At 39.9% G+C, this 576,716-nt stretch overlaps 4 protein-coding genes and 1 pseudogene across 10 annotated transcripts in view; 3 read left to right on the forward strand and 2 right to left on the reverse strand.

Annotated features, from left to right (window-relative positions):
• Positions 1–192,792: 192,792 nt before the first annotated feature.
• SLC24A2 (solute carrier family 24 member 2) lies at positions 192,793–469,385 on the forward strand. 4 transcript variants are annotated; one of them, XM_016960672.4, is made up of 11 exons: positions 192,793–193,299; positions 194,808–195,890; positions 360,717–360,755; positions 363,366–363,474; positions 385,720–385,770; positions 405,986–406,084; positions 409,537–409,655; positions 432,707–432,838; positions 448,791–448,880; positions 455,835–456,001; positions 460,482–469,385. In XM_016960672.4, exons 2-11 carry the CDS (start codon positions 194,961–194,963, stop codon positions 460,729–460,731), a joined length of 1,986 nt encoding a protein of 661 aa, XP_016816161.1. In that variant the 5' UTR covers positions 192,793–193,299; positions 194,808–194,960; the 3' UTR covers positions 460,732–469,385. The 4 variants fall into 4 exon arrangements, with proteins under 4 accessions (XP_016816161.1, XP_054514716.1, XP_009454647.1 ...); XM_009456372.4 differs by having other exon boundaries at positions 192,856–192,946; XM_054658741.2 differs by lacking the exon at positions 385,720–385,770.
• LOC107976618 (uncharacterized protein C11orf98-like) lies at positions 276,107–276,465 on the reverse strand (annotated as a pseudogene).
• Positions 469,386–513,760: 44,375 nt separating the features above from the next.
• LOC100614312 (microtubule-associated proteins 1A/1B light chain 3B) lies at positions 513,761–516,009 on the forward strand. The gene is made up of 2 exons (XM_063787347.1): positions 513,761–513,811; positions 515,482–516,009. The coding sequence occupies exons 1-2, from the start codon at positions 513,761–513,763 to the stop codon at positions 515,953–515,955; spliced, it is 525 nt and encodes a 174-aa protein (XP_063643417.1). The 3' UTR covers positions 515,956–516,009.
• A 5,726-nt stretch (positions 516,010–521,735) lies between these two features.
• Positions 521,736–576,716, reverse strand: part of ACER2 (alkaline ceramidase 2) — a 75,466-nt gene continuing 20,485 nt past the window's right edge. Inside the window, exons 1-6 of one of the 4 annotated variants that reach the window (XM_520508.7) lie at positions 566,093–566,308; positions 551,296–551,410; positions 550,432–550,573; positions 541,901–542,038; positions 530,606–530,743; positions 521,736–526,551 (exon numbers count right to left, since the gene is read on the reverse strand). In XM_520508.7, coding sequence (XP_520508.2) covers positions 526,365–526,551; positions 530,606–530,743; positions 541,901–542,038; positions 550,432–550,573; positions 551,296–551,410; positions 566,093–566,200 — 828 coding nt within the window. In that variant the 5' untranslated portion in view covers positions 566,201–566,308 and the 3' untranslated portion in view covers positions 521,736–526,364. Of the gene's footprint in view, positions 526,552–530,605; positions 530,744–541,900; positions 542,039–550,431; positions 550,574–551,295; positions 551,411–565,375; positions 565,650–566,092; positions 566,309–569,255; positions 569,326–576,716 lie in introns of those variants that run through there. The other 3 variants (XM_016960671.4, XM_063788710.1, XM_009456370.5) reach the window with 3 other exon arrangements.
• Positions 566,759–576,716, forward strand: part of RPS6 (ribosomal protein S6) — a 34,497-nt gene continuing 24,539 nt past the window's right edge. The window contains exon 1 of the mRNA XM_063788711.1: positions 566,759–566,822. The gene's annotated coding sequence lies outside the window, so the exon portion shown is untranslated. The remainder of the gene's footprint in view (positions 566,823–576,716) is intronic.

Consider the following 576,716-nt stretch of genomic DNA (forward strand, 5'->3'; position numbering starts at 1 on the left):
TATTTCATTTTTCTTCATAATTGTCTGGCTAGAACTTCCAGTACAATGTTGAATAGCAATGCTAAAAGTGGGCATCCTTGTCTTGTTCCTAATCTTAGGGGGCAAGCTTTTGATATTTCACCATTGAGTATGATGTTAACAGTGGCTGTTCATAAGTGTCCTTTATCATGTTGAAGAAGTTCTCTTCTATTTCCAGTTTTCTGAGTGTTTTTTCATGAAAGAATGTTGGATTTTGTCAAATCTTTTTTCCACATCATGGAGTTTTATTCTCTTATTCTATTAATGTGGTGTATTAAATTGGTTGATTTTCTTATGTTGGATGATTGTTGCATTCCTGGAATAAATTTCACTTTGTCATAGTATATAAGCCTTTTACACGTTCTTAGATTTCTTCTGTCTGTATTTTGTTCAGGATTTTCACTTCTATAATCATAAGGGATATTGGTTTCTTCTTTTATTGTCTTTGTCTGGCTTTTGGTATTAGGGTAATACAGCCTCATAGAATAAGTTAGGAAGTGTTTCCTCTTCTTCTATTTTTCAGACGCATTTGAGAATGATTGGTATTAATTCTTCCTTAAATGTCTGGTAGAATTCGCCAGTGAAGCCAGTCTAATCACATCTTAACTAATTTTCTTCTTTCCTGACTCATCGCCCTCCAGTCTATTCTTCCTTTTATAGCCATAGTGCTTTTCCAAAATATCAATCATCTCAAGTCACATTGCTGCTATAAATCTTTTAACTGTCCCCAAGTCTTTGCTGGATAAAATTTAAACTCCTGTTTATGAGGTTCAAGGCCTTTTGTGAACTGACTGTGCTTGCCTTTATGGGTTATTCTGCTCTGTTTTAGAAACCCACCAACCTCCTCATTTCTCCTCCGCCAACAAACATGCACACCTTGCACACACTTACACTTCCATTCATAAGGAATTGCTTTTGGTTTCCAGTATGAATCAAGCTCTTCTGGGCCTCTGTGTCATTGTACACTCTGTTTCTTTTACGTGAAACCCATTGCCCATCTTGTATATCTGGAAAACATTTCCTCAAGTATCACCTCCTCCATGAAGTCTTCCCAGGCACTTCTCCTCCCCCTAGCCAGAGTAACACACCTTTGCATTATTCACTCATTGCAATCTTCTCAGATATTTAGCTCAGGTTTTTCCACTGGTTTGGAGAGCATAATAGACATTTTAAAGACACGCTTACTCCTTCTGTTCTCCCTCCTCCACTGATGTTGGGCTTGACCATCTGACTGGTTAATCTCATAGTGGGTAGGGAGAGTATACTTTCCTTCCCCATGACATTGGGCTTGATCACATAAGTGAATTGTTGTAGGCAAATGTATGTTAATAGACACCGTGCAAGCAGAGACTTAAAATGTTCTGTTCAGTTGGATTGCCATACTGCCTTGTAAAGAACTTCCCGTGGCTAACTGCTGTCCTTTCAGCCTGGGCACCAGAACAAACACACATAGGGCAGACCCAAGCCAAATTTAGTGAGAAGCCAAGTGTAGCAAGGACACAGCTTGAAACAGAGTCATCCCTTAAAGCCAAGCCTAGATCAACTACCTATGATTGCATGTGGGAATTGTTTGTTATGCAGCTTTATTGTATAAATAGTTCACTGATACAGCGGATTTTAAAAAATACAATTACTGTTTTGAGAGATTCCAAAAAAAAAAAAAAAAAACCAAAAATGCTAGAGCAAATATTCCACATACCAACACACAGAATTGACCATTGTTATGCTTTGCCATGTTTGCTTAGGTCTGTTTGTTTCTTTTACAAAATAAATTAAATGCTATAGAGAGTTCCTGCAATATTATTAGTAGAACCTTGGAGTCAGAGATTCTATTTTGTTCTGCTTAGTATTTCAGTGACTAGAACAATGCTTGACACATACTAAGTGCTCAATGAAATGTTCTTTGAAAGAATGAATGATGAATTAATGTAATCAGGGCCAGTGAGCTACATATATGTGAAGTTGTTTGGGGAACACTCATCATATTTTTCTAAAGCTTTTAAAGGTATCTTAGCATTTTGAAACAATCTGAAGAAATAAGAAATTCTTTATTTGTAAGTTTTACATCTTTCTTATTGGTTTGTCCTATCTCCATACTCCATCAGCATCTTTTTATTGCTTCAAGTTGCCTTCATTATAAAGGGGAGATTGAGAGTAACAAGTGTTACCCTCTTGGGGAGATAAAAGTCTTAATAAAACTTTCATAATGTGAAGTGATTAGGAGTAGTATTTTGGGATGGGAATACAAGTTATCTGTCCCATGGATTGAAGTCGCAATATACAGAGGCTTCCTTCACTCAAAGTAGGAGAAACTAGTTAAGCACTTATGACATGCTAGGAATGTACATGTTATCCCATTTAACTCTCAACAATTTTGTCCTGATGGGATATTTGGCTCTGTGAAGTGGTTTCTGCTTAATCCTGTTTGAGCCTGGGAATCACCTTCTTTCTCTGAGGCAGGTAAGATGACCATCTAGATGTCTTTTTATCTACTTAATTTTCATGAATTAAGTAGACTCAGGCCTCAAATGAAAGTGAGAAATCAAATATCTTACCGTCTCATATTAAACATTCTCTCCATTCCTTTCTAATTGGTGGGAATTTGAGTAAAATGGGTGATGGAAATAAGCCATTTCTGAGTGTCCACTATGTGCCAGAAAGACTTACTTTTGTCTTTTCATGTAATTCTCACTTGCTCTAACTCTACCAGCTTTCCAGTGTCACTTCCTTCCCTGCACTTGATGGTGCAACCATTTTGAGCTGCTGCTGTCCTTCAAACCTACCATGTGGCTTTTCACTGTCACCTTTGTGCTGGTATTTCTTTAACCTAAAATGCCCTGCTTGCTTCTTCAAGTGTGGATCCAGAGACCAACACTATCAGCGTTAATCGGAGCTTGTTAGAAATGCAGAATCATATGCCCCACCTCAGGTGCTGAGTCAGAATCTGCAATTTCAGTGATTTAGATGCAGGTTAAATTTGAAAAGTATCACTTGATTCTCTCCTTTTCCACCATGTAACTCTTCCCATCCTTCAAAGCCCAACTGAGCTCTCACTTCCTCCAGGAAGCCTTTAGTCCCACCAAAAAGTAAGTTAGCCATTTCTTCGTGCTATTTCCTTTACAGGTGTCTACTGTCTTTGTTTTCTCTGCTAGGCAGTGAGTTCCTTCAGTTGAGAAATTGAATCAACTCTATTTCTGTGTCCTTTGCAGGCAATCAACCTACAATAGATATTTGTTGAATTTGGTGAGTAGCCATTCCCATGAGGGAAACTTTATTATCACCATATTGCAAATGCAGAAACTGGAGCTCATGGAGGTTAAAGTTGCGTTGTGAGTGACAAAGTCAAGATTTAAACCCAGGCCTCCTGATTCCAATACCCATGTTTTCATCTCTATGTCTTATGGCAATTTTAAGAATTTGAGGCAATGAAGAGGATTACCTTAGGATATTGGGATCATCTCCCATACATAAATAATGTCGGACAGCAGCTGCCCATCCTAAAGTCAGCTAGTAACTAAGAGTAAGAGAGCAAGGCCATTTGTAGAGATCGATGCTAGAGAATGATGGAATGCCTTGGGGAAGCAAAGAAATCGTTTGTGCTTTTAAAATCCATTTGCAAAGATCACTCCTAAAAAGCGTGTATGTCTATGTGTGCACAGTACCTACCCTAAAACAATACGCTCAAAATTTGTCTAAACAAATGAACAAATGACTTTGTGCACCCATAAGTGTACCCAAATCCATGTGTGTATGTACATACTGTGCATCTCTGAATATATATATGAACCTGTGATGATGTGTTCCAGTCCCTTGCTATTCAAAATGTGGTCTGAGGAGGAGTGGCATTGGCATCACCTGGAAATTAGTGGAAATGAAGAAACTCAGGCACCACCTCAGACACACTGAACCAGAACCTGCATTTTTAATCACTCCAAGTGATGTATATGCACATGAAAGTTTAAGAAGCACTATTCTAAGCAGTCCCAGGTAAGCCAGGACAGGCTGTCATGTCAGGTTCAAGCTCAAAACGCTGAAAAGCTGCCAGAAAGAGATGTTTTCATTACTTGCATTCACTGGGCTCGTTATTTTATTCCTCTGCTCTTCACACACCTACCTGTAGACAAAGATCTAATTTACCACTTAAAAAAGACAGAGCACACACATGCCAACACAAGCACATCGAGCATGTCTGAACCTTTGTTGACGCTTTATACACCAGATTTTTCTTTAAGTCTTCTTCCACCAGGATATAGGCATTTTTCCTAAACATGCAGAGAAATGTGCCTTTTTTGTTCAGTAGAGCTCTTTATCTGCCCCTTTCTGCCTCCATCTACCCTTTCTAGCTTTGTTCCTTTCTTGTCCTCCCACCCAGCTGCTCATTTAGCAAGAATATAAGTTTTCTCTTCAATCACCTCAATTCTGCCAATTTATAGAATTAATTTCTTTTTTCTTCACTGCCTTACCCCTAAGAATTAGATATGGATATCTGCCTCCTTCAGTTTTTGTTTGTGTAAAGAAAGTTGGGAGTCAATTGATATTTCTAAAATTGTTAAATACTCTGAAGAAAAAAAAAATACCCTTTTCTTTCCTTGAATTTTTCTTAGGAATCATGACATTGGTCAGTTGCTTGAACACCATTCTTTTACCTGTTCTGTTGCCTGTCCCCTACCCTGGGCTTTCTAAAGACTGTAGAAGTTATACTAGGTTCACATTTCCTCTATCTACTGGAGTGACACATTCCTTAAAAAAAAAAAGAGGGGCGAGGGAAGGGCATTTGGAGCAGGCTAAAGATAACCAGGGGTTATTTTTGAACAATAGTTCATAAGAATTTATCATTTCCAAGCCTCTCTTCTTGAGGAACTGATAAAAGTGGCCCCTCTGTCCTTTTGCTAAAGATGGTATCGAATGATCATATGATGCAGGTGATAACATAATATTATACAGAGTATTACAAACAGTTATATGGTTGTAAACCAGCTTTGTAAATGGCTATTTTGTAAATAGAACCACATGTTTGAGGCAGGTTGGACTTTTAGTTGACAAATTCAAGAGTATAGAAAATCTCTTGTTCTCTGCAATCAAATTAAATCTAAGTCTGAACACCCGTCTATTTATCCCGGCAGGAAATGTAAGTTACCAAGACACCCCTCAGGGCTCTGAAAGTGTCTTACCCAGCCACAGAACATCAGGGAGAAAACCCTAGCCATCACTTATCTGTCCACCCTGACTATCTTTAAGATACCCATTATCCCAGGAACATGGTCTTTTCTGGCCCAATTAGGGCATACGACTATTCGGTGGGGCTGGGAGCTCTGTGTCCAGAGCCCACCTGCCCTAGATTTCTCCTTCCTTCTCTGACCTTTTTATTCTAGGTGAAGTCTCTCCCTCTTCTTTCTAAATACCTTCAAATGCACCCCTCAGCTGAAGATCATTTGGTTTAGGCTTTTACAAAAGACAGGAGATACAATTGCCTTCAAATTGTTCCTGCTTTCTGCCCTATGAAAATCCCTGAAGCAGGAAATATCAAGAGTCCAGCTACTTGCCTGACACACATGGGAAAGGGAAAGATTCAGCAAGTCACGCCCAAGTTAATATTTCAGAAGAGTGTCCAGACTATTCTCTATACAAGGAACTTGTACCTATCTCTTCATCATCCCCTTCTGACCTTGCTGCAGAGAGAAAAGGCCATCATTCTCTCTAGCTCATGCTCCACGACCATCATCAATCAGCTATCTCAAGACCCCACTCTGGTTTTATTTCATTATTTTTCTCCTTTATCTCTGTCTCAACTCCCACCATCCCAAGCCACCCACTCTAATATATTCAATACGCACTTCAGTTGTGGGTATTTCATTGAAATGTCTGTGCATTTTAAGCGCTTTTTATTTTTATGTAATTTCAAACATACAACATAGCTGCAAAAGCAGTACAAGGAGCTAACATGTACCCTTTGTCCAGATTCACCAATTTCCATTTTGCCTGATGCAATTTATAATTCTCTCTTTCTCTCTCTCTCATACACACACACACACACACACACACACACACACAAATATAGAAATGTTTTGCTTGAATCTACGTTCAAAGATGTCACAAAAACTTATTTTATGTGTAAAAAATACGTATTGCATATATTTTTTCCTGACATGGCCAGCCTTTGTTGTGACTGTAGTTGGACTTTGCTGATCTTTATTGCACTTTTTAAAATATGTTCACTATGTTTATTTTCTTTTTTCATTTTCACAAACATTTATTGTTGCTATATCTTCCAGACTAGGGCTCAGGGATCTGAGCATCTTTCATTCAGAGTTGTATTGAAATCAACAGACAAATAGCAGAATACTGGAACCAATGAGCATGTCCTGAAAGAGTACAGTTGTCCCTTGATATCCACAGGGAATTTGTTCCAGGACCCCTGCAGATACCAAAATCTGTAGACACTCAAATTTCTTATACAAAATGGTGGACTATTTGCATATAATGTACATATATCCTTCTCTATACTTTAAGTCATTTCTAGATTACTTATAATTATTAGTCTGTTTTCACACTGCTATAAAGAACTACCTAAGTCTAGGTAATTTATGAAGAAAAGAGGTTTGGTTGACTCATAGTTCTGCAGTCTTAACAGGAAACATGACTGGGAGGCCTCAGGAAATTTACAGTCATAGTAGAAGGTGGAGGGGAAGTAAGCATGTCCTACCATAGTGGAGCAGAAGAGAGAGAGTGAAGCAGGAAGTGCTACACTCAGAAAATTTCTAACAACCAGATCTCATGAGAACTCATTCACTATCATAAGAATAGCAAGGGGCATGTCTGCCCCCATGATTCAATCACCTCCCACCAGGCCCCTCCTCCAACACATGGGGATTACAATTCGAGATGAGATTTGGGTGGGGATACAGAGACAAACCATATCAATACCTAATACAATATGAAAGCTATAACAATAATTGTTTTACTGTATTTTTTTTTAACTTGCACTGGGCTTACTGGCTCATGCCTGTAATCCCAGGACTTTGGGAGGCTGAGGCAGGAAGATGGCTTGAGGCCAAAAGTTCAAGACCAGCCTGGGCAACATGGCAAGACTCTGTTACCGCAAAAAGTTAAAAATTTAAAAATTAGCTGGGTGTGGTGCCACGGGCCTGTGGTTCCAGCTGCTCGGGAGGATCGCTTGAGCCCAGGAGGTCATGTTCACACCAGTGCATTCCAATTTGGGTGATAGAACAAGACACTCTCTCAAAAAAAAACAACAACAAAAAAAAAACAACAAAAAAAACACATATGTTTATGGTCATATTGTTATTTTTTTTCTAAATATTTTCAATCTGAAGTTGGTTGAATCTGAGGATGCAGGCCCACAGATATGGAGGGCCACCTATACAGGGTTAAAGCCAGGATAAGCCACAAAACAAAACAAAAGCAGAACATGGGGAAAAAAAAAGTCTCCAACCCAAATGAGTCAAATGAAAAGTTGGAACCAGATTTAGAGATAGAGCAATCACAGAAATGGATATGTGTCATAATAATAAAGATAAACATAAATGAATCATCTGTTTTGGATGCCTGCTATATGCCTGGCACTTTCTATCCTTGTACTAAACCCTGTAAGTTGAATATTTTTGTCTTCCTTTTGCAGATGAGGAAATAGAAGTGCAAAGAAGTTCCACGACTTAACCAAACTAAGACGCAATGTAGCCACAACTCAGACACAGGTCCATCTGATTCCAAATCTCATTATTTCCCTTCAATTCCATGTTGCACGAGATGGACAAGAAGTATAGGGATGAACATGGAAGAATTCATGTAGCAGAGTTCAGGCACACTGGAGGATTTTTTTGAGATTGCCATAGTTTCTTTGGGGAAATAAGTATATTTAAGAGGGGAAATCAGAATATATAGTCAGTATGTCTAGGGACTGTTAAAATGAAATTATTTATATGGAACAGGAAGTAAGGGAGCCCAAAAAAGCTAAGCTAGGCTCTTAGACCTGGAGCCTAAATATCACAGACCTTTAAATCAGACCATTTTGTGTTCTTTTGGCCTAAACTAACCATGGTGATCCCGTTTCCACTTGGCTGAGATTGGTTATTCCATTACCCTCCCTTAGGGATGACCATGTGACCCAGTTTTAGACAACAAAAACTTATGGGAAACCTGCTGGGGTTGGGGCTTCTGGGAAAGATTTTCCTACCTGATAAAAAGGAGCCTTCCTCCCATCCTTCCTGCTTAGGACACTGCCATATGAGTTTGTGACATTTGGCCATGGCAGCCATCTTGTAACCCTGACGGGACTGTGAGGAAGCAAAAGCATCCTACGAAATAATATCTGACCATTTTGCAGCCTTTGCATATTGTTGATAGTTTGGAAAGTACTTTTACGGACCTAATTTCATTTAGTGCTTAAATAACTCTGTGAGCTGGTTAATACGTATGCTCTAGAAGGATCCAAAAATCTGTAGATTCAACCTAAGTGACAGCATGATGGTAGAACTAAAGTTACCAAATGTTTCCAAGTGGTTTTCTAACTAATCCTATATGGCGTTCTGAAATTGTTTCCAATGTTGCCTAAAATGAGCTCTTCAAAGAGGCTTTGGTCTTCAGACCCCCTAGGATGTTGCAAGGAAAAATCAATTAATGTTCTAAAGCATAGGTTATGCTTTGCTTAGGAAAGAATATTGAAATGGTTAAAGGCAAAAGCAGGCAAAACTGTAAAGAGTACATAAGCACTTGTTGACACAACTTAGGGACCAATTACTGAGGAAATGCCAAAGGCTCCCTGCCACTTTAGAAACTACTTGGAGTACAGACCTTAAAAATTGTCTATCATAGATATTTTATTATTGTTCATTTGGAGAAATTTCACTATAGGGTTTCAGGACAAATTCATAGCAGTGTTAAATCACTGTACTTCTACCTTCCAAGTAGAAATTATTTCATTCTGTTAAGTCTTAATGTAGGAATCTACAATAGTAGTAATTGTATATAATTAAATTCTATAGAGTGACATTGTCCTAGAAATTATAGCACCTATAAGTAAAGTAGAATAAGGGGGAACTACATTTATTCAGTGCTTATCATATACCGGAAACCATTTATTACATAATCTAATTTGACTTCCTCTTATGACTCTCCAACATCCTTATGAGATAAGATTATCAATAATCTATAAATGTGAATAGATCACAAATTTAATGAAACAAGTTTCAGTATATGATAAACCAGAATATCATCCTAACTTATTACACTTTTTCTATAGGGAAACAAAACATGCAAACATTTAGCTAGTCAGTTTTTAAAATTGAGTCCAATAACCTTATTTTATCCCGTACTTCAAAAAAACCTACTATCTAAATAACTAAACAATTTTAAACAACCTTTTAGTTAATTATTTTGAAATTGTAGAGCCACAGCATTTGAAAGAATCTTAAACAAGCGGGTAAAATGTATCTGGTTTGGAGATATCTGGTATAATTATCCTTCTACTTTGTATTTGATGAAAGTAATTGATGCGAGTTACCTTTATTAAATTATCCCCAAATCCTGTGAGGTATGGATTATTCACATTTTACAAATGAGGACAAAATTCAGAAATATTAGCATGATGCCGAGATTACATAGCAAGAAAATGGTAAAGGCAGGACCCAAATCTAAGTGTGTCTTGCTCCAGTGCCCACGTCTATCTACTACTCCTTGCTGTAATCACAGCATGATTTTATTTTAACAGATGATAGAAGAAAATTCCTTTGAATTTCCAACCACAAAATGAACTGCTTCACTGGATGTAGGGTCTGTTAAATAATTTTTCTTAAATGAGAATTTTATGTGTTTCCTATTTTTCTCCCTTAGGGAGTTGCAGAAGGAGCAAGAGAAAAGGTTTCACTGTTGTTTCCAAGTCATGCTGCATAAATCATGTCCCGGATAAATGCCATGGCATTGCACATTGCAGTGTCTGCTACACAAGAACACTGGTAGCATCATTTTGATTTTGTTTTTGTTTGTTTTTAGAAATGGGGTTCTCATTGTGTTGCCCAGGCTGGCCTCAAACGCCTGGGTTCAGGCAATCCTCCCACCTCAGGCTCCCGAGTAGATGGGACTACAGTCGCACACCACTGCACCTGGCTTCCCTTTGGTTTTTAAAGTCCTATTTCTACACTTTGTGATGGCCTGGCTGATCACCAGTTGAAAGATCCCATCATCCTCTTCCCACACCCCAAAAGATGAGCTTAACATCGTTATTTAAACAGGCAAGTGTGGGCAGGTAGAGTCAAGTTGGACATTAATTTCAATAAAAATAAATGATGTGATGGGCATTAGATTAAGACTTGAGTTTGAGTCCTGCTGCTCTTCTCGTAATGACAGAAACTTTGGCAAGGTTGCTCAGTTTCTCTGAGCCTCAATTCCATGGTATAGAATAGTACTTCCCAAATTATATTTCTTAAATTTCCAATCCATTTGAGGAAAAATACTTTTGTAAAATATATGAATTACCAGGAAAATTAAATAGAAAATGTAGACATATAAGATATGCACTCATTTTTTTAGATTATTAGATTCAACAAGCAGAAAATTTCTCTCTAAAAGCTTCTAAACAGCCACTTTTAATTTCTGTATCATCTCGCTGTGGACTGGAAAGAAAGAGTTCACAGCCTGCCACACGTCCAGGAATCACACTTCGAATAGCACTGATCTTTAAGGATAAAAGTCCCTTTCTTCTTTGAAAGATTGTAGTTAGAATTCAATGCATAATGTATGTGAAAAGCTTACAAAACTGCCTGGCACATACAAAACATAAGGAAGTACCACCTCTTCAATAAAATTAAACCCAGAACCTCTAAGGAATTAGCACCTGTAGACAGTCTCCTGGGAAAACTGGGAACAAAGTAAAGCCCCCTGACTAACGGCATTTGACTTCATGCCCCAACTTTACCTTCTCATCAAGATTTTCTTCCTTCTTTCTCTCTCTCTCACTCTCATTGCCACCGTAGCTCTCTCTCTCTTTCTATTCCCTTCCTACTGTCACCAAGATACTGGCCTCATAGTGGTGAAAAATTCCTGACCATGCAGTGTCAGAAACATAGTACTAGGACCATCAGCAACCCAGCTAACAAAGTATAAAGTCCTCGTCCTTACTCAACTTGTTTGTTGTTTGGTTCCCTAAGCTCTTTAGAATAGAGTTCTTGAGCCAGATTTGTGGCCATCTAGCTCTACTTGTTAATTGTTATTTTGTCCTTAGTCAAAGGACAAAGGTCACTTAATATTCTAGCTCTGGGTTTCAGTTTCCTGAAGTGTAAAATGAGGGAAAGAAAATGCCTGCCTTATAGGGTTATTATGAAGATTAAATGAGTTGACATACATCGAGGGCTGAGTATATTACCTGGGACATAATAAGCAACCTGCTCAGTTGGTGTCAGCCATCGTCATCATCATCATCATCATTACCAAAGTCATCACATGGAACCTCCTGGGTCCTTCACTGCTCAGCTCCTGGTCAGTCCCCACACAGCAGAAGTCATTGTGAATGGCCTCTCAGAGAAACATCCTGCTAGACAAATGCTCCTGCCCAGGAGAGACCCTGCCATATCATCCAATTGACAATGGTCCATACTGTCAGATTCAATTTCTACTTGGAGAGACACTGCTTTTCCCTGAGTGGTTGGTACCAGGAATAATCTCTTTTAAGTGAGAATTCTTCCCCTGCCTGGAAGTGGCTTGGCCATACAGGCCTACCAGTCTGTCTTAACACATATCCCTACTGTAGCTTTCATATAACATGTAACACAATATACAATATGTTTTGATATCCAGAAACCATTTCATCACTGTAGGTTTTGTATTAGTTATCTAGTACTATAATCATGCTGTATAACAGACCACCACAAATGACACAACAATAAACATTCTTTACTCATGCATCTGGAAGGCATGCTAGGAGATTTTGCTGATCTTGGGTCAGCTAAGACATTCTTTTTGTCTTGTGCAGGGATTGGCTGGTTGTTGACTGACCTAGGATAGTTTCAGCTAGGATGACTGAGGTGACTTTTGCTCTACTCTGTGTGAGCAGAAGGATAATGTAAATACATGCTTATGGCTGTGGTAGAGGACAAGAACAAGTGGAAACCCATAAGTGCTTTTCAGATCTCTGTTTGCACCACATTTGTTAGTATCCCATTGACCAACCCAGGTCATAAGGCTGAGCCCAGAATAGGAGTGGGATAGCACTACAAAGTTAGGTGACAATGGACATAGGAGTATGATCATGAAATGTTAGTTCTACCTTCCATTATCTTATATTTCTGTCCAATCATATCAGAAAAACCACTTGTTGATTCATATTTCCAAGTCAGGGCTGTCTATCAAGCCAAGGTGTTATTGAATATATACTCTAGGATTTCATTTTTCTGTTGGTTTAAACAGACTCTGTAGAATACTTTTTTTCTCCTACTAACTGAAAATGGAGCAACAGAAAATAGATTTATTTTTTATAATTGATATATGAACATTTCATGTCATAATTCCTAAGATAGTTTATAACTTCTATGGGGACCAGTCTTCATCCCATGGTATTATTGTATTCTCAACAAATGAACTTAACATCCAAGGAATAATACTAAAACTGCTGCTTATTAGAGCTTAACGCTTTTCTCATAAAACTTGCAGAATGCAAAATGAGCTTTCCTACTGGAGGCAGACTCTCAGGGAGATTTTCTGTGTTAGGAATTTGATATTTTCCTTTCAAATAAGAAAAAGAAAAAACACTCACACACCTGTATTTTCTCTTTCTGAAGTTACTTCCCAACTAAATGGAGTATTACTATTTCCATTTCTTGAGGGAGACAATTATTTTAATTTACATAAAACTTGGTGACATCTTAGACAAAGGGAAATATGTACTCCCCCTGCTATCAGTTAACTCTCCAATTAGTGACTTTGTGGAAGGATTCCTGAAAAATATCAGTGATTTCAGAAAGGGTTCCCTTCCACTTTCAGGGGAAAATCAGAACCTCCTCATTCACCTTGCAATAAAGGAGCTACCTGGTCATATCTGTGGTTATGCGTGGAGGGGTGATGGGGCAGTGAGAAGGGAAGGGGCCTTGTCCAGACTCCAGCTTGCTTGCTGTTGCTCTCGGCCCATTATTTGTGCTGAATAAGGTCAGGTAGAGGATTCCTTCTGAAGATGTGTGAAGCAAGGCCACAGAAATATGTAAAGGTGGTATCATGATGTCCTGTAGTCTCTCCCACTCTTCCCCGTATTTATGTCACTGACTCACACTCTTGCACAGACACTTTATGTTGCAATCCCTAGGATAGCTCATAACTCCTATTGGGACCAGCCTTCATCCCTTTTGTTATGATATTCTCAACAATTGGATTTTGTTTGACTCAGGTCAAAAAGCCTTGAGTTAGTATTTTAACTAAGTCACTTACAAGCTCTATGATCTTTAATATTTGAAATAATTATGTGAATTTCCTACAATCCCCTCTTCATCACTGCTCCCTCTCTCTGTCTTCCAACTTTCTACCGCCTTGCTTCTTGGTTCTTTTCTTACTACTGTAGCCTCAATCCTCACAGGCATTGCCTATCCAGGAGAGAAAAAGAGGCACTGAAAGTAGCTAAATCTTAAATTAGAAGGTGGAACTTACTGTGGACATCTCTGCAGAAAAGCAGTAATGTGTGAGGAGTGAAGAGACACCAGAAGAAAGGAAGACGGAGCATGGACTTTCTTTCATATTGAAGAGAAAGGGAGTGTGGAATTTTTTGGGGCTTTATTGGCATGAGACTCAGACTTTCAGAGAGACAGTGAGACTGAAATGACTTTGGTTTTTATGGAAATTATCATTTAACTTTGATCTTGAGGGAATGTCACTGAGCCAAGTTCTGAAGTTTAGGTTTTGGGGGAGGGAGTGGAGGCTGTGAGACAGAAGAGATGAAAAAGGAAAAGAATGAAGGAAATTCTTCATTCTGGGAGGAAGAATTGTGTGTGTGTGTGTGTGTGTGTGTGTGTGTGTGTGTGTGTGTGTGTGTGGCAAAGGAGGTGGCGGACGCAGAGGTTAGGGAATTCCCTTTTCCTCCCTGGCCTCAGGAATTCAGGTTTAAAACACAAGAAGCCTTAGAGAAGCTGAAAGAAAGCTGTTCTTAATTGCCTCAGTTCCGTGCTAGTTATAAACACTGGAAAGAAAATGGGATTGAAGAATGTCTGGTAAAACAGGCACTGTAAACCTTTTATTATCATATTTGTGGCTTCTGGGGTATGACTTTAATGCCATCTTTTAAGATGTTACTTAAGCAATTGTGTTTAAATTTCAAAAACCTATCCCAAGTATTTCTTTTCTCCCTTCAATTAATTTTCCATTTATATAAATGATTTCCTTGCTGCAGAAACTCATGCCTTGAGATGAATGCACAGTTTGAATATTTTCACATTTGGAGAAATCTGTTGATGACGTAAAATAATATATAGAGAAAAAGCAGAGCATTAGAGGGCCAAGGACCTCTGTAAATGTTCTGATCCCAGCTAGTCACAGCTGGCTGTGTGACCTTGGGTGAAGTCCTTAACTTCTCTAAGTCTTAACTCCTACATGTGCACTACATGAATGGGAAAGGCTTTCCGGCTCTAAATATTTGTTTCATAATTGGTCTTGAGGTCAATATAACACCTAAAACAAAGTTAATATGAAATATAAGTCTATCCACTTCTTAGAGTCTGTGGACCTTATTTCTATAAGCAAATTAACTTCTCCAAATTCCAATTTCCTCATCTATAAAATGGAAATTGTAATACAGTTTTGTATCTATCTTGTTAGCCTTGTTGTGAGGTTTGCATGAGAAAATGTTTGCAAACAGTTTAGCATAGTGACTGGCACTTAGTAAGTGCTCCAAGGATGTAGGTTAAAAAAGAAAAGAAAACAAAAGCTGCTGTGTTTCAGAGTCAAATTACTCTCTGTGGCCCATGTGGGTCCCTGTGGGCTCCCTGGTGTGCTCAGATGAACAATGGAAAGCAGAGTTAGCATAACAAAGATGATGATGAAGATTATGATGATGAAAACAAACGAGGCTCTGTTCAAAGTGCTTTATTTGTATCAGCTCATTTAATCTGAATACAAACCCTATAAGGTAGATAAAATTATCCTCCCTATTTTATAGATGGGGAAACCAAGACAGTAATCAACTTACCCAATGCCATACCTCTGGGAAAGTAACCCTCTACTTTCATTAGTGAAGTTGAACACTGACACTGCCCCTGAAGTATGTTTTTAAAAAAGTTATCTCAAATCCAACCTTTTTGGTTTTTCAAGGATGCTCAGAAAGTTAGCTGAATAAATAATGTCCAAGCCTGAATCAACCCAAAATTTCCATGCCTGTATTTTCCCACCTGGTGCTAATGAACATGCACAAGGAGATGGCAACATTTGTCTAATGACATTAACTAATGCTGCCCCCTGCATGATGATTATGAGTGGAGCTGTGCTGTGGCTTCAGCAAGCAGGTGGTGGAAATTCTTAATGAAGATTGCATTCAGATTACAGTGTTTGGATATATCTTATGATGAGATTTGCTAAGGGCTCAAAACCTTTTCCAATTGGCTCACTTATCCTCAGAGCTAACAGGAGGGCTTGATGTAAAGAACTGGAAGCATGGAAAGAACTAAATGTAAATTGCATCAGAGCTACCCCTACATTAGAGACTGACCCTGAATGCTAATGAATAAGCTTCTGTGATGCTCTTTATGAAAGCAAAGTGATAGGGGGCAAAATATAGACTCAGAAGACCAATTCTGACTAAAGAGCACTGGCATAGATTAAGAGACACTTCATCTGTTGGGGAATGAGCAGTTTGCTAAGAATTAAAAACCAGTTTGTTCACTTACACATACAAGTATGTGTACAAGTATGTGTAAGTGAAAAACTAGTTGAAGGAATGGATGAGGTTATGAAAGTTAAAGAAAATAGTGACTTGCTTTCTATATTTAGAAGAGGAATTTATTGATGCTAATGCTGGGAGCTGAACTATTGAAAAATCGTTTAATAACAATGGAACAATTTATGATTTATTCCAGAGAAATAGACTGGAGAAGAAATATTCTCATTCCATTCTGCCTTGTATACATCACAAGGTCATGGTAAATATATATGTTAATTTTTACACATGGGTGCAGTAAACATTTTCAAATTCAAATAAATGTGTATGTGCTAAGTAGAAAAAATAAGTCAAGCAGAAAAGATCAAACACCTACCTTAGAATTTTTCAGAAATTCTTCCAGGCTTAAGAAGAAAAATTGGTCTCACAGTAATATCAAAAGGCTTAAATTTTTTATTTCTTTGTAGTCATCTCTATTCAGCTTTTTCTTAGTAATTTCTTCTACTAATTCATTTGCTTGAGAGGAAAGAGTTCATATTCAAAATTTCATACTCTCAGCAGTTGCATTCGCATTCCACTACTCTGTTAATTGTATATCTACTTTTTGTTTGGGTTTAGAAGCTTATTTTAAAACCATAGTCCAACACTTTCCTGTATTGATTTTTCCCTATAGAATGTTCAATTTGTATTTCTCATTTTCCAAAAGAACAGGGAGTTCAATAGTGACATTTTTATTAGTGAGAATGTGGCAGATTAAGCCCAACTGCCCTAACTCTCCAAGGACAAGAATATTTAAGTGTCTAGAGTTGATTGTATTATTTTTCTCTGTTTAAGATTTGAATTTCTTCTTAATGATAAATATTAATTTTTGGTAGCTTTAGCTTATCTACAAGAAATTATCGGCTCTAAGATGCTAAAATGATCTTTGTGTTCATACCCGCTAATTGTTAAACAGGAATGGCTTTTTATTTGAAGCAAAATGAGTTAAGTTTTACACCATTATTATATGCACACAAATACTATTATGGGCATGCACACACGGAGTTCCAACTCTATTATTAATTATTCATGCCACTGGAAGGGAAGTAGAGAAAATACCACGCTAGACACAATCCAAAACCCTTAAATACACAAAAATATCCTGTTTGATTTTTATTTGGAACTGGAACATTTACCAAAATGCTATATGGACGCTTAAGTATTTATTAAGCACCTGCTGTATGCGGAGCTCTAGGTAGCAGGGGACATTACAGAGTATAAAAGGGATGTCCAGTAAATTATGCATCTGTTGAGAGATCAAGCCAATCAAAAGGAGGAATAAGCTGCACACCTGTGATGCTACCTAAAGAGAACAGGGAATAAAATATCAATTCATGTAAAATAATTACCACAAGCTAAAAATTTCATGCCGAGCCAATGAGATGTAGGGCAGGTTTCTTGGGTGAAATATGTCTTTACTCATAGTTTTAAGGAATGGAGGATCATTCCAGTCTCAAGAAAATTACACAGAGGAAAGCCCAAGTAAGGCCATTCCTTCTGGTTGCAGGATGGGTCGTGGTAAATGACTTTCCCAGGTCACAATGTGACAGTAGCAGAACACTGGCTAAAATTCCTGCTTTCTGATCCCTCATTCAGTGAAAGCATAGGTTCTTGGTCATCTGTGATTGGTATAAAATAGCATTTTGCCATGGAATTGTTTTCATAGCTATTTTGACTATGGCCACTTAAGACAAAACAGGTTAAATCAATTTCACTGAATTGAGTCACCGGGTGGTTAAAACTACAGCCATACCACGAGCCAGCAACATTAAACAACTTGCTACGCATCACACACACCACGCATATTTTCTCAGAGCTTCTATTTAGCTGGAATGCATCAGTATGATAGTGCAAGTTGTTGAAATATTAAAACATTTCTGTACTAGTTGGCAAATAGTTGCTTCTCTGATCCCCACTCCCATACTTTTAACCACCACAAGACCCACTCAGACTTCTCCTCAGTAAGACCTTATAATTCAGTAGCTAAAAGGGACACAGCCGGGCCATCCAGGACCCTGCTTCAGCACTGTGGCAAGCATTTGTTCTGATTGGCCAGTGCTGCGGTCTGCCTTCATTCTGATTGGTCAGTGCTGGGGTAATGATTCATTCTGATTGGTCACTACTGGTGTTATACAAGTGGTTATGGTATTACTTCTACCTTTTCTCTTCCACTCCTGTGTTCCTGTTATTCCCTCTGCCTCCAATGCTCTTTCTTGTCATTTCCACCTGTGTGTCACAGGGAACTGGCTTACACGATCTACACGATCGTGGGAGCTGGTTACGCAGTCTCCATAAGGCTGTTGTCTCTACATGTGACTGGAGCTTGAACTCCATGGGGAAGACAGGAAGAGAAAATCAGGAGTAGGCTAGCACCTCAAGCAAAAAAGGACCGTGTCCCGTCTCGTTGCTTCTCACCTTACTGATGAGAGTATCCTTCAGAAGCTGAAGCCCTTTATCCCAGAGCTAAACACACACTTGACCTGGAAGTCAGACATGCTACAGAAGACCACAGGGGAAGGTAGAGCAATGGCAGGCCAGCTGCTGCTTCACGCCAACAAAGTGAGTTAGCAGCCCCACACACCTGTGCACTAAGAAATGGCCACTGCTTCCCTTCTCCTTGGGTGGGAATCTCCCTTGTGCCCCACCCAACCTAGAAACATAGAAGAAAGGGAATTCTGGGGAAGGCAGTTCAGTCCAACCAAGTGGACATATGGCAAAGCCATCATACCTTGGTATCAAGGCTTAGGTCCAGTGCCATCTCCTCTCTGTATCCTTTCATTTGCCCAGGCAGGAAGTCCTTGTTCCTCCTCTGAGTCCCGAAGGCCCTCTATCAAAACCACATAGTGACACTTAGTATGCACCTAGCATTTTAAACAGTAATAGTCTGCCCACTGTATATCCACCACTAGACTGCAACTCCTTTTATTATTATTATTATTATACTTTAAGTTTTAGGGTACACGTGCACAATGTGCAGGTTAGTTACATATGTATACATGTGCCATGCTGGTGTGCTGCACCCATTAACTTGTCATTTAGCATTAGGTATATCTCCTAATGCTATCTCTCCCCCCTCCCCCCACCCCACAACAGTCCCCAGAGTGTGATGTTCCCCTTCCTGTGTCCATGTGGTCTCACTGTTCAATTCCCATCTATGAATGAGAACATGTGGTGTTTGGTTTTTTGTCCTTGCGATAGTTTACTGAGAATGATGATTTCCAATTTCATCCATGTCCCTACAAAGGACATGAACTCATCATTTTTTATGGCTGCATAGTATTCCATGGTGTCTATGTGCCACATTTTCTTAATCCAGTCTATCATTGTTGGACATTTGGATTGGTTCCAAGTCTTTTCTATTATGAATAGTGCCTCTATAAACATACGTGTGCATGTGTCTTTATAGCAGCATGATTTATAGTCCTTTGGGTATATACCCAGTAATGGGATGGCTGGGTCAAATGGTATTTCTAGTTCTAGATCCCCGAGGAATCACCACACTGACTTCCACAATGGTTGAACTAGTTTACAGTCCCACCAACAGTGTAAAAGTCTTCCTATTTCTCCACATCCTCCCAGCACCTGTTGTTTCCTGACTTTTTAATGATCGCCATTCTGACTGGTGTGAGATGGTATCTCACTGTGGTTTTGATTTGCATTTCTCTGATGGCCAGTGATGACGAGCATTTTTTCATGTGTCTTTTGGCTGCATAAATGTCTTCTTTTGAGAAGTGTCCGTTCATATCCTTCGCCCACTTTTTGATGGGGTTGTTTGTTTTTTTCTTGTAAATTTGTTTGAGTTCATTGTAGATTCTGGATATTAGCCCTTTGTCAGATGAGTAGGTTGTGAAAATTTTCTCCCATTTTGTAGGTTGCCTGTTCACTCTGATGGTAGTTTCTTTTGCTGTGCAGAAGCTCTTTAGTTTAATGAGATCCCATTTGTCAATTTTGGCTTTTGTTGCCATTGCTTTTGGTGTTTTAGACATGAAGTCCTTGCCCATGCCTATGTCCTGAATGGTATTGCCTAGGTTTTCTTCTAGGGTTTTTATGGTTTTAGGTCTAACATGTAAGTCTTTAATCCATCTAGAATTAATTTTTGTATAAGGTGTATGGAAGGAATCCAGTTTCAGCTTTCTCCATATGGCTAGCCAGTTTTCCCAGCACCATTTATTAAATAGGGAATCCTTTCCCCATTTCTTGTTTTTATCAGGTTTGTCAAAGATCAGATAGTCGTAGATATGCGGCGTTATTTCTGAGGGCTTAGATATTGGTGGGACGTATCTCAAAATAATAAGAGCTATCTATGACAAACCCACAGACAATATCATACTGAATGGGCAAAAACTGGAAGCATTCCCTTTGAAAACTGGCACAAGACAGGGATGCCCTCTCTCACCACTCCTATTCAACATAGTATTGGAAGTTCTGGCCAGGGCAATTAGGCAGGAGAAGGAAATAAAGGGTATTTAATTAGGAAAAGAGGAAGTCAAATTGTCCCTATTTGCAGACAACATGATTGCATATCTAGAAAACCCCATAGTCTCAGCCCAAAATCTCCTTAAGCTGATAAGCAACTTCAGCAAAGTCTCAGGTTCAAAATCAATGTACAAAAATCACAAACATTCTTATACACCAATAACAGACAGAGAGCCAAATCATGAGTGAACTCCCATTCACAATTGCTTCAAAGAGAATAAAATACTTAGGAATCCAACTTACAAGGGACATGAAGGACCTCTTCAAGGAGAACTACAAACCACTGCTCAATGAAATAAAAGAGGATACAAACAAATGGAAGAACATTCCATGCTCATGGGTAGGAAGAATCAATATCGTGAAAATGGCCATACTGCCCAAGGTAATTTATAGATTCAATGCCATCCCCATCAGGCTACCAATGACTTTCTTTACAGAATTGGAAAAAACTACTTTAAAGTTCATATGGAACCAAAAAGAGCCTGCATCGCCAAGTCAATCCTCAGCTAAAAGAACAAAGCTGGAGGCATCATGCTACCTGACTTCAAACTATACTACAAGGCTGCAGTAACCAAAACAGCATGGTACTGCTACAAAAACAGAGATATAGATCAATGGAACAGAACAGAGCAACTCCTTAAAGTGAGGATTTGAAGACAGTCACACTGCCCAACACATAATGAGCAGTCCATAGAAGTTCATGGAATGAATGAGAGAATAAATGAATCATTAACTGACTGACCTAACACAGATGGTGTGGGAAGCAAGATTCAAGGGTGATATATTAGCTATCTATTACTGTATAACAATTATCCCCAAACATAGCAGCTTAAAACAACATATATTATCTCATAGTTTCTGAGAGTCAAGAATCTAGGAGTGGTTTATCTGGGTGGTTCTGGTTCAGGGTATCTGTTGGCTCGGACTACATTCTTTTGAAGAGGCTGGAGGATCAGTTTCCAAGTTCACTTCCCTGACTGTTGGTGGGAGGCTTTAGTTTTTCATCACATGGGCTTCCCATGGCGCTGCTCACAACATGGCGGCTACCTTCCCTCAGAGTAAGCTCCAGAAGAGAGAGGCGAAGCCATATTACCTCTTATGACATAGTCTCTAAGTCATACACTGTCATTTCCACTTTATCCTATTAGTTAGAAATGAGTTACTTAGTCCAATCCACACTTGACAGGAAGATAGTATTACACAGAGCATGAATACCAGGAAGTATTGGGGGCATCTTAGAGGTTACCTGGCACAGGTGGCAAGAAGGAAGGCTTTAGGGAGTGTGGGGCCATGCCATAGAGTTCTTTAGCTAACCTCCAAAGGATGAAACTTACTTTCCACTACTTAATATGTAGAGTTCTTTCCTTTATTCATTTTTTTGTTAAGTCTACTTATTGGAAAAAAAAAAAAAAAAAAAGGCTTTTAACCCCATTCCAAAGATTGGGTTTTGTGGAAATACTGTCAAAAACAAAGAGAGGGAATCCAATTTTGGATCTAACCTTTCTTTACTAAAAATAATTTCCTTTGCTGCAGCCAAGTTTGATTTGGCCTCTTGAAGATACCAATGAGTAAAATAGAGCAATTCTGATTTTTTTTATTATTATTATACTTTAAGTTTTAGGGTACATGTGCACAACGTGCAGGTTTGTTACACATGTATTATTTCTCTCTCTCTCTCTCCTTTCTTCTGTCTCTCCTTTCTTCTTTCTCCTTTCTTCTCTCTCTCTTTCTCCTTTCTTCTCTCTCTCTCTCTCACACACACACACACACACACACACACACACACACACCTCTAATCCTGAATTTGTCCCATCAAAATATGTATTGTCACACAGTCAAGGGCATTCCAGAGTAGCTCTAAGTAGTTGGACAATAATAATAGATATATTTGTTGAATAGATGATATAGCCAATAATTTATTGAGCACTTACTACACACCAGGCATTGTGCTGAGAGCTTTACATATGTTATCACACTTAATGCTCACGACAACCCTGTGAAGTAAATACTACTATTTCCTCATTTTTTACACAGGAGTAAACCAAAGCTTGGAGATTATGTGATTTGCCTAAGATCACACAGCTAGTTTGTGACAGGGCCCAGCATTCTGCATTCCTAACCACCTCATTACACTGCTGTCACCATACATCTGTGGGACACACTAAGTACTAGAGTAGGTGTGTATGTTTGTCGCTCACTCTTCTCAGCATCCCTTTGAGGTATGTATTATTATCCCCATTTTATGGGTGAGAAACTGAAGTTCAAAGAAATTATTATTTGCTTTAGCCCACACAATAGCAGCCCAAGTTTCCAGTCTCACAAGTGAATCAAAATTCCATGTTCCTCCTACTACTTTTATTGCCTTCCACCTCATTGGTTTCCAAACTGCAGCTCATTACCCACGAATGCACAGTGAAGTCAATTATAAGTGGGTCCCAACCAGCATTTAAAGAAATAAAATAGAATAGAATGGAAGGGAAGAGAAGGAAAGAAAAGTAAATGGAAGGGAACAGAATGGAAAATATTATTATGCGTCACACATAGTGGCAGTAAGCATTGCTCAGTAAAAGTTTCATTTCAGTTATGTACATACGTATGTGTGGTTATGTGTGAGTGTGTGTGTGTATGTGTGTGTTAGGATATAAAATGCATTTCTTACTTTGGTTGGCATCAAAAAACAATGAAATGCTCCTGCTCTAGCCACTCCTTCTGTCCTCAAGGTCACTGCCAATAGCTTATCCTCAACGGACACACTTTCTGCAGGCCTTTGCAATTTAGAAAAGGGTAGTTGTAATTCTTTGTGTGCTTCCTTGAGCCTTTTCTATGAAAATATAATTATTAAAGAAAAGCATATCCAATTGGTTACCCTTATCCCAACTTACTAGGTGTATAAACTTTTTCCCTTTCTAAGGGTAACTTCCCTGGATTTTACTTTCTCCATTTTTAAAGTGGGATAATCACATGCTCACTTGTTGTTGCAAGGATTGAATGAGATCGTGTAAACTTCTTAACACACTACCCAGCACAGTAATCATTCAGTGAGTACCAGCAATTGTTAAGTTATCTGCATAGACTAGAGGAATCTTAAATAAGAGTCTTGTGTTTGAGGAAATAAGAGGGTGAAAGGGGGAGTGTTATTTTCTAGTTTTGAATCCTTCAACACCATGAAAAGATAAAATAACGTAACTAGGTCTGCATTCTTTCAGTTCATTTATTCACCAGACACTTATCAAATGCCTAGTATGTGCCAAGGAATGGGCTAATTTACAGTGATACAGTAAGAGTTTTCAAAAGGTAGGAACCAAATTTATAGACACTCCTAAAGGTTGGGTTATATTAGAAGAGTAAAGTGATAAATCACCGTGGCATCTTATTTTATGATTGTAGACAAGAGTGATCATCGCTTGACTCTTACACATAAGCTCTGTCAAATGAACTTCAGTGATAATAGCCTCATTTTTTAAAGCCGTGTCCATCTGGCATCTGATTGATTGAATCTGATTGAATCCATTTTTGTAGCTTAGTTCTTTCACTCTGCATGCCACAATTGGGAGGATTGATTTTATTTGTACATTGTCTTTTCTTCTTTCCAATTCCCAGGTCCCTCTTTTTCTCTCCCACCTTCTCCCTCATCACTGATTCTTTTCCTATGTTCTGCCAATTATCTCTAGCCTTAATCTACGGTACTCACATTTTGTTCCTGTACACATTTACAGTGAGAGATGGGTTAGCAAAAAGCAAAGTGTGGATCTTAGGGAAAAAAGGCCATAGAACACCAGAACACTGGTTGCTATAGCTTTGCTTTTTTTGGCAGGGGATGGGGGTCTTGCTACACAAAAATTGTTCAGACTTAGGGTGCATGTGGATAATTTAACACTACATCCCAAAGAATCATGTATTAAAGCAGGGCCTCAAAAATGATGGTTGGATTTAATTGAATATAAAAATGATATTTTACCTTGTATTTATTAAAAAGTCACAAACAGTAATTTTTGCATTTGTGTGCCCCTTTAAATCTCACACAGTATTTTTACATGCCTTGTCTTTTATTTCACGTTTATATCATGCCTCCATGATTCATAAAACCAATGAGAACAAAGACTATTTGATGTTCCAAGAACCCCATGAAATAGACAGAGCAGGTATTTGATCATCATTTTTCAGACAAAGAAACAGCCTCAGAGAGATTGTGTCTTGTTCAATGTCACTTAGCTAGTAAAGAGGAAAGTTAACACTGGAATCCTAGACTTGCACAGCCCGTGCTCACCGATCTGCACCCGAGGTTCAGACCTGCCTGGAGTACAGTATAGTGCCTTGCACACCGTGGCTTGGGTCCTGACTGCACCATAAAGCCTCTGTCTGTACTGTGGAGCTTGGGTTGCAGTAATCCCCATGGTGGCAAAGAAACAGACGTCTGGGTAGACTTTACCAGGGAAGCCTTGCTAATTTGCAACAGCTGGGTGGTGTTCCTCGTTAGTATCTGTCAGCATAATTGTCACATCATTTCACTGTGGTGGCAGGGACTCAGCTCTAAATCACCTGGATCCTAGTTTTTCAGTGGCTTCAAGACAACGAGGAGAGCCCGCTCTTAAGCCTAGGGGTTCCCTAGGCAAGATATCCCTCCCCACGAGTCTGTAACTGCCAGGCTATGAGGATGCCCTCAAAGACCCTACACATTGATTCCTCTTCCCTAGCCATGAGCAGCATTCCCTGGAAACAAGTTATTTCAGTACCTTGGTGGAATAAGAGAGGACTGTGTATCCCCCCTACCATGATCCTATGGCCACTGACAGTATGGACGAGATCCTGGTGGTGAAGGATAGAGCTACCATTGTCATCATGAATTATTACAAAACACACAGGACAGCATTCAGTATTTTGAGCAACAAACAAGGCCGAGTGATGCTGGCTACACACCCCACAAAGTTCCTCCCACCAAGGATATCAAGAACCTTTGAGTGACAGAAGCATTCCACAAACCAAAACTCCACAGGGGAAAAATAACGAAGAAAGAGAGGCCGCTTGAATGACCCTGTCCACTCCAAGCAGCACCCCGACTCTTTCCCTAAGCAGAAACCGAGACTGGTTCACTTCTGGTTCTTCTACAGCCTTATCTGGTCCAAATTCCAGCAAAGTCCAGTTTCAGAAATGGGGATAAAGACAGACTCATCAGATAAATGGAGCAGTTTTGAACAAAGACTCCCATACTTCCACCCCCACCTCAGGAGTCTGCTTCAGGAGGCTTTGTCACCTGGGCTACAAAGGAGCACAGTGGCCCCTTCCAGTGGAACTGACCTATGCTCAGGTTATATCCAGGCCAACTGAATGGCTGTGAATCCAGCAACCTTCAAGCCACCCAAGATGAACATTCTAGAGATAGAAGGATAGAAACGATTGCCACAGACCACAATCTCAAACTTGAATGTGCTTATACCTGCTGGATTCTAGAGCTCTATTACAGGGATTCTGGATAGAGAGTGTTTTGCTCGCTACTCCTTTTTCATCTTAGCACTGACCTAGGAAAGGTATTTTTTTAAAAAATTGTTAAACTGAGGCTAGATCTAGAGACACAACTGGCTTTGAGAAGCATGAGTACAAAGTTTGTCTTTATTGTATGGAAGAAGTCATTTGTACTGCTTTAATTTAAAGTCAGACTAAATAACCTCAGCAGTAATGTACTATATTTCGTATCATTTACTCTAGACAAGAACGTTTATCACTGCTTATTAGGTAAATGATGTTGTCTTAATCAGTTCAGGCTGTTACAACAAAATACCGTAGACTGGATGGCTTATAAACATCAGAAATTTATTTCTCACAGTCCGGAGGCTGGGAAGTCCAAGACCAAGCCTCCACAGATGCAGTGTCTGGTGAGGGCCTACTTCCTGGTGTATAGACAGCTGTCTTTTTGCTGTGTCCTCACATGACAAAAGATACGAGAGAGGTCTATTTTATAAGGGCACCAATCCCATTCATGAGGGCTATGCCTTCATGACTGATATGGTTTGGCTGTGTCTCCACCCAAATCTCATCTCTAATTGTAATTCCTACAATTTCCATGTGTCATGGGAGGAATCTGGTGGGAGGTAATTGAATCATGGAGGCGGGTCTTTCCCATGCTGTTCTCATGATCGTGAATAAGTCTGATGAGATCTGATGGTTTTAAAAATGGGAGTTTCCCTTCACAAGCTCTCTCTCTTGCCTGCTGCCATACAGTAAGATGTCACGTGCTCCTCCTTGCCTTCCATCACAATTGTGAGGCCTCCCCAGCCACGTGGAATTGTAAGTCCATTAAACCTCTTTTTCTTCCCAGTCTCGGATATGTCTTTATCAGCATGAAAACAGACTAATACAATGACCTAATCACAACCAAAAAGCCACCGCTGCTAAGTACCATTACACTGGTGATTAGGTTTCAACACAGGAATGTCAGGGGGACACAAATATTTTGCTATAACAAATGTGTAAGTTGTTCCAAAACCCAGGCTTCTTGATGCCTGTAGTGCTATCATTGTGAGCATTAGCAAATTATGGAGCAGAGATGTTCACTGACTAGTTTAGACGACTTTGGCCCTCTTGACCCTGTGAAGGTACTATGTTCTGGCCTTGTCAGTTAGGGGGACCTAGGATCTGTTTGAGATCTGGCTACAACTAAAAGCTAAACGTAGAGCGTAGCAGGGAATCCTCATTTTTGCTGAAACTGGACTCTCCTCTCCCTGCCTTGTTAGTAGACCTAAGGGATCACTTTGTCCTGCAGCCAGTTCTTAATGTGGTACCTCTAGGGCTAGTGCTGTTGGAGAAATGCTTCTGTTTTATGCATTACACAGAGCAAACACTGGGCTTACCTATTCTTTCTTGTATTTTACAGTGACATTAATTTAATTCCAACTTGGTTGAAAATTTTGTAAGGGAGAAAATTTAGTGTACTGGTTTGGTACAGATAAAAGGAAGCTAAAGTTTTTTTTAAGAAAAGAAGATAGTAACTATAGTTATAGTCTTGAGGTTCATGTGAAACTAGTGTTATCCTGATTGATTTCCTTGCTCATCTCAGGGCTTAAAACCTTTTTTGGGAGAGGATGGAGGAAATTACAATTTTTCTATAGAAAAGCATTTTTCCCCAAAAGCAGACCCATCCTTTATATGCTCACATAGCTTATTGAGGAAAGAAAATAGGAATCTACATTTTTATTTTTACATATTACATATGTATTCAGTCATTGTCTTGAACACTGCCTCAAATACCTGTTGTTTTTATTTTGGATAGTATCTTGTCTACAAAAGTAGCTGACCTTTCCATAGAGAGATCTTAGAGTCTAAAATTATCAAGACAACTTATCTGTGTCTTCTTTTATGCTTGTATCTCTCACTTGTTTTGGCAACAAAAACCCTTACCAACATCTCAATAAAAAAGGAAAACAGAAAAAAAAACCTGAGAATTTCTACTCATATCCTAGTTTTTTATTCACTCTACCATATTTACTACCTGTAAACAAAATTTTTTTGTTGAATCTTTACATCACTCCAACATGAATAGTATCACCTTTCTCTTATGGAATAATAACTTTATCTCTTTAAATCTAAGACCCCATTACTTATAAAGATACATCATTATGTTATGTGCCACCACACAGAAAACAATTACCTAATCCAATTAAACTATGATATATCATTAATTGTGGGACACATCCTAATTTCAGAAAGAGCATAATATAAAGATATTTGTATCTTAGAATTGATTAAAGTGGCTAAATCAAAAATGTAGAGAAATAAAATAATTTTTACCAGAATTAGAATTGAGTATATAGTTAAAAAACTAAAAAAAAAATGGCAGCCTCCTCTTTTTCCTGTAAAAGAAAAGATGGCATTACCATCTACATACATAATTTTAAGTTCCTTAGATGTCAGTTTGCTGATTTAAATGGTAATTGTTAACCCACAGGATTGTTGGTTGTTACTGGTTCCAGATTCTCTTCTTATAGGTGTGGGCAGAAGAGGATAACTTCTCCAGTAAAGAGGCAACAACACTGCACCTCTCAGAAGAATGTAGGGAAGGCTTCCTCACTGAAAGATGTTCCTCAGAGTTAGGCATTGTGTGAAAAATAAGACCTGGTTATGCTATTTTCCCTAGAGAAGGGGTTGCAATCTTGAGGGAAATGTTTCAGTATTCTTAGAACTAGAGGTGGATATAATATGGACTCTCTAGATTTTAAAAAAAAAAATCTGGTGGAAGATGTTTTATTGGCTAATACATGCATAGTCCCACTATATTTGCAAAATCAATGATTTCCAATCTTTCCTGGGGAAACATGCCTCCCTGTTTATCTGGGATAGCCTATGTTTATGTCTATTTTCCCAATTACTATTGGTACCACTCCCTTTCAGTCTCAGAAAGATCCTGGTTAAGACTGTAAATTACTTGGTTACATTGTCTTACTTCCTCCTTATCCAGCGTTAGTACTTGAGTTGCCTTGGGTTTTTGGTTAACCTCTCATCTGCATACATTATCTTATTTCCATAGGTAGATCCTTCTCTCTCAAGTTGCAGTAGAGGTATCCCCAGGACTCTGCTATGATATCTCAGGGAATACAAGGATCCATAAAATAAATATAGGGAAATTTATAAAGTGTAAAATCATGTTTAAATACAAATGTATCATTTAATAGAGGAAAAACTTTAGATGAATCTTAAAGATTTAACATATTTAAACTTTCAAGGAAATTTGGATCTCAGGAGCTTTCTTCTTTTTTACCCTAGACCCGTAGTTCCCAAACTGTGCTGAGGCACCTCAGGGAACTACGGTGAACTAATGGGGCATCATGGGATACTTTATTTTTTTTAGGAAAAAGTAGAGATATTCAATATCAATAGGACAATGTGAAAACTACTAGCTCAGGATAATATTTTCAATATTAGATTATACTACATTTCTTTTGATAACATCATATCTTTGATAAGCTGGGTTTTTAGCAGTTGCCATGAAAAAAAGCAACTAATGCATGAAAATAAATGTAAAACAAATAGGCAGTATGTGAGTCCAAAGTTTTAAAAGTTGTTCAGTGCCTAACAGGTGTATATCCCATTAATAAGTAATTGTAGTTATTTAAGAATTGAATATAAATATTTGTATTGTTATTTAATGGCTACTTGTTATTAGGAAATAAAAATTAAATGATTTTGGACCTATCTACTTAATAAATGGAATTTCGTAGGTTTCTTTTGATCTGAGGTGCCTTGAGAAAACTGAGACACTAGGTTTTCCATGAACATAAAAACGTCTGAGAATATCTGCCCTATGTCATGAAAAGTACTTATTCAGTCTTTCCTGCCATTTGGTATAACTTTATGAAAACGTTTGAGAGGCAGAGTACTAGATAATAATATCCTTAAGCACAGAGAACTACATGTGTGTTTCTCAGATCTGCCATGGTATCTAGATGAACACATTGAAAACTGTAGTTGTTTAATATTTTTCCCTGTTTTGTTTCCCCTATGTTTTCATGTTCTTCTAAGATCAATTCTCACTTACTAACTTAGAGCTGTGCAGGAGAAGGAATATCAATACAATAGAGAATGGACAAACAACAGAAAAAATATTCTTTGGGAAAAATCAATGAAATTGTTAAGCTTGTAGTCATACCAATCTAAAAGAACAGGGAAGACACAAATTACCAATGTCAAGAATGAAAGAGGGGACAAGATACAGATGCTAAATAACATTAAAGGGATAATAAGGCAATGTTATGAATAATAAATTGGCAACTTGGATGAAATGATCCAAGTATTTGATCCAGTATTTGAAAAATAAAACTTTCAAAAACTGACCCAAGAAGAAATAGAGAGTGTTAATAGCCTTATACTACTTTAAAAAATAAATTTGTAATTATAAACCTTATCAAACATATATTTTTAAAAATCCAGACCCAGATGGCTTCATGAGTAAAAGTTTACCAAACATTTAAGGAAGAACTAATACTAATCTTATACAAATTCTTTCAGAAAACAGAGGTGTAGAAAATACTTCCCAACTAATATTATAAAGCCAGTACTACCCTTGTACTGAATATAGACAAAGAAACACAAGAAAACTACAGACGATTGCACCTCATGAACACTGGCAAAAAAAAAAAAAAAAAAAAATGCTTGGCAAATATTAGCCAACGAAACCCAACAATGTATATGAGATAATATGTCACAAGAAAGAAACAAAAATATGTGATTATCTTGTCAGAGATAAAAAAGCCATTAGGCAAAGTTATATCTCAGGTATGATAAAAACTCTGAGGAAATCGGGAATGAAATGGAATTTACTAGTCTGATTAAGGGCACTTTCAAGATAAACCCAGACGGACAATAGTGACAAAAAACTACAGCTAATATACACAGTGGTGAATGCCTCAATGCTTTATATCTAAGATCTAGAAAAATTGAAGGATATCCACTCTCAAAACTTGAACTATAGGTCATAACCAGTGCAATAAGGCAAGAGAAATAAATAAAAGCCTTGCATATTGGAAAAGAAAATGTAAAACTGTTTTATTTGCAGACAACATATTTATGTATGAAGAGAATGCTTAAGGAATCTAAAGCTACTGAAAACAAATGAATTGGGTAAGGATACAGGATACAACATCAATATACAAAAATCAATTGTTTCTATATACCATCAATAAATAATTTAGAAATTAAGATTTAAAAGCAACTCCATTTATAATAGCATCAAAAATAAAATACTTGGGAATAAATTTAACAAAATTCTGCAAGACTTGCACACTTAACTACAAAACATTGCCAAAGGAAATTAAATACCTACATAAATGGAGATAAATCATGCTCATGGATTAGAAAACTCAACATTTTAAAAATGTCAGTTCTCCTTAAATTGATCCATAGATTCATTGTAACCCCAATTAAAATCCTTGTGAGGTTGTAAGAGATGAAATTGATGAGAAAATTCTAAAATTTATATCAAATGGTAAAGGAATGAGAATAATCATGACAATTTTGTGAAAGACTAAGTTTGGAGGATTTATACTACCTAATTTCTTGATTTACAAAGCCACAATAATCAAGATTCTGTGATATTGTTTTAAGTATAAATATAAAAATCAGTGGAACAGAATAGACTTCAGACATAAATGTTTTTATGGCCAATTGATGGTTGACAAAGGTATCAAGGCAATTCAATGGAAAAACGATAGTGTCTTTTAACAAATTGCACCAGACACTGGATATCTATATAGAAAAAAAAATAAATCTTGACCTTACCTCAAACATTACACAAAAAATAATTCAAAATATGCCATAGACCTAAATATAAGAACTAAAACTGTAAATATTCTAGAGAAAAAGGGGGGAAAATATCCTTTGTGACATTAGGTTAAGCAAATATTTCTTAGAACATATATACATACGAACACTAAGCCATAAAAGAAACAATTGGTAAGTTGGACTTTGTAAAAATAAAAAACTTTTCCTCTTCTAAAGACTTTGTTAAGAAAATGAGAAGCTAAGTCACAGGTTTGAAAAAAATATCCAGAATATGTTAAAACACACACACACACACACAACTTAAGAAAAACAACAATACAATCTTAAAGAAATTGGTGGAAGATTTGGACACTTCCCCAAAAGTTCTATGAAGTAAGTTCCCATTATGGCCAAACCTCTTAATGATGAAGTGATACTTCCTGGCGGGAACTCATCAAAGGCCTGATGGAGGAGCCCCTTACCTGCTCTTCAGCAATGTGTAAGATCATCCAGAGAACTTAACTGGAGAACATCCCAGCTCTACAGTTGGTAGAAACTTTGATGTCAGATGTGCTTCTGACTTGCTTTGGAATACAGATTAAACTCTCTGTGGTCACAAAGTCTCTCCATTTTGCAAAAACCTTTCTGGCCCTGGACAGATTTTATAGTAACCACAATATCATAGGCTCCGGGATCTTTCAATCTATTTTTCACTTCCTTTTGTTATGATATTTAAATTTTCCAAGCTAGTCATTAGGAAACATAGTCTGAGCCACAACCTGATAATGAAATCTAAACTTGATGGATACTCCCCATCTCCAGACCACTTCCCACACTTGCAGTAGAATATGAACTTCATGAGGGGGGTGATTTTTGTCAGTTTTCTTTACTGATACATCCCAAGTACCTAGGAAAATGCCTGACACATAAGTATATGCTTAATAAATGTTCATCGAATATGAATACATGTTACTGTAAAGGTTATCCTGAAAGTGCCAAGATACATGGTTGTTATAAGACTTGACACAATTTCTACCCTTCTCCAAATCTTCACCCAGACCTATTATTTTAACAGTGGATGGATTTATTAAAATGTTAGTTTGCAGATTTCCTGTGGTTACAAAGTCTCTCTATTATGCAAAAACCTTGCTGGCCCTGGACAGATTTTATAATAAATCTATAAGTCTGACAGCTTTATCAGAGACCAAATAGCTTAAACAAGATAGAAGTTTTTTTGTAATAAAAATAATAGCAAACTCTTCTATAGCTTTATACCAACTGATAGCTTTATATATTTACTTATATTACCTGATATAATTCTTACAACAACCCTATAAGGAAGATATTATTAATATCCTTAATTTACAGATAAGAAACCTGAGCCACACAGAATTTTAATAATTTGCCCAAAGAGACACAACTAATTAAGTCACAGATTTGGATTTGAACCCAGGCTCTGGCACCAGAATCTATCCTTTTAACCACTATACCCATGCTCGTCAACTTCCAATGTGTATATGAATTGTCAGGAGATGTTTTTTAAATGCGAATTATACAATTCAGTGGATGGGTCTGGGATTCTGCATTTCTAATAAGTTACCGGGTGCTGCTGCTGGTCTAAACACCACACTCGATTAGCAAGGCACTCCGTGAAACCACCTCTTTCATAAACATGCAGACTGGTAGGCAGTCCAGGGTTGTGGGATAGTGTCATTCCACAAGGTGATCCATGATCCAAGTGTCTTCTTTCTTTTCACCATCAACTAGGTGTTGTTCTAATCCACATGGTCAGTAATGAACCACCACCATGTCTATGTTCCAGTCCTTGGGAAAGGGAAAAGAGAAAGTGAAGAGCAAGCAGCTTCCTTTTGAGGACATGTCCCTTCTGTACACTACTCACTAGCCAAACTTAGTCATGAGATCACACCTAGCTGCAAGGAAGGCTGGGAAATGCAGTCTCCACTGGACAGCCACTCAGATAAAACTCAGGAGATTCTATTGCTTAAGTGATTTTTTTTCAAATGGAAGAATATAGATTGGTGAGGCAACTACCAGTCTCCAACACAGTAGACTTGAAAGCCTTTGACTATTTCATCACATTTTGTTATGTATTTCTTGTTAGTATGATTACATACATTTCCCTCTATCTTCTTTTGCTGGCCTGCACATGAGTTCCTTCATATCTAGGAAAAACTGTTTCACCGCTGTCATCCCCTTAATTTGATTCCTCCAAAGACTGGATTAAATGGAAGGTGGGGGCCAGGCGCAGTGGCTCATGCCTGTAATCCCAGCACTTTGGGAGGCCGAGGTGTGCGGATCACCTGAGATCGGGAGTTCAAGACCATCCTGGCCAACATGGTGAAACCGCGTCTCTACTAAAAATATAAAAATTAGTCAGGCATGGTGGCAGGTGCATGTAATCCCAGCTTCTCAGGAGGCTGAGGCAGGAGAATCACTTGAACTCAGGGGGCAGAGGTTGCAGTGAGCTGAGATGTCACCACTGCACTCCAGCCTAGGCAACAGAGTAAGACTCCGTCTCAAAAATAAAATTAAATAAATAAATAAATGGAAGGTGGGGAGTCAATTTTTGCATACCCCAAAGAGAGTTAGTAGTTTAGGATGAATAAACAATAAACATTTTAAATCTCTGAGACCCCACCTTTTGTTAGCTCTGTTTTTCTTAACAGTCAATCTCTTCTTCAATCTCTACCAGATCCTTAAAGAAATTCAATGAAGTTGGAAATACTGTTCTCACATATATTTATTTTACTTAAAATTTTCGTTTTTCTCTAACTGGAAATGTTGATAAGCAGCTTTTGTTTGTTATCTTTATTACAACCAGAGAAGTCCCCAAAGAAAATATTGTGAAGATAATTCATTCTAAGTAGATGTGATTTGAATCAGCTTTAGGCAAAGACTGGGAGCCTGCCTTCATTTTTATTGGAACGTCTTGGCCTAAACCTAGCAACTCAGAGACATTTGGATTAGGCAACTCACACAATACACTTATCCTTCCAGCAGTCACAGATGAGTTGGCTGGAAGTAAAGAATATTGCAAGGAACTGTGGTAGTTTAATACATCCAGTCACTTGTGCAGGTTATAAGAAAGGGCTTAAGAGTCCCACATTCCACTTCTGGAACTTGGATTTCTTTTTAAGAATTTTATCTTGACAGCTGGGAAATATGTTTGAGATGATTGCTCTGTTACAAGCTTTTGAATTAAGCACAAAAGCAAAAGATAACCAAAGAAGAAACAAAGAGGCAATTAGGGTGAGACAGAAATTATTATTGCTGTGGCCTGGCACCAAAGCCTATAAACTTTGGCTTTCTCCAATGGGTTGCTCTGTAAAATCTATCCAACAAAGTGTATTGAAATACATTGAACTAATTTCTTTCTTTCTTTCCTTTCTTTTTTTTTTTTTTTTTTTTTGAGACAGAGTCTCGCTCTGACCCTCAAGCTGGAGTGCAGTGGCACGATCTCAGCTCACTGCAAGCTCTGCCTCCCAGGTTCACGCCATTCTCCTGCCTCAGCCTCCTGAGTAGCTGAGACTACAGGTGCCCGCCACCATGCCCGGCTAATTCTTTTTTATTTTTAGTAGAGACAGGGTTTCACCGTGTTAGCCAGGATGGTCTCAATCTCTTGACCTCATGATGTGCCCACCTCGGCCTCCCAAAGTGCTGGGGTTACAGGTGTGAGCCACCACACCCGGCCGAACTAATTTCTTTTCTTTTTTTTCTTTCCTTCCTTCCTGCCTTCCTGCCTTTCTTTCTTTCCCTTCCTTCCTTCTTTCTTTCCTTCCTTCCTTCCTCCTTCCTTCCTTCCCTTCTTTCTTCTTCCTTCCTTCCTTCCTTCTTTCCTTCCTTCCTTCCTTCCGGCAGCCACAGTGCAGCCTACTTTTGGATAAACCTGAGAGTTGTTTCTAATAATTTTGGCTTTCAAAAGATGGCACTTCTGTATCCAGACAGAGGTTGTAGCTATTGAATGGGCCTTGGCAGACAGCACAGCCAATCCATTTGTTTTAGCTTTCTCAATAATCAGTGAGTATCACTGCAGGCTCAGTTGGTCTGGCTGATTGATTGTAAAGACAGCCAAAATGAACAGCTCGACCATCTCACAGTCTGATTTCCCTGCCATGTATTGACCCAGTCCAAGTTACATATGTTACAGTATTTGCAAAGCTGTCACTGTTATAAAACACTTACTGGGAGCTTGCTATTGACAGGGGTTTTATGACAACCTAGAAACCAAACTAGCCCTGGCTTGTTTGAGTTTTGAAATTTTTTTACATTAGAAGAAAGCTATTTATTAGACATCCACACATTCACACAAACATAGCAGTAACAACAATGAGAAAACAGCTCTTTCTGAGAATTCTCTTTGATGTGATTAACGGCAGAAACTGAGAATGAAAGCAGATAGAGAACAATCTTTGTGTTTTGTGTGTGTGTTGTTTTCTTTCTTTTAATCTGCCTTTATTTTAAAAATCTCAATGTGTGGAGTAGGGACCAAATCCCTGGGCCCTTTCTTATCTGAGAAGAGGAAGCACTGGCATCTGCTGGTAAAGGCAGGCACTGTGCTTGAGCACGGGTTGTCTCATTAACTCAGGAGATGACCTGGTCTGTCTGGAAACTGTCTGCATTTCAGACTCCTTAGCTGATTTACGGTTAAGGCAAAATGGGTCGTTTGAAATTGTGGAGCCAGCGGTTTGCTTTCATTCGTCTTTAAAGCCTTCAGTTGAATTCAGGACAGATCAGAGATCTCTCCTTGCACTAAATAAACTTCTAACGATACTGATTGAGCTCCTCAGATGGGACACTATGGGAATGTGGGAAACTCAAGGCCCATTAAATCACTGAGCACACTTAGTTGAAATTATGATACTCTGGTCACCCATGGCTAAATGAAGACCAGAGGTTTAATGAGTTTACCAGGTTAAAAACGTGCCCATGTCAGGCAGGAATCAGACTCATTAATTAGGGCTCCACTTAACTATTGAAGAGTTTTACTTACCAGCAGTCCTTGGGGGTGAGCTGGGGGATGGACTTAGTGATAGGGATGGCCGACTTTGCTCATGGCCAATTATGAACCATTCAACGAGGGTTAAGAAGGGGCAGGGGGTAGCGAGCAAAGAAATTTTACCAGTTTTTGCCATTGACCACAATAAACTTGAACATTTCTAAAAGTCCTAGCAGTTTTACTTTTGAAACTGATTGGGACCTTGGGTGACAATCTTCTCTATTTGAGATGATTCCCAGACCACAGACAATCCCTAAACTGCCAGGCTACTTCTAAAGCTACAGCTGATGTGGAATAGGAACTTGGCAGCCTCCTTTGGAAAAGATAGAGTTTCCTTGGTGCCCAAGTCCCTGAGGGATATATGGATAAAACCAGTTTATTCACACTGTAATGGGAAGAAACCTCCATTTTAATTATCAGCAGCTAGTTGAGAATTGGGAACTCAAAGTTTGGGCTTTGGGGAGATCTTGGCTCTGCCTCTTGCTGTGAGATCCTTGAGTCTCCAATTCTTCATCTGTAAATTAGGGGTGGTCACTCTTAATTCAAAGGAGTATCGTGAGGATTCCATGTGATGATATAGGTAAGGTACTTAGTGTCTGGCATTTACTAAGCATGCCACAAGCAAAGGTAATTGCTGTGGTCTACCCTGAATAGCAAAGGGAGAATTACCCCTTTTCACTTCTGGTTTCAACTGTGGAAATTAATGAACATGGAAAAGGGGAAAAGAAAGATAAATGCAAAATGCATTGGGGCATTAAGTCTAGTGAACAGCTGCAGGAACTGGGTAATTGTTCTTACACGAAAGGAGTCCATTTCCACAGGCGTGCTGTGCCCTTCCCTGCTCAGTCTTTTATGTTCTCTCTCTCCCCTCCCTCCCTCCTTCCTTTTCCCCTCCCCTTCCCTGCTAAGGAGGGAGTGTATATTCCTCCACCTGCTTTTGTGCTAGAAGAGCCTGGTCCTGCTCATATTTTCTTTATAAAACAAAGGCATCTTGTCCCTGATTCAGGAAAATCACAAATAAAATTGTCCCAGCCGAGTCTGGATTTTAATGTCTTTTATGATCGTATATGACACCTCAATGCTGTGGTGACCATGCTAGTGTTCTGATTTTGCTGTCCGGATTCTTTAATTCAAAGAAAAGCAGATGAGATGTGTATGATGTGACTGATCAAGACCACTCTGTATGCACAAAAGAGATGTGTGGAGACCAGTTCATCCAGATTAGAGAGAGATTACTGATAAGATACATACAGGGTGAATCAAACAGAAGTTAGGCACCTTTTTCTTCAAATAGAAATCTGACTCTTTTAAGTCCAGCAATTTAGAATGGTCCTTTTTTTCCTGTAACTATCAAATAAATACAGTCTCACACAAACACACATCATGAACAGATTAACGAAGGCAAACCTAAGTGACAAAAGGCTTCTAAGTTCCAATCACTTCCAGCCTCTTGACACCTGCATGCGCATTATACTGGAATGAACATCATGCCTCATGGTTTAATAGAAACAAAGGGATACTGAAGCTTCAGAAAGGCACTGTCCCATATGGGATGTTGCAAAGGGGTAAGACTGGTGGAAAATGGCGTTTACATCTTGAAATACCTTCCTGACAATGAGAAGAGGATCCTATTATTAACTAAAATTTCTTTCAAACCTATATTAAACCATTATTTCTTAGTTGTACTTGTTTTGATAAGTCAAATTCATTTCTTTTCACATCCTGCATCCTTCCTTTTTTTATTTTTTTTACTACTACTTTTATTTTAGATTCAGGGGGTATATGTGCAGGTTTGTTACCTGGGTATATTGCATGATGTTGAGGTTTGGGCTATAAATTGATACTACCTCTCAGAATTCTTCTGAATCATTTGCTGGCATTGTAAGTGGCTTTTAAACTTTGATTTTGCCATTTTTGAGACTGTTTCTACTAAGACTTTTTGCTGGAAAAATTTCAGCTGCTTTGATTACTTAAAGAAGGTCTTTTCACTTACCTTTGCTTTCTAAAGTTGAGTTGGACCTAGGTGCTGAGCATTGTACCCAAACGTTAGTTTTTCAACCATTCCTCCCCTCCCTCCCCTGCCTAGTAGTCCTCAGCATCTGTTGTTGCCGTCTTTATGTCCATGATTACCCAATGTTTAGCTTCCACTTATAAGTGAGAACATACAGTATTTGGTTTTCTGTTCTTGCATTAATTTGCTTATATCCCTCCTTTGAATCATCTAATGTTTAAATTGGTAGAAAAATATGTTCAAATTATGCTCCTTGAGAGCAGGGATATTTTAAAAATCATTTTTCTATTCCCAACTTCTAACTCAGTGTCTTACATTTTTGATGAATGAATGAAGAGATAAGTTGGAGTAGCTTTCAAGTATTAGTGAAGAGAAAAGGCTAAATAGCTTTAACTTTTTAAAAATAAAAGGTAGCATCTTTCTTATTTGAGACACTGATGAAACTTAGAATGTTGAAAATAATACCATTCTGTGTCTTGGGTCAGAAATACAGATAGATTAGCAGAACATTAGCTTCAAAGTGCTCTCCTAATTATTTTAGAGAAGAGACACAAATGCACTCTTGAGTTTCCTTTTAGTATGATTCTTGCTAGCAACTAATAGTGCATTTTGGGCAGTTGCAGGGCTCAAAAGCAGTATATATACTGTAAAACAATAAAAAAAAAGCCTTGAATTATAGTAAAAAGAGAACTAATGAAAAGGGACCTAAGAAATATAATGAAAATAAATAGTTCTTCCTCTTCCAACTTCCCTCCAGGGAGCAGGTTATGAAAGATAGCTAGAATAGTAGAATAGTGGAATAAAATTATTCCAGGGTAGAAAGTAATTAGGGGTGAGTACATGAAAGCCCAGGTTTAATTGTTCTTTTTAATACAGTGAAAAAAGTCATTCATCATTCAACTTTAAATGAGTGTCCCATTAATGGAGTATTCCCCCAATGGAATACTATAAATTAATATTTTTATATGTCCTGTAATTATTCTCTGAGTAGCACATTTGTAGGGCACTGCACTTAGAGGTATGCATTAAAAGCATTATCAGGTAAATGTCATCATTTAAAATATACCAAAATTGTTAATATTGCATTTAAGCACTTATTTTTTAATATTCTAAGACCCTCACGCAGATCAACAATAATTTCTTCAGCTTCTGAAAGGATCTATTTCTTGCTCTAATCACTTCACTCCCTGATAGAGATTTCTAGGTTTCTCTAGAATGTTCATTCGGGGTCATTCTTTGGATCTAACCAGTGGAGGAGACAGTGAATTTTGTTTACAACTTCAAGTCTTTGTTGGCTCATCGGCGCCTGTAGGCTACACAATAAACATCCACGACTTCCCTGCCTTCATTATGGCAGCAAAATGTGCTTTACTTTCTCTTACACTAAATTCTTCTAGAGTAAGTAGGGACTTTGTGAGGCACATGACATCTTCCTGGGCACAGTGCCACGTAGACATAAATGGTGGCCTTAGGATACTTTTGAAGATCTGATTATAAATATCTTCTTGCTGCTAAATACTCATCTGAGATGGCAATTGTGTTCGCTAGGTTAAATTAAGAACGCAATGCACTGTTTCACCATGTTAAGCTGTCTTTTTCTTTCCCTAAGAAATTCCCATATTCTTCTGCAGTTAGTATAAATGTACCCACCACCTGGATTGCGACTTGAAATGAAGTTTCCTTTCAAATTCATCCTAGAGGAAATGTGACCTCGATATCACCTGGACATAAGTCCTGAATCAGACACTGACTCTCCATGTGACCTTGGACAAGTTATTCACCCTCTCTGAACTTCAGTTTCCTCATCTGTAAAATGGCAATGATAATAGTACTTGAATCTTTAGTACTTGAATCTTTGAGACTTATTGGGAGAATCATAAGTTAATGTTCACAACGTGTTTAGCATGGATGCAGTCACTTATAAATGCATTCTCAGGGTTTAGAATTATTTCTTCCCCAGCTCTGCTGTTGAAAATTACTAAACAAGATATTTACTCTTACTGAGTTTCAGTTTCTCAGAGGGTTGACAAAATGAGATAAAATATGCATAAGGCTTGGAAAATTATTCAGGGCTATGTGAAGGCTTGCAAAATGCCAACCAAAGTGAAGAGTCAAGAGTAGTAAATAAAACATAATGTAAGATTTTTTAAGTCCCTAAAGTAATTATTCATTGTTTAAAATCCCTACATTTTCATATTTTATCTTTTGAGGGAAATCCTTATTGTATACATAAATATGCATATGTATACATGCACATACACAGGCCACAAAGTATCCCTTGTGGGATTAAACTTCCTAGTATTGATTCCTTATAGTATTTTCTTGTGTTTATCATGCATTTAATGGAATGGAAACAGAACGGTCTGGCAGACATATTCATCTAATAATCCAATATCGTGTTATTTACAATATCTCTAGTAATTTTATTAAAAAGTTATTTGTCATGTGCTTCTAGTAAATGTGGAATTACAAATACTACATTGATGGGCATTTTAGCCCACATGTGTTTAGAAGAGGTGAAGCCACCCTCGTTTCTACAACTCTCTCTTTCTCTCTCTCTCTCTCTCTCTCTCTCACACACACACACACACACACACTCCCAGTCCTCTACAAAAACTGGTAAATAAATCTGGTGGCTTTCAAAAGCAGGTGCTTTTCGGTAGTGGGTGGAGGTGGAGTTTGAATATGTGATGTTTTTATATTGACACAATTACTAAAGTAGGCTTTGAGAAAGACAGAGAAACAAGTTAAGACCAGACAAAATGGAACCCCATAAAGGGCTGTGCCATCAAGCTTGGAGTCAGCTCATCAACACTACACATGCTGATGAATTGGAAAATCAGAGAAGAAGGCTTTAAGTTTCAGTCTCAAGGGATGTTGGCCTTGGAGATTTATTTTCAGATCTTTTTTTATTTGTCTCTACTCCATAGTAAAACTTGGGTGGGCAAAATTCTCCCCATTCCAGGGACCCCATATAGACTGTTGTAGAATTTTATGGGACTGATACTCTGTTCCTTTTTAGAGGGCCATTTATGCCCAGTGTCTTTCCTCCTCACAGCCAGTGTACATCAGTCTCTAAATCTTCCTCCCCCAACCTTTGAAAATTTATGGCAGCTTTCAGCCAGGCTTGGCTTAAAGCCATTGACCTCTGTGGCCTGCGTTATTGACCAGAACACAGCATCTTCTGCCCACATAATATATGTCTCTTTATCTCCCTGAAAGGAAAGGAAATGACTCTTGGAATGGCCAGGAACACAATAAAAATGAGAGAGCCTTTCCCGTTTTGTTGTCAGTGGCGTTTGGCTTTACAAAAAGCCACACTGAAATCAGCATGTGCATTCAGCAGTGCTTTGAACTGTGCATTGAGAGGGCACCCTTGGGAGCAGGCATTGTAGGCCAGAAGCCCATCCCATATAAAATCACCTTTTTGTAATTTCTCACCTTGAGTGTGAGTGCAACAAATGGCCCTTTGTCAGCAATCCTCAGAGCTGAATCTATAGACTCGCTGACATAGTAAGCCCACAGAGACACGTGTGGAAAGCACAGTAGGAAAACACAGATTCCACAAGCCTTTTGGGGTTGGGGGTAGGGGTGAGGGTTACAGTGTCAGAAAAGGTTGAATTTGGGAGAGACATGAGCACTCATCTAGTCCAACCCCTAAAATTCTACATGAGGAAGTTGGCACTCAACAAGAACATACAGTTTACCTAAGGTCACAGAGTAAATAGGTGCTAGGAAGGGAGCCCACCTCTAGGCCAATGTATGAAGTACAGTAAGGCTTCAAATGTTCACCTAGCCTTGTTTATAAAAGTACCCCCTGACTATTCTATACAAAAGTCATGTGGCAAGGCTTATATGGAACAGTCGGCAAAAGCCTCTTCTGTTCCCCTGTTTGGATTATTAGTTCCACAATCCCATATTCAAGAGCTACCAGATGCCTCTTAACTACTGTGTTCAGACAGGAGCTGGGAGTGTCCCAGAGAAAAACCCTAAAGGAAAACAATGCAAGAAGCGGCACTTACAGCTTTGCAGCCTTTGATGAGTTTTTTACTCTGCACTTTCACTTCCCCATGGATGCGATGGGAATGGGAGCATCCCCTCAAACCCCCAAGGGTGTCGTGAGAAGTGAGATAGCTGGAACAGAGAAGTGTTCAATCAGTTGAAGTGCTATTGTTAAAGCCTGGGGTGGAGAAAAACTGTTGGAAGCATGTGCTACTGCAAAACACACTGTGTGAGTTGGAGCATTTTATCTGAGTGTGCCAGGGATTTCTGGAGAAGGGATTTGGCAGAAGTCATGATTTTAGCATAGCCGTAATTCACTAGGGGCTGGCAGTTTATTTCTACCTACAGCATTATAGTCACGTGCTGCATGATGACATTTTGGTCAACAACAGACCACTCGTAGGACAGTGGGCCCCTAAGATTATAACGAAGCTGAAAAATTCCCATCCCCTAGTGATAGTATAGCTGTGGAAATATCATAGTGCAATTACTTTATTTTTTACAAATTTAGTGTAGCCTAAGTTGACAGTATTTATAAAGTCTACCATTGTTTACAGTAATGTCCTAGGCCTTCACATTCACTCACTACTCACTCACTGACTCACCCAGAGCACCTTCCAGTCCTGCAAGCTCCAGGCATGGTAAGCGCCCTGTACAGCTGTGCCATTTTTTAATCTTCTCTGCCATATTTCTACTGTACCTTTTCTATGTTTAAATATGTTTAGAATCACAAATACTTATCATTGTGTTACAATTGCCTACAGTATTCCTACAGTAGCATGCTGTACAGATTTGTAGCCTAGGAGCAATAGGCTATATACCATATAGCCTAGGTGTGTAAGTAGCTATACCATCTAGGTTTGTATAAGTATACTCCATGATGTTCACACAATGATGAAATCACCTAAGGACACATTTCTCAAAACCTAACTGCTTTGTTCTCAGGTTTAGAGGGCCAAACACCTAGGTGGCACTATACTCATTCCAGAACACCAGGATATGCTTATATCCTCCATTCTGTTATGTAAACTAGAATCCAGAAACAAGACTACTAGAAGAAGACAGATATCACCTACATATTTATCTGTGTGATCTGCCATAATAGTCACGGACATGAAAATAAAGTTAGTGGGACTAAACAACAGATACCTTATGAGTTTTTCCATTCTCCATTACCATTTGTTTATTGCCTATTTGTAAGATATTTTTAGTTTTGGGTTTTGTTGATTTCTTTGTTTTTTGTTTGTTTGTTTTGTTTTGTACATAGTCTCAAAAAGACAAGCTGTAGCGGATGCCAAAGTTTTAAGTAAAATGTGTGGAGAAAAATGTTAAAATGAGAAAATTCTATCTAGCAACTTTTTTTCTGGAAACTTGGAAATTATATACATTATTAAATTGTAACAATAAAACATCTCAGTCATCTCAGTTTACAAAACAGCAAGGATCCATGGAGCAATTAAAGAATCACTAGAGGGTTAACAACAGAGGAAGTCATATTTCCTAGTCATTGAAGTGTTAAAATAGGAAAAGAGACCTGGAGACTTATAGGTCTAGGTGAGTGTTAGTGTCTTACCTAACTAATAACATTAAAAATGTGAAGCAGAAGGAGACTATTTCAGAGTCCAGAGTCAACTTTTTAATTTAAACATTTTAATAAACCATACCTCTATTAATCACCATGAAATTTCTCTTTCAAACTGAAAGGAAGTGTCACAGTATTGGGAAGACAAATGGTAGTTAAAACTATTGTCCATGTAAGTTAAATGGGGCTGTAAAAAATGTCTATCCAGTTTAGAATATCTTTCAGTTTTCTCAGATTTTTCTTTTGGGAAATAGTATATTAAAGAACCTATCAATTCAACCTTTAATATTGAGTTTCTATATCATGTTTTTTGAAATGAACGTCCAACAGTGGGCAACTGGCTAGATAACCTAAATGTACACCAAAATGATGGGTTATACAGACTTTTAAAAAGATTTTCTGCAAGAATATCTAATGGTATGAGAAGACAGACACTGGTATTAAAGGAAATCACAGTCTATAAGAGTACTATAAAATATTATTTCATTTTCAATCTATACAGTATAGAAAAGACTCATAGTTAATGCTATTAATAAATGCAATATTGTTATTTCTATTCTGTACTGTTTCTATACTGTTCTATTTTCTTCTTTTCATGTATTTTCATTTTTAATAAACATATTGCTTTTGTAATAAGCAAACCACAATTGTTAGTGTAAAAATTATATTTGACTTTCTGTGCAATATTATCTAATTGCTGAAGTACCAGAAATACAACATTTCACCTATAAGGCTGTCCCCAACCATATACATCCTGAAGACAGCATTAGAACACAGCTTTGCTATCCAGAGAGAAGCACAGGAAATGTGTATATGTAAATATAGTTGTGTTCATAATAGCACTTCGTTTGCATAGACACAAATATCATAAACAAAATATCTGTCTCAGTTATTAGGATACATAGATCTATTTCAACAGACAACATTGATTAGCTGTAATCCGGGTGTTCATTAGAAAGTATAGTTTTAAACTCATTTTCAGCTGATAATTTTCAATAGCTCAGTTGAGAGAAATTCTATTTTAAATTTTTAAAGTTAAAAGTAACAATTCTGTTAGTACAAAACTGCATGTATCTTTCAAGATATTCCAAAATCTATCCCTAGATCAAGCAAGGAGCTGAGTTCTCATGGAATTATTTATCTAAGTTGCACTTGAGTGTGACACCAGCAATCTGGGTTGAGAATTCTAAGGGAAAAAACAAAACGTGAAAACCATTATTCTGTACATTTCAAAGACATTGTTGAGGATGTTAATCATCTCTCCATGCCTTCTTTAGGAAGACCCCTGGAAGAAATTTCATTCTGATATTTTAATAGCAAGGAGCAGCCAAAATTCTCCCAGTTGGTCTGTTTTCATCTTGTGGATATTATACATGGACTGACCAGGGGTCCCTCTATAATTGCTCTGGCACAGCTCAGAGCCAAATGTGTGGCCCAGCTGCAGCAAATGTGTGAATCAATGCGGTATGTGTTTTTAGGCCTAATTCTTGATTCAATTTTATGTTCCTACCATATTTTCCTTTCTCCTGACTTTTTGGTTTTTGCTTTAAAAAAATCCACTAAAGTAATACATATGTGTGGGAATATATGAGTGAGGACAGAAGAATTTAAGGTCTGAAAAGCAGCAGCCTCTACCTCTCTGCCTCCACCCCATCCCACTCCCCAGATTCAACCTCTTTTAACTGTTTGTTTTTGGTTCTTTTAGCAGTTACCTCCATAAATCTAGAAAAGAGGCTTAACCTCTTTTTCCCCATTTATCATCTTGAGATAATATCTCTAGACACCTTAATATGAAAAGGGGAGGATTTAGCTCATTTAATCTAAGTTTCCTCCTCCACCTCCAAATGTTTTATATTTGCATTATTACTTTTAGTCTTCTACAGTTCATACCATTGCAACTTTAAATAATATATAAACCTGTTAATCAGAGGCTCCCACTCCAGCTTTCTTATTGTTTGTACTATTGTAAGCTGTCTCATTTTACAAAGTGAAGAGGCTGAGTGCCTGTAATCCTAGCACTTTGGGAGGCTGAGGCAGGTGGCTCGCTTGAGCACGCGAGTTTGAGAACAGCCTGGGCAACATGATGAATCCTCGTTTCTACAAAAAATACAAAAATTAGCCAGGCATGGTGGTGTACACTTGTAGTCACAGCTACTCTGGAGGCTGAAGAAGGAGGATGGCTTGAGCCTGGGAGGTCAAGGCTGCAGTGAGCCCTGATCATGTCACCCTACTCCAGCCTGGGAACAGAAGGAGACTGTGTCTCAAATAATAATAATAGTAATAAATCGAAGATAACTAACAACACAAATTCAAGAAGAATAAGGTCAGCAAGTCTTCATGATGAATACGAAAGTAAATAGTTAAGGAGTCCCGGAAAATATAAAGGATGGTAATACAGGCTAAGCAGGCCTCTGGTATCACGGTGGGCTCTAAGGTTTATTATGGTGGCAGCCTCGTTTATGGTTAAATTTAACATTTGAGCTTAAGCTGATGCTTGAACAAGTTGCAGACATGTACCCTCATACTCAAGTGAATTTCTTTCAAAACTCTTTGTGATTAAAGCCTTAAGTTTCAAAATTTGTCCTTCCTAAATATTTTAAGGCACTTATTAAATCTTCCTTCTTTCCTGTAGAGAAGCTTTTTCTCCTCGTCTCCTGTTGCTTCTCATGTGGAGGTTGCTTCAAGGGCTCAGGGTAATGGATTGGGTTGACTTTAGTCAGTGGGATGAGGTTTACAGGTCTATCTCAGTGAACACCTCACCATGTTTTAACTTGGTGGTTCCCCTCCCTGTGAGTTCCTCACACTAGGACACACATCAGACACGTGGGGGACCTGGCAGAAGAGCATTCCTGACAGCTCTGGTAAAGGCAACGTCAGTGGCAGCCAAGGAACCTACCCTCCTATGCCATTCAGCACCAGCCACGCTTTGGACAGACAAGAAGCCTCCTCCTGAGGACACACACAAGGGCTGCTAATCAGGCAGCCACTCAGCTTGCACCCCAGGACAGGTGAATGAGTAGGGTGGTGATTGAATGAGGAATCAGGTGGCAGCTTTGTTTTGTTTATTTTTCTCAAACAAGACATTAGTTTATATTATCTACCCAGTCCCTTCCAACCCTGCTGCTCTTAAGTGCTGGGTTTTGTTTTGTTTGTTTATTTGTTTGTTTTGTTGTTTGGTTTCGGTTCTTTCAGATCCTCTTCAGCAGCAAGGACTTTGTGGCTACCAGAGGCTCTTAAACTTTAGTATGCTTAACAATCATCCAGCAAAGTTGTTAAAAAATATACATTTTTATGCTAGAACCCCCCTGTCTTTAACACACACACCCCACCCCCCAATCCCGATTTCCAATATAGTAGGTCAGGCTGGAAGCTGGGGGATCTATTTTTCACAAGCAACCCAAGTGATGCAAACGCAGGCACAATATTGAGAAATATTTTCCACCCATCCTGCCCCGTGACTAAAGGGAGAACCAACAACAGCACCAAAAAATAAAATAAAATAAATAAATAAATAAAATAAAAATAAGCGGTAGTGGGCCCCCACAGAAAGAAATCGATTCCTCCTTTCCCACGAGGAAAACAAAGTTCCAGAGGCGCCAAGACGCCCATATCTCAAGGCCATGAGACCCCTGCCAGCTCTCCCGCCTCCAAAACTCCAGTTTAAAATCTTTCTCTTCCACCACTCACAGCTCCTCCTTTCCCTGGAGGAGAAGACAGAAACGGACTCGCCACGCTTGCCCTCCCCGCCACGCCCCGCTCGGTTCGTTAATTACTCTGTAGAGGCTGGCGTCCAGCAAAAGAGAAAGTTCCCGAGCTTTACAACTCTCCGGGAAGCGTAGGGAACGTTTCCTCTCGGAAAGCTCTTCGCCGCGATTTTCCCAGGGCTGCACTTGAATGAAACCCCCAAAGGAAATTACCACTTAAATGAGGCAGGAGGTGCCGGCTGCCTGTTTGGCCTCTGCTGTGCACGCTGCCTGGCAGGCAGCGCAGGAGGCTCCCGAGCCCCGCCATGGGCGCCCACGGTGCACGGGGGCCGGAACGGGGGTGCGCGGGGACCTGGGAGCTGCAATGGGGGCCAGGATTTGCTTGGGGGCCTTGTGGTGCGCGGAAGCCCGGGGGTGCGCGGGGGTCCGGGATACACTCTCACACCGGTGCAGGGCGTGTGTCTCGGCCCAGGGAGGCCGCTTTGGAAAACCGACGCTGAGACATGAAGCCACCTGTTTCCTTCCTGCCAAATCCTTCACTGGCCTGTTGGGAAGGGGACGGATAAAATGATGGGCCTGCTTTGAGGCCCGGCCAACCCGTCTTGGAAACTGACCTAATAAGTGCAGAGACCTCGCAGAGAGCCAGGCTGTAGGCGTCATAAAAGCAAGAACAAGATCTGTTTTAGTTTGTTCTGAAAATCTGTTTTAAAATTAAGGTATAATTCAGATACTATAAAATTCGCCCTTTTAAAGTGTACTTACTATTCAGTGGTTTTCAGTATACTTAGGAGGTTGAGTAGCCATCACAACTAAGTCCAGAACATTTTCATCACCCCAAAAAAGAAAGCCCTCTGCTCATTAGCAGTCACGCCCCCGTTATTCCTTTCCTGCATACCCCTAGCATAACATTAATCTACTTTCTGCCTCTATGGATTTGCCTGTTTGGGGAATCTCACATAAATGGAATCATACTACATGTGGCTTTTGTGCCTGGCATCTTTCACTTAGGATAAAGTTTTCAGGTTATTCCCATGGTCGCATGCACCAGGACTTTATTCCTTTGTATTGTGAAACAATATTGCATTGTATGGATATACCACATTTCGTTTATCCATTCATCAGTTGATGAACATTTGGGTTGTTTCTACTTTTTGGCTATTATAAGTAATGCTGCTACGAAGATGCATGTACAAGTGTTTAAACAGACATGTGTTTTATTTCTTTTTAATATGTAAGTAGGAGTAGTATTGCTGGGTCCTGTGGTAACTGTGGAATCTTTTGAAAGGATCTGTTTTTACCTGTACAGTTGATAGCCCACCCCCGGCGCGTTCTTTGACAAGTAGACGAATGAATTGAATGGGTGAATGAATGAATGAATGAATGGGACTAAGAATCAAATAAATGAGATTATGAGCTTTTGAGTGTGAAAGCATTTTATACTTTATTAAGAGCAATACAAGTGGGATTTACTGCTATTCTTAAGTGATGATATCAGAAGTTCTTAACTTGTGATCTATGGAAGAGCTACAGGACACCTGTGAATCCCAGAAGTTGTATATAGAATTGTTTGAGTATGTGTGCAAGTACCGTTGCTTTTAGATCAGGCAAGAGGGGTACCTTAGCATGCCTTACTCTGGCTGTGCCCCTCTCTACAGGACATGATGTTCCAGAGGTCCAAGCAAAGTGCCCACTATAAGCCTGCTTCCTCCTTTTTTGGCCCATGGTTCTGCTCCTAGAACCTGGGAATTTTCTACCTAAAGAGCTCAAGCCTCTTCCCCAAGTCCATCCTCTCCGCAGCCCCCACCTCCTGCCCCAGGGCTGGGAAGGCCAAGGATGAGAAGGCCACCACTTTGCAGAGAAAAATTCCAAGGAGTCCAAGAATTCTATATTTGAACTTGGCCTTCCAGCCTTAGGTTCCTTTGAAGGGCTTAAAAGGGTGAAACCAGTGATGACGGGGGAATCTGAGAGTATTATGGACAGAGGAGGACGGGGTGAGATGAGGAAAAACCTGTGGCATAAGGTGTATGGCTCTCCCTTTGTACGCTTGTCCCAGGCCTTATAACTGATAGGAAAGGACCTATGCACATGTATATTTTTTCAAAGAGAGGGTATTGTAGGTGTCAGACTCACAGTGGCCTGCAAAGTCTGAAACACAGTGGCAAGAGTTGAAAACTAAAGACAGCACCAGACTAGAAGTCAGAATTTCTGAGTTCTAGCCCTCTTCTTCCACATACCCACGAAGTGAACTTAGGTAAATTCTCATAACCATGAGTCACCCATACAATAAAATGGAAATAATCATAGCATACATTGAAAACTTCCATAAACCATAAAGGAATGCAAGATGTCATTTTAATAGATATTTCCCCACCTTGGTTGTTTTGGCTACAGCTGCTTCATTAGCAGACCCCTAAAATTATTAATTCAGGCTCATAATATTGCTACCAGCTAAATTTCACTATGATATTGAAGAAGCTCCACGTAAGACAACATTGCGCTACATAATTTGTATAACATTATTCGGCAGTGAATTAGTGGCAGTTAAAAAATATCTACCGGAATTTTAACGATCCTTCCCAAGCTTTCATCTCTACCCAACACACTCTTACCTAAGAAAAAGAAACCAAGACCATTTCAGAACAAAAATATTTTTCTTACAACTTTGACTATTTAAATGGTTTCCTTTTTCTCCTATGGTTCGGTACTATTTTTTAGAGTTTTACTGAATGAATTTATTCTAGTATTTGTTTGTTTCAATACGCTCATGTTTAATGGGACCGTATTGTGGTATGCGAATACATGAGAAATTTCAGCTGTTGACCATGATGGCTGATACATAATGGATGATTTTTTAAATTAACAAAACTAATTCTCTTTCTACATGGGAGGAAAAAGTAAGACTCAAAACTAAAAATAATTATAATAATAAATTAAATTAAATTAAAAACCCAGTTCAGTCTATAATGTAAAATAGCCAACTCAATATTTTATTTCTTTATTCAATGAATTCATTGTTATTATTTATAAATTGTATATAAGGTGAGAGTTTAAAGAACATAATTATTCTGGTTGTTTGTGCTGTTGTTTGAGGTAGGGTGACCAGCTGTCTTGTTTGGCCTGGAACTGAGGGGTGTTCTGGACATGGGACTTCCCATGCCAAATATGGGACAGTCCTGGGCAAACCAAAATGTTTAGTCACCCTAATTTGAAGATAACATGTACCATTTTGCCTGTGATTTAAATATAAAAGCCTTGGTAGATTTTTCAGTCAATTTAGATGTTCTATTGTCTACATCTCCTTTTTGGTAAGTGAATAAGTAATCTATGTCAGTATGATGTTTGTATACTTTAAGTAGAACAACAAAGGCATAGAGAAAAAAATAATAATTTTAACATTCTAAATAGATTTTTGTGTGATCAGAAAGAATTGTGGGTTTTCTCTTGTTGGTTTTATGTGTTAAATACATTATTTTGTATATGGTGATTGTGAAAAAAATCTATTTTTAAATTATAGTATTGAATGTGGAAGTTACATGATTTTTTACTTCCTCAATTATAATAACCCTTTCTGTGAACTTCCACTTTGATAATTATCGGCCCAGTTTGAATGCCTGACTGATCAGGACTGCAACCTGACCTTCCACACCTTTTGATTGTCTTACTTGGCTGGAAGGATGGTCTTGTATCTGTTGGTGTTGATTTTAGCTATTGATATTGTCATTCTTAAGTGTTTTTAATTTTTGTTTAATGAGGTTTTGCTTCCTACCCTTTTAAGTAACATTCTATGGTTATCATGATTATTTAATGTCTTTTCTTGAAGGTTTCAATCACTACTGGTCATTGCTAGTGTCAATGAATTCTGCTAATGCCAATCCTATATGGAAGTACAAAGGATTAGTAATCTATGCTTGACCAATTGTGGGATGCAGTAAAATTAATAGTTTCCCCCATTATTAATCTTTCAAATAAACACAGGCTAAAAGAACCAGAACACTTGGATATAAATCCCAGCTTGACCACTCTCTAGCTATCTGAATGTGGACAATTACAGCAAGTCTCTGGCACCCTGTTTCCTAGCTACAAATGAGAAAGTTGGACTTCATCAGGGATTCTTAACAGAATTCCTGAGTGGTCTGCAGGGGATCTGTGAACCTTCCTGAAATTATAATACCTTTAGTAAATATGTCTGTATGTGCAGCCCCCTCCCCAACAGCATCCATTGCTTCCCACAAATTCGAAAGCAGTCCTTGTCCTAAGAAACGTTGAAAACTTCTGAGCCAGATGGCCACTGAGAAGACTCTAGGGGCAGTATATGATGTACAATCATGGGTCACCTCATGATGGGGACACATTCTGAGAAATGCATGGTTAGGTGGTTTTGTCATTGTGTTACACGAACTTAGATGGTGTAGCCACCTACACACCTAGGCTGTATGGTATAACCTATTGCTGCTAGGCTACAGATCTGTACACCATGTTACTATTCTCAATACTACAGGCAATTGTAACACAATAATAAATATTTGTGTATTTAAATACATCTCAATGTGAAAATGCTAGAGTAAATATATGCTATAGAATATTTTTTAAATGGTATACCTGTATGGGGCATTAATGGAGTTTGCAGGACTGGAAGTTGCTTTGGGTGAGGTGGTGAGTGAGGGATAAGTAAATGTGAAGATCTAGGACATTACTGTATACTACTGTAGACTTTATAAACACTGTAAAATTAGGCTACACTAAATTTATAAACAATTTTTCTTCAATAATAAATTAACCTTTGTTACTATAAAGTTTTTTACTTTATAAACGCTGTAATTTTTAAAATTTTGACTTTTTGTAATAACACTGAGCTTAAAACAAAAATATATCGTATAGCTATACGAAAATATTTTTATATCATTATTCTATAGCCTTTTTTATTTTTAAAATTTTTAATATTTTTCGCTTTTTAGACTTTTTTGTTAGAAACCAAGACACAAACATGCACATTAGCCTACACAGGGTCAGGAGCATCAATATAATTGTCTTCCACCTCTACATTTTGTCCCACTGGAAGTTCTTCAGGGAAAATAACACGCGTGGAGCTGTCACCTCCTATGATAACAATGCCTTCTTCTGGAACACCTCCTGAAGAACCTGCCTGAGGCTTTTTATAGTTAACATTTTTTTTAATAAATAGGAGTACACCCTAAAATAACTGTGAAAAATATAGTACAGTAAATACACAAACCAGTAACGTAGTCATTTATTATTATCAAGTATTAGGTACTGTATGTAATTGTATGTGCTATTCCTTTTTACAACTGGCAAACAAGTGAGTAATGTGTTGCTCTACCACATGCTGATGGCTATAATGTCACCAGGCAATAGGATATTTTCAGGTCCTGGGATCACCATCATATATTTGATCTGTGGACTGAAAAGTTGTTATGCAGTGCATGATTGTATACATTTTAAAAAATCATTGTCGTCAGCCTATTTAAGACAAATTCAGCAGACTCTACTAAAATTCCCTAAATGAAGACTGTGAATGGCTTGCTAAGAGTCCATGGGCATCTTGGACTTCCTGCTGCCAGAGAGCTGCACGGGCGAGAGTCCAGGGTAAAGGCAGTGAAAGGAGTTCCCTTCAGTCTTGGGCTGAGTAATTTGGAGTTAACCTTGTTAGAAGCAGACTCAGAAACTACCAGATCATCTAGAAAGGGTGTTTATCCCCATCTTTGGGGGCACACAGGTTATTCTCCAGACAAAGGGATAACCAACCATGTCTTGAAGGATAGTCAGAGTTAGCCAGATCCAGAAGGATACGAAGGAAGAAGAAAAGATCGTGTGCAGATTCTTGGAGGTGCAAGAACACCTCAGTCAGCTAGGGAAGGGTGAAAGCTCAGTGTGGTCAGAGGGAGACTTGCAGGTCAGGAAGTTAGAAAGATGATACTGGTTAACCACTGAATCCTGAAGGCTCACAGCACGGAAGGGTCCTTTTTTCTGTGTTAAAGAATTTTATTTTATCCTGAAGATAAATCCATGGTAAGATTTTAAACCAAAGACTAATAGAACCAGACATATTTTAGAAAGGTCATTCTAAGTTTTTGGCAACCTTCCTAAACTTCTATTTCCTCACTGGTAAAATGTGAATCAGTGCAATGCCTACCTTATAAAAGGGTTCTCAGGATTACATGAAATTGATATAAATTGCTGAGCACTGTACTCAGTTCATTTTGATGATTGTAATTATTATAAATCCCAGTTCTCACTGGTCTTTTCTTCTGACTGGAACATGAACTACCAAAAACGTTGGGCTAGACAGGGTAAGATGAAGAGTAAGCAGGGAGCAAAAGAACAAAGAGAACCTCAGAGGGATTGAGTGACTTTCTCAAGGTCACTCAGCTATGAAGAGTATGAGCTGGGACTTGCTCCCAGGTCTGCCTGCCTCCAGAGCTTACACTTTTAACCCCCTACCCAGAAACCTCTCCTTCCACCTTTTTAGACTCTAGCTGTATACATCATTTCAGAATCTCCTAGAAACCCTGCAGTCTTTTCAGAGAGACAGTAACAATTCCCTCTTAAAAGATAAGATTTTTAGCATCTCCATGCCCTAGCCCAAATTCTGAGTGGGCAGCCGCTTTTCAGTTTAGAAGGTATCAAGGGTTTGGAAAGAACTAGAACCTGCTTCTTGGCTGTGAGAGGAAAACCTGGCCAGGCCTCTGAGAGTCTTCCAACAAAGCCTCACTCTCTCTGTGTAACCAACCCCTAGGAGACCCCAGGACAAAAGCCTGCCTGGTTTCTGAGGTCGCTGGTATGGGGCCAGCTCCAGGAGTGAGCAGAGGACCTGCCTCCTTGCTGCTGCCAGGAAAACAATGGCCCAGGGCCCCCAGCCAGGTGCAGCAGACCCTTCCAGGCACACAGGCTCACAAGTGGCAGGCTTTTTGTGAGCTCCAGGAGTGCCAGGCAAGAGGGAGGGAGCTTTGGTTTGGTTTGGTTTGGTTTGGTTTGGTCCCATACTGAGCTTACTGCATGGGGCTTTCAGGAGATCTTGGGTTTCAGTTCACACCCCATTGGATTTCACATCAACCTGAAAACTCACGGGGACAGTCAGCTGAAACAACTGAGTTTGGTTGGCTCTCCCGTCAGAGCCATAAATCACACGGTTGCCACTGAGGAAAAGAGGAGGCGAGACGAGAAACTTGGCCCATCCTGGTTCTAATTTATCCCAAGTACGTGGGGGGTGGGGGAATTGTTGTAAATGACAGGGATTTTCATTGCACAACTGCTTAGGTTTTCATCATGAAATGTTTCTATCATGGCACTGAGGTGTGTTGCCTTAGAACTAGGTTCTGCCTCATATGACTAAGATGTCAATTCTAGGCCCAAATTCATCATCATCATCACTCAGAGGTACTTTATGTGGTCAAACATTGTGCTAAGCTCTTGACTTTCATTAGATCCGCAAGTGAAGTAGGTGCCATTTATTATCTCCATTTTTTGGAGGAGGAAACTAGGCTTAGCTGGAAACTCAGCAGAGCTGGGATGTAAACCTAGGCAGGCGAGCTTAAGCACTGGGTAGACTGTGAGAGAACTTTGTAGCCCAAGGCACAGGCAGCTTCTCTTCACAAGGTTCGTAGAAGGGGCTAGGCGACCCCAGGTTGGGGACTCTTCACACGATGCCGGCTGGAGTGTGGAATTGCTGATGAAGGCAACATGCTAAGGTCCAGGCTTCCATGACTCTGCCAGGTCCGGCTGGAAGCAGCAGAACTCTGTCCTCTTCTGCTGCTGTGGAAGCCCCGACTGGAAATGCAGCTCTGGAGTCTCCCCTTCTCTTCTTTAAATCTCATTAACGCTTGTGGGAGTTACGCCCCTGCCTCAAGGAGAACACAGACCTCTAATTGCTGTGAAAAGAGGCCTGGGAAACCCCGTTCCCCTACCACCCCTGACTCTAAGTTTCCTCCTCCACTGCTCACCGCTGGCGGGGGCTCTTCCAGCCTCTGCAGCCCTGGCTTGGTCCCCCAGATTATTAAGTCATTTGTAAAAATCAAACTCATGTGCTCTCCAGAATGTCTTCTTTAGGTCAGCTATCACAACAGCATGGTCCTCTGAATTTTTTTCCCGGGTGCATACAGCCAATGGCCAATCCAAGTGCAGTGTAGAGAGATGGCAGGTCTGCAGTCTGTTTGGTCTTCATCCTCTCTGGGGAATCTTCTTTTTCTCTCCCAGTACCACAGACTAATATTCTGATTCACATTCTGTGATGCTGCCGTTCTTTCTTTCTTTTGTTTTTCTTTTTTTTTTTTTTAATACCTGCATAAACAGCAATGTCCCAAGCTATGTAGACCAGAGCAGTAAGCCAGTGATGAGCCGTGAACACCTGGACACTGATTGGATGACATTTGCAAAGAACTGGGCGAAGCATCTGGGAGCGAATGCTTGCACTTGGCAGCAGAGCGGCTGGCGCGGGAGAGCCAGGGTCATCCCAAGAGCTCTGTGTGATCCCAGCCCAAGGACAGGAGACAGGGCTTTCCTTGAAGGGAGGTACTGAATGAAAGGTGAGTCACGTAATTACAGCGGAGAGAAAGGGAAACAGAGAATGGTGAAGTCAAACAAAGGGGCAGGAAGAAAAAGAGACAACGCGTTCCTCCCACCCTGCAGGGAGAAAGGAGCCGCCGCCATAACTTCAACTCAGTCCTCTCTCGCCATCTAGTGGTCATGCTTAGTGACTGCAGCACAGACTACTAAGGGGAATCGTGACACGGGGGTGTTGGTGAGATCGCTACCTTATGGCCTGAAGAGTAGACATACTCAACACAAAGGGTAACTCGAGCCAAAACCATCACCAGGAAAACAGGCCCTTTTCTGTGGAAGGGCTTGTTTGTTTTGATTCGAAATACTGTGCAATTAAAGAACAGATGTGTGTCTTGCTCAATCTGCAGGTTAATGGAGGTTGGCTTGGAAATTCCCCAGCCCCTAGCAATTTCTTTAAAAAGGATTCACGTGTGTAGCACACGATTAAAATCTCTGTCAGGAAAAGCCAGTTTTTTATGAATAAAGACTATTTGTTACTTCTATTTTCTGACACAATCCAGAAGCCAAACATTCCTTACATTTTGAAGAGGATAGAGAAGGAACCCTGTCACATCAGATCCCTTGTCTAGACTCCACTCCCTAGTCAGGGAACCTCAGGTTTTTATCCTCCTCTAAGAATTAGCTTTCCTGTGAAAAATACATGACGCAGGTTCTGGCCAATTTTTTTCTCTGCAGATTTTCTTTCCCCATTCTCAAATACGAAATATTTGAAGTTCCCAGTGATCAAATCTTGGTACAGGTGTTGGCTGATTGAATTATAAAATGTAGAGCTTTTTGGCAGCAAGAACTAATGTGTAAACAATAAAACATATATACACAAGGAGTTACAGCTTCAGAAATATATATGTCTACCACAAGTAATTGTGCTTGCCTATGCCAAAATTTTCACATGTATTAGATTCTAAGAGATGACAAAAAGATCAAGTAAATACAGCCTGTCAACATTCCTTTTTGTCTGTGCCTATATATATGAGATGAACAAAATTTGTAGACCTAAGCAGCAGGGTGCTTTCTCCAGGTTCCTCTGCATTCTTTTCTGGGTCACTATAAATCTATATATCTTTGACTGGATATAGATAAAGGTGCAGCCTAGACCTGTCCTTATAGAGAAGGTCTGATGTTTGTTTGTTCTACAGCACATCTGTGCAGGTCTGTGGGGTCACTAGTTATTCTGGGAATGATAATGTAGGCTCCCTTATGTAAGGCAAGCTGTGTTTTACTTTGGTGCTGGATGCCAAGGGTCCAAGCGTGCTATAGAAAATTCCACTTTGATGCATTGACTGCTCTGGGGCCAAAGACCCCTTAGAATTGACTCTACTTGAAGCCTGACTTTCAAGAGTACTGAGCCTAGAACAGTCAGAAAAGCTGGGTTCATTCTGTCTGTGCTGCATTCAAAGGCATGATTAAGAGCCAACTGAGCTGAAGGATAGTAATTATGGGGCAAACAATAGACTCTCCCAGAGATAGGAGAGCAGGAAGATGCTAGGCAGTTTGGTGGTTACTTTGGTGAAGAAGTTATTTCACTTTGTCCTGTGTTTTACCCTCAGAGATTCAGTCTTCTTTTCTCCTCCTTTATTCACCCTGGGCCTAACCTTAGGAAATTAACATCTGCAGGCAATGAAAAGTATTTATTTTGAGCCATAAGACATGGGATCCTTATTTGCTCTTAAGGAGGAGTCACACCCTCAAGGGGTCCTTATTGGCTCTTGAGGAGGAGCCACACCCTCAGTGGCTTCTGCTGGGTAGATATCTGGAAGCACTGATCCCACTGATGGACACAGCTGACTAGATCAGTGATGGAAACCTGACCAAGATGACATTCTAGAAGCCACAAGGGGTATAAGTCAAGAAAAGGGGAAAAGCAGGGAATAAGGTAACTGGTAACTGCAGGAGAAATGGGGTGGTGGACTCCCCCAAAAGCAGCCATAATGGTAGAGCTCTAGCAAAGAGAAACACTGATATCTGAGGCTGGGGATGACACATCTTAAATTGCACAACCACCCTAAACAAGCTGTCACATCTCAGCTGACTGAGAAGGACATCCTGGCTACTCTCATTTTTGTTTTCCTTACTCCTCTGCAAACAGTTTGATAGTAACACCCATTGCCTGAACCAACTGGGTATATATCCATGTTCCTTAAAGAAATTGTACAGCCAGCTGCTCTGCTTCCTCACAGGCATGACGGTGGCATAACGGAGTGAACACAGTGTAATTTCTGTTTGTTCATCACCCTTGCTACCCACTTCCCTTTAGAAATGATCCAACTCTCTGTAATCTCAGCACTTTGGGAGGCCGAGGCAAGTGTACCACCTGAAGTAAGGAGTTCGAGACCAGCCTGGTGAAACCCTGTCTCTACTAAAAATACAAAAATTAGCCAGACATGGTGGTGCACACCTGTAATCCCAGCTACTCGGGAGGCTGAGGCAGGAGAATCACTTGAACCTGGGAGGCAGAGGTTGCAATGAGCCAAGATTGTGCCATCGCACTCCAGCCTGGGCAACAAGAACAACTCTGTCTCAAAACAGAAAAAAAGTAAAAAGAAAGAAATGATCCAACTATCTATTTATTTGTCTTTGTTGGGGGATGTTTGGCAGATCACATTTTCCAAAGGTGACAACAACTATATCCCCATTTCATATGTTCTTCAATAATGTGAACTTGTCATTCCTCCATGAATGGGGTGGGCTTGTGACTGCTTCAACCAAGAGCACAGCAGAACTGCGGCAATGTGGCTTCCAAGGTGGGCTAATAAATGACAAAGGACTGCTTCTTGATGTGTGGCTGGGTAGGTAGGGAGTGGAAAGAGCCAGGTCAGGAAAGGTCCCAGGGCGCAGGGGTGGCTGCTTTTCCTCACCATGGCTGGATACCATGCCTCCTCCATTCTAAGATACTGTATATTTTAAAAGTATTATCAATTCAGTGAAGACTTTAAAGGAACAGAGTCCCACCACCTCAATGTTAAACGTGTCATCTATTATGTGATGCATTAAAGGAAACATTAAAATATGAAAGAAATTCGTGAAATGCAGGAAAGTATGGTAAGTCCTTGGGTGTCCTTGGACATCTTTCAGAACATTCTAAGAGTCTAAAGGATGGAAGGCTTCTAGGCCTTATAAATCCCTGACCTCCCTAGTGTGTGCCAGCCATGCCGATTTATCCACTAGGCACAGTGTGGAGGGCCCACAATAATTTTAAGGTCCCAGAAAAATGTCTAAATGTCTTTATTTCTTTTAACATTTTTTTAAAAAACTGGTAGGTTAAATTAAATGTTTTATATATAAATATATAATATTTAATATATAACAGGAATATATTCATCTTTAGGCCAACACACTCATAAAAATATAATTTTTAATATTTAAGATATTTCATGTAAATATTTATAAATATTTAAAAGTTAATATCTAATGTGTTTTATGGAGAAAAATCCTCATGCATTCAAGTTGTCTCTGATCACCTGAGACTCAGACATGTACAAGCTCCTCTTTTACCCTCTCAATATCCAGATCTCAAGGAGCCTCTAGGAATGAATCCCAGAAGGGATTTTTTTCCTTTCAGCACTTCCATATTTGGAGTCTAGGTGGCCCCATTGCTCTAGAGTTAGCTGTGTGATGGGCTGTGATTTACAGTGACTGTTAGGATGCTCGCCAATCCCTCCTGTGAAGCAGGCAGAGGTTACTACTTTCAGTAGAGACAGTTCAATGTGCACAGCTGGGAGGAGGCCTGGGATTTTTCATAGCTGTCATTCTTTTAAACCCTCAGTCCCCAAGGATAATCCCATGGAGGGTAAAACCTGGCCATTTTCAACTCTGCTTGAATTATTGAGCATGCTGGGCATGAAAAAATCTAAATGTCTAGGAAAATAAATAGGGTGCATAAAAAGATTTTATTGCATGTCTCCAAATCAGAGAAGAACACTAAATGGCTGCTTTTAAAAAACATCATAGGAATTCCCTGCAATTTGGTATGAGATCTCTTGGCTCCCCTGAAAATCATGGACTCAAATACTTACTGACAAACTATCAGACAAAATAGAATTCCCTGAAGCTAGTTCATACTTAGGAAGACGGCTTATGGAATTTTTGAGTGAAACAATAAATTTTCCACTTTCAGAATCTTTAGGCTTTTAGAATCTAAAAGACTGGATGGTTGCTCCTGAAACAATGGGAACAGGCTGATGCATCCAACTTTATTTTCTCTAGCTGCTTGGAGAAGGACGTACATGCAAACATGCATGAACAGAAGTAGATGAATCAAGGTACATTTTAAGACCACAAAAACCCACTCATAGGATTCTTGGGAAGGAGCGTCATTTCTTATATTTTTGCTTTTAATTTGTCTTACATCAATAGAGACTTCTTAATCCTTTCCCCCTCTCTTGGCCACTTTGAAAAGTGATTTGCTCCTATCACATTAAATTCAACTTTCATATCAATAAGATATGCTTTTTGTATTGTGAATTGCCAGCAGGGCTTGGAGTCTCTTTTTACAAGGTGAAAAGAGGCCTTGTACCATAGAGTTCCCTGAGGAAATGCATGGTTAGACATTGTGTTCTCTCTAGGCAAATATAAGACCCCCTCAGCTAAACTTTACCGAAATACGTTCGGGTGAGGGATTTAAATGATCCCCCAAAATGATGATGAATATATTTTTCTCTGTATGCATGAAAAATGAGGTTTATTTTTCAATTAAAGTGAGATTATTCAATATTGCATATTGCACATGGCATGGTAAGTTCTAAATTTTTTTTTTTTTTTTTTTTTTTTTACACGGAGTCTCGCTCTGTCGCCCAGGCTGGAGACAGTGCAGTGGTGCAATCTTGGCTCACTGCAAGCTCCACCTCCCGGGTTCACGCCATTCTGTCCCTCCCGAGTAGCTGGGACTACAGGCGCCCGCCACGATGCCTGGCTAATTTTTTGTATTTTTAGTAGAGACGGGGTTTTACCATGCTAGCCAGGATGGTCTCGATCTCCTGACCTCATGATCCGCCCACCTCGGCCTCCCAGAGTGCTGGGATTTCAGGCGTGAGCCACCATGCCCGGCCATGTAAGTTCTAAATTCTTAGTGAAGATAGTAAAACTATAGAAAGGTCATTAAATGAAATTTTATCAAATAAAGGTGAGGAGAAGACAGGTAAATGGTAACCGTTTACCACAGGTGCGCTGTTGGTGGCAGGTTGATGATTTACTTTGGAACACCCCTCCCCATAATAATTATGAATAAATAGTATATGGCATGAGTCAACATTATTCTAAACTTGTTACTTATATCGACTCAATCCTCACAACAACCCTATGAGGGTAGGTAATATGATTATCTTTATTTTATAGATGAGGGAACTGAGTGCCAAGAGATTAAATAACTTGCTCAGGGTCACATACAAACAGGAGCAGATCTGGTTTGAACCCAGGTTGGCTTTTTACACTCAGTCTTCTGTCTCTCACATCCGGCTCCCGATCGATACACGTCATGTAGGTTGTATAGGTCAGTCATTCCTAGAACTCACTGTTGTGTCGTCCCTTACTGCCCAGGACTCTCTAGTTGTAGATATGTGTCACACACAGGCTAGTGGGAAGTGTGGAGAGTTAACACTCAAACCTGCCCTAACAGCTCTCAACCAATGCCCAGGGAGATGGCAGATAAATACCAGCTCACTGCAGGTGGGCTCCTTTCAGGCTCCCAGAGGTTCCCAGCAGGTAGCCCACAGCGGTACGTTGGCCCTCAGCGTACCCAATGCTGGTTTGCTTCCCTCCCGTTTCACTTCCTCACTTCCATGGCAGTACTTCCTGGGATCTCCTCCCTAATAAACTGCTTGAACTCAAATCCTTGTCTCAGGGTCTACATCTGGGGGACTCAGTCTAAGACACGGACTTTGTATTTAATAGTTTGAAAAATCACGACTGATGAATTAATCATTGGCAACTATGAAAATTGTCCTAAAACTAACTCCGTTTCATTCTGCCATACTGCATTGACCAAAAACAAACAAATAAACAAAGTCAATCTGCAAGAAATATTGAGAATCTACCAAATGATTTTAAACAATTCTGGGTAATGGAGGAGATCATTTATTTCTATGCCCCTGCACTTAAATGAATCAATTTGATAAATTTTCTTAGCAGAAACTTCAAAAAAAAGAAATATATCAAATGTTGCATGACTATATCAAGGACCCCAAATTATTTTTAGATTCTGATCTAAAAGGTAATAACACAAATAAATAGGATATTGAAAATACTCAGGTCAAAGTAAAAAGTGTCACATTCCATTCCATTCCATTATAATTTTTCCAATATATTGAATATATTGGGCTCTGATATAGTTTGGCTGTGTCCCCACCCACATCTCATCTTGAATTGTAGTTCCCATAATCCCAACATGTCACGGCAGGGACCCGGTGGGAGGTAATTGAATCATGGGGGTGGTTACCTGCATGCTGTTCTAGTGAGTTTTCATGAGATATGATGGTTTTATAAGGGGCTTTCCGCCCCCCTTTGCCCTGCACTTCTCCCTGCTGCCATCATGTGAAGAAGGACATATTTGCTTCCCCTTCTGCCATGATTATAAGGTTTCCTGAGGCCTCCCCAGCCCTGCAGAACTGTGAGTCAATTAAACCTCTTTTCTTTATAAATTACGCAGTCTCAGGTATTTCTTCATAGCACTGTGAGAATAAACTAATACAGACTTTTTTGGAAAAAAAGAGGTTTTTTCCACAAACTGTATGTTTTGATGTGTAATTGTATTTTTAATTTGTCCTAAGTATATGTTGGTATCTAGATATTTTTTCTTTTGCCAAAAGCCCATGTGAGCTATTTTTCTTGCTCTCTTTAAATGCTTTCCTTGTTCTTCCATTTTATTTCAATTAGAGACTGTAGCAATAAAAGCACATCACAATGTCCAAGATTGAGCTTAACTGGTACATTGCCATCACCTCCGAAAGCACAATAAAGTCGAATATTCTAAAAATAACTGTGTGTGAAAGAAGGCATGGAATCACCCGTGGTGATTGTTCTCTAAGTGCATCTCTGGGCCTGTTTGCTTACTAAGCTGAACCCCCCGGGAGCAAGCCACAGCCAGCACTATTCTTTCCCACCACAACCTCTTCTAACTCTCCTCGGAAGTCATTTCCCCGAAGCAAGCTCAGATAGGTTCCATAGCTTTCTAGGTACTTTCTGGTAATAAAAGTTCTCCTGAAATTGTTAAATAATTAAAATCCCATTCAGTGTGATATCAAAACTCCAACCTTCATTTAATTTAAATTTTCTCACCTCCTATCTTCAGATCCTGGGGAAGAGAGGAAGAAACCTTGTGACCCAAATTATCTTTCTTGCCCAGAACATTGTAATCTGGCAGCAGTACCTTCTATGTGGTGGTTGCACAGTGGTCGGCCCCCTTTTTTATAGGCGTTTGGTGGTTTCCTAGAAGTTCGTCCTGTTAGACATGGTAAGGGCAGTTCCTCTGAGGCAGACAAGGCAGCATCTGGCTGGTCATGTGGACTCTCTGCCTCCCAGGCTTTGGGCTTTTCTTGGATTCATATGATTCTCTTGGTGAATACCTTTAAGATGACTCTCACTGGGACCCTTTTATGGCATACACTCCTGGAGTCTGGGGAAACACACGCAAGACTCTTCAGTGGCAGCAGACAGACAACCTCAGCCTGCATCTCACCTTTAGAGCTTCCACGCTCCAACACAGTGACATGAGGGAGAAGTGGTGGAAATCAGAGATGTGGAAAGGAGAGTGGAGGATGTGAGCTAGGGAGCAAGATGGGGAACCTGCACGGAATGAATCTAAAAACCACACACATTCTTAAAGCATAGAAGACAACAGAATACTTTCCCTTTTTTTTTTTTTTTTTTTTTTGGTAAAGGCAGAATAGCCACAATATTAAAAGATGACACAAATAGCACAAAACAACAACAAAAATGCCAGGCCAGTCTTTCATAATATAACGATGAGAAGTGCTAAATACTAGCAAATAAAATTGAGCACCAACTTAAATAAACGCTATACTACAACCAAATAAAATAGTTCCCAGGAATGTAAAGATGGTTTATATTAGGAAATACATATATGTGTATGTATACACACACACACATAATGTCAGTTGTTAGAAGAAGAAAAATATGATTATTTCGAAGGATAATGACAAGATTGTAATAAAGTTCAACTCAAATTTTGTATTTAAAAAACAATTTAGTAAACCAGGAATAGAAGGATGCTTCCTTAATACAAGGAAGAATATTTATTTTAAGCCAATAGGTAGTTATTCTCTTAATAGCAAAACAAGCACTACAGGCATTGCCATTACCAAAGGAACAAAATAAGTATTCCCTTTGTCCACACTGTTATATAATACTGTTGTTAAAGTTCTAAATATTCTACTAATATTTGAAAAAGAAAAGCGACATTTGTAGTTACTGGAAATGAAGAGACAACATAATAACTATAAGCAAATAATATCACATAATCTTAAAACTCCGAAGCATCTACTGAAAAACTATCAAGATATAGATATGAGACAAAAATACAAATTGAAACGTTTGTTAAATATTTGTTAGAATACGTTTTAAGTAGAAAAGCAACAAAAACAACAAAAGGTTTCTATTCATGATTTTAACAAGACACACAGAAAACCCGAGGGATAAGCTTATATGCATGATCCATATGAAAAAAAATCACAAGACCTGGCTGTGATTCATAAAAATAGAGAGATTGATGATGTTCCTGGATGGGTAAATGAATACTGTAAAGATGTCATATTAATTTAGAGGTCTAATGTCATCTCAATCCAAATCTCAGTGAGATTTTTCAAAAATTTGACAATGTGCTAATAAAATTTATCTGGAGGCAAAAGTGCAGACTAAATGCCAAAAAAAAAAAAAAAAAAACCACACAAAAAGAAAACTCAAGATCAGTTCTACCAAATATAAATTTTAAGACCATAACAAATAAAATAATATGGCTAAAAATTCAGGAAAGAATCAAATTAGATATTTCCTAAAGAAATAACATTAAAATAAATTTCAGATGGCTATGTGAGATCAAAACAAAACAAAACCTGAAAGTAGAGGGAGATAAATGTCTGTGGTCCCTTTGTGAATAAGGACATTCCAATCTAAAAGCAGTTAAAGAAAATACAAAATTAAAATAAGAATAAAAACTTAGAAGATATAATTTCAAGGAAAATCTGAAGCTTCCATAAGTCAAAATATTTAATTACCAAAATTAAATGTAGGCACAAAAAATGAGAAGAAAATTTGCTACACGTAAAACAGGTAAGTTATTTGCACCTATACATAAAGAACTTGGAATTCATATAACTCATTAGGAATGGTACAGAATTTAACCATAAAAATCAAGATTCTTAAAATTCTTAAAATTTTTGACCCAGTGATTCTACTTATAGCATCTATCCTAAGAAGGGTATTAAACATGCACAAAAAGACATATAAGCAAGTTTATTACATCAACATTTATGCCAGGAAAACACTAGAAATAGCCTACGTGTCCAGCTCTAGAGAAGTGACTATTATACATCCATATAATAGAATGCAGCTGTAAAAATGACATTTTCCAGGAATATTTAATAATCTGGAAAATTGCTCCCAATATAATGCTAAGTGGAAAAAAGCAGATATAAAACTATGCATTTCAGTTTCCATAAATATGAAAATGTGTATTATTTATTTACTTAGATGTACATACAGACACATTTGTAAAAGTGGAAGGAAATGCTTCAAAATGTTGACAGTGAGTTGACAATATCTGGTGAAGCTTCTCTCTTCATTTTTATCTTAAATTCTTAGGTAAATTTTTAAGTTGTGTAAAATAAGCACATAGGACTTTAAAAAAATTTTTAGAAGAAGATGTACACATGCTTTTAAATTATTGAAGTAAATAAGAACAAAGTTGGAGGACTCGCACTTCTCAGTTTCAAAACTTCCTACAAAGCTGTAGTAATCAAAACGACATGGTACTGGCATAAGTATAGACATATATACCAATGGAATAGAGTTGAGTGTTCAGAAATAAACCATACATGTATGGTCAATGAATATTTTGCAAGGATTCCAAGACCACTAAATGAGGAAAGAATAGTCTTTTCAATATATGATCCCAGGTTACCTGAATATTCACATGCAAAGAGTGATTTGGACCTCTACCTCACACCATTCATAGAAATTATCTCTAACGGATCTAAGGCTTACCAAAATATAAGTGCTAAACCTGTAAAACTCTTAGAAGAAAATATAGCTGTGATATAGCTTTATGACCTTTGGTTAGGCAACAGTTTTTAAAATATGACATCAAAAGCACAATAAATAAATAATTGGACTTAAAATTAAAACCTTTTATGTATAAAAGGAAACTATCAAAAAAGGGAAAAGATAACCCAGAGAATATAAGAAAATTTGTGGAAATAATGTATCATATATGACCAGAATATATAAAGAACCTCACAAAACTCAAGAATAAGGTAAATAACCCAATTAAAAGATGGACAAAGAATGTGAATAGATAGTTCTCCAAAGAAGATATGCAAATGGCTGATAAGTATGTGAACACATGCTCATTAGGAATTAGAAAAAGACAAATAAGAAACCACAATGAGATGCTACTTCATACCTACTAGAACTACTATCATCATCATCATAATAAGCCAAGAAAATAACAACTGTTGGTAAGGATATGGATAAATTGGAACCTTTAATATATTGCTGGTGGGAATATATTATTAAATGGTGCAGCGCTCTGGAAAAAGTTTGGCAATCCCTCAAAAGTTAAAGATTTGCCGTATGACCCTACAATTCTATACCTAGGTATATGCCCAAGAGAATTGAAAATATATGTTCACACAAAAGCTTGTACAGGAATGTTCATAGGAATATTATTCACAAGAGCCAAAAAGTGGAAACAACCCAAATGTCTATCAATTGATGAATGGATAAACAATATGTGGTATATCCATGTGATGAAATATTATTAGGCAATAAAAAAGAACGAAGCGCTGATACATGCTACACCATATATGAGCCTTGAAAACATTATGCTAAGGAAAGAAGCCAGACAAAAAAGGGTCACATATTATATAACTTCATTCATGTGAAATATCCAAAATAGGTAAATTCACAGTGACAAAAGTAGTTGCCAAGGACAGGTAGAGGATGGGATTGGGAGGTATAGGGTTTCTTTTGGGAGTGATGGGAATATTCTGGAGTTACTTAATGGTAACAGTTGTACGACATTGTGAATATACTAAAAACTATTAGATTACACACTTTAAAATGGCTAAAATGGTGAATTTTATATCAATCATTTTTTAAATTATTAAAATACATGTTTTAAAATAAAATACAAATCAAATGTGTGCAGAACTCCTGAAGCACCTCAGCTCAGATCTTTTATGTGGCCAGATTCTGGCTACAAAATCTGGATCTCATCCTGTCCACATGACACTGGGGAGGATATTTGTTGTCTTGAGCCCATTTTCTCATCTATGAAATGGGATGCCTTCGTGCCTCATCTGAGTCATTATATGGTTCAAACGAGATAACTTTGTTAACAGCAAGGCAAGGTCATAAGGGATTATTATTGTAATCTCTTGTCACTCTCGGCTAGATTATGCCAGAGGGGTGAACAGAATGCCTTAAGAGAACATGTCCTCTGCCTGGCTCAGAATAGATGATATTTGAGCTGGTCTTAAAAGATGACTTTGCCAGGCCAAGACCTGAGGATAGCCTTTTTAGACAGAAGGAAATGTATATTATTAAAAATGCGCAAACTCAGAAAATGCTACATGTTTAGTGACTGGAAATCACTGGAATACAAGCTGTGGGAGAGAGCAATTGAGAGGAATTTGGACCAGATCAAGTAGGGTCTTTTGTATAAGGTGTCTGGGTTTTATTTTTGTGATAATGGAAAGCCAGTGGACATGTTTAGGAGGCATGTGTCAAGATCCAGTATGGATCCTAGGAAGAGGTCTGATGACATCATGGAGGATGAGCTGTGCAGGGAGATATTCAACAGTTAGATCTGACAGGAGGTGGTTGAAACACCCAAGTGGCAGGTGTCAAGAATCTAACCCTGGACAAGATAAAAGTAAGGACAAAAAGTAAGATCTGAAAGGAAGCGCATTTTGAGGTAGAACCCAAAGTATTTGGTAACGGACTAGATATGTAGTGAAGCAGAGGAGGAACAAAGGGCAACTGTGAGGTTTCTGGTTTTGAAAACTGGGCATACTACCCAGTTAATCAAGATTGGGCATCCCACCGCTGATCAAGATTGTAGGTTTTTTGGAGAAGGAGCTGGCATAGTGAGGAAGACGAGGTTGGTTTGGGATACAGTAAGAATTAAGTGCTTACCCAGGAAAACAAAAATTTAAAAAAAAGAAAAAAAAGAATTAAGTATGGGTTGATGGAATGCAAGAAACACACTCAAGTAAATGCAAGGAAACAAGAATTTACTGTGAGAAGGCATTCAAATGTAGATTTGTGGAGTCATAGACCATGGTTTCCTTATTCAACAAAATTTCTCTTATACCTAGCAAAGTTCCTGGCATAAAGTAGGTTTTCAAATTGTATTTGAAAAAGGATGGTTAATCTCATGAAATACAATGAAAGCAATAAAGCATAGGCTTGCTGGCACTGGAAAATTCTCAGGCAGCCACCTACTCCATCTCTATCTTTCTGAAATCACGATGTCCTTTGCTTTGCTTCCCTTTGCATGTCTGCCCTAATCTCTGGATTCTCCCTGTATACTGGCTTTCTCTGCTTATTTATCCTCAGGACACAATTCCAAGCCCTATATCACCTTACAGATGGAGGTGATTGATTCCCACACAAGGGAATCTGACTGGACTAGCTTGGATGAGATATCCACTCTGGCCAAGTCAGCTATGGCCTGAGGGATGAAGTCAGAGTGATTTATGTGACTACTCTTTATGGGATGTGGGCACTTCTCTAAAAAGGGAATGTTGGCAAACAAAAAAATGACTGGTATCTCTGGTATAAGCCTGCAGCCAAACATTCAGGTGTAGATGAGAATATGGGGCCTATATTTTGGAAAAACTGGTCATAGATCTTGGAGCCATTAGCAAATAGATAGTGGTTGAATTCTTCAATTTAGATGAGAGGACCTGGGAAGAGTATATAAAATGATGTGAGAATGTAGAAGTGATAGAAACTGGGCTAAGAAAAATAGAGAAATAGCCAATGAATTAGAGAGGTAATTGTCAGAGAGATACAAAGAAAACCAGGAGACCTGAGTCACAGGCTTTGAAGAAGAAGAGAATATTAATAAGTGGAGATCGGGTTCATTTAAATTCTTACAAATGATTTGTTGATAGTTTCACAAGCCTGTAAGTTGAGGGAAAAGTTGGATATAATGTTTCTGTATGTCAACCAGGCATTTGACATCTTTCATAACATCATTTTGGGACAAAATAGAGAAATAAGGGTTGGATTGAGTTCAAAAGGAAAAATTATCAATTAGGCAAATGAAGAATCCCAAAGGGATGCAGCTTGATGGGATAGTATCCACCACTGGAGGTTCTAACGTGAGCTGAGAGGTTCCAGTGTTGTTTTGTCTTTGTGAACATTTTATAAACGATGTGAAAACTAAGATGATTTATTTATCCAATTTGTGAATAGGACAAATCTGGGAGGAATAGCAAGAAATGTGTGACTGAGTGAGGGTCCCACGTACATTCAGTAGAAAAAAGATAGAATTGTTTATGGTTAGATAGATGGAGGAAGGCCATCTGTTGTACTGTACAGAGCAGAGAACCCATGTTCTAATCCTGACTGTGAGCCAATAACCTGACAAATTACTGAAACCGATGATTTCCAACCTATACCTGAGTTAAATCCCTGCCAATGGGATAGGAACAGGGAATTCATACACTATTTGTAACCATTTTTCCAGGACATTCAAATGCTACCCATCACTATCCATGGGATAACATCTGAAGGCACTGACTTAAAATTTTAATAGGCTCAGTATCTGCATCTCTAAAATGATAGCTCACCAGGATGATCCCTAAGGTCTCCTTTCCAGCTCTGACATTTGTATCTGTGTTTGTGTAGGGGAAGCATGTGTCTCAGCAGAAGAGTTTGCCTAACATCTAACTGCTGGCCTCGGTCCCCACCCTGGGGGTTTGAATACCTCCATGACATTCCATTGTCAAGAATCCTCATTATCTGGTCATAGTGAAGCTATGCAGTGGCTTTAAAAGAAAGCTTAAAATATAAATATACATTTATATAAAATGATTGGGTGAGTAAACAAATAAAACCTTAGGTCTCAGACACTAAAAGGCTCAATGGCATGTAATGCTGATGGTCTGTTTCTCAAATGTATCCACATATGTTTGTTTAACCCCCAAGTTCACCCTTAAATGTCTGATTTTAGTCTAAATGGAAAGAGAACCCAGTGTGCTGGGATAAGATCTAGGCAAGTGATAGCGATGGTGCATCATAGATGTGTCTCCCATAACCACAGGTCAAGTGGAGTTCCTACCATAGGACAGGCTGAGTGGAAAGCTAAGATAGAGCCATTAATGTCTCATTGCTAGGAAGAGAAGCTGGATATTCAGTGACACCTTAGGATAAAACCACAGTTGAGACTGGACGCCATATCAGTAGCTCAGGGAATCTCACTCAATCATGGAAGAAGATCAAGGCTCAGATCAAGGCTTATCTGATGCCTGATTCCACAACAGTTCAGCACCAACCATCTGCCAATCACTTTTTTAAAGGACCTCACTGACTTCCACAGTGTGGCAATTCCTCAGGGATCTAGAACTAGAAATACCATTTGACCCAGGCATCCCATTACTGGGTATATACCCAAAGGACTATAAATCATGCTGCTATAAAGACACATGCACACGTATGTTTATTGCGGCACTATTCACAATAGCAAAGACTTCGAACCAACCCAAATGTCCAACAATGATAGACTGGATTAAGAAAATGTGGCACATAGACACCATGGAATACTATGCAGCCATAAAAAACGATGAGTTCATGTCCTTTGTAGGGACATGGATGAAATTGGAAATCATCATTCTCAGTAAACTATCGCAAGGACAAAAAACTAAACACCGCATGTTCTCACTCATAGGTGGGAATTGAGCAATGAGAACACATGGACACAGGAAAGGGAACATCACACTCTGGGGACTGTTGTGGGGTGGGAGGAGGGGGGAGGGATAGCTTTAGGAGATACACCTAATGCTAAATGACAAGTTAATGGGTGCAGCACACCAGCATGGCACATGTATACATATGTAACTAACCTGCACATTGTGCACATGTACCCTAAAACTTAAAGTATAATAATAATAAAATAAAAAAGAAAAGAAAAGAAAAGAAAAAAAAAAAAGGACCTCACTGCCTAGTGAGAAAGATAGAACAGAGAGCTATAAAATAACGTAAAAGCTACTATGGACGCATAGAGGAAGAACAACAATTCTTCCCTCCAGGAAGGATTCTCTGGGAAGGCTTTTCAGAGTACTATATGTAACTAAAAGCAGAGCTTTGAAAAATAAATCTAGGAACATCTGAAGGTAGATATAGCGAGGTGACAGTGGGCAAGAAGGCCTGAGAAAAGTTGTTCCAGGCGGTTACAAGGTTAAGTACATACACATACCAAGCATGCTATATGTGGAGACCTGCAAGTAGAGAGAGTACAGGGAGTTAGTGAGGCTGGAGATGAAGGCAGTGACAAAAATATGAGGCCCCACTGAGGAGCTTGCACTTTATCCTATAGGAAATTGAGAATGTTTTTGAGGGGTTATAAGCATAAGGGTGAACTCTATAGCCTCTGTCTGGAAGGTGGATTTAATGGAGCTAAAACTAGAGGCAGGAAGGCCAGTTATAATAACCACTGATGAACAAAAGATGATTAAGGCCAGTATAGAAACAAGGCAGTAGAGATGGAGAGAAGGGGAATCATTTTGAAAATTTTTAGATCATATCAGCTGGATTTGGTGATAGGAAGGGTAAGGAGCAGGATGAAACTAGGATGAGCTCCTAGGTTTTTGGCTTCGATGATAGGATGGCACTAATTTAAGAAGAGATCACAGGAGGAAGATCAGGCAGCATGGATTACTCTGAGGTTCAGATGAAGAGGAAATAAGATTGGATGGTAGCTAGAGAGGATGGTGACGCTAGACTATACATTTCAGGAAGACAGATTACATCTGCATTATTTGCTCACAATACTCTTAGCATCTAGAACAATGCTTGCCCTTGGTAAGCACTCAATAAATATTATTTTGAGTGAATATGGAAGGGCCAGTGGAAGGATCATTGACATGAGAAAAATTTGAACATGTTTGCAGGAAGAGAGAAAGAAGCAAGTGTGGGAGGAATAAAGCCATAACAAAGGGAGGTTGTGCTCTGTATAGTGAGGGGTATTAGAACATGCCACCCCAATATACACCACTCTGGCATTTTTTTGAGCTGAAAGCAATTGAAAATCAACAGATGCAGGAAGGGTTTTCTGTCTTCGTATCATGTGCTTAAAATCAGGGCATAAATTTACCTTTGTGAAGATGCCCTCCCTGCCACCAAGAAAAGAGTGACTCTAATCACCAGAGAAAGAAAGTCAACATAGAGATGAGTTTGCATAAACAGACCTTCCTAAAATATTCCTCTTTGATTAGTTCCCTCATATATTCCTAGTCATTTCTCCATAATTTATAGTCCCTTAAACCCCAAAACCTTTTTCCCTTGTTAAAATTGTATATAAACCTAAAGTCTAACCACTTCTTTTTTCTTTATACTTGAAGTTTTAGGGTACATGTGCACAATGTGCAGGTTTGTTACATATGTATACATGTGCCATGTTGGTGTGCTGCACCCATTAACTCATCATTTACATTAGGTATATCTCCTAATGCTGTCCCTCTCCCCTCCCCCTCCCCCACAACAGGCACCTGTGTGTGATGTTCCCCTTCCTGTGTCCATGTGTTCCATTGTTCAATTCCCACCTATGAGTGAGAACATGGGGTGTTTGGTTTTTTGTCCTTGTGATAGTTTGCTGAGAATGATGGTTTCCAGCTTCATCCGTGCCCCTACAAAGGACATGAACTCATCATTTTTTGTGGCTGCATAGTATTCCATGGTATATATGTGCCACATTTTCTTAATCCAGTCTATCGTTGTTGGACATTTGGGTTGGTTCCAAGTCTTTGCTATTGTGAATAGTGCCGCATTAAACATATGTGTGCATGTGTCTTTATAGCAGCATGATTTATAATCCTTTGGGTATATACCTAGTAATGGGATGGCTGGGTCACATGGTATTTCTAGTTCTAGATCCCTGAGGAATTGCCACACTGACTTCCACAATGGTTGAACTAGTTTACAGTCCCACCAACAGTGTAAAAGTGTTCCTATTTGTCCACATCCTCTCCAGCACCTGTTGTTTCCTGACTTTTTAATGATCCCCATTCTAACTGGTGTGAGATGGTATCTCAGTGTGGTCTTGGTTTGCATTTCTCTGATGGCCAGTGATGATAAGCATTTTTTCGTGTGTTTTTTGGCTGCATAAATGTCTCCTTTTGAGAAGTGTCTGTTCATATCCTTTGCCCACTTTTTGATGGGGTTGTTTTTTTCTTGTAAATTTGTTTGAGTTCATTGTAGATTCTGGATATTAGCCCTTTGTCAGATGAGTAGATTGCAAAAATTTTCTCCCATTCTGCAGGTTGTCTGTTCACTCTGATGGTGGTTTCTTTTGCTGTGCAGAAGCTCTTTAGTTTAATGAGATCCCATTTGTCAATTTTGGCTTTTGTTGCCATTGCTTTTGGTGTTTTAGACATGAAGTCCTTGCCCATGCCTATGTCCTGAATGGTATTGCCTAGGTTTTCTTCTAGGGTTTTTATGGTTTTAGGTCTAACATTTAAGTCTTTAATCCATCTAGAATTAATTTTTGTATAAGGTGTAAGGAAGGGATCCAGTTTCAGCTTTCTACATATGGCTAGCCAGTTTTCCCAGCAGCATTTATTAAATAGGGAATCCTTTCCCCATTGCTTGTTTTTGTCAGGTTTGTCAAAGATCAGATGGTGGTAGATATGTAGCATTGTTTCTGAGGGCTCTTTTCTGCTCCATTGGTCTATATCTCTGTTTTGGTACCAGTACCATGCTGTTTTGGTGACTGTAGCCTTGTAGTACAGTTTGAAGTCAGGTAACGTGATACCTCCAGCTTTGTTCTTTTGGCTTAGGATTGACTTGGTGATGTGGGCACTTTTTTGGTCCCATATGAACTTTAAAGTAGTTTTTTCCAATTCTGTGAAGAAAGTCATTGGTAGCTTGATGGGGATGGCATTGAATCTATAAATTACCTTGGGCAGTATGGCCATTTTCACGATATTGATTCTTCCTACCCATGAGCATGGAATGTTCTTCCATTTGTTTGTATCCTCTTTTATTTCATTGAGCAGTGGTTTGTAGTTTTCCTTGAAGAGGTCCTTCAAATCCCTTGTAAGTTGCGTTCCTAGGTATTTTATTCTCTTTGAAGCAATTGTGAATGAGAGTTCACTCATGATTTGGCTCTCTGTTTGTCTGTTATTGGTGTATACGAATGCTTGTGATTTTTGCACGTTGATTTTGTATCCTGAGACTTTGCTGAAGTTGCCTATCAGCTTAAGTAGATTTTGGGCTGAGACGATGGGGTTTTCTAGATATACAATCATGTCATCTGCAAACAGGGACAATTTGACTTCCTCTTTTCCTACTTGAATAACCTTTATTTCCTTCTCCTGCCTGATTGCCCTGGCTAGAACTTCCAACACTACGTTGAATAGGAGTGGTGAGAGAGGGCATCCCTGTCTTGTGCCAGTTTTCAAAGGGAATGCCTCCAGTTTTTACCCATTCAGTATGACATTGGCTGTGGGTTTGTCATAGATAGCTCTTATTTTGAGATACGTCCCATCGATACCTAATTTATTGAGTGTTTTTAGCATGAAGCGTTGCTGAATTTTGTCAAAGGCCTTTTCTACATCTATTGAGATAATCATATGGTTTTTGTCGCTGGTTCTGTTTATATGCTGGATTACGTTTATTGACTTTCGTATGTTGAACCAGACTTGCATCCCAGGGATGAAGCCCACTTGATCACGATGGATAAGCTTTTTGATGTGTTGCTGGATTCGGTTTGCCAGTATTTTATTGAGGATTTTTGCATCGATGTTCATGAGGGATATTGGTCTAAAATTCTCTTTTTTGGTTGTGTCTCTGCCAGGCTTTGGTATCAGGATGATGCTGGCCTCATAAAATGAGTTAAGGAGGATTCCCTCTTTTTCTATTGATTGGAATAGTTTCAGAAGGAATGGTACCAGCTCCTCCTTGTACCTCTGGTAGAATTTGGCTGTGAATTCCTCTGGTCCTGGACTTCTTTTGGTTGGTAAGCTATTAATTATTGCCTCAATTTCAGAGCCTGTTATTGGTCTATTCAGAGCTTCAACTTCTTCCTGGCTTAGTCTTGGGAGGGTATATGTTGAGGAATTTATCCATTTCTTCTAGATTTTCTAGTTTATTTGCATAGATGTGTTTATAGTATTCTCTGATGGTAGTTTGTATTTCTGTGGGATCGGTGGTGATATCCCCTTTATCATTTTTTATTGCATCTATTTGATTCTTCTCTCTTTTCTTCTTTATTAGTCTTGCCAGCGGTCTATCAATTTTGTTGATCTTTTCAAAAAACCAGCTCCTGGATTCATTGACTTTTTGAAGGGTTTTTTGTGTCTCTATTTCCTTCAGTTCTGCTCTGATCTTAGTTATTTCTTGCCTTCTGCTAGCTTTTGAATGTGTTTGCTCTTGCTTCTCTGGTTCTTTTAATTGTGATGTTAGGGTGTCAATTTTGGATCTTTCCTGCTTTCTCTTGTGGGCATTTAGTGCTACAAATTTCCCTCTACACACTGCTTTGAATGTGTCCCAGAGATTCTGGTATGTTGTGTCTTTGTTCTCGTTGGTTTCAAAGAACATCTTTATTTCTGCCTTCATTTAGTTATGTACCCAGTAGTCATTCAGGAGCAGGTTGTTCAGTTTCCACGTAGTTGAGCGTTTTTGAGTGAGTTTCTTAATCCTGAGTTCTAGTTTGATTGCACTGTGGTCTGAGAGACAGTTTGTTATAATTTCTGTTATTTTACATTTGCTGAGGAGTGCTTTACTTTCAAGTATGTGGTCAATTTTGGAATAGGTGTGGTGTGGTGCTGAAAAGAATGTATATTCTGTTGACTTGGGGTGGAGAGTTCTGTAGATGTCTATTAGGTCCGCTTGGTGCAGAGCTGAGTTCAATTCCTGGATATTGTTGTTAACTTTCTGTCTCATTGATCTGTCTAATGTTGACAGTGGGATGTTAAATTCTCTTGAGTTTCACTTCTTTTCTGTGACCTCTTGTGCACATAAGTGTTAATACAAATTATGTTCTTTCCTCCTGTTAATCTGTGTTTTGTTAGTTTAATTTGCAGATCCTCAGGGACTAAACCTAAGAGGACAGAGGAAAAGATTTTTCTCTCTGAAAAAAGGAGGTCCCTAAAGAGATGGGAAGGGGGCTGGGCTCGGTGGCTCACACCTGTAATCCCAGCACTTTGGGAGGCAGAGGTCGGGAGTTCGTGAGCAGCCTGACCAACATGGAGAAACCCTGTCTGTACTAAAAATACAAAATTAGCCGGGTGTGGTAGTGCATGCATGTAATCTAACCCCAGCTACTCGGGAGGCTGAAGCAGGAGAGTTGCTTGAACCTAGGAAGCAGAGGTTGTGTTGAGCCTAGATCAAACCATTGCACTCCAGCCTAGGCAACAAAAGCAAAACTCTGTCTCAAAAGAAAAAAAAAAAAAGAGGTGGGAAGCGATGGAGTTAAGGGAAATACTTGACAAAATGTACAACATTGCATCCTCTGAGACAAGAGAAAAGTTGCTCTGGATGAATATTAATATAGCTATTTACAGGGACAATACCGGGGAGCTGAAGGAGGTTATGCCTAATGGGCCCTCATTTCCTTGATGAAGTAAGAGACAGTCTGAGTGAGACCCCACTCTTTTTCATTGTCCATGAACCAACTGAGCCGGAAGGGCTGGGCTTTTTGTTTCCTCCCTGTCAGATCCTGAATGATACCTCTCTAAGCATCAATAAGTCCTAAGAGTCCTGGTACTTTATCTATTAATTGAGAGTAAAAGAATCTTAGAAACTCCTTTACAACAACAACAAAAAATCTAATTTTGAAGACTTGCTATATATTATACTTTGAGACCCAGTGATCCCTTTCCTTTTTCCTTTACCTCCACTCTCTTCCTTTAAGATTAATTCTTTACTAAATGGGTCTTTATTCCTTTAAGTAAATAGAGTCCTGCCAGCCTCCTCTACCAGCTGTGTAGATATGTCCAGACTTGCCTAAATCCCAGGGCAGAAAAAAGCAAAAAAGCTCAGCTTTAAGCTGCGTCTCCTACTGTGCAAAAAGAAGTGTGGATCCATTCAGTAAGAAATGAGTCAAAAAATGTAAATGCCCAAGAGACTATAAAATAGGTGAGGAATATGAAACAGCAAATGAGAAACCATACAATGTATGCCGCATTCATTTTTACCTGACTGAGAAGAATCATGAGTAATGAAAACATCAAAAACCAGGAAAGTAGTCTCTATTTTCCCCCCAAATGCAACGATCATTTTACGGCAGGCCTTATAGTCTAACCCTACTATTTTCAAATGGGCAAAGAAAATGTAGTTTCACTTTCCACCTCTGATTAATCTCTAGGGACCAGTTTTTGTCCAATCTAGTAAACTTGGTCCAATTCAAAAATTCAGATGTCGTTAGAAAACTGAGTCTCTGTATAATTCTTGGTCTTCACATTTTCTCCCCTCTTTTGCTTCTCTCTAAGAGAGCACATGGCTACAGAGGGTGATTTTGGTGTATAATCTCATGATGGGTTAGAGGAGAGAGGCAGAGGCCTTGGATCCATACAATCTCTTCTAGATCACTGCTTCTGAAACTTAAATGTGACATGAATTAAATGTTCGTCTTGTCAGAGTGCAGATTCTGATTCAGTAGTTCCAGGATGGTGCCCAAGATTCTTCATATCTAACAAGATCCAGTGATGCTGATGCTGCTGGTCCTTGCACATACTTCAAGGAGTGAGGATACAGGTCCTGGCAGGTCTTTGCTACATGTCCAAGCTGTTTAGCTTCTAGGCTGCTGACCACTGAGGTATGACTTGTCCCATTAGACCTGCTGAGGTGATGTACTGGCCCTTACTGCTAACATCCATGGTCTCAGCCACCTTCCCTTAGTTACAAAATCTTTGTGCACGAGAGGCTTTTTGATTCTATATAGGTCTGGCATTCTGTGCACCTACTCACAAGGACATGGGAGAATACCTGGGTTACCTGAATGTTAAGCAAGGCATAGGAGCATAGAGTGAAGCCTCATACTGACCTCTAAAGCTCCCTTCCACCACTTTTTTGCCATATACTGGACCATCTTAAAGAGGTCTCGTGTAGGACTCCTTCAGACTTAACGCTTACTCCATCCATCTCTAATGCCCATCATTTTCTCATGGCTCTGTGGATATTTCTGAGATTTCATATCAGAGGGAATCTTTAAGAAGGGAAAACTGAGGATCATAAAGTGCTTCATGCTAGCTCTACCTCTGTCTCTTTTCTTGCTGCAGCCTACCTGAGTGAGAAGGGATGGGCTTTTGTTTCCTTTCTGCCATATCCTGAGTTATGCCTCCCTACTATGGACTGCATGTTTGTGTTTTCCCAGAATTAATATTCCAAAGCCTTAATCCCCAATGTGGTGGTATTTGGAGGTAAGCCTTTGGGAGATAATTAGATCTAGATGAATGTGAAGCACGCATGATGGGATTGGTGTCCTTATAAGAAGAGGAAAAGGGACCAGAGCTCACTCACTCTCTCTCTCTCTGTTTCTCTCTGCCATGTGAGGTTATAATGAGAAAGCAGCTGTCTGTGAACTAGGAGGAGGGCCTTCACCAACAACCCAACGAGGCTGGCATCCTGATCTCAGACTTCCAGCCTTTACAACTGGGAGAAATAAATGTTTGTTGCTAAAACCACCCAGTCTGTGGTATTTTGTTACGAGCTAACCAAGACCCTCTCTCAGAATAATTGAGTCTCACAAGGTCTGGCACTCGATCTGATAATGGGAGTTAAAGAAATTGAAAAACCTGCTTATTAAAAAAAAAAGCCTGATTTTTAAGACTTATTATAGACTTTGATACTCAGTGACTCTTTTTCCTAGGTAGGATCTGTCCTCACTTCGCCTAGAGTAATGAGCCTCACAGCTTAGCCATGAAGTTGAAAGACTGCAAGGGAACGTGATTTAGGGAGGAAATAAAACTACATTGGTTTACTATGTCAAATATGTTATATCTGTAACCATACTCACACTATATCTCAGAAATGATAGTTCATGTAACCAATTTCTTCCTTTCTAATGTAATTGTAATATAGTGATTACCTCTTATTCCTGCCTTCTCACTCTGAAAATATGGCTCTTTCTGGATGTCTCCAGAATAATATTCATTGATATGTGATACTGGCAGTAAAAGTGTGAAAATTCCAGAGACTTAGGCAAATGACTCAATATCCTCTTCCAGGATGAGCCTTTGTTAAATACAAAGAACACTCACTCTGCCTGGGCTAATCCTGTGGACCTAAACTTAACTGCTTACTGGTGCTTCGGTTATTGATGTTTATGATGATCATGATAAGGAGGAGGATAAGGAGTTTTCTGCTGTTAAAAGCTTTACCCATTAAAAAAAATCTGATTACTGATTATCTAGGCCCTTTGATTTCTGTCAGGGCAGGATTAATCTGTTGTAAGGTGTAGGCATAAGACTTTTCTCCTTGTCTAAAATGTCCTTTTTCCATTTGCCTGCCTTGAAAATTCTTACTCAGTCTTGTAAACTAAAAATAAAATCCCAAGCCTCCCAACTGACTGAATGGACACCATCATACCATCTTGGCCAGAGGGAACCCAGGGAAGCCTTAAAAACTGAATTCCTGGCCATGACAGGACAGGAGGTTAGACACGTCTCATTATACCCCTTCCCTTTTTGCAGTTTAGACACAACCAACCAGCATTAATGTTAAAGTAGCCGGAACAGACTCTTTGTGACAATAAAATACCAAATTATAAACAGGGCCTAAGGCTGTGCCAGGAAAGGGTTACTTAAGTCCTGCACCCTACCCTTAAAGAATGAACTATGCTCTAACTTCCACAAGGTTTTTCTTGTTCTGTGGCAGCCCAGCAAGCACGGGGCCTCAAGGTAAGCAATGTTCAAACAATTGCAGCTCAGTCACATTCAATTCACTGCCACCATTGCCTACTGACTAACTGACCAACACCACCTCAGTCCCCCGTCCCACCCCACCTGTTCCACAAGCCATAACTACAGCTTTGGCTAGATAAGAGACTTATCTCAGTAGCTTTCTCCTGTTAAGAAGAACACCAACCACAGACTAGTTCTGGCCAGTTTTATAGAGTCTGCACACTTGGTTATCTTCATGTCCCAGCTTCAGCCTTTGACATCTAGGGCCTAATTGTAGATACTACAATATTAAGTCTCCACCAACAAAATGAACATGGGTCGTATGTTACATGTGTGTGTAGTGAATACACATGCTTTAGGACCACTTTCATGAATATTTATAGTTCCTCTTGTAACCTGCTGAATATGTATAATTAGCCAAACCCATTTCATCATAAAGCTCCTGCCCCAACCCCTCCTCCTTTGACCTCCTTTGAAGTATCTGTCTTCTGGTCTTTGCCAAAGGCTATACTTCCCAGCCTGCAGGAGAACCATATTTACAGGCTGTAACCCTTATAAGAAATAAAGTCTCTTCTCCAGATTTATAGATCTCATGATTTTTTTAGTTAACAGTATTTGAAACCCAGTTGCAATGCTGCCTACTGTGTACAGCATCCCCTGAGTCCTCCCCTACACCCAGGAAGTCTTAAACTCCCTTTGTGCCATCATTATATCTTGTAAACATCTCTATTATCACATCTTTCATAGTGAATTATGAGTATTTGCCACCATGCCTGTCTCCCTTACAAAATTCTCTGTATAATTCACACCAGTTCACATCTGGCACATGACAGGTGATCAATAATGTTTGTTGCCTGCATGACTGGCTAAATGAATAAATTAGTGGGTCTCAAGTGCCAGTGTCAAGGTCCCATAGCTAGGAAAAAAGAATGCTGAAATTCAGCATTGGATTGTGACCGCAAGGCCAACTTTTGCTCTGCACTATGCTGCTTTGCACTTTTGTGATTTAAATTGAGTTTGTTGTCTACCTGTGATATATAGGCGTGAACTTCCACGAGCCTTATGTGTTTTTCCATTCCTTTCTCTCCTCCTCACTTTTCCATTGATGAAGAGCATATTTCCCAAAATTGTCAGTGGAACTGGGTTTTAGGGTGAGTGTTAGTAAGAGAATAGAGTAGACTATCACCAGACAAGCCCTAAACAATAAAGATCATGGTAGAACTACTTTCCTTGAAGTCTTCCTGTAAGAATTGCTTGCATTTCTTAGGTGTTTCTTAAGTGCTTGACATAGTAGTAAGTTATTTGCATACTTTATTTCATTTAATTATAACAATTATCCTTTAAAATAAGTCTTACTAGTACGCCTTATTTCACAAATGAGCAACTGAGACTCATAAGAGATAATGTTAATTTCCCAAGGCCTGATGGTTTTAGTAGAAGAAGAACTGGGACTCAGGCCTGCCTAATGCCAAAATCAACTCCCCAAGATAATGGAGTCCACCAAGAATAGGCGAGTAGGGAAGAGGGAGGGGAAATTAATTATAAATTAACATTTATTTGCAGTAGTAGATATCTGTCAGGCTTTGTGATAACCCAGTATTTTTTTTACTATCTTTCCTATATTTGGGTAATTTTCCACAGTGAAAGATTCACATCCCAAAGGTGGAAGCCAGTTACTTGTTCTTGGGTAAAAAGTGAAAATGCCATTTATCACACACACCAGAACTGGCTAAATGAATAAATAAATAGAGCTCATAAAGATAGAAGCAGTAGCAGTTGTGCAGGGCCCTGTAATCCATTGCATTCTAGGGCAGAGCACAGAGGCTTAACAGGGCCAGACAGCAGACTCCTAGAGACAGACTGCAACCTTGGGCCGTGGTACTTTTATGCACTATGTGATTAGCAATGGCCCCTCCCCTCAACTAGTGAAGGTTCAGGGTATAATAGTCATATAACATGTGATATGGTTTGGCTGTGTCCCCACACACATCTCATCTTGAATTGTATTAAGATGATTAATAGTTCCCATAATCCCCATGTGTTGTGAGAGTGACCTGGTGGGAGGTAATCGAATCATGGGGGCAGTTACCTTAATGCTGTTCTTGTGATAATGAGTGAATTCTGATGGTTTTATAAGGGGTTTTTCCCCCTTTTGCTTATTCTCCTTGCTGCCATGATGTGAAGAAGGACATGTTTACTTTCTCTTCTGCCATGATTGTAAGTTTCCTAAGGCCTCCCCAGCCATGCTGAACTGCGAGTCAATTAAACCTCTTTCTTTATAAATTACCCAGTCTTGGATATTTCTTTATTAGCAGCATGAGAATGAACTAATACAACATGGTAGAACATTGGCTCTCTTTGGGACATTGTTATATCTTATAAACATCTCTATTATCACTGCCCTAAGCTTTCATGATGTGAGGGTAACTGGCCTTCTCCTGGTATAAGGAAGAAGCTGAGGACCAAGGCTTGCTATTATAGTTGTATAACATAGCAAGACTTTGGCTTGAGCCCCAGCACCTCAATCAGCATTCAAGACTCAGGAAGTACCAGCCCTTCTCCTGGGATCCAAGACTCATGTTGGCCAGAATTGAGTGCCTTAATCCTGTGCTATAGCCAGTTTCCATCCAGTTGCAAAGGAGCAGCTCATTTTCTAAAAGGCAGCCTGCAGAGAATCAGTCTTTGACAAGTTTCCAAGGGGGCAATTTCCCCTTTCTCTCTTACTTTCCCAGTCTCCCGTGCAGCAAGAGCATAGGTGTGTGACTTAGGCTTTACCAGTCAGACACATACATGAGACTTTGACTTAGAAGACAGCAGGGTGAGAACACAGCAGCATGAACCTTATTTTCATGTGAGGCTGATACAGAGGACTCTGGTTTCTGGGAATGACAGTGGTGGCAACTCTGGAGTCAGGGACCAGCATTAGCAGTGCCTGTTGTGGTGTCTGTGCCTAGCGGTAGCTGCAGCAGGCTTGCTGCTACGACAGACCCATAGTATAGTTTGGATATTGTTTCTGTTCATATGCTCACCAAGCTGATTTGGCCTCCTCTGAGCCACCTAATAACCTGGAATAAACTTATCATATGCTTCAACCAGCTGAAGTAGATTCTCTTGTTTATAACTTAGAAGTTGAGTAATAATTGGTCACCTGTTTTGTGCCCAGCATTGTCCTAGACATTGTCCTATTCTTTTTTTTTTTTTTTTTTTTTTTTTTTGAGATGGAGTCTTGCTCTGTCACTCAGGCTGGAGTGCAGTGGCACGATCTCAGCTCACGGCAAGCTCCACCTCCTGGGTTCACGCCATTCTCCTGCCTTAGCCTCCCAAGTAGCTGGGACTACAGGTGCCCGCCACCACGCCCAGCTAATTTTTTGTATTTTTAGTAGAGACAGAGTTTCACCATGTTAGCCAGGATGGTCTCAATCTCCTGACCTCGTTTTCCACCTGCCTTGGCCTCCCAAAGTGCTGGAATTACAGGCATGAGCCACCGCGCCAAGCCTATCCTTTATCTCATTGGATTCTCGCACAAAACCTGTAAGATGAGTACAGTTTGCACTGCTGAAGAAAAATGTGGTAAGGTAGTGGTATGGGATGAAGCAGGCAAAATCAACAGAAAAGAGATCATGAGGAGTCTTCTTTGTCCAGTGGTTGAGTTTGGCCTTTGTCCTATTAAGCATGATACACATACCTGGCTGTGGAGCTGTGGGGGCAGCAGCTTCCACAAGGTGCCAGCATCCACAGACCCTTCCACAAGCTGCTTCTTTGCAATCCCAGGGGGCAGCTAGACATGCTAGGCTTCTCAGATCCCCTCACCATCTCTGATTCACTCCAGGCACTAGTGCTTCAGGGAAGGTGGCTACAGACTATTCTATGACCCTCTGATTCCCTCCTCCAGCCAGGCCTTTACTTCTCAACTCTTCCACAATTGTATAAAATCCAATTCCTCTGCTGTAGTCATGATTTCCAAGATGTGTAATTCTCTTTCCCTGACCGGACTGTGGCTGATACAATCAGCAAAATGAAAAGTGGGATGAGAAATAACACGTGTGGTAAAAATAAACTGTAGTGCATAATTCTGTTCAAAGCAGCCTAGAACAATGGAAAAATCTTGAGCTTTGGGTATCATAAAGGTTTGGATTTTAGTCTCAGTTTTGCCCTTTTGCCCCTTGTAGCTATAGGATGTTCAGTAAATTACCAAACATCTTCAGTTACCTCATTTTAAAATGAAGATCATAATACCTACCTCATGGGGTTATTGATGATAAAATGAGAATGATTTAAAGTGTTGTGAACATAATAGACCCAAATATCAGAGCCTTTCTATTTAATAATAAACTTTAAAAAATCAAATATAATGAGCACACATGTTTGTTGCCCATCCTAACTTGGAACTGTTGTTTTATATGGACTTTCAAGGTAAAAATACATATCTTTACAAAATACACTGTTTTAAATAATATTTAAATATATTGACATATACATCTATAATTGTGATTGCTCTGGGTTTGCTTCCTCAAATTGGCTTTTAAAGGATTCTATGTATGCTGTGCTTCTTTTAATACATGTCAAAAAGAAAAGTAAACTTTCATAGGCAAGGGATTTTTAAGTTTTGGGAAGATAAAAATTTTATTTTTCACATTTATAAATATGAAAAAAAAAATGTTGAACTAACATGTACTTGACTGATAACAATATAGGGTCACTGTTTACAAAGGACACATTCCAGCAAGAAAATGAAAGCAAAAAGGTAGATAAGAGTTCATTGTACTCACACGGAAAGGCACATCAGCAACTTTGAAGAGTTCTACCAAGGCCCGGTTTCCCAGTCTACAGTCCCAATGACGACTTGGCTCTTTGGACCCCAATTTCTTCATCAATTACTATGAAGAAGGCTTGATGTGGACTCCTCCAAGTTCTATCAGTGTAGGTCCATGAATGTGAGCTCTGTTGGCAATAAATTTCATTTACTCAGTCCAACTCCTACTCGCCAAATGAGAAAAGTGGATGGTAATTAGATTTTTCCCAACTCTCGAATTAGACACTTTAAAAGAATAATCATAGCATGACATGCATAACAAGACATTTTACTGAATGTTTTATATTCAGTATATAATTTAATCCTCACAAATCAATGATATAAAATTAATGTTGTTCCCCTTTTATAGACAAAGAAATAGAGGCACAGCAAAGCTAAGTAACTCCTGTAATGCCATCCAGTTAAGAAGATGGACAAAGTCTTCACCATAATGCTGTGAAGGATATTGGCTCTGAGAGTCAGACTGACCTGGTTCAAATCCTGACTCTACCATTTAGTATCTTTGTGGTTTGGGGCCAAATTACCTAACTGCTCCAATGCTCCATTTTTGTTGTCTGTTAGATGGTGATGATACCAGTTGTACTTTCCTCCAAGGGTTGCTGTGAAAATTAAATGAAATAATTAGTTTAGTGTTCAATAACTGTTATGTATGCTGGAGATGATAATGATTTAACTTGTCTCCCAAAGAGTGTTGTTTTAACAATGCCTAGTGTCTTGAGCAAATTGGCATTTCAAAGCTCAAGCACTGTACACCAGTGTTGTTAGACAAATGTTCATCTGTTTAACTGGAAAGACCAGTGCCACATACCTTACTAAGCTGTTTCACATTTCATATGTACTCACAAAGTAAAAAACATTGGCTCTTTTCAACAGATTGCTGTACATCATATTTACATGTTTCCCACCACCCACAGGAACACACTTGGCAATCCAGAAGTTTTTCAACATGCTAATTAATGCAGATAATTCATCTTGCCTTCCGAGCAAAACGTTAAACAGGCATGAAAGGAAAGGAGCTGCTCATTGTCCAGGAGGGCGGAAGTAGAGTCCTCCAAGGAGGCATCACTGCCTCCTCGATCCAGTCTAGCAAGGCGTCCCAGAGGCAAGGGGACCTGCTGTGGCTTCCCACGACCCTGCCGTCACACTGAGGCACCTTGTGTCCCTGAGCAGAGTTACATGCTCCAAGACTCCCTGGAGCACGTGCAGCTGTTTGACCTGATGAGGAGGATGTTAGAATTTGACCCTGCCCAGCGCATCACACTGGCCGAGGCCCTGCTGCACCGCTTCTTTGCTGGCCTGACCCCTGAGGAGCGGTCCTTCCACACCAGCTGCAACCCAAGCAGATGACAGGCACAGGCCACCGCATGAGGAGATGGAGGGTGGGACTGGGCCGCCCAGCACCTTGACTCCAGCCTCGACCACCAGGCCCCAGGCCAGAGCCACCCAATGAACAGTGCAATGTGAAGGAAGGCAGGAGCCTGCAGGGGAGCAGACTTGGTGCCCGGCTGCCAGAAAGCACAGATTTGACCCAAGCTATTTATATATTGTAAAGTTATAATAAAGTGTTTCTTACTGTTTGTAAAAAAAAAAAAAAGAAAAGAAAAGAAAAGAAAGAAAGAAAAGGGCAGGGGAATGTGTTAGATATCATTTTCATCTATTAGAAAATATTTACATCCTTCTGAACTTTCCCCAACTTTACCCTCAGAACTGACAATGCCAGCAGGACTTATTGGACAATATCCCCCAGTGCCTAATGGCAAGAAACATCTTGACAGCTTTGGGCTCTCCGGTGTGCATTAGGTTCAGAAAGGCCCTGAGAAGACAGCAAATGTATTCAGATTTTTATTTGTCTGCAGTTTGATGTAATAGTGTTTTATTTTTGGCCCCCAATTGCTCAGCAAAAGAAAAAAAAAACAAAATAAACCTTGGTTAAGCTGCTGATTTCCTCTAAATCGCTGAGCACAGGGATTGTAGCTTGATGAAGTCATTTAGTGCTGGTTGTTTATATTCAAACCGTGCCAGTGGCTCTTGCTGGAGTTTTTCATGAGGAATGTGATGATGTTTACTTCTTTATAGAGTTAAAATAACTATGAATTTACCAGTACTAACTTGCAAGGGATTTTCAAACTTTTCTTTTGTCTTGAAAGCTTTGAAATATACAATTTCATTTAGGTTGTCGGGGAAGAAAATGTCACAAAGAGAAATCATGTAAGCTTTGACCAAATAAAATTTGTTGCAACTTCTCCAAATATTTCTAAGTTCGGTGGTCATCAGGCTGCTTGAAGGTAGCATTCTTAGGCCATTCCTCAAAGAGTATTATGGAAGTCCATTTGGATAGAAAAATTCATGATTGTGGTATCAAAAATAAATGGAGAGAAGAAAGTAAGGGATGAGAGAAATTGTATAATAAATATACCTTGTCCCATTTTTTCTTTTTCTATTGTCTTTTCTGTTTTCTCTCTTCTCCCATCCTGGAAGAGAAAAGGATATGCTGAGAAAGTAGGCTGTGCTTACTCAAAATTAGAAAAAAAAATTGAATTAGGAAAGTTGTTGGCTCTCCAGGCATCCATTCAATAAACATATATTTGTTGAATACCTGTAAAATGCTAGACATTATGCTAGAGATAAAAAAAAAAAACAAAATTGGCCGTTTCATCAATTCAGTCATTCATGTAATGAACGTTACCAATTAGCCAATGTTTGATTCAGGAAAACTGAAAATAAACAATGATAACATATGGATGAATATATAAACGTATTCAAAATGCTGGGGGAGCAAAAAATCGAGGAAATATCTAAGATAGCCTATAGCATGTGTCTCAGAGGCTGACTTTCAGAGGCCCTCAGGCCACCTCAGGACACACAGAAAAACTATCTTTGGCACTCTGCCTCCTCTCCTTGGCTGCCAAGGTGCTCAAGAAGCAGTGTGAGATGACGGAAAGGTTCTAGTCTCTGGACCACATAGCCCTGAGTCCACATCCCTTCTGTGCCAGACTGCTAATTGTCTTTCAACATCCCTTTTCCCCTTCTTCCTCAAAAACATAAATCCTGAATTTAGCTGGACACGTAGCCACCCAGAATAGATTATGTTTATCAGTCTCTCTTGCAGCTGGGCAAGTCTTTGAGATATAGCTCGGATCAATGGTTGCAAGTAGAAGTAGTGTTTGTCACTTCCGAGAAGTGTCCTTAAGAGAAGTGGAAATTCTCTTCTCCCTTTGTTTCCTCCTACTAGAGAGTAGGTGGTGACCCACTGCAGCCATCTTGGACCATCAGATAGAACCCCTGTGTGGCGGATGGCAGAGAAACATGAGGTGCAGTTTGACAATTAGGAAGCCTGATCCCAACCCTGTGTGGCTTGAGAGAGGAAAATACAACTCACATTTTGTTTTAGCCAATCTTGCGTTCCTGTCACTTGCAGTCAAAGCTAATTCTAACTAATACCAACAATGAGACCTTCAGCAAATACAACCTTAAACCCTCTGAGACTCAGTTTCCTCCTATATAAAAATGAGGACAATAACATATATTTTTATAATTGTTGAAAGGACTGAACTATAAGAATAAATACATTTAATTCACCTGGAATAATGCCAGATATCCAGTAGTATTAACAGTAGCTACTATTATAATAATGTTTTCTGCCTATTCAAAATTCCTGCTCCATGAGTGTCTCCAAAACTTTAATAGAATAAAAACTCCTATTCCCCAACAGTTGCACCAATAGGGAGGTACTGATCTGATCCAAGATGTGTGGTGTTGAGGCCTAGCCTTCCCAGGAACTATATGGAACATGGCTGTTTTCCAGATATGGTTCAGCCTTGGGAAAGAAATGCATGGATTGATGGGGGATGGAGAGGCTCCTTGCTAGAGAGCAAGGCTAGCAGAATTGACTCTGATGATGGGCAGGGAAGCTAATATGATAGTAAAAGCAATCTCATAACTTTCAAGTTATCCTACCCTAAGATAATACTCCCTGCCCTACTTGCTTCTCTGCCCGCCACTCAAAATACCATTCATAGAGACTTTCTTACATGCTGGACCAAAATGGGAGCAAAATGGGAACATTATTAAAGAGGAATTTCTCTTTGGTGGAATGTGTTTGGGGAAACCATGGAGAGGATTTTTCTCTAGATAGGGGCTACATGTTTTCTTCCCCTCTAGAGGAAACAAAACCTCCCCCTTGTTTTGCCTGGTCACTTGTCCCTCTCATGATCTAAGGGGACTTGGGCAGCCTGTTAGACAAATGAGGCAGATTTTCAGCCCTTGGAGAAGCACCTGGGTGGGTACAGTTTTATTGACAGCCAGACTGGGTTCTAACCCCTGATGTGCCACTTACCATCTGTGTGACCTTGGGCCAAAATTCACTCTTGTTCTCCAAGCTTCAGTTCCTCCACGCGTAAATACAAAAACAAACCAAAAATTTTTCTAGGCATGAAAAAGAAACAACAGTTGATCCAGTGAATTAAGTGGATAATAATGAACATTAGAAACGAACTGGATATTAGCCCCTTGGTAATCACTTAGGTGGATTTCTCTAGTCCTTAGGTCACTCTTAACAGTAAAAGTTAAGGGTCTGTTTTGAGGATGTGTGGACAGTGGATATTCAATTACATTTGTTGGTTGAATCAGGCAGGCAGTCAGCAAACATTTATAGAGCACTTTTGAGGCATCAGGCTTTGCTCTAGGCACGAAGAATATTGTGAAGAACAAGAGAGACAAAGAACCAAACTCTAGAAGCTCATTTTCTCGTGGGAGAGAGGGATAAAACAGACACAAAACACTAAAATAAAGTAATTTTGTGTAGTGATAAATATTATAGAAAAATAAAAAAATAGGATGTGATAGGAACTGCCTTGGGATGAGAGCAAGGGACAGACACTACTTTACATGGGATGGTCAGGGAAGGTAACTGAGAAAGCAGGTTGTTTAGTAGAATGTGAACTATGAGAAAGAGGCAGCTCTTCAAAGATTATAGGGAAAAACATTCTAAACAGAAGAAAAAGCAAGTGCAAAGACCCTGAAGTAGAACTAGTTAGTCATAAGGGAGGGACAAAAAGAAGGCCCATGTTGGCACAGAGTGACAAACGAAGAGAAAAACGGAAGGGAGGGAACTGAATCTGAAGAGGTGAGCTGAGTTGAAGATGTAGAAATGAGTTTGGAAAAGGCAGCTTATTTATTATCTTGTTATATAGTTTGGATGTTTGTCCCTCCTAATCTCATATTAAAATTTGATCCCCAATATTGGAGGTGAGGCCTAATGGGAGGTGTTTGGGTCTTGAGGGCTGATCTCTCGTGCATGGCTTAGTGCCATCCTAAGGTAATGAGTGAGTTCTTGCTCTCTTAGTTCAGCTCTCTCAAGAGCTGATTGTTTATTTTTAATTTGTATTGGTTTTTTTAGAGACAGGATCTCGCTCTGTCACCCAGGATGGACTGCAGTGGCATGATCATAGCTCACTGCAGCCTTGGACTCTTGGTCTCAAGCGATCTTCCCACCTCAGTCTCTCAAGTCACTGGGATTACAGGCATGAGTCACTATGCCAAGCCCAGAGAGCTGGTAATTTAAAAGAGCATTGCATCTCTGCCTCCTCTTCCTCCCTCTCTCACAATGTGACATGCTTGCTCCCCCTTCACCGTCTACCACAAGTGGAAGCTTCCTAAAGCTCTAACCAGAAGCAGATGCTGGTGCCATGCAGAACTGTGAGCCACATAAACCTCTTTCTTTATAAATTACCCAGTCTCAGAGTTTCTTGTATAGCAACACAAAACAGACTAATATATCTGTTTTATATTAGAGAGTGAAGGAAGATTCTAGATTTAATTCTCATTACAATAGGAAGACTTTGAAGGGTTTTAACCAGGACAGTGACATGCTCTGACCTATGCTCTAAAATATTTTCTGTGGCTCCCTCTGCAGAGGCTGGTGTGAACAGGACAAGACTGAAGAACAGAAGAGACAGGAGGCCACTTTAGTAGTCCAGGTGACAGCTACAGTAATGGAGATGGGCCAACCAGGTAAGATTCAGCACATATTTTGGAAGGAGAGAATAAAGGACTTGTAGATGGACTGGATGCATTGTACGTGCAAAGAAGAGAAATCAAAGGTGTTTTACTTAACAAGTGGGGGATATTAGGGTAGGAGATGATCAGAGAAGAAGGTAAGCTTGGGAGAAATCAATCGTCCTTTTTTCCTATAAGCAAAGTTTGAGATGCTTATCAGACATCCAAGTGGAAAAAAATGTCGAGTGAGCAATTGGATGGATGATTCTGTAGCTAATGAGAAAGGTACTGGAGGAGCCACAGATGTGAGATTTGTCAGAATACAGATACTATTAAAAGCTATGGGATGGTGCGTGCCTGTAGTCCCAGCTACTTGGGAGGCTGAGGCGGGAGGATTGCTTGAGTCCAGGAATTCAAGACCAGCCTGGCAACATAGTGAGACTCCTGTATCAAAACAGTAAATTAATTTTTAAAAAAGCTATGTGATGGAATGAGATCACACAAGAATGTAGGTATCAAGATAAGAGGACCAAGGAAAGAGACTTCAGTCATTTCAATATTTAGAGGTCAGTAAAGGAGAAGAAGTCATCAGTGAGAAAAACCCAACCAATAAATATGCTGACACACAAAACCAGAGACCTTGTATTTTAATAAGGAAGTAATTAATTGTATCAAATGACATTGAGAAGTCAAGTAGGATGAGGGCAGAAAATTGCCCATTGACATTGGTGAGATTTGGATCACTGGCAACTTGGATATGGTAGGCATCCTCTAAAATAGCCTCCAATGGTCCTGCCTTCCTAGTACTCATGCCCTTGTGCAATTTCCTTCCCTTCATCATTTACTACATCTATTGACTTGTTTCTAATAGAATATGGCATAAGCAATACAATGTCACTTCTGAAATTAGGTTATGAGAAGACTGTGGCTTCCCTCTTATTGACTCTTTCTCCAGCATTTGGCTTGGGTGCCAGCATTGAGTAAACAGATATTTAGGTTTAAACTGGGTTGGGATTTTTTAAGGCGATTATGATAGAGAAAGAGACGGGTGTGCAACTTACTGGGGTCTGTAATGGAGAGGTTATATTGGCGGTCCATAAACTCTAAACTAAGTAAGTAAGAAGGTAAGTGAAGATATGAACTGTGTGCAAAGAGAAGTATGGATCAAAATATTAGAAATGCAATTTGATGAGGCTTGGTGGAATACCAGAATAACTGAGAAAGGAAGATAAGAGATAGTCGGTAGAAAGAACAATGCTTTAAATAGATATTTCAAAACCGGTATTGATGAAGTAACATCTACAGTACAACCCTAACTGTAAATGGTCCACGTGGAGCAAAGGAAAAAACTAAAAGTGTAGAATGAATCATTGACATAGGTGTGGAAGTCATCCAGGATTTTGACAGCCACCGTGGTAAAACTGACAGTAAGACAGATGCCAGGGCCATCGATTCATGATTCGGTGTGAGTGGCAAGTTGGTAGAGATAGAAACAAGAAGGGATAAAATGTTAATGGCATAATTTAAGAATCCTGGGTTGAAGGAGGAACGAGGAAAAATGGTTTGGAAGCAGCAATGGGGACCCCATCCCTCACCCCTGAAAAGACAATAGGGGAAGAAGTGTTCTCAGGAGGAAGTTTTGGTGATTGCTAAGCATGAATGGAGGCCTATGGACTGTTTTGGAACTACTAAGGATTAAATTTGTATTTCCTTTCAGGTGATGAGTATCAAGAAAGTCAATCTGAGTATGCTACATCTATATAATAATAATAATAATTACAATTTATGGAACACCAACCAAATGCTAAGGATGCTTTTTCCCCTATAATAAACTTGCACTACAGATGAGGAAATGGAGTTCAGGTGGATTATAGACACACCCAGTGTACTGGCTTTATACCATGTTTGTTTAGCTAAGCTGAAGCTACAAGTCCCAGAATATCCTTCCCAGTGTAAATCCAGGTTGGGGATGTTCCCAGGAGAACTTTGTGCAGAGATTGGGTGGTAGAAGAGAAGCAGCAGCCAAGGTGCTCTGAAGGTTGATGCAGGGTGCCAGGCACCTGCTTATTCAGTGTCTCTGCTGTGCTAGCTCACACTGATGGTATGGGGCCAGGGCTCTCCTCCTCTAGTTTCTCTGACTCGTGAGCCAGGGGTGTGTGTGGCTCCACCAGATTCTCCAGGAGAAGGCTACCAGGTTGTCAGGATACCTGTGTCACAGGGTTAGATTCAGGGAGAAACAGACCAGGTTCCAATTTGTGCTTGTGGATTCCAGATTGTCCTCATGGGTTCCAGTTGTCCTTGTTTTCCTGTCCCATTCTACCCTTCACGTGAAAGGGCATTTGGCATTTCTTCCCAACTGCCTTCTCAGTTGATCTATAGCAACTTCAGGCCACGACTAGACACTGAGGCAGCAGATTCTGTACTTTATCACCTAGAGTGGTTCAGCTTCCCTGACACCCCTAGGATCATACATTAGAAAGTGGTAAAACCAAGATCAGTACCATAATTTCTCGGAATTAGGTCCTTTGCATTTCTACTCTTCCAGAATACCCTTAGGCCTACAAATAAATGGCATATTTAATGAAACACTGCAGAATCAAAAGTTAAAAGCCCACAGATAATAATGTGCCACTAAGATTTAATCACTCTAAATAGGGAAGTCACATTACACATGAGGTTGGGGGTTTTATTATAAATAAAAGAGAAGAAAAAATGGGTTGCTAGGTGCATACTCTTCATCACTTTAGGTTTTATCAATGAACAAAAGGGTCAGAAAATTAGAGAAAGGCAGAAGAAATAAGGGCAAATTTTGGAAAATGGAATGAAAGGAAAGTTATGAGAAGATCGTTCAAGTCATTTGCACCTACTTAGGAATGGACTTAAAAGAAACATCATTCTATTATATAAACATTTTCCAGAAAAATTAAAACATAATGGAGGCATGTTGTTTGTCTACAGGGTGACTATGTGAACAGCCCACTAAAAGGTTGGAAAGGATACTTTTTAAAAACCAATTATTTCCATAGGTTTTGGGGAAACAGGTGCTATTTGGTTACATGGATAAGTTCTTTAGTGGTTATTTGTGAGATTTTGGTGTACCCATCAACGAGAAGTAGACACTGAACCCAATTTGTAGGCTTTTGTCCCTCATTCCACTTTCCCCTGACTCCCCAAAGTCCATTTGCATCCTCATACCTTAGCTCCCACTTATGAGTGAGAACATGCAATGTTTGGTTTTCCATTCCTGAGTTACTTCACTTAATAGTCTCCAGTTCCATCTAGGTTGTTGTGAAAGTCATTAATTCATTCCCTTTTATGGCTGAGTGGTGTACCATCATATATATATAATTTCTTTATCTACTCATTTGTTGATGGGCATTTGGGCTGGTTCCATATATAAGTATCTTTTTCGTATAATGACTTTTTTTCCTCTGGGTAGATACCCAGCAATGGGATTGCTGGATCACATGGTAGTTCCACTTTTAGTTCTTTAAGGAATCTCCACACTGTTTTCCATAGTGGTGGCACTAGTTTACATTCCACCAGCAGTGTTAGAAGTGTACCCTTTTCACTGCATCCATACCAACATCTATTATTTTTTGATTTTTTGATTACAGCCATTCTTGCAGGAGTAAAGTGGTATTGCATTGTTGTTTTGATTTGCATTTCCATGATCATTAGTGATGTTGAGCATTTTTTCATATGTTTGTTGGCCATTTGCATATCTTCTTTTGAGAATTGCCCATTCATCTGTACAGCAAAAGACACTATCAACAGAGTGAACAGAACACCTACAGAATGGGAGAAAATATCTGCAAATTATGCATCCAACAAAGATCTAATATCCAGAATCTACAAGGAACTTAAGCAAATTTACAAGCAAAAGGCAACCCCATTAAAAAGTGGGGAAAGGACATGAACAGACACTTTTAAAAAATTTTAAGTTCCAGGGTACATGTGCAGAATGTGCAGGTTTGTTATATAGATAAACGTGTGCCATAGTGATTTGCTGCACCTACCAACTCATCACCTAGGTATTAAGCGCAGCACGCATCAGCTATTTTTCCCGATGCTCTCCCTTCCCCTGCCCCCTTACAGGCCCTAGTGTGTGTTGTTTCCCTCCCTGTGTCCATGTGTTCTCGTCATTCAGCTCCCACTTATAAGTGAGAACATGTGGTGTTTTGTTTTCTGTTCCTGCGTTAGTTTGCTGAGTATAATGGCTGCCAGCTCTATCCATGTCCCTGCAAAGGACATGGTCTCATTCCTTTTTATGGCTGCATAGTATTCCATGGTGTATATGTACCACATTTTATTCATCTAGTCTATCATTGATTGGCATTTTGGTTGATTCCCTGTCTTTACTATTGTGAATAGTGCTGCAATGAACATACATGTGCATGCATCTTTATAATAGAATGATTTATATTCCTTTGGGTATATACCCAGTAATGGGATTGCTGGGTCAAATGGTATTTCTGGTTCTAAATCTTTAAGGAATCACCACACTGTCTTCCACAATGAACTAATTTACATTCCCACCAATGGTGTAAAAGCGTTCCTATTTCTCCACAACCTTACCAGCATCTGTTGTTTCTTGACTTTTTAATAATTGCCATTCTAGCTGGCATGAGATGGTATCTCGTTGTGGTTTTGATTTGCATTTCTCTGATGATCAGCGATGTTGAGCTTTTTTTCATATGTTTGTTTGCCATATAAATGTCTTCTTTTGAGAAGTGGAACAGACACTTTTCAAAAGAAGACATACCCACAGCCAATAAGCCTATAAAAAAATGCTCAATCATTAGAGAAATGCAAATCAAAACCACAGTGAAATACCATCTCACACTAGTCAGAAAGGCTATGATTAAAAAGTCAAAAAATCATAGATGCTGGAGAGGTTGTAGAGAAAAGAGAATGCTTATACACTGCTGGTGGGAGCGTAAATTAGTTCAGCCATTGTGAAAAGCAGTGTGGCGACTTCTCAAATAATTTAAAACAGAATTACCAATCGACCCAGCAATCGTATTATTAGGTCTATACCAAAAGGAATATAAATCATTTTACCATAATGACACATGCACACATATGTTCCTCGCAGCACTATTCACAATAGTAAAGACATGGAATCAACCTAAACGCCCAACAATGGTAGACTGGCTGAAGAGAATGTGGTACAAATACACCATAGAATACTATGCAGTCATAAAAAAGAATGAGATCGTGTCCTTTACGGCAACATGGATGGGCTGCAGGACATCATCTTGAGCAAAGTGACACAGGAGCAGAAAACCAAGTACCACATGATCTCACTTATAAATGGAACCGAAACAATGAGAACACATGGGTAGATAGAGGGGAATAATACATACTGGGGCCTAATTGAGAGTACAGGGTGGGAGGAGGGAGAGGCACAGAAATAATACCTATCGGGTAGTATGCTACCTGGGTGATGAAATTATCTGTACACCAAACCCCCATGACACACAGTTTACCTATATAACAAACCCTGTACATGTACCCCTGAACCTAAAATAGAAGTCTTAAAAAATTATCCTCAATCATAATTAAGTGCTTAGTTACCACTACACCACATGCAAGCTGCACAACTCTGAGCTTGTTTCCTCATCTATAAAATGGGGAGAGGATAAGAACGAACTTTCATAGAGTTTCTGTGAGGACCAACAGACATTGTATGTGAACATGTTTTATAAGTTGTAAGTTCTCTATACATTAAAGCATCATCATCCACCTGAAACAACCATGATTCCATGTGAACATCTAGTGTTTCTCTCTACCCAGGCCCCTGCCTACCTTCTTCCAGTAATAGCATAGCTCCCCTTCCTTTGAAGAACTGTTCTTCCTTACTATAATGGAAGTGCCTCCCCACCTAAACACGTTAGCATGCATCTGGCCACAGTGATGGGTCAGGAAGGGCATGGCAGTTAAACGGGTCCAATGAGAGTTCTTCTTGAGGAACTTTTTTCTTTTCTTGCCAAGATCTATACGGATATGTCCCCAGAGACACTGATGGCCACATACACTGCCATATGGAGACACTCACAAGGATAAAGCTGACATGCAGAAGGAATGGGAATTGAGAGACAGCATCCTGAAAAAATTCCAGTCCTCCTGTATGGCCAGTCCCATCCAACCTTGTCCACTCTGTAAGAATACACATGCTCCTCAACTTACCATGTGGTTATATCCCAATAAATCCATCGTAAGTTGAAAAAATCCTAAGTCAAAAATGTATTTAATACCCCTAACCTACTGAACATCATAGCTTAGTCTAACCTACCTTAAACATGCTCAGGGTACTTACATTAGCCTACAGTTGGGCAAAATCATCTAACACAAAGCCTATTTTATACTAAAGTGTTGAACATCTCATGTAATTTATTGAATACTGTACTGAAAGTGAAAACAATGGTTGTATAGATACTCAAAACATGGTTTTTACTAAATGCATATCACTTTTGCATCATTATAAATTTGAAAAAATCATAAATAGAACCATTGTAAGCCAGGAACCATGTTTATATATAAGAATATATTTTAGGAATATATATACGTATATATGTAAGCATAAGAGTTGCACTTTATTCACTTGCAACTAAGTGTCTGGCTAATACAGATTTCACAATGAAAAACTTTCAAATTTAAAAATGTGTAGAGTAGGAGAACTTGCTCATAGTTTCCTTTTTCAACTATACAACAGTGTTCAGAAGAGTGAAAACACAAAACCGAGATATAGAACCAGGATAGTGTACACAGAATGAGACGCTGTCATCCAATAATCATCAAGCAGCAGTATTAATTAGCAGGCATTTTGTAGGATGTGATGGAAGATACAAACTTCTTTAGGAATAGGGCTCATAAACGCTGAATTTCTTAAAAATTAATTGTATAGTTTTGGTTTAGCTATTATAAACTAATACACATTGTTATAAAATCCTAAGTAAAAAGATCATTATAGATGAATTTCTAGACTGGATGCATTGACCCTGTTGTGAGGGATAATTAGTATATGTCATATATTTAGAATGAGGCACAAAAAGTAGGCATATCAACCATTCGTCCTATTATTATCACATGAGTATAGTTGATATTTAAAGCCATTGTACTCAATGAGATCACTTCAGTCTAGCAGGAGATAAGGGTCAAAGACTGAGACCTGAGATGACTTTTTCCAGAATAAGTAGCACCTTTTACAGGGTAGATCTTTAATAAGGCCAATTTCTGTCTCTATATGGTACATATTAGAACAGTGATAGAGTCGGAGGAGCCTTAGAGATACATCTAAAACGGTGTAGAGTTGGGAGGCCAAGGTGGGCGGATCACGAGGTCAGGAGATCAAGACCATCCTGGCTAACACAGTGAAACCCTGTCTCTACTAAAAATACAAAAAATTAGTCATGCATGGTGGCAGGCACCTGTAGTCCCAGCTACTCAGGAGGCTGAGGCAGGAGAATGGCGTGAACCCAGGAGGCGGAGCTTGCAGTGAGCCGAGATAGCACCACTGCACTTCAGCCTGGGCGACAGAGCAAGACTCCATCTCAAAAAAAAAAACAATGTACAGAAACATCATTTTACAGATGAGGAGACTGAGCCCCCAAAATGGTAAATGACTTGGGCAAGTGCACATGGTTTGCAGATAAATTAGGTATAGATTCTTTACTTATGAAATAATTATTTGCCCTACAAAATGCTACAGTCTAGTTTTTATTTTAATTGCTTACAATACAAATTTCTTATCTCTATTAAATTTGTAAGACTCTGATTTGTACACAATTTAGGAAAGCATTTATTGCACCTGTATGTAATTTCAGTCTAGACATACCAATTATGATACTAGAAGTTTATCATCTTTTCAATGAGTCACCATTGGGACAGATAAAATGGTTTAGATTGGCACATCGCAATATCTAAGAAATAGAGACATTTGCCTGGTGCAAACATGATATTCCTAATTAATGTTCTAGCAGTTCTTAAGGCAGTAGACAAAATCCTGGTTGCTATAACTCTTGTATTAGTTAATTTTTAATCATTTGATATTCTAAGTCACAAATGTTTAATCAAATATTTGTAATAAATAGAGATCTAACACACAGCATGAAGGCTATCGTCCATAAAATTATGCCGTATTTGGGATTTCTGCTAAAAAAATGTTTAGTCAGATTCTCTTACAGTGCAATTATTTTCATCAGTCTTCCTGCATATTGCTAGGCACTGAGAGCTCTAAAAGGAATCCTGCATCGGCTGCTTGGTGGAGTAGCCTTTTCACCCAGCAGGGCACAGCTCAGTTTAGGAGATATTAAAAGATGACATTTTTAAATGTTGCTTGCTGCTTGCTTTTATTTGAATCATTGTGCTAAATTCTCTAACCTGTGGGGTGAGTTTTATATATCTTTAGAAAGTGTTTGCCCAGTAAATGACTGGGTGGTGGAAACCTATTTTCTATTTTTTTTTTTTTAACCTGTAGATCCTCAGGAAGCTTTTGCAGAGGGACCAAATCCCCAGAAAGTTAAAGCTGACAGTGGCAGCACTGAGCATTTGCCTAAAGTCAGGACTGTGATTTCCATGCCATTTCTTGTGCCTATTGCTTTTCAGGGAACTAAGGAAAGTGGGCGGGGGGGTGGAGGGAAAAGTAGTTTTATGAGCTATCAGTCACAAGGAAGAGATCCACACATATCAAGATGACATAGAACCATAGTAATAAAAACCAAAAAAGGGTAAAGAACTGGAATATAAAAATTTCAGAAGGAAAAAAATACAATGCTTAATAAGCAAATAAAGATGCTAACCTTTGGACTGAAAATTAAAACACCAGTATGATACCTTTATTCATGGAGAAAAACTGTCACAACTTGAAAATGCATGTTCAGTATTGGCCAGGGTGTGGTGAGGTGGGCACTTTATCTCTGTTGGCATATCTTGTATTGGTATAATATTTGTAGAAAGCTATTTAACAGCAGCCTTTAAAATATTCATGCTTTAATCCCATTTTTGAGAACTACCCTCTACCCCAAGGAAATAGAGAGAATGGCAAAGATTAATGTATGACAGATTAATATGGTGGTGTTTTAAACAATTAAAAATTATAAACACCATCAATGTGCAAAAGAATAGTTAAATGAATTATGGAATAGGCATAGGTTGAATTATTAAAGTTATTAAAAATGACATTTGTGAAAAAAATTAATAACATGCAGAAATGCTCACTATTTAATACTATATGAAGAAAGCAGGGGATGGGACAAATATACTCCTGAGTCCATGAAACCAAATTTGCCAACCACTTCCCAAATTCCATTTTGAGGAAACCACCCTTAGCAGTTGTTTATGTCTAATGTTGACTTAGCTTGTAATAAGACAGTGGTATTACATGATTTGACATGTGCAAATTTGACTCTGTCTACAGCAAAAAATAAAATGAGAAAAATAACTACTAAAAGAATACTGGCAATGTTGCCTAACATTCCACTAAATAAGTGTGTACCCCTAAGTTAACATGAGATAAGGGTTGTGAATTTGCTGTGCCCTCAGACAGTCTCAATCTCTAAGGCGCTGTCATAGTGGGGGTTCCTTACCAAAATAATCAGAATTCTAGTGTATAAAGATACAAGTAACACTATCCTTTACATATTATGTCTTTTTTTGTGCCGTACTTTCCCATCAGAATAGCTCTTGCAAAGGTCCCCTAAAATCTCTATGTAGCCTAAGTCAGTAGATGGTTCTCAGGCTTCATCTTATTTAACCTGTCAACAGCACATGAGACTTTTATCTCTGCTTTCTTCTAGATATTTTCAGTTGACTTCTGGGGACACTATTTGCTCTTTCTTCTTATCCTATTCACTCTTAAGTCTCTTCTAGTCTCTTCCCCTCCTCCTACAATCTAAATATTGGAGGATCTCGGGTCTCAGTCTTTGAACTCTGTTTCCTGCTAGACTCAAGTGATTTCATTGAGTATAATGGCTTTAAATATCAACTATACTTATGTGATAATAATAGGACAAATGGTTGATATGCCTACTTTGTGCCTAGTTCTAAGTATATGACATATACTAATCATCCTTCACAATAGCACTAAGATTGTTTCTATTATGATCCTCAACTCAGAAGGAAAAGGGAGGCATAGAGAAGTTAAATCATTTGCCCAGGGTCACAGCTAGTAGAGAAAAGAGCCAAGACTGGAACCTAAGCAATCTGGCTCCAGAGTAGGTGCTTTTAAGCACTACACAGCACACCGCCTTGATGACCCCCAAATTATACCTCTACATCCTGCGACTCCTTTGAAGTCAAGATTTGTACATGAAAATCTTTGGTTTGATCGTTAAGATGAATTTCAAACTTAACATATCCAATCCCCCCAAACTCTTCCTCCTATAGCCTCTTTCAGTAAATGGCCCCTGTCTATGCCAGTTGCTCAAGCCATCCCTGACTTCTCTCTTTCTTTCATTTCCCACACTCATCCCATTAGCAAATAATGTTAGCTTGGCTTCTAAGTATACCAAGAATCCAACTGCTTTTTTCACCTTTTCTGTAGCTACTATCCTAAGTCACATAAACTTCTCTCACCTAGATTTTCACATTGACTTTATAACCTAAATTCCACATATGCTGAGACTGTACTATGTGCTAAGAAAAAGCAGCCCCACTTCCATGGCCATGACATATTGGCCCAAGGGTCAGAGTCCAAGCCAATGGTAATTATGTAAAAGTGGACATAAGAAAGGTTAAATCCCTTCATCCACTAAGGATGCTCCGTGTGTGGTGATGTACACCAGCCCAATAAGATGATAACTTTGAAAGTTATATGATGAAAAGTTGCATGCCAACCAGTCCCGAGTTACTTCCCTGGTTCTCCATGTGTTAATGTAAGTTTACTCTTGGAAGCATTGGAATGCTGTGTCCAGGCTAAGAAGAACACATATCATGCTACCTCTCATGCCATCACAACATTGCCATAAATTCTCTTTTAAAAAAGTAATTGTATTATAATACTGCCTTACACTTTTAAATAGTCATAGGGAAATACACAGGAAAACAGTGGAAAAAATAAATCAAAACATAAGTAGATTTTGACTCTAGGAACTCCTCTTATAGGTCATTTTATTTTGTTATTTTTTTACTTCTTCATGTTTTAGTCTACCTTTCAGAATATCTTTTTTTGATAGTCAAGGAAAATGTTAAGAACCAGGTTTAAGAGGGACTGTAGAAAGGGCATTTTTATATTTAAAAATGAGGGGATCAAGGTAATTATAAAAGACATTATTTACTTGCTAATTTTATTATAAAATTCACTCATTCTACTTTGCAAATACTTATATCCTCTAAGCAAACAAGAAAATAAAAATTCCAAATGCTGACTTTTGAATTCATATTTGAAATAACTCTTACTTCTTAGGGGGAGGAGGGAACAGTGATAGAGTTGACTCAAGAGCATTTAGTTCTAATCAGCGTGCCCCCTACTGGCTTTTTCTTCCATGTTTTTCAGTTGTTGCATTTTTGGCTTGGGGAGAATATTTTCTGATACTACTATTACTACTATGAGGCAAATGAAAAAATTACTATTCAGATATATAAAACCAAGAACATTTTAACATTCAAGTCTTTATAACAAGGTTCCATTGTAACCCAAAATAACTTGCTATTTCCTTTAAAATAAATAGGTAATAATGACTACACCAGGCATTTATATGATGCTCTATATAGGTTTTCCTAAATTCAAAGCAATTTGACTTGCCACAGCAATCCCAACCTACCATGATTCACCCGTACAGCACTCAGCTATAAAATAGCTCTTTGCAGATTGCATACAAATTAACTTACCACTATCAGTCTCCTCTCGGGGTTGCTGCAAATTGCTTCCTTGACTCCCAGCCTGTCTGGCCTCACAGCCCTGTGTTTCAGCATCTCTAGCTCTTTGCAAGTAGCAGCCTCAGCATGACCTCTCTGGGGATATTACTACTGCTTGTGTAAAAGATGAGGAAGGGACAGAGGTGGGAGGGGATGCATTCAACAGAAAAAAAGACAAGGAGGAATAAAGATTAGCAGACTGAGACAGAATGTCTAATTGCAATAAGGTAATGATGGAGTTTTTTTCCTGTGGTGGTAAATGGTTTTGAAGGTGGTCTCCAAAGAGAAGGCCAACATGTTTTGAATAATGGAGTGTTGTCTTCATGCTCTAGAGAGAATTATTTTGAAGACAATATTCTATGTGTGGCATAATTGGGGGTTTTCTGGGGGAGAAGGGGAAGGAGATTATATTAGTTTCTTCTTGCACTGCTATAGAGAAATACCTGAAACTGGGTAATTTATAAAGAAAAGAGATTTAATTGACTTCCAGTTCCACAGGCTGTACAGGAAGCATGGCTGGGGAGGCCTCAGGAAACTTACAATCATGGCAGAAGGCAAAGGGGAAACAAGCAGGTCTTACATGGCCAGGGCAAGAGAAAGAGAGAGATAGGAGGAGGTGCCACACACTTTTAACAACCAGATCTGGTAAGAACTCTATCAGCACCAAAGGGGGAAATCCACCCCCATGATCCAATCACCTCCCACCAGGCCCCACCTCCAACAGTGGGAATTACAATTCTACATGAAATTTGGGTGGGGACACGAATCTAAACTATATAAGAGATTGTCATGATCATTATGCTATTTCTTGTTTTGTTTTTAATTATTTCTATTCTGCTTTCTTAAGATAATTTCTAAAGATGTTATGGAGTAATAAGCAGGATTAATTTTTTAAAAATCCAAGTGCTCATCCTGGATTACCCAATGGAACTGGCCCCACTCCTACTCCTACTAGGAAACCTGCATCCAATCCTTCCCCTAGCAGCAAGGGCTTCAATTTCCTATTGGCCTCAAAGTCTCCAGGTGTTATGGAGCTGTTTTCCCAGGATTGCTGCAAACTGCAGCCGCCTAAATTCTGGCAGCTTGGCAATAAGAAGTCTTCTTGCTGATAAGGGCATTTTTGTGCTCATTCCAAAAAAAAAGTAAGAGCAGTAGGTGTTGTTGTCCCTTGACTGGAGCACTCTGGATCTATCGAGCCCAAAATGCCTCAGCACAGGGTGGTAACAGGTCTGCTGCCTTTGTGGCCATGAGTTCTGGCCAAAAATATCTTCCCTTTCTGGTGTTACCCCCAAGCCTCATAGACTCACATCTTTAAAAAATTAAATAAGCACATACATAAATTTATAAGAATAAGTAATGAAAAAATAAGGATGAGAAAATAAGATGGAACCAGGGTTGAAGGTGTAAATTAAGTGTACGCCACAAAGTTGTACACTCTTGTAACCTACAAGTCCCAGTTACTTCAGCCCTTGTGTTTCACTGTTCCCTTTAATATCCAAAGCAAGAATCCAAATATCCATTCCAGGTGACCACAGGCAATCCAGTTTTCCTCCAGGTTCCTGTCTCTGAGTGTTTCTGGAGCTCTGCAGAAAGCTTCCATCTGCCACAGTTCTATCTTGGGGGCTACTTCCCTCCTCAGCTTGCTGTCTTACTTTGGGCAAGTCACCTCTGGCCATCTCAGATCCAGCTTTGTCCTGACTGCCACTACATTCCCATACTCCTTCACTCCAAACATTAGGGAATTCCACACTTGAGGTCGGTTTCTGGAATGTGTATGACTTTACTAAAAGTAAGGGAACTATCACAAAGAAGTTGCCACAAAGAAAAGGAAAATTTTAAATTGGTTATGAAAATGGTCAGTGCCTCTAGAATCTGTAGGCTAAACTATGGAGCCAAACTCCACAGTTTAGCCTACAGATTCTAGAGGCACTGACCATTTTCATATACAAACTATGGACCTCCATAGTCTCTCTCTTCCCAGCCTGTCTCTCCTTTTCCTCAAACTCAGTCTAATGGCAGTCTCCAGCTTGCTTCCCACAGAAGAATTGTTCTTCCTCTGATTTCCCTCCCTTTTGGAAGTCAAGAAACCCAGCCCTCACTGGGGCCCAATAAAAAGGGAAGAACATCACTTTTCCCTCACCCTCAGTCTCAGGCCCTTCTTTCAGACAACAGCATAATAATCTGCACAGACATGAGTCCCCTAAAGAAAGGCAAAGGTTCATATTAATATAGAGAGAAATTTAGCTCCCATATTGTCCAAAGTTTTCCATTCTGAAATAAAATTTTTGACTTTACCTTTGCAAAAGACAAATGAAAATATTTCTCCTAATGAAGAAAATAGTCCTTCTCAAAAATGAAGCAGAAAACAGCTGGCAGCTTTAAAATAGCAGCTTGAACTTACTTAGATCAAGATTTCAAAAATATTGACTCAATATTTTTGGTGAACCACAAATATGGTTCTAAATCTTCTAGCAACCCTTCTGGAAGGAAACATGACTCACTTTGTGTTTCAAGGTGTCCCATAAGACAAAAATTAACTTTTCCCATGGCTATGAGAGAGACAGAGAGCGAGACAGAGAAAGCTGTGTAATGTAATAAAAACAACTTTCATAATATCTATTAGTTAACATAGCAACAAGCTTTATAAAACTATTTCTTACAATGATCTTCACTATAAATTGGAGACATCATCATTCAGTAAAAGCAGTTCTATGGAAAGCCAATTTAAAATGGGTTAAGAACACAATTTGCTGCTGATCTGACTTAACCAGAAGAAGACTGTAAAGAATTCAGCCAGAGGGTCTTCACATAGCCCCTTATATATGGTTTCCAAGAATTCTATGAATTACCACAATTGGCACACATGTACAAACACACACACACACACACACACGCCTTCAATAAACATACATTTTAATGTCAATCCATATGTTGAGATATTATCTCATTCTAAGTAAATGTGAGATGGCATGGGATACTGTTGTATATCCTCAGGATTTTAATTCATGTAATGATGTCTTATTATTACCTATTGAACATGCCCTTGTGGCCACTGAACCACATTCACAATTACAGAAATCTTTCTATGTTTAGGTGTTGTCTGGTTTAAATTGAAAAATATTCAAGAAGCATAATATTAATATGCTCTTTGATTTGGCTTTAATAATCAAATCTGTTGGCCCTAACAATACTAAAGGAAGACTTGACATGCTGCAAGTATATTAGATAGAGGATATTTTTGGAGAAAGTGTTGGTATTCTACTAAATCTTGCATTTTTCCCAAACATTAAACTTTGTTTTGAAGTATTGGATAAGGTTGCTTATCACATTACCATGCACAACTGGAGAAGCCTTGGTTAATCCATGTGCCTTGGAAATGATTGAGTGAATGTATGACTTGAAACAGAGAAAGGAGTCTGAAGCAGTGTGTCATTCAAGTGACATGATCTAGCCCCAGATTCTTCTCATATTTTAAGCACATTCGTAGAAGAATTGGCAGCTGTTCATCATTCCTTTCAATATGCAACTGGATGCAACCACTATATTTCTCACTGTAGTTCACAACTGATTTTCAGCTGCTGGGTGCAGGCCTGTACTTCATAAAAGAATTCCTCTTTCTTGAGCCCTATTTTGAAATCTCAAAGGCCCTCACTGTCTTCAAAATGGTGACAAGTTTCTTTGCCAAGAAAACCTCCCCATAAGGATAATCTTGATATTCCGCTCACAGATGGAGCCCTTGCAGGACTTGGTAACACATCTGGGTTGATGCTTTGATGAACAAAGAGGCTCCGTATGTCATAATGACTCATTGCTGTCCTCATCGGTATGCTTTTCAGTTAGAGACTCTGCCAACCAACTTGAACTAAGTTTTGTCATTATCTACTTAAAAGTAAGTCCTCAATTTCATCAGAGTCAGGGCTTCATCCACCTCATTTTCAAATGACTTTATGAAGAAATGAGAGCAAAATTAAAATGTTATCTACTAAGCAGAAGTACACCGGTATTTTTTAAGACAAGTCTTGAAAGAGTTGATTGAAGCATCAGGAGGAAATTTCAGTTCTTTGAGAGAGAAAAGGAAAGCTTGTTCAGTATAATCTGACACAAAGGTATCCATTTATGATTTGGTTTTCTCAGTAATACTTTTGCCCATAGGCAAGAGTAAACTTTCCATTGAAGGCATCAAGTCACCATATGAATGCTAGTTAAAAACAAATAAATAAGGCAAAAACTTTTGGCTGAGCTTTTTTTTTTTTTTTTGTAATTCTGGAAGATAAAGTTAGACAGAAAACAAAATTAACTAAGCTAACTCTCTGAAGCTAGAAGTGCTTCTGTAAATTGAGGAGAATAAATAAAGCCTTAGAGGTTTCATTGTAGGCAGAAATTTAAAGACAAAAATTGAAGAACAATACCTCTGCTCAAATTATTTGCTTACAATTTGGAAATGCAGATAAAGAAGACTTCATTCCATTGCTAAGATATCATCAATAACTCAGACGCAGACAAAGCTGACCTCAGAGATCAGGACAAATGAAATGATGTAGTGTAAATTCAACCTGAAGAATCTTGAGGGAACTCAAGTATCTAGAAATAAGCCTGTCCTTGTCTGGCAAAGAGAGATGTGGATGCCACAGACCTTTCTAAACATTTTCAGACATTGACATGAAAATTTGAAAAGTATTTGGGTCAAAGGCATGCATATTTGCATATTCAAGATCATTATACAATTTCCAATTTCCTGTACAGGCCAACAACAACCTCCTTATCTTGCCATAAACCTTCAGAATCAAATTCCACTTTTAATTTTGTTTGAATTTTTGGACTTTTCTAGCAAGTATTCAATTATATTTAGATGAAAAATAAGAATGGGAGATACTATCTTTTCTGGGCAACACTTCTCTATTCCGTATTTGTGGAGGAAATAAATTTCCAGAGCAATGAATTATATTGATTGAAAAATATGCCTGGCCAACATGGCGAAACCCCGTTTCTACTAAAAAAACAAAAATTAGCTGGGTGTGGTGGCTGACGCCTATAATCCCAGCTACTCAGGAGGCTGAGGCAAGAGAATTGCTTAAACCTGGGAGAAAGAGGTTGCAGTGAGCCAAGATCATGCCACTGCACTCCAGCCTGGGCAACAGAGCCAGACTCTGTCTCAAAAAAAAAAAAAAAAAAAGAAAAGAAAAGAAAAGAAAAAGAACAATATCATATGTACGAGTTTACAGAATTTTTACCTTAAATTGAAATCTGTAGTTTTCAGCCATTGTTTAAAGGGATTTATGGCTTCAAAATTTTTAAGAATTGCTGATCTAGAGAAACAAGTTGCACAAATTATCATTAAAGCAGCCAATAAGTGTTGTTTTTAGAAACTGGGATTTTGATGGCTATTGAGACGTGATGATTTGGTGATTTGGGGCATTCGGCAAGTACATGGAGTTCAGTCAGACCATTTTGTAGCTTCAGAGCTGTGTAATATACTTTATCCCCCTTCCCCACCATTACTATGGGTAGGCTCCCAATTCTCATAATAAAACTGAGTTTTGTCTCTAAAATTCACACATAGTAGAATCTAATCCCTCCTTTTAGGAGGTGAAGCTTCTCTTCTGAATATGAGACCCTGTCTCTAGAGAAAGAAGGAAAGAAAAAGGAAAGAGAAAGGAAAGGGAAAGGGAAGGAAAGGAAAGGAGAGAAAGACAGAGAGAGAGAAAAGAAAGAAAGAGAAAGAAAGAAAGAAAGAGAAAGAAAGGAAGGAGAGAGAGAAAGAAAAAGAAAGAAAGAAAGAAGGAAGGAGAGAGAGAAAGAAAAAGAAAGAAAGAAGGAAGGAAAGAAAGGAAAAGAAAAGAAGAAAGAAAGAAGGAGAGAAAAGAAAGAAAAAGAAGAAAGAGAAAGAGGAGGAAGACGAAGGAAGGAAGGGAGGGAGGGAGGAAGGGAGGAAGGGACACCTTACTTGGATTCAACTATTTAATGCATGGCAGAAATTCAAACCTGATTTCATAATCCTTTCCCACTAAAGCCATACTGCTTCTTCAGACTTTCTGAGTTCAAACACAGAGGGACAAACAACTTGATTTTTAATGATTATGCTTATTTCTGTAATGTCCTGAATCATTCTTCTTCTTCTTACCTAACCATTAACCAACATCTTTAACCAGTTCAGATCTCTTAACAATCTTGAATTTAGACATGAGGGATTTAAGGAGCTAATCTCCAGCACTACAGGACTAACTTTATTACCGGGGCTCTGGAAACTTGATTCTTCTCTGACCCCTGTTAAGACTTGCTATGAAATTGCTATGGTATAAGGGAATATTTTTACAAGAAGACCCAGGACTGCCAAAATCCTGCATTGTCAATCATCCCTTCCACTTGAAGTTTCCAACAGAGCTGCCATATACAACAAGGATTATTAGATATAAGAAGCAGGTTAATATTATACTACTTGTACTAGGCCCTACTGCCCAAATGTCTACATCTGTTAAAACTGAATTGGAGCACAGAGTTCTGGATCAAGGCCTTAGCAGGGAGTTATCACAAACAAAAACACATCAGCAACCTCCTCTCAGAGCCGTATGAGACAAGGTGGGTACAGTGAAGGATAGAAAATGAGAGGAGAGGTGAGGAAAATGACCTGAGACAGACAGCAGGAAATAGAAAAGAAGGTAACACATGCATACACTGGTACAACAACCTCAATCACTAGAAATGTGTATCTGTGTGCTGGCACCTGCCTAGTGAGAGTGAGAACTCCTCCTTTATCCTTCGGAATGATTTGAAGTGAGGAATTAGGCATAATCACCATAATACTGAGAACTCCATCTCCTTCCAAGGCTTTGAGTCCCCTCCCTGGATAGCAGTCTATGGAATGAGATCTCAGGAGTCTCCAAAGCTGAGTAACTGCCTGAATCTCTAAACAATGCATGTTCCTATATTTCCCATAGTTACTGCCTGCCTTCCTGTTACTACATATTGGAGCTCTCTAGCATCCTTTTTGACCATACCATCCTAGCCACCAGGTTCCACATTTGGACCTGACTCCTAGTGCACCTGGTCAAATGCCAGCTTTGGGCCCCATCTAGTTACTAAAATTAATTGGTCCATGCACCAAGAGAATCCTGATATATAACAACCACAGGACTATGTACTAGGACCAAACCAAAGAAGACCACAAAAAAAAAATCTTAAAAATTGCAAGTTTGTTAAATATGTTCTTTAACTGTAAGTAGTTTTTACCACCAAATAAGAAAATTTTGCATATGTTTTTAAAAAATAACCAGTAAAAATGAGCTTACAATAGAATGTAACTTTCTCCAGATAATATCCCAAATTCTCTTGCCCCTTCCAGAAAAACTATTGTTATTCCAAAAACATTCTATGAAAATACAAGTATAGATAAATAATAATAAAAATACCTTATTTTTACACAAAGTAAAACATCTTCTATACATAGTTTTAGCCTTTGTTCAATTAACAACTAATCTTGTATATTGTTTCATGCAATATATAGTATCTACACACATGCACACACACATATACAAATATGAATAAAATGGATATTATGAAATTGAAAAACACATTATTAACTGAAATGGCAAATTCACCAGAGGGGGTTCAAATGCAGATTTGAGATAGCAGCAGAAAGATACAGTGAATTTAAAGGTATATCAATAGAATGTATCCCATTTGAAGAACAGAAAGAAAAAACTACCAGTGGAAAAACATCAATCTTTCTGTTCTTCAAATTGTATAAAGCTAAACAAACCCAAAGTACCATCAACATAAGAGGAATTCACATCTAAACAATTTATAGTCAAATTACTGAAAGACGAAAAAATCTTGAAAGCAGCAAGAAAAAATGAATTATGTTCAGTCAACAACAATATGAATAATGGATAACTTATTGTCAGAAATAATGGAGGTCAGAAGGCAGTGGAATTACATGTTCAAAGAATGGAAAGAAATGAACTCCCAACCAAAAATTTTATATTCAGCAAAACTATCATTCAAAAGCCAAAACTATAAAACTCTTTGGAAAAAACACAGGTGTCTTTCTGACCTTGGATTAGTTTCTTAGATATGACAGCAAAAGCACAAACAACAGAAAAAAAAAGAAACTAAAATTAAAAGTTTTGTACATCAAAGAACATTATCAAGAAAGTCAAAAGACAACCCAGAGAATGGGAAAACATATTTGGAAATCATCTAAGGTGATAAAGGACTTGTATCCAGAATACATAAATAACTCTTGCAACTCAACAATGAAAAGAAAAAATAACCCAATTTAAAAATAGGCAAAGGATCTGAATAGACATTTCTCCAAAGTAGATATACAAATGGCCAATAAATACAGGAAAATATGCTCAACATTATTATCCATGATGTAAATATAAATGAAAACTACAAGACACAACTTTATACCTAATAGGATGGCTATAGTCACAAAACGGAAAATAACAAATACTGCTGAGAATGTTTAGAAACTAGAATCCACACACACTGCTGGTGGGATAGTAAAATGGTACAGCCACTGTGGAAAACAGTGTGACAGTTCTCTAAAAGATTAAACACAGGATTACCATATGACTCATAATACTACTCCTAAGTATATACCCAAGAGAAATGAAAACATATAACCCTACAAAAACTTGTACATAAATGTTCATAGCAGCATTATTCATAATAGCTAAAAAGTAGAAATAACCCAAATGAATCAATAAACAAGATGTGGTATATCTGTACAATAGAATATTGTTCAGCCATCAAAAGAATGGAATACTGTGGTTACATGCTATAACATGGATGAGCATTGAAAACATTATGCTAAGTAAAAGAAGCTAGTTATAGAAGGCTATGATTCCATTTGTATGAAATGTCTAGAATAGGCAAATCCACAGAGAAAGAAAGTGGACTGGTAGCTTCCAGAAACTAAGGGGAGGGAAAAATGAGGAATAACTACTAATGGGTACGGGGTTTCTTTTGTGAGATGGTGAAATGTTCTAAAACTAGATAGGGGTGGTGGCCGCAGAACAGTATGAATAAACTAAAAAAAGACTGAATTGTAAATTTTACAAGACAGAGTGTTATTATGTGATTATATTTCATTTTTTAAAATTATCTCCTTCTAAAGTAAGGATGAAGTGTAGAAATCCCTAGATGAAGAAAGACTAAGCAAGTTCCTTGCTAGGAGACTTACTTTACATAAATATTAAAGGAAGTCCTTCAGATTGAAAGGAAGTGACACCAGACAGTAGCTTGAATGCACACAAACAAATGAAAAGCACTAAATATGATAAATTTGTGGGAAAATACAAAAGATCCACAAAGATATTTTTCTTTTAACTTTTTAAGAAGACATGACTTTATAATAATTATACTGTTGTTGGATTTATGACATATAGAGTTGTCATACATATGACAAGGATAGCACAAAGGAAGAGGGAGGAAAAGGACACAGGTTTTTTAATTATCAGGACTCAGTATCATTCTGAAATAGATTATGATAAATTAAGATACACATTGTATTATGTACAGAAACACTAAAAAATTAACTTTGAAATTATAATTTTTAAAAATCAACAAAGGAATTAAAATGTTACACCAAAAACATTTATGCAACCCGTAAAAGTTAGTGAAGGGAAAGCAGAAGGACAAAAAACTATTGTAGTCATAGTCAGACTACTGAAGGACAAAGAAAAAATCTTGAAAGGAGCAAGAGAAAAACGAATGCTCAAGTACAAGAGAACAAGAATATGAGTAAGAGGTGAATTATTGTCAAAAATAGTGGAGGCCAAAAGATATGAAACAAGACAAGGCCAAATAGCAGACATAAGTCCCATAAATAGACTGGGTGCAGTAGCTCAAGCCTGTAATCCTAGCACCTTGGGAGTCCGAGGCAGGAGAACTGCTTGAGCCTAGGAGTTTGAGATCAGCCTAGGTAACAAAGGGAGACCTCATCTCCACTAATAATAAAAAATTAGCCAGGAATGTTGGTACATGCCTTTGGTCCCAGCTACTTGGGAGGCTGAGGCCAGAGGATCACTTGAGCCCAGGTGGTCAAGGCTGCAGTGAGCCGTGTTCCTGCCACTGCACTCCAGCCTGGGTGACAGAGTGAGACCATCTCTCCACAACAACAAAAAATCCCACATAAATAACTACATTAATTGTGCATGAACTAAACACCCACTCAAAAAGCAGAGAGTATCAGACTAGATTTTTTAAAAAGAAAATTCAACTTTGAATGAAAGTGACACATATTTCATTAAAAAAAGCAAATAGGTTAAAAGTAAAACAATGGAAAATGATATACCATACAAAGAGTAACCAAAAGAGAGCTAGAGTTGCTAAATTAGTATAAGAAAATACAGACTTCAGAAAAAGAACAATTGCTAGAGACAAACAGGGTCATTTCATAATGAACCCAGCATGAATACGACTAGGAAGATATAGCAATTATAAATATATACACGACTAACAACAAAGATTCAAAATACGTTAACTAAAAAAATGAGCAGAACTGAAAAGAGAAATAGACAAAAATAATATCCCATTCTCAAAAATGGAAAGAACAGCTAGACAGAAATTTAACAAGGACATAAAAGACGTGCACAACATCATTAATCAAATTGACCTAACTAACATTTATAGAATATTCCATCCTGTGACTGCAGAAGGCAAATTCTTTCCAAGCACACAAAGATGATTTTCCAGGATAAACCATATGAAACCATATGCTAGGCCACAAAACAAATCTCAATACATTTACAAATATCAAAATCATAAAAAGTATGTTCACAAATCTTGGTTGAAATTAAATTAGATTCACAATAGAATATTTGAAAATAAACAATAAGCCTCTAATAGATCAAAGAATAAATCACAGGAAAAAAAATCAAAAATACATTGAATTAATGAAAACAATTTTTTTCAAAATTTATGGGTTGCATAATGCTTACTATAATGTATAATTAGTGAATGCAACTATCAGAGAGAAGTTACTGTTTTAAGCACCTATGTCAGAAGGAAGAAAGATCTCAAATCAACAACTTAAGTTTCAACCTAAAAATGTAAAATAAAGAGCACAATAAACCCAAAACAAGCAGAAGTAAAGGATAAGTAATAGAACAAAAATAAATGAAGTAGAAAATCAAAAGACAAAACAGAATTTTAAAACAAAACCAAAAGTTTTTTTTTGTTTGTTTTGTTTTTGTTCTTCTGAGACAGAGTCTTGCTCTGTTGCCCAGGCTGGAGTGCAGTGGGGCAATCTTGGCTCACTGCAACCTCCGCCTCCCGGGGTTCGACCGATTCACATGCCTCAGCCTCCGGAGTAGCTGGGACTACAGGCGTGCAACACCACGCCCAGCTAATTTTTGTATTTTTAGTAGAGACGGGGTTTCACCATGTTAGCCAGGATGGTCTGGATCTTTTGACCTCGTTATCTGCCTGCCTTGTCCTCCCAAAGTACTGGGATTACAGGCGTAAGCCACTGCGCCCGGCCTAAAAGTTGTTTTTATGATTAATAACATTGACAAACACTGAGGTAGTCTGACCAAGATAAGAGGAAGGACCAAATTACCAAAATCAGGAATGAAAGAGGAGACAGCACTAGCAATCTTACAAAGAGAAAAAAAAACTAAAAAGGAATATTATGACAATTATATGCTAACAAATTAGACAACTTAAATAAGAGGAACAAATTCCTAGAAAGACACAAATTACTGAAATCGATTCAAAAAGCAATGGGAATTCTGAATAATCCTCTAACAACTAAGTAAATTGAATTCATAATTTTGAAATGTTCCCACAAAGTAAATCCCAGGCTCAGATTGTTTCACTGATGAATTCTATAAGCTACTTAAAGAAAAAATGATGGAATACCAGCTCTTGCCACTTCTTTTTTCCTAATTTTTAATTTTTATGGGTACACAGCAGGTGTATATATTTATGGGGCATATGAGATTTTTTTGATACAGTCATGCAATGCATAATAGTCACATAATGAAAGATGGAATATTATAGATCCCCTCAAGAATTTTTCCTTTGTGTTACAAACAATCCAATTATACTCTTAGTTATTTTTAAATGTACAATTAAATTATTATTATTGACCATGGTCACCCTGTTGTGTTATCAAATACTAGGACTTACTCATTTATTCATTTTTTTAACCCACTAACCATCCCCACCTCCCATCCAACCCCCCCAGTACCCTTCCCAGCCTCTGATAATCAGCCTTCTACTCTCTATATCCATGGGTTCAATTGTTTTGATTTTTAGACACTACAAATAACAAGTGACCCCGTCTCTACTAAAAATACAAAAATTAGCCAGGCGTGGTGGCGGGCGCCTGTAGTCCCAGCTACTTAGGAGGCTGAGGCTGGAGAATGGCATGAACCTGGGAGGCAGAGCTTGCAGTAAGCCAAGATCACGCCACTGCACTCCAGCCTGGGTGATAGAGCAAGACTCCGTCTCAAAAAAAAAAAAAAAAAAAAAAAGTGAAAACGTGATGTTTGTCTTTTTGTGCCTGGCTTATTTCACCTAACATAATGATCTCCACTTTCATCCATGTTGTTGCAAATGACTGAATCTCGCTATATTTTATGGCTGAATAATACTCCATTGTGTACAAATACCACATTCTCTTTATCCAGTCATCTGTTGATGGACCCTTAGGTTTTTTCCAAATCTTTACTATGGTGAAGAGTGCTACAACAAACATGGGAGTGCAAATATAGCTTCAATATATTGATTTCCTTTCTTTGGGATATATACTCAGCAGTGGTATTGCTGGATTTTGTGCTAGTTCTATTTTTAGTTTTTTGAGGAATCTCCAAACTGTTCTCCAAAGTGGCTGTACTAATTTACATTCGCACCAACAGTGTATGAGGGTTCCCTTTTCTCCACATCCTTGCCAGGATTTGTTATTGCCTGTCTTTTGGCTATAAGCCATTTTAACTTGGGTGAGATGACATCTCATTGTAGTTTTGATTTTCATTTCTCTGATGTTTACTGATGTTGAGCACCTTTTCATATGTCTGTTTGCCATGTGTTTGTATTCTTTTGAGAAAGGTCCATTCTAATCTTTTGCCCATTTTTAAATTGGATTATTAGATTTTTCCCCCCAATAGAGTTGTTTGCACTCCTGACATATTCTCGTTATTCCCTTGTCAGATGGCTAGTTTGCAAATATTGTCTCCCATTCTGTGGGTTGTCTCTTCAATTTGTTTATTGTTTCCTTTGCTTTGCAGAAGCTTTTAACTTGCTATGATCCCGTAAGTTCATTTTTGCTTTGGTTGCCTGTGCTTATCGGGTATTATTCAAAAAATGTTTGCCCAGACTGAAGTCCTAGAGAATTTCCCCAATGTTTCCCTGTACTAGTTTCACAGTTTGTGGTCTTAGATTTAAGTCTAAACCATTTTTATTTGATTTTTGTATATGGCAAGATATAGGGGTCTTGTTTTATTCTTCTGTATATGGATATCCAGTTTTCCCAGCACCATTTATTCAAGAGACTATCTTTTCCCCAGTGTATGTTCTTGGCACCTTTGTGAAAAAGGAGTTCACTGTAGGTATGTAGATTTGTTTCTGGGTTCTCTATTCTGTTCCATTGTGTGTCTGTTTTTATGCCAGTACAATGCTGTTTTGATTACCATATCTTTGTAGCATAATTTGAAGTCAAGTACTGGGATTCCTACAGTTTTTTCTTTTTTGCTTAGGACAGCTTTGGCGATTCTGGGTCTTTTGTGGTTCCATATAAATTTGGGATTGATTTTTAGGGTTGCTTTTTCTATTTCTGTGAAGAATGTTATTGGTATTTTTATAGAAATTGCATTGTATCTGTAGATTACTTTGGATAGTATGGACATTTTAAAAATAGTGATTGTTCCAATGCATGAACATGGAATACCTTTCCATTTTCTGGTGTCCTCTTCAATTTTTTTCCTCAGTGATTTATAGTTTTCATTATAGAGATTTTTCATTCATTCGGTTAAGTTGATTCCTACGTATTTAATTCATTTGTCGCTACTGTAAATGGGACTACCTTTTTAAATTTTCTTTTTCACTTTGTTCAGTTGGCATATAGACATACTACTGACCTTTGTATGTTGATTTTTGTATCCTGCAACTTTATTAAATTTATCAATTCTAGGCATTTTGTGGTGGAGTCTTTAGGTTATTCCAAATATAAGATCACATCATCTGCAAACAAGGATAATTTGATGTTTTCCTTTCCAATTTGGATATCCTTTATATCTTTCTCTTTTCTGATCACTCTAGCTAGGACTTCCAGTACTATATTGAATAACAATGATGAAAGTGGGCATCCTTGTCATGTTCTAGATCTTACAGGAAAGGCTTTCAGTTTATCCCCATTCAATATGATACTAGCTGTTCATCTGTCATATGTAGCTTTTATTATGCTGAGGTATGTTCCTTCTATACCCAGTTTTTTGAGAGATTTTATCATGAAGGGATGTTGAATTTTACCAAATGCCTTTTCATCAAATGAAATGAACATATGGTTTTTGTCCTTCATTCTGTTGATATCATGTATCACATTAATTGATTTGCATATGTTGAACCATCCTTGCTTTGCAGGGATAAATTCTACTTGGTCATGATAAATGACCTTTTTAATTTGAATTTGTTTTTCTAATATTCTATTGAGAGTGTTTGCATCAATATTCGTCAGGTACATTGACCTGTAGTGTTTGTTTTTTGTTTTTTGTTGTTGTTTTTTTTTCTGGTTCTTTGTCTTGTTTGGGTATCAGGGTAACATTGGTCTTGTAGAATGAGTTTGAAGTATTCCCTCTGCCTCCTCTGTTTTTTGGAATAGTTTTAGGATTGGTATTAGTTCTTTAAATATTGGTAGAATTCAGCAGTAAAACCATTGAGTCAGGCTTTTCTTTATTGGAAGACTTTTTATCATGGCTTCAATCTCATTGCTTGTTATTGGTCTGTTCAGGTTTTGGATTTCTTCATGGTTCAATCTTGGTAAGTTGTATGTGTCCAGGAATTTGTCCATTTTTTCTAGATTTTCCAGTTTATTGGCATATAGTTGCTCATAGTAGCCACTAATGAGCCTTTGAATTTCTGTAGTATCAGTTTTAATGTCTTTTTCATCTCTGGTTTTATTTGTTTGAATCTTCTCTCTTTTTTTGTTAGTCTGGCTAAAGTCTGTCAATTTTGTTTAACTTTTCAAAAAAACAACTTTTTGTTTCGTTGATCTTTTATATTTTCTTCATTTCTGTTTCATTTATTTCTGCTCTGAGCTTTATTATTTCTTTTATTCTACTAATTTTGGGTTTCCTTTTCTAGTTCTTTAAGATACACCATCAGGTTGTTTATTTGAAGTTTTTCTTTTTTGATGTAGGCAATTATAGCTATAAACTTCCCTTATGGCTCCGCTTTTGCTATATTCCATAGATTTTGGTAAGTTGTGTTTCTGTTAGCATTTGTTTAAAAAAAATTCAATTTCCTTCTTAATTTTTTAATTTACCCATTGGTCATTCAGAAGAATATTTAATTTCCATGTATTTGTATAGTTTCCAAAATTCCTCTGGTTACTGATTTCTAGTTTTATTCCATTATGGTCAGAGGATGCTTGATATGATTTCAATTTTGTGAGTGTTTTGAGACTTGATTTGTGACCTAACATATGGTCTCCCTCTGAGAATGATCCATCCTGCAGTTCTTGGATAAAATGTTCTGTAAATAACTATTAGATCCATTTGGTCTACAGTACAGATTAAGTTTAATGTTTCTTTGCTGATTTTCTGTCTGGAAGATCTGTCAATGCTGAAAGTGGGGTATTGAAGTCTTCAGCTATTGTCGTATTGGGGTCTAGCTCTTTCTTTAGCTGTGATAATATTTATTTTATGTATCTGGGTGCTCCAGTGTTGGGTGCATATATATTTAAAATTGTTAAATATTCTTGCTGAATTGACCCCTTTACCATTCTATAGTGACCTTGTCTCTCTTATAGTTTTTGTCTTGAAATCTATTTTGCATAAGTACAGCAACTCCTGCTCTTTTTTGGCTTCCAATGGCATGGAATATCATTTTCCATCCCCTTATTTTCAGTCAGTGTGTGTCTTTATAGGTGAAGTGTGTTTCTTGTAGTAAAGACTTACTCCTGTCATATTGTTATTTATTTTCTGGTTGATTTGTGGCCTTCTCTTCCTTCTTTCTTTGTTTCCTTCCTATATTCCTTTCAGTGGAGGTGATTTTCTCTGGAGATATGATTTAATTTCTTGCTTTTTATTTTTTGGGTACCCATTGCATGTTTTTTGGTTTGAGGTTACCATGAGGCTTGCAAATACTATCTGATAGCCCATTATTTTAAGCTGATAACAACTTAACACTGTTTGCACAAACAAACAAGCAAAAAAACTAATGAAGACTGTACCCCAAAACTTCATCCCTTCCACATTTTAATTTTTTTGTTGTTACTGTTTATACCTTCTTATTGTACTATGTCTTGACAAGTTGTTGTTATTATTTTTATTGGTTCATCATTTCATCTTTCTACTTAAGAGTAGTTTATACACCACAGTTGCAGTGTTATAACACTCTGTGTTTTTCTGTGTACTTAACGATTACCAGTGAGATTTGTACCTTCAGGTGATTTCTTATTGCTCACTAACATCCTTTCCTTTCTGATTGAAGTACTGTTTTAGCATTCTTGTAGGACAGGTCTAGTGTTGATGAAATCCCTCAGCTTTTGTTTGCCTGGGAAAGTCTTTATTTCTCCATTTTTGAAGGGTCATTTCTCCAGATATACTATTCTAGGGTAAAAGTTCTTTTCTTTGAGTATTTTAAATATGTCATACCACTCTCTCCTAGCCTATAAGGTTTCCACTGAATAGTCTGCTGCCAGACATATTGGAACTCCATTGTTTGTTATTTGTTTATTTTCATTTGTTGTTTTTAGAATCCTTTACCCTTGACCTTTGGGAGTTTGATTATTAAATGCCTTGAGATTGTCTTCTTTGGGATAAATCTGCTTGGTGTTCTATTGCCTTCCTGTACTTGGATACTGATATCTTTCTCTGGATTTGAGAAGTTCTGTTATTATCCCTTTGAATAAACTTTCTACCCTTGTCTCTTTCTCTACCTCCTCTCAAAGGCCAATAACTCTTCAATTTGCCCTTTTGAAGCTATTCTCTAGATCCTGTAGGCATGCTTCATTGGTTTTTATTCTTTTTTTCTTTTGTTTCCTCTGACTCTGTGTTTTTAAATAGCCTGTCTTCAACAAGTTCACTAGTTCTTTCTTCTGCTTAATTCTGCTATTAAAAGACTCTGATGCATTCTTCAGTATGCCAATTGCATTTTTCAACTCCAGAATTTCTGTTTGATTCCTTTTAATTATTTCAATTTCTTTGTTAAGTGTATCTGATAGAATTCTGAATCCCTTCTCTGTGTTATCTTGAATTTCTTTGAGTTTCCTCAAGAAAGCTATTTTGAGTTATCTGTCTGAAAGGTGACATATCTCTGTTTCTCTGGGATTGATCCATGGTGCATTATTTAGTTCATCTAATGAGGTCATGTTTTCCTGGATCATCTTTGTAGATGTTCATCTGTGTCTGGGGATTGAAGTGTTAGGTATTTATTGTAGTCTTTACAGTCTAGGTTTTTTGTGCCCATCCTTCTCGGGAAGGCTTTCTAGATATTTGAAAAGACTTGGGCATTATGATGTAAGCTGTATCTGATTTAGGGTGGACCCCAAGCCCAGTAGTGCTGTGGTTCTTGCAGACTTGTAGAGGTACTGCCTTGATGGTCTTAGACAAGATCTGGAAGAATTCTTTGGATTACCAGGCAGAGACTTTTGTTTTCTTCTCTTACTTTTTCCCAAACAAATGGAATCTCTTTTTCTGCTCTGAGCCACCTGGAGCTGAGGGTGGAGTGACACAAGCACCCCCTGTAGCCACCATCCCTAGGAGTGTACTGGATCACACATAAAGCCAACACAGCACTGGGTCTTACCCAAGCCCTGCTGTAATCACTCCCTGGCTACCACTTATGTATGCTAAAAGCCCTGGGGCTCTATAATCAGGAGGTGGCAAAGCCAGCCAGGCCTATCTCCTTCCCTTCAGGGCATCAAGTTCCTCTAGGCCCTGGGTGGGTCCAGAGGTGCCATCCAGGCTAGAGTCAAAAACCTTAGAAGTCCACCTGGTACTCTATTGTACTGCATCTGAGATGGCACTCAAACCACAAGACATGGTTCTTCCCACTCTTCTCTCCCCTTTCCAAAGGCAGAAAAGTCTCACCTTCAGGCCACTGCCACCTCGGGCCCACGGTGAATATTGCCAGACAACTGCCAATGTTCTCTTAAGGCCCAAGGGCTCTTCAGTTAGCTTGTCATGAATGCCTCCTGGCCTAGGACTCACCCATCGGGGATTGTGCTCCCCTCTGGCCCAGGGCAGGTCCAAAAATTCCATGTAAGAGCCAAGTCCTGGAATCAGGAACTCTAATGGCTACTTGATGTTCTATCGCCCTGTAGCTGAGCTGGTTCTTAAGGTGCAAGATAAAGTTTTATTTACTTTCCCCTCCACTTTTCTCAAGCAGAAAGAGTCTTGACCCATAGCCAACACAGCTGGGAATGTGCTGAGTCTCACCTGAACCCATCAAGTCTCAGTGTCTTACCAAGGCCCTCAACATAGTACTTAAGTATCACTGCTGGTTAGTCAGAGGCCAAGAGCTCTTCAGTTAGGTGATTAATCCTGCCAGGACTGGGTTCTTGCCTTCAAGGCAGCAGGTTCCCTTCTGGTCTAGGGTGTGTCTATAAATGTCTGGGAGATAGGGCCTGGAAAGGGGGTCTCATGACTGTGACTGGTGCCTTATCCTGCTGTGGCTGAACTGGTATCCAAGATGTAAAATAAAGTCCTCCCCACTCTTTCATCTCCTCTCCTCAAGCAAAGGAAGGGGTCTCTTTTTGAGCCATGAGGTGTGCAACTTAGGGTTAGGGGAGGGATGATGTCAGTACTCCCTTAGCCACCCTGGCTGGTGTCTCAGTAGGTCACATGCTCCCCCAGTCCATTGTCTCTGGGCTCAGTTCAGTCCTAGGACTGCCTAGGAGTTGTAGTCTTTGTGGCCTAGACTATGTTTTAAGTTTATTTGATAACCCAGAGCACTTTAGCCCATGGTGTCAAGGCTTGTAGGAACTTAAGTTCTGATGCTGGGATGAGCAATTCCTCTCTGGCTAGTGCTGGTTTAAATGCACCCTCCTTATGTGGGCATCAGCTGAGTTTGGTCTGGTTTTGCTTCCTGCTATAACAAGGGCAGCACTAAGTTTAATGTCTTACAGTTGCTGGCTCTCAAACTCCCCAGAGCACAGAAATGCCCTCCTCACCATGCTGCCACTGCAAGGGGATGAGAAATGGGTGAAGTCCTTGATTTCAGACTGTTTTTTGTACCTCTTCAGTGTCTCTTTTGGTAATATGAAATTAAAACCAGGTATTGTGAGTGCTCACCTGATTTTTGGTTCTTACAAGGTGATTTATTGTGCGTGTAGATAGTTGTTTATTTGGTGTGCTTGCAGGGGGCAAGGGGAATTGGCAGAGCCTTCTATTTTATCATCTTGTTCTACCCCTCATCTTTTATTTTTAACATTTATTTTAGGTTCAGGGATACACGGGCACGTTTGTTGCATACGTAAACTGCGTGTCTTGGGGGTTTGATGTACAGATTATTTTGTCCCCCAGGTAATAAGCATAGTGCTCAATAGGTAGTTTTTTTAATCTTCTCCCTTTTCCCATCATCCACCCTCAAGTAATCCCCAGTGTCTATTGTTCCCCTCTTTGTGTCCATGTGTCCTCATTGTTAGGTCCTACTTAAAAGTGAGAACATTCAGTATTTATTTTTCTGTTCCTGTGTTATTTTGCTTAAGATAATGGCCTCCAGTTCCATCCATGTTTCTGCAAAGAATATGATCTCATTCTTTTATATGGCTGCATAGTATTCCATGGCATATATGTACCACATTTTCTTTATCCAGTCTACCATTGGTGGGCATCTAGGTTGATTTCATGTCTTTATTATTATGACTAGTGCTGCAATGAACATGTATGCATGTGTCTTTATGGTAGAATGATTTATATTCCTTTGTGTATATACCCAATAATGAAATTTCTGGGTTAAATGGAAGTTCTGTTTTAATTTCTTTAAGGAATTGCCACACTGATATCCACAATTGCTGAACTAATTTTAATTCCCACCAGCAGTGCATAAGCATTCCTTTTTCTCCACAATCTTGCCAGCATCTGCTACTTTTTGACTTTTTAATAATACCGATTTTGACTAGTGAGTTGGTCTCTCATTGTGGTTTTGATTTGCATTTCACTAAAAATTAGTCCTGTTGACCATTTTTCATAGGTTTCCTGGCCACATGTATGTCTTCTTTGAAAATTATCTGTTCATGTCCTTTGCCTGCTCTTTAATGGGGCTGTTTGATTTTTGCTTATAAATTCATTTAAGTTCCTTAAATGAATCTTCGAGATATTAGACCTTTATCAGATGCATACTTTGAAGATATTTTCTCCCATTCTGTAGGTTGTCTGTTTATTCAGTTGACAGTTTATTTTGCTGTAAAGAAGCTCTTTAATTAGGTTCCATTTGCCAATTTTGTTTTTGTTGCAATTGCTTTTGGCATCTTTGTCATGAAATCTTGCCCATTCCTATGTCTACAATGGTATTTCCTAGGTTTCTTCCAGAGTTTTTAGAGCTTTAAGTTTTATTTTTAGGTCTTTAATCTTTCTTGAGTTAATTTTTGTGTATGGTGTAGGAAAGGAGTCCAATTCCAATATCTTTCATATGGCTAGCCAATTATTCCAGCACCATTTATTGAATATGTAGTCCTTTCCCCGCTGCTTGCTTTTGTCTCCTTTGTCAAAGATTAGATGGCTGTGGGTGTGTGGCATTATTTCTGGGCTCTCCATTCTGTTCCTTTGTTCTACGTGTCTGTTTTTGTATCAGTACCATGCTGTTTTGATTATTGTAGCCTTGTAGTATAGTTGGAAGTGAGGTAACATGATATCTCCAGCTTTGTTCCTTTGGCTTAGGATTGCCTTGGCTATTCAGGCTCTTTTTTGGTTCTGCATGAATTTTAAAACAGATTTTTTTCTAATTCTCAGAAGAATGTCATTAGTAGTTTGATAGGAATAGCATTGAATATGCAAATTCCTTTGAGTAGTATGGCCATTTTAATGTTATACTGGAGGTTCTAAGTAGTGAAATGAGGAAAAATATAGCAACAGTACCCAGACTGCAAAGGACGAAATAGTACTCTCTTTATCCACAGATGATATGAGTCTGTCTGTAATTAGAAAATCCTAAATTCTGATAAATCTGCACACCAAAAAAAAAAAAACCTACTGAAGTAATGTTAGTTTAGCAAGGTTTCAGGATACAGAATCAATATTTAAAACCCAATTGCATTTCCATACACTAGCAACAATCTGAAAATTAAATTAATAAATCATTTCCATTTATAATAGCTTCAAAAAGAGTAAAATAATTATGAATACATTTAACAAATATGTGCATAATTTGTATCTGTAAACTAAAAAATATTGCTGAGAAAAATTAAAGAAGATTTAAATACATACAAATGCAACCTATGTTTATGAATTGGAAGACTGAATATTGTTGTGATAGACTGAATAATGGCCCTCAAAAGATGTTCATATCTAATCTGCAGAACCTGGAGATTTGTTACTTAACGTGATAAAAATAACTTTGTAGATGTAATTGAGGATTTGGGGATGGGAAGATGATTGTCCTAGATTACCTAGCTAGGCCCACTGTAACCACAGGGTCCTTAGAAGAGAAAGTTAGGAGGGTCAAAGTCAGTAATAGGAGATGTAATAATGGAAGCCAAAGTTGGGAATGATGCAAAGAAGTGGACACAAACCAAGGAATATAAGTAAACTCTAGAAGATTTTCAGCTTCATCTTCTAGACGGAGAAATAGATTCTCTCCTGAGAGCCTCCAGAAGAAACTAGTTCTGCCACCACCTTAACATTAGCCCAGTGAGATTGATTTTTCAACTTTTTACTTCCACAACTGTAAGATAATAAATCCATGTTTAACAATAGAGTTAAAATACAACCCAGCAATTTTACTCCCCAACCCTGAAAGAAATGTTTAAATATGCCCATATGGCGGTGGTGGTCTCTGTGGCTCAGTGGACTTAGTCTTTCCTGCCTGCTGGCTCTGAAGAGGCCAAGCAGTCCAGATAAGGGGGATTTGTCCAGATGAGGGGGATTTCTCCCCAGTGCAGTGCAGCGCAACTGATCCACCATGGGACAGCCAGAGTGCTTTGTTAAGCAGATCCTGGATCCAGTGCCTTATGACTGGGTTGGACCCTCCAACAGGCACTGCCAGACACCTTATACAGGAGCATTTCCACCAGCATCAGGTCAGTGCCCCTCTGGGACAGAGCTCCCAGAAGAAGGAACAAGCAGTCATCTTTGCTATTCTGCAGCCTCCACTGGTGACACCTCCCAGTGCAAGAGGGACCCAGATGAATAGGGTCTGGAGTGGATCCTCAGAAAACCACAGAAACCCTATGGAAGAGGGTCTTACCTGTTAAAATAAAAACAGATAAACAGCAACAACAACAACATAAACAAAAAGGACCCCACAAAAACCCCATCCAAAGGTCAGCAGCCTCAAAGTTCAAAGGTAGATAAGCTCATGAAGATGAGAAAAAAAATCAACACAAAATTGCTAAAAACTGAAAAAGCCAGAGTGCCTCTTCTTCTCCAAATGATTGTAACTCCTCTCCAACAAAGGCACAGAACTGGGCTGAGGTTAAGATGCATGAACTGACAGAAGTAGGCTTCAGAAGGTGGGTAATAATGAAATTCACTGAGCTAAAGGAATATGTTTTAAACCAATGCAAAGAAGCTAAGAACCACGATAAAACATTACAAGAGCTGTCAACCAGAATAACCAGTTTAGAGAGGAACATAAATGACCTGATGGAGCTGAAAAACACAACACAAGAACTTCACAATGCAACCACAAGTATTGATAGCCAAATAGACCAAACAGAGGAAAGAATCTCAGAGCTTGACTATCTTTCTGAAATAAAACAGGCAAACAAGACTAGAGAAAAAAAAATGAAAAGGAACAAACAAAACCTCCAAGAACTATGAGATTATGTAAAAAGACCAAACCTATGACTGATCAGGGTACCTGAAAAAGACAGGGAGAATGGAACCAAGTTTAAAAACATACTTCAAGATATTATCCAGGAGAACTTCCCCAACCCAGCAAGACAGGCTAACATTCAAATTCAGGAATTCCAGAGAACCCCGGTAAAATACTCCATGAGAAGATCAACCCCAAGACACATTATCAGATTCTCCACGGTTGAAATGAAGGAAAAAGTGTTAAGGGCAGCCAGAGAGAAAGGCAGGACACCTACAAAAGGAAGCCCATCAGACTAACAGCAGACCTCTCAGCAGAAACCCTACAAGCCAGAAGAGATTGGGGACCAACGTTCAACATTCTTGAAGAAAAGAATTTCCAACCCAGAATTTCATATCTGGCCAAACTAAGCTTCATAAGCGAAGGAGAAATAAAATCCTTTTCAGACAAGCAAATGCTGAGGGAATTTGTCATAACCAGGCCTGCCTTGCAAGAGCTCCTGAAGGAAGCACTAAATATGGAAAGGAAAAACCATTATCAACCACCACAAAACACACTGAAGTACACAGACCAATGACACTATGAAGCAACTACATTAACAAGTCTGCAAAATAACCAGCTAGCATTATGATGACAGGATCAAATTCACACATAAAAATATTAACCTTAAATATAAGTGGGCTAAATTCCCCAATTAAAAGATAAAGAATGGCAAGCTGGATAAAGAGTCAAGACCCATCAGTGCACTGTATTCAAGAGACCCATCTTATGTGCAAAGACACCCATAGGCTCAAAATAAAGAGATAGAGGGAAATTTGCCAAGCAAATGGAAAGCAGAAAAAAGCAGAGGCCACGATCTTAGTTTCTGACAAAACAGACTTTAAACCAACAAAGATCAAAAAAGACAAAGGAGGGCATTACATAATGGTAAAGGGTTCAATTCAACAAGAAGAGCTTATTATCCTAAATATATATACACCAATACAGGAGCACTCAGATTCATAAAACAAGTTCTTAGAGACCTGCAAAGAGACTCAGACTCACACACAATAATAGTGGGAGATTTTAACACCCCACTGTCAATATTAGACAGATCATTAAGACAAAAAATTAACAAAGATATTCAGGACTTGAGCTCAGCTCTGGATCAAGTGTACCTGATAGACATCTACAGAACTCTCCACCCAAAAATGACAGAATATATATTTTTCTCAGCACCACATGGCACTTACTCTAAAATTGATCACATAATTGGAAGTAAAACATTCCTCAGCAAATGCAAAAGAACTAAAATCATAACAAACAGTCTCTCTGACCACAGCACAATAAAATTAGAACTCAAGATTAAGAAACTCACTTAAAACCACACAACTACATGGAAATTGAACAATCTGCTCCTGAATGACTCCTGGGTAAATAGTGAAATTAAGGCAGAAATCAAGAAGTTCTTTGAAACTAATGAGAGCAAAGAGACAATGTACCAGAATCTCTGAGACATAGCTAAAGCAGTGTTAAGATGAAAATTTATAGCACCAAATGCTCATGTAAAAAAAGCCAGAAAGATCTCAAATTGACATCCTAACATCACAACTAGAGAACCAAGAACTAACAAACTCTAAAGCTAGAGGAAGACAAGAAATAACTAAGCTCAGAGAAGAACTGAAGGAGATAGAGACATGAAAAACCCTTCAAAAAAATCAACAAATCCAGGAACCTGTTTTTTGAAAAAATTAATCAAACAGATAGACTGCTAGCTAAACTAATAAAGAAAAGAGAGAAGAATCAAATCAACACAATAATAAATGATAAGGATATCACCACTGACCCCACAGAAATACAAGCAACCATCAGAGAATACTATAAACACCTCTATGCACATAAACTAGAAAATATAGAAGTGGATAAATTCCTGGACACATACACCCTCCCAAGACTGAAACAGAAAGAAGCTGAATGCCTGAATAAACCAATGAGTTCTGAAATTGAGGCAGTAATACATAGCCTACCAACAAGAAAAAGCCCAGGACCAGAAGGATTTACAGCTGAATTCTATAAGAAGTACAAAGAGGAGCTGATACCATTTCCTCTGAAACTATTCCAAACAATTGAAAAGGAGAGACTCCTCCGTAACTCATTTTATGAGGCCAGCATCATCCTATACCAAAACCTGGCAGAGGTACAACAAAGAACACTTCAGGCCAATACCCCTGATGAACATCGGTGCAAAAATCTTCTATAAAATACTGGCAAATCAAATCCACCAGCACATAAAAAAAGCTTATCCACCATGATCAAGTTGGCTTCATTCCTGGGATGCAAGGCTGGTTCAACATATGCAAATAAACAAATGTAATTTTTCACATAAACATAACTAAAGACAAAATCCACATGATTATCTCAATAGATGCAGAAAGGTCCTTCGATAAAATTCAACATCCCTTCATGTTAAAAACTCTCAATAAATTAGGTATTGAAGGAACATACCTCAAAAGAATAAAAGCCATTTTTGACAAAACCACAGCCAGTGTAATACTGAAAGAGCAAAAGCTAGAAGCATTCCCCTTGAAAACCAGCACAAGATAAGAACGTTCTGTCTCACCACTCCTATTCAACATAGAATTGGAAGTTCTGGCCAGGGCAATCAGGCAAGAGAAAAAAATAAAGGGTATTCAAATAAGAAGAGAGAAAGTCAAATAGTCTGTTTGCAGATGACATGACCTATATCTAGAAAACCCCATCATCTCAGCCCAAAAGCTTCTTAAGCTGATAAACAACTTCAGCAAGTTCTCAGATATAAAACCAAAAATCACAAGCATTCCTATACACCAACAACAGATAAGTAGAGGGCCAAATTATTAATGAATTTTTATTCACAATTGCTACAAAGAGAATAAAATGCCCAGCAATACATCTAACAAGGGAAGTGAAGGACCTCTTCAAGGAGAACTACAAACCATTGCTCAAGGAAATAAGAGAGGACACAAACACATGGAAAAACGCTCCATGCTCATGGATAGGAAGAATCAAGATCATGAAAATGACCGTACTGCCCAAATTTATAGATTAAATGCTATTTCCATTAAAGTACCATTGACATTCTTCACAGAATTAGAAAAAAACTATTTTAAAATTCATATGGAACCAAAAAAGAGCTCATATAGCCAAGACAATCTTAAGCAAAAATAACAAAGCTGGAGACATCATTTTACTTCACCTCACTGTACTACCAGGCTACAGTAACCAAAACAGCATGGTTCTGATACAAAAACAGACATGTAGACCAATGGAATAGAATAGAAAACTCAGAAATAAGACCACACATCTACAATCATCTGATATTCGACAAACCTGACAAAAGCAAGCAATGGGGAAAGGATTTCCTATTTAATAAATGGTTCTGGGAGAGCTGGCTAGCTGTATGCAGAAAATTGAAAGTGGACCCCTTCCTTATACCTTATGTAAAAAATAACTCAAGATGGATTAAAGACATAAATATAAAACCCAAAAGTATAAAAACCCTAGAAGAAAATCTAGGCAATGCCATTCAGGAAATAGGCATGGACAAAGATTTCATGACAAAAATGTCCAAAGCAATTGCAATGAAAGTAAAAACTGACAAATGGGATCTAATTAAACTAAAGAGTTTCTACACAGCAAAAGAAACTATCATCAGAGTGAACCTACAGAATGGGAGAAAATTTTTGTAATCTATTCATCTGACAGAGGTCTGATATCCAGAATCTACAAGGAACTTAAACAAATTTACAAGAAAGAGAAAACACCATTAAAAAGTGGGCAAAGAACATGAATAGACACTTCTCAAAAGAAGACATTTATGTGGCAAGAAACATATGAAAAAAAGCTCAATATCACTGATCATTAGAGAAATGCAAATCAAAACCACAATGAGATACCATCTTATGCCAGCCAGAATGGTGATTATTAAAAAGTCAAGAAACCACAGATGCTGGTGAGGCTGCAGAGAAACAGGAACACTTTTATAGCATTGGTGGGAATGTCAGTTAGTTCAACCACTGTGGAAGACACTGTGATGATTCCTCAAAGATTTAGAACCAGAAATATCATTTGACCCAGCAATTCCATTACTGGGTATATACCCAAAGGAATATAAATAATTCTATTATAAAGATACATGCACTTGTATGTTCATTGCAACACTATTCACAATAGCAAAGACATGGAATCAACCTAAAAGCCCATCAAGGATTAACTGGATTTTTTAAAAATGTGGTACATATACACCATGAAATACTATGCAGCCATAAAAAGCAATGAGATCATGTCGTTTGCAGGGACATGGATGGAGGTGGAAGCCATTATCCTCAGCAAACTAATGCAGGAACAGAAAACCAAGCACCACAGGTTCTCACTTATAAGCGGGAGCTGAACAATGAGAACACAGGGACACAGGGAGGGAAGCAACACACACTGGGGCCTGTCAGCAGTGTGTGGGGGATGGGAGAGCATCAGGACAAATAACTAGTAATACCTAGGTGATGGGTTGACAGGTGCAACAAATCACCATGGCACACATTTACCTATGTAATAAACCTGCACATCCTGCACATGTACCTTGGAACTTCAAATTTAAAATACATATATATGCTGGGCCAGGTGCAGTAGCTCACACCTGTAATCCCAGCACTTTAGAAGGCCGAGGCAGGTGGATTACCTGAGGTCAGGAGTTCAGGACCAGTCTAGCCAACATCGTGAAACCCCATCTCTACTAAAAAAATACAAAAACTAGCCTGGCATGGTGGTGGGCTCCTACAATCCCAACTACTCGGGAGGCTGACACAGCAGAATTACTTGAACCCAGGAGACAGAGATTGCGGTGAGCCGAGATCACGCCATTGCACTCCAGCCTGAGCAACAAGAGACTCCATCTCAAAAAAAAAAAAAAAAATATATATATATATGTATATATATATATGCCCACATGAGTACTTGTACAGGAATGTTCATAATAGCCAAAAACTGGAAACAATCTAAATATCCATCAGCTGGTGACTAGATAAACATAAGGTGACATATCCACATAATGGAAAACTATTCAGCAATAATAAATGAAATATTGACACATGCTATGTTTTTAATAGATAAAACTTAATATTACATTAAATGGAAGAAGCAAGATACAAAACACTACAAATTGTATGATTCCATTTATATGAAATATCCAGATCATGCAAATTTATAAAAAACAAAGCACAGATCCATAGTTGCCTAAGGCTGGGATGGGAGGGAAGATTGAAAATTGCTCAAGAAAATTTTGGGGGATAATGGATATGTGCTAAAACTGGATTTTGATGATGACTGAGCAACTTTATGAATGGCCAAGAATCATTGAATTGTACACTTTAAAAGGGTAAATTTTATGATATGTAAATTATACCTCAATAAAGCTATAAATAAAAGGTATGCATATTTATGAGGAGATAGCATTGCTCATATATATATGCTTTTCACATTTAAAAAGTTTGTTATCTAGATGGTGACTACACAATTCAAATGTTCTACTCCTGAACTTTTCCTTGCATTTGAAAATGTTCAAAATATAAGTTAGAAAAATTCTTTGAACTTTACATTTATTGCAGTATAACCTATAAATTATAAAGATGAGAGCATTGAATAATACTGTATGCTACTTTATCATATTAAATGTAATTTAAAACTATTAACTATTATGATGACTGCTTAATTTATTTTTAATTATTTTAAGGTCTTTATAAGTGTACAGGCATTTATATAATTTCAGGAGAGCATTCTTATAAAGAACTGAGCATCAGGCTTTTACTCAGAAACATAGCCCGTATAACATTCATCCTACAAAAAAAAAAAGCAGTTTTTATTCTTATGATTTAGATTTCTGGCCCCTTTTCTGGAAAAATAGCCTGCTGGAAATGTGCTAACTGCCTTTCAAATGTTATTCACATGTATCAGTTCTTTTTACTTTTTATTTCACAACGACCATTAAAGAACTTTCTATATCTAAATTCATTACAGAGACATTCACTTTAAATATCCTTGATTGTTGATAAAATATTATCTCAGTGTTTTGGTCTTTGCATTTTAGGTTGGTGCCAGCTATATTTATGTCTTCTCAGAGTCATAACATTCCAGACTTAGAAGGACAGAGACGTTTACTTGGATACATGACAGAAAGTCTACAGCATAAAAAATAGACGCATTTCTAGGCTATAGCCTACACATTGGTGAGTAAATTTTATTTTCACTCACATTCATAACTATTTTACAATAATGCATTTAATTTTTAAAATTAGATATGTCTTTTCTTTCCCCAGTGTGCTTTATTTCTCTATTGAAACATTCACAAACTAGAGTCATAAATGTAATAGTAGTACAATGTCTTTCATTAGCCAATATTGTTAAAACATAGGCCCTATCTTCTATTTTCAGGAGAAGCTCATCATTTACACTTTTAAATTGAGTTGAACAATAGTGTCTCAGAAAAATAATAATTTTAACAATTAAAATACTGTAAAATATTACTTATATGCTTTACATTATCAGAGACATTTCACATGTGTACAGACGTGTATCTTCATAGGATTTATTCTATGTATTCTTAGTGAGCAATTAAGAGTTTTCTCAAGAGTAATTTGGCCCTATATGTGCTTGTTTTTTTCTTGCCTCATTCACTGACTTTATCTAATCCCCAAACACAGAGCAGAGGGAAGGTAAAGATGCAATGGCACACTACTGGGAAAACCTCCTCTGACAGCCATCCTTCCCCAGGGTCTCTGCCCACTCATTGCCCCCAGCCCTCTACACATTTCTCGCTTGCGCCACTTCCCTGGGGATGCAGTTGTTTCTTTACATGTCTGCCTCCCACTCTAGGGTGTGCTTCCCTTGAATGCAGAATCCCTGTTTTATTTATCTTTGTATCCCCAGTGCCTGGGGCATCCTTGGCTCTCAATAAATGTAGCCTTTGAATAGCAGCTGGTTAGAATTCAGATTATTTCAGGTCAACATTTATTGAACATCTTCTATTTAATAAATGCTCAGGTCAAGTAGGTGACACAAAAATGAGTGGATATAATTCCATTGACCACAAGGAAGTGTGAAACCATTTAAATAATGAAGAACAATCTTTTGTGGTTAGAAGGTCTTTACATTTTTTATCTCACCTACTACCCTTTATGTGAAATTACATTTAACTTATATTTAGGAAGCAAATTTTTAAATTATTCACTTGTAATGCTTATTATATATAATTACGTTTCTATAATTCTAAAATATTAATAATAGCTAACTGTTGCCTAGGAGCATCCTAAGTGCTTTACATACAATACCATATATCATTTACACACAATACTTTACATATACTATACATATCATTTATATGCAATATGTTACGTACACTGCTATATATGTCATTTATTCTCCACACCAATAATAAATTTTATAAATGAAGAAACAGAAGCAAGAGGAACATAAATAATTTGTACAGGTAATAACACAGCTAAAAGATAACAGAGCCAAAATTTGAACCCACTCATTTTCTCACCCAATGTTTAGCGTAATATTTTCAGCAAATCTACAATTTAAACCTCTTCCTCTATCAGTGCTTCCTCTTGGTTGGTAAAAATTAAAAAACAAAACAAAACAGAAATCAATGCTTATTTTTGGTTGGTAAAAGCTAAAAACAAAATAAACCCCTCTTCTATACAAGTTTAGTGTTGTCTAGTTAACATGTTTAAATTCAGAAAAATCCACTTGTTCAGAATAGTTAAAATAATAAGGCAAGAAATTATGACACAGTCTGATCTCATACAAGAATTGTGGTAACAAGGTAGTTGCTGATGGTTGTCAAATTTGAACAGTAGCTTCCTGTTGAAAAAGAGAAGTCCCTTGACAATAAGATTCAAAGCTGGGATGAACCTCTGCAGCCATCCGAGGCTGAGAGCTTTGTCTATCCAAACATAAAATGACCCAACAATGACTGTGGGTCCCATGAACTCACCGTCTATTTGTTCTGAGAAAATTGGGTCAATGTTTACTGGTCTGAAGAAAGAAATGAAAATAGTCAAAATCACAAGGATTAGGATGGTAAACAAGTACAAATTGGGTCAATGTTTACTGGTCTGAAGAAAAAATGAAAATAGTCAAAATCACAAGGATTAGGATGGTAAACTACCTCCAATGGGGGCAGCAAAATATATATTATGCTTACCTTCTGTGTAAGCTCCCAGTGTTCTCTCCAGTGTGGAGTTCTACTTATTGGTAATGCATTTATTATTTTTATTTTTCCTACTTTCCATAAGTAATTGAGACAAATTACCTTAAAAACCCATATATGTAAGCACTATTCTTTAAAATTTAAAAGAGAATAATAACCCAGGAGAGGGGGAGAGATTTATATCAGCAACCAATGAGAAGATAGGTAATGCAATTGAGAGTTTTGTTGAGCATTGAACTTCTTGGCAGCCAAGGCTAAAAGAGAAACATTATAATTATATGGTTTGCATTATCTGATAAATAATGCAATTTATTCTTTGGAACACATAAATTTTTTTCCCAACATAAAATTTCAAGAGAAACTTCCCTCAGGGCTATTTAAATAATGGGCAATATTAAATTAACAAATAAACAGAAGTTTTATTAAAAATGCAGAAATTTATACTCTTTGTTACCTTCTGAATGATTATCTTTTTATGCCACATATTTACTTGCATTTATATAGCATTAGACACTTCGCTCTATAAATAGTCCCATATAATAATTACATAATGTCAAATAATTAGAGAAGCTGTTTTTACCTAAAAATTATATGAACAGAACCCAAGCCAGATCTGCATTTTTTTTAAGAGACTGGATTTTGCTCTGTCACCCAGGCTGGAGAGCAATGGCACGATCACAGCTTACTGCAGCCTCGACATTCCAAGTTCAAGTGATCCTCCCACCTCAGCCTCCCGAGTAGCTGGGACCACAGGCATGCACCACCATGCCTCATTTTTTTATTTTTGCAGAGATGGGGTCTCACTATGTTTCTCATGCTGTTACTGAACTACTGGGCTCGAGCAATCCTCCTGCCTCAGCCTCCCAAAGTGCTGGGATTACAGACATGAGCTACTGTGCCCAGCCCCAGATCTGCATTTCTGTTCCAACACTTAATATAAATAAAAATTGCTGAACACACTTAACTACATAGCCCACAGACCCTATAAAGCAACCACACGAAACAACCAGCTAACAACTTTGTAATAGGATCAAAACCTCACATATCGATATTAACTTTGAATGTAAATGGTCTAAACAACCCACTTAAAAGGCAGAGAGTGTCAAGTTAGATTTAAAAAATAAGACCCATTCATCTGCTGTCTTCAAGAGACCCACCTCACATGTAATTACACCCATAGGATCAGGGTAAAGATTTGGAGGAAAGTCTATCTTGCAAATGGAAAACGAAAAGAACAAGTGTCCTTATTATTGTATCAGTTAAAGCAGACTTTGAACCAGCAATAGTAAAAAAGGATAAAGAAAGGCATTACATAATAATAAAGGATTATATTTAACAAGAAGACTTAACTATCCAAATATATGCGCACCCAACATTGGCATACTCGGGTTCATATAATAAGTACTTCTAAACCTACAAAAAGATTTTGACAGCCACACAATAATAGTGGGTGACTTCAACACCCCACTGAAAATGTTAGAAAAATTATCAAAGCAGAAAACTAACAAAGAAATTCTGAAATTAAATTTGACACTTGACCAATTGGACCTAATAGACATCTACAGAATACTCCACCTATCAAACACAAAATATACATTCTTCTCATCTGCACCCAGAATATATTCCAAGATCGACCACATGCTCAGCCATAAAGCAGGTCTCAATAAACTCAGAAAAAAAAATGAAGTCATACCAAACATATTCTCAGGCCACAGTGGAATAAAAATAGAAATGAACACCAAGAAGATCTCTTAAAAACACACAGTTACATGGAAATTAAACAACTTGCTCCTGAATGACTTTTGGATAAACAGCAAAATTAAGGCAGAAATAAAAAATTATACGAAATAAATGAAACCAGAGAAACAACATACCAAAATCTCTGGAATGCAACAAAAGCAGTGTTAAGAGGAAAGCTTATAGCACTAAACATCTACTTCAAAAAGTTAAATAAATCCCAAAATAATGTTCTGACATCACACCTAAAGGAACTAGAGAAATAAGAACATATCCCAAACCTAGCAGAAGAAAAGAAATAACCAAAATCAGAGCAGAGCTGAATGAAATCAAGTCCCCCAAATCCATAAATAGAGTCAAAGAAACAAATGTTGGCTCTTTGAAAGCATAAATAAAATCAGTAGACTGCAAAAAGGGATACAAATAGGAAAAGAAGAAATCAAACTATCTCTCTTCACTGATTACATGATTCTATACCTAAAGAACCCTAAAGACTCTGCCGAAAGGCTCCTGGAACTGATAAATAACTTCAGTAAAGTGTCAGGATACAAAATTAATGTACAAAAATCAGTAGCATTTCCACACACCAATAACTTTTAAGCTGACAGCCAAATCAAGAATACAATCCAATGTATAATAGCCACAAAAATAAATTAAATACCTAGGAATGCATCTATCCAAGGAGGTGAAAGATCTTTACAAGGAGAATTTTAAAAGACTGCTGAAACAAATCATAGATGACAAAAACATGGAAAAACGTTCCATGCTCGTGGATTGGAAGAATCAATATTGTTAAGATGGTCATACTGCCCAAAGCAATCTACAGATTCAATGCTATTCCTATCAAAATATCAATGTCATTTTTCACAGAATTAAAAAACACTGTTCTAAAATTTATATGGAACAAAAAAAGAGCCTGAATAGCCAAGGCAATCCTTAGGAAAAAAAAAAAAAAAAGCCAGAGGCATTACATTACCCAACTTCAAACTATACTAAGGCTACAGAAACCAAAATAGCATGGTACTGGTACAAAAACAGACATATAGACCAATGGAACAGAAAAGAGAACCCAGAAATAAAGCTGTGCACCTACAGCCATCTGATCTTCAACAAAGTCAACAAAAATAAGCAATAGGGAAATGACTCTATTTAATAAATGGTGCTGGAATAGCTGGTTAGCCTTACGCAGAAGAATGAAACTTGACCCCTGCCTTTCACCACATAAAAAAATTAACTCAAGATGGATTAAATATTTAAATGTAAGACGTCAAAGTATAAGAATCCCAGAAGAAAACCTAAGAAACACCATTCCAGACATTGGCCTTGGGAAAGAATTTATGACTAAATCCCCAAAAGCAATTGCAACAAAAAAAAATTGACAAATGGAACCTAATTAAACTAAAGAGCTTCTGCACAGCAAAAGAAACTATCATATGAGTAAACAGACAGCCTATAGAATGAAAAAATATCTGCAAACTATGCATCTGACGAAGGTTTAATATCCCAAATCTATAAGGAACTTGAACAATTCAATAAGCAGAAAACAACCCCATTAAAAAGCAGGCAAAAGACATGAACAGACACTGCTCAAAAGAAGACATCCAAGCAGCCAACAAACATATGAAAAAAATGTTCAACATCATTAATCACTAGAGAAAGGCAAATCAAATGAGATACCATCTCACTCCAATCAGAATGGCTATCGTTAAAAAGTCACAAAACAACAGATGCTGGCAAGGCTATGGAGAAAAGGGAACATTTATACACTGTTGGTGGCAATGTAAATTAATTAAGCCCCTGTGGAAAACAGTTTGGAGATTTCTCAAAGAACTAAAAACAGCTACCATTTGACCCAGCAATCCCATTACTGGGTATATATCCAAAAGACAATAAATTGTTCTACCAAAAAGACACATGCACTCGTACGTTCACTGCAGAACTAGTCACAATAGCAAAGACATGGATTCAACCTAGATGCCCACCAACAGTGGATTGGACAAAGAAAATGTCATACATATACACCATGGAATTCTTCACAGCCATAAAATAGAATGAAATCATGTCCTTTGCAGCAACATGAATGCAGCTGGAGGCCATTATCCTAAGCAAATTAATGCAGGAACAGAATACCAAATATCACATGCTCTCACTTGTAAGTGAGAGCTAAACATTGACTCATGGACATAAAGATGGCAACAATAAATACTGGGGACTAATAGAATAGGGAGGGATGTATGGGAGACAAGGGTTGAAAAAGCAAATATTGGGCCCTGTGCTTACTACCTGGGTGATGGAATTAATCACATGCCAAACCTCAGCATCACACAACATACCCACACAACAAATATGCACATGGACCCCCTGAATCTAAAATAAAAGTTGAAATTATTATTTTTCTATATGGAGTTTCGCTCTTGTTGCCCAGGCTGCAGCACAATGGCAAAATCTCGGCTCACTGCAACCTCCGCCTCCCAGGTTGAAGCGATTCTCCGGCCTCAGCCTCCTGAGTAGCTAGGGTTACAGGCGTGCACCACCACGCCTGGCTACTTTGTGTGTGTGTATGTATTTTTAGTAGAGACATGATTTCACCATGTTGGCCAGGCTGGTCTCGAACTCCTGACCTCGGGTGATCCACCCACCTTGGCCTCCCAAAGTGCTGGGATTACAAGGCACAAGCCACCACGCCTGGCCCAAAATTATTTTTTTTAAAGTATGAAGGGCACAATTTCAAGACAAAGGACACTCTTCTAACTAGAACATATTAGCTTTTTTAAAAAAAACCTGGCTACATATCTTTATTTTTTCCCTTTTGCCCTAAACAGATGACAGCATTGTTCATGGACTGGCACCAGCACTTGAGAAACACCACCACGGGATATATACAGAAGTACAAAGACACAGTTCTTGCTTCAAATGACCCTACAATCAGCTGGGGGATATAAAATCTAAACATTGAAAACATAATAATTAAGTGATAATCCAACATTAGGAAAAACATTATAAAGTATAACATCATTTATTATAGAAGGGAGAGATCCCCAGGAACTTGGGAGCTTAGTGGAAGCTTAGTGATCTGAGCTGTGTTTGAAGAAAGGAGAGATATCAGAAATTTTAGAGGGGGACTGTCAGATAGAAGGACTGTGTAGAATAGATAAAAGCACAATATATACAATACAGCTATTGATTCAGTAGCATAAAGCACTCAAAATTTCTAAGTTGTAGTTTCATATTTCAGTTTAGTGGAACCATTGTGTTCATTGGTGGGAACATCCCCCCCTTGGAGACTAAGGTCTCTAAACCAGTATAGCTCAAAGTTGCCAGGATAAGAAGCAGAATTTCTGTGAGTGAGATATTACTTGGAATTGTGAGAGTAGCCATTCCTACTTTCATACCTTGATTTCTGGACCCATGTATTCTGGCCATGGGGACAGCAACATATAATAACCTCTGATTCAAAGCATAAATTATTTCCTGTATAATAGAGCCCATTCTTTTCAAGTGTTGTCTCCTAACTACATCATAACTGAGTCTTCAGTAAGCCATTCTACCTTTCAGTTAAGCTAGCTGCTTCTGGATCATGGAGTATGTAGTAAGACCAGTTCATTCAACAGTTATGATCCCAGTGCTGCATTTATTTTGTAGACAATTAGTTTATTGATCAGACTCAATACTGAACAGAAATCCATGATGATGGATAGGGCATTCTGAGGGTCCTTGGATGTGGTGCTGACAGAAGCATTATGAGCAGGAAATGTAAATTCTTATTTAGAATATATATGCTTCCTAGGAAGATGAATCTCTGCCACTTCCATAATAGAAGATGTCTAATGTAATCAACCTGTCACCAGCTGACTGGTCAGTTCCCACAGGGAATGGTGGCATATCCAGGATTCCATCTTGGTATCTGCTGTTGGCAGATTGGATACTCAACAGTAATATTAGACAGATAATTCTTCATAAGGAGAAGTTCATGCTGTTAAGCCCATGCTTAGCCTCCATCCCTGCCACCATAGACACCTTATTCATGGGCCCAATAAGCACAAGGGTGGCTGGTGTTACTGATATCCACAGAATGAATAATTATGTCCCCCTGATTATTAAGAGTCTCCTCTGCAATGGATGCCTGTTGATGAGCATTGATATTGGGTACAAATATCTGCAGTCTGTGTCCATTCAGAGAGATCCAGCCATATACCTCTTCCCCAGACTTCCTTGTTACCAATATTCCAATCCTATTCAGTGTCCTCACTTGACAAAGCTTCAGTGTGACCTGGCAAGGAAAAACTATTTAAAGGGCACAGATCCAATTTCAAAGAACAGGCCAAAAAGTTGAATTAAGAGCTGAGAGGTAATAAATTGATAACTGGCATGTCATCCTACCTAGCACATTATGCCCTCCCCTAACCCATCATCTACCAATCCCTTTGAGGGGCACTTCACCTATGCACATTGAAAAGACCAGGTATGTGTCTGCCTGAAGGGTTTCACCTTGCTCTTCTTTTACCAAGGATGCTTCTTTCCCAGATATCCAGATGACTTGCCCCTCATCTCCTTCAGGTCTTTGCCCAAATGCCATCCCCTTAGTGATGGCATCCCTGGACACCTCACACTCCCTATTCCCCTTCTCTGCCTTATTTTACTCCATAACACTTATCGACATATAATGTTATATCTGTCTTACTTATTTTTAGTCTCTTCTCCAGAAAACAGTCTCCACAAAAACAGAGATGCTTTTTTGTTCATTTTTGCATCGTCAGCATTTAAAATAATGCCTGGCTCAGAGTAAGCTCTTAATAAATACGTGTTTATTGAGTGGTTGTAGAAAACTTAAATGTTCTTTGTGCTCATTTAAGCCAATGGTGATTGAAAAGTCTATGGTTCATTAAAAAAAAAAAACTATAAACCATCCAGCTGTTCATCAACAGGAAAATTGATATATATTCCCTTATGTACAATGGAAAATTACTCATCAATAAAAAGGAATTAACTCCTGATACACACAGCAACATGGATAATTCTTTAAAAAAATGTTGAGCAAAAGAAGCCAGTTTAAAGGTAAATGCTGTATGACTCCCTTTCTATAAAGTTCTGTAACTGGTAAAACTAACGTAAGATGATAAAAATCAGAGAGAGGGGAAGGGAGCTCAAGGGTACCTTCTAGGGTGATAGAAATGTTGTATGCTTGATTGGGGTGGAGGTCACACAGAAATATGCGCTTGTCAAAACTCATTGAATGACACACTTAAAATAAATACATTTCATCCTATGTAAATTTTACCTCAATGAAAAACTGGATAACAATTTAAATGCAAAATAAATATAAAGTTACAAAACAATCTGTAATCCCAATTTGATGAATATCTGTTCATTAAACCAGAAGAAAAATTCAAGGTCATTCCCCAGAAATCAAGTCATAAAAGAGATTAGCTAAGGGCCCAGGAAAAGCTCCTGTATAGCTGAATAGGGAAATTGGGAAGTATTAAGTCTCTCCTCAAACATTTGGAATTAAGAGGCCTGTAGTTCCTCTTTCCATTTTTAGTGTGGGTTTTCTAATCCTGTTATTTCTCATTATGACTACTGCTGTTCAAGCCTGGGTACTGGTTTAATTCTAGAAAGAGTCGCAGTTATAAGGATTGTAAATTGTTGAAAGAGGCTACCTAGGGAAATAGTAGTGTTTACCTCCATTACTTTTAAAGAAAGTCTATCTACAGGAATACTGTTAAAAATGAGTTATGAATGACTACAATTAACCATCTATGCAGGGTCTTGGAGTCACAAATTCAATTCTCCTTTAAGTTCCCATGATTTTGTTATGTTTTGAGTTCTATTTTGCCATTCTGAAAATGATACACAGTCATGCATCACTTAATGATGGGTATACATTCTTAGAAATGCATCCTTAGGTGATTTCATCATTGTTCAAACAACACAGAGTGTACTCACATAAACCTGGATGATATAGCTTACCACAAACCTAGGGTATATGGTACAGCCTATTGCTTCTGGGTTACAAACCTGTACAGTATATGCTACTGTAATTAATACTGTAGGCAATTAACACAATGGCTATGACATCACTAGGTGAATTTTTCAGCTCCATTATAATCTTATGGGACTACTCTCATTTATGTGGTCTGTCATTGACCTAAAAATTATTATGCAGCTCATTACTACTATAATTTCTTGAAATTATTGCTACAGTTCAGCTGTGTTTTGGAGCCTGAAGGAAACACTTTCATTAACTGTAAAAAGTCCCTAAATTTCATGATCTTCCTCCGTCAGTTTCAAATGAATCCAGATTTTGACCTTTACTTCAAACGATTCTAATTATTGTTCCTCTGTTTTTAGAATATATTTGCTACATGAATTATATTATCAATCCACTACACAAAAGAATGTGTCAGGTGGTTCTATATAGAGAAATAACAGGAAAAAAAAGAAAAATATAATCCAGACTACAGTACCTAACAGCATTCCCTGGGTACAGCAAGAATGGAAGAAGCACTTTGCCATTACACCTAATAGGAATCATCCCTATCTCTGAGCATGTTGCTGAAACAGAAATAGCAACAAGGAAATGGACACACTGACTTCCACAATGGTTAAACTAGTTTACAGTCACACCAACAGTGTAAAAGTGTTCCTATTTCTCCACATCCTCTCCAGCACCTGTTGTTTCCTGACTTTTTAATGATCGCCATTCTAACTGGTGTGAGATAGTATCTCATTGTGGTTTTGATTTGCATTTCTCTGATGGCCAGTGATGATGAACATTTTTTCATGTGTTTTTTGGCTGCATAAATGTCTTCTTTTGAGAAGTGTCTGTTCATATACTTCGCCCCCTTTTTGATGGTGGTGTTTGTTTTTTTCTTGTAAATTTGTTTGAGTTCATTCTAGATTCTGGGTATTAGCCCTTTGTCAGATGAGCAGATTGCAAAAATTTTCTCCCATTCTGTAGGTTGCCTGTTCACTCTGATGGTAGTTTCTTTGGCTGTGCAGAAGCTCTTTAGTTGAATTAGATCCCATTTGTCAATTTTGGCTTTTGTTGCCATTGCTTTTGGTGTTTTAGACATGAACTCCTTGCCCATGCGTATGTCCTGAATGGTAATGCCTAGGTTTTCTTCTAGGGTTTTTATGGTTTTAGGTGTAACATTTAAGTCTTTAATCCATCTTGAATTAATTTTTGTATAAGGTGTAAGGAAGGGATCCAGTTTCAGCTTTCTCCATATGGCTAGCCAGTTTTCCCAGAACCATTTATTAAATAGGGAATCCTTTCCCCATTTCTTGTTTTTGTCAGGTTTGTCAAAGATCAGATAGTTGTAGATATGTGGCATTATTTCTGAAGGCTCTGTTCTGTTCCATTGGTCTATATCTCTGTTTTGGTACCAGTTCCATGCTGTTTTGGTTACTGCAGCCTTGTAGTATAGTTTGAAGTCAGGTACCGTGATGCCTCCAGCTTTGTTCTTTTGGCTTAGGATTGACTTGGCGATGCGGGCTCTTTTTTGGTTCCATATGAACTTTAAAGTAGTTTTTTCCAATTCTGTGAAGAAAGTCATTGGTAGCTTGATGGGGATGGCATTGAATCTATAAATTACCTTGGGCAGTATGGCCATTTTCACGATATTGATTCTTCCTACCCATGAGTATGGAATGTTCTTCCATTTGTTTGTAACCTCTTTTATTTCATTGAGCAGTGGTTTGTAGTTCTGCTTGAAGAGGTCCTTCACGTCCCTTGTAAGTTGGATTCCTAGGTATTTTATTCTCTTTGAAGCAATTGTGAATGGGAGTTCACTCATGATTTGGCTCTCTGTTTGTCTGTTATTGGTATGTAAGAATGCTTGTGATTTTTGCACATTGATTTTGTATCCTGAGACTTTGCTGAAGTTGCTTATCAGCTTAAGGAGATTTTTGGCTGAGACGATGGGGTTTTCTAGATATACAATCATGTCATCTGCAAACAGGGACAATTTGACTTCCTTTTTTCCTAATTGAATACCCTTTATTTCCTTCTCCTGCCTGATTGCCCTGGCCAGAACTTCCAACACTGTGTTGAATAGGAGTGGTGAGGGAAGGCATCCCTGTCTTGTGCCAGTTTTCAAAGGGAACGCTTCCAGTTTATGTCCATTCAGTATGATATTGGCTGTGGGTTTGTCATAGATAGCTCTTATTATTTTGAGATACGTCCCATCAGTACCTAATTTTTTGAGAGTTTTTAGCATGAAGGGTTGTTGAATTTTGTCAAGGCCTTTTCTGCATCTATTGAGATAATCATGTGGTTTTTGTCTTTGGTTCTGTTTATATGCTGAATTACATTTATTGATTTTCATATGTTGAACCAGGCTTGCATCCCATGGATGAAGCCCACTTGATCATGGTGGATAAGCTTTTTGATGTGTTGCTGGATTCTGTTTGCCAGTATTTTATTGAGGATTTTTGCATCAATGTTCATCAAGGATTTTGGTCTAAAATTCTCTTTTTTGGTTGTGTCTCTGCCAGGCTTTGGTATCAGGATGATGCTGGCCTCATAAAATGAGTTAGGGGGGATTCCCTCTTTTTCTGTTGATTGGAATAGTTTCAGAAGGAATGGTACCAGTTCCTCCTTGTACCTCTGGTAGAATTCGGCTGTGAATCCATCTGATCCTGGACTTTTTTTGGTTGGTAAGCTATTAATTATTGCCTCAATTTCAGAGCCTGTTATTGGTCTATTCAGAGATTCAACTTCTTCCTGGCTTAGTCTTGGGAGGGTGTATGTGTTGAGGAATTTATCCATTTCTTCTAGATTTTCTAGTTCATTTGCGTAGAGGTGTTTGTAGTATTCTCTGATGGTCTTCTGTATTTCTGTGGGATCGGTGGTGATATCCCCTTTGTCATTTTTTATTGCGTCTGTTTAATTCTTCTCTCTTTTCTTATTAGTCTTGCTAGTGGTCTATCAGTTTTGTTGATCTATTCAAAAAACCAGCTCCTGGATTCATTGATCTTTTGAAGGGTTTTTTATATCTCTTATTTCCTTCAGTTCTGCTCTGATCTTAGTTATTTCTTGCCTTCTGCTAGCTTTTGAATGTGTTTGCTCTTGCTTCTCTAGTTCTTTTAATTGTGATGTTAGGGTGTCAATTTTAGATCTTTCCTGCTTTCTCTTGTGGGCATTTAGTGCTATAAATTTCCCTCTACACACTGCTTTGAATGTGTCCCAGAGATTCTGGTATGTTGTGTCTTTGTTCTCGCTGGTTTCAAAGAACTTCTTTATTTCTGCCTTCATTTTGTTATGTACCCAGTAGTCATTCAGGAGCAGGTTGTTCAGTTTCCATGTAGTTGAGTGTTTTTGAATGAGTTTCTTAATCCTGAGTTCTAGTTTGATTGCACTGTTGTCTAAGAGACAGTTTGTTGTAATTTCTGTTCTTTCACATTTGCTGAGGAGTGCTTTACTTCCAACTATGTGGTCAATTTTGGAGTAGGTGTAGTGTGGTGCTGAAAAGAATGTATATTCTGTTGATTTGGGGTAGAGAGTTCTGTAGATGTCTATTAGGTCTGCTTGTTGCAGAGCTGAGTTGAATCATTGGATATCCTTGTTAACTTTCTGTCTCGTTGATCTGTCTCATGTTGACAGTGGGGTATTAAAGTCTCCCATTATTATCGTGTGGGAGTCTAAGTCTCTTTGTAGGTCAGTAAGGACTTGCTTTATGAATCTAGGTGCTCCTGTATTGGATGCATATTTATTTAGGATAGTTAGGTCTTCTTGTTGAATTGATCCCTTTACCATTATGTAATGGCCTTCTTTGTCTCTTTTGATCTTTGTTGGTTTAAAGTCTGTTTTATCCAAGACTAGGATGGGAACCCCTGCCTTTTTTTGTTTTCCATTTGCTTGGTAGATATTTCTCCATCCCTTTATTTTGAGCCTATGTGTGTCTCTGCATGTGTGATGGGTTTCCTGAATACAGCACACTGATGTGTCTTGACTCTTTATCCAATTTGCCAGTCTCTTCCTTTTAATTGGAGCATTTAGCCCATTTACATTTAAGGTTAGTATTGTTATGTGTGAATTTGATCCTGTTATTATGATGTTAGCTGGTTATTTTGCTCCTTAGTTGATGCAGTTTCTTCCTAGCCTTGATGGTCTTTACAATTTGGCATGTTTTTGCAGTGGCTGGTACTGGTTGTTCCTTTCCATGTTTAGTGCTTCCTTCCGGAGCTCTTTTAGGGCAGGCCTGGTGGTGACAAAATCTCTCAGCATTTGCTTGTCTGTAAAGTATTTTATTTCTCCTTCACTTATGAAGCTTAATTTGGCTGGATATGAAATTCTGGGTTGAAAATTCTTTTCTTTAAGAATGTTGAATATTGGTCCCCACTCTCTTCTGGCTTGTAGAGTTTCTGCCGAGAGATCCGCTGTTAGTCTGATGGGCTTCCGTTTGTGGGTAATCTGACCTTTCTTTCTGGCTGCCCTTAACATTTTTTCCTTCATTTCAACTTTGGTGAATCTGACGATTATGTGTCTTGGAGTTGCTCTTCTCGAGGAGTATCTTTGTGGCGTTCTCTGTATTTCCTGAATGTGAATGTTGGCCTGCCTTGCTAGACTGGGGAAGTTCTCCTGGATAATATCCTGCAGAGTGTTTTCCAGCTTGGTTCCATTCTCCCCATCACTTTCAGGTACACCAATCAGACATAGATTTGGTCTTTTCACATAGTCCCATATTTCTTGGAGGCTTTGTTCATTTCTTTTTGTTCTTTTTTCTCTAAACTTCTCTTCACACTTCATTTCATTCATTTCATCTTCCATCGCTGATACCCTGTCTTCCAGATGATCACATCGGTTACTGAGGCTTGTGCATTCGTCATGTAGTTCTCATGCCATGGTTTTCAGCTCCATCAGGTCCTTTAAGGACTTCTCTGCGTTGGTTATTCTAGTTATCCATTTGTCCAATTTTTTTTCAAAGTTTTTAACTTCTTTGCCATTGGTTCGAACTTCCTCCTTTAGCTCAGAGTAGTTTGATCTTCTGAAGCCTTCTTCTCTCAGCTCATCAAAGTCATTCTCCATCCAGCTTTGTTCCATTGCACTGAGGAGCTGCGTTCCTTTGGAGGAGGAGAGGCGCTCTGATTTTTAGAGTTTCCAGTTTTTCTGCTCTGTTTTTTCCCCATCTTTGTGGTTTTATCTACCTTTGGTCTTTGATGATGGTGACGTACAGATGGGTTTTTGGGGTGGAGGTCCTTTCTGTTTGTTAGTTTTCCTTCTAATAGTCAGGACCCTCAGCTGCAGGTCTGTTGGAGTTTACTGGCGGTCCACTCCAGACCCTGTTTGCCTGGTTATCAGCAGCAGTGGCTGCAGAACAGCGGATACTGGTGAACCGCAAATGCTGCTGCCTGATTGTTCCTCTGGAAGTTTTGTCTCAGAGGAGTACCCAGCCATGTGAGGTGTCAGTCCGCCCCTAGTGGGGGGTGCCCCCCAGTTAGGCTACTCGGGGGTCAGGGACCAACTTGAGGAGGCAGTCTGCCTATTCTCAGATCTCAAGCTGCATGCTGGGAGAACCACTACTCTCTTCAAAGCTGTCACACAGGGACATTTAAGTCTGCAGAGGTTATTGCTGTCTTTTGTTTGTCTGTGCTGTGCCCCCAGAGGTGGAGCCTACAGAGGCAGACAGGCCTCCTTGAGCTGTGGTGGGCTCCACCCAGTTCAAGCTTCCCCGCTGCTTTGTTTACCTCCTCAAGCCTGCACAATGGCGGGCGCCCCTCCCCCAGCCTCGCTGCCACCTTGCAGTTTGATCTCAGACTGCTGTGCTAGCAATGAGTGAGGCTCCATGGGCGTAGGACCCTCCGAGCCAGGTGCGGGATATAATCTCCTGGTGTGCTGTTTGTTAAGCCTGTTGGAAAAGCACAGTATTAGGGTGGGAGTGACCCAATTTTCCAAGTGCCGTTTGTCACCCCTTTCTTTTACTAGGAAAGGGAATTCCCTGACCCCTTGCACGTCCCATGTGAGGTGATGCCTCACCCTGCTTTGGCTCACACACAGTGCACTGCACCCACTGTCCTGCACCCAGTGTCCGGCACTCCCTAGTGAGATGAACCCGGTACCTCAGTTGGAAATGCAGAAATCACCCATTTTCTGCATCGCTCATGCTGGGAGCTGTAGACTGGAGCTGTTGCTATACGGCCATCTTGGCTCCCAATGTCGTTTCCTAACTTTTTAATGATCGCCATTCTAACTGGTGTGAGATGGTATCTCATTGTGGTTTTGATTTGCATTTTTCTGATGGCCAGTGATGATGAGCATTTTTTCATGTGTCTTTTGGCTGCATAAATGTCTTCTTTTGGGAAGTTTCTGTTCATATCCTTTGCTCACTTTTTGACGGGGTTGTTTGTTTTTTTCTTGTAAATTTGTTTGAGTTCATTGTAGATTCTGGATATTAGCCCTTTGTCAGATGAGTAGATTGCAAAAATTTTCTCCCATTCTGTAGGTTGCCTGTTCACTCTGATGGTAGTTTCTTTTCTGTGCAGAAGCTCTTTAGTTTAATTAGATCCCATTTGTCAATTTTGGCTTTGGTTGCCATTGCTTTTGGTGTTTTAGACATGAAGTCCTCGCCCATGCCTATGACCTGAATGGTATTGCCTAGGTTTTCTTCTAGGGTTTTTATGGTTTTAGGTGTAACATTTAAGTCTTTAATCCATCTTGAATTAATTTTTGTATAAGGTGTAAGGAAGGGATCCAGTTTCAGCTTTCTACATATGGCTAGCCAGTTTTCCCAGCACTATTTATTAAATAGGGAATCATTTCCCCATCTCTTGTTTTCGTCCCTGACCTTACTTTTGAAATTTCTAGTCTATACAACATGACTTGGTTGATCATTTTGATAGAATCTGTTACTAATCACTTGTTTAAATGACTCATATCTGGCTTACAACAAGGTTAATTAAGTAGGTTTGTATATAGAACTATAACATTCACTGATACAACTTGAAGTAGTTAGTCATTTAAAATCAGCCAAATTACTTTGAAGACATATATTGTGGGTTTCTTTAACTTCTAAATGGTACTGGTGTTTGGGTTACAGTTGGAATGCTCTGCTCACCAGACCAAAATCTGGGATTTCTTCTCTTTCTGAGGCAATTAGATTCTGCCTATTCTGAAACTGGCCTCTCTGACCATGCCTTGGCATTTCATGGCTCTGGAAATGCCTGGGTGAGAGAGTACAGACAGGCAAAGATGTGATCTAAATCTATTGCACTACTACAGACTTCATAACAAACAACAAAACAAACAGACAAAAAACAATGTCCAACTAATGCTGGATCAGCAATGCTATCTTTTTCATTATGCTAGAGTATTTTTAATTTGATATGTATCATGAGCAAAATGTTTACTTCTAGAGTTACTAATATTTTTATTGAATACATTCTTCTATTCTAAGTTTAGCAAGGAAATGCAATTATGATTTGAATGGCATATCTTGGCTCTAAATGGTTTCTTTATTTGGAAAGCAATAACATTGTTTCAGAAGGAAAATAAATATTTGGCATGGTGAAGGCTTGAGATTTTTTTCTCACTACCAGAAGTCTTTGTCCTTTTGTATTCTTTGTCTCTGAATCACTGAATAATTTTAAAGACAATGTTGTCTTCCTAATTAGAAATCATTTTAAAAATTCTGTTGGGGAAATAAAAAACCTATGAAGCAGTGTCATCGAGAATCTAATGATATTTGTAGCACTACAGTTGTTTGAACTGATTTGATTTCAAATTTATTTAGGGACATGCTTTAAAAATGCATGCTTATTTTTTTCTTCAAGTTTCAATATGGCTTATAAGTGGCCTTATTTTATCTGCCAGCAGGAAGGAGGTATTTCATGTGGAAAGGATAGTTAAAGAGTGAGAGTGGTGGATGAATTTTAAAAGAGCTATAAAAAACAGTGGACTTTATTTTCATACAGACTTTCAGGAGATGAAAAACACAAGAAGGTCTTGAATGGGCACTCTCCCCTGGCAGCCAGACTACAATGCATAAGGTACTTAATCTAGCTAGTGACCAGAATTTCTTACAGTCAGTGCTATGCTTGGAATGATGATGTCCCCTCTAAAACTCATGTTGAAACTTAATCCCCAATGCAATAGTATCAAGAGATGTGGCCTCTGGGAGATGATTAAGTCATGAGGGCAGAACCCCCATGAATGGGATTAGTACCCTTATAAAAGGGTTCAAGGTTAAAGGAGGCATTCTTTTGCCTTTCCTTTCCTTTCCTTCCACCAAGTGAGGACACAGTGCTCCTCCCCTCTGGAGGATATCGCAACAATGCACCCTCTTGGAAGCAGAGAATACCCTTCACCAAATAGGTATCAACCCTGCTGATGCCTTGGTCTGGAACTTTCCAGCCCCCAGAACTGTGAGAAATATATTTCTATTGCTTATAAATTACCCAGTCTTAGGTATTTTGTTATAGCAGGACTAACAGACTAAGACAGTCAGGCATACGCCATTCATTCAGTGTCCTCTGCTTGGCTCTTTGGCTCATGCATCAATGCTGAAATCTTCAGAGTCCCAGCAATGTCCAGTTAGGGAAAGGCAGGAGTCTGGAGTCTGCTGGGTCTAGATGATCTGCCACACTGCAGAGCCGCTCAGATGAACTTTTTGTGGCCTTGCTGTTTCATAGAATGGAAGACTCCTGGAAGATTCAGTCAATTTCATTCTACCCTGAAATATACCAGTGTTATTGTGGATTGAGGTTTTGAATGAATGATTGTTGGTCCAACTCGTAGCTGTGTCATTTGGGATAAGTTATATAACCTTTCTAAGAGTCAGCTTCCTGATTTGTAAAATGTAGCTACTACTAATTCTTATCTCACAGTGGTATGGTGAGAATCTAACAAATTAATGCATGTCAAAATCTGACATAATGCCTCATGGCAAATAAATATATCAAATGTGTTAATGTAAAAAATATATTAATTGATTAAAAAGGCCCCAGATTCCTGAGGAGTTTTTGGAAAGAACTTACTTTCCCTGGGGCAAGGATATCCTGACATATGTGAAACAAAACAAAGTGTCTAGCAATTTCTTTTAGCCATAAAACCCAATATCTCAGATAGGTGATGTCAGTGGGCTCTACTCAAAGTGGCCTCAAGGCCTGCATGGCAGCCCTGGAGAGATAACTTGGAACTCTGCTGGAAAACTACAAGAAAAACTCATCCACCGTGGACTGGCTCCCTCATCACCCATCTGCCCTTGCCCTTGGGTGGCCAAGGGAGCCAAGTAGGCTGATATTGTTTCAGGTTGTATTTATTTACTCTTCCTCTTATATCAAAAAAGAAAGAAAGAAAGATTGAAACTGGAGAATCCAAATAAAATAAAATCTCAAACTTTAATAAAAAGAGAAAGGAAGGAAATGAATAATTACACCAGAAGAATTGAAGTTTAAAAAAGTTATATATATATGTGTGTGTGTGTATATATATATATGTATATGTATATATATACATATATGTATATATAGATATGTATATGTATATATATACATATATGTATATATAGATATGTATATGTATATATATACATATTTGTATATATGTGTATATATATACACACACACACACACATATATATATAAAACTTTAAGTATATATCTATATTTTAGAGGCAATGTCTCATTCTGTCATCCAGCCTGGAACAGTGGTACAATCATAGCTCACTGCAGCCTCTAACTCTTGGGCTCAAGTGATCATCCCACCACAGCCTCCTGAATAGCTGATATTACAGGCACAAGTCACCATGCCCAGCTTATAGTTTTTTTTTAAGGGGAAAAAAGAAAGAAATTTCCTGACCTTTCTAACAGCTGCGGTAAGGTGGGAAAAATTAAAGAGCTTTTTAGGTTCCATTCTCTACTTAAAAGGCATTGGCCAAACCATGTCAATGCCTTTCAAATCATTCATTGAGTGCTTGCAACATGCCAGGTCCTCTGTCAGATGCTCTTCAATAGCAAATCATTTAGTCTTCTCAACCACCCAATGTGCTCTTAGGTCTTATCACCTCTGAATGGGGGAAGCTATATCAACCACACCGGTGCTCCAAACTGCTCTCTGTGCCCCTTCATATGGCCATTGCAAGTGCACCTTATGGACTTCATAGAAAGAGTCTTGACAGAGAGGGCAGAGGTAGCAAGAAAAGTGACACAGAGAAACAAGAGCTATGCAAACCCTCATATCCCCTGAGTTTCAGGTACATGAAGAAGGTATTGTCTCCATGATGGGAATTTGATAAGGAAAGTTAGATTTCTTGTGTAGAGACCAAAAGGAGTTCGAGCAAAGGGTTAAAGATGAAAAGGAAGGGTGGGTAAAAGTATGAGACTGGAAGCCAGTCAGTCTGGGAATTAGTAGGCAGTAGAGGAGAGGGCTGCAGGGTGTCCATTAGGGATCTGGAGGGAGATTTGCTGAACTTGTTAAAATAGCCCCACCTAGATTGCAAATAGGATGTTGGGATGGAGCCAAGGCTTCTCTGGGCCTGAGCAGCAAGCAGACCCTCCCCTCTGCTAATCCCACACACAACTTCAGCAAAGCAGCTGATGCTGAATGACTTGCCAACATCTCCTCCCCTCCACTTACCCACCCCCTCAAGCAATGTGTTATTTTGTGACACCTGTTCACTTTTTATAATTCCTTGCAGCTGTCCAATCTGTGCACTGCCACCAGATTTTATCCAGTTTTGAAACTCGAGGTCATTGGGGGTGGGGAGAGTAAGGGCAGGAACAGGATATGATTTGCCCAGTCCCAATGTGAACCTAGATATGAGCCCCTCTCATTAATGAATTTACTCACAGAGTACTGAGAACAGAAACTCATTTCCTGTTTTTAAAAATATTTAATTCATATTCAGGTTCTTTTGGTTTATTTATTCTTAATTTTTTATTTTGAATTATTATGGGTAAATAATAGTTGTATGGGTAATAAATAGTTATTATTTATGGGGTGCATGTGATGTTTTGATACAGGCACACAATGTGTAACCATCAAATCAGAATAATTGGGATTTCCATCACCTTAATCATGTACCATTTCTTTGTGTTAGGAACATTTCAATTCCATTCTTTTAGTTATCTTAAAATAAACAATAAATTATTGCAAACGATGGTCACTCTGTTGTGCTACTGAATACTAGATCTTATTCAATACCAGATTTCATTCACTGTATTTTTGTATCCATATTTAGTTTTGTTAAGGATAAATATACCAATCTACCAAAGTGCCTGCACTTCTACTTGTAATGGAATCATCATAGGACTATTTGTACATTAAAAAATAATAATGTTGACCGTCATAAAACCAGGCTGGGTTGTTAAAAATTAATCCCTCGCTGCTTTCTGTCATGAAGCCTCTGAGGAGGACAGTTGGATGGCAGAGGACATGCACATGTGAGAATTACTCAGATGAATCTCAATTTGCAGGAGAAGAAAGGGCCTCAGCTGATGGAAATAGTCTAGACATGTCTTATATATGGGTGATTCCAGAGTTAGTAGCATCCTCTTGGGAAGGATGCTTAACCCTCAGTAGGACATTTTAAAGTAGATGATTTCTTCTCACCCAGCTAATAAGCAGAAAAGGTGTCTCTGGGGGACAGGAGTGAGGAACTAGAAAATATCATCTTATTCCCTTGATTGTAAGACAGCAATTTAATGAGAGCTTTGACTTGTTTGTTTGATTTGCAGAATGAGGGAGGGAGGTAGAACAGAAGGAAAACACAGAGATGCCACATTAAACATGCATGTAGCCTTACTCCCATTCCAGAAATGTAAAAATATATGAAAATGTACATCTTAGAATCAAGGAAATATGGCAATAAAGCTAATTTTTATATATATATATATATATACATTTTTAAATTACCACTGGTAAGTATTTGCTCTTTCTTCATGCTCATTTGAATGTTCCTAACAAGAAAACAAAACTAGGGTAACTTTTCAGAGCAGCCCTAATTTGCCATTCTCAGGAAGAAAGCACCCCTGCAAACTCAAAGTTTCTAACATATTCATCCAAGTCATCTTGCGTCTACACTGACACATTGGGGAGTGGAGGTAAACAGCTCATTTGACTAAAATATTGAACCTAATCAGAGCTTCATATACTTATCTCATCAAGATGCATTGTTGGGAGACGACAGACCAAAGCTGATGCACGGCCTATTCCTCACATGACCCACATGACTCCTCTCAGCCTTGTGTGTGTGTTAGTGTCCCTCATGCTGGTGGTTTTGTGACAACTTAGAAACATGAAAAAGTTTGTCTCTGTATTTTAACAAAGTGGGTTAGAGCTGAGTGTGTGGGAAGCAAGAGTGTAGGAAAGTCTGTCCTACCTGGCAAAGAACTCTGTTGAAAAGGTCTCTATATATCAAGAGAAAAGAGCAAGAAAAGCAGGGAGTACAGGAAAAGGAGAAGATACAGTCAGGAGGGAAACAAACTGCTCCCAGGACTCACACATGGAACCAGGAGGAGATTCACTGGAGACCACATTCCAAGGTGCTTCACAATCTGCCCTGAATCTCTCTCCATCCTTGCTATGGTTTGAGTGTTTGCATTCCCTCCAAAAATCACGTTGAAACTAAATCCCTAATGCAACAGTACTGAGATGTGGACCTTCTAGAAAGTAATTGGCCCATGAGGGCTCTACCCTTATGGATGAGATTAATGCCTTATTAAAAGGCTTGAGGGGATGAGTTCACTCCTTCGGATCCTTTCTTCATGTGAGGACACAGTGTTTGTCCCCTCCAGAAGAAGTAGTTTTCAAGGGGCCAACTTGCAGGCAGAGACGGCCCTCACCAGCCACCAGGTGTGCCAGCATCTTGATCTTGGACTTTTTAGCCTCCAGAACTGTGAGAAATAAATTTCTGTTGTTTATAAATTACCCAGTCTTGAGTATTTTTTTGTGGCAGCACGAATCAAGTAAGACAATCTTGCCTTTCTCTATTCTCTCACAAATACCTCAAGTCCCAGAAGATCTTGCTGAATGGGACTCCTCCCTCTTGCCTACACTTGGATATCCCATTCACTCTAGTGCTTTCCTGTCTCTATTTCTTAACCTATGCTAATACCATAACAGAAGGTAACTACCCTACTGTATCCAGAAAACATCTCTTCTTCTTTTAATGAACATGTTAAATGCCACTTCTTCCATGAAGTCTTTGCTGAGCCTTTTTTTTTTTTTTGCAATGCATCATTCTTCTGAAACTACTTCTGTCATATTTTGCGTTATGATCATTTTTGTTCTGGTCTTATTTTCCCTGGTTTAATTGCATTCAGAGCAGGCATTTTGTTTTAATCATTTTCCATCCTCTGAGCAAGGAGAATAGTCATTCAGAGTCATATTCTATATTTAACAGAAACTACATCAACAGTTTAACCCATGGAGGTAATTCACACCTCAATGGGCAATAGGCATGTGCCTAGAGAGATCTTGAGTCATTGGACCTGCCTGAATCACTTTTAAGGGTTTCAGTTTTCCCATGTGCCTCTTACTGAGTGAGCCTCTTACCAAGATAAAATTGATTTTGGTATTTAAAAATATTATTTTTTAGACAACATGATCCCTACAAGCAAAATAATTACTTCGTCAGCTGCTTAACTGAAAAAAAAAAAAATCTGTTCTAGTGCAAGAGACACAATCTGGCTGCTCTGAATTTGTTGTGGGGCAGGACGTAAGACTGCAACTGGGCTATTTCTACCTTCTATGCTGAAGTTAGACCCTACATCCCACAGTGAATGAGTCCCCATTGAATTTCCACACATATCACACTATAGCCTAAATCATAAACTAGTTATCAGGTGTCTACTTCCCCAGAGTAGATATAAGCTCAGTTAGACCCTATATCCCATATTGAATGAGTCCCCATTGAATCTCCACACATACCACACTACAGCCTAAATCATAAACTAGTTGTCAGGTGTCTACTTCCCCAGAGTAGATATAAGCTCCTCATTCAATGGGACCCATTGTTCCCCACCTTAGTCTTGTCAGTGCCCGCCTGGCACTTAGTGAGCACTTACTAAATTATTTATAGAATTACTCCAGGCAAAATAAAAGGGAAACTCTAGAGCCTGATCTTGGACTTTCTATTGCTATAAAAGATATAATTGAGACAATGGGTAAAACAATGGCTATTAGATAATAGAAATGAATTGATGTTAACTTTTTCTGAAATTTTACTTTAAGTTCTGGGGTACATGTGCAGAACATGCAGGTATGTTACATAGGTATACATGTGCCATGGTGTTCTGCTGCACCTATCAATCCATCATCTAGGTTTTAAGCCTCACAGCCATTAGGTATTTGTCCTAATGCTTCACTTCCCCTTGTCCCCACCCCCTGATAGGCCTGGTGTGTGATGTTCCCCTCCCTGTGTCCATGTGTTCTCATTGTTCAACTCCCACTTATGAGTGAGAACATGCAGTGTTTGGTTTTCTGTTCCTGTGTTAGTTTGCTGAAAATGATGGTTCCAGCTTCATCCATGTCCCTGCAAAGGACATGAACTCATCCTTTTTTATGGCTGCATAGTGTTCTATGGTGTATATGTGCCACATTTTCCTTATCCAGTCTATCATTGATGGGCATTTGGGTTGATTCCAAATCTTTGCTATTGTGAACAGTGCCACAATAAATATACACGTACATGTGTCTTTATAACAGAATGATTTATAAACCTTTGGGTATATACCCAGTAATAGGATTGCTGGGTCAAATGGTATTTCTAGTTCCAGATCCTTGAGGAATCGCCACACTGTCTTCCACAATGGTTGAACTAATTTACACTCCCACCAACAGTGTAAAAGCATTCCTATTTCTCCACAGCCTTGCCAGCATCTGTTGTTTCCTGACTTTTTAATGATTGCCATTCTAACTGACATGAGATGGTATCTCATTGTGGTTTTGATTTGCATTTCTCTAATAACCAGTGATGATGAGCTTTTTTTCATATGTTTGTTGGCTGCATAAATGTCTTCTTTTGAGAAGTGTTTGTTCATATCCTTCACCCACTTTTTGATGGGGTTTTTTTTTCTTGTAAATTTGTTTGAGTTCCTTGTAGATTCTGGATATTAGCCCTTTGTCAGATGGATAGATTGCAACAATTTTCTCCCATTCTGTAGGTTGCCTGTTCACTCTGATGATAGTTTCTTTTGCTCTGCAGAAGCTCTTTAGTTTAATTAGATCACCATTTGTCAATTTTGGCTTTTGTTGCCATTGCTTTTGGTGTTTTAGACATGAAGTCCTTGTCCGTGCCTATGTCCTGAATATTACTGTCTAGGTTTTCTTCTAGGGTTTTTATGGTTTTAGATTTTACATTTAAGTCTGTAATCCATCTTGAGTTAATTTTTATTTAAGGTGTAAGGCAGGGGTCCAGTTTCCGTTTTCTGCATATGGCTAGCCAGTTTTCCCAGCACCATTTATTAAATAGGGAATCATTTCCCCATTGCTTGTTTTTGTCACATTTGTCAAAGATCAGATGGTTGTAGATGTGTGGTGTTATTTCTGAGGCCTCTGTTCTGTTCCATTGGTCTATACATCTGTTTTGGTACCAGTACCATGCTCTTTTGGTTACTGTAGCCTTGTAGTATAGTTTGAAGTCAGGAAGCAAGATGCCTCTAGCTTTGTTCGTTTTGCTTAGGACTGTGTTGGCTATATGGGCTCAGCATACCACTCTCAACACTCCTGATCTCGTCTGATGTGTTTTGTTTTGTTTTGTTTTGTTTTTTGAGACTGAGTCTTGCTCTATTGCCAGGCTGGAGTGCAGTGGTGCGATCTCAGCTCACTGCAACCTTCAACTCCCTGGTCCAAACGATTTTCCTGCCTCAGCCTCCTGAGTAGCTGGGATTACAGGCATGCACCACCATGCCCAGCTTGATGTTAATTTTTGATTAAGCATTATACTGTGATTATTATTAAGTAAGAAAATTCTTTACTTTTAGAAAACACAAGCTGAAATATTTAGAAGTAAAGGAATATCACGCCTATAACTTTTTCTTAAAGGGTTCAAAATTATGTGTTTGTGAATACACACACACACACACACACACACAATGTTAATACAGGGAACCTGGGTGAGGGTATTCATAAATTCTTTGCACTATTCTTGCAACTTTTCTGTAAATCTGAAATTATGTAAAAATAAAAAAGATATAGGGGGATCTAAATACTATTATCTTACCTGTGTTCTGCTAAGATAGCCCATACTTACAAGGATTAAGTAGCTCAACCAAGCTAATAAGTGGTATGGCAGATCTGGTCTTTGGAGAAGCAGATGCCCGGAAGGGACTAGAATTGGAAAAGATTTTACTGGGGAAATTCCTGTTAAAGAGGGGAAGATGGAGGAGTGGGAAGGGTGAGTTTTAGATAGCTGTGCAGCTCTGACTCCTGAGAAGGAGAAGAGGAAGGAAGGAGGCTGCCTTTATCCAAGTCTCTGGAGGCCTCTCTTCTCCAGCTTTTTGGAGAAGGGGCCTGTGGTTTTGCATGAATGGAAGTAAGCTTATCATTTTAATGTGTTAAGGAACTAGGATATGATGATACCTTTCCTCTGACTAGTGAGCACTCCCTTACATTCTGTGATGAAGTCCTTGTAAACAGTAGTCTTATTTTTAAATTCTGAGCCCATAAACTTATTTTCCATTAGCCTATGCAATCACATCGTCTCAGAGACATTGCAAAGTGGGCTGTAGTTCAGCACATTACCTAGTTAATTAATCAGGCCTGATATTTTCCCTAGCCAGTTTTTTGGTGCAACAGAACACCAATCTAATTGCAACTTCATGGTGAAGAGTATCATTCCAGCAAAGATAAACCTTTAGATTCACATGGGATTAGGTCAGATTTTGCATCAAGAAAAGATGAGACATCAGTAGGGAGAATAAGACCAGCATCAGTCACAGGCCCTGAAAGAAATGTTTTACTTAAAGCTCTCAGGACTTTGTCAAGAAATAATTTTCATAACAACTCAAAAGATTCCTATCATCAATTATATATTTTTAGTCTAAGCCAGCACTGTCTGGTCCATAGGTGACAAGCCGTTAAAGGGTCTACAAGTTTAAAATGCAGGCCAAGCCTGATTGGCATGGATAACATTCCCCTCATACATAGTTCTTGTACTTCTACAAAAACATGCTGATTCTATCATTATTAATAACATGTAAATACAACTTAAAGCATTACTAAGAATAGGCATTATCACTAGGTTATTCTTCAATCAATAGATGCAAAAAGTACAACTTCCAGCACACAATAGCTGGTGATGCTTTTCTTAGTTTCAAAATGTACCTTGTATTTTAAAATGTTGGGAACCACTGCTATAGATGATGCCTCATACCATTAAATGTCTTGCACACTATATCAAGTCCCCAGCATCCTCAGGTGAGGGCTTTCATAAAATTGATGCCACATTCTTTTTTTATTAACAGTCCTGTATATTTTCAAAACTTCAAAATAAACACAAAGAATATGTAGGTATACATGTTATAATTTCAAAGTCAACACTAGTATGTAAGTTTTTCTTATCTAAATACATACTAGGATACTTCCTATTTCAACACATGTATCTACAAACACGTGGCCATGCACATAACCTTGCTTCCTGCCCCTTGTAAGAAAGTTAGGATATACAATATTGTACATTGTTTCAACTTAAATCTTATTAGAAAATTAATGAGGTTGGCATTTAAAAATTCTGATCTAAGAAATAGAAATACAGGAAGATAATTATTCCTTAGATTAAAAACACTGAAGGCTGACAAAAAGTTAAGATTTAAATCTTGGCCTGGATCATTAGACTTCAGAAGTTCTACTCCCAGTTATCAAACAGAGCATTCTGAATGTTTTTCAGCCAGTCCTGTTCTCATTTGTATCTTTCAAGATCACAGGGATATCACATTCTTAATAGATTCTTTTGCGTACTTCCAAATCCAGGTGGAAAGGCAAAAAATAAATCCGTTTACAATCTATAAGATGCACAGCAATAGGTACTATCATCACTAATATGTTAATTAAACAAAATGAAGACACTGTGCATTTATTTCTGTATTCTAGAGGCAGAACCTAGATTACAAATTCTATGTGATCAAATTTCATTTTGGGAATCAAATTCCATTTTTACCCCTCAGATTTAGCACCAGCTTTTTCTCTCTGTTTCTGAATCCTCACAGTGCAGTACAAATAGGCATGACTCTGGGGGATACAGAAGTGTAGGCAGTTAAATTGGCTGTTTTCACACCTATATGTAAAGCTCTCCTACATAACAATCCTTCAGAAACTATCCACTAAAAAAAGTTACCATTTTATTTCAAAAGCAAGCCAAAGCCATTCAGAGGTTTTGAAATAAAAGTATTTTTTCAAAAATACAACATCTTAGAAAAAAATTTGGTTATTCAGTGGAGAACTCCTTTATGCAAATATGATGCTGGGGTCTAAAATGTGTCTGCTTCCTTGATATTGCAGAAAACATAAATGCTACAGCTAAGCTCTTTGATGGCAATATGCTGAGAACATGTAGATTTGTAAGCAAAGGTAATCTAGTCCAGCATGATTTGAAGGGTCCAGGCCTTCTTCTGATCACATAAACTTTACTCAGCAATGTAATCCCCTGTACACACCCACGGACACATAGACACATGTACATACACACAAATACACACAGACACACACACACACACACACACACACACAGAATCCTTAGTTACTTTTACCATTAATCCATTACCTTGTGTCAGATGTGTCACCCTGGTAATTTTTTTAATTAAAGTTTTTCTATTACAAATCACTTCTGAAGTCCCTAACTCTTTATTTTTATTTATTTATTTATTTTTTATTTTTTAAAACTTTTTATTTCCATAGGTTTTTGGGAAACAAGTGGTATTTGGTTACATGAGTAAGTTCTTTAGTGGTAATTTGTGAGATTTTAGTGCACCCATCACCTGAGCAGTATACACTACACCATATTTGTAGTCCTTTCTCCCTTGCCCCCTCCCACTCTTCCCCCTAAACCCCCAAAGTCCACTGTATCATTCTTACGCCTTTGCGTCCTCACAGCTTAGCTTTCACATATTAGTGAGAACATATGATATTTGGTTTTCCATTCCTGAGTTACTTCACTTAGAATAATAGTCTCCAATCTCATCCAAGTCACTGCAAATGCTGTTAATTCACTCCTTTTTATGGCTGTGTAGTATTCCATTGTGTGTGTGTGTGTATATATGTATGTATATATATATATATATATATATATTGCAGTTTCTTTATCTACTCATTGATTGATGGGCATTTGGGTTGGTTCCACGATTTTACAATTGTGAATTGTGCTGCTATAAACATGTGTGTGCAAGTATCTTTTCCAAATAATGACTTCTTTTCCTCTGGGTAGATATCCAGCAGTGGGATTGCTGGATCAAATGGTAGTTCTACTTTTAGTTCTTTGAGGAATCTCCACACTGTTTTCCATAGTGGCTGCACTAGTTTACATTCCCACGAGCAGTGTAGATATGTTCCCTATTCACTGCATCCATGTCAACATCTACTGTTGGTTTTTTTATTATGGCCATTCTTGCAGGAGTAAGGTGGTATCACATTGTGGTTTTGATTTGCAGTTCCCCGATCATTAGTGATGTTGAGAATTTTTTCATATGTTTATTGGCCATTTGTATATCTTCTTTTGAGAATTGTCTATTCATGTCCTTAGCCCACTTTTTGATGGGATTGTTTTTTTCTTACTGATTTTGATCTTACTGATTGTTTGAGTTCGTCATAGATTCTGGTATTAGTCCTTTGTCAGATGTATAGATTGTGAAGATTTTGTCCCACTCTGTGGGTTGTCTGTTTACTCTACTGACTGTTCCCTTTGCTGTGCAAAAGCTCTTTAGTTTAATTAGGTCCCAGCTATTATCTTTGCTTTTATTGCATTTGCTTTGGGGTTCTTGGTCATGAAATCCTTGCCTAAGCCAATGTCTAGGAGGGTTTTTCCAATGTTATCTTCTAGAATTTTTATAGTTTTAGGTCTTAGGTTTAAGTCTTTAATCCATCTTGAGTTGGTTTTTGTATAAGGTGAGAGATGAGGATCTAGTTTCATTCTCCTACATGTGGCTAGCCAATTATCCCAGCACCATTTGTTGAAAAGGGTGTCTTTTCCCCCACTTTATGTCTGTGTTTGCTTTGTCAAAGATCAGTTGGCTGTAAGTATCTGGGTTTATTTCTGGATTCTCTGTTCTATTCCACTGGTCTATGTGCCTATTTTGATACCAGTACCATGCTGTTTTGGTGACTATGGCCTTATACTAAAGTTTGAAATCAAGTAGTGTGATGCCTCCAGATTTGTTCTTTTTGCTTAGTCTTGCTTTGGCTATGCAGGTTCTTTTTTGTTCCCATATGAATTTCAGAATTGTTTTTTCTAATTCTGTGAAGAATGATGGTGGTATTTTGATGGGGACTGTGTTGAATTTGTAGATTGTTTTTGGCAGTATGGTCATTTTCACAATGTTGATTCCATCTGTCCATGAGCATGGGATGTGTTTCCATTTGTTTGTGTCATCTATGATTTCCTTCAGCAGTGTTTTGTAGTTTTCCTTGTAGAGGTCTTTCGACTCCTTGGTTAGGTATATTTCTAAGTATTTTTTTGCAACTACTATAAAAGGGGTTGAGTTATTGATTTGATTCTCTGCTTAGTCACGGTTGGTATATAGAAGAGCTACTGATTTGTGTACATTAATCTTGTATCCAGAAACTTTGCTGAATTCTTTTATCAATTCTAGGAGCTTTCTGGAGGAGTCTTTAGGGTTTTCAGGGTAAACAATCATATCGTCAGCAAACAGTGAGAGTTTGTGAAGTCCTTAACTCTTTATTTTGAATTCATTCATCAGATCAAAGAGCAGATTTATCCCATTGAAGCTGAAGTCCTTTCCAGCTTACAGATTCTCTGCTTCTCTGGCTCTCCTAGCTAGCCACACAAATTAAGACTGGTGAGAACATGAAGCACCTTGTAGCAGGTAGGAGTTAGAGACTTTGTGAAAAACAGAGCTGGATGAACTGGAGGAATGTTACAAGAATGTGGAAAACAAGGCCGGAGACTCTAAAATGCACCAGGTATTGCACCAAAGATTGAAGATAAATAAATCTCGTAGTCCTTGTTAATCTTATCAGATTAACTCCTCAGTAAAGGTACATATTTAAAGATACGTTATAGGCTAGTGTGGTGGCTCATGCCTGTAAAGCCAGCACTTTGGGAGGCTAAAGTGGGAGGATTACTTGAGGTGGGAGGATGTCTTGAGGCCAAGAGTTCAAGACCAGCCTGGGTAACATAGACTCCATCTCTATAAAAGATTTTAAAATTAGCTGGATGTAGTAGGGTGTACCTGTAGTCCTAGCTACTCACTCAGCAGGCTGAGGCAGGAGGATCCCTTGAACTCGGGAGTGAGAGGCTGCAGTGAGCTATGGTTGTACCACTGCACTCCAGCCTGAGCAACAGAGCAAGAATTTGTCTCTTAAAAAATAAATAAATAAAAAGATACATTATAAGGCTAACATTTAGGGATTTGGTGCAAGCAGAATTTCACTTGTCACGTAATCAAACTCTATATTTTATAATCAAATCTTAGCTATAATGTAGAAGAGGCAAAAAGTTTCCTGATGTGTTCTATATATGCCTAATTCCATATCTCTAATACTTCATATGGCCATTATAAAATTAATATACATGAATATATAAAAAATGAATATACATAAAATGTTAAGTGAATACACATAAAATTTAATATATAATTTATATATTGCATATAGATACATAAAGTCATCCAATGGGAACAGGTTGGTTTGCTCAATGATCAGTTAACCCAAATTCCACCCACTTTTGATTGGTTCTTTTTCCGTTCTGATGTTATACTATCTTTTGCCTCTTTTGGGCAATTAACTCATGATACAGTATGAAATGGGCAGGATAAAATTCAAGCAGGAGTCTCAGGCATAACTCCCTATAGTTGCTTCTTCCATTTCTTTTGATAAATGTGTGGAATGATCCAAGCTGGCAGACTGAAGCAGAGATTTAAGAGTGAAGTTGCCCCTCCTGGTGCATTTTGATATATGAAACCGAGAACTCACAGTGTCTTCCAGATGATTATTTTGATAGTATGTAAATTGGGCATCTACAACCTAATAAAGCTACTGCTTCTCCAAATTCTGTATACCAGATGTGAAATTGTTATAATACGAATCACAAACTACTTCAAACAATTGCATTCATTCCTTTTTCATTCATGCATTCTATGAATACTTATTAAGTGCTACTATGCTACATGCTGTGGTACATCATGGAGTGGCAGAGATAGGTAGTGATATAGTTTGTAGGTTTGTCCTCACCCAAATTTCATGTTGAATTGTAATCCCCAGTATTGGAGGTAGGGCCTTGTAGGAGGTGATTGGATCATGGGAGTGAGTTTCTCATGAATGGTTTAGTGCCATCCTCTTGGTGGTGTTCTTGCCATAGTGAGTGAGTTCTCACGAGATCTGGTTGTTTAAAAGTATGTGGCACCTCCCTTGCCCTCTCTTGCTCCTGCTCCTGCCATGTGAGATGCCTGCTCCCCTTCATCTTCTGCCATGATTGTAAGCTTCCTGAGGCTTCACAAGAAGCAGATGCCAGTGCTATGCTTCCTATATAGCCTGCAGAACTATGAGCCAATTAAATCTCTTTTCTTATAAATTACCCAGTCTTGGGTGTTTCCTTATAGCAATGCAAGCATGGCGTAATACAGGTAGCTATCACCAAAAATTAATGTGTCCCCTTCCACAGTGTTGAGATGACCCTAGGAAGTGGCTCGTCATTCAGGAGTCCCATTTCTCAAACACCTTTGCACCTTGGGTAGAGCCATGTGAGTAGCTCTTACCATCAGAATGTGTTTGGAGGTAATGCGTGTCACTTCTGGGTCAAGGATATTATAAATGAATGCTTTCTTTATCTTTCTTTCCCCTGCTTGAAGTAGAGGACTCTAAGATCCTAGGGGATAGTGGAGTAACAAAACAGAAAGAGCCTGAGTCCCTGAATAACCATGTGGAGGAAAGCCACTCGCCAACTAGGTGAGGCTGAGGAGGATTTAACTATGCAAAGAAGGAAAGAAAGACAGAAGGAAAAGCATGCACAGAATACTCCTAGTAAGAAAGCACACTCGTGAAAAACTAAAAGAAATCAGCATGATTGTTGATTTTAGCAGCCGGTTGTCACAAACCAGGTAAGCCTGGGAAAAGCCATCAAAGCAATCAGGAAATAACACATTCTGATTAAGGTGAAAAAAAAAAAAAAAAAAGGGCAAAAAATACATGGATAATCACACCTGTCCCAACATGGAATTTATTGGAATTATTAATACTTATACTCCATTACCCATTACATGGGCTACAATTATTGTACATATTTCTTTGTTTTCTAATCCAGTGTGATGTTATGAACTTGAAATGGTGAAAAGTAAAATATTCAGAAGTAGGAATATATCCTTAGGGATACAAAAGAGCCTAACTGTTAACAAAGTGTTCAAAACTCAACAACCATATATATGAAAGAATTTAAAATGTGTTATATCTCCTTTAATTTAAGAGCCGGTGACTCTTTTGAAACTGCAGGCAAAAGTTTGTGGTTTTGTGCATAACGCATTTTTCTAGGGATAGGTTCCATGGCATACATCTGAGCCTATAAGATTAAGAACTAAATGGATTAGTGTCTAAAAATATTTAAAAGGGGTTTTAAAAGGAAAAAAAGGATATGAGCACTCAAAATGATGCAAAAACAGTAATAAAGTGCTGAATTTTAAGTGAGCTGACAATTAGGAAGGAACAGGTTTTGGGGAAATTGTCCCAGAACCCATCCAATGAACACAAAATCTTTCCAGTTATTATTTCATTAGTACAAGCAATGTATCCTCAGAGGCCAGATTTTATCTTCCATAACAGATTGGAAAAGGAAGAAATGAGAATTTGAAAAATTAAGTGCCTTGTTCAGAATTTGCAGGAGAATCCCAAGGACCTCTTGAGTCACTACTTTTTTCTCTTAATCATCTGATTATTCCCATAAAATTGAATTGGGTACCAAGAGAGCTCTTACTCTCAGAATTTAAATCTCATCTGTGTCTTAGGGCCCAGGGTTTGTAGTGATTAACTTAATAGGAAAGTTCTCTCTGATTAGCCAAAATCTATAATTCTCCTCTATCTTTAAAAAGAGCAAACATTTTTCATAAATCCCAAATTGCAGACCAATCAGTCTGAGGGATAGTCTTTTAGAATTCTCTGTGAGTTGTATTTTCACCAAATTTCAAGACCACATTTCCAAACCTAACATAAGGAGAAAACTGTTTTCAGACATTATCTTTTCAGTGTTCATCACTCTTATAAAATTTTTTACCTTTCTGCTAGAAACTGAGACATCATTTTCAAGATTCTTTTCTAAACAGGATTCATTTTTTACTTCATAGACAGGAACCTGCTGCTAAATTTAGCAAGAGATTCCTAATGTCTAAATGCTGACAATACTTTCATAAGAGAATCACAGCAGCAATCAAGTTCTAGTAGGTCAAGAAACTATACTTTGTCATTTTATCCAGGGCAAAGTGAGCCAAAAAAGACTGGTTCATCATGCAGATTATGGCCCTAGACACTGGTTTTGATTATTTACCTTTAGAAATATAACTGCCAAATGAACTGGAAGATTCATTTCTGAGGATTAGCACATTCTCTCCAAGTCTCTAAGGAAAGCTCAATTACTACCTCAAGGTTGTTTGGTAAGCATGGATCTGAACATAGAGAGTTGGATGATTTTGATAACAAATGTTAACCAAGTTATTATTGTTTTATGAGCTCTCGTAAGTCAGAGGTGGATTCTGGCAACTCATTTCCCCAGTATATGTGAAAACCACTCCCTATCCTTCCACGAGACTATAACTGGCTTCCACCTCTCACTTTGGAACAGAGTGCTAGTTGCTTACCCCAACATCCAGGCTCCCCATTCTTTCCTGAGGACAGAATCTTGATTTTTATTTGGCATATTGTCATTCAAAATAAAAAATAATTATCTTTCTCAGTGTGAGATACGACCATATTATAGAGTCTGGACAATGAGATATCAGTGGGTATGATGAATAACTTACAGCAGACCAATATTCCCAATAAGAACCATTAGAAAAGCTAAACAAAAATATAAAACAAACAACAAATATGTTTAAAGCCATTAAGGGGCTACTAAAGCCACTAGAACTATAGGAAATGCCATAATTCATTTGGGCCCCTATAGCAAAGTACTATGACCTTGGGTAGCTAATAAACAATAGAAATTTATTTCTCACTTCTGGAGGTTGGGAAGTCCAAGATCAAGGTGCCTGAGATTTACTGTCTGATGAGGGCCCATTTCCAGGTTTATAGAAATGGTGCATTCTCCCTATGTCCTCACATGGTGGAAAGGACTAGCTAGCTCTTTATGGTCTCTTTATAAGGGCACTAATCCCATTCATGGGGTCTGCACCTTCCTGACCTAATCACATCCCAAAGGCACCCACCTCCAAATATCATCACTTTGATGATTTGGTTTCAACATATGAATTTTGAGGGGATGCAAACATTCAGATCACAACAGGGATTAAATTTTGAAAAGAGGAAGATGGGCTGGATGTGGTGGTTCATACCTGTAATCCCAGCACTTTGGAAGGCTCAGGTGAGTGGATCATTTGAGGCCAGGAGTTTGAGACCAGCCTGGCCAACAAGGCAAAACCCCTTCTCTACCAAAGAACACAAAAATTAGCCAGACATGGTGGTGTGCGCCTGTAGTCCCAGCTACTCAGGGAGGCACAAGAATCACTTGAACCCAGGAGGTAGAGATTGCAGTGTGCCGAGATCGTGCCACTGCATTCCAGCCTGGGTGACAGAGTGAGACTGCATCTCAAAAAAAAAAAAAAAAAAAAAAAAGAGGAAGATGATGGAGAAGTGAGTTGAGCTGATCATTTGCAACTGCTTCTCTCTGAGGGTATTTGCCCATTCTGAGCCAGGGCAAGAGGTGGTTGAGATTCCAGGCTTTGCACAAACAGAGGGCTGCTAACTGGGAAACCAGTAGAGATTTTGATTGTGTCATGGGGCTGGAAAATCAAAATTAGAAATATCCTGGGCCAAAAACTCTGAGGAAGGCAGGGGCAGAGAACTAAGCCTGACATGTGGCTGGTTCCTCTTTTAACCATTTACCAAATTCTGAAACTAAACTGAGCAGGAGACTAAGGAGCTAAGTAGAAAGCCTCTGGAAAACAGAACAGAGTTTTCAGCTAAGAGGCAAGGATTAGAACTCAGGACGTTCCAGGTGCCCAGAAAATACATCAGGCTCTTCGTTGAAAGCCCTGGAGGGATACACCTTAGGAGCAAAGAATAACGGAAGTAGGCAGACACTTACTGAAACTAAAGTGGCTAAACAGAATAAGATTATCAGACCCAATTTTTTCTGTCAAAAAAAATGGTGAATACTTTCTGGAAGGAGATAAAATTATCTGGAGGCTATCTAGTAATAAACAATATTTGGCATTCAGTCAAATTTATTATACACTCCAAAAGACAGTACCATATGCCACAAAATTAAGAGAAAAATTAGACAACAGATGTAGAACTACAGGTGGTTCTTACATTGGAGTTATCAAAGATTTTTAAATGGCAAGATTAATATGTTAGAGAAAACAGACAAAAAGATAAAGAAATGTATTATATAATTAGAATTCATAAAAAGAATCAAATGAAAGTTCTAGGACTAAAAAACATAATACCTGAAAGTAAGAATTCAAATCATGGGTTTAACAAGAGATTAGAGATAGCAATAGAGAGCATTAGTGAAGTAGAAGATAGATTGCTGGGAAATACCTAGAGTGATGCACTAAGAGAAAACAGGATATAAAATTTAGAAGAATGTACAATACACATAATAAAAAGTTTAACATAAATTTAATTGGATTCCCAAAAGAAGAGAAAAAAGAATACGGGGGAAAATTGAAGAAATTTTGAAGGATTGAAGAATTTCCAAAAGTGATTTGAAAAAATAGAAATCATTCCACAGAGCAGCTAAGAAAAAACAGTATGTTATCTTCAAATACAACAACAATAACAACAATTAAATGGAAAGTAATTTCTCACCAGAACTTCTGAAAGCCAGACAATAATGAGATGGTGTATTGAAAGAAATTAAAGAAAATTACATTTAGTCTAAAACTGTATATCCAGTGAAATTATTCTTCAAAAATGAAAGCAAAATAAAGATGTTTTCAAATAAACAAAACAGAATTTTTATCAGCAAACCTGCACTAAGAGAAATACTAAAGAAAGTTTTTCAGCCAGAAAGAAAACTATTCCAGATTGAAACACAGAAATGCAGGCAGTAAAGAAAAGCAATGAAAAAGATTTTAAAAATGAAATATTGAGTATACAAAGCAATGATAATAATAATGTCTTGCAAGGTTTAAAATATGTATAGAAATAAAATATAAAAGCACAGAGATAATTAAGTTAAAAGTATCTAAAGTTTTAATGTTATCAGAAAAGTGGTAAAAGATAATCCATATTTGACTAAAATTAATTGAGGATGCATGCTGAAATTAACCTCTGAAAAAATGGTAAAAAATAAATGTAAAAATAAAAGTTAATAGAGGCTAGGCACAGTGGCTGATGCCTGTAATCCCAACACTTTGGAAGGCTGAGGTAAATGGAATAATAAAAATTATTTGATTAATTCCAAAGAAAGCAGGAAAAGAAAGAAAAAGATAGAAAAATAGGTAAGTCAAATAGCAAGTTGATATATCAAATCAAATATAACTGTAATTACATTATATGTAAATGAACCCATTGCAAATTTAAGTTCAGTAATATAACTGAAATAAATACTCCAAATATTTTGTTTTAGTTTGGTGTGCTATAACAAAATACCATAGACTGGGTAGCTTCTAAACAGCAGAATTTATTTCTCACAATCTAGGGGCTGGAAGTCTGAGATCAGTGTGCCAGTATGTTTGGGCTCTGTTGAGGGTCCCCTTCTAGGTTGCAGACTGTCAGTTTCTCATTGTATGGCAGAAAGAGAGGGAGCTAGCTCTTCAGCCTCTTCTTATAAAGGCACTCATCTCATTCATGAGGGTTCCCCCTCATGTCCTAATTACCTCCCAAATCCCCATCCTCAATAACATCAATTTCAACCTATGAATTTTGTGGGGCAAATGAGCATTCAGTCCGTAACTTATTTGAAAGATACATAGCAGATTGTTCACTGCGGAGTGAAAGAGCTTGTGGGGAGAATAAGAAGAATTTTTATTTTCAAAAATTTCCGTTAGAAACGTTCCCAGTATGTTTTATTTTAAAATTTTAAAGAATAAAAATGTGATTAATATTTTATATACCTATTTTTCTAGTCAACTATGCTACAAATTTTGTACATTTCTTTCTTTGGACCTCACACATTTTTTTAAGATTATCCTCAATATCGGTTATTACATAGTTTTTAAAATTATTATGATAAACTGTCATTGTCCATTTTGTTTTCTAACAAGTTACCGGTTGTATACAAAAGAGCTATGGATTTTATTATGGTTTTCCTTATAACTGGCTACTTTAGTAGACGCATTAACTGAATCAGCTTTCCTCCTTCAGACATTAAAGTAAGTTAGCATCTTGGAACACATAGATGTACCCTCTTTTTACATAGTTATGGAAGTGTGTAACACCGATGGACTGTGGGAACCCATTTCCTCCAGTGACCATTAGAGCCGATCAGTTCTTCATGTTCTTGATACAGTTCCTATTTTGTCTCGAACTGTTTGGCTTAATCACAGTACCTTGTGTTATTTCCTATTTACACAGGTTTTTCTTTTAAAAAGACTAGTCTCTAAAAACAGACACTTTTTATTAACAGATAAAATACCTGCAAATATTAACCTTACGTGCTCCACCTGGCAGCTCACTCTCATGCACTGAGGACCCTCTGCTGTGGATGTCCAAACTTCCAGTGGCTGGGGTATCTGTTCTCCTGAGACTGTGCCTGGCATGAGCACAGGTGCTCCTCGGGGAGCTGGGGATGTCCCAGCTACCCTCACTAATCCCTGGAACCACCTCTCCCCACTTTTAGACTTCAGTATACCACTTACTCTCTCTGAGTTAAATTTCTCTTTGCTCCTTGCTATGGTTCTAGCCAGCAGTGTGGCCTCTATGCCCCAAGAGCTAGATCGGAGTTTCCCAAACTGAAATATTCTACAGACTCTTCATTGTGAAGTGGCTGCGTTGTCTGGGGTATATACCCGGGGTTTGTTGTCTGGCACCAGGAAAATTTAGGACACGGACACACACGAGTAGTTTAGGAGTGGAGGTTTAATAGGTAAAAGAAAAGAGAAAGTAAAACAGCTCTCTCTATAGAGAGAGGGAACTTCCGAGAGGAAAGACCAGCAGGTGGCTGATGCAACGGAAGTTATAGTCAGGTTTGAGGAGGTGGTGTCTGATTTACATAGGGCTCACAGATCGGTTCGATCAGGTATGACGTTTACATAGTGCAGGGGAAGGCTGGCTGCCCCACCCTAATCTTATTATGAAAATGAACTTTCCCCTTGGCTCCTGCCATCCTGTCCGCTCCTTACTGTACACGTGGCTGACAAAGAGAAGGGAAGACAGAGCCGCCATCTTGAACATGATTGGCACAACTGCAGGCATCTATGTCTGCAGCTCGATTTTATAGGCTGCTGTTGTTAGAAAGGAAAATGATTTGGGGCTGCTTTTCATTAAAAAAATCCTTACGGAGGGCTTCCATACCCTCACTATCTGCCTACGTAATTTCTTCTTAACTCCTGTATCATTTGGTATACTGAGAAAATAATCTTCCACCAGGTACGTTAGTTTTGTAAATCCTTAACATGTTAACGTCTTTATTTTTACTCTGTTGCATCTCAGAGCATTTAATCTGTACCTATGTAATTTTTTTAAAAATCCAACAGATTTTGTTGTTTCGTTTTGCTTTTTCTAAGTCCACTGTTGATGGATTTTAAAAAATATATAGATATTAGAAAGAAAACCAAAACTATCCTATCATTCCATCACCCACATGACTCCTGTGGACGTATAAAAAAAATTAAAGTTATACATGTACATAATTAAAAAGTTAACAACAGAAAAACAAAAAAGCCAAAGGTATACTCATTAACTCATTTATTTGCAAATATGTAACCAGAGGTTATGACTGGACCAGAAATAAGATTCAGATGCTGCAATCTTTGGAGATTGGGGCCCATCCTCAGTAAGTCTTTATTATGATCTAGGCATTAAATAATCTTGAAATGTTCATTTCTGTAAGAAAACATTTTAAATGGTCCATTTGTAAGGCATGGTAAATCTAAACACTGGCAGCCAGCCTGCGGATGTAACAAATCACATGGCTCATGATCCTAGAAGGTCATAATAAGCAAACAGAATGTAGAGGAGGGGTCAGCCCATAAAAGGGAAGAAAGTTTCATTACTGGGAAATCAAAACTTAAGCAGGGAATGGAACAGGGGTATAACCTTATAAGGGGGATAATGAAACTTAGGCGATGTCCTGAAAGACTGTAACCCCATAGTGGTCAACCAATGAGGAACTGGGGGAGGGACTTGTGTGCTAGACGATAAATTACCTGTTGTAGCTGCCCTGGATGTGCCTGCCTACCAGACATCCATCGGATCTTGCAAAACCGCTATTAAAAGTCTCACTTTTTGCTGTTCTTTGTGCTTCTGAGTCCATTCTTTGGGTTTGGACGGGTGAGCATTTTTCTCACAATTTCCCACACTGAATCAGAAAACTCTTGTTCTTAAACTTGTTAACTGTTGTTCTCAGGGCAAAGAATTCTATAGTCAAATACTCTATGTAAATGTCACCCATTTCTTTCATGGGACATAAAGTAAGTTCCAATTCATTACTCACATGCCTTTTAAAAGCAGAATCCATGTATGTTTTTAAAATTTATCAGAGATGAGAAAGAATACTGCAGTTAATTCAAGTACATCTGTGTCATCTGGTAATGCTGACACTACCATACTGGTTTTATTTCGGGCACCTTCCAGCACAATCTATATTTAACTACAAGGAACAGTGGCTATTTCTTAGGTGCCTGAAGCAAGATCCAGAAAGAACCCAAAAAGATTACTCAGTAACTCCCCATCTGTAGGGAGTCCTCGGGGAGCAGAATCCAAATTATCTATCTTTCCCCACAATTGTCTTTCCCCACAGTGCCTTGCATTTAGAATTTGCTCTATAAGTCTTCTCTGAATTAACTGAAAGGAATAACCATTTAGAAGGGATGACTTATACCTTAAAGATAAGATGTTTCAGGTGGATCATTGTGCTTTTTCTTCGTCAGAAAACAAACAAACAAACAAAAAACGAGTGGGCTGGGTTCTGAGGCTCTGACCCTGAACAAATGAAGAATCAGAGTCACAGTGCTAGAACTGGTGTAAACTAGCCCTTACACAAGGGAACTCCAAGTGCTTTTCAGTTTCACAGGGCAATAGTTTCGTTTAAAGCAGATTCAATCCAAAAGCCATAATGTAGAAGAAGAGGTGGAGAAAGACTGTCTGCAGTTTGAAATGACAGACTTCCTCCAATTTCGATTAGCATGTGAAAGAGACTTTCATATCCATTTTTATTCAAATATACTGCCTTTGTAGTCATAGTAACCCTTTTATATTTTGATTTGGTTGCAGCTACAAGCCTACTTGAGCCATTCATTTTATCCTTTCTCCCAAATATACCTAATTTCTTTCTCATTTATTTGTTCTTTCTAATAGAATCCATTGTTGTACTTTTTCTTCTAACATATCAGTTCTCCCTAAAGGATGTGAGGAAAGCAAAATAAAATATCACATTGAATAACCAAATTAGGAAACAACTTCCTGTACTAACAGAAAAGGCTAGAAGATGATGTCGTGTTCAGATAAATGGCAAAAGCCAAGTTCTTACATAAATTTCAAATCTATCACCTTCCTTTTGTTCCTTGTTACCATAAAGATGCACCACTTTACTAACTTAAAGTACTGGCATTATAAATAACTCCACTTGGGTTATGAAGTTCAAGAGTCAGATCAGCAGGATTGTTTCCAAAAAAGGACAGAATTCAAATGAAGTCCACTTTTCATTTCTTTTTTAACATAAAGGAAAATCTCAAATGAGATATAAGATGTAGTGTAAAATTAGCATTTCTCCCTATGTTTTCTCTTTCAGTGTCTGTTTTGACATGTGATTTTGTGATTACAGAAATGAGTTTTCAAATCCATCTATTTAGAAACAGGCATCAAAATTCAAAGCAGATGGAGTCTCAGTTTGTCTAGTACGGAGTCTTTATTTTGCAGGTGAGAAAACTGAAGCTGCAAAGAAAGGAGGGACCTACTTGTGAAAATAAATAAAATCTAAAAGTTGTTAGAATCCCCAAAACACTTTAAGTCGTGAGAGAGCTGTGACTGTGATGTGAGTCGCATGGCACATAGTTGCAACTTCTGCTTCTTAGATTATGGATTAACTCTCTTTCTCATTGTTCTTAAATGACTAGAAGAAACCAGAGACTAGACCTTCTCCCCTTCTAATCACTGACCTTTGTTATATTAATAGATTAACTCTCTCCTATATTGTTCTGTCTAACTTAGATCAGATAGCTCAGAAAATCTCATGAATGTTATATCTTCACTGTGGAATGTTAAATATACCTTTACTGAAAGAAAAAGACTATCTCAACCAATTCTATCCTAAACTCATTGTAACCACACAGTAAACCTTATATAGAAAGATGGTGACGTTTTCTTAAGCTTCCCTAAACCTGTCTATATAAATGACCCCAAACCTTTATATTTCAAAGCATTGATTTCCATTCTTTGAAATCTGTGCTTCCCAAGTGCATGTCCTCAAGCTTTGTACTCAAATAAACTCTACAATTAATCATATTTTCTGAATTTCTGTAAGATATACTCAAGATCACACATTTAGTTAATGGCTAGAAGCTAAGCCCCCGATGCCTGATCTGCGGGTGCACTCCACTGTTTACCCAGTCTTCACACCTAGCTGATTCCACTCTACCCCATATAGCTTTAAATTTCAGGATTTCACTTGTTGCTAAAGTTTTTCTAGACAATTATATTTTTAAAATAAAATTAACTCTTTTTAGTCCGAGTTATCCTAATACTTGATTAATATTATGCCTATTCTAATTTTATCTAATTTAAGAGCCAAAGTCAAAGTAAAATGAGGTAATACAAAAGTTTTGCTTTAATTTTTAGGAGGAAAAACAGACTTTATTCATTCATTCAACAAGCATGAATCTATAGTGACATTTCACTCTGAAGATAATAAAGCTTAAGCCTCAGGGACCCACACTTGCCCAACCCTATAAATGCCCTATAAGTAAGTTTGCTTTTTTTTTTTTTTTAAATAAAGACCCATGAAAGTGTTTGAGCTTTAGGCCACACAAAACCAGAATCTAACAGTGGAAAAAAAAAAAAAAAAGTATCAAGCTCATAGCCTGACTCCCTAGATGCCTTTGAAGGCATAGGTTCAAAAAGAACCAATCAGGGTAACCTAATTTTTATTTCTTGTTTTGATCGCCCACTATGTTTGACTGCTCACAGCAAGGGATTGAATTCATTCACTCAGGCAACAAATGTTTATTAAGAGCCTTCTATGTGTCAGGCACTATTCAAAGGTTTGGGGCCATCACATTGACAACGTACTTGCCCTGACAGAGCATAGTCCAACAGAATCAACCATATGTATGTTCATTTTGAGTGAATCTCCTAAAATGCATTTTTTAATAAGGTGAAGTAATGTTGCTCTGCATAATAGCATTGTTGGGTAGATTTATTGTTAGATAAACAATCAAACATTAAGGTATTGATTAATGGATTTATGTTGCCTTGGATAGTAGTCTCTAGAAAAATGGCACAAGAAATGTCTGTTTATGGTATTGTCATGTTCAATTATACTAACTACCTCAATGTAAAACATAAGCATCCTTACAAAATGTACAGCTAAAGAGGGTAAGTCAATATGATGAGTGACAAAGTCAAAATGTGTCAATATTTTCCATGAAATGTACGTGGGTACTTATGTAAAATTATTCCATTATTGACACCATTATACCACATATCATGTTGTGCTGACCAGTGTCAAGAATAATATGTTAGTATTCTGTGTTCAATCACTATGCTGGTTTGTCAAATTATGTCAGCTTTAATAATTAAAACATTTCTTTCTTGTAAAGTTAAAGGAAGTGCTGACATTTCTGTTAGAATATCATTTATTAAAATCAAATCTCCGACCATCTGAAAGTCAATTAATGTAATATGCCACATTAGTAGAATAAAGGAGAAATGCTACATGATCATTTTGATACAGAAGAAGCATTTTATAAAATCTAACATGATTTTATGATTAAAAATTAAAACACTCAACAAACTAAGAATAGAAGGGAGCTTCCTCAGCCTGATGAGACCATCTATGAAATATGCACAGCCAGCACTATACTTAATGGTGGAAGATTGAATGCCTTCCCCGAGATCAGGAATAAGACAGCTCTTACCACTTTGATTCAATGTTGTACTTGAGGTTCTAACCAGTGCAATTAGAAAATGAAAATAAAGCATCTTCATTACAAAGGAAGAATTAAACTCTCTATTTGCAAATGACAGGATCTTGAACATAGGAAATCCTAAGGACTCCCCCAAAAGCTATTAGAATGAATAAACAGGTTCAGCAAGTTTGTAGGATATAATATACAAACGTCAATTATATTTCTATATACTAGCAACGGAAAATTGAAAACTGAAATTAGGAAAGCAATTCCATTTATAACTTTGAAAATAATAAATTAGTTAAGATTAAATTTAACAAAGAGTACCCCCATAAATATGTACAAATAGTATATATTCATTTAAAAAATTTTTCAAGAGGTAAAAAACATTTTTGAAAGAAATTAAAGAGGAGCTAAATAAATACAAGTAATTTCCATGTTTGTGGATGGAAAGGCTTAATATTAAAATGGCAATTCTCTCCAAATTGATCTACCAGTTCAACACAATTTCTATCAGAATCCCAGCTGACTCTCTCACAGGCTATCCACTTTTACAAGCTGGCTCTATAATTCATGTGTAAATGCAAGAGACCCTGAATAGCCAAAACAATACTGAAAATAACGATGTTAGAGGACTCATGCTTCACTATTTTTCCACAACATAGGAAGATGTACCAGATTAGTTTATTGTCAATATCATTTCTTCTTCACTAAATAAAATTTCTTCCTCACTAAAGGCCATTTTTTCGTCATTAAAAACAAGAGAAATGTATATTTTTAAAAGATGAATTTAATGGGATATGAATTATATCTCAATTAAGTTATTTTATTACTAGAAACCCCAATGCTCCAAATTCTTTTTAGTTTCTCAAATAATTTAACTATGCCCTTTCACAATTTCTAACAATAGCATAATCTCCAAACTGCTTTTCAACTCTAGCACCATAAGCTGACAACTGAGGTGCAAATATTTCTCTAATTTTTATTATCTCATTTCTCATCTCTTCTGAATTATTGGGTAATTCTCTCTGATGTTTATTTGATGAAAAGTAGTAAATATAAAGTTACTGAGAAAACATTTATTTTATATTTTTATGGCATTAATCATAAGCGATTGAATATGGTTACTTAAACAGTGCCAAATTAAAATATCCAGATTTTTAAAAAATTATAGTTAAAACTCCAGACTTTCTCCCTAACATTACAATGGTACAACTATGTAAAGTCCAGTAAGGTTTTTATGTCAATATATTTCATTGAAATCAATTTTTCTCAAGCACCATCAACAAAATACTTTTATAGATCTTTTATATGTCAGCATCCCAAGACTAAAAAACAAAAGAGCAATTTTCAACTCTCTCTTCAAAGTATTGAATTTTTCATTTAAAGAAAATGTTTGTTTATATAGAGCAGATGAAGCTTTGTCAATAATAATTAAAATTTTACTGTCTTATGTTTTCCAAAAGAAGCATTCTCATTTCAGTACATATCTTCTTAACAAGCCAGAACTACACATATATATCACAATGTGTCCTGTCTCAGTCCATTCAAGCTGCTATAACAAAAATACCATAAACAGGGTGGCTTATAAAGAATAGAAATTTTTTTCATACAGTTCTAGAGTCTGAGAAGTCCAAGATCAAGGTGTCAACAGATTCAGTGTCTTGTGAGGGCTCACTCTCTGCTTCATGTGGCAACTTCTTTCTGCATCCTCACATGGTGGAAGAGGCAAAGAAGCTCCCCAGGACTTATTTTATAAAAGCACTAATCCCATTCATGAGGGCTCCATCCTCATGACCTGATCACCCCCTAAAGGCCCAATCTCTTAATACTATTGCATTGGGAATTACATTTCAATATATATGTTTTGAGGGACACACACATTCAGACCATAGCATGTCCATATTAACATTATTATTTTTCTGAAGTTTTATTAAATATTCGTGCCTAAAACTGACCATTATTTTTCTGGACTTCCGCGCAATTTCATTTACTTTTTCAAGAATTTGATTTTTAAAACTTTTAAACATTTTTATTATTTTGCCCATTCTTGATGGTTTTTAATAAATGATTGTGTCTCCTTTGTTTAAACCAAGAGATTTAATAGATCATTATTCCTAATCAGATAAAATATTTAAGCATTTCACATTTCTACCTTTTAATAATATAATCGTGATATCATTTCTTCTCCATGTTACCACAGATCCAAACAATTCTTATTCATTGTATTTAACACAAATGTTGAGAAACATATCCAGACTTCGTTGTTCCTTCATCCTGGGTATTTGTATTCAGTATATTGTAAGACCTTATTTTTAAAACAATATAATATACACTTACACAAGATTTACAACACAGTAGCTATGAAAGACAAATAAAAACCAAACTATTCAGATGCAATAGGAACTATAATTCCATGATGAAGATAAACTGGTGCTTCTCCCAAAATACAGAGTTTTATAAAGAATACACAATGTATCTGCATTGTTTACTAGACATTGGCCAACCAGTCATAGAGCTACAAATATTTCTTAGATGTTGTGACAGGTGGCCCATATATCAGGGGTTGTTGAGACATCCTACAATATTTCACTTCACCTAATAAATTTACTCTAAAGTTTATATTATAAATCAACTTAGCTGCTTATCATGTTACTATGACATAATGTGCCAAGTGGTATAGAAGTATTTCAATATTTTAGCAAACAACCTGTCCACTATCAGCTCTAGATCTACATGGGCCTCTCCTTATAGGGGCAAGAGAATTATCTTTAATAAAGGACGACCTCTATTGCAGTCTGATATGTTCTTGGTTTATAGAAAACTAATAAAACCTGAAGTATTTAAGAAAAAAAACAGTGATTATTTCCTAATACTGAGAGACAGCACTAGCTGGATTTCCTAGGCGGACTAAAAATCCCTAAGCCTAGCTGGGAAGGTGACCACTTCCACCTTTAAACACAGGGCTTGCAACTTAGCTCACACCTGACCAGTCAGATAGTAAAGAGAGCTCACTAAAATGCTAATTAGGCAAAAACAGAAGGTAAAGAAATAGCCAATCATCTATTGCCTGAGAGCACAGTGGGAGGGACAATGATCAGGATATAAACCCAGGAATGTGAGCTGGCAACGGCTACCCTCTTTGGGTCCCCTCCCTTTGTATGGGAGCTCTGTTTTCACTCTATTAAATCTTGCAACTACACTCTTCTGGTCCGTGTTTGTTATGGCTCGAGCTGAGCTTTTGCTCACCGTCCACCACTGCTGTTTGCTGCCATTGCAGACCCACCGCTGACTTCCATCCCTCGGGATCCAGCAGGGTGTCTGCTGTGCTCCTGAACCAGCGAGGCACCCACTGCCACTCCCAGTCGGGCTAAAGGCTTGCCATTGTTCCTGCACAGCTATGTGCCTGGGTTCATCCTAATTGAGCTGAACACTAGTCACGGGGTTCCACATTTCTCTTCCGTGACCCAGGGCTTCTAATAGAGCTAAAACACTCACCGCATGGCCCAAGATTCCATTCCTTGGAATCCCTGAGGCCAAGAACCCCAGGTCAGAGAACACGAGGCTTGCCACCATCTTGGAAGTGGCCCACCCCCATTTTGGAAGCGGCCGGCCACCATCTTGGGAGCTCTGGGAGCAAGACCCCCTGGTAACAATACTTTTGCTATGGACTTTAGCCAAGACGAGGCTGGAGGCCCATTGGCCCTCCCTGTGGATTACATGTAAGGTAGACTCACCACTGGTTATGGAGAGAAGTGGAGTGATCTATGGGAGAACATCAGCAGAGAAGACTCATCCTCTCCATCCCACTTATGAAAGAGAGACACAGATTAATTCCCAGATAGTTCCCAGTAGCAAGAAACATACTCCAAAGGAAACAAGAGAATCTTTCCACACTGAGATATGTGCATAATTATGTCCATTACATCATTATTTATAACTAGAAAACAACAATAGGGTAATAGGGGAATTGCTAAATAAATTATGATTCATATGTGAGATAAAATATTAGGCAGCCTCTTGAAAAAAAAAAGGTAGTCTTTCAGTAAATGTAGTAGTACTGTATAATACATGTTTTTCCCACTCACCTCATAAAAGTGCCTCCAAATCAACAATTAGACAAAATCATACAGTGAAGGAAATTCCATACACAATTAACCCAAGAAATGGCTCTATTTGTAACTAACAGTGAGAAAGAATTTTTGCAAAGTACAATGATATTTGGACAAATTGAAAGAATTTTTTAAAAAGTAATAAAGTTCCAGAGCTCAATAATATTTCCTCAAAATAAGTGATAAGGCAAGAGAAATCTAATTTCTTGCTTGCAACAACAAAAAGTGAAGATATAGACTAATAGAGTAGGAAAGGCTATACCGTGGGGCCTCACTTTCTCATCATGGATTGGCAAGGCTACAGGGGTCAGAATGTGGGCACAACATATTATTTTCTCAGACCTGGACTTCTATTCCACAAGTAGTGGGTTGAAAAATGCCTTCCACATTCATGCCCACCTGAAACCTCAGAACATGATCTACTCCAAATTTAGAAATCATCCTAGATTTAGAGTGGGCTCTAAATCCAATGACTGGTGTCTTTATAAGAAGAGAATAGAGAGAGATACACAGAAAAGAAAGCCATATGAAGAAGATGGCAGAGACTGCAATGATGCAGCCACAAATCCAGGAATGCCAAGAATTTCTAGGAGCCGCCAAAGCTAGAAAGAGACAATGAAGGATTCTCCCCTGGAGCCTTAACCATGCTTGATTTCAGATTCCTAGCCTCCAGAACTGTGAGGGAATAAATTTCTGTTGTTCGATGCCACCAAGATTGTGGTCATTTGTTGAGGCAGCCCAAAGAAACGAATATACCAATTAAAAAAACAGAGTATGATGGAGAGAGGGGAGAGTATTAAGCATATTTATAGTGGTGACCAAAGTGGGCTGAATAGAAATAAACACCAAATTATTAAACACAAAACATCTGCAATCTATTAGCCTTCATTACGAGCCATGCTGTGAGCTCTTCTAGATGTGCTTTCTCACTGCAAGTTAGAGGAGGCTAAAAGTTAAGGCAAGATCTGGCTCATGCAGAGGATCTATAGATTTTATGTTATCTGTGGTTTTAAGCTGATTTTAAGCTGACAGGTATTTCAGATGACTCCACCTCATTCCTTACCTCCCATTCCTCTCCAAACTTCATGAGCTAAGTGCAGGCATGTAGAGAACTTACCACAGTAAAAGATGAGTGAGTAAAGGACACAATATGGATTCTACCAAACAGATAAACACAGAACGTGGCAGGAGTTGAAAGAAACATCACATGCAGAAGGCAGATAAATAATATACAGAAGAAGAATTACTTTAGGAAACAGAAAAAGTGTATCAGGCAAATACTTCAGCAAAGTATTTTCTCTCAGAAATAAAAGTGACAAGGGCTTTTTCTAAGTAGATAAAATAAAAAAAGCTAAGAGAATGAATGAAAGATAAAACTGGAGAAATGAGATAGTAGGGGAAAAAAGCATGAGTTAGAAGAGATGAAAAAAGAAATTGAATATAAGAAAACAAATAGAAACAGTAGAAATAAAACTACCATTAGCAACAGCAAGAACTAGAATAAAACCTATTTTTAAAAAGAGTTAGTAGAATAGTGTAGAAGCTTTCTTTGAAAATCCCATGAAATAAAATGAAATGAAATACAACAAGAAGATGAAAATGAGGGAGGAGATTCTACAGAGGATGGAAAGGGGATATGTGCATAATTGTAATTATTCCCGAAGAAGATGATACAACTAGAAACAGAAAAAAGTCACATTTTTAAACCAGAAATAAAGTAAAGTTTCAAAGAGAAAGGGCATACCTTATTTGAGAAAAAGTAGAGAGAGGTATAAATAGCCATAGCTATAGCTATAGATCTTCACTGAGACTTGCCATTTGTGTTACAGAACTTCAAAGATAAGAATACATCATGCATATGAGCAGATAAAGCAAGTGAAAAAATTATGGATACATGTTTCTCTACATTAGCAAACCAGGTGACAGAGTCAGTGGAACAGTATCTGCAATTTCCAGGGGTGTGTGTGTGTGTGTGTGTGTGTTATAAAGGATTTGATCAAACTTATTGTTCATATATAAAAGCAATGGAAAGATTTATCAACATTAAAGATCTCACTCATAGGCCCTCTTTGTAAAAATGACTTGGTAATTAAATCAACCAATTAAGCTAACCAAGGTATGAATTAATATAAAAATTGTACAAGTAAGAAAATCATATTTTGGAAGAAGCAGATGGATTATGCAACTTATTCAGTAAAGGACTAAGGCTAACTATGGCTGTAGGAATTATTTTGTTCTATACAGTTGGGAAAGGAATTTTAAGAAAGAATGTTAAGTTCATAAATGGCCTTGTTTTTAGCAACAAATCAATACTACTAACATTGACAAATCAGCAAATACAAGTGTAATTTATTATATAAAAGAACAAATGAAAGAAAATGATGAAGCATTTAAAACATAAATATCATATGAGATGACAAATTTAGATAAAACATACTTCAAGCAACTAATATGAATAAACTAGTTTATTAAGTGAAATTTAATCTCAGATTAAAAAATAAGATCCAATTCTATATAAACATGATACAGTCTCCAGGAAAGAACTCGCCCATACAAGACCTCTGACCTAAAGAACTGTAAGATAATAAAAGTATGTTATTTGGAAACACAAAGGTTGTGGTAATTTGTTACAGCCTACAATAGAAAACCAGTAGAGCAGAGGCACAAGAAGGGGCTGAAAATAAGAAGCTTGACTGAAAATCTTAAAGGTGCAATTATATCTGCAAACACCGTTCCCCATCCTTTATGGCCAGGAGACTGCCCCTTCCCACGCTGGCAAAAAGGGGGAGGTTGATTCTCTGTAGAAGCTAAGCCAGAGTTGTTCTAGGACATCAGGCAAAGCTGAAGATAAGGGTAAGCTACCTTAAAATCTATAAAGTGAATAATAAAGTCCCCTAGCCTCTTTTTTAGCTCAGCTCTCATACTGCTGGCAGCCAAACACAAATACTTCAGAGAAGAGCTTAGAGAACCTGCCCTGGGGAAATTGGTCAGCCTAAGAGAAATTATGCACAGATACTGACATGTGTTTCTGGCAGTGAAATGGTTGCATCCTCACTTGATTACTCTACAGTAAAGACCTCTACTTGGCAGGTCGCATCCAAGCAAGAGCTTTCATTAGCATTTTAATGCCTGATTCGTAATTATTAACAGACACCAAAGATCACCAGATATTTTAGAAAGGCCTGTGATATGAAAACCAGGCCAGAACAAATATAGTAAAAAGGAACTTGTGGGAAACAGAAACTTCAGGGAGCAGAAGAAAATACACAATAAGCTACAGTAAATAGTCTCATTAATTCAAAGATACTTATCGCACACCTACTAGAGTAGGCACTCATTGTTCTAGGCATTCAACATAAAGTAATGAACAAACCAAATAAAGTTTATACCTCATGAAACTTACATTATCTCAGAGACATAAGAGAAGCTACTAGACCTATGAAATAAAAATGGGAAACTGTAATAGAAATATGCAAAGAATAAGATAGAACTTCTCAAAAGTTAAAAATGTGAGGACTTTTTACCAAGAGAAGGGTTAAATGACAAAGTTGATGAATAGAAAATGGCGAAAAGATAAAGCCTTAATTAGAGGACTAGGCAAGGAAGGTAAATATCAAAATAATAGAGATTCCAAAAAGGAAAGAGAAATGGAGAGAAGAAAAATTTTTTAAATATACACAAAACAAATTTCCCAGATATTTATGAGTTTCTAGGCAGAGAATAATGAATGAGAAAAGATCCACTCCAAGGTACATTATCATCAAGATACAGAACACTGCAAGTAAAAAGACTTAAAGATCTTCTCAAAAGAAAAAATAGATTCCATCAAAAAGGACCAGGAATTCAAATGACATCAGGCTTCTCTACAGAAATAATGAAATGTCAAATACAGTGAAGAAAGGATTGCCTTAAAAATATGGAAGGAAGATGATTTCTAACCTAGATTTTCACAAAGCCATACTTTGAAAATAGAGTATGGGAGTGGGATAAAGACATCAAAAACACACAAGGATTCAAACATTTTCCTCCTGTGCCCCATTCTGGGGAAGATACTGGAGGCTGTGCTCCAAAAAGCAAAGGAGTAAACAAGAAAGAGGCTTCAGGACACAGGGTTTTTAACACAAACAAGAGGCACAGAAAATTCCTAGAATGAGTACCATGTGGGATATGTAAAACTTGGGCATGGGCTGTCAAGGAAGAAACAAGAAACAGGAAGTTCAACTGACATGTTTGAAAACAGTGAGGGGAAATGAACAGTGATATCAGAGAGTTTGGGGTGAATTAGTATACTATGCAGCTCAACTGATTTTTTTTTTATACTTTAAGTTCTAGGGTACATGTGCACAACGTGCAGGTTAGTTACATATGTATACATGTGCCATGTTGGTGTGCTGCACCCATTAACTCGTCATTTAACATTAGGTATATCTCCTAATTCTATCCCTCCCCCCTCCCCCCACCCCACAACAGGCCCTGGTGTGTGATGTTCCCCTTCCTGTGTCCATGTGTTCTCATTGTTCATTTCCCACCTATGAGTGACAACATGCAGTGTTTGGTTTTTTGTCCTTACGATAGTTTGCTGAGAATGATGGTTTCCAGCTTCATCCATGTCCCTACAAAGGACATGAACTCATCATTTTTTATGGCTGTATATTATTCCATGGTGTATATGTGCCACATTTGCTTAATCCAGTCTATCGTTGTTGGACATTTGGGTTGGTTCCAAGTCTTTGCTATTGTGAATAGTGCCGCATAGTTACATAATTATAGGATGTAAATGGTGGCTATTAATGTATTCCAAGTGGTAATATAACTATATGGGAAGAATGGAAGAGGGAATATGGTGAGATGGAGGCTTCAGAGAGGGAGGGGGGAGAATATTGTGAGAGGAAGAAGTCCACCTCTTCCCTGATAAGAATTTAGCAGGTAACATCAAAATCAGAAAAATCAACAGACAGGAAAGTGACCCCATTACTTTGAAAGATGGTCCTAAGTACCTGGAAAAAAAAACTTTAAAAAACAAAACAGCTAAAACCTTTGAATATGGTTCTTTCTAGAGACCAGAAAGCAGAAGTTTCAGGGAGAAAGATTTACAGTTTTTCAATATAAATTTGGAGTATTTGAGAGGTTCAATATATGTCACGTGTCTTCCTATCTTGGCTTCAAACAAATTGAGAGATGAGCAAAAAGAGAGGCAAGTGGAGAGGAACTGTCAGTGTTGTTAATAAGAAAGGCCAATTTGGAGAATGGTGGGCATGAACCCCAAACAGGCTTATTACCTGAATCCTGGCATTGGGCCGGGGGTGGGGGTGGTGGGGGGTGCCTGCTCACACAGTGTCAGGATGCTGAGGGATACCCCCCAGCCCACTACACCCACCACATATGTACATACTGTATGGAGGAGATGGAGGAAGCTTTGTTCCAGCTGAACAACTTGAGACCCCTCTCCACAACCGAGCTGGGAAAATAGTGACATTCCTTTCAATTTTATGAATTGAATAAAACAAGTATTTTAGATCAGTATTCAGAAACCATAGACACAGCAGCACCTTCCTTCTGGCTTGTCCTATGTTTGAGGCTCAAGGCACATGGCTCCTCTTTCCCAGTATGTTAAGCTTTATTTTATGTTGAAATTCTGAACTAGAAATAGGTAGAGTCTAGCTTAAGAAAGAAGGCAGCAGGAGCACAATTTTTTTTTTTTTTTTTGAGTCATAAAGAGCAATGCTCCTTGCTTGCTTTCCAAGTGGGCTGTCCTGCCTTTGTACCCTCTTCTCCAGCATGCCTCCTTTACCAGTATTATTTATCCTTATTTCCTTACTGGTGTGGCTCTGAGAGACAAGGAAGCACCCTGGGGGACTCTCAGGAAGTCCCTGCTGGCATTGGTAGGAATAGTAGCCAAGGGTTGAGACTCCAAGTCTCTCGATGAAATGGACAGACCACACTTCTGCCCTTGGAGAACTCACACTGTGGCTTTGTTTTTTAACTTTCCAACTTTTATTTGTAGGTTCCAGAGGTAAACATGCAGGTTTGTTACACTGGTAATTGCATGTCACAGGGGTTTGATGTACAGATAATTTTGTCACCCAGGTAATCAGCAATCCTCACCCTTCTCCCACCCTTCCCCCTCAAGTAGGCCTCCATGTTTATTGTTCCCTTCTTTGTGTCCATGTGTACCTGATGTTTAGTTCCCACTTATAAGTGAGAACATGTGGTATTGGTTTTCTGTTCCTGCATTAATTCACTTAGGATAATAACTATAACCTGTCTTGGTGCTCAGGTGCAATGAAGCTGAGCTGGTATTGCAAAGAGAAGCTTAATTTCAGGGCTTCCTGGGCATTTAAGGCCAGAAAAATTCCTGTTCCTAATGTAAAAATAATAGGCATTCATCACTTCTTACCTCGTAAGTGAATAAGAAAAGAAGAAGGAGCAATCATGTAGGGGTTGGCCTTAAGTGCTGTTGCAGAAATCTCCGTCAAAAGCAAAGAAGCCTGCACTTTCATCCCTCAATCCCACAGAAATTTTTTTCTGCTTTTATGGTTCTCATTGCACTGAAAAGGAAAGCCACCAGACAAAAAATGAGCCAAATGCAAAGGCAAACAAAATCGGTCCAGGTTGAGAGGACTGAGGAGAACATTTCTTAAAGAACATCAGGATATTCTGATATTTATATCTGTGATTTTTTTAAATAAGCAAAGCAGATCCTCTTAGGAAGTAGACAACTATCCTTGATTGTTGACGGGCTGTTGGTAGAAGAAATCTATAGGTTCTAAGTATATAATCTCAACAGGAAAAATGCAACTAACTCTTAGTTAGGCAGGGACTATCATATACTATGAGGAATAGTAGAACTCGGGCTTTGGAGACATTATTGGATTCAAATGGAGCTGTTTGATATTGGGCAAGCTATTTAACCTCATTGAGCCTCAGTTGCTTCATCTGTGGATAATAATAGTGATAAAACTCATGAGATTGAAAAGAGATTAGCAAACACTATAGTTCATGGTAGGTGTGTAACATATCAGTTCCCTTTTTCCACCACTGATGCCCATTGTGTTAGTTATTATTGATCATCACCAAATCTTTCCATTCTTCTCTGAAGCACACAATGCAACTGCACTTTCTTGCTCCCTTGAAAATAGATATGACCATCTGATTTGCTTCAGTCCATGAGATACTAGCAGCAGTGATGCACCACTTCCAAGCTGAAGCTTTAAAAGCAAGTTCTAGGTTTGCCATGCATCTTTTCTCCCTGCAACAGCAAATGGCAGTGTTCTAGATAGTGACCAGCTTGGGGTTAGGAGTTAGGATGACACAGCAAACTTCACAAAGGACAGGTAGCACAAGTGAGAAACAAAAACCTTCATTGTTTTAAGCCACTGTGATTTTTGAACTTTTTGTTATCATAACATAACCTACATCCTCCTGATTGACTCACCTTCCTTTAAGTAACTGTATTTGCCATCATTTTAATTCACTCCACAGATATGTGTTAGCCAAAATGCCAAGCGCAGGGCTAGATGCTGAGAAATGCATGATACTGACTCTTTGTTCTCACAGTAATGGGAGGAGAGTGAGGGTCATTGTCAGGAGTCTTTTAAAAATATCCCCAGTTCTTTTGTTTAGCTAAAGTCAAGGTTTGGAACTACTGGTTTTGTGCACATTGAATACTTCCTAAGTGTGCTGATTGCCTGCAATTTTAATAACAGAGAAGCTAGAGATTTTAATAAGTCAGAAAAAAGGTTGTATATGTGGAGAGAATGAAGAAAGAAATGATTAACAAAGTAAGTATGAGTACTGTACTTTATTTTGTCCCTGGGTTGCCCACAACTTTCTGACTCAGCTATCCTATCTTTTTTTTTTGAGATGGAGTTTTGTTCTTGTTTCCCAGGCTGGAGTACAATGGCGCCGTCTCGGCTCACTGCACCCTCCGCCTCCCAGGTTCAAGTGATTCTCCTACCTCAACCTCCCAAGTAGCTGGGATTACAGGCACCTGCCACCACACCCAGCATTTTTTTTTTTTTTTTTTTTTTTTGTATTTTTAGTAGATACAGGGTTTCACCATGTTGGCCAGGTTGGTCTCAAACTCCTGACCTCAGGTGATCCACCTCAGCCTCCTAAAGTGCCGGGATTAAAGGCGTGAGCCACCACACCCACACCTGGCCCTCAACCATCTCTTTCACCTTCTGCTCATGACAGTTTACTAGAATTTTTTTCCCTTGAGACTGAATGTCAAGTCAAAAACAATAAAAAATTGCTAATCATTACTATGACTCCAGAGCTACTTGCTTCTTTAAAAATTCCTGAAATTATAAAATATAAAGCCAAAGCAATGAATTTCTAATGGTGGAATTGTAGACACTGTGGCCCCCCGGGGATGTTATTTCAGATGGGGCAAGGGGATATTCCTAACCTATTTTAAATCATGCCAGCCTAGATAACTATGTGAAAATTATCTGGGTGCTTAGCAAAACTATTAACTAGCACCCCTTTGGCAGTTTTACATTAAAAATCCTTTATTAGCTTAGGTATGACCTAGTGATTTTTAAAATTCATTACTGATTTTTGAAAGCCTCCTCTTCAAAACAAAAAGAGCCCATTGTTCTTAATTGGTAATACCAATGACTCCTATAAACTATATGTTAAAACCAATCTTACAGCTAATAGAAGGGTAAATATGATGCCAACTAATGTTTATACTTACACAAGTATCTACAAATATAAAGAAGTAGCTCCTTAATAATTTCTAAAAAGAGACCCATTGATTAATCTACTTGAGTCTCTTAGCAAATGCTACTGTTTAATAACTCATTTGATGGTAGTAAATTTTCTCCTGAAGCTACCCTTTCTTTATGACTAGGCAATAAGGTCTATGGATCTGGGAGACCTACAGTTGTTATTCAATTCCTCTGCTTCCACATAGTGTGACTTGGACAAATGACAGGCCCTGCTTTTCTCCATTACTACCAGGATGGAAGTTGTAGCCTTCTCAACTGTTGTGGCAATTAATTGCCAAGTTCTTGGTCAACTGTCAAATCTTGAGTGGAATATGGATCTCATTGAGATGCTTTGGAACTGTGTGGGAGTAGTCACTCCCACAACATTTATTTCCCCCTTCTCCCTTACTAAGAGAGCCCTGATTTTCTAAAAGATGACTATGTGCTCAGTTGAAATACTGTTTACACTCCCTTGCAGCTATGTCTTGTGACCAAGTCGTGATCAGTGAAATGTAAGTGAAGCATTGACAGAATCCCTTCCTAAATAAAAAGACAAAGCCTAGCAAGGAGGCCTTCTGCCTTTCACCCTTCACTCTTTCCCTTCTTCCTGCCTGGAACACAGATGTAATGCAAAAGAATAAACCATTTTGTAGCCATGAGGATAAAGCCATACATTAAGAAAGACAGATCAAAGGATCTGGGTTCCCAGATAGCATCTTGAAGCTATTTTATAAACCCTGGGCAGTCTGCTTTCAGACTTCTTTTTACCATGAGAAAAATAAATTCTTGTTTGGTTTAATCGCCAAGAATGAATTTTTATTATGTGCAACCAAGTGCAAATCCCAGCCAATACAATCTATGGACTCATGAGGTCTTCATCTGGATCTCATTCCTCTTCTCACCGAATCAAGACTCAGGGTCATCTCTGAGCTGTAGGGGAAAAACCTGGAACCATAAAAATTCTAGAAGATAACATAAGAAAAACTCCTCTAGACATTGTGATATTCCCCTCCGCACCCCATGTAGCCAGAGGCACCTATTGCCTCAGGGAAGAATAGGATTGTTAAACTAGGAAAGTAGACAAAGGCAGGGTAAAAATAAAGCCTAATTGGTTACCCAGAGGTCCAATTTGTATAGAAAAGGCAAAATAAATGCACAATTGTTTTCCTTTTCCTAAAACAGTTTTGAAAATTATGAGCTGGTTCCCTCTGAACCATCAAGCAATCAATCTGTTCAGTTGTTTTTAAAATATTATCAATTAATAGATATAATCATGTTTGATGTGTTTTAAACAATTGCGATTATCTTTTTTTTTTTTTTTTTGATGCTCAAATTAGCCCGTCTTTGGTCAGTGACAGCCTATGTGAATTGTCCCCTTCTTGACACAACCCTAGTGGTAGTTGATAGTTTTCTTGCTTTCTGAAAATATTTACAGATAAAATGATATGATGCTCTGGGATTTGCTTCAAAATGATGACATAGGAAAAAGGGTTATAGATGAAATATGACTGTCCATGAGTTCATAATTGTTCAAGCTGGTTATGGCCCCATGGAGATTCATTATAATACTTTCTTACATTTGTATATGTTTGAAATTTTCTAAATTAAAAGTTAAAGATAAAAAAATTCAGTCAGGCCCCTATAGTCTGCAAGCACTTGGGAGTCTGAGGCTGGAGGATGGCTAGAGCCCAGGAATTCAAGACAAGCTTGGGCAACATAGCAAGATTCAGTCTCGAAAGGAGAAAGAAAAAAAAAAAAAGTTGAGTCTTGAATGCCTGGCTTTGATTGGGGGGTGGGGGGAAGAAAAATATTTCTAAGTTCCCTAGGCTTCCCTTTACTTATTGATGAGTGGGCACAGAGGTCTGACTACAGAGCTGTACTCTAAGTCAGAGGTCATGAGCTCTCAGGATATACCCATTACCCCCATCGTAAGGAGGGCATGAAGAAACCCTCTTGGATAGGGGAGAGAACAGAAGGATGGAGGGTAAGGAGAGGGGAAAATGTGCGAAAAGCTTTCAGAGCTTCACGAGTTGGGTACCTCTTGGCAGCTTTGCTGGTGGTCACAGGGTTGGGTAAAAGGGGTTCCCTCACTACCAATTTGTCTTACCACCGTCTTCCATTCTTTGGCCCAGATTCTAGTCTCTCATCCCCAACAAGCCTGATTCTATTTCTTGTGGTCAAGGGGATCTTGCTTTCCAGATAGGACAGGAAGGAGCACTGGGCTGGAAATCTCGAGGCCAAAAGCCGAAGCCTGTCAGTGATTCAAAATGACACGGGGTTTTGGGTCTCACTTTCATCACCCATGAAATGAAAGGTCACCCTGCAAGACTGAAGCCCCTGCAGTGTCCCAAGCATCCAAATCCAACACTCAAGAAACCCTGGACCCCAACAGCCTGTCCTGCAGGCCTCCGTGCCTTTTCACTGAACGTCTTTTCCACCATTACACATCATATCGCCTCCTAAAGAAAAGCGCGACTGCTATCACTTTTTGCAGATAATTGGAGAGGCGGTGCCCAGCATAAGATGACCCCAAAGTTGACAGCACTTTCAGGCTTTGTGAATTAGGCGCGTCACCGACCTGTACGATTTCTCCTCTCCGCCCTTGCTCGCCTGCAAATCCTGACCCCCGTCCACACTGCGGAGAAATCTCCTAAGAGACGGCTGCCAGCGTCGCCTCTGCGCCCAGGAGGCGTGGAGCAAAGGACTCGGGAGCTGAGCGCGCTGCGGCCCCGCTCCCAGCGCACAGCGCACAGCCCAGAGGGAGGGGCCGGCGGGGGCCGGGCAGCGCCAGACTCGGAGCGCCGGGCTCACAGCGGCTCAGTCTCCTCCCGAACCCAGCCCGGCTGGCGAGAGCGGCAGCCAGTGCGAGCCAGAGCCCGGGCCTCAGAGCGGGTAGGCGGAGGGCCGGCGGACTGGAGAGGCGGGCCGCGCTCGGGGGCCCCGCCGTGTGCGCGTCCTCCCATCTTATCCTGGTAAGTGCGGGCGGCTGCGCCCCGCCTGCCGCTGTAGCCGCTGTGGTGGTCGTCCCCGCATCCCGGTTGCGCGCATCCCGTTGCTGCTCTGCAGGCTCACAGGTGGCTCTGCCGTGGATGTGGGCGCCCCAGGCCCCGCTAGGAGTTAGCCAACTCTCTGTGCTCCGGGGCGTGGATTTGGAGCCCCCGCCTCTCCTACCCTTGCTTTTGGCTTGGGATGGGGGGCGTGGGGCAGGGCCTGCCGTCGGGGGAGACGCGCAGAGGGGCGCTTCCATTCCCCAGCCACCTACAAACGACTCAGGGGGATGCGGGCCAAGCGCCTCACCAAATGCAACCCAGCTCCAAGCTCACAGGTGGGGCGTCTGTCCTTTAGATTTATTTTCCTATTAATCCACCAGGGAAAGTTTGGGACCACGCAAGGCAAAGCTGGGGCGCGGCGGGGGGCGAGCATTCTCCTACGGAGGCAGCTCCCGGGGAGACCAGCGGTGGGTTTTCAGGGGGAGCGAGGATCGGGCTGGAGATGACTTTGCGCCCGGGGAGTTGAATCTGTCCCTGCTGGTCGCCCGGGCCGGGCATTTACACAATCCCCTGAGTGCTGTGAATCGCTTAATCGTTCCTGCTAAGCGTTGACGTTCGCAGCCAGCTGGGAATCTCCGTGATGGGGTCGGGTTATCTCAGGAGTAGCAGCAACTCAGCGGGGTTGATTTGTGCTCTTGCTTTGCTCTGAAAACCTGAGCTCCAGCTAATCTCAGTATTTAAGTGGCGTGTGTTTAATTAGCTTATTTTACACCTGAGATTATCTCAGCGACTGCCTCCAAAATGAAATCGTTGATATGGAAAAGAATAGTCTTTTTAAAGAAAAACGAAAAAGAGAACTCTTCAGAATATCAGCTGTCAAGTCTGGCTATTTTATCCATCTCCTCCGTGGGATAGCGAAAGAAAACTCTGCTTTGGATATCTAACCTATTTAAAGTCAGTGGTGGGGCTATTTTGGGCAGATTTTGTGGACAGAGGTATTGCTACAACTTGCGTATTGTTTATGAAATACACATGTGGTCTCTCGAAATAGCCTACTTGTTATTTCACTGCATTGGGAGTTGTTTGACTTACTAAGCTGCCTATTTTAAATATGACTAAAGGTTGTTTTTTTAAAAAAAATATTTAGCTGAAAACAATGTCTAGATGTTTAGGGAAGGCAGCTTGTGCATGTCACCAGAATTTTTTTTGTAAACTTAAATTTGTAAAGGACTACTTTCCCGCATCTGATAAAGGAGAGACTTTTTATGAAAAATAAGATCTGATATCATTATGTGTGCAGAAAAAAGATCACTAAATTAAAGAAACACTCACTTTCCAAATGATAGGTTAAATCAGAAAAAGTTGCCTACAACTGAGAATTATGTAATTGGACCAAAAGAAAACAATGAATAATTGTTAGTTGCCAAGTACCTAGACAGTTCTGAAAGAAGTCTAGGTACCTTTATAGCACTGGAAGGTTATTACATGATTTAAGGTGAGATAATCTGATAGATTTTCACCTGTAAAATTTTTATTCTTACATCTGCCTTCTCTGCACCTAACATTGGATTTACCAAAATATTTATTTGGGTTTATACATCTTCATAAGTGCCACATCCCATACTAAGTGCTACATATGTTTTTACTCATCTTGAAAACAATCCTGGGTGGTAGGTACTGTAATTGTCCCCATTTTAAATGAGGAAACTGAGGCACAGAGAAGTTAAGTAACTTACCCAAGATCGCACAGCTGCAGGACAGGACTTTATCATATCTGCAAAGATCTTTATTAAAAAGACGTGATTTTATGATTTACTTATTCTCGTTTTTATTTTTATTTAAGCATAAATGATGAAAGTTTCCTGTGAAGCATAAGAATCCCTGATTGTGAAAGTGCCCCACCAGCATCGTTAACTATAAAGTAAGGAAAAGTATGAAAGAACCATCTGGTTGAGTCTAAAGTTGGAAGATCACCATATCCACCAGAAGACCCAGGATGGATCTGCAACAAAGCACCACCATCACTTCCCTAGAGAAATGGTGTTTGGATGAGTCACTGTCTGGCTGCAGAAGACATTATAATGTCAAGAAAAAACTGAAGTTAATTCGAGTCTTAGGCCTTTTCATGGGTCTGGTAGCCATTAGCACTGTCTCATTTTCTATCAGTGCCTTTTCTGAGACAGATACACAGAGCACAGGAGAGGCCAGTGTTGTAAGTGGCCCTAGGGTAGCACAGGGTTACCATCAGAGAACTCTCTTAGATTTAAATGACAAGATTCTGGATTATACTCCACAGCCACCTCTTTCTAAGGAAGGCGAGTCTGAGAATAGTACAGATCACGCCCAAGGAGACTACCCAAAAGACATCTTTTCCCTTGAGGAGAGAAGAAAAGGTGCGATCATTCTGCATGTCATTGGAATGATCTACATGTTCATAGCCTTAGCCATTGTCTGTGATGAGTTCTTTGTTCCTTCTTTGACTGTCATCACTGAAAAACTGGGCATCTCTGATGATGTGGCTGGAGCCACCTTCATGGCTGCAGGAGGGTCAGCCCCAGAACTTTTCACATCTCTCATAGGGGTATTTATCGCTCACAGCAACGTTGGCATAGGCACAATTGTAGGTTCAGCAGTATTCAACATCCTCTTTGTTATTGGCATGTGTGCTCTGTTTTCTAGAGAAATCTTAAACCTGACATGGTGGCCGCTCTTTCGAGATGTGTCTTTCTACATTGTTGACTTGATCATGCTGATCATATTTTTCCTGGATAATGTCATCATGTGGTGGGAAAGCTTGCTTCTCTTAACAGCTTATTTTTGCTATGTGGTTTTCATGAAATTCAACGTCCAAGTAGAAAAATGGGTGAAGCAAATGATAAACCGCAATAAGGTCGTCAAGGTGACAGCACCAGAAGCCCAAGCAAAGGTTGGTGGTGGTGGATTTTTATTTAATGCTTTTCTTGACTACGGTTCTGAATTATTATGTTTTTGAGATCTGCAATTCTTTTGATGTGATGGTGTTTGGGGCTCTTGTGGATAGCAGATTGATTCTGCAGTTCTGTGATAGCTAGACTAACATAGCAGTGGAAAAAATAATTTTGGGGTATTCTTGCAGATGTTTACTAAGTTCCTCAGCTACTTGCTTCAGAGTAAAACACTTGTAAATATAGGTTACATAAGCCTCCCAAAGCCGATTCAGCAGTTATTTGTCTCTTATTTTCTGAAAGTGGGCATAATGATTTTGTGAACAATTTAATTTTCATAGGAAAGTGTGTATGTGCCTAGAAAGTTGCAAGGCCTTTTCTTTTTAAATGAACACATGGCAATTACCAAGAAAGAACCATCTCTTTAGAGATGTCTGAGGAAGAAAGTTTGTGTCACCATAGCTGTACCTTCCAGTCAGCAGCCTAGCCCAGCAGGGCTTGTCATTATTGTTGTCATGGCTGTTTTTCTTGATTGACACAATCATGTCTTAGGTCACTTGACCAGGAACTGATCAGCATCCATTGTAAAGAGAATCATTGGCCAGCCCTGCCATCTGCCTCTGCATCACAATGACCCACTTTGCACACCATAATAAACATGACTTCAACTATTTTTAGAGTAGAATTTGAGGGAGTTTTAATAACAATCGTGGCCATCCTACCACTTAGGTGAGTGGAAAGCAGATTGGTAAAGAGCTTAGAAGTAATTCCTGCAAACACGTAAATTATTTTTTTAAATAGTGGACAAATGGCATCAATACAATCGTATGTGGTATTGTAATGGAGTTCTGATTTATATCCTAGCAGTGGAATGTCATCTCTGAATGTGATTTTAAACAGAAAGCCAAAATACCTACATAGACTTTTCATGCCAGCATCTGGGAAAATTCTCATATATGCAAAAAACAGATATTTGAGCAGGGGGTGAAAGATTTTGTTCAAAAAGAAAAGAAAAATGATATTAATATAGTTAAATTTACATAATTCTTTTATAGCCAAGTTTGATGACCATCCTTTTCATTGCAGCCATGAAATGGAAGCAAAGTGCAGGATAAAACACTAGTAATATTTCTACTTGTACTACATATTTTCTAACATTTCTCTCGTATGCTTGTTTGTTAGAAACTATAGTAAAACCAAAAAATCATTTAGCAAAATATACGGCAAACAAGCATTCAGATGTGACAACTGAGTACATCTCCTTCAGGGCATAAAATAGGACCATCATTGGAAGTTCTCCCCTACTCTAACTTAGCAGCCAAAAAGGTGATCCCTCAAGTGCTCTCCTCGAGTCCATTTGGGTGGTTTACATTGATAGTCTTGTGTTTATTCCAATTAAAGTACTGAACGATTGTCAAGGAAATGCTTATTTTTTAGAGGCAAGGAAATGATTCGATGTCTTATAAATGTCTTGGGTGCATCAGTGCTGAAAAGTCTCTTTGAGAACTCAGTACTTTCTTGTTTTCTTACACCCTAGTGGAACTTCATTAACTTAGAGACTTGGCTGAATGTTATATTGGCAACATTTATGAAAAATGAATCTGCAGAGCAATCCAATGGTGTATGTAGGATTGCGGAAGGATTTTGTATTCTGATTTTAGTGGGGTGGAAGATGGTTTAGTGGAGTGGAAGATGCTTTCATGCGTTTTAGAAATAGCTTTCCAAATATAGGTTTATAGACTGTATTTAGTCAATTATAAACCATTCATTAAAGTAGCCCTGGAATGATCTTTACCTACTCAATTAGGTGACTGTTATGTCATTTTTATGATTATTTTAAGGTCAGAAATTCAGGTTGTCATCCCTTAACCCTTGTTATTTGCATCCATAATTTTGTGCTATACTTAATATTGTGTGTTCTAAAATTTGGGAATTCTAGATTTACTTGATTAAAAAAGAAAGCAGGTTATATTCATAACTATTTCTGTTTCTGATTTCCCCCCAAAATGTGTTCATTGTATTGTTTTCTATTTAGCACCAAATAGCTTTAATTTATTCCAGTTAGTCGTTAATGTTTCTTTTGACATTGGTTAACTAATGGAAGTAGAGATTTTTTTCTAAACAAAGCTATGTCTTATTTTGTACTTCTCAAAAAAATGCCAGAGCACAGTCACACGTTTTTAAGTGGAACGTGCATAAGGATGTGTGATTTCCTTTAGGAAATATCACTTGCCAATTTCACTTTTGAATTATTGCTGGAATTTTTTCTGTAATTACAGCCTTTATCATATGCCTGATTGCAGAAACTTAGGGAGGTTTGCCCCCCAGGCACTGAACATAATCACGTCTCTGAATGTGATTTTAATGTAATTTGATTCATCCCGAAATGGGGATGAATCCTGGAGTGTGGTCATCTAGTCACCTGGCTGCAGAGTTGAATTCTGACTGTGTAGCTTACCTTTCTTACAGAAATTAATGCTTCTGACATCACCAAAACATCTAGGAAAAAAAGACTTTAAGCCAAATGCGGCCTTCAGTGGAGTCTTCCTAGAGAGGAATGTGCTGTACAAGAATTTAGGAAGCAAAATACTAAGCATGTTTTCATGCAAAGTCACTTCATTGTCCTGTTTGCAAAATTATGGGACATAGGAGTTTGGGAAGTTAGAGGAATCACATTTTAGATATTCTTATACAAATCATCAAATGGTTCTTGCAAAAAAGTCAACTCTGCTGGGCTCTAGGCAGTGAATATCCTTGAAACTACTTGCTTCATAGACAAATAGAAAATCTTAATTTGGTTCCATTGTTGATGGTGTACATCATAGGGTAACTGTGAAGCATGGAAAAACGTGAACTGGCATTATTTTTCATAGTGAAAGCAACAGTTTCTCATCTCATTTAAATTTCTCTACCTTGTGTGTGGTTCTTGTTTTTATTATTGTTATTTCTTTTAGTGATGCTACTACCCTTTTTAAAAAGTTATATACCATCATGACATAGTGAAGAGACCCTGGGGCTTTAACTCAAAAAGGAAAGAGTTTTTAGCCTGGTTGTGTAATAAGCCCAGTGATTTTAGAGAAGTCATTTTAACTCTCTGAGCCTCAGTTTCCTAACTGGAAAATGAGAATAATGATACCTACTTCATAAGATTGGTAAAATTATTAAATGAAGAAATGAATGTTAAGCATCTAGCATGATCCTTGGAAAATGTGGGTTGTTTTCAATGAATGTTAATGCCTTCCTTTTATGTTTCATTCTTAAGTGAAAAATGAGTTGGAATAAATTATTTTAGATTCAAGAGTTATAAAACATTCCTTGAAGACTGAACTTGCTCCAGTGAATCCTTGAGTTAAGCAGTCCGTCATACCCCTTAGGGTTATATAATATTTGCTGTATTATAATATTCATAAGCTCTAGTTCACATACAGTGAATATAAATGGGTCAAACATTAACTCCAAGGAAACTTCAAAATGTCTTTATTTCGTCCTGAAATTTTATTATTTGGAATTTTGCTTAAAGTGAGTAGCTCATTGGCTGGGACTTAGCAATATCCATTCTAAGCAGAGACTTTTGCTTTTGGGGTATTTTTATTTATAGATGTTTGGGGCTCTCTTCTTAAAATGTCTGTATAGCTGGTTAGGAATAAGTTTGAATCCTGCAGGATGTGAAGCAGTTAAGTTTCAGATCATTCGGCTCATTTTGCTATGCTCCTAGCCTGGCTGCTGGGGGCCGTTGATCTGTTATGGTGCTAGGCTGTCATTGGCCTAGAAAGCAGCTGTCCACGGTATTTAACTTCGTCTTAGACTTGGCACTGTAATCTGACAGCAAGTTGGCCTGGTTCTAATGAAGGGCACAATCTAAATAAAGATGCTTAAAGCTGGATAGTTGGAGGGCCAGACTACTTAGTAATTTAGGTGTGCTTTGCTTTATTCAGTTTGTGTGTTTCTGAAAAGCTGTAAAGGGTTTTAGCAATTCAAATTGTGATTAATGTTCTTTGGAAAATCAGGATTAAAACAAAATTATTATAAATATTCTTCATAAAGTGAAGTAGTTCTTGTAAAGTACTAAACCATAAATAATTGTATAAGTATACATGTGTTGCCTCAACTTTGCTTAAAACACAGAATTTATTAATTAGTAAAATTAATATACAAACTTCAAAGTAGGTAAGATGGTCCTTATATTAAATAAAAAGATGTATTACTTGATAGATTTGGAAACTAATTCTCTGTCTTTCTTAAAAGAAAAAAACTTAGGCATTAAAATTCTTAACTGACTGTGAAAGTAGTGTGTTTATCTAGGGATACAGCATGGTGATATTTTCCTTATTTTGTTTCCCTCTACTTATCCTAAAAGTAAACCCGTCAGTTACTGCTTGTGATTCAGAGAGTGAACTAGGCATTTTGAGAGACCCAGAAGGGCCCAGTGGATTTTGATACACACAGTTCAAATTGCCCTTGGCCATTTCCCTTGCTATTCTGGTTTCCCCTGGCAACAGATGACCTAAACTTTGTGAATCCTAGAGAACTGGAGTCACCATATCTCTCCCTTCCACCTTCCCCTACTTCATCTATTCCTCTCTTTGTCCTTCTTTTCCTCTCCTCTTCCCTCCTTTTGTCCCCTTCCCCTCTTTTTTGTTAGAACTAGATAATTTGTATCTTAACTTTAGCAAAGAATGGGATCGTATGTTAAGCTATTCTCTGGCTACTGGGGACACAAGTGCATCCAGAGTGTGGTTTTGGCAAGTTTAGTTTTTCCATCCTTTTATTTTCAACCTTCTTTTGTTTTAGGTAAGTCTCTAGTAACCAGAATATGCATGCACTTTATTTAATTCAGTTTCACAAGCATTATCTTTTAACCGGAAAGTTTACTTTGTTTATATTGACTATGATTACTGTAACATTTGGATTCTTTTTCATCATGTTATTGTATACTTTCTATTTATTTTGGCCTTTCTGTTTCTTTTTAGAATTTTTTCTTGCCTTTTTTTGAATTTTTTTTCTAACTCTCTTTTTCCCTTTAATAGTTTGGAATGTATACACTCTTTTTTTTTTTTTTTTTTTTTTGAGACGGAGTCTCGCTTTGTCGCCCAGGCTGGAGTGCAGTGGCGCGATCTCGGCTCACTGCAGGCTCCGTCTCCCGGGTTCACGCCATTCTCCTGCCTCAGCCTCCTGAGTAGCCGAGACTACAGGTGCCCGCCACCGCGCCCGGCTAATTTTTTGTATTTTTAGAAGAGACGGGGTTTCACCGTGGTGTCAATCTCCTGACCTCGTGATCCACCTGCCTCAGCTCCCAAGTGCTGGGATTACAGGCGTGAGCCTACACTCTATTTCTATTATCTTGATGCTTGCCTTAGAAATTTTAACCTGTGTGGCCGGGCGCGGTGGCTCACACCTGTAATCCCAGCACTTTGGGAGGCCGAGGCAGGTGGATCACAAGGTCAGGAGTTCAAAACCAGCCTGGCCAAGATGGTGAAACCCCGTCTCTACTAAAGATACAAAAATTAGCTGGGCGCAGTGGCAGGCGCCTGTAATCCCAGCTACTCAGGAGGCTGAGGCAGAAGAATTGCTTGAACCCGGGCTTCAGAGATTGCAGTGAGCCAAGATCGTGCCACTGCACTGCAGCCTGGGCGACAGAGTGAGACTCCATCTCAAAAAAAAAAAAGAAAAAGAAAAAGAAATTTTAACCTGTGTATTTAACTTAACATACTATAAAGTTAATTAAGATGTTTACGCTCCAGCTAAACAACCTAAGTACCTTAGAAAATTACTCAGTCACCACTTCACCCATTGTATATAATTCGAAGTCTAGAATTTAAGCTCTACCTTGATGTGTTTTTTGTTCGTTTGTTTGTTTTTGGTTTTTGATTTTTGTTTTGAGACGGAGTCTAGCTCTGTCGCCGTGGCTGGAGTGCAGTGGCGCGATCTCGGCTCACTTGCAAGCTCCACCTCCCGGGTTCACGTCATTCTCCTGCCTCAGCCTCCCAAGTAGGGGCACTACAGGCGCCCGCCACGACATCCAGCTAATTTTTCTGTACTTTTTTTTTTTTTTTACTAAAGACGGGGTTTCACCATGTTAGCCAGGGTGGTCTCCATCTCCTGACCTCATGATCCTCCCACCTCGGCCTCCCAAAATGCTCGGATTACAGGCGTAAGCCACCGCGCCCGCCTACCTTGATGTTTTGTAAACAGCTTTATTGAGGTATAACTTTCATTTTTTAAGCCTCATAAATTAGACATTGTCATTTTACCATCAATATTTTTAGATTTATCCACATATGTACTGGTTTTTCCCCTCCTCATTCCTTCTTGTATACCAAACCTTTTATCTACAGTTTTTTCCCTCTACTCCTGATGTACATTCATGATGTTTCTTAATCTGTTAATAGTAAACACCTGATTTTTATTTACTTAGAGTTGTATTTCACTTTTGTTCTTGAAATATAGGACAAAATAGTGAGTAGAAAATTATTTTCTCGTCCAACTTCGATAATAATATTCCACTGTCTCTCAATTCCGTTTTTGCTGTTGAAAGACTACCATCCATGTAAACATTGCTCCTTTATAAGAAATTTATCTTTTTTCCTTTACTACTTTTAAGGTTTTTGCTTTGAGTGTTTGGCATTTTCCTTAAGATATGTCAGGTGTGATTTTCTCATTTAGGTATCCTCTATTTGTGACTCATTAGGCTTCCTGATTTGGAGTATTAGTGCCTCCCAACAATTTTGCCTCTACCCCAATCTTCCTATAGTCTGTCTTCTAGAATTCCAGTTAGACGTATCTTGTACTATCTTACCTTCCACGTGTTTTCACTGTTCGTGGTTTTCTATCTGTGATCCTCATTCTTGTCATTTCTTTATATCTACCTTCTAGCGTCTCATTTTCTCTTTAATTTAGTCTAATCTGCTCTAAAGCTCATCTATTGACTTTCTAATTTTAGTTATATTATTCATTTCTACAAGTCTTATGTGGCTCTTTTTCAAATCTATTAGGTAGCTTTTCATTGTTTCTAATTTCATCATACTTTTAATGCCTCTTTTATTCCTCTAAACATGTTAAGTATATTTATTTTATATTTCATTGTTGATAAATTTTGTGGCAATATCTTTGTGGGTCTAGTTTTGTTGTTTTATTGATTCTTAACCATGAAATTTTTTTAAACTTTGAGCATATGTTTCTTGGGACTTTACCTGTGGAACTCCATTGAGGCCTGGGTTTTAAGTACATTCCTCCAGAGAGGATTGCTCTCCTGTCAAAGGTCTGGGAGTACTACCAACTGGGGCCATTCTAAGCTACATGTTTGACTTTTTTACTACCCAGGTAGTGTAAATTCAGACTGCAAACCCATATGAGCGAGCCTGTGCTTAAAAATTCTTAAGGGAGATTCATCTTTCTTCCCCATCTTCAACTTTCAGCAGCACTAAAAAGCAAGACTCAAATAGACACATCCTACCATCTCCCTTTGCGAGGTAGATTTTTTTTTTTCTTATTTGCTTACTGAAAGTGTCAACCCTTCAGGAGTCTCAGCTTACAGATAGAGAAGTTCTCTGAACTCCCTTCCCGCTATCAGGCCTCATGTTTGTACTTCTAAAAACCTAGTCTTTAGGCTGCTAAGGAATGGCAAATACCTTGAAGGCAAAGCAATACAGACATTTCTGGACTTGTATTTGGTCAGTGTTCTAGGTTCTAAGAATCCCTTATTCCTCACTAAATAAAATAGTTAGATATTTGAAAAATATATTTAAAGTGTAATATTCCAACATTTTAGGGAGTAATATATTAAGAAGGGTTTGTTATTCTATTGCCAGAAATTTCAGACTATAGATTTCTCAAAAGATAATGCATACAACAAGTGACACTGTTATGAAATTTTAATGGCATTCTCTCAATGTTTAATACAGCCTGACCATCATAGTAAAGTTTCTCATCAAAATAATAAATCCTAGAAACAGCAAGTTTTAGTCATTCAAATCTGAGGAGCAATTCTAACATGAAGTTATATGAGGCCACTTTAAATTTTAGGTTTGCCTTTTAAATAATATATTTATCAGATACCAAAATTATGTATTCATTGTACAAGAGTATTAAAAACACATCAAAATATAAAAAAGAAAATTTTGAACAGTTTATATTCTCTCATTGCACCATCCAAAGATGACTATGCACATTTTTGCGCATAGCATTCTTCTGAACTTCTCATATACACATACATATACACATGCATATGTACATAGAGATATATATACACACCTATGTATTTAAATAGGAACATATTGGACATACAAAATTTTATATTTACCATTTGAATATATACAATTTTAAGGTTTTTACAAATTTTTGGCCTATTATGGAGCCTTTTCCCCATCATTAAATGTTTTCCTAAAATGCTATTTAATGTTTAGTATTATCATAATATAGAAAGCCATTTTCATGTTGCCATTTATTGCAATATTTAACCTTATAAAAAATACTACAACAAATAGCTTTACACATGAATTTCTGATTTCGTAGAAGCAGAATTTCTGGGTCAAGGCTTATCAGCTTTTTAAAGTTTCTGCCACATTGCTACATACTTAGTAGTGTTGAATATTATAATTTTTAATGTTTTCCAATTTCATAGATGAAACGTAGCATTTTAATTAATTGTTTTAAATGTGCATTGCTTTATTTGGGAGTCTGGGCTTTGAAACATATGTTTATGAAGAATGACATTTTTCTTTTATAGATTGCCAGTTTCCTGTGTCCTTTGTGTCAATTTTAAAGCTAGCTGTGATGACTCACACAAAGATCTCTTACAAATATATGCTGAGAATCACTAACTTTAGCTCTCCTCTCTCTCCCCATTTCCACACCTAAATGGAGCCAGGAAGTTTTTGCAGGTTTTGTTTTTGTTTTCGTTTTAATGGGAGAATTATTCTGAAGAGGAGTCCTCATGACCGAAGATTTGGGAAATGAAGTTTTCAGGGACTGGGATGTGCTCCTTGGCCATTTAACCTAAGGGGGATTCTGTACCTCCAAGGAACCCTATTGCCACATCTGGAATGTGGGAGATTCACCCTCAGTGACCTAACAGATTTTTAGCTGGTCATTTCTATCCTTAGGAGCTGTAATATTTACAACGTGGAATATTCTAACCAGGCCAAAGCAGCAATCTAATACGTTCACCCTAAACAGAAGACCAGAGTCTAGCCAAGCCCATATCACCCAACTCTTTTTCTTAACTGACTTACATGTAGTAGTTTCTCTCAAATGATTTAATTGACTTGACCAAGCAATAATTTTAGCTTAAGCATGCGGTGGGAGGTAGCTCTTCCAGACAAATGGAAGAACAACGTGCATGGGGAAAAGTCATATAAGGTTTACTGTAGGACGCTAGACTGCCTCAGCATTTGTGGCTTCTGACAAGGAAAACTATCCTGGGCAGCTGCATGTGTGTCCCTGGACTGCTGGTCTCTATAGGTCTCTCCAAAGTCAAGAGAAGAGAGGGATTTGAAAAGTAGGCAGTGCTTAATACCAGGTACTTACTACATCAACACTCTGAAATAAATATTATCACCTCCATCTGCAGATCAGGAATCTGAGGATTGGGAAACATAAATGATGGCCTAAGGTTCAAATTTAGTGATATTTAAACGGCATTTGAACTTGAGCCTGTCTGATTTCAAACTGCAAGCTGGTTCTCTTGTACCTGAGTGCTTCTCCCTGGGCACTTAAAAATACAGATGAAGCAGGACTCCAAATTAGATTCACTTTTCACATTGTGAGCTGTCAAATCAGTGACTTTCAAATGTTTTTGACCATGCCCCATGTAAATATATTTTACTCTCAACCCAATATGTGTGTGCACATGCATGCACACATACATATGTGCATATTTACATATCCATATAAAGATAAAATCTAAGCATAAGGCACTTTTATATTTTGTAAATTTTTCATTCTATTAAAATTACTGGTGTCAACTTTCTAAAATAATTTCATGGACCACCAAAGGGCTGTGGCCTTAGTTATGTTAAGAATGTTTTTTTCTCCTTCTTTCTTTCTTTCAGCAGGGCTGCCCTGCAACGCTCTACTAGTTGTGTACTCTACAAGGGCATCTGTTTGATCAAGGTGAAGAATAGGAGAAGGAAGCTAGACATCACTCTACTGAATGAGCGGAATGCACTGATGTGGGACTGTGGCTGCCTAGAGGAAGGGGTGCCTTTTCTTAATTCCGCAAAGGTGTCTTTTGGCCTGGTGGTGGCCTTGCTTCTTACCCTCAGCTTTTCCTTTTAGTAATTAATTTATTTAGCATTTCAGAGCCATGATCTAAAAGGACCATTAAATACATATAAATCCATGCTAATCTTCATGACTCTTTCAGCCATTTAGACCTAGATCCACACATCATCAATGCTTCCTCTCCAAGCACACACACCATCTATGTCCATTTGGCTAACTCTGACCAATGCAGATTTCTGCAGAATCCTGAGGCCAACACTCACCAAACCATGTATTGCTCTCTTGGTCTGAGATAGAACGATTGCAGAGTAAAAAAGGCATAGATCACAGCATGATATGCTTGCTGAGCCTCCAGTCATTCTTGGTTCCCAGTGAGCTTGTCATCAGGTGGAAAAGAAATGTGGGTGAAGCAGAGAGGTTATGAAATCAGAGAAAAGCAGAATCTAGACAAGAAGCTGCATTTAGATTAGGTGGGTTTTCTTTTTATGAAGGATTGGATTTGTAAACCAAATGATGCAGACATGGTTCTTGTATGGGTAAAAACTGGTGGGTTTGGAAAGGATCTGGGCACCAGGCCATATTTAATGTAGTGTTCACAGTTTTAAAGGGTGCAGTCACAATTTTGCATCAGCAGGACTAAGCCTGGAAAGAAGTCCCTTTCATCCCAGACACTGGCTGCGTAACCCTGGGCCAGGCGCTTTGCCCCAAGCGTCTTCTCTTTGTAAATGAAAGGACTAGTTTATCTCCAAGATACTGCCAGCTCTGATAACTCTGTGTTTCTCTGTTAATGGGAAAGAAACAAGTATACTTGCTTGTACTTATGGGTTGGCCAACAGAAGAGATAGTTAGGTCATGAATCGCTGAACTTATTTCCTTCAGAGTGCCTTTCCAATTAAGAAACCCAATTAAAGAGGATCGCTTCCTTTGGAGGAGTAATGAGGGCTTCTTTACCCATCTACAGGACCTTCTTGGAAAGGGCCAGATGAGTTTCTCCTTCTCTGTAAGTAACTTTCTCTTTTACTGCTTGATGGACACTGAGTCAGACAAGCAGGGTGTAGGTAGAAATACAGGTTCCACCTTCAGCTAAAACCTGAAGCACCGTTTTTCCCACTTATAAACTGTCATCTGTTGTTCTAGCAACTTACATAGGCTGAGGTGGTTTTCTTTTTCCGTACCACCTGATAGCAACCAAATATATACTGAACCACTTATTTCAGGCCCGTAATAGACATTGAATATTGGTGTATTCCAGGAACCTGTTAGTTTTCCGAGATGGCCGATGATGGCTAAAGGTTAACACAATGAAATTATTATTTAGGCCTAGGACAGAGATTATTTTGGATAGACCTTCCTAGCTGTGTGATCTTGGATACATTACTTAACCTCTCTGGGCTTGTGTTTACTTATCCATAAATTTTTAAAGTAGTAGAATTTTCCTTATAGGGAGGGTATGAATTTTTGATGAGATTAAACAGGAAAAGTGTTTAGCAGAATCCAGTTTCTGCCCTCCTCCTCCCCAACCCACCAAAGATACACTTCTCCTGGTCTCTTTTGCTCTGAGTCCCTTCTCTGTGCTACAAGCCTACTCTTCTTCAGTCCTATCTTTCCCTGCAGAGTGTTTTCCTATTGCCATTTCAGGGCCTTGCCTACTTCCTAGGTTTCATTTCCTAGACCTCTCTCTTGATGTCTCCCTTGCAGCCATATGAATCTGCAGTTCCCCAACCAATCCCTAACTAATAGTCAAATCCTCAGTGTTTGGACTTGACCTTGCTTTCCTTTTATTCTTGCAGAGGATTAAGAGAGAAATAGTTCCCTATCTCTGAAACTAAACCTTGCTCAACCATGAAATTCTCTTGAGCCCTCTTCTTGCCACCCTATAAATGTGTTCACTCTTGTGTGTATCATCAATATTTAATCTTAGCTATTCATGCACCTATCTAGTCATACCTGTGACTGATGTTGGTTTGCCAGCATCTGTGTTTTCTGTCTTGGATTGAATCACTCCCCTTGACTCAGTAACTAACTGGTCCCATTTGCAGTATTTGGTGCCTAGCTTGGTGTCATAGGTAGAAGGCCAAAGGGCGCTTAATGCTTCAAGAAGTTGATAATGGTGATGATGAGTGTTCATGATAAAAAGTCTGAGCCTGAATCAGTCATAAAATGTAGGGTTTTATGTATTAAACTCAAGCAGCAAATGACTAATTTCCTACTTATGAAAGAGGAATCATTAGAAACCCTCCTGTCCCCTCAGGTTGCAAGTGTGGGCATCAGGGTAGGTAAGGCATTTCAATTCTAAAAGCCAGTTTATTCCAGCTGTGGCCCAAAATAGTTCTCTTTGCCTTCTAGCCTTGTATAATGTTTCTCTATTGACTTTTTAATAACAGCTTTTCTGAGATGTAATTCATTTACCATAGAATTCACCCTAGTTGTATAATTCAGTGTTTTTTAGCATATACATTCAGAGTCACACAACCATCATCACTATCTAATTTTAGAACATTTTAATCACCAAAAAGAAACCCTGTACACACTGATAGTCTCTCCCAATTCCTCCCTCTGCCCAGCCCCCAGTAGCCACTAATCTACTTTGTCAGTATAGATTTGCCTATTCTGGACATTTCACATAAATGAATTTATATAATATGTGGCTTTTTGCACTGGCTGCTTTCATTTAGCGTAATGTTTTTAAGGTTCGTCCATGTTGTAACCTTTTTATGTCCAAATAATATTGCACTATATAGGTACACCACATTTTATTTATTCATCAGTTGGTGAATGAATTTAGATTGTTTTCACATTTTGGGTATTAGGAATAATGCTGAAGTGAACATTTACTTACAAGTGTTTGTGTGAATACATGTTTTTAGTTCTCTTTGGCATATGCTTATGAGTAGAATTGCTGGGTCATGTGTTCTCTATGTTTAATATTTTGAGGAACTGCCAACTCTTTTCCAAAGTCCCTGGACCATTTTGCTTTCCTGTGTGGATGAGAGTTCCGATTTCTCCACATCTTTGCCGACATTTGTTATTATCTTTTTTATTATACCCATCTTTGTGATTGTAAAGTGATACCTCATGATTTTGATTTGCATTTTCCTGATAAATGATAATGTTGGGCTTATTGGCCATTTGTATAGCTTCTTTGGAGAAGTGTCTACTCATGTCCTTTGTCCATTTTTAAATTGGGCTATTTGCCTTATTATTGAGTTTCAGAGTTCCTTATCTATTCTGGTTACAAGCCCCTTATCAGATATATGATTTGCAAATATTTTCCTCCATTCTGTGAGCTTTTAAGAAATGTGCTCCATAGATACAGCAGCTCCTAGCCTGGGAACCCCTACCAAGCTGTTCTATATTGTTTTCTAAGCACATTTTTATCTAGAGTGATTTGAGACCCTTGGATCAACCCTAAAGCTGTTTCTTCCTTTGAGCTCGTCCTTGGAAAAGATTGTTCCCCTGAAGCTAAGAACTGGAGGAGGATTCAGGGGTTGTTTGGGGCCCAGGACTTCCTGATTATAGAGAACCTGGGAATGCAAAGCTACTTGAACATTGGACCCAGGATGCCTGTCATCTGGTTGCTGCATCATCCTTCTTTGCCTGCTCCTGATTCTTCTCTGCCTTATCTAAAAGACTTTCTCGTCAAAAAATCTTCCCTACTTCTTGCCCAGAAGCCCTACCAGCAAAGCAGTTAGGCCACAGGCCTTTGCTCCAAGATGTGAACTTTGCCTGTTTTGCTGTCTGTACTGGGCCCTTAGCTTTATACATCTTGGTTATGGACCAAACTTGCCCATCCACCTTCTATCCCCCAATATATGTAACTCCTCCCATTCCATGCCCTAGGAACATTTGCATCCATCTTGAACAGCACTTTGTAATTGTATGAAGCTCCATATATACGGTAAAAAATAACAATAGCAGTAATGATCTACTCTGTCCTTGTCTAGCATGGACAGTAATTGCACAAAGCTGATTAATGTGCACATTCCGAGGGCAAAGAGAACTTAACCACATGATCATGCTTTATACAAAAATGCACAATTGGTTCAAAGCTCCAGTGGTTTCCAAGGGGCTCAGGAAACATCCTCGCTCTCGTTTCTAGCTTGTGTCAGCTACACAGTAACTGGTGGCATGGTGGATGGAGTTTTGTGGTCCGGACTTATAATAAGAGGCAGATTTATTTAAATAGCATTCAGATGAGCAGCCAGGCTGCTCTTTTGATGCTTACTATGAAGGGCCATTACAAATCTACTATTTTCTGCTGCCTTTTATTTTAAGTCCAATTAAGTGGATAGCCACAAATAGCTCTGACCTTGAAAGTCTAAGTGAAGGTGAGATGGGAGAACAGGCTTAGGAAACATATGTTTTGGCGTGTTAATGCTCTGCAAGTCACACACACTTGAGGAAAATAAATAGAACAGGACAAGATAGTGTTGTGCTTTAGGAGGAAGAATTTAAATGCCCTGGGAAATAACACCACATGCCTCACTGGTGCAGAATCATAAACTGGGCTAAAAATTAATCCAACTCTATCTCCGTTTCACTGGGAGACAAGCCCCAAGTAAGTGTTATTGGCAGTTATGCTCATTGCATAATCACCTTGGATTGGCATCTCTGCCACATGCCACTACTGAATGATGCTTCCTTCTCTCGGCAGCCCCAATACTTGCTTTTGGTTATTTATTTTTAATAAAACATTGCTTAGAATACCGTACCACCATCTCAGTCCAGTTTCTTGCAAATGTGGATCACAGGATGAATCTTCTGGAGTTGAATAGCTTGTTTAAAAAATATTATCAGCAAGGGGCCTCTTAATGAAATTATTGAAGTCTAAGAGTTGGGTTACAGAAATTTAAAGAGCTGTTTTTTACCATCTTAAAAAAATATTAAGTATTTGTAATGTGCTATGAGTTGCTCTTCTCTATCTTTAACCTCATCAGTCCTGGGAAATAAATATCTTTCTGAGGATCTTACTGACTCACCAAATGATCAATGTTAAGTTTTAGTTTCTATAAACCTATCTCAAAATATTTTATGTGCTACTGTCTCACTACATGCTCCAATATTTTACAAGTTACCTATGCATTTATCTGTTTCCAATTTTCTCCATCAGGAAGTGGGAGCAGATGACCTTTCTCTTGTCTTGTAGGATAGTATGATAGTTAGTAAGGTAATAGGAATGGATCACTATCTGAGCCCATGCTAGAACAAAACTGCAGACGTGAAGAGACTGTGACAAGTAGATTAAAATGATTTCAAGCACATTTTTAGTGTAAAGTTCAAATAGTCTTTATAGAAAGGATTGCTCTAATGTGACTATCCTGAAAAAAATGCATATATTATTAATCTTGAGAGATTAATAAAGCACTTTCTGGCAAACTATATTTGGGTATGATTTTAATCCCATAAACTTCCGTTAATCCAGAAGTATCTTACTTAGATGTCCAGAACAGAACCAAGATCCAAAACCAAGAGAACTTTTGAACAGCCAAATAGATGCCAGAAGATCAATGCTCTAAATTCCAGGCACTTAGTCATACAGCAACTTTTTGAGACTCTGCATTAAAGTCTGCTTACTTTGGTCATATACAGAAATCAGGCAAGTTAGGTTTCCTGGCTCATAAAGAAATTAGAAGCAGCGAATGCAGTCTACATGGGACAATATAGACTGCATTTGCTTCTTCTAATTTCTTTATAAGCCTGGAAACCTAACTTACTTTATTTAGGTAAGTAAGTTACCTAAAGTAACTAAAGTAAGTGCACAGTGTGCACAGTGCCTGCTACTGACCTATTTAGTGCCTTTAAGCAGATTTTAAAAGGCTCCCTGCACTGAGCAGACCAAATAGAACAGGCAACCCCCCACAGACACAAGTGTAGACAGACCTGTAGGTGTAGAACGTGTTAAGCAAAAGGCATTTTGTGCAAAAAGAAAGGTGCCATCTTTTCCGGGTGGACAGATGCAGTGTCCACCAGGACTCATGGCTTGGAGTGTGGAACATGGGCTCTGATCCCCACTCAGCCATGCATCTCTGGGTAGTGCACAAATGCACAGCGTAGGATGCAGCCCTGCTGATTACATTGGTAACACAGTCAGTGGCAGTAAGCATCGGAAGAACCATAAGAACATAGAAAAATATATTTGTCTGGGGTCAGTAAGTGTAGGGTCAAAACACAACACTTTACCTCATGGTGTCTGCGGGCATGAAAGTAATATAGTAATTAATGTTGATAATACCCAAAGAAATACTGACAAAGTCTGACTCATGTTCACTGTGACTCATGTTAGAGACAGTGGAAGTGTTGAGACAGGCTGTAGGGTCAAGTGTGTGAGCAGAGTGACCCACATGTTCAGGCACTGGTGCCATGAATCAGGTGGGTAACAGTGGTGGCCTGGCCCAGGTGGTGGCAGCAGAGGCAGTGAGAAGTGATCAAATGCTGGACGTATCTTGAAGGTAGAGCTAACGACATTTGCTGATGGGTTTGGTGAGGGAAGGATAAAAAGAGAGAAATCGAGGGTGACACTGAGATTTTTTGTCCTGTGTAACTAGAAGAATGGAATTGCACTTAATGGAAAAGGGGAAGACTTCAGGAGGAGTGGGTTTCAAGTAGAAAAGAGAGGAGTTCAATTTTGGGTTTAAGATGGTTAACTTGAACATTGAAATGGAGATGCTGAGTAGGAAGTTGGGTATGAGTCTGGAATTCAGACTAGAAATACAAGTTCAGACATGAGAGTGTAGATAATGTGTAAAGCCATGGGATGGAATAAAATCACCCAGGAATGAGTGTAGCAGGGAAGAACTCAAAGACCTAAGTCCTGGGATTCATAGCATTGAAGCATGAGGAAAACAAGGAGAAACCAGCAAGGGAGCCTGGGAGGTGCAGCTACTGAGGAAGGAAGAAGACTGGAGAATGGGAAGCCAGATGAAGAAAGCACAGTAGTCCCTCCTTTTCCACAGTTTCAGTTACCCACAGTCAACCACAGTCTGAAAATGTTAAATGGAAAATTCCTGAAATAAACAATTCATGAGTTTAAGTTGAGTGCTGCCATTCCAAGTGGCATGGTGAAATTTTGTGCTGTCGCTCTCTGTCCCACCCAGAATGTGAATAATCCCATTGTCTAGGGTATCCACACTGTAGATGCTACCCACCCATTAGTCACTTAGTAGCCATCTCAGTTATCAAATTTAAGAAACAAAATATAGAGAGGGTTCAGTACCATTTGAGGTTTCATGCATCCACTGGGGGTCTTGGGACATATCCTCCTCTGATAAGGGGAGGCTACTATATCAAAGAAAAGAAACTGGTGACCAAGTAGGATGAGGTCAGAGAATTGAACATTGGGGTTAGCAATGAAGAGGTCATTGGCGACTTGGTAAGAGAAGCTTTGGAGTGCTTGGGTGAAAACCTGGCCAAGTGGGTTCAAGAAGTGAGAGAATGTGAATTAGAGGTATTTGTAAGGGAGGATGAACAAATGGGGATGGAAGCTGGAAGAAAAATATAGAGTTGCTATGGTTTAAATGTTTGTCTCCTCCAAAACTCATGTTGAAACTTAATTGCCAATGTGGCAGTATTGAGAGGTGGGGCCTTTAAGAGGTGATTGGGTCTTGAGGGCCCTGTCTTCATTAATCAATTAATTTACCCATGGATTAATGGATTAATGGGTTATTGTGGGAATGGAACTGATGGCTTCATAAGAAGAAGAAGAAAGACCTGAGCTAGCACACTTAGCCCGTTCACCATGCGATGCCCCATGCTGCCTCAGGACTCTGCAGACAGTCCCCACCAACAAGAGGACTCTTAGCAGGTGCAGCCTCTAGACCTTGGACTTTGCAGCCTCCTTCTTTCCCTTTATAAATCACCCAGTTTCAAGTATTCTTTTATAACCAACAAAAGATGAACTAAAACAGAGATCAAGTGATTTTTCTTTTTAAAAGTAAGAGATTTTACAGATAAGTTCCTGGTCAAGTTGGCTGAATAAAAACAGCTCTGGTCTGCAGTTCCCAGCAAGACCAACACAGAAGGCTGGTGATTTCTGTATTTCCAACTGAGGTACCCAGTTCACCTCACTGGGACTGGTTAGACAGTGCATGCAGCCCACAGAGGGTAAGCAGAAGCAGGGTGGGGCATTGCCTTACCTGGGAAGCACAAGGGGTTGGGGAACTCCCTCCCCTACCCAAAGGAAGCCATGAGGGACTGTGCTGTGAGGAACAGTGCTATCTGGCCCAGATACGACCCTTTCCCCATGGTCTTCACAACCCACAGACCAGGAGATTCCCTCAGTTGCCTATACCACAAGGGCCCTGGGTTTCAAGCACAAAATTGTACGGCCATTTGGGCAGACACTGAGCTAGCTGCAGAAGTTTTTTGTTTTTTGTTTTTTGTTTTTAACCCGGTAGTGCCTGGAATGCCAGTGAGACAAAACCGTTCATGCCCCTGAAAAGGGGGCTGAAGCCAGGGAGCCAAGCGGTCTAGCTAAGCAGATCCCACACCCATGGAACCCAGCAAGCTAAGATCCACTGGCTTGAAATTCTCGCGACCAGCACAGCAGTCTGAAGTCGACCTGGAACACTTGAGCTTGATCGGGGGAGGGGTGCCTGCCATGACTAAGGCTTCAGTAGGCGTTTTTTCCCTCACAGTGGAAACAAAGTCACTGGGAAGTTCTAACTGGGTGGAGCCCACCACAGCACTGCAAAGTCACTGTAGCCAGACTGCCTCTCTATATTACTCCTCTCTGGGCAGGGCATCACTGAAAGAAAGGTAGCAGCCTCAGTCAGGGGCTTATAGATAAAACTCCCATCTCCCTGGGGCAGAGCACCTGGGGGAAGGAGTGGCTGTGGGCGTAGCTTCAGCAGACTTAAACGTCCCTGCCTGCCATCTCTGAAGAGAGCAGCAGATCTCCCAGCACAGCACTCGAGCTCTGCTAAGGGACAGACTGCCTCCTCAAGTGGGTCGCTGACCCTCATGCCTTCTGAAGGGGAGACAGCTCCCAGCAGGGGTCAACAGACAACTCATACAGGAGAACTCTGGCTGGCATCTGGCAGGTGCCCCTCTGGGATGAAGCTTCCAGAAGGAGCAGGCAGCAATCTTTGCTGTTCTGCAGCCTCTGCTGGTGCAGGCAAACAGGTTCTGGATTGGACCCCCAGCAAACTCCAGCAGACCTACAGAAGAGGGGCCTGTCTGTTAGGAGGAAAACTAACAAACAGAAAGCAATAGCATCAACATCAATAAAAAGGATGACCATGCAAAAACTCCATCTGAAGGTCACCAACAGCAAAGACCAAAGGTAGATAAATCCCTGAACATGAGGAAAAAACAGAGCAAGTAGGCTAAAAATTCCAAAACCCAGAATGCCTCTTCTCCTCCAAAGGATCACAACTCCTCACCAGCAAGGGAAAAAACTGGACAGAGAATGAGTTTGACGAATTGACAGAAGTAAGCTTCAGAAAGTGGGTAATAACAAACTCCTCCAGGCTAAAGGAACATATTCTAACCCAATGCAAGGAAGCTAAGAACCTTGATAAAAGGTTAGAGGAATTGCTAACTAGAATAACCACTTTAGAGAAGAACATAAATGACCTGACTGAGCTGAAAAACACAGCACAAGAACTTTGTGAAGCATACTCAAGTATCAATAGCCGAACTGGTCAAGTGGAAGAAAGGATATCAGAGATTGAAGATCAACTTAATGAAATAAAGCATGAAGACAAGATTAGAGAAAAAAGAATGAAAAGGAATGAACAAAGCCTCCAAGAAATATGGGACTATGTGAAAAAAACAAACCTACATTTGATTGGTATACCGGAAAGTGACATGGAGATTGGAACCAATTGGAAAACACACTTCAGGATATTATCCAGGAGAACTTCCCCAACCTAGCAAGGCAGGCCAACATTCAAATTCAGGAAATACTGAGAACACCACAAAGATACTCCTCGAGAAGAGCAACCCCAAAACACATAAATGTCAGATTCACCAAAATTGAAATGAAGGAAAAAATGTTAAGGTCAGCCAGAGAGAAAGGTTGGTTTCCCCACAAAGGGAAGCCATCAGACTAACAGCAGTTCTGTCTGCAGAAACCCTACAAGCTAGAAGAGAGTGGGGGCCAATATTCAACATTCTTAAAGAAAAGAATTTTCAACCCAGAATTTTATATCCAGCCAAACTAAGCCTCATACATGAAGGAGAAATAAAATCCTTTACAGACAAGCAAACGCTGAGGGATTTTGTCACCACCAGGCCTGCCTTACAGGAGCTCCTGAAGGAAGCAGTAAATATGGAAAGGAAAATCAGGTACCAGCCACTGCAAAAACAAACCAAAATGTAAAGACCATCGGCACTATGAAGAAACTGCATCAACTAATGGGCAAAATAACCAGTTAGCATCATAATGGCAGGATCAGATTCACACATAACAATATTAACCTTAAATGTAAACGGGCTAAATTCCCCAATTAAAAGGCACAGACTGGCAAATTGGATAAAGAGTCAAGACCCATTGGTGTTCTGTATTCAGGAGACCCATCTAATGTGCAAATACGTACATAGGCTCAAAATAAAGGGATGCAGGAAGATTTACTAAGCAAATGCAAAGCAAAAAAAAAAAGCAGGAGTTGCAATCCTAGTCTCTGATAAAACAGACTTTATGCAAACAAATATCAGAAAAGACAAAGAAGGTCATTACATAATGGTAAAGGGATCAATGCAACAAGAAAAGCTAACTATCCTAAATATATATGCACCCAACACAGGAGCACCCAGATTCATAAAGCAAGTTATTAGAGACATACGAAGAGATTTAGACTCCCACACAGTAATAGTGGGAGACTTTAACACCCCACTGTGAATATGAGATCAATGAGACAAAAAATTAACAGAGATATTCAGGACTTGATCTCAGCTATGGACCAAGAGGACCTAATAGACATCTACAGAACTCTCCACCCCAGATCAACAGAATACACATTCTTCTCTGCACCACATAGCACTTATTCTAAAATCAACCACATAATTGGAAGTAAAACACTCCACAGCAAATGCTAAAGAATGGAAATCATAACAGTCTCTCTGACTACAATGCAATCAAAATAGAACTCAGGATAAAGAAACTCACTCAAAACCACACAATTACATGGAAATTGAATAACTTGCTCCTGAATGACTACTGCGTAAATAACAAAATTAAGGCAGAAATAAATAAGTTCTTTGAAACCAATGAGAACAAAGACACAATGTACCAGAATCTCTGGGACACAGCTAATGCAGTGTTTAGAGGGAAATTTACAGCACTAAATGCCCACAGGAGAAAGTGGGAAAGATCCAAAATTGACACTCTAACATCACAGTTAAAAGAACTAGAGAAGCAAGAGTAAACAAATTCAAAAGCCAGTAGAAGTAAGATCAGAGCAGAACTGAAGAAGATAAAGACAGAAAAAAACCTTCAAAAAAATCAGTGAATCCAGGAGCTGGTTTTTTGAAAAGATTAACAAAATAGATAGACTGCTAGCCAGACTAATAAAGAAGAAAAGAGAGAAGAATCAAATAGACGCAATAAAAAATGATAAAGGAGGCTGGGCGCGGTGGCTCACGCCTGTAATCCCAGCACTTTGGGAGGCCGAGGCGGGCGGATCACGAGGTCAGGAGATCGAGACCATCCTGGCTAACACGGTGAAACCCCGTCTCTACTAAAAATACAAAAAATTAGCCGGGTGTGGTAGCGGGCGCCTGTAGTCCCAGCTACTCGGGAGGCTGAGGCAGGAGAATGGCGTGAACCCGGGAGGCGGAGCTTGCAGTGAGCCGAGATCGCGCCACTGCACTCCAGCCTGGGCGACAGAGCGAGACTCCGTCTCAAAAAAAAAAAAAAAAAAAAAAGATAAAGGAGAGATCACCACTGATCCCACAGAAATACAAACTACCATCCAAGAATACTATAAACACCTCTATGCAAATAAAATAGAAAATCTAGAAGACATGGATAAATTCCTGGACACATATATCCTCCCAAGACTAAACCAGGAAGAAGTCGAATCCCTGAGTAGACCAATAACAAGTTCTGAAATTGAGGCAATAATTAATAGTCTGCCAACCAAAAAAAGCCCGGGACCAGATGGATTCACAGCCAAATTCTACCAGAGGTACAAAGAGGAGCTGGTATCATTCCTTCTGAAACTATTCCAAACAATAGAAAAAGAGAAAGTCCTCCCTAACTCGTTTTATGAGGCCAGCATCATCCTGATACCAAAACCTGGCAGAGACACAACAAAAAAAGAAAATTTCAGGCCAGTATCCCTGATGAACATCAATGTGAAAATCCTCAATAAAATGCTGGCAAACCGAATCCAGCAGCGCATTAAAAAGCTTATCCACCATGATCAAGTCAGCTTCATCCCTGGGATGCAAGACTGGTTCAACATATGCAAATCAATAAACATAATCCATCACATAAACAGAACCAGTGACAAAACTACATGATTATCTCAACAGATGCAGAAAAGGCCTTTGATAAAATTCAACACCCCTTCATGCTTCACTCCATAAACAAGGTATTCATGGAACATATCTCAAAATAATAAGAGCTATTTATGACAAACTCACAGCCAATATCATACTGAATGGACAAAAGCTGGAAGCATTCCCTTTGAAAACTGGCACAAGACAACGATGCCCTCTCTCACCACTCCTGTTCAACATAGTATTGGAAGTTCTGGCCAGGGCAATTAGGCAAGAGAAAGAAACAAAGGGTATTCAAATAGGAAAAGAGAAAGTCAAATTATCTCTGTTTGCAGATGACACGATTGTATATTTAGAAAACCCCATTGTCTCAGCTCAAAAACTCCTTAAGCTGATAAACAACTTCAGCAAAGTCTCAGGATACAAAATCAATATGCAAAAATCAGAAGCATTCCTATACACCAATAATAGACAAACAGCCAAATCATGAGCAAACTCCCATTCACAGTTGCTACAAAGAGAATAAAATACCTAGGAATACAACTTACAAGGGATGTGAAGGACCACCTCAAGGAGAACTATAAACCACTGCTCAAGGAAATAAGAGAGGACTCAAACAAATGGGAAAAACATTCCGTGCTCATGGATAGGAAGAATTGATATCATGAAAACAGCCATACTGCCCAAAGTAATTTATAGATTCAATGCTATTCCCATCAAGCTACCATTGACTTTCTTCACAGAATTAGAAAAAACAACTTTAAATTTCATATGGAACCAAAAAAAAAAAAAAAAAAAGCCCATATCGCCAAGACAATCCTAAGCAAAAAGAACAAAGCTGGAGGCATCAAGCTACCTGACTTCAAAGTATACTACAAGGCCACAGTAACCAAAACAGCTTGGTACTGGTACCAAAACAGATATATAGACCAATGGAACAGAATAGAGGCCTCAGAAATAACACCACACATCTACAACCATCTGATCTTTGACAAATGTGACAAAAACAAGCAATGGGGGAAGAATTCCCTATTTAATAAATGGTGTTGGGAAAACTGGCTAGCCATATGCAGAAAGCTGAAACTGGACTCCTTCCTTACACTTTATACAAAAATTAACTCAAGATGGATTAACTTAAATGTAAGACCTAAAACCATAAAAACCCTAGAAGAAAACCTAGGCAATACCATTCAGGACATAGGCATGGGCAAAGACTTCATGACTAAAACACCAAAAGTAATGGCAACAAAAGCTAAAATAGACAAATGGGATCTAATTAACCTAAAGAGCTTCTGCAGAGCAAAAGAAACTATCATCAGTGTGAACAGGCAACCTACAAAATGGGAGAAAATGTTTGCCATCTATTAATCTGACAAAGGGCTAATATCCAGAATCTACAAGGAACTTAAACAAATTTACAAGAAAAAAACAACCCCATCAAAAAGTGGGCAAAGGATATGAACAGACACTTCTCAAACACTTTTGCACTCTTGGTGGGACTGTAAACTAGTTCAACCATTGTGGAAGTCAGTGTGTCGATTCCTCAGGGATCTAGAACTAGAAATACCATTTGACCCAGCCATCCCATTACTGGGTATATACCCAAAGGATTATGAATCATGCTGCTATAAAGACACATGCACACGTATGTTTATTGCGGCACTATTCACAACAGCAAAGACTTGGAACCAACCCAAATGTCCAACAACGATAGACTGGATTAAGAAAATGTGGCACATATACACCATGGAATACTATGCAGCCATAAAAAATGATGAGTTCATGTCCTTTGTAGGGACATGGATGAAGCTGGAAACCATCATTCTCAGCAAACTATCGCAAGGACAAAAAACGAAACACTGCATGTTTTCACTCATAGGTGGGAATTGAACAATGAGAACACGTGGACATAGGAAGGGGAGCATCACACACAGGACTGTTGTGGCATGGGAGGAAGGGGGGAGGGACAGCATTAGGAGATATACGTAATGCTAAATGAGGAGTTAATGGGTGCAGCACACCAACATGGCACATGTATACATATGTAACAAACCTGCACGTTGTGCACATGTACCCTAAAACTTAAAGTATAATAATAAAATAAAATTAAATTAAAAATTAAAAAATGAGATTTATGCAACCAACAAACATATGAAAAAAAGCTCATCATCACTGGTCATTACAGAAATGCAAATCAAAACTACAATGAGATACCATCTCACGCCACTTAGAATGGTGATCATTAAAAAGTCAGGAAACAACAGATGCTAGAGAGGATGTTGAGAAATAGGAACGTTTTTACACTGTTGGTGGGAGTGTAAATTAGTTCAACCATTGTAGAAGATAGTCTGGTGATTCCTCAAGGATCTAGAACCAGAAATACCATTTGACCCAGCAATCTAATTACTGGGTACATACCCCAAGGATTATAAATCATTCTACTATAAAGACACATGCACACATGTTTACTGCAGCACTATTCACAATAGCAAACTTTTTTTAAATTTAATTTATTTTTTATTATACTTTAAGTTAAAGGTACCTGTGCACAACATGCAGATTTGTTACATACGTATACATGTGCCATGTTGGTGTGATGCACTCCTTAACTTGTCATTTACATGAGGTGTATCTCCTAATGCTAACCCTCCACCCTCCCCCCACCCGGCAACAGGCCCTGGTGTGTGATGTTCCCCACCCTGTGTCCAAGTGTTCTCATTGTTCAATTTCCACCTATGAGTGAGAACATGTGGTGTTTGGTTTTCTGTCCTTGTGATAGAGCAAACATTTGGAACCAACCCAAATGCCCATCAATGTTAGGCTGGATTTAAAAAAAGGTGGCACATATACACCATGGAATACTATGCAGCCATAAAAAAGAATGACTTAATGTCCTTTGCAGGGACATAGATGAAGCTGGAAACCATCATTTTCAGCAAACTAACACCAGAACAGAAAACCAAACACCACATGTTCTCATTCATAAGTGGGAGTTGAACAATGAGAACATGTGGGCATAGGGAGGGGAACATCACACAGGAGCCTGTCGGGGGGTCAGGGACAAGGGGAGGGATAGCATTAGGAGAAATACCTAATGTAGATGACAGGTTGATGGGTGCAGCAAACCACCATGCCACATGTATACCTATGTAACAAACCTGCACGTTCTGCACATGTATCCCAGAATTTAAAGTATAATAAAAAATATAAAAGTAAGAAAATTTATAGCACATTTGTGTGGTAATGGGAATTACACAGCAGAGGAAAGATTTGATAATTCAAGAGAGGGAGAATTACTGGTGCGTTGTCCTTGAATGGATGGGGAATGGGCAGGGGATCCTGCACACAAATGGAAAGGCCCTGACAAGTGCCCACATTTTAATAGTAAGGAGGGAGCCGAGTGATTGCCCAGCTACAGGTAATGGATGAATGTCTTGGTGGGACTTGGAGAAGCTGTCTTTTTGTTTCTATTTTCTCAATAAAATAGGAGGCAACAGATTTCCAAAATTTGATTGAAAACTTCCTTGGTGAATATTGAAAATCATCTGTGGATCACACCAACATTCAACAAAATAAAGTTATGTGGCTCAGATTGAATTACCAAAATCTGTACTGCTTGAGAAGCCAGGAAGCAGGATGATAAACATTAATCTATCCTATTTTTAAAGGCCACATTATTTTTTAACAAAAGGATATAGCAGGGTGTTTATATGGAGTTTGATGGGCCTCAAGGGTGGTTCACTCACTTTCTCAGGAGCCCTAGTTATGCCAGTATATGGTTTATGGTGGAAACATAGAAAGAAGTCAGTGAACTGTAAGTTTCATTCAGGCAGAAATCTGTTTTATTCACACATGAATCCCTAATGCCTAAAAGAGTGCCTGGCAAATAATAGATACCCAGTAAATAATTATTGAGTAAATGACTGATGTCAAAACCAAAGTCAACTAGAGTATTCTTTACTTAAAGAGATACAGCAATTAATTTTAAGTAATCTGTTTTTACATTGTCAAATTTTATCATTCAAGTGCAAGTGTCCATATGGCTGCAATGCTGCCATTTTCCTCCAAACACTGTTTTGTGAACTGACTAAAGAATATTGTTCTGCTTTTATGGGATAATTTCAGAGGATTCAATCCATAAATTCACTTTGCAGTTGAAAAGCTGGCAGAATCTGTGCAGAATATTAATCTATTCCTTGATCTTATCTGGTCCAATCTCATTATTAAATGGTTATGGAGATCATGGTGTTTAATGGGTAAAATGCTGGGCACCATCTGTTGATGGGCTGGACACCAATACTGAGAAACCCAGATATGGTTGTAGAAATTCAAAACAAGATTCTCTGGTATTTAGGTTATGCCAACTTGCTACCATATGGCAGACATGGTAAGAATCAGGAACTAAATAGAAGCATCGTGCTTTGTATTCCAGATCTAAGTGGCTGTTTGTAGGTGTCTTTTGTTTGATCTTCTTTGTAAACAGCAGGATCACAAAGTAAGCTAATTGTACTTTATTTCTCTTTGCTTGGCAAGATGAGTGTCTTCACATAAATCAATAGGCTGCATGCTGATTGCTGTGCAATCTTGACACAAAAGAGTTAGGCAAGCACTTTTTGCAGTCTATCCCAGAAACACAAGGAAGGTGCATTGCAGTATGGGGTAAGCTATTGAATCAAGGAGAACAGACAACTTTACCTTAGTAGAACAAGAGAATGTGTTCTAGCTCCAACTTTCTGATTAGCAGGAATTACTGACAGCAGTGATAAGCAGGAAGTGAAATGACTGTCTTGATTTCTTTCTTACTGAATATAGCATTATTTAAAAGGAATTACCTTCATTAAAAACAAACCAATCCTGATAAGTTTCTTCTTTCGTCTTGGAGCCTCACACTTACAAAAGCCAATCCCGTTGAAAAACCTTTCGAATATACACTACTCCTATGGTTCTTTCAAAAGAAGGAAACCATGATCTCTTGTTCCTTTATAGCAAGGAGAGTTTTCCAAATAATGTTATATTCTAATTCTTAGGGGTTCTTTTTTGTTTGTTTAAGTAAAGACCTACTGAAAATAAATAAGGAAAGTTCAGAATTCGTGTAGAATAGTCCTAATTAGAAAACTTTCTGATCCCACAAACAGGTTATTTATGGTTGTTCCTCCTTTCCTGCTCCAGAGAAGGGCTGAGGTCCTATTCATGTGGACAAACAAAGAGTGATGGGATGGGAAACTGGGGTTGATGGATACTCCCTGTGTCTATCTTCTTCACAGACTTAGTTCAGGCAAAAAGCCTGGACTCCATGTCTATTGGTAGGTCACAGGAGACACAGGACTCCATGTCTATTGGTAGGTAGGTTATTTTCTTTAATGTTCTATAAACAAGTTTTTCCTGTTTTATATAAAAATTATTCTAGCATAGACGCAGTGATCAAATCTCTTCACTTTCTCTGTTGGTATGTATCTTAGGCTGTTTTGTGTTGCTATAACATAATACCTGAGACTAGATAATTTATAAAGAAAAAAAGTTTATTTAGCTCATGGTTCTACAGGCTGGGAAGTTCAAGGTCATGGCCCTGGCTTCTGGGGAGGGCTTTCATACAGGGTTCTAACATGAAAAAGAAGGTAAAAGGGGAAGTGGACATGTGCAGGGAGAAACCCAAGGAGCATTCTGGCTTTGTAACAACCCACTCTAGAGGGAACTAATCTATTCTCAAGAGTAATAATACAGTCTTGCCAGAGGGAGAACTCACTACCAAGAGTATAGTACTAAGCCATTCATAAGGGATCCATCCCCCATGACCCAAACACCTCCCACTAGACCCCACCTCCCAACATCCTCAGCACACACTGAAGATCAAATTTCAACGTGAATTTTGGTGAAGACAAATAAATGATAGTAGTATGTCTTTATCTTTTTCAAGATCTCTACTGGGTTTTATGTGACTTTAAAAGACTGGGAAATTCCACTGGCTTATTGGGGTATTTTAGATGTTTCTTTATTTCAGTTATGGGCCTGGCCCTTACCTCAAGCTAATTTTTAATTATCAGTGGACTATTTCTGCTTTGCATCTATTTGCTAACAAAGAAAAAAATAGCCTTCTAGAATTTTAGGTGAACATAATTTAAAACAAGACAAAGGAGGAGGAGGAGAAAGAAAAGAAGAAACAAAAGAAACTGCTTTACAGTTTTTTTTCTTCTTTGCAACTAACTTTATGAATCAGTGAAATTTTTCAGCTACTGACAAGTGTTTTTATACAGCCATGTATTTTGCTGCCATGTTTAGTTTCATCCAAAGGTCTCATATTTATTAAACATAAAGTATGTTAAATACACAACAATCCCCACGCTCAGTTCTCGGGGTACAGAGACAAATGAAACGCAGTCTTGCCTTCAAGGAATTTACAACCTGTTATCATCTGATTAGTCAGTTGTTTCAATTGTGAGTTGGTAAATTGAATGAATTGACTCCAGAATTTTGAGGAAGGCATTTCTGTTTTTAAAAAGTTTCAGGCTGGCCACAATGCCTCCCACCTGTAACCCTAATGCTTTTGGAGGCTGAGTCAGGAAGATTGCCTGAGCCCAGGAGTTTGAGGCTACAGTGAGTAATGATGGTGCCACTTACTGCAGCCTGGGCAACAGAGTCAGACCATGTCTCTAAAAAAAAAAAAAAAAAAAAAAGCTTCAGTAAAAGAAGTGTGAATATCAAGCTCTAGTTTTATACATTTCTGATGTCACGTTTTCTCTCCCTAAAACACTTCCCTAAACTTGAGCATTTGCTAGAGAAAGACTAGAGAAACATCATCTTTTTCCGATTGAAGTGAACAGACTTAAGTCAAGGTTTCTTTCAAAGAGCCTGGTCTGAAATGGAGCCAGACAAAATCTGGTTTTTAGCTCCAGAATAATCTGGAACTTTAGGATAATCAGTAGTGCTTCTCAAAGGTGAATTAATTGTCACATAATAACATGACTGCCCAAGCAGAGAACCCAGCTGGGCCATGCTGGGCCTGGACTTCTGACAACAGAAACTGTAGGATAATACATAAATTTGTTGTCAGCATCAAATTTTGTGGTAATGTGTTAGAGCAGCAATAGAAAATTAATACACTCATGATAACAGCATTATATAAAAAGCTGTCCAAAAATGTTAGAATATCAATAGCTAAGCTTTGAATATTTGCAAAGAATCACCACAAAATATTTAAGCCTATGATTCTCTTCTTCTCAGAGTCCCTTTGGATTTATTTTCTTTCTTGCCATTTCTATAGTTTTTTTAAAACTCCTCTGCAGAAGGGCACATCCATTTGTTTATGGATTCATTCATCAAATATTTATTATATATCAACTATGTATGTGCCTGGCTGGGTATTTGGAGGTAAAATCTGATTTAGGAATGGTCATTTCACAGACATGAAAGCAGATCATTGTATACAGTTTCAGTGCTCAAATTTGAAGGTTATTGCTGGACACACAGGGCACTCGAAGCAGTTAGCAGGTAGCAGGTAACTTGGTGAATTTGCCATGGTCAGGAACCTGGCCCTCAGCCCAGTGGAATCATAAACCTGATCATGATAGCTCACTGCAAAGGGATTGTCTCTCCTAGGTGGACTTATGTGAACCAAGCTCATTATGACTGCTATATATTAATACAAATCCAATTACAGCCCATTGTAATACAATGAGAGCTACATCGCTAAAACCAAATGGAAAGCTAAAATCAGTGCCGTATCTGACTGTAGGTGAGTAAAATTATAATAACCAGTTCACAATCTATTAATTTACGATTAGGAATTAAACTGTCAAGTTGACTGTTCTGACTAGCACATTGGCTCTCTACAGATAACAAACTAAGGAGCCAGATTATGGCATCGTAGTGGACTTAAGAAGTGTTGCTTTGCTAAAATAGCTTGATAGACTCTGACCCACAGCAGGGATGACCTTACTGAGGAAAATGGAGCATTTGCCCAGCCAAGATTTCCTCTATCCTTCAGCACCATTGGACAGGCCTGGCCAACTCTTGCTGTAATTTCCCCTCTTTGTCATACTTCCACACCCAGCCACCTGTTTCACACTATTTCCGTAACACAGTACGGTAGATACAATTATGTTTTCACTTAATAAGTTTCAATTATTTTTTTCAGTTCTTCAAGGTTGCTCCCAAGTCACGTGGATTAGAATTTGGGCTGTTCTACTTTTTACTTATATGTGATAAACAGTCCTCTGGGTTTGTGCTCACAGAGAATTGATCAATGGGATAACTGCAATAATAGAAGTGTACAGAGGGTCCTATGAGAACTTAGGACAAGAAAAAACTAACATGTATTGAATTCCTACTAGGGACCAAGTACTTGGCAAGGATTCTACATGTATTATCTTATGTAATCCTGTAATATCCCCATCATGTAAAAACTGGAGATTAAGGAACTTGCCCCTGGTTGCAAATCAAGCTAGAGGCGGGACCAGGATTTAAGCCCAGGCCATCTGAGCTCAGAGCTTATGTTCTTAACTGCTGTGCTCTGTTGCCTGCCTTTCATCTTTCAGTCTTTACACCTGCTCAGAAGGTTAGAGAGGTATATCAGTCTAGGCTCGGTTGCAGAAAATAGAAACCATCTTATTATTTTAAAGAGAGATCAGGTTTTAATGTAGGAATTGGATGCTTACAAAATCATTGAAAGGCCTGTGGAGCAGGCTAGGTCTCAGTGTGCTATGTCTCGGACCTCACTGTAAAACTGGTCTGCCTGAAGAGAGCTGCTTCTGCCTGTCGAGAAGGAGAGGAATCGGGATGCTGCCACTGGAACTGTGCATTTTGGCACAGTTTTGGTTCTCTAAAAGAAGCTTGGAGTTGCATTTTGGCACATACCACCACCAGGGCCCTGCCATTCAGTGCTTAGGATCCTAGTTACAAAACACCACAGGTCATTTAAAAAAAAAAAAAAATCCTCCCATGATTTCCAGGAGAAAGAGCAGAAACACAGCCTCTAACCTGACTTTCACCTTCTAAATCCAGCTTGAGAGTGTCTGATTGGCTGAACCTAAATAAACCCTGCACCCAGCTGCAAGGGCATCTGTACTGTCAGATTTCCAAGCCTCTGCAGATCAGGAAGGCATGCTAGAAGGAAAATGGAATAGACACTGGGCACCAGTCCCCCTGTCATTGAAGAATTCAAGGCTCAAAGGTTCAGTTGAGGTGCTTAAGTTCACACAGTGAGAAATAGGGCTGGCCAGGCTGTCATGAGATTGTCATGCTCCAAGTCCTACGCTCTTCATGCTTTGGGGAAGGAGGATAGACGGGTGGCTTCAGGAAAAGACTGGCTCTTAGAAGAGTGGAGTGTAGTCCTGGGGAGGCAATGAGTGGGGCAGGGCCTGTGGCTGCAGGCGGATCCTTTCTTCTACCCTGCCACTGAGGATGTGGCTCCTTTGACAGAATCTCTGAGGAATTCATTCAGTGGCTTACGTTGGTGAAAGCTGAGTAGTAAGCTTTTTTACCTTCATAGTGTAGTTTAAATTGTTAATGTTGTGGAAAGGATAGGAGTTTTTAAAATTCTTTTTAAGTGTGCTTTTTTGTATCCATGTTCAAATATGTAATTTAATCAGTCATTTTCATACCTTTGCTGCTAAAAATACTGCTTGGTTCTCTAAAAGAAGCTTGGAGTTTGATGCAGGTGGAAGGAGATGCTGCCAGATGCCAATTTTTGGAGCCAGAAAGTGCTTGTGGGTCTCATCCCCTGCCACTTTATGTGACAGAGAGAAATCTGAAGGAACTGCTGTGCTCTCTCTGTCCGATACATATCCAGATGACACAGGATGCCCATCTGGTCCTTGGCTTGCTTTTCTCACTAGTACATACCTTTGGTGGGATGGTAGTTTTAAAGGAATATAACTTATTCTAAAGAGGTGGCCAAGTAGGCAAACAGTGTGCTTGGTGGAAAAAATGAGAAAATATTAAAGCAAGGAAGTGCCTAAGGGTACATGAAACTTGGAGATTCAGATACTACTGCTCACAGTAATGAAATTTAATTCATTTCTTAAAAAATAGAAATGAATGCAACACTAAAGGAAGATGGTGGTTTAAAAATAAAGATTAGTTTTGTGCCAGTCTGACTAATAAGCACCCAACTGTATGAAAATGAACAAACTATTTGGGAATGTTAATAGTTGAGGGTCATTAATATTTTTCTGCATTCTTAGATCTGCTCACCAGCACTTAGAACTCTCCAGAACAAGAGCTATCTCTATTCTTAAAAGCTTTATTGATTGTCAACACAGATAAAATCCAGTTTCACAAATGCTGGGACTGAGGAATCTGAGAAGTCAGATGCGCTGCCTGGTGGAGCACTGGTTGAGAGAGGTGGTTAAATGAGAAATGATTCTGCTGCAGGCTCCTGTCCTCCCTCCCTGCTGAGTTGGAGGAGCCAGCAGTGGTCTGGAGACTTCAAACGGTGCCTTTTGTGTCCTCATTCAAGGCCCATCCAGCTAGAGTATGCAAAGAAAAGGACGGAATATGATAAAATGTGGATCTAGGTCTAAATCTTACTCCTGGCACCTGAGGGATCAGGGACCTCCTTTGAAATCCTTAGAGATTCTGGCCCTTGCATTTTTCTTGCATCTGCTATTTGTCCTCATTTTGTCTGCTAATCCATATAGAGAATTTTGAGCATAGTATTGCAGTAGGAGCCTAGTATTGCAGGTGGTGCTAGATTGCCTTGGGTCAGAATCTGGCTTGGCCAGTTATTATCTATACCACTTTGGGGAAGTCACTCAATTTCTCTGTTCCTGAGTTTCCTCATCTGTAGTATGGGCATGGGAATAGTACCTAGTGTCTAAGATTGTTGTGAGGTTATAATGAATTGAGTACACATAGATTCATTCTCCCTCTCTCTCTCTCTCTCTTTCTCTCAGTGTTAGCTGTTATTGTTAATGCAGATTCTTTATTTCTTCATCCCCACAACCATATGAGGTAGGTTTTTTATTAAGTCTATTTATATAGGAGGAAACTGAGGCTCGGTGAGTTTAAGGAGTTTTCCAAGCGTGATGGCGCTCCCAAGGGGCTGGGCCAGGGTCCAGCTCCCCAGGATTGCGTGACTGCATGGTCTGTGTTAAATGGCATCCTTATCTGCCATGATGATCGCTTTGACAGACTTAACCCTTGAAGATACAGCCTCTTTTCTCCAGTCATAGGGAATCTTCATTTTTTCTCATTCGGATTCTGCCATAACCCCTTGGTGTTCGAGTCGGAATTGATCTGTCCATCACCTCATAAGCCCACATTGTTGCCCCATGTTTGACTACTGCTGATGAAATCTGCAGTAACTCACCCTTTCCTAGGGTGAGTTACTGTATATTTCTATCTACCAAGAAAAATCCCTGTTCTTCCTAGCTCCATCCTGGATCAAGTCCTCATTCTTTCTGCACCTCTTCTCTCTAGTTTCCGTTCTTATTTCTTCCCTGGAAAGCATCTAGCACTGATGACACATAAGCAAACGTGTCACAAGCACTCATCAAATGAACATTTTAAGGTCTAATTCTGCCGTTTGACAACCTTTTGACTACGTGGAAAGTGGCTACCACATTGTACATTCTAATTTGAGGGAAGGAATGAATGATTTCTTTGCAGAGAAGCAGCTGGTACATAGAAAGGAGCAGGACAAGTTCATTCTGTCTTTGAAGATTAGGCAGAATTATAATGCCTGTGCTCAGAAATGCCTAATTCAGCCAAGTCTTCTTCTATCTCTTGGTAAGGTGCACTGCCAAGTTAGAAAGGAGCCAGCTCCACCACCCTTCCTACGTCTGATCCTCCAGACATATATTTGCTAAAGAAAGAGCCATGGTCCTATCCGTAATGTTCAGGAAGGGCAGATTGGCATATCAGGTGAGCCTGGTACTCTGCTCATGGTTGGTGGGACACTTGGGGCCATGGCTGCAGAGCTATGGAACTCTCTACTCCCCATGTCTGCATCCCTTTTTACCCCAAAAAATGATTTGGTTTCTCTCCTTTCCCCCCAGCATTGGCTGAAGTTTCTTAGGAACTTGAGATCAGTGGTTCTCAAGGCTGGCTGCACAGTAAAATCACCTGGGAAAGTTTAATAGGATCCTCCAGGTCCCAGCCCACCAAAAATTCAGCTTCAGTGGTTCTCCAGTGGGCTGGAACCCACTCAAGACTTTTAAATTTTGAAAAAATATTCTCAGGTGCTTCTACTTTGTAGCTGATTTGGAAACCACCAGTTTACTAACTATATAGTACTTTGGCCGCCTTTCACATCTTTGCCTTGCTTTCTTTCTCTGTCATATGGACATGATAGTAGCTCTGGCCTCCTAGGGTTGTTGTGAGGATTAACAAGTTAAGATGGATAAAGAGCCCCCAGAAAAATGTCCAGCACATAGTGTTGGCTACAATAACTTTTACTGCTATAATTATTACCGTCAGCGCTGAGTGAAGTCATAGGGGTTCAAAGCAAATAAGGCATATTCCCTCCCCCAGGTTCATAATCCTACGAGGAAGACAAACATGTTACCGAATACACTCAGCATAAAACTGTAAGCCCCATAGTGAAGGCGGGCACAGAATGCTATGGGTATACAAACTAGGGGGTGCAGCTAAATCTTCAGTCGAGAAGGAAGCCGGCTTACCAGAAGCCGGTCTAACACTAGAGCAGGGTCTTCAGTGAGTTTGCCAGACAAAAGCAGAGTAGGCAGAGGACATTCCAGGTACAGGAACTGTCTGTGCAAAGTCATCTTGATGTGGAAGAGCATCAGATGGCAGAAACCTGGCCGGTAGCTTGGCACCATCTGTTGTTGGGGGAAAGTGATGGTCGAGAAGCTGGAAACAGACCAAAGCCAGACCTTGAAGGACCTTTGTGTCTCCCCGGAGGCATTTGGGTTTTATCCTCTAGGCATGAAAAGCTGCTGAGGTACTTTAGAAATAGAGAAACATTCTCAAAATTGCATTTTATGAAGATATCGATGAAAAGAGTACACCAAAAGGGAAAATGGCTGGACGGGGGCAGAGCTCAGTTCAGACCCTTTTGCTGTTGTTGAGATCAGAGACAATGATGACTTGAACTAAAGGAGACATAGTATCAAAAGGAATTGGCATTTGATTAGTTGCAGTATGAGGGGGCAGTGGCATCTGGAGATGACTTGGAGACTTCTAGCCTGGGGCTGTTAGAGTCTTCGCATGCTATCTGTAGTTGAGTTGGGAATTATGGGAGGACAAATGGGTTTGGAGAGGAAGAGGGTGAATTGAGTGTTGAGCATGTTGAGTTTAAGAACTGTAGGATATCCAAGCAGAGGATGCTTAAATAGAAGTGTTCATTAGGCAACTGGGGAGGACAGAAAGAGATTGCAGTGGCCCCTGGGCCTTTCTGGTATTCCCAGTGAATCTTCCTGTATTCTGGACCTCAGTTAAAACATTATCCTCCAGTCAGCTTTACAAGCTAAAAACTGAAGTTGTCTTCAAAGACTTCTTTGAACCACCTTCTGACACTAGTGTACTCCGGCAGTGTCCAGCAACTGATTCTCCTGGTCTGGGAAGCATGGGCAACTGCAGTTCCTCTGACCTTGGCTTGAGTTCCTGGAGGGTCTAGCAGGCATGTGCTTTGCTCTCCAATTTGGTATATTCCACTGGACTTGATCACAACGGGTGATCCCAGGTGGGAGAATTTGGTTTATGGTCCCTTTAGCAGAATGCACTGCAGTGTGACATTTACTTTACACTGTTAAAGGAAAATGTTAGCAAGTCCCAGTTGTGAGCATATGGACTAGCTGCTGCTGCATGACCCCAAACCCCACTGAGTCCCACTAATTCGAGTTGCCAGATAAAATATGAGATGCTAGGTAAGTTTTGTTTTTCATTATACAAGGAGTCATTTTTTAGCGTAAGTTTATCCCATGCAATATTTGGGACATACTAAAAATGATTCATTGTTTATCTGCAATGCAAATTTAGCTGAGCATCTTGAATTTTTATTTGCTAAATATGGCTACCCCTAAATTTAATCTACGTTGAACATTTCTTTTAATGCCTAGAATCTCTTCTAGTAAGAAATAAGCAGTCCCTTTTGTCTTTAGCATAGGAAGAGACCAGCTAAACTCATTTCTTGGATGATGTGGCTGAGCTCTGGTTCTCCCTTATCCCACAGGCAATAAACTCAGTTTTGTGTCGTTTTCTTTTTAATCTCTGGTGGTCTTTGTTTTATCCTTTGAACATACACACAAGTACCTTTTTAAAAAATGGACATCCAACCAAATATAAAAATATGGTCAAAAAAGATTCTGGTTGGTTTAATAGTATTCTAACAGGAAGACAAGCCAAAATAAATGAAATGTATGCTGTTATTTTATCTCATTTAAAAAGAATTGAATGCCTGTGTTTTGCTGAGGATTCAAGAGATATGGATTGTGTATCTTTTTGTTGTCTATTTTAACCTTTCTCACCTAAGCAACCTGAGCTGAGAGCAAAAAAGAGAGGTAACTTGGGTCGGTATCTAGAATGCCCAAAGCAATTTTGCTGATTCATGAGAACCTCAGGGGCTTATGATGGCATCTGGAAATAACTTTGGAAGCTGGTTGTGCTTATCAAATGTGTCTTATCCTGTACTTCAAGGTCTCTAGAGAGAAGGAGCTTACACAATCTGGTACAGCAACCTGTTCCAGAGAGGAGGAGGCTCTTGTTGTTTCTAATTTAACACAAACCAACTTCCTCCTGAGCTGTCTCCATTTGAAACAAAGAAGGGTTGCTTATCACCCTCCTCTGTGGCTGAACTGTACTTTGTGATTCATCCTTCCTTCCGTTTCTAGGAATGCTTTATCACTTCTGGTGAGGCCAGTGCTATCAGGAAGCCGGGAGGATGTCTTTAGCTGTGTTGTTAAAACCAATCAACCAACCAACCAACAAACAAACAAATCAAAAAAGGGACAATAAAAACATCTGGGCCTAGGCTGCCTAGATGAAGGGACTGACCAATATTGCTGGAAATTTATTATCAGGTTAAACCACAAAGATCATAATTTTAACATTAACCCACCTAAGATTGTGCAGGCATTCATTCTGCACAATCTTACTGCCCAGCTGTGACTCACAGATCTTTAATTAAACGTGTTCACAATGGTGACTCAACAATTTCTTCCACCACTTACCCCACTACATCAATGGAGGCCAGTCTAAAACGTCTTGTGTTATACTTTTCAGAGGGAAGGGATTAATGTTTTGTCATCTTGTTGAGTATAAAGAAACAAGTCTCATGGTAAAGAGGAAAATGTGCCTGCTGGCTTGCATGAGTGGAATGGGAATTTTTTCTTGTATTAATAGGAGTACTCAGGCAACTGAAATCACAGATCTACTCTCCTGCATAGTGTCTTTATATCTGCTTTAGCTGAGCTGAGTGTGAGCCCCTGTCCAGAACAAATGGCTTTGGATATTTGCTTTTGGTAAATAATTCAATAAATAACCTGGGAACACACATGATATTCACTATTACATATCTCTTTAGTGAACTTACGAATTTTGCAGAACCAGCAAATGGGAAAATCTGTATAGGCTAAGAGTCAAGAGGCAACTGAGTGTCAGCCCTTAGCATACACTCAGGAGCAGGACTGCTTGCATAGAGCATCTTGTCATGATAGTATTTGCTAACTTTGTGATCTCTGGCAGTTTATTAACCTCTTTGTGCCTCAGTTTCCTCATATATAAAATGAAAATAATCAAAACACCTCACTGATATGTATGGGTGAAATGGATTGACCCAGAGCAGCTCCAGTCAGTTCCTGTCACATGGTTAGCCTTCGTGTGTGTGGTGTGTGTATGTACATGTCTGTGCCATCACAAGTGTGTTCCAGCAGTCTATGGTGATACATTTGCATTTGATCTGTCCTGTGTCACATGGAGCAGGTAGAAATATATGAGTTAGAGAAGACACTCATAGTAACAGTTAATTTCCAGGTAAGACAAGAAGAATTTCCTTTGGCTAATCTCTTGAAAGGCAAAGTGGTATGTCAGATAATAATATGTGTATGACTAACTTCTATTAAATGCTGATTAATGCTAGCCACTGTGCTGAGCACTTTATCAGTATTAGTTAGTCCTCTTCTAGGTAGGATTATTATCCCTCTTTTACAGATGAAGAGATTGAGGCCTAAAGAGATTAAGTATATGTATAAGGACTTGCATAATGTAACACAGCAAAAACAAGCAAATTGTGTGTGTATTTTATGAAACCTTTTATAGAAATGTTTTAAACACGTACACATACCTGTATATGTATATAATGGGAGAGAGAGAAAGTATAGGCATAAAAAGTACATGGGAATGATAAATATCAAACTCAGGATGGTGAGGAAAGGGAGAGAGAGAAGTGGAATGAAGAGGGAACAAAGAGGGCTTGACATGTATCTGGAGTATTTTACTTCTTTCAAGTAAGTGTGAATATTAAAAATATTAAAATTTGAATAAATCAGGTAGTAGATTGATTGTTGGTTATTATATCATTCTGTATACCATTTTGAGTGTTTAAAATATTTTGTAATTTTAAAAAGAGGTTATACTCTAATGATTTGGAGAGTACCAGCATAGTACTGGCCCACAGTAGACACTCAACAACTGGGATTGTTCTTGTTAGTTGGCTTTTTTCCTTTGTATTGCTCTGAAATAAAATTGTTGATTTCATTGTTGGAATTACATTCTGAAATACAGATCTAGCAGGTTAGGGACTCCTATAAGAACCCCCAAAAGGAACTCAAAACACTTTTGCAAAGGTTCTTGCTAGCTGTCTCATAAATCAACAAGATAAACAAGTGTGGCTAAAAATAAGCACCTACGAGTGCACCAAATAAATGTTATTTGTCAGAAATAGCACTTAGTTTGGCCTGCCCATGAATTTTCTTTAGACTTTTTGACCTTAGCTTTTTAAAGGGAGATAAACAAGTGAGGACAGAAATACTGGATTTCAGAATAATGCCAGAATCAGGGAAAAATAATTCTCTGGGTCAATAAATAATAATTAAAAGCTTCCCATTGTATGCCCTTGGGTATATTTTATATTTTTTCCTATTATAGAAGTATCAATTTTATTGACACCCTAGACTATTATGATAATGGAGTTTTTTATTGAATTCAATTACGGTTAGTCACCATGAGACTCCACATGCTATCTGCACTAGGAGTTGCCTCAGGCACCCCTAAGAGCATAGAGATATTGAATATTTTCATAAGGAATTAGCAATTTTTCCTGTATGTCATGGCTATAATAAAAGTCAGCAATGCTGATTTCATTTCACTTAGATTTTGCATCTGCTTTTGGAATTACGTAGAGCTCTGATGAACAAAAGATAAATAAAATAATTATTTAAATTTCTTATTTATGGTCCCATCGGAAAGTTGTCATAGGCACTGAGAACAAGAGAGCCGCTTACCTCCTGACAGTGTTGTGTCCTTTAATTGAAAGAGGATTGCATCTGCACTCACATGCACTTGTGCATTTAAAAAAAAAAAAAAGAAAAAAAAAAACAGATTGGAGGGAAATGCATGATGTCAGTGGTAGAATTCTGGATGATTTTTTACTTTCTTCTGTAGTCTTTTCTGTATTTTCCAGCATGTCTTCAACTAATGTATTAGACTCTTACAAGTAGAAAAAAATAGTATTTCTAAAACACAGAAAGAAAGGGCTATGATATGTCAGGAAACTAGATTGATATTAACTCTGACACTTTCCTAACTATAATTTTAAGAAAGTCACTTAATCTCTTATTGCTGCTTTCACATTTATATGATGGTTAGATGGGCATAATAAACTTTTTTGACTTGCTTTGCCTATTGTGTAAGGTTCTTATTTACAGGAGTTAGGTAATAAAATATGAAAAAACATTTAATAAAAAGTGTTATATCAATGCAGGTCTTTCCCAGCATGTAGAAAAGGGATTGAAGCTGTGGGGCAAAATTCAGAGGGATAGACTAATTGCTCTCTGGCAACAGGTACACTCACAGGTAGGTATATTTTAAGGCAGTGGTTCTGAAACTTGCAGCCATCACAATCGCCTTGGATGCTTATCAACGCATAGATTGCTGAATCTACCCCCAGAGTTTCTGATTTATTAGGTCTTGGAAGGGGCATGAAATTCTGCAGTTCTAGCAGGTCCCCAGACAATGCTGATATTACTTCTCTTGGAATCACTCCTTGAAACTATTGTTTTAAGGATGTATGGAGGTATGTACATACACACAAGTATTCCAGAGTATTCAGTGGTGTGTTAGTCTATTTGCATTGCATGAAGGAATACCCGAGGCTGGGTAATTTACAAAGAGAAGAGGTTTAATTGGCTCACAGTTCTGCAAGCTGTACAAGAAGTATGGCACCGTCATCTGCTTCTGGGAAGGGCCTCAGGAATCTTTCAACCATGGCAGAAGGCTAAGGGAGCAGGTGCATCAGAGCAAGAGGGGTGGAGCAGGTGCCACAATCTTAAATGACCAGATCTCACATGAACTCAGTGCAAGAACTCACTCAATACCAAAGGGATGGCACTAAGCCATTCATAAGGGATCTGTCCCTGTGATCCAGCTCCTCCCACTAGGATCCCCTCCAACAGGCTAGGTCACATTTCAACAGGAGATTTGGATGACCAATGTCCAAACCATATCAACTAGTTAGAAACTTCCTAGTGACCTTCAAGAATACACTTTCAGAAGAGTGGGAAACATATTGAAATTGGATAAGGAGAGAACCATGGATGTGGAAAAGAAGCCAATAGTTACAGGCTTAGATGTTTGGGAAGTTTATGAGTGAAGTAACAAGGTATTTGAATGGGAAGCAGAGTAAAATGAATGTTTAGATGGATGGGTGAAACTTATAGTTGGGGCTAATGAAGTATTTGTTTCATCCACAGTGAAACAAGCCACAGTGTTCAATTTTTAAAATTGTAGTCAACATTTAAAACTTAGCAGATTTCATATGTAAATCCAGATTCCCATCTACTTTTGGAAAATCATACAACTTGGGGTCTTCCTTTCCATGTGACAACTTCAGTTGGAGCCAAGTAGCGGCTGTCCCCTTTCCTTGGGGCATATGCTTTGGGTTAAACAACCCCTGTCTGGTCCTTCCCTTCTTTGGATGACTCACCAGTCCTCTACGAGCATAGGAGTCTGCAACCACAAAATCTAACAAGGTAAACATACAAACTCCCAGTGTGAGGATAGAGAAGAACTGAAGATGCTGGAGTGTTGTGATCATAACATGAGCAAGGACCAGAAAGAGGAAGAAGGAGATGGGATCAAGGGCACAGTGCGAGAGGTGGCTTGAAGAAGAAATGGGAACATCCATCCCTAGATATGGTGAGGGAGAAAATAGAAAACACAGAAGTCAAGGAAGCAGTATTTGGAATTAAAGATGATGATCTTTATCCTCTCAGTAATATGGACAAGACCCTCTTCTGAACCTAAGAGAGGAGGGCATAGGTCCTAGGGAAAATAAGAGAAAGTTTGGTGTCATTGATGTATTGTAACATCACAGAGCATCTCTGCCAGCCCATTTGAGATGAGGTATACTGTGGGGGGTCCTCTCTAACAATGTTGTGCAGCATGAGTGGTGGCGCTGATGATCAGGACTGGGTTTTGGTCTCTTAAGGGCACAAAGCTATTTTTCATTTTAAGCCACTAAGCAATCAAATAAACATAACCCCACAGTTTATACATGGGCTAATAAAGTGAGAAAGTATCCTCCTTACCTGCACCCCCACCAAAACCAGGTACCCGTCCATTTATACTGTTGATCCATCCTTCTGTAGAGTATCTATAGTGCCAAGAATTGTGTCTAAATGTCCATGCTTTTTGAATTGGGAGAGGCAGTAGTGTGCCTCAGGATAAACAGAACCCTAGGACCTGAGCTTAGTTTTATTGGTAGATATTTTAAAGGAGGGCAGCAGTTAAATAATTTACTTAGCAAGTAATTCAGAATATTTTATGTTATGTGAACAAGAACATATTATAGAATGCAAAATCTTTCTCTCTTTTTGAATATAACGCCAGCTTCAAATAAATTGTACTGCGCAGTAACTGCTCTGGGCTACGCTCCTCTGCCCAGCCCCGACAGCACACCCATTCTGTCCCCTAACCTAGGTCAATAGCAAAGTTTCAGAAATGCCACTGAAAGAACATTCATTCTTCAAATTTAAGCTTATAGTACAGTAACTTATCTTTGCTTTAAGAATTGCAGAAAATTGGTGCTACCTGTATTTCAAATACTGTTTCCTTAAAAAGCAGCTAATTAAAATTCTCTATAATTTATAAGGTGGATTACACATCAGTGTATGATCAAGTTCACTATGAATAGAAGTGATAAACTGACTAACCCTATGACATAACCTCAGCTGTAGTTGTCCAACTCAGCCATAACTACTTTCTTAGCTCAGTCTTTTAATGCTGATGTGATGCAGACAGTGGAACCAATTTTTACTTTTTAATTTTTACATGCTGTTGTCTTGTAAGATAGTTGTTAAGCACACAATTCCTCCATTTTTCAAAATAACAGTTTTTTCATACTTAGGGAAATATCAGAGACACTTAAATTTTCCTAAGCCCATCATTGAAACAGTAACATAAGGATCCTCTACTTTTAATTGGAAATTCCCATTTCCCTCTGGGATCTCTATCTGCTGGTAAATAGTCTCCATTGTTTCCTTCCAAACAAAACAAGATGGTTCCATGAAGCATTCAGCCATTCCAAAGGTAGTGACAATTTCTCAACATTAGAGGTATGTTTGTGGCCCATTAGAGTCCAGTTGATCCAGATGTCCTGTGAGAGACATTCCTGAGGACAGGTGTATGTATGTGGAGGTAGGGGATAGTTCATTGATTTCTTTCACAGGTTGCTTTTTAGTTGGCCTTGTTCCTGAAGAAGGCATGTTCTAATGCTAACTAGAGAACCTTCATGAAAGGAGGGCCAGGCCCTGAATCAGAAGACCGGGGTCTAATCCCTCTTTTGCCACTTATTATACACTTAAACTAAGGAAAGGTTCCAACCTTCCTATACTTAAAAAAAAATTTAAGAACAGGTATGGGGGATTCATTGAATGTGAACCTCATGATCTCAGGAAAATTTAAACATAGGCTTTTCTCTCCTGAAGTTCCTAACTTAGGGCATTATCTATCAGTTTAAGAAGATAACTTCTGTATCTACTATTGAGGGTCTTATTTCTGGTCTTCACACCTTCTGAAAGGATGGGCAACTGAGAACAGACTGCTAATATGAAATAGTCTAATCCAGGTGAATTCATTGTCATTTACTGTATTATTTCCTTGGGATAATACCTGTCCATCTTTCCACAGCACATTTTGCCTAAATTCTTAACAGGGTGCTCTTTGTTTTTGGCAGTATTTATTCATGTAAAATGCAGCTTTCCTCTCATCTGCTTTTCAATTAAGCAGCTACCTTGTGGCTTTCATATGCTTATGACATCAACACTTTTATGGCAATTGCTTCTGAGATAGAATTTGGCTTTTTGGCCTCTGAATTTCAAATATTGCTGTATCAGTTTCATTCACAATGGAGAGCTTTAAGAGAAATAGTTTGAACCTGTGAGAGATGTGTGGCTTATGCTCAGATATACTTTGTCAAAAATTGTCCCATTGCATACTATACTAACTACATTATTATTAAAGCAAAACTCAATTATTTAATTTTCAATAGTCATATTTTAAAATATAAATTGAGATAGCTGAATTTTCAAATAATTGAAATTGCTGTTCTGCTCACCTGGGGTGGGGATAAGAAGCAAAAGCTGTTGATTTTTTACACAAATGTATGCTCAATAAGAGAGAATAATCAACAAATTGTATGTCATCACACAGGCAGCAAGGACAGAGTATATAACTCTTGGAGGTTGTGTCAGTCAAGACCCATTCTGGAGGCAGAACTCACATCTTCAACAGAGCATGCTTAACATGAATTGTTAACTAGGTAGAAAGTTGTTAATTATCTAAAGTGTAAAAGAACTTTCAGGTCCCAGGGAGGTAGAACTGCAGGAAGCAGCTGCCACTCCTAGGCCTGGAGGGTCAAAGAGAAAAGGCTAGAATTATTAAAACATGGGAACTTGAGGAGGGAGCTGCTCAGCTGGTACTTGGAGCAGAGAGTGTTGAGGCTGTTATGTGAGTGTTGGAAAAACTGCGCCATTGAATTCACCTGCTGTGAAGAGAAGGCAATGCAACCTCTGGGACGAATCCCAAAAAATCAGGAAACAGGAAGTGCACAGGAAGTAAAAAGGAAGAAGCAAACCTCTTCCTTGTTTTTCCTACAGGCTTCCCACTTCCCTCTAGCTCCCGTTTTTGGCAGAACCGGAAAGCCAACTGGCAAATCAGGAGCATGGTTTGCAAAATATCCTCTCAAGTGTCACAAAGCCTGAAAATAGAAGAGTGGGTTTGGAGTCAAGAGGCAAGAGCTGAATCAATAGCACACAATTTTTCAGGCAAGATTAGCTGATGGCAGCAGCAGAAACCAAACCTCTAAGTGCCCAGGAAGGGTGAGACAGCATTCTAGGTGCCAGGAAGGACATACAGAGGATAGCAACATCTTAATGCTTGCCCTCAAATGACATTCCATTTCCACAGTGTATGTTTACCTTCAAATAAAGCCAATAAAACTGTGATTCAATGGTTCAGTGAGAGAGGCCAGTAAAAACCATGATGAGGCTGTTGTGGGTCTCTGTGAATAGTTTTCTCTCTCTCTCTTTTTTTTTTTTTTTTTTTTTTTTGGTCCTTTTTATAATGGAAAATTTCAAATATACACAAAATGGAAAGAATAGTGAAACAAACACCCAGGTATCCGTAACCCAACAATAACAATTGTAAGCATTTGGCCACTCATGTTTTCTTTAGCCCCCCATACCTCCTCCCTATCCTCCCAGCTTCCCATTGAGTTATATATAATTTCTTTCATAAATAATTCCAGATGTTTAGTTACAGCTCAATGAATTTTCACAAAGTAACATGTTCATGTAAACCCCACCTGGATTGGGAAATAGAAATTACAGACACCCAGAGCCCCCTCTGTAGTACTCTCTTAGTTCTTTCCTCACTGCTTCCCGAAGGAGTAGCCACTGTCACCTATTGTGAACTTTGCATATGTGGATTCATAGAATATGTGCATTTTGGGGTTTGGCTTCATTTATCTAACGTTGTTGGTAAGATTTATTCATGTTGTTGCATATAGCCATAGTTTTATTTTTATTGCTCTATAGTATTTCATTGTAAGAATACACTACAATTCATTCATCCATTCTACCATTGATGTACAATTGGCTTATTTCCAGCTCTTGACTATTACAAATAATGCTGCTATGAACATTGTTATACATGTCTTTTGGTACACACTTGTATGCATTTCTGTTGGGTACATACCATGAATGGAATTGCTGGGTCTTAGGATACGTATATATTCAACTTTATTAAATACTGCCTAAGAATTTTTCAAAGTGGTTGTACTATTTTACCTTCACCAGTTCGAATTGCTCTATATCCTTGCCATCACTTGGCATTGTCTGTATTTTGCATTTTGACCAGTCTGGTCAGCGTGTCATGGTACCCCATTGTCACTTTGAGTTGCCTGCCCTTGATGAGCACATTTTCTGATGCTTAATTGTTGGCTCTTTGAATATATTCTGTAATTGATTTGTAGGAGTTCTTTATATATTCTGGATATAGGTATTATATTGGACATAAACACTGCAGATATCTTCTCCCAGTCTAACTTGCCTTTTCTTTCTCTTAATGGTGACTTTGTTAATATAAAGTTCTTAGTTTTAACGTAGTCCAATTTATCAGACTTTTTCTGTATAGTTAATGCTTATTTAGTCTTGTTTAAGAAATTTTTGTCTACCCCAATGTCATAAAGATACTCACCTGTGTTATAGAAGCTTTTTTAAAATTATTAACCTTTTACATTTAGCTTTATAATCCACCTACAATTGACCTTTGTTTATGACGTAAGATAGGGGTCAAATTCTTTTTTTCCCGCATATCAATATCCAAGTGATCTACTTTTTTATTGAAAAGATTATTATTTCCTCACTGCACTGCAGTTTCACCTTTGTCATAAATCAGGTGATGGTATAAGTATGAGTTTGTTTCTGGTTTCTCTGTTTGTATGTCCTTCTGCTAATACCATCTTATTTTAATTGTAATAAAGATTGAGATATCTGATGGTATACATTACTGAGTTCTGTTCTTCTTCAGAACTTTCTTGATTCTTTTTGGCCTTTTAAATTTTCAAATAAATTTTAAATTAGCTTGTCAACTTTCAAATTACCTGATAGAATTTTGAGTAGAATTGCATTCACCTATAATTTAATGAGTAGAAATGACTGATTTACAATATAGAATCTCTGTTCATAAGCATTTTGTATCTTTCCATTGATTTAGACTTCTTTGTTTTCTGTAAATAATGTAGTTTTTTGTAGCAGTCATGCACATTTTTGATTAGATTTATTCCTAGATAAATGATTTTTTTTGGGGGGGAACAGAGTCTCACTCTGTCACCCCAGATGGAGTGCAGTGGCACGATCTCGGCTCACTGCAACCTCCACCTTCTTGGTTCAAGTGATTCTTCTGCCTCAGCCTCATGAGTAGCTGGGACTACCGGTGCGCACCACCATGCCTGGCTAATTTTTGTATTATTAGTAGAGCTGGGATTTCACCATATTGGTCAGGCTGGTCTGGAACTCCTGACCTCTTGATCTGCCCGCCTCAGCCTCCCAAAGTGCTGGGATCACAGGCATGAGCCACCACGCCTGGCTAGATATATGATTTTTATGTTATTTTAAATAAAATATTTTTTAATTTTTTCATTTTCTGTTTTTGGCTTGTATGTGGAAATATAATTGATTTACTGAAAATTTGCTTGTAATAGCCAAGAGTTGGAAACAACCTAATTGTACATCAATGGTAGAATGAATAAATAAATTGTGGTATGTTCACATGATGAAATTCTATAGAATTTAGTTATTAATTCAAATAGTTTATTTGAAAATAATGCTGATACTTTTCTATATATACAGCCATATTTTCTGAATATTATGACAGCTTTATTTCTGCCTTTCTAATCCTTTCATTTCTTTTTCTTTTTTGCTTGATTGTTTTGGTTAAAACTGATACCACTTTTAGACCAGCATATCACAAATCCACCCACTGACCACAATACATTTATTAAAGAATGCATGCGTTCTCTCTCTCTTGGGATCTGTTACCCTAAATGTCCACTTTTACCCTAACATCATCCAGCCCCCACTCCAGAAAAACATTTCTCCGTATCTCTTGCCCTACAGTTTTGAAACAAAATATAACAACATCCAGATTCCATGAAAGTTTATAAGTTGTGCTTATGTTGATAGTGGGGACAAACACTGCTTTTCCATGAAAGAAGACTGCAGTGACAGAAGCACTAAGGTAAAAGACAAATTAACTTGACAAATTTATCCTCCTAGATAGCATGACTACATACATTCCTTGCATAATGAAGTATAGTATTGATTCCCAGTAGGTCTGAGCTTTTTTTCCTCACTTATCTTGCATTCTGATTTTTAATTTTGAAGATCAGCAAGTTATTCATAAATTAGCAACATTTTTTGAGTAATTGTGTATGCCATCTGAGCAATATTTTGCAGTATGAAACAATTTATGTTATTCTTAAATTTTCATATATTTACTTCCAGACCTAACATTTGTGAAGCTTCATGGTGATTCTTTTCATCGGCATATAGAAGGACATTCCATGTTAGAACTGAAAAAGTTTCATTTTTATAAAAATATTTAATAAAATTCATTAAATTTTGTAAAACCAAATTTTAAATGTCATATTTTCTTAATATTGATTTAAAATTTTGAAACTCAGTAATTTATTTGCATCTTGCCTTTAATTTTAACGTATAATCTTGAATATTTTAGAAAAACAGCATTTTTAAACCTGAAAAAAATAATTTTTTGATATTCTGGATGTTTATTTTTTATAAAAATATATCAAAATGTATACACTTTGAATGCAATTGCATTTTATTTTTTAACCTTTTAAATCATTACTGTTACTAGTGTACCGATTATATGGATATCTTATTGTAACAAGATAAATTTGCTAAAATAAAGGCATGGGAAATACTTTATAAAATAAATATGTAATAGTGGTGGGTTATTCATGCCTTTGTTTTATGACACCATCATTCACACATGGCCATCAACAGAACACCCATGCATGTTTCATAATAATTAAATATAAGAATCTTTGACATTTTGCTAATTTTCAGTCATATATAAACAATAATCATAATTTTATTTTGTTACCATGAAGATATATTTGTCAAGGAAGGAGAACAAAATATATTTTGACAGTTTTCTTAGCTTCTTAAATTTATTAAATTAACACATTCAGATATGTAGAATGTGGACCTCTATCTGTCTTCATGCCCCTGTCCCCGCAAATGGGCCTAGATGTGTCTGGCAAAGTTCTCAGTGCAGTGCTGCAAAGAGGAAAAGGTAGCAGATGTCCTTGTCCATCATGTTCTTCAAATATTATTTGTTCAATACTGATTTCTTTTGCTTGCTCTATCAATTTCTGGCAGAAGTATATTAAAATTTCCCACTATATTTGCAGATTTGTCTGTTTCCCATTTAGTTCAGTTAATTTTTGCTTTGTCTTTTTTGAAGCTATGTTATTAGACATTATAAATTGAGAATTATTACATCATCATGATGGGTTAACTCTTGCATGGTATAAGATTATTTCTTTTAAGACAGGATCTTACTCGTTCACCCAGGCTGAAGTACAGTGGCATGATCATAGCTTACTATAATTTTAAACTCCTGGTCTCAAGGGATCCTCCTGCCTCAGCCTGCTGAGTAGCTAAGATTGCAGGTGCACACCACCACACTTGGCTAGTTTTATTTTTATTTTTACTTTTATTTTTAGAGACGAGGGTCTCACTATGTTGCCCAGGCTAGTCTTGAACTCCTGGCCTCAAGTGATCTTCCCACTTCAGCCTCTCAAAGTGCTGGCGTTACAGGCATGATGCATCATGCCTGGCCTGGTCTTGATTTCTAGAAATTCTTATGGCTTTAAAGTCTACTTTGTCTAATTTCAGTATTGCTAAACCAGACTTCTTTTGGTTAATGTTTATCTACAATTTTCTATCCTTGCAACATTTTCATGCTCTTATATTCAAAATGTATCTCTTATAAGCTGCAGGTGATTGGGTATTGATTGCACTGTTTTGTTTATAATCATTTAATTAGATTTAATCAGTTTGCATTTGATGTAATTTTGGGTATATTTGGGGTTTAAATCCATCATCTGTTTTCTCTTACTGAGACTATATTATTTTTCTCTCCTTTTTTTGCTACTCTTTGGATTAATCAAGTATTATTATTATATTTTGTTTCCCATCCCTATTTTATTATTCTTTTAGTAAAATTGTAGAGAACATATAATGCATGCTTAACTTACAAAAGCCCAATATGAATGAGTACTTTTACCACTTTCCAGACAGCATGTACTAAGAATCTCAGAATATTTTAATTTCACTTAAATCTCTCCCACCGTTTGCGTTACTGTTATCACATATTTTAATCCTTTTTTTTTTATACTTTAAGTTTTAGGGTACATGTGCACAACGTACAGGTTTGTTACATATGTATACATGTGCCATGTTGCTGTGCTGCACCCATTAACTTGTCATTTACATTAGGTATATCTCCTAATGCTATCCTCCCCCTTCCCCCCACCCCACAACAGACCCCAGTGTGTGATGTTCCCCTTCCTGTGTCCATGTGTTCTCATTGTTCAATTCCCACCTATGAATGAGAACATGCGGTGTTTGGTTTTATGTCCTTGCAATAGTTTGCTGAGAATGATGGTTTCCAGCTTCATCCATGTCCTTACAAAGGACATGAACTCATCATTTTTTATGGCTGCATAGTATTCCATGGTGTATATGTGCCACATTTTCTTAATCCAGTCTTATCATTGTTGGACATTTGGGTTGGCTCCAAGTCTTTGCTATCGTGAATAGTGCCGCAATAAACATACATGTGCATGTGTCTTTACAGCAGCATGATTTATAATCCTTTGGGTATATACCCAGTAATGGGATGGCTGGGTCAAATGGTATTTCTAGTTCTACATCCCTGATGAATCGCCACACTGACTTCCACAATGGTTGAACCAGTTTACAGTCCCACCAACAGTGTAAAAGTGTTCCTATTTCTCCACATCCTCTCCAGTACCTGTTGTTTCCTGACTTTTTAATGATTGCCATTCTAACTGGTGTGAGATGATATCTCATTGTGGTTTTGATTTGCATTTCTCTGATGGCCAGTGATGATGAGCATCTTTTCATGTGTCTGTTGGCTGCATAAATGTCTTCTTTTGAGAAGTGTCTGTTCGTATACTTTGCCCACTTGTTGATGGGGTTGTTTTTTTCTTGTAAATTTGTTTGAGTTCATTGTAGATTCTGGATATTAGCCCTTTGTCAGATGAGTAGATTGCAAAAATTTTCTCCCATTCTGTAGGTTGCCTGTTCACTCTGATGGTAGTTTCTTTTGCTGTGCAGAAGCTCTTTAGTTTAATGAGATCCCATTTGTCAATTTTGGCTTTTGTTGCCATTGCTTTTGGTGTTTTAGACATGAAGTCCTTGCCCATGCCTATGTCCTGAATGGTATTGCCTAGGTTTTCTTCTAGGGATTTTATGGTTTTAGGTGTAACATTTAAGTCTTTAATCCATCTTGAATTAATTTTTGTATAAGGTGTAAGGAAGGGATCCAGTTTCAGCTTTCTACATACGGCTAGAAAACCCCATCGTCTCAGCCCAAAATCTTCTTAAGCTGATAGGCAACTTCAGCAAAGTCTCGGGATACAAAATCAATGTGCAAAAATCACAAGCATTCTTATACACCAATAACAGACAAGCAGCCAAATCATGAGTGAACTCCCATTCACAATTGCTTCAAAGAGAATAAAATACCTAGGAATCCAACTTACAAGGGATGTGAAGGACCTCTTCAAGGAGAACTACAAACCACTGCTCATTGAAATAAAAGAGGATACAAACAAAGGGAAGAACATTCCATGCTCATGGGTAGGAAGAATCAATATCGTGAAAATGGCCATACTGCTCAAGGTAATTTATAGATTCAATGCCATCCCCATCAAGCTGCCAATGACTTTCTTCACAGAATTGGAAAAAACTACTTTAAAGTTCATATGGAACCAAAAAAGAGCCTGCATCGCCAAGTCAATCCTAAGCCAAAAGAACAAAGCTGGAGGCATCACGCTACCTGACTTCAAACTATACTACAAGGCTACAGTAACCAAAACAGCATGGTACTGGTACCAAAACAGACATACAGACCAATGGAACAGAACAGAGCCCTCAGAAGTAATGCCACATATCTACAACTATCTGATCTTTGACAAACCTGAGAAAATCAAGCAATGGGGAAAGGATTCCCTATTTAATAAATGGTGCTGGGAAAACCAGCTACACATATTTTAATTCTAACTACATCCCTGCATGGCTGAAACTGTTCTATTTAGTCTCTGCTTAAATGTTACTTCCTCAGAGAGACTTGCCTCTATCATCATAATTAAAGTAACCTCACCCCATCCCTTTCTTTTCCATTCCCTTATTCTGTTTTGTTTTTCTTCCTGGACTTATTACCTGAAATAAGAGTATTTATTTGTTTTTGCCCATCTCTAGCATTAGAATATAAGCTTCAAAAGTACAGGAGTCTTCTACCTTGTTCACAAAGGTTTGGCCCAGAGAAGGCACTCAATAGATATATGTTAAACCACAAACGTAGGTCAGAGGTGCCCAACAGAGACAACCGTTGAGTCTTAAGAATGAGAAAATCAGGGGTCCAGAGGACATTGGAGAACTTCTGCAAACCACAAGTAAGATTATTTTTATAACAAGAAAACTTGGAAGGGATACCAGGATCACTCCAGAAATAACTAAGTGGGCAGATTTCCTCTATTCATGATTTTTCATTCATTCAATGCTTCCTGAACACCTGTGCAAATCCTGGGTGCTGAGCGAGGTGTGAGCGCTGTGCTAGTCTTCATGCTGGGTGCAGCAAGCTGTGTTCTCTGTAGGCTTCCTTCACAGATTGTCATTGGAAATCAGACCTGGTTTCACTTAAAGGTGTGAGGAGGCAATGGGCTGGATGACTGAAGGGGATATTGTAAGAGAAGGGAAAGAAGATCATCTTGCTGGTGAGGCATTCTGGGCTGAAGAAAATCAAGAGCTTTGATTCTGATACCCTTAGGTCAGTAATGTTCTGACAATATACAAATGATGTGAAATGCATTCACAAATAACAGGTATACCAAATTGTTCCAAGAAAATTCTAAATCCAGAGCCTCTGAATTTATAGTGCCCTGTTCTCCCCATCATTGAGACTCAGGCACCAAAGGGCAGTAGTTCTGGAAACTTGGACCAAGATACCATCCAGAAAGTAGCTCACATGCCCAGCGTGTTTAAAAAAAAAAAAAAGTCACATCTTAAGGCTTCTAAAATGTGTCATCCTTATGTGACTTCATAGTATCATTTTCTTCTCTGTAGCAATTGCGCCTGAAATTGTCTAAGGGATACCTCCCTCTAGCTATTACTCATTTATGAAACAATAAAACAAAAAGGCCACAGGTTAATTCCTAGGTTCTACTCGCAGAATGGCAATTGAAAAATCTGGATTTTTTTTTACACTGGGGCTGCATTATTTTCACATTTTCAATTCTCAGCCTTTTCTCCAGCCTGACAGGCAGATGGGAGGGCAGCTGGCCCTGCAATCAAAAGTGACCCTGGCAGCCAGTGTCTCTGTTTCATGGTCTGCCCTGAGACAGGCAGGCCTGGGTTCTGCATTTGAAATGTGATTGGCAAAGTGGCTGCAGAGGGAGAACCAGCACAGACACGGGGGAGAGGTAGCTCTCAGATTGCGATGTTAGGATTATATACTAATGTATGACTGACGTTGCCAAAGCCTCATTAAGACATTGCATATGTTCCTTAGCTTGATTGACTCTTTCTACAATTTATGCATAGATCACAACATCACACTGTGCCCCATAAATATACACAATTATTTGTCAATCAAAAATAAATTAATTAATTTAAAAAAATAAGAAAGACTGCCAGCCCTGATGGAGTTGCATGGGTTGGGGTTCTCATGCTCTTTAATAGCCAGTATTGCTAGTATTTTTTCAAGAGGTGGTCTCAGGCCACTATGACATTCCAAGCTACAAGTCAGAGTTTTCTCTGAAAGCTAATCAGACTGTGGAAATTAATCCCACAACCTCTGCCTCTTAAATGCCAGCCAGGGGGGCTAAACCAGTTGGAAAGTTTTGGCAGCAGACGTAATGTGCCCACTAGGGGTCAGGGGCTGGGCTGACCATAGCTGGACAAATATCTGCACCTGCCCTTTTGCAGTTCTGTCTAAAAGTTCACCAGGAAGAGATTTTTTTTAATAAAACAAGGAGTTCTTTAAGGTCTTATATTGGACATCCATAAAAAACACAGCAATAGGTATCATTTTTGAGCACCTGCCATGTGCCAACCCAATCTCAGTGCTTCTCCTCCATGTTTTCAAATCCTCACAACCCTGGTAGATATTGTCATACTCATTTCGCAGACCAAAGAGATAATATTTGCTCAAGTGGTTGGACAAACTGGCTCACAATGTATAGGTTACGCTGCCAGGCAAAGTGAGAACACAGTTCCAGTATGTGTCAGGTCCTGCTAACAGGTTGCTGCGCAAAGTGTGGGCAGCCTGCAGTCACCATTTATTTGGTGTCAACCCTGTACTTGTATTATATTTGATGTTTTACCTATGCTACATATATTAGTCAGCTTGGGCTGCTATAACAAAATACCACAGACTGGGTGGCTTAAACGGCAGATATCTATTTCTCACAGTACTGGAGGCTGTAAGTGCAAGATCAAGGTATCCACTGATTTGGTTTCTTCTAGCTCAATAGATGATCAACTTCTTGCTGTTTTCTTGTATAGTCTGTGTGCACGTGCACACATGCACACACACACACACACACAGAGAGAGAGAGAGAGAGAGAAACAAGTGTTCTTAAGTGTCTCTTTTTATAGGGACACAAATATTAGATCAAAGCCCCACCCTTATGATTGTATTTAACTTTAATTACTTCTTTATACTATCTTCAAATACAGTTACATTGGGGGTTAGAGCTTCAACATTTGAATGTGGGTGGGGTTGGTACACAAACATTCAGTCCATAGCATTATATATAATCCTCACAAGAAATGTATTTTACAGATGGAGAAACTGAAGCTCAGAGAAGATAAGTTATACTAGTAGCTTATGACAGAGACAGGATTCAAACATAAATCATAATTCTGAAATTCATATTTTTTCCAACAGCTAGACCACCTTCTAAAGTTTATTTGGGGCTTGATATCGAGACAATATATAAATGAGAAGAATTGCTAAACTTGATTTATCAGCTGCCTTATGTTCTATACTAGTTTGTTTTATGCTGGCTTATTTTGAAAGATGAACTCAAGACAAATCAATTATCACTTAGCATTTGAACAAATGGACTATAAAGCAAAATGAACTGAAAAGTGTGACAGTTTTAAGTAGGTCAGGTGCTTGAAACATGAATATGTTTTTTTCCATTGTCAAAAAATTTTATTATCAAAGGTAAAAAAAAAAAACCTAAGAGTTATAGGATTTAAGTGTAGAAAGGAGTAGGAGTGATGATTTAAACACTATTAAATGTGACTTTAAATGTAGTCATTTATGCTTAGAAAATATATGCATCGAAAAATATTTTAAGCATGTTTAAATTTTTAATGCAAAAGTAATATATTCATATTTTAGCAATTCAGGCAATAAAGGAATGAAAACCATTGTCAATATACATATGTGTGTATTCTAAACAATAAAACAATGACTCTTAAACTAGATATAAAATTCTACAACTAGCTTTTTAAATTTAATATATAAGTTAGATATGTTTTCATGTTGCTATGCATAAACTTACCTCATTTTGTGAAATAATGGCCTAGCATTCTTAAGATTGTGAAGTCATTTAACTATTCGCCTACTGGTGGGCAATTTAGGTTGTTTTCTGTAATCATAAAAATATAGCATTGAACATCTTTGTAATTCTACCTCTATATACACGGACAGATAAATATATACGTTAAATAATTATCATATATTTATATAATTATTTATCCTGCAAATATAACTGTGTAATTTATCTGTAGGATAAATGCAATTACTATATCAAAAGCCTGCACATTACGGATCTTGATACATATTGCCAAGTTACCTTCAAGATAAATTTTCACATTCAAATATTTTCCAAAGACTCATTCTACATTAAAGGCAATGAAATATTGTCATGGTTCTCACTGCATTCTGTACCTTCTCTTTGGTGACATTTGTTCAGAGGCCTGAAGGAAGTGAGGGAGACAACTGTGCTGCTATGGGTACCCTGCAGCCTTGTGTAAAGTGAGCTGGCATTCATTCATTTAAATGGCAGTACTTTTCTATCTTTTTTAATTTTACGTTTTCAATTGACAAATGATAATGGTACATATTCATAGGGTACATAGTGATGTTTAGATCCATATAATAATGTATAGTAATCAGATCAGGGTAATTAGCATATCCATCATCTCAAACATGTATTATTTTTTTGTGTTGGTAATGTCTAATATCCTTCTTCTAGCTACTTGAAACTATCTAACATATTTTTAACTACAGGCATTCTGTAGTTGAGATAGAGCACTAGAACTTATTCCAGGTCTCTAGCTGTAATTTTATATCCTTTAATAAATCTCTCTCTAGCCCTCCCTTCCTCCTTCCCTATCCAGCCTCTTGTATCCTCTTTTCTTCTTTTTACTTCTATGAGATCACCCCCTTGTTTTCTTAGCTTCTACATATGCGTGAGAACATGTGCTGTTTAACTTTCTGCTCCTGGCTTATTTCACTTATCCTCAAGTTCCATCCACATTGCTGTGGATGACAGGATTCCATTCTTTTTATGGCTGAATAGTATTCCATTTTGTATGTACAACACATTTTCTTTATCCATTCACCTGTTATTGGACACCTAGGTTTAGTGCATATCTTCATTGTTGTGAATAGTGCTGCAATAAATATGGAGTGCAGATATCTCTTCAATACACTTCTTTCCTTTCCTTTGGATAAATGCCCAATAGTGGGATTGCTGGATCATACGGTGGTCCTATTTGTAGTTTTTGGAGGAACCTCCATACTATTTTCCACAGTGGCTGTACTGGTTAACATTCCCACTAACAGTGTATAAGAGTCCCTACCAGCATTTGTTATTTTTTGTCTTTTTGATAATAGCCATCCTAACTGGGGTGAAATGATACTTCCTTGTGGTTTTGATCTGCGTTTCCCTGATCAGTGATGTGGAGCATTTTTTCATATATTTGCTAGCCATTAGTATATCTTATTTTGAGAAATGTCTGTTCAGTTCCTCTTATTCTTATTCATGCACCGGACATTTACTATTTACTGTGTGGAAGGTGAAGCGATGGGCATTAAGATTGTTCTAAAGATGAGTAAGTCAAATATGGCCTACCTGAGGCTCCTGTGCTTCACTTTTCTTTTCATGGCAGGCAATTATTTTAGTTTTTAATTTGCATACAGTAAATTTTCTCCTTTTGGTGTGCTGCTTGGCTTTTTAGTCTCAGCCTCAATGCAAACAAATAAAAATGACAATTTTCTGATATTGAATATGCCCTCTCTCATCAGTAAATAAAACCTTCTAGCCTAGAGTTATTTGAGTCTCTGGCTATACAAAAATTGAGGAGCCTTCCAATAACTGGAGCTTTCTAAAACACCAGTCTGAACAATTAAACTTGTTTTTGGATGTAAAATGTTGGTGACAGCTGTCATTTTTTTTGAAGCAGTTATGTGGTCTTTGAAAATTATACATGCCTGTTCTGAGCTTCTCTCCCCACCAGAGTCGAGACCCTTCTATAATCACTACAGGTGTGACAGGTTAAGATTTTTTCATTATAGCAAAGCAGAAAGAATAAAAGAGTTTTAATGAAAGGTGTAGTCTCCTGAGCTGAAACTACATTACCGACCTGAAGCCCTGGAAAATACTAATACTCGGTATATTAAAAGAACAGCCAGCTTAGTCCCCTTAATGCCCATTTGCCTGAATTTATGAGATATCATTCTTTTCAGCTTGGCATTTGTGAAGTTATCCAGCTGGGAGTGAGTCAAGTTTTTTTTTTTTTTTCTGTCACTAATTCATTAAAAATGCCAATCATACGAAGCAACTCAAGTGAGACCATCTGCCTTTCTGAAAACCTTAAATACCCAAGAGATAGAGGAACTGTACGCCTTGGTCCTGGAGTGGAACTGCCGCTCTTAGAAAGGGCACAGCCTTGGGTAAAGGCCAGTTGTGCCATGGATAATGTGTCTGACTACGGATCAGAAAGGTCATGGCCTCCACAGCCGACACACCTAATCCCACTCCCAGTCCCCACTTCCTTACCTGGCAAGCAGTGGAAGCCTGTGAGCCTCAGCCATTTCATTTGAAAAGGGCTGATAACACTGACCTCCCAGAGCTGTTTAGGTCCTCAGGGTTAACCTGCTTTCTTTCACTTTTATGAACTTTTAGGGATATACCACAAAGACTGGAAGTAGCCCCTTTCCCCTCTGAGAAAGAGATAGGAATGATCTCGATTTGTAATTTCTGATTTCTAAAAGTAAATAACCATGTTTTTAAATAAATGTAAAACTGATCAGACCTTTGCTGAGAGGGATGTAAGGTAAATTACTATAGGACATTTTTTCAGAGTCTTCTTTTCCACACTTAGGATAAATTAATTTTAAAAAGTTCTTTCTTCTGGAAAAGGATTTATAGCAAAATTACTTGAATGCCTAAAAAATAATTGGAGAAAGAGTGGAAGATGTCATATTCATTCATCCAACAAACAGGTACAAGTGTCTGCCACATGCTAGTCATTGTTCTACGTGTCTGAGCTCCTGCAGGGAACAAAACTGGCCCAAATCCCTGCCTGCTTGGAGCTTCCCTTCTTGTAGGGGAGGGAAGACAGTACAAAATAAATAACTAAATGATGTAGTGTGTAGGAAGGTGCAAAATGCTATAGGGAAAAGTGAGTTAGGGAAGATAGTGGGGAGAATTAAAACTCTAATGCAAAATGATCACAGGCTTAATGTGATGTAAGTTATTTAAGGCCACTTTTCAAAAATTTGGATTATATCTAAAATATTCTTTTTTTGTTTCATGGGTGATGATCAAAATATCACTGTATACAGATCCCCCTCTTCTTTGGTTTTATCCACATAAAAATGTCTAATATGTATGTCAACTTAAACTGAGGCCATAGCATTAAATGCCAGCAGATTTGCTTGATAAGAAGAACCTAGGAATGGTAGAGCCCACAGACACAGAATTGCTTTCTTTTCTTTCCTGATAAATAAGGTGATACAATCTTTGCTTCTTTAATCATGACGAAGTTTCAGCCCAAATGTTGTAGGTGCTTGAAGGAAATGGGAACAAGCAATAAATCTGGGATTGACTTCACAGAGGTCTCTGACAGTATGATGATCTAACATGTACTACCTAGGGATAAATAAAATACCATCTTTCTGACATGAAGGAAAAAACAAAATGTACCCAGGAGCATTCATTAGACCTTTAAAGCCAGCCTAAAATCCTCCATTGGTGTAAAAGAAAAGAAAGGCTGTATATATCACGTTGAATATGCCTTGGGATCAATTCTACAGGGTGCAAAAATATTCTATAGAACAGTTGGTAAACTGCAAATGAATTTAGCTATGTTAACCATATGTGAATAATGCCATCCTGTAATGATTTTAAGTGAGTCATATGCATGACAAGTAGGGGATATTTAGTGCCAAATAATTGTATTAGCCAACAGGAATTTGATAATCATTATGAAGAGAGCAAAATCACATTTTATACTCTGTTCGGTTTGGAGAAGGTTGCTGAGGTCTCCAGGAGCCAATCACAACTTTCTCTTCTGTTCCTTTTCCTGTTGTGCAGGGAGTGCTGTGCTTTCTGATTGCTCTTTGGAACCACACTGCAATTTTATTTGCTTTCTTATTAAAATAAAACAAGATGAACAAACAAAATCAACATAAATGAGAATAACACAAGCTTATACGCATTCGCACACACGAAAATATAGAACTAGAGTTTATAGAACCTGATTTTGTCTTTTACTTTTACCTTTTGGTTGCATATACTCTTGAAGTTATATTCCTTTCCAGGCAATTAGAATGTTATTACTGCAGCAAGACGACTACCTATTGAGAGAAAGTGTAATCCTACGCAGTGTTCTGTGTGAAATGTTTGTGCGCAAAGAGGTGACTCCAGGGAGACTGGTTTTTGAGGAACTATAAAGCTGCAGGCAGAAATCTTGATCAGGGCTCATAGGCCTTGACTCCGCTTTCATTCTTCAGTGAGGATGTGGCCTCGCTAGAGCTGAGTTTGCTTCAGGAATCAGGAGGTCACAGTGTTTATAAAGATTCCTTGTTAATAAGAAGCCTGTATACTGAAAGCATACTTTTTTTCCCCAATGCTCTATACGTCTGGATATAAAAGGACCAGGGCAGAGCAGGAATTGGGTTTTTCTTTCAAGTCTGACATAACTGTACCCCGGAGGGGAATATGGGCAGCAGCTGTGTATCCTGGGAGTAAGGAAAAAGCTGTTCTAAGGTATGCTACATCATTGAGTGCTGATCTGTGGGTCCATATTACTTCCATTCAGTGTTGTGTCTTTAGAAACATTGAGGAGAGCATGTAAACTATTCTCACCAAATTCTCACTCATGAAAAATTGCAGTCATGGTGGCCTTTATATGTATTTTTAATACTGCAATCTTTATTCATATACCATCTCATTATATTCTTGCACATATTTCCTTTAAAGTGGCAAAAATAAATGTGCATATAAAATAAAATGCTGTAAAAAATGCTGTGGTGTATATAATGAAGCCCTAGGAAAATAGCTTATTATGAAGACAGTTTACCTCCAACTCTGAAAGTTTTTATCAAAACATTCAACAGAGTTTGTATGCATTTCATCCTAAGCCAAAATTGAATAAAAATAAAATGTTGAGCCAAATTCTTACCTAAACTACTTACTTATTCTGGAGGAGGCACATTTGGATTGGCATTCACTCTTTTAGCTACTGAGAAAACAACTGATTGAGTTATATGTAATTATAACGTGCAATATAAAATTAACCACTTACCAGATGTACAGTGTGCAGGATATAATCAGGGTTTCTCAGCCCGAGCACCATTTCTTTGTTGTGGGGGAATTACCTGAGCACTGTGGATCTTTAGCGGTATCTCTGGTCTCCACCTTCTAGATGCTGGTAGCACACGCACTCTCCAGTTGGGACAATCAAATATGTCCCAAGACATTGCAAAATGCCTCTAGGGGTACAAAATTACCCCACTGGCATGTACAGTACTGAATAAATATAACTACAGTATAAGACAGAGGTTTTGGATGGTGCAGACCAGCGCTGGAAAGGTTTTGAAGCACGTGAGCTCCTCTGGCAAGGAGTGTTGGGGAGGCTACAAGGAAGAGGTGAGATTTGACTGGCGCTTGAGGTTGTATAGGATTTTGGATTTAACTGTAGTTTGCTTATTAGTCTCCCTTTAATGGTATCTAATCTAACTGGTGTTTGTGTTTGAAATACACCTTATTGGTTTCAAGGAGGTTTGAATTTCTAAATATGTCAAAATTTGTGCATAAACCAGAAATTGAAAGATTTTAAATATTTTTTATTTCCCTTTTTAAACTAAGAATGAATTTTTCCTGAACTTCATAATGTGGGTATATTGGAATTAAAAGCATCTGGAGGTAATTAGATTGGGCATAAGCTGAATGTTCTCCATTTACAAATGTCATAAAGACACTTGGCATTATTTTACTGAAAAGGAAGTAAAATATCAGACCTTGTATTAATAATGTTAGCTTTTAGCAGGGTCTCCTCCCAACCTCTACCCACACTCCAAAAAAGGCAAAAGGCATGTCAAGTTGTTTACACATTTCCCCAGTTCATCTTTTACAAATCAAAATTGTGCAAAGTTGTCTTTCAAATATTTATTGAATTTAAATCTTTGAAGGCATCACCTTTCTCAAAGATAATGACTTGCTCTTATTGTGTCATGTTTGGAAAACAGCTGTTATCACATGCTGCTGTGTAGAAGCATCATTCTCTTCTTAGCATTCCTTATTAAGTCTGGTTGAGCAACATCAGCTATGCACTTAACCAAGTGTGAGATTAATCATGATTCTGTATCCACCAAACTTTGTAGTTCTGAATTATCCAAAAAAGAAGTCTTCCAGAAGGACTTGCTCTTAAATTCTTCTCCAAAAGCATTAACATTCTGTCCCAGGTGGAACAAATGTGTCAGTATTGATATCACTATATAGGAAATTAAATTATGAGATTATGGCAAAAATTATAATGGTGTTGACATTATTATGAGTGTACCACAAATCAGATTATATCATGAGTTAGGTTATAAATTAAAGGCATATAAATAGTTAAATGCATTCCAACAAATGTAAATTTTAATAAAAAATAGTATGGCAAAATGCTCACATCAACAGAGACATACCTTATACAGCACTCAGTATCTAGTAGACTCTCAAAAAATGTTTGTCCAATTAAGCTTTTTTTGTTAACTGCTGTCCTGAAGCATGATGTAGAAAAAAACTTTTTGAGTTGCAAATTTTGCTATAATTTTTTTTCTCTCTTTGCTTCTGGCCCTGGACTTCTATTATTAATTATTACTAGAAATTCTCCTGAAATTAGATTTCAAGAAGAATTCTATGAATAAGACAGTAAATGACATGTCCATATCTGATTCCACTATACTGGGACACAAGGTAATAGCCCCGATATTTCTTGGAGTCCCTTCTAGTGTTATACTCGATCCTAAAGTCATATGGCAAAAATTGCTTATTTCACAGAGTCTATGTTAAAGTCATTATGAGATGATGAAAGACACAGCTTATGGCTTAAGACGGTTTGGTGGGGAACCTTGACTGTAAATTAAATGGAATATGATAGAATGGTTGGAATAGAAACACCTGTATTAAATATTTTTTTAAATGAGGGAGAGTACCAGATGTTCTGTGGGCTCATTCTTTTTTGGTGCATCTTATTTTTCTTTATTGTTAGCAGAAATATGAAATACATTAAAACTCCTTCACATCTATGCAACAAAAATAGAATAAGAAAGCAAATGACATGACTGATAGATAAAGCACTACCTAAAATAATTGTCTTAAGCTATTTGGAGATTTATTGTAAATTAAATTGCAGGGATGTGCATGATAAAAATGGCATCTGTCATTTAAAAACAATATAATTTATTTTAAAATGGATCCATGCGCATGCTTAGATTGACAGGTCTTTAAATTTTGATGATAATTTTATCACTACCACCCCCAAGCCCCAATATTTTATGTGCCGTTTGCTTTGGGATTTTCCTTGAATTAAAAATTGAACAATCTTATTGCAGTGCAGAAAGAATTTCATTACTTTCAGAGGTGACCTTCCATATTCTATTAGGACAAGAAAATAGCCTTTCACAACATCAGTCAAAATCTATCTTTCCATACGAGCTTTACCTGAGTCTAGCACCTCCAAATGCTCTAGAAACTCTTTGACATTTCTCCTTCTGCCTGTCCTTCCCAGCCAAAGTCAACAATACATATGTGCTAAGATTGTTTGGGGGTCGTCTTCTTTTTTGTTTTGTCATATGATGCTGACACTGGAATTTCTGTTGCATAGGCTCTTCAAGTTAAGAGTTAGTACCTTGAAGATAGGGATTGAATATCCTGGTGTTTTTTTTTAATATCCTATTTCTTAACTTCCCAGAGAACCTAATTCACATGCCTGTGCCTAATGGGCATTTTGTAACATTATTAACTGGTTCTTTTCGATAAATACCCCATGATTCCTTTAAAGATTATCTTGAATTATCCTGCACTTTTTAGGTATACCATCAGAACTACAAACCAAATATTAATCAACTATTTTCAGCTTTTCTGTCAAAGATGTAATAGTGCCAAAGGAGACAGGATTTTTATTTGTTATTATATAGGAAGTCTTAATATTTTTATTTTAAAGTGATACCAAAATATATGTTGAACCTAGCATTCTCAGTTCAGCTCAATTAACAGCTATGAAGAGTTATATTTTTATTACTTCAAGAGAATTGATAATCCCATAAACTTTCCAAAAGAACACTCTTGAAGATGGTATCTGATTTCCTCTGTTTCAGCATTCTGAAATCCAGGTTTTTTCACCTAAGGAAATCTATTAGCACCCACTTCCCACTATACATAGAACTACTTGAATACTCTTCTCTTTAATTTCCATTTGGATTTGAGCAAGACCATGGAAGTAACATGTACAAAAACTATAATAGCATCTGACAGGTAGTCTCTAGGATGCTTTCCCCTCTCAGGAGGGATTGCCTAACCAATGGGGTATGAGGAATTTGGAAAAGTATTATGCAAAATAACCTTATATTAGAAGATGGAGAGTAAAAGACAGACAAAGAGAGTTTGAAAATATGAGATCTATTTATCTGAAAAAAAGCAATGAACCTCACTAATTTAGTGACTTTTCAGTTATGTGAAGAATAATGACTGTTTTCTTTATCAATACACAAACATAAAGGCTCAAAAAGGAAATAAAGTTTATATGGCAAAGATTAAATAGGATGAAACTATTCTCAAAATGAAGGCTGTTACGTGTTGGAATGATTAATTTAGGAGGACAGTAGAACTGTTTCATTAGAAAGTCATAGGAATGATGTGATGAAGACGCATAAAGCACCTGAAATGATGGGGATTAAATGACACTTTAAAGAGCCTCCTATTTTAATGCTTTTAAGATTTCTTTTCATTTATTATTTAATTTCTTTATTAATTACCCTGATTTTATCAGATTTATCATCTCATGGTTAAAGCTTTTAAAACTTCATTGTGTAAAGGGAAAGAAGACTTTAATGTTTAGTTATATTGGAACACATATTTCTGTCTTCTCTTCTTTTGTTGTTGGTGCACCAGTCAAATTAAAGCACTAGCTCCAAAATAATAAGTAATTTCAAATACACACAAAAATTCCTCTAGCTAGTATCAACAGAGGGTCAGCATTTTAGAATATTTATGATGGAAAGGGTTACTGTAACTGAAATCCAGCTGAAATCATTTTTCTCTGGGTCTCTATGAGTATACAGAATTGATGTTTCATTTTAAAATAAACCAGGTGAGTTGTATTTTTAAAGCGGGATTTTCAGAGTTGGAAATTTTGGGGATTAGATGTGATTTTTCAACTTCTTTCTTTTTAGTTTATTCTGAGGAATTTTAAATCCCATTACTTTGAACAACAGTGATTTTTCTTAAATTTATAAAGGATAATTGTTACCATGGAGTTAAACTTATGGGAAGAAGGATCAGAAACTGATATTCCTGTACACACTCCACAGCAGAATTGCTGGTACCTAAACAGTCACTTGTGTCAAGCACTATACTTTGGGAATGTAGACAATCAAATCATGAAAATATTAACATCAAGGAAGTATGTGATGCTGGTAGAAGCTTTTAGAGATACAACACACACACACACACACACACACACACACACACACACACACACACCATTCCACATATACACAAATTGCTTTAGAACTACAAAAAGAAAATCAAGAATATGAGTTTCTATTTAAGTGTTTGTTATTGAGATGAGTCAGAAATACATTGAATCCTCTTGAGCCACATCAAGGTGATTTTTTTTGGGGGGGGGGGGTTGTCATTGTAATTGTTAATGTACAATATGTTCAGTGTAAAGTATTTCCTTACGACAGACTCCAAGACTCCAGCATTGAGGAAAATTCATAAGCACCATGGACAGCTACAGCTTTCTTCTAGCAGTTCCACAGTTTAACAACGCTCAGGGACCAGTTAGGAATTCATTCAGGGCTCATAATCCGTGTGTTCACTGTGAAATTCCACCTTGAATTTTCAGACCATGGTGTCTCAGCACTTTCTTCTTCACGCCATTGTTGAACAGTTTGTGTACCATCTTCTGCAGCTCTTTCACAGTGTCTGGTAAACTATTGTAGATTCTAAGAATAAGTCAAAGTGATGTCCCCAAAGCCCCAGATCAGTGTGGTTGGGTTTTGTGGGGCACACCCAGGAGTTCTTAAGATGTAATATTTTCAACTTTTATTTTAGATAGTGGAGGTACACATTGAAATTAAAAATAATAATAAATTACAAATTTAAATTTTTAATAGAAAAAAGGCAATATAGCAAAGAAAGGGTTACCTACATTTCTTGGTCATATTAGGTTGGTACTTACTTTTAATGGTGAAAACCACGATTACTTGTGCACCAACCTAATAGTACTAGCAACATAGCCTTTCCGGTTTATCTCCAGCCTAGTTCATTCATTTATGTCACTTCCCAGCCTCTGTAGAAATTTCATTATGTGAATCATATCATAGAGTTTCAGTGGGATTTGGAAGGACTTCAGAGTTACCTCAGTTGAAGACTGAGACCATGAAAGCTACTGTGGTTTGCTTGCAATCACATAACAATGTATGTATATATTTTGTGTGTGCATTGATGAACACAGTTTCTAGGTGTGATCAATTCTATTATGTGCAACTAATGGAAACCCAAAGAGAGCATGATTCAAAAGGATAAATAAAAACATGAGATAAAAACCTTCTCAGACATCTAGGTAGTTATATGAAGTTTGTCTAGTTTGAAATTCCTTTTATTTAATCAGTGAACTTGCTGATATTCTTGTAAGTACTCAAGATTTGACCTTAATTTTAAAAATGAAACTTTCCATAAATGCCTAAGTGCAACCCAGGCTAGTTCTTTCTTTCTCTGCTCTGCATCTCAACTTTCTGGGCCCTTTCTCCTCTATCGTTAATGGAGGTTTTAAGTGCAAACTCTCAAGCAGTCCAGTTCCTCTCATTTCTCAGCCTCAGCTCTCACTCTGTACAACAAAAGTCTAGGAAGCAATATGGTTAAAGGCAGAACTCCTCTCTGAGAGTGTTGTAAAGAACTCAGATAAAGCAAAACATGATGTGGAGTAGTCTAGGTCAGACAAGAACAAGAATAATAGTGCTAAAGAAATTACAACCAGGTAGCAAATTATCTTCAAGGTTTTAACATCTTAGCCACACTTTCTTATCTACTAATTTGGTGACAAGAGTGTTGTAATAAGTCCCCAGAGGAATAATGAGATGCCCCTACCCAAAGCTCAATGCTAGTAACCAAGGAAAAGAATGTCTTGTGACTATGAGCACCAGGCTAGCAAGCTATGCCCCAGAAAACTTCTTCAAGCAATAAAGTTTTAGCAGTTTATACCAGAAGGAAGATTCCTCAGGAGCCTTGCAATTTGTGGTATTATATGAAGTAGAGGTAGAAGAGAGGTGACTGAGACTCCTTTTACAAAGGACTTGACTGCTTTCTTCTAATATTCAGTGTGACAGCTTATTGCACATGGATTCTTCTTTCTCAAATAGTTTGAAATGTGTCAAGGGAAATGTGTCCCACTTTCACAGACCAGCTCTAAAATCTCAAAAGGCAAGAAACCAGCATAAATTCAGAGAGAGTCATGAGGGAAATAAGTTGACACCACACTTTAAAGTTCCAGAAGTTGAAGAGGACTGAAAATGGGTCATCTTTCAATGAACTAAAAGAAAGCCTTCCCACAGGAAACTTTATGTAAGCATTTGAACATGTATGAGATTCATGTCGAGGTCTAGTCATTCAGTGTCCCTGATGCAGTGACCATAAGCCTGGCTGCCAGTAAGAACCACAGGTGTCAGTCAAAGTAACATGTGATGCTATAAGAGTGTTAAATTGGCTGGGCGCAGTGGCTCATGCCTGTAATCTCCACACTATGTGAGGCCAAGGCGGGCCAATTGCTTGAGCTCAGGATTTCGAGACCAGCCTGGGCAACATGGTGAAACCCTGTCTCTACAAAAATTACAAAAAAAAAAAAAAAATAGCCAGGCATGGTGGTGCACACCTGTAGTCTCAGCTACTCAGGAGGCTGAGGTGGGACAATGGCTGGAGCCTGGGAGGCAGAGGTTACAGTGAGCTGAGATTGCACCACTGCACTCCAGCCTTGGTGACAGAGCCAGACCCTGTCTAAAAAAAAAAAAAAAAAAAAAAAGTGTTAAATCAGCCAGGCATGGTAGCTTAAGCCTGTAATCCCAGCACTTTGGGAGGCCATGGCAGGCAGATCACAAGGTCAGCAGTTCGACACCAGCCTTACCAACAGGGAGAAATCCCATCTCTACTAAAAATACAAAAATTAGCTGGGTGTGGCAGCATGTGCCTGTAATCCCAGCTAGTCAGGAGGCTGAGGCAGGAGAATCGCTTGAACCTGGGAGGTGGAGGTTGCAGTGAGCTGAGATCGCGCCACTGCACTCCAGCCTGGGCGACAGAGCGAGACTCCGTCTTAAAAAAAAAAAAAGTTTTAAATCATCTAGCCATTATTTTTGTCTTTAGACATCCCAATCTGATTAGATCTTAACACATGTAGGATTTTCTTCTTGTAACTAAAGTTTTTAGTGGAATTTTCATTTAGTGGGGTCACTGAAGAACTAATTATTTGATGACCCTTTAATGGAAAAGCCTACTCCAGTATAATCACTGCAAGAGGCTTCAGATGATTTTAGTCATAGCAAAAAGAGGAGAAGGTGTACAAAACAACTAAGAAAATAATTTAAAAGTCAGCTACAAAATTTAGAATCTCAAGCAATAGATTAGGCCCAGAACAAGTGAACAGGATGCTATGTAACTTTATTGTTGAGTAGTTTAACATTAGAATGTAGATGGCTTTGTATAGACTTCCATTTTTCTATAACTCTTTTAAAAAGACAAATCAATAGGATTTTTTGGTTGTTATGTTCTTAGTGACCTCTGAGGCAACCACTTTGGCAGCAACTTTTTATTGATAAATGCATTTTATCCTGATTATTTAAAAATTAGAAATTCATCTATAGTGCATATGGTAATTCTCAGTTAATCAAAGAACTAAACTTACCTAACCATTTTATTCCATCACCATTTCAAAATAAACTGGAGTGTACTGGGCTACTTGTGAGGCATCTTCTTCCTGTGGAACCTTAGTGTATCTCTCTTGGTGATCTAACATTCCCATTTTCTTTTCTGAAAACTTGAGAATCAGTGAACCAGCACAATATGCTCAAGTTTGCATAGAAATACACTGCAAAACTTGGAGCCCTTTGGCCTGTTTTCCAGGATGCTAGTCATTAACTGTTACCTTCTAATTCTGCCTCTACATCCTATCAAATATTGTGAGTCCGCCTCATATGTCGAGAAGAACTCTCACTGTCTCTGGCAAAGCGAGCTGCAGTAGTTCATTATCCAGAACTCAGATATCAGATCACAAACAGCTTCAAACATCTGGAATAGCACTGAACTATGTTTGATGGGGGAGAAAGGAGCAGTGGTGGAACCAATGAATGTGTGTTGTAAAGAATATTTTACCCAGCCTTTGAGCATACAAAAATAACAATAGTAACTAAGAAGACCTGGAAACTCAGAGATTATAGTAGTGCCATTGATGGACCAGACTGAAAGCATTCAGATATGGCCAAGACAAAAGAAAGATAAAAAAAGCAGAAAACATGTGGCAAACAACAGAAGAATAGGAAAGGAAAAGAGACTATGGGGATGGGGGTGATGATAGTGGCTATAAACTGTAAACACCAAGAGCCTGTAAGAAAGAAAGGGTCAGATAGGGGAGGTAGGCAAAGGGGCTTATCAAAAAGCTATTCTAGGTCTCAGCAGTCTCTCAAGATATGATTGGCCTAAAGGCAAATATAAGACATCAGCCCTAAAAGAACACCACCGTGTTGTTCAGGAGAGTCATATTTGATGTGAGGATAAATCAGATCTCCCCTGGGATCACAGGAGAATGTCACTGCAAACAAAATTTACTGAAAGCCTTCATACATGTAGTTAACCAGTGAATAGGAGCTCCATGAAGCTAGGAACCCTGTTCTATCTATCATTGGGACCCACACATTTCCTGGCACATAGTAAGCCCACAATAAGTATGCTGAATGAAATAATGAATAAGCCATCATCATTGTCATGTAATCAGGATAAAATGCATTCATCAATAAAAAGTTGCTGCAAAAGTAGAGCTTTTGACTGTAGAATACTGTGAACAGGTGCAGTTAAATAGGGGTGAGCGTGTTGCACATGGTATCTTGCGATATGGATTAGGAAAGGCAAAAGGGAGAAATAGAAAAAGAAGGAAAGAAAACATAGAGTGACTTGGAATGGGAAAGCCTGGAAAACCTAGCCTGATAAGTAGATTATTTATCTTTCTCTGTTCTAAAATAACTTGGTTATAAAGGGAGGCTCTTCATAAAGCCTCTAATTTTGTAAGTTGTATATTTTGCCCATATATTGTTAAAGCTGCCATGATTAGCTGAATGGGGGTACTTCTTTTATTTGAGTTTTTGTCCCTGAAAAGAGAGAATACTTTTCTTCTCCCCCACTTCAAAACAACTGCAACTCAAAACAACTTGAAAAGACATGTTTGGAAGAGCAAATTAGAAAAACAACAGATTTGTATTAGTTGAATAATGCATGGGTATTTTCTGCTAGGTACTTTGCCTGGTTTTAGGCTTTGTACATAATCAACATATAATGCAGCTGTATAAAAATTGCCAATTGCTTCTTTCTTCAAGAGAATGCATTTATAAGTACCCTCCAGCCCTCTGAGGAGCATGTAATGGTGTGCCTTGGTCACATTTGCCAGCTTATTTGTGGACTGTACCTGGGTTCAAACACAATGAGGACAGGGTGACTGTGCCTACAGGGAGTGGTCTTGTAGAAAAATAAAACTTTCGACTTTCAGAAAAAATCCTTAGCACAGAGGTATCTGAGGAGCCATAATGTTGATTCCAAAGAACAAGCTAATACACAGATGGATGTGGAATACTTCCCGAGGGGTTCCATCATTTTTTTGTACCTTCAGGGAAATATTATTTCAAACCTGAGTCCTACTTGAGGATACTCGGTCTCTCTCCAGCTAGGCAATTATGACTCTAATCTTGAAGGGGCAGGGTTAATATCTTTGATCATCTTTCTGCCTGTCAATGTATCAACTGAGATATTTTTCAGAAAGCAAAATATTATAAAAGAAAATACAAGAGGACTCTGATATTCCTTGCAAATACTATACAAAACACTCAAACTTGTTCATGAGAATGTATTTTGTAGGTATCTATAATTCTGTTCAAAGCTTGACATTGGGAAATACTTCAAAAACAATGTAGTCTGGCATCAGGTGTCTAGAAGTGTTAATTTCCTGATTATTATTATTATTACAGTGTTTCGTGGTGGTGGTGGTAAGGATGGAGTTAGGGGGAAGGGTTGAGGCACCTTAGAAATAGGCTTTTCCCACTTCTTCTCACATAAATTCTTGGATTACTTTGTATCATTTGACTTACATCTCTCCATTTGCTTCCTCTCCACCCCACCCCTGAGAACCACTGTTAATCCTCTACTCTACAAAGTAGCAGATATGTAGGGCAAACATGTCTAAAGATCTAATGTACAACATAAAGACTATAGTTAATAATAGCATACTGTATTCAGGATACTTGCTAAATGAGTAGATTGTAGCTGCTCTTGCCACAGAGGGGAAAAATGGATAACTGTGACATGATAGATATCTTAATTTGTTTCACTGTAATGACCATTTTACTCTATATATGTATTTCATAACATCATGTTGTATATCTTAAATAGATATACACAAAAAAATTTTTTTAATACTCAAATGACTCATAAGGAATGCTTCTCCTCCATTCAAATAGTGAAGGGAAAATGTAAGTGATGTGGGTTGCCAAAATGGCTGACTGTACAAATCACAAACAAGGTTTAGAGGACTACTGAAAAGTTGACGAGACTCTAGAAACAGAAGTAAAGATGGTGATTTATTTTATTTTGTTTTATTTTAAAGAATCAAGATAACCCTGAAAGGGAAGGGCTGCTCTTGGTTTTTGATTCAGCAGTCAGTTTTTTTACAAGGCAGGCTTGGGATGCTGCCTTTATGGTTCTGCGAGTGCTGCACCCCATCTGGAAGAGGAATCAACTTGTAGGGCCACCTTTGGGGTCCTAATTCTGAGACTTGCACCCACCCTTGTTTGTGCATATGCACAGCTTCACCAAAGGGTGGCCATAGGTCACACACACACGCAGAGTTCCAGATTTTCTATTATTAAAAAGGATAGCAGTGTGTGTTGTTGTAGAAAGACTTTCATCAGTAAAAACCTTGAAAATGTGAAAGTAGATTTACTTAACTTTTAATAATTCTAGTTAATATATTCAGAAGTTCTTAGTCCCTGGAGATTTTTAGGAACTGAGGTATTATGGAACTTCATTTAATAATTGGCTAGATCCAGGTTGTAGGAGAATACTCTGACCATCTACCAACAGTTTGGGGATATTCTTCGCTTAGTCTCCAAAATGTGCAATTTACTTGGTGCTTGTAATTTCTTTTGAATATTTACAGTTCTTCCAGAAGAAAGTCAGCATCTTATAAATTCATCTAGTATTCTTGAGGAATTCAGAAAGATTATAACAAATCATCGGGGGAAAAAAAATCTCAATCTTACCAGTAAGTAAGGACTTCAGCACATGATTAAATTTCCTAGGGCTGGAGTTACTGAATTGATAGGCTTACATGCAGTAATGCTAATAAAAACCTCTTGGAAACACATTTTCAATTTATAACTATGAAGGAAAATGCAGGCCTTTCATCAGGACTTCTTCTCATTATCAAAATGTCTTTTGCTCAAAGGCAAATAGACATCAATGTTAAAATCAGGTAAGAACATAGATTCTTGATGATATGAAATGACCGCAATTTTAGGTCTCAAAATTGCATACTATTCATAAAAGTGGTTGACAAATACATTTAAAATTATAATTTATTTTCGCGTTCAAAGCATAATTTTAGAGAAGGTCAGTAAAAGTATGCCCATTATTAGAAAATGTGCTAAAGCCTTATCATTGTTATATAACAACCAATACAGATTTTAATAGCTAAATTGACTTAAAGCTTTTCTGCTTGTGACATGTGTCCATTCTCCCAGAATGCAAACTTCCTGTCTCTCTTTTGACTTTACAAATGGCACAGGTACTTCCTTCCTTCATTCATTCAATAAATATTTATAAAGTATCTACCAATCAACTAGATACTAGGTGCTACGATACAGCAGTAAATAAAGCAGGCAAAGAAACAAGAAACAAAGAAGTATCTGATATGATGTTAGCTAGTGATAAATACTGGGAAGAAAAATAAAACAGAGGAAGGGGACAGAGAGGTGTAGGGTTTTGAAAAAGATTCCCTGGAGGTGACATCTGAGTACAGAACTAAATTAAGTGAGAAAGTGAATCATGCAGATATCTAGGGCAGTGATTCTCAACCAGGGTGACTTTGCCTCTCCAGGGACATTTGGTGTCTGGAGAAGTTTTTAATTGTCACAACTGGGGTAAGTATGGTACTGGCATCTGGTGGATAGAGAACAAGGATGCTGCTAAACACCCTATGCTGCAGAGGGCAGGTCCCTGTAGCAAAGAATTATCCAGCTTAAAATGTCACTAGCACTGAAGTTAAGAAACCGTGATCCAGAGAAAGAGCATTCCAGGATAAGAAGAAAGTAAATAAACACAACAGGCCATGAGATGGGAACTTGCTTGGTATATTCTAGGAAGAACTAGAGGGTGTGTGTCGCTGGAGCACAGTGACAAGCAGCTACAGATCAGGAAAAGAATTTGGAAGATAGCTCAGGGCCAGGTCACATAGGGTAACAGGCAAGACTCCTGCCTCTCATTTGTCTGCTCTGCTTCCCTCTTTACTAAGCTCCTATTCCAAACTCCCCAAGGAGAACTAGCTGGCTTTGCTGGCAGATGTCCTAGGAAGCTGAATGGGTTTTGGTGGGAGACAAGGATTTCACATATGTGTTTACCTGAAAAGTACATTCAAACCCATCTTGCACCGTGATGGGAGATCTTATAGTTGGCTCTCCACAGGTTGCAAAGATCATTTCACTAAAGTTCTGGAATAGAGTTCTCGAGTGTGGTCATTACTAGACTCATGGCTCTTTGAATTTATATTAGGGAAAATGAAATAAAATTAAGCATTCAGTTCCTCCAGTGTACTAGCCACATCACATTCCTAATAGCCATATGGAATCCTCGTCCTAAACGTGGAACTGACTGACCTCAGTCTCTGGAGCCATTTTCTGTATTGCTCTTATCCTGACCTTCCCCAGACTTTTTGTGCTGAGATACCTACTGACATCTTGGAAGGGCAGCCACTTTGGTATTGTTCAGGGGCACAGAAAACTATCCTCCATTGTCTCCAGGCCTCTCCAAATGATGTGTGGATGACTACCAGATTTATGCTTGATTGGCTAGTCAACTGCCCTTGTTTTTTGAAATAATGGTTCATAGGGGATCCTGAAGTCCTTTTGGGTTGGCAACTTGCATTTAGAGCTCTGGTTCTGAGTCTAGTTTGTATCATTTCTCCTCACTGTGTTATTTTCCACTTGCCCACACTATCGCTTCTATTTTGCTTTTCTGCCTACACAACAGAGATTTTGTTCTAAGATATGAGTATTACTCAGTGACTCTGTTTTCCAACTTTAAAAATAAGTTTAAAGAACAAAGTATATTCAGAATTGCGGACATGGATTTCATATTTCTACTTAGTGCATTGTATGGCATGTGCTTTGATTTCGTTAGTTGGATGTGTTCTTCTAGAAATGAAATCCTAGGCATTATCTTTATATTAAGCCAGCAATGGCTCAGATTTGAAAGGACAACAAAACTAAGATAAGAATTAGGCTCCTCAATCAGTAGAGTTTATCCTCACTCATAATTTTTTTAAGCTTTTGGTGGATGCCTTTAAAATGTTCTTTAAATGTTTATGGCATAGGTTGTCAAATTTTGTGGCTTCAGGTTTCTTTTACACTCTTAAGAATTATTGAGGACCCCAAAGAGCTTTTGTTATGAGGACTGTATCTTTCTGTATTTACTATATTTGAAATTAAAACTGGGACAAATTCAAAGCTCAAGAAAATCCAAGCACATACAACTTTAGCCGTCAGAGCACTTGCATTATCACACATCATGTAGCCTCTGGAAGAATCCACTGCATGTTTGTGAAAGAAGAAAAGCAAAAAAGGCAAACAGCATCTTAGAATTGTTATGAAAATAGTTTTGACCTCAGAGACCCCTCAAATAGAAATGCAGTGACCCTCAAGAATTCCCAGACCTTACTTACAGAACTGCTAAGCACACAGTTATTTTGCTTCTAGAAAATATTTTTTCTGCTACTACTGGGTTAATCTTTCCTTGGCCTGAAGTGGCCAATAGATCTCTATGGAGAAGAAAAGAAAATAGGCATTTATTAAGTACATTCTCTGAGTCTGTTCCATCATCTCCCAACTTCCAGTTAATCACCAATCTCATTTCATGTATAGTCATCCATTTCACTGGCTTGAGGGTAGGATCATTTGTCCCTGTGTTCCTGCAGCACCCTCCTAGCTGGCTGATTTGCAGTCCTCCTGGCTTGTCTCTAGTCTTTCTCGACCTGTGGCCAGAGCGATCTGCCTAAAACCCCCATGAGACCACATTTGACCCTGATCTTTCCCACAGCCTTTTGGATGAAGTGAAACTTCCTCCGCATGGCTGACAAGGCCCATTCATGACCAGGCTCTACAGATCCCTCATATCATTTTCCTTCTTTCTACTGCCCCACCTTCCTCCCCAGACTCATATCCTAGCACTTTTAGTTTGTTGAGCACCTGAACATTTGTGTTCTTTCTCATATTTGAACCTGTAAATGTGTTATTCCCACTGTCTGGAACTTCTCAGCTATTCCTGGCCGAGACCTACTGGTCCGTCATATCTCAATGTAGATGTCACTTCAGTAAGGAAGACTTCTTTACCACCACCACCCCCCTGATAGGGCTAGTACTCCTCTTATTTGCCCCTGTGATACCGGGCCCTCTCCTTGTCATGGCACTTGTGACACTGCAGGGTAATTGTGTTTTCCTTGGTTATGTCCCCTTACCTGAAAGCATCTTGAGGTAAGGAAACATGTCTGGGATAATTTGCATCCTCTACCCATAGGGGCAGATGATGGTCACATGGTACACAGTTGTTGAATGATGAATTAATCAGTCAAAAAATTTTTTTCGGAGTGCTAGAGCTTTATTACAAATGGAGTTGACTTGTAAAGAGGCCCCTCTCCAATCTTTCTTCTGTACCCTCTTCCCTCCCAAAGGCATCCTTCCACAGGAGGATTAGGGAGGAGGAAATCTGGTGAGTGAAAAGGGGCACTGCTTTTGCCAAAGTCCTCTGAAACAACCACTGAGTCCTTCTGGATCCAGTTGAGAATCTTCTAGAGGAAGAGGTTTAGCTCTCATCTTCAAGGTCCTTCATTTCTTTTTTTATTTTATTTTATTATTATTATACTTTAAGTTTTAGGGTACATGTGCACAATGTGCAGGTTTGTTACATATGTATACATGTGCCATGATGGTGTGCTGCACCCATTAACTCGTCATTTACATTAGGTATATCTCCTAATGCTATCCCTCCCCCCTCCCCCGACACCACAACAGTCCCCAGAGTGTGATGTTCCCCTTCCTGTGTCCATGTGTTCTCATTGTTCGATTCCCACCTATGAGTGAGAACATGTGGTGTTTGGTTTTTTGTCCTTGCAATAGTTTGCTGAGAATGATGGTTTCCAGTTTCATCCATGTCCCTACAAAGGACATGAACTCTTCATTTTTTATGGCTCCATAGTATTCCATGGTGTATATGTGCCACATTTTCTTAATCCAGTCTATCGTTGTTGGACATTTGGGTTGGTTCCACGTCTTTGCTATTGTGAATAGTGCCACGATAAACATACATGTGCATGTGTCTTTATAGCAGCATGATTTATAATCCTTTGGGTATATACCCAGTAATGGGATGGCTGGGTCAAATGGTATTTCTAGTTCTAGATCCCCCAGGAATCGCCACACTGACTTCCACAGTAGTTGAACTAGTTTACAATCCCACCAACAGTGTAAAAGTGTTCCTATTTCTCCACATCCTCCCAGCACCTGTTGTTTCCTGACTTTTTAATGATCGCCATTCTAACTTGTGTGAGATGGTATCTCATTGTGATTTTGATTTGCATTTCTCTGATGGCCAGTGATGATGAGCATTTTTTCATGTGTTTTTTGCCTGCGTAAATGTCTTCTTTTGAGAAGTGTCTGTTCATATCCTTAGCCCCCTTTTTGATGGGTTGTTTGTTTTTTTCTTGTAAATTTGTTGGAGTTCATTGTAGATTCTGGATATTAGCCCTTTGTCAGATGAGTAGGTTGCGAAAATTTTCTCCCATTTTGTAGGTTGCCATTCACTCTGATGGTAGTTTCTTTTGCTGTGCAGAAGCTCTTTAGTTTAATGAGATCCCATTTGTCAATTTTGGCTTTTGTTGCCATTGCTTTTGGTGTTTTAGACATGCAGTCCTTGCCCATGCCTATGTCCTGAATGGTATTGCCTAGGTTTTCTTCTAGGGTTTTTATGGTTTTAGGTCTAACATGTAAGTCTTTTATCCATCTTTAATTAATTTTTGTATAAGATGTAAGGAAGGGATCCAGTTTCAGCTTTCTCCATATGGCTAGCCAGTTTTCCCAGCACCATTTATTAAATAGGGAATCCTTTCCCCGTTGCTTGTTTTTGTCAGGTTTGTCAAAAATCAGATGGTTGTAGATATGCAGCATTATTTCTAAGGGCTCTGTTCTGTTCCATTAATCTATATCTCTGTTTTGGTACCAGTACCATGCTGTTTTGGTTACTGTAGCGTTACAGTATAGTTTGAAGTCAGGTAGCGTGATGCCTCTGGCTTTGTTCTTTTGACTTGGGGTTGACTTGGTGATGCAGGCTCTTTTTTTGGTTCCATATGAACTTTAAAGTAGTTTTTTCCAATTCTGTGAAGAAAGTCATTGGTAGCTTGATGGGGATGGCATTGAATCTATAAATTACCTTGGGCAGTATGGCCATTTTCACGATATTGATTCTTCCTACCCATGAGCATGGAATGTTCTTCCATTTGTTTGTATCCTCTTTTATTTCATTGAGCAGTGGTTTGTATTTCTCCTTGAAGAGGTCCTTCACGTCCCCTATAAGTTGGATTCCTAGGTATTTTATTCTCTTTGAAGCAGTGGTGAATGGGAGTTCACTCATGATTTGGCTCTTTGTTTGTCTGTTATTGGTATATAAGAATGCTTGTGATTTTTGCACATTAATTTTGTATCCTGTGACTTTGCTGAATTTGCTTATCAGCTTAAGGAGATTTAGGGCTGAGATGATGGGGTTTTATAGATACACAATCATGTCATCTGCAAACAGGGACAATTTGACTTCCTCTTTTCCTAATTGAATACCCTTTATTTCCTTCTCCTGCCTAATTACCCTGGCCAGAACTTTCAACAGCATGTTGAATAGGAGTGGTGCGAGAGGGCATCCCTGTCTTGTGCCAGTTTTCAAAGGGAATGCTTCCAGTTTTTGCCCATTCAGTGTGATATTGGCTGTGGGTTTGTCATAGATAGCTCTTATTATTTTGAGATACATCCCATCAATACCTAATTTATTGAGAGTTTTAAGCATGAAGGTTGTTGAATTTTGTCAAAGGCCTTTTCTGCATCTATTGAGATAATCATGTGGTTTTTGTCTTTGGTTCTGTTTATATGCTGGATTACATTTATTGATTTTCGTATGTTGAAGCAGTCTTGCATCCCAGGGATGAAGCCCACTTGATCATGGTGGATAAGCTTTTTGATGTGCTGCTGGATTTGGTTTGCCAGTATTTTATTGAGGATTTTTGCATCAATGTTCGTCAAGGATACTGGTCTAAAATTCTCTTTTTTGGTTGTGTCTCTGCCAGGCTTTGGTATCAGGATGATGCTGGCCTCATAAAATGAATTAGGGAGGATTCCCTCTTTTTCTATTGATTGGAATAGTTTCAGAAGGAATGGTACCAGCTCCTCCTTGTACCTCTGGTCGAATTCGGCTGTGAATCCATCTGGTCCTGGACTTTTTTTGGTTCGTAAGCTATTGATTATTGCCACAATTTCAGAGCCTGTTATTGGTCTATTCAGAGATTCAACTTCTTCCTGGTTTAGTCTTGGGAGGGTGTATGTGTCGAGGAATTTATCCATTTCTCCTAGATTTTCTAGTTTATTTGCGGAGAGGTGTTTGTAGTATTCTCTGATGGTAGTTTGTATTTCTGTGGGATCGGTGGTGATATCCCCTTTGTCATTTTTTATTGCGTCTATTTGATTCTTCTCTCTTTTCTTCTTTATTAGTCTTGCTAGCAGTCTATCAATTTTGTTGATCCTTTCAAAAAACCAGCTCCTGGATTCATTAATTTTTTGAAGGATTTTTTTGTGTCTCTATTTCCTTCAGTTCTGCTCTGATTTTAGTTATTTCTTGCCTTCCGCTAGCTTTTGAATGTGTTTGCTCTTGCTTTTCTAGTTCTTTTAATTGTGATGTTAGGGTGTCAATTTTGGATCTGTCCTGCTTTCTCTTGTGGGCATTTAGTGCTATAAATTTCCCTCTACACACTGCTTTGAATGTGTCCCAGAGGTTCTGGTATGTTGTGTCTTTGTTCTCCTTGGCAAATTGGATAAAGAGTCAAGACCCATCAGTGTGCTGTATTCAGGAAACCCATCTCACATGCAGAGACACACATAGGCTCAAAATAAAGGGATGGAGGAAGATGTACCAAGCAAATGGAAAACAAAAAAAGGCAGGGGTTGCAATCCTAGTCTCTGATAAAACAGACTTTAAACCAACAAAGATCAAAAGAGACAGAAGGCCATTACAGAATGGTAAAGGGATCAATTCAACAAGAAGAGCTAACTATCCTAAATATATATGCACCCAATACAGGAGCACCCAGATTCAGAAAGCAAGTCCTTAGTGTCCTACAAAGAGACTTGGACTCCCATACAATAATAATGGGAGACTTTAACACCCCATTGTCAACATTAGACAGATCAACGAGACAGAAAGTTAACAAGGATACCCAGGAATTGAACTCAGCTCTGCACCAAGCTGACCTAATAGACATCTACAGAACTCTCCACCCCAAATCAACAGAATATACATTTTTTTCAGTACCACACCACACCTATTCCAAAATTGACCACATAGTTGGAAGTAAAGCTCTCCTCAGCAAATGTAAAAGAGCAGAAATTATAACAAACTGTCTCTCAGACCACAGGGCAATCAAACTAGAACTCAGGATTAAGAAACTCACTTAAAACCGCTCAACTACATGGAAACTGAACAACCTGCTCCTGAATGATTACTGTGTACATAACGAAATGAAGGCAGAAATAAACATGTTCAAAGGTCCTTCATTTCTACATCGTAGGGGGCTTTTGTCCTCTTTTGCCTTCTGTGCTGTGGCTCACTAGTCCTGGCTAGTTTTGGGGGGCTTCCACTTCCATGGCTGCCTTCTCTTTCTGGGCAAGCTGGATCTGCTGGAGAAGTTTTCTGTGCTTCTTCCTGGACAGAGTAATGTTGGTACATGCACTGGATGCCCACTTCTTGAGGTGGTGCTGCATGATCAGCCCCTGGTCTATCACAGCCCCAACCACCCAGTGCCTCAGATGCCACTCCCAGTTCAATACCCACAGGTGGTTGAACAGCTTCTTCTTCAGTTCTGTTTGGGACCAGTTAATCTTTCCCCAGAGAATCCTCATAGTCACGCCACAATGCCAGTTCCCAATCAGTCAACTTTTTAAGTATTTCCTTTATAATAAATGTCTTATTTGCATTATGTCATTTAATCATTATTTGCATTATGTCATTTAATCATCTTAACTTACTTCCATTGCCTAAATATCCCAGCAGCAAAGAAATAGTGAAGCTGGAATCTGAATCCTTTTCTTACCATCATATGCTGAGAACAAAGGGATCACCCAAATGGGGACAAGTCACAGAAATGAATAAAGATTAAGGTAAATTTTCCAAGGGAGAAGGCAGGCAAAGAATCATTCTGACAAAGCAGCTGGGTCCTCTTTCAACTTCTAAGTGACATTGCTGGAATATTCCCAACCAGAACTCAGAGTAATACCACTAGAAATACTTGTTAAGGGAAACCAATCTGTTTCATCCTGAAAGTACTTTCCCAGTTGGCAGTTTTGAAAGTGTCTATGCTCCTGGAGCTTTATAGCCTTACTTTAAAAAAAAAAAAAAAAAAAAAAAGTTTGGTTTTTAAAATAAATTCCAAGAGCACTAGGGACATGAAGGTTGCACAGACCTCCTTCACACTTAGTGGAAAATTCTTATCTTTTAAGTCTTTCTCTCTTCTGACAGTTTCTTGTTACATTGATTAAATCCCTGTGAGTTGTTTTCTTCCAGTTCAGCCTCTTGGTTCCTGTTTATTTTTCCAGAAAGAACTCAGTAAAATTCTGAAAACAGAAAAGGAATTGAAAATATAGTTTTATTATTTATATTTTGGAAGAGGCATGTTCATAATAGATGCAAATACACAAACACAGGAAAAAAATTTAAATAATTTCCAGTAATTCCACCACTGTTGGTATTTTAATATATATTCTTCCCATCTGTCTGTTGTGCACATACACACACACACTCTCTCTCTTTCCCTATTTCCTTCTCTTATGTGTGAATGTATGCATATTTTTTAAAATTTACCAATATAGTATCATATGGAACTAATTATGAAATCAGCCTATTTCATTTAATTGCAAATATCTTTCCATGTCATTAATCATGTGCCTCTGCTTCTCAAATGTTAATGCATGTGCGAATCACTGGAGAACTTGTTGGAAATGCAAAATCTCAGGCGCTCCCCCAGACCTACTGCATCAGAAACTGAATCTTAACAAGTTCCAGGTATAGGTGAAAATATTAGTCCATAGACCACATTTTAGTAGCAAAGGTTGAAATCTTTTTTGGAGATTGCACAGGGTCCCCAGTATTGATGCAGTTAATTTTATGTAACTAAGCCCCATATGATCAAACACTGGAGTTATTTCCAATTGCCCTGCTAGGATGAGACACATTCTTACAAATATTAGCATATATCCATCATTATTTCCTTAGGAGAAAAAGTCCTATAGATAGTTTGCTGAATCATACATATTTTGAGGGAAATAATTTATTTTTAAGGATTACAAAATATTGATTCATTCTTATGTGCTATGATTACATACTTCATAGCACATAAGACTATAAAATGTAGCCATAGTACTTCCTGTCATATATGTGCATTTTCCCCTATCTGCAGTGAACCAAGACAGAGCTTTGATATTTTTTATTATTCTGATCAAAGCACTGTTATCACTTGAAATGGTTTCACCTCTATCTTCAATTCATCTAATTTTATCCACCCTTCAACACAAGAGTTTTAATCTTGCTTCTTCCAGAAAGTCTTCCCTAATAGTCCAACTTACAGTGGGCTCACTTGCTAAATATTTTCACCATTATTCTTTGGGCCAATTATCTCAAAACATACTTTTCTACTTTCTCTTGATACAACTTAAATATATGACTTTGGTCCCTCTCATCTCCTTGACTGGATTGTAAATGACAGAGGAAATGGATCTTCAGTGTGCTTCATCTAAGCCCTCTGCAACCCCTCTCACTCCAAGAAGGTTTGAGTGCAATAGAGAAAGCACAGGATTTGGAATGAAAGGGCTCGTGTTTGAAGCCCAGCTCTGCCATTTACTGAGTATTGAAGGAATAAGTCATGTAATCTCTCTGAGCCCTAGCTTTATCATCTGTAAAATGGATACAGTATCTGCACTGCTTACTAAGATTCTAATCCATCATGTCATTTCCAAAAATGTAAATAATTCACCAAAAGTCTCAATGTAGAGCTTGTCTCTACATTTGATATAAGATATGCGAGTATCTCTCTCTCTTTTTCTCTCTAGTACACACACTTACACACACAAACACAAAAGAATGTATCTCAAGCTCAGGAACTTTTACGCAACAACAGTATAGGCAGGAACTGAACAATATTGTTTTGTTTTCATTGCATTGCATTTATTTACTTTCTTTTTAAAAATTATTATTTTTTATTTGCAAATATAAATGTATATATTTATGGTGCACAACATGATGTTTTGCTATATGTATACTTTATGGAATGGCTAAATGAATGAATTTATTTATTTTCTATTTATGGCAAGCAATATTTGTTTTCTAGGTATGGTAGTGATATGAAGTTCACTTTTTAAATAAACATTTAAATTTTAAAAGGTAACTCAAGATAAAACACTTGGTAGTTAGTACCACGTAAATTAAGAAAATATGGCAAAATATCATGCTGATGTTATAAAAATGACTGAAGTTTGGGCAACATCTAACTATAGGAAGCCACTGCCAACTATAATGCAAGATGCAGACATCAGTTGTTATTGTAGCTATTATTATGTAAACTACTGGAAGACTAGTTCTGGGAGCCCTAGATTTAATAGATTCTCAATAAAAAATACTCAAATGTAATTTAAAATAGAGCAAAAAGTCAAGTTTTCTGTTATGCGACAAGTCACCATCTGTTGTTAAATCTTGCAGAACCCCAAAGTGTATCGAGATAATTTGTTTGTGATGAAGTTAGATACAAATGTAGTGAGGGGCTTTATCAGAATAACTGAGATGGCTCAACATATATCAGTTCCAACTGGGAGAAGGTTTGTGAATAGATTGCTTTGCATAAGACATTATTCTTCATTATGAAAAACAATAAACATTTTAGGAGCACCAAGTGTACAGAGAATGCTGGCATTTGACTAAAACCTGCATTCATGGGAAAAACAAAAGGTTTACTGTCCTTCAAATCATCATGATTAGTGCTATTGTATTAGAACTCAAAGCAAGTTCACAGTTTTCCATTTAACTCTGAAATCTCTCAAAAAAGGAGTTTTATTAATTCTGTCTTTACATGAAGAAATGAAATCGGTCAGAGAGAGATTAAGTGATTAGTCTAAGATCTTGTGGTTTTTTTATAGCCAGAATGAAAAACAAGAGATTCTGACTCTATGTACCTTGTAACTTTGTTATCGTTTTCCATCCAGGGTAGGCTACTGCTAGTCTTGGAGTATTAGATGATTTGACTCAAGTATTCTAGATTCGGATTGTGCCAAAGTGGGATTAAATTAGATGGATTAAATCAAATGGCAGGATTAAGTTAAATTAAGTGGGATTAAGATGAGGCCTGATATGATTGATTTCAGCATAGTGTGGAGGAATTTTCACCAGCACATTCTCCTGTCTTGGTTTTGATTATAAAGAGAAGAGGAGTTCAAGAAGGCTCCTTCAAAGAATAAGCTGGCCACAGCTTGGGTCTACTTGTACCAGAAGATTGGTCAGCATCCTTCAAAGCAATAGTGTACTATCTTCAAACCTGCATCTTTATTTTAGCCCAATAAGATCTATTTCAAACTTACGGCCTCCAGAACTGTTCAGTAATAAATTCATGTTTCCTTAGGCCTCTTTAGTTTTTGGTAATTTTTTTACAGCAACAGTAGGAAACTAATACAACACAGCTCAGAGTTCTTCCACCCAAAGTGCAGGGTAGCTGGACTGTTTATGTATCAACTCCTACCGGTCATTGACTGAATGCTGCTTGGCATGGGGGTATGAATTCCTTAGCACTCAACTAAAGGTGGGTAGACGCTGGCAGTTAGAAATCAGCCAGAACACAGTGAAGTGCTAAGACTCTGGAAAAATGGACTGGGCACTAGCGGATTCCGCTACAATATGTCTTTTATCTGCCTCTTCCTTTTTAATCTGTCTTCATAGTCATGGTACATGCAGATCATCCCCTTCAATCAATCTACTAGCACCTAACAGGTTAATCTTCCCTAAACAGGGAGGACCTTCAGTGGGTTGTTCTCTTTCTCAAAAATCTTCAACATTCCCACAAGAAAAGATTCTTATACAAGGTAGACCAGATTTCAAATAGTAAATTAGGACTCAATCCTCTGATACTTTAATCTTAGCTCTTGAATTTTTAAGTTTGGGTGTACAGAATGAACAGCGAGTATTCTTGGATATCTATTTGTGTACAAAGTTCCAGGCTTGGCATACGAACCTTTGGAGTCTTGAAATGTTGATCCCTTAGGTCTGCATTCCTTAGAATAGCAGTAACACCATGAGGAAGTGAGAAAATTGATTTGAAAATGGAGAAGGTTAATTAAAGGAAACAAAATTTCAAGGCATGTGGTTGTCAGTTGACACTACAGAAACCAGGCCTGAGAAATTCTGAGTTCTGCACATTTACAGAATGTCACAGGTATATTTAGATAAATCCAGAATCTAGGGAGATCTAATTGCTGAAATAATTTCAGCCTACCAAAGCAAGGACGTTCTTACCCTTCCTACTCTGCCTGCCCTAAAGGAAAGTGCTTAGAGTTTAAGAGCTTTCTGTGGAAAACTTCAGGCTCAAATGGCCCCATAAAATTTGTCCACAGTCCTCACATTGATTTTCCCAAGTTCTGCTTACTTTGTGTTTGCTATTTGTCCAAACCGTAAAAGGGTGGAGAAAGGAAAAAGAATCCATACATTTTTAACATATCAAAAAAATCAAAGTAAATAATATGCTTTAAAATTAGAATAGAAAGTGCTGATGCCAGAGCATTTTTTTAAATCCTTGTTTCAGAGTAAGAGTGGAGTGGGGAAAGACAGAGCCTAAGAAAGGAAGAAAGCTAACATTTACTGAGTCCTGCAAAAGGTGTTTAGTTCACATCCACCTTCTGAAGAAGCCAGTAATATCTCTACTTGACAAATTGTGAGGCTAAGGCTCAAAGAGGTTCTGTCATTTAAGTGATGTCATAAAACCAAGAAGTTGGTCATTTGGGATTTGAGTGTGTACTCTGTCTTATCTATGTCTCAGGTGAGACATAGCTTGTATTTATATAGTACTTTTCAAAGCATTTTTCTTATACTGTCTTTAAACTTCATCTGTGAGGCAGACATCAATTGCCACATTTTACAAATACAATTACAGAGGCTCGGGACTCTTTTGCCCAGAAAGACACAGCCAGTAAGCAGCAAAACAAATCTGGGTCATGGAGCTCAGGTCTCAGGACCTCTCTAGTGCACCCGTGTGTCCTAACCAGAAGGGGCTGAGTCATTGGTGTCCTGAAACCAGTCAGGAGCAGTTAGTTTATTTCAGAGAATCATCTAGTCAGAAAAAAAAATTTAAGACTTACTTTTATTTTTTCTAAATTATTAAATAATGGAATCTCCTTGCAGAAAATTTGGAAAACATACAAAGGAGAAAAATAAAAATCATCTGTAATACCATCCCCCAGAAATAATCACAAGTATTAATTTGATACATTTCTTTCCAGTGTTTATGATACAGATATGCATCCATACTGTATTTTTAGAAAAGTATTTTTAGAAAATGCATGTCATATATAGTTTAATATGCTGGTTTTCTAATTAACATTGGATGATGAATATTTTCCTAGGTCATTAAGTAATGTTAAGAAACTGCCTCATGTATCATAATATTGCATGAATGTAACCGTAATTTAGTGAAACATTATTCACTTACTGTTGAACATAATTGTTCCTGGTTATAAGCTTGTACATAATGCTGCAACTTTGGTATCTAAACACAAAATTTTTATTTCCAACAGCAGTGGATGAGAGGGCCAATTTCTCCATTTTGAGTGTTTTTAAGACTTTTGCAGATGGATAGGTAGAAACAAATTCTTTGAATTTGCATTTTACAGATTACAGCCACACTGAATATGTTTCCCCATGTTTACTTTGCCAGCAGTTCTTGTCCCCATGCAGTTCCATGTTTGTTCATATGCTAACACAGTACTCAGAGACCCAGCAGTAGGTACCAAGACAATCGGCTGTCAGCTGTTACAGTAATTGCCAGAACCCCCGAGTCTGGGAACTGCCAGCACCAGAACATAAGCACCTCTAGGCAGGAATTCCATCTTATTCATCTTTGTAGTCCCCATTCCTGGTTCTAAGCCAGACACTTGCGAAGTTCTCAATACATTTGTTGAAAATATTACAATAGACCGTATATTCTGATTTTGGCCTTCTAACTTGCTCTGTGACTTTCGACAAGTTCTCTCACCTCTCTGTGCCTCCATGTCTTCCACTATAAAGGAATGGAAGTGTGATATGCCATACTTTGTGAGCAAAGTGCTAGAGCAGTGGTACAATTCCCATACAAAAGGTCTCTATGGGTGGGTCCATGTCACCTAGGCAGGATTCCTTTCCTTCTGCAATACAGAGAGTGAATTCTGTGTGTATTTGATATTTGGATTTGTGATCCCTTCCCACCTTTCATACTGATGTACTATAGCTAAAGCAAATTTCTTTTGTTTCTCTTTATATCCCCAGAGTGCACACTGCATGGCACAAAGGAAGTCTCTAAAAGGAGTCAACAAATGAATGACTGAAGTCATTAAAGATGAAGGGATGAGTAAATGAAATATTAGAGCTGAAGGAGATTTTACAAATCTAATTTTAGAGGTCTTCTTGGTTACCATTTTATTTTTGTAGACACAGCTATACAGATTGACTGTCCCTTATCCAAAATGCTTGGAACCAGAAGTGTTTTGGATTGCAGATTTTTTTGTTTGGACTTTGAAATATCTACATATACATATATAATGATAGGTCTTGGGGATTAGACCCCAAGTCTCAACATCAAGTTTATTTATGTTTCATATACACATAGTCTGAAGGTGATTTTATACAATATTTTTGTTAATTTTTTGTATAAAACAAAGTTTTCGCTGCAGTTTGACTGAGAACTGTCACATGAGGTCAGGTGTGAAGCATTTCAGATTTTGGGTTTTCAGATTAGGGATGCTCAACCTATATTAGCATCTCCACCTTAGAAGCACTTGCTAGAATAAACTTAAATCATTTAAATAAGATAAATTTCAATAACTAGCCAGGGAAATTTAATTTCATAAAAATGTTTCCATATTAAAACATTTTTGTTCATTTTTGTTTTGTTTTGTTATTGGCCATGATCTTAATATATATTTACATATATTAGAAGTATAGAGTTGTCACTTTTAGAGGGAACATACCATGTATGAAGGAATGATTAAATTAGAAATTGTTTTTTCAGGTGAACTTTGCCACCATATCAAAAAAATGTAAAGTTATTTCAGTTTCCAAAACTAATTTAAATGAGTACTTAATGATGTCAATGAAAAATGGAAAGTATGAATTGTGTCTTCTTTGAGGATCTTTTTCTTTAAAAGATGAACATGATTATTTTAACCTGCTAAATGTATATTTTTAAATGTTTCACTACTTGGTATAATAATACAATATTTCTAAAATGACAAAATGATAATTTTAGCTAAGCCAGTGTAAGGAAATTAAAATATTTACTTATAGAACTCACTCAGAACTTTTTTTGTATCACTTATTTATGCAATTAAAAAGAACAGATACTTTTTATGCTTTTCTCAATTCCTAAATTAGTTCTCTGGTTAGAACAAAATAGTGCCAAGGAAAAGATTTTTTTCTCTTCAACTTTTATTTTAAATTCTGGGGTACATATGCCGAATGTGCAGGTTTGTTTCGTAGGTAAGCATGTGCCATGGTGATTTGCTGCACAGATCAACCCATCCCCTGAATATTAAGTCCAGCATCCACTAGCTATTCTTCCTGATGCTCTCCCTCCCGCTGCACCCCCGGCAGGCCCCAGTGTGTGTTGTTCCCCACCATGTGTCCATATGTTCTTAGAAAAAGATATTTTTAAAATAATTTCAGAAGTCGTTATTTCAATTTCAATAGCCACTGATGCAATCACTTGTGTAGGTTCTTAATATATTAATTAAAACATTGACTAACATGTTATTTTTTTAATTTCCTAGAATTGTTATTGTGGATCATAACTGCTAAATATTTCAAATATAATCAGTTATACTTTTTAGCAATTAAAAATTTACCCCAATGCTTAGTATTAAGAACACTTAAAAGAAAATAGCTCGACATGGCATGTGACGTATTGGGATCTATTATAACATTTTCAAACCAGGTACATGACAAAGTTACCTTATATACCTTGTTATTAGAAAAGAAAAACTCAATTCTAAAATGATGCCATTACGGTTAAATTTAAATTATATATTTGAAATTAAATTACAAATGTTTTAAAGAAAGCCTATACATTTTAATTTTATATTTTAAAGCATGTAATAGCTTTACTACACATTAGATTTTCTTAGAACTACTGTGTTTGTGGAAATAAATTCCTGCTTCATGAATGAGACATTACTTTTTCCTGGATGCAATATTTTCTTTTATCTTTCTGATGATATTAAAAATAGGTTTTATTTAATGTAATTTAAAACATACAAAAGATATAGAATAATATAGCAAACACCAGTAGACCCAAAATGCAGCTTAAGAAATAAAACATCACATACTCAAAGTTCTCTGAATACACATCCCAGTTACTTTCCTTCCTGCCAACCTCCCAGACTCAGGGATACCAAACACAGCCAAGGACAAGCATGGCGTACAGAGTGAAAATGGAGGAGCTGTGCAAATGGCTGTAGTAGGCCCCTCATCAAGTTGATTTCCCTGTTTTTCCCATCTTGAGGATAGCTAAAATGTATTGCCTTATAGATTTGGTAGACGAGTATGAATCCTTAAAGCAATGGTCCCAACCTTTTTGGCACCAGGGACCAGTTTCGTGGAAGACAGTTTTTCCACAGACAGAGGTTGGGGCTTAGGGGTGTGGGGAGGATGGTTTTGCTATGAAACTGTTCCACCTCAGATCATCAGGCATTAGATTCTCATAAGGAATACACAACCTAGATCCCTCACATGCGCAGTTCACAATAGGGTTTCTGCTCCTGTGAGATTCTAATGCCACCACTGATCTGACAGGAGACAAAGCTCAGGCAGTAATGCTCACTCAGCCGTTGCCCACCTCCTGCTGTGCAGCCTGGTTCTTAACAGGCCACAGACTGGTACTGGTCCACAGCCCAGGGGCTGGGGACCCCTGCCTTAAAGTAGATATAGTAAAGTTGTTGCATGTATTTATTCAAAGCTTGTTAACTTTGTATAGTATCTTAATGAATGTGGTCCCCTGTAATTTGCTTTCCTTAAGTCAACATTATATTTATGAAGTATATCTGTATTGAGATACTTAGCTCTAAGTCATTCATTTTAAGTGATTTTGGCCTTCAATTATATGAATAGTCTATAATCAATCTATCCATTCTCTTTCGGTGAATGATTAGATTTTTTCTAGGTTTTTTGTTTTTTGTTTTTTGTTTTTTTGCTACTAACAAGCAATGCTGCTATGAATAATCTGTGCATGTCTCCTAGTGACATGTACAAGAATTTCTCTGAGACAAATCCCTACAAGCAGAATTGCTGGGTTTCAGGTGGGTTTAGCTTCAAGTTTGCTAGATATTGCCAAATTGTATTTCAGAGTGGGTTGTATCAATTACAGTTTTTCTTCTTAAGATTTTTAATGGTTTCTGTTTTCTCCAATACTTTTTTTCTTATTCAGTTGTTTGGTTGATGTTTGTGGGTTTTTGTCTTGACTTTCATTGTGAGAGCTTTCCTCAAGTGTCTGGTAAAAGGCAAGCCAATCGTATTTAAGGGTAAAGCCCAAAAGAGCCTTTGGAAGTCCTGTGTGAGTAATGGAGGCGTGGGACAGGTGTGAACTGTGGGCTTCACTCTATTACAGGGTTTCTTAACAGTGGCACTCCTGACATTTGGGGCTGGTTAATTCATTGTTGTGAGGGCTGTTTTGTTGCTCTGTGCATTATAGGATGTTTAGCAGCTTCCCTAGCCTCTACCCACTAGATGCCAGTAGCACCATGCCCCTCCGGTTATGGAAATCAAAAATGTCTCTATCCCCTGGGGAAGCCCACCCCCGCCCCATTCCAGTTAGAACTGCTGCTCTAGGATAAATATATGGCTGGCCGGCCTTTTTATTTGCCCCAAATTTAAATCCCCAACGGCCTTCTCTCTGGGTTCATTTGCTTCTCCCCAGCTCCCATCTTTGCCGGAGGAAAAAGAAAAACACAGGGAAATCAACTTGATGAGGGGCCTAGTACAGCAATTTGCACAGTTCCTCCATTTTCACTCTGTATGCCATGCTTGCCCTTGGCTGTGTTTGGTATCCCTGAGTCCAAGCCTCCTAGTTTAAATTCTGCAGATGCTCAGCCTCCTGTCTCCATAGGGTAGTCTCACTTGCCTGCATGCTGTGGGAAACAAGGATTTGTATTCTTTTACCTCTGTAACTAATATTGCCATGATTATCCTTTGAAGTTTATCTTTGTGCATATCTGAACTCTTTATGATAAATTCCTAAAGTGAATTTTAAAATATGTGCAATTGACATGCATTTCTCCGTATATGAATTTTAACCCTTGATGCATATTATGCGTAATAATCTAATCACAGTTCTTTTTTTCTTTGGGCAGCATTTACATTTAGAAAGTCTTTCGCCTGCTAGTTTCCCTGTAGCCTTTTCTTTATCAGAGAATAAATGTAAAATAAATTATAAGTCCTCGATAGAATATTAGAAAAAAATATTTTGTTTTCCTCTTCTCCGGTTAACAAATTGTTTAGAAAAAATTAGAGAGGAAATCTTCCATTAGTGAGAGAACAAATACTTACATAAATGTAATCTGTAATAACGTTGATTTAGGACTTTCCTTGTATAAAATACCTTTTATTGAAGCGTTTAAACTGAGTGGGAAGTGATTGAGCCAATTGCTAAGATAATATTATGATATCTTTACCCTATCTGTTGAGATTTCATCATTTATTATTTTCCTGTGCAAATAGGTAATTATTTTCCTAATCTTTAAAAGCATGTTTATTTAGAATGAACAGTGTAAGATTTGGGATTTTTTTTTTTTTTTTTAGAGAATCCTAGTTAACCATGTTTTAATTGGCAACTCTGTTTTAGTTGAACTAATTAATTTTGTCTTAGCGGTGAGAATTTGAAAATTATAATTTGAAGAGGATTTAACATACATTTTCATCTTCTAAGAAAGTTTCTATTGACCATTTTTCCTCCCCCAACCTATCTGTTTTTTAGATATTTATCTTGCTTGTGGAAAATAACCAAAAACTTAATTTAATTCTAGTTAATGAACAAAGACAGGTAAAAAGAAAGAAAAAGAAAGGAAAGAAGAAAGGGAAGAAGTTATTTTAAATAAATAAATAAATAAATAAATAAATAAAGAGTGCCTCGGGAATCACCTTTATAAAAATCAAACTCATCTTTTCCCAACACTGTCTTCTGTACATGAGAAGCATCTTAAAAACAAAATGAAACTGACCTTTTAGGAGGGACAGGGAGGATGACTTTAGTGCTTATCAGTCTTGTCGATGTCCTTTTCTTATTTTTGTCCTCTAAATGTACTTGATTGGAAAAAACACCATTTTTAAATCTCTTTATATTGAAGATATATAAAGAGTAAGAGTTTAGGTATATAAAGGCAATGCTTTCATCTAGTGATTTCTTGTCCTTGGTTTTAGACAGGGCCATCAACAACTGAAAAGGAAATCATTACTTCCTGTAGCAAAATTAAAATTAAAAATTAATAAACTGGTAAACAGTCATGGTGCACCTACCATGGACCAAATCCTTTGCCAACAGGCTGCATTCATATATAGACAAATGAATGATCAGAGACCTGGTTACAAAGATAGACAAACCATTGATGGATATTTGGGTTGGTTCCAAGTCTTTGCTATTGTGAATAGTGCCACAATAAACATACGTGTGCGTGTGTCTTTATAGCAGCATGATTTATAATCCTTTGGGTATATGCACACCAACATGGCACATGTATACATATGTAACAAACCTGCACATTGTGCACATGTACCCTAGAACTTAAAGAATAATAATAATAAAAATAAATAAGTAAATAAATAAAAGATAGACAAACCAACACTTTCATGGATGTTACCTCATTTTATGCTCACAAATGCCCTATCAGTCAATAATGTCCCCATTTTATAGACAGAAACACAACGTGTTAGAAGTTATGTGGTTAAGTGACTTGCCTAAGGTCAAATGGCTAACAAGTATGTATTTTTTGGATCTGAAGCTGATGAGTAAAGCTTGAAAAATGAGACAATTTGCTAATTGTAAACGTTTGGTCATTAATCAACATTCATTCATCTAACAAATTTTTATCGAGCACTTCCTATGTACTGAGCATTTTGCTAGGTGCTGGGAGACTACATGACTAATATAAAGTCCCTGCCCTCATAGAGCTTACATTTGGTGGAGGAAGGAGACAATAAACACAGCAAATAAGAATGTGATGCATAGTGACAAGTGCTAGGAAGAAAAATAAAGCAGGCTGAGTGGATAAAGAGTGATTATTGGAAGGATGAGAAACCATTACTTCACCTGAAGTCACAAAATAGATAAAGCATCTTTTCTTTGCAATTCAAAGAGAAGGCCGTGTTTCATGTTTTACTGCTGGCATATTTTATCCACAGTGAAGCTAAACATGAAATTTAAAGAATAAAAAAAACTTTAATAAGGTAGCTTCAATTTTGTCATATGGTATTACAGTCTGTCTTCAAACAATATCTAAATTACAGTCTATTTTTTCTAGCATGAATCAAAAGAAAATCTAGTGAGGTCATTATTAGTGTCTGTAAAATTCTAATGGAAAAAAACCTGTAGGAATCTGTCTTTGAAAGTCTGTTCCCAGAGTTCAAGTGGCAACTGTTTTGTGACTTGACAAGATAGTTCATGGCTTTTAAAGATAGATGACTTGTTCTGCTTAATGTGGTTTCCTGATAAGCCTTGAGAGAATTTTTTAAATTATACTTTTAGTTATGCATACATAATTGCCATTCATCTATGACATAAGTATGACATTTGGTATCTACTGCTTTTACAGATAGGTTAATGCAGTGAACTCCTTGGTCATTCTTTAGCCCTTTCTGAAGACAGGAGGTAACAATAATGTACTTACCTCTTGTTAAAAGCTCCACATTTGACCGTTTTACTCATTTTTATAATTCCAGTGTTTGCTTGCAAACAATCTTCCCTTGTAGTATAAAGGCATTGGAGTGCCCTAAGCAGAGGGGAGGGGTAGAGCTTTCAGGAAAGCAGTGATGAAACTGATATACCTGGACAATATCAGCATCTCAAGGGAAGCAACTTTTATCCTCATCCTTGTCTTGACTTGAACTCCAGTCCTTGTCCTATATACTAATGTTGCCCAATGAGTGGAATCCAGTACTGTGACATTTGAAAAGATTTTAGGTGGTACATTTTTAATGATTATATGCTTATTTTAACATATACTAGGAAAGTATATAACTGGTTCTATACTTTTAACCAGAGAAATAAACCCATTTCTCAAAAGTTATTGCTTAGAAGCAACGAGGAAGTGAAAGAAAAGTGAGTCCTTTAAAGTACTCTTAAAGTACTAGGTTAATAATCGCAGAGATAGAACCCAGCTATGGCAAAACTGTGATGGTAGTGCATGGATGACTGAGGGCAAATGAACACAACCATCACTGTGGTCTTCAGTCACCTTGAGCCCTGCTTTTCCAAAGATTGATTCCCTATGATCCTTTTCTTCATTTTCTGATAGCCTCTTCTCTTCACATCTTTTTTCTGCCCATGGGAGATTTCACAGCCTGGCCCTGTCCTGTGGGAGCCCCGCTAGTGTGAGTATCAGGGGGCTGGCATGTGGCTACACTGTGCATTGTTCAATCCTTGGAGGCCTTTGTCTATTGAACTTACTTTTTTGTTTGAGGTAGTTAAAGACCCTTCCAAAGTTTCCCTTACATGCAGGTGCATCCTATATTTGTGAGGGCTCTTCTCATCCTTTCTTGTTCACACCTTCAAAGGAGGATGTTTCAGTGTTGCCAGTGGACTAAAATTGAGTGGAACACCTTGTGCTGGACGTCTGGGGCCTGAAATTATCTTGGGCAGCTTCAAAGGTTTTCATTATTTAACTAATTGTCATACGAACCTGTTGTTTGAATGTGACACTGTCTTTTTCTTTTGCCAATACACATTCTCTCTCTGTCTCTCTCTGTGTCACACACACACACACACACACACACACACACACACACAAAATACACCTCCCTTAGTGGTGGCTGTACTACTCCAGTTGATCCACTTTTCCATTCTATCGAAATCCACTGTGTACTATGCATATTCATTATTCAGCATCAGGTGTAATCTAGTGAATTATAGAGGAAAAGGATTTGGAACCAGACTGAATATATAAAAGCCTACGGAATCACTTGTGTTCATTTATGCAAAAAGGAAAAAAGAGAAAAGCCACAGTAGTTTATGAAACTGAATTGTCCAGTAGCTTCAGAATGGCTAGATCTAAGGAGGCCTCAAGCAGTACCATTTGGCCTTTACCTCTTTCTGTGTGTCTTTTGCATTCAACTCTGCTTTTCTGTCAGTTAGTTCTATTCTCAGGCAGGTTCCTTGTACAGTAAACAAGAAAGCCACCAGTAGATCTTAGCTTACATCTCATCAGCTTACCATCCCCAGAGGAAAGACAACTCCTGTTTCCAGTGCTTCCTCCAACAATCTCAGCATTTCACCAGTTTGAGTCAAGTGCCCAGCCTCTTACCAGTCCCTGCAAGCCCTACAGCCCAGAGGTGGGGCATACTTACTGAATGAGCCTGAATCAGGCATCCTCATGAAGCCGAGGGTGGGATCCATCCCCTACTAAATCAAATGGACCCACAGTAGGAGAAAGGGTGTATTAGTCAGAGCTCTCCAGAGAAATAGAACCAATAGGAGAAGTGTGTGTGTGTATGCATGCGTGTGTGTGTGTGTTTGTATAAAGCTACATGTATAAAGCTACAGAGAGAAAGAGAGAGATTTACTAAAAGATATTAGGTTATTGCTCACACAATTATGGAGTCTGAGAAATCACATGATCTGGCATCTACAAGCTGTAGACCCAGAAAAGCTGGTGTCTGTCTGGAAATTCGAAAAGCCTAAGAATTGGAGCACTGAGGGCAGTAGAAGATCAAGGTTCCAGTTCTGTCCTCTGCCTTTTTATTGTGTTCAGGCACTCAGTAGGTTGGATGATGCATACCCACATTGGAGAGGGCTATCTGCTTTACTCAGCCTGCCAATTCATTGCTAATCTCTTGCAGAAACACCCTTACAGACACACGCAGAAGTAATGTTTAACCAGCTATCTGGGCATCCCTTGGCCCAGTCAATTTTATGTATCACTTAAAATTAACCCAAACAGAGAGAGCCTCTAAGACACTTGAGATGCTATTTTAAAAAGAGGAGAGGTAGGTGCTGGGCAGGAGAAAATATCAGATCCAGGTGAGGGCCTTACACGTTGGACATGGCCAGAAGTGGAAGCCATTGTTTATGATGAAGATTTTATTAGATGTGCCACACTGACAAGCCCTTTCCCCATCATGTCAATGGGCCTGTGGCATTTATTCCCTGCAAACTGTAATAAACATGACGTCATCTATCACACTCCCGTACTCTGTAGGAAAATGAATATTCTGAGCATTATTCAGACATGTTGAAAGAAGTGCCCAATAATTCCTTAATATCCAAAATGCTTTCAGCAGCTCCCCTTACTAGTCAGAATATCAAATCATAGGAGCTGTATCAATCTTATTGAGACTAAATTGAGTTAACTAAGAATATGGCCTTTTGAGAAAAGCTCAAAACAGCAGAAATGTAGAATAAATGGCTGATTTATTTGCTCTTTTTTTCCTTCTTCGGGAGTCCTGGTGTAACCACTACACTTCTCCGTGGAGAAGCGCACTGGCTAAGGAGCCAAGAAAGCTGTACCATTTACAACTTAGGCCACTTAATTCACTTCACTCAGCCTCAGTTACCTTATCTGTAAAATGGCAATGATGATATTTGTCATATTGAAAATGTGATGAAATAATAAAAGTAAAACAACTAGGAAAATAGCTGGGGATTAAAGCAATGCTTAATATGCTGGTTTTTCTCTCAGCAAAGGGACTTTCATTATAAATTTAGAGTTTTGATAAATGTATATTAATCTGTTTCATAGAATCTAAAGTTTCATGTTTGGGTAAAATTTGGACTGAGGTAATATATATTATGTACTCAATAACAATTTGAGCTTAACACTATGAGAATGTATTTATTCAAGTAACAGACTAAAAGAATTTAAATTCTGGTATCTCTGAGCATGACATCCAGGGACATGCAAAATAAGAGGCATTCCTCTGGCTTAGGGAAAGACATGTATGTTGGGGCCACATAAGAAACTTATATCAGTAAAATAATATTCAAAAATTTCTGCAAATGCACTCCTAGTGCATTTCCTAAATGAAAGCTATTCACCAGCAACACATTCTGCTTTGCGTCTTTAAAATGAAGATAAAAACAAAACTCATTCTAAGGAAATTTTCTTTCTAATCAACTTAACTGAAATGCAGCTTTTTTCTTTTTCTTTGTTTGTTTATTTGTTTTTCTTCTATGCAACTCTTTTAAAAAAGTAAACTTTCCTACAGCTTTTCCGTATACCCCAGTGACCACTTGGAATCACTTTTAGGTTTTGTGTTCAAACAAAGATTAACAAATGTGTAGTAAGTCTACCAAATGATACCCAGCTTTCTATCGGCACCATTTTCATGTTTTCTCATTGTACTTTGCCACAATACAATGAGGGAGATGTTATTCTCTCATTTTGCAATCAAAGAAACTGAGGCTCTGGAGAAGTTATATGATGTGCCTAAAGCCACACAATCAGTAATCCATAAAGCCAGGATTATCAAGTCCTGTTTTCTAAATCCAGGGCTCTTTTCACAGGGTATTAGTAACATATTCTAAACTAAAATATTTTATTTTGCACATTTAATAGCACCTTACTTCAAGATTTATACAAGCTACAAGCTGAACAAATTGATTTGCAGGTTATTTTTAGAAATCATTTCACCCATCACTGAGAGGAGCCTTCACAGAGCTTTTCGAAAGCGTACAAAAATATTGCCTGGCAGTTTAATGAAATGGTAAAAGAAGAGAGATAAATTATTGGAAAGTACAGAGTGTTTATGCATAAACACTAGAAGACACACATGGGGCAAAGGGATGACTCCCCACTGAACTGCCTTGTCTGAATTAACATTTAAGTAACGCAAGCACCTTTGTCATTGCCTGGATCCTGAGGGGTCACAGCACCTGATTGGAGCATTTGTCACTCAAATTATAGGGTCCAAATCCAATCCTAATGACTTGGGGTGCTAATCAAGACAGCTGAAAGTAGTAACTGGTAGGAATCTGATTTGGACTCAAGGAGGAATGCAAAGGTCCAAGCCCGAGAGCAAAGTCAAGTGTAAAGGTAAAACCCCAAACAGGAAAGTGGTCCTATGATCCCAAAGTTGGAAGCTCAAGAAGAAGTTGAGAAACATGGCGTGGAACACATTGGTACAATGTTTCAGAATGAGGAATGTGAACGGTGTGAGGAAGTCAGGAAACATTTTCCGTCATAGCTATGGCCTGATATGTGGGACCACCCAAATGGACAAAGGAATTTGTCTGTTTGCTCCCTAATTGATTTCACCTTCGAGTCTATCACATGAATTCCTACAGAGTTTCATAATGGCTCATAAACTTTAAGTAACTTGAGGACTGTGTACACAAGGGGTGAGTAACATGCCATTTTATACATTACATACCCCAAACACAGTGAACTTGTTCTGTTTTGTTTTTTAATTTTTATTTTAGGTTCAGGGGAACATGTGCAGATTTGTTAGATACATAAATTGTGTGTCACAGGGGTTTGGTGTACAGATTATGTTGTCACCCAGGTAATAAGCATAGTACCCAAAGGTAGCTTTTTGATCCTCACCCTCCTCTCATTCTCCACCCTTAAGTAGGCCCTCGTGTTTATTGTTCCCTTCTTTGTGTCTATGTGTACTGAATGTTTAGCTTGAACTTATATGTGAGAACATGTGGTATTTGGTTTTCTGTTCCCGTGTTCACATAGGATTATGGTCTCCAGCTCCATATATGTTGCTGCAAAGGACATTATCTCATTCTTTTTTATGGCTGCATAGTATTCCATGGTGTACATGTATCACATTTTCTTTAGCCAGCCTACTGTTGAAGGGCATTTAGGTTTATTCCATGTCTTTGCTGTTGTGAATAGTGTTGCAATGAACATACACATGTGTATTAGTTCATGCTCATGCTGCCAATAAAGACATACCCAAGGCTGGGTAATTTATAAAGAAAAGAGGTTTAATTGACTCACAGTTCAGCATGGCTGGGGAGGCCTTGGAAAACTTATAATCATGGTGGAAGAGGAAGCAAACATGTCCTTCTTCACATGACAGCAGGAAGGAGAAGTGCTGAGCAAAGTGGGGAAAGCCCCTTATAAAACCATTAGATCTTGTGAGAACTCACTATCATGAGAACAGCATGAAGGTAACCGCCCCATGATTAAATCACCTCCCATAGGCTCCCTCCCACGAGACGTGGAGGTTATGGAAACTACAACTCAAGATGAGATTTGGGTGGGGACACAGGTAAACCATATCAATGTACATGTGTCTTTATGGTAGAATGATTTATATTACTTTAGGTATATAGCCAGTATTGGAATTGCTGGGTCAAATGTTACTTCTGTTTTAAGTTCTTTCAAAAATCACTTCACTGCTTTCCACAATGGCTGAACTAATTAACATTTCCACCAACAGTGTCTAAGCATTCCCTTCTCTCTGCAACCTCACCAGCATGTTACTTTTTTACTTTTTATAATAGCCATTATGACTGGCTTGAGATGGTATCCCACTGTGGTTTTGATTTGCATTTCTTTAATGATTAATGATGTTGAGCATTTTTTTAATATGCTTCTTGGCCATGTGTATGTCTTCTTTTGAAAAGTGTCTGTTCATGTCCTTTGCCCACTTTTTAATAGGGTTGTTTTTTGCTTGTTAATTTAAGTTCCTTATAGATTCTGGATATTATACCTTTGTTGAATGCTTAGTTTGTGAATATTTTTCCCATTATGTAGGTTGTCTGTTTACTCTGTTGACAGTGTGTTTTGCTGTGCAGAAACTCTTTAGTTTAATTAGGTCCAATTTGTCAATTTTTGTTTTTGTTGCATTTGTTTTTGGCATCTTCATCATGAAATCTTTGCCAAGTCCAATGTCCAGACAGTATTTCCTAGATTATCTTCCAGAGTTTTTATAGTTTTTGGTTTTACATTTGTCTTTAATTCATCTTTAGTTGATTTTTGTATATGGAGTAAGGAAGGGACGCAGTTTCAATCTTCTGCATATGGCTAGCCAGTTATCCAAGCACCATTTTTTGAATAGGGAGTCTTTTCCCCCATTGCTTGTTTTTTGTTGACTTTGTTGAATATCAGATGGTTTGGGGGTGGCTTTATTTCTGGGTTCTCTATTGTGTTCCATAGGTCTATGTGTCCATAGGTATATTTGTTTTTGTATCAGTACCATTCTGTTTTGGTTACTGTAGCCTTGTAGTATAGTTTGAAGTTAGATAACATGATGCCTCCAGCTTTGTTCTTTTTACTTAGGATTGCCTTAGCTATTCGAGCTCTTTTTTGGTTCCATATAATTTTTAAGATAGCTTTTTCTAATTCTGTGAAGAATGTCATTGGTAATTTGATAGGAATAGCATTAAATCTGTAAATTGCTTTGGGCAGTATGGCCATTTCAACAATATTGATTCTTCCAATCAATGAGCATAGAATGTTTTTCCATTTGTTTGTGTCATCTATGATTTCTTTGAGCAATGTTTTGTAATTCTCATTGTAGAGATCTTTCACCTCTCTCGTTAGCTGTATTCCTAGGTATTTTCTTCCTTTGTGGCTATTATGAATGGGATTGTGTTGTTGATTTGGCTCTCAGCTTAGACATTGTTGGTGTTTAGAAATGCTGGTGATTTTTAGCATGCTCCAGTGGTGCAGTCAGTTAGCATGCAGTACTTATACAGAAATGCTAGTGATTTTTGTACATTAATTTTTATCCTGAAACTTTGCTGGAGTTATTTATCAGATATAGGAACTTTTGGAGAGAGGGTGTTGTTTTCCAGGTGTAGAATTATATCATCTGCAAACAAAGATAGTTTGAGTTCCTGTCTTCCTATTTGGATGCCTTTTATTTCTTTCTCTTGCCTGCTTGCTCTGGCTAGGAATATTAGTACCATGTTGAACAGGAGTGGTAAGAGTAGGCATCCTTGTCCTCAAAACATAGTGAATTTGTTAACCCAACCAAGAACCAGATTTGAACTCACCTCTGCAATGCTGCCATCTTGTCATCTTCTGGGTTGAGTTTTCCAGGTTTCTTATATACCTACTTTCTTCACCATTTGTCTTTCATAATGAAAGACCCAAATTCCAGATATCAACAAGTCTAGATGAAACTCACTACCCTGAAACCCTTAAAATGTTCAAGGGTCACCTTTGCCTGTCAGATAGACTGGGGTTTCCCCTTCCTTAGTTATTTGGTGCTGTTATGCTCATTTGTAGTGTGGGTCTTTAAGGTACTGCTCTCCCCAGCCACATGTCCTGAATGCTTCAGGAAAAGCACTCCATCTCTCTTTGATCATCACAGAAACTGGTTTTGATCATGTTGATCAAAAAGAGCATCATCAAGAGTCCTGAATGGAAGTTTGCTCTAAGGATGTTACCCTAGTTCTAGAAGAAGAACTTCCTTGAAGAGGAAAGAGGATGTCCTTCAGTGCAGCAGCCTGATTTCCACTGGGGGAAGGGATTCTTGCCTCTTTTAGAACAAACCACATGGTCCAAGGAGGACTGTCTGTCTCTTTCCCAGGCCTCAGAAATTTGAATGAAATGTCACAAAAAAGTAAAAAAGTGTTGGAGCTTATTGGCCCTGCAGGGGCATCCTGAAAAGATTGCCCATGAGTTCCTGCTGCCTGGCCCCCTAGAGCACCCTGTGTCTACTGTTTTTAAACCCAATTCTTGATTTTCTTTCAATCCAGTGAGTTCTCCATTCCTTACAATAAATTACCTTTTCCAAATTAAGCAGGAAGTTTCTTTTGCTTGTAACCATAGTGTTCCAAGGGCTACTCCCCAGGAGGGGAGATGGTGAAAAACCAGACACAGGGAGGAACTGCCAGGAAGTAAGAGAAACAAAAAGAGGTGTGGAGCCCCTGGGCCCAGCACTGGTAACCATGAAATCACCAACAGCTTTTTTAAGTGTTTCCTCCCCGCCTCAAAAAAATAATGTTTTTAAATGCTCCCATCTCAGCACAAGAAAGCTGTTCTAGCTATATAAAATTTCAGTTCTGCTTATGCTTAGCTAGATTTTCATCACGTGGTATAGCGGTCCTTGCTAATTCAGAAGCTCTGGTTGAAAGCCTCCATTTAAAATAAGTGGGAAAATGAACTAAATATTGTTGTGTTAGTGAGGTTTGGTTGAACACACATTTCATGAAAAAATAAATTTATGTTTCTTGGAAACTGAAAAAAAAAAAAAAGTTCAGAGCACAATTTCCAGGCAGGACACTGAATGTGAAATGAAGATCACCTGATCACAATGGCTAGGTGTGGTCAGACCAAATGCCCATCACCTTTTCTGGACTCTTCCATTTCCAGAAAGACAATGAGCTCCTCCATCTTTCAAGATACCGCTCAACATCCATGTAATCTCCCAGAAACCTATGCTGAAGCAATAGTTCCTTTCCCTTTGCTTCAGTAGCACTCTAGGAGCAAAGACCTGTATTTCCTGCTCTCAGTTTTGTAATTGTTCAGGTTCATCCTTCTGTCCCACTAAACTGCATCTTGCCTGTGGGGGATTTGCTTTCAGAGTTTTACCTCGCCGCACTTACAGCGTCTAGCATACAGTAAGTGTTCAGTAGTTAATGTACTGTCCTTTCAAAGGATTTCATAGTAAACCTTTCCCTCCTCTCCCTTTGGCAAATGCCCTGCACTGAAATTTTGCATCAGCATTATGCTAGGAATGAAATTTGTGAAGCTGAATTTTCACGGTGGGTCCCTAGCTTTACTGCACTCATAATGTGTATTTTTTTACTCTAAACCTTTTTTGAAACAGCTGCTTTCAGTTTTGTTTTGTTTTTTAATCCATCTCACTCTGAGACAGTACAGCTAATCAATACATGAAGTAAAAAGAATGGAAAATGGATGTAAGTCATGACTTTTCTGGGGTTTCCCTTTGGGCCTACCTTCAAAAATTTTCCACCTCTTCCATCACTTGCTTAGAATAAAGACAAATTAGTTTTCATGATGAATGTATTTTAATATCAACTAAATACATCTGTTTAATCCCAAATTAAAGATGCCATGATATTTCTTATGGATATTTCTTACAGTACGTTTGTGTATTTAGAGGTCACCTCTACTTAACGCTGTGTTTCTCCTGCTCCCTGTATTATTGCTTTGTCACACTATATAATGTAGTGGTTATACTTTGCCATGGAAACAGGCCTTTCCTCAGGGTTTTCTGCATACCATGGCCACAGAGATTGAGATGTTCCACTTCTGTGGTTTGGTGTTGAAGTTTTTCCCCTTTACTATTTTAGTTAAAATTTACAGAAGGGGAAAAGAGCTCTAAAGGTGAGGGTTGCTATTGCTGGCATCTTTATTCCTGCTACTATCCATTAGCAATTTAATTTAAGGTAATGTTTCTCCCTGTTGGGCTTACAGAAGGGCCCAGGTTGTGTTCTCAGTTATTGTAATTCTGTATGCAACCACCTACTATCAGCACCAAAACGAACATTCAGTGTCATTTCACATGTGCTGCCTTAGGCATTGAGACTCTTACTCCTGGCCCAGGGAACATTTCTGGATGTTCATCACTGCAGGTGAGCATTGTTATAATTAGAATCTTAGCTCTGGAAAAAATGTTCACATAAAGCACATCCATGATGCAAGATAATGAGTTTCAGAGGCTCTCTACGTCCCAGTTCCCATTAACCCATGGCAGAGAGAACTGCATAAGAAATGTCAACGTAAAATCAAGCTAGCAAATTTGGACAGAAGAAAGGACGATCAATCACCCTGGCAGAACCCATCAATCAGTTCCTATTTCTGTTACATGAAGGAGTTGTTTCTGCAAACTAGTGTTTGTTACACCTCTCTCAAATATTCTGCGAATATAATATACTGCTTCTTAGATAAAGGTTAACTGAATGAGTCTCTAGAGAATGAAAGCAAATGATTTTGCCACTCATTAATCTATAGATCCTCAATATGTCTCCGAAATGCTCATGTTAACTAAAAACAAAGATGACAGCCAAGCCTGCTAATGTTCTATTAGTGGGCTCTATTATTGCCCACTGCTTTATTTTTATGGATTGTGCTGCATAAAGAATGTTTTTCCTCCAAAACCTTTTTTAGCTGAGCAGTATGAACCAGGGACAAAGAAGATGGAGACATGGAAATCCCAGGGAGACCCAGTTCCTCCACAGGACCGTGGGTGGTTTGCTTTCTGCACTGCCCCCACACCTCAACTGGGTTAGGCTAGGGATTACAGCAGGGAACAAAAGAGACAATGTTCCCTGCCCTTGTGGAGATTACATTCTGGAAGAGGGAGCCATAGTATAAACAAAATAAGTAAATGAGATAGGATGTTAGTAGATGAGAAGGGCTATGGAAAAGCATGAAGGAGAGAAGAGAGATAGGGAGTTCTGCGGTGCAGAGAGGTTGCAATTTTAAATAAGGTGGACCGGAGAAAGCCTTCCTGAGAAAGGTGATATTTGAGCAAAGACTTGAAGGAAGGGAGGGAGATAAAAGAGATCTATGTAGATAGCTAGTGTAAACAGCATTGCAGAGAGAATAATGGATACCTTTCTCTCCAGCTGGAGAGACATAAGCAAGGCAGATGAGGTCAGAGAGGTAAGATTGGAAGCAGGTAGTTGTAGATCTGGAGTCTCTCTATAAGGGCATTGACTTCTGCTCTGAGATAGGGGGCCATTTGGAAAGCTTTCAGTGGAGGAGAAATATATTCTGACAACATTTTGTGCAGGGTCACTCTGGCTGCTGTGTTGAGAACAAGCTGGGATGAAGGCAGACAGGGCAGGGAGACCAATAAGTCAGAGGCTATTGCACTTATCGGGCAGGTGGTAATAGTAGAGGCCTCCAGAAGTGGTCAGATTCTGAGTGCATTGTGACACACACACACACACACACACACACACACACACACACACAACCCTGGTATATATTTTGAGTTTAAAGTCAGCATAAATGTCTGATCATTTCTTGATTAGAAAGAAATAACTGTCACTAGTTGTGAACTTCTCAACATTGTGAAATTGAGTTTTCAAATGTTTGGAAGCCATGAATCTTTGCCTTAAAATAAGTAAATCTGAGTCATGGGAAAGACTGTAGAGGTAAGGGACCCCAAAATGAAATATATACTTTCATAAAGTTAGCTATGAATATATATATATATATATGTTATAGAACTATCTGCATTTCTCATAATGTTTAAGAAAGTGGCGTTAAAGCATTATTGTTAACAGCCATTTTAACGAGCGAAAGTTGTACAAAGAAACTCGGATTTTCAGCTGAACCTTGTCAACAGTAGAGAAGGAGCTGTGGCAGACCCAAACCTCCCTGTGGTCTGCTTCCTTCATTTTCATCCCTGACCTCAGCCTTTGGGCAGTGGGTTTGCCTGGCTGTGGTCATCTGAGCCACACTCTTCTCTCTGTGTGCCCTGATACTTTCTGCATCCATGCCTTTGCGTAGACTGTGAGTTCTACCTGAAGTGCCCAGTTCTCCTCCACAGCTATCACCCTTCAGAACTCAGCTGAAGGGACACCTCTTCTGTTAGGGTTGGATGCTTCTCCTATTGGTTCCACTACACACAGGGACCTCGGCCTACTTTCAGTACTTCTCAGTATGTGTCTTTCCCTGTAGACTGTGAACTCTTTGTAGCCCCAGTGCTGGAATAATATTGTCTGGCACACAGTAAGTACTTAGTATGTGCTGCCAAATTCATGTTTAGTTGGAAGAGCCCATAATAGCTAATTACTTTATGTTAGATGCATTTGCAATGACCAGTTAAGGTTCCTTTCTGTGGTAATAAGAATGGCAACCATTTATGTGGTTAGGGTTCTCCAGAGAAACAGAACCAATAGAATACATACACACATAGACACAGACACACACACACACACACACACATACACACACACACAGTATATGTGAGGAGATTTGTTATGGAAATTAGCTATTGTGATTGTGGAAGCTGAGAGATCCCAGTTTTGCCATCTGCAAGATGGAGAACGAAGAAAGTCAGTGGTGTGATTCATTCCAGATCTGAAGGCCCAAGAACCAGGAGCATCAGTGACCAATGGCAGGAGAAGACAAATGTCTCAGTTTAAGCAGAAAGAGCAAATTTGCGCTTCCTCTACCTTTTTATTCCATTTGGGCCCTCAATGGATTGCATGATGCCCCCCGACATTGGTGGGGGTGATCTTTTCTCAGTCTACTGAGTCAAATGCTAATCCTTTCCAGAAACCCTTTTACAGACACACCCAGAAATGTTTTACCAGCTATCTGGGCATCCCTTAGCCCAATCAAGTTGACACAGAAACTTAACCATCATGATTTATTATGATTGTCCAGCATCCCCAGTACTGTGTAAGACACATGGCAAATATCTCATTCAGGCCTCCAACAACCTATAAGGAAGGTGTGTTTTATCCCTATTTTATAGGTAGGAAACTAAGGTGCAGAAGAGCAAGGCAGTAATAGAAATAAACCTTTATGCATCCTTAGAGATAACCAATATTGATAATGTAATAAACCTAAAGACACTATTGCCCTTTGATATGTATAGGTAAGTATTCTGTAAACTGTAACTTGTAAAAACCTGCCACAAGCTGGCCTATAATAATGCAAACTCGGATAACAGGGTGGGTGACTGCCTCAATCCCCTGCCAGGTCCCTTTTCTCAATGGAAAAGTCGATGTTCTCATCTTGAGGGTATCAGGGCAGGATTAGAACCTGAACATCCGGTCATCATTTGCAACTCCATCAGCTCGGCATTCAGTCAGTTGTATAAGTTTTACTTTCTTCACTTGCGTGTCTTTTGGGACAGCACAGACTGACTGAAATATATTATTTTTCATTAACCTCCTATTCACAACTCCACATTTTACACAATTGATTTTTTTTATCCCATCTAGCATGTTATGGTAGGGTGTTTCTCTGGTTGGTAGGAAGGATTATAAATTTGCAGCATCATTTAATAGTTGATTTTTATCAATTCTGTGAACAATGAGAAGTTATTTAGAAGAAACCCATTATTGTCTCTCAGGTAGGCAGTCTCTTCATTCCAGACATTTTGTAGAGGAGCTTTGAGTGAAATCTTAACATAACTAAAAATGCCAGCATGTATGAACTATTTAGCAGATTCACCTAATTTCTATTAGTTGAAAAGGCAAAGGCTCTGTATTTATTAATTATAGGGAGATCTTCAGATGTCTTCTCAACATGCTATGGTAAATGCTTCTGATTTTCTTTGGATGAACAGTAAAATTCAAGAAACGAAGACAAGAAATAGAACCTGCAATGTTTTTTAAATAGAAAAATAAAGGGTTACACTAGACCACTAAGTTAAAGAGAAATCAAAAGGCTAGTGCTTTATTTGGTTGTTTTAATCATTTCATGGGTTTGCCCAGGTTGGTAAGGAGGTTTTAAAGTCTTGAAGTCTACAGATGCATGCCAGTGAGATGCAACTTCCTGCAGGTTAGGCAGCTGCAGAATGAGGTGCAAAGCTTCTTACCAGATATAGATGTAGGATAAGGTTCTGTGTGCTACACAAACTAGCGTGTTGGGTGGTGTGGTGGAAAGAACACAGAATTTAGGGTCAGAATAACAAAGGAAAGCAGCCATGGAGGGCTTCCGTTATTAAGCACCTGCTCTGCGCTAGGCTTGCCACCCACATCTTCTCATTTAATCTTTATAACAGTCCTGGGAGTCAGTTATTAGCCTGAGTGATGGGATGAGGAAAGAGACTCAAAGGGGTTGAGTCATCTGCTTAAGCTAGATCTGCAAAGCTACTGCGACAGAGATAAGATTTAAGACCAGGATTGTCTGGTTGAAGCCCTCTGTTCCTTCCATGGCGTCTGATGCCTGGAACCTGGCTCTGTCATTGGTCATTGTTTTGTGTGCTTGTGTGTGTGTGTTTATATTTTATATGCTTATGTTTGCTTATATATGTTTGTATATGTATTTGCTTATATTAATATAGTATACAATAAATGTATATGTTTATATAGAATGATATTTATACTATATACAAATCTGTAATATATAATAGATATCACATAATATAGAATGTGTGTTATGTGTAATGTATACCACTTTGTATATTGTATACAATATTTAGATATATAAATGTATTTGTGTAGTTTTTAAAATATGATGCAGAATGTTTATTTGATTTTAAATTGCCAAAATTCATGAGAATTGAAGGTTTTATTCAGTTTAATTTGAATTTTCTAATGAAAAACTTTTTAACTTTTAAGGTCAGGGGTACACATGCACGTTTGTTATACAGGAAACCTTGTGTCATGGGGGTTTGTTTTGCAGATTATTTCATCACCCAGGTATTAAACCTGGTACCTATTAGTTATTTTTCCTAATACTCTACCTCCTTCTGCCCTCCACCCTCTGATAGACCCCATTGTGTGTTGTTCCCCTCCCTGTGTCCGTGTGTTCTCATCATTTAGTTTCCTACTTATAAGTGAGAACATGTGGTATTTGGTTTTCTGTCCCTGTGTTTGCTGAGGCTAATGGCCTCTAGCTCCATCCATGTCCCTGCAAAGGACAAGATCTCATTCTTTTTTATGACTGCAGAGTATTCCATTGTGTATACGTACTACATTTTCTTTATCCAGTCTACCATAGGTGGGTATTTAGGTTGATTCCATGTCTTTGCTATTGTGAATAGTGCTGCAGTGAACATACATGTGCATGTGTCTTTAGAATAGAAGATTTATATTGCTTTGGGTATACACCCAGTAATGGGATTGCTAGATTGAATGATGTTTCTGTCTTTAGGTCTTTGAGGAATCACCACAGTATTTTCTACAGTGGTTGAACTAATTTACACTCCCACCAACAGTGCTTAAGTGTTCATTTTTCCCCATAACCTCACCAGTGTCTGTTATTTTTTAACTTTTTATTAATAGCCATTCTGACTGGTGTGAGATGGTATCTCATTGATGAAAAACTTTTTTATTGTTAAAAATGTTAACAAAGAATTCTCTTAGGTTAAGAAATTAACTATTAAATAATAAAATAGTTTCTTTCCAAAGCCAAATCTATCCTTCCTAATATGCAACTCAATAGTGGACAAAATTTTATCCGTTTTTGATGTGACATTTTAACTGGAATGGGATTGCCAGATAGTAAACATCTCCACTAATCAAGGGTTTATTTATTTATTTGCTTCCCCTAGTCTTTATCTTACTTACCTAATTTTTAATGAAAAACTCTTTTTAAGAACTTCTCCTACCATATAAGATACACATGTGGAAAAAAAGTGCCTCCATTGTGGGAAAAAAAATAGAAGATCTAGATAAACAAGGAAACAAAGGCACACAGTCAGCTGCCGCAGTGCCAGGACAGAGCCCAGCTCTTCAGATTTCCAGGTCTATCTGTTAAGATTCTGGCAACGGCATGGGGAGGAAAATGGCAGATAATAGGCAGGACTAAATTGCACCTCCCACTCAGATGGACAGAGCAGCTTGTGGAGACTCACATTGTGAACTTGTGCTCCAAGAACTACTGCAGGAACATACCAGGAAAGCCAAGAGAATCTACAGACCTTTTGAAGGAAGCAGATTGCTCCTGCAGGCCCCGGTAGACAGCCAAAAAACTGTGAGTGCCTGAAGTGTGAAAGTGTGAAAGGGGGATCGTCCACCCCTGAACACACACCGTCACTGGGGAACCTGAAGGTCCAGATCACAAGAGAAGTATTTGACCTTACTTGGAGCTGAGACAATTTTAGAGAGCTGAGCAAAATACAGGGGTAGAAGAAGCAGTGGGAAGAGCCCTATGGGCTCTTGGTCCCCAGGGAAGCCATTTCTTAGTTTGTCTCAGAGAGTAAGACAAAGTAAAGTACTCTTGGGGAGGGCTGCCAGAGGAACTGGAAAAGACCACAGGAAGAAGGAAACTTCCAGCTGAACTTTGTAACAATTTTGACCAAACATGAAGTTTCCTGGACAGAAGTCAGGGGAGGGGGTGAATAGGGAGTGCAGACACAGCATGAAGCCACAGCAGGCGGGGAGGCACAAAACCTGAAAACCCTGTTTGCTTTCTCAGCCTGGGGTAGGTTTCCAGCCCTGCTCGCCGGCTGGCTGAAAATAAACTTGGTGCTTTTGTGGGGGCACGGTAGGAGCGAGACTGGTCTTTGGGATTGTGTAGGAGCTGGGTGAGGCCTGTAACTGCCGGCTTTCCCCCACTTCCCTGGCGACCTTCATGACACAGCAGAGGCAGCCATAATCCTTCTGGGAAAATAACTCCATTAGCCTGAGATCCATACCCTCATCCTCTGCAACAGCCACAGCAAGCCGCACCCAAAGAGAGTCTGAGCTCAGACACACCTAACCATGCTCACACCTGATGGTCTTTCTCTGCCTGCCCTGGTAGCTGAAGACAAAGGACACAATCTCTTGGCAGCTCTAGGGCCCTGCCCACCACCTGATCCTCCCTATACTACGGCAGCTGACACTGTCTTGAAATTGCCACCTCCTGGCAAGAGGCCAACCAACACAAAACTAGTGCAATAAACAAAACTACAACTAAGGACCCTCACAGAGTCCATTTCACTCCCCTGCCACCTCCACTGGAGCAGGTGCTGGTATCTAAAGCTGAGACCTGAAGACAGTTCACATCACAGGACTCTTTGCAGACACCCCCAGTACCAGCCCAGAGCCCAGTAGCTCCACTGGGTGGCTAGATCCAGAAGAGAAATAATAATCACTGCAGTTCAGCTCTCAGGAAGCCCCATCCCTAAGGGAAGGGAGAGAGCACTACATCAAGGGAGCACCCTGTGGGACAAAAGAATCTGAACAGCAGCCCTTGAGCCCCAGATCTTCCCTCTGACATAGTGTACTCAAATGAGAAGGAACCAGAAAAACAACCCTGGTAATATGACAAAACAAGGTTCTTTAACACTCCCAAAAGATCACACTAGCTCACCAGCAGTGGATGCAAACCAAGAAGAAATCCCTAAATTGCCAGAAAAAGAATTCAGAAGGTCAATCATTAAGTTAATCAAAGAGGCAGCAGAGAAAGATAAAGTCCAACTCAATGAAATTTTGAAAAAGATACAAGATAGGAAGGGAAAAATCTTCAGTGAAATAGATAGCATTAAAAATCATAACTTCTGGAAAGGAAGGACACACTTAGAGAAATGCAAAATGCACTGGAAAGTCTCAGTAATAGAGTCGAACAAACTAAGAACTTCAGAACTCAAAGACAAGGTTTTCAAATTAAGCCAATTCAACAAAGACAAAGAAAAAAGAATTTTTTTAAAAAATGAACAAAGCCTCCAAGAAGTTTGGGATTATGTTAACCAAACCTAGGAATAATTGGTGTTCCTGAAGGAGAAGAGAAATCTAAAAGTTTGGAAAACATATTTGAGGAGATAATCAAGGAAAACTTCCCTGGCCTTGCTAGAGATTTAGACATCTAAATACAAGAAGCTCAAAGAACACCTGGGAAATTTTATCACAAAAAGATCACCTAGGCACATTGTCATCAAGTTATCTAAAGTCAAAACTTAAGAAAGAATCTTAAGAGCTGTGAGGTGAAAGCACCAGGTAACCTATAAAAGAAAACCTATCAGATTAGCAACAGATTTCTCAGCAGAAACCCTACAATCTAGAAGAGATCAGGGCTCTATCTTCAGCCTTCTTAGAACAATTATCAGCCAAGAATTTTGTATCTAGAGAAACTAAGCTTCATAAGTGAAGGAAAGATACAGTCTTTTTTCAGACAAATGCTGAGAGAGCTCACCACTACCAAGCCAGCACTATAAGAACTGCTAAAAGGAGCTCTAAATCTTGAAACAAATCCTTGAAATACACCAAAATAGAACCTCCTTAAAGCATAAATCTCACAGAACCTCTAAAACAAAAATACAATAAATAAACAAATAAATAACAAGATATTCAGGCATCAAATAACATGAATAGAATAGTACCTCACATCTCAATACTAGCATTGAGTATAAATAGCCTAAATACTCCACTTAAAAGATACAGAATGGCAGAATGGATAAGAATTCCCCAGCCAAGTATCTGCTGTTTTCAGGAAACTCACCTAACACATAAGAACTCACGTCTGGGCACAGTGGCTCATACCTGTAATCCCAGCATTTTGGGAGGCCAAAGCAGGTGGATCACTTGAGGTCAGAAGTTCAAGACCAGCCTGACCAACATAGCGAAACTCCATCTGTACTAAAAACACAAAAAATTAGCTGGGCATGGTGGTGCACACCTGTAATCCCAGCTATTCTGGAGGGTGAGGCAGGAGAATCACTTGAACCTGGGAGGCAGAGGTTGCAGTGAACTGATATCGTGCCACTGCACTCCAGCCTGAAGGACAGAGCAAGACTTGTGTCTCACACACACACCCACACACACACACACACACACACACACACAAGAACTCACCATAAACTTAAAGTAAAGTGGTGGAAGATATTCCATACAAATGGACACCAAAAGCAAACAGGAGTAGCTATTCTTATACAGGACAAAACAAACTTTAAAGCAATAGCAGTTAAAAAAAAACAAAGAGGGACATTATATAATGATAAAAGGTCCTGTCCAACAGGAAAATATCACAATTCTAAGTATATATGCACCTAACACTGGAGTTTCCAAATTTATAAAGCTGTTACTACTAGACCTAAGAAATGAGATACATGGCAACACAATTAATATTGGAGGACTTCAATACCCCTCTGACAGAACTAGACAGGTCTTCAAGGCAAAAGGTCAACAAAGAAACAATGGATTTAAACTATACCCTGGAACAAATGCACTTAACAGATATTTACGGAACATTCTACCCAACAACTGCAGAATATACATTCTATTGACCAGCACATGGAACATTCTCCAAGATAGACCATATGATAGGCCATAAAACAAGTCTCAATAAATTTAAGAAAATTGAAGTTTTATCAAGTACTGTCTCAGACAACAGTGGAATAAAATTGGAAATCAACTCCAAAAGCAGCCCTCAAAACCATGCAAATACATGGAGATTAAATAACTTGCTCCTGAATGATCATTGGGTCAACAATGAAATCAAGATGGATATTAAAAAATTCTTTGAACTGAATGATAATAGTGACACAACCTATCAAAACCTCTGGGATACAGCAAAGACAGTGCTAAAAGGAAAATTCACAGCCTTAAATGCCTACATCAAAAAGTCTGAATGCACAAATAGACAATGTAAGTTCACACCTAAAGGAACTAGAGAAACAAGAGCAAGCCAAACCCAGACCCTGCAGAAGAAAAGGAATAACAGAAATCAGAGCAGAACTAAATAAAATTGAAACAAAGAAAATACAAAAGATAAATGAAACTAAAATCTGATTCTTTGAAAAGATAAATAAAATTGATAGACCATTAGCAAGATTAACAAAGAAGAGAGAAGACCCAAATAAGCTCAATTAGAAACAAAACAGGAACTATTACAACGGATACCACAGAAAGACAAAAGATTATTCAAGGCTACTAGGAATACCTCTACATGCATAAACTAGAAAACCTAGAGGAGACAGATAAATTCCTGGAAATATACAACCCTCCTAGATTAAACCAGGAAGAAATAGAAACTCTGAACCAGACCAATAACAAACAGTGAGATTGAAATGGTAATTTTGAAATTGCCAATAAAAAAAGTCCAGGATTCACAGCTGAATTCTATCAGACATTCAAAGACATCAATAGACATCAATTCTATCAGACATTCAAAGAACTGGTACCAATCCTATTGACACTATTCCACAAGATAGAGAAAGAGGGAATTCTTCCTAAATCATTCTGTGAAGCCGGTATCACCCTAATACCAAAGCCAGGAAAGGACATAACAAAAAAAAGAAAATTACAGACCAATATCCCTGATGAATATAGATGCAAAAATCCTTAACAAAATACTAGCTAACCAAACCCAAAAGCATAGCAAAAAAATAATCCACCATAATCAATTGGGTTTCATACCAGGGATGCAGGGATGGTTTAACATCTGCAAGTCAATAAATGTGACACACCACATAACAGAGTTAAAAACAAAAATCATATGTTCGTCTCAATAGATGCAGGAAAAGCATTTGACAAAATCCAGCATTTATTTATGATTAAAACCCTCAGCAAAATCGGCATAGAAGGGACATATCTTAAGATAATAAAAGCCATCTATGACAAACCCACAGCCAACCTAATACTGAAAGAGGAAAAGTTGAAAGCATTCCTGCTAAGAATCAGAACAAGACAAGGATGCCCACTCTAACTACTTCTATTCAACATAGTGCTGGAAGCCCTAGCCAGAGCAATCAGATAAGAGAAAGAAATAAAGGGTATCCAAATTGGTAAAGAGGAATTCGAACTGTTGCTGTTTGCCAATGATATGATCATATACCTAGAAAACCCTCAAGACTCCTCCAACAAGCTCCTAGAACTGATAAATGAATTCAGCAGAGTCTCAGGACACAAAATTAAAGTACACAAATCAGTAGTTCTGCTATACACCAATAGTGACCAAGCTGAGAATCAAATCAAGAACTCAACCCCTTTTGCAATAGTTGCAAAAAATAATAATAATAAAATACTGAGGAATATACCTAACCAAGGAGGTAAAAGACTTCTACAAGGAAAACTGTGAAACACTGCTGAAAGAAATCATAGATGACACAAACAAATAAACACGTCCCATGCTCATGGATGAGTAGAATCAATATTGTGAAAATGACCATGCTGCCAAAAGCAATCTACAAATTCAAAACGCGATTTCCATCCAAATACCACCATCATTCTTCACATATGATGTTTGGTTTTCCATTCCTGAGTTACTTCTTTTAAACTGCTAGTGGAAATGTAAACTAGTACAACCACTATGGAAAACAGTGTGAAGATTTCTTAGAGAACTAAAAGTAGAACTACCATTTAATACAGCAGTCTCACTCCTGGGTATCTACCCAGAGGAAAAGAAGATATCATACAAGAGAGATACTTTCACATATATGTTTATAGCAGCACAATTTGCAATTGCAAAAATATGGAACCAGCCCAAATGCCCATCAATCAACAAATGAATAAAGAAATCGTGATATATGTATCATATATATGATATATATACACATATATATACATACATATATATGATATATGTACACATGTCATACATATATGATATATACACACACACACACACACACACACACACACACACCATGGAATACTACTCAGCAATAAAAAGGAATGAAATAATGGCATTTGCAGCAACCTGGATGGAATTGGAGACTATTATTCTAAGTGAAGTAACTCAGGAATGGAAAACTAAACATCATATGTGAAGAATGATGGTGGTATTTGGATGGAAATTGCGTTGAATTTGTAGATTGCTTTTGGCAACGTGGTCATTTTCACAATATTGATTCTACCCATCCATGAGCATGGGATGTGTTTCCATTTGTTTGTGTCATCTATGATTTCCTTCAGCAGTGTTTCATAGTTTTCCTTGCAGAGGTCTTTCACCTCCTTGGTTAGGTATATTCCTAAGGTTTGTTTGTTTATTTATTTATTTATTTTGCAGCTATTGTAAAAGGAGTTGAGTTCTTGATTTGATTCTCAGCTTGGTCACTGTTGGTGTATAGCAGAACTACTGATTTGTGTCCATTAATTTTGGGAGCTAAACTGTGAGGACTTCAGCCATAAAAAGGAATGAATTAATGGCATTCGCAGCAACCTGGATGGGATTGAAGACTATTATTCTAAGTGAAGTTACTGAGGAATGGAAAACCAAACATCCTATGTTCTCACTCATAAGCGGGAGCTAAGCTATGAGGATGCAAAGGCATAAGAATGATACAATGGACTTTGGGGATTTGGGGGAAAGTGTAGGAGGGGATGAAGGTTACAAGACTACACATTGAGTACACTGTACACTGCTCAGGTGATGGCTGCGCCAAAATCACAGAAATCCCATGTAAAGAACTTATTTATGTAACAAAACACCACTTGCACCCCCCAAAACCTATTAAAATAAAAAAAGAAAACAAAAACTACCTATTATTTTATCACTCGGAGATGATTGTTGTTAATGTAAGAGGTTATAGCCTTCCAAGCTTTTTAATACATCTAATTTTTAAATGCTATTCCTACTTATTGATGTATTCAACAAATAATTATTGAGCACTGTAATTAGTAAATGCTACTGTTTAGGAAAGCTCTTTGAAACAAAGATCTAAGTTTCTCTTTATTATCAAACCTCCTTGTAAATAGTAAATGATCACAGAATTAACCCCATTCTAATCTGACTTTTTAGGCTAATTAGTTTGAGGTCTTGGCACTGGTGGCTGGATTAACAGTTGTTATCAGGAATATCAGAAATGTTCCTTAGAAAGCCATAAGGTTCATCGAGCACAGATAAAGCAGGCCTTCCTCTACCACCTGGTAACCTAGGCAGTGACAGCAACTTATGGGGCACATGGAACAATTATCCTTACCCTGAGACATATAAGAGTTTGGGCCATGCCTGCCTCTTCATCCTAACCTATATTTATGGGCCTGGGAAGGTTCTAGAGGCTGGTAGAGCTAGGATCAAATTCTGACTACATTTATTTGCTATATGCTCTTGGACAAATAATGTAATCTCTCTGTACCTAAATTCCCCCATCTGTAAAATGGGAATAATAATAGCAACGAAATAGGATTGTCATAAGGAATAAATAAAACAGGGCATAAAATCCCTGGCACTTTGTAATGGTAGACATCATAGTTATTATTATTTGAGGAACAAAATCATGCATAGGAAATTACGAGTTCTTTTCACTTCCCAGGTTGATAGACTATGTGGTTTTTGTAGAGTTGATTTTTGTAAGATTACATTAATAATAAATAGCTTTAAATATTTTGTTCTATAGTTATATTTGGAAGCTTTTGTCAATATCAGCACTGGGAACTAGGATGTCAAAAAACTTAATAAGGAATAACCCAGGCTAGATGAGATAACATGTCTCCCCATGACCCTCATTCTTACTTGTACTTACCACCTACAGCTACAATTGAAAAGGGGTCTCAAGACTGAGATCTGATGTTCCTGATGGCTTCCATTGGTGCCACAAGAGATGGGAAGGGGTGTGGAGGCTGTGGACTTGTGAGACGGAATGATATTTCACAGAGTGCTGAGGATTTTACTGGGGTATATATTTCAGAGCTCTCTAAATGCAGGCTATTCTCTGAATGCCTGTCTTGAGGCAGACCCATCTAACACAGAAGATAATCACCAAGGACCAATAATTGTGGGATGTTCTCCAATGTGGGGGCACTGTGGTAGACAGAATGATGGCCCCGAAAGATGTCCACATCCTCATCATTGGAACCTGTGAATATTTTATGTTACATAGCAAAGGGAATTAAGATTGCAGATAAAATTAAGGTTGCTAATCAGCTGACCTTGAGATGGGCAGAGCACCCTGTATTATCCAGATGGGTCTAATCATCACAAGGGTCCTTAAGGCAGAAGAGGAGAGTGGAGTGATTCTGTGGAAAAAGGTCTCAACTTGCTGTTGCTGGTTTTGAAGATAGAGGACAGAGGCCACAGGCCAAGAAATGTGGGTAACCCCTAGAAGCTGGGAAAGGCAAGGAAATGGATTTTCCCCCAGAGCCTGAAGGCAAGTATCAGCCCTGCAGAGACTTTGCTTTTAGCTCAGTGAGATCCATGTAAGATTCTGACCTACAGGAGTTTAAAGTAATAAGTTTGTGTTGTTTAAGTCTCTAAGTTTGTGGTTATTTATCGTGGTAGCAATTTTAAAAAGCTAATATCTGCATTGTTGGCATTTTGGACAGCACGGTTCTCTGTTTTGTGAGACTACCCAGTGCATTTTAGGGCCGTTAGTATTGCTGCGTTCTGACCACTTATGTGAATGCCAGCACTTCTCCCCATAACCCACCACCACTCCCCACCCAACCCACTCGCACATTTCCTCCTGTACCACAAGGGAGCTGTGTTCCACTCCTGGTTGAGAACAGTCTCCAGAGCAAGGGTGAGCCTCTCTTTCTCTTTTTCTTCTCCTGGTTTTGGAGTTCAAGGACTCAGACCTGAAGACCCAAATTACATATGCTTTTCCCTCTTATTCTCTTCTTCTTTCAAGCTATGAAGAATAACTATACCGTATAAGATATAAATACAATTTAGCCAAATACCTGATCAGATCTTATCTTCAAATTACCAGGCCAAGTGCCGAGGGAGCAAGAATATTTATAAAACCTTCTGTTCTCCAACAGAGACAGGCTGATGAAATATAGCACTCATTCACTTATTCATTCAGTACTATGTACTGAATAGTACTATGTACTTTTATATACATAACACTATATTAGGGGCTATGGTCACAGAAAAATGAAAAAGACCTGATCTCTGCACCAAAGGCACTTCAGTTTAACAAAGAAGAAATTCTTGCAGGAATAACTATCATATGAGCTAGAATATGGTGGAGGCCATGAAAGAGAAGGTTCAGGGTTGTGTATCTGTGTGTGAAGATATCGTAGGATGCACAGGAGAGGAAACTATTATTTCAAGCTGACAGAAACAGAAAATGTCAGAGGCAGGCGAATACTTTGAGCCTGGGAATTTGAGGGCTGCAGTGAGCAATGATGGATGGCGCCACTGCAGAGGGAGACCCTGTCTCAAAAAAGAAAAATGTGTATTTCAAACAGTCAACAGCATTTGAACTAGAACTTAAAGGGGAAGTAGGAATTCTACAGGTAGAGGAGAACAAAGATTGAGCATAGGCATGCAGGTACGGAAATGTTTTGCGATTTGAGGAAATTGGTCCCAATCTACTGCTTATATTCTGTGAAGGCAGCAGGGAGGAGCACTGGAGCATCTGGGCTGTGCAATTTCACCCAGCTCTGGGGTTGAATCCTGACTCTGTTGCTTACTAGCAGTGTGATATTGGGAATGACTTCCATGCTCTGAGCCTCAGTGTTCTCATCTATAAGACAAAGATAAGAAGAGCCTGGTGGGATTGCAAAATAAAATATACTGGGGGGATGTAGAGTAGTGGAAGATAAGGAGTAACAGACTGTTGGCAATGAACAACTGAGATCATAATTTACTTCAAAAGTTGTTGGGTATCTGGGGTGTCCACACTAGGGCCTGAGGAGGCAACAATGACTTAGAAAGAGTCTCCACATCCAAGGAGCTTCCAATGTGGCCAAGGAGATAGATGTGGGAATTAAAACATTAAAAATACAGTAAGAAATGTACAGGAATAGAAAGAAGGTCAAGATACAAAAGGGCTGCTGAGATGGCAGTGGATGAGAAGGAAAAGTCCCAGAAGTCTTGCTAGAGGAAGAACTATCAGAACTAGCAGCGGGTTTAAGAATAATTTTCTAGGGTGACAAGACAGAGAAAAACATTTCCAGGCAGAGGAGCAGCACGGTATTGTTGATAGGCTGCAGACAGCATGGAACAGCTGGAATACCAAGTGCAGGCTGGGGCAAGGAGTACTTAAATATAAGGCTTCACAGGAGGAAGAGATCATTCTGATGGGCTTCTCATGCCATTCCAGGGAGCTGACCCTCCAGTCTGTAGGTCTTGGGGCCAGTGCTTCACTGGGGAAGAATGGGGCAATTTAGAAAGCTCCCATGGACTGAAGTAGAGAATGAATGGGAGAGCTCCAAGACTAGAGGCTAGAAGACCTCTAAGGGGCTATTATGGAAGTTCAAGAACACTTGGTCCAGGGAGCAAACATAGGGGTGGAAAGAAGGAAGGAGCTGAAGCAGTAATGGGGAGGTAGAACTACCAGGATGCAATGACCAGTCAGACCTGGGCAATAAGAATGAAAGTGTTCAGGACAATATCAGGCCTCTGGTTGGGCAATGGAATCATTAACCAAGGTAGGAAATGTGGGAGAAAGGATGGACCTGGGTGGGAAGGTAGAAAGGATAAATCACAGTGCATTCAGTTTCGAATACTTTTTATTTTGAGACACCTGAAGAAAATACAGGGGGAAATAACCAGGTTGCAGAAGGCATGGCTTTGGCAAGCTCTCTGTCATTATTTTAGCAACTTCTTTCTTTCGTTATGATCCTTAACTCAAGGTTTTATTTTCTCTTTTTATGTGATAAATCATTGAGGTTGTGTTTTTAAATGTCAAGAAAATCGAGTTACTTCTTTTTAATAATGGCATCTAGATGTATGAGTTTCTTAGCTGAAAGAACAGATCCCAGTTATACAAATATTAAAAGTACCTGATCTTTATTAATTTGTACTGAGTGTTTTGTTTTAAATATTTCAAGAAAAGTAAGAATTATTGTTTGTGTAGCTCTGATAATGTACACATAAATAGCACTTGTCATGGTGGGAACACTGTGCTTTAGAAAAGATAAAATGTCTTAGACAAAGAACAGAGTCCCACTTAGGGAGCAGTTTACCATCTGAAATCATGAAAGGCACCAAGTACTATAACCTCATGGAAAGGACAAGATGTCCTGCATTGAAAAAAACATAATGGTTTTAGTAGCCCTTTAGACAGGGGAAAAAAAAGCTGCTAGTCAAGAGAAAGTGCTATTTTGTTACCGGTACATGCTGTTCCCATGAGTTATTGGAAATAAAGAAATATATACTCTCTACACTGCTGGGCTTTCATTCACTTACACTGTCTTTTTAGTTAAAATTTTTTAAACTCTGCACTAAAAATACCTTATAGTTGCACAAACAGACAGAACTAGAAAATTATTTTTATTTTCTTGAGATATTAAAGGGAGCTTGCACTGATCCTTAGTGTCTATATTCCACACTTTCCCTACACTTCTCCCACATTCAATTGAGGAAATAAAAACAAGATCCTCTCTACTTTATTTTAAAATAATGATTTTTTTAAAACAGTGTCTCACTTTGTTTCCCAGGCTGGAGTGCAGTGGTGCAATCACAACTCAGTGCAGCCTCAACCTCCCAGGCTCAGGTGATCCTTCCACCTCAGCCTCTTGAGTAGCTGGGACTACAAGTGCATGCCACCATGCCTGGCTAATTTTTGTATTTTTTTGTGGAGATGAGGTCTCCCCATGTTGCCCACGCTGATCTCAACTCCTGGGCTCAAGCGATCCTCTTGCCTTGGCCTCTCAAAGTGCTGGGATTACAGATGTGAGCCACTGTGCCTGGCCAATAATAAAAATGAGTAAGATGTATCATTGAAACGCTCCAGAGGAGAGCATCATATTACTTATAAAATATTTTATAAAAGCTAACCTCTGATTATTTGCATACCATATGCTCTTTACATATACTAACTCATATCATTACCTTCACTTCTAATGAATGAGAACACGGGCCGGGTGCAGTGGCATACCCCTGTAATCCCAGCACTTTGGAAGGCTGAGGTGGGTGAGGTGCTTCAGCCAAGGAGTTCAGGACCACATGGAGTCTGGGCAACATGGAAAAACCCTGTCTCTACATATATATATATGTGAATGCACTGTGTACATACACATACACACACACACAAATTAACCAGGCATGGTGGCGCGTACCAGCTACTTGAGGGCTGAGGTGGGCAGATCGCTTGAGCTCAGGAGGTCAGGCTGCAGTGAGCCATGACCATGCCTCTGTACTCCAGCCTGGGTGACAGAGCAAAACCCTGTCTCAAACAACAACAACAAATAAGGAAACTGAAACCTGTGGGGTTAAATGATTCACCCGACGTCTCTTAGCTAGTGTGTTGCATTACAGGCAATACATATCTACTTTTGCCTGATTCTAAAGCCTGTTTCCATAGAGAATTCTACCACCAATGCATTTCAATTGAAGTCTATTAGGTTTAGATCAATCATGATAAACTTCCTTTCTCACGATGGCATAAACACCCACCCAGTTACCCAGGCCAGAAACCTGAGCATCCCAGCTGCCAGCCCCTCACTCTCGCCCCCACATCTGAAGTGCTAACAGTCTTCAGTTCTGCCTTCTCAGCACCTCTCAAAGTCATCAGTTTCTTCTCATCTCCACTGCCACCAGTGAGCGTAAACCGCCTACTTTTTCCTTGGACAATAGCAACACTTCTAAACAATCTCCCATGCATTCCCCTTTATCCAGGGCCATGCCTTGCAAAACTCACCTCAGATAGATGGTGTCATTCCCCTGTCTACTGCTTCTCACCGGCTTTCCTCAAGAGCAGGCAGATCTTACTGGTAAGAGTGAGGGCCTGTAGTATCAACAGCCACACAGCAGGCAGCCTTGAAATTCTATGAGGAAGAGGAGGTATCCTTAGAATCAGCAAACCTGGTGTTACAAGGCGTATTTGTTTTCTAGGGCTGCTGAAACAAACTACCACAAACGGGCAGTTTAGAACCACAGAAATTTATTCTGTCATACTCCTGAAGGCTAGAAGTCTGACATCAAGGTATTGGCAGAGCCATGCTCACTCTGAAGGCTCTAGGGACCCTTCCTTGCCTCTTCCTAGCTTCTGGGAGTTGCTGGCAATCCATGGCATTCCTTGGCTTGCAGCTGTATCACCCCCAATCTCTGCCTCTATCATCATATGGCCTTCATCTCTGTGTGTCTGTCCTCTGTGTCAAATCTCTCTTCTCACTCTCCTTATAAGGACACCAGTCATTGGATTTAGGCCCACCCAGATCCAGTGTGACCTCATCTCAACTTCATTACATCTTCAAAGACTCTGTGCCAAATAAGGTCATATTCACAGGTACTGTGGATTAGGACTTCAACATATCTTTTGGGGAGACACAATTCAACCTGCTTCACCAGATTTGCCTGATAACTTTGCACTTTCAAACCTTGGATTTCTCATTTATACAACAGGAATGCTAATATCCAATTTTCAGGGTTACTGTGAACATCAGACTTCACGTGTGTCATGTGTTCCTCACAGCGCCTGCCTCACAGATACCATGCTGTAAATGGCAGCCGCTTTACAGCCAGACTTTTTTCTTTAAAAATTTATTTGTAAGCTAACTTCTATTCTAAATGCACCAATGAAACTTACCATTTAAAGAAACCCTGCATCAAAGCCGTTGTGAAACAAAGAAAACTAATCTTCCTAATTTATGTTTTGATTCTGACTCCTACATGCTGAGTGTCTTTATAGCAGGATATACAGACTATCACAAAACAAACCAAAATCCAAACTCAGATTTTAGGTTTATCCAAGGGTGTTAATCCATGCGTGATGTGACTTCAGACTAAGCTGGCAGAGAAACTGATTGAGGAAACCCATCCATGTTCCCTACACGGTCATGACCATTTCAAGGCGAGGCACCACAGTGCTCAGGATGGCAGGTGCAGCTAAGAACAGCCTTGCCATCTCTTTTGCTTTCGTCTATCCACCTGCTTATTAGAAGGAGAGACAGGATATTGGAAGGGAAATCAATTCCTCTTTGCAAATTCAGATCTGCACCCTGGTGCCCTGCTGCCATCAGGCTTGTTACTAGCAGCTTCAGTGTCTTGCAGTTGGTCTCAGCAGCCCTGGGATTCCTGTGATAGCAGCAACCATGGTGCCAGGCATATGCATGCTTAGTTTAATCAGTGCTATTAGGCAATGTTTGGGCAGACTCCATTACAGAGAGTGGCAGACGCACTTAATGAGGGAGAAAGCATCATTGCAGAAACAGGAGGGCACAGTAAAGTAGTTTCTCACACTCAAAAGCTGGAGTTGACCCCTGCTCTCTGACAGCCTGACCCCCTGCAGGACGTGGACCCAGGGCCTTTACTGCTGTTCTGATGCATTCCCAGGTCCCCAGGAGCCTATTCTGTTGACAAGTCAGGAGGCATCTTCTGTCACTACCGTTCACATTTGACAGATTGCGGAAGGGGGCAGGCTCTGCTGGTGGGGGGACTGCAACAGAAAAGACCTGTGGCTATGCATTGTGCTCTCTCCCATGATCTGTATAGAGACTACCCCTGAGCTAGGGTTTATTTGAAGCTATTGGAAGGCTTCTGCTCTAGAACTTTGTGGGAACTGGGACCTCAGCACAAAGATCAGCTTCAGGGACACACAGACATGGACTCTTATTCCTCTCATGGCACTCACTGGCTGTGCAGCCTTGAGCAAGTCTCCTGACCTCTCTGAGCCTCTTTTTCCTCATCTGTAAAATGTGGGTAGCAGCACCTCACTTGCAGGGTGTCAGGAGAATTAAAGTTCTGTCTTTTCCTTTCCTATTCCAGGAAATGAGCCAGTATGTTGGGCAGTTAGCCATTTACCTATTTTGCAGGTGATAAATGCAGAGCGTATCTTAGCTAAGAAACCTATTTTCTTTCACAGTTATAAGGATCAACTGACGTTTTGTTTAGCATATGCTATGTAGCATTCCTGCATTCATTTTATAGGGACAGTATTTGGTATTAGTGATCTAAAACCAGTTAGACATGGAATATACACATAACACATACACACACGTGCACACACAAAACAGCTCATGGGGCAGTGAATGAAACCAAGGAGCAATTGTGAGTATATAACATAAATTTTGATAAAAGATATTCAGAAAATGGGCATTAAATCAAATTGAGAGGTGGTAGGGGACAGGGTGCTTTTTGAAAACAGGTGTTACTTTTCAAAAGAGAAGGGGAAAGAACATTCCAGGCAGAGGTAACAACATGCACCAAGATGAGGAGGCCTGCAATGGAACTCCAGGTTTAGGGACTACAAGCATCTCAGTGTACTCTGCGGAAAATTAAAGCACACTCCTTCGTCTCTGTCCAAGGGCTTGTAAATTAGTTGAGGAGATGTGTGCATGCCTTGGAGGGTAACTAACACCGGGCATGGTGATCATTTCAAACTGACAGAACAGAGATAAATGTGAGTAGGAGTAAGAGCTGAAAGCAACAAGTATTTGAGTCCACTTGTGTGCCAGGAACTACCCTGTCCTCCTCAGAACATGCAGTCCAGTGTTGCGCTATCCAATACACATGGCTACTCAGCCCTTGAAATGTGTCTAGTCTGAATTGAAATGTGTTGTATTAACATCCAGTCTGGTTTTCAGAAAGCTGATATTGAAAAAAGTAAATATCTCATATCTCATTTCTAATTTTTCTATTGATTACATGTTGAAACAATAATAATGTGGCTATATTCGATTATGTTAAATATGTCTTTAAAATTAATTTTACCTGTTTCTTATTACTTTTATAATGTGGTTACTAGAATTTTCACAATGATATGTGCAGTTCACATTTTATTTCTATTGGACAGCAGTTGTCTAGAGATCAAAAGATCTTGGCCAGGAATAGCAGAGAAGGACATGGAGCTTGAACACTACTGTAAAGAATGAGTAAGGCTCAGGTGCACATAAAGGTGAAGGATTTGCCAGAAGAAAGAGAATATGGTGGAATGTGCAAGGTCTGTTTAGGTGGTCTGGATGGAGCAGGTGAAAAGCTCTCAGATGTGTTTTGATAAAACAACATATTTTCAGGAATCTACACTCACATAGGTTGATAGGCTTCCTAAGGGTCAGTAGACAGACTTGCCCATTATTGGCAGCAACGATGGAAAATTACAACAGGGGGATCCCTAATCTTTCATTTTTGATGGTTTTTTGTCAAGGGCTGCCTTTGAGAAAACTAAAATGCTAACCATGATTAAAGTTTTGAAAAAAATGAGAGGATTGATTATTCCTGTCACACCCTTTATTTGGACTTCCTTAACCCAATGACTTCTTGGAACTGTAAATGTAAATGTGTTCAAGGAAGATATGCTCCACATTGATATTCTGCAGCAAGAAATATTGAGCTGAATTGGTCCAACATCGTATTTTTCATTCTTGCTTTTAAAATACTTAGAAGAAGGATATCCCTGGACGTGATGATTTTACAATAAATTCTGACATTTCTTTAACCATCCAAAAGATGATAAAGCAAGACCCTGCATGGATATGATGCTGGGGACTTTATCTAGTAGTTTATGCAGAGATGTCAATGATATTTAGGGATTCATACTCTACAACAACAATGTGGTTAAGGACTGGTCATTAGAGGTGTCGGTTAAATAACAAATATGCAAAAATATATTAATATGGAAATAGATAAGTCATGGGTGAATTAACTTGTATTGAATGAGGAAGAATCACCAAAAAAAAGGTTATTTAAGCCTAAGTGCTGGTAATGGCAAGATTTTTTACCATGTTTCTCTTAACCAGCAAGCCCATAGACTCACACAGGTGAAGTTTCTCACAAGAGCAAAAAGCAATAAATCCTATATGCAAGGCCTGTAAGTATTTCAAACACTAGCTCTTGTAGCAGCAACACTAGCTGGCAGGCTCTGGTGTACTAGCCATACCCCACTGGGCCAGAATTACTGGATGTCCGAGCTCAGACAGACATGAGTTATGAGCCATTTATTAGTATGTTGCCTTAAAAAAATTACAAAACCTCTCCAAGCCTCAGCTTCCTTGTCTGTAAAATGGGGTCATAACACTACCTGTCTCATAAACGTTTCATGAGGGTTAAATAAGATAACCTATAAAGTGCTTTGCCCAGTGTCCAAAGTTTGAAAGCTGGGGGTGTTGGTTGTGCTAAAAGTTCTAGAATACACTTTCCTTTCATAAGAGGAAAAATGGAGTCTCCGAATCAGGAAGCAGCCTTTTCAGAATGATTTGCTTTCACTCCAAGGCTTCTAAATCATCCAGTTACTAATACAGTGCTTTCCCTGTTACCGCATAGGAAAGCAGGAGACATCTGAAGTAGAATTTCCTCAGTCCTTCTCTCTACTTAGCTGCTCCCTCACCTGTCCCCCTCCTCAAAATGACAGCAGTCCTTCCCAATTTTCCCTTTCTTGCCCTCCTTCCTGTATTTTGAGAACTTTCTCACTTCTGAAGTATCTGGATGGAAAACACTTTAAATTATTTCCAGAGAAATGTCTGTTTTCATTGGTGCCCTGAATCACAACTGACCTGTGGTGCCCGTTAAAAGAAGGATTAAAGTACAAGAATAAATATAAATGCACTGAGACATAAGAGTTAAGTTGTCACTTAGAGCCTCCCGCCCCTTCACCCATACCTGCTTATATGAATGAGTCACTTCCAAAAATAGTGTCATCCTTAAAAGAAATGTTAGAGCAGTCATTACTCAGACAGCAGCTTCCTCCACCTGCTTCCCTAGGGCAGGAACTGGGATATGTAGAGACACAGGCACTGAGCTGGTCCGGAAGGGACAACAGGCAGAGAAATCCTGTGCGGCAGAGGAAAACGTTCAGACCTGCATCTTTCATCCGTTTGCTTTCCCTTTCTTTTGCATCTGGAAGAATTCCAGCTTGTCAAGTGGCCAGTCTATTTGTATTCAAAAAAGCCTTGGTCCCCTCGCAAGTCTCTCCCTGTTCACCTTAAAAATGAGGGTACTGTCCAGTAGTTTTAGGCTTTGATGGTAATAGAGGTCAGCACCTGAGCTCTTGCCCAGCTGCTCTTCTGATGGTATTCATGAGAAACTCTCAAGCATATTTAAAATCCTGACCCCTGTGGGCCCTGGATTTCACTTGTACCATTCCAAGTGTGTCTGTGCCTCTTCAGGAAATCAGCTCACTTAAGAGCTCACTTTTCATCACAGCTCTGCAGGTTAACACAGACCCACCTGGTCTGAAAATCAGGCATGTCATCAGTGTTAAAAATACAGTCTGCAGCCCTAGTCGTCAGGTTAAATGGCACTAAGGGAGTTAATATAAGCACTATGTAAGTTTTACCCATGATTGTTATTATTTATTACCCATGATTTATTATTATAAAGGATAAGCATTTGAGTTTTACCTTCACAGCCCTGAATTCAGTTCCTAGCCTTTTCACCTTAGGAAGGTTAGGGACCCAGCAGAAAACATGCAGCACACTCAAAAAAATAATTGAAGAGAACTTAATGAAAGGACTATTTCCAAAGACATAAGTAAATGTATTTGTTCCTTAGGGCTGCCATAACAAAGTACCACAAACTGAACGGCTTAAAACAGAAATTTATTTTCTTACAGTTCTGAAGCCTAGAGGCCTGAAATCAAGGTGCTGGAAGGGTGATGCTACCTCTGAAACCTGTAAGGGAATCAATCCTTCCTCACCTCTTCTTAGCTTCTGGTGGTCACCAGGAATCTTGGGCATTCCGTGGCTTACAGCTGCATAATTGGAATCTCTGCCTTCATTCCCTCTGTGTGTCTCTCTGTCTTCCACCACCATCTTCTTCTAAGGACTCGACTCATATTGGACTAGGACCTCCCTACCCCTTATCTTAACTAATTACATCTGCAACAATCCTGTTTCCAAATAAGATTGCATCCTAAAATACTGGGGGTTAGGATTTCAACATAGCTTTTTTGAGAGGACACAATTCAACTTGTAAACAGTAGAGTTCCAGGAAACCAGCAAGGGTCTACAAAGCACTTGTGTACGTTCGTTGCGTGAAGGTTCAAGGGTGAGAGGGAAACTGGAACCCTCTGATACCTGTGGCTGTAGAAACGGGCTGCTGGACAGTGGCCTTGGGGAGAGAAACCAGCCCTTGGCCTTTTACATCTAGACAGAAGGGAGCTAAGAAAATAGGTATTCCGAGCTCTCTCTCCTCCCAACCTCTGGTCTCCTGGGTCTCCCACTGGTATCTCCCATTGATTGAGTCCAATAGGAAGCCCCAGGGCAGGAGATCATTGATTCAACACCTAAATGTTGGCCTCCTGGAGCATACAGCAGAGTGAAGAGAGTGAAGATTGGATATGGAGGGGCAAACAGAGAACAATTAACCTAACCTGTTAACTTATCCGAGTGTCAGTTTTCCTGGCTGTAAACTGGGGATAATAGTAGTGCCTGCCTCATAGGCTTTTTAACTTGGTGCTCAGGACATAGTAATAATAAATGTTAGCTATTGTTTTATTATGGTTCTGATCATCTTCACATGAGCCAGCTTCCCCACCACCACCTTATCAACCTGGTAAATGTGAGGGGTAGAGATATCACCTTTGTGAATGGATACAAATACATAAATAGACATTTTTCCCAGCAATGTGTTCTGATATTTTGAGTCATCAACCCAAGTGAAAGTTATTTAATACTTGTGACCTCTACTGGCCAGAGGGCAGCTTGGGCAAAGGCTGAGGTAATTTCCATAATGGAGGTAGGAGCAATCCAGTGCCTGATGTACATTGTTTGGGGGATGCTATGGTTTGTGGCCTTGGGACCTCACAGTCTAGCAGGACACAGATAACTCTCACTACAAGCAGGAATCAGGGACATTTTAAGACTCATAAGAAGTTCTCCAGCCTGGGCAACATAGAGAGACCTCATCTCTACAGAATTTTTTTTTTAATTAGCTGGGTGTGGTGGTGCATGCCTGTAGTCCTAGCTACTCAGGAGGCTAAAGTGGGAGAATTGCTTCTGTCCAGGAGTCCAAGTCTGCAGTGGGCTGGGATTGTGCCACTGCACTCCAGGCCTGGATGACACCACAAGACGCTGTTTCAAAAAAAGAAAGAAAGAAAGTAAAAGACTGAGGGTTCTGCAGTGTGACATCTGAGAGGATTTTGTGGAAAGAGTAGTGTTTGAGCTGAGCCTTGAAAAAGCAGGATTTGGGGTTATGGAGATTAGGGATAAGGGAAATCAACAGCCTAAGCAAAGTCAAAACAAGTATAACTGTTCAAAGAATACACAGGGAGGGTGGGAACGAGGGGAGGGAACGCATTAGGACAAATACCTAATGCATGCGGGGCTTAAAACCTAGATGACAGCTTGATGGGTGCAGCAAACCACCATGGCACATATGTATGTAACAAACCTGCACGTTCTGCATATGTATCCCAAAAGTTAAGGTAAAATGAATAAGAAATAAAAACATGAAAAAAAGAATACACAGAGAACTGTGAGTAGATCTGAGGGTATAAATGAGATTGTGGGAGAAGGAATAAGACAACAAACAGGATCATAGAGGAAATAAGACTTAAAACAATAATGGTGGACGATGGAGTGCCAGGTTGAGTTTCCACCTAAAGCATAGCACTCAATACACGACAGGTGCACCACTCTCCAGGTCATAGCCGGGCATCTGTCATGTTCTGAATGTAAACGGACTCTTCTTCAGTAGTTGTTTAAAGGTTCTTCTAAGATTGAGTTGAGATTATAGTCTGGAGTTGAGAGGCAATTCTTAGAAGCCAGAGATGGGGGCAGTAATTCAGCCACTGCAGAGGGAAGAAACCCAAAACCACCAGCCAACAAACTGTCGTCAGACAGAAGGCAGGTACCCAGGAGCTTCTGAAGGACCAGAGGGAGTATCACCCTAGTGAATCCCTGAGGAGGTGGGAGGGTAGGGATGGCAGACACAATGGAAGGGGTTCAGCTCCACCTGGCAGGTGAGAGGTAACGGTGGATGCGGAACACAGAAGCTGGGGATGGGAAGCAGGAGGCAAAAGAGAAACTGACGCATTTCAACTACCACAGTTGCAAGGAAGGAGAAGAGTAAAGAGAAGGAGGTGAAGGGAAACCATGTCTCCACATCAGATTTCAAAAGAGGAGGAACTGGGAGGGAAATGCAGAGAGATAAGAACAAAGAACACAGAAGCAGCATGAGTCTTGTCTGTGGTGTTCTGAAGGTGGGGGACAAAAACATAGGAATTTTCCAAATAGGAGAAGTGAGAATCTGGAAAAGAGACTAAAGAAAGTAAATACTTGAGGAGAAGGATTTCCATGAGAGTATTTGGGATCGAGAAATAATAAGAGAGTTGAATGAATAAAGAGAGACTTGGGATGGAAAGTGAGACACTAGAATAAAGGGTTTTAGACTGGCCAAACACAAGAGAAAATAATACTAGAGTTCTGAAGGCCAAAATGAGTCACATAGGTTGTAGTAGCTGCAAATAGAGGATAACGTCAGACTGATCTAACTTTAACAGAATTAACCACACATAGCACTCCACATTTCCCAGGTATTAGTTTTTAGTATTTCCATTTTCATTTTTTTATATTGGTTGTAGCCTTGACAACCACAAAGACTTTTTATTCTGTTCATTGCAGTGTCTTACATAGCAATTTGACTTCAATAAAAGCTCTCTCTATGGAAATGATCCATTCCCTGGTTTAGAGAGAAACACATTCTGGTTCACAGTATTGAATCTGACAGTCTGAGGTCTTGCACAAATAATTCTGAAAGGGCCCACTTGTCATAATTGCAGACGAGGCTTTAGAAATCCAACCGGGAGACAGTGATTTAGGCTCTGCAGGGACAGTTAGAACAAATGACTACCTGTGATCATTTTTCAGTATCAAGTATGGCACCTTTAGATTGGAATGTTAAACATGAGATTGTCAAGCCACGGTGCCCTTCTCCCATACCTGTGGAAGACATCACCAGTCAATCTCAGCAGCCTCTGCCACTGAGTCCAGCCAGATATGAACTCAAAATTGCTCTCAGCACAGCACTCAGGCAACCTCCACCCACCAGTTGTAAGTGGCAGGGGAGTTGAAACCCATTATCCACCAGCCTTCTTGTGGTTTCTTAGAGGAAGTTTATATGACTGAATTCACATCACTAGACAACTCCATAAATCTGTAGTGAATAAAATTTTTCACCAATTAGTGCACTGATACCTTATTTATCCAGCCTTGTCACAGAATAAGAATTATAAATAAGTACATTTTACAGATAACTGAAACCTGTTCACTTCAAGTGCCATTTCTAATGGAAGACTTTCCAAAGAGTCCTCATTACACCCTTCCCTGCTTAGGAAATAGAGACCATTAGGCATAATTTAACCTTTCTTAATTTAGCCTCTCATTTTTGAACATATTTTTTGCTCTTGTGAAGATGGTGTGAAAGTCATCTACCTGCCTTCCTATCAACGTCTACGTCTTTAGAATGCGAATGGATCAGCTTGTGGTAGTTTTGTTACCTTCTAGTTTTCTGTCCAAGGCTATTTAGGCTGGATGAAATGCCACCAAAAACCTCGGGTTACAAAGAATGTTCAATCATGAGCTCACTTCTCACATACTACCAAAACAACAGGTGGATGGGCTTTGTGAAGAATTTTCCCCTCTGTGGTGATAGATACTTATTTTTCCATACTTCTGAATTTGAGACAGTGTTACACAGTGTAAGGCCTAGAATTATAATTTCAAGGTGAATGGACTATTTTGGCATTACCTAAAAATTGTTTTGTTTTGTCTACATTATCTGTCTACAAGAAACTAATATGAGTCACAGGTGATAAGTAGGTTACAGGCTGTATGCAATGAATATTTGTAAGGAAAGTGGCTTTTTTGAGCTTGGGCCTGAGAAAATGAGGGCATGATCACTCACATGCATGTTGCAGACATGGTTTATTAGGTCCCTTTTGTTTGTCTCCACAGTGAACACTGATGCTTGCATTGCCGTGTGAGTACGGAGAGTCTGTGCCAGGCATTTAAATGGCCAAAGGGAATAACTCTGGACTGAGCAAAGCAGTTGGACATCATTGCAATCATGGAACTAGGATTATAAGCTGGGTTGGAGACACTGGGGGCAGATTCAAAGGGTATACATAGGTAAATGAAAAAAAAGGACAGCTACTCTCAAGGAGGTCACAAAGAATTATGCAAGATTCCCAGACCTGCCGGACAAATGTTAGAACAACATGTTATACCATCATTTGTCATGCCCCATTCCTTTACCTAGAATGAAATTTATGGATAATATATCTAAGGGAGAGGGAAGATGGAGGAGAACCTCCAGATTCCACAATGGAGCAATCGAATGGGCAGAGAAGTGGTGCCACTAACCAATTGAGGAAAAAACCATGTTCTCCTGGTGGTCAAAAGTCATGGTCTCTCATACAGGAGAAAAGGCCGTGATTTAGGAACCCTTAGCTTCCTGGGAGGACACAGGTGCTGAAGGGCAAGGCAGCCAGGCCAAATATCAGGATCACACTGAAGCCAAAGGTCCAGGCAAGACAGAGTACAAACTCATGCTTATTTAAGCAGCAGGACAAATGCATCTCAGAAACATGTGGAAGAGCGGGATATCAAAGGCTACATTCTATATGATTCCACTACATTCTGTATGATTTCCATCCTATATGAAAGTCTTGAAAAGGCAACACTGTAATAACCAAAAGTGGATCAATGGTTGCTTGGGGTCATGGGTTGGGGATTACAAAGGGCCATGGAGAAACTTCTTTGAAGTGATGGAAATGTTCTGTATCGTGAGTGTGGTGGTGGTGGTTACACGACCTTGACATTTGCCAGAACTCATCAAATTGTGCACTAAACATGAGTGACTCGTATGTAAATTTTGCCTTAATAAGGCAGTTTTTAAAAGTCAGACACATAGTGTGGCATAGATGTAGAATCACTCACAAAACACCTTGGCTCTGAGGCTGCAACTTTGAGGGCCAGCAGGTGAGACTGGATACAGGGTATAAGGGAGATTTCAGCATTTCAAGCATCAGCTGTCACATTGGAATGTTTATTCCACAAACATACCATGTACAACTACTATATGCCAGGCATTGTGCCAGGGCCCAAGTATACAAAGATGATAGATGAATGACAACGTTAAAGTCAGGACTTGGAATAAAAGTCTAAACTCAACTCCAAGCTCAAGATTCTACTGATATTTGATATTTTATATCAAGCTTGTCAGCATAGCTATTTGGGTAACTTCAGTAGATCAACTTTTCACCTGGGAAGAAAGCTACTGGAATGAAGATCAGCAATGGTAAATCATGAGGATATGCATTCACACACAGGGATATTTATCCATGATGAGCACTAGCTTATAGTTGCATCCATTCAGCACACTTCTTGAGCACCTATCATGAGTCAGGCACCAAAGAAGACGCATATATGAATGAGTCCCCAATCTCAAGAGGATTGTGAAGGGAAAAGACAGTCTTACTACTGTGATCATAGTCAATGATGGCACGTGATTAAGTGTCCTAACAGAACGTCAATGAGCTACAGCACACAGGAGAGTGTGAACACACTTCTGGCCATGCTGTTGAGAAAGATTTCAAAGACAAGTCTTGTGTACTTTGTTATCTGAGACTGGCCCTGAGTGTAAAAGGCCTCTGTCCTCAAGGGAAACAGGCTTACAACTTAGTTGTACATGTCCAAGTTTGGGGGGTGAGCAGTGAGGCAGCCCAAGGTGAGCCAAGTTTATGATAAGTCATTTTCAGGTCTGAAGTTGGAACACTGTGGGTAAACCAAAGCCAAGTAAGATGCCCTATGGGAAGGGTTGCCTTTTCCTTGGCAGATATTGAAACAGGATGGAAGAGAAGGTTGAAACAGGATGGAAGAGAAGGTTTGTCTCATCGTTCTGCTCACATAATCACAGTGCCTGGCACATAGCAGGGGCTCCACGAATATTGGTTAAATGAACTGAATGGATGAATGATCATTGAATCTGGTGAGATAAACTACAAAGAGGAAAAGCTGATATCGTGGATGCTAATTTTGAATAGGCACGAGAATCTGAACAAGGGTGATTGTATTAAATTCCTATTATTACCAATATAAATTACAACCAAATTTGTGGCTTAAAACAACACATATTGATTATGTTAAAATTCTGGGTGTCAGAAGCCTAAAATCAAGATGTTGGTTGGGGTGTGTTTCTGGAAGCTGCAGAGGAGAATTTATTTGTCTCTTTGCCTCTTCAATCTTCTAGTGAGATTGAGCTGCATTCCTTGGTGTGCGTCCCATTCCCCCGTCTTCAAAGTGCATCACTCCAGCCTCTGGTTTCATGGTCACACCTCCTTTTTCTCTAACTCCATTGCCTCCCTCTTATGAGGACCCTTGTGATTACATTGGGCCCCACCAGATAATCCAGAATAATTTCCCCATCTCAAGATCCTTAACTTAATCACATCTGCAAAGTCCCTTTTGCCATATAAACAAACATATTCACAGGTTTCTGGGGTTAGGACAGGACACAGACATCTTTGGAGACCAGTATTCAGCCTGCCATGGTAATATCAAATTCTAAAATGTTATCTTCACCAAACAAAAAGCCAGGAGCTAGAGGAAGTACCCTACCTCGAAAACTGATGAAACGTGAGAGTATAGTAGTCAGTAACTTCTAATCACATGCAGATTAAATATAAGGTACTACCAATTAGCTTTAGCAATAAAGATTCAAAAAGATTTGAAATTCCTCTCTATGCAGAACACTTAGTATAATTTTATGGAACAAAGTAGTGTGAGTATCTCCTGTAATCGAGCAATTTACTTGTGAAATAATTCACTCACAGAGGACTGCCCAAATGGAAGAGAAGAACCAAGATTTGCAGGGGAGGAAACCCATGTGGTCGATGAATGAAACTAGGAATGAAAACTGAGTTGTAAGAGCGCAGCTGCTGAAGCCTGCGGCGCATGTCATAGAGAAACCTGTAAGAATCAGGAGCAGGTAGATGCTGCTAATGCAGGCACTGTCATGGGTTTGATGATCCCAATAATTTTTAGGGCCCTCAATCCTAATCTTAGCTTGACCCTAAACCTCCTCATCCGCAAGATAAAGGCATTGGTTATATTATCTCTAGGGTTTCTGGCAGCGGTATGTTTTTGTTTTGCCTTTTGACCTAATTTTAAAAAGTAGTGAAAGTTTGCTTCCCATAGACTAACACTATAGGGAGAAAACGGGGAAAAGAGAGAAAGAAATTGATGATGGCGGGGGTGGGGGGTTCCCTAGCAGCAAACCATATTTCCTTGCTGTCTAATGTCATGTTTTTCCCAGGAGGCCTCACTGGCTACAGTGTGAAGTGCTGTTAAGAACATGGGTTCAAAGTTAGACTGCCTGAGTCTCAATCCTCATTCTATTCACCATATGACCTAGGGCGAGTTGTCTAATTTCTCTCTGTTTCATTTATTTGTACACAAAATAGGAATGATAACATCACCTTCACCATTGGGTTATTATGAGAATTGAAGTAGGCAATATATGTAACATGCTTAAAACAATGAGTAGTACCTAATAAGTACTATTATAAGTATTTGCATCTTTATAATTAGATGTGATTAATGCTGACGTGCTTTCCACTTAGGGTGTTGTAGCTTTACTTAGAGGGCTTCTTTCATACCATAGGATAACTGCAGATGAGGTAATCGGGGCTTCAGATCTGTGCTACCTAATACTATTAGGTCTGCATCTGAGCTTGTTTCCGAAAAGGTACTAATTTTTCAGTTTTCAGATTTTATAAGGTGGCACATTATTTATCTGTGAGGAATATAGATGTCTTATCAATACAAGTTGACCACTTAACTATGAGATCTCTTCAAATGTAAGCTAAAGACATACTTCTCCACTTCAGAAGCATTTCAACCCTGCCAACAGAAGTGACTTTATAGACAGCTATTTGATGCTGGCATACACACACAAACACACACACACACACACACACAGATACACACACACACACACACACACACACACACTAGAAGCTGATGTTTACAATGCCTGTGAATTAATTTTTATTTCAGTTGTGAATCCTAGTTGCTGTTTGTTTCTGTATTTTTATTTGTGTGTGTGTGTCCGCGTGCCATGTTTTGTTTTCTCTGCAGATGGCCTGGCTGTCTGTGAAAAATTGATCCACTCAAGAACATTGCTGACTGTTTTAATGAGGCCAAGGTCACAGCTTCAATTCCCATTTGGCCAGTTAGCTTTGCTCTAGCTCCCTTTCATAGCCACAGGCTGCTCCCTAATCATCACACCCAAGCTGTTTCTCTGGGATGGGAGGCTGATGGGCCTGGGAGATTATCAGGGCTGGTTCACAACTGCAGGCTAAGCACATGATGGGCCAGTGGCCCAGCAAAATGGTAGCTATGGTCACTCACTGGGTTGTTCTTCTTTGTCTTTGTGTGATCCCCACTTAAATGTCCCCATGCTGGGTACCTGCAGAAATCCATTTTGGGCTCTGTTTCTCTTACCCAGTGGACAGGATGATTTCAGCATCCATCCCCTTTACTGCCAACATAGACTCCTGAGACCCAATTAGTACCATTATGCTTTTGTCTTCTGGAAGTATTACATCTTTGGTTTCTTACATTTTCAGCTTTCGAGTCTGTTGCCAAAGAATCTGCCAATAAAAGCTTACATTTATTGAGCATTTACCACGTGCCAAGACCCTCTATATGAATGATCTCCTTTCATCTTCAAAATAGCCTACGAGGTAAAACCCCATATTCCTTTTTCCCTATGAGGATCAAGGTTTAGAGCAGTTTGCTCTAAACCTTGTATGTTATGTCACCAGTTGTACCCCGCCAGAGTTAGAATTCAACCCCGCGGTCTGCTTTTAGAGCTTTTGCTCCTTGGCCATGAGACTTGCCTGTGAGCATGACATGCTGAATAGAATAGCTAGCAACTGGATGATTACTACAAATTCATACTGCTCTGAATTCAGACCTAATTTGGAGGGATAGCTCCTATATTGTGTCATTCTTGGAGTTAGATCCAAGATAACCACCTGGCAAACTGTGCTAATTGGACAAGTTCTTTCTGTGCCAGTAGTTAAATCTTATTTCTTTCCACTGTCCATATTTCCTTGTTGAACCATTGAACCACACGCCATTGGGAATAAGTGGACCTAAGAAATGTTTGATTGTAAAGAGAAGCTTGAACATACTAGTACTGGTGACCAAATGAAACCTATGTTTGAGGAAGCCTTTGATCCAGTTGTACTCTCTCCAAATGTCAGTGTATACTAGACCATATTTTTGGCAGTGATTTTCAAATGCTGAAAGAAAATCCACATTGAGGTCTAAACATAGTATTCTCACCAACCCCCTACCCCCACCCCTATCATGAACACATGGTTCTAGTGCCTTAAAAAGCAGTATGGTATAACATTAGTGCTTTCTTTTTAAAAGTGCACTAGTATTTTCGATCTTTCTTTCAATTTTGTAATACCCAACATATTTTTGTGTGTAACGATTCAAGCTACAGATCAACATATATTATCTGGAAAAAAAAAGTTGAATACTTCCCGTCAATTATCATGAAAGTAAATTCAAAGAGCCTACTCCATCATCTCAAGGGTACAAAGTTTTGTATACCCTGATTATCAAAGCTATTTAGCTATAGTTCCAAACCTCTGAACACTTGCTGTTTTTACAAGTTGGCTAATATCTGACACTGATTTGCTTTTAGTTTTTAAATTGGTCTGACTGATCCTTGACCTTGGAACTTTTCTAGATGATGTCCACTTTTCCCATCACCCATGTTTTCCAAAGAATTACTGGGTTTTTTTTTTTTTTTTTTTTTTTTGGTTTTTAATCAACCATGACAAAATTCACTAAGCCCTCTCATTTTGGAATAAATATCTTTAGGCCAAGACAGTTTGAGTGAAATCAGCTTTATTAAATAACTTTGAGTCATTTCCTTCCCTATTCTAGCTTTCTGGATCTGCCAACACACGTGGGTGGTCTGTGTGAAACTGCATACAGATTCAGTCTGTGAAACTGAATACAGATTGACCCTTTTATAGAATGTTTTAAAAACATAAAACCCAATAACCAACCCTAACCTCTTAATCTTAAAAGTGTCCTCTTTAATTAGATGTTCCTCCTTGTCAGTAAATCAGTGTTTACCTCGGTTCCTCCTGCCCAGTAGAATTAAATAATGCTTATCCTATTCCAACTAATTCCCATTTAAAAATAGTCTTCTATTCTGGGCTTTCTTTCTACAGGTGAATTTTATTTTCTTCACTTCTGCTTAAGTGACCTGGTTTAGTTGCCTTGTTACCTAGCTTTCTATTATGTTGGTGTAGGTTCTAGTTTTAGCCAAACTGATTCTTTTTCTTACCTCAACTTTTTCTCTTGTGTTTTAAAAGTATCTCCATAAGTGCCATCCAACTCCTTTGGGTGCTTAGATTTCAGGGGATTTAGGGGTTTTTTAATTCAGTTTCCTCACTGAATCTCCTGCTACCTATCTGAATTCATTTAATCTGACTTTTTGAACTGTATTATTCTTATTTGGCAGATTTCCCTTTTTTATTAGAATCAGACAGATGTGGCAGTACCACTGATTAATTGGACGGCCTTAGAACATGTTGTTTAACCTTGCTGCACCTCTATTCCCCATGTGGCTAATGAAGATAATAATATCTCCCTTAATGAGTTGTTAGTCTATTGCGTAAACTAATGATTGCCCACTGCCTACTATAGTTTATGCCACTTTAGTTAATGTTAGCACCATTTTTATTTATGAGAACTAGTGAATAAGGCTGTCTTGGCTTGGCTAGTTGGCTCTTCATCTTATCTTTTATCTTTCTTTCTTGCCTTCCATACATGTTCCCTGTCACTACCACCAATAGGAAGAGGAAGGAAGTTCAAACTCAGGATTCACAATCGTTATTGGAATATTCACTATAAAATAGATATTGTCCAACTCAAGCGAGATACCCTATAACCTTGTTTATTGCAGGCCTTCTCTTTGTGCTGCTTGTGAAATCTAGTATTTTTTCATCTACTAATAGAAGTTAATGATTTATATAGAGGTGAGAACCTATGTTCACTTAAGGGATTGGCATTAACAATTGAAATATAAATGGTATCTAATGGATTAACTTGGTACTCATCCTTTCCTACTGGTAATACATCTTGTTTGTTTTCCCCTTTCATCTAAATCCAGAAATGTTCTTCTCTTGTATCTGTATATGTACATGTTGTCCTGCCCTTAAATTGCCATTAATGTCCCATTTCTGCATCCCCTCCATGGCATTGCTAAGCCAGTAGCCATGTTCTGGGCAATGCTTGCTGCTATACCTTGTGTCAGGGACACCTGCCACATGAAAACATAGCCATGGATGTCCACATGTTTCTCATCTTTCCCAGTGCTTCTTACTTCTTCAGTTTTAGAGACCTGTTTGTAGTCTTGTCCTCTTTGTCCAAAATTTCCAGTGAAGAAGACATAGGAAACCCTAATACAGACCATCTCTAAGTTCTCTGAGATTTAAAAAAAAGGGGTGGCTTTGAAGAGTTGTAACAGCTAAATATTTCTGTGAACACCTTTAATAAATGCTTAGTTTCTATGGGGGATACATAGATGTCTGAGACTCCTTGTCAAGGAAGAGTTCACAACCTAGTAGGGAAACAGAAATAAAAATACATTGATAATCAAAGCAGGCTATGAACCCTCCTACAGTACAGGGAGACTCTGTGTGTGTGTGTGTGTGTGTGTGTGTGTGTGTGTGTGTAGAGAGAGAGAAAGGAAATTAATTTTATCTGGGAAAATCTTGGAATGATTCATGAAAATGGTGAGAGTTAAAGAATGGATGGAAATTTGGCAGACTTCTACAGGGGAATGGGCCACAGATAGTATTCCAGTTAAGTAATGTAACTAAAGAATTGATAATTCCTTTCCCTCCATGTGTGTGAGTGTATGTGCATGTGTACATATATGTGTTTTGGGATGAGGGAAGGAATTGCAGTGGGAAATACATACCTGGGAAAATTGGTTGCAGCCATATTTTTAAGGCTGTAAAAGCCACAAAAACTTATTTTCACTCTAAACATGCCAAGGAAATAATATTGTGGGAAGAGGGAGAGAGAGAGAATAGGGAGACTCTGTTTATATCTTATTCCTATCTGCTTAAGCACACCCTTGAAAGAGGAAAGGTTGTTATTATCCATCAAAATCTTTCTGGTGAATCAGTATGTCTGTCAATCTATTCCCACCCAATTTGAGGCCTGCACACAGATCTGTCCCTTACAGCAATGACCTTTCTTTAAAAGGCAAACCTGGCCTGACACCACTGATATTTTGAATTCAGCATTCAGAGCTTTAGAGAAATTTCTCTCTGAAGGAGAGAAAGTGTGTCAGCCCTGAAGTGACAGCCCCCTGCATGCTGCTGAGGAGGATACCAGTTTTTGTGATAATTTGTGGCAAGGGCAATTTCAGGGAACGGAAATGATCTGTTGGGTAAAAGCACAATTTCTCTTCAGATTTTCTTCGAGGGGAGTCTACAAACAAGCAAGAAACTGAAATGGCTTATATTTTAGTTTGTGAGGAAAAGAAGCATCTAAGAAGATTTATAGGCACCAGAACATACTGATATGACTATTAGTTACACAAAGAGGCCAGAATTCCTTGCATTCTGATTAGCTGTGTGCCTAGAGTAAGTTGCTTTGAAGCAGTAATTGTACAGCTGTACATCATTTCCATGGTGATTTGATGTGCGTCGTCCCATTTAATCTTCCTAGCATCCATAGAAAGGATGATCACAAAGCTATCAGTGGAGAAGCTGTAGCCAGAAAGGCCAATGCCTTTCCCAAGATTACACAGGTAGGAAGACGCAGAAACAAGACACTGATTGAATCATCTGACCCAGGTCCAGTGCCGTGTGCATTTCAAAGTCACTTCTCTAGGGATCCTTTTCTTCTTCTTTAAAAATAGAGGACTGGACAAGAATAACTGCTTTAGAAATTGTTTGCAGACTAGAAAAGTTTGTAGTTGTGATTCATAGTCAAACATCAGTGCAAAGTCTTCTTTCTTGCAGAATCAATATAAGAAGCCCAAGATTGCGGTGTGGGGTGTATCCAGAGCCATGGGGTGCTTGGGCCGCTAGGATGTCCTCCACTGTCCCCACCCCCATGCCGCTCTGTACTTGGCCTGAGAACTGTCACCGGAACTCACCTGGAAAGTGCTCACCCATCCCACCCCTATCCTAAGCCCCATCTCTTCCACACCCTTCATTGCCACTATGTTTTTAAAACACATTTTTTTTGCCACAATGTTTAAAAACCACATCATGTTTATGTGAAGAATTTACTACAACATATGAAATATGTCCCTGTTTTTCTCTTACAGCCATAAACTCACAAACTAAAATATGCAAAATCATAGTCCCGAATATTAGTTGTAACTATGCAGCATACTATATGCAGAGCAAATAAATTTTAAGTCTAAAATGATGATAATAATTTTACAATCATCAACCACCAATACAAGATATTCCTAAAATGGCAGAAATTCCAGATAGCTTGGTCTTTACAAATGAATGCGAATATAGATTGTATTCATACTGGAGCTAAGGTAATCTCTAGGAGCTGGTGTATTACAATGTCCAAGCATTTTTTATGTCCTTAGTAACTTGTCCCTCTGTCCATACCTTTGCAGTGTGGAGCTTGAATACTTAAACCATTCTTTTCACCAGTGGACATGAGGAGCATCTAAAAAAAGCTATACAAAATAGAAAGAACAGAGTGTTTTTTTCTCACCTTTAAGCACTGTATATTTCTGATTCTCCTTGTATAGTTTCATGCCTGTTCAAATTTAGCCTGAAAATTCCAATTTATGCTTAATGCATGAAAAAGACCTTATTCCAGTAAATGCACTTTTAGATTTCAGAAATCGCAGAATGAGAATACTAATATAGTCATTCACCTAGAAAATTTTTAATGCAAAAAGTAGCATTAATAATAACAAATATTTTATATAAAGAATTTATTTTCTGATATTTACAAGTATTCATTAGGCAAAACATGAAAAATGTCATGTTTTAAAAAAAAACATGAACTTGTTGTTTCAAGCATATTGCTTACATAAAAATATAGAGAAAATATACATAAGCCAAGGTCAAGTGAGGAAAACAGTGAGGACTGTAATTTAAATTTAAACAGGCTAGAATTGGAGATAGAGGGCAGCACGATAAATTAGAGCACAGACCTTGAATCTAGACTGCCTGAGTTCAAATCTCAGCTTGTTCACTTACAATCATACGCACTGGGCAAGTGATTGAATATTGCCCTTTCTCACTTCCCTCATTTTTCCCATCTGTAACATAGGGATGAAAACAAAACTGATCTCATAGGTTTACTATAATGATTCAATCTATGTAAAAATACAAAGACCCTGCCAGGCACTAGTAAACAATAAATGTTACCTTCAAAAATTACAGACATATCTACTTAGGCTGGATGTTCTCATCCCTCAGAAGCCAGTCTTCTACCTGCATTCACATGAATTGGACTGTCCTAATAACTTTATTTATTGGCTTCCAGAAGAGAGCAGAAATCAGCAATTCTAGCATCACCTCTCCCTACCACCACACATGCCATTACTTTTATTGGCATTTCTAACACTGCACTTTATTCTCAACATGTAAATCTTTTCCTTTCAATGGGAGATGCTATTACTCACTAAGCTATAAGTTCACAACTGAGATGTTGAGGTGAACAGGAATGTCTTTAGTTGTGAAATGTGTCAGATGCAGTTTATTATTCACAATGACTCAAGTGCCCAATTTCATCAACTTACTTTTACAAATAAGAGAAGTTTCAAAGTGATCTCTCAATACCTTCAGTCCCACTCAATTGAGTTCCAACAAGCTTCCTCAAGTAGGAAGGAAGCAAAGATATAAAATTCTATTGAATCTGCGGATTAAACACGTCACATGATGGGTACATCGATGCACAAGTGTCACACATGTCAATGTCACCCTCATGTTTTGCAGAAAAAAATTTAAAGTTGACAACTGCTGTCCTAAGCAACATGTTAATAGAGATATATTACAAGTTCTTTGCAGACTGGAGAGGCATACACAGATGTTCATAGTTATTTTGAGTAAATATATGTTACAGAGAGAAAGCTCAGACATGACAAGTCTGCCTACTCCAAAGGATGGAAGAGAGTTCGGGGCTGTTATCCTGGACACAGTGTCTATGGTAATAAGCCCTTCTCCATCATCTGACACGTCTGGATTAGGCTCACTTGCCGGCCCATCAATAGCAAACACCCTGCATACAGAGAAATATACCCCAAAGGATCTATGCTCAATTTGCTGCCATTTTAGGTACATTTCCATCTCAGATTTAGTGGTGGTACCCATTAAGTCTGGAATATCAGGGACTTGTCAAAAAATAAGCTAAATATACTTTATACAAACAAGATTAATTTAAAAAAACATGAAAACATCTGGCCTGAATAATGGGTCCTTTGATCTCTGCAGATAGTTCAGTGGGAAAGAGAGATTATACATAATATTTTTATACTATAGATAATGAGTTTAGTAAAATGCAGGTATGAGTAAGACAAATATTTATAATTTTTAAATGGGTAACATTTAGATAAAATATTCATATTAACAGGGTCATGACAACTTACATTTGATATGCAAAAAGCATTCAAAATCAGTAGTTACTAAATTAAAATTTACTGGTTTTTATCACTGAATAAATCCACTGATTTTTTATAAGGCAGATGATTGATGAATTCATTCAGATATGTTAAAAAAAAAAAAAAAAAAAAAGAATACTGGCCAGGCACGGTGGCTCACGCCTGTAATCCCAGCACTTTGGGAAGCCAAGGCGGGCAGATCACGAGGTCAGGAGATCGAGACCATCTTGGCTAACACGGTGAAACCCCGTCTCTACTAAAAATACAAAAAATTAGCCGGGCACAGTGGCGGGTGCCTGTAGTCCCAGCTACTCGGGAGGCTGAGGCAGAAGAATGGCTTGAACCCGGGAGGCGGAGCTTGCAGTGAGCCGAGATAGTGCCACTGCAGTCCAGACTGGGCGAAAGAGCGAGGCTCCGTCTCAAAAAAAAAAAAAAAAAAAAAAAAAAGAATACTGTCTCATATAAACCATTCTCAAAGCCAAATTAAACAACAAAGCAAACAATGAAACAAACTCTATTTGGTCAATGTAAGCAGGACCTGTAGGCATAACTACTCGTTAAGTGGCCTCTGCATTAGTGAACTTGGTTCTCAGAGGAGTATACAGTATACGCTTAGCTTGGAAAATTGACCCTGTGATTTTTGTACACTGCCAGCTGGTGTCAGCCCTGTGTAGGCCATGGATGCTAAACTCATACATGCTGAGCTCCAGCTGAGCTTTGTCACCAACCCTGTCTGCTCTGGCCCCTGCCAGACTGATGACTGGGCACATCTTCACTGAGATCACTCTGCTCCCTCTAATACTAACTAGCTGTACCTACTAAGATCTGCTGGAGTATTTCCTCCTCTGGTCCCAGGTCCAGCTGTGCAGACCCAGCTGGTAGGATGAGAGAGAATGTGTGTGTAAGCGTAAAAGCTGGGACATCTCCTAGTCTCTGTCCCACCTGGAGACGCCCAGGCATATTCCAGCTCTCTCCACCCTGCAGCTTTCACCTCCCCAAAGCCAAGCCAGTCTCTCCCTATACCCTGACCTGGGAATTTAACACTCCTACTCACACACACTTCCCCTCCCTCCCAACGACTGCTCCTTCCACTGAGTCAGACTCTACCCTAATGTGTGGAAGCTATACCCTTAGTAGGCCTACTGAGGTTGATGCTGATTTTATTTGAAAAAATGAAGGCACATTTTGGCAAAATTGACAGGATTTGCTGGTGGATTGGATGTGGGAGAAAAGGAGAAGAAAAGAAATAAGCAGTAATTATTTGGCTTGAACAGCTGAATAGAATGGTAGTGCCATTCTCTACTGGAAGATAGCTGGAAGAGTAACAGGTTCGGGAATAGACATAATTTCCAGTAAACGTGTTGCTTTTATAGCCTAAACACGTATATGTTAAGTATTCAAAAATGTTTAACCCTGTCTTTGCTAAAACTACAAAAATTAGCTGGGCACGGTGGCACGCACCTGTGGTCCCAGCTACTTGGGAGACTGAGGCAGGAGAATCACTTGAACCCAGGAGGTGGAGGTTTCAGTGAGCCAAGATCACACCACTGTACTCCAGCCTGGGCGACTGAGTGAGACTCCATCTCAAAAAAAAAAAAAATGTTTAAGTAACCTAAAATAAACAAGAAATGTGAAGGTGTTTTGTAATATCTAAATTTGTGATTGAACTAATCCAAACAGCACAGAGAGAAAGACATCTTTGAAAGTGAACTTTGGTTTTGTTAAGTTTATTACGCCCACTAGACATTCAATAGAAATGGTGAGTTGGCAATTGGAATTGGATATGCATGTTTGGAGGAGACAAATTCAGAACTAGAGATTCTGTTGATGGAATTTAAGGCCAAGGGATTGTGTGAGAACACAAGAGGGCAGAGTTCCCAAGACTGAGAAGTCAGTAAAGTAGAGGGACAACCATGAGAGAATCAACAGGAGTAAGGCAAATGCTGAGATGTCACGTAGATATGCAGACAGGGAAGTGGCCACCATCTTTACATCTGAATGGTCTTTGGTGACTTGGTCTGGACCAGAGCAAAATCACTAGACTGACGCATCAGCCTCCTAACTATTCTCCCAGTCCCCACTTTTGATCTCCCGCCAAACTACACAGCAACCAAAGCCCACTTGTATAACTTAAATCAAATCCTATCAGTCATTTGCTTTAAAACTTTCATTAGCTTACCATTTGAACTTAGAATAGAAGATAACACCCAGGGCTGGAATTAGGGTAAGGTGAGGTTGGCACTCAGGCACAAAATTTAAGGGGGTACCCAAAATCTTGGTCATCAAAATAAATATTTTAATGCAATATTTAAAGAAACAAATTAGCAAACTACAGGTCATGAACCAGCTGCTTATTCTTGTAAATAAAGTTTTATTGAAACCAGGGCCAGGATTAGGGTAAGATGAGTAGGAAAGATTCAAGTGCAAGGTAAGAGCTGTCTTTACTTAAAATCTTGACATTTTGTTCATTGTAGATTTTATTTTGCACTAATATTTATTTTTTGAAATATTGCATTATGTTATTTATCTATAATACTGAGTTTTTTGGTACTGCCTTAAATTTTGTCCAGGAGACAAAGTGAGGCATTCATCTCATCCTTGTCCTGGCTCTGCCAACCCCGTATCAACGCCTATACTTTCCAGTCAACTTGTGTAGCTTTTATGGTCAGAAAACATAAATATTAGTTTATGCTTTCAAAATTGTTTAAACAACTTAAAATAAACCCAAGTAATATGAAGGTGTTTTTTATAGCAGTACAGAGAGAAAGGCACCCAACTTTAATATCTGAAAAGATAAAGATTCAACTTATTTTCCAAATGAATCTGCTCTTCTTTATGCAGTGAGTACTCAGCAAGGCACATGGTTTAATAACAGCAGGAGAGCCATTTTTAGATAAAACTGATGATGCTTTCATGGAAAGGTTCCAGGCAGATTAAAATTGTATAAGACATCATGCTTTTTGACTGCTTAAATATGTTATGATCATAATTTTATTTTGTGATTTCAACAGAGAAAAAAGATTTTCCTTATTTATTAGGTTATCAACTGAAAGAACCAGGCAGTTTTAATTCCTTCATTCATCTAATAAACTCAAGTTACTATGCTGAAGCATGAAGGATCTTAGAAATCCATTCACAAACATATTTTTAAGAGGGCATATGGTTTGGGGCTTGATTAACAGAATAAATATTTGTAGGTTTTCCAAGTTAGCAAAAAACTGTTTTCTTTCTCTTAGTCTTTCCTCCCTCTACTATGCCTTATGTTTTAAAGGTTGGTTTGCTTCCTCTGTGACTATAACATTGTGAATAAATGAATTCAGCAGAGCTTATAAACTATTGGCTCTCATCTTAGCCAAGCTTTTATATTAGAGGAGATGTGTCTGTCTCAGTTTCCCTATGTGAGACTTGAGAATTGCTAAGGCAAAATGCTGTCATCATTACAGATGGAAATAGGTTATCCAGATATTACCAATATGACCCATATGTCCATACAAGATTATCGGTGAGAAAAACACCTGGGCGTGTCCCATGCACATACACAGCCCCAAAATATCTGTCTCCCTGTTTAGTTGTAAGTTCTGTCCTCTGACCAGATGATGGCTGGCATGGTGGGGGGCAGCTGGCTGGGCACCCCAGGCTTGTTCAAATGGCAGCTGGGCAGAGGTATAAGGACCATCTGCGGGCATGCAAGGCTTCTTGAGGACTAAGCTGAGAACCTCCACCATATTCTGTTGCCCAAAGCGTCACAAGATTAATCCAAAACAAGGGGAAGGAAAACAAACTTCACCTACTGATAGAGGGACCTGAAAAGTCACCATTGCAAAAGGACTTCATTATAGGGAAGAGAAGAATTGCAGCCATTTTGCAAACTACCACAATTAACTAATAAAGTTAGAAAATCCACTCAATTACCTATAATAAAGTGGTGCTTTTTAACAAGGTTATTATGGAGGAGGAAAGGGAATGAAGATCTGTGGGAGAGAATTTTTGTGTTGGGGGAAAAAAAACCACTTGCAAATGCAGAATAGCGATCATTTGATAAGACCATGGAGAAATTGAAGCAGATTATGTTCCCATCTGGGATGATAATGATTGACTTGCTCTGTTCTTCATATTTATGTGAAACTGAAATAAACTGAAATTCTTGGCCTAAGCTTCAGAGCAATTCAGGATTTGTTCAAAGGTAGAAATTCTGACCTGGCTACCTGCCATCTCCAAGTTTAGATAGCTAATTGCTCCAGTTGGAGATTCTTATTTTATTTTCTTATATCTGTTTATTGAGTGCCTGTAGGGATCCAGGAATTTTACGTATGTCATCTTATTTAATCTGATGATTAAACAACCCTCTGAGATAGCTGTCATCCACATTTTAATATGTGTAGGTACTGAGGCTTAGAGTCCTCCAGTAACTAGTGAGGGCCACAGAACTAGTCATTGGTAGAGTCAGGACTCTTTAAAATATTTCCCCTTATTCTGAGTGTCATCCCATAGCTTTACCCTTTTGAATTATACTCTATTTTTAATATTTAATATTAGAAATAAAAATGTCACAGTCTAACTCATTGGGAAATAACTGTTCCATTACCAAGGAAATAAACAAAATAGAAATTCCCTTAGCTCCCCCAGGATGTTTAAATGCTTAGTTGTGGATTTTGTATTCAATAGAGAGAGCAGGTAAAAAGAAAGTATTATAATCATCTGCCAAATGAATATCCGTTGGCAATAAAGGTAAATTCAACTTACTAAAATTTGATTTCCTGTAAAACTAGTCAAGAATGTGTGCATTGACTATAATAGGGCTCAAATGGAGGAAAATAACCTTTTTCTCCAACTCAGTGCTCTCCAATGGTCTGAAAGTCTGTGTACACCCAGAGGCTAACAATTCTCCAATCTCACCTGACCTATAACCTCAAGCCTGCAGGGATGAGAGCCAGACAGCCCTGGGTATGGCCCCCAACTTTACAAGGTATTGCATCTGAGGCCTTGGGCTATTTACTCTTCTTACTGAGCCTCTCTTTCTCCAGCAGTAAAATGGATTGAGAATGCTTATGGAGCTATAAATATTAAATGAATAATGCATGTAAATCAAGTAATTTGAATGCTAAGTGCTATTGATTTCTCTCTCACTGTACATTTTTCAACAGAAGCTAGCACAAAATAAAGCACAGCAAGCAAACTACCCCCCAATACAGGTGGACTTCACTGGTTGATTGTTCTTTTGCATTTGTGTATTCCACACCTGTCCTCTCCCACCGCATATTTATAAAACAACAAGGTGTGATGGGAAATGGCATTTTAACAACACAGGTTCTAATCTCAGCCCTGCTCACTGAGTAAACGCTGTCTTTACACCATCCGGTTGCTCCATCACTTTGAGCTTCACTTCCTTCCAGCTGTGAAACAAAGATGCTAAGGAGATACTGATCATTCTAAAACTAGGGAACAACTACTTAAAAACACCACACACCGTGCCTGGTACTACTTCTCCATGCCTGGTACTACTTCTCCATGCCTTTATTTCCTTTGGTACTTACAAGGAAGTGCACCCATTTCCAAAATGACCAGTCAGGTAAAAAGGAGACTTTTTCTCATTTGTTTTGGGTTTTTCTGCTTCCCCCTTGTGTGTTTTTTCAAGGTGAATGCAATCACAGATGTAAACCACCCTCAAGACTACCAAAGCCTACAGAGGGGCAATAGTTAGAACAAACACAGTCGGGCAACAATTAGAAAAAACACAGTCAGGCAACAGTTAGAACAAACACAGTTGGGCATCATTGGTGCCTGATGCCCAGGGCAGACCTCCGGCACCCTGCCCAGTCTCTGCCCACTGAATAGAGTTGGACCATCTGCAGTGACATTCAGATCTTTTTCCTGAAGAGCTTGAACTAATTGAGAACTTGTCAGTGTGAGTTAAATGCTCTGTGCTGCCTTCTGCTCTGTTCTTTGCCTGTGCCAGAACCCATTTCAGTGGCACCAGGCTGTCAATTGGATGGGCTAGACGGGTCCTTTTGGAATTCCTCCTTTCCGTCAGTTAGCATTTGATACTAATGCTATTAGTATTATTTGGATATTATTTAGGCTTTCAAGATACATACCCTTTGGATGCTGGAAGATATTCCAAATAGTTTTTCCAAATAACATTCCAAATAATTATTCCAAATAGTATTTTCCAGCTTCCAAAGGGTATTTTGAAAGCCTTAAATCAATTATTCTTAACCTTTTTAGGGTCATGGACACTTTTAAGACTCCGATGGAAGTTATGGACACTCTTCCCGCTGCCTCCTAAAAGTTTGTATACACACAAAACTTGACGGTGTCAGAAATTTCACAAACTGTCCCCCCACCTAAATTCAGACTATAGTTTCCAAATTAAAAACCCTAGTACTGGCCAGGCGTGGTGGCTCACACCTGTAATCTCAGCATTTTGGGAGGTGAGGCAGGTGTATCACTTGAAGTCAGGAGTTCGAGACCAGCCTGGCCAACATGGTGAAACCTTGTCTTTACTAAAAATACGAAAATTAGCTGGGCATGGTGGTGGGTGCCTGTAATCCCAGCTACTCAGGAGGCTGAGGTAGGAGAATAATCGCTTGAACTCAGGAGGCAGAGGTTGTAGTGAGCCGAGATCACACCACTGCACTGCAGCCTGGGTAACGGAGTGAGATGCCCTCTCCAAACAAGAAAAGAAAAGAGAAGAGAAGAAGAGAGAGAGAGAGAGAGAGAGAAAGAAAGAAAGAAAGAAAGAAAGAAAGAAAGAAAGAAAGAAAGAAAGAAAGAAAAGAAGAGAAGAAAAGAAAAGGACACCTAGCACTAAATAGTATTTGTATTTATAAATGTCTGTGTGGTTAGTATTGTCTACCAATAAGCCAATACCAAACAGCAGTCAGCAAATGGGTACTTTTGTCTAGAGCAACTTTGTTTTTAATGAACTAAATGATTTTTGTTGATTTGCCCTCAGGGGTTGGTTGCAAAGTAGGGAAGGAAGGAGATCTTAACAAATAAAACAGATACTTTGTATTACATATATTTAATAACTAACCATGGGGACGAAAGTGTAAACACCAAGAAAATTAACCATGTCAAAAAATAAACACCAGTAGTAGACGTTAACCTGCTAAGGCAACAAGTCACCTACTGCATACATACAAAATGTACACACGTGGTTGTTATGACTATATAGAAGACTGCCCATATCCTGAGAAGATAAACATATGAAACGTTTAAAGGCAAAGATGTTGTGGCATCTGCAGTTTACTTTAAAATTACTCATAAAGAATTATTAATATAGACATATTGATAAAGCCAACATAGAAAATGTTAAAAATGAATCTAATGGTGGAACTCTGGCTATTCTGAGCTTTTCCTATGTTTGAAATTCTTTATTGTAAGAACTTGGGGAATGAAATCTCATTATTTTGAGAGAAATGTCAATATAAGCACGGTCTTTCACTTTGGGACTGGGTTTTCTTTCTTTGGCAAGTGTCATTTTACCATAGGTCCAGGATATTTTTTGTTGTAATTTAATTAAATCCTTTCCAAAGATATCCAATGCTCCTATAATTTAGTAAGTAGTAAACTTCTGGTGATAATATTATGCAATATTGTATGATTATTAACAGCATTTAAGATCCTCTCTGGGCAATAAGCTTGTACTATGGGACCTGCTACAAAACAAAATGCCCACCAGAACCATCTTGAGAAGTTTCTAATGGCTAAAGCCAAAATTTCAGAGCCAATAGTAATTAGGAAAAAAAGCTTTTTGATGGGATATTTCTCATGTCATTTTTCCCCCAATTCTAGAACAGATTTTTAATTCCAACAATGAAAATAGTGCTGAACATTTGGCCAAGAAGTTGGTGCTGACTGTAATATATAATATCAGTACCTCCTGGCTTCATTTGACAGTAACGCAGTGAGGACTTCCAGAGCACATCTTTTCCATCTCTGTGAATGTGATGCTACATCTGTTTTCTGTAGTGCACAATTTCCGTTGTTCTATTGACAGATAACAGATAAGATATGTCCTAGGAAACCACAGCTACTGTCTGGAACCAGAATTTTTATTTTAAGGGTGAATCTCCAGCATCATCAATCCATTACTACTTCATCAGCAAAAATTGAGTGGTAACCTTACTTAATGGTAGATCTCAATTTCGTCTCTATTTTTTTATTTTATGCTTTATAAGATTAGATAACTCTTGTCTTAATAAGATTAGAGGGATGCATGACATTGAAAATAATCACTTATTTTTTAAATTATGTACTTTTTGTTCAAAGCAATGATAATGATTAAAGCTCCAGGTTTCCCTAAAAAGTTCTATAAAGATTAGATGACTTCTGTTTTCTGAATACGTTTTGTTCTGTCCCACATAGAGGGTGAAATCAGTGTGTTTTATGTTTACTTGGGGAATGCAAAGAGATATGCCTTAGAGCAGGCAAGTAAAGTCATTAAGAGGCTGTGGTTTTGGCCGGGCGCAGTGGTTCAGGCCTATAATCCCAGCACTTTGGGAGGCCGAGGTGGGCGGATCACCTGAGGTCGGGAGTTTGAGACCAGCCTGACCAACATGGAGAAACCCCATCTCTACTAAAAATACAAAATTAGCCGGGCATGGTGGCGCATGCCTGTATTCCCAGCTACTCAGGAGGCTGAGGCAGGAGAATTGCTTGAAACTGGGAGGTGGAGGTTGCATTGAGCTGAAATCGCACCATTGCACTCCAGCCTGGGCAACAAGAGCAAAACTCTGTCTCAAAAAAAAAAAAAAAAAAAAAAAGAGGCTGCAGTTTCAAGTTAGATTGCCTGCATTTCAATCCCAGTACCTTCCATACTACCTGTATTGCTGTGGGCAAGTTAGTTAACCTCACTCAGCCTTTTACCCCAATCTTTAAAATGGGTATATTTGCATCCATTGAGGTACAGATAAATAAATATAGGGCATAATAGCAATGGAAAAGCCATAGGCAAAAAATGGACCATGATATAAAATTATAAAACATCTAGGAAAAAACTAGAAAATATTCAGCTCCCAACACCAGGCAAGGAATTCTTAGACTTGCTACCTAAAACTGATCCATAAAAGGAAAATTTGATAAAATTCAACCTCATCAAAATTAAAAACTTTTATTCTGTCAGAAACCATTTTTTAGAGAATGAAAGTACACATTAAAGAGAGGGGGAAAATATTTGCAGACCACATGTCTAACAAAGGACTTGTATCTAGAATATACAAGGAACCCATAAAACATAACATTAAGGAAACAAACAATCCAATTAGAAAATGGCAAAATATATGCACAAACATTTCACTGAAGAGATACACAAATGGCAAATAAGCACACGAAAAGATGTTCAACATCATAAGCCATTACAGAAATTCATGCTAATACTGCAATAAAGTTGATCGCCTGTAACCCCAGCGATTTGGGAGGCCCAGGTGGGAGCATTACTTGAGCCCAGGAGTACAAGACCAGCCTGGGCAACATAGTGAGACACTGTCTTTACAAAAATAAAAATGAAAATAAACAACTATGATACCACAATGAGATATCACGGCACCTTTAGAAAGAATAAAATTTCAAAATGGTGATAATATCAATTGCTACTAGAAAGCAGAAACACTTCATCACTCACACATTGCTGGTAAGAATGCAAAATGGTACAGCACTCTGGAAAATAGTTTGGCAGTTTTTTAAAACAAAAGCATGGTCTTATTGTATGATCCAGCAATTGTACTCTTGGGCATATATCCCAGATAAATGAAACATAGTGACACAGAAACTCATACATGAATGTTCATAGCAGCTTTCGTGACAGTAGCCCAAAATGGTAAACTATCCAAATGCCTTTCAACATGCAGATCATTAAACTGTGGTATATCCATACCATGAAATATTACTAAATAAAAAGGAACAAATTGTTGATACATACAATAACTTAGACCCTAAGGAAATTATCCTAAATGGAAAAAGCAAACCTGAAAAGTATACATATGACATTATTCCATTTATATAACATTTATGAAATTGTAGAAATTGATAACAGAATAGTGGTTGCCAGGGATTAGCAGGCAGGTGTGGGAATGGATGTAGACATAAAGGGATAGCACAAGGGAGTCTTGTGATGATGTTATAGTTAATTATCTTGATTGCAGTGGTGGTTACATGAAGCTACACATATAATTAAACTGCATAGAACTACATACACACTATGCACCAACACAAATAGGTGCACATATAACTGGTGAAATCTGAATGAGTTCCATAGATTGTACCAATGCCAACTTCCTAGTTTTAATGATGTACTATAGTTGTGCAAGATGTTATCATTGGAGGAGGTTGGGTAAAGGGTGCATGGGACCACCCTATACATTTTTTTGCAACTACTTGTGAATCTATAATTATTTCCAAATAAAAAGTTATTAAAAATGTTTCCTAATAATACCTGCCACCTAAGATTATGAATGAGCATTTAGCCCAGTATTTCAACTGTAGTTAGTGCTCGATAAAGGTCAGCAAGGATTTTATATATTAACTGCTGCTGTTGCCACTTAATTGGAAGAATGTGTCTTGGAAGTGAGATTTAGGCTAGAATATACACTCCGTGAAAGCAAGGATTTGGGCTATTTTGGTCACTGTTTTATCCCTGCACCTAGAAAAATGTAGCACATATAAGATGCTCATTAAACATGTGATGAAGAATGAATGGGTGATTTTTTAAATGCCGTGAAGGAGGATATTTGGCAAATGGAGCAAGAGGGAATAACATGGTAACATCCCAGGTAGGCATAGATAAAATGACAGTTTGCCTGGACTCCCTATGACAGCAAAGGATGGCAGATGGGGTGCAGAGAGTGAGCTGAGATGTTGAGGATAAGTTTGAATCTTAATTTGACTCACTCTCCCCTAAACTGCATCAGCCCCAGGGACAATTGAGAAGGTAATTGTCCTCATGTCAAGCCCCACTAATGGGACTCCTAGTCCTTACCATCTACTCTGTTTTCCAGGATGGCCAGGTGTATCATGGTCAACACCCAGTGGAATGGTTTCTTACTGCCATGTTCTCCACTTCACTGCATGGTGGGCCTATTCCATTCAACCCTTTCACCAGCCAAAACAGAGGACCCCTACTGCACTCACGTCAGCCATTAGTAGTACAGGTCCAATTGGACCACCAAAAGAAAGACTGGCTCTCTCAGGTTAAAGGACCCGTACAGCAGTGTCTGGGCACAGGGTCCCAGGGATGAAGCCAGAGAATTTTTTAATGATGCCACTCTGTATTAGTCAAATAGTTTCTGCTGACCATACTGTAGGCCCCAACACTGGACCCAGTCACCTCAATTCTTTTGTGCCTCATGGTGAGTTTCCTGCATGTTTGAGAATCCTCCTTCCTTTCAAAGCTCTAGTCTCACCGCTTATAGCCAGCAATCAAAACTTCTATGTTTGCAGAGCATCCGTGGGGTGGCAGCACACTAGTGGGCAAAATTGGAAGTATAAAGATGTGTAATATGTAAGACCCCCTCACTCAAGAAGCTTACAAGTCCAACAAAGCAGGCAAAATGGCAAACACAAGCAGTCGGGAGCATTGTGAAATGATGTCTTTAACACAGGAGTTCAAAGAAGGGAGGTTTGATATTGTTGCATTTCCACAGGAATGAGGAAGTAGTGACCTAGTCAGAGCACACATGCCAGATACCTGGGAGGAGACTGATTCAAGAAGCAGTGGGTCACTCGCAGTATCAAATGCCAGGAGGAAAGTGACACAATTCAGTGTTGGACCAAGAAGAAGCTATTTACCTTCAGCCTCATTATGGATGAGCATATGGGCTCATTAAAAATATATAGGATCTGATTTAACTTATTTATTATTAAACATGCATTTACTGAGCATTGAGCACCACTATGCTAGGTACTGTGGAATAATATCAAATGAAATAGACATGGTCTCTGCCCTCAGAAGGGTGCTCAATAGTGAAAAAGAGAGAGATGAGACAAATAATACAAAAGAATGAACTAGGGAGGAAGTGGGGAGGAGGGGACACACAGTGGAAATGGAATGTGGAAGTAGCCAGGCAGTGCTTGAAACGAACTTGCTGCGTCCCACTTTTATAACTCATCTTCGTGACATGAATGAGTTTAGCTTCCTCTTGGCCTCTCTTGGGAAAGAAGAACAGATCAAGGAGTGAGCCTGGTTCTCATTATCAGTGCATTTTCAACAGAAAGTGTTGTATGCTTGATATTTGTGCCCTTTATTTTTCCCCAAGTTTACTTAGATTTGCATTTATATTATTAAATATTTAAATTGGGTTTATATGATGTTTTTGCTTCCTGGAAATTCCAAAACTAAATTCAGCAAATCTGGCATCTATATTTTTCTGCCTATATGGAAATTGTGCCAGGGTCCTTTTGGAATCAGGTACTGATATGGTACCGTTGATATTTCTGAGATCAGAAGTTAAAACGTGGTGAAGAATTAATCTGCTATATTAATGAGGCTGCATTGTTTGTAGCTAGAAGACTATAAATATGAAAAGTTATATGTATAAAAATCACTATATTACATTCAAATTGTGGGGTTTTGTTCTCTTTGAGGTTCAAAGTTTCTTATTTTTTAAAAAATTTCATCTTTTTTAAAATAAAAGATTGGCAAAAAAATTTTGTTACCGTTAATATTATCAAAAATTAAATTATATCTTCAATTATATCGGTTTTAAAATGCATTTTAAATATCTAATGCCCTTTGCTCAATGAATTCTACTATTAATGTATGTGTTGTTTATAATTTTATAGGCACAAGCTTGTTCTTTATACTTTTATAGTTTTTGCCAGCTTCTCTCCAAACAAGAAGAGATGCTAAATCTAGAATTAATAAATGTGTGAAAAAATGTGACTACAAAAGTAATGATTAGGCCACAGGTAATCCTCTTAAGTATATTCTTAAATGTAACACTTAATTTTAAGTGATCTAATAATGACTACCTACCCTTTCTATCTAGTTAATTTAATGATGTAACATATTTATTCTGAAATGCAGGTTCCATAAGGACAGATATTTTTGCCAGTTTGGGCCACACCTAAATCCCAGGAACCTAGAAGACTCCTTGGCCATATATAAGTGTGTGATAAATATTATCAAATAATTACTGTTAAATGAATGAATTTTCTTTATTCAAAACTTGCCATTCACACTCTCCCACTGAAGCTTTAAACACCAAGAGTGACTATTTTCATTTTTTGAGCTTGTTCTTTCCCTGAAACAAAGAAATAGCACTAGTCCTTGAAGTGTCAGAAATAAATCAAAGACTGAGCCCACCCGAACTTCCAAATAAACTAAATATAGAATGTCTCATGACCGCAGTGATAACTGGGACCACCAGGGGGCCCCTTTTTTCCCACCTACTGCTGAGCTATCAACTCCTTAATACAAGTCAACTTGATATATGGAGCAACTCATTTGCAGTTTTACTTAAATCTATGCTGTTCTGAAGGCATAAAAAGTGCCTCTATGACCTTCAAGAGACAGAAATAATAATAGTAAATCATGACAATAGTAAGTGAGTCTAAATAATGATGCTGGAAGAGACAAAATAGCCTCTGTAACTTTCTCTACTCCCAAATACTAGCTTTTTGTACAAAATAAACACAAATCAAAGCTTTCATTCTAAATTCACAACAATCACTTGCCACTATTTTCTCAACTCCATTGGAAGTCAGAGCTCATAACAGTTCTTAATGTATGTGAACTATTTTTTACTATATTTGAGGTTGTATTGTCTGCAGCCTCCTCACAGGTCACTGCAAGGAAAATGCCACTTTCTCATTTCCCCAGCACTTAGGAAGGCTCTGGAGCCCAACTGTCTGAGTTCGTATCTGAGCTCTGCCACTTGCTGGCTATGTGGCCTTGGAAAAATTGTCCAACTCCATCAGCTTCAGGGTCCTCATGTGTTGAAAGGGGGAGTATATGTTTATAATACCTATTATTGTGAGGATTCGATGAGATATTATATATATAACACTTGGCACACATTATTACTGAAATCTGCCTCATTTGCTACAAAGTATTCTGTAGTTTGTTGCACACCAGCATTTGTTAGACCTTTTTAAAAAAATCACATCCTCCAAGCTTGCCCAACCCGCACCTCGCAGGGCACAAGCGGCCCAGGACAGCTTTGAATGTAGCCCAACACAAATTCTTAAACTTTCTTAAAACATTATGAGTTGTTTGTTTGTTTTAGTTCATCAGCTGTCATTAGTGTTAGCGTATTTTATGTGTGGCCTAAGATAGTTCTTCTTCCAGTGTGGCTCAGGGAAGCCAAAAGGTTGGACACTTCCTGTATTAGACCCGTTCCTTAAAGGAAGTAAGGCAACCAGGACTTAATAGATGATTGCATATTGCATTCTTTACTAGTCAAAGGAAATTCGTGTGACTAATACCAGAACACCACTAGCAGATTGTGTTTGATTGGCATATCAAAATTATTCATTAGCAATTGTGAGAATTGCTGAAATGGTACAACAAAGTAAATTAGGAACATCTGGATTTTTCAGGGGAAGGCAAGAGATAGCAGGGGTAGTCGGGTTGTTAATTCCTAAATTAAGTGAATTAACACTGGTGCTTAGTATCCTAAGTACAGAAATAGCCTGAGGCCCTTCTTGCCTCTCTTTCTCCATTTGTAAGATGAGGATTACTGTCTTCTATGTACATACTTAATAAGAAAGATTAATTAATCTTTAATTGATTTAATAGGTAGACATTAATAGGTAGACTTAAATAATCACCATTACTGTTAATTTAGCCAGTGACACAAGCAGCTGAGGAGCTCTGGTAACTGACCCAGAAGCACACAGTTCTGTTCTGCCATGGTGCTCTCACTCACCCAGGCCTCTTAATTGCATTTTAAGTAGCCACAGTTAAGGACCATGGAAGGCAAAGAGGTGAATCCTGTCCTCAAGGATCTTACAACTTCCAGTATTAGGGAGGCTAACTGAAGGAGTTGGGTAAAAGATATTAATACATTCCATATAGCTTATCAATTCTGTGAGAGGCATTGAAAGAATTCATTTCTAAAAGTTTGTGCTAATGTTCCAGTGGAGTGCACAAGATAATTATTTGGAATGCCAGAAAAAAATATTAAGACTACTATTTGTTATCTTTTTTAAAAGAGGGAAGAAATTAGTCCGTGTTTTTACAATGGTTGCCAGTAGCACATAGATACATAAGTAGATAGGCTGGGAACAGTGGCTCACACCTAAAATCTCAGCACTTTGGGAGGCTCAGGTGGGAGGATCACTTGAGACTAGGAGTTCGAGACCAGTCTGGGCAATATAGCAAGACCCTGGCCTCTATAAAAGAATTTTTTTTTTCGTAATTATCTGGGCATCATAGTGCTTTCCTACAGACCCAACTACTTGGGAGGTTGAAGCAAGAGGATTGCTTGAGCCCAGGAGTTTGAGGTTGCAGGGAGCTATGGTCGCACCACTGCACTCCAGCCTGGGCAACAACAGAGCAAGGCTCTATCTGATAATGGTATATGATCAAGAAATTTTGGAGACTCTGATTACAATTGTGTAGATTTAACTTGTCATTTAGATTCTGCTTAATGAAGTCACCCTGGCCCCCTTGCCTTACTGAGTATTCCATATTCCAAATTGTTCTTTAACTGTCTCTAAACAATTTCTCTTCTACTCCTTCCATATTGGCGAAGATATCTATTCTTCTCAAAAATTTTTTCTACTATCTCAAATATTTCATGACCATGAAGATTATCCAAACAAATCATCAAAAGGCTTTGCTTCCAAAATGTGAGCTTTCATTACCACACTTTTTACTTGATCATTTCTACCCCTTCTGTCCATCCCAGTGTATTTCTTTAAACCGGATTGTAAAGTGGGTACTCCTGCACCCTGGGCTGTCATCTTCAGCACTTCATTGTTCTCTGAGATTCCTTCTTTGCAGAAGGGCCATGATTGTCAGATAATTACCAGCAACCAGTCAAAGTAATTTGAATATAAATTTTTATTTCTTTCTCTAGGAATTTATTTAATCTCCCCTCCCTTAATGTTTTAGGGACTATGTTAAGACAAAGTAAAAGGAGGGAGAAAGAGATGAGTTTCCATCTGACTAAGAGGTAGTAGGGTGTTTTTCCTTTTATATTTCGGATTTGAGGACTTTGCACCTTGTATCTAGTCTTCCCAATAGGCTTTGAGGTTTATTCATCTTTAACAAGGAGAGACATTTTGAATGTTTTTATTTATTACAGTAGTGTATTGAAAGAAAAAGGAAACATCATTTTATACTTTCATGTTAATTTTTTAAATGAAAATCAGTCATTCAAATCATTCCTCGCCAAATCTTCCTGAATTCTAAGACATTAAAATTCGTGTCCATTGGAATATTGGATTAATATTCTAATCATGGGCATATTTGTTTCAGATTATATTTTTCACAAAATAATATGTTTATTTCTATAGACTTTATAATGCTTCCAGGTCCTTGGCATAATGCATTTTAGCTCCATTTTGCAGGACTTGGTGGAAAATTAAAGTGGTGGAAGTTTATAGCTGTTACTTAGCTTTAGCAACGAACTGTTTATTGTTCTTCTATATCTGATGCCACGTCATTGACCAAAAAAAAATCCCTTAGTTACACACTTGTCTTTTGTCCTATGAAGTCTTCATGGTGACCCATTTGATTATGTGATTTGTAAGTAGATAATTACCAGAGTGAACCATGAACATGTTAGTATCCTCTTACTGAGTGGCCCTGAGGCAGCTGGACTGCAGTATTGGCCTAATTTTTTATGTGTGTGAGGTGGGACTAGGGGCCTGTATGTGGTGAAAGGCTATATACAAAGATCCATCAAAACTACACTTTATAGTCAGCAAAATCATTTCTCGCTTTCAAGGATCAAAGGAAGAAAGAAGATTTAAGGACTTGGGACTGATTTATAGCATCAAAATGCTATCCAAATGGGCTATGCATTTTATTATCTGGGATGGAAGCATAAATGGACAATTTCAAAACACCTATCAAATAAGTAGCAAAATTCCTATAAAGAAATGGGATTTCCAGCAGGGCGCGGTGGCTCACACTTGTAATCCCAGCACTTTGGGAGGCTGAGGTGGGTGGATAACCTGAGGTCAGGAGTCCGAGACCAGCCTGGCCAACATAGCAAAACCCTGTCTCTACTAAGAATACAAAAATTAGCTGGGCGTGGTGGCGGGCACCTGTAATCCCAGCTACTCGGGAGGCTGAGGCAGGAGAATTGCTTGAACCTGAGAGGCAGAGGTTGCAGTGAGCTGAAATCATGCCATTGCACTCCAACCTGGGTGACAAGAGTGAAACCCCATCTCAAAAAAAAAAAAGAAAAGAAAAAAAAGGAAATGGGATTTCCACCAGGAAGGACAATAGAGATTAAAGTCATCTTCCAGTTGCTCAATTTAAGTGCAATCACCATATGACTAATTTGAGTCATTGAGAAGGGGGCCAGTTTAATTGAATAAAGGTTTGAATTACAGAATATTTTCTCATAAGTAGACAATGGCCTGCCAAAGTCTTGCTGTCATAAATGGTGAGGGGAGTCTGCGTTGGCACACCAAAGCCCTGATCTGAGACCTTCAGGATGTAGTTTATGAATTCTTTTAAACAATCCTCAAAGAATTGCTGTGTGTGTACTATAGATTGGCTTAACAGACTTTTTCTACAGCTATAGGAAATTTATTTATAAACGTATTCATTAAATTTATTTATTTATTTATTTATAGGAATTTGTTAAGCCAATCCATAGCATGCTGACCACCAGGAATTGGGCTTTCATATTAATACAGCCCAAATGAGTGGTATTTTGGTGTGTTTAAAATTAAGGGCGTTAAAAAGCAAAATGCATCATAAGAATGCCAAGATTAATCCTTAGAGTCATGTTGGTCTTCTTTTGAAGAAGTTGTCTTCTGTAATATCCCATGGGTTAGAATAAACTTGCCATGTATTTAATGGCCTTGAAAATAAATTCACAACACTAGGCCAACCCAAAACCCACTGGCTATACACATTAAAATCATTTCTTTGTCACCTTCACTAGTTACTTCCTGTGTAATTAAACCCCTTTAAAATTGAATTTGTAACGTAATCAGCTGCATATTGTCAGGACTGTGAGGCTGCTTCAGGATGCAATTAGAGCAAGGCTAAGTCAGGTGAACTTCGAATTATCAGTAGATGTGGGTGAGCCCCTGGAAATGGGCAATTACCATCATGTGTCACACTTCTTATCTCTTTTGCAACAGGGCTACATAAAAGGAAAGTAGAGGGGTGTTTTAATGGCCTCCGCTGCCATTTGTGTGTATACCTAAATTTACATATTATACCCTGATGTATATTCATGTCTGCAGATTACACTTGAAAGAAAACGAATGATGTCAACAGTGGGATATTTTATAGAGAATTTCAGGCCTGTCTCTGCACTCAGTTTTTTCTCTGAAGAATCTATGTACAGGCATTTTCCTTCCACTTTTTATGTTTTATGATCCTCCTTGCTGTGAGAGGAAAAGGAAGTCGATAGAGTAGATATTTTTTTCTTCTTTTCAGACCAAAAGACAGGTTTGGATTTTTTTTTCCTTCCTTAAATCATGTATTTAGATATATTTTTTAAAATTCAAACTCTCAGCTGGTGACGTTTCTGCCCTTATAAAGCCCACCTTTTTCTCTCCCCGCTTTCATCCTGTTCCTTCATGTTCTGTGTTAACACTGTGGTATCAATTCCAGCTCATAATTATTGGTCTCCCATTTAGCCACAAGGTGTAAATTTGTTAACTGACCAGGCGTGCTCTGACGGTTAATCTCAATGTATGTCTAAAGGCTGAGCTTGCTGCCCTGGAAAATTTCCCTAGGGGATTGCTCTGTAGACTGTGAGGCCATTTGTTGAGCTGTCTGATGTGGAAGGAAAGAAAAGGAGAGGACCTGCCAGAGAGAAGCAGGATCATACGGTGCCGTTCAGAGGAAAGTGGGAAATCAAAGGACAGTTTCCTGTCCACTCCAGTTCCGCAAGCAGGCTCTTGGGAACTAGGGCATCAGGATATTTCCCTATTAGCGTTTTTAGAGAAGTCATTGAGAGAGAGCCCCCAACCCAAGGGTCAAGGCGAATTTAGTGATGCCCACAGGCTGTGCTCAGAAATTACCACCAACGCAGAACCCTTCTGTCTATGTCTGAGACTTGCAAGTTCTTCAAGAGCCTATAAAAATGCTTGGAACCAGAAGGGGGAAAAAACACATTGGTATTGACTCCAGAATCCAAAAAGGTGTCTACAAAAATCAAAATCATTAAATGTCTAATTGAATGTCCACAAAATATTTAACATCAACCTCATTAAGTGTTGAATTTCACCTTCTTAAAAATCCATTACATGTGAAAACAAATTGTAGATTTGATTTTTTCACTTTGCAAGATTTTGAGCATGCTAATCCTAACTTAAATGATTGGCACATAGCAAATAATTTGAAATTCAAAATTATAAGAATCCCTTCTATTTTTTTTTTACACAAAAGTGTATATTTTAGGTAATTGAATATTTTAGATGGGATGTGGGGACATCTTAATATTTTTACATGGTAGGTGTGGTAGACCCTAAAACAGAAATCCTAGAGCACATGAAGGTTTTAAAACTGTTCTGCATCTGGCTACTCTCCTCCAAGTATGTGATTATTCCTGAAGACAGACGTCTGTTTAGACCCTAATGGGGAGGACCAGAAGGCCAGACAGGGGAAGGGTTCCAGTTTGTTCTTGCTGTCTGCACCTGTAGTTGAGGTGAAGTGACGAAAGTGCTGTCTAAGTATGAGGAACTATTCACCAGGCACCTGTATCTCGTTGGAAAGATCCCAGGGTGGTCCCCGGTTCTGGCGAAGAAGGAGAGTTCCCATTGAGTTGAGGAAGTAAAAGCTGTCCAGGTGGGTCATGTGGGTAGAATTCCACTGCCCCCTTGTCTGAGTTGCATTCGCTTCCAGCAGATTACCAGGCCTTTATGTGCCCTTGTGTTCTAATCCACATTTCTCAACTGGACAGAGACTTCTCTTTTTAGAATAGAAAACTTGAGGTGATGGGAACAGAAGGAAAGATGGGTTATCTGATTTCCATATGGGATGATCCTAGTCTTTAATTCAGTGGCCTAACTTCTGTGAGCTTTATTTTATTCATAATACATGGAGCAATGAATGCTGACTCCCCCCAAAACATATAGAAAATGACATTTCTTTGCAATCCCATCCCCCAGTAACAACCACTAATAACAGTTTGGTATCATTCTTTCAGAATTTTTTTCTTTATATGCACTAAAATATTAATTATTTTCCTTTATGAAATGAAACAAATATTTATAAATGTTTAATTTTTTCAGTTATCAATAGATATTTTCTATGTCAGAACATGTGAATTACCTCATTCGTTTTAATGATCACGTAGTATTCCACTGCATGGCTGGGCCACAGTTGACTTAACTGCTCTGTATTGCTGGACATTCGGGTTGGCCATTCAACTTTGACCTTTCAGGAGAATGAATCATGTACCTAAATAAACCATTATATTTTGGCTAAAAATATACATCCTTAGTCCCCTGTTTTGGCTTAACTCATCCCAGGAGCAGAAAGAACGAAATCTTCCCCTATACTGATGCTTGTTATTAAATGTAAATGCCATATGTGATTCTTCATTTATTTATTTCTTTGTCTTTTGTCTTTGCCTTTTTCTCTTATGCAGCCATCTGCAGCCAGGGACAAGGATGAACCGACTCTACCGGTAGGAAGCAGTGGCTTTGTCTGTACCTGTTTGTGTGCCTGCGGAGAGTGTGGGGCAGGGGTGGGAGTGAGACGGGTTTGTGTGCTCAACACATTACTCTCTCCCTTGGAATTCTTAAATAATCTAACCCCTGATGTGTACTTCTACTCCGTGCTACAATTAGTGATGACTGAATTCTGGCATTCATGGACACATGCCTTCTGGGACTAGGTTTCAAAAGTTTGAATTTTCTCTTCCATTTGGTATGAACTTTTGTGGAAGTTGGAAGAGTGAGATATTTCCAAATTGCATTCCAAGGGATGTTGAACTAATATTTGGGGGTAGTGTGGGATCTAATGCTCAATATTTGTTTTCTTTGTGTATCTGCATGCACATACTTTGATTGGAAATTTCTTTTGGTCTCATCAAAAGAAAGAAATGCTACATGAGACCTATATACTTAATGTATATATAGTACACAAAAGAATGCTTTCAGTACTTCTCTAGATGTAACCTTTTTCAAATGAAGATCTCCACACCAGAGTTCTTCCAGTTTCGCAGAATAAGGACCATAATAGTTATGACGAGTTATTATTGATAAACACGTTTTCGAGTTCCTATTTAATTAACACATCACATTTCAGATTTTGCAGCATCGTAAAGAAACAACCTTCAGAATTTTTGTGTTCAGCCATCAAACAGTGATTACATTTCCATTTTATTCAGGTCTCCTAAGTTTGCTCCTAAAATGTTTTGAACCTTAATCATCTGAATCCTCTATAACTAATAATACAATGCATTAAAAAATGTTTAAGACTTTCAAGGCCAAAAGAGTTAGTAATAAAGATACATATGACCCTGTCCTTCCTCCTGTAATGCTCAGGGCAAAGACATAACATTCATTGAGAGCCCATAGAATACACCTGATCCAGTACCAGAACACGGATACAGACTCAATCTCTTCTATTAGGGAGCCATAATCTGGTTCACCATTGAGGCACCAGTAATCCCCACTGATTCTTTTCCAACCCTATTGAATTGGCAATGTGATTTCCAATAGAATATTATAATAAATCACACTAAGAGAGCCGGATTTCTTCGGGTATCTCATAGTGAGATTTTACTCATACTTTCTACGGGTTTCATGTTTGTCTCCAAATGTGTGGACCATGATTGTTAACAAGTGTTTTACAAAATAAGATCCTATGGATAATCGTTTGGAAACACTGCCCAAGTTAATCAAGTTAAACAGATTTCTTTAGTGTTAGACTTAGTGGTCTAATGTGTAGTTTGAAACCCTGACGTGAGTTGGTCTAGGATATAGCACTTTCCAATATATATCAAATATGTATTTGATCATGGGGTCTCTTATGGGACATTTTTGGGGAAGCCCCCTTGTGGGTCTGGAGTATGATGGAATATTTTGGAAAACCCTGTTATGCAGAAGTTTGAAAGACATAGTGGAGAATAGTATTTTATTTTTACCTGCCCCAGAAAATTTACCTGTCAAACTTTTACACTGAAAGTTCAATAAGAAATTAATTCCCTTACATTACGATACCTTTCAACTCCTTAAATCTGTCTGTCTATAAAGCTTGGCTGCCTCAGAGAGTCTTCTCTTGTGATGATCAACACAAAATCAACCACGGGGAGACAGCAGTTCCTATTCAGGATAAAAACCCATCAAAACACAGAGGGTTTGGGAGTTTTTAGGTTGTTTGCTTTTGAAGATAGAAGAAAAAGAGTTTGTCAGTAACCATATCTCTAGATACTCATTCTTCCTTCTCACGTACCAGTTCCTTTTATTTGGCCAACGGATCACAACTAGTAGTTTGTGCAAAAGGAGCCCCCCTCAAAGTCGGGAGAGTTCTCATGGTTTCATGATAAGAGCTTCTGCTCCTTGAATTTCACTTAACACAGGCTATGCTGCTTTCTGGATTAGAGCTGTAGTCCCAGGGTAGAGATGAGGTAGCCCAGGAGATGTGCAAGACTCTGGGAAGCAAGGAGAAAATATTAGCACTTCGTCATTTACTGTGTTATTCTTCTTAACTTCTATTTTTGAAAGTGTTTTTATATGTTCATATTTTAGTATGTGTATCTATGCAGATATGGGCATAGATGCCTATTTATATACATTTAAACATTTTACTGACAGGATGCATACTTCAAAAATGTTAGAGACCACCCACTGGTTTAGAGAATAGTCATTGAGAAAAGCAGACCTGGGATCCATTCCTCCAGCCTCCACTTCTTGTCAGTGTGACTTGGACACCTCATTTCACTTGTCTGAGATGAAATGTCCTCATCTATCTAACAAGAATAAATAATAGCATCTAGTTCATAGGGTTCATTTTGCAAATAAGATAAATGAAGGGATGTGAAGCATATAACACATTGTCTGGCATTTACAAAGCTCTTTTTAAAAAGGGAAGCAATGCATTCATTTAGTAGGAAAGAATGTGAGAGAGCCATTCCCTCAGGGGCTTTGAAATGTGCTTTGAAAATCTTTGGCTCAATACCGTGTGACCATGCGACAGAAATGAGTGGCCACCAGACTAGGTGAGGATCTTGTCTATAATGCACTTGTCTTTCATTGCTGAGACTAACCACCTCTTTGGTTTCTCTGCTCAGGCTAAGCCGCGTCTCCAGCGAGGTGGAAGCTCTGCCTCCCTCCACAACAGTCTCATGAGGAATAGCATCTTCCAACTCATGATACACACCCTTGACCCACTCGCCGAAGGTAAACATCAAGCTTTGGTTTGGGAACTTGTTTGGGGGGAAAAGGATGTCAAAAGGCTTCTCTGCATAAAACATGTTTGTGCTGTCGTCATGCACGCCTGCCAGCCTCCTCTTGTTTAGCTTCTGCCAGAAGCAGCCCTGGCCCTTTGACGTGCTTTATCTGCAACAGCTCAGTTCACCATCAGTGTTTTTTGTACCAGGAGTAGGATGTGAGGTCCGTGTGCTGATTCTATCTTTTGATGCCTCCAGCATAAATATAGTTTGTTATGAAGCAGAGAGGACAAAAAGGTTTCCCTCCCTTCCAGCTGAAGTAACAGTTCTCTTTTGTCATCATTTCTAAGTTTCAAAACAAAATTGTGTGTGAAGATAAATTGTGCACCTTAAAAAAGAGAGAAAAAGAACTCTGTGATTTAGGAGGTCCATGAGTGGTTTGGGGAGTGATGTTCATGGCAGAACGTTGAGAGTGTACTGATTCTTTGGCAATTGGAGGGTGGGAGGTGAGCATCTATGCATCTAAAAAGCCCTGTCTTCGAGAACTGCTTAGGAGCTGTCATTGGAGACCCAAAAAGCCTGGCTCACTTCCCAGTGTAATCACATGAACCATCACAAACAACCCATTATTGTGTACTTCCAGTGTTACTCAGTCACAATGAGGCCAAATACATTGTGTTTCTTCAGCTGCATAAATATTCCCCAAAATTATTTTCAAGTTGATAGATATCGGATGTGTCAAATAAATATTAGTTTTGTCACTAGTAAGGGGTTCAAATATAACCAAGTATGTTATCCCTTCATCCTTGGACTTTATAATTGGGCTCAATGTTACACAGGAGCTAATACAGCCTAGGAAATAGATACGTGCCACTGAATGAAGCCAGGGGATCTGATTGTCGAATCATGTTGTATGAATCAGAGATCTTACCCAATATAAGGTTTTGCTAAATAATTTCAAGAATATAAGCAATCAAGAAGTTCATATGAGGTAAAGAAAAATCTGTGACCCAAGAGTGGCTCCCAAGGACCTATCTTCCTTCACTGGACATGCACCTCACTCAGAATAATAGGTAAGGAACACAGGGTCGCCTCTCCTTGCAGAGCATGGGGCATTTCAATCACAAATCATCTTCCTGTTATACCACAGCGAGGTGTATAGCTGATGTGATATTCTCCAAGAAGCCTTCCTCCACAGGTCCTGGGATCTGTTTACTAGAGGTAATTCTTAGCCAGGGACATCCTAAATATCATTAATCTATCTACACGGAGGTCCATTTGACAAGGATGTTAGACCTGGTCATGAGCCTTCTTTTCTTTCCCCCGGGATATACCCCCAGAGAAGGGAGTAAAGAGATTGCAGGCCAACTGCTTTAACTCCTTCCTCCCAACTACTAAGCAGTTGTGTGACTTTGGGCAAGTTAGGGTCTCTCTAGTATTTGGTTTCATCATCTATAGTAATATTAATAGTTATCTTTGGCACCTTACAGTTGACAAAGCATTTTCACCTCTGTAAACTTATGCTTCACAATAATGCTTCATAGCTAACATTATTATTCTCCTTTCACAAAATATAGCACCACCAACATGGATCTCAAATGTATCTACTGCTCTCCCTCCTGCAGCACTTTATTCCAAACCATCTCCATCGCTTGCCTGCATTCCTGCATTCCTGCAGTAGCTTCCTAGCTGGTCTTTCAGTTCTTCCATTGCCACTGCCTAGACATATGTTCCATGCAGCAGCCCAAGTAATCTTCTTAAAAAGTAAATCAGGTTATGTCATTTCTACTTATAACATTCAGTGGCTTCCCAGGGCTCTTAGGAAAATTGTGAAATCCTTGCACAACTAGTAGTTTGTGCAAAAGGAGCCCCCCTCAAAGTCAGGAGAGTTCTCATGGTTCTGTTTCTTTGAATCTCACTTAAAACAGGCCATACTGCTTTCTGGATTAGAGCTGTAGTCCTGGGGTGAAGATGAGGTAGATCAGGAGATATGCAAGATGATCCTTTGGGAAGAAGGAGAAAATATCAGCACCTTCATCATTTACGTTGTCATTCTTCTTAGCTTCTATTTTTGAAAATGTTTCTGTTCATGTTTTAGTATTTGTATCTATATATAATAGGAATATAGATATAGGTATGAATATAGATACCTATTTATATACATTTAAAAATTTTGCTGATAGGATGCACAGTTCAAACATGTTAGATGGCAGTTGGAGGGTGGGACGTGAGCCAAATCATGGTCTATGACAGGGGTCCCCAACCCCCAGACCACGGACTGGTACCAGCAGGAGGACAGCAGGCATTACCGCCTGAGCTCCACCTCCTCTCAAATCAGCATTTGTATTAGATTCTCATAGGGGGCCGAACCCTATTGTGAACTGTGCATGAGAGAGATCTAGGTTGTGTGCTCCTTATTCGAATTTAATGCCTGATGATCCGAGGTGGAACAGTTTCATCCCCAAATCATCCTCCTTGACCTGGCCATGGAAAAATTGTCTTCCCCAAGACCCAGTGTCTGGTGCAAAAAAGCTTGGGGACCGCTGGTCTACATGATCTGCCTCTTGCTCCAAACTCAATTTCACTCTGTTTTAGTCACACAGACCTTTCTGTCTTCAGACAAACACCCCTTCCCTGCCCCAGGTTTTTCCATAGGCTGTTCTCTCCACTATAATATTTTCCTTTCCCCCACCCCCTTCCATTTTTCCCTGCTTTACTCCTGCCCATTTTTCAGCACTCTGTGTAAATACTTCCTGACCATTCAGCATAAATCAGGGTTCCCAATCCTCATCTGCCAATGAACCTTTAATTTTTCTTTACTGCTTATATCATGGTTTCTGTGATTGTTTATTTATTGCCTGTTTCTGCCAGGATACAGGAAGTTTCTTGAGACCAGGGACTCTATTTTATTCACTAGTTATCCACAAAGCCTAGAAGAATACCTGGCACATACTAGCGACGAAGTCTCAGGAAGATTAGGCAACTTGTTCAAAGTCATGATATTGACCTGATATTGACCATGCGAGAGAAGAAAGGAACAATTTTATCTACTCCAACTCAAGTATGATAAAGGGCCTGAGTATGTTTATTTTGGGCAAGGCAGTATTATGTAGCAATTAAAAGGACAGACTCCCGATCCAGACTCTGGGTCCAGATCCCAGTTCTGCATTTACTAGCTGTGTGACCTCGGACAAGTCACCTAATCTTTCCGTATCTCAGTTTCCTCATCTGTAAAATCAGGAAAATACATAATGATGTCTGCATCATAGGGTTATTGTAAGGATTAAAATGTGAATATACACAAAGCGTTAAATACACAGCCTAGCACATCTTAATTGCCATATGCAGGTTTGGAATTATTCTACTTCATTATTTTGAAAAGTAACACAATATATGATTTTTAAAACTTCAAAATATTCCAAAGATTAAGGTGAAAAAAAATGTCTTCTTCCTTCATCAACCCTCTAATTTTCTCCAGTTCCCCAATTCTCCACAGAGGAAACCACAGTTTCCAGTTTCATGAAGCTCCTTCTAGAGATGTTTAATCATATGCAACTGTGTGTGTGTGTGTGTGTGTGTGTGTGCACGCCTGTGAATGTGGTCATGTCCTTGCCCACAGGTCTCAATAATCTAAATGTTCCTGGTTTTTGTTTGGAAGAATTCAGTTTCTGGTAGGGCTTGTTTTTGTTTTTTCTGTTTGGAGAAGAGGTTATGTTTTGTTTTTGTGAGATAAGGGAAAGTGAATCTAGGTTGTCTCAGAGTTGGGCCATCAGTGATTTTCCAAAACGCCTGGCCCTTGTGGAGCTGTGCTACAATTAAACTGTATTCCTGCTGTAGCAAGATGTGCCTCCTGAATCCGGGCACCTGCTTTCAAGGTGAAACCTCTCCCTGAAAGATGTGGGAGGCTACAGTGGTGTGAATCTGAGAGATGCTGAGAGCCATAATCAGCTCTGGACTTGAGTGATTAGAAAATATGGAAAGCACTTCAATGCTTTAAAATTGCTCCATAGCAGGCGGCCAAGAAAACAGATTGCTCTGGTATTTTTCCCCCAAAATTCACAATCATTTTCCATTCCGAGAACAGCCAAAAAAATTAACCCACAGCTCTCAGAAATAGTCATCTCTCTTAGTTTGCATCTAATCACTTGAATTCACATGTCCTTGTGCCAAACTGTCACCTTCTAACAACAAAGAGCATGCTAGTTACATCACCAAGTTGATGGCATGAACGCTGCAGTCAGTAGCTTCCTTGTAGCACTAAAGAACAGTTCGTTCATGTCACTGGTGTTCACCTGGCTGGGTAGTGCATTGGCACTACTGGCATTTGGTGTATGTTCAAAAGGGAACTATTCAAATTCATTTGAAAGCAGCATCTAGGACAGATGGCCTACAGAAACACATTCCCCTTTGTCTCATCTGTGCCACTCAGGTGTTGTTGTCTTCCAAAATCCAGTGAATGAGCCCTTGCCAAAAGCCTTCATTAGTGGTTGGTTCCGCCTCTGAGCCTGAGTCACAAGAGTCCAGCAGTGTTTGCGTTTTATTATCTGTTGATGTGCAACAAAGCACCCCAAGACTTAGTGGCTTATAACTGCCACCATCTTATTACTCATAATTTTGTGGATTCGAAATTTGAGCAGGGATTACCTGGGTGAGTTTTCTGTTCCATGTGGCATCATTGGAGGTCATTTGATGGTATTTAGCTGGTAGATGGGTAGGTTAGAAGGTCTGAAAGGACCTTACTCAAGCTTAACACCTACAAAGGAAGGCACAGTGGAAAGCTGGGCTCAACTGGGTCCCCTGATTCCCCCTGTGGTCTCAGGACCTTTCCATGTGGATAGACTAACATGTTTTATATGGTAGTTAAGGGTTCCAAGAGCAAACCTTCCAGGAAGACCAAGCAGAAGCTGCAAGGCTTTATATGACCTAGCCTGGGAAATCCCAGGATGTCAGTTGTACTGCATTCAATCAGTCAGGCAGTCACTAAGTCCAGCCCAGACTCATGGGGACAAAATTAGACTTCACTTCTCAAAGGGAGGAATACCAAAGAACATGGTGAAACCACCTTGGATCTGATCCAGTCTGTTTCAGTGACATACATTGTTTATTGGTTCCACTGTTCATTGTTCCTTGGTGTGCTCTGGATGGACCACATTATGTAGGGGGGACAAAGTTGGCCTGACTAGGTGAAGGTTTAGTTCAAACATAGCTGAACAGTGCCTTTTCAGGGACACAAAACTCTGAACAGGACATTGTTCATGAAAAGATGGAATCTGCTTAAGGCAGATGAATGGTTGGAATAAATATTTTCTTTCTTTTATAAGAAAACCTTGGGGAACTAGAATTATTGGTCTTTGAGATCACAGGATGGCTATCTGAATTGATCTTTCTAATAAATTCAGTGTCCTATATTGATTTTAACATTTTCTCTAAACAAGCCTTTATATTTGCTCAGGGGTACATCTTCATGAACCTAAAACAAGGATGCTGGATGTTGCACTTTTGCAGTGAGAAGTATCTTCTCCTATCATTTGTCTCAAAATGATAGCACCAACCAACATTTGCAGAGTACTTTCTGTAGGCCAGGCACTATGCTGAGTGCTTTATATAAACCATCTCATTTAATCCTTCCATGAGCCCTACTCCATCATTCAGAGGACACTGACATGTAAAGAGGCTATGGCTCTATGCCCCACTAAGGCAAGGTGACACAAGAAGTAAATGGCAGAGCCAGAATTTGAACCTGTATCTGCCTGACTCACAGTCTGTGTTTGTAGTTCTTTTCTGCTACTCTGCCTCCTTGTGTAACCCCATGTCCAACCCAGCATTCCTTGTTCTCCTGGTGTAGACACCAGCTTAAATCACAAGAGCTCTGACCTATCCCTGGACCAGGGATGGATTTTATTATTATTATTATTGATATTATTATTACTACTACTACTGCTACCACTTCTACTTAGGAAGACTTAAAGAACCTCTTTTGCCAGAGAGGGTTTTTTAAAAGCTCTCTCTTCCTCTGGTTTGGGACAAGGAGAAGAAAATAGAATGCTGGGGATAAAGATGTTTAGGATTGACCTTTTTGGGGAAAGAGGAGCATAGAGAAAAAATGGTGATATCTTCCTCTCTCCACCTTCATGTCCTCCTCATCCTGTGCCTTGATGGTTTCAGTTCAAAGAAGTGAAAATTGTAAAATGCGTGGTCTTGAACTGCTTCTAAAGCTTCTGCAGCCCAGGCTGCCATCTCTAGACAGGAACTGGCAGGTCGTGTTTGGCAGGCATATAGGCATATATCTTCTCCCAAAGACTTCAGAGAAAGGAATACCACAGTCTTTTCTGGTGATCAATCACAGTCACCACAAGGCAAATGACTAGTAGAAATTCAGGGGTGAAAATTACCACCTTGAACAAAGAGATAACAAAGTTGTTAAAAAGTGAGGATCTACTATATGGTAGTATTTTTACTGAACAAAGTGTAGCATTATCACTATTGGCAATAGTAGCTTCCACTTATTGAACACTTGTCTCTTATATATCTCATCATCCCCACTTCATGGATAAATACCAAGGCCCAGAGCAGCTTGGTGACCTGCCCAGATGGATGTTATATCTCTACCGACATTGATCTGGTTCCAAAGCCATTCTCTCCATCTGCTGAGTAGTAGGAGACCAAACACAGAAGATCCCGTACATGATTCAAGATGAAAATTGTTTTTTATCAGTTGTTTTTGTTTGTTTTTAGAAACAGCGTCTTGGTATGTTGCCCAGGCTAGACTTGAAATCCTGGGCTCAAGTGATCCTCCCACCTCAGCCTCCTGAGTAGGTGGGACTACAGGTGCAAGCCACCATACCCAGCTTGTTTCCTGTCTTTGATAAAGAACTATGAGCAGTGAATGAGCAGAGAGGTAGTCTAGTACAGCATTTAATAAGAGTGAGGATTGACTGAAACTAGACCCCCATGGGTTCTAGTCCCAGCTCTGTCCTTCACTAGCTGTGTGACCTTGGATGATTTGTTTACCCTCTCTGTGCCTCAACCTCCTCATTTGTAGAAAGAGAGTAATAATACCTACCTCACAGGGTTGTTTTAATAGTATGCGAGCTAATATACACTGGGCATGTTGGCACACACCTGTAATCCCAGCTACTCTGGAGGCTAAGGCAGAACGATTACTTGAGCTTAGGAGTACAAGAGCAGCCTGGGCAACATAGCAAGACCTCTGTCTCTAAATTAGAAAAAAAGGAAACTAAAACAAATGAAGAGTATGTGAGCTAATATATGAAAAGCACTTACAACAAGGCCTGGCAGAGAATAAGTGCCAGTTAAATGCTAAATGTTATTAAGAAATGGACAGAAAAGGACTTCAGTATAGAATCTTGCTTGCTCCAGAGAGTAATAGTGATAATAATAGTGTTTGGTTTTCACATTTGAGCACTTACTAGGTACCAGGTACTGTGCTTTGCAAACATTATCTCACTCAATTCTCTCAGCAAGCCCATGAGAGAGAATCTGTTATCCTCATTTTATAGATGAAGAAACTGAGACCCCAAGTGGTTTTCTTACCTGCCTGAAGCCACAGTCCTAGGATAGTAGAGTCAGCTTTTTAATGCAGGTTGTCAGAGCCAGCCCTGCTGCTTAATACTCTCTGTTCCCCCCACCTCTCATCAGCAGTTCCTCACAAGTGTCATGCTTCTCAGATGAGATCGATTTGGGGAAATCTATTTTCCCAGGACCACATTATGTAACTCCATAGTAGAGCCCAGTTAGAGTCAAATGTGTTCACCTTCTTCTTCCCATCCCTAGTAACCTTTGTCCAGTCTTCTTGAGTTCTCAATTTATAGGGAAGAGATGGAAGTTCCCCTTTTCCCTCTTTTTGAAGGGCTGTCTGCTGACCCATGAGTCCAATTTATTTCACAGTGGCCCTGAATCTTTCCCCAGAAAAGGCATGCCCCAAACTTGTCCATAGAAGAATCCTGGATCCCCTAAAATGTAAGTCAGATCACACCCCACCTCTGCTCAAAACCATCTCACCAAGAGCAAAAGCCCTAGAGCGTACAGCGGCCCCAGACCCCCTGCGACTTCCCACTCTACCTCCCTCCGCCTTTCCCCTCCCGCCTCCTCTCTTCCTCCTATCCTCTCTTCTCTTCTCTCACCCCTCCTTCCCTCTTCTCTGCCCTCGTTTCCCCTCCTTCCCCTCCCTCATCTCTCTCTGCCCGTCTCTCACCTTCCTCCCTTCCTCCCCTGCTTTGCCCCCTCCTCTCCCCTCCTTCCTGTCTCCTCATTTCTCTACCCTTCTCTCTTTTCTCTCACATGTCATTTCCCTTGTTCTGCTTCTCTGACTGCCTAGCAGCTCCTTCCAAATCCCAAGCACACTCCTGCCTCAGGGCCCTTACACATGTTCCCCCTTTTTCTAGATATCCAGTTGGCTCCTGGTCTCCCCTCCTTCAAGTCAACCTTCACATGTCACCTGATCAGAGGCCTTACTCAATCAACCTTTTGAAAATATCAGAAGCAAAACAATGAAAGTGAATCCGAGTTCTCACTCTCCCTCTCCCTGCTCTGCATTCTCCTTAACACTTGTCCCCATGAACGTATGTATTTGTTGTATGCTGCCTGTCTCTACCCTTATACCTCCAACAGAGCAGGACTCAGGACAGGCTTGGCTCTATCCCTAGTGTCTGGCACAAGTGCGCCCCAGTACGTATTTGCTAAATGAATTGAATGAGTACTTGCCTTTATAATTTTTCTGCTAGGGAACTATATGTCTCTAGCCATGTAGATTTTCTTAATCCATGCCCTGTCAAAGGGCTCTGTTGTAGTGACCAACAAAGTTCTATTTACTTGATGGTTCTTTTGCAGCTATGAAGAGTGATCAGATCTGGTTTGGCCACCATTGTATAGTACCAGCACAGCAATGATGTTATTATGTAGGTGCTTGGTCAGTATTTGCTGCATAATGGAATATATCTCTCTCTAGTCCTGGAGTCACTGCTGCAATGGGAAATGTTCGCTGTCTGCCTCACACCTTCCTGATGAGTTCTTCCATCTCCTTGTTCCTCTCTTCCATCCAAATGCTTTGTTCTTCTCTCGTTTCCTTTCATTTTCTTCTCTTTAATACACTGTTCTTTCCTTTATTACATTCCCCAGGCCTAATTTTATATGTTCAGAGAATTATCATCGCAACAAGAGGCTAAGATGTTTATTGTTTTAACCATTCATTCCTTTTACAAAATCAAACACCTGTAAAATAACATCCACCTCAATTTGGTGTTGAGTTTGAGAAGGAAGTTGCAAAAAAAATGAAGGTTCTTACTTATTTTCTGTGGGCTCTTGTACACTCTCCTACAATTATAGTAATTTCTCCTTCCTTGTGTAGATTCAAATTTTCATTTACATTTTTTCATTGTAACAACAGTTGTATTACTAATACCAATATTTAATAAACTTGTGCACTAGACACCTTAAGAAACATAGAAGTAGGAATAATTCTCACCTAATGCACCTGTAATTGAACTAAAGCAGGGGTCCCCAACCCCCAGGCCATGCACTGGTACCAGTTCATGGTCCATTAGGAACTGGGCCACACAGCAGGAGGTGAGCAGCCAGTGGGTGAGCATGACCGCCTGAGCTCCACCTCCTGTCAGATCAGAGGAGGCATTCAGTTCTCATAGGAGCGTGAACTCTATGGTGAACTGTGCATGTGAGGATCTAGGTTGCGGCTCCTTATGAGAATCTAATGCCTGATGATCTGAAGTGGAACAGTTTCATCCTGAAACCATCCCCACCACTCACCCCACACCCACCCATGGAAAAATTGTCTTCCACAAAAGCCAATCCCTGGTGTCAAAAACGCTGGGGACTGGTGAACTAAAGGATTATTTAAACATGAAAGCAATGAAGACCCCACTCACAAATGCAACAAAACCATAAAATACCAAAGATTAACCCAAAAGAAATATTTAAGAACCTTATGGCAAAAATCATCACAATCATCATTTCTGAAGAACATAAAAGATCTAAATAAATGCTGTTATAAAGATGTCAGTTCTCTCCAAATTAAACTCTAAATGCAACTCAATCCCAGTCCTAGTGTCCAACACTTTCAACAAAGAAGTACAAAAAAGCATCATCAAGAGGAGCTTTTAGATGTTCTGGCTGAAGTATTCAGGAGGCTGGCGAAGAGGCTGGATCAGAGGCCACCGGGGTCTCCTCTGAGGTGGCCCTGGAGGGGCACACTGCCATAGGGTATAAGCACCACTGCCCTGGCCAGATTCACTAACTGCTCTTGGTGAGGCACCAAGCGGGGCAGGAGAGGGGCTTCCTGGAGCATTTGAATCCCCAACTGAAGGGACATGGCCCTCATTCCTGAAGCAGTGAGAGCGCACATTCATGTAAGTGGCCTCCTGGCATGGCAAGCGCCCTGGTGGATGTACAGCAGGCACGGCGCTGGACACAGTGAGCACTGGCTGCAGGCAAGCAAGGCTTGCCAGACCCTCAGGAAATCCATATCACTGTGTGAACCCTGAGGAAGGGCCTTCAGGGAAGTGTTCCTGGAGAAAGTGAGTTTTGAAAGCAGGTTCTTGAAGGAGGTAAGGAGCCTGGATGAGCAGAGGAACCAGCTGGCTCAGGGAAACCCCAAACTATGTATTGTCCCAACCAAAACGTGGTTCCTTTGAGATGAGCAGGCATGTAGCTCCTTGCCCACTGAACTAACGCTCTAGCAGTCTCTCCTGTCGAGGGGTGCTAGGGATGTGCAAGTGTCTATGCATGTGTGTGTGTGTGTGTGTGTGTGTGAGAGAGAGAGAGAGAGAGAGAGAGAGATTTCAGTGCAGGAAACTAAGGGCCTCAGAGATGGTAGAGAAGGAAAACAAGAAAGTGGAACTTTTGTAGTACCCACTCTGTGCCACACACCCGAAAGTCATCTCATGTAATTCTCTCAGCAGTGGCTATGGGAAGTCATATGCATGTTTTACCTCTGAGAAAACTGCAGTTCCAAGGGGTGGCATGACTTGCTCATAGTCACCCAGCTCCTAAGTCTGACTTCTGAGCCTGGAGACTTCACTCACACAGGACTCTATCTATGGCCACACATGCTCACACATCTGTCTGTTCTGTAAAGGCTTTCCAAGTCTTTAACACAGACACTTAATGTTAACTTGAAGCTGACACTAAGATTAAACTGTCACTTGCTTGCTGGGTTTGCTTTTTGTCTGACCAAATACCAGAGCTTATTTCTCTTAGCTTCTATTTAAAAAAAAAAAAAAAGCTTCAAAATGAGCTTTCATAAATTTTTGTTTGGTCCCAAGAGAAAGTCATTTCATGCCCTCTTTTATCCAAAAAGTGGAGAAGGTGTCTCTCAAAAGCAGTTTTGTAATCTTTCTATCTTAAATTTTAGATCAGCTTATATTACCAAGATGTTTGCGTGCAGCCTCCGCCTGGTAAATGAATAGGCAAATGAGTGAAAATCTTCACTGGAGAAAAATAAAATCCAATCTACTGGCCGTGGTCTACTAATATGACAGTAGTATCAATCCCTGGATAGAGGAGGACAGGCCATTAATGCCTCTCATAGAGCAAACACAGGACAAGTTAAATAGCTCCTCTCTTTAGGGAATAGTAGAGCATTATTCTCATATTTGAATTTGAAACATGGTTGAAACTGAATCTCTCTTTGTGTTGTACACATTATAAATTAATGTTATTTGAGCCATAAGGGAATGTGAATTGTCTTACTGAAATAAACTGCTTTTGAGTATGAGAAAAGTTCCCTCTCTCTTTCTTTCTCCAATGAAAAGTTTGGCTTTGAAGCAAAGGCCACAAGGTATGTGGCCAAAAAGTTGATTTTTTTTTTTTTTTTTTTGAGACAGAGTCTCACTCTATCACCTAGGCTGGAATGCAGTGGCATGATCTTGGCTCACTGCCATCTCCACCTCCCGGGTTCAAGCGAGTCTCCTGCCTCAGCCTCTCAAGTAGCTATGATTACAGGCATGCAACACTATGTCTGGCTAATTTTTGTATTTTTAGTAGAGACGGGTTTCGCCATGTTGGCCAGGCTGGTCTCGAACTCCTGACCTCAGGTTATCCACCTGCCTTGGCCTCCTCCCAATGTGCTGGGATTACAGCTGTGAGCCACTGCACCCTGCCCAAAGAAAAATGATTTTGATGGCATTTGAGCTCAAAGATATCATGAAGAAGGAAAAGGACAATGAAGTATCCATAAAATTAGAGCTTCATCTTTCTCCTCTGGAACTTATGCTCAAAAGGGAACTCCTTCAGAAGGGAGGGCTCAGAGTTCCCAGAGATAAAAAGCAGCTGTCACAGATGCAATTACTTGGGGGACCAAAGGATGGGGGCAGTCACTGAAGGTGAAGAAGCACTTTCATTTACCAAAGACTTCCTATTCGAAATGTGTATTGTTATATAAACATCATCTGTGATATGAGAGCATCCAGAGGTGTTTTCTCCCAAATGAAAGGCATTTACACTAAAGACACCTCTGAGTGTTTAATAAGTAGCAGGGCCTCACTTCACGGGATGAGGTTGAATGACTTGCATTCTGTGATGAGATGACTTTCTCTGACACTAGGGAACACATTTTCTAGTTGACTCTTCCATCTGGGATTTGCACTGGCCACAGCACTCATGTGTACATGCTGATCATATTGTAAACTCAATCCTCAACTGGCTGTCAGGATCCATTTCTCTCCTGACCTCACATTATCAGATCCACCAAATCTTGCCTCTTTACTTCAGCCATTGAAAAGAATTCTCTCACCCACAACAAACGGTCCTTCACAGGTTGTCCCCGGGCTCAAAGGAGGCTATGTTATACACACGTGCACATACACATTTGTAAAGAGTCAAGCAGCATTGTTGCTTATATAGTTTACAGGTCTATATCAGACTTGTTTAGTGTGTGTGTGTGCGTGTGTGTGTGTGTTCTCATATATTCATTCACGAAACATATTTCCATTGCAAGCTGACATATGAGTGGTAACCCCATTGGGAATGTTCTCCTTTACAGGCCCCCACTGTAGACAAGACTCTGGGGGAACTTTAGCCAGTGCTTGCCCCAGACTAGTTAACTCCCTGAATGCCAGTTTAAGTGCTGTTGTTGAACCTGACCTTTAGATATGCAGTTGCAGTAACCTATGTGGCTACTTCTCTTTGACCTCCCAGATGGCAGCACTTAAGCCCAAAACACCAATAGTGAATGTAGCTTTGCTTTTTACTCTAAGGCCCTGAGACCATAACAACCAGTATTGGCAGGAGTTAAATTCCATAGTAAATCAATCTCATTTTAGAAAATTATTTATGATGAAAATTCTCCTCTGCCATTTCTGAAAAAAAACCTTTCATCCAGTTATTGATTTTTTTTTCATGCAACACATTTCCATAGGTGATGCAGCAGGTCATGCAAGGTTTCCTATCTGGAATAGGTTACAACTATTTTCTTGACCTGAGAGCTAAACCCCATCTTGTCAATGCTAGTGAGGATTACATCATGAAGACCTGATTCTAGGAGTTCAAAGGTGACATCACACAATGTGCCCATTTAGAAAAACCCTCTCTACCCTGCTTGGGGTGTGCACGGTGACCTCTTCCCATCAGATTCTTGGGAGGAGTAGCAGAATTAGTTACTGAGCAGACACAATGAGGAGCCAGCCACCTTGGTTTGAACCCCAGTTCTGCCTCTTACTAGCTGTGTGCCCCTGGGCAGGTTACTTAACTTCTCTGTAACTCAGCTTCCTCCTTTGTAAAATAGGAAAGATAATGGTATCTGTCGTGGGCTGTTAAGTGTATTCAATGGAATGCTATTTGTAGGGCACATAGAACAGTGCTTGCCACATCATTAGTTCTCTGTAGGCATTTGCCAAATAAGTTGCTGTCAGTTGTTCGTTTTTTCTTGCAGCCGTCAAAATTTTAGACAGCTTTCAGTGGTTCAATCATAAGACCTCGAATTATCTTTTCTATATTTTCTTTCCTGAAAAAGAAGCCTATTTACCATGTGCCATATCTTCAGGTCCTGGTATACCTATCTATAAGATAACATGGGAACCGATTTTCTATTCATCAGCTTCTCATTGAGCAAAAGTTATCCCAAAGCTGTATAATTTTAGTCTCTGTATTTACAGAGTTCTCCTGTCTTTTGTACAATGAGAAGGAAATCATGTCACATGATACTTAACTCATTTCCTTCCAAAAGGCCAGATTTCATTTGGGTTCATAGCTATTGAGCAGACTTGAAAAAAATTCTACCTGGGGTCCATAGGTGTTCAGCAGACTAAAAAATGTATCTTTCCAATATATTGATAAAAAATCTACAGAAGCATTTATTCTCTCTATTAATTTTTTAATTCTGGTGAAACATTCTTAGGCCACCCTTTGGGTGTCACTTGGGGGTCAAAAGATAATGGCATGCCCTAGCTCCTCCTGCGTAACCAAATCTCTGGTTTACTGGCAGGCATTTGCTATTTAATCTAAGATGCATAACTATTTGGGAAAGATATCTTAATCTTCCACCCTTTCTTTGCATCCTGGATTTTAAACTGACTTATGTAATCCCACTTATACAGTCTAGTATTTAATAGGAGTAATGGTGCATGGATTTATACTTACAACAGATGGAATTTAAAGGATTGTATGAACATTCTACTTTAAATTTATTCCTGTAAATTATTCATAATTTGGAGTGATTGTTTCTATTGTGGTAAAGAACCAAGTATTCAGGAAAATAACATGCCAGACAATAGTGTAGAATATGTCATTGTAAGGAGGATTTTTACCTTGAATTACTGTCACATCAGTGGCATTAATTTTATGTCTTCCAGTCCTTTTCCCCTTAATTTCATTGTGTTCTCAAATTCCCTTGCCCTCTCATATTTCTCTTATCTCTTGCCTTTTTCCCTTCTTGGATGGCTGGAGTTTTTTGTTTGTTTGTTTGTTTTTCATTTTACCGGTTTTCCTCTCCTCCCTTGGATATTTTTCTAATATTATTGGATGCTTTCAGGCACCAGAGGGTAGAAGCTCGGCTTTGCTGACCCAATAGCTGGATATAAATTAGCACTGATTCTCTTTGCCTAGCAAAAACCACTGAATCCAGCCAGGCCACAAGATGGGATCCAGGAGTATATCCAAGTTGTTCTCTAGCCAGCATGCAGCATCTATTCTGTGCGCTGGTATTTTCCATTGCCATTTTTTAAAGACAGTGCTGCTGTTTTGTCTTTTGTGTGCTGAGGACTCTCCTGATGGCTCTTCTGCATGATGTAAGTCCTCCTACTTCACTGAAGCAATGAAGGGGATTCCAAGAGTCAAGACCACCCCATGGGGCTTCCTCCCCATAGAGACACTATAAGCCAGAATAGTTGAAGCTGTGGAATTAGAACACTAAAATGGGAAGAATCATAGGTGTCAGTACCAAAGGTAATAAAGGTGAGGGAGATTAACAGAGCACTTTAAATAGATATTTAATTCAACTTAGCAGCATTTGTTGAACGCATACGGAGTGCCCCTTTACTCTGCTGGGTGCTGAAATTAACAAAATGCGTACAATGACTCTTTGCCTTAAAGGGCAGAAAACAAGTAGGTTAAGGTACATTTGATAAGATGAGCACAACAACAAAAGTGTATAGTTGGAACAGACACACAGGAGGAAAGTGACTTAACGTTAGAGATGGGGGCATTCAGGAATGCTGCATGGAGGAGGGAACCTCAACGGGGTTCTGAAAGATTCAGTAAATTAGGAGACGTAGTAAAATTCCAACGCAAAATCACAGTATGTGCAGGATTGAGAGGTGTTATATTTTCACTTTGTGTTTAGAAATGATTACCTTGATAATGATGAGAAAGATAGGTGAAAGGTGCTGGGGGTAGACAGGTGGTAAGAAAGATTAGGGAAGAAGATTGCAAATAAGACCATTGCAGTAGTCTAGGCAAAGCCTCAGACTAAGGCCAGGGCAGTGGAAATGGAGCAGAAAAGACAGAATTGAAGATATTTAGGGGTGGAATTAGACTTTGTGACTGGTTGGATTGTGAGTGTGGCTTACAGAAGCATCAGCATCACCTTAGTGCCCCCCTCCCTCCCCTCACCCTGTGGGTCTTAGTCACATGTAATATAACCAAGCTCCTGTTTCTATGAAAGAAACCAACAGGCCTATCTGTACACAGCACTTCATAAATCCTTTTTAAAAAAAGCAGAGGAAGATAATGGAATATTTTGCCACTTCTAAGAGTGGGTAATAAATGTGTTTGTAACCCCCAGCCCAGAATTGATAGGATTTAATGAGAAAGTACCTTTTGCTTGATTTTGTAAATGTAATCTTTCAATTTATAGACAAGCAAAAATGTACCCAAGATGATAGATGTCGTTAATGAAAATGTTAGTTTCCTAACCCCCCATCCACCTACCCCCACAAAAAATTAAGAACACATTTTAGAAATACTCTATTAGAAGAGCTCAAACAGATTTTCTGAAATTAGAAATGAATTCCAACTGTTGCATGGATGGTTTCAGATATTCTATGTTCTTTGCTATTCAAATCATATTTTTTCACTATCTTTAATATTATTTTTTCCCTTCAAACTACAGCTGAAAAGGAGACCAGAGAAAATGTTGAATATTCAGCTCGAACTCTGAATTGATGCATGGGGAGGCAATAATAGTGACAACAGGAATAACTAATATTTATTGAATATTTACCATGTGCCTGCCAGACACTGGGCTAAGCATTTTATACAGATTAACTTATTTATTTTCCACATCAATCCTATAAGATAAGAACTTTTATTATAACCATATTACAGATAAGGACATTGAAGTTTAGAGTAGCTAAATGATTTACCCAAGACCACACAGGTAGAAACTGATGGAACTGGGTTCAAACCCAGGATTGTTGGACCCCAGAACACACTCTTTTAACCACTGGACAATACCACTTTCCTGAACAGCTGAAGTCCCTTTTGAGCTTCCCTTTCAAAAACCAAAACCTAATGTCTTTATGTTATTTCTTTCTCTGAGTTGTACATTCTTTAAATAATACCAGTGTAACTGACATCAGGTCTCAATGTACCTGATGTTAGATTATACAAAAGAATATAAATGACATTCATAGACTTCCTTTGGCATGACATCATTGGTCATTATTTTTGTCATTCTCATTTTACCTGCTGCTTCTCCAATATAAACTTGTGAAAAGGATGTTAGAACAAGGTTCAAATCCTGGGTGGTCACTTGTGACATATTATCTTAGTCTGGACAACTCATCACTTACTAGATTTTGGCCCAATCATAGAATGATGGGTTCTATATGTATGAGCTTGAGCACTTCCAATGTTCCAGGCATAGCACAAAGCTCCTTACAACAACATATTGAGGGACGTACTAGAATGAGCCCCATTTTACAGATGAGGAAACTAAGGTTGTGAAAGGCTATCTTACTACAAAGTCACACTGGTAATAAAAAGCAAAGTCTGGATTAGAAACCATATCTGTTGACTCCAAAATTTCCACTGTGCTACAAGATCTCCTTGTTCTGCATTATAACGATAAGGTCTCTTGATACCAAAGTTCACTCTGATTTTTGAAGATCAGAAGAGTACTATGTATGGGAGCTTCCTAATTTGAAGGAAAACCAACTGATGCACTAAAGTCATAATAATACCTACCATATATTTAGTGAATATTATCTGTCAGTTACAGGTTAAGCACCTGTAATTCTCACCACAATTCTAGAATACAACTAGTATTTTTCTCATTTGCATAAGTGTGAGAACTAAGTCTCAAAGACATTAGGTAACTTGCCCAAGGTCTCATGGCTAGCAAGTGGCAGACCCAGTTGTCAAGTCAAGGTCTGTAAGGCTCCAAACTATATATGCAACCCTCATGCTATATCATCACTTATCTCCTGGACTTTGTGAAAAAGGAAAAAAAAATATTCTAACAGTGTCAGTGTTTAAAATTATCTTAAGATTGTTATTGAGATTTTTAATTACACAGTAAAAATGTATCCAGAGTTGGTTCTTTCCGGTGGGTTCGTGGTCTCTCTGACTTCCAGAATGGAGCCGTGGACCTTCGTGGTGAGTGTTATAGCTCTTAAAGATGGCATGGACCCAAATAATGAGCAGCAGCAAGATTTATTGTGAAAAGCAAAAGAACAAAGCTTCCACAGCAAGGAAGGGGACCCAAGTGGGTTGCTGCTGCTGGCTGGGGTGGTCAGCTTTTATTCCCTTATTTGTCCCCACCCATGTTCGATTTCTGCCCTATCAGAATGCCCTTTTTTCAATCCTCCCTGCAACTGGCTACTTTTAGGACCCTACTGATTGGTGTGTTTTACAGAGCACTAATTGGTGCATTTTACAGAGTACTGATTGGTGCAATTTTACAGAGCACTGATTGGTGCAATTTTACAGAGCACTGATTGGTGCATTTTACAGTCTCGTTGCTGGCTACAGAGCACTGATTGGTGTGTTTTACAATCCCCTTGCTAGCTACAGAGTGCTGATTGGTGCGTTTTACAATCCTCTTGCTAGACAGAAAAGTTCTCCAAGTCCCCACTAGACCCAGGAAGTCCAGCTGGCTTCACTTCTCAAAACAATACTCATAAAAGGCAGATTGTTTTGGGTTGATTCTCTTGTCTAGGTTGCTTATTGTTTTTCTTTAAAAATCCTTTTCAGAAACCTGCATATTCTATCCTACGCTCTCCCCCTCCCCAGCCCACCTCAAAAGGACAGCAGCAGAAAAGCACATCTAGGTCCCATTTTTCTTGCTTGATCATCCAGAGCATGTAAAATAAGGTGAAATATGGCCTGAGTCAGCTCCTCACAAGACAGAAATCAGTAACCACTGATATTGCTAAGCAACACCACAGAGAAGCAAGGCTGAAAATGAAGTGGCAAATTTATAAGAAGTTGCAGAATCTGGGGACTTGCTTGGGCATTTCATTATGAACCATCTGCATGATCCACAGTAATGACCACACATTATTGTTCACTGTTCGAGGATGATAATTCCTACATAATTATATTCAGATCTCCCTCTGTGATTGTAACCTACCTTTCAGGACTTTCACCATATTTTCCATAATCGAGATCTGTCCCTGTGAGACAATTGGGAGTTGTTACATCTAATGGGCAACTTTCATTCCTCCCCAAAGTAAAGTTTAAAACAAAACAAAAAAGTCACTCTTTTGGCTAGTGTGATACAGAATTAGAGGGGTAGTAATATACATAAGGGAGAAAATTGGTCATGGGATCATCACATCTCAGTAATGTGGGCTCCACCACGGTGGCATGAAAGCAAGTGTGATTCTCGTAATGGGCAGCATTTACAATCGGATTACAGGCTCATCTCAAACACCGACCACAGGGTTCTGGAATTTCTTCTCCATCTGTGTGGCTTCTTAGAGAAATGTTATAGAGAAGAGGCACCAGGTGGTACCCAGAATGACATTCACAGGTGATGTATGGCTCTTCCAATCCTAGCTGCTTCTTGCTTCACTGATACAGCGAACAGTGCTAGATAATGTTAACTAATAGACTCTTGAACTCCCTTACTTCTTTCCTCCTATCCCCAAAAAAACTAACCTTGGATTAGCCCCAGTTTGAATCCTAATCCAATTATGTTCAAAGTGCCTTAGTTATTCATTATGGAGAGTGTGCTGGTTGCAAGCCACATTCCTATGCCGGTGAGTGCCTCCCGGGTCCTCTCAGCAAGACTAGGTCTTGCCACAGGCTGTCAATAGACAGTGGGCAAGGGTACGTTCCAGGAGGCATCATGGGCTGTAGGACCCCAGCCAAGTGCATGATGAGCTCTGGTTTATGCATGCATGCTTTTTGTCCTAGTCGCATGTCATTTCTCTTTCTGCACCTCCTGAGTCCCTGCTTCAGGGAGGAGGGCCTTGTGGCTCCTGGAGATGCTGCCCAATCCTCCTTAGGATGCTGCTGCTGAATTCACCATCTCACCATCCTGTTGCTGTTAGTGCTAAAGACCGTATTCTAGCAGGCTGGTTTCCATCTCCATTCTTTTCTGACTTTTCTTCAGTAAACTGTAAACATGGTTCTCTTTGTTTGGGCAGATACCATTCCCTTCCACTGCTTCCTCAGTGCGCCTTGAGTTGCCACAACACCTGCTGTTATTCAGCTTTTCACTACTCTTCTTCCTTCTCTTCCACCATCATTAGCCTCATTTTTGTTATGTTCTGCCTAGTTCTTGTTCTTCAGTCTCATTCATCATATCCAAGGAAGCAGCTAAGAAGCGATCTAGACATTGCCACGTTGTCGAGAATGTGTGAGCTTTGTCCGATATGAACAGTTCCAATTCCAACTATGTACAAATAAAATGATAATTAAACAATATGAATGTATTTATTTATACCTGATTCTGCAAGAGATGAGGTGAGGAGTAATATCATCTGCCACAAGCAGATATTTGACAGTTGGGATTGATATGTGAAAATAAGTGTGTGCATACAGAGGTTTGCGTCTACAAAAATGGATCCATAAAAATGCAATGGTGTATTGTCACTGTGTAGAATATAGTTTACATCCAACTTTGCAAACACAGAGCCACTCATATTCTGTTTGCTGAGCAAATGGTAGAGAATGCCAGCTGCTTATTCCACTGCTTACCTCAGGAAAGGAAGAGAGGTCACAAAACAGTTAGTTGGCTGATGTGATTTGTTAATCTACTCCAAGATTACTCACACATGCAAACACATATATTATGTGTGAAGCCACTATGAACATATGTTTTATATTTATGTGTTTTATATTTATGAAGGTATTTAGGTCATTTAAGAATTCCGAAGTTGTGCAATGTCAAATATATAATACTGTTCTTAAAATACCAGAATATATATATACATATATATACACATATGTATATATTTTTTTCACTGATGGCAATCCCCAGAAGTCATGAAAAAATTTTTCTTTCTATTTATACAAAATTCAATTTCTTTTTGAAGCACCTGCATCTTTTGTAATGTAGCCAGAATAGGCAGCTCTTAGTAGAAACATAAACATGTGATTTTTCTCCCCAAGATATAATTTTGTGCTGGCGTATTAAAACAATTTTAGATAGAAATCTAGGCACATGAAAAAATGCGTAAATGATGTATCATACAAATATGAAATACACGAATATTTATTATTGCATTTTAAGCTAGATCCTTCATCTTGCACACAAAACCCATCAATTTTAAATTTATTCATATGAGGATTCCCAGCAGCTGGCCCACTTAATGGGCCATGGGAGCATTCTGCAGAATCCTACAGAACTATCTCTTGAGTCTAATTAATGTCTTGAAGTTTATTGGGAGAGTGGTGTTATGACCAGAAAATATATTTTTAACCTGCTCACAAAATTGCTTAAAACAATCTAGAATTTTCAGACAAACAAGGATAAAAGTTGCTATTTTAAAACTGAAGAAAACAGAAATGGTGTATCCCACTCCTTCTCTCCCCTCAACTGCAGCTGCCACTCCCACCAGCTCACTCAAAACAGCTCACATTCTGCCAGGGGTTTCCATTATAGGGGGAGTCCATTGATGATCTGTACACAGAGGGGGAGCTGATGGTCCTTGCCCTGCCTCCTGCTGTTTACACAGCAGCCACCAATGCCTTAGTCCTGGAGCTGTGGCTGCCCTGTCACTTATCTGAGCTGGTGGTCTTCCCTGGGAACATGCCTCCTTTTTCCTCCCAGAGCACTCTGTGTTGTCTGTCTAAAATATAAGAAGAGAAAGGGAAGTTTAGAACGTGGTTTTTCATGTTAGATTTTCCTAGGTAGCCTTCCTTTTTCTCTAGGAAATGGTTCTGTTGGAGAAAAGCTGTGAAATAAACTTCTTGAACTGCTGTTCTGTGGCAAGGAATCACAGTGTCTGCAAGCTTCCATGAGCCTGGACGTTGTCCTTGTTCAGTCCCTTTCTCTCGGAGTGTCACCTCTATAAAAATTACAGGGTTACAATAGACCTGGGGTGAAGTTATCTTTGCCAAATACTCTGTTTCATTGGATGTTAAGATAACTGTGCCCTATTCTGTAATGCAGGGCACACTCTACCCCCGGTAGCATAATATATTTAAAGTGATTTCTGAAAATGGGCCGTGAAAGCTGTCTGCCACATGGCCCATGTTTGCACATCTCCATATAGTTACGATTGCAAAATTTGACAGTATAACTCTGAATCTGATTAATTAAAAATGTGTAAAAACAAAGTTCTTGCATTATAGCTCGTTCCTTATCTTTGTGTCTTTTACTGTGATGTTGTAGAACTTGGATCATATGGAAAACTAAAATATTATGACACAATGACTGAAGAAGGTAAGAATGATTTTAGAATTGTATGCATTGGCTTTTTTACATTTATGGTGTCTGTTGCTTGCCCATTTTTTATTCTTTTTTTTCCTCTCTGCATGACTTCAGTGACATTGTGTGACTTACTATTCTTTCTGCATTTTTGTCTAGTTTTTGCCATTGTGTTTATTTGGAATTGGAGACGTGCAATACCATGGGTAATCATGTTATTCCATTCAGACAATTCAAACCATCATAATTATGTAACACACTCAGAGAAATGGTGTCAGTAATGTAAACACAAATACCCACTGCGCCAGTACTTTCCCCCACATGCTCACAAAACATATAGAAACATTCATCCAATAATTTTCTAATATGTCCTTTATTTCAGAGGGGGATGTATGTTCTGGTGGTTTTCTGATTTATGCAAAGGAATGAAAGATCTGAAGTAACTTGTATACCCAGAACCAGCTAGACACCTGATTCTGATGTGGAGGACTGTAGGCTCATGCCCTGTCTGCCTGCAGTCCCTGTTGTTTCAGATAGGAGCATTACTCTGAGAGGCTGGGTCCACCATTCCAGCCAGTAGCATTGTCTACATGAGGGTTCCCACTCCATGAGGATAGGCATATCATTTTAACCATTTTCTCTGAGTCGAGATTTATATAAGATGTATTTATTAATGAATTCCAGGCACTGTCCCAGAACATAGCCTTGTCCCAGGAAGAATCTCTTTTCTGATGTAGGTTTGCCATGGAACAGCAATGTGAAGATTTTGAATTCTTGGAAAGGGAGCTGTCCTATTGCCTTAACCCCTATTTCATCCCATACATGCTGCGACTTTTTAATAATATATAATATTTGTAAGTTATGAAAAACATTTAAGGTTTTTACATGACTTTTACATGGATACTGACAAGAAATTGAAAGGTACCCTCATAGAGGAATCAGTTCATCTTATTCTTCAGCATGAGAGAGAAACTCCCAAATGTGTTGCATATCTTGCTTTCAGCTTCTAATATTCTAAGCGGCCTTAGCTTGCCAAAGATCTCCTAGTTGCTTTGCATGCAAGAAGTGAAACATCTGACAACCCCGGGCAAGAGGAAGCCCCTTCCCAGCCCCTCTCCACTCTGGCTTTTGCACAACACCTGGGCCCTTCTCTTTTGCTAGCCCTGTGCTTTAAATTAACCACCACGATATTTTCTAAAGCAGCAGACCACTCCTAGGATCTCACACTGGGCCCTACCAACAGCTTGGGGAAATGCAGACCCATGGGCAGCAAGAGGTCCAGTGGCAGAACCCTACATGTAGGAATAAGTACCTGCTACTGAGGGGATAGACGGAGCTATTTGTACATTTAAGGAAGGCTCCTGTCCCGGTTATTATTTTATTCTTGGCTTAGGAGGAGGAGTTTGTTAGCATCCGCCTGACCTGTCAAGCCCTTTACTTTCTCTCTTTCCTCCATCCTGTCCATTACCTTCTATCATTAATGTCCTACCTCCTACGTACCTTTGTTTCCCTGCCATCCCCTTCTCCTCTCCTTCCTCTTCTCACATTCATCTGAGCAAATGTTGTCCAAGTGTTCCCTTTCTTTCCTCCCTACACCAGACAATTTAAGATAAGACGAAGATGCAAATTCTACTTCCAATCTGATTCTATCACTTGATAACAACCGGGCTTTGGAAGCAGGAAAACACAGTCAAAATCATGTATGAAATGAGAACCATGGCTGGCCCTGAGCAAAACTGTCAAATTGTGTTTGGGGGCCCTCCCTGGGTCACCCTCAACATACTTTATCCTTCTCTTGATTTTCCCATCCCCTCACGCATATCCCTTTGTGTCCCATTCTTAGCTGAAAATTTATCCCCATTACAGTGATGGGTAATAACTGCAAAGGCAGCATTTTAAAAGTGAAATGCTGGTTTCATAGGATGTCACTAAGAATTTTTCAACAACAAGGAAAAAAAGAAAAAGCAAAAAGGCAAGGCTGATTCCATAAATAAGTGGGAGAGCTTCTGAGTTAAGTTTAATAGGTCTCTTTATCACGTGACTTCTCAGAGTTTTCATTATGCTGCTGTGTACTGCAGCATGTAATAAATTGTAAAGAGGGATGGAGTAGACAGTGTTTCCCAGACTTTCTGATATGGAACCTTTGTGGAAACGCTGGTTGAAGTTAATCCTTCACCTAGAACAGGAACCTCTGAAAGATTTTTAAATTTTCTAAATACATAGCAATCCCTCTCAAGTACTAGAAAAAGAATATTTTGGAATAGCAGCTGTCCATCCAGCCACGTAAAGTTGCATCCTTTGACAGGTACCTCCATGACAAGCCAAGTCTGGCTTAAACCTAATTCTGGTACTCCATCTAAAAGGCTCAAAGCCAGCTCAGTAACCTCAGATCTGGTAGAAGCCAGGCATGGCCTCTTCAAACTCTCAAGGGCCTCTCCCCTCCCACTGGAAAATAAGAATAATATATGTGATTTATGTCACTTTCGTGTTGTACAATTTAAGGAAGTATAATAAAGACAAAGATGTTTGGGGCAATAACTGTGGACTAGCTAGCTAGCCTTTGAGAAATACCCCTTCCAGTTAAGCATTTGCACAATTTTAGAATTGTGACTAGCTTTTGAGCAGGGCTTTGTTGTGATTGCCCATGTGACAAGTCCTTATTTATAACTGTTTCCAGGGAATTCTCTGGATGTTGTGTGAGGTCAGTGACTTGCAATGAAGCCTGGGTCATTTTTTTGTTTGTTTGTTTGGTTGGTTGGTTGGTTTTGTTTTGTTTTTTCCCTAAGTGGACCAAATGGAAAGATGCATTATATATACCACCCTGTATCCAAAAAAGAATTGAAAGATGATTTCTAAATATAGAGAATTGTGCTACATATATTCAGCTTATTATTTTTAAGCACCTATTGTGTACAAATTATTCTGCTAGGTGCTTTGGGGAAATAAGAGTAAAGGGTGGGCAATTTGACCCCATGGAATTTACAGACTGGGGGGAAAAAATAACACACGGCAATCACTGAGACACCAGGAAGAAAGTGGTAAGTACCACAGGTGTTCAGAAGATGACAGGCTACAGGGGAGGAAAGATTGCTTTCCATGGAAGTTGGGCGGGTGAGGTGTGGGAGGAGATTTTGTGGAGAAGGTGATCTTTAAACTGGGCCCTAAAGAATTAGTAAATATGAGGTAAATCAGGAAAGAAGGGTGAACTACTAGGCTAAGAAAAGGATGAAGGGATAGATGCACACCAACGTTCACTGGGTGTCTCCCACTGCTGGGTGCAGTGCTGTGGGCTTATACATATTCTATATCATCTATCATAATGATCATAAAAGTATATTTTATTGAAGAGGAGAAAACCAAGGCTCAAAGAGTTATTTTATTAGATGAGGAAACTAAGACTCAGAGAAGCAGACTAATTTGTTCTGGGACTCAGAGGTGATAAGTGGTGATGCAGACCCTGAACTCAGCACTGTGTCCCCCCAAAGCCCCGCCCTTTGGGTTCCACTGCAGCTTGTTGTACAAGATGGGGAGTGGAACAGGGGCAGATGGAATTGGCTACAGCATAGGGAGTGGGAAGAAATGCTTGATGGATACCATAGACTAAGAATGAGGGCATCGTGGTGTGGACGACAATGAGCTATTGAAGAAAGCATTTCTTTCTACGTGAACACTGTGCCATGAAAAGGTTATTTTAATAAAACAATATACTTACTCTCACACGCAAGACAAAATCATGACGTTTGAAAAGTTTCTCCTTGCCCTCCGAGCCCTTTCCCCCTCCCCTGTCTCCCTCAGCCCTAAGGTGCTCTAGAACCTCACTGGAGCAGCTCCCAAGGCCACACCCAACCTCCTCTCCCCACCCCAAGCCAATCCAAATTTTATCTACTTTTTTATTCATCCTTTCATGAATTTGTTCATCAATAGCCAGTATGTACCAGGTGCTGGATTGGGGGCAGAGCGGAGGAGATTAAACACAGTTCTCCTAAAGAACTCATGACCTTGTGGGAGACACAGGCGTGAGATGAGTAGACCCTAGGTGCTGGAACAGCCCAGTGGAAGGCATCTTTCTTATCTTGGGAAGTGAGGGCAGGCAGAATTCATAAAGCTCACAGCACTGTGCCTGGCAGGCGATGTCTCCACTGCCATGTTCATGTGTCCCAAGATGACAACCTGTCTTACCTGCCACCTGTACTAACACATTCACTTAATAATAACTGAGCACCTTCCCTGAATGAGACATTTTGCTAGACATGATAAATTAGTGAGCTTTACTCCTCCCAGGGACTTTGCCCCTGTAATAAGATGTTTCTAGGGACAAAAATGTCTTTTGGTAACTTCAGCTACCCCTACACAGGCAGCAGTCACCTTATCTTCTCATACAGTGATACTGCATATTTTTGGAAGAGCAATCTCCAACTTTTAAAGTTAATAATGCATAGCTTATTTCTCATCTGCAGATACCCAAATTTCATACCATTCTTACTCTAGAAAATTCTCAATAAATTGAACGTGGCTCTTTTCCTAAAATTATTCTGAATAATAATATAGAATGCTAGTTCAAAAGTAGGCAAGTTTATGTGATGGGACAGATGGATTAAAAGGAGAAAAGACCTTTCCACCAATGGCAGTATATAGAATTAGTAATTTTTGCTCTTCAAAGGTAAATGTTTCACAGAGACATGTAGGTAGATAGGTAGATAGGTAGGTAGGTAGGTAGGTGGGTAGGTAGGTAGGTAGGTAGATATCCCAACTAATATCTTGCAGTGAAGCAATATGTGGGGAAAGCTGTCTCCATTGTATTGTCCTAAACTCTCTGCCATTTAACCAAAGACATTTCCAGAAAAATAATTTCACCACTATTTAAAAAGTCAATCCTTGTTCATTTGTATAAGGGAGAAAATGGTAGAAAAGTTGTGATATCAAGGGCAAAAAAATTATAAAGACCTTTTCCATAATTAAATTAAGCTTACTGTTTCATGGCAACCAACTGCCCCTTTACCAAGCTGAAAAACTAATAATGTCTTACATGAATCATGGGGTCCTAAATTAGGCATGTGGCTGTTTTGAAAACCCCCATTATTTCAAAGAAACAAAAGTATCTTAAGGTCACATTGTCTAGCCAATCATTTGATGTTCTTAGTTGCAGTGAAATAGTCTAATTATTTTCAAAGAGAAATTAAGTTTTGGAATACCATTCAGCAATGTTTTTCATTGCCCAGGATATATCAACTAAATCATGTTACTTTAAAATAAGTCCTTCTTGTTATCTGTGACCTTCATAGGACATTGTAATCCTTGCATGAAAGGATGAGATTGTGTCATACACACTGATACATCAGGCAAAATAGCTTTAGCTATATATAGCAGAAAATCCAAATTAACAGTGACTTAAATAAGATGGAAGTTTATTTTTCTCTCAAGTGTAAGAATTCGAGTAGCAGACAAGACATGGCAGCTCTAGCAGCTCCACAATAATTCAAGACCCAGGCTCCTTCCATCCTTCTGCTCCACCACCCTAGTATATGATTTGTAACCTCAAGGGCACCTCATGGTCCAAGATGGCGGCTCTTGAGCTCTGGCCATCACGTCTGTATTCTTGGAAGGAGGAAGGGTCAAAGTGATTTTCTCTAGATATTTTGTCTTCTTTTTAAGGAGCTTTCCCTGAAGACCCTCTCAGTAAAATTTGCTCAAAACTCAGTCACATGACTACCTAGTTTCAAGGCAATTTGGAAATGTAGTTTGTTAAACTGCATGAATTGCTGTCCCCAATAATTTAGGCATTATGTCATTAGGAAATGAAAATGGAATAGATATTGGATAGGCAACTTGCAGTCTCTTCTCAACAGGGACATCTCACTTTCATATAACTGTGTGTTGGTGGAGAAGACTGAGAATAGAGCAAGCTATAAGAGGGAGCTTGAGCACTCATGTTAAATTTAAGATGCCTATGAGACATCCAAATGGAGATGTTGAGAAAGTGGTGGGTGTAGGAGTATGGAGCATGGGATAGAGGTCAGGCAGAGCTGTAGATGTAAATTTGGGGGTCATAAAATATACGTGTTATTTAAATGCTACAGAACTGGACTATAATACCTAGCTAATTGATAGAGAAGAGAAGGCCAAGAATTGAGCCCTGGGGACTCCAAAGTCTAGAGTCTGGGAAAAAAGGGGAGGCCCAGCAAAGGTGGGAAGAAAACTAGGATAGAATGGTGTCTCTGGAGCCGAGTGAAGAACACGTTAAAGGAGGGCAGTGAAAAGGTGACCGCATCAATGAATTGACCAGTAAGATCAAAGAACGTCTACTACTTTCTTGTAGTAGAAAGAGAAAAGTGAGTGGTGGACAGAAAGTGGGATGCTTCAAATTGGGGGTTTTTTGACTTGCCAAAAACTTAATATCAAATTGGGGTTTTGGAAGTGGTGCAGTTATTGCTAGTGATGAGGTGTAGGCTTACCACAGGAGTGGGTGAATGAGGACAAAAGGAGCTGGGAGTGAGTAGGTGAAGGCACTAAGGTAAGGAGCCAGGTGTTGCAGGGCTCACCTAAGAAAAGTCATCACAGATGGGAACAGAAGTAAGGACAGAGAGGAAAATAATAAGCTAGGTTCTACGATCTTCAGGAATGAATGGAGGGAGACCAGGAAGTCAGCTTGGGTAGAAGGGGTGGTTATTGGTTTGTACTCCCAAGGAGGGAGGAAAAGTGGGCTAGAAGTAATAAGGAAGGGCAGGATGGAGAGCAGGGTGTTTGGAGGGGCAGGCAGCTGCCACTTTTCAAGGGCTGCAGGAGAAAAGGGGCCTTCAGGAAATAGTCAAGTTTCAGTAGGAGCAAGAAGACAAAGAGAATTTTCAGAAAAAAAAGGTGAAGGATCTAGGAGATTTACTGTTGGCAGGAGTGGGAGATTGAGTCAGATTGGGGACGTTCAGGGCCATCTGGATATGAGGGTCTGGAAGTTGATGAATGACGTGGAAGCTCTGCTAAAGTGAACGAGGATGTAGCATGTAGTTAGGAAACAATTTGAAAATGTTTTAGAAGTTGTTACCACAGCCTCTTTCCTCAAATTGGTCCCATGGGCAGTTTGCCATGGTAAAGTAGGGTCTGTCTTTCCAGGAGAGGGGAGTTTTGGGGACCCTCTTAAGTCTAGCTGGTCAGGAAAGCACATCAGCCTTCCTCAATTCAGAGAAAGAGAGTTCAGCCCAGCATAGGAAGGCCTCTCCTACAGACATATCCAAAGATGGAATGGCCTGCCTCAGAAGGGAGTGAGTCTCTTTGTCTAGAGAAGCCAGGGAAGCCTCCACCCAAAGAGTGTTCAGATAATGGATGCTTTGATGCCCCTTCTTTTGCAATGCTCAAGATTCTGTATCAAGTGTAATGATAGACATTGATCTGCAGTCTACTTAAACCCTATGAAAACTTGATCTTGCATTTTGAGTAAGCTGCCACCAAGACTATGGTAGGTAGGTTCCTAGGTCACAGCATCTGAAATAAAAGGCTTGTATATTATTTGATCTAGTTCATATCCAAAGTCTTTATTAATATGGTTAAATATAGCAAATAGTACATTAGATAGTTCCTAATGTGTATTACATAGGTGAAACAGACCTTTAAAATGATGAAAAAATATATATTCCCTTTTGGTTACAAATCCAAACGTTTACCACAGTAGAAATCTTAAATCATGGATTAATTTTAACTATTTTTTGTTATATAAACATTACATGCACACATAAGTAAAAAAGCAAACACTACATAAGGAAAGACAATAAGAGTGAATCTCTTTCCTACCCCAGATTCCATCCATTCCCTAGAGATGACCACTTTTATCAGTTTCTTTTCTACCCTGGCTTTTGTTATTAATTGCATCTTGGAGATCTTTCCACATCAGCACATTTAGACTTTCTTCGTTCATTTTAACAACTGCTTAGTATTTCACTGCATGGCTGTTCCACGGTTGGTTCAATCAGTACCCTGTTGAACATTTAGGATATTTTCATTTCTTGTTGATTTATTTAGTTATTACAACAATGCTACATGAGTATCCTCTTTGGCCATTGAGCAAATTCTACTGAGTAGAAGACATATACATATAAAATAAATTTCTGAAGATAGAAATGCCAGATCAAAGAGTATACACATTTCAAAATTTGAAAGATATTTGTCAAATTGCCCTCCAAAACAATTGCACCAATTTATGCTCACACTAACAATGAATTGCAGAGCCTCAGACAGCAAATTGTTTTTTGGAGACAGAGTCTCACTCTGTCACCCAGGCTGGAGTGCAGTAGCGCAGTCTTTGCTTACTGCCACCTCCGCCTCCCAGGTTCCAGCGATTCTCCTGCCTCAGCCTCCCAGGTAGCTGGGATTACAGGCAGGCGCCACCATGCTTGGCTAATTTTTGTATTTTTAGTAGAGACGGGGTTTCACCGTGTTGACCAGGCTCGTCTTGAATCCCTGACCTCAAGTGATCCACCTGACTCAGCCTCCCAATGTGCTAGGATTACCGGCATGAGCCACCACGCGGGGCCTCAGATGGCAAATTTAAATAAGTCCTTTGAAGAGAGACTCAGATTGGCTTCATTACAAAGCACATAAGCCTTTGTAATATAACTACCTTCTAATTTACTTGTTTTAGAAACCTGAGTTTTTACCAGAGTTGAGTTAAATACAGAGTGCAGTTATGGTAGAGGTATTTGACCTCTCTAAATTAAATGACAAGGCCGATTTCCTACACAGAATCTCCAATTTCCACTGCAGTGTGTGCCCTTCATACCTCAAGATCATTGCTGTCCCTACAGAAAGTCTGAGAAGCACACTGCAAGTTGACTTTCTACCTTGCAGTTACCAAAGCAGAGAGCCCCTACTGTGCACAGACACCATTTCCAATATCGTGCTATCTTTCATTCATCCCAAGTTTATGGCTTAACTCACACAGTTCAAACTTTCATAACCAGAGGATTTTTCTGGGCACTTGAATAGATGTTCTCTGTAAGGCTGGGCCTTATCTGGAAAAAAAAAAAAAAGAAAAAAAGAAAAAAAACTGTATTGAACCAGTACTAGCCACATTACTGCTTCAGAGATGTATTCTTATAAGCATCTCCCTGGGGCTGGATCTCAGGAAGACAGCAGGCTAGTCTGTGTGCATAACCAGGCTAACCAGCTAGCAACCAGCATCAGGTCTGTTAGAAAGACCAAACCAGCTATGTGGGTAAAGCCACAGTCTTCCTGAAAACCAGGACCAAGGAATTCTTCTAATTAGAATACATCCAGCTTTTCAAACTTCATTGCATCTTATTTTCATGATCTAAACTGTCAGCAGTAAAAGCAGAAAGATTGGACTTGGCAAAGAAAGGCAGATTTTGTCACATTGCATATGTAGAAGGTGTTAAATGGCAGCAGAAGGCAAATTGTGGATGCTTCTTTTTGTGTGTTACTGACATCTCTAGAGATGAAGACTTAAGTTGCCTTCGTCAGTCAAACTTGAATCTGTTATTATAAATTAATAATATGATTCCCCTCAACCATGAAGCTCTTTAAAAAAAAAGGTGGGAAGTGGGAATTTGTTATACTTGGAGGCTGGCATGTTCAATTAGGCATGGTAAGTTTCTCTTTTGATTAGATCTGAAGTAAACCAAATCATCTCATTTTAGTCATGGGCCTCTAAGCCTTTAGTTAAGGACTCTCAGCATGTGCCAGTGCTTCTGCTGCTAACCCACGTTTCAAATGAGATTTACAGGTACCAGATTACAATGTAAAGTTGAGGACTAAAGTTAAAATATAAACTAAGAACTCAGATTAAGTGAAAATTCATAGACATATGAAACCCAGGGGACAATACATGCTATAAGTTCACAAAATAGGGGCAACTACTGAATACATGTTAGCCAAATATAAAATCTTCCACTTTACAATAAAATAAATGATTGGGTAATATATAGGTTCCTCAAAAGAAAGAATTATTTTGTTTGATTCTGTTTTTTATATATAGGTCATCATAATCTTTCAACACTATTTCTTGAGCACCTACTATTTTCCAGATACAGTAAATCAGATCAAAACTCTCCCCAAATGAATAATGTCACAACCCACTTGCAGAGACACATACCCAAAATATGGGCTTTGACAAAATAACTCTGAAGAGAATTTTTATGTCCATTAGGAGGTAGTTGGGTTAAATGCTGGCAGGTCTTAGGATATGTGGCCTGCCTTTTTAGTAAAGTGATTCTTCATTCGTTTATCTCTTAGACATCCAGAGTTCCAGGGATGGGAACAAAAGAAGACATTTAAAGCTTCTGTCTAGCAGTCTCCACCTGGCTCAGAAATCCAAATCTGAGAATAAGGCAAACCTCTGAGAATTTCTTTGTGTGAGCCATTTGTATCTGTATATATGAGACTGAAATGTTCAAAAGATCAAGTTCCTAAAACAATGAAGCAGGTGATCTAAAATGATAAAGAACATCAGCTCTCAAGCACTGTCAGAAACGGCCACGATCAGTAAGTTGGCCCTTTTCCTGAAACATCATATTCTGCAGTCTGATACCTGCTGGGAGTTTTTTTGGTTTGTAAAATGCCAATTACATCTGAACTCAATTAGATTATCTTTTTATAAAAAAATGGAGGGGGTCTTAAAATAAACATTAATTATAAACACTATTAGTCTTTGGAAACTTAACCACAGCATTAATCAAGCAGAAAGTCTGGCAGGTTTCCCGCAATGTGTTTCTAGGCTTTTCTTCTTTCTGTACCCCTAAAAAGGAAGGTAAGCACAGAATATCATTTCATATAGCGAAAAATCTGAGCACTTTCTCACACCCACAGCCCCTAATGTCATATTCTTTGTTGTTTGTGTTAATGTTGCTATACTCACAAACACTTGTGAGGACCAGCCTAGGCAGTGAGCATTGAGGGCACAGATGGAGAACAGCATCCTTATCCTTAACAGCCCCACAGGCTAGTTGGGGAGAGCATCAGTGAAACTCTTTTGAGGCTCTATGGCAAGTGCCGTGATAGGATAGGTATCAGGTGCTATGATGGGGGAGAGGGACTCAGGGAAGGCTTCCAAAAGGATGAGATGCCTAAAGCAGAGTCTTGAAAAGGAATAAGACAAATTCCTTAAGTTTCTTAAAAAGAAATAAGACAGATAAGAAGTGTGGAGAATTCCAAGCCTTGTGAAGAGTAAATCAGGAGGATGCAGGAGATGCAATTGAAAACTGGGAGACCAATTACAAAAGCACGTTCATATTTCTAACGATAAGGTGACCCTGCTAGGAAAGATGGTAGAACAAATTCACATTTGGGCTGATCCATCCTTTATGGGTGGCCACAAAGGTCATTCTTGTAGAACATTATTAAAGAAAGCCTGAATGGGCACACGTGGGTAACCATATGAAAAGACAGCACTGGATTTGTCATTTACCCTTCGCATCAGGATGGCTCTCAAATGAAGCAAATGTTTAAATGGAACTGGAGTGCAAAGCTGCTGGAAAAACATGTTAGTTACTTCTATTACAATTAAAGTCCAAAAGTCATAAACAGATAAAGACAGCTATAGCTACAGAGATAAATGTAGATGTAGATACGCATGATTCAGTACACACGCATCTCTTTCTTAGCTCTGTCCACTAAGAAAGGCTAGGAGCAATGACATCTTAGTAGCCATAAGCACACATAGTTCTCAGATCTTGGTTTCTAAATACCATTTTCCAATAAAAGGAGTCAGTGCTTCTGGAGAACTGATTACTTCCAAGTGCTGAACCAGGAAACATACAAAATGATATTGAAACATCTTGTGATGCCAGAAAATAAAGAAATGCTTTGAAAAGGATGAAGCTTGTTGACTGAACAGAGAAGCCAGTCTGAAAAATATCCCAGTGGTCAAGATTGGAACAATTTAATTAACTGAATAAATAATGGGCCCACAGAATAAAAGAAATATGCACACATTTATACTATGTAAATAAATAATTGAATACTAAGTAAGAGAGACAAGACAGGTGTTACTTTCAGAATTCCAATTAATGAGTGTAGAGGAAATGAGGAAAAAAAGTCTTTTTTTATGCTAAGCAGACATAAATGGGGAGAAAAAGTTCTTAATAAGGAAATTCCGCTGCCTCATTTCATTGTATAATGGGTTTGGTCACCACTTGAGGTATAATTATGTATATATTCTCATTAATTACAGAAACTACTCCTATGATTGTGTCTGTAAATCTAATATAATTAAATGTTGTTAATCATCTCTATTATGTGGTTCATTAACAAAATATTTACTAAAGACACTTTACAAAATACTTTATTACAGAGTAATTTAATTTTTACTAATATCAGTGTAGCCCTGTAATAAGTAGTTTGCATCATGCTTCACAAAAATTAGAAAAAAATAATTTAGAGGTTGTACTTCAAAAACAGATTTGGGAATAAATAAAATTCTGTTTTTGGTGGTTTTGTTTAAGATGAAATTATTATTTTTAAGAAATAAAAATTTCTTTAAAATTTTCATGGCACATGTATACCATATGTAACTAACCTGCACAATGTGCACATGTACCCTAAAACTTATAATAATAAAAAAAATTTTTGCTTTTAAGAATAAAAATTAAGCCTGCCTCTATTAGGTAAATTAACTGTTCCAGTAAGATAGTTGGTAGAATAAAAGAGGATTTGTTTCTTCTAGTTGCTAAGTGGCATCTCGTGTGGAGGAACTTTCACTATTATTCTCTGGGCCTCCATACCCTCGTAAGAAGGCCTCCACCATCCATCAGAGCACGAATCTGAAGTCTCTTCCTCACTTCAGGCTAGGGACTCTACAAGGGAACCAGCCAGATCTGTCTTATTCACCAAATACAGCCCAGTACATAGCACAGTTTTTTGTTTTTTGTTTGTTTGTTTTGTTTTGTTTTTTTGTTTTGTTTTGTTTTTTTAACTATTTGCTGTGTGTTAGTTTGTGACTTGCACTAACTTGAAAGGAAGCTTGACTTCCCGGAGGAGCTGATCATAGCGAGAGCTTCACTATAAGACAGTGTAGGCCTGTGATGGGTGAGGCATGATTATAGGACACTTGTCGAGGGATACTAAAGATGGCAGGGGGAAGATCCCTTTCCCAGAGAAGACTGCTCTCTGCTGGGGAAAGCAGGCATGTGGGCAGCAAGCTGAAATAAGGACTGTAACATGTACAATCAAAGTGCCATGAGAATGTTGGGTTTCCACTTCGAAAAGAGAGGTGTGTGCAGAGAAACCTTCAGGTTGGACATTGAGTTAGGCCTTGATGAATGAGGGGCAGCTTAATAAAAAAAATGAGGAGCCAAGGCCCAGCTTTCCCTGCCCTGATCTTTATGATGTTCACCTAACCTTCTGTCCTATGGAAAGGGCTCCTTTGCACATGCACCTTATTGACCTTGGAGATGTGCAGAGGGGGACAACTGATGTGTCTCCCCTGCCTTCCACCACTGGAGTATAAACACCTGGTACACACCCCATTTTTCTCCTACTTACCTCTAGAAAGTTCCTGGGGCCCCATAGGTAGACACTCAGTTCCACTGGGGCCATGGGCTTGGAGGTCCTAAAGACATTTACTCTGGGTCATTGGCGTACAGGAAGCACATCACAGAGTCATAACCTCATCTACTTGCCTAGAAACCATGAACACAAGGATTTGTTGCACCCAATCTGATACTGGAGATATACCAGTGAACAAAACCAGTGAAAAACCTTGCCCTTTTGAAGCTTGTCTGCTGCCAGTGGAAAGCACCAAATAATCTATAGTCATAATGATATAGTATATTAGACGGTGATAACTACTTTAGAGAAAATAAACCTGGGATAAGAAATGCTGGAGAGAGAAGCTATAGATTTCAATAGGCTGCTCAGACAAGCCTCAATGAGGTGACATTTGAACAAGCTCTGTGGACCTCTTGGGGAAGAATACTCCAGGTAGAGGGGCCAGACAATGCCATGGCACAGAGGTGAGATTGTGCACAGCGTTTTCAAGAAACAGCAAAGAGACCAGCGTGGCTGGAGCAGTGAGAGAGGAGAGGGGTAGCGTACAAGATCAGGGCAGTCAGGATGAGTTTCACTGGACAGAATCAGTAAGACTTTGGCTTTCACTTTGACCTAGGGACCCACTGCAGGATTTTGCAGAGAAGTAAGTGCCATGTTCTGTTTTACTGATCACTAAAGATGCTGGGATGAGACTGGCTGGGGCGGAGAGGGAAGGGTAGCAGAGAAGTAAGTGCCATGTTCTGTTTTACTGATCACTAAAGATGCTGGGATGAGACTGGCTGGGGCGGAGAGGGAAGGGTAGAAGGGGGAGACTCAGACCAGCAGAATTATTCCTGTGTTACTTGGTGCTGGTTGGGTGGGCGTGCGGAGTGGGGAGTGGGAAAGGGGTGGAAGGAAGAAGTGGTCAGATTCTGAAAAATTTTTAAAATAGAGACACCAGATTTGCTGGTAGATGGCATGTGGGGTGTGAGAGAAACAGGGGAGCCCAGGATAACTTCATGATGCCACACCAGTTCTGTTGCAAGCCTTCTGAGAGTGATGAAGGCTTAACTTAAGTCTCTGCCTAACTTAAGTCTCTGCTTCCAGAAAAAAAAGGAAAGGAATAAATGGGAGGAAAGTTCAGGCACACTTTTGCTTTTTAAGCTACCTGCCAAGCCATAAACTTCAAAGAAAGAGACAAGAAAGGCAGAACCGAAAACACAAAAATAGATTTTAAAAGGCTGATTTCTAGTTTTTCCTCCTGTGTTATTTTTTCCTTTCTTCTCCCAAGCCATGGTCTGTTCACCGAGGTGTGTGTGGCCACTCTCTTTGCATCTTTTTCTCTCTTTTGTCCCATCGTTGTTTCTGTGTTGCAGATGCTTAGAATATTCTGTAGCAGCTGGAAGTTAATCTGATCACCACCCCAGTAACCCTGCCTGTTATAGACTTGGTGGGAAAGATGGGAGGGAGGGAATTTCCAAGGGGCTGTTTTAATTAACAGCAGAAGAGAAACAAAATTCATTTCCTTTGAGTGAACAGACCCTCCAAACGTTGTTTTTCCATGCAGCATGAAGCTTCTGTTTTATGTCAGAATGATCTGGTCAAGGATTTTGATTGCTGGTTGTTTTTCGAAATTCACATTCGGCTCTTATGCTTGGATCTTTTACTTCCGCACTTCCCTACCACCCCCTCAACATACACTCCTCTGAGGACACTCAGCTGGTACTCTTTTGCAAATTTCAGACCAAGCTAAACTATATTAAAATTATATACTAGGTTTTGACGTAGGTGCCTCACGATTTGAGCAGTTTGCTATTTCTGAGATTTTTAACTATACAAATATCTGTAGCTATGTAAAAATACAACACTTTAAGGGTTTAGACCACAAGAGAGTATGTTTTTTAAAGTTGCCTTGAAACATGTTAAAAATAACTCCTTCACTCACCTTGAAAAGTACTCAAAAATATCATAATTCTTTTTTGGCAGGCACAGTGTTACACAATCATTTCTTAGATTCGTTCCTCTATGCCACCCTTTATGGCAATTTGGAATCTGTGCCTGAAATATCTGAGCAATCCCTTTACCACCAAGGTCTGCACCTGCAGGTGCTAGGCATCAATTCTATTTTAAATATCAATCTTCTTTTCAGTAATTTAGGAGAAGAATTTCCTGTCATCTACTTCCATAATAATAGCAACCCTTTCTGAATAGCAGTTCCTAAGCACTTGCTGTTTATCAGAGGCCATTGAAACATGCAATGGGTATTAACCCATTGGACCTTCCAAGGTCTGTTTTAGCTGGATGCTCTTCTTAGCTCCATCTTACTTATTCTGGGCCTGAGGTGGAGAGGGGTTAAGAACCTGGTGCTTCATGAGGTTCTTTTGAGCAAATCCATTTTGCTGCAGCAGTAGTCCCTTGGTCTGAATTTTGGCCCTGCAGGTGATGAGGGAAAGCTGATCATCATGTCCCCATTTTAAGATTGCAGAGGTATCAACTTTTAAGCCCAGAAAGCCAGCTCTATCACCTTGACCTTCTCAATTGCAGAAAGATCTAAAATGATCCTTTTTCTAATCAAGTTTTGGGGGATTCACTGAAACTTGAACACCAGTCCAACAAGGCCCTGTATGCTTAAACTCCTGGGTCTGAATGTGGCTGATTCTCCAGCTCGGCCTGTGTGGATTGAGAGAAGAGAGGATGGCAACAATTCTCCTACAGCAACTCAGGACTACATCACCCTTAGATTCTGTTTGATTCTCTTTTTCCTCTTACTTACAGAGTTCTTTCAATGCCACACAATGTGATAAGCCCTTTACACATATTTTCTCACAGAAGACCCCTGCAGCTCAGCCCTTCCCTGGATGACAGGCAGAAAATGAGCCCCTCTTCCCCAAGTGAGTACAGGACATGTATGGACATCGTATGTCACTAGTAACTCTACCAATACCACTGGAATCCCTACTTAACAGATCAGCCAATACCACTAGAATCCCTACTTAACAGATGGGAAAACTAAAGCACAGAAATATTTAGCAACTCACCACAAATCACCCAGCAGAGACAGTGAGAGAGCTAGGGCTTGAACTCAGATCTACCTACCTCTCAATCACGTCCATTTAACCTCCATTTAAGCATGAAATTGTGCTGTCCCGACACACACACCTTGTTTGCTGTTCTTCACAGTTTGTGACTTGGGAATGAACAGATCCTGAAAATGCCATGTCTTCCTACCCCAAGGCAGAGAGGATCACTTCAAAAATCACAGGTTCTCTGCTGGCTTCTGCCCCAGGTCTTTCATGCTCACATATATCCTGTTAGCCTCATCCTCACAGCATTTCTCAGAAGGTGCCCTGTGATGATCTCAGGCGTATCCAGTGGGCTGGAATCAGCGAATCTGGTTTGTCAGGCTCTGCCCCACCACCCTGAAGGATTACACATGTGTGCCACATTCTGAAGGTGGGCCCTCAACTGCAGCCTTTCTAGAAACTAATCTTTAATGGAAAATCCTTCTAGCCTATGGAGCAGCCATTGTCAGCACTTAGGATGTGGAATGGCTGCCAGGTCATATGAGTTGCGACAAAGAATCATCTAGGAGGGAGGTTGAGTTGCAGAAGTTGAAGAGGTCTGTGGAGAAGACAGCTCCCAAGCAGCCTTGCTGCTTTGGCTTGCTGCCTCTAAGTCAGCAAGAGGACACAAATAACGCTAATCCCTCTTACTGTTCAATAGCACAGAAAACCTGAGGTGCTGCTGCAGTGGGAAAAGAGTAACATGCAGTCTCACTGGCCTGTAAGATATTTGAGAACCTATAAAATTCCAATTCTAGGGTTATCTCCTACCCTGTTCTCCTAGATTTTCCTTGGAGATTTGGGGAAAACCAGCCCATGAGTGCCAGTGGCCAACACTATTCTGAAAGATGCTTCCTGGCAGAGGGCATGGCTCCCCTTCCAGGCTTTTGGGTCCCTTTTATTATCATTTCTCTCTGGCACACACCTGAACTCTGAAAAGATTCTTATAACCACAAGTGATATGTCATTAGCTTGTTTCTATCCAATATTTTCTGTGTCATGATTCATGACTTTAGGACATTATTTGAGTTGAGTTATTTTAGGTTTTATTTCCACAGACCTATTTGTTGCTGCTTCTGAATGCTTTCCTGCTTTATTATTATCTTACAGATAACTTTCCAATAGCAAATATTGATCATCTATATTTCTTAGAGTGGCAGGATGTTCTGAGTTCAAACAATAGCCCTGAGACCATGATGGGATGGTTTTATTAGAAGAAGCATCATCTCCAATAAAGTTTCAGAACCTCCTTTTTTCCTCTTCTGGGTGGAAAACCAGATGATGTGGGACTTTTTGGAGTTGTCTTCGCAAAAAGTAACTCCTCTTTAGGCTGAGGACTGCAGAGTACTCAAGCTCACTCTTATTATCTGTTTATCTAGTCCTCAAATAAGACTAGGTTTGGCAGCCAGGAAAGTATCTTGCATCCACACAGCCTGGAAAATCTTCAGGCAATCATAGCCCCTGCCTGCCTCCTCCATCCTTGCATTTCTTTTTCTCTCTTTTTTCTTTCTTCTCTTGTTCTTCTTTACCACCTCCTTTTCCTAGTCTCCAGGATTTCTTTTCCCTTTTTCTTCCCAGAGTTTCCCTTGGAAATTAAATAGAAACAACCAAATTCAAGCTACCTTCCAGGGTGGTGAATCTAATGCTGACCTTCAGCATTCCTCATGGATGGAGTTGTGCCTATCACCTCATCCTTCTTTCTCACTCCTTAGGAAGCCCAAGCCACACACCAACCTCCTTTTCTCCATGAAATATTTTCTTTCCTACTTCTTTTGAGAGTGTACTCAGTGGTGTACATTCATTGCCTAGACTAAGGTACTTATGGCCTAGAGATTGCCTTTGTTGTGGCAAAGAGACCAGGCTTGTGACTAATGGAGCCGTGAGCAGAAAGGGTCACAGCTCGTGTCATTTTCACCATTGGAGTCCATTGATCTGACTCTAGTTTACAGGTGCTGTCACTCCCAGCCAGTCACACAAGTCATCACTATGACCACACGCCATGATTCCAAACCATGGAGGTGGGCAGTGGGTGCCAATCTGCCATGCTTTATCCTAGGAAAAGAAGCTCTCCAGGAGAAACATATTTGTTTGGTTTGGTTCTAAATAAAAAAGTAGAATGAGATCCCCTGTTAATATGCTGCTAGAGAACACAGCCGGAAAAAAAATACATCGTGGGAAAACTGTAGGGGTTGTGGTGCTTGAGATACTCATTATATCTGAATCTAGGCAATAATCAGTTTAAAATGAGAATTTTTTTATACCTTGAATGTTCCCAAGGAAGAAAATAAAGGATAAAAAGAAGAGGAATGTGCTGTTTCCCTAATCTCTGCACTTTTGCTTGCTTTTTTTATTTTTTTATTTTTTGGCTTATTGCATGCATTTACTTATTATGTCAATAATAAAGAAGAAATGAAACATCGCACTTGTGTTACAGCTGTTTAAAATGATTACTTTGAGAATGGCATTTTTCTAGTAACTTTTTTTATGTTTCCATAAGTTATTGGGGTACAGGTGGTATTTGGTTACATGAGTAATTTCTTTAGTGGTGATTTGTGAGATTTTGGTGTACCCATCAACCATATGTACACTGCACCATATTTGTAGCCCTTTATCCCTCGTCCCCCTCCCACTCTTCCCCCCAAGTCCCGAAAGTCTATTGTATTATTCTTATGCCTTTGCATCCTCATAGCTTAGCTCCCACGTATCAGTGAGAACACACGATGTTTGATTTTCCATTCCTGAGTTACATCACTTAGAATAATAGTCTCCAATCTCATTCAGATCACTGCAAATGCTGTTAATTCATTCCTTTTTATGGCTGCATAGTATTCCATCATATATATATGTTGGAATATTTTTATATATATATTATATATATATAACTATATATAATATATATATAACAGTTTCTTTATCCACTCGTTGATTGATGGCCGTTTGGGTTGGTTCCACCACTTTGCAACTGTGAATTGTGCTGCTATAAATATGCATGTCCAGCACCATTCCCAAAGCATCTCATCACCAACATTACTTGCTGCACTCAGTTGATCCTTCCTTGCCCTAAATCCACAAATGGAATCAGTTGCCTTCTTGATGCCTTAATTGCAGCTGACTCAGCTAATTTGGAAAGCTGTGATGCATGTTCCTTACTCGTTTAGAAACAGCAATGTTAATTATAAGACAGGTTGAGTATCCCCTATCTGAAACGCTTGGGACCAGAAGTGTTTCAGATTTCAGATTTTGGTTTTTTCAGTTAGGGATACTCAAAGTGTAAATGTTTGAAAACTGAAGTCAAATCAAAGGACCCCTGGGCTTGGCTTTCCTTCCCAGCCCATTGTCAAAAATCTGGTCTGGAATGAGCATTTAATTTCAGAGAAATGGCCATGCCTCCAGAGCAGCTCTGTTTCTCTAGACCTGTTTTGGATCTCAGCAGTAGGGAAGCTTTAGTGTTGCTTGGTGCTTTTGTTAATTTTGTGAGCAATTGGGAAGGGAGGGAAGAGATTCTCAAATAGAGAATTGGGCTGAAAAATCTACAAAGGCAAGAAAGTACCCTTCAGGAAGGTCCTGGTGCATTGGGGTTGGACAGAATGGAGTGGTCATGCTATTAGTGCAGCGTGACTTAGGAGGCCACATGCCTGCTTTGCCCTGAGACTCTCTTCTTTCTTATTGTGTCTCCTTCCTGCCACTTTCTTTTGCTTCAGGGAGGTTCAGAGAAAAGGCTTCAATTCTCCACAAGATCGCCAAGAAGAAATGTCATGTGGATGAGAACGAGCGGCAGAATGGGGCTGCCAACCACGTGGGTGAGTGCAGGGAAACATCCACCCCATACCTTTCCTGGGGGAAGCGAGGGGAGCAGAGAGTCAGGACCAGTGTGGGCACCCCTGACTCAGTGCAGACACACACTGCTGCAGCACAGCCCTTCCCTGTGCAACAGGAAATGAGTCCCTCTTGCCCTAGTGTGTACAGGGTATGCATGGACACAGTATGTCACCAGTAACTCTAGAAGTCGAAGAAGAGTAAATTTATTCTCTGAGGAACCTGAAGTAAAACCATCTCTTAACTAGTCATCTCCATTCAAGAATAGAAAATCACTGTATTTCAGGGATTCCACATAAACAGGATACATGCACACGCATACACGCACACGTACACAATGTCATTTAATGTTTAATCAAAGGTGAGAGTCCCCTTTCTGTAAGTCTTGACTGGTAACCAGATTTTTATACCTGTGATATTGCTTATGGCACACACTTGGTCACTCCTGAACTGAGTGACAGAGTCCTTTTGAGATGATGCTGCCTCTCGTTTTTAAGAATTCAGCAGTAACAGCCCCCAGGTCTCTTTTCACTGACTTTTGCAGAGCTCCTGTATGACAAGATTGTGACATTCAGGCATCTTATTTTAAAATGGAACATGATGTTCCTTCTCTCCTGTCTGTAACTATAATATAGCTCTCTTATTCTAAATTCAAACTAAATTTAACCTGATCTGGATCTATGCTATAAACGAAGCTATTACCCAAGTAACTAAAATTATCTGCAGACAAAATTCAACAGCATTGCTCTCAAAATACTGACACTCCGTAGAAGAGTTTCTGCCTTTCCTGTTATCCCAACTTCTACCTCAGGGAAAATTTTTGGCTGAGAAACAGTTAAGATGCAATTAGATACGAAAAGAAAAACTGGAAAGAAGTCAGCTAAAATGTTAACAATACTTACTTCCTAAAGCTGGGATTATGAGTTATATATATTTTTTCTGCTTCTTTATGCTTCTATAAAGTTTTTCAGAATAAGCATATTTTGGTTTTGTACTATAAAAATGTAAAGCCACACCATGAAAGTCTACCGCATAGGTTGAGTTTTGTTTGTGATGTTTAGATTCAACTACACAAGCTATTTTTTCTGCTTCACATATTGACTTGTCTTTTATAGAATGAGGTAGCTTGGAGTAAAAGAATTAGAGTCCTGGGCTCAGTCCCAGTCCTCCTCCTCCTAATGACTGGCCAACCTTAGACTTGGATTTAATCTTTTTTAAGGAGGTAGGACACTTAATGCCAAGGATTCTTCTAATGTTATTGGGGCTCTCAATGACTTTGAACTAGAAAATGTTATTGGGTCTCTGAATGACTTTGTAACTAGCTAATGCTTTTCAAAGTAAGTCCAAGATTTATTTTCATATTTTCTTTTATTATGAACCTTCAGCCTGCTGTGTAAAAGCACTTTATAAGCTAAGATGTGCACACACAGGTTAGATATTATGCCTGGCAGGCAGTCTCTGCTCATCTGTTCATCTCTGTTCTTGGACATGTTAACTCCCCTTTTACCCAGTATTTTGTGTTGCTAGGGTCAATTTGACCATTGCAGGCTAATCCTAAGGTTTTATCACATCAGCCAATAGAATTCTCCAAACAGAGTTTTATTCACCCAAGGTTCTTCATGATTTTTTATTTAAATAACTGAATCAAGCATACTAAGATAAACTGGCATAGCCACATGCAGCACATCACATACGTATCGCTGTCACTACTAAAAACTTGGAAAGATAAAGTAAATTTGAGTTTCTATGGTTTTCCATATTTAAATCTATTCATGTGTCTATATTCCACAACTAAATACATAAATAAACATAAATATTTCCCTATGATTTCCAAAATTTGGCTGCTTCAAACTCCACAATTTTTATGTAACTCTCAAATTATTTTCTTAAGCACCAGTGATGGAAATGTCTAGTCCCTCTGAAGTTGCTAGGAAAAAAAAAGCACATTCTTATGTTTGATGAGCAGCTGATACTGCTCGGATCTGATAATGATGAGCATTCTGATACCCCCAGCAACCCTGACAGCATACTACAGCCTCATTGCATCCCAAAATCCATGATTTGACCCAAAACAGCCAGAGTGTGTGCTTTCAATAGGAACCTTTTAATTTCCCTCGCGATGAAGTTCAGCAGACCTCAGTTGTGCTGGAACATTGATCACCTGGAGGTACTCCTCTTTGACATGACAAAAAAAAAAATCTTCTAGTGAAAGGCAGGCACTATAATAAGGATCCAAATAGTTTATGCTTCTTGGTTGCTCTGTACAAGACACTATGCTAAGTGTTTTATATGCATTTTCTTATTTAATCTTTACAGAAATACTCTTTGATCATATTGTTGTTGTTAGTGGTAGTAGTAGCAACAGTAATAGTAGTAGTAGTATTGTTACCATCACCCCAGTTTTACAGATGAAGAAGCTGAATTTCAGAGAGGTTGAGTCACTTGCAAAGGGTGAAACAGCACAAGTTGTAGATCCAGAATATGAAGCCAGGCCTGTCTGATTCCCAGCGTTACAGACTCCCAGTGCTTAACCATTACCCTAGAGTCACTTCTCAAGTGTCAAATCTGCACTTGCTGACCCTCTGGCTTTACTCTAGCTAAATGTTCTCTCTGATTCAGGAATGACACAGCCTTCAGCCTCTATTACTTGTCGAGCTCCCCCTTGCCTTGCCTGCAATAGGATGCTCAGGTGTGGAGTGTGCTAAGTTGTATTCACCAGGCTGCCCTGCCCATGGCCACCTAGGCACTGGAAGAGTTTCCACTCACAGAGCCTGAATTACAGCTGAACATAATGTCCCTTGGAGGTCAACCTGTCGAACCCTCTTATTTCACAGATAAGATTCCCAAGTCCCAGAGGAAGAAGGGAACTAGCCTAAGATAGCAGCCTGATCAAAGCAGGGTAAAGTCTAGGACCCTGAAGCCCTAGCTAATATCCTTTCCAGAGTACAGTATCAAAGAAAAGATATTACTGTAAGAAAATATCTGAAGGGTACAGTCCAGGGTGTAAACAATAGTATGTAGATTGCGTGTGGTTTTGGTTTTAAAATGTCTATGTTCATGTTTCCTGAGTAGCTAGTTGGTAAATTTGCCTAGGCTCAAGAAAGGCATATCATGGGAGCTGATAGGGCACCCAAGGTAAAGTGTCATGCCAGAGCAGGAAGCCAGGGCACTATTAAGGGGGCAGGCCGTATGCTGAAAGACATGGGGAAGAACGGTAAAAATCCTTTCCCGCTTGGCTCAATATCAGCCCTGGGCCTTATCGCCCCTGGGACACCACTATCCTCTGCTTTAGCCCAACATTTTAGGAAGCTCTTTTCAATATTGCTCTTTACCCCCATTGATTCCATTTGCTTTCTCTCTCTCTCTCTCTGTGTGTGTGTGTGTGTGTGTGTGTGTGTGTGTGTGTGTGTGTGTGTGTGTTTAAATTATATCACAGAAAAAATTGAGCTTCCAAACAGCACCAGCACAGATGTTGAAATGACACCATCCAGTGATGCTTCAGAACCTGTACAAAATGGAAATCTCTCCCACAACATTGAAGGTGCAGAAGCCCAGGTATGGCTTTTCTCCATTGCTCTTCTGGGCTGTTGTTCTTAATTGATATCCTAGCGTGGCAGCACAGACCCTATATTCTCCTTGGAAGCCCCAGCTCTCAGCTGGGCAGGAATCAGGTAGGGCCTTATACATCCTTGTGTGTATTTCCCAGTGCCACCCCAGGGTCCCACATGCAGCAGCCTCTACATTTATTGAATGAATATGAATATTCTCTAAGCCACTGTTTCTCCAGGTGAGGTTGAAGGACTCATGCATCAGTATCTCCTGGGGATGAAAATGTAGATCCCTGGGCCATATACCAGGTGTGGTGAAACAGGATCACTGGGAAGCAGCACATCCTGTTTAAATTTAAAAATCCTGAATTAGCATTTTTAATTAGCATCCAAGGTGATTTTTAATGTATGATAAAGCTTGATACCTGCTGCAGTTTAATCCTTTCTCTGTGTCTTTAAGGTCAGTGTTAAGTAATAGAGAAACCACAGCCATCAGACTCAGTGAGCCCCCTTTGGCTTTCTCTGTCCCTGTGGTTGAAATTAACACTCTCTGGCCCAACCCATTATTCAATGGCACAACCACTTGAACTTTTCAGTCTAGTAGTTGTAAAACCTAACATTTATCAAACACCTACTATTTGCCACAGCTTCGGTACTAGGCATTTTACATATGTATTAGTCCATTTTCACACTGCTATAGAGAACTTATGAAGAAAAGAGGTTTAATTGACTTATAGTTCCACAGGCTCAACAGGAAGCATGACTGAGAGGCCTCAGGAAACTTATAATCATGGCAGAAGGTGAAGGGGAAGCAAGCGTGTCTTACCATGGCAGAGCAGGAAAGAAAAAGAGGGAATGGAGATGCGCCATACACTTTCAAGCAGCCAGATCTCATGAGAACCCACTCAGTATCACGAGAATAGCAAAGGGGAAATCTGACCCCCAGATTCAATCACCTCCCACCAGGCTCCTCCCCGCAACATATGGGGATTACAATTTGAGATGAGATTTGGGTGGGGACACAGAGCCAAACCATATCAACATATGTTATCACCTTTAACCTCACAGCTGAAGGTGTAGGCATTAGTAGCTCCATTTTTTTTTTTTTTTTTGAGACAGACACTCACTCTGTCACCCAGCCTGGAGTGCAGTGACTCAATCTCAGCTCACTGCAACCTCCACCTCCTGGGTTCAAGCAATTCTCCTGCCTCAGCCTCCTGAGTAGCTCGCACCACCACACCCGGCTAATTTTTTTTTTGCATTTTTAGTAGAGATGGGGTTTCAGTTGATCAGGCTGGTCTCGAACTTCTGACCTCAGGTGATCCACTCGCCTTGGCCTCCCAAAGTGCTGGGATTATAGGCGTGAGCCACTGCGCCTGGATAGTAGCTCCATTTTATAGTTGAGGAAACTGAAGCTCAGTGAGATGAAGTAGTTAATTGGGGTTACCTAGTTTGTAGATGGTAGAGCTGAGATTTCATCTCAGGACCGTCCAACTGTACAATTTCCACCACTCTCTCTAGAACACAGTTGCTCAAAATGTAAGCAGAACCACCTTTGGTGCTTGTTAGATTTCTGGATCTCATCCTGATCAGGCGAATCAGAATTTCTAAGACCTGGAGCCCCAAACTTGCATGTTAATTAGGCATTTTAAAACTTGCATTTTACCTAGCTCAGTGTTTCTCAAACTTTAATGTACTTACAAATTCTCTGGGGAGGTCATATTAAAATTCAGATTCTGAATTTGTCAGGTCTGCCATGAGGCCTAGAGTCTGCAGTTCTAATGAGCTCCCCAGTGATGCTGATGCTGCTGGTCCAAGGACCATACTTGGAGTAGCACTACCCTAAAGTTTGAAAGCACTCTCTAGACAGAACTTGCCCCAATGAGCTGAAAAGTGATACAGTGCCTGCAAACAGAAACCAGACTACAGTCAATATAACCTAGCAGCCACTTAAGAAAAAAAAATGCTAATTGTTGCCTGTTACCCTTATTCTCTGATAGAAATTACATATTTCTTTCCTAAGGAAAGTTTCTTCATTTAACAGAAAGAATAAGGAGCCTGCCACTCCTTCTGCCCTTGTCTCCTCTGCCTTCTATGCTCCTTACCTTCCTGCCCAGAGCCCTGTGGTCCCTTTGCATTAGCTCAAGAGTGAGCTGGCAGAGCAGCTTATGTCCACATGGATAAGCAGCGTGTGGCAGCAGGAGGCAGGCCCCAAGGACATCTGGCTGCCCTTGGGGATGGCACAGTCATAGGTGTGCAGAGGGCAGCCTCATCCCCATGCCTCTCCATCTGGCTGACAGAGGGACATCTGTGCCCCTGCAAGGGAGGACCTTGCTGCAGGGGAGCAAAAGAGTCCCAGATGACCCCTCTCTGAGCAGAGCTGTGGCCCTAGGTCTCCACAAAGGGGAACAGGACAGATTTGTGCACCACCCTGCTAGGCTCAGAGTTCAAGAGCAATCAGGTCTTCACTTGCAATCAGATGACCTGGACCTCAGGAGCAATCAGGTGACCTGGGCCTGGAGGTCACCATGGCCCACTGTAGGACAGCCTGGTAGTGAATTCTGGATCCACCAGGGTCAAGTTACCTAGCTTCCCTGAGCTTTAATTTAGTTGCCTCATCTGTGAAGTGCAGGTAGCAACAGTACTTGCTTCATTGCAGCTATCATAAGGGTTAAATGAAATAATGTACATAAAGCCCTTAGTACAGAGTTAGATGCTAGATATTGATATTGTGTATTCATATTTATCATTAAAACACCATTTGAGGTGTCCTTTCCTTGAAAGAGCTCATTGTATGTAAAGTGAAATGGTTTTATGTATATAATATTTGGGGAGTATTCAGGGTATAAATAATCAGTGAACATTTGTGTTAGGTAAATAATTATGACCTGGTATGATCTTAGAGGTCTATACAAAGTGCTCTGAGAGCCTGCCAAAGGAAGAAGTTGGTCCTAAACAGAGGAGATGTAAAAACTCCATAGAAGAGGCAACATTCAAGCTGGGTGTTGATGGGTGAGTAGGAGTTTGTCCCTCAAAGAATAAAGAAATAACCAAAATGACAACATGTGCAAAGGTGTAAAACCTTAAGAGGGAAAGTCATGTTTAGTGATTGGAGAGAAAGATGATAGAACTGGAGCCTAAAATACAAGGTGAGGAGTAAGGAGATATCCACTAGAAAAGGTAAGTTGGCTCAAATTTCTTCCATTGTTTATCTAATCAGAAAATTTTGATTGTTTACCTAATATGTGTCAGACAATGTACTGGGCACTGGAGATGCCCATGTGTTCTAGCAAAGCAGAGAATGTAAACACAACCCAACGTGATTATACATGACCCCAAAGGCCATGAACAAAACAAAGCAGTGTGATAGGATGGAAGGAAAATGGAGAGGCTCCTGTGAGTTGGGAGATGAGGGAAGGCCTCCAAGGAAATGGCATTTGAACTGAGACTGAAGTTCAAGAAGGAGCCAGCCAAAGGAACAGCACCCACAAAGGCAGAAATAAACTTAGCTTGTTTCAGAAACAGAAAAATCAGTATGGCTGGAGAGAGAGGAGTGGAAGGAGGAAGCATGGTAGCAATGAAGTCAGAGAGGAGGGCCAAGCAGAGCTGGTAGGTCTTGTAGATCATGATAGGGTAGCTGACTTCTGTCTGGGGCAGCAAGAAGCCATTGGAAGTTAGCAGATGTGATTTGCACTTGTAAAAGATCCCTGGCGCCACGGTGTCTTAGAGGTTGCATTTGAGGGAAGGAGGGTTTATGGCAATAGTGGGGCAAAGAGGTTGTTGCAGGCCTTGAGGGAAAGAGCTGATGATGACACGTACTGGTGTGATAGACGTGGAGGGGAGGAGAAGTATGTGGATCATGAAGGACATTGTGCGCACTGCCAACCAGTCTGGACTTCACCCTCCTCTTGGGAGTGGGAAGCTGCAGAAGATTTAGAGGGAGCAGTGGCAGTGTCAGATTTGTTTTATAGAAAGACAATTCTCTTAGAATGGTCAAGAGGAATCAGAATAGAAAATTACTAGACAAAGGGAGGTGAGGTAAGAACCTGTGGTTCCAGGATTGGCACACTGTGGTCCACGGGCCAAATCTGGTCTGCAGCCTGTTTCTGTACGACCCATGAGACAAGAATGGGTTTTTACATTTCTAAAGCTTTTTTTAAACAGGAAGCAATAGCAGCATATGTGACAGAGACCATATGGACCTCAAAGCCTAAAATATTTACTATCTGGCCCTTTACAGAAAAAGTTTGCCCATCCTTAGTTTCAACCATCTGTCTTAAAAAACAGAAAGAAAGGGAAAAAAAAGGAATGAGAAGCTCTTCATGTACTGCTATGGAATGACCTCCAATACATGTTGTTTAGTGAAAAAGGCAACATGCCAAATTGTATCCAGTATATTTGTACACTGAAAAAAGGGGGAGAAGGGAAATAGCATATAAGCATTTGCTTGGAATGCTGTCAAATAACTAGTCATGCTACTTACTTCCAGCACAGGGGCCGGGGCGGTAGGAAACTGGGATGGAAAGGAAGCTTTTTAATATGCACCCTTCTATAACTTTTGAATGTTGAACCAGGCAATTGCATTACCTTTTCCAAAAAAAATGCAACACTAAAAATAATAATGGGTTAAATGAATACAGGAGCAATGTGCTTTGGTCACTATAACACAGACTCTGAGGATGGACCACCTGAATTCAAATCCTAGCTCTGCTGCTTACCAGCTGTGTGACCCTGGAAAAGTGACTTAACCTGTTATCCATTTTCCCTCTCTGTGAAACAGGGATAATAATGGTTTCTATCTCATAGCACTGTTGTGAGGATAAATGCTCTTAGAACCGTTCTTGGCACATTATAAGCACTGCATAGGTGTATGCTATTATTAGCAGTACTTAGTAACATTTTTAATGGCTATTGAATAGCCCAGACGGCAAGGCGTCTATTGGTAGACCATGTATGAGCTGCAGTATGAATGGCAAGGCTGGATTTGAGAGTCCTTTCTGAGCCAGAATTGGGAAGATTTGGTATTGACTTGGTCATAGAAAGTGAACAAGAAAAGGAAGCTGCAGATGATGCTGAGGTTTCCAGGCTGGAAAGTCTGGGTGATGGGGTGAATTAGGGCTGGGCCTCCAGAGTCAGTAGGAAAATGTGAACGCGGGATGATCAGGCCACCTGAAGCACAGTTTCATGGACATGATTCAATGGCTTTTCATTTTGTTAGTTTTATTTCCTTTTGAGTTGTATTTTTAGCAAGTTCCATGAAGAGTGAGGTGCGCATCCTGACTTTATTAGCAGAAATTATGAGCCCCATACACCACACTGTTATTCTCCTGAGAGTTTAGCCTGCCTTGTGTAATTAACCTGCTGTTTTAAAAACCCTATTTACAAGTGAACTAATTTCACATTGTCACGTCATCTCCGAGAGGTTTCTGCCATACAGTCTTTACCGTGGCAATAGAGAGCATTTTTAAAATACTCTCTCACAGAGGAATGAAGTTTTTGCTTCATTTGTATATTCTGTGGAACCAAGAAATAATATGACTTTTTAAATGGCTGAGCGATCACTAGCTTTTCCCAATAACTGCTGATCCAATGTTGTTGATTCCAACACTGAGAAATCTGATCTGGGATGCCACTGAGAATTTATCAACCTTCTCAAATTTTTTTTTTTTTGGTTATTTTAAAAATTTACTAGCATTTACTTAGTATGGTTTATGGTATATAAATTAATCACATTATGACGTTTGTAGTTGCTGTGTTAAAAAGGAAAGATAAAATTATAAGAACATATTCCTTACTTTTTTTTTTTTTTTTTTTTGAGATGGAGTCTTGCTCTGTCCGCAGGCTGGAGTGCAGTGGCACTATCTCGGCTCACTGCAAGCTCCGCCTCCCGGGTTCACGCCATTCTCCTGCCTCAGCCTCCCAAGTAGCTGGGACTACAGGCGCCCGCCACCACACCCGGCTAATTTTTTGTATTTTTAGTAGAGACAGGGTTTCATTGTGTTAGCCAGGAAGGTCTTGATCTCCTGACCTGGTGATCCACCCACCTCGGCCTCCCAAAGTGCTGGGATTACAGGCGTGAGCCACCGCGCCCGGCCAATACTCCTTACTTTTACTTCTCGTTTTTTAGTATGATGGCAAAGTGTTTGGTTTTTGTTTCCAAAAAGCAGATTTTCTTTTTTTTTTCCAGATTCTTTTCTAGGTTTATTTTTTTTATTATACTTTAAGTTCTTTTATATATATTTTTTTATTATACTTTAAGTTCTAGGGTACATGTGCACAACGTGCAGGTTTATTACATATGTATACATGTGCCATGTTGGTGTGCTGCACCCATTAACTTGCCATTTACATTAGATATATCTCCTAATGCTTTCCATCCCCCCTCCCCTACCCCACAACAGGCCCCGGTGTGTGATGTTCCCCTTCCAGTGTCCAAGTGTTCTCATTGTTCAATTTCCACCTATGAGTGAGAACATGCTGTGTTTGGTTTTTTGTTCTTGCGATAGTTTGCTGAAAATGATGGTTTCCAGCTTCATCCGTGTCCCTACAAAGGACATGAACTCATCATTTTTTATGGCTGCATAGTATTCCATGGTGTATATGTGCCACATTTTCTTAATCCAGTCTATTGTTGGTGGACATTTGGGTTGGTTTCAAGTCTTTGCTATTGTGAATAGTGCCACAATAAACATACGTGTGCATGTGTCTTTGTAGCAGCATGATTTATAATCCTTTGGGCATATATCCAGTAATGGGATGGCTGGGTCAAATGTTATTTCTAGTTCTAGATCCTTGAGGAATCGCCACACTGTCTTCCACAATGGTTGAACTAGTTTACACCCCCACCAACAGTGTAAAAGTGTTCCTATTTCTCCACATCCTCTCCAGCACCTGTTGTTTCCTGACTTTTTAATGATTGCCATTCTAACTGGTGTGAGATGGTATCTCACTGTGGTTTTGATTTGCATTTCTCTGATGGCCAGTGATGATGAGCATTTTTTCATGTGTCTTTTGGCTGCATAAATGTCTTCTTTTGAGAAGTGTCTGTTCATATCCTTCGCCCACTTTTTGATGGGGTTGTTTTTTTCTTGTAAATTTGTTTGAGTTCATTGTAGACTCTGGATATTAGCCCTTTGTCAGATGAGTAGATTGCAAAAATTTTCTCCCATTCTGTAGGTTGCCTGTTCACTCTGATGGTAGTTTCTTTTGCTGTGCAGAAGCTCCTTAGTTTAATTCGATTCCATTTGTCAATTTTGACTTCTGTTGCCATTGCTTTTGGTGTTTTAGACATGAAGTCCTTCCCCATGCCTATGTCCTGAATGGTATTGCCTAGGTTTTCTTCCAGGGTTTTTATGGTTTTAGGTCTAACATGTAAGTCTTTAATCCATCTTGAATTAATTTTTGTATAATGTGTAAGGAAGGGATCCAGTTTCAGCTTTCTACATATAGCTAGCCAGTTTTCCCAGCACCATTTATTAAATAGAGAATCCTTTCCCCGTTTCTTGTTTTTGTCATGTTTGTCAAAGATCAGATGGTTATAGATGTGTGGTATTATTAGTGAGGGCTCTGTTCTGTTCCATTGGTCTATATTTCTGTTTTGGTACCAGTACCATGCTGTTTTGGTTACTGTAGCCTTGTAGTATAGTTTGAAGTCAGGTAGCATGATGCCTCCAGCTTTGTTCTTTTGGCTTAGGATTATCTTGGCAATGTGGGCTCTTTTTTGGTTCCATATGAACTTTAGTTTTTTCCAATTCTGTGAAAAAAGTCATTCATTGGTAGCTTGATGGGGATGGCATTGAATCTATAAATTACCTTGGGCAGTATGGCCATTTTCACAATATTGATTCTTCCTATCCATGAGCATGGAATGTTCTTCCATTTGTTTGTATCCTCTTTTATTTCATTGAGCAGTGGTTTGTAGTTCTCCTTGCCGAGGTCCTTCTTATCCCTTGTAAGTTGGATTCCTAGGTATTTTATTCTCTTTGAAGCAATTGTGAATGGGAGTTCACTCATGATTTGGCTCTCTGTTTGTCTGTTATTGGTGTATAAGAATGCTTGTGATTTTTGCACATTGATTTTGTATCCTGAGACTTTGCTGAAGTTGCTTATCAGCTTAAGGAGATTTTGGGCTGAGACAATGGGGTTTTCTAAATATACAATCATCATGTCATCTGCAAACAGGGACAATTTGACTTCCTCTTTTCCTAATTGAATACCTTTATTTCTTTCTCCTGCCTGATTGCCCTGGCCAGAACTTCCAACACTGTGTTGAATAGGAGTGGTGAGAGAGGGCATCCCTGTCTTGTGCCAGTTTTCAAAGGGAATGCTTCCAGTGATGTTGAGAATTTAGCCAGGTTTGAAAGACAATTCAAGGCAATATGCTCTCCCACCCAGAACCCAGCATTTTCTTACATTTCAATTTTGCCAGTCTAGATGGGTGATTTGCACTTGGCCCACATACACTGCAAAACTGCGGGCCTGCTGCATCATAATCCCTGCTGCTGTGACACATCAAAACCATTTAAATACGCTCACAATGAGGGTAGAAGGGGGAGAGACTTGCAAATTCCTTAGATTCTAAAATCTAAAAATTCAACTTTTAAAAACTGTGTCCTACATTTTCATGTAGCATGAGACGGCTTTTTATGTGTTGCAGTTTTTATTTCATTTCACTTCTAAGATTTCCTTCTGTCCTTAGGGAAATCAGAATTGTCCCTGCTTTGGCTAAGAGCTTCCCAAATGCACCTGTGGGCAAACAGATTTATATAAGAAAATGACATTCCTAGGAATGTGATTGATTGATAGACAGATAGATACAGAGATAGATAGGTAGATAACAGATGACTGAAGATAGAGAATGTGTAAAATGCAAGTGATTTTATTCTTACTTTACAATTCAAATATTACCTTGCCATATTAAGCTCTTTCTCTTCTTAGGAATTCAGCTCTGACTTATTTCTCCATACTGTTATCTTTACCTAAACTCAGTGGAGTTTTTAAGATCTGCTTTTATAAATCCTCATGGTGCTGATAAAAATGTTTGAGTTTTATGTCACTAAGTGAAGAATGAGTAGGGGAAACATGATGGAAGTGACTGTGGTTTTTTAATTTCTCTTTTTAAAAAGAGAAATGCTCAAAAGTATCTTCCTACTATTAAATTTAGTTCTCTGAGCTTGATTTTAAAAAACATGTCATGGCCAGGCATGGTGGCTCACACCTGTAATCAATCCCAGTTTTGGGAGGCCGAGGCAGGTGGATCACTTGAGCTCAGGAGTTTGAGACTAGCCTGGGCAACATCACAAAACACTCTCTACCAAAAATACAAAAAATTAGCAGGGCATGGTGGCGTGCACCTGTGGTTCTAGCTACTTTGGAGTCTGAGGTGGGAGGATCACTTGAGCCCAGGAGGCAGAGGCTGCAATGAGCCATGATCACCCTAGTGCACTCCAGCCTAGGCGACAAAGGAGACCCCATTGAAAGGGAGGGAGGGAGGGAGGGAGGGAGGGAGGGAGGAAGGAAGGAAGGAAGGAAGGAAGGAAGGAAGGAAGGAAGGAAGGAAGGAAGGAAGGGTCATTATAAAAACCAACAGTTTTGTTACAGATTGTTGGAAAAGGAAGTAAGGGAGGGAGGGAGGAAGGTCATTATAAAAATCAGAAGTTTTGTTACAGATTGGCATCGTCATTGTTGTTTAAAGTTGCAGCTATGATTTTAGACCCTCTTTGGAAGATTTCGTAATAAATGTTGGTCAAAAAATGTTAGCTCTGATAGGGATTTCTAAGATTATCCAAGCATATGGTACCTGAATTCATATGATGTCTTTCTTCCTAAAATATTATCCTTAGTAAGCAAACATTTAAGTTCTTAGCAGTGGTGAGGTTTAATACAGGGTTTGGGAACCTCCAAAGAGAAAGTCGCCTTTCTAAATAATTAAGGGGTAACAGTCAGGTCCACCATTTTCAAACTTTAAACATAGGCAAGAATTGCATTTCCCTGGTTTTTCAATCTCCTGGAACATCAGTGAAGTATAATAAGAGGTTCTGCCACCCAAGAAGTATAGGCATTGGTGAAAAGCGGTGTGTGTGTATTTATGTCTGACACCACTAGAACACAAGAGCAATGCTGGGGGAGAGATGCCAAAGCTGAATAGTGAAAGAAATAAGAATATCAAAAGACTTTTCATCAGACTGTTTATTTTTATTTTTTTAGAGTTGGAGTCTTGCACCATCACCCAGGCTGGAGTACAGTGGTGCAGTCATGGCTCACTGCAGCCTCCAACTTCTGGGCTTGAGTGATCCTCCCACCTCAGCTTCACAACTACCTAGGACTACAGGTGCAAACCACCATGCCCAGTTAATTTTTTAAAATCTTTTGTAGAAATAGTTCTTGCTGTGTTTCCCAGGCTGGTCTCAAACTCCTGGCCTCAAGCGATCCTTCTACCCAGAGCTCCAAAAGTGCTGGGACTACAAGTGTGAGCCACCATAATCCAGCCTAGATTGGATTTTTCAAGGCCCGAACAGTATTAGAACTATGACTGCCTTAAAAAAGAAATCCACTAGTGTCAGAGAAAACCTAAGACAAATTATAAAACAAGCAAAAATTAGGAATTTTTTTACTGACCAGGCCTTGGCACATGGGTTCCATTTTCTGAAGGCGATTTTTTTTCTGTCATCTGTACATACATATTTTTTTAGGAAAAACTGGGGTCCAGTTCCTGTATGTGATGACCTGAAAAATATTTACCAACTGCTTAAGATGCACTCAGAGGCCTTTCAACACATTTAAAAGATGAAGTAGATACAGATCAGACTCTAGAGTTTCTGCCTTAATTTCAATATTGACAAAGAATTATATATTCGCTGAGAATCTCGCTATTAAAAATGCCACTTGTCATAGGGCTTTCTGAAGGAGTTTGAAGAATGTCTATTAATTGTTCCCATAAGATACATTAAGGGCTATTAATAAAAAGGAAAAAAATCCATTACCACTCTGGAAAGAAATACTATCATTAGTATTTCTAATAATTTTAATTTTAATCCAGTTGATAAGATGAAATGATTTTTGAATTATTTTTTATGTTTCTCCAGTTAGCTTTTATGTTAGCAAATCACTTATGGATTTTATCAGCAAGATTTACAAAGCCCATGAAAACAACAAGAACCAATTTACTACAGCAATATAGAAAGAAATCAGTCTCGTCCATAAGTTGCACCTCAGAATCGTTGGAGCAAAATGCAAAGTGAGGGAAAACAGTTGCATTTCACCAGACTCTTCAGAAACCATTTTGCAGGATTACAGAATGGTTTCTTGGCCTCTCAGAAAAGTTAGGTCCAGACAGCTTCATCACTCACAGCAAAATATTTTGAAACCTTGATGTCAGTTCAGAGTCTTGTCCAAGAAGATTAAGTTGTTTTCAGGAGGCCATTACTGAGTGAAACCTTCTCATGTTGTGTTTAGGGTGCCAAATTCTTGATTTTTTTCCATCTATATATAAAACAAACCATATGATGGTATTATAAAGGGAGTATACTATTTTCTACCACCAGGCAAGCAATGATTTATCATTTTTAAGAAGTCTGTTTTCGGCCAGGAGCAGTGGCTCACGCCTGTAATCCCAGCACTTTGGGAGGCCGAGGCAGGTGGATCACAAGGTCAGGAGGTCAAGACCATCCTGGATGGGTGAAATCCCATCTCTACTAAAAATACAAAAAATTAGCCAGGTGTGGTGGCACGCACCTGTAGTCCCAGCTCCTCGGGAGGCTGAGGCAGGAAAATCCCTTGAACCCAGGAGGCGGAGGTTGCAGTGAGCCGAGATCACACCACTGCATTGCAGCCTGGGCAACAGAGCAAGACTCCATCTCAAAAAATAAAAAAAAAAGTCTGTTTTCCACTTAACTGTTAGCTCTATTGGTTTAGGATGTTCACACAGAAGGCAAGACAAATGTTTCAGATGGCATTGCCTTCCAAAAAGAAACACGTAAACTTACCTCTTTTTCACTTATCTTATGGATAAGAGATAAGTGATAGGAAAGTAGAGGATAAGAACAGAGTAGAGAGAATTAGTTGGTTAAAAAATACAAATACAGGCCAGGTGTGGTGGCTCACGCCTGTAATCCCAGCACTTTGGGAAGCCAAGGTGGGTGGATCACTTGAGGTCAAGAGTTCAAGACCAGCCTGGCCAACATGGTGAAAACCCACCTCTACTAAAAATACAAAAAAAAAAATTAGCCAGGTGTGGTGGCTGGCACCTGTAATCCCAGCTACTCGGGAGGCTGAGGAAAGAGAATTCCTCAAACCTGGGAGGCGGAGGTTGCAGTGAGCCAAGATCATGCCACTGCACTCCCACCTGGGTGACAGAGTAAGACTCTGTCTCATTATATATAGATATAGATATAGATATACACACACACACACAAATGCAAAGACATTGAGAAATTAAAAGAACAAAGAGATCTTTCTATGGCTCAATAAAGAATGAGTGGAAAAAAGGGACAATTTAAAAATAAACTAAGTGAACACAATGATTTATTTCAAAGCAAAAAGATCTATTCAAAAATGAGACCTTTGAAAAATATAAACATCCTTATGGGCATTGTGTTAGCCTACTGGGGCTGCCAGAAAAAAAATACCAGAGACTTGGTGGCTTAAACAACAGTTTATTTTGCCACAGATCTAGGGGTTGGAAGTCCAAGATCAAGGTTCTGGCAGATTCAGTCTCTGGTAAGGGCTTCCGTTTTGGTTTGCAGATGGCTGCTGTCTCATTATGTCTTCACGTGGCTTTCCCTTGGTGCATGTGCACCCTGAGGGGAAAGAGGGGAACATAGAGACAGAGAGAGAGCACGAGCCTTCTGGTATATCTTATGATCCTATTGGATCAGGGCCCCACCCTTATTACCTCATTTAACCTTAATCACTTCATTAGAGGCCTCATCTCTGAATACAGAGGAGTGTAGAGAGTAGAGTTTGGGCATATGAATTGTGGGGCGGGGGGTGGCTCATAAACTTTCAGTCTATAACAGTCAGTAGGGACTGACATCAGAGTTGAGTAACTGAACTTTTCTGAATACAGCTCTCTGGTTTCTATCATATGGTCTAACAGTTTTTCTTCTTCCAGACTCTCCCTGTTTTCACACCTTTTCAAAGAAGAAAAGCAAATGATGCTTTATCCTCAGCCTTAGAGCCCTTAGGAAAGCCATCCCTGAACTCGGGGTTTGCTTTGGAAGTGACTCACAGCACACCTTGTTTGGCAAGTCCTAAACTACAGTTTCAGGGTCCCAAAAGTTCATTTTCCATATGTCACTTAGAGATTGTGAGGTCAGGTGTTTGGGTCGGTGAGACCAAAATGATCCACAACCCAGTAGTGAATAATTTTATGGGTCAGTCTCCCATATTTCAATTTCAAGTATAATGTTCTATTTTTGTAGTCCATTGACATAAGGAAGGCCATTAGTATGCTGATCCCACTAATTAGGCAATATGTTTAGGAAACAATGGAGGTGAGAATAACTTACTATTTCTGAGCCAGCCACTGTTTTGGGTGGGAGTTTATAGGTATTTCCTTTGTGAAATGTGTAGTGTGATTTAAACTTACAAAATGGAGAGTGTTCTATGGAATGTTTCTGGGGAGGCACCTTTCATTTGGCAAATAGTTGTTGATTTCAGAGCATTTCCCTGTTTCAAAGTGTGACTATGCATTTTTGGTAATTTTACCTTCAAGAGTTCCAACTCTACCATTGTTTTCAGCTCTACACAAAACACAGAATTAAGATGTCACAATATTATGAGTCTTGCCACCTGCTTAGAAGCTTTGTTTCTGATAGAAAGTCTACTTAAAGCTTGCCTACTGGAATAAAATCGTATTTTCTCCTTAGTGCTGTGAAATTTTCCCTTTCATCTTATTTACAAAGGCTTTCTATTTATTCATACTGCCTGAGAGAATAAGAAATTATTGTATTGATATCACTGAAGTCAATGAATGCTTGATAAATATTGGATAAGTGGATAGATGGAGGTACAAAATTTTTGCATTTTCCACCTTCAAATCAAATAATTATAGAATCGTATTGCTGGAAATGTTATAATTCACCTAGTCAAGCTTTTTTTCTCCTACATGTCTTTGAAGAAATTATTTTTCTAAATATTTACTTTAAATAAGTAACATTTGTTTGAATGTTTGAGTGTTCACTATGTGCCAAATACTCTTGTAAGTGCCTTCCTGGATTATCCTAGTTAATTTTATAACAACCATGTTGTAAAAGAAGGGATATTTAAGACAGCCTTGGGCTTGACTTCCTATTTAGTAGAAAACCATATGAAAAGTGGGTCTTTGTCTCTCGATCCCTTCTCCAACCATCCCTGCAATTAGGTAAGACACTCTCAAGATGTCTTCTCCTAGGAGCCTCCCACACACTCACTATATAGGCACACACCTTTTTACCAGTTTCCAAGGAAACCTAATTGGAAAAATAAAACATGCCACCTTTGTCAGAGAGAGTATTTTCAATGCTCCAATAATGAAAGAGGAGGGAGGTAGGAAGAGAAGCAGATAGTTCCTTGTTTAAAGATGATGCTGTTTTTGTTGTGCATATTCTTCTCATGGGGCTCTGTTGGCCTTTGAACACTGAATGTTGAAGTCTGAAAATTATCTCCTATTTCAGTTCTTGCTAAAGTTAGCCCCAGGAAAGTTTATTGTTATGAAGGGCTTAATCCATCTTCTGCAGTGTCCCCCAGATATCCATTTTAGAAGTAGCCAGACCAAGATTATCCACAGTTATGGGAATCAGGGGTGACATCAGCAATGAAGTGCACATAAAATCACAAGCCCTCACTTTGGCCATAGTGCACTTGGTTGCCACCTCCTCCCTACATCAGACTGAGCTAAATCTCTATACCTTTTTCTTGGGTAGAGATGCTAAAAGACAAGTCTTTCTTCCTAACTTATATTTGAGGTCCTGATGTTCATTGGTGACTTAGCACCTGCACTTCATTTTTAAATTTGCACCTAGGAACTTGGAGATGTTACTCAGTGAGCTAAAGGAGAGAAGAGGGCATCTCAGTGGCCCCTACTCTCCACACACCCCCAGGTCTGCCCTTCATTTCACTTTCAATGCTGCCATGGATGTTATATGACTCTGAGAAAAGGAAAAGAATACAACATTCAGATGTTTCTTATCAGCTTTTTAAAGAAATGTAAGGCCTGGAACAGTAGCTCACACCCATAATCCCAGCACTTTGGGAGGCCAAGGCAGGAGGATCACTTGAGTCAGCCTGGGCAACTAAGTGAAATCTTGTCTCTACAAAAAATAAACAAAAATTAGCCATGGTGGTGCATACGTGTAGTTTCAGCTACTTGGGAGGCTAAAGTGGGAGGATTGCTTGAGCCCAGGGAGATGGAGGCTACAGTGAGCTGAGATCATGCCACTGCACTCTAGCACTCTAGTCTAGGTGACAGAGTGAGACCCTGTCTCAAAAAAAAAAAAAAAAAAAAAAAAAAGAAAGAAAGAAAGAAATGTGAGCCATTTAGACCATTAGAAATTAGTTTCAGGCTCAAGAAAATATATATTAAAAAAAAAGTCAATTAAATGTTTCATTACTGGGGTCTGACCCACAGACCCAGGCTGCACGATGGATGAATAACATACTCAGACACCAATATTCAGTGAAAGAGCAGCTAGGGGGCTGGGCCACTCAGAGCTGTGGCAGCTGCATGCCTTGACTAGCTGGCCCTGCCAGCATTTATTCAGCACAGATTTAATGACAAAGGCTTTGAGTCAACACCACTACAGGGTAATTACACATGGATGATTAAAGGTCACGTTTCTGGAGACATGAGTAAACAAGCTATTCAGATAAACTCCCTTGTATTATTTTGTACCTACTTCTCGCCCTCTGCCCCAGGATAAGAACCACCGCCTTCGGCTCATTCTTCCCCAAAGCTTTGTAAAACACCCACAGGCCTTCCAAGAAGGTTTGCTTCTCTTTCCTGTAATTTCCTCTTACAATTGTTCCCACCACCCTGACTGAACTCCTACACTTCATGTTTGCTATACCTAGCTTTTATTTTAATGGGTTTAATTTATTACAAAACAAAGCTGAGAATCCTGGTATAACTGGATGTAAAGCCCATTCATATCTATTTTTAGAACTGAGGAAATGGGGGAGTGTGGAATAGGGGAAGATCCTTAAGCTGGGACTTAGGGGTTACTCAGGGTTGGCCTGGCACTGTCACTTTTGTTCAGCAGGTCACTCCATCTCAGGTTCCCTACCCATCAAATGAGGGGGCTGGTCTCAAGGACAGGACCTTTCCTACTCTGAAATTCTGGAGCTCCTTTTCTTGGGGCCTAAAGCTGCTAAATGACTGCAGACATCTATGATTGCAGCTTGTCTGTTGTGATCTATTATTGTCCATATGATTGAGTAAGAAGTTCTTGTACAGGAAGGTAACCCACATTAAAACATCCCAGGAGACAAATGAGCTCTGCCTTGCAATAACATAGTGTTTAAGGTCTGGTGGGGCCTAGAAGGCAGTGAGAGGCACTAGTGTTTTTAAAGTCAATGAATTATGTTTTTATGTAAAATACGTAAGTGCTGACATTCTATTTTGACCCAGCATCATGCCACACTGAACGGGCTTCCCAATGATAAGAGGTGGCACTCCTAAGTGTTGAAGTGAGCCGGGAGAGAGATGTAAGAGCTTCACTCCCAGCCTGAATCAAGCCTCAACTGGGATTTAGGCAAACCTGGGTGATCCTCCGAGATTGCTCCTTGTGAACTGGTGATGAGATGTTATTTCCAGTCAATAAAACTGAACTTGAATTAGGCCTATTTTCAGATGCCTCCTGGGTTTTCACTTTAATTCTCTGATAGGAGAGATTGTGTTAAAGTGGGCTCACCTTCACTCTGGAATCTTGCTCGGTGCCCTTCACAGACAAAAAATAAGAAACTGGGTTGCCTCCAAGAAATATTTTTCTGGCTTCTGAGGCAACCTCTGAACTGGTGAATCCAACTCAGGCCTCTCCACCGAAGACCTGATGTTTATTTGGGGGCAAACTTCTATACCACATTCAAATGGAAAAAGTGTAAGATGTACATGCAAAGAAGCTAAATGGATTATCATGATGCTATGAGCATCTGGAGCAGCTACTGCTGTACCTCCCATTTACCAGATAAAAATAAAGGCAAGCTGATTTTACCCTTCCAGTAGATGCTGACTGACCCGTGAAACTCCTCTTCTGTGCTGTGTAAGAGTTCTGACGGCCGAGCCTCCAGATTTCAACGTTCGGTGTTGATAAGAGTCCTAGAAGGCAGTTATCAATTTGTTACCAGTTGTCACTTAGAATAACATTTATATTCTCTTTCTCGAGTCTTTTTTTTCCCCAAGATGGAGTCTGTGTTGCCAGGCTAGAGTGCAGTGGCAAGATCTCAGTTCACTGCAACCTCTGCCTCCCGGGTTCAAGTGATTCTCCTGCCTCAGCCTCCTGAGTAGCTGGGATTACAGGCACCTGTCATCACACCTAGCTAATTTTTGTATTTTTAGTAGTGATGGGGTTTCACCATGTTGGCCAAGCTGGTCTCAAACTCCTGACCTCAAGTGATCCACCCGCCTTGGCCTCCCAAAGTGCTGGGATTACAGGTGTGAGCCACCAAGCCCAGCTCTCAAGTCTTTTCAACCTGATAAAGTTACACTAAAATTTCTATTACACCACTAAAGAATGTTACTTTTATTATTTATGCCTGCCTCACCTTTTTTCACAAGATTCGAGACTACTTACAAAAATACATCTGAGGAAAAAGGATAAAATGAATGGTTTTGAGAAAATACAGCCCAGGATGAGAAATGACAGTAGTAAGACCGCAACATGGTGAGCACAGATCCACCACTGTCATTGTTGGGTACAGGTTACAAATTTGGCTCTGAACTCCCCAGTGAACAAAACAAAGAAAGAATCTTATCGATTACATGACTCATAGTATTTCTAAGATTTTTCAGTTTCTCAGAAGAGGTCTGACTTTTCTTAGTGCTGAGATTTGAGAGCTGTTTCTCCCTTGAGTCCTCATAAAGAGAACACTAGATCAGTTAGGATAAACTTGCACTGTAAAGAACTAAAAACCCAAAATAACAATGGCTTGAATAAGATAAATTTTTTTTAAGAGTGCTCTTTTGATTATCCCTGTGAGAAAGAACATATTGTGATGTGAAGTGGGTCCATGACTTGGGCAGAATTTCCTATAAACAGCAAGAAAACCAGTGTTAAGTCCTGCATTTTGACACTTAGTCTAGTGTTAACATGTGGCCCCCTGACCTGCATTAATAAGATATCTTATAGAGAGACCAGATTCCTGCTTCCTATGTAATTCATAGAGCGATCCCAGGCTGCTCAGCAAATGAAGTCACAGCATGTGGGTGCCTTTGTCCCGGAAGCATTGCAATCAGTCATCAGTTTCTGATTATCTCTCAAGTCAGTATAGGCAGTCCAGGGCACGAATGGCCCTTGATGGGTGTCAGAAACTCAGAGCCTCATATATTGTTCCTCCACCCCATGGCCCAAGATTATCTTCTGCTGTGGTCAAAATGTCCCCTCCAGCCAGCAAGAAAGAGGAAGGAAGGAGGAAGGGTACATCCGCACCCTTTAAAGATAGATCCAGGAAGTTGTATGAAGGACACTTCCAATACATCCTTTGGCCAGAACTTGATCACATTGCCACACCTTGCCGAGAAGGCTGAAAACCAGAGTCTTTATTCCAAGCCTAGGTAAAAGCAAGCTTTCTATTTGTTAAAGCATAAAGGCAGTACTGTCATCCCTTGCTATCCGTGGGGGACTGGTTCCAAGATCCCCAAGGATACCAAATTCCATGGATGCTCAAGTCCCTGATATAAAATGGGGTAGAATTTGCATGTAACAAATATATATCTTCCCATATCCTTTAAATCATCTCTAGATTGCTTAGAATGCCTAATGCAATGTAAATGCTATGTAAATAGTTGTTACACTGTATTGCTTTTTATTTGTATCACTTTTTGTTGAAAGCTACTTTACCACAGTTCTGGACGCTAGAAGTCCAAGCAGCAGGTGTTTGGCAGGGCTAGTTTCCTCAGAGGCCTCTCTCCTTTGCTTGCCGCTGCTGCCTTCTTGCTGTGTCCCCATCTTCATGTGGCCTTTCTTCTGTGCAAAGGAACCCCTAGTGTCTCTCTAGGTGTCCTAATCTTCTCCTATAAGGACACCAGGTAGATTTGATTAGGACCCACACTAGTGGCCTTGTTTTAACTTAATTACCTCTTTGAAGATCCTATCTCCAAATAAGTCACATTCTGAGGCACTGGTGGGGGTTGCAGCTTCAACATATGAATTTGGGTGGGGGAGAAGGAAGGGGCATGATTGGGGGGAACACAATTCAGTCCATAATAGGCAGAATAGATACGGGAAGACAAGCAGTAGTCTCTTGCGACGTTAACCTGCCAGCAGCCCTGTAACTGGATAAATACTGCAGTAATTCTTTGGAATCTTCTGTTCTGTCTCACCTTTTAAATCCAAGACTCCTCGAAAGCAGGAGTCCTAGAATTAAATGCAGTGCTTTGCACCTGTAGGTGCTTAGTGACTGCTTGCAGGTATTGGTGGTAACTGCCCAAGGAATCACAGCCTGAGCAGACACTGGAACTCAGGATTCCTGATTCTCTACCACCTACTCTGCCCAGCATGCTGCACTGACTCTTTTAAGTTCTGACAACCAACACACCACCACCCACCATGTGGGAACTTAAAGTCATATGTTTTTGTGTCAGATTTTTCATATCAAAGATTACAAGGCCCTAAAGCTTTACACAATTCTAAGGCTTCTACAGGGACCCCAGCAGATATCTAACTATTTTAAGCCCTCATATCAAAAGCCATTTGAATCCTTTCTGGACCATTTTGCTTTGTTTTGTTTTCTATGGACACTCTGCAGAAATTTTAGGAGGTAAGGGTGAGTTGTCACAAGGTGAAAGCCAGCATACCACAACTCTAGGAAAAGTTGGAAAATCACTGCCCTAACCTCAGTGGCCTCTCCCCTGGAGCATCCAGTTTGAACAAAGACAAAATAAGCCTCAGACTTGGAACAGTATTTTTTTTCTTCCACTTCTCTAACCAGCTTGCAAACTGCCTCCCATTGAGCCAGAGTGAGACTTTACTCGGCAAAGATAATTTCACCTAATGTATGCCAACAGCCTTGCTCCTGGGGTACCTCTCAAAGCCACCCCAGGATTCTAGGTTCCTCTACTTCCCTGTAGCAGGACTTGGCCCCCAGGAGGCTGTGAAGTTTCCATGGAGAGCCCTGTTGGCACAGCCTGAGACATAGTCTCTTCTCCTAGTCCATTTCTGCCCTAGCAACAGCTACCTCCAATGCAGCTTTGGAAGCTGTTCAATATAGTTAATTGTTTGCATTGGACAGTAGTGTGTTTAGAGCTTATACATCTAAACAGACAATTATTATTTTCTGCTATTTGCTAGTGGCAATGCCTGCCTGGTGACTTTGGCAGATGGAGAAAGGAGCTAATCCGTAGGTTATAAGCAGAAGGGTTATTGATGAAATGTCACCATCTGTTGGTGTCATTAAAATGATATGACTCATAAAGAGTTGCTTTTGTGTTTTATCAGAAAAAGGTTAGCTTGAAGTCGAGAGAAAAGTTGCTAGATTGTGGATGGTAGTGATGAACAGAGCTAGGGGGAGGCATCAATCCCAGAATGGGGAGGAGCCTTAATGAACTCATCAGCTTGATGGGTCTTCAGGGAAGCTGACTGACCCGCTGCTAGAAAAAAAAATCATGTCTCATGTGAGATGGGGTATTTATTAAGAATGACGCAATACCCCAAGGCTCCCATGCCTATTTCTGGGGCATCTGCCAGGAGGTAAGGGGAAAGTCATTCATTTGGGTTAAACAAGAAGGATCGTATCTGGGAGGGAACAGACAGGAAAATATACCTGTCTCCTTAATCCACATTGGCCCCATGACACAAAGATTATTCACGTAGCTAGCTGACACCTTGGGAGGCTGGTGAGCCCAATAGGGAATGATATTCTCTACACCTGCTATATCCACAAGGAAGAGACGGAGGTAGCATAGAAGAGGGACCAGAGCCAGCACACCAAGCTTCCACCAAAGATGGGAGCCCTCAGGATGGAAGAAAGAAAGCAATGGATGGAATAATATGTGAATTGCATAGAAAGAAATAGGGAGTGTGAGGTGTATATTTAAAAAGGATCCAGGGGACCAAAATAAACTATGCCAACTTCCTGATGCTGCCTTATTATTATACCTAATCCCTTTAATTGCACCATATTTGCTGTTTACAAATTCTTTTACCCACTGCCAAGGACATATACCCAAAGCAGAAGAACCTGTTGTTACTAACCCTTTTCAATATGGCTTCACATCCCTTTTTTAAATTATTATCTCAAATTGTTAACTCCTAGAGAGAGTTGAAGAGATTGTATAAACCACTATGCGTACTTTCTGCAGTACCTCAGGTTTGCCAGATAAATAAACAAGACATAGCATTGCTGCGAGCCCGGCCTCTCACCCAGCCCTGACCTCTCCTTAAGGCCAGCTGACCTGAGCCTGCCCCTCATGCCACCTCTGTAGGGACACAGGTGCCGGAGGGGGGGCGCTGTTACTGTTTGAAAAGTGTGTGGTGCTGGAAGCAAGAGCCCCAGGGGTAGGATCTTTCTAAAGTTATTTATATGGTCTCAAAAGGAAGCATCAGTGGAAAAGTTCCTGTTGATATTTTTAGATCTGATGCGTGGTCCACTGCTGCACTTTCATTTTCAAACAAGCAGGGAAGGGAGTGATTGATGATGTCTACAGTGCTGTTTTGGAAGTATTGAGGGCTCAGCTGACAGGCTAATGGTCACCCCCTGCTGGGCCCAGACCCTCCCTCCATCTCTTCTAGCCCTGACTTCAGAAGCTACTGATTTCAGTGGCTGACAAATAAAACGCTGGCCATTGGCTGCCAAAGTCAGAGACTCTGAAGTTTGTTCCCTGGCTCCGACACCCTGTGCAGGTTCACTGTCTTGCTTGACTTCTATTTTCTGTTTCTGAGGAATGAGACATATGTTTGCATAAGTTGTCTTTGGCTGCAAGTACAATGGTTTAGAATTTAGCTGTGGTTAAGCAGGTGACCAACTCACAACCTGAGAAGGGTGTGGGGGTGACAGGGAGAAATGAAGAGAGGTCGGTCAATGGGTACAAACTTACAGTTAGATAGAAGAAATCAGTTCTAATGTTCCTTAGGAGACTAGGGTGACCATAGCTAGCAACAACACGCTATATATTCCAAAGCTAGAAGAGAGGGCTTGGAATGTTAACACACATAGAAATGATAAACACTCAAGGTGATGGAGGCCCCAAATACCCTGACTTGATCATTACACACTCAATGCATGTAAAAAGTACATGTACCCCATAAATACGTAAAATATCAATGAAAGAAAAAAACTCACAACTACACAAAAATCGATGCACTTAGCTATTCCAAGGCCAGTGGGAAGTTAATCTCTCTTAGTAGTATTACTGAATTGTTTCTGTGGTTACTTTCATTTGCCTGATGAAAATCAATGTTCCAAAAAAAAGAGAAAAAGAAATTTTTTTTTATCAGTGCTCTCCTTCCCAAGGAGCCTGAAGCTTGTGACTCTGTCTTCAAGGAAAAGGAAAGATGGGGAGATGGTGGTCATCAAGTCTTTTCCTCCACAGATATAGTTTGTTATAAGAAGCTCGTGAATTGTAGTTGTAGCCCACTGCAGTTGAATAATCAGTTGATGAACATGAGAAACTGAAGAGCGTTCAAGGAGAGAAAAGAAAATTCTTATGTGCTCATGGCTGGACAATGTATTATTTGTTCCTAGGACTCAGACTGTGACAAATGAGGTTTATCTTACAAACCTCAAAATCACACATATGAAGCTACTGGAACGAGTCCAGAAAACTGATAAGACATGGAGCTTCCCCTTTGTTCTGTGCTCCTGCTGTTGTGCCTGTGTACATTTAATTTTTTTGTTTGTTTAATTTTACCTCTTTTTCTACCACAGACCGCTGATGAGGAGGAGGACCAGCCTCTCAGCCTTGCCTGGCCTTCTGAAACCCGCAAGCAAGTCACATTTCTGATTGTTTTGCCCATAGTGTTTCCTCTCTGGATTACCTTACCTGACGTTCGCAAACCTGTAAGTAAAGCATTTTTAAAATAGTTCCCTTGTAAAACGTATGGTACATAACAGGGTGCATAGTCTGCTTCAGTTTGTGTTAAAAGGAAAAAGGAAGTACACTTGTATCAAAATCTCACATATACCCCATAAATAGGTACAACTATTACGTAACAAAAAAATTTTTAAGTTTAAGGAAAAAGAGAAAGTGACATTAAGAATATACAAATTTCTCTGAGCAGACACACAATCACACTGATTGTTCTGGTTATCAAATCTGCATAACAAACTACCCCAAAACTTAGTGGTGTGAAACAACCATCATTTTAGTCTTTTCTTGGATCCTGTCGATCAGGAATTTGAATAGGGCACATTGTGGATGGCTTGTCTCTGCTCCATTATGTCTGTGGCCTGAAGTAGGAAGACTTGAAGGGTTATGTGTATCTCCATCTTGGGGCTACCATCATCTGGAGGCTTCTTTGCCATTTCTGGCACCTGGGCAGAAATGATTCAAAGGCTAGGCTCAGCTGGAACTGTCTACTAGAATGCCTAAACATGGCCTCTTCATGTGACTTGGGCTTCCTCACAGCATGGTGGCCTCAGGATAGTGAAATGTTTTACATAAGAGGTCAGTCAGGACTCCAAGAGTGAATGTTGCAGTGACAGAAGGCAGAAACTGCATGGTCTGTGATGATTCAGTCCCAGAAGTTACATAGATTCACTTCTGCTATGCCCTATTGACCAAAGCAGTCGTAAGTGTGTCTTGATTAAAGGGGGAGGAAACAAAAAGTTTACCTAGAATACGTCAGTGTCATATAGCATATCACTCTCCTGTTGGGAAGAGTGTCAAAGAATTTGCAACCATGTTTTAAAACCACCACAGCGTTTGTCTCTGAGAAGGTAAGAAGGGCAACTGAAGGTCTGAAGCAGGAAGGTTACTCATTTTCTTGAAAATTCTTGTGACTATCATTACTTTAATCGACTATGTTTACTATCATTACTTTAATCGATTTTATTATCTACCATTATCACATACTGGGTGCTCCGAACGCAACAACATCAGCAAAGTACAACCTGAGTATAGACCAAATCAAGAGAATACACCCACCCACTGTTGTTGAAGTGAGTTCTTGGGCCATTGCCCCAGAGGTGAAAGAACTAATGAGAGAGGAGGAGAAACAGCTCTACTTCTTAGTATAGTATCACACACACAAACTCATTCAACAAAACTGTATACCTAATATGCATCAGATTCTGCACTAAATGTTCCTCGTGAGAGTCTCATTTCTGTTTGGAACAGCACACGGTATACTCGGAAATACAGTCCATCCCAGGGCTGGCCCTTGAGGGGAGCAATGAGAGAAGCCCCAGTGGCTACCCTGGCCATGCTGCAGGGGCTGACTCTCAAAGGGGGACTGCACAGGGAGGAGAGCATTGTGGACAGCTCCATTTTCTTGTTATGTGCATCAGCCAGGGCAGTCGTCATAACCAACTGCCTTGATTGATTCCTGTTGGTTTGCCGCAGTTGCCAATCAGGAGACTTTGATCTTGTCTAATACCTTCTTGATCTTTCAACTCAGATTGGCAAGAGGATGAACATTTTGCCAGCCTTTATTCTAAAAGTCCTTCCCAACCCTGAGAGCCCAAGGCCTTGAGTTATTGGCCCACAGTAAACTATATTATGTAATTTCAGGAAACATCTAGGGTAGGAATATGTATATTGTTGGCATAAGTAGAAAGAAACTTAGGCACAGAGAAGTTAACTAATTTATACCTGGTCATTTCCTAGAAGGTAGGGCTGAGATCCAGACCCAGGTCTATGTAACCACATGGCTTGAGCTTTGCTTCATATTTAGTGATGCCAGAAAGTAGGAAAAAAAAAATCATTAAAAAAAAAATCATTTCTAAAAGCACTTGGAATAGAATATTTTGATAGCTTCCAGCATAATTTATCATAAGTCTTCAAGAGCTCCTTCATTTGAAAAAGACAGAAGAAAAGCCCCATCCCATTACCTTGGCCCTTAAATAATGCAGCCTAGTGGAGAGCCATGTCTTGTCAAGTAGACTACAAGAAAGGACTTCTTGTACGGACTCCCTACAGTATAGGTTTCCTGGTAAAGGATGCATGACACAGGTGTGGCTCACTTAAAGCAATATTTAAGTTTCTTTATTCAAGATACCATTTTACAGCATCTGCACTATGCAAAGGCCTGGCTTCCTGAAAACCCACAACCAAATAGCTGAATGTGTTTGATTTTTCTTGGCTCACACCACACTGACATTTCTAAGATATGCTTGCATTGTCTCTCCTCTCTCTGTCTCTCCCTCTCTCTTGCTCTGCTGTTTAGTCCAATGCTTTTGTGTGGCCCTAGGGAGGAAAATCAGGGAGACAGATACAGTTTTCTAAATTCCCAAAAGGGGCCTCATGTGGTGTGGCCCCCAGAAGATGGGGGCAGATTGGTTGATGAGAGGATGTTTGCATACAACCATTGAGGCACTCAGGAAGATGTGCAGGAATGGGAGGAAGATGCCAGTAAGTCAAGGCCCTTGACTCTCAGAATTGGGAGGAACTCTCAGAGAAAGGGCTGGCAAAGTGTTTATCCTCTTGGTAATCCTAGTTGAAACGTCAAAGAAGCTGTTAGGGAAGATCAAAAGCTCCCAACTTCCTAACTGGTAACTTTTGGAAAACCAACAAAAATCAATCAAGGCAGTCGTTACCTGGGTCATGACAACTGCTCCGGCTGATGCCACAATCCGGGGAGGCACACAGCAAGAAAACAGAGCTGTCCCCAGTCCACTGCTCCCTGTGCAGTCCCCCTCTGAGAGCCAGCACCTGCAGAATGGGCAGGGTAGCCAGCAGGGCTTTACTTCATTGCTCCCCCAAGTGCTAGCCCTGGAATGGACTGGATTTCTTTTGTTGTTCTGAGTACTCTGTGCTATTCCAAGCAGAAATAAGACTCTTATGAAGAACACTTTGGTTTTTTTCAACTTCCTTCACAAATATTTATTGAGCACCTATTATGTGCCAAACACTGGGCCTTGGCCAGTGCTTAAGAGACATAAAGACAGGATTGCTGGCAAGATGGCCAAATAGGAACAGCTCCAGTATGCAGCTCCCAGCGAGATCGCCACAGAAGGCAGGTGATTTTTCCACATTTCCAGCTAAGGTGGGGTGTGGGGTGTCACCTCACCCAGGAAGTGCAAGGGGTCAGGAAATTCTCTCCCCTACCCAAGGGAAGCTGTGAGGGACTGTGCCATGAGGAACAGTGCACTCTGGCCCAGACACTGTGCTTTTCCCACAGTCTTTGCAACCCACAGACCAGAAGATTCCCTCCAGTGCCTATGTCACCAGTGTCCTGGGTTTCAAGCACAAAACTGGGTAGCCATTCGGGCAGACACTGAGCTAGCTGCAGGAGTTTTGTTGTTTTTTTTTTTTTCCCATACCTCAGTGGTGCCAGAACACCAGTGAGACAGAACCATTCACTTCCCTGGAAAGGGGGCCGAAGGCAGGGAGCCAAGTGGTCTGGCTTGGTGGGTCCAACCCCCACGGAGTCCAGCAAGCTAAGATCCACAACTTGAAGTTCTTGCTGCCAGCACAACAGTCTGAGGTCAACCTGGGATGCTCAAGCTTGGTGGGGGAAGGGGTGTCAACCAGTGCTGAGGCTTAAGTAGGCAGTTTTACCCTGACAGTGTAAACAAAGCCACCGGGAAGTTCAAACTGGGTGGAGCCCACTGCAGTTCAGCAAGGCCTCTGTGGCCAGACTGCTTCTATAGATTCCTCCTGTCTGGCAAGGGCATCACTGAAAAAAAAAGGCAGTACCCCCAAACATATAGATAAAACCCCCATCCCCCTGGGACAGAGCATCTGGCAGAAGGGGCGGTTGTAGGTGCAGCTTCAGCAGACTTAAACGTCCCTGCCTACTGGCTCTGAAGAGAGCACAACATTCAAGCTCTGCTAAGGATCAGACTGCCTCCTCAAGTGGGTCCCTGACACCCATGTATACTGACTGGGAGACACCTCCCAGTAGGGGCCAACAGACCTACCTCATACAGGAGAGCTCTGGCTGGCATCTGGCAGGTGCCCGTATGAGACAAAGGTTCCAGAGGAAAGAACACACAGCAGTCTTTGCTGTTCTGCAGCCTCCTCTGGTGATACCCAGGCAAACAGGGTCTGGAGTGGACCTCCAGCAAACTCCAACAGACCTGCAGCACAGGGTCCTGTTAGAAGGAAAACTAGGCCAGGCGCAGTGGCTCACGCCTGTAATCCCAGCACTCTGGGAGGCCGAGGAGGGCAGATCACAAGGTCAGGAGATTGAGACCATCCTGGCTAACACAGTGAAACCCGTCTCTAGTAAAAACACAAAAAATTAGCCAGGCATGGTGGTGGGTGCCTGTAGTCCCAGCTACTCGGGAGGCTGGGGCAGGAGAATGGCATGAACCCAGGAGGTGGAGCTTGCAGTGAGCCATGATTGCACCACTGCACTCCAGCGTAAGCGACAGAATGAGACTCCGTCACAAAAAAAAACAGAAAAAAAAACTAAAAAATAGGAATAGGACATCTACTCAGAGACCCCATCCGAAGGTCACTGACTACAAAGACCGAAGGTAGATAAATTCACTAAGATGGGGAGAAACCCGCGCAAAAAGGCTGAAAATTCCAAAAACCTGAACACCTCTTCTCAAGGATGACAACTCCTCACCAGCAATGGAACAAAAATGGATGGAGAATGAGTTTGATGACTCGACAGAAGTAAGCTTCAGAAAGTGGGTAATAACAAACTCCTCTGAGCTAAAGGAGCATGTTCTAACCCAATGCAAGGAAGCTAAGAACCTTGAAAAAAGGTTACGCGAATTGCTAACTGGAATAACCAGTTTCGAGAAGAACATAAATGACCTGATGGAGCTGAAAAACACAGCATGAGAATTCTGTGAAGCATACACAACTATAAATAGCTGAATCAATCAAGCAGAAGAAAGGGTATCAGAAAGTGAAGATCAACTTAATGAAATGAAGTGAGAAGACAAGATTAGAGAAAAAAGGATGAAAGGGATCAAACAAAGCCTCCAAGAAATATGGGACTATGTGAAAAGATCAAATCTGCCTCTGATTGGTGTACCTGAAAGTGATGGAGAGAATGGAACCAAGTTGGAAAACACTCTTCGGGATATCATCCAGGAGAAGTTCCCCAACCTAGCAAGACAGGCCAATATTCAAATTCAGGAAATACAGAGAACACCACAAAGATACTCCTTGAGAAGAGCAACCCCAAGACACATAATCATCAGATTCACCAAAGTTGAAATGAAGGAAAAATTGTTAAGGGCAGCCAGAGAGAAAGGTCAGGTTACCCACAAAGGGAAGCCCATCAGACCAACAGCAGATCTCTCTGCAGAAACCTTACAAGCTAGAAGAGAGTGGGGGCCAATATTCAACATTCTTAAAAGAATTTTCAACCCAGAATTTCATATCCAGGCAAACTCAGTTTCATAAGTGAAGGAGAAATAAACTCCTTTACAGACAAGCAAATGCCGAGAGATTTTGTCACCACCAGGCCTGCCTTACAAGAGCTCCTGAAGGAAACACTAAACATGGAGAGGAACAACTGGAACCAGCCACTGTAAAAACATACCAAATTGTAAAGACCATCAACACTATAAAGAAACAACATCAACTAACAGGCAAAATAACCAGTTAGCATCATAATGACAGAATCAAATTCACACATAACAATATTAACCTTAAATGTAAATGTGATAAATTCCCTAATTAAAAGACACAGACTGGCAAATTGGGTAAGTGTCAAGACCCATCAGTGTGCTGTATTCAGGAGACCCACCTCACATGCAAAGACAAACATAGGCTTAAAATAAAGGGATGGAGGAAGATTTACCAAGCAAATGGAAAGCAAAAAAAAAAAAAAAAAAAAAAAAAAAAAAAAAAAAAGCAGGGGTTGCAATCCTAGTCTCTGACAAAACAGACTTTAAACCAACAAAGATCAAAAGAGAAAGAAGGCCATTACGTAATGGTAAAGGGATCAATGCAACAAGAAGAGCCAACTATCCTAAATATATATGCACCCCATTCCAGAGCATCCAAGTTCATAAGGCAAGTTCTTAGAGATCCACAAAGAGACTTACACTCCCGCACAATAATAGTGGGAGATTTAATACCCCACTGTCAATATTAGACAGATCAATGAGACAGAAAATTAGCAAGGATATCCAGGACTTGAACTCAGCTCTGGACCAAGCAGACCTAATAAACATCTACAGAACTCTCTACCCCAAATCAGAAGAATATACATTATTCTCATCACCTCATCGCACTTATTCTAAAATGGACCACATAATTGGAAGTAAAACACTCCTCAGCAAATGCAAAAGAATGGAAATCATAACAGTCTCTCAGACCATAGTGCAATCAAATTAGAACTCAGGATTAAGAAACTCACTCAAAACTGCACAACTACATGGAAATTGAACAACATGCTCCTGAATGACTACTGGGTAAAAAACGAAATGAAGGCAGAAACAAAGATGTTCTTTGAAACCAATGAGAACTAACAACACAACGTACAATCTCTGGGACACATTTAAAGCACTGTGTAGAGGGAAATTTATAGCACTAAATGCCCACAAGAGAAAGCAGAAAAGATCTAAAATCGACACCCTAACATCAAAATTAAAAGAACTAGAGAAGCAAGAGCAAACAAATTCAAAAGATAGCAAAAGACAAGAAATAACTAAGATCAGAGCAGAACTGAAGGAGATAGAGACATGAAAAACCCTTCAAAAAAAAAAATCAATGAATCCAGGAGCTGGTTTCTTGAAAAGATCAAAAAATGGATAGACTGCTAGCCAGACTAATAAAGAAAAGAGAGAAGAATCAAATGGATGCAATAAAAAATGATAAAGGGGATATCACCACTGATCCCACAGAAATACAAACTACCATCAGAGAATACTATAAACACCTCTATGCAAATAAACTAGAAAATCTAGAAGAAATGGATAAATTCCTGGACACATACACCCTCCCAAGACTAAACCAGGAAGAAGTCGAATCCCTGAATAGACCAATAACAACTTCTGAAATTGAGGCAGTAATTAATAGCCTACCAAAGTCCAGAACCAGATGAATTCACAGCCAAATTCTACCAGAGGTACAAAGAGGAGCTGGTACCATTCCTTCTGAAACTATTTCAAACAATAGAAAAAGAGGGGATCCTCCCTAACTCATTTTACAAGGCCAGCATCATCCTGATACCAAAACCTGCCAGAGACACAACAAAAAAAGAAAATTTCAGGCCAGTATCCCTGATGAACATCGATGCGAAAATCCCCAATAAAATACTGGCAATCCAAATCCAGCAGCACATCAAAAAGCTTATGCACCACCATCAAGGTGGCTTCATCCCTGGGATGCAAGGCTGGTTCAACATATGCAAATCAATAAATGTAATCCGTCACATACACAGAACCAATGACAAAAAGCACGTGATTATTTCAACAGATGCAGAGAAGTCCTTCAACAAAAATTCAACACCCTTCATCCTAAAAAATTCTCAATAAACTAGGCATTGATTGAACGTATCTCAATAAGAGCTGTTTATGGCAAACCCATAGCCAATATCGTACTGAATGGGCAAAAACTGGAAGCATTCCCTTTGAAAACTGGCACAAGACAAGGATGCCCTCTCTCATCACTCCTATTCAATATAGTATTGGAAGTTCTGGCCAGGGCAATCAGGCAAGAGAAAGAAACAAAGGGTGTTCAATTAGGAAAAGAGGAAGTCAAATTGTCTCTGTTTGCAGATGACATGATTGTATATTTAGTAAACTCTATTGTCCCAGCCCAAAATCTCCTTAAGCTGATAAGCAACTTCAGCACCTCAGGATACAATATCAATGTGCAAAAAATCACAAGCATTCATATACACCAACAAAAGACAAACAGAGAGCCAAATCATGAGTGAACTCTCATTCACAACTGCTACAAAGAGAATAAAATGCCTAGGAATAAAACTTACAAGGGATGTGAAGGACCTCTTCAAGGAGAACTGCAAACCACTGCTCAAGGAAATAAGAGAGGACACAAATAAATGGAAAAACATGCCTGCTCATGGATAGGAAGAATCAATATCATGAAAATGGCCATACTGTCCAAAGTAATTTATAGATTCAATGCTGTCCCCATCAAGCTACCACTGACTTTCTTCACAGAATTGGAAAAACTGCTTTAAAGTTCATATGGAACCAAAAAAGAGCCTGCATAGCCAAGGCAATCCTAAGCAAAGAACAAAGCCAGAGGCATCACACTACCTGACTTCAAACTAGGCTACCGTAACCAAAACAGCATGGTACTGGTACCAAAACAGGTATATAGACCAATGGAACAGAACAGACGCCTCAGAAATAACACCGCACATCTACAATCATCTAATCTTTGACAAACCTGACAAAAACAAGAAATGGGGAAAGGATTCCCTATGTAATCAATGGTGCTGGGAAAATTGGCTAGTCATATGCAGAAAACTTAAACTGGACCCTTTCCTTACACCTTACACAAAAATTAACTCAAGATGGATTAAAGACTCCACCGTAAGACCTAAAACCATAAAAATCCTAGAAGAAAACCTAGGCAATACCATTCTGGACATAGGCATTAGGAAAGACTTCATGTCTAAAACACCAAAAGCAATGGCAACAAAAGCCAAAATTGGCAACTGGGATCTCATTAAACTAAAGAGCTTCTGCACAGCAAAAGGAACTACCATTAGAGTGAATAGGCAACCTACAGAATGGGAGAAAAATTTTGCAATCTATCCATCTGACAAAGGGCTAATATCCAGAATCTTCAAAGAACTTAAATTTACAAGAAAAAAACAACCCCATCAAAAAGTGGGCAAAGGATATGAACAGACACACTTCTCAAAAGACGACATTTATGCAGCCAGCAAACATGAAAAAAAAGCTCATCATCACTGGTCATTAGAGAAATGCAAATCAAAACCACAATGAGATACCATCTCATACTAGTTAGAATGGTGATCATTAAAAAGTCAGGAAACAACAGGTGCTGGAGAGGATGTGGTGAAATAGGAACACTTCTACGCTGTTGGTGGGGGTGTAAGTTAGTTCAACCATTGTGGAAGACAGTGTGGCAATTCCTCAAGGATCTAGAATTAGAAATACCGTTTGACCCAGCAATCTCATTACTGGGTATATACCCAAAGGATTATAAATCATTCTACTATAAAGACACATGTACACATATGTTTACTGCAGCATTGTTCACAATAGCAAAGACTTGGAACCAACCCAAATGTCCATCAGTGATAGACTGGATAAAGAAAATGTGCCACATATACACCATGGAGTATTATGCAGCCATAAAAAAGGATGAGTTCATGTCCTTTGCAGGGACATGGATGAAGCTGGAAACTATCATTGTCAGCAAACTAACACAAGAACAGAAAACTAAACGCCGCATTTTTTTCACTCATAAGTGGGAGTTGAACAATGAGATAACATGGACCCGGGGAGGGGATCATCACACACTGGAGCCTGTCAAGGGGTGGGGGGCTAGGGGAGGGAGAACATTAGGACAAATATCTAATGTAGGTGACAGGTTGATGGGTGCAGCAAACCACCATGGCACATGTATACCTAAGTAACAAAGCTGCACATTCTGCACATGTACCCAAGAACTTAAAGTGTATTTAAAAAAAGAGATATAAAGACAAAAAATGTACAATTTATATTGTTAAGGCACTCTGAGTAAGTCTAGTAAAGGAAACCAGGCATGGCCACATATAACCACAGAGCAAGACTTTACAGCTATATTAGTGAGAGAAGCTGGATTTGAACCCAAGTCCCCTGACTCCAGATCATTTTCATTCTACCACATTGACTGTGATGGGTTTTCCCCCCACAGCTGATTAGCTGTACAACATTAGGAAAAGCACTTCTCAACTCTGGACCCAATTTTTTCCCCTCTGTGAATAAACGGTCAGAAGGTTTCTAGATTCCCTGCCAGCCATGACATTCTGTGATTAAGGAAAGCATGAGATAACCATCAAAAAGCTACTGCACATTTAAAGTGATCCTACATCCCAGTTTACCCAGGACGGTCCCAGTTTATTCACAAAGCATATTGGTTTGGAAGACATATGGGTGTATTCTGCATATACAATATGCCAAATGAAAGAAACCATGCCAGTTGACATAAATCCAGTAAGTGATCATGCTTAGTTAGAAGATTTTTGTTAGATTTGACCTTGTATCAGTTATCTTTTGCTTTGTAACATACCACCCCAACCTAGTGGCTTAATACAAGACATTTTTTAGCCCATAATTCTGTGAATTGGCAATTTGGGTTGTGCTCAGCTGGACAGTTCAGCTGCTGGTCTTAGTGGTGCTCAGTTAATGGCTGGCAGCTGGTTGGTACAGGGCTATTGCAGCTGGAACAGCTTGTCTCTGCTCCACATACTCTCTTATCTCAAAGCAGGCTAGCCTGGACTTAGTCACATAATGGCAAAGTGCCGAGAGGAGCAAGTATGAAAGCTACAAAGCCCTCTTGAGATCTAGTTTGAAATTTGCACACTGTCACTTCCAATACATTCTATTGGTCAAAGCAAGTCATAAGGCCAGCCCAGATTTGAAGAGTGGAAAAATAGACCTCACCTCTTGATGAGAGGAGCAGCAAAGTATTGTGCCCATTTTTGCAGTCCACTATAGAACTGATGTGCTTCCACAAGGACCTCTTGAGAAAATACATACGGAGAGGAAAGAGAGGGGAAAAATTAACTAATACATATTTGCCCCTCCTTAGGGCCTGGCAGCTCTGTGTCTTCTGTAGATTTTGATTGCCCAAGAAGATGAACATACCAAACCTTGACAGTAATTACAAGGAAAACATGATTTTTTCATGTATACTTATAGTTTCAGAGTATATAGTACTCCCACTAGCTTTTATTTCTGCTTCATTTATATGCCAATTGTATGACAGTGTTTGTTGAACCATGCATAATTTCAGCTCACATAATTAATATGGGCTTTACACTTACAGTTTTATTAATGGCTTTGTTTCCAAAGTAAAAGAACTAAAATATAAACTTCAATGAGGACCAAGTCGTTGATGAAAATTGAAAATAAACTAAGGACGAAAAAAGTTATCTTCTCTCATGACTAAGATAGATACTCCTGCAAGACAAGAATGCATCTAATGAGATATGAAAACGTGACCCATTAGAACTAGGAAGGAACCTGAGAACCCAGCTAGATGTTTGCAATTTCTATTATTCATTGATTCATCAAGTATCTATTCAGTGTCTACTATGTGCCAAGCAAGGTCTAACAAGGATAAAGTAATTGAGACCCACAGAAGTTTGGTGACTTATTCAAGCACACCCAGCTAGAAAGACGCAAAGCCAAGACTCTGGGCCAGGTCTTCACAGTCATGTTCACTTCCCCAATTATCAGTTTCTTTATCTCTTAAAAACTAAAATGAGAATACAGTTGGCTCTTCATATCTGCAGGCTCTGCATTCAAACAATCACAGATTGAAAATATTCAGGAAAAAAATTTTAATACAACAGTAAAAAATACAGATAAAAACAATACAATTTAACAACTGTTTACATAGCATTTACATTCTATTCGGCCTCAAATAATTTAGAGCTGATTTAAAGTATATGGGAGTCAGGTGAGGTATCTCACACCTGTAGTCCCAGCACTTTGGGAAGCCGAGGCGGGAGGATCATCTGAGGTTGGGAGTTCGAGGCCAGCCTGACCAACATAGAGAAACCCTGTCTCTACTAAAAATACAAAAAATTAGCCGGGCATGGTGGCACATCCCTGTAATCCCATGCCTGTAAACCCTACCGCAGGAGGCTGAGGTAGGAGAAACGCTTGAACCCACAAGGTGGAGGTTATGGTGAGCCAAGATTGCACCATTGCACTCCAGCCTGGGCAACAACAGCAAAACTCTGTCAAACAAACAAATAAATAAATAAAGTATATGGGATGATTCACAAAGGTTCTATGTAAATACTCCACCATTTCATATTATGGATTTGGGCATCTGCAGATTTTGGTATCCTCAGGGGTGGTGGAACCCTCATGAATACAAGGGCATGACTATATTGTCTAATAACAAATATAATTATCTGAGCACTTATGTGCAAGGTACTTTGCTAGACATTTTATGTACATGAAGTCCTCAAGACAACTAGATGTTATTTCTCCCATTTTACAGATGAAGAAACCTAAGCTTAAAGAGATTAAATAATTTGTCTCAGGTCACATTGCTGGTAATTTGTGAGCAGAGATTTCAATACCAGTCATATTAATCCAGAGACCACACTTTAAATCTTTAGTAGGATTTGGGGGGTGGGGGGGTCTTTGTTAAATATATGTCCCAGAACCTTACACAGAGTAGATGCTGAGTGAATATTTGTTGAATTTAAATCAGTAAGGATATAGCTAATTTGTACAACCAGCTAATGTCCAGCATCTTTTTCCAAGCCAAGCTGATATCACTCTGATGTACCAAAAGCTTCTAATGAGAGCATCCACTGTCAATTATGTAAGTAAACCACAACATGGGAACAAAATGGCCAGCACATGGATGCAATTTGCTTATTTGCTAATTAGTATGAGGTCCATCCCAGCAGATGGCAGGATGAACCGCCATTACTATAACCATAAATTGTCATGTTAGACCTTGGCTCCAAGAGCTATTTTCTTCCTTCCAATGACACTGGTAACTAAATGACTGTGCAGTTGCTACTGGGCAGAGATGTCTGGAATGAGACCATGCTGTCCAAGTAAGGGGAATGGTCCAAGAAAAATGAAAGAAGTGATTACCTGGGTTGTGAAAATGGAAATGGTAAAGTAGTTCAACAGTTAGGAAACACTTAGCCCAACTGCTGATGAATGAAACGTTGATACTTCCAAAGCAGGAACAACATGGGAGGTTGGGCGAGGCAGATGGCCATACAGCTGGAATGCTAGTTTCTACTTCCCTGATGCTTTTTTTAATTTTCTGACATTCAGAGCAGAGCCTGGTATGATGATCATGATCATGATCATTATGTATATGGTGGGGTATATTTTGAGCATTATTGGCCCTGTTTTTCTTTAGGAAAGAGTCAGTATAATCTAGATATTGGGAGCACGTGTGGTACAGTCAGGCTGACCTAGTTTGAATTTTATCTCTAGTTCAGGATCTGGGTACAGAGTAAGTTCTCAGACTTTATCTACCTCTAGCTTATGATGAAGACTGAAAATTCACAAAGAAAATTTATTTTTAGCCTTCTTCATTGAGCCCCTAATGCAACATTAGGTATGGTTCGATGCCCATTAATTACTAATTGGCTTCTTGATTAAGAATCATGAGCATCAAATATGGATTTAGAGAGGTTTTCCCTAGTATGTTGATTTGAATTTAGTTCCTTTAATTCCTTTTCTGATACCTTGCTTTATACCTTTTGGCTAGGAATTTTCTGTAGCTCAGTTATGATATTTTTCAGATGAGAAATATGTTCAAATGATTTGATTCTAACTTGTGAAGTTATCTCAAAGAATAAACAGGCAGAGGTACAAAGTTAAAATAATAATTATCCATTTAGTAAATGAGCTAACCGGGAAAACGAGCAATCTATGAAATGAGGACTCTCCTAGGACATCTAGTACTTATGCCACACCTTAAAGCATGTAGAAAGCTTTTCATTGTCCTCATACATTGCCCAGAATCAAGCATTGGTTGGGGCTCTAATCACACACGTGACCCCACGTGGCAAGAGGGTTCTTCTCTTTCCTGTAACAGAGCACAGCCACGGAAGATGAAACCCTCATTGCACATAGGATCCTGAAACAGTGACTGTGACCAGATGAAAAGGATGGGAACTTTAATAAGCTAAATGCCTTGGAAAACTTCATCTCTTAGCGCTGGCTCAGGGAATTCGGTCTCCAGAATCCGGCTGATTTCCTAGCTTTAAAAAAAAAAAAAAAGCTGCTTTTATAAGTGAAGATCTAATGGCTGGGTGCGGTGGCTTACACCTGTAATCCTAGCACTTTGGGAGGCTGAAGCAGGCAGATCATCTGAGGTCAGGATTTTGAAACCAGCCTGGCCAACATGGTGAAACCCTGCCTCTACTAAAAAATACAAAAAAATTAGTGGGGTGTGGTGGCAGGTGCCTGTAATTCCAGCTACTCAGGAGGCTGAGGCAGGAGAATTGCTTGACCCAGGAGGCAGAGGTTGCAGTGAGCCAAGATCATGCCACTGCACTCCAGCCTGGGTGACCGAGTGAGACTCCATCTTAAAAAAAAAAACAACAACAACAACAAAAAACGAAGGTCTCCAACTCCACTTTAAAAAAATGATTACCTTTTTTTTTTTTCCCTATTACCCATTAAAGCGCTTAGGTCCCTAGGAGGGGTCTGAGTCCTTGTCCAAAATATTTTTCTTCTAAGAAAGAAAGGGGGCGGGGAAAAGCATTTGAGGGTAAGGTTTTGGCTACTCACTGTGGCCTGATGCCCTCCCCCAATTTAATCAAACCTGCTTGGTCTTCCAGCCATCCAAGCTAACAAACGGCCCCACAAAACAGCAATCATTTAAAGAAATGTATGGGGTAAAATTTAACAGAACCATGCAAATGATCATAAGAAATATATATTGAAAACTTGAAATTAGTAAAGAAAACATAAGCCTGGTTTGGAGCAATAGAGACTGTGTTCATCATTATTGATATTCAAAAGATTACCATGTATGAGTTTATCTTTTCCTTTTAATGGAGCTCTCAAAAGCCATGACAGAACGTGTTCTATGTGACTGCCCAAGGTCAGCCTTTCGGACAATTGAGATTACTTTCATACAAGTCAACTCTAAAATTCATTTCTCTAGATAAAATTGGATGGCATTATCAAAGCAAAAAGTGGGATTGTTTCTCAATGTGGAAAGCTTTCAAATAAAGTGTTTGGCAATAATAGGCAAGAGGCTCTCTGACAGCATTGTGCTGTCTGAGTGTGTTTTTAAAGGACCCCAATTTTTCAACAAAGGACATCAAAAGAACACCACTACAGTGCAAGCCTAGGTTTCTCTGTAGTGGGACTGGGTAAGAAACACTGCATTTCAAGTGTCTGATTTTTTGGCTATTTCTAGGAAACTTTAAAAATGCTCACTCTTTATGCCTGAGATAGCATAAAGTCTACTTCTAGAAGCAGAATTGAATGTAATATATTTTGGGGTGGTGAACAGGAGAGAAAACATTCTTGAGAGCAATGTCTGATCTGCCATCTCAGTGGAAATCAGTACAATTGGGCGCTTCTGCCTCCGTCTACTCTGGTCCGTGTGTGGTTCCAGTGTCCTGGAGAATGGCCATCATCCAGAATCTATAAAAGTTGTGGTGGTGGCTTTTTCTGTGTGACTTTCTTGATAATTTGTGGTACTGTAAGATGAGTCCATCTATTTTTAAACCTGCTGATCCTTCCCATTTCTTATTCAATGGAATTAATCCCATAGGTTTCCTGGCATATGGATTGTTAGGCTTCATGGTTTGCAAGCAATAGAAACTGATTCTGACAAACTCTGGAGCAAAAGAAAGAAAAAGGAGGAGGGAGAATATGGTGTTAATATTGAAGGAAAGGCCAAAAAACCAGGCCTTAGAAAGGGCAAGAGAGCAGAGGGAATCTAAACATCTAATAGCAGGAACTAACGGACATTCTCTTCAAGATTTCCATCTCAGGAGCCAGCACTGTGATCACTCAGTTCCTATCAATTTCACGTCTCCAAGGGAGAATCTTACTGTCCCAGCTTGATCACGAGTGAGTAGGGCCTTTTGATTGCCAATCCTACTAAGATGCAGGAAATGCTAGAGAAATTGCTACAATGGTGGCTTTAGCTTTGGATTTCCAGATCAGTCTCAATGGATAACAATGATATTCTCAACGCTTCCTGGTTGTCTTTCAGTCATCGAGGAAGTTTTTTCCCATCACGTTCTTTGGCTCCATTACCTGGATTGCAGTATTCTCTTACTTGATGGTCTGGTGGGCGCACCAGGTAAGATTTTGATAGTGACATGCATCTGCCTGGTTTTTCTCCAGTCCTGATTGTCAAGTGTTTAATCATTGTGTTTGCTTTCTGCAACTGCCACAACAGTATTGGGTGTGACACAGACGAGTTAGCATTCCAGGACTAGAGGAATTTATCCACTTAACTTTCCCTAGTCTTCTGGCTGTAGCATGGAATTAAATCAGCATAGCCTCTGGACAGCCATGTGGAGGCAGGCAAGTCTAACTACTTCTTGCCTCTGCAGCCTGACAGACACCAGGACAACCCAGACCTGAGAGCAATGTCAAGATTTTGCCTGGTTCAGTAGTACTGACTTTATCTTGAGCAGCCACTCACCTCACGTTCTCACCAGCAGTTTAAAACTGGCTCTAGGAAAGCATCTGGCGACAAAATAGCCTCTTCCTTGAGCTTCACTTTACATAAATGATGATGTATTGTTATTATTTTTAACTCAATATGAGTCACAATGCCCATCACAAGAATACACTCTCAGTAATCATTATTGAAAAACATGAATGAAGAGTAAGATTCAAGGGTTTCACATTTTCAAAGATAATAGTGGTAACTATTGATAATTGAGTATGTCCTACACACCCGACAATTCACATCCCTTTGTCTTTATAATCTTAACAGTAACCCTATACATAGGTTCAAAGCCTATGAAGCAGGTACTATTATTATCCACAGTTTACAGATAAAGAAGTTAAGCTTAAAGCTGGTAAGATTACCCAAAATCACATAGGTAGAACTGACATTTTAACCCAGGACTCTGCAACTCCAAAAATCATACTTTTAATCTCTATTATAAACTACATAAATTCCAAACTTCCCACTTGTATCCTTTAATATAATCCTAAAATTATTATACTTGGCAACATAAATAAGATATAGCAATTTGAAATAAGGAAATATATACTGAGAACATGTGAATAGACTTTTCAACAAATGATGCTGGAATAATTGGATTTCCATATGCCAAAATAAATAAACTTAGATCCTTACCTCATACTTTACATAAAATTTAACTGAAAGCACATCATAGTTTTAAATGTAAGAGTTTGTAAAGCTGTCAAACTTCTAGAGGACAGAAAAAAAATCTGTATGACCATAAGCCAGGCAAAGAGTTCTTTGATACAATACCAAAGCATGATCCATGAAAGCAAGAAAATTGATTAATTAGATTTCATCAAAATTAAAACTTTTGCTCTTCAGGAAACACCATTAAAAAGGAAAACCACAGGCTGGAAGAAAATATTTGCAAATCATATATATCTGATAAAGCACTTGTATCCAAGATACAAGCTTAAAGGTCCATAATAGGAAGGCAAGCATCTTCAAGTATCCTAATTTTAAAGATCTGAACAGATATTTCACCAAAGAAAATACGCAGATGGCTAAAAAGCACAAGAAAATATGCTCAACATCATTAATTAAAGAAGTGTAAATCAAAACCATAACAAGATACCACTTTACACCCACTAGGATGGGTATAATCAAAAAGACAGAACCTAACAAGTGTTGATGAGGATGTACAGAAATTAGAATCCTTACATACTGCTGATAGGAATGTAAAACAGTGCAGCCACTTTGGGAAATAGTTTGGCAGTTCCACGAAACATTAAACATAGAGTTACCATATGATCTAGCAATTCCACTCCTAGGAATAGACTTAAGAGAAATGAAAACATACGTCCACAAACACTTGTAAACAAATGTTCAAAGTAGCATTATTCATAATTACCAAAAAGTGAAAACAACCCAAATGTCCATCAACTGATGAATGGATAAGCAAAATATGGTATATCCATACAATGGAATATTACACAGTACAAAGAAATGAAGTACCAATACATGCTACAACATGAGTGAAATTCGAAAATATTATGCTAAGTGAAAAAAGCCAGTCACAAAAGGACACATATCATATGATTTCATTTATATGAAGTATACAGAACAGGCAAATCTATAGAGACATAGAATAGGTTAATATTAATAGTTGCCTAGGATTGGGGAGGTTGGGGGAAAATGGGTAGTGACTGCCAGTGGGTATGGGTTTCTTCTGGGGATGATGAATAAGTTCAAAACCTAAATTATGAAGGCTGCACAACTCTGAATACATTAAAAACCATTGAATTATACACTTTAAAATGGCTAAATTTTATGGTATGTAAATTACATCTCAATAAACTTGTTTGAAACTAATCACAAGATATCACTTCACAACCACTAGGTTGGCTATAAAAAAAAAAAAAAAAACAGTAGCATGTGTTGATAAGGATGTGGAGAAACATGGCTGCATACATTTGTAAAAACTTGCAGGCTGGTTGCAGTGGGTCATGCCTGTAGTCCCAGCACTTTGGGATGCTGAGGCAGGCAGATCCCTTGACCCCAGGAGTTCGAGATCAGCCTGGGCAACATGGCAAAACCCTGTCTTTACAAAAATACAAAAAATTAGCTGGCCATGGTAGCACACGCCTGTAGTCCCAGCTACTCGGGAGGTTGAGGGGGGAGGATCATTTGATCCTGGGAGGTGAAGGCTGCAATGAGCCAAGATCACACCACTGCACTCCAGCATGGGTGGCAGAGTAAGACCCTGTCTTTAAAGAAAAAAAAAAAAAAAGTAAAGAAATAGGAAAAAAAAAACTTGCAGAACTGTACACTTTTTAAAAGGTGAATGAGTTTTACCCTATGTAAAGCATACCTTGGTTTTTAAAAGAATACATGTTACTAGCAAAATCCACAGAGAATGTTGGCTGATACACTGTCTTATTTCTACATGATATTTTATATTATTCATATCACAGTTATTTTACTGACATTTGACTTCAGATTACTCCTCCTGGATATTTCCAAAAAATCACTGGCTTCCTAAGCAAGTTCTCTGTGCCTTGGAGTCATTATTTTATATACTCATTGAGAGACATTTGCTACCAACACCTGGCAGAAATCACAGCAGAAGGTGGGCTGGTTTTCAGCCTCCAGATGTCCAGGCTGAAAGGACTGTTTGCCATTTATAACATATAATAGTTTTTCTTAATAATCATCTTCTATTTCTTCATGTACTAATAAAGAAAAAATGGTGTTTTTCTAACTTGCTGGGATATGTTGTTTCCCAGATATTTCTTTTTTGCCGTTTTATAAAACATCATGCAGGGTTCCATCTTTTTCTTTTTAATGATTACCTTAATTCCAATCTTGTTTTCTTTCCATTCTTTCAAAGAAAAGGAACACAAATTCAATGGCTGAAACAATAATAATTTTAAAAAGCCAAGACGAATGAAAGCCATAAATGGAAGCCTTACTTTTCAATGATGGAAGAGAAGTTTCTCTTTTCTCCTATACAAATACTTCTTTAAAAACACCCAGACAGCTGAACAAAATAGATTCTGTTCCAAGAAGTCTAGCTCTAATTCTGTTGTTTGTACTTCTGAACTGTAAAATCCATAGCAGTTATATAGTGTTCAACTCTTTTGTTATCAACACTTTTATCATAAATGCTACTCGATAATTTGGCTACTGTTTGGCAAAAAATAAATGCCCTTCACCTACAATGCTTTAACATAATTTGCCCTTGGCTTTTTTTTTTTTTTTTTTTTTTGCCTTTATCTTTTGTTTTTGTTGTTCTTGTTGCTTATTGTTTTTGCACTTTAATAAATTTAATGGGTGATGACAACCTGTAGTTAAAGTCAATCCTGCATCTAATATTAGAAATTAATTTTAAGAGTCAACTAAGACCTTGTGTCTCATTTAGCCACTATAGCATTCTTTCAGATCCTCCTTAAACCAAGGCACAGAACTGCATCACGAAATATTGGGAGCAGCATGGAGTTTGGCCTCCTCTGAGTGGCCTAATTTGCTTTTTTTTTTTTTTTTTTTTTTTTGAAAATGAAGGAATTTCCCCCAAAAGACTGCTGATGTTCTTTCTATTAAAAGCTCTAAGCCTCTCTGATGCTCCCTGATTTTTCAGAGTACTGTCCCGTCCATGTGCCCATCATCTTTACTGATTTGACAAAAGTTAACTTGAGTGAAATGTACTCAAAACAAGCTTATGAAGACTAGTTCTTCTTCCACAAAAGGCTTTCTAGAGCCACACAGATTCACCAGGGGTTTGATGTCTAATGAAAATTCTCATGAAGTTTTCCATGATGTGAATTGGCCCCAGTAAGCCCACTTCTGTTCCTGCTGCCAGACACCTGACAGTCTAATAAATTGGAGAGGGAAAGGAGTAATGTCTGAGTTATAAAATCTGGTTTTTTGGCTGGGTGCCGTGGCTCACCCCTGCAATCCCAGCACTTTGGGAGGCCAAGGCAGGCGGATTACCTGAGGTCAGGAGTTCGAGACCAGCCTGGCCAACGTGGTGAAACCCCATCTCTACTAAAAATGCAAAAATTAGCCAGGCATGGTGGCAGATGCCTGTAATCCCAGCTACTTGGGAGGCTGAGGCAGGAGAATCACTTGAACCCAGGAAGCAAATGTTACAGTGAGCCGAGATCACACCACTGCACTCCAGCCTGGGCAAAAGAACGAGACTCCGTCTCAAAAAAAACATATTAAGTTAAAAAAAAAACTAGATTTTTATTTAACATTTGCTTTATACCTGACACTGTGCTGTATGATTTGCATCTCACATATAGTCATCAACAATTCTGAGTGGATATTATCCTCATTTTACAGATGGGAAAAACTGAGACTCAGGGAAGTTGTCTAACTTGCACTAGGAGTGGCAAGCTAGGATTTGTACCCAGCACTGTCATCTCCCAAGCCAGTGCTCTTAACCACACCACCATTTTTCTCCTCTTCAATTCCTATGTTTTCCTGTATATAGTAGCATTCAAACTCCAAATACAAATTATTTTGTTTTTATTTCGGGGACAAGGTCTTGCTATATTGCCCAGTCTGGTCTCGAATGTCCAGGCTCAAGTGATCCTCGTGCCTCAACCCCCGAGTAGCTGGAACTACCGTGCATGGCATTGTGCCCAGCAAATAATTTTTCAGTCACTACTTTAGAATTCCCTCCAAGAATTTAATTATTAAGAATGTTTTAAATAGATTGGAACTTGCCGACAGTAACAGTTGTTTAGTCAGCATCTTCTCAGTCTTTGGCAATGCTTCACTCCAAATCTAACAAAAAACTGACAATTTGAGAATATTTTGCTCAAATAGGGCACTCCTGTGCAAAAGTCTTATTGAACTTTTTCTAGGAGAATCAGCAGAAAAACATACTAGTGAAATCACCTAGGTATGCAGATTGATTTGCTTACTCAGCAAATCAGTATTAAGAGCCTGCCATGTACCAGGCTATGTATGTTCTGTCAACTAGGGAGATCGTGGTGACCAAGGTGAGGATCCTGCATACATGGAACTTACTAATGGGGAGCAGTGATTCTGTGTCCCATGAGGACAGGGTAAGCTAGTTCAGCTCACCAGGCTCTGGAGCAGGCATGACCATCAAAACAAAAATATGCTTTTAAGCTAGTAGGAATCGTACTATTTCTTATAAAAATAAGAATTTTTTAAAAAGCATTTAGAAATGAGTGTATTCTATTCCCTAAAAGGCTTTATTCTTATATGCTATTTTGGCCCTTTAAATTTTTTCAAAAAATGCTGGACATCATCAGGTAACCTGTTGGAAACCAGATGGAAAGCATTATCTTGAAGGTTTTCAGAGCCACACTTCACCAAGTCCAGCAAAACATGAATAGGTTTTAAAAGTCCCAAGAGGCCAGGGACAGTGGCTCACACCTGTAATCCCAGAACTTTGGGAGGCCAAGGCAGGAGGATCTCGAGGCCGAGAGTTCAAGACCAGCCTGGGCAACATAGTAAGAACCATCTCTAAAAAAAACTAGCCAGGTGTGGCAGTGCTCACCTGTGGTCCCAGCTACTCTGAAGGCTAAGGTTGGAAGATCGCTTGAGCCCAGGAGGTTGAGGCTGCAGTGAGCTGTGGCTGTGCCACTGCACTCTAGCCTGGGCAACAGAGCAAGAACCCATCTCTAAAGAAAATAAGTAAGTTTTTCTAAAAAGTCCCAAGAAGACAAACAAATTGCTCAAGAGAATGGAGGAGCTTCCACCTGAGGCTAGACCAACCTTCCGAAATAGAACTCATCAGTCTTAAAAGGCAAAGAAAAAGACCAAAAAAAAGAAAAAAAGTAATAGCCACCCTCCCCTTGCTTTTCAATAATAATGTACTATTCACAAAGAGTCTGTCACAAATTATCATTTAGTCCTCACAAGTACCTGGTAAGGTAGGTATTATTATCCCCAGTTTATGGATGAGAAAGTGAGGATCAATGACGTACAATTGGTACAGTAAGCAAAATGTCAAGAAATTAACACATACCAGAGCCAGATCTTGGATCCAGGTCCTCTGATTTTCTGGATTTTGCTTCTCCACAGTTGCTTTGCTATGTGTTACCAAAACCCAAAACACCCAGAATCGAGATTCCAGTGGAAATTATAGCATCTTGAAGTGTTTCAGAATAGGTTATAGACACTAGGAGATGCTAAAGGAAAATGGAGACCCTGGGTGTCAGTCCTTGGTTTTGGTAGTAAGTTGAAGGGCAAATATTCCACAGGACTTGGTGCCACTGCCAGGTGCTGCCCCCTGGATTCCATGGCCAATTGGCCTTTCTACCTCTAATCCTGCAGCTTCCCTGACTCAATCTTAGAAAGCACCATATAAAGGCTACACTCTAGCCCTCTAGAGCTCTTTTTTGAGATTATCTGTTTAATTTTCATGTGAACATTCCTGATGCCTTGGGTCTGAATATCCTAAAAGCATAAACTCTATTAGCAATGACTGTGGCTTATTCATCTTTATCATCTCAGCACTTTGCATAGCACAGTATAGAAATGCATTAAAAGGAGGTCGCGTTGAAATTTTTGTGGTTTTTATGATTTTGTAACTTCAAACACTGAGATGTTTATTCCTGTCCTGACATTTAGGTTGGAGAGACAATTGGCATCAGTGAAGAGATTATGGGCCTGACCATCTTGGCTGCTGGGACCTCCATCCCTGATCTTATCACCAGTGTCATAGTGGCCCGGAAGGGGTTAGGGGACATGGCTGTGTCCAGCTCTGTTGGAAGCAACATTTTTGACATCACTGTAGGGTGAGTAGAGATAGTTCTACAAAGGTGTGCACCAGCTCCACCAGTGTCTTTGTCTTCTTAGAAGCTGGAAAGACATGACTAGGATCTCTGAACCTAAGACTAACCAATACCAATACAGAGTAAAGATTGAGAATACCATTCCGTTTCCCCAATTCTATTTCTCATTTTCTCATTTCAGAGAACTTAATGAAAAATAAGTCATCCCTAGACAAGCAGAAGCACATACCTACATACAGAATGGGTATTTTAGGAAATACTTTAGAATTTCACTTATATAACAACATTCAAGTGGAACTGAGATACCGTGATAGCTTCATGATAAGAATGTTCACATTCTAATTTTAATTAAAGTCCCCACCAGCCTAAGGTGAGATTTGGATTTTAAGGCAGATTGGGAAAAACATAGGCCTACCATACATATCCTGTTTCCTTCCTTGGAAAATACTGACCGTCTTGGCATTACCATTTGTTTATCTGTACTGGTGAAGATATTCTAGGTTTTTTGAAAGCCAGAAGGTGAGATCTGTTCTTATAATGAAGCAAACATGAGCTCTCAGTATGAATAATCACTAAAGTGAATCAGACTGGGGAGAGGTGCTGTGATCTCCACCATTTTATTTAACTTGTCAAAAGTAAAAATAGTCTGACAAATAAATTTAACATCAGTACCCTGAGAGAATAACATATAAGACATTATCCTTATGTTCCCAGGAGTACTGGGCTCCTAACACTTGAGTTTGGAACCTCACTAAAAACACCTACTTTCTCATTGAATATCTTAAATATTGTTCTGTCTTCCACCTTTCCATGACCATATTGTTTTTCATACAGTGTCTACCATGTGCACTGTGTGTACATTTTTCTCCATTTAAGCCACACAATAATTAAGCCACACAATAATCCTATGAAGTATGTATTATCACCCCTATTATTCAGATAAAAATACTGAAGGGCCCAGAGTTCACACTAGTAAATGAGGTAGCTAGGATTTGAACAAAGAGTCTGTGCTATCAATTGTAGCACCCTCTGTGCATTAAACTCTGCTGTGAGTATTCACTGTCTGAACTACACGTGAGCCCCCACTAAAGAGCTCTCCATGCTTGTCTGACTGGAAAACTCTGACTTACCCTTTTAGTGACAACTTAAATCCTGATTTCTCTGATTCCCCTGGGCCTGACTTGGAGGCTCTTGCCCCTAAAAACTGTCTGTATATCTTACTCTTGTCCTGGTATATCTGCCTGCTAGACTGTGCATCCCAAGAGCAGGAACTCATCATAGCTATCACTGGTAGTTGTTTGACAAGTGTTTGTGGGATGGATGGATGGATGAATGAATGCCTTAAAAGGTGTATGTTTTAAAGGAAGTTGTACCTACTGTAAGCAGTGTTTCTCAGTTCCGTGGTCCAAATATTCCTGGTAGAGTTCTTGGTCAATCTCTTGTAAAAAATAATAGTAATGCTCTATAGTATATTATGAAGAATTACAAAATGCTTTTTGTTCATTATTCTTAAGTTGTATACATACATACACACACACACACACACACACACACACACACACAAGGAAGTTTAAAGAAAAAAATCACTCCTAATCCTATTACTCGGAAACAACACTTCTTTGTTGTATGTTCTCTTCCATATATTTCACAAAGTTTTCTTAGTAAAATATTCAGTTTTATCTACTTGGAAGGCTTTTATTTTTCCATTTTAAAGCAATCTATGCCTGGCATAGAGAGGCATCTATGAATAAATTAGTAAATCATAACCATTTTTCTAAGACTCCTCATAGCTCATAACATTTTGTGGCTTCAAATATTCCCTCTTGTTTTTCAGTGGCTTTTTCATTATCATTTATAGGATTATTAAAAATTTTCTGCTATGGGAGTTTTGATCAACATCTTTATGCAGAAAAACCTCCTCTTTTAATTATTTGTTAGGATAAATTCCTTTAAGCAGTATTAATGAACTAAATATTTTGAACATCTTAATGGGTATTGACATGTCTTGTACATTTCTTTTCCAAAAAGTTCTTTCCCAAGAATTTATACCAGCTGACAACATTTTTGACAATATATTGAGTGATGTCATTGCAATATATTAAGTGTGAAAGTTTCTTCATAGCTTTGCCAGCATTTTCTTTATGCTTCTAAAATTAACATATACTCACAGATTTAGAAAATAAAAATAAGGCTCCAGGGCGCAGTGGCTCACACCTGTAATCCCAGCACTTTGGGAGGCTGAGGCGGGCGGATCACAAGGTCAAGAGATTGAGACCATCCTGGCCCAGATGGTGCAAACCTGTCTCTACTGAAAATACAAAAATTATCTAGGAATGGTGGCTTGCGCCTGCAGTCCCAGCTACTCGGGAAGCTGAGGCAAGAGAATCGCTTGAACCCAGGAGGTGGAGGTTGCAGTGAACCAAGATCACGCCACTGCACTCCAGCCTGGGCGACAGAGCAAGACTCCATCTCAAAAAAAAAAAAAAAGAAAAGAAAAGAAAAAGAAAGAAAAGAAAAATAAAGCTTAAAGATCAATAACTCACCAACCTTTTGAAATTCTTGTGTATTTCACATGATTGAAATTACATTGCTATTTGTGTGTATGTATGCATCTTTCATTTTTAGCTTAGAATTATATTATGGCTATTTTCCTGTAGCATTCTAAGCTTGTGATTTTTAAACAGCTATATAACATTACATTTACTTATTTACTATTTAACTAGTTCCCTGTTATTAGAGATTATTAGAGATACTCAGCTTTTTATTATTCAAAATAACACTGAAATGATCATTTTCTGAGTAAAGTTTAATCTGCATTTTCAGTTATTTTTATACTTAATTCTTGACAATAGAATTAATAGACCAAAACGCATGAAAAGTGTCATTTTCCCCCGAAAGGTTTTTGCAAGCCATTTATAGTGCTATTAAACTCAACTTCACTGGAAGTGTGAGTGTGTGTGTGTGTGTGTGTGTGTTTTAATAAGAATAAAATGGGTTTTGGTCTTTCTTCACAAGGGATGGGAAAAGAGTTTCCCAGGCCAAGTCCCTGTCAATGGCTCTCAGTTTGGCATCACCCCCACTCTCAGGCCCTCCCCTTCCATTTTCTGACTTTTCATTGCTGACCCCAGGATGCCAAGGCTGCCCCCTCCTGCTAAGAACTGGAATTACCCCTTGTTCCCAAGCTTGGAACCCCTCCCCAACAAGTTCACAGAAAGAAGCACCTCCTGGCCAGACTCTACTGGGCAAAGTGCCGGTATTGATCCCCACAAGGCAGTCACATCAATCACTTCAGCTTGGCCCAGGTTAACATATGCACCCAGTTAGGGGCTGCATGTGCCAGGCCTGGAATTTCAAAGATCCACAATGCATGGGCTCTGCCTTCCAATGCCGTCTCTCCAGCACAGGAGGCAGATGAGTAAACTCACTGCCCCTTTCACCCTCATCATTTCTCTCTTCCTTTGAAGAATGTAATGTTTCAAAAGAGTACCTCCTCTTCCCACACCCTGAGTCTAGGCCAAAACTGAACCTCCCTTAGCTTTTGTCATTCAGAAAGCTCAGCTAGCCAAGCAGGTATCTCCTTAGCCACCATGCTGTCATTAGGCTGATGGGTAGAGCCAGATGCCTATCACCAGCCACTTGGAAATGCCCATGTTCCCTGAGCCTTGCACTTCCAACCATCTTCCTTTCCCAGAGTTCTAGTCAATGCTTGTGGTGTAGTGGAAACTAGCTCTCCTGAGGTCTTTCAGGATCACCACTCTGGATAGGAAACACAAGAGATCCTCATATTTTAAAAGGTGAATGAAAAGGGAGAAAACGGGTATAAAAATATATAATAAAGTTTTTTTTAAGAAAAACACACACATCACAAATGTAAGATACTGCCTTCCTTAAATCTTTCAGAAAGACCAATTTTTCATCAAACAATTGTCAACATCTTTCCCAGAATAAACTTCAGCCTGTGATATTGTATCGTGGCCCCCAACCACCATCATTTAATTTCACTTGCCTTTAGACTATTAAGTCATTGCTATTCTTTGTCTCCATTTTTTAATTTTTTCCTCATTTTCACCACTCATTTCTATGCCTTTTTTGCACCTGCCTGCTCCCTTCACCCTGTGCAAATCCTGGAATTCACCTTTTTAAGACTGAAAGCAACATTTTAATCTCAACTAGGAAGGAAACAAAATAATTTCCAATCAAATTCGCAAATGTAGAAATCACCCACAGCAGTCATGTCTTCGATGTTGTCTAACTGTTCTCCCTGTTCTGAATTCAGTCAGGACATAAAGGTTTTTAAAGTCTTATTTCCTTATAAAGTGGTTTCCTGGGCCAACCATGCCCGAGTCATAGTGAACCTAACAAGACACCCTTTTCAGTTTAGAGTTCCTGAGAAGGTAATAATAGGTTATATTGGCCTTCTTCAAGGTGTCTGACTACTCCCTTGTCTTCCCACTCCCCTCTGCCCTGCTTCACTTCTGCACAGGCTCCCACTGCCCTGGCTCCTGTACACCGTCATTCACAGATTCCAGCCAGTGGCTGTCAGCAGCAATGGCCTTTTCTGTGCCATCGTCCTTCTCTTCATCATGCTGCTCTTCGTCATCCTCTCTATCGCCCTCTGCAAGTGGCGAATGAACAAAATCCTGGGCTTCATCATGTTTGGCCTCTACTTTGTGTTCCTGGTGGTGAGCGTTCTCCTAGAAGACAGAATTCTTACATGCCCCGTCTCCATCTAGCAGGAAAAGCCATATCTTGCACCAGCAGCATGAATGGTCCCTCCACACTCTGGGCTCTGGGCTCCTTGACCTCTTGAGAAGAGGCAGCTGGCACACAGCCCTGGGTGCCAAGTGTCCCTCCTTGGTGAATTTGAGGAGAGATGGATTCACACTGGGCCCATTCACTTCACAGGCTGCTTCCACCCTGCCTACTGAAATGACTTCATGTAAAAGACAAAGAGAACCGTCAATATAGGGCTTCTCCCTATTCACCACTGACAAGTACACCTCGCTGGTCGGAGGTACAGTCGATGCAAACAAGGACACAGGCTATATATATCTATAAATACCCATATTATAAATATACGCACATGAACACACAAATCCTGCCTGTTCCTGTACTATACCTCTCCTTGCATACCTATAGATTAGTACATACCTGTAAATAAACACAAACAAAGAAAAATTATATATATATATAAAATCAGATATATATAAAAGTACAAATGCATCTTTTCAGGGATAGCTCTAGTATATTTATAGTACTTATTTGAAGAGGGGCATCAACTTGCAGTCTGGGCTTTACCTCTTAAGTACAAGAGGTGAACTAATGGAACCAACAAGACAAAGGTAGCATTGCTGTGACCTTCAGCCTACCTTGGACTTGCTGTGATCCTGCCTAGTAAGGTAGATGGTTTAGGGAAATAGCTTGCAGGGAGGAGGGCTTAGTGGAGAAGGTCTGTAGGGGCCCTGAGTTGAGCCTTCCAAAACATTCCTACAAGCCAAACAGAGAGACTATCTGCCCACCTCCACCAGAGTACCCTGACCAAGAAACTCAGGGTACTTAGGACAGAAAGAGGTAAAAACCCAGGCTGGGTGGCTTGGTTTGGGGAAGTGGGGAGGTAACCAGGGTTGGGTTGTTTTGTTTTGTTCTTATATTGTCCCAGCATGCAAGTAGAAAATATGACTACAAACCAAATTAGTGCTTTTTCTAGGACAGCAAGACTATATAAACTGAACCTGTATTTTTCCAGCGCATGTCCCATTATCATCAAAAGAAGAGGGGTAAGTTTAGCTGTGATTGTCATGTAGATATATTTTGATGCTAAGGGCTGCCAAGAGAGCCTAGATGTGTAATAAGAAGTCATCCAGTAAAGGTGCTTAGTGGGCCTTGCCACCTAATGGGATGTAAGGGCATAGTTCTTTAAAACGTTTTCCAGTGTAGTCATAAAGGGCTTTAGTGTCTGAAGAAATCATTATTCCCAATAGCACTAACTTAACTCTGATCAGCACTGCTTGGGTTGAGGCAACTTAGAGATGCTTGGAAAGGCATTTGCACACTCAGTGCACCCCAGGAAGGTTTCTGAGTGCCAGGTCGAGTGGTACCAGGACCAGGCTTTGGTTAAAGTTCTTGTAACATCTATGTCTCTTCTTCCATCAAGACCTTATCTGGGATTCTGTCTAAGTTTTAGAGTACACGGTATTTGACAGCTTCCTTATACTGGTTTCAAGCTATTCACTCCAACAATTTGATTTCTTGATTTTGCTCAACATTACATTGAATGCATGAAATTAAAATATTCCACGCCCCCAAGTTCTGTATGACACCTAGTGTGTTTTCTCAGATCTATGTCAGTAGAAAATAAAGCCAGCAAGGGGGAAAAAATAGGCAAACTGAATCAATGGAAAACTATGTAGAGCACTTTTCTTTTCTCCAAGTCATGCTTTCCTTAAAATCAGTTGAAAAATTGAATGAAGGACGGTTCATTATTCTGTACCCATCCTACGTCTAAGTTGGTACATATGGCATATGGGAAATTTCACCATATGTGTTCCTATCTCCAATCTATTCTGTCATTGACGCCTGCTATGATTTTGTGGTGAGCACATACCTCTTAACATAAGAGGACAGGATGCAGAACTCACAGCAGAATAAGAGGAAAGGTAACCTGACAGCCCCAGATCAAGCTCAGTATTCCTTCCAGAAAACCTCAGCTCACCCCACAAAGCATGGCAATAACAGGAAATGCCCATCATTCCTCTTCACCCAGAAGTAAAAAGCACTTCAAACCCGAGGCCCCCTGGGAAAACAAGAAATCAAGATGGCTGCCAGTCGGAGGCTGGCTTTCAAGTCTCTCCAACTCGGCAGATTGGGGTCTTCAGATGTGGGACAATGCCTTCCAAGACATTGAAACACCATCCAATACAGGCGCTGAGTGGAACCTGCCACCTAATGGGAATGAATCTCATTCATCAAGGTCAGGACTTTGTACTGGGGCAAGAATTTGTCCTGCTTCCTTAGAGAGTGAAAGAATGAGGAAGTGAACTTTACGTTTAAAAACTCCAGTTGTTTTTTCCCTGTGTATTTCTTGAAGGGCAACCAAGTTGGTTATTGTGTGAATTTTATATTATTGACTGGTGTGTTGTTTGAAATAAGGTTTAAATAGGTGACTGACTCAACTGCAAACAGACCATGTAAAACAGAAGTTGAAGGAGACCTGATGCCGCCCTCTTCTTATTCCTGATCCTCCCTCTGCCTCCTCACTCCCTCCCATTTATTCCCAGCTTACAGTGAAGGCTGATCCAAGCAGCTATGGTGCCCTTTGCTTGTCTCGGAGCTCCACTTCACAGGAAGTGTTGTGGTCTTTCCTGTGAAGTTGCATTTGAGAAGACAAAATTTCCAAGCCCCGTTCCCACATCAGTCATGTGCACTGAGCCTGACCTACAACAGCACTGCTCCCTCACTGGATGGGACACAAGTGATTCCACAGCCTGCCCTTGCTTTCCCTTCATTTCTGTGTCTGTAAGTGGTTATGTGTTGAGCCAGGGTAAATTCAGAGAGATGTGTACAGAGTTCAACAATGGGTCTTTAAACCATTCAAATCATTGGCATAAGAACTTTCCACACCGTGGTTTCCAAAACAGGTCATCTCTAACTCCTTTCCTGCATGCCTGTGTATATACATATATAAATATATACATATATATATATATCTTTATACCAGATCTATATGTACACATATAATATGACTTACGTCATCACCCTCTGACCCTATCACATTCAGGATTCTAAAGCAGGGAGCATCAAGTTTGCCAAAGTCAAGGAAAAGGAAAGTCATGCACACAAACCAAAGGGAACATTTCTTCCTGATTTCATAAGGTTGTTTGTTCCATGCACATATATTTACAAATATACACGTATGTACCCATATTTTCCCACCCTAAGAATATCAATTTATAGCCTTAAGGAAATCGGTCAGCCATATCCCTAATGCTGATATAGAGGCAAAGAATACACAACAGAAAATACAAAGCAAAAATTTAGACTGCAGATACTCTCTTTGCTTCTCTGGAGCAGGGTATAAAAGATATCAACAATTCAAGAGCCAACATTGTACTAATCAATCTAAAATAAATGAGTTGCACGCAAATGATTTCATTTATTCACAGCAAACCAAGCAGGTCTTGCTTGCTGTCACCGCCTACCCTCCCTCATACTTCCAAGGCAGCAGAGCAGCTTGGCTCAAACTGACAATTCCCAAATAGAAACTCCTAAGTTGCATCTGAGAATGCCCATGCCATCTCCAGCTGCCCTCTGCACCTGACCAGATCCTGATGAACTGAAGCTGAAGATCAGATGGTGTTTATGCAGCTTCCCAGGACCTAAACTGAGTCAGGCAGTGACAGAGCAATGATATATGCAGGGACTAAGGGATAGGGTTGTTTATACCCTCGGCAGATGCAGCAGAATGTCCTAAAGCCTTGCCCAGAAGATTATAAAAAGAGGCGGAGACTGTTTTATATTCAGGAAAAATGCTTTGTAAGGCTTCTAACAGGTGTCACCTGACAAGGGCCATCATAATTTATTTTATAGGGAAGACATGAATCAGGTGGTTTGGAGCCCTTTCAGCAAAACACAGCTGCCTCGCTGATTAGACATTTGACAATGTTAATGTACATCCATTCCTGGGCAGGGAGAGAGTCGGCAAACTCCCCACCACAGCACATAGCTTTTAAAGGCCTCTGGAACAGTGAGAGAAGAGATGAGCTACAAAGGGAGCCCACCCCCAGACCACCTTAACAAAAAGTTGACCAAAGAAAAGACACCTGGTAGAGTGGCTGGCCAGATAGAGCTGAAGAAGATGGAAGTTGCATTAAATGCTCTGCAGAAATTACTGCGTTGGACTATCTAACATGGGTCTGATGGCAAGCATTTCAGAACATGGCAGTGTGCTTTCCTCCCCACATCTACCAAACACACACCCACACCCCCACACACACGCAAGATTATGTGGATGCTATGCTTCCTTGCACCTGGACAGACTGTTTTTCTGGTAAGTAGGTGGCCCTATTATAGGTGGCAGCTGTGTTCCAGAAGAAAAAGTGAAGCTGTTCTCAGGGTCATTTCTGGAGAAAACTACTGTCTCCTGAAAGCATGCATAGAAGTCAGTGCTCACTCTTGCTAAGCCACATATTCCTTAACGATCCGGCTTAATATTTTTAAAAGATACCTCCTCAACCCCTATACCTCTCTCAACAATATTGTCTTCAATTATTAGGTAAGGCCTTGTCATTAAGAGAGGGGTAGGAGAAAAAATAGAATAATAAGGAAAGGGAAGAAAGGAGATATTAATTTCCTAGGATTCCAAGAAAACAAGTGTCACGTGGAAATATATCCCTATGTAGTTTAAAACAGTGACAAATATCAGGCTATGTTTAGCCAATTACAAGAGCCCATATACAGTTTTAGATTTTTTTAAAAAATAATCTTCTCAGGAAGACCTTGGGAAACAAAAGTAACCCTGCCCTGTTCCACCTTCTATTTACTGTTAGCTCCCTGACTCTGCCTCTGTCTTTGTGTTTCATTTTTAATCTCAGAGCTTCATATTTTTTAAATATATAGCAAACAAGCAATAAGGGAACTACTCACAGCCAGCTCAACTCTATTACTTATGATTACACCATGGCAATATTCCTTTTTCACCAGGAGCTTTGGACCTGCGCAGGTTGTGGCATGTAATCACCCGGAGCATGTAGTCGTCTATAGAAATCACAGGCACACTCAAGTTTGCTCTGGAAGGAATCTGTTTTCCACACTGACTCCCCCCAGCTAATGTACACACTGGCATTTTGCATGCCTTCCTCACACACGGGGCACCAGCCTTGCTCAGAACCACCCAAACGCCACAGAGGCCCTTAATATGGCTAGGGACAGATTTCTTAAGAAAGAGTAAGCAGCAGCTACAAAGGACAAGCAAATCCACAAGTCAGGCAGCATTTGAGAGGCAAAAATGACCCTGCAATTACGACAGGCTAGGCAACTGTTTTCAAATTAGTGTACAAACAGTGAGGGACTGTGTAGAGCACCATATTATCTAAGCCAAAGCACTTCTACCAGATCATTCATTGACAGACTGGAAAACCTAATAAAATCTTTAAAAACAGACAAATATCTAAGTCTGAAAGAATGCCATGGAGTTTGCATAGGCTTCCACCAAAGATTTAATTCCATTAAGAGGGTTTGTCTAGCCTATCACTCTAATCCAAAGGACAGTCCTCTTACAGGGGAGATCCCAGCATAGATGCTGGTGTGACCCAGCTCAATGATTAACAACCATCAGCATCAAGAAAAGCCTCCCTCCAAGTTAACCCAAACCCCTCCACTTAATAACTTTTTTTTTTTTTTTTTTTTTTTGGCAAAAAGTAACTGCATCTGGGCACTCTTCACTCTTTGCCCCATAGTTGGAAGTTACCGCTATGTGACTCTTTACCTATTTTCAATTAAAATTATCTTTAGATTTTTATTTGAGTCTTTAACCCTCTTAATAATTTTTATAGTTCCTCTCTACTAAGCCTTTTTAAATTCTTTATATTGTTCTTAAATCATGGAACCTTATGACTAATGATAATCACTGTCTGAACAGTGTTGAACTATACTGGGTGCAGCATGACCATGAAGCTCTGGTGAAGTCAAGGTCACAAACTGCTTTTAAGGTCATTAGGTCATAATCTCAGACTCACAAAGAACTCAAAATTGGGGAGACACCACTTTAGATTACTCCAAAACTCTGGGCCTGTACTTACCCACTAATTTATCAAGAGGAATCAATATTTTTATTTTAAATATGAAACTGGGATAAATGGTTGGATCTCCACTTATTAACCAGTACTGCAGTGTGTTTACATCCTTTCATGTGGTAGGTTGGATAGGATTTGTAAAGCTACTGATTGATCTCATGGGCTAGGGTTCACCAAAAGGATGGGAATTTGTTTCTGCATTCTTACATATTGGGTTGCATATTCCTTCATAATGGATCCGTAAGTAACTAAGGCCTTGGAGACTAACAGTTCTCCAAAATACTCAGCTAACCAAAAGAAAATACTAATTTTTAAAATCATGTCATAAAAAACAGAAAAGTAAAAAAAGTCTGAAATCCTGAATAAAATTATTTTAAGGATGAAATTACATGCATAAATTAAGGGTAGATAACTTCTTGCCATTTAATTAAACAAATCCCCAATTCTTATCAGAATAAAACTGAAGGACAATGGATGCCTTTTGGGTTTTTTAATTTTTTAATATTGCACTTTATAGTACTTCATAAGAGACAACTGTCTTAATTAAAGCCATAAAATACCAATAATACATATATTCAGGGCTTCTGAATATAGTCAATCAATAAGCAGTCCATGAGTCATTCCTGTTTTGTATTGTTTATTGTAAATTGGAGTTTATCTGTTCTATTTTGTATTAACTACAATTATTGTTCTAGGCAATCCTAATCTACTTATAAATTTTAGATGTGCGCTTTAATAAAACTGTTTGAAAATCAAAGAAATTATTCATTTCACAAAAGCAGTCTTCGTTTTCAAAATAGCTTATTACAGTTTCTTTAGCAAGTTCTGATACTACATGGAAATTATTTTAAAATTGTAGATTTTTTTCAGGAATCCATTTTGTTATATAAAGCAAAGTTCACCCATATGGAGAATGAAATAGATAATTAGCAAACATATACCTGGGAAATGTAGGATGTGTTTGAGCTTTTATATAAATATAGGATGGTTCTAAGAAGTTCCCTTATAAAAATGGCAAATAGAGGTATACAATTTATCAATAATTCCTTATGCCTAAATTACTAACCTTCCTTGGGAGGACATGTAAAGCAGCAGATTTCATAATGCTTTGGTGGTTATTTTCCTCCTCTCTGCTAAAATACACAATTTCTAACCTACTATGGTACACTGTTTACACACACATATATAAAGATGTCCCCACAACTAAAAACTTTAATGTTTCAACTTCATCACAAATTTTTATATAATTTTTTTTTAACAGACAGGGTCTTGCTCTGTCACCCAGGCTAGAGTGCAGTGGTGCAATCATAGCTCAGTGTAGCCTCAAACACCTGGAGTCAAGCGATCCTCCCACTTCAGCCTCTTGAGTAGCTGGGACCTCAGGCACATGCCACCATGCCTGGCTAATTTTGTTGTTGTTGTTAAGAGACGGAGTCTCACTATGTTACCCAGGCTGGTCTCAAACTCCTGGGCTCAAGAGATCCTCCTGCTTTGGCCTCCCAAAGTGCTGGGATTAAAGGAATGAGCCACCATACCCAGCCCTTTTATGTAATTTGAGTAAAAGTAATTACTAAAAAGCACTTAATAGTCTAGAAATCCACCAGAACTGGGTACCTAAATTGTCTATATAGAGTAAACATGGGTACTAAACTGGACAACCCCACCAATTTTATGCTTAAGTGGCCAAATTGCCCTAAAGAAAGGGTATCTGAACCAAGGGCCAGTGATATTCCTCTGTTAGAGGCTGTTTTGTGGTCTGAAGAGTTTCTCCAAAGGGCTGAGACTCTATTCGGAAGAGGGAGCCTCAGTTACTGAATTGCGCTATTGAACCCTGAACACAAAGTACACATATATGCCCTGCATCTAGCCTTGATATTTCTTCTGCTCAAGTCAAAAAACTCCGGAAGCAACAGCTTCCACCTTCAAGCAATCCACATACTTAAAAAGCCATCAAAACTAAGAATAGCAAAAGCTACCTTCCTGATTCAGTGAAGTTGCTGCTAGCACTAAAAGCAAGAGAAATTATACTTTTGTTCTTCAGATACGGTTAAAACAAAGAAAATGTTGTCAGCGTTGACGCCAACATAGACATTTGCTCTATAACATATAAACTGTCTTTTAGACAGGTTATGTTAAAAATATCAGAATGCCATTTTTGTAAAGGATCTTTTTTAGGATAGATGTGGTCTCATGCTTCCTTTGTTCACCTCCGTTTTAAAGGAGCATTGTAACCCCTATCCTCACCCCTACAAAAATCCAGTGGATGCACTTCCAAATTACTTCTGTCATTTTGTATGTGTTGTGTTTATTATGTGTAATTTTCACTGGATGATGAGATACATGGTGATACTATGTCAGTTTATTCTCTGTGAATATGTCTGTACATAGACAGGAAGCTCTATTTATTTGTACATAGGCTGTCTGAAGTATGTACTTCTGTCACATGGACTTCATTCTGATAAAGGGTGTTTCTTCTTGTTTCACTGTCCATACCTTTGTGCTTCTACTTCTGATAATCAATTCATAGAATATCACTTTATGTAACTAAGTCTCCTCAGTGTGAAAAATAATAGTAATAAAATTATTGACTCAAAGAAGTATTGTTTTGTTAGGAGTAATTCTTACTTGTGACTAATCAGGACCCTCAGGGTCACAAGAAATACATACGTGGTCATGGAAGTTTAATTGCAGAGATTCAAGGGGACAACAGGGAAAACAAGAGTTACTGTTAATTATATAGATGCTCCTCAATTTATGATGAGGTACATCCTAATAAGCCTATAAGTTCAAATATTAAGTCAAAAATGCATTTAACACACCTAATCTGCTGAACATTACAGTTTAGCCTAGTCTACATTAAAGTTGCTCAGAACACCTACACTAGCCTACAGTTGAGCAAAATCATCTAACACAAAACCTATTTTATACTAAAGTGTGGAAGATCTCATATAATTTATTGATGTTCTACTGAAAGTGCGTTGCTTCTGAACCATTGTAAAGTCAAAAATCATTAAGATAAATGAATCATCAGGAGTGAGGGACCATCTGTAACTACCACTTATTGAGTGCTTACTAATATCATTTGAGCTTTTAAATATCTGTGGGAACATTGTACACTCAAGGGACTACTCCAAAGAAATTGAATTTTAATCAATTAAATATATTGAAAGTGTAAATTCAAAGGACTAGTGTTGCCTAAGCCTTGAAGTTCAACTTAAAAGTCTTGTTATAAATCTAATATTTAATATGAAAATAAGAATTCAGGCCGGGCACGGTGGCTCATGCCTGTAATCCCAGCACTTTGGGAGGCTGAGGCGGGGGAATTACTTGAGTTCAGGAGTTGGAGACCAGCCTGGCCAACATGGTGAAACCTCATCTCTACTAAAAATTCAAAAACTAGCCGGGTGTCATGGTGGGCACCTGTAGTCCCAGCTACTGGAGGCTGAGGCAGGAGAATCATTTGAACCCGGGAGGCAGTTGCAGTGAGCTGAGATTGTCCCACTGTACTCCAGCCTGGGCAACAGAGTGAGACTCCATCTTAAAAAATAAATAAATAAGAATTCATGGTGTCTTTTTCTTTGATTACCTCAGTTAACTAAGTATAAAAGATTAAATTTTAAATAATCCAATTTATAAATTTAGTTAATTAAATTCCCTCAGGCATTTTAAATTTTACACATTTAACAGACCTGATTTTCTCAAGCACTCCAAAAGCCTGACAGAATCCTAGAAAACAAAATTTTCTATGCACTTAATCAATTTCTAAGCAATTAATGTAATAAATGAAACCAAATTTAGTAAACTGGGTTATAATAAACATTTCAATACCATTTACAAACATAATAAAAATCTATGACATCTTTAAAATTAGTATCATGAGTCTAATAAAAATTACACATTTCAAATTGCAATCAGATTATCCAATATGCTGGATTCCTTAACACCTTAAAATATACACAAAATATCCAAATGATCATAAAACATCTTCCTAAACCATACCAAAGTATTAATACTACAAATTTGATTTACCTCATTATCTCTGTATTTCTATAACATTTTCCCAAGCTTTGAAAAGTCACCCAACTAACGGGCAGATTTACCATCTCGGGCAGGATACAATAACTGATGCCGAGTCACAATACCATTACTTATCATTTGGAGAATCGACCCCAGGACATGACACATGGGCCCTTCATACTGAATTACCTCAGGACATGACATATGGGCCCTACATAGGATGTCTTAATCTCAGGGCCTTGATTTCCTCATCTATGAAATGAAAATAATAGTATCTACCTCAAATGTGGATGACATAATTAAATGAGATAATATAAGATGCTTGGATAAAATCTGGCCCATAATAATTTTTAAAGTGTTTGCTATTTTAAGACTCTCACTGCTAGAATCCAGACATAATTACCAAAGTATAATGTACTAGAAAAGAGTATGAGATAATTCTGGCCTGTGTTCTTGGAAAACCCAAAGCCTGCTGGGGTGATCAACGCTTCTTGTTCTGATAATTAAGAGCCTGTTTTGGAAAAGGAACAGCTCCGGTCTGCAGCTCCCAGCACGATCAACACAGAAGGTGGGTGATTTCTGCATTTCCAACTGAGATGCCCAGTTCATCACACTGGGACTGGTTGGACAGTGGGTACAGCCCAAGGAGGACTAGCTGAAGCAGGGTAGGGCATCGCCTCACCTGGGAAGCACAAAGGGTCAGCGAACTCCCTCTCCTAGCCAAGGGAAGCCATTAGGGACTGTACTATGCACTCCGGCCCAGATACTGCACTTTTCGCACAGTCTTTGCAACCCACAGACCAGGAGATTCCCACAAGCACCTACACCACCAGGGCCCTGGGTTTCCAGCACAAAACTGGGCGGCCATTTGAGCAGACACCGAGCTAGCCACAGAAGTTTTCTTATCATACCCCAGTGGCAAATGGCACCTGGAACACCAGAGAGACAGAACCATTCCCTCCACTGGAAAGGGGGCTGAAGCCAGGGAATCAAGTGGTCTGGCTCAGCAGGTCCCACCCCCACAAAGCCCAGCAAGCTAAGATCCACTGGCCTGAAATTCTCACGGCCAACACAGCAGTCTGAGCTCGACCTGGGACACTTGAGCTTGGTGTGGGGAGGGGCATCCACCATTGCTGAGGCTCAAGTAGGTGGTTTTATCCTCATAGTGTAAACAAAGCCACAGGGAACTTCAAACTGGGCAGAGCCCACCACAGCTCAGCAAGGCTCCTGTGGCCAGACTGCCTCTCTAGATTCCCTCTTCCCTGGGCAGGACATCTCTGAAGAAAAGACAGCAGCCCCAGTCAGGGACTTATAGATAAAACCCCCACCTCTCTGGGACAGAGCACCTATGGAAAGGGGTGGTTGTAGGCACAGCTTCAGCAGACTTAAACATCCCTGCCTGGCAGCTCTGAAGAGAGCAGCAGACCTCCCAGCACAGCATTCAAGCTCTGATAAGGGATAGAATGCCTCTCAAGCAGGTCCCTGACCCCCATGTATCCTGACTGGGAGACACTTCCCAGTAGGGGCTGACAGACATCTCATACAGGAGAACTCTGGCTGGCATTTGGTGGGTGACACTCTGGGAGGAAACTTCCAGAGGAAGGAACAGGCAGCAATCTTTGCTGTTCTGCAGCCTCCACTAGTGATACCCAGGCAAACAGGGTCTGGAGTGGACCTCCAGCAAACTCCAGCAGACCTGCAGCAGAGTGGCCTGACTGTTAGGAAGAAAACTAACCAACAGAGGGGAATAGTATCAACATCAACAAAAAGGACGTCCACTCAGAACCCCATCTGAAGGTCACCAACTACAAAGACCAAAGGTAGATAAATCCATGAAGATGGGAATAAACCAGTGCAAAAAGCTGAAAATTCCAAAAACCAGAATGCCTCTTCTCCTCCAAAGGATCACAACTCCTCACCAGCAAAGGAACAAAACCGGATGGAGAATTAGTTTGATGAACTGACAGAAGTAAGCTTCAGAAGGTGGGTAATAACAAACTCCTCCGAGCTAAAGGAGCATATTCTAACTCAACGCAAGGAAGCTAAGAACCTTAAAAAAAGGTTAGACGAATTGCTAACTAGAATAACCAGTTTAGAGAAGAACATAAATGACCTGGAGCTGAAAAAAACAGCACAAGAACTTCATGAAGCATACAGTAGTAACAAAAGCCGAATTGATCAAGTGGAAGAAAGCATATCAGACATTGAAGATCAACTCAATGAAATAAAGTGAGAAGACAAGGTTAGAGAAAAAAGAGTGAAAAGAAACAAACAAAGACTCCAAGAAATATGGGACTATGTGAAAAGACCAAATCTACCTCTGATTGGTGTACCTGAAAGTGACAGAGAGAATGGAACCAAGTTGGAAAACACTCTTCAGGATATTATCCAAGACAACTTCCCCAACCTAGCAAGACTGGCCAACATTCAAATTCGGGAAATAAGACACTCTGAGAAGAGCAACCCCAAGATACATAATCATCAGATTCACCAAGGTTGAAATGAAGAAAAAAAATGTTAAGGGCAGCCAGAGAGAAAGGTCAGGTTACCCACAAAGGGAGGCCAATCAGACTAACAGCGGATCTCTCTGCAGAAACCCTACAAGGCAGAAGAGTGGCTAATATTTAACATTCTTAAAGAAAATTTTCAACCCAGAATTTCATATCCAGGCAAACTAAGTTTCATAAGTGAAGGAGAAAGAAAATCCTTTACAGACAAGCAAATGCTGAGAGATTTTGTCACCACGAGGCCTGCCTTACAAGAGCTCCTGAAGGAAGCACTAAACATGGAAACGAACAACTGGAACCAGCCACTGCAAAAACATACCAAATTGTAAAGACCATCAACACTATAAAGAAACTGCATCAACTAACAGGCAAAATAACCAGCTAGCCTAATAGCAGGATCAAATTCACACATAAAAATATTAACTTTAAATGTAAACCTGCTAAATGCCCCAATTAAAAGACACAGACTGGCAAGTGGATAAAAGGTCAAGACTCAGTAGTGTGCTGCATTCAGGAGAGCCATCTCATGTGCAAAGACACACATAGGCTCAAAATAAAAGGATGGAGGAATACTTACCAAGCAAATGGAAAGCAAAAACAGAGGAGGGGTTGCAATCCTAGTCTCTGATAAAACAGACTTTAAACCAACAAACATCAAAAGAGACAAAGAAGGGAATTACATAATAGTAAAGGGATCAATGCAACAAGAAGAGCTAACTATCCTAAATATATATTTACCCAGCAAGGAGCAGCCAGGTTCATCAAGCAAGTTCTTAGAGACCTACAAAGAGACTTAAACTCCCACACAATAATAGTGGGAGTCGATATTAGACAGATTAACGAGAGAGAAAATTAACAAGGATATCCAGGACTTGAACTCAGCTCTGGACCAAGCAGACCTAATAAACATCTACAGAACTCTCCACCCCAAATCAACAGCATATACATTCTTCTCAGTACCACATTGCACTTATTCTAAAATTGACCACATAATTGGAAGTAAAACACTCCTCAGTAAATGCAAAAGAACAGAAATCTTAACAAACAGTCTCTCAGACCACAGTGCAATCAAATTAGAACTCAGGATTAAGAGAAACTCACTCAAAACTGCACAACTACCTGGAAACTGAACAACTTGCTCCTGAATGACTACTGGGTAAATAACAAAATGAAGGCAGAAATGGATATTCTTTGAAACCTATGAGAACAAAGATACAACGTACCAGAATCTCTAGGACACATTTAAAGCAGTGTATGGAGGGAAATTTATAGCACTAAATACCCACAAGAGAAAGCAGGAAAGATCTAAAATCGACACCCTAACATCAAAATTAAAAGAACCAGAGAAGCAAGAGCAAACAAATTCAAAAGCTAGCAGAAGACAAGAAATAACTAAGATCAGAGAAGAACTAAAGGAGATAGAGACATGAAAAATGCTTCAAAAAAAAAAAATCAATGAATCCGATAGCTGGTTTTTTGAAAAGATCAACAGACTAGATAGACACTAGCCAGACAAAGAAAAGAGAGAAGAATCAAATAGATGCAATAAAAAAATGATAAAGGTGAGATCACCACTGATCCCACAGAAATACAAACTACCATCAGAGAATACTATGAACACCTCTATGCAAATAAACTAGAAAATCTAGAAGAAATTGATAAGTTCCTGGACACATACACCCTCCCAAGTCTAAATCAAAAAGAAGTTAAATCCCTGAATAGACCAATAACAGGCTCTGAAATTGAGGCAATAATTAATAGCCTACCAACCAAAAAAAGTCCAGGAGCAGATGGATTCACAGCCGAATCCTACCAGAGGTACAAAGAGGAGCTGGTACCATTCCTTCTGAAATTATTCCAAACAATAGAAAAAGAGGGAATCCTCCCTAACTCATTTTATCAGGCCAGCATCATCCTGATACCAAAACCTGGCAGAGACACAACAAAAAAAGAAAATTTCAGGCCAATATCCCTGATGAACATTGACGCAAAAACCCTCAAAAAAAAAATACCGGCAAAACGAATCCATCAGCACATCAAAAAGCTTATCCACCATGATCAAGTGGGCTTCATACCTGGGATACAAGGCTAGTTCAACATATACAAATCAATAAATGTAATCCATCACATAAACAGAACCAATGACAAAAATGACATGATTATCTCAATAGATGCAGAAAAGGCCTTCAACAAAATTCAACACGTCTTCATGCTAAAAACTCTCAAACTAGGTATTGATGGAACATATCTTAAAAGGTATTTATGACAAACCCACAGCCAATATCATACTGAATGGGCAAAAACTGGAAGCATTCCCTTTGAAAACTGGCACAAGACAAGGATGCCCTCTCCCACCACTTCTATTCACATAATATTGGAAGTTCTGGCCAGGGCAATCAGGCAACAGAAAAAAATAAAGGGTATTCAACTAGGAAAAGAGGAAGTCAAATTGTCTCATTTGCAGATGACATTATTGTATATTTAGAAAACCCCATCATCTCAGCCCAAAATCTCCTTAAGCTGATAAGCAACTTCAGCAAAGTCTCAGGATACAAAATCAATGTGCAAAAATCACAAGCATTCATATACACCAATAACAGACAAATAGCCAAATCATGAGTGAAATCCCATTCACAATTGCAACAAAGAGAATAAAATACCTAGGAATACAACTTACAAGGGAAGTGAAGGACCTCTTCAAGGAGAACTACAAACCAGTGCTCAAAGAAATAAGAGAGGACACAAATAAATGGAAAAACATTCCATGCTAATGGATAGGAAGAATCAATATCCTAAAAATGGCTATACTCTCCAGAGTAATTTATAGATTCAATGCTATCCCCATCAAGCTACCACTGACTTTCTTCACAGAATTGGAAAAAGTACTTTAAACTTCATATGCAACCAAAAAAGAGCCCTCATAGCTAAGACAATCCTAAGCAAAAAGAACAAAGCTGGAGGCATTATGCTACCTGACTTCAAACTATACTACAAGACTACAGTAACCAAAACAGCATGGTACTGGTACCAAAATAGATATATAGACCAATGGAACAGAACAGAGGCCTCAGAAATAATACCACACATCTACAACCATCTGATCTTTGACAAACCTGACAAAAACAAGAAATGGGGAAACAATTCCCTATTTAATAAATGGTGTTGGGAAAACTGGCTAGCCATAAGCAGAAAACTGAAACTGGATCCCTTCCTTACACCTTATACAAAAATTAACTCAAGATGGATTAAAGACTTAAACATAAGACCTAAAACCATAAAAATCCTAGAAGAAAACCTAGGCAATACCATTCAGGACACAGGCATGGGCAAAGAATTCATGACTGAAACATCAAAGGCAATGGCAACAAAAGCCAAAATTGACAAATGAGATCTAATTAAACTCAAGAGCTTCTGCACAGCAAAAGAAACTACCATCAGAGTGAACGGGCAACCTACAGAATGGGAGAAATTTTTTGCAATCTATCCATCTGACAAAGGGCTAATATCCAGAATCTTCAAAGAACTTAAATTTACAAGAAAAAAAACACCCCATCAAAAAGTGGGTGAAGGATATGAACAAACACTTCTCAAAAGAAGACATTTATGCAGCCAACAAACATATGGGGGAAAAAAGCTCATCATCACTGGTCATTACAGAAATGCAAATCAAAACCACAATGAGATACAATCTCACGCCAGTTAGAATGGCAATCATTAAAAAGTCAGGAAACAACAGATGCTGGAGAGGATGTGGAGAAATAGGAACACTTTTACACTGTTGGTGGGAGTGTAAATTAGTTCAACCATTGTGGAAGACAGTATGGCAATTCCTCAAGGATCTAGAACTAGAAATACTATTTGACCCAGCAATCCCATTACTGGATATATACCCAAGGATTATGAATCATTGTACTATAAAGACACACGCACAGATCTGTTTATTGTGGCACTGTTTACAATAGCAAAGACTTGGACCCAACCCAAATGTCCACCAACAATAGACTGGATTAAGAAAATGTGGCACATATATACCATGGAATACTATGCAGCCATAAAAAAGTATGAGTTCATGTCCTTTGCAGGGACATGGATGAAGCTGGAAACCATCATTCTCAGCAAATTGTCACAGGAACAGAAAACAAAGCACCACATGTTCTCATAAATGGGAGTTGAACAATGAGAACACATGGACACAGGGAGGAGACATCACACACTGGGGCCTGTCGGAGGGGTGGGGGGCTAGGGGAGGGATAGTATTAGGACAAATACCTAATGTAGATGTCAGGTTGATGGGTGCAGCAAACCACCATGGCACATATATACTTATGCAAAAAACCTGCACATTCTGCACATGTACCCTAGAACTTGAAGTAAAATTTTTTAAAAAGGAGCCTGTTTTAATAACGTTCTCTAGATTTTGGCCTCAACCAACGTCAAGCCAGCTGGTCTTCAGTATACACGTGAAATGTTTTTCTCCATCTTGAAGACTGTGGTTGTTTTGCTCGTCTTTGTTTTCCTCTGTACGCTGAGGGTTAACACGCAGGTGTCTGGAGCTCTCACACACAAAGTTCTCGTCTCACAACCCTTCCGGGTCATTGCCCAAGGTCTTGAGACTTACAACCACTTAAGTTGTTTCCATATAGTTTTATCATCTTATTTCCCAAATGGCTTTGTTCCCTGTTACTGATGTTGGTTTTATCTTCTTCAGGACACAAACCCTTCTCTGGACAGAGAGACAAACTGAAATGCAAATTGAGCAGGTCTAATTGTTTTCTATCATCCTCAACTCACTTGGAAGCACCAAGTCCACTCTTCCTTATTTTTACTTTGTCTAGGTAGCCAAACTAACCTCTTGTATAGTCCTTAGCCTTTTAAAAGAAAGCATAACTCTTATTTATGGCTTTTAAATATTTCTTGAAGTTGGTGAGCAATAAGTGACCTACAGAAGTACTTGGGAAACCTGATGTTAATAAAGAAGTTTTGATTAGCTTGTCAATTACTTGAATATAAAAAAATACTTCTAAATGGCTTAAAAACCCTTTCCAATTTTAATATCTTCAAAATTCCCATAGCAATTATTTATACTGACAGTTGGCTTACAAACATCTTTATCATGAATGGGTCTTTTTTAGTAACACTTCCTGGTTGTCAGAAATATCAAGTTACTGGGGTTCTCATGAACTGGGAAGTTAGGAAATATACAGAAGTCTTGACACAAAGTGTACTATGATGAGAATCCAGACTGTTGGGAAGACTGACTTTCTGTGTCTCTCCTTATGCAACAATGTGAAAGTTATTCCATGACTCTGAATCACCAGTTTCTTGCCTATGTAATACTATTACTATATTACTACCCCCACAGGGCTGTTGGAAAGATTGAGTTATAACTCCATAAAGTGCCTGGCTTATAACAGGTTCTTAAAATATGTTAGCTCCCTCCTCCCCACCTCATGTGACTTTGAACAGTTATATAACCTCTCTAAGATTCAGAAAACCTGTAACATGAGTTCTTTGTTGGGTTATCTGAATACTTTCTAAGCTTAAAGATTACACATATCCTAATTGTCTTAGTACTCTAATAATACTACATCCATCAGAAAACCCATTGCTTCCTGGGATGCCACTGGTCTTGGTCACCCCACCTACCTTAATCCAGCAATATACCAGGTGACCTGGGGATCTAATAGCCTGGCCTGGTTAATAAGCACATACCAAGGAGGACTGTATTTCAGTCTAAGTGGCAGGGTCATCCAGGACATTAAAAATTCTGAAGTGCGCCAAAGACCTTGGAATTCCCACATCTTTTGGAGGCTGTGGTGATCTATACCTACAAAAAACATACTGAAATACTGAACTACTGCCTGGTCAATTTTGCCTTTAGGGCCAACTAGAACATTAACCACACTCTGTATCTCTCTACAGGGACAGGCCTAAGATATTGCAAACCTGGAATTGATAAACACTTGGTAAATCTTGCCACTCATGATCCCTTACCCATGGGATCCCATCAGCAATGAAACACAGCACCACTTCCCACTATCCTTTCTCAGCAGAACATTCCAAGAAACTGCTACCAGCCTGTCACATTGGCATGCAAAGGAAAACCTAACTGCCATGTTCTAGTCTCTCCTGTCAGTGAGGATAATGAGAACTAAATAGGCCATTTTACTTTTCTGAGGTCACACTATGAAGCAACAGAACTGGATATTAGGGTCTGTTTTTTTCATTTTGCGAATGGTCTTTGCTGCAATAGTCAAAATGCATTGGAGGTGTTTTACATGTTAACAAGGGTGTTTTCACAGCGAGCCGTGATGCACATGGGTATCAGGGTTGAGGATTTGCCACTCACAAGCCAGAGTATCCGAAGAACTGTGATAAAAAGCTTTTTGTTTAAAAGGCTTAGGTTAGGTCAGTAGTTAAGTTCTAGCCAGACCATGACTAATAGCAGGTTGTAATTAGTGAGAACTATGAGAAAAGAAGAGAAAGACTTTTGCTGCTGGAATTTAATAATGGAATTTCCAGTAAATAATAACAATCACCTCAAGGATCAAAAAACGTTATGCCCACATTTGATCACAAAATGGTCGGAATTTATACACCTATCTCTGTCTGCTGGCAGAGGCTAATGACCCATGTCCTTGAAATGAATCAGGGCAGGGAAAGTTGTAAACATTCTAACTTCCCTGTTTCTTCCCAGGAGTTCACTCAAATGTGTAATCAATCTCAGTATCAGTTCCACTAGACTTCATGCGGGAAGAAAAAGAACACGTTTTTTGTGAGGAAAATAGTGCCATTCATTCTCATTGGTCTAATTCAGGGATGGTCTTCAAAAGAGCTTGAGAGATGGAAGGAAGACTGTGTCTGTGCGCAGCATCCTCAAATTCCCTGTCCATCTCTGGACTATTGCCTAGAATTTTGCCCTAGCCCCTTATCTCTCCAGCTCAATGATTCTCAACCAACAGGCTGTACCTGAAGGGCACCTGGAACAATAGGAGGCTTTTTCAAACTACTTGTGTGAAACCCAGCCCCCACCACCTCCAGTTGCCCTCTCCAACCCCTCCAGTGTGTTCTCCCATGTGAGAGCCATAGACAGCCCTCCACTCAGGGAGTGGTCCATAACCCACAGCAGTGTTGGATGGAAAAAAATATTAAGAATCCCATTTAGCCTAACACCCTGATCTCTCTGGAAATTGTAACTGGCACAAGCAGTTCATGTCGAGTTTCTCCAAGTGATCGTGCAGAATGCCCTGTGTTCATTCATGCATTCAACAACAGGGATTCAACACCTGTGATGTGCCAGATACAGGGCTTAACACTGTGGCATCAGGGAACATAAGCCTCAGTCCCTGTCCTCAACCACTTCACTGTCCACAGAGGAAGACAAAATAGTGTTAGCTTGATGCAAAAGTAATTGCTGTTTTTGCCATTGAAAGTAAGGGCAAGACCAGGCCAAGCACGGTGGCTCACACCTGTAATCCCAGCATTTTGGGAGGCTGAGGCAGGTGGATTACCTGAGGTCAGGAGTTCTAAGTGGTGGATTTTTTAAATGTGATGTTTGGGAGAACAACATTGAGCATAGCTGAAAATGTAGGGACTCCTGGGAAGTGGAGAGATGCCAGCACCAGATGGCAAAGGACCTGTTCTAATCCAGGGAGTAGCATGGACCCTATCCTGCCACCAGATGTCATTCACCAGCTTGTGGCATGGTCACATTGGGACTTAAGAGAGCCTTCTGCACATACTGAAAAGAAATGGCTTGGATTTGCTTCCAAGTAATCTAGGTGTATGGAAGAAACCAGGTGGGCTGTAAGTTAATCGTTGAGGCTGGATGATGGCTACTCAGGAGTCGATTATGCTATTCTGTTTCTACATGATTGACATTTTCTATTATAAACAATTATCTTAAAACGGTAGTACAGAGAAAGCTCTCAGGAACTGTCACTCTCAACTGTTATCAACCATTTGCACCTCAGTGTGAAAGGAGGAAAGTTCTGATGGGAAAGAAAGACTTAGGGGATGCCTGGGGTGAGAGACCAGAGAAGTAGAACCCAGGAGGGAAAAGGCAGTCAACAGAGAGGCACAGGCATTCCAACACCAGTCAGCCTCCCTCCCTCCTGCCCGCTGCCACAGCGCCCCCACCAGTTGCTCTCCCACCTGGACACTTGTGGCTGATACAGGCTGCATGATACATGCTGCATGGAGGGTAAACACACCTGACAGCAATAACGTAAGCAGACCCTGAGAATGACCCTGTATGGCAGACACATCTGAATGTGTGTTTCAAGCTAAGGAATCCGGCATGGCCAACCTGGAGATTCATACCTTACCAATGATGAACATCCGAGCCCCCCACCCATCCCATGGAACGCGGGCCATACAAGGGATTGAGGCCCTGAGTTTTGGGCTAAACAAAGGTTGCCAGGTGGAGGTCATTAAGGGGAGGGTGTTAGGTGAAAATGCTATTTAAACTGCACACTGTTTGCAAGCAGTTACGGTTTTCCTGCCCAGCCTGCTGCCACTGGACTGTTTGTAAGGTGGCTATCTTGTCCAGCACACCACCACTGGACTCTCTCCCCTGTATGTGAGCCCCTAATAAAACCCCACATTGGCCGGGCGTGGTGGCTCATGCCTGTAATCTCAGTACTTTGAGAGGCCAAGGCAGGAGGGATCACCAGAGGTCAGGAGTTCAAGACCAGCCTGGCCAGCATGGTAAAACCCTGTCTCTACTAAAAATACAAAAATTAGCTGGGTGTGGTGGCACGTGCCTGTAATCCCAGCTACTTGGGAGACTGAGGCAGGAGAATCGCTTGAACCCAGGAGGCGGAGGTTACAGTGAGCCAAGACCACACCACTGCACTCCAGCCTGGGTGACAGAGAAAGACTCCGTCTCCAAAAAAATCACCATGTCTCCTTTGCTGGCTCTGAGTCTCTTCTTCAGCCTCCTGAACCTAGTGCCTTCCCTATTGAGGTTAATAGGGGTTTGGCACAACACAAGGCCAGGCCACTTCTGCCCTGACCCCCTGGATTTGATCTAGTTTTTTTTCCTGGGGCCACTGCTGACTTCTTCCCCACAAAGGATGCCCAGGTGGCTGCAGGACTTCCTGAGCCCACTTTACCATCCTGATGACTTGAGTCTTTTCTGAACTGAGCCATTTTGTCTAGGGTCTTGGATCTAAGATGTGTCTAAGATCTTGTGCCATCTCCTTAAGGAGAAAGGGTTCACTCCGGGACAAGAGTAGGATTACACTAGGAGGGTTCCAAACCAAATGAACTCCTGAGACCACTGCAGAGTGGCTCCTCAACCAGGAGGTTCAGAGAACTTCCTTCCCTGTGAGCCTCAGGAGAAGAAATTGTCAGGAGTTATCACTCACTTGTGACAGAACAGGTGCTGTCTGACAGAAAGAAGATAAATTGAAACCCGTGTGTGCAACTGAGAGAGTATGAGTGAGTTCATGCAGGAAAGACAGCACTAGACCAGGAAAAATCCTCCTCAGAAAATCCATTACATCCACAAGCATGTGGGCCAAGTCAAGGGGTGTCTATTGAAAGAAAGGAAACTGTTCTCGTTTTAAGGCAACATTAAATCCAAAGATCCTGGGCTGTTCAGACAGGGAGTTAAGGGGGACTCCTTCCTGCATCTCCATGTTGAATGGGGCAGAGGGAATGGGAATATGGTTACTGAGCTGCCAAAACAGAACCATCTTCCCTCCTCATCGGAACTTTGCCTGACAACCTTCTCCGCTCGGGTTCTTTACTCCGCTTTTTCTGTTGGGGTTGGGAAAGGGAGAATCATAATCTTCCTATCAGCTGCTTTGACATCTGCCGTAGTTTGGCAGGAACTAATCTAATGACGAGAGACTGACTCAGATTCTTTCTGGGAAGAGGCATTTTGGGGACAAGAAAGCAAAAGAGGATATGTGCGAGCAAAGCCCCAGAAGTCGGCAGCGAGAACAGGCTTCCCAGACAGCCACCTCCCACAGTCACTGGGCATTGCCAGGTGGCCAGGCTGTGGGGTGGGGGCAGTCCCCTCAGCCACGCTGAAAGCAGGTGGGCGTCCAGCCAACACCGCTGCTACACCCCAGGCCGCCTTCCTGAGCACCAGTTGCCGAGGCAACCGCGATACTTTGCAAATATCTTTTTTAGATGTGACTTCCAGAAAAAAAGGGCAAGGTGAGAAGAGGGATGGAAGGAACAGAGAGATACCAGGCTGACGCTTGACACTGAAAATGCAGCCAGAAGTTCTTGGTGCTGCTGCCCTCTACAGGCAAAATCGTAGATTACGACGCTCACCCACCAAAAATGCCCTGAAAATGAAATGTCTCACTTTCCCACCAAGTAGCCTGGGAGTAACAAAACAGGAGCAGGAATAGGGAAGGCCCAGGGGTCCAGCTACAGCCATGGTATCACCAGAAAGGGAAGAGACAATTTGAGAAACACTAGGTCAAAAGTCAAATGTTGCCAGTTCTGGAAATTGCTTGGTAATAATGTGATTGTACATACAAATGCAAAAGCAGGCACTGAAATCTACATGCTGCAGTTGGCTTGGAGACCGTCATCTATGCCATTCATGCACTGCCAGTTTTGTGGGGAACCTGCTGGTAAATCACTGGTAGACCACCAGCTTCTGGCTGGGAATTTTGTATGTAGCAGAGCAGCTCCCTCGCCGTCCTCTGTTGTAAGTCAGCACTTCTTGATACGAGGGTTTGTAAAAAGAAAAAAAAAAATGAAGGAAAAAAAGATAATCTATAATCCACAATCGGGGTGAATCTTTTCTATTTTGACAATGAAATCACAATTATAACAATGTTATAAGGAATTCTCATGCCCTCAAGAACGTGCTGGGTATCCTCTGTGTAAAGCAAAGATACAATTTAATCTTTGCTTATAAAAATGCTCCAGCTTCCATGACTCAGGTACACTGCAGACCGCCACCAGGAGTAGCAGCACCTGGGAATGCATACACAAATTCCCAGGCCCCACATCAGACCTGCAGACCATGAAACTCTGGGGGTGGAGCCCAGAAATCCGTGCTTTGACAAGCCCTGCAGGTGATTCTAATGTCCACTAAAATGTGAGGACTAATGATTTATGTAACAATTATTCATTTGAAACTCCAAATATTACTCATTTCAACACACTCATTCATTTCAGGCGGTGACTGAGAGAAGAAATGAGTTGAGATAAAGGCAAGATGTGCAGAAGAAGCAAAGCCTATCCCCTCCCTGCCTGGGCAGGTGTCACAATCTTAGAATCTCAGGATATCACAAATTCCCCTTTCTACCATTGAGGGAAAGGTGATTCCCTCTGCTCCTGGCCAGACCTTCAAGCTCAAAATGAGCTCCTAGTAATACAGGTGATCTAGGGATTAAGAGAAATAGGTTGTTTGGCAGGAGGTGCAGGACAAAGGAGGTCATTGCCAATTGAGCACTGATGCCAGAACTCTCAGAAGGACCCTGTTATGCAAGTAGAAGTACCCCATTAACAGACGCAGGAACTGAGCCCTTAGGGAAGTCAAATGTCTTGCCCAAAGTCATCTCACTACTTAGAAGAAATGAGATTAGGACTAAGGCCCATGTGACAAAGAAGACCATGTCTTTCTTCTAAATTCTACTGGGCCACTCTTAGCACTGTCTAAAAGAACTGTGATAGAAATGTCCTTTGTCTGTAGCCACTAGCCACTCGTGACTATTGAACACCTGAAATGTTGCAGGTGACCAGGTGCTGTGGCTCACACCTGTAATTCCAAAAGTTTGGGAGACTGAGGTGAGAGAATTGCTTGAGGCCAGGGATTTGAGACCAGCCTGGGCAACACGGTGAAAACTTGAAACAAACAAACAAAAAAAAATTGGCCAGGTGTGGTGTCTCATGCTTATAATCCCAGCACTTTGGGAGGCCAAGATGGGAGGATCTCTTGAGCTCAGTTATCCAAGACCAGCCTGGGCAACATGGTGAAAACCTATCTCTACAAGATACCAAAAAAAAAAAAAAAAAAAAAAAAAAATACATTAGCTGGGCATGGTGGGACTGTGATGCCCACAGTCCCAACTACTAGAGAGGCTGAGGTGGGAGGATCGCTTGAGCCTGGGAGACGGAGGTTATAGTGAGCCGAAATCACAACACTGCACTCCAGACTGGTTGACAGAGTGAGAGTGAGACCCTGTCTAAAAAAAAAAAAAAAAAAAAAGAAAAAAAAGTTTAAATTCACCAGGTATGGTGGTGCCTTCCTGTAGTCCCCATTACTCAGGAGGCTGAGGCAGGAGGATCACCTGAGCATAGGAGTTTGAAGCTGCACTGAGCTATGCACTGTACTCCAGCCTGAGTGACAGAGCAAGATCCTGTCTCAAAAAAAAAAAAAAAGCACACACAAAGGAGAAGAAAGGAATAAAGGAAGGTTGCAGATGTGGTGTAACTGAGAAACTAAATCTTTCATTTATTTTAAATTACTTTAAAGTAGTCACATGGGGTTAGTGACTATTCTATTGCAGAGTGGAGGATCATATCGTTTTGTGTAACAATGCCACCAGAGTGGAAATCTTCACCCAAAACAATCCTCAGGGGGAAAAAAAACACACAAGAGCATTGATAGAGCTAGCCATTTGTCATCTTATTAATCTTTTCTTAATGGAAATGCTGACAGATTCTTAACAGTGTCTAAGAAAATGCAATTAATCCACAGACTCAGATTTAAAGAAGCCTGCCTTCCTGAATGTTGGCAGTTGGCAGAAGCCAGGGATGGCAGTGTGAGGTGCCCCATACCACCAGCTAATGGTCTGAAAGAGGACAGAGAAGGCAAATGGAACCCACTTCAGCAGACCATCTTTTACCCACTTGACAGACTTTAGAGACACCCTGTCTTGCTTCTCCTAATCACTGTTCTGTATGTTGAGAGGACATATCAGACAGTTACACCATTGAAACTGACCCACAGCAATGAACGTAGTAGGAATAACTGATCTTGCATTACTTGGTGCTGGGCAGTGCAGTGCAGTCTCCCGAGATGGTAGTCCAGAGTGGCAAACCTGCCGAAGATGGAGAAAACAGATAATAGTGTATGTCATCTAGTGAACGCAGTTGGCATCTGTGTCTCGGCCATTCAGCACGCTCATAGACCGGAAACCCAGCCCAAGGAGCTGTTTAACAGATCTCAGAACAGGTGAAGGACCCCCGCCCCGCCAATTAAGGATCTATTGAATAAGACTGTCTCTTCTTATCAGTAAGCAAGTTCCACTCTGCAATTCCACTCCAAGCCTTATGAATTGCCTAAGATTCTGAGCCGTTTTCAATAGAATAAGCAAATCAGCAATAGCTGAGGTGGAAAAATGCCCTATCAGTGTGTTCTGCAAAAGCAAGGCCTTGGTCCAAACCTGGGGCCCGCAGAAAGGTGGTGGAGAAACAGATGGTGAGGATGAGGAGTGAAAGGACTGAGACAAGCCTCCAAAGCCACCAAGAGAATTGGGAGAAATTCTGAAAGTTGGGTATTAGGGCCTATGCAATGCAGGGCAACATAAGAATTAAAGGAATTTTTTTGTCATCACTATAAGGATAAAATAATTAACAGCAGAGGAAAAAGGAAAATAAAAATCAGCACAAAAACAGGGTTCTCTTTCCAGTCTGTGCTCTGCATGGTGCCTTTACACTCACCAAGCTACTTTCAGAGACAGAGCCTGTCACATACTTCATTCGTATCTACCAAAGTCCAGCACATTTCTGGGCACATAGTAGACCCTTAAAATACTAATCAGTTTGAAGTTACTGTGCTACATGGTGACTTTTCTAAGCCAGTACTTCTCAAACTTTCATGTGCATATTAATCACCTGCATGGTTTGTTAAAATGATTTAAATTTTGAATCTCTTTTTTAAGAGACAGGATCTCGCTCCGTCACCCAGGTTGGAGTACAGCAGTGCAATCAGAGCTCACTGCAGCCTCAATCTCTTAGGCTCAAGCAATCCTCCCACCTCAGCTTCCCCAGCAGTTAAGACTACAGACATGCACCACTGTATTAGTCCGTTTTCATACCGCTATGAAGAACTGCCCAAGACTGAGTAATTTATAAAGGAAAGAGGTTTAATTGACTCACAGTTCAGCGTGGCTGGGAAGGCCTCAGGAAACTTATAATCATGGTGGAAGGCAAAAAGGAAAGCAAAGCACCCACCTTCACAACGTGGCAGGAAGGAGAAACGCCAAGCAAAGGGGAAAGAGCCCCTTATAAAACCATCAGATCTTGTGAGCACTCACTCACTAGCACGAGAACAGCATGGGGGAAACTGCCTCCATGATTCAATTACCTCCACCTGCTCTCTCCCTTGACATGTGGGGATTATGGGGATTATAATTCAAGATGAGATTTAGGTGGGGACATAAAGCCTAACCATATCAACCACCATGCCTGGCTATTTTTTTTAAGAGATGGGATCTTGAAATGTTTCCCAGGCTGGTCTCATATTCCTGCCCTCAAGCAATCCTCCTACCTCAGCCTCCCAAAGTGCTGGAATTACAGGTGTGAGCCACCGCACCTGGCCTGTAAATCACTGTTTCAGTAGCTCTGGAATGAGGCTTGAAATTCTGCATTTCTAACACATTCCCAAGGGAGGCCAACAAGCTGGCCATGGACCACACTTTGAACAATGAGCCCTTATTTTTCTCTGCTGGTCACAAGCTAGCTTAGCTGGTTGAAAACCACACTAGGGCAATCAAGGACATCAGTTTGATCTCCATCAGGGGGATCCCTATTGCTCCATGGTTGCAGACTGAACCCACAGCTCCAGCCAGTTATCTTGGGTCTTGGATACACAGTCACACACACACACACACACACACACACACACACACACACACACACAGTGGGGAAATACAATGGGAAGAGATCACCAGGCCTATCTGAAGGCTGGCATATTATACCTGGGCTGCCATGGGGCAGCCCCACCTAAGTAATAGCTATGTTCTCCAGTAGCCCTGACTCTGCCCTTCCCCTCCCCAATGTCCTCTTAACCCTATTCTCTGGACATTGATTTTAGAATTGCTTTTAGACAAATTCACTCAGAAGCAGGACTGCAAACAAGTCTCCTCTCTCATGCTGACTGGATGATCCAAAGTGGCTGCCTACAGAGCTATCTTGAAAAAGACTCTGAAACCAGATTCTGGCTCTGCTGGAATAGCCATCATCATGGATTAATGTTGTCTAGTGTGGGGGAAAGATGGGGAAAGTGGCAGCATAGCCAGCATGGGGCAGACTCTAAGCAGGTGTGAGGATTTTACAGGGAGGCTTATCTTGCCTCCTCTCAGATTCCAGAACAAGGGGAAGCTGGTGGGCAATCACAGGGCAATTCCTCTAGCACTCCTTGGAGCTCATTCAGCATGAAACTCTTCTGATGAGGGCACAGGTGCTTCGCTGTGTCCTGCTCACTGGCTCGGGCTGAAGAATCAGGCCCCAGGTCTCTTAACTTTCATCCAAGGCACTTCTGTCTGAAAGGGGCACTAAGAAGAAATGAACACTTTAATGTGACTAGTCAATGATTAGCCTTTGAGTTCATCCTTCCTCAGTGTACCATAGGAAAATACATTCTTCCTTGAGCTATAACAGTGGGAATATTCCAGAACTCTGCCTTTTTCACAACAGCAGTATCTGCGTTATTAAGAAACAGATGGGAGACTGGGTACTTCCTGCTTTGAAGTCTGAGGCACATGCCTATACTTCTCTAAAGAACTCAAACCATTAAGTAATTACTTTTATGAAACTGCATTATCTGGAACTCTACCCTTGTAACCTATCCGCTGAACAACCCTAAGTGCAGGATCCTCATATCACAGAAATGGGCCTCCTGCTGTTTGTTCCCTTCTGCAGAATTATTGGCTTCATCTACTCAGGGACATAAGTGAGGGCTGTGAGAAACAGAGTGAGGTATCTAGGTGTGCTTGCATGCCACCTCCAGATTCTGATTTCACCAACCTGCTGTTCATAATAGAGCTAAGTCCATACATAACCTGGTATGTAAAATTCAGAGCTCCAGTGGCACCCAGGCAGATAGCATGTAGGCATCAGATCCATGAAGAACTGCAAAAATAATATTAAAGATTTAAAAATATGTTTTTGTTGTTGTTTCTGAGACAGGGTCTCATTCTGTCACCTAGGCTGGAGTGCAGTGGCATGATCATGGCTCATTGCAGCTGACGTCTCAGACTCAACCAATTCTCCCACCTCAGCCCACCAAGTAGCTGGAACCACAGGCATGCACAACCAAGCCTGGCTAATTCTTTTTTTATAGAGATGGGGTCTCCCTATGTTGCCCAGGCTGGTCTGAAACTCCTGGGCTCAAGGAATCCTTCCGCCTAGGCCTCCCAAAATGCTGGGATTACAGGCATGAGCTACCACGCCTGGACAAAAAAAAAAAAAAATACAGTTTTAAGAAATTTCTTCACTGCATATTTGCTACTGTACTTAATGTTCATGAACTGTTAAAGTTGCTGTGTACAAAGATGGAATTCATGTAATAGAACTCCTCAATGTGACAATAGGCCTATACTATTATTTGCTGTGTGATGATTCATTTAATTCTCCTATGCTTATATCTATTTGCACAGCTTATGAAATCCTTGCTCATTTATACGTTAGGGCTTCACTTGGATGCAACCCATCATCTGTATGTTAATATTTGTTACTAGGATTCTTTTCTCATTGGCCCGTAATAAAGTAGTACGTATCTCAAAAAAATATTCATAAAGCAAGAAGTAGAAAAGACAACTAATCTGGATCTTCTTGGAAGGGTTTAATAATGCATGGCTCTAGACTCCCAAACCTGCCCAAGAAGGAAGAGGTCTGGAGAGATCATACGCATGTGTCACATGTGTGCATATAGGCACAGTGGTCCATGGCTATGTTGAATTTTCTAACGTAGCTTCCAGGAGCCAGGCACAGTGGCTTGCATCTGTAATATCAGCTACTTGGGAGGCTGAGGCAGGAGGATCGCTTGATCTTGGAAGTTCAAGACTAGCCTGGGAAACATAGCCATCTCGAAAAAAAAATTTTTTTTGGCCGGGCACGGTGGCTCACACCTATAATCCCAGCACTTTGGGAGGCCGAGGCGGGTGGATCACCTGAGGTCAGGAGTTCAAGATCAGCCTGGCCAACATGGTGAAACCCCATCTCTACTAAAAATTAAAAAATTAGCCAGGTGTGGTGGCAGACACCTGTAATCCCAGCTACTTGGGGTGCTGAGGCAGTAGAATCACTTGAACCCAGGAGGCGGAGGTTGCAGTGAGCTGAGATCGTGCCACTGCACTCCAGCCTGGGTGACAAGAGCAAGACTCTGTCTGAAAAAAAATAAATAAATAAGAAGAAAAAGCTAGACAAACACTTGTTAACCAGAGACCCCTCTTGGAAAGAGCATATGCTCTGAGAACGGATCAGATCAAGGATTGAATATGATGTTGGACCTAGAAATTCCACTTCTAGTAATCTAATCTACAAGTATACAGAGAATATTAGAGGTTGTTCACTCTGGCATTGTTTGTCACAACAAAAACTGGAAACAACCTATGTGTCCACCAGAAGGGAAAGTAGTTGCATAAAACATGGTACCTTTATTCAGTCGGCTGCTATATAGATATTTAAAGGAATGCAGTAATTCTGTTTGTGCTGCTATGGAAAGAGCTCTTAGCTATATTGTTAAGTGAAAATAGTAAGCTATAGCATCGTGGATATATTGGACCCCCATTTATGTATATGTACAAAATAATTGTATCAAAATACACACAAAACCCTTAATGGTGTTTACATGTGGAGAGTAGGACTTAGAATGTGTTTTCCTATCCCAAGAGTAAAAATGAGACTTTCTCATCCTCATTTTCCCTTTTGTATACCATTTGAATTTTTCTCATGTGTATATGCTATTTTCATCATTGAAAAATAAAATCCTACTTCTGCCACTTAACAACTGTGGTTGATTGCAAAAGTAGACCCAATTATCACCCCTATCTCTCTGTGCTCCCCTTTGCAATATGACTTTGCAGGTCTTTCCATCTAGTGGTGGAGTCTATTTCACCTTCCCTTGCATCTGGGCAGGCCTCATGACTTGCTTTGGCCAACAGATTATGGTAGACGTGGTGCAGTGCCAGTTCCAAGCCTAGGCATCAGGAGGCCTTGCACCTGCCCACTCTTCCTCTTGGAATCCTACCAATCTGCCATGTGAACAAGCCCAGGCTAGCCTGTAGGAGCATGAGAGCAATCATGTGGCCAGTTGTGCCCTACTCCTAACAATCCAGCTGACAGCCAGACAAGCTCTAAAACTGTGAGCTAAATAACTGGTTGTTGTTTTAAGCCACTAATTTGGGGATTGTTTGTAACACAGCAAGATCTAACTGGTCTTCCAACCATGTCATCTTGGGAAGCATCTCTTTCCTTTTTTGAAAGACAGGGCTAATTATCCACTACATTTTTTTTCAAAAGTTTAAGTGAGATAACATGTAACAATTCAAATAGTAGTTCCTTTCCCCTTCCCCAATGCCAATGATAGAATATGAATCTTGAAGGATGGATGCCCTCACCAAGCCAGAAGGAAGGCATCATCCTGTGCCTGCCTGAAAAGTTGATGACTTCACCCAGTGGCACAGGCCTGGGGTTGGAAGTGCCAGAATTACAGGTGGGTGGAATTGTGGGTGTCTACTGGGAACACTGAGTAAGGTCTTCCTAGCCAGCCCCTACAGAAAGAGCTCTGAATGTTCAGTAAGAGGACATGCAAATCTATACACTGGGGGCACCTCCTGACAGAGCTGGAGATGGAGAGAAAGGACTAGAACTTTCTCAGCAGGGCCACTCTGGAGGTCAGCTCAAAGCCAGGAAGCGGTGAGAAGATTCCTAATGGAAGTCTTTACTTCAGCAGAATTTGCCACAGCTGTGGCAGCCATCACAGCCCCTCACCCATTAGGTGGCTGCAGTGCAGAGCTGTTGGAGGTCTTTCTCCTCTGGAGATAGCAGAACAGTCTTCAGGGATTATCCATGGTCATAAAGTCATGTTATTCCCCCAAGGCTGCCAACCTCATGGGATTTCATGCGGTGGCCACAGGAGATCCAGCCTCCAGCTTCTCCGGCTGTTCCAAGTAATGGCTCTGAGCTGCCCTGCTCCTGTGAATGGTTCAAGAGGAAGGGTTCTCTCCCTTTGAGGGGCCCTGGGGAATAGCTCCACAGTATCCTGGAACACTAGAGCCTGGTAAGCAAGATAAAGGAAAGGAAGCCTGCCTGAGCATGAGCAGTCTTCCACCAGAGTGAGGCCTGACAGAAAACAGAAAGAGAGAGTTGCCCAGCCCTTCTACAGAAAGAAGACCCTGAGAACTAATCATGCATCCACTGCAGGATGCTCAAAGAATCTTGAGACTGATAGGACAGTGGCCAGCTCATTCATCTGAGAGGATGGGTGGAGAATGCCAGGCAGTGCTGGGCATCTGTCTTAGTTCATTTTCTGTTGCTAGAATAAAATACCACAGACTGGGTAATTTATAAAGAAAATAAATGTATTTCTTACAGTTCTGGAGGCTGGGAAGTCCAAGGTCAAGGGGCTGCATCTGGTGAAGGCCTTCTTACTGCATTATAATGTGGCAGAGGCCATCACATGGCGAGAGGGCAAGAACTGCCAGCTCAGGTCTCTCTTCATCTTCTTATAAAGCCAACAGTCCCATCATGGGAGTCCCACCCTGATGACCTTCTCTAACCCTAATTACCCCCCAAACGCCCCATCTCCAAATGCCATTGACATATGACTTTGGAAATTAACTTTCCAACACATGAAACTTGGGGGATACATTCAAATCATAGTGGCACCCATCTTTTCTTCAGGTTCCATATCAGGAATTCTATCCTATGAGAGAGGCCAGGTGGAAAAGCAGGGGAGATGTGTTGGAAGGACATCTTACACACAGGGAAGAGCATGAGGACAGGCACAGGGACAGGAGGGCCTGAAATGACCCTATAGTTTAGAGCGGCTGGAACTTACCAGCATGTGGGCCATAGCACTGACAGCCAATAGGGTGTGAAGGGATGGGGAGGACAGGTCATCCTAAAGAACCTGAATTTCATCTTGAAGGCAATATGATATTTTTACTATCAACTGGAGAGGGGGAATCTGGCACAGATCCTAGCACATAGTAAATGCTCAGTCATTGTTGGATAGATGAATTTAAGAAGAAATGAATCTGGGTCCCTGTAAGCCCTCAATTTCAGCAGTCTATTAAATTTGGGAGACTCTCACTCAATTTTTAATTATATTAATAAAAGCTGCAATTACTCATTGAGTGCTTATTATTAGTATCATCTCACTGTCTCTCATATATAGCTGAACATTGGAACGGTCTACAGAGATTTTAAAAATATTAATGGCTGGCTCCCACACCCAGAAATTTTGCTTTAACTGGTCTGGGTGCTCCCTGGCAGTTGGACTTTCGAGACTCCTATGGTGATTCTAATGTACAGCCAAGTTTGAGACCCATTGTCCTATCTCATTTAATCTTCACAACATTCCCATGAGATAGACATTTTCTTTATCCCAGTTTGCAAGTGAAGAAAGGGAATCTTAAAAAATATTAAATAACTTGCCCAAGATCACATACTTCAGGCTGGGTGTGGTGGCTCATGCCTATAATCCCAGCACTTTGGGAGGCTGAGGCAGGAGGATCACTTGAGCTTGAGAGGTTGAGGCTGCCGTGAGCCGCGATCGTACCATTGCACTCCAGCCTGGGTGACAAAGCAAGACCCTGTCTCAAAAAAAAAATCACACAATTTAGTAACTAGCAAATTCAGCATACAAAGCTGCCATGGATTTTCCCAGAGATACAGGAAAATAACCAGAAACTTTCACACTCACCTTTCTTCTTTTCTCCGGAAGTTCTCAGTGATTAAAACAAAAGACTTCTTTTTACATGAATCTTGGAACATTGAGTGATCTGTATGTTTGTGAAAGAGAGAGATTGACAGGATGATTATGAGTCAAGCTGAAGTTTATCAACTGTCAGACTTGCTTAAAGTATTAGAGTTGAGACTTATGCAGGTTTAACCAGAGAAAGAGGGATTAGACTGTTCTGTTTTCCCAGAGCTGGAGGCAAAAGGGTAGGGTGATGGCCTCTATGCTCCTGGACCAGGCAAAGAGAGAGCAAAATGAGGTAAAGAGGAAGACGGTGGTGATTCAGCTGAGGAAGGGTGGAAGAGTGAGTGCTGACAAGCTCTTCTCATTCTCCTGCCAGTACAAGCAGCTGTCTGCTCTTTTAATAATTCTTTGTCTTCTCCAAAAGGGCAAAACACGTTCTACATAAAGACGCTTCTGTTAGCAGCTGTGGTGGTGATTTCAAAGGCGGGGGGTCGGGGGAGTGGAAAAGACAAAATTTTCATGATTCTTTTTCCTCAAATGTGTTGGGCTACTGTGGTAAGGAAAGGAAATGCATTACTAAATCAAGTGGTAGCTGGGTCCCTCTGCTGATGGGCACAGCATTAAACGGCGTGGCCACTCAGCACAGTGGATGCAGCCTCCAGGGGAGAAAGGGGTGTGGTGGGGAAGCCGCTTTGCAGTTGCAGCGCTTCATAAGATCTAACTCTACCCAACAGTTTTTCTTAGAGATTACTCCTGTGTGCATTAGGCCTCTTTTGGTTTTAAGTAACAGAATACAGTTTGATCTAGCATCTTCAGAAATGTATTAAAATGGTGCAGGAGTATCTCTCCACATAGGACCCAAAATATAATTATAGAGCTGGACTTCAGGAAGGAGCTGGAAAGTTGTCAAGACTCCCTGCTCCTCCAACAGCTGTTCGTTTTTTCTCACTCTACAGATCCCACATACCCTCCACTGCTCCAGTCCCCAGGACAAGAAACACGGCCACTGACGCAGGCTGCCACGCTGACCCAGGCCAGCTGCCTCAGTCCAGACTCCTGGGGCAGGGTTGCCGAGAGGCCTAACTTGGGTCAGGGTAAATTCCTGGTCCAACTAGTTGGAGACATGGGGGAGGTACACGAAAGGCTGCTGAGGTTGAGAGCTGCTGTGTGTGCGGGAAACAGTTAAGAGAAAGGGGTCATTTTAAGTTTCAAAAGAGACTCCAGAAAGTGCTGAGAATAGGTGTCAAAACAGTTCCTGACTTTCACATCTCCGTAAGCACCACTCATTCCCTCCACCCCACCTCCGTGTGCACAGATGAGGAAGACCTCCCCATCAGCCAGCATGCTTGAAGTTACTTTCCTGCAAATCCAAGGAGTTTCTCAGCTTGGCAGCCAGACAGACTCATGTAGCTGTATTAGAAGTGATGCTAACCAGGCACAATCAAGGCTCTTTAAAATACAGTGTGGGCTGGGCGCAGTGGCTCATACCTGTAATTCCAGACCTTTGGGAGGGTAAAGCAGGAGGATCACTTGAGGGCAGGAGTTCAAGACCAGCGTGGGCAACATAGCGAGATGCTCGTCTCTAAAAAAAAAAAAAAAAAAAAAAAAAAAAAAAAAAAAAAAATAGCCAGGCATGGTGCTATGTAACTGTAGTCCCAGCCAGTTGGGAGGCTGAGGTGGGAGGATGGCTTGAGCCCAGGAGTTTGAAGCTGCAGTGAGGTTTGATTATGCCACTGCACTCCAGCCTGGGTGACAGTGTGAGACCCTGTCTCTACCAAAAAATGTAAAAACATAAAAATAATTGGCCTGGTGTGGTGGCACACTCCTATAGTCCCAGCTACTGGGGAGGCTAAGGCAGGAGGATTGCTTGAGCCCAGGAGTTCAAGGCTACGTGAACCATGATCAAACCACTGCACTCTAGCCTGAGTGACAGAGCAAGATCTTGTCTCAGAAAAATAATAATAAAACAAAATAAAGATTGTGGCTGACTCCGCCCCTCAGTGAGCCATGAGAGTCACCTGAGATGCAGCTATCCTGGGTGGTTTCAAAGAGAAGGAATCCAGAGAAGGGCAACCTAAGTGCTGAAGACACAGGCCCTGGAGCAAATAGCAGACTTCTGGTCACTGCTCATTACTGGCACTGGCTCAGTGGTGCCTGACTGGGGAACAGCCTCAGAGGAAGCTGCCCCAGCCTCGCCAGAGTGGGAGATGACAAGGAACGCTCTCCTGGACCAAAAGCAGAGAAATTATCTCAACCCACAGACCCGAAGAAAACAACATGGACACCATCCCTGAAAACATCTCCCCACGCAGGCAGGACGTCCCATCTTTTAGCCTTTTTCTTTTTAATGCCTCCTTCGGGCAGAGAGAATGGTCTGGTTAGGTCCAAGTTTTGACATTAGAATGTTGACAGGATAAGTAGTCCATAAACTGAATACCCTGCAATCTGAGCTGGGCCACCAAAAATCCCATTCTTGGGGCCCCAAATATCTGTCCTTTTCTTAAAAAACACTTTCTAATGTCTATTTGTAGGTGGAAGGGTGATGATGACCTGTAGAATGGTAGGTCATGGTCAGTTCTCCATCCACCAGGTGGGACAAGGAGACAGTGTAGAACAGTGGCTCCCAAACTTGGCATGCATCCAAATCACTGCAGGGATGTTGAAGCAGATTGCAGGGTCTTCTTTTCAGAGTTCCCAATTCAGTAGGCTGTTGGTGGGGCCAAGTAATTTTCATTTTAATGAGTCTACAGATGATGTGGATGCTGCTGAGAACCACTGGAGCAGAAGATAATGTTAGTTGGTTTTATTTCTTAAAGCATAAAATATTAGCCATCTGCAGATAAAGAAGGCAGAAGGGACTGTGTAACAAGCATGTTCATTCTGTCTTTTGATATGTCCATCCCTTAAATAGATGTAGTCCTTTGAATTTTCATCCCTTCAGACTGATTCTGAAAGCCAATTTAACCTGATTTTACCTTGATAAAAACAAAAAATAGTGGGCCCACAAATCTGTAAGAAAAAGACAACTGGCCCAATAGAAAAATGAGCAAACAATGCAGGCAGGCCTTTCACAGAAGAGGAAACAGAAATTGCCAATCGACCTCTGAAAAGAGGTTCAATCTCTCTGGTAATCAGTAAGATGTAAATTAAACCCACAACGAAATACCATTTCATAGCAACCACAATGGCTAAAGTTTCAAAGTCAGATGCTGCTTCATGAGGGTGTGGAAAACAGCTATTTTCATGCACTGCTAGTGGATGGAAATAGGCACAACTTCTTTAGAAAACAATTTGGCACTTCTGATGAGGTTATGTAAGTCCTCTAGCAATTTAACACTTAGGAAAATAACCTAGAGAAACTCTTGGACCTTTGCTCCAGGAGACAGATAAGACTGTTCAGAGCTGTGCAGCTCACAGCAACAAAAGCTGCAATGTTTATTGACAGAAGATGGAGAAACGGTGATGTATTCATCAAATGGATGGCAGTCAGCAGAAAAACTATATGAACTGCGGCTATAGATATCAATAGGATGAAGCTCAAAAACAATGCTGGCTGGAAGCAACTCACAAAAGGAACATATCATGTGATTCCATTTATGTAGGAAAAACCTCAGAGTACATTATTTAGAGGTCCATACAGGATACCCTTGGAGGAGGGAGGAGGTAGATTTGGAGAGAAGCACATAGGGGTACAGTGATCAGCTGTCCAGGCTGAGACTAAATGGTTAACTAGGACCTGCGACGTTCAGTGCTAAAACCAGGACAGTTCTGGACAAACCAGAAGGAGGCAGTCACCCCTTGGACAGGTTCAAAGATATTGGTAATGTTTTAGTTCATTACAGCTGAGATATGAGAACATGGTGGTTTTTTATTTTTGTTTAGTCTTTTAAAATGTATGTATATGTCACATAAACTTTTGTATGTGTGATATATTTTACAACTTGTAAAAATGTGCAAAATGTTGAAAAAATACACAAAGAAAGATATACCATGACAAAGGATAAAACTGTAAATCAGTACAACTTTTCTGGAGGGCAATTTGGCAACAATATATTTCAAAAGCCGTAACAATACACATAATCTTTAATCCAGAAAGTTAACTTCCATGATTCAACACACTGGAAAAAAATCAGATATGTGAACACAAATGTGTACATAGAGGTGTTCATTATTACAGTAATTCTAATATCAAAAAATTAGAAACGTTAAATGTTCAGCAAAAGGAAATTTTAAAATTAAGGTACATTCATATGGTTTATAACTCTGCACCCATTTATTTATTTATTTAATCCTTTTTTTCTATACTTTAGGAGTACCAGGGTACTAATGGTTTTTTGTTACATGATGAATTGTATAGAATTCATCTACATGTTGGGTACAACGTACACTCCTCAAGTGACTGGTGCACTGAAACCTGAGACTTCAGCACTCCTCACCCGAGTAGTGTACGTTGTACCCAGTATGTACTTTTTAACCCACAGCCCTCTCCCGGTTCCTTCCCCTGAGTCTCCAGTGTCCAATATAACACTCTGTTTGCCCTTGTGTCCACATAGCTTAGCTCCCCCTTGTAAGTGAGAACATATGGTATTTGGTTTTTCCATTCCTGAGTTATTTCACTTAGAGTAATGGCTTCCAGCTCCATTCAAGTTGCTGCAAAAGACATTATATTGTTCTTTTAATGGCTGAGTAGTATTCCATGGTATATATATACCACATTTTCTTTATCCACTCCTCAGTTGATGGGCACTTAGGTTGGTTTGATATCTTTGTAATTGTGAATTGTCTGCACCTATATAAATTACGTTAATTTCTAAAATTAAAAGCATACAAAAAAAGGACTGTGGTTATTGTCATAAAACATCTTCAGAGGCCGGGCACGGTGGCTCATGCTTGTAATCCCAGCACTTTGGGAGGCCGAGGCGGGCGGATCACCTGAGGTCAGGAGTTTGAGACCAGCCTGACCAACATGGAGAAACCCCATCTCTACTAAAAATACAAAATTAGCCGGGCGTGGTGGCACATGCCTGTAATCCCAGCTACTCAGGAGGCTGAGGCAGGAGAATCGCTTGAACCCAGGAGGCAGAGGTTATGGTGAGCCAAGATCCTGTCATTGCACTCCAGCCTGGGCAACAAGAGTGAGACTCCATCTCAAAAAAAAAAAAAAAAAAAAAAAAAAAAAAAAAAAAAAATCATCAGAGACAAGAAGACTTCTCTTTAGTTTAGGAAAATACTTCGATGGGCCATTTTCTGTATGAAAGGTGGAGATGCCCTGGAAATGGTGGGGAAGGAAAACATTGCAGGCAAATAAACTATCTCTGAATGAGAACGTGATAGTAATTTGTCTGCCAACTGAGAGTTGCCAACAGACCTTGGAACAAGAACAAAGGAAAGCGGGGAGAAGGGTCTTACCTAAGGGGAAAGATGGACTGTGAGGAATTCCCATAGTGGGGAAAAGAGATGTCTAATATTCTGGGGTAAACCCTAACCACCCTTCACCACTCCCAAACATTGAGGGGAGTGCTCACGCTCACGACCGCCTTGCACCACTGTCACTTGGGAATGAAGGAAGAAGTGCCCGGCCAATTCAGTCAGAATCTCCTAGGGTAGGGACTAAGCATCACTATTTTCTTTGAAAACCTCCCCAGGTATTTCTAATATGCAGCTAGAATGGAGCACTATTGGGCTAGAGTGAAAATAAAAACTCAGGCCAGGCACGGTGGCTCACGCATATAATTACAGTTGCAGTGGCTCATGCCTGTAATCCCAGCACTTCGGGAGGCTGAAGCGGGTGGATCACCTGAGGTCAGGAGATCGAGACCAGCCTAGCCAACATGGTAAAACCCCATCTCTACTAATAATAAAAAATTACCTGGCCGTGGTGGCACACACCTACAACCCCAGCTACTTGGGAGGCTGAGGCAGGAGAATCGCTGGAACCCGGGAGGCAGAAGTTGCAGTGAGCTGAGATCATGCCACTGCACTCCAGCCTGGGTGGCAGAGCAAGACTCTACCTCAAAAAATAAAATAAAATAAAATAAAATAAAATAAAAAATAAAAGCTCAAATTGATGAGGGCTGGCTGGGCTAAGCCTTATACTCGGTAGTTACTCATTTAAGTTTCCAGCTTGATGAGGTGGGTACGATTCCTTCCATTTCACAGATTTGGGAACCGAGACACACGAAGGCCTAAGTAATCCAAGAAGACTGAGATGGACTGTGGCTCTTGCAGGCTGTGGGAACTGGAGAGGAGCTGGGGGAGCACTGAAGGGGAGGGGGAACAGCGTGGCAGGGCCAGAGTAGGCAGCACATAGTGGGCCAGGGGTACATGAACAGGTGATAAACAGACTCGGGGGCATTCGAGCTGTCACCAGAGACAACTTCACCCCCTGGAAATGGGAGACAGCCTCTACTTGAGCCCTGTGTGGCAGCCATGTGGCCATGGGGAGCAGGGGTGAAGAAATTGTGCTATTTGTAATGAAAGCTTCAATGGGAGGATTTAGGTCAGTAGAACATCGTCAACTCAACCAGAGTTTGGCTCAGACAGCAAAGCTGACACCCTCTCCTGCGGAGAACAATTCTGGGAAACTTTTTTTAATTTTTTATTTATTTTTATTTTTTACTTTTTAGACAGGGTCTCGCTCTGTCACTCAGGCTGGAGTACAGTGGTGCAATCTCAGCTCACTGCAACCTCCCCTTCCCAGATTCAAGTGATCCTCCTGCTTCAGCCTCCTAAGTAGCTGGGATTACAGGCACCCACCACCATACCTGGCTAATCTTTTGGATTTTTAGTAGAGAGGGTGTTTCGCCATGTTGGCCAGCCTAGTCTCGACCTCCTGACCTCAGGTGATCCACTCGTCTCAGCCTCCCAAAGTGCTGGGATTACAGGCATCAGCCATCATGCCCCGCCAATTCTGGGAAAGTTTTAAGGTCAGCAAGGGCTAACGAACTTTGTATATTAAGAACCATTTACAGAAAGAAACTCTTAGCCCCTCACATGACTTTCAAACCTGTCCACTGAAAAGAGCTAGAAACAAGAGCCAACCTGGTAGCAGTGAGCAGCCCTAGAGCCCAGATTATGGTCTTGAAATACAATTTCTCACCAAACTATAAAAATAAATAAATAAACACAAGCAGGGCTTCTTGGAGGAATGGCTGAGTCCAGGTCTGGGCAAGAAGAGCCTGGAACAGAAATGTGCAAGATGAGCCTGGAACCCATTGTTTTACCTAATAACAATAAAGCTACTGAAGATAACTAGGATTATGTCAGAAAGATTCAAGAACTAACCCCTTGAAGAGAATTCTAAAATAGCACCTGTTAGGGGTTGCATTGGGTTCCTTACAACTTATATGCTACGTCCTAACCCACTGTACTTCAGAATGTGACTTTATTTGGAAATAGGATCATTACAGATGTAATTAGTTAACCTGTGGTCATACCACAATAGGATGAACCCCTAATCCAATATGACTGGTGTCCTTACAAAAGGGGGAAATTTGGATACAGATATGCACCCAAGAAGAACATCATATGAAAATAAAGGCAGAGATCAGGGTAATGTTTCTACAGCCCAAGGAACACCAATGATTGCCAGGAAACCACCTGATGTCAGGAGGGAGGCATAGAACAGATTCTTCCTCACAGCCCTCAGAAGGAACCAAGCCTGCTGACACCTTGATCTTGAACTTCTGTCCTCCAGAACTTCAAGACAATGCATTTCTGTTAAAAAAAAAAAAAAAAAAAAAAGTGTACTAGGAGAAAGAAAGGTTTCAGATATACTAAAAATAATTCTACTGATTGCCATCAATTGGTAAGAAGCACTCAGTTGAAAAGAGGTCTTATGTGTCTGAAGAAGCATAATGAACCCACCCCCTCACCTTTCAGATACCACATATATGTGTGGCTTAATGGAGACTATTGATAAGGAGGAGGAGGAGGGAATTATCTTCTTCTTCCCACTCTTACCCACCCAGAAGCAATTAGTGAACAGGGAACAAAGAAAGGCACATGCCTTCTTGTTCTGAGGCCTAGGAGACTAGAGCCAGGTGAGGGAGAGAGGCACCCTGGGAAATGTTTGCATCACAAAATGTGACAGAGCCCGGCGGTCCACTGAAAGTGACAAACATTGGCAGACTAGCCGACGGATTTCCAGGTCTAGGGGAAGTATTCTTCCTGTCCTGAGGAGTCTATTTAATAATTGACCAAGAGAACTGGGAAGCTGGGTTGCAAAGTAGCTCTTATTGGGCATCTACTAGATACTTTGGTACTGGTTGGATACTGTACCAGATGCTTTTACACCGTAATTTTAGTTAATCCCCATAGCCATCGGCATTAGGGTTTTCCAGAGAAACAGAACCAAAAGAACGTGAGACTATATAGAAAGAGATTTACTGGCCGGGCACGGTGGCTCATGCCTGTCATCCCAGCACTTTGGGAGGCCAAGGCAGGTGGATCACCTGAGGTCAGGAGTTCAAGACCAGCCTGGCAAACATGGTGAAGCCCTGTCTCTACTAAAAATACAAAAAAATGGCTGGGCATGGTGGTGAGCACCTGTAATCCCAGCTACTCAGGAGGCTGAGGCAGGAGAATCACTTGAACCCAGGAGGCAGAGGTTGCAGTGAGCTGAGATCATGCCATTGCATTCCAGCCTGGGCAACAAGAGCAAAACAGACAGGAAGGGAAGGGAGGAAGGGAGAAAGGAAGGAAGGAAGGGAGGGAGGAAAGAAAAGAAAAGAAAAAAGAAAAGAAAAGAATAGATTAGATTTATTAGAAAGAATTGGCTCACACAATTATGGAGAATGCGCAGTCCAAAATCTGTGGAGTGGGCTGGCAGCCTAGAGACCCAGAAGAGTCTATGCTGCAGTTCCAGTCAAGGCCAGTAGACTGGAGACCCAGCCAGTCTCTGATATTGCAGTTTGAGCCTGAAGGCCATCTGCTGTAGAACCAGGAAGAGATGATGTTGCAGATGTAGTCTGAAGCCATCTGCTAGAGAAGTAGGAGAAAGTTTCTTTTGTTCTATTTTGGCCTTCCACTGATTGGATGAGACCTACCCGCGTTATGGAGGGGAGCCTACTTTACTTAAAGTCTACCAGTTTGGGCATGGTAGCCCACACCTGTAATCCCAGCACTGGGAGGTCGAGGCAGGAGGATCACTTGGGGTCAGGAGCTCAAGACCAGCCTGGGCAACATAGCAAGACCCCAACTCTAAAAAAAAAACAAAATAAAAAAGTTAGCCAGGCATGGTGGCATGCACCTGTAATCTCCACTGCTTGGGAGGCTGAGGTGGGAGGATTGCTTGAGCCCAGGAGTTCAAGGCTGCAGCAAGCTATGATCACCATATTGCACTCTAGCCTGGGCAATAGATTGAGACCCTGTCTCAAAAAAAAAAAAAAATCCATGGCCAGGCACAGTGGCTAACCCCTGTATCCCCAGCACTTTGGGAGGCTGAGGCAGGTGGATCACCTGAGGTCAGGAGTTCAAGACCAGCCTGGCCAACATGGTGAAACCCTGTCTCTATTAAAAATACAAAAATTGGCTGGGCATGATGGCAGGCGCCTATAATCCCAGCTACTCAGGAGGATGAGAATCGCTGGAACCTGGGAGGCGGAGATTGCAGTGAGCCGAGATCATGCCATTGCACTCCAGCCTGGGCAAAAACAGTGAAACTCCATCTCAAAAAATATATATATTAACTAATTTAAACCTTAATCTCATCCAGAAATGCTCTTACCTCACAGAAACATCAGAATAATGTTTGACCAAATATCTGGAAACCCCATCATCCAGCCAATTTGACACAAAAAACTAACCATCACCCCATCTGAAAGTTAGATTTCACCCTAATTTTGTATATGAGGAGACTGAGGCTCAGAAGGATTAAGTGACATACCCAATTACATAGCTGATTGGAGGCCAGGCTATAATGAAACCATACTCTTTTTGACTCCAGGAAGTTGGGGGCGAGATACGTATTATTGAATCTCACTTGGAAAGAAAGTGCAGTTCTCCCCTACCTACATTAATAACCCTCCAACTAGTATTCAGTCAGCTAGCAAGTATTTAAGCCCCTACTGTACTCTGAGCTGTCAGGAAAGTAAAATCTTATTTTAGTGTCAAGAGCAAAAAGTTACAAAAATGTGTAGCAGGTCTTATTTTGTCTCTGGTACAGGTGCTGGGCGGGAGTTGGGGGTGGGAATGGAAGGTTGAGTCACACCAGAAGTGGGCAGCAGTGCGGGGACCAGGACCCAGGTCTGTCACCACTCCTGCTTTGAAGCCACTTTCCCTCAAAAGTGGGTGACCACGGGGAATATTAAGCACTCAGGCTCTGGGATGAGCACTGACATCAAACAATTCCCTTTCATAAGGGGGCTGCCTGCTGGGGTCCATCGAGAAAGAGGGCAGGCATTCCAAAAGCCACTTCTTTCAGCAGGATGTAGGCAGAAACTATTCCCTTAGACGACCAAAACGGGTCACACGGGTCACAGTCACACGGCAAATGTCCCAGAACCCTATCGCCCACGTTCCCCCACACCACGACACTTGATCTGGTGCCTCTAGTACGGTTGTGAGTCTCAGTTTCACCCCCTCAGGAAGCCAACTTCTCCCTCCACCGCAGCCTTCAGGTTTGTCCCCAGACCTGCCAACTGGTGTGGCCGCCTTCCTTTTGGTGGGCTGCAGGACCACTGGTGACACCTAGTGACCAAGGTGGCAGTAGCAGCCGAGAACCAGAATTCCTGATTTTCTCTCCTGGTGATGAGAGTAATGACACTGCCCCCCCAGGACCAAGGAAGCCCCCAGGGAGGGAGTGTGTGAGATTTTCCAGGAGGGAGATCCCCCTGGGTGAGAGAAGAAAGTGAGGCATGATCAGGGCTCATGATGCCCTTATCGTAAGTCATGTGGTTTGAACATTAAAAGGAATGTGACCTTATTTCTTATTCTAAGCTGATCAAGGGGCACCTATGTTAAAAAGCACTGAGAGGCTCTTGGGCTTTTCTTGATTCCAGTCCCCCAGAAAGAGCCAGGAGAAGACTTCCAGGGTCAGACCCCTATCTGAGGCCCCCTTTGCAGCCCTCTCCTCTCAGCCACACATCACTGTCCCGTCCAACCAGCTCCGTAGCCATTAATCATATGTGGCTATCTAAATTAAATTAATTAAAATTACATTGAAAACTCAGCTCTTCAGGCACACCAGCCACATTTCAAGTGCTCAACAGCCGCAAGTAACTAGTGGCAGCACACATTACATTATAGAGCATTTTCGTCATCACAGAAAGTTATCATGGACAATGCTGGTCTGTAGGCTAGAAATTTCTTTCCAGGCATCTTAAGATTTTTTTTAATCAAAGTTCTCTTTGGAAAGAAGAAAAAGCAGAAAGCTGGGTGGAACTGTCATCTTGGTATACTGTGCTTGGAAGCACAGGCTGACAGAGAAGGGATTGACACAAATTTGGCTTGAACTGGGGTTTTTTCCAGATGCCACTTTACCATGCCTCTCTCCCAAGAACAGGAGCTGTGTGGGTGTGTGTGTTTCAGGCTGCGTTTGGCACTGGAGGTTAAAACAGGGCGTTCTCTTCCTTCTTGCTTTCTCTTCAAGAGAAATAACTTTTTCCTCAAACTTATGATAAAGAAGACAGTTGGTAAAAATGTTTGGGAACCTCTGGTTTGGGCTAAATGAAGGCTCTTTGGAGACACACACTAGCCAGATTATAAGGCATAAAAGACGTCTTGGACGCCAGGGGACACTGGACTGGCCATCAAGATTAATCATCCCATGGGGTCTCTTGGTACCTCATTCATTCACTCATTCAACCAGCATTTACCAAGTGCCCGTTATGTTCCAGGCACTATTCTAAGCTACAGAGATACAGCTGTAGGCTGAACAAAGACCTTCCCTCATGGAACTTACCCACAAGAATGGAAGAATCTGACCCACAATATAAATAATGGTGTCACATCAGTATCATGGATCCAGGCCAGCCATACACTGATGACAACAACAGCTGCCTCGTTTTGAATTCCATAATCCTACCACTATTCTGTACCAACCACGGTTCACTCCATTCTCAGTGGATTCTCACAGTCCTCACAGCTACCATATTAAGTCTCAGTTATCGTTAGTCTCATCTTCCATTTATGCAAACACAGAGAGGCCAAGCAAGTAGCTTAAATCACACCACTGTACAGGCACGCACCATTGTTCCAACCCTGCTCTCACTCATGCCATATGGTAGAGGGAAAGCATACGTTGTCAAATATTCAGGGATTCTAGAATGTTGCAAATAGAAGAATAAACAAGACATATCCAGTGGTAAAGACAGATACAGTGTGATGTGCCTCATGGTAAGTAGAAAATAGAAGTCACTATGGAAACAGAGGAAGGGCATATAAACCAGCCTCCAGGGATGTGGCCAGGGTGTTATCAGGGAATGCTTCCTGGAGGAGGTGATACATGAATGAAGTCCTAAGGGAAAAATAGAAGTACAAGTGTTGAAAATGTGGGGAGGGATGAAGGTATGCTGGGCAAAGGGAACAGAAGTGCCCAGGCCTAGAGGGAAGCAGGTATTCAGTGTGGGTGGTGTACGGTTTGGAAGAAGAAAAGGGGCCCAATGATGGATTTTACAGCCTGCTCAGAAGTATTCGCTTGACTTGGAGGGTTTGGGGCAGTCATCAAACAATGCTGCAGATGAAAGCATGGTAAAAAAGAAAAAAAAATGCTCCTCAGTATCTACATCAGGAAGGTGGTCACTTGTCACCAGTCTGATATTCATGGCACCTTAGGCTTTTACACACAGCCCTTTGTAGTTTACAAAGCAATTTCATGTGCCCAAACTCACAAAGCTGTTAAATGGCAGGACCAGTCCTCTGCAAGCTCAAATCAGGGCTCCAGCCTCTATTCCACAGCACAACCTGCCAGACCCAGTGGTTGGTTGGCTGACTGTCCTGGGAAAAACTAAAAGCAAGAGAGTTTCCATTGCAGATGACTTTGAAAGGACTTGGGGGTGCCATCCTGGTCTCCAGGCTGAGGCAGTGAGAGTCTGGAATCAAGAAATGCTCTGGTTAATACTTCTTTCCTATTTTTCTTCCACACTAGGTAGGCCTCAGAACTTATCTGTTTTTTCTGGCCATGGGGTATAAGAAAGTAAAAGAACTTATCTGTGGTTCTCAGAATGTCACACCCTGTTTGGCTTACCAGAAGTCCCTGCAAGGCTGTTTCAAACTTTACAGAGGCTAGCACTGAGATTCTGTGTCCCCACCTCGCCCCAAGGCCTGTCCCCGTTTGCGTGTTCATTTGCTGCCTCTCCTTAAAGGATATTAGTATCTTTCGGCCTCTGTGACCAATGGGCATGTGGCATCGGGGGATGTGCTAGGTGGGGAATGTACCCAGGGCCACTGCCTTGATCATAAAATGGGCACAGTGGTAGTACCTACCTCGGCTTGTTATGAGGACTCAATAAGCCAATGCTTGAAAAGGACTTCAGAAGCATTCATGCCTGGATGCCTGGCACACACCCGGATAATTGCTGTTCTTAAGGAAAAGGTCAACAGTTTTGACTACTTAAAACTTTCAACATCTGTGTGTTAAATACCAATAATAATAACAACCAGAATTTAAAAACAAGAAACTGGGAAAATTTTGCAGTAAATACTATATTCAAAAGGCTCACTTCCTTACCAAAAGTTCTTGCAACTTAGTAAGAAAAATACCAGAACCCAACTCTTGGCATTTAAAGAAGAAACAGTCAATAACCTATCACTGAATGTTCATGTATTACCTCATCCCGTCCTCACATAACCCAGTGATTACACTATTATTGACCTCAACGATGAACAGTGACCATGACAATGGGACAAAGATGTTTGCATTTTACAGCAATGCTTATATTTCACAGCAAAGTCTGTAATGCACAATTTTCAAATGATGAGCTAAGGTTTTCATCCCCATCTCTTGAGCCGTGGCATAATTCCTTCACCAAGTAGCCAGAGAGAGCTGACATTTTCAATCCTGTAGCACCAGCAAAATGAAATTTCCCATGTTCCTGTTGTTTTTGATGATGTCTACTGACCTCTGGCTAGTGCAATGTGATATATAGCCTAGAACTACAAAAAGGAAGACTCCTGAGGCCACCTGACTATGAATTAATGTGCTTTTCTTCACTGTGAGATGAAGCCACAGGTTTGTCAGCACACTTAGAGCCAGAGGCCTCATGGGAACCCAGGACCTCGAAGCAGCTTGACACCACCCTTACCCCAGATTATGGCCATTCTAGAAAACCTGACCATGTTTTCTGGCTCAGCTCAGCCCCTTAAAGTCATAGACTGTTGCTCCTGGAAAGAATTTGGAGAATCAGTCTGTTCTGTGTTTTTCAAATTACGCTCCTTTTAAAGCCTTGAGGATCACCCCAAGGCAGTCTGGGGGATGGAACCAAAAGGATTAGATAGATCCAAAGATCTACTTAAATCTTTTTTATATATTGGTTTCCATTTGAAGAACAATTCCTACTGCCATAAAAAGTTTGAAAACTCCTGAGCTATTCTAGCCCCTTTCAATTAAAGAAAATAAAATGGAGGCTGGACGTGGTGGCTTACATCTGTAATCCCAGCACTTTGGGAGGCTGAGACAGGAGGATGGCTTGAACCCAGGAGTTTGAGATCAACCTGGACAACACGAAGAGACCCTGTTTTTACAAAAAATTTTAAAAATTGCTGGGTGTGGTAGCCTATGCCTACAGTCCCAGCTACTCAGGAGGCTGAGGCTGGAATATCACCTGAGTCTGGGAGGTTAAGGCTATAGTGAGTCATAATTGCACCACTGCACTCCAACCTGGGTGACAGAGTGTGACTCTATCTCAAAAAATAAATAAATAAATAAAATTAAAATTAAATTGAGGCGGAGAGAGGAGAGCTACAACTGTGACCCAGGTCTCCTGACCCCAGAGCTCTTTCTCCACTGTCCTGGCTGTCCCCTTTACTCTCCCCACATCCAGGTTATGAGATTTGGTTGGCTGGTTTGACCCCAGCTTTGAAATCAAAATGCTTACCAGGGTACTGAGCACCTCCTGACTACCAGGCATTTGCTAACACTGTAAGCATATAGGATGTTCAGTTCAGTTGCATGAACCAGAAAGCACAAAATACCTGTTTGGCCAAGATAAAAGTTTATTTCTCTTGGATAGCAGAATGTTTGAGGGCAATTTTTTAAAACACAAGAGGGGAATTTTTTTTTTTTTTTTTTTGAGATGGTGTCTTGCTCTGTCTCCCAGGCTGGAGTGCAGCTCACTGCAGCCTCCACCTCCTGGGTTCAAGTGATTCTCCTGCCTTAGCCTCCAAAGTAGCTGGGATTAAAGGCGTGTGTTACTACACCCGGCTAATATTTTTGTATTTTTAGTAGAGATGGGGTTTTGCCATGTTGGCCAGGCTGGCCTCGAACTCCTGACCTCCAGTGATCCACCCACCTCGGCCTCCCAAAGTGCTGGGATTACAGGCATGAGACACTGTGCCCGGCCGAAAAAAACAATTTTAATTTTATTTCTCTATCACATAGGCAGTGCAAGATTGGTATGACAATTCCACAGAACTTTCTGGAACCCAAACTCCTTCCAGTCCATCACTCCATCATCCCAGGGGTGTGATGCTCATCCTCGTGTTCCAAGTTGGCAGCCAGAGCTCCAACCATCACATCCACATTCCAGGAAGCAGAGTAGAGGAGGGCAACAAATAAAAGGAGCAAATGGAGATACTGTTTTTTAAAGAAAGTTCCCTGAAAGGTGCCATATACCACTTCTATACATGTCTTCAGACAGAACTGGTTGGAAAACAAAAAAAGATGAAAAATGTAGACTTTTATTCCAGGCAGCCAACTTTCCAGCTAAATATTGGAGCTTCTATTTCAAAGGAAGAAAGAGGAAGTGATATTAGAGTAAGAAATTGAAAATCTCTGCCACAAAAGAATTATTTTGTTAATCCTCATAACAGCCTATGAAATAACTTCTGTTATTATCTCCATTTTACAGATGAGAAAATTGAGGCTTAGAGAAGATTTTTGTGGGTTTTTGTTTTGTTTTGTTTTGAGACAGGGTCTCACTCTGTCACCCAAGCTGAAGTTGCAGTGGTGCCATCATGGCTCACTACAGCCTTGGCCTCCTGGGCTCAAGCAATCCTCCCACCCAAGTCTTCCAAGTACCTGGGACCACAGGCACATGCCACCACACTCGGCTTATTTTTGTACTTTTTGTAGAGACAGGGTCTCACCAAGTTGCCCAGGCTAGCCTCAAATTCCTGGCCTCAAGTGATCCTCCTACCATGGCCTCCCAAAGTGCTGGGATTACAGGTGTGAACCATAGTGCCCGGCCAAGAGAAGATTCTTGACCAAAGTCTATACTCAAAAGCCCTGACCAACATCTCACTGAAAGTTATGAGAGACTCTGAGGCAGAACTGCCCAGCCAAGCTGCTCCCAAATTCCTGACCCAGAGAAACTGAGAGACTATTTATTTTTGTTTCAAGCCACTAAGTTTCAGGGTCATTTATTAGGCAGCCACTCATCTAGTTTACGGTGTGTGCCCTCCAGGGAGACTGCATTTTAATAGGGGACTCAGAGAGGCTGCCCATGGAGCAGTAAAAGCTCTAGGCTGGAAGTCAGGACACCTGGGCCTGGTCTTACTTCTACCTCATAAAAGCTAGGTAGCCCTGGAAGACACGCTTCAGGGCTCTGAATGTCAGTGTTCTCATCGTAAACACTTCTTTAAGGGAAGGGGCAGGTGTTGAACTAGACACCCTCTCGGATCTCTTCCAGCTTTCATGTTCTAACTGTTGGAAGAGAGAAACTAGGAGCAGAGCGCAGCACCCCCGGCCAGGCCAGCAGCTACTTTCTCCCCAGCTCGCAGGCTGCAGCCGAGGCCACGGGAGGAAAGGAGGCCCCTGGCCCATTCCTCGGTTGAACCCAGGCTCTTCACCCCCGGAGTCGGCCTGTGACCCTTTCAATTTGGTGGGTAGAAGTCTCCGGGAAGAGCCTGTACAAGTCACAATACAACCCCTCTGGAAAAGACTTGAGGCTTAACCCATAAGCACCAATGGAAAAGGAAAGCTACAATCTCTAAATCAGTGGTTCTCAACCAGGAACAACTCCCGGCTCTCCTCGCCAGATATCTGACATTTGACAATGTTTGGGACACTTTAGGTTGTCACCACTGGAAGGGTAGGTGCTACTGGCATCTATACTGCTGAACTCCTTCGCTCGCTCACTCTCTCATCCACACCCATATACCCACACATACCCCAAGTCGCTTGTCTCTGTGGAGGCTTGCCCCGGTTTCTCAGTAGCTCTGGTGGATCTGGGGGTTAGGGTTCTAGACCGTCAAGGGGCCAACCAAACTGAAACCTGGAGTGGAGTCACCAAGAGGCAGAGCCCAGTGGGCCCGAAATATACATACTTTCAGGGAATCTCGTATAGATATATGCATGAACACGGCCTTGGGGTGGCAGAAGCGTTAGCGTTATCAGCTTTGGGGTAAATCCATTCTCTGGAACCTTGGCTTTAAAGAGCTCCCGCAAAGCGCAGAGCTTTCCTCTGGGGGCGCATTTCTGCGGCCCAGAGTCAGCACGGTCCGCTCGCCTGGAAACATCCCCGGCGGCGAGTATAGGCAGGCACGCAAGAACTCTCTCCCGCCTGCGGAGGAGGCAAAAGCCGCCCTGGCCGCCCCCGCCGCAGCCCTGCGCCCAGCGCCCGCCAGCCCCTAGTCCCACAGCCACGCGCCTTCTAGTCCCACAGCCACGCGCCTTCAAGTCCCACAGCCCCGAGCCCCGCAGCCCCGCGCCCTTCAGCCCACCGCGCTCTCGCCCGGCAGCACTGCCCCCTGGTGGGCGCCCGGAGCAGCGCCCGCCCGCTCCTCGGACACCCAGGCCGAGCTGCTCCCAGCCCGCTCCAGACACTACACCCACCGGGCTCCGCTCCCCACGCCCGCATCTCCCAACTGCCAGCCATAGGACCAAGCAGAAGTGCATCCCTGACCTTCCTGTGGTCCCAACGGACAATGGCCAAGACACCACAATCACAATGTGTCTTGCAGGTCATAGCTCCCCTTTCTGATATTTTCAACTCATGGGTATGGCTCCTGCTGGCTTCTTTCACGCTTGCTCTGCACAAAAATACACACACACTCACACGCTCACACGCACACTCCTCAGTACTCCTGACATCCAACCAGGTGCCGTGGACAGAAGAGCCATCATCTGCCCAGCGGTCTGGCAGCCTGGAGACCTTTCCCCTGGCCTAGTGCTCGCTGCCCGTCAGGTATCAGTTTGGACGCCGCATTCCAATCCAGGAAGCCTTCCTCACCAGGGCAAGGTATTCTCACCACACCCCAAAACTCTTTTGCTCTAAGGCAGGGGTCTCCACACCCCAGGCCGCAGACCAGTACTCCTTTGTGGCCTGTTAGGAACCCGGCTGCACAGACGGAGGTGAGCCCCGGGGCGAAGGCAAGCATGACCGCCTGAGCTCCACCTCCTGTCAGATCAGCAGTGGCATTCGATTCTCATAGGAGTGTGAACCCTGTTGTAAACTGCGTATGGGAGGGATCTAGGTTGCATGTTCCTTATGAGAATCTAATGCCTGATGATCTGTCACTGTCTCCCATCATCCCCAGATGGGACCACCTAGTTGCAAGAAAACAAGCTAAGGGCTCCCACTGATTCTACATTATGGTGAGTTGTAATTATTTCATTATATATTACAATGGAATAATTATTATTCTTACATTACAATAATTATTTCATTATACGTTACAATGTAATAATAATAGAAATAAAGTGCACAATAAATGTAATGAGCTTGGACCATCTGAAACCATTCTCCACCTCACACTCCCAGCCCTTTCCAGTCTGTGGAAAAAAGTGTCTTCCATGAAACCGGTCCCTGGTGTCAAAAAGGTTGGAGACCGCTGCTCTACGGATTGATTGGTTGATAAATTGATGCTTGGATTCAGTCTCCCAGGCCCTGGGTTTGTCTCTGGGAATACAAAGATGAGGAGGCCAGGCGGTGCGGGTAGGGAGAGGCCAGACTGGATGGCTTTATCCCACCAGACATCCTAAGATTTGGGAAGAGAACAGGTTTTCTTCCAAGTGAACCCCCAGGCCAGCTTCCTAAAACCTCCTCTTTCCTAGCTCAGCCCACACCCCTCTCCTCCTTAGTGCTGCCTCCCTTCACTGCTTCTCGGGGTATTTTCCACAGCTGGTTGTAGGTAGCGGTACCCCTCCCCGCCTCAGAGGGAGGGCATGAAAAGGTATTACAGGAAATTTCACCAGGGACCATGGGAGAGAAAGAGGAAGCCCTGGGCATGTGTGTGCCAGCACTTGTCAGTGTGCACCTATGTGTGCATGCAAGGTGCGTGCACACACGGGAGGAGTCTAGAGGTTCCACAACGCTATGCGTGCACACACGGGAGGAGTCTAGAGGTTCCACAACGCTAAATCCATTCTGGCGGTTTTAGCTAAAAGTGGGGAGGGGATTCCACATTCCTGGCACATGACAGTGTAGTGCGTGGTTCAAATAACGTTTGCCCAAAATTCACCTTCACCCAGAATCTCAGTATGTGACCTTATTTGGCAATGGGGTCTTTGCAGATGTCATTAGTTAAGATGAGGTCATACCGGATTAGGGTGGGCCCTAAGTTCAATGACTGATGTCTTTATAAGATAAAGGAGAAACTTAGACACAAGGCCACAGGGACACAAGGAAGAAGCCCCATGACAGTGGAAGGAGAGACATGGAGCAGATTCTTGCTCAGAGCCTCCAAAAGGAGCCAACCCCGCCCACACCTTGATTTTCGACTTCTGGCCTCCTGAACCGTGACAGAATAAATTTCTGATGTTTCAAGCCACTAAGTTTTGAGGTGATCTGTTACACAGCCATGGAGACAGGCCCAAAGGCCATGTGAAAGACCAGGAAGAACACACAAAGCTCTGAGAGACTCGAGTGAAGGGGACAAGGGGGAGACGCTCAAAACCAGAAAGACTGGAAAGGAAGGCAGGGACCAGATCGTGGAGGAGACTTCAGATCACACTCAGGGTCTCCAATCAGGTTTGTTTTGTTCTAAGAGCAATGGGAAGGAACTGGTGGGGCCTGAGCAGGAAGGACACTGTCAGATTTCTCTCTAGAAAGACAGCTGTGGCTCCAGCAGGACAGATGGGCAATAGAAGGTGGCACCTTCTCCAGGATAAGGAAAAATGGATGGATTTGAGACATTGGAGAAGTGGAATTAACAGGATTTATTTACTTCTAGATTGGATATGGGTTGGACACAGTGGCTAACACCTATAATTCCAGCACTTTGGGAGGCCAAGGCAGGAGGATCACTTGAGCCAAGGAGTTTGAGACCAGCTTGGGCAACATAAAGAGACAAAATTTAAAAATTAGCCAGGCATGGTGACACGTGACTGTGGTCTCAGTGACTCAGGAGGCTGAGGCAGGAGGGATCCCCTGAGCCCAGGAGAGGGAGGCTGCCTTGAACTATGATTACACCACTGCACCCAGCCTGAGTGACAGAGCAAGACCCTGTCTCAAAATAGATTGGATATAGACAACTGAGAGAGGTGGGGACTGCCTCTGCCAACTGAATGGAAAGTGACACCACTCACTGAGAAAGTGGACAAGGCCCAGATTTAAGAGAGGTATAAGTAAAGGCAAATGTGAGTTGTCTATGGGCATCCAATAGAGATGGCCAGGAAATAATGAGACTTGCAGACCTGTCACTGAGCAAAGAGAGATAGCTCGTGACTCCTCACTATGGCCACAGGCAGTACCAGCATCCAGGACTGTTAAGCAGTAGATGGTTTTGATTACTAGCTGCCATTTACAAAAACCTGAGGATGCTCAAGTCCAGGATATAAAATCACGCAGTATTTGTATATAACCTATACACATTCTCCCCCCGCCCCTTTTTTTTTTTTTTTTTTTTTTTTTTCCCTGAGACAGAGCCTTGCTCTGTCACCCAGGCTGGAGTGCAGTGGCACGATCTCGGTTCATTGCAACCTCCACCTTCTGAGTTCAAGCGATTATCCTGCCTCAGCCTCCCGAGTAGCTGGAACTACAGGCATGCACCACCACGCCAGCCTAATTTTTGTGTTTTTAGTAGAGACGGGGTTTCACCATGTTGGCCAAGCTGGTCTCCAACTCTTGACCTCAAGTGATCCGCCCACCTCCGCCTTCCAAAGTGCTGAGATTACAGGCGCCAGCCACCGCTCCCAGCCCTCCCCTATACTTTAAATCATCTCTACATTAGTTATATGTAAAAGCTATGTAAATAGTTGTTACATTGTACTGCTTCCAGAATGACAAGAAAAAATACTTCTACCGCCCGCGCCGCCCCCAGGAGCCGCGGGGACCCTCGCGCCGTCGCCGCCGCCGCCTGGATCCCCGCACCAGGCCAGCGGAGAAGACCTTCAAGCAGCGCCGCACCTTCCAACAAAGAGTAGATGTCCGACTTATTCAAGAGAAGCATCCAGCCAGAAGCCCGGTGATAACAGAACGATACAAGGGAGAGAAGCAGCTTCCTGTCCTGGATAAAACGAAGTTCCTTGTACCTGACGTTCGAGACGTCAACATGAGTGAGCTCATCAAGATAATTAGAAGGCGCTTACAGCTCAATGCTAATCAAGCCTTCCTCCTGGTGGTGAACGGACATAGCATGGTGAGCGTCTCCACACCAGTCTCAGAGGTGTATGAGAGTGAGAAGGATGAAAATGGATTCCTGTACATGGTCTATGCCTCCCAGGAGACGTTTGGGATGAAATTGTCAGTGTAAAACTAGAAAAATGCATCTATTCTAGAATTTTTTAAACCCTTACCAAGGGAAAAAAGGGATGTTGCCAACTGAGATCGATCAGTTCATCTAATCATAGATCATCAAACAGTAGTGTTCCCACCTGGGAGCGTTAGAAGTTGTGTTTGTATTTCAAGCGGAAGAACTGAGCTCCAAGTGAGAACGTTCAGCTTTGGAAACTATATTATTTAATATAGGCTAGTTTGTTTTCAAATTTTAAAAGTTTAAAAATAAAATACTTTGCATTCTAAGTTGCCAATAAAATAGACCTTCAAGTTATTTTAATGCTCTTTTCTCACTAATAGGAACTTCCAATTCCAGCAGTAATTTAAAGGCTTTCAGAGAGACCCTGAGTCTTCTCTTCAGGTTCACAGAACCCACCGCCTTTTCAGATAGAAGTTTTCTACTCAGCTAGAGAAATCTCCCTAAGAGGATCTGTAGGCCTCAGCTGTGAAGCATAATCCCTGCAAAACGCATTTGCCGTAATAGTTGGCACAAACGCAGGGTAAATGGGGTGTGTGTAAGAAAACAGCCCTGACTGTAAACTGCTGCTCGAGGTTCCTGACTCCTAACAGAACTACACCCAAAGTCCACACTCTTGCAGGGGTAGACATTTCTTATTTGGTTTGTTCTCTAGTTACACACATAAAGATACCACTCAAAAGGAAACTTGAGTAATTTATAATTTTGATCCAGTTTCTCAAAAGACCCTGGAGAAAGAGTGGCACTTCTTCTGTTTCAGCTTTTGTCTGAGTTCAAACTAGTGCCTGTGTTGGTATGGAAAGAAGCAGTGTACCAGTGTCATTCTTTAGGACAGCGGTAGAAACCACAGAATAGTATAACTAAAAGCATTAAAATTCAGACACACTCCCTTCTACCTTCTGGCTTAAAGCTATGGATGATCCATGTTTTTGTTTTTGTTTTTTTTAATGTTAAATGTGTAATTCAATATTATTGAAAAGGTTCCCACATTTTTAATAGTAGTTCAGTTATCACTGATAGGTCAAATAGCCATCAGAATTCCCCCACACAGAATGCATGTCAGTTGTGGAGAAAACATAGAAAAAGGAGTCATACACTCTTTACAAATACTAATGTCAGGAGTTAAACCTCCTCAGGTTCAACCTGTGATAAAAGACCAGTGCTTCCCACTACCTGCATGGGGTCCACTATTTAGTTTTCTTGGGAGTATCACAGGAAGATCACAGTTACACCACTTTAGACTGTACATGTAGCAAGTCACAACTTACCCTCGTGTGTTTAGATGTGTACGGAATTCCTGTATACATTAGTGAAAGCTATTTACTATAATAGGGGAAACCCAGATTCCTTGCATCTGGGCCCTGTACTGATCATTAAAGTAGTTCCTGTCACCTGCTCTCCCCACTGCATGCATCTGTCCACTTGGCTAACTTTTAATATGTATATTTTTACATTATGTAAATTATTAACCAGCCTGTCTCATTTAGAATGTATACATCACATCTGACATTATTGTAACTACTGTGTGATCAGTAAGATTCCTATAAGAAATACTGCTTTTTTAAAAAAATAAATAACATGCTGAGGGGTGACCTATAGCCCACATTAGTGAGTGGTCACTTTATTTGCAGGATCTTTAAAACAAGTACATTTTTAATGAACTAAGTTGAATAAAGGTACAATTAAAAACTGTAAAAAAAATACTTTCTACATATTCAACACTGAATTTTTAAAGTATTTTTTATCTAAGGCTGGTTGAATTCACAGATATACAACCCATGCATATGAAAGGCCAACTGTATTTTACCCAATTATTTGTACTAATAGGACAGTTTTGAAACTGACAATTCCAATATGGTGCCCACCTATATGAAAACCTTTAACTCATTTGCCATAAATCCTCTGTGGAAAGAGAATTAAACCTAAGAGTCAAAAGTCCTGGGTTTACATCCTTGCAATAGCAGTGGTCAAAATACATTTCCAATCATATCCAAAACAGGAATAATGGTAATGCCAGCCTCGCAAAATAGCTGAGAGGAGTAAATGAGACCATTTATGTGAAAGATAACTTATGTGATGGGCTGTCAAATAAGGTTTGCTTGTAAGAAAATTCCTAGGGAGTCTACCAATAATATTCCTAGGGAGTCTACCAATTATTTCACTGGACTGAAATTCCGTATTATATGTGGCTCATGGTTTATCAGTTAAAGCTTAGAATTCTCGCTCCTCCCTGGTGAAAACTCACCACTCTCTCCTTCCTGCCTCCCTAGCACTGTTGATTCCTCTCCACTGTGGGGATTTGGCAGAGTCAGTGGCCTTCTCCCCTCCCCAGATCTGAGCTGCTCCATCCATCCCTATAACCCTCTGCAGGCAGCATAATAGGTAATACCAAACAGACACTTGCTAAGTGTTGATTTAAATTAGATTCATCTTTAAAAAGATTTGAGTTATAATGACATTTGACTTGTGTAAATTGAGCTATTAATCCCAAAAGTTAAATTTCACTCCAGTGGATTAAAAACTTCCTCCAGACTGGTCGGTGGCTAGTGCCTTTTGGCCCAGCTAATAAGGAGGCTGAGGCAGGAGGATCGCTTGAGGCCAGGAGGTCAATGCTGTAGTGTGCCATTATGGAGCCTGTAAATAGCCCCTACATTCCAGCCTGGGCAACACAGCAAGACCCCATATCTAATAAACAAACAAAAACACAAAACTTCCTTTAAATCACATCTACCTTAAATTGGTTTTAAATACAGCCCCTTTGTAACCTCAGGTTCCACATCCACCTATTCAACATGGATCGAAAATATTCAGGGAAAAAGAAACAGTAAAAAATCATAACACAACAATAAATAATAATACAAATAAAAAGCAACGCTGTTTAACAACTGTTTACACAGCATATACATTGTATTAGGTATTATAAGTAATCCAGAGATGATTTAAAGCACACGACAAGACGTGCATAGGTAATATGTAAATACAATGCTATTTTATATATGAGACTGGAGCCTCTGGGATTTTGGTATAGGGGTTGGGGGGTCCTGGAACCACGAATACCGAGAGCCAACAACAGTATTTGCTTTATCATATTGGGCAACCTCTAAAACACCCGGGGTGGGGGGTGAAAACTGAATTTCTAAGGGAAGAGAGCAGAGGAAAAGGAAGGGAGAGAGATGCTTGGAAAAATCCAGGGAAACATACCTGGGCCCAGAAAGAGATTACATAACTTGGCGTTTTGAGACAATTGGTGATCTCTGGGATGATTAGGAACTGGGAAGGGCTTCGCTTGCGCCACATAGCAATGCCTCAAAAACCCACAAGATGGCAGTATTACTCCAGCAGCGTCTCCATCCCTCCCACCCAGTAGCTAATGGCTTTCTTTGTTCACAGGAAACCCTCTCTCCCAAATATCATCAGTGCCACTGTATGTTTTCCATTACTTCATGCTCCTGGCCTTACCTTCAGCCACTTTCCTATCACTAGCCCGAATATAAAAATAAACTACTGTTATTTGTTACATCTTAAAAATAGCACTTTGGTCTCTGCTCTCAATTGCCAAAGCAGCTGAATCAAATGTTTTGTTTTAATGAGAAGCATAAAATAAATAAAAACCCAGGTGAGGGTGATCTCTTCCTTTTTGTGAGTTAACACCCAAAGAGAAGACTTCCCAGGTAAACTAGGTGTCGCCAGGCTGGAGACAGTTAGAGACAGAAGTGCCACTTGAGACAAGGTAAGTTCTGGGAGAGAGGGGCTGCCAGCCCTCTTAAAACGGGGCCGGAAAGGAGGCTGAGAACCAGCTCTGGAGACAGTGGAGAACAAAATCTCAAATACCGTATCTTTTAAGTTCTTATTATGAAAAAATCCAACTATACAAAAGTAGACAGAATGGTATGACAAACCCAAACACCATCTTAAGAACTGTGAAACTGTAAACCAGGAAAGAGGCTGCAAGGAAAAAATCTAAGTTCCCAGTTTGTTGAGGACCCCTAAGATGTAACTTGCCAGAACCCTGGGTCTGCCCACTCCAGCCCTTTGTAGTATAGTTCTTTAACACAGTCTTTTGATGTAATGTCTTTTAATGAAAAGTCCTTTAAAGAAAAGACTGGGAGAGGCTAGCCCCTGAGCTCTGGTCTTCAAAGGGCAATCTGGAAAAGGGAGCAGGGGTGGCTGCACCAACTCCCAGCCAGACTCAGAAAAAGAGGTCACCCAAGAGGAGAAACAAATAATCCAGACTGTCGGGGAGAGAGGCACACACACCCGTGCCAGTGCCCCAAAAGCAGAGCTCTCAACTTCCTCAGCCACTGTCCCTGACCACAGCCTCAAAAAAGTTCAGTCCTGAAGACTGAGTAACCAATTTCAGCACCAAAAGGATTTGAGTGCTTGCTTAGTCTCCTGTTGGGCAGAGGCTGTTTACCTGGATGGGCTACTAGAGATGTCTGAACCCCCAGAAAATTATATACTGATTGAATGTCCCTTATCCAAAGTGCTTGGAACCAGAAATGCTTGGATTTCAGATATCAGACTTTGGAATATTTGCATTATACAGCATCCCTAATCCAAAAATCAGAAGTCTAAAATGCTCCAAGGAATATTCCCTTTGATTGTTATATAGGTGCTCAAAAAGTTTCAGGTTTTGGAGAATTTCTGATTTTTTATTTTTGGATTAGAGATACTCAACCTCTACATGGACGTTTTCCTACAGCTTTTATATTGCCAAAGAACTATGGGGCCACTCCTTGTCCCCTCACCTCTGCCAGAAAAAAAAAAAAAAAGTCTAAAAACCCACTGTAATGATACAGATAATGCTTATCCAGTCTTTCTTCTCTTACGGTTTTTCTTTTTTTTTTTTTTTTTTCTTTTTGATAAATGGTCTCACTGTTTGGCCTAGGCTGGAGCACAGTGGCATGATCTCTGCTCACTGCAACCTCTGCCTCCTAGGCTCAAGCAATCCTCCCACCTCAGCCTCCTGCGTAGCTGGGACTACAGATGTGTATCACCACACCTGGCTAATTTTTGTAATTTTGGTAGAGACAGGGTTTTACCATATTGCCCAGGCTGGTTTTGAACTCCTGAGCTCAAGCGATACACCCACGTCACCATCCCAAAGTGCCGGGATTACAGGCATGAGCCACTGTGCCCAGACTATTCTTCTAAATCTGATGATCTGTGAGTCCTTTAAGTTTAAAAAACTGCCACAGAAAATTAAAAGAAGTAGGTAAAAATTTTCCTGCTAAATTTATGATTTTAAAATGTCACATGATCTTCCTTCTAGTGATTCGATGAAATCCAGCATAAATGAACTGTATTCTATATTTGAGATTTTTGGTGTTTTTTTTTTTTTTTTTTTTTTGAGACAGAGTCTCGCTCTGTCACCCAGTCACCCAGGCTGGAGGGCATTGGTGCAATCTTGACTCACTGCAACCACCGCCTCCCAGGTGAAAGTGATTCTCCTGCCTCAGCCTCCTGACTAGCTGGGACTGCAGGTGCGAGTTACCATGCCCAGCTGATTTTTGTATTTTTTTTAGTAGAGACGGGGTTTCGCCATGTTGGCCAGGTTGGTCTCGAACTCCTGACCTCAGGTGATCCACCCACCTTCCCCTCCCAAAGTGCTGGGATTACAGGCATGAGCCACCGCACCAGGCCTATATTTGAGATTTATATCTATATGACATGACTATAGAAGTTTTAGTAAAAATAAACTGTTCTTAGGTATTTTATGCTGGAAATATTTTCATGTGTTAATTTCACAGCTCTGAGAAGAAACCAACAAGGAACAACAATTACTTTACGCATTTTTAATAACAATGGTACCCAATTCATTAACAAATGAATTTAGGCAATGTGCTTTGCTCTACAATCCATCAGATACATGTTCACTGCAGATAGTTCAGAAATCATTTTGGAAATAGACACAAACATGTACATATTCATTTGCTGAAAATGCCACTTACAGCTTTAATATCAAATATAGTTATCATAGTTCACAGAAAAAGTATAAAGTGCAAAAGCTCCACTTCAAAAGGCCTTAAGTCACTCCCAAAGCAATGAGGATTAAATTTTACCACAGCCAGTGGGCATGCCACCCTTATGTAGGACACCTACATAAGGTATAAAACAAGGTATATATCTGAAAACACTATATTGCTCTGATTACATATTGTGGTTATAAAATAGTTTTAAATCTGGTTTAACATACAGAGAAAGATACAATTCAAACAATTAGTCCTATAAAGTAGGGGTCATTTATTTTTTTAAGTTTGCAGGGGAATTATGTCTATAAAATCCATTGAGAATCCCAATCTGGCCCAAGACTTCTCTTTGGCCAGCTGGAATAATAGCACCTAGGCAAAGCCTTGGCTATGAAAGCTTTCAGATTAATTTCAGTGTAAAAGGAGCTAGGAGAGGGGCCCTGACTGGGTGAGCTTCAGCATCCACCTGGTCCCTCAGAGATGGTTCCATGTCTGCCCCAAGGGATAAAGAGCCAGGAAGGCTCAAATCCCAGTCCTGAGGGCTCATGGAAGCATGATGAACTGGCAAGAGAAGTTTTACACACCTGAGAGATCCAGTAAGTGGAATAGGTGGTCGTATTTTTACAAAGCCTTGTGTTTGATGACCATCAAGCTTTGTCCCTCAACAGAACATCTTTGATCTATAATTAATGTTTTAGGCACTCTTCACTGGACAGGCATAGAGTTCCCCAAAAATGCAGCCCGTCCCCAAATGGATTCAGACATCTCATCTCCACACACCTTAAATGTGTTCATGGAAGGACTTGATTTATAATGATGTAATCATAAAGGGAAGAAAATATTACTTTTTCTAATAATCAACAACTAAACACTGTAAAACATGAATCGCTGACTGAAATGATCACTCGGAAACATGAATGGTTTTTTATAGCCTAACTCCTGTTTCTGCTGGGTATTGATCTTGGGCAAATTCTGACCAGAACAAAATCTGATTAGCCATGCCAAGTAACCACAACCATGACCTAACTCCTAAGTGTCAGCCCTACTGAAGGGAGGGAGATTCTTGACTGCCCATCAATTAATGAAATAAACTATTCATTTTTTACAATCTGAACATATCAAAATCTGTAAAGTCACATATTTAACAGCTATTTATGATGACTCACCAAGCCAAGTGCAGAGGCACATCAAAAAGTACAATTACATTCATTACTTTTTGGAGCCCATTCATGTTAGGCTTGATTAAAAAGGTAGACTCAGTAGTCAGTCCAGCATTCAAGCTGATCTACCTAACTCTAGTGTATTCCAAACCTACACTTCATGAAAAAAATATACAACTGGCATTTATATGCCATTCAAGCTACAGGATAAATGTCAACTCTGAAAGACATCATTTATTTACAACTATATTGGGGGAAAAAAGAGGAGACCAAACCAAAATATTAACAAGGATTATACCTGGGCAATAGAAATATGGGTTACTTTTTTTTTTCTTTGACTTCTCTGTAGTTTCCCAATTTTCTTTAAAGAGTTTGTAGTGCTTTTACATAAATGAGTGATGCCATAAACCCAACTTAAAATAAGATGGGTATATTTCTTCTCTCTTGGTTTACATCCCATGCTGGCAAGCTAGAGTGATTTCTGTTCAAAAGTGAGGTTATGTTTTGTCCTCCTCAAATATACTCCATTCCACATTTCTTTCTCAGCTCATCTCTTCAGTCCCAGCTACTCGGGAGGCTGAGGCAGGAGAATGGCGTGAACCCGGGAGGCGGAGCTTGCAGTGAGCCGAGATCGCGCCACTGCACTCCAGCCTGGGCGACAGAGCGAGACTCCGTCTCAAAAAAAAAAAAAAAAAAAAAACCAGTTTCTAGAAGCACATTCTGCTTCTCACAAAAAAAAAAAAAAAAAAAAAAAAAGCTGGGCTTAAAATATATACCAAACCCCCTACCTTGGATCATTTATACCATAAAGTAGATGAGACCAGAATCCATGCCTGATAAGATCAATCTAAAATAAGAATGAGCTGATATTTGCCTTTAAAAAATTCTAGACTTGAAACCCAAAGGACTTAACAGCAGTTCTGTTCCATCAATCACCTAGGTCTCAAAGAGGTACATTAGAAATTCTATGAATATTTAATTCAAAGATCATTTAAAAAATATTTTTTAGGCCAGGCGTGATGGCTCATGCCTATTCCCCGCACTTTGGGAGGCCGAGGCAGGCGAATCTCTTGAGCCCAGAAGCTTGAGACCAGCCTGGGCAAAATGGTGAAACCCCATCTCTATGAAAAAATACAAAAATTAGCTGGGAGTGGAGGCATGCACAGTATTCCCAGCTCCTGGGGAGGCTGAGGTGAGAGGATCGCTTGAGCCTGGGAGACAGAGGCTACAGTGAGTCATGATTGCACCACTGCACTCCAGCCTGGGTAATAGAGCAAAGACCCTGACTCAAAAACAAAACACTCTCTCTATATATATAAAAAACTATAATAAAGCAACATATACATTCATTCAACACCTAATTTTTCTACCTTGGAAATTACCAATTTGTTAATTTGCATTTTCACCACCTCATATATTATTAAGTAAATGCCATAAATTTAACCTTAAATAAATTTAAGTTAATAAAATACAATTTACTTCACACACTGGGGTTCCACAACGATTTCTTACTACAAACAGCGTTCTGCTTCTGAACAACCTATATAATTTGATAACCACAGATGTAGCATAAAGTCATTCATTTTTAAACTCTAAATTCAGTTGCTTATTGGGGTTTTCACCTTGGATCTTGTACAAATTCTAACTAGAGTAAGAGTTCCTGGATGTGTCAAAAATCGTCACCTTCCCAACTCTTACATATGTAGGACAGTGACATGACTCCTGCCCACACAAGAACACACCTGTCCTGCCCTCTCCCAACAATGGAATGTTACAAAGCAGGACACGCCTGAGTTAAAATGAGTATCCCTGAGGTTGATAATTCCCACCATGCACCTTGAAGACGGTTCTTGAATCTTTCATTCAGCCCGATGAAGAGAAGATTCATTGTAGCCAGTGTCACATTAGGTGAGAAAAATTCAGAAGACAACAGATTTGTGCTGCTGTACCAGCGACCCAAACCAGCCCGTGAGTGCATAGCTACTGCCAGCACTTGAGAAAAGTGAGCCGTTGGATACTCCGGGAAACCCAGAAAGCACCTTCTACTGCAAGCGTGAAGAGCATGATGCCCACAGAAAACACAACAGAAACAAGAAGTGAGACTCTTGAAGGTAATTTCCAGAATAGTACAGTTCAAATGAGAAAACGTTTCCAAAAACTTAATGTTTGCTCCAAATTTTGAACTAGAACCCCCACCACAATTGTGAGGAGCCCTTTGGTAAACTTACGGAGGTCAAGTCTTAAAGATGGTGGGTCTGTGGGAATGTTCATGCCATAATTCTTCTTCTCTGTAGATTTGAGGCTGCTGAGCTGGGGTGGGAGGGTGAAGCGGAAGTGATGTCAGTATTTAAAAATTGTGCTCATCTTCAAGAATGGCCTAAAGTGGAGTGTAGGTTTTGGCAGACAGGGTTTTACTCATTAGCTTCACGTTTATCTGAAGTCTCTCCATCTCTCCACAGAGGTAGTAGTAAAAGGATTCACAGATGCATGTAAAACCTGGGTTAGTTGAGAAATGCAAGTGAAAAACTAGCCTTTTTAGCCACAAGTCCTGTGTGTGTTTCATCTGTTTGGTTTTGTTTAAGGACAACTACCCCAAAGGAAAATCTCTGGCATCTTCCATCACAGAGTCAGAGGGTCTTGTCTCTCAGAGGGTCTGTCTGTCATCAGTAGAGTCCACTCCAAGGGCGCCTGGGAATGGTGGGGTCTGGAGCAGGCCAGCTTTCTCCAGGAAGAGATGCACTGTACAGGGCTGGATCCCCCAAGGGACTGCTCTGCCATGGCCATTAAGGACGCAGCCCAACAAGTCACTGCATCTGGAAGTGATGCTGAGAAAGATGCAGCTAGTGTCCCTAAGCCCTCCATTTTCCATCTTTGGGAAAGGAATAGACACTTTTCCCCTTGCACAGTGGAATCCAGGTGGTCCACAGACACATTAGGGAGGAGGAGCGGATCTTTTTAAAAATTACACAAAATCCAGAAATCCCAAAGAAAAGATTAACAGATGTGACAACATGAAAGTTTAAAACCAGTATGGCACAAAAATATTAATATACTGAAAGACAAATGGGAAACTGCAGGGGGGCAGGGAATATTTGTACCATACGACAAAGTTTAAATCCCTACATACAAAGAACACTAAAGAAATTAAGAGCCCCAGCAAATAGATTTTTGAAAAGATAGCCCACACCCCAACTATTCGAACTCCCTTGGCTGTCTTCCTAGCAAAGGAAGCCCACTGCATGAGGGGCGATAAGCAGAGAAGCCAGCCACCATCTTGCCATCACGTGATCTTGACTGATGATTTCTTATTGGCACACAGGAGGGACACATAGGGGACACCAATGAAGGCCCATTTCTCATTGGGCCAGAACTTGATGACAGGGCCTTGCTCAGGAATCTCTGAGGCAGCATCAAAGTAGGCAAAGCATACACAGCCCAGGTAGGCAGCAAGGCAGATGAGGATGTGCCTGCAGACGGAGACAAGAGGTGAGAACCTGATGAGCATGAAGACTCCGCTGCCCTGAGTTTAGCCTGCTCCTTCTTCCGGTCTAACCCACGCACCTTGCTGACTGTAGTTGCAGCCCAGGGGCCTCTTCTAATTAGGAAAGGATGAAGATTACCAACAATCCCTGGAATAGCAGGATGATAAATCTTCAGCAATTTGGGACCCGTTTTAGAATGTTCTTAAATAGTCCTGCTGGATAATAGGAACAAATGTGCAAATAAATGCCTTTGGGCCTCAAACAAGAAGACTGAGGCCCAAGGATTTACAACAGAGATGCTAAGATGGAAGTAACTGAGCACATCTGATTAGAACCCACCTTCTCACTTTAACAACTGGTTACAGATATTTTATGTCCTTCATCAGGAATAATTTTATGTTGGTTAAACCACTTTTGCAGTTTAGTGGAAATTTTAAAAATTTTATCCTCACTGTACCTGTACAAAGTTTTAAATTTATATTAAACTTTATCGAACAATAGACCATTTAAAAGCATGTAATCCTTTTTTTTTTTTTTTTTTTTTTTTTTTTAGATGAAGTCTCACCCTGTCATCCAGGCTGGAGTGCAATGGTGCAATCTCGGCTCACTGCAACCTCTGCCTCCTGGGTTCAAGCAATTCTCCTGCCTCAGCCTCCCAAGTAGCTGGGATTACAGGCACCCACCACCAGGCCCACCTAGCTAATTTTTGTATTTTTAGTAGAGAGGGAGGGGGTTTCACCATGTTGGCCAGGCTGGTCTTGAACTCCTCACCTCAGGTAATCCACCTGCCTCGGCCTCCCAAAGTGCTGGGATTACAGTCGTGAGCCACTGTGCCCAGCCCAAAGACAATATTTTTATAAACTTTGATGTTGGGGAGGAGGGGATCTTTTTAAAAATTACACAAAATCCAGAAATCCTATAGAAAAGATTAACAGATGTGACAATATGGAAGTTTAAAACCAGTATGGCACAAAAATATTAATATACTGAAAGACAAATGGGAAACTGCAGGGGGGCAGGGAATATTTGTACCATATGACAAAGTTTAAATCCCTACATACAAAGAACACTAAAGAAATTAATTAGGGTCAGGGTGGGAAGTAGGTGAGAATGGTATGAACCAGATTGGCCTCGTGCTGATAGTTACGGAATCTGGGTGTTGCCTATATGGGGGTTCAATGTATTATTCTCTGTACTTGTGAAAATGTTGCAAATAGGCATAAGTGGCACATAGTTATGTAGCTAGTAATGACTGTCTACTTGTGCCAAGCCTAGATGCTGAATATAAACTGTTTTATTTTTTATTTTTTGGAGACGGGGTCTCACTCTGTTGCTCAGGCTAGAGTACAGTGGCACAATCTCAGCTCACTTCAATCTCCGCCTCCCGGGTTCAAACGATTCTCCTGCCTCAACCTCCCAAATAGCTGGGACTACATGCACATGCCACCACATCCGGCTAATTTTTTGCATTTTTAGTAGAGACGGGGTTTCACCGTGTTAGCCAGGATGGTCTCGATCTCCTGACCTGGTGATCCACCCGCCTCGGCCTCCCAAAGTGCTGAGATTACGGGCGTGAGCCACCACGCCCGGCTGATATAAACTTTTAAAAATAGAAACACTCAATAGACCAGACAAAGAAAATTAAAAGGGGAAATACACATCACAAATTGACATTTGAAAAGATGCCCAACAAAAATACTAATTTTTTAAAAAGACATAATAATAAAAACAAAATATAATTTTTCTCAATCAGGTTAATGGAGATTTAAGAGTTTCCAGTATATGTGAAAGTGTGGGTAAAAAATGCTCTCTTACAGACTTCAGTAAACAGTGTTAATGGTACAGTTTCTCTGGATTTAGCAATATATAATATTAATTTAACATATGAAAATATTCAGAAACTCAAATCAATCTAGATGTTCATTATAAAGTGTTTGCAAAAGTGGAAAATTAGAAATAACCTCAAAGTCCATTATCAGAGAGAGGTTGGTTAAATAAATTATAAAGTATCCGTATTATGAAGCATTTATTAGACACAAAAATGAAGATTATATATATGTATTGGTATGGAATGATGTCTGTATAGCATTAGATCTATGTAGTATAGATTTAAGTATTTGGTTAAAAAAAAAGTTTGGGCCAGGCTCAATGGCTCATGCCTGTAATCCCAGCACTTTGGGAGCCCAAGGCAGGTGGACCTGCTTGAGCCTAGGAGTTTCTGACTAGCCTGGGCAACATGTCAAAAATCCATCTCTACAAAAAAATTCAAAATAAATTAGCCTGGCACAGTGGCATGCACCTGTAGCCCCAGCTCCCTGCAGGGGGTGAGGTGGGAGAATCACTTTCAGTCCAGGAGGCAGAGATTGCAGTGAGCCAAGATCACCCCACTGCACTCCAGCCTGGGCAACAGAGTGAGACTTTGTCTCAAAAAAAAAAAAAAAAAAAAGTTTGCATCGTGTATAGAATGATGCTATTTTTTTTAAAAGTAGACATATATATGTGTGCGTGCGTGTGTACATATAAAATCTCAATGGATATACATCAGACTGTTAATAATTATGTTTCTTTGGGGGATAGAATTATGAGAGCCATTCTTTCTATACTTCTATGTTGTTTAAATTTGTTATAAAAAATATGACATTTTATAACTGGAAAGAAAAGATGGTTCAACTTTGAAAAACAAAGCAGAAATATACCAAATTCAGAAACATATTAAGTTTGAGTCAAAATTATTACATAGTTTAAATTTCGAATTTGACTTAAATCATTAGTGTGACAGGGGACTTAGATAGATAAAAATGACCATCTTGAATGAGGTCATATTTACCTAGTCTATACATTTCTCAAAATTCACAATATACACTTAAAATCTGTACATTTTGTTATCTGGAAATTATAACCCAACAAATATATAAACTATATAAATTCACTAGTATTAGTTGAGTTGAATCTAAAAAATATCGAGCAATGGATCCTAAGACGGTAAACTCCAACTTGTGCTGTTTGAATTTTGTCTTTTACAAACACTCCTTGAAGTCCCCAAGTCTTAAATTTAGAGTAGGGTGGGTCTCATAGCGAATATATAAAAGTTCACATGAGCAAGGGAACTTAAGTGAATTCTATCAAATTGTATATTTTTAGCCTATCTCTGGATAGAAGTCAACCTTTTCCTGAATCTAGATCTAACAAAGTTTTTCCATTTCTTCACCACTAGAATTCCTCTCTGGGTTCCTCCTACCTATAGGGGATAACCTACAGCAGATTTCTCCTCCTTGTGATCTTCTGCAATCAGAAGTCCTGGAGGACAGAGAGGAAAGATCACTCTGGGTTTGAGGCTGAAGCAGTTCCTAGGAAGAAAGCCACTCCAATTTCCCCCACCTTTCTCAGAATCGGATTCTGCATGTATTTTGTAACCCGCTTTTTTTTTTTTTAACTTAGTGTATCCTGAGCATTCCAAAGTATAGACGCTCCAATGTGCTATTATTGAACTCCAAGGTTGTTTTCTACAGAAACAGGTGGGTGACATTAAACAATTCACTTTAGCTCTCTGGTCTTCTGTCCCCACTTATAGAAATAATGGAAGAGAATGTCTCTAAATGGCCTGTGCGGCCCCTCCTTTCACTTGTTCACTCAGGCCCTAAAGGTGGGGTTCCTACTGAGGACCCTCCCAGCCCTCACATCACCTCTTTCCCCAGCTTTCCCCTACCTCTCCCCTCCCCCAACACCTAGCTAGAGCTCAGGTTACAGGTTCAGTTCTCAAGCTCCTTTAGGCTTTAATAGTGGAGTTAGAGGTAAAAGACTGCAGACCTAAGCATGACAATCAGGCCTTTTGTTCCGGCTAAGCCTGCTCCCTGGAGTCAATTCAGCTTTTTACAAAGTGTGCTTTCAGTGGCTTCTGAACCATCTGACCGTCCACCTGAGGAGAGAAGCAAGCCAGCAACCCACAGGACACCTGTGCACCACTTGCAGGGTGAACAGAGCCCAACAGCAAGTGCAAACACACCTGTCCCCGGCCACCTCCCCATTAGCAGGGGCTTACCACATGCAGTGCAGGTAGGGGAAGTTGAAGGATGACAGCAGCTCGCAGAAAGCTCGGTCACTGATCCAGCAGAACAGGGCCAGGGTCCACCAGAGGCCCGAGAAGAGGCCCAGCTTAAACACACGCATGTTGTCACACCTGCACGGGGGTCCAGAGAGTCACTCATCGTCAGACCTTGTCTCCACCTCCTTGCTGGCCACCTTTCCTGTGTCTCCTTCGCTGGTTCCTCTCATGCCTACAACCCCATGACACTGAAGTTCTTACCCAACACACAGTCACTCCACAGTCTCATGGATGTAAATACCATATGTACACAGATGGCTCACAGACACCCTTCCCACCCAGGCTTCTCCCCTGACTCCAGACTCATACACCCAACTACATTTTTGACATGAGCACCCTAATATGGATCTAAATTTAACAAGTCCATAACCTATTCTTCTCCCAATCTTTCTCCTTCTCACACAGCCCACATCCAGTCCATCAGCTCTCCCTTCAAAATATCTCAAACCTGACCTCTTTCCACCACCTCCATCTAGATCCATGCTACCGCCATCTCATCAGAGTCTCCTTCCACCCTTGCCCCTACAGCCAATTTAACAGCCTCCAGCATCTTCCTGTTTAACCAGAGGGAAAGCCAAAGTATTCACAGTGGCCACAAGGTCCCGGATGCATGATCTTCCCTTTTCCCCTTCACCTCATCTCGTGTGTACTCTTCCCTCTCACTGTCTGTACTCAAGCCACTGCGGGATTTGTGCTGTTCCACAAATATCCCAAGCATGTTCCTGCAAGACCATAGCACTCACTGTGCCCTCTTGCCTGGAATGCTCTTCCCTCACATGTAAATCTTTGCTCAAATGTCACTCAGTAAGCCTTTTCCTGATGCTATTTTTAACAATTTCAACACCTGTCTCCACCTCCCAAGTGACTCTCCCTAAGGCCTCCTTCCCTCCTTTAATTTTCTAGGTAGTGATTATAACCTCCCTGACACCCTCTGTGTTTCACTTATGTGTTTCCAGTGTGTGTTTATCCACTGACATGGAATCTGTTTACTGCTGTATCCCAGCACCTGGAAATGTGCCAGACACAGAAGGCACTCAACATGTGTTGAATGAAGGAATAACTTCTTATACACACTGGGACAAAATGGTTTTCTGAAACAAATCCTAACAGCTCAATGAAAATTTCAATTGCCGTCTTCTTTCCTTGATAAAGACTTGCTAATAAAGTGGGTGAGTTCTACCCCTGGGGACGAACACCTGGGGGCAGCTGGTGGCTGAGCGTCCTTCTTCCCCGAGGGGACCACTCCTGGGTCAGTCAAGATCTCCTATGGGACCCAGAATACAACACGACATCTGCAATTGAGAAGAAGCTTAATTCCTCTTTGTTGAACCCACAGACAAGTGTTAAAAGCCTGACTGGCTAGTGCCCTTCCCAGTTGCCTTTCACAAACATCAGCGAAAGCGTCAATAAAAGTGGGACAGGTTCAGAAAGACCTGTTCAAAAACAAACCAAAATACTCTTGTAGGAAGGCTAAATACATCCCCTGAAAAGTTTTTAGAAAGAATAGAGGCCCATGACATGGAGAGACTTACATTTCCAGTTACTAAAACAAAGAGATAACAATTTCCATTTCTCGCTTTCGCTCACCACTCTCTACCTTGAATGCCTCGCCTTTGGGCTGGTTCCCTCTCAAAAAGAGCTCATCTCTCACCTTGACCCACCCTCTCCTTCTCTCCAGGGCTCAGTCTCCAGGCTTCTTCCCACACACAATGCCAGATACTATAGGTCTCCCCTTAGTGCAGGCTCGTCCACAACCGTGGCCCACAGGCTGCATGCCCACAAATTTGTAAACTTTCTTAAAACAGTATGAGATTTTATGCCGGGCGCGGTGGCTCAAGCCTGTAATTCCAGCACTTTGGGAGGCTGAGGCGGGCGGACCAGAGGTCAGGAGATCGAGACCATCCTGGCTAATCCGGTGAAACCTCGTCTCTACTAAAAATACAAAAAAATTAGTCGGGCGTGGTGGCGGGCGCCTGTAGTCCCAGCTACTCGGGAGGCTGAGGCAAGAGAATGGCGTGAACCCGGGAGGCGGAGCTTGCAGTGAGCCGAGATCGCGCCACTGCACTCCAGCCTGGGGGACAGAGCAAGACTCCGTCTCAAAAAAAAAAACATTATGAGATTTTTTTTTTTTGCAACTTTCTTTTTCTTTTTTTTTTTTTTAGCTCATCAGCTATCATTAGTGTATTTTCTGTGTGGCCTAAGACAATTTTTCTTCCAATATGGCCCAGAGAAACCAAAAGAGCGGACACCCCTGCCTTAGCGCATTCTCTCAGGGCACCCTGCCATGTTCCTTCATAACTCTCATCACAAGTTGAAACTATGAATTTATTATCTGTGTAACATCTGGTATTAAACTAGCCTAGAGGCCGGGAGCTCACCCCTGTAATCCCAGCACTTTGGGAGGCCAAGGTGGGAGGATCACTTGAGATCAGGAGTTGGAGATCAGCCTGGCCAATGTGGTGATATCCCGTCTCTACCAAAAATACAAAAATTAGCCGGGGGTGGTGGCACACGCCTGTAATCCCAGCTACTTGGGAGGCTGAGGCAGGAGAATCACTTGAACCCAGATTGTGGAGGTTGCAGAGAGCTGAGATCGCACCACTGCTCCAGCCTGAGCTTCAAGAGCAAGACTCCATCTCAATAAACAAACAAACAAACAAACAAACTAGCCTAGAATCCCAGAGGAACTACCCCTGTTTTATTCACTAATGTATACTCCATGCCTGGCAACTGTGCCAGGCACTGTTAAATGCTTCCTGAATTAATGGATAAAATTATGCATAAATGGACTCTAATTTGGTAATTTGTAATTTGGGCAGAACATTATTTTTAGATTATTTAAGATTATTGGCCAGGCACGGTGGCTCATGCCTGTAATCCCAACACTTTCGGAGGCCAAGGCCGGGGGATCACGAGGTCAGGAGATCAAGACCATCCTGGCTGACAGGGTGAAACCCCGTATCTACTAAAAACACAATAAATTTGCCGGGCGTGGTGGCTCACACCTGTAATCCCAGCACTTTGGGAGGCTGAAGCAGGTGGATTACGAGTTCAGGAGATCAAGACCATCCTGGCTAACGTGGTGAAACCCTGTCTCTACTAAAAATACAAAAAAAACTAGCTGGGCGTGGTGGCGGGCGCCTTAAGTCCCAGCTACTCCGGAGGCTGAAGCAGGAGAATGGCGCGAACCCGGGAGGCGGAGCTTGCAGTGAGCCGAGATCGCGCCAATGCACTCCAGCCTGGGCGACTGAGCAAGACTCCGTCTCAAAAAATAAATAAATAAAATTAAAAATTAAAAAATAAAAATACAATAAATTAGCCGGGCATGATGGCATGCATCTGTAGTCCCAGCTACTCGGGAGGCTGAGGTAAGAGAATCACTTGAACCCAGGAGGCAGAGGTTGCAGTGAGCCAAGATAGTGCCACCGCACTCCAGCCTGGGCGACAGAGCGAGACCCCATCTCAAAAAAAAAAAAAAGTATTTATTGGGCACCAAATTCCATGCTAGGCACTATAAAATACAAAATAAATAGGCCTCTTGCCTTGAATTTAAAAAATAAAATGAAAATAGGCAAGAACAAATATCAACAAATACATAGACAATTAGTCTGGGACACGAGGATCCATGAACATCCAGTGAAATTAAACCTAAAAAGTTTGGCTTAAGGAACACACCAGAACAGAGAGCAATGTGTTGGAGATGTCCTGCATGGAGGGCATCAACCGAGAGGGAGGTGCCCAGCCGTTAGTCACTGCAAGTGCCAGGACAGGGCCGGCTTGGCATGTACGAGGCAGGAGGGAGGCTCTGTAGAGCCTGGTCTCAGGGCAGCCTGTTACCTTTCTCTGCTTCTAGAAGAAGCAGATCCTGCTAGAAGCTGCTGACCAGCCTTATTTGCACTCGGGGCTTGTCCAAAGCTGTGGTCCATTAGGTTTCACTCCCATTTCTCAGGGCTTTTATCAAAATATCAATGTGAAGTGAAAAAGGGGGGACAAAAATCATATGTACAGCAGGACCTTATTCTACAATAGAAAAATCTGAGTGGAATCTCTACCATTTCTTCTCTTCTAGACCCTTGATTATATTCTCAAATTTTTCTTAACAATAAAATCACTCCTATAATCAGAAAAAGTATTTTTTAAAATATCAATGTATCTGAGTTACTCGGCAATGTACTTAACACCACCAATTTCAGTGTCAGGTCATGACCCAAAATCAGCATAAACTTTTGTTTTCTCATGGTCTAAGGGAGAGTTCAGAAAAGACAATGGAAATACTTCTCAGGAAGCTAGTTAAAAGAAATGACTAGAAACAAGCTTTAGGAATAAAGGCTAAAGAGAAAGAGAAAGTGAGAAAACAGTTCCTCCTCTATTTCCTCTGAGCAAACTAGCGTGCAGTGAGAAACATTCAACTCAGACATAACATCATTGCAGGTGACAACCAGGGAAGATTCGGGAAAGAGGTCTAAGAGCAATAAGGGCATCCTTTTGTCTGGGTATTTTATCAAAGCAGGGAAACAACCATCTTTTCTTTTCCTGGCTGGGAACTGGTGTGGTAAGTGACAAAGCAGTGAAAAAAGAGACCCCGTCCCTGCCTATGTGAAGTCGATGTCCAGCAGAGGGGACAGACACCAAACAAAACAATATAAATAATATAATTACAATCAGAATGGGTGCCATAAAAGAGAAGTTCAGGGTCCTGGAACAGCATATAAATAGCTCAGCCCAAACTGAAGGATGAGTATAAGTTAGCCAAGCAAGAGGGCCAGAAAAAGGGATGGCATAAATAAGGAAGGGGCTGGGGCTGGCAGGTGCAGGGTCCCCAGAAGAAACAGAAGGTCAGAGTGGCTGAGGATGGAAGGCAGAGGAGCTTCTTGTGGGAGTGATCAGCTCACAGGGGAAGGCTGGAGCATGTCAAGGATTTGGAACTTTATCTTCATTGCAACATCAACTGGTAGAAAAATGACTGTGCTCAGGGCTGGGCATGTGGCTCATGCCTGTAATCTCAGCAATTTGGGAGGCCAAGGAGGGCAGATCATGAGGTCAGCAGATTGAGACCATCCTGGCTAACATGGTGAAACCCCATCTCTACTAAAAATATGAAAAAGTAGCCAGGCATGGTGGCGCATGCCTGTGGTCCCAGCTACTTGGGAGGCTGAGGCAGAAAAATCGCTTGAACCCGGGAGGCGGAGGTTGCAGTGAGCTGTGAGATCATGCCACTGCACTCCAGCCTGGGTGACACAGTAGGACTCTGTCTCAAAAAAAAAAAGAAAAAGAAAAGTGTGCTGAAATGGCATGTTTGGGGAAGGAAGAGGATGCCAGGTTTCAGGCTTCAGTAACTGGGTAAATGGTGCTCCCCTTTTCTGCAACTTGAAATATGATGAAGAGAATCACAGCTAGAAAAGGCAGATCAGGAATCTGGGTTTGGTCAAGTTGAATTTGAGATGCCTGTGATACATGGAATTAGACAGGTTAGGCAGGCAGCTAGACACATAATAGTAGAGTTAAGAGGAAGGACTGGGTTGGAGACGTAAGTTTAGGAGTCATCCACATATGTAGAGGAATTAAAGCCACAGAAGTAGAGGAGATCTTTCAGGGGGATGTAAAAAGGGAGAAAAACAGTGTCTTAATCCATGCAGGCTGTTACAACAAAACATTGTATACTGGGTGGCTGATAAAAACAGAAATTTGTTTCTCATAGTTCTAGAGGCTGGGAAGTCTGAGATCAAGGTGCCAGCAGAATCAGTGTCTAGTGAGGGCCATTCCTCACAGATGACACCTACTAGAGCTGTGTCCTCACATGGTAGAAGGGCCAAGGCAGCTCTCTGGGACCTCTTTTAGAAAAGCACTAATCCCATGTAGGAGGGCTCTACCCCCACTGACTTAAACACCTTCCAAAAGGGCCCACCTCCTAATATCATCACCTTATTAATTAGTATTTCAACATATGAATTCAGGGGAGATACAAACATTCAGACCATAGCAAGCAGGGAGTTGAGGGTGCACCTTAAGGGATTCCTACATGCAAAGCTGTGTAGAAAAGTAGGAGTCTACGCAAGAGACTGAAAAGAAGCTGCCGAGAGGTAGTGGGAAAGCCAGAAGGATGTGTTATCACAGGAGCCATGGCAAAGAACATTTCAAGCATGGTGAGGAGAACTAATTGGGCGAGCAGCCAAGAGAATAACACATAAGATACAGGGGGGTCTGAAAACTGATCACTGGGTGTATAGCCTATAGAGAGGGATTTGGGTATCAAAGTAGGGGCAGAAGCCAGATTGGCAAGAGTTGAAGAGTAAATGAGAGGTAAGGGATAAAGGGAGCTTTTTTGGGGGGCGGGGGGATGGAGTCTTGCTCTGTTGCCCAGGCTGTAGTGCAATGGCGTGATCTCCACATCTCCACGCACCACAACCTCTGCCTCCTGGATTCAAGTGATTCTCCTGCCTCAGCCTCCCGAATAGCTGGGATTACAAGCATCTGCCACCACACTCAGCTAATTTTTTGTGTTTTTAGTAGAGATGAGGTTTCATCCTGTTGGCCAGGCTAGTCTTGAACTCCTGACCTCGTGATCCACCCTCCTCGGCCTCCCAAAGTGATGGGATTACAGGCATGAGCCACCAAGCCCAGCCGATGGAGCTTTTAAAGAAGTTTGGCTATGACAGCAAGGGTGAAAGGGTAGTAGCTAGAGATGTGGATGTGGATTAGTCCAGGCTGGGTGTTTGAGAAGGCAGTAGAGACTCAGATGTGTTTACAGGCTGATAAGAAAGCCCCTTTAGGCTGGGTCTCCACTAAAACTACAAAAATTAGCCAGGCATGGTGGCACACACCTGTAATCCCAACTACTCTACTTGGGAGGCTGAAGCAGGAGAATTGCTTGAACCTGGAGGTAAAGGTTACAGTGAGCCAAGATCTTGCCACTGCACTCCAGCCTGGGTGACAGAGCGAGACTACATCTCCAAAAAAAAAAAAAAAAAAGCAAGCCCCTTTAGAGAGGGAGCAGCAATATAGAGGACAATGTACAGGAGTGAAATGGACATAGGAGAGTGGAGGGAATAATCAATTCGTAGAAGACCAACCCTAATGGAAGAAAGTTTACCTCCCATGAAACTGCCACTTGTTAATGTGATGATGAAGACCAATTAGCTTCAGTGATGGCTAGCTTTTCCAGGGCAGAACATTTTAAGCATGAAACAAATTATTTCTTATGTAATTATTTACAAAGATTAGAATATTAAAGGAAAATATATTTGCTTATGTAAAGATCACAATTGTGAAGTAGAATTTACTTAAACTGCATAATAATCTGCCCTAACCACTTGTGTCCTCCATTTGCTCTTCTTTAGGTCTTATGAACTTAAAATATTTTCTCAGCTGGGTGCAGTGGCTCACACCTGTAATCTCAGCACTTTGGGAGGCTGAGGTGGGAAGATTACCTAAGTGCAGGAGTTCGAAGATGCAATGAGCTATGATCATGCTACTGCACTCCAGCCTGGGCAACAGAGCAAGATCCCATCTCAAAAACAAAACAAACAAACAAACAAAAAACCTTTCCCTTTCCCTTTTCTTATAACAAAATTATAAGCTAAAACATATTATTACACTCAAGAGTTACAATGAAACTAGATTGCAGTGAATTCTCAAGAAACAGAGCTAAATCCAGAACATTCTATTCACTTCAAGCCTAATATAAGCTAGCATCACTGGACTGCATGCTACAAATGGAAATCATTTCAGATGTTGTCACCAGCAATTTAATTATGTGTTTGCCAAAGAGCTTTAAGATGTGTTAACATCCAGAGTTGGCTAGAGGAGGATGCAAATAGAGCCAAAGGCCCAGGAGCCAGTCCCTCCAGGTCCACAAACACGGCAGAGAAGTCACTTCAACTAACATCTTCACCCAAGGCACATTAGGGAGAGTTCCTGGATAATAAAGGTAAGATCCCTAAAAAACAGATACAATAGGAAGAAGCAGATGATTTAGCTAAACTTGCTGAAACATAGTGGCAAGGAAAAGGAAAGGCAACAAGTATTTGCTGAGATCTACCATGTGACAGATACTAGACTAAATATCTTATTTAATCCTTACTGCAAGACTATGAGATCTAAGTATTATTATTCAATTTCAAATAAGGACAGTAAGACCTAAGTAAGTGAAGTAAATGCCCAAAGTTTCCAGGCTAGTAAAAGCCTGAACTGAGACCCAAACTCAGGACTTTCTAGCCCCATAACCCATGCTCCACTAAATTGAGGGAGTCTCAAGAAATTTCATAACTCTGTATCTTGCCCAGTCATTAGCAAGATACAGACCTTTGACTTTTCAGAGGTAATGGGCACCATGGAAAATTCAGAGTTCCACAAAATAAAATTACTGCCTTTGAGAACACAACATCAGAGAGGAAGATGAGAAGAAAAGGAGATAAGTATCTATATTTAAGAGAGAATGCGCTAAGTACAATGTAAAAGCACAAAGAGTTTAGGAAGAGGGCAATTACATCTGGTTGAGGGGATAAGAAGGGGTTAAGAAAGGCCTCGTGAAGGAGCAGGTGTCTAGGATGCACATTGCAGAAGGGGTAGGATTTTGGAAAGTAGTAGTAGGAAAGGGCATTTCAGGGGGAGAAGAAAGTATGAGCAAAGATCTGAAGACCAGAAAACAAGGAGGTGGTCCAAATTGGTTGGTCATAGGACACGCAGAAGGAAACAGAGGAAGAAAAAGCTCTAAGAGAAGCTTAGACAACGAGGTGCCACTGAAGGTTTTTGTAAAGGATAAGGGAGTAACAGTCTGAAAGAAGAGACTGGAGGAAGAAGAGACTGGTTAGAAAGCAAATGCAATGGTTCTCTGGAGGGATGTGAGGGTGGGGCAATGGATATGGGAGGAGGTGACAGATGAAACATTGCAGAGGGCGATTCCATGAAATCCAGCAATCACCTGAGGTGGCAGGAGATGAGGGACCCAATGATTGTAGGATTTCAAGTGTAATGGACTCAGAAAATAGTGACACCATTAAAATCATTTGGGGACTCTAAGACAGAATTTGGGAAAGGCACTGAGGGAAATCGTAGGCAAACAGGGCATGCAGCCAAGACAGTAATCTTGCCTATTACAGTTTAGGAAGGCTCTGACTGGGATACCCAGCAGATAGCTGGGAATATGAAACTGGACTTCAGGAAAGAGACGAGGATGGACTGCAGAGAACCATGCAGAGTGATGACAGCTGAACACAAGAGGGTGAATGAGATTTTCAAGAACTAACAGAAAAGGTTGAATACACAATCTTGGAGAATGCCTACCTTAGGAAGCAAAGGAGCAGAGTAGGAACAGTCAGGTATGAAAGCCTGTATTACACAGGATCAGAGAAGCCAAAAGAAGAAAATTCAGAGAGGGAGGAGGCTGACAGTGTCAGATTCTTCAGACAGCCAAGGATAGGGAGCACTGAAAACAAGCTATTCTATTTGGAAGTAAAAGGCCATTAGCACAGCCTAAGGAAATAATGTAATGAGTGCACAAAGATACACAAAGATGTTCATCACAGAGATATTTCTAATAATGAAAAACTGGAAACAACCTAAATGGTCAAAAACAGGAAATGTGTTGACTAATTAAAATAAATTAAAAGTAAATTACAATCCTACATGGCCATTTAAAACGAGGACCTAGATCTGTATTGATTTACAGAGAAGGAGGACTACAATACATTCCTAAGTGAGAAAGTCAAATTTCAGATTAACTCATACGAGAATGAGCTAATTTTTATTTAAAAAAATACAGCTAGATTTTTTTTTAAAGATAAGATGGCAAAGAATAAAAAAGGCTGTAAGAAGATACAAGATACACCAAAAAGCTAACAGTCATTATCAAATGGCAGGTTTGGTTATTTTATTTTTATTTAGTACATAAAAACTATGAGCCAAGTACTATCAAATATTAATTTTCCTGAATAAGTGACAGATTTCTTTTTTGCTTGTCTATATTCTCCTATTTATCTACAAAAAATATGAGCTACTTGATAAAATTAGTTTTTAAAAAAACGTCATTAGTGACTCTTGAATGAACATTTCAGACTAAAGATGGGGAGGGGAGCCAGACTGCAAGGGATTCAAGAAGGAAGGGCAGGCTGGCTGCAGTGGCTCACACCTGCAATCCCAACACTTTGGGACACTGAGGCAAGAGGACTGCTTGAGGCCAGGAGTTTGAGAACCCCTGAGCACAGTGGGACTTTGTCTCTATTAAGAAAAAAAAAAAAAAAGAAGGGCTTTCTTCTTTCTTCTTTTTTTTTTTTTTTGAGATAGAGTCTCGCTCTGTCACCCAGGCTGGAATGCAGTGGCACAATCTCGGCTCACTGCAAGCTCCGCCTCCCGGGTTCACACCATTCTCCTGCCCCAGCCTCCCAAGTAGCTGGGACTACAGGCACCCGCCACCATGCCCAGCTAATTTTTTGTATTTTTAGTAGAGACGGGGTTTCACTGTGTTAGCCAGGATGGTCTCGATCTCCTGACCTCGTGATCCGCCCTCCTCGGCCTCCCAAAGTACTGGGATTACAGGCATGAGCCACTGCGCCCGGCTTTTTTTTTTCTTTTTTTGAGACAAGTCTCACTCTGTCACCCAGGCTGGAGTACAGCAGTGTGATCTCAGCTCACTGCAACTTCTGCCTCCTAGGTTCAGGCGATTCTCCTGCCTCAGCCTCCTGAGTAGCTGGGATTACAGGTGCCCACCACCATGCCCAGCTGATTTTTGCATTTGAGTACACAAGTTCCCAAAAGAAAATGCTAATGCAAAGATCAAAACCTTTACCTAATAGATTGTAAATGAGACATTAAGCCTCAGAGAAAGTATCATAGTCAACTGCAGTCCACCTGAAGTGCATATTTCCTTATAGATACAAACTCATTTTCCCTGCCCCCTTCCTCTTTTTCCTTCTGTGTGTGAATGCAATAACCTTTCTAGGACTTTTCTTTTCTACAGAATTAAGTCTAGACAGCTTGATCTAGGTACTGAGATGGTCCTGGTAAGCTAGCTTGTGATCAGTGGGATGCACTGCATCTGCTAAACAGCTGCTCCCCTCCTACTGAAAATGAGATTACCAGTATTTTGAACCAAACCATCAAATTGCTTCCATCCAACAGTCAGCAACTAACTCTTCACGAGGAATAAAACTCCTCTTCTGCTGCAGGACAGCAAAGAAGCCCTGTGTGTTCCCAGCACGGGGACAGCTAAGGGTAGGCAGGAATGATGGCACCTACCTCTTTAGCTCTGCAATGAGCAGTGCAGTGCAAGGAACTCCCAGGGTCATCAGAGAGATGTTGTTGATGGCAGGCTTGACAAATGCCAGGCATGTCGTAACCGCAGACAGGACACTGACCACCACCTTGAACCTACCCCTGAATCCATGAAAGCAAAACCAAATCCATTAGAAAAGGAGTTCTTGTTTGTTTCTTTGTTTGTTTGTTTGTTTAATGTTAGCAAGGTACAGGCATTGCCAGAAATGCAAGCTGAAAAGAAATTCTGCGCTAAGTACCAAGGTTCAAAAAGCCACTCACACTCACCGGCTTAGGAATTCCACTTCGAGAAACTTAGCCTTAGGAAATAATCAGATATTTTCAAAATATTTAGCCATGAGAATGGTAAAATTACAGTCAACCTACTTCACTGAAGGTGAGATATGGATAGCTGTTTTCTTCATGCGATTTTTCCGTATGTTTTCAGACGTTCGATTTCTCTGTATTTTTTCAGACGTTCTACAGCAGGGTTTAACAATTTTTTTCTATAAAGGGTTTTTGGGTTTGGGCTGGGTATGGTGGCTCACACCTGTAATCCTAGCACTTTGGGAGGCCAAAGTAGGAGGATGGCCTGAGCCCAGGAGTTTGAGTTTACAGTAAGCTATAACCTAAAAATAAAATAAATTATATATATATATTTTTAATTAAATATATGTTTATATATATAAGTGTAAAGAATATATATTATATATTTTATATATAACTATATTACACATATCTATATATAGCATAACTATATGGTTATAAGTATAATTAAATATGTGCATTAATAAATATGTGTAATTATATTAAATAAAAATTGTATTTAATAAATCATATATACACACACACATACACACACCCACACACACACACATATATATATAGGTTTCGCAGGTCCTAAGGTCTCAACTACTCAACTCTGTCATTACAGAGAATAAGTAAATGAAGGAGCATGGCTGGGTGCCAATAAAACCTGATTTGCAAAACAGAACCCTTTTGGCCCACAGGACATAGTTTGTCACCCCCTATTCTACAAAGTGAACATGTATAACTTTCATAAGTAAAACAGAGACCATTCACAAACCATAAAGCAACCTAGTTTAAAAGAAAATTTGTCCTACATGTCTAGCACACCCAAAAAAAGTTTTAAGAAAAAATTCCAATAGACTAAGAAAAAATAGTCTATATTTACTGACAACCTACAAGTCTAGTATGCACTAGAATTTACATCGACAAGTTTTTGAAATGACAAGTCTTAGACAAATAATTGATACTATCTTCACACCCCTCAGTGGAGGTCATTTCAGTAGAACGAGCCGGAAGTGGCGACGTGATCCTAGACACGCTCTTTCTTCTCTCCCTGGGACCCATTTCCTTATCTGTAAAACGAAAAGGCTGGACTAGATGATTTCCAAGGCCTCATTCATGACTTCAATTTAGGAGTACATGATTTTCCTGAAGTTTCTGTTATTCCTCATTAGCACAATTTACTTTGGCCAAGAGCCCCTGGAACAGGTCACAGTTAAGAAGCCAATTTGAATGAAATTCCATTATAAAGAAATCAAAGGGCATTGAACCCTCAAAATACAAATTTATCTTTTAAATACGAAAGCCATTCATCATCAAGGCACAGGAAATCATTGATCAAACTGCCAACTTTCAGACTGGAATGAACAGGAATTATAGCTCTGAACCTCTATCAGAGGAAAAAATATATGTGGGAAAGGCTCCAGGCAGCTAATCCTCAGGAGAGGCATGTTTTTCTCCTGGCCTCGGCTGCTGTTCTTCGTCTACTGGAGGAAAGGCCGCCTGCTCCAGCCTCAGGGTGAGGGCCCACAGCCATCACGTGCAGGGCCCTTGGGGACCCACAATAACTCTTCCACTGGGTTTGACGCATGCCAAGGCAATTGGGCCTTTTTCATTAGGATAAACACATAATCAGAAATGTCCAGAGTGCATCACCTCTCTGTACCCAAAGTGCATCACCTCTCTGTACCCAGCGGTTTAAGAATTAGGCACAGGTCAGAGAGGGTAACAGAGTGATTCAAGGCATAGGTGTTCCAGTGAGACCGATATGCATTCAAATCCTGCCTCTATTGCTTAGTAGCTGTGAGACCTTTGGCAAGTAACTCAACTCTTTGAGCCTTTCCCACATAAAAATTAAGACACTCTGCTTCACAGTGTTCTTGTAAGCATTAACACAGTGCCCAGTACATATTATGTACTAATAAAATTCATTATTACTGTTATCCTTACCATCATTTTAAATATAAATATACTTTAAATAATATTATTGTTGTTGATATCATACTCTCAGGGAAAACGTAACTGAGCTGCTGTTGCAATCACCAAAGGCTGCACAGAGTACTGCCAAATGGTTTAAAGGCAGTAAGCTTGAAAAAACATGGGTTTTTGTTGTTGTTGTTTGGTTTTGTTGGGTTTTTTTGTTTTTTTGGTTTTTTTGAGACAGAGTCTCACTCTGTCACCCAGGCTGGAGAGCAGTGGCGCAATCTCAGCTCACTGAAACCTCTGCCTCCTGGGTTCAAGCGATTCTCCTGCCTCAGCCTCCGGAGTAGCTGGGATTACAGGCACCTGCCACCACCCTAAGCTAATTTATGTATTTTTAGTGGAGATGGGGTTTCACCATGCTGGCCAGGCTAGTCTCAAACTCCTGACCTCAGGTGATCCACCTGCCTCAGCCTCCCAAAGTGCTGAGATTACAGGCATGAGCTACTGCACCCAGCTGCAAAACATGCTTTCTTTAGGGAGGCCATCTGCAGATGCCTCCCCACGTCAAGTCCAGAAGGTGTACAGGAATGTGCTGGCCAACGAGGACATCCTGTGAACACAAGCAGCCGGGAGAAGTAAACAGAGGCTATGTGGCCAGCAGAAAACCAGTCAGCCAGCCCAGCAGACCCCAGAGTCAACAGAGGCCCTGGGTACAAGAGAGCTAGAAATATCCAGGAGTAAGAGGCCCCAACAGGGTGTTTTTCTAAACTGTGATTGATGACAGCCTCTGGTCCTGTTTTCAACTTTCCAGCCCATTAGGGTCTCACACTGAAACACAAGGTCAGGAAACCCTTAGCACCACTGCTTCCTGTATTCTCTAATCCAAAATCTAACAACCCAGTACCATCATCAAAATATTTTTATAGTAAAGCTGTTACTGTTATCATTTACTACCATTTAAAGTAGTGGTTTTCAAGCCTATAGCCTGTGTCCCTTTTAACCAAAGTAAAACTTTGTTTTCAGACTTGAAAACCACTATCATTGGCTTTTTTACACAGTAAAAAGGGACACAGGGTATAGGCTTGAAAACCACTATCATTGGCTACTCTTTAAAGCAGTGGTAATTTCATTTCATTTCTGAAATGAAATGAAATTTATAGATGATAAAACCTCCCATCGTAATGACCACCAAAAACATGTCCGCAAGCTTTATAAATGTCTCATAAGAACTGGAAATGTCCCTGGTTAAGATCCACTACTATAAGCTACCAAAACATAATCTATTTAGAATAGCCAGCCCTTGATAGTCACAGCAATATAGCATTTGGTCATGAAACGGACCTCAGAGAGCTAGTTCAACCCTGTTATTTTATAACTAAAGCACTAAGGCCCAGAGAGTTTAAGATTCCAGCCTCAACTCATCCAGGAAGAATGCTAGCAGGGCGGGCAGATCCCAGACTGCTCCCTTGCTATTCAAGATTCAAAAAATAAAGTGGATTTTATCTAAAGATAAAATCATAAAAACTATAGCAGAATAAATTATTTAAGAAGTGGATACAAGGTTGGGCACAGTGGCTCATGCCTGTTATCCCAGAACTTTGGGAGGCCAAGGTGGGAGTATCTCTTGAGCCCAGGAGTTTGAGACCAGCCTGGGCAACATGGTAAAACCTTGTCTCTACAAAAAATACAAAAATTAGCCAGGTGCAGTGACAGGCAGCTGTGGTCCCAGCCACTTGGAAGGCTGAGGTAGGAGGATCACTTGAGCACAGGAGGCAGAGGTTGCAGTGAGCCGTGACTGTGCCACTGCACTCCAGCCTGGGCAACAGAGTGAGATCCTGTCTCCAAAAAACAAAACAAAAAAAGTAGATACAATTAGCCTATAATAGTTCCTTGTTCTCATTTTTTTCTTAAAATAAAAACTCTAAAAATTATTAATAACCATCAGCAATTGAGTATATGTCCTAAAGAGTCTCAGGACATTTTAGGCAAGATGAAAGAAAGTTTTTTTTCTATAAACCCAACATTTATATCCTATTGACATAATGAACATTAATAATTTCCCTACATAAAATATGTACAACTATTATATATCAATAAAAAATTCAGGCCAGGCACAGTGGCTCTTGCCTGTAATCCCAGCACTTTGGGAGGCCGAGGCGAGCGGATCATGAGGTCAGGAGTTCGAGACCAGCCTGGCCAACCTGGTGAAACCCTGTCTCTACTAAAAATACAAAAATTAGCTGGGCATGGTGGCAAGTGCCTGTAATTCTAGCTACTTGGGAGGCTGAGGCAGGAGAATCATTTGAACCCAGGAGGCAGAGGTTGTAGTGAGCCAAGATCGCATCACCGCTCTCTAGCCTGGGTGACAGAGCAAGACTTCATCTCAAGAAAAAAAAAAAAAACAAAAAACCCACTTGTCCATAAGCCATTCATGATAACCACCAGAACTTATTGAGTCTTTACTCTGTGTGAGCCATTGTACTATAGGCCTTACATAATTTTCCCATGTATTTCTGATCCCATCAGGAAGATACTTTTGTCATCTCCACTTTATAGACAAGCAAAACAGGGTCCCAGAGCCTTTTTTTTTTAGGTTAATTGTTATTCAAAGCCATGTTGTCGGATCCAAACTTACTTAGCCACCACACTCTCCTGTCTCTTCTCCAAAAATCTCACATTAAAACTGTTTTTAATGTGTGTTTAGAATATTCCAGCAAAGGCCAGATACGGTGGCTCATACCTGTAATCCCAGTACTTTGGGAGGCCAAGGCAGGCTGATCACCTGAGGTGAGGAGTTCGAGACCAGCCTGGCCAACATGGCAAAACCCCGTCTCTACTAAAAATACAAAAATTAGCCACATGTGGTGACATGCACCTGGAATCCCAGCAACTCGGGAGGCTGAGGCAGGAGAATCACTTGAACCTGGGAGGCAGAGGTTGCAGTGAGCCGAGATCGTACTATTGCACTCCAGCCCGGGCAATAAGAGTGAAACTCTGTCTCAAAAAAAAAAAAAAACAAAATGAAACAAAAAAGAATATTCCAGCAAAGTCTAGATCAAGAAAAAAAGAAAAGAAAGAGAAAGAAAGAGAGAGAGAGAAGGAAAGGAAAGGAAAGGAAAGGAAAGGAAAAAGGAAAAAGGAAAGGAAAGGAAGGGCATGATGGCTCACACCTGTAATCCCAGCACTTTAGGAGGCCAATGTGGGCAGATCACGAGGGCAGGAGATCGAGACCATCCTGGCTAACATGGTGAAACCCCATCTCTACTAAAAATACAAAAAATTAGCCAGGCGTGGTGGCGGGCGCCTGTAGTCCCAGCTACTCGGGAGGCTGAGGCAGGAGAATGGCGTGAACATGGGAGGTGGAGCTTGCAGTGAGACCAGATTGTGCCACAGCACTCCAGCCTGGGCAACAGAGAGACAGTCCATCTCAGAGAAAAGAAAGAAAAGAAAAGAGAAGAGAAGAGAAGAGAAGAGAAGAGAAGAGAAAGGGGGGGGGGAGGGAGGGAAGGGAGAAAGAAAGAAAAGGAGATAAATGTTTACTATTTGGTAAGTTCAGGCAGAAAAACTGGAAATCCCTGATCTACAGAAATCCTGGTTTTGACATGAATTTTTTGGTCTGGTCTGCCACTTCCACTGAAGAGCTGCCACCTGTCCCGTGTCATGGGGAGTGAAGTACAAGCAAAGGGGCTTGGCTTTCTCGCCCTCCCTGGTCACTGGAAAATTGAAGATGTGCAAATAGACTTGAAATCCTTATTTACTTTTCCCTTAACATGTACCTTTTATTTCTTTGCTCATTAAAATTGTCAATGTACATTTATCTCCATCGATTTGTATGCATATCTCAGAAATGCTAGGCAGAACTCTCCTCTCCATGCCCCAGGGAGTCAGGAGAGCTAACTTTGACTGAGCCCTCTCCATGTTGCTTAGTATTATGCTAAGTGCCCTACAGGATCGTCTCAAAGATGAACACTATTGTTTACCTAATTTTACAGATAGGGAAATAGAAAGAGTCAAGACAAGTCATACAGTTTGCAAGTTGTAAAGCTAGGATTCAAACCCAGATTGCTTCCAAAGCCAGGGATATATACACATATGGTACCCAGTGCCTCCAAAGGAGGACAGAGTGGCTATATCTTCACATCTTCCCCAGAGAAATGCTGCAGGCTGCTGGTGATGAAAAAGTCCCAATAGTCACAGACAACTCTGCCTCACAATATGTTTTCATTATTTTTTTTCTATTTTTTTAATGGGGTTTCACTGTGTTGCCCACGCTGGGCTCAAGAGATCTTCCTGCCTCAGCTTTTTGAGTGGCTGGGACTACAGGCGTGCACCACCCCAACTGGCTCTGTTTTCATTATTAAAGTTGGTAAGCTTTAACTACCAATGTCATCACCCCATTTTCTTCTTTCCTGCTCAAACAACTTTCCCCCTACCTCCAAGAATCAAGAAAAGAAAAGAAAAAAAAGGTTTTCTATAAGGAATACATTAAAAACTGTCCCTTGGAATTTCAACCCAGGCCTCAAGAATGTCACAAACAAATACACAAAACGTTTATTCCCATTTCTTCAATTTCTTACTCAGACTTGAAAAATAAGATATCTGAGAAAAGCGATTCCTCAGCTCTCAATCTAACGTACACCAGGTTTAGAGAAAGCATCGTGGTGACTGGTGGGTATCTTTCAAGACAGGAGGGGAAGGGGAAGGGAGGGGAAAGGAGGGGAAGGGAAAGGAGGAGAGAGAGAAAGAGAGAGAGAGAGAGAAAGAGAGGGAGAAAGACAAAGAAAGACAAAAAGAAGAAAGAAAAAGAAAAAGAAAGAGAAAGAAAGACAGAAAAACAAAGAAAGAAAGAGAAAGAAAGAAAGAGATTAATGTGTTAATTTTGTTTAAAAAAAAAAAAAAAAGTCAACCAGTTCAGATGAAAGGTAAAAGCGGCTGTTCCTCTCTGCTGGCAAGGCCCAAGAACAGCCAATGGCTGTAGTTAGGTGTCCTCACCTCCCAGGCATTTTTGTGCTAATACAAAAACATACTCAGAAAGAGTTTAGTTCATTCATTCTAAAATTAGGATATCACACATAGAATTATATAATGTGCCCCTTGCAGCCAGCATTTTTCATAGACGCTTCTCCATTTGAGTCCACAGATAGCAGCCTTAGTCCTCAGCAGCTTCACAGCTCCTGTTCCTTTTCAGAGTGCCAGTAAAACTGTAATGAATTATTTTCTTTTCCTGGTATAACTCTTCCATGGGCACATACCGTTTGCTTCACTGAATCTATAGTTTCAGACTATTTAGCCATATATGTATATTTTGACAAAACAGTGTCCTACAGAAAATGTGGGTAATGTGTTCCAGGAGCGTTTCTCATCTTCATTGGGCTGAATCTCCTCTGTGCCTCTAGATAGTAACAAACCTCACACAGCTCCTCAGAAAGACTTTCTCTGACCAAACTCTAAATCAGCACCCTAAGTCACCACTATACCCTTATCAGCTTCACTTTTCATCACAGTACCTAACATATCCTAATATTATATTATTTACTTGTTTGTTGATTTGTAATCTCCCCAACTTCAGTGTAAGCTCATTAGAGGAAGACTGCTGTTTTGTTTACTGTGATATTCCAGTGCCTAGAAAAATGCATAGTAAAATATAAGTGTTCAAAAATATTTGCTGGATGAATACCTGTATAACCCTAACACAATGGCTATTAAAATGCATCCCTTCCTGAAATTCTGGGTTTCCAGTTTGAACATATATACAGTATATGAGTGTGTATGTGTGTGTGTGTGTGTGTGCACGTGCACGCACGCAGGTGCACAGCTCTCATCTGAAGCAAGAAAAAAGGCAACTTGAAAACTACAGTATCTGTAGCTCCAAGAACCAGTTCATCAGTCTGGATTCTACTTCATATGTATAAAACTGGTGGAGTTGGATTAGTCTCAAGGAAATGTTGTAGCAGAAAATCAAAGAGTATTGAATAACCATTCAGTAATGTCACCCCCACTGAAGGTCTTTCCACTCTTGCTAATTCTTAAACCACTGGGTACAGAGAGGTGATGTACTTTGGGTACAGAGAGGTGATGCACTCTGCATTATTAAAATTCTCTCTTTAATCTGTCAGTTTACTTATATTGTCAGATCATAAAAACAATCAGTAGATATTGAACAAGTATATGATAAGCTCATCACTAGGCTGAGTTCAATCATGTGCTATTTTTCTTCATATATACATTGTTATATTGGGTACTGCACCTAGTGGTAAATGCAATAATGTTTAGTGCAAGCTTACCGGTCATTCCGAAAGATCTTTGGTAGATACCTTCTGGGGAACCACATGGCCAAAGCACACATCAGAACCCAAAGGACTGCAAGTTCATCAAGCATCTGACCCAAGAAACTAAGGGTTGCATGGAAGTAGACGGATCCAATTCCTAGAATAAATTACAACCAATAAAAAAAGGTCACCACAGAAGAGACACAAATTCAATACACTGCTTAAGGATAGTCCTTTCACCAACGGTTATCACAGTCACCAGATCACTCTCTCTCTGAAAAAAGAAACTCAAGAAAGAAACTCACACCACCCAAGCATGCATGCCTCCAGTCTAGAAAGAGGATTTCAACTAGGGCCCAAATATCAGCACATCAGAACTTTAACAATTCCACAGTTAAATGCATTCTGTCTTCATCCACTGAGCCTTTCTGGGAAGAGGCAGTAAATAAAAGTCAACATTTCCTCACTGTTAAGAATTCCCAGGCTGCCTGTGGGAGGAAATGGAAATGACACAAGTATTTCACAAAACAATGAGGGATCAAACATCTACATTTTTTTCTTTAATTTTAGTCCATTAGAAACCAGCCTCCCCAGAGTTCAGTTGTTTCACCTGACTTTCTTCAGACGTTCAGAAAATTGCACTGGCATAGCCCTAATAGCTGCTACACAAATGAAGTCCCAAATGCACGCAAGTGATAGTAATGCCAACTTTGTTATCAAGCCTGCATTCAAGCAAGTGGGAAAAAAATGTTTCCTAAGACCTCAGAGTGACTTTAGTTTACAAAACATTATGTTCAAAGGGGAGAGGAAGTGTGTGGAATTCCTTCTACCCCCATCCCACCACCTCATTAAGTCGTGTTCCCAAATGACTCCACTTACCCACTACAACCAAAAGAGTCCAGATTAAGTAGATGCCACTGTTGAAGCATGTTGCATACTGACGAAACAAGCACATGCAGATGGGCGGTAAAATGAAAAATAAGACATTGCTGATCTGCAGGAAAAAAATGTAAAACAGAAAGATGAGTATTAAGTAAAAAGGGCAAAAAATAAAGTGGCCTCTTCCAAGTATGTCCTTGCAAACTGGGATAAATGTGGTCACACATCTCGTTTAAGCTCTTGCACTTTTTCTTTTTCTTTTTCTTTTTTCTTTGAGATGGAATCTCACTCTGTCACCCAGGCTGGAAGGCTGAAATGCAGTGGTACGATCTTGGCTCACTGCAACCTCTACCTCCCGAGTTCAAGCAATTCCCCTGCCTCAGCCTCCTGAGTAGCTGGGATTACAGGCACCCTCCACCATACCTGGCTCATCTTCGTACTTTTAGTAAGATGAGGTTTCACCATGTTGGCCGGGCTGGTCTCGGAACTCCCAACCTCAGGTGATCTGCCTGCTTCAGCCTCCCAACGTGCTGGGATTGCAGGCATAAGCCACCACGCCCAGCCTCTGACAGTTTTTTTGACTACAGATATACAATCAGGAGAACTTAACGCTTTTTAAATGACCATTTAAGGGGCTCCCTGCTGCTTCTTTGATCATAGGAGCAGCTATAAAAACACTGCAGTCTATGGACGCTGCCCAAGCTCCTCTCTTATTCTTATTAACTAAGAATTAAATAAGAATTAACCAGTAATTCTTATTGCAAGGTTAATTATGAATCATTCTAATTTACTTGCACTTTTTTTTCATAATCTTTTTTTAAGAGACATGGTCTAGCTATGTTTTCCAGGCTGGACTGAAGTGATCCTCCCACCACAGCCTCCCAAGTAGCTGGGACTAGGTACATGACACCATGCCTGGCTCCATTTACTTTTTTTTTTTTTTTTTTTGAGACAGAGTTTCTTTCTTACAGCCCAGGCTGGAGTTCTTTGGTGCAGTCTCAGCTCACTGCAACTTCTGCCTCCCAGGTTCAAGCGATTCTCCTGCCTCAGCCTCCTGAGTAGTTGGGATTACAGGCGCTCACCACCACACCCAGCTAATTTTTGTATTTTTAGTAGAGATGGGGTTTCACCATGTTGGCCAGGCTGGTCTCAAACTCCTGACCTCAGGTGATCCACTCGTCTCAGGCCTCCCAAAGTTCTGGGATTATAGGCATGAGCCACTGCGCCCGCCTGCTTTTGTGTTTTTAAAGATAAGGTCTGTATTAAATAATGGTTAAAAAAAAAAAAAGTTTAATGAAGGCGTAAAAAAGACTAGACATTGTCCAGCTCCCAATAATCCTCCCCAGCCAAGCCAGCCTTTTCCCCTGGGCCTACACAAAGTGAGGACTCTTTCTAGTTTCCCCCTTTGTTGCCCTTTGTCAGCTTTCTCATCCTAACCAAAACCTATTTTTAAGTAAAGATTATATTTGAAAGTTTCTTCCCAGCTTTAAAATGATATTATTTTATCTTGCAGACTTTGGTATGGATTTAAGCCTCTCTGTTATGTCTCCATGGGCATTCAACTTTTTAAAAATTTTAATAATCTATCTTATTTAATGCAATGTATTCAAAATATTATCATTTGAACATGTAATCACTATTAAATATCATTAATGAGATAGTTTACTTTTTTTTTTTTTTTTCTTAGAGACAGGGTATTACTCTGTCAACCAGGCTAGAGTGCAGTGGTGGGATCAGCTCGCTGCAGCCTCCTACTTCCAGGCTTAAGGGAGCCTCCTGCCTCAGCCTCTTGAATAGCTAGGATTACAGGCATGCACCACCATGCCTGGCTTTATTTATTATTATAATTTTTTTTTTTTTTTTTGGTAGAGATGGTGGTCTCACTATGTTGCCCAGGCTGATCTCACACTCCTGGCCTCAAGCAATCCTCCTGCCTCAGCCTCCCAAAATGCTGGGATTATAGGCATGAGTCACCGTGTCCAGCCTAGTTTACATTATTTTGTTCATACCAAAGCCTTGAAGATCAGTGTAAATTTCACACTCACAACAAGCCTCAGTTTGGGCTAGGCACATTTCCTGTACTCAACAGCCAACTAAATGTGGCCAGTGACTGTCATATTGGAAACTCATCCCTAATTTTTTTAACTTACTTTTTGTTTGGCTGATTTTGGGGTTTGTTTGTTTCACAGACTCAGAGCTTTTTTTTTCTGAACTTTAAAAAATTGAGGTAAAATTCACATACCATAAAACTAACCATTTTAAAGTGTACAATTCAGTGGCATTTAGTACATTTCATAATGGGCAACCATCACCTCTATCTAGTTCCAAAATGTTTTCATCACCCCAAAAAGAAACGCTATTCTCATTAAGCAGTCACTCCTCATTTCTCCCTCCCTCAGCCCCTGGCATTCACCAATCTGCCTTTTGTCTTTATGATTTTATCTATTCTAAATATTTCACATAACATAAATGGAATCATACAATATATGTCATTTTGTTTCTAGCTTATTTTTTCATTTAGCATAATGTTTTTAAGGTTCATCCATATTACAGCATATACCAGTAACTTATTCTTTTTTATGGTTGGATAACATTCCATTGAAAGGATATACTACATTTAGTTTGTCTATTCATACATTAATTGTTGCTGGGTACTATGGTCTGAATGTGTCACCCCCACACACAAAATTCATATGTTAAAACTTAATCATCAATGTGATAGTATCATTATTTGCAACACAATGACATTTCAGTCAACAATGAGCCACACATATGACAGTGGACCCATATTATAATGGAGCTTTTATGCCACATTTTTCCTGATACTTTTCCAGGTTTAGATATGCTTAAATACACAAATATTTACTGTTGTGTTACAGTTGCCTACAGTGTCCAGTACAGTAACATGTTGTACAGGTTTATAGCCTATGAGCAATAGGCCATACCATATGGCCTGGGTGTGTACAAAGCTATACCGTCTAGATTTGTGTAAGTATGGTCTATAATGTTATAGAATGACAAAATCTCCTGACAATACATTTCTCAGAACGTATCCCCATCACACAACTGTACTAAGAGGTGAGGCCTTTGGAGGTGTTAAATTGGATTAGTGCTCTTCTAACAGAGGTCTGAGGGAGGTATTCACCCTTCCCACCATGTGAGGGTGTAGCATATACTCCGTCTTTGAAGCAGGGAGCCCTTGCCAGACCCCCAACCTGCTGCCACCTTGATCTTGGACCTTCCAGCCTCTAGAACTGTAAGAAATGAATTTCTGTTATTATAAATTACCTAGTCTAAGATCTTTTGTTATAGCAGCATGAACGGACTAAGGCACTAGCTAGTGTACTAATTCCATTTTTAACTTTTTAAGGAACCACCATTTTCCCACAGCAGCATTTTTATATTCCCATCAGCAATGTACAGTGCTCCAATTTCTCACATCCTTGCCAACACTTGTTATATTCTTTTGTTTTTAAATTAAGCTATTTTAGAAGATATGAAGCGGTAGGAACATTCAGCTTTTAAGTCTCATCTCTAATTGTGGAGTGAGGGGCTCCTTGTACAGGACTGAGCACACAGAAGAAGTATGTCGAATGTGAAGATGACAGCTAAGTCTACATGAGTAACACCCAGCGGGATAGGGTGGGAGGGGTCCTGGACTAAACACAAACAAAAATCACATTCAAAAACAGGTGGATAGGGTTGATGAACTGTGCAAAGCCAAGGGCACAGGGCTTTCAGAAGAAAAGAGCGGTTACTCATGTTGGACAATACACAGTGGTCACTTAGAGGACGTCTCAAGAACCATGATGGTGGGCACCTGAACAGAACTGAAGTGAGCAGGGCCAAAGAGCTTTCCCAGACCTAAGAAACCACACTGGTACACAACTAAATAGAATGCTTTAGCAAACCCCAGAACTTGAGGCATAGGGCAAGTGAGGACTGGCAGCTTCAAGGACCAATGCCTGCCTCTGCCACCATCTGGGGAGGAGAGCGGGTAAGCATGACACTTTTTAGAAACGGGAGAAAGATGGGTGGGAGAGAAATGCAAGTCAAAGGAGGAGAAAAAGATCCTTGGTCAGGGGCAGAATGGGAGCAGAGCTGTTACCTTTGGTTAAAATCCAGGTCTGAAATACCTAAGTGGGGCTGTATCATTATGGAGAAAGGGGTACCTTTTTCTAGTTGGTTCACTTTGTTTTTGTTTTGCTTTGTTTTGAGATGGAGTCTCACTCTGTCACTAGTCCAGGCTGGAGTGCAACGGCGCGATCTCAGCTTACTGTAATGTCCGCCTCCTGGCTTCAAGCAATTCTCCTGCCTCAGCCTCCAGAGTAGCTGGGATTACAGGCGCCTGCCACTCCTGGCTAATTTTTGTATTTTTAGTAGAGACAGAGTTTCATCACGTTGGCCAGGCTGGTCTTCAACTCCTGACCTCAAGTGATCCGCCTGCCTCAGTCTTTAACAGTGCCAGGATTACAGGTGTGAGCTCCCATGCTCAGCCTTTAGTTGGTTCACTTTGTTGTGGATCTTTCTCTCTTTCCCACATAGGAGTGCTATCTGCGACTAGTGACCTTGGGTAAGAATAAGGACAAGTTGTCTGAGACGTCCCAGGTGGTATACAGTCACCAGTCTGAGAAATGTGGCCAATTTTTCTTAGATCAATGAAAAGAAAAAAAGAAAAAGAAAAGAAATGTGGTCAATTTTCATTTACCAAGAAGCAGGCATGGAGGAATCAGGACAAGGATCTAAGTACTATACTGTATATGCAGTAGGTTTTGTTTTGTTTTGTTTTTGAGATGGAGTTTCGCTCTTGTTGCCCAGGCTGGAGTACAATGGTGCGATCTCGGCTCACTGCAACCTCCGCCTCCTGGGTTCAAGCAATTCTCCTGCCTCAGCCTTCCAAGTAGCTGGGATTACAGGCATGAGCCACCATGCCCAGCTAATTTTTTCCTATTTTTATAGTAGAGATGGGGTTTCACCATGTTGGTCAGGCTGGTCTGGAACTGCTGACCTCAGGTGATCCACCCTCCTCGGCCTCCCAAAGTGCTGGGATTACAGGCATGGGCCACCGCACCTGGCCAGCAGTAGGCTTTAATTCATTCTTATGATCAAAGCCCTTAACTTTCTTTTTTTTTTTTAATTACACTTTAAGTTCTGGGATATATGTGCAGAACGAGCAGGTTTGTTACATAGCTATACACGTGCCATGGTGGTTTACTGCACCCATCAACCCATCATCTACATTAGGTATTTCTCCTAATGCTATCCCTCCCCTAGCCCTCTACCCCTCAAAAGGCCCAGGTGTGTGATGTTTCCCTCCCTGTGTCCATGTGTTCTCGTTCCACTCCCACTTATGAGTGAGAACATACAGTGTTTGGTTTTCTGTTCCTGTGTTAGTTTGCTGAGAATAATGGTTTCCAGCTTCATCCATGTCCCTGCAAAGGACATGAACTCATCCTTTTTTATGGCTACATAGTATTCCATGGTGTGTATGTGCCACATTTTCTTTATCCAGTCTATCACTGATGGGCATTTGGGTTGGTTCCAAGTCTTTGCTATTGTGAACAGTGCTGCAATAAACATACTTGTGCATGTGTCTTTATAGTAGAATGATTTATAATCCTTTGGGTATATACCTAGTAATGGCATTGCTGGGTCAAATGGTATTTCTAGTTCCAGATCGTTGAGGAATCGCCACACTGTCTTCCACAATGGTTGAACTAATTCACACTCCCACCAACAGTGTAAAAGTGTTCCTATTTCTCCACATCCTCTCTAGCATCTGTTGTTTCCTGACTTTTTAATGATCGCCACTCTAAGTGGCATGAGATGGTATCTCATTGTGGTTTTGATTTGCATTTCTCTAATGACCAGTGATGATGAGCTTTTTTTCATATGTTTGTAGGCCACATAAATGTCTTCTTTTGAGAAGTGTCTGTTCATATCCTTTACCCACTTTTTGATGGGGTTGTTTTTTTTCTTGTAAATTTGTTTAAGTTCCTTGTAGATTCTGGATATTAGCCCTTTGTCAGATGGATAGATAGCAAAAATTTTCTCCTATTCTGTAGGTTAACTGTTCAACTTGATGATAGTTTCTTTTGCTGTGCAGAAGCTCTTTAGTTTAATTAGATCTCATTTGTCAATTTTGGCTTTTGTTCCCATTGCTCTTGGTGTTTTAGTCATGAAGTCTTTGCCCATGCGTATGTCCTGAATGGCATGGCCTAGGTTTTCTTCTAGGGTTTTCATGGTTTTAGGTCTTATGTTTAAGTCTTTAATTCATCTTGAGTTAATTTTTGTATAAGGTGTAAGGAAGTTTCAGTTTTCTGATTATGGCTAGCTAGTTTTCCTAACACCATTTATTAATAGGGAATCCTTTACCCATTGCTTGTTTTTGTCAGGTTTGTCAAAGATCAGATGGTTGTAGATGTGTGACATTATTTCTGAGGCCTCTGTTCTGTTCCATTGGTCTATATATCTATTTTGGTACAAGTACCATGCTGTTTTGGTTACTATAGCCTTGTAGTATGAAGTCAGGTAGCGTGATGCCTCCAGCTTTGTTCTTTTGGCTTAGGAATGCCTTGGCAATGTGGGCTTTTTGTTTCCATATGAAATTTAAAGTAGTTGTTTCCAATTCTGCGAAAAAAAGTTAATGGTAGCTTGATGGGGATAGCACTGAATCTATAAATTACCTTGGGCAGTATGGCCATTTTCATGATTTTGATTCTTCCTTTCCATGAGCATGGAATATTCTTCCATTTGTTTGTGTCCTCTATTATTTCCTTGAGCAGTGGTTTGTAGTTCTCCTTGAAGAGGTCCTTCATATCCTTTGTAAGTTGTATTCCTAGGTATTTTATTCTCTTTGTAGCAATTGTGAATGGGAGTTCACTTGTGATTTGCCTCTCTGTCTATTATTGGTGTATAGGAATGCTTTTGATTTTTGCACAATGATTTTGTATCCTGAGACTTTGCTGGAGTTGCTTATCAGCTTAAGGAGTTTTTGGGCTGAGACGATGGGATTTTCTAAACATACAATCATGTCATCTGCAAACAGAGATAATTTGACTTAACTTTCAGTGGAATCATTTAAGAATCAAAGACCCTTAAGAGGGTCTTTTTAAAAAGGATTATTTTAAGAAGGATCTTAGAAACCATCCCTTAGGCGGGGCACGGGTGGCTCACGCCTGTAATCCCAGCATTTTGGGAGGCTGAGGCAGGTGGATCACCTGAAGTCAGGAGTTTGAGACCAGCCTGGCCAACATGGCAAAACCCTGTCTCTACTAAAAGTACAAAAAAAAAAAATTAGCTGGGCATGGTGGCGGGCGCCTGTAATCCCACCTACTCGGGAGGCTAAGGCAGGAGAATCACTTGGACCCGGGAGGCGGAGGTTGCAGTAAGCCGAGATCACACCATTGCACTCCAGCCTGGGCGACAAGAGTCTCAAAAAAATAAAATATAATAAAATAAAAAATAAAAATAAATAAAAACCATCCCTTGTTTTACAAAGGGATATAGCTGAGGGCCCTGAAAGGCTCCAGGGCTGGCTCAAGTCAGAGAGCCAATCTGCACAGAGCCCGGCTCCTTCCACTGCTCCCAGCTGATTTTCAACCCCAACTCATTCAACCACATTCTGACCTCCTTGGCTTAACTCCTCCACTAGCATCTAAAAATTGTGAATCACATCACCCACTGTGCATCACACACTGTGCACATATGACCAGTTTCTTGGCTTTGATGTAAACGTGGCTTTCCTCTTGTTAAACTAGCAATAAAAGGAAGAAAAGGAGATGAATGGGGAGAAGGAGCAGATGAAGGCGGATCAAGGGAGTGAAGAAAGAGGAGAAGAAAAATGGAATTGTTATACCATAGGTAACTTAAAACCTGATCTTTCTCCCTTCATATACATGAATGTGTTCTTGTAAAAAAAAAAAAAAAAGGAATAAAGTTTCCTTTCTAGCCTCTTCCCCAGAGATAACCACTGTCCTCATTTTCTTCACATTTACATGAATAGGTACGTATATGTCACATATTGTTAACATTCCCATCGTGCAGCTTCCTTTTCTCCTTCAACAATACGCCCTGCAAACCTTTTCATCCTAGATAATATAGATTTAGCTCACTTGCTGTAAGTGAGGCAGATGGGAGCAGTTTAGCCATTTTCCAGTGGAAGGAGCACCAATTTACAGTCCCACTTATAATGTTGAGAAATATAATGCATTGCGATTTTTACCCCAGAAGATCTTTAGTGCCTCAAGTCCTCTCAATCTACCTTGCTTCTGCTAAGTGCAACTATCTACTCCCAAGCTGTCCCGCAATGGCTTTCTTGGGTTATATTTCCACCAGCAATGGACACACTAATCACTTTTAAATGTATTTATATATTATTTGCAAAGGCATGAAGTCATTTATCACACCTACAGCAAAATTATGATATGTCAAACTTTTTTTTAATTTTTAATTTTTATTTATTTATTTATTTATTTATTTATTTATTTATTTTTTGAGATGGAGTCTCACTCTGTCACCCAGGCTGGAGTACAGTGGCGAAATCTTGGCTAACTGCAACCTCCGCCTCCCAGGTTCAAGCGATTCTCCTGATTCAGCCTCTCCTCAAGTAGCTGGGACTACAGGTGAGTGCCATCATGCCCATCTAATTTTTTGTATTTTCAGTAGAGACGAGGTTTCACCATGTTGGCCAGGCTGGTCTTGAACTCCTGACCTCAAGTGATCAGCCCACCTCAGCCTCCCAAAGTGCTGGGATTACAGGCATAAGCCACCACACCTGGCCCAAACAGTTTCTTTAAATGTGCATATTAGAAGCACCATTTAGAAGCACTATTTTGCCATATGCTTCAAATAATACTGAAATTACATTATTCTTCTGCCTAGCCCATCTACTAAGGCTGGCTGGTCCCCACTGTACCTTTTATAGACATCAACATATGGAAAGGAAAAGAACAAATTAGTGGGAGACTTTCCCCAAGAGAAAAAGATGAAGGAACACCAAAAGAAATACAAAAAAGCAAATCAGTCATGGTTTAAAAATGGACTCATGGCTCCATCTCTACTGAGATGTATCCCTCAAAATTGTATTGGTCGCTGAAATTGTAGAATAGTTCACTCAAGGGCTACATTTTTTTTTTTTTTGAGGCGGAGTCTCGCTCTGTCACCCAGGTTGGAGTGCAGTGGCGCGATCTTGGCTCACTGCATGCTCCGCCTCTCAAGGGGTACATTTTAAAGCCTATTGTTAGATTATAGCATGCTCCCAGCTCACTGCAGCCTTGATCTCAGCCTCCTGAGTAACTGGGACCACAGGCATGTGCCATCATGTCCAGCTAATTTTCACATTTTTTGTAGAGACAGGGTAGGGTTTTGCCATGTGGCTCAGGCTGGTCTCAAGTGATCTGCCAGCCTCAGCCTGGGCTCAAGTGATCTGCCAGCCTCAGCCTCCTAAAGTACTAGGATTAGAGGCATGAGCCACTGAGCCTAGACCACAATTTTTAAAATGTATTATTTCCTTAGAAGGTTCTACTATGAATTTCCACATAACATTTGCTACAAAATAATCTCATGAACATACTGCAGTCTCATCCTGATGCATCTGAATGTGCACTTTCCAGACAGAGGGTAAATAAAGACAAAACAACAGGCTGTACATATTCTGGACAGCAGGTTCATAAACAGCTGAGGACTTTTACCCTGGCTGAGTGGATTGCCTGTCCATCTTAATTGTGTGCTGATTCCTAACTACCCATTCCATTGTTTTACTTCTGCCCCTGGGATGACCAACTGTCGTGGTTTGCTTGGGACTGAGGGGTCTTCCCAAGGCATGGGACGTTCAGTTTTAAAACCAGAAAAGTCTCAGGCAAAAACCCAGGACAAGTTTGGTGACTCTATTCAGAAGCCTTCTTGCAAAAACCACCACCCTATCCTCACAGTACATCAATCCCATGCACAGTACTTAAAACACCCTCAGCGGCTTGTACACACCTCTATCATAGCCCTCACCACCCATATGACTATTTACAGAGCTGGTCTCTGGAATAAGCACACAGTTGCTGCCCAGTAAATGCTCAGATTGATGGATCGACCGATAGATTCAGCCTGAAGAGAGCGGGACTTAGGACTTGGCATATAACGAGAGCTCTATTTATCTTGATGACTGGGGACAGAGCAGGAAGTGACAGATCATGAGCTGATTTATGCATGTATTTTGCTTCAAGATTCTTTTCAGCCATCAGTTGACTTTCTTCTGTCCTCAAGTCCCTGCTGAGCAACAGAGTCCCCAAAGGCCAAGCTCAGGTAAAAGGCAGACCCAGCTTTTCTCCAAAGTGGCTAGGTCTATGTGACTGGGGCCTTAAATATTTTCTTTTTTTTTTTTTTTTTTCCTTAAGATGGAATCTTGCTCTGTCACCCAGGCTGGAGTGCAGTGGCCTGATCTTGGCTCACTGCAACCTTCACCTCCCAGGTTCAAGCAATTCTCCTGCCTCAGCCTCCCTAGTAGCTGGGACTACAGGCACACACCACCACACTTGGCTAGTTTTTTATATTTTTGGTAAAGATGGGGTTTCGCCGTGTTGGCCAGGCTGGTCTCAAACTCCTGACCTCAAGTGATCCTCCCACCTCAGCCTCCCAAAGTGCTGGGATTACAGGCGTGAGCCACCGCGCCCAGCCAGGGGGTCTTAAATCTTAAAACATAAAAAGGAACTCAATTCAATAAAATTTGTATATAGAAGAAACAGTATAAAATGTGCACAAGTAAAAGGCTGTGAAAGGAAATTACATGTTCATGGAAGAGATATTAGGCTTGGCTGAAGCAAAGGATGATACAATTTGAGGCAAGAGAGATTTGCAGAGGCCAAAGCAAAATGTTTTGTATGCCCAAACATTGTCAGTGGAAGTCAAATCAGTGCACTCTCTTTAGTGTGCCATTTCACAGTAATTATCAGCATTTAAAGTGAATATCCTCCTTGACACAGCAATCCCCATCTAAGATTAGTGCTTGCGAAAGTACATCCAGATGCATGAATGAGGATATTCACTGAATCACTGTTCAAAAACCAAAATGAAAACAATAAAACAGAGAGAAACTATATGAAATGTCCATCAATAAGGATTGCTTAGATAAATAAATTATGATCAATCCATTAAAGGGAGTACTGTATAAACATTATAAACAGGAAGAGAGCACTATATGAGCTGATATGGAAATATCTCCAAGACATATTAAGTGAAAAACACAAGGTACATAAGAGTTTACACAGTACCATCTTGGAAAAAAACTTCAAGTATTTGTGATTACGCCATACATGCTGGTTTTTTTTTTTTTTTTTTTTTGAGACAGAATCTTGCTCTGTTGCCCAGGCTAGAGTGTGCAGTGGCGCGATCTCAGCTTACTGCAACCTCCATCTCCCAGGTTCAAGCTATTCTTCTGCCTCAGCCTCCTGAGTAGCAGGGACTACAGTCACGCGCCACCACAGCCAGCTAATTTTTTTGCATTTTTAGTAGAGATGAGGTTTCACCATGTTGGCCAGGTTGGTCTCAAACTCCTGACCTCAAATGATCTGCCTGCCTCAGCCTCCCAAAGTGCTGAGATTACAGGCATGAGCCACTGCCCCCAGCCTTATATATGCGTATTTTATATGCACACACAGATACATGTGCTTTTTATATGCCTAGAAAATATCTAGAAAGATACAGAAGGGTATTTTTCACTCTACAACTTACATACTCTAAATTTTTTACCATGATCATATTACTTTTACAATAAACAGTAATTTTACAAACTACTTTAAATAAACTTTTTTCCTATCAAAAAGTATGAGTTTTATCCTAGAGATAAAATGATCCCAAGACAGGAGTTTTAAGTTATGGAATGACTAAATAATAAATATCTATTCTATGCCAAATAGATAAATCTAAGTTAGTTACAGTGGCACTTATAGCTTCAAGATAACTCTCTTGGTAGAGTCAAATGGACCAAGTTCTGACTTAAGCTGTGCTATGCTCTTGACCACAGCAAGTTACATAAACTCTCTAGGCCCCAATTCCCATCTTTATCAAATGGATATAATAAATAGCACCCATTGTCTAGAGTGAGTATACAGTACCCAGCAGAGCTTCAACACATAGCAAATAAGTAATGGTAGACAGTAGTATCTGAAGGTGTCGTAGTGATGTGCTACCCCTAAGACCCATTAAGAAGGTTCTAGATCCCTCTCCCGGTCTTCTCCTGATTTAACATTGTCAATTCCTCCAACTTTTTCTCAAAACTGGTAATCATTATGAGTTTCCTATAAACTGGGTAATTAGACCTGTTGCCTTATTATGAGGATTTAAGACGATATTTATCACCACATAACAGTCCACTGTCTTTCTCAACACAGGAGTAAGATAAGCATGGGAATGTCCTGTGATAAGCATCAAAATATAAGTAGTACGTAAGAACACAGGGGAAGAAGGCCGGGCATGGTGACTCACGCCTGTAATCCCAGCACTTTGGGAGGATCGCTTGAACCTGGAGGTGGAGGTCGCAGTGAGCCAAGATCGCACCACAGCACTCAAGCCTGGAACAGAGCAAGACTGTCTCAAAAAAAAGATTTAAAAAATAGCAACAGAGGGGAAGAAACGTTTTTTGCTAAATTCTTTGGACCTACACTCAACAAAGTTAGGCAATGACCTTATTCTCTGACACCTTACGCTCTCTGCTTTGCCAGAGCAAATTTTGTGGTTTATGAGTATTCCAAGGAATAAAGTTAGTCAGATGGGCCAGCTGGGCTCATCAGCCAGACAATGCAGCTGAAGATCAACAGTTTGTTTCTGAAAAAGACTTTAGCACTCACTACATAGAGTAACGGCTCCAATGGGACTAGATTAAAAGTAAAGACAAACTCTCCCTTTCATCCAGCCCTATGACACTTTTCAAGACAGACTCAGAGAAGCCATACACTAGCTTTTTTGGCCAAAATAACCAAGGTTGACCCTCTCTGTAGACCCCAGGCTGCACAGAGAATAACCTTGCTAAGTGTGTGAGAACCTGTCATCAAGCTGTCTTTTCTTCTTGAACTCTGGTGAAATCCTTACTCTTTCACTATATTCTTTATTTACAAAAGGACAGCTTGTGTTACCACTGGTGTTTCTCCTTATTGAAAGTACCCAGAACTACTCCAGCCCATCCTCTGTGTGCAACTATTTACCCCTGACAGCATGCTCTGGGAGGTTATGCAATACATAAGTCATGGCCACTTCCACTGTCTTTCACAGTATCTGTGGTCAGCAGAGGGCCAGGTTTTCTTTGAGACCCTGTTGCCCAGGCTGGAGTGGAGTGGCGTGATCTCAGTTCATTGCAGCCTTCAACTCCCGGGCTCAGGTGATCCTCCCACCTCAGCTTCCCAAGGAGCTGGGATGACAGGTGTGTGCCACATGTCCAGCTAATTTTTGTATTTTTTTGTAGAGATGAGGTTTCCCCATGTTGCCCAGGTTGGTCTCGAACTCCTGGATTCAAGCGATCCACCTGCCTTGGCCTCCCAAAGTGCTAGGAATACAGGCGTGAGCCACAACGCCCAGCCTTATGTTTTCTTAGGGAACCAACCTAATCATAAAAAAAGGAGCAGGAGTGTTTGTGTGGAAGCCAGCCATGGATTTCAGCACTGAGGGAAGGAAGGGCCCAGACTTCTGGATTGTGGCCCCAGCCATGCCAGAAATGTGAGCATGACAGCTCCCTCCTCAAGAGCCCAGTTTTCTCATCAGATGAATAAAAGGACAGGGACTAGATCATCTGAGATTCCTGCAGGCAGTAAGCACCTGACTCCTGCTGAAGACATTCTCTCTAGCAAATCCAAAAGGAAAAGTCCTAAACAAAAACCTCAAATTCAGAATGACCCAAACCAGGAGTTCCTGTTTTCCTTGTTTGGGCGGTGAAAAGATAAGCCACAGAAATGACCACGCAAAGTCTCACATTCTGTACCAGGATTCTGAGCCATGGACATACACAAAGTAAGAGGCATTTCCTCTCCCAGCTGCAACCCTTCCCTACCACAAGAACTAAAATCACCCAGGATTCTGCAATGGGGAAGTTTCTGCTCACCCTTATCTAGGGACCTAGGCAAATCCAAAACCCGCACATTATCACTCCCAAACTTTCCTTTCATCCCTCAGACTTCAGAACTGGAGAAAGCACAGTCCTGGGGGAGTTGAATTAGCGGCTTGCACAAGACAGGACACTAAAGGCAAGAAAAAAAAACGAGTAGTAATTAACTTGATTCTGACCAAAAATAACTCGACCATTACAGGCATGTTCTTGGGGGTGGGGCAAGTCTGCCTGGTGGGAGTGACCCCAGCCGCGGGGACCTGCGGGGGGCGTGCTCTTCCCAGCACTCCGAGAGCAGGTATTCAGGGCAAAAACGCACAATGCGACCCAAGTGCGTCACGCCACAGAGATCCCAGGGGAGGAAGAGGCTTGTCCCGGCAGGTTCACCGCCCCCAGCTGACCCAAACAAGGAGAACAGGCTGACACAGACCCCTGGTTCCTGGACGCGTGGGGGCCAAACAAGACAATAGGACCATCACAAAACAAATGACAGCAGGAGGAAGATGAGCCCAGCTGTCGGGAATGGGGACAGGAGAGGGGGACAGATGGAGAACTGAAAGGAGCGCGCCGAGGAGGGGGTGTGGACTGACTCAGCCCCTGGAGAGAATGCCCCCAGATACGCGCAGAGACCCACGTCCAGCTTCCAGACGCTGCGGCGCGGGAACAGCCCCCTCCCGCTGGCCCGCCTGCCTTCCCCGCTCCCGCGCCCCGCACCGTGTTGTAGAACTCGGCGATAGCAGGCACGATGGTGTAGTTGTCCTCGCACCAGTCCACCTCCGAGCTACCAGCCTGCAGCTGGTCCCACCAGTGCGGGGCGCCCATGGCCACTCCGGCGCATTGGAGCAGCTGCTCGCGCAGCTGAGAAGAGCCCAGAGCTGCTGCGGAGGCAAAACGCGGCGACAGCCAGCGGCGAAAGCGGCTTTATGAAGTACCGGGTAACCGCCGGATGTGCGCCTCCCAACTGGCCTCCCGCGCTCCGCCCCGCCTCGCCTCGCCTGCGGGAGGTTACTCGTTCGCAGACCCTCCCGGCCCCGCCCCCTGGAAGCCACGCCCACCGTGGGGCGGGACCCGCGTGGAGGAGGGGTCCAGGGTGGGGCGCCTGGAGGCGGAGACCGGGCTCTAGACTCTCCAGACTACCCAGCACCCGGCAGGTGGCCAGGGCCTCGATGGTGCTACCCACGCCTGCCCACGCCCATCTCCTGGCTCAGACTCGCAGCCTCCCCCTGATTGAAGGAGCGCCAGAACTCTCCCTGGAAAAAAATTTAAAATAAAAAGAAACCCGGGAGGACCTGGACCTCTCTGGACCCAGAGTTTGCAGCGATTTTGCTGCGTCCGGCGTTGGACGCCAGTGCTTACACCAGAGAAGTGCCCTCAGTCCCTCCGAGGCCGGACGCCACTCGCTGCGGTCACTGTGGCAGGAAGACCTTCCCGGCTGCTGGAGCAGGTTGGGCCGCCCATTCCCCGGGGGAGCACTTCTATTTAGAGTTCGTTCCTGCCCTCCCTCCCCTTGGCTGCAGCCTTAAGGCTTAATCTAGCCTTCGATATGGGGACTTAGGCAAAGGATCAAACGTCAGCCATCCCAAACTGCAGAGGATGTAGCGTGGCAGTTATGACATCTCCAAGATATCGAGGTTCAAGAGGTGATAGATAACATACACATGCCAGGTGCTGTCTGAAGAGTTTCCATGTATCACTCATTTAGTGTGCCCAGCGGAGACCCTGTGAGGGGCTTCTATTAGCAAGTGACAGAGCTGGAAATTCAATTCAGGCAAGATGTCCTCAGATCCAGTCATAACTACCTTCTTTTGCTTCTGTAACTGTTCTGCGGTTTGTAAATGAAAGCCAATCTGGTTCCCAGGATCCCTAGAGGAAAGCCACCCTCTGTGTGTATGTGGTGGCTCCCGTTCTCCTTCCTTGAAAGGTTGTAGGATTCTAGGTCAGGACAGCGGCAGAAGAGGCCCTGGGCAGCAGCCCATTGGTGACTGTCATTAGGACGTCTTGCTCGGACCCGCAGGGTATCCTAAAGGCCAGCAACTCCCCAGGGTCTGCCCTCTCACTGGGCCTGACTGCCCAGCAGGACCCTGGGTGGTGCTTCAGTGTCCTCTGCACCAAGTGTTTGTCTGCCCACCGGTACCCACAGAGCCATGTGCAAGTCCCCAGAGATCTCCATCACTGACAAAAACTGCAAGCCCCGCCGCCTCTCCTAGTCTCTAGAAAATCCAGGTTTGTCCCCCAGGGGCCAAACCACACTCCTCCTTTCATCTTTGTCCCAACCTCTATCCCTTCCTCCTGCTTTACAGGCAATTCCACTGCCCTCCAGAACCCAAGTAGAAGATACACTCTTACCTTCCCCTAGGGTCGATTTACCCAGACCTACAGGATACCCAGAGTGAGCTGGCCACCTAAGAAGGGCGGTTGAGGGCCGGGCGCGGGGGCTCATGCCTGTAATCCCAGCACTTTGGGAGGCCGAGGCAGGCGGATCACGAGGTCAGGAGATGGAGACCATCCTGGCTAACATGGTGAAACCCCGTCTCTACTTAAAAAAAGAATACAAAAAATTACCCGGGCGTCGTGGCGGGCGCCTGTAGTCCCAGCTACTCAGGAGGCTGAGGCAGGAGAATGGCGTGAACCCGGGAAGCGGAGTTTGCAGTGAGCCGAGATCGCGCCACTGCACTCCAGCCTGGGTGACAGAGCGAGATTCCGTCTCAAAAACGAAGGGCGGTTGGGGTGGATGTTTCCCACAGCCACAGAAGAAAGATACATCAGTTAATTTCTGTGTCTCAAAATGCTACACCAACTGTTCAGCAATAGAATTTTCCCTGTAGTCAATATTTTACTTCTTCCAACAACAGTTTACTTGGAAATATATCCATATTCATCAAAATATAATGGTATTTTTAAAAAACCATTATTTTATATGCCAGAGATTCTCAAAGTGTGGTTCCTCCCTTTCTTTTCATTTTCATTCTCTTACCAGTGTACATTGGAACTTCCCAGAGGATACATGATGTGTGATGTCATTATCTCTCCGACAGCTAATGGAATATGTGCTTGTGATTCTTTGGTATTAAAAGTCTGTTTAAATTTCTAATGTGGTAACTATTGATGTTACCATATAAACCACAAGTTCTCTGGTGTTCTCAATATTTTTTAAGAGTGTAAAGGGGTCCTCAGACTAAAAAGATTGAAAGTTGCTGTTAAAAAGATATTCCTGGCCGGATGCAGTGGCTCATGCCTGTAATCCCAGCACTTTGGGAGGCCAAAGCAGGCAGCTCTTCTGAGGTCTGGAGTTCGGGACCAGCCTGGTGTACTTGGCAAAACCCCGTCTCTATTAAAATACAAAAATTAGCAGGGCATGATGGTGGGCACCTCCAGCTACGCGGGAGGCTGAGGCAGAAGAATCGCTTGAACCCAGGGGGCAGAGGTTGCAGTGAGCCAAGATCGCGCCGCTGCACTCCAGCTTGGGCAACAGAGCGACACTCCATCTCAAAAAAAAAAAAAAAAAAGAAATATTTCCAATTAAACTATTTGTAATACTTTTTTATCATTTAGAATTTTTAGTGAACAAGCACAGACTTAGACTTACATTGTTATCATACATCTCTTGTGCATACATAAGAAGGAAGGTATAAGCAAAAATAAATTCATTAAAGAATTCCTGTAATTTCTTTACATTCAGAATCTCTGTTCTTCTTCTGAGTCATTTTTCAGCTTATAGTCATTGATGTCTGTGTCATTCATATAGAAATGTCCTCTGTGTCCTTAATTACTATGTGCTAATAATGCAGCATTTCTTAAAACTATTCCACTACTGTTTTCTTGCAAACTACTGACACCTGTTTTACAAATTTTGATGCTGGGACTCTCCTGATCTTACCTGAAGGTGTCACTGGAAGGTTTCCAGACAACAGGCAGCTTGTTTCTTTTCCAGATGGTCCTCATATAATCTGTTGAGAGAAACATGGAGATTACAGTTGCCAAGTCATCCCACCAGGAATAACCACCAAGTCTGTACATATGCAGGCAGTGACACCACATCACAACCATGACCTAGCCAACCATAATCATAAAATGCCATTCTTGGTAAAATGCATCAGGATTTCAGAGATTTAACAACGCAAAACAATGTGAGTTTTAGCACCAGTGAAATATTAAATTTGCTGAATGTAATTCATCCTTCTTTCCAAGTCTTGCTAAGGGAATGATGGGAGTTTTCCATCCTCCACAGTAACTCTTATTGTCAGTGACAACTGTAGTTCAAAATCAGTCAGCCACATTGGTTCCTTCTAATTACAACTGCACAGAAACTGTACTTGAGTCACACTGTCTCTAAAATTTTGTTTTCATAGCTCTCCCCATTGTTAACATTGTTAACTTTTTTTTTTTTTTTTTGAGACAGGGTAACCCTCTGTTACCCAGGTTGGTGTGCAATGGTGCAATTTCAGCTCACTGCAACCTTGACCCCCCCACCCCAGACTCAAGCGATCCTCCCACCTCAGCCTCATGAGTAGCTAGGACCACAAGGGTGCACCACAATGCCCAGCTAAATTTTGTATGTTTTGTAGAGACAAGGTTTCATCATGTTGCCCAGGCTGGTCTCAAACTCCCAGGTTCAAGTGATCCCTTGAGCCTCCCAAAGTGCTAGGATTATAGGAGTGAGCCATTGCATCCAGCCAACATTTTTAAAATAAATACAACATTGGTAATTTAACAAGAGGGCCTATCAGGAGGTTATAAATTTTAAAATTGATTTATATTAATTGCATGATGCCTTAGAAACTACTGCTAGTGGTTGAATACAAAATTCTGATGTCTACTCTAAACTAAGTTTGTTGAGGGAAGGATGCAGTGACAGCAAGGAACAGAACTACTGAGTTCCAACTATTTGGCTTACGATGCTTTTGGCCTACATGACTCAGTGATACAGATCCACAAGGGAGCAGGTTTGAAGGAACAGCCCTTGCAAGGAATTCAGAATGACAGCACCTTCTATTTTTACATAGTGTATAACAATGTTTATTTGGTATAAGTAAATATCTGATAGTAAATATCCAGTTCAACTGGTTCCACAAGTGGAAATTATCAAGTCACAAAGTCTTCCCTTGGGTAAAAAATGCAGGCACCTGTGTAAATGAAGCAAGAAGTGCTTGATCAAGGATGAAGTTTTCTGTATCTTCCTGTTTGACTAGAGTTTTTCACTGTGGTCCTGCTTGTGGCCCATTGTTAAGCCAGTGGTTAAGGCCAGCCCAGCAGCAGCAGCATCCCCTGGGAATCTTTTACAAATGTGAGTTCCAGTCCCCACCCTAGAACTATTGGATCAGAAACTCTGGATAGAGCCCAGCAACCTTTGGCTTCATAAGCCCTCAGGTGATTCTGACTCATGCTCAGGCTCATGATGAGGAAACCAGGGGCTCTGAGTCTGCCCTGGACCCCTTCAACTCAGAGGAAAACAGAAGAAGCCAGCAATACTGTGCTTGTTTTGCTAAAATCTGAGGTCGTTTTCAGGCTCAGACTTGTAGATGAGAGTTGTAGGAAGTAGGTCCTCACTAGGAAAACACTGCTGCAGCCACTGCAGAAGGTGCTTGTGTTAGCTGGGACAGGCACCGCTCCTTTACTGACAGGCCATCAGTGGTAAATTCTGCTGTTGTCAGCAGGCCTCTATTTAGAAATGCCTCTCTTGTGTGTGTGTGTGTGTGTGTGTGTGTGTGTGTTTGTTTTCCTTTTTATGGAGACGGTGTCTTGCTATGTTGCCCAGACTAGTCTCAAGTGATCCCAAAGTGCTGGGATTACAGGTGTGAGCAGCCACACCCAGCCAGGATCACAAAGCTAGCAGAGGATGGTTTCCATCCATCAACCTCTGGGTTATGGGCCCATAGGTATGCTTCCACTGCACCACTCCGCTGTTCCCTCTCTCCTTTTTCTAATCTACACTGGAAAACCACAATGTTAACCTCTATCCTATCAGGGGAACCCACTCCCAATATTTCAACATAGGTTCTTTCTATTTTCCCTAAGTGTCGGCTGGTCTGAGAAATAAAGAGAAAGACTACAAAGAGAGGAATTTTACAGCTGGGCCACCGGGGGTGACATCACATATCAGTAGGTCCGTGATGCCCACCTGAGCCGCAAAACCAGCAACTTTTATTAAGGATTTCAAAAGGGGAGGGGGTGTACGAACAGGGAGTAGGTCACAAAGACCACATGTTTCAAAGCACAAAAAGGAGAACAAAGATCACATGCTTCTGAGGCCAATAAAGATCACAAGGCAAAGCGCAAAATCAAAAACTCCTGATAAAGGTCTCTGTTCAGCTGTGCACGTATTGTCTTGATAAACATCTTAAACAACAGAAAACAGGGCTCCAGAGCAGAGAACCAGTCTGACCTCAAATTTACCAGGGAGCAGTTTTTTCCCCACCCTAATAAGCCTGAGGGTACTGCAGGAGATCAGGGCATATTTCAGTCCTTAACCACATAAGACAGATACTCCCAGAGCGGCCGTTTATAGACCTCCCCAAAGGAATGCAATTCTTTTCCTAGGGTCTTAATATTCCTTGATAGAAAAAGAATTTACTGCTATCTCTCCTACTTGCATGTCTGTTTATAGGCTCTCTGGAAGAAGAAAAATATGGCTTTTTGCCCAACCCCACAGGCAGTCAGATCTTATGGTTGTCTTCCCTTGTTCCCTAAAATCACTGTTATTCTGTTCATTTTCAAGGTGCACTGATTTCATATTGTTCAAACACACATTTTATAATCAAATTGTACAGTTAACGCAATCATCACAGGGTCCTGAGATGACGTACATCCTCAGCTTACGAAGATAACAGGATCAAGAGATTAAAGTAAGACAGGCATAAAAAATTATAAGAGTATTATTAGGGAAGTAATAAATGTCCATAAAATCCTCACAATTTATGTTTCCTCTGCCGTGGCTCCAGCCAGTCCCTCTATTCGGGGTCACTCACTTCCCACAACACTCTCCTTTTTCTAATCTGTGCTAGAAAACCACAATGTTGGGTTTAGAATGAAACATGATAATTGCTAAAATGGAGGTGCATATGTGGAAGCAGAAGGGCAGGGGCCCAAGTCTGCACTGAGAGTCATGGGACCTTTTGCAGAGGAGGTAGCCTCGGAACTGAAGTTAAAAGATGAACAGGATTTTACCAGGCAGAGCACTGGGGGGAGGGAGGGAATCCTACAGAAGGAACAGCCCATGCAAAAGGATAGAGGTCTGAGAAAGCATACACATTCAGGAAACTTCAGCACAACCTGACCTAGAAAACCAATAGATGATATAAAGAGTAAGTCTTTTTGTTTTGTTTTGTTTTTTTTTTGTTTTTGAGATGGATTCTCACTGTCACCTAGGCTGGAGGGTTCAAGCGATCCTCCCCCTTAGCCTCCCAAGTAGGTAGCTGGGATTACAGGTACATACCACCACACCCAGCTAATTTTTGTACTTTTAGTAGAGATGAGGTTTCACCATGTTGGCTAGGCTGGTCTGCAACTCCCGATCTCAAATGATCTGCCCACCTCAGCCTCCCAAAGTTCTGAGATTACATGTGTGAGCCACCATGCCCAGCCAAGAGTAAGTCTTTAAGAAAGAAAATCCTGATGGCAGAAAAATAAATTAGATTTCCAAAACTACTGGTAAGGCCTTTCAGTAAACCAGGTGAAGGATGATATGGGCATGACTAAGGCAATCATTCATTCCTTTACATGCTGCTCTATGCCAGATACTTTTCTAGCTGCCAAGGGTTAAATAATGAGCAAAACAGACACTGTCTCTGCCCTCACAGAGCTTTCAGTCTAGGGGCTGTCAGAAATTAAATAAGTGCATAAATAATTGCAGTTGTCTCACGTGTGTCATGAAGGAGAAGTATAAATTCCACAACAGCCAATAGCAGTAGATGTGGCCTAGTCTGAGGGCATCAGAGAAGGCTTCCTTGAGGAAGCTGAGAGAAGTGAAGTTTAAGGCAGGGGTAAAGAGAATTGAAATAAGGGATGCAATTGAAATACAAAATGGCAATTGTGATAGATTATACTATTGATTCCAGATATTTGAACATACTTTCTCAGTCAATGAATATGAGACTTGGCTTTGTCATTTGCTATGATCATTGTATTAGTCCATTTTCACGCTGCTGATAAAGACATATCTGAGACTGGGCAATTTACAAAAGAAAAAGGTTTATTGGACCCACAGTTCCACATGGCTGGTGAGACCTCACAATCATGGCAGAAGGCAAGGAGCAGCAAGTCACATCTTACATGGATGGCAGCAGGCAAAAAGGGAGCTTGTGCAGGAAAACTCCAACTTATAGTAACCATCAGATCTCGTGAGACTTACTGTCACAAGAGCAGCATGGAAAAGACCTGCCCCAATGATTCAATTACCTCCCACCAGGTCCCTCCCACAACACATGGGAATTCAAGATGAGATTTGGGTGGGGAGACATCCAAACCAGATCAGCCATGGAACTGATTTACACCATGACTGAACTTTGAAAGCTATTCCTAGTTTTACCATTCCTTTTTATTCCCTCTGCTGTATCCCAAATTGGGGCTGCTCTTCAGCCTAGATCCTGTACTGAAAAAGACCAGACCTTCAGTCAACCTACAGCCAACATATAACTTTAACAAAAAATAAAACTTTGCATTGTTGGCTGGGCGTGGTGGCTCATGCCTGTAATCCCAGCACTTTGGGAGGCTGAGGCGGGTGGATCACAAGGTCAAGAGATTGAGCCCATCCTGGCTAACACAGTGAAACCCCATCTCTACTAAAAATACAAAAAATTAGCCGGGCGTGGTGGTGGGTGCCTTTAGTCCCAGCTACTCGGGAGGCTGAGGCAGGAGAATTGTGTGAACCCAGGAGGCAGAGCTTGCAGTGAGCCGAGATCCCACCACTGCCCTCCAGCCTGGGCGACAGAGTGAGACTCCGTCTCAAAAAAAAAAAAACAAAAAAAAAAACAACTTTGCGTTGCAAACCACTGAGATTTGGAGGGATTTTCTCTTACCCCAGCATAATGTAACGAGGGCTGACAAATACAGGAGGATTAATAAAACTAAACTACTGATTAGAGATCAGACATGAAAGAGCGGAAAAAATAGAAGACAGCTTCAAATAGTCTAGGCTGAGTGATCAGAAAATAATTTACTAATCCAAAAGGGAAAATAGAAGGGAAAGCAGTGATTTATGTTTTGACTTGTTGAGTTAAAGGCGCAGGCTAGTGAGAATTAGTATTAGCAGCAAGAATATCTGGGAAGAGATATTCTCTTGGCAACTGAAAAGGCAAGTTAGGAGACCATGGACAGGTCAGGATTAGAGAGGAGATTTGTAAATCAGGAGGTTAGATGAGATACCTGAAAGCCATAGTAGACAAAGAGAATGGAGGTCTGGGGGTAGTATGTGGAATGTATCTCCTTGGACACACTTACATTTACAGAAGCCTGAGTTATGAGGAGACACAGGTCCTGGCTGACAAGGAGCAGGAGCAGTCAGAGAGACCTAGAGAAGACCAGGTGGGAAGGGCTGAGAAATAAGGGGTGCAATGCCACCCATATAGGCTTGCCAAAAACAAACCCACAAACCAACCAACCTAAACCAGATCAACACACTAGGTCTCAGTGCCATTTTACAGGGACAGAATCAGGTGGAGATCTTTTTTTTTTTTTTTTGAGACAGAGTCTTGTTCTGTCACCCAGGCTGGAGTGCAATGGCACAATCTTGGCTCACTGCAACCTCTGCCCCCCAGGTTCAAGGGATTCTCCTGCCTCAGCCTCCTGAGTAGCTGGGATTACAGGCATGCATCACACCCAGCTAATTTTTGTATTTTTAGTAGAGATGGGGTTTCCCCATGTGGGCCAGGCTGGTCTCAAACTCCTGACCTCAGGTGAACCCGCCTCGGCCTCCCAAAGTGCTGGGATTACAGGCATGAGCCACCATGCCCAGCCATAGATCTTGTTGAATGTTAAAAATGCAGATTCTGATTCAATAGGTCTTGAGTGGGGTCCAAGATTATGCATTTCTAACAAACTCTCAGGTGATGCAGATGCTGCTGGTCCATGGACCATATTTTAATAGCAAGACTATAGAGAACAGAAGAAATGACAACATGCAGATGCAGTTGATAAAAATCCAGATTATGAGAAACTGTGACAGCCCAATTTCTTAAACAAAACAAAACAAAAGATGGAGAGGAAACCTATAGATTAAAAGAGACTTGAGAGACAAAACAACCAATTGCAATGTGTAGATGTAGGTCCTAAATCAGTTTGTAAAAAAATACTTCTTAGGACAGTTGTGGAAATGTGATATCTGATATTAGAGAATTATTGATTGGGGGTGAAGTGATCACAGTATAATTTTATGTTTTTAAAAGTGACATTTCAAAGGACTACAGACTGTAGGATGTTCTATTTTTATGACATTCTGAAAAATATAAAACTATAGGAATAGAAAACAGTTGTGTAGTTGCATGGGGGTTGGGGGGGAATTCACTCAAAGGGATATAGGGGAATTTGGGGAGGTGACAGAACTGTTCTATATCCTGATTGTGATGGTTTTATGGCTGAATGAGTTTATAAAACCTCAAAATTAACCTAAAAAGGGCAACTTACAGCATGTAAATCATACCTCAATAATAAACTTGAGCAAAGCCAAAAAGAAACAAAAAAGGAGAGAAACAAAAGGAAAGTTGTTGTTTAGAGATACATACTGAAATATTTACCCATAAAGTATATGATCTAGGATTTGCTTTGAAATAAAGGAGGAGAGTGTCACTATGGGGGTATAGACAGAGCAACATTGGCCTCAAATGGATAATTGTGAAAAGTGGGTGGTAAACACATTAAACTAGTCTCTCTACTCTGTACCTGTTTTAAAATTTTCATAATAAAAGAGTTTTATTTTGGCCGGGCATGGTAGCTCACACCTGTAATCCCAGCACTTTGGGAGGCCGAGGCGGGCAGATCACCTGAGGTTGGGAGTTTGAGACCAGCCTGACCAACAGGGAGAAACCCCGTCTATTAAAAATACAAAAATTAGCTGGGTGTGGTGGCACAAGTCTGTAATCTCAGCTACTCAGGAGGCTGAGGCAGGAGAATCGCTTGAACCTGGGAGGCAGAGGTTGTGGTGAGCCGAGATCACACCATTGTACTCTAGCCTGGGCAACAAGAGCAAAACTGCATCTCAAAAAAACAAGAGTTTTTTTTTTTTTTTTTAAACCAAAGAAGCAAAGGGCTTCACGTGATTGTCCCCACAAGCACCAACATAGCCGAGAGCTGCGAGAACACAAGTTGGTGACTGAGGGCGAGGGCTTGGCCTTTACCTATGGGTACC

This window comes from Pan troglodytes, chromosome 11 (genome assembly GCF_028858775.2).
Source record: "Pan troglodytes isolate AG18354 chromosome 11, NHGRI_mPanTro3-v2.0_pri, whole genome shotgun sequence".
In the NCBI taxonomy this organism is placed as follows: Eukaryota; Metazoa; Chordata; class Mammalia; order Primates; family Hominidae; genus Pan; species Pan troglodytes.

Bases quoted from the DNA above. Each gene is read 5' to 3' on its own strand.
- LOC100614312 (XM_063787347.1), top strand. From the start codon at position 513,761: ATGGGGTCTTTGCAGATGTCATTAGTTAAGATGAGGTCATACCGGATT. The intron at 513,812-515,481 runs GTGGGCCCTAAG...TACTGCTTCCAG, and splicing joins TGAGGTCATACCGGATTAGG to AATGACAAGAAAAAATACTT.
- SLC24A2 (XM_016960672.4), top strand. From the start codon at position 194,961: ATGGATCTGCAACAAAGCACCACCATCACTTCCCTAGAGAAATGGTGT. The intron at 448,881-455,834 runs GTAAGATTTTGA...CCTGACATTTAG, and splicing joins TGGTCTGGTGGGCGCACCAG to GTTGGAGAGACAATTGGCAT. The intron at 456,002-460,481 runs GTGAGTAGAGAT...ACTTCTGCACAG, and splicing joins ATTTTTGACATCACTGTAGG to GCTCCCACTGCCCTGGCTCC.